Source organism: Bombus affinis, chromosome 6 (genome assembly GCF_024516045.1).
Source record: "Bombus affinis isolate iyBomAffi1 chromosome 6, iyBomAffi1.2, whole genome shotgun sequence".
Lineage (NCBI taxonomy): Eukaryota > Metazoa > Arthropoda > Insecta > Hymenoptera > Apidae > Bombus > Bombus affinis.
In genome coordinates this window covers 17,041,273-17,467,062 of record NC_066349.1, presented here as the reverse complement: position 1 = coordinate 17,467,062, position 425,790 = coordinate 17,041,273, and the positions used below count along the sequence as shown (strand labels likewise).

At 39.9% G+C, this 425,790-nt stretch overlaps 25 protein-coding genes and 4 long non-coding RNA genes across 70 annotated transcripts; 18 read left to right on the top strand and 11 right to left on the bottom strand.

The window, feature by feature from the left end:
• Window positions 1–3,677: 3,677 nt before the first annotated feature.
• On the top strand, window positions 3,678–14,983 carry LOC126917678 (gonadotropin-releasing hormone receptor). Of its 6 annotated transcripts, none has more exons than XM_050724839.1 (7): window positions 3,682–4,446; window positions 6,264–6,635; window positions 7,525–8,181; window positions 13,506–13,689; window positions 13,758–13,960; window positions 14,255–14,370; window positions 14,509–14,983. In XM_050724839.1, exons 3-7 carry the CDS (start codon window positions 7,558–7,560, stop codon window positions 14,612–14,614), a joined length of 1,233 nt encoding a protein of 410 aa, XP_050580796.1. In that variant the 5' UTR covers window positions 3,682–4,446; window positions 6,264–6,635; window positions 7,525–7,557; the 3' UTR covers window positions 14,615–14,983. The 6 variants fall into 6 exon arrangements, with proteins under 6 accessions (XP_050580799.1, XP_050580798.1, XP_050580796.1 ...); XM_050724840.1 differs by having other exon boundaries at window positions 3,682–4,516; XM_050724838.1 differs by lacking the exon at window positions 3,682–4,446 and adding an exon at window positions 4,989–5,187.
• Window positions 11,066–11,930, bottom strand: LOC126917683 (protamine-like protein). The gene is made up of 2 exons (XM_050724856.1): window positions 11,787–11,930; window positions 11,066–11,687 (listed from the first exon to the last, which is right to left on the bottom strand). Exons 1-2 carry the CDS (start codon window positions 11,928–11,930, stop codon window positions 11,205–11,207), a joined length of 627 nt encoding a protein of 208 aa, XP_050580813.1. The 3' UTR covers window positions 11,066–11,204.
• Window positions 14,984–16,483: 1,500 nt separating the features above from the next.
• On the top strand, window positions 16,484–19,541 carry LOC126917660 (reticulocyte-binding protein homolog 2a-like). Of its 2 annotated transcripts, XM_050724793.1 has the most exons (8): window positions 16,484–16,500; window positions 16,842–17,928; window positions 17,996–18,187; window positions 18,243–18,436; window positions 18,499–18,662; window positions 18,778–19,030; window positions 19,148–19,299; window positions 19,381–19,541. In XM_050724793.1, exons 2-8 carry the CDS (start codon window positions 16,945–16,947, stop codon window positions 19,515–19,517), a joined length of 2,076 nt encoding a protein of 691 aa, XP_050580750.1. In that variant the 5' UTR covers window positions 16,484–16,500; window positions 16,842–16,944; the 3' UTR covers window positions 19,518–19,541. The 2 variants fall into 2 exon arrangements, 1 of the variants encoding a protein (XP_050580750.1); XR_007711021.1 differs by lacking the exon at window positions 16,484–16,500 and having other exon boundaries at window positions 18,778–18,921.
• A 110-nt stretch (window positions 19,542–19,651) lies between these two features.
• On the bottom strand, window positions 19,652–22,779 carry LOC126917681 (ubiquitin carboxyl-terminal hydrolase isozyme L5). The gene is made up of 7 exons (XM_050724851.1): window positions 22,631–22,779; window positions 21,315–21,486; window positions 21,060–21,123; window positions 20,687–20,792; window positions 20,429–20,616; window positions 20,117–20,314; window positions 19,652–20,051 (listed from the first exon to the last, which is right to left on the bottom strand). Exons 2-7 carry the CDS (start codon window positions 21,388–21,390, stop codon window positions 19,748–19,750), a joined length of 936 nt encoding a protein of 311 aa, XP_050580808.1. The 5' UTR covers window positions 21,391–21,486; window positions 22,631–22,779; the 3' UTR covers window positions 19,652–19,747.
• On the bottom strand, window positions 21,952–25,045 carry LOC126917674 (autophagy-related protein 13). Of its 3 annotated transcripts, none has more exons than XM_050724831.1 (5): window positions 24,255–25,045; window positions 23,563–23,911; window positions 23,274–23,445; window positions 22,866–23,199; window positions 21,952–22,794 (listed from the first exon to the last, which is right to left on the bottom strand). In XM_050724831.1, exons 1-5 carry the CDS (start codon window positions 24,513–24,515, stop codon window positions 22,582–22,584), a joined length of 1,329 nt encoding a protein of 442 aa, XP_050580788.1. In that variant the 5' UTR covers window positions 24,516–25,045; the 3' UTR covers window positions 21,952–22,581. The 3 variants fall into 3 exon arrangements, with proteins under 3 accessions (XP_050580788.1, XP_050580787.1, XP_050580786.1); XM_050724830.1 differs by having other exon boundaries at window positions 22,875–23,199; window positions 23,262–23,445; window positions 24,255–25,041; XM_050724829.1 differs by having other exon boundaries at window positions 23,262–23,445; window positions 24,255–25,035.
• Window positions 25,046–25,882: 837 nt separating this feature from the next.
• On the top strand, window positions 25,883–29,035 carry LOC126917684 (uncharacterized). Its single transcript, XR_007711026.1, has 2 exons — window positions 25,883–28,694; window positions 28,827–29,035. It is a non-coding gene; the product is annotated as an uncharacterized LOC126917684 (long non-coding RNA).
• A 137-nt stretch (window positions 29,036–29,172) lies between these two features.
• On the bottom strand, window positions 29,173–32,922 carry LOC126917688 (uncharacterized). The gene is made up of 2 exons (XR_007711030.1): window positions 32,758–32,922; window positions 29,173–32,629 (listed from the first exon to the last, which is right to left on the bottom strand). It is a non-coding gene; the product is annotated as an uncharacterized LOC126917688 (long non-coding RNA).
• A 4,486-nt stretch (window positions 32,923–37,408) lies between these two features.
• On the top strand, window positions 37,409–74,284 carry LOC126917672 (proton-coupled amino acid transporter-like protein pathetic). 4 transcript variants are annotated; one of them, XM_050724825.1, is made up of 5 exons: window positions 37,409–39,514; window positions 60,810–60,895; window positions 67,862–68,269; window positions 68,635–68,995; window positions 70,091–74,284. In XM_050724825.1, the coding sequence occupies exons 1-5, from the start codon at window positions 39,461–39,463 to the stop codon at window positions 70,682–70,684; spliced, it is 1,503 nt and encodes a 500-aa protein (XP_050580782.1). In that variant the 5' UTR covers window positions 37,409–39,460; the 3' UTR covers window positions 70,685–74,284. The 4 variants fall into 4 exon arrangements, with proteins under 4 accessions (XP_050580782.1, XP_050580781.1, XP_050580780.1 ...); XM_050724824.1 differs by lacking the exon at window positions 37,409–39,514 and adding an exon at window positions 58,471–58,958; XM_050724823.1 differs by lacking the exon at window positions 37,409–39,514 and adding an exon at window positions 58,471–58,991.
• LOC126917685 (uncharacterized) lies at window positions 63,163–64,543 on the bottom strand. The gene is made up of 2 exons (XR_007711027.1): window positions 64,462–64,543; window positions 63,163–64,398 (listed from the first exon to the last, which is right to left on the bottom strand). It is a non-coding gene; the product is annotated as an uncharacterized LOC126917685 (long non-coding RNA).
• A 1,214-nt stretch (window positions 74,285–75,498) lies between the features above and the next one.
• Window positions 75,499–79,277, top strand: LOC126917669 (coiled-coil domain-containing protein 93). 4 transcript variants are annotated; one of them, XR_007711022.1, is made up of 14 exons: window positions 75,500–75,738; window positions 76,193–76,306; window positions 76,382–76,476; window positions 76,535–76,646; window positions 76,721–76,879; window positions 76,960–77,148; window positions 77,220–77,270; window positions 77,331–77,435; window positions 77,530–77,747; window positions 77,837–78,153; window positions 78,236–78,356; window positions 78,463–78,547; window positions 78,754–79,094; window positions 79,167–79,277. XR_007711022.1 is itself a non-coding variant. In XM_050724818.1 (14 exons), the coding sequence occupies exons 1-14, from the start codon at window positions 75,688–75,690 to the stop codon at window positions 79,184–79,186; spliced, it is 1,791 nt and encodes a 596-aa protein (XP_050580775.1). In that variant the 5' UTR covers window positions 75,500–75,687; the 3' UTR covers window positions 79,187–79,277. The 4 variants fall into 4 exon arrangements, 1 of the variants encoding a protein (XP_050580775.1); XM_050724818.1 differs by having other exon boundaries at window positions 78,754–78,907; XR_007711023.1 differs by lacking the exon at window positions 78,463–78,547 and having other exon boundaries at window positions 75,499–75,738; window positions 78,754–78,907.
• On the bottom strand, window positions 78,419–79,737 carry LOC126917686 (uncharacterized). The gene is made up of 2 exons (XR_007711028.1): window positions 79,600–79,737; window positions 78,419–78,938 (listed from the first exon to the last, which is right to left on the bottom strand). It is a non-coding gene; the product is annotated as an uncharacterized LOC126917686 (long non-coding RNA).
• A 187-nt stretch (window positions 79,738–79,924) lies between these two features.
• LOC126917677 (phosphorylase b kinase gamma catalytic chain, skeletal muscle/heart isoform) lies at window positions 79,925–87,246 on the top strand. 2 transcript variants are annotated; one of them, XM_050724834.1, is made up of 9 exons: window positions 79,925–80,074; window positions 80,781–80,950; window positions 81,028–81,312; window positions 81,390–81,480; window positions 81,576–81,712; window positions 84,177–84,274; window positions 84,607–84,690; window positions 85,435–85,593; window positions 85,683–87,246. In XM_050724834.1, the coding sequence occupies exons 1-9, from the start codon at window positions 79,983–79,985 to the stop codon at window positions 85,815–85,817; spliced, it is 1,251 nt and encodes a 416-aa protein (XP_050580791.1). In that variant the 5' UTR covers window positions 79,925–79,982; the 3' UTR covers window positions 85,818–87,246. The 2 variants fall into 2 exon arrangements, with proteins under 2 accessions (XP_050580791.1, XP_050580792.1); XM_050724835.1 differs by lacking the exon at window positions 84,607–84,690.
• Window positions 87,247–87,843: 597 nt separating this feature from the next.
• Window positions 87,844–118,986, top strand: LOC126917657 (uncharacterized). Of its 8 annotated transcripts, none has more exons than XM_050724785.1 (10): window positions 87,844–88,197; window positions 90,644–90,976; window positions 96,054–96,125; window positions 106,383–106,875; window positions 109,954–110,122; window positions 114,767–114,950; window positions 115,109–115,377; window positions 115,875–116,370; window positions 116,717–116,854; window positions 117,441–118,986. In XM_050724785.1, the coding sequence occupies exons 2-10, from the start codon at window positions 90,826–90,828 to the stop codon at window positions 117,839–117,841; spliced, it is 2,373 nt and encodes a 790-aa protein (XP_050580742.1). In that variant the 5' UTR covers window positions 87,844–88,197; window positions 90,644–90,825; the 3' UTR covers window positions 117,842–118,986. The 8 variants fall into 8 exon arrangements, with proteins under 8 accessions (XP_050580742.1, XP_050580743.1, XP_050580741.1 ...); XM_050724786.1 differs by having other exon boundaries at window positions 87,844–88,732; XM_050724784.1 differs by having other exon boundaries at window positions 87,844–90,091.
• A 5,876-nt stretch (window positions 118,987–124,862) lies between these two features.
• On the bottom strand, window positions 124,863–212,484 carry LOC126917676 (flotillin-2). The gene is made up of 8 exons (XM_050724833.1): window positions 212,206–212,484; window positions 133,773–134,069; window positions 133,020–133,252; window positions 132,043–132,162; window positions 131,741–131,955; window positions 131,470–131,653; window positions 131,180–131,326; window positions 124,863–130,870 (listed from the first exon to the last, which is right to left on the bottom strand). The coding sequence occupies exons 1-8, from the start codon at window positions 212,252–212,254 to the stop codon at window positions 130,841–130,843; spliced, it is 1,275 nt and encodes a 424-aa protein (XP_050580790.1). The 5' UTR covers window positions 212,255–212,484; the 3' UTR covers window positions 124,863–130,840.
• LOC126918129 (uncharacterized) lies at window positions 134,767–151,862 on the top strand. The gene is made up of 10 exons (XM_050725781.1): window positions 134,767–136,911; window positions 138,112–138,321; window positions 139,532–139,702; window positions 140,083–141,582; window positions 144,070–144,207; window positions 144,617–145,119; window positions 145,477–145,912; window positions 146,042–146,438; window positions 146,637–146,919; window positions 147,335–151,862. Exons 2-10 carry the CDS (start codon window positions 138,126–138,128, stop codon window positions 147,698–147,700), a joined length of 3,990 nt encoding a protein of 1,329 aa, XP_050581738.1. The 5' UTR covers window positions 134,767–136,911; window positions 138,112–138,125; the 3' UTR covers window positions 147,701–151,862.
• On the top strand, window positions 152,997–161,559 carry LOC126917661 (glucose dehydrogenase [FAD, quinone]-like). 6 transcript variants are annotated; one of them, XM_050724795.1, is made up of 6 exons: window positions 152,997–153,467; window positions 157,554–157,645; window positions 158,487–158,680; window positions 158,967–159,181; window positions 159,254–160,436; window positions 160,817–161,559. In XM_050724795.1, exons 2-6 carry the CDS (start codon window positions 157,580–157,582, stop codon window positions 161,085–161,087), a joined length of 1,929 nt encoding a protein of 642 aa, XP_050580752.1. In that variant the 5' UTR covers window positions 152,997–153,467; window positions 157,554–157,579; the 3' UTR covers window positions 161,088–161,559. The 6 variants fall into 6 exon arrangements, with proteins under 6 accessions (XP_050580752.1, XP_050580757.1, XP_050580751.1 ...); XM_050724794.1 differs by lacking the exon at window positions 152,997–153,467 and adding an exon at window positions 154,724–155,056; XM_050724797.1 differs by lacking the exon at window positions 152,997–153,467 and adding an exon at window positions 156,048–156,195.
• On the top strand, window positions 164,372–167,230 carry LOC126917665 (glucose dehydrogenase [FAD, quinone]-like). The gene is made up of 3 exons (XM_050724813.1): window positions 164,372–164,522; window positions 164,945–165,320; window positions 165,493–167,230. The coding sequence occupies exons 2-3, from the start codon at window positions 164,979–164,981 to the stop codon at window positions 167,026–167,028; spliced, it is 1,878 nt and encodes a 625-aa protein (XP_050580770.1). The 5' UTR covers window positions 164,372–164,522; window positions 164,945–164,978; the 3' UTR covers window positions 167,029–167,230.
• LOC126917659 (glucose dehydrogenase [FAD, quinone]-like) lies at window positions 167,411–175,059 on the top strand. The gene is made up of 5 exons (XM_050724792.1): window positions 167,411–169,559; window positions 170,157–170,413; window positions 171,719–171,883; window positions 172,069–172,221; window positions 172,313–175,059. Exons 1-5 carry the CDS (start codon window positions 169,049–169,051, stop codon window positions 173,609–173,611), a joined length of 2,385 nt encoding a protein of 794 aa, XP_050580749.1. The 5' UTR covers window positions 167,411–169,048; the 3' UTR covers window positions 173,612–175,059.
• On the top strand, window positions 176,665–183,681 carry LOC126917662 (glucose dehydrogenase [FAD, quinone]). 2 transcript variants are annotated; one of them, XM_050724802.1, is made up of 4 exons: window positions 176,665–177,328; window positions 178,520–179,110; window positions 179,393–179,576; window positions 180,251–183,681. In XM_050724802.1, exons 2-4 carry the CDS (start codon window positions 178,706–178,708, stop codon window positions 181,555–181,557), a joined length of 1,896 nt encoding a protein of 631 aa, XP_050580759.1. In that variant the 5' UTR covers window positions 176,665–177,328; window positions 178,520–178,705; the 3' UTR covers window positions 181,558–183,681. The 2 variants fall into 2 exon arrangements, with proteins under 2 accessions (XP_050580759.1, XP_050580758.1); XM_050724801.1 differs by having other exon boundaries at window positions 176,665–178,297; window positions 178,364–179,110.
• On the top strand, window positions 187,799–191,818 carry LOC126917666 (glucose dehydrogenase [FAD, quinone]). The gene is made up of 4 exons (XM_050724814.1): window positions 187,799–188,261; window positions 188,518–188,739; window positions 189,078–189,391; window positions 189,595–191,818. The coding sequence occupies exons 2-4, from the start codon at window positions 188,602–188,604 to the stop codon at window positions 191,006–191,008; spliced, it is 1,866 nt and encodes a 621-aa protein (XP_050580771.1). The 5' UTR covers window positions 187,799–188,261; window positions 188,518–188,601; the 3' UTR covers window positions 191,009–191,818.
• Window positions 198,711–397,762, top strand: LOC126917663 (glucose dehydrogenase [FAD, quinone]). 9 transcript variants are annotated; one of them, XM_050724812.1, is made up of 3 exons: window positions 198,711–199,099; window positions 204,948–207,199; window positions 397,518–397,762. In XM_050724812.1, the coding sequence occupies exon 2, from the start codon at window positions 205,118–205,120 to the stop codon at window positions 206,996–206,998; it is 1,881 nt and encodes a 626-aa protein (XP_050580769.1). In that variant the 5' UTR covers window positions 198,711–199,099; window positions 204,948–205,117; the 3' UTR covers window positions 206,999–207,199; window positions 397,518–397,762. The 9 variants fall into 9 exon arrangements, with proteins under 9 accessions (XP_050580769.1, XP_050580768.1, XP_050580767.1 ...); XM_050724811.1 differs by having other exon boundaries at window positions 204,948–207,203; XM_050724810.1 differs by having other exon boundaries at window positions 204,948–207,203; window positions 397,514–397,762.
• On the bottom strand, window positions 214,319–219,005 carry LOC126917656 (exosome complex exonuclease RRP44). Its single transcript, XM_050724781.1, has 14 exons — window positions 218,668–219,005; window positions 218,337–218,510; window positions 218,081–218,238; window positions 217,806–217,993; window positions 217,508–217,734; window positions 217,165–217,446; window positions 216,800–217,084; window positions 216,493–216,730; window positions 216,153–216,411; window positions 215,836–216,079; window positions 215,556–215,776; window positions 215,323–215,491; window positions 214,954–215,232; window positions 214,319–214,871 (listed from the first exon to the last, which is right to left on the bottom strand). The coding sequence occupies exons 1-14, from the start codon at window positions 218,719–218,721 to the stop codon at window positions 214,704–214,706; spliced, it is 2,946 nt and encodes a 981-aa protein (XP_050580738.1). The 5' UTR covers window positions 218,722–219,005; the 3' UTR covers window positions 214,319–214,703.
• Window positions 219,091–222,643, top strand: LOC126917658 (nuclear pore complex protein Nup93-like). The gene is made up of 6 exons (XM_050724791.1): window positions 219,091–219,525; window positions 219,848–220,028; window positions 220,110–221,398; window positions 221,468–221,824; window positions 221,896–222,013; window positions 222,084–222,643. The coding sequence occupies exons 1-6, from the start codon at window positions 219,263–219,265 to the stop codon at window positions 222,393–222,395; spliced, it is 2,520 nt and encodes an 839-aa protein (XP_050580748.1). The 5' UTR covers window positions 219,091–219,262; the 3' UTR covers window positions 222,396–222,643.
• LOC126917682 (ADP-ribosylation factor-like protein 2-binding protein) lies at window positions 222,639–223,802 on the bottom strand. 3 transcript variants are annotated; one of them, XM_050724852.1, is made up of 6 exons: window positions 223,644–223,802; window positions 223,390–223,497; window positions 223,219–223,325; window positions 223,066–223,151; window positions 222,863–222,959; window positions 222,639–222,796 (listed from the first exon to the last, which is right to left on the bottom strand). In XM_050724852.1, the coding sequence occupies exons 1-6, from the start codon at window positions 223,645–223,647 to the stop codon at window positions 222,707–222,709; spliced, it is 492 nt and encodes a 163-aa protein (XP_050580809.1). In that variant the 5' UTR covers window positions 223,648–223,802; the 3' UTR covers window positions 222,639–222,706. The 3 variants fall into 3 exon arrangements, with proteins under 3 accessions (XP_050580809.1, XP_050580810.1, XP_050580811.1); XM_050724853.1 differs by having other exon boundaries at window positions 223,574–223,740; XM_050724854.1 differs by having other exon boundaries at window positions 223,390–223,487; window positions 223,553–223,693.
• On the top strand, window positions 224,039–226,250 carry LOC126917671 (protein nessun dorma). Its single transcript, XM_050724822.1, has 5 exons — window positions 224,039–224,205; window positions 224,267–225,181; window positions 225,241–225,445; window positions 225,508–225,771; window positions 225,850–226,250. Exons 2-5 carry the CDS (start codon window positions 224,280–224,282, stop codon window positions 226,099–226,101), a joined length of 1,623 nt encoding a protein of 540 aa, XP_050580779.1. The 5' UTR covers window positions 224,039–224,205; window positions 224,267–224,279; the 3' UTR covers window positions 226,102–226,250.
• LOC126917667 (pseudouridylate synthase RPUSD2-like) lies at window positions 226,281–397,299 on the top strand. 3 transcript variants are annotated; one of them, XM_050724815.1, is made up of 8 exons: window positions 226,281–226,563; window positions 227,347–227,565; window positions 334,620–334,724; window positions 343,568–343,655; window positions 366,082–366,304; window positions 386,210–386,297; window positions 392,348–392,524; window positions 393,169–397,299. In XM_050724815.1, the coding sequence occupies exons 1-8, from the start codon at window positions 226,414–226,416 to the stop codon at window positions 393,922–393,924; spliced, it is 1,806 nt and encodes a 601-aa protein (XP_050580772.1). In that variant the 5' UTR covers window positions 226,281–226,413; the 3' UTR covers window positions 393,925–397,299. The 3 variants fall into 3 exon arrangements, with proteins under 3 accessions (XP_050580772.1, XP_050580773.1, XP_050580774.1); XM_050724816.1 differs by lacking the exon at window positions 226,281–226,563 and adding an exon at window positions 263,363–263,540 and having other exon boundaries at window positions 227,351–227,565; XM_050724817.1 differs by lacking the exon at window positions 226,281–226,563 and adding an exon at window positions 245,447–245,507 and having other exon boundaries at window positions 227,351–227,565.
• A 539-nt stretch (window positions 397,763–398,301) lies between the features above and the next one.
• On the bottom strand, window positions 398,302–400,791 carry LOC126917673 (NADH dehydrogenase [ubiquinone] flavoprotein 1, mitochondrial). Its single transcript, XM_050724828.1, has 6 exons — window positions 400,633–400,791; window positions 400,381–400,448; window positions 399,636–400,304; window positions 399,315–399,547; window positions 399,012–399,215; window positions 398,302–398,917 (listed from the first exon to the last, which is right to left on the bottom strand). Exons 1-6 carry the CDS (start codon window positions 400,679–400,681, stop codon window positions 398,731–398,733), a joined length of 1,410 nt encoding a protein of 469 aa, XP_050580785.1. The 5' UTR covers window positions 400,682–400,791; the 3' UTR covers window positions 398,302–398,730.
• Window positions 400,792–400,820: 29 nt separating this feature from the next.
• Window positions 400,821–403,393, top strand: LOC126917675 (prolactin regulatory element-binding protein). Its single transcript, XM_050724832.1, has 4 exons — window positions 400,821–401,187; window positions 401,283–401,662; window positions 401,734–402,428; window positions 402,508–403,393. The coding sequence occupies exons 1-4, from the start codon at window positions 401,050–401,052 to the stop codon at window positions 402,591–402,593; spliced, it is 1,299 nt and encodes a 432-aa protein (XP_050580789.1). The 5' UTR covers window positions 400,821–401,049; the 3' UTR covers window positions 402,594–403,393.
• Window positions 403,394–404,375: 982 nt separating this feature from the next.
• Window positions 404,376–416,645, bottom strand: LOC126917670 (chitin deacetylase 1). 2 transcript variants are annotated; one of them, XM_050724820.1, is made up of 6 exons: window positions 416,500–416,645; window positions 414,259–414,391; window positions 413,023–413,153; window positions 408,242–408,391; window positions 406,821–407,743; window positions 404,376–405,354 (listed from the first exon to the last, which is right to left on the bottom strand). In XM_050724820.1, the coding sequence occupies exons 1-6, from the start codon at window positions 416,582–416,584 to the stop codon at window positions 405,121–405,123; spliced, it is 1,656 nt and encodes a 551-aa protein (XP_050580777.1). In that variant the 5' UTR covers window positions 416,585–416,645; the 3' UTR covers window positions 404,376–405,120. The 2 variants fall into 2 exon arrangements, with proteins under 2 accessions (XP_050580777.1, XP_050580778.1); XM_050724821.1 differs by lacking the exon at window positions 413,023–413,153 and adding an exon at window positions 412,846–412,958.
• Between the last annotated feature and the right edge of the window lie 9,145 nt (window positions 416,646–425,790).

Sequence of the window (425,790 nt, the reverse complement as noted above, 5' to 3'; positions counted from 1 at the left end):
TCTCGTTCAACCCGCGTGGAAGCTGAAATTTGTGGCGATTTCGAGGTACAGCGACGAGAAAAGAAATTAGAAAGAAAAACGAAACTGTCGCGAAAGTTGTACGTCCGACGAAACTTCCGTTTCCGTGATAGCCGAGCTAGCAGAAAACGGAAATGAACGCGGTCGATCGTTACGCCGTAATTGCGATGAACACTGAATCGCGAAATACGACGCCGTTGGTCGAAAAACTCTGCTAACGGGTAATTATCGATATCGTAATCGCGGCAAATAGGCGTCGATTATGTCGCATAATCGTTACACCATCGGTATGCGAGGTAACGTTAAAATTTTGGTTAAAATTTGTCGAGACCTATGTAGAAAGATACTTTGATAGGTCTATTAATCAACCCATTTAGAGCCTTGACAACGCGAAATTGTGTTTCTACGAAACAGGATTTCAAGGATTCGTTTAATATCATTCGTTAATATCGTATCTTTCCTCGTTACTTTTTCCACTTAAATTTTACGAGTCTACCAAGTTTCAGCAAGTTAATGCACGTATGTACAACGTTGTGTTTCTTTATTAATCCTGATACGATCAGCCGCGTTAAAAAATCTCTCGGTGCAATCTTTTTGCATTCGATTTATGCCAAAAAGTATTCTGAAAAGAAAAGTCTGCCCGACTAGACGAAACTCGAAGCGAATTATATGAAATTTGGAAGATGAACGTTTATCAAATATCGATATCGTAGTGGAATCGCAAAGTGAAGAACAAACGTGACCAACGTTAACAACGGGCGAATAACATTTTACGAGAGATCGAGCGAGTAGAAATATTTTATCGAGGAGGCCGTTATCGACGATGCTAAAGCTGAAGCTTTGCGACACCGGGCACGGTATATTCGAAGATTTAGCCGCGCAAGCCGCTGCGTCAACAAAAGAACACATGGATTTGGATTACATTCCTGTTGGCTGATCCACGCTCCCTCGCGAATCCACTGACATCTTTCGCATGCGAATCAGGAATACGAGAATACGTGACGAGCGATTTTATTAAAGAAACGGAAGATCTTTATGTATCTTTATGTACGCAGCTGCTTGATTCGATTATGCTACCGAATAGGCGTATATACGTGTTGCGTGAGTTATAGAAAACTTTGAAAAATTGCATCAGCGATGGAACGAGACGCGTTGCGATAGCACGTAATGAAATTACACGCTGGTAATCGAACGATCAGTTTGTTCGTTTCTCTCTTCCTTCGTCTCCTGTTTTTGGTCTGCGTTACAAAAGTACGTGCCCTAAATAAAATTTCAGAGATGAAAGCCAAGAGAAGAAACTGTTTTATTTGCTTCCATGTTATTCAGTGGAGATTCTCGACCAAGGAGGAGGCAACCGCGTTTAGTATATTGTGAGATCTCGCGGACGACGCGTCGCGATGAATAATGGAAGAAACAAAGTTAAATGATCCGTTCGGTTCAGTTTCTTATACCGTTTCCACTCGTACCGTAGAAACTTGCTACAAACGTACGTACGAAACACCTTTTGGATTCCGTGATAAAATTCTACTTGTCACGGTTTTACGCGTCATCTATTTTTACCAGTGATAATAATTGGCTATCTAGGAATCGGCGACGTTGAAAAGCCAGCGTTATACGTTTTTATATCGCGAAAGAAAACGAGCTTACAAGAGCTAAAACGTGTATGCGATTAAATTTAGACCCTCGAACTTGCCAACTTTGCTTTTTTTAACTCGTTCGTTTGATCGCGCTATCGCATACGGTACTATGTACGTGTATATAGCAGGTACGGTTCGATTCATAGATTCGTTTATCGGAAGAAGACGATGTAAATAATATCAAATGGTATCGCGTTACTGCTAATTTCGTCGTTTGTCCGGAAAATTTCTCGAAAGATTCGGATAGCGAGAAAAATAAATGGTTCGAAGCATCGATTCGTCGCGAACTGGTGGCCTGCTGTAGAGTCGAAGAATACGACGCGTTTAACGTTTCGGACTTCAAACAGATCGCTCTTCGGCTTTCGTTTTCCGCGTGATTCGACATCGTCCCTTCGACAACCGGACCAATCAAGCGACGAGCTCATCAGCCAACGACGAAACTCGCTTTTCTTCCTCCTCCTTCTTCCTTTTTCTTCTCGACCCTTTCTTTAAAGCAGCTGTTTCCTTCGCCTCTCCGATTCTTCGTCGGCCAAAAGTTCCTCCGTTAGATCTCGTTTCCCCGGCAACAGTCTTTTATGCTTTCGTTCGTATTAAGCCCGGACCGATGTTTAAACCATGAGTTGGTCCGCCGTCCGCCGTCCGTCGCGTCATTCCATCGGCAACGCCAGCCAAATAGCATCGTCGGTGATTTTGTCTTCGGGCTGACCACGTTTCTCATTTCTCAACGTCCCGAAGCATTCCTTCACACGCCATGGAACACCACCCATAGCGTGCGCGTGCGTTCCGTTCCTCGCCTTATCGTTTTTTACAATTTACACCACTGTGTCTCTCAGTCTCGCTATCTAAGTCTGCCTTCTTCCATTTTCGTTTCTTTTCTTTCGTTTCGTCGGTCGTACGGAGGGACGAAAAGTTGCGTAGAACATCGACTGTCACAGCGAGATGGACAAAGGGCGTGGAAAGGGCAGAGTTCCGGAACCAAGAATTCGATCGATCGAGTCTGTTCGTGCAAATTGATAAAGACATTGATAAGACACTTTTAAATCACGACAGGGGTCTCGCTGGTAAGCGATCAGCTAATCCGGCCAACTTTTCACATGTACTTTATTCGTGATAAGCATCTGTGTCGAAGTACCGCAGCGGAATTATTTAGATTTAGAGTACCAGATGCTGTACCGTGTTTCTCGAAACACAAATGTTCTTCCGATTACGTTGCTTCGACGTAGACGCACCGTTTCTACGAGATGACGTTCGTTGCGTACTCTTTGGAACATGCAACAACAAGACAGGACAACGAGTTTCTCGTTGTTGGCTCGGTGAAAACGCGGCCTTAAGCGAAAAGTAGAGGGATTACGATTATAAATCCGTATCGTAAATCCGTATAAACGCATCGTTGTTGTCGATTCCTCTGATCTTTGTTCTATTTACTTTGTTTGTGCATGCTCCGATCGTCTCCTACGGTCGCGTCTCGTCTCGTTACGCTGCAAAAATGTAAACATACACTCGTACACAGGTACGTAACTTTTTTACCGTGTTGTGTAACGCGAATCGCCTTAAACGAATCGGTACGATCCGTACGACGGATTCACCGTAAAAAATATAAGCCGATGGAAGTTTATAACAGAATAATGAATTCCTTGGAAAAAATAAAACTGAATAATGCATTTACTTACGTATTCGTATTTAAATCGTTTACATGGTTGTAGAACGCAAAATGAACAGAGTACAAAACAGGCAGACTCGAAAGAACGAAGAAAGAGACGAAAGAACCGGCGGACACTGGCGAAACGGCATTGTCTTCCAACCGCTAGTCGATTTCCACGTAGCGAACTGGTGGCCGCTTGGAACCAGAAGATCGCGCGTTTTCCAACAAAGAATTCCCAAATTTCCAATTACTCGTTCCAGTTTCATAATAATAATAATAATAATAATAATAATGATGATGATGATACTAACATTACGATAATGAGATTAAGATTTAACGTGTGGTTGAATTTCAAAGTTACATCGTTTACCAGCGTTTGACGAATTTGTGCAAAAAAATCAGACATCGTACGACGAGTGTCGTAAATTCATCGATTTAATGATAATATTTTCTAAGAAATTATTATTGTTCTCTGAGAGGGGACGAAGAAAGGATGTAGTTTTTGTTAGTTGAATGATTATGCTATTAGCAAGGCGCTAATATAACGTTGCCACTTCTCTTTCTTCGTTGATCGCGTTATGCGATCGAACGAAAAACCGAGAGCAACGAAAGACGAGATACAGAACGAATCGATCCTCGAGCGAGTACAGGCGTCCGACGAATATAAGTTCGTGTACGCGATAACGAATCATCGATATCGAGAAAAAAAAAAGACAACATCTTCCGTGCAGTTAAATTTTATTTCAGTGATTAAGAAATAAATTACGATATCTACAAATTCGAACAAACTAAGAACAACCGGCAAATGTGTCTTTGTGTCTATCGAGGAACGTTGAAATTTCTGACTAAAGCGAAGAGTGAGTATTTTCAGTGGAACGAAACGAAAGTTAAAGTGACACGCGTGTTTCCGATAAGGTGGTGAGCTTTAAAAAATTGTGCAACGAAAGATATTTCAAGAAATCGAATCGTATTTAAGCGATAAATCGGTATTTGACGAAAACGCGCCAAACATCGATTCTATACGTAGTAAATTTAACGAAACGGAGAACCAGGAAAGTTTCAAAGTTAACGAGTTTGTTAGACAAGTGAAATTGCTAAACAAATTTATCGATGTAAGAAAAACTAAAGCTGCGATTAAAATTGACCAAGGTAACAAGTTTTTTCTAAGAACTGTGAGTAACTCTATTCCGTGATAGATCGAACAAGAAACGTAGATCGGGTAAGAAATAAAGATATTAAAAATTGATTTTATGCAACGATATCGAAGGAAACGAGAATCGTAACGCGATAAATTAATCCGAACGACCGACACATAGGAAATTAAAATTAAAATCACGATAGAATATAGATTCCGATCAAGGGCGGACTGTGTTTCTACAATTTGAATTTTCTAATTGCTAAGCTGACACGGCATGCTTTCCCAAGCAATTGTCGTACCACGGCCAGATAGTTAGCGGGATTATATTTCTTCGATTTTGATCTTTCTCGAATATAAACCGTGAAATCGTGCGATCGACCTTCGTAAATATTCACCGAACGTTTAATAATTTCCATATGGCAACATTAACATCGACATATCGGTACAACGTTACGAATTCCTATTAAGGAATTATTATTCTCCGACTTACGAATTAAGAAAAAAGAGTCTTACTACTTTTCTTACAAATATTTCACACACGATCGATGTATAGGTATTCGAGAAAATATGTACGTAAAATCTGAATGGTTGAACGAATCGATAACATCGTTTACGAACAATATCGATGTATAATAATCAGATACGAAGAGAAATATGTACGATGGCTACATCTTGTAAACAAGCTTTTTACGTATCGTCGTAAAATATACTTTGTCGTATCGGAAGAGGAGAAAAGTGTTTAACGTAAGACGGTAAGTAGGTGTTTGCATAATATCGAATGATTTTAATCAAAGTCGCCGTCAAAATAGAGAAATATAACTTTACGTGTAGACTCTACATAGACTAGACCATATAAACTATATAGCGGCACACGTATACTAAAATAGATATCTACATACAATGTTGGAAACTCGTTCGTTATCTGATTCGCTTCGTTAACAACGTACATTATCTTAATTGCTTAATTAAAAACCATCAATTACAACGGAATAGTTAGTTTCCTTTGAATCGTGAAGAACCTGTTTTAATATTTCCAACTCGTTAAATCGTTACAGGCAGGTCTGGAAAATTATACGCTCGACATAAATCAACCGACGATTCTTAAATACATACATCGATATGTATGTACAGACGTACCTATGTAATACTTGTTCGTGGGGTTAATAGATTTATTCGATACATGACACGTTCGTTACATTCGTTCGTCTCGCTCTTCCAAGGGCTCTTGGGCAATTCTGTTTAATTATTCTCGCGCAAAACGATCAATACTTATCTACTCGTTATTTTGTTGCAAAATTGACCAACACTTTACCATCGTTCGCCGTTCGCAACAAACATACATCAACGACGTTTGAACAACAGATAATAAATTATTTATAGCCGATTCTCGATTGCAAAAAAAAAACAATGAAATAAGGAAGTTGATCAACGCCGTGATTCCCATTAATTATTCATTTTCGCTTTCGTTCGTTATTCACTTTGTAAAAACCGAATCGCCTTCGATGAAAGGAAAAATACTTGTGAAAAAATTCTAACCAGTACGTACGTAAAGAGAGCTGGTCGAGCGAGTGTATATCGGTTTCAGTTCTTTACAACTTTGTCCACTTTGCTAAAATCTCTTTTCTCCTCTTATTTCTTTCGTATGACAGATATTTTTCGCACCATTAGTCCGTTGACAATCAAATTTCTTTCAAACGAAACGTACAAACATTTATTTATCCGACGCTTACGTTCGATTTGCTCGCAATCATAATTCGTCTTTTACAAAAGATGAAAGAGACGATGAAGAGCATCTTTGTACCGCTAAAAGACGTGACGCGCTCGACAGTTTCAGTTCGATTCCGCTCAGAAAATCCTCGTCTCGATGGCAACGTTCTTTCGTAAGCACGCGATAATCGAGAAAAGAGGAAGATAAAGACGGAGATAAAAAAAAAGCGATCGTTTATTCGTAAATCTGAAAGTCGAGGAATAAAAGACGAAGGGAAGTGCGAATAGAATGAAGAGGAGTGAATAGAAGAGTCGGATAACGTGTTGGACGAATGCGAGAGTTTGGCAAAAAGAAGGTGGTGGTGACCAGACTTTACGACTGTACCCGGCTGAATCTCGTTAATTTAATTTTAATACGAACCGAGCGCGGTCATCCAGCTAAGCGCGAAAACTCGGTAAATCCGACGTTTTTGGGAGAAGACGAAGATCAGAGGTAAGTACGCGTTGGCAAATTTTTTCTGCTAAAGTTTAGCGACCGGTCAAAAAAGGGAGAAGAAAACATTTACGAGCTTCGCGAATGTAAAGTGGAATAAAATTCCGAATTATCCTTCGCGAGTATAAAGTTATAACGTATCGTGTTTTAAATTTTAAACTTTGGTATCTGGAGAGATACGCGCGCGCATAACGTACAATTTAAATTATAAGATATTTTGTTCTTCGTAGGAATGCCGCGCGAGTATATTCCTTAAAATTTGCGATACGACGCTTTCTGTCTTTTGCCTTCTGTCCTTGTAATCTCGATATAAGGGAATTTGTACCTAGACGTTAAAAAGAGAAAGGAGACATTACGACTAAATCTTGAAAATGTTCTCGTACAGAGGCGTTTCGCGCGACTTGATTCGTAACTCGAGAGTTACAGCCACGCGCACACGCATAAAATATGTAGAGTTTGATTCCACGATCGATTTCGTGGTCAGTTTCCAAGTTTCGAGAACTGCGAGATTCGATTCGACGACGAATATTCGTTATCCCATAGATAATGGTAGAACGTCGATTATTCGGTACTAATTATCCGAATTTCCGATTCAGATTATCGCGAGACATTATCTCGACGTTAATATTCTGGTGATAGATGATCCAGATATGCAATTTCGAATTGGTTTCAAATTTGACCAATACAGGCAGGAAACGTCAAAATGCTTTACACGACGCATAGAAATTTGTACGTTTATTCGAACCTTTGCGCAAAATTATATTTTCCTTGTATACTACGTATTATTATATACTACGATATATTACGTATATATGTATATGGTATTATAGGCGCGTATTTCACGAAGCATGGTCACCAATAGCTACCAATAGAAAACCACGATTCACAGGTACGATGCAAAAGTAATGCGATAGCAAGAACAATGGAAAACTCTGTACTATTACCAATCGACGATATCACGTACACGTTACGAGCCTGTGACAACCTGACCGACTTCGCCGATCAGTCTCGTGGCGTCAACCACACCCCTCACGCTCGGCCATGGCGCAACATAAGCGAATTCGCCCAGCTAATTTCCACCGGCGTCCTGAACAACGTTACTTGCCTGAATCACGCTCCACAGCTGACCAGAGTGGTCGTGGTGAAAGTGATCGTGCTCTCCGTGATCGCGATCCTCAGCTTCGTGGCGAACGTCGCGACTATCTACTCCATCGCGATAAATCGACGAAAGCAACACGCTTGGTCGGCCATTTACACGTTGATCCTGCATTTAACGGTGGCCGATCTGTTGGTCACGGTGTTCTGCATGGTAGGGGACGCGGTGTGGAGCTACACCGTGGCTTGGATCTTCGGCAACGTCGCCTGCAAGTTGTTCAAATTCGCACAAGTGTTCAGCTTGTATCTAAGCACCTTTATACTGGTGCTGATCGGAGTGGACAGGTTCTTTGCTATACGATACCCGATGAAAGGCATGAATACCGCTGACAGGTGTCTCAAGTTTGTCGTTCTGGCGTGGATACTGTCCTTTATATTCGCATCGCCTCAGGTAAGAGTTGCTACGAAGCCTTGTTCGGATTAGTCAAAGGGATGAATTTGCGTTAGCGAAACCTTGCCCCAGTTCAAATCCTTGAAATTCGAACAAACGTACGTACCTCGAAAGGATGTCCCATCGTTCGTCGTAAATAAATACGATCGATCGTAGAAGAAACTCGATACGACGGGCGGCAAAATTCAGGAAAAATCGACGACGTCGTTTTTCGAGCTCGAGTCTATCGTCTCGATCGATTAACGAATGAACGAGGACGTAACTTGTCAAAAGACGTGACTTATTCGTCTGCTTCGTTCGAACACGCATTCCGTTTGTTTCCTTATAAAAATTTGTTCTCCGAGATTCGCGGCAGTTAAAATCTAAAAAGCGTCGATTCAATTTTCGTCGTACGACGATCATCCGCGTCTAGCTGCTTCTCTGCTTCTTCTCTTTACGTAACTCGTGACATTCTAGTTTACGAATTCAAATTAAGTAAGAAACTCGTTTATTTACATCTAAACGGACGTAGATGTAGCTGTCCATGTTCATTAAAATTCATCGTTAAGATTTATTACGTTATTTAATGATTTAGCAAAGGGAACATCGTGTTGTGTCAGGTATAATTACTAATGACTACTAATTATAAAAATATTAAGTTCGATATACATTTATGAGCGTGAATCGATTCGACGTTTATAGAACGCGTATCGTTTCGCTAACACGTGCTAATACCCGCGAACATAAATTCGTTTAATGCGTATAACAACTTCGTTAAATGCAAAACACTTTACGAAGTTAATATCGAGTATAAATTAATTACGTGCAACATCTGAATACGTACGTAATATGTAAAACGTAATGGAAGAATTGGTTCCGTGCTACGTAAATCGTAACAAAAGGAGACTCTCGATAAAAGTTATTACCATATCTTTATAATTATTACTTTCAATTTAACTTGGTTGCTGTTTTAACTTTGAAACTCGGCGAAAATTAAATCCTCGCGAAACTGGTTACCATTACTCGTATTCGATCGTATTTGATCTCGATAAAAAAATCAATCCAATAAACAAAAGATTCGGTCGTCGATGTACGTGATTCAAGTATGACGCGACGCAAAATCGAAAAGTAGCCAGATTATCGGAGATCGATCTCGCCCGTGAATTCGAGGCTGAAGAATGAATTTGGGCAGCAACGAAGAATTACATATCCCTTACATATATTGTCAGAGTTGCGTAATTTCTTGAATTTTCGGATCGAGGATCTTTTCTCGTTGGCGTAGGCGTGTCGATTAACGCGTCCTTTGCCAATTCCAGTTGGTCGACGATTACTTTTTCTATCGTAGCTGCATACGGTGCAATTTATCGTGGCGGAGTGTCGTAGTGTCGCGCTTTTAATTTGCCTGAGAATAGAGCACTCGTCACGAGCACGAACAGAGAAATTGTATAATGCTGGAAAACATCGCATCGAAATTGGAAACTGAAGCAACCACGGAACACCACGCGCCGCTTTCGCGATAAAACCGAAATTCTGAATGGAGGCGTGTAAAACAGTCGCGGATGTCTGGACAGGGGAAAAAATTCAAATTTATATGTAAATTCATGATAAAGTAAAACCGAAGCGTAACGATGTTACGTTGTGCCATGAAAAATGAACGTTTATACTAATTAAAAGAAGAAGCCGAACAAGAAATTGTTTTAAACGTCGGAGAAATTGATTTAAAAGTTCGAATCGATATTCCGAACGCTGAATTTAATTAAAAATTCTGGCCACTCGGAATTTAAGTTCGATGAGCTTGATAGGGTTCTTACGTCGAGACTCGTTGTTAATTGCGAATTTTACCTGTATGCGTATAACGACGGTGCGAGACAGGTATTAAAAGCGAGATTAGATCAGTCTCGAATCAATTTCGATAAAATTCCATTACCGTTTCGGTTATTCCTTCGAATACGTAAATCCAGATATACGAATAACGTATTTCAGAAGGATCGAAGAAACGCTAAATATAAATAACGATACGTGCTAAACCGTATAAAAGTCAACGAGTTATCTTGCGTTTAAAAAAACGCTATGGAAGGAAAATTTTCAATTAGCGGTGAAATATTCGAGAAGACGATTACCGATATTCGCTAGCGGTATTAGTAGAAACAACTTTAACTGTATAATTTGTATATTTTTCCTCTCGTTACAAAGTAAACGAGGCACGACGAAATATTAAAGCCATGTCCTATAATATAACATCTACGCAAAAACGAACACTCTAAAATAAAAAAGGTAATAGAAAAACTGAATGCACGTAAATATATAAACGCTTATAAAAATGACACATCTTGGAAAGATCTCGTATATTTTGTCTCTTTCGATCTTCTGTCCTGGCTTATACGATGATAATTTGATCTTGTTCTTCCACTACGAATTTACTACTTTTTCTTGCGGTACTGTAAAATATATCGATATATTAAAATGTATAAATAGACGCTTCTATACGCCTAATACGATACCGTAAAATATCTCTTTATCTTTAAATTAAATTCTGCTTTCTACTTTATCTGTTCTTCGCTCTTCTACAAATATTGTCTCAGCAAATACAGCAAATACTCCGCCAATCGTTAATACCTTTCTACTTGTTTCGATTTTCCATCTTCCATCTACCATTTTTAAACCATCCATTTAACCATCCTCCATTTTCTCCCGGCTGTTTACCATTTTATCAATTTCTTACGAAACGTAAGAGCACACCCCTAAAGGAAAGCTCCTCGTATAAATTGCTGTCTTAAGCTTTGCTTTGTCGCGGTACATGCCGTCTCTGCTGCTGCTCGTCTTACACCTAAAACGAAAAGAAGTAGCTCGCGTACTTTGAGACGCTTCGCACTTTAAGGCAAAGCTAAGCCTTTTCCGACTACGGCCCGGTTACGACCTACGAATCTCGAATAAGACGTAGAAAAGTGATTCGATCTAGCCTGGTGTCCGGCATATCCTACCTTCCGACGCAAAAATCTTGCAAAAATTAAAGCCGCCCACGATATACCTACCGATGAACGTTTCTAGTCTGTTGCCGAGGTGATGCTGGACAAAGAGGTTTTCTCGCTGGCCGCGGAATCGTAAGCCTCCGACGTTTCGAAAAGTCTGCCACTTGGAAAGTTTTCGGCTGCATGGGGTATCCCGGCTCGTTTCGTCCTATCTGGATCGCCTCTCCTTAGATTTCTTCCTAGACCACCGCACCGACACTTCCTCTTCCTTCTTCTTCTCCTCCTTCCGCAAACTCTGCTTCGTCTTCTTACTCTCCTCCTTCGTCTCCGCTTACATCTACAGAACCTTCTTTTCCTTCTTCTACGTCTACGCCGTCTCTTCTTGCACTTGCAGCCCAATTTTTTCTGCATTCTATTTCTGCGACAGACGTCCAGTAGATTGACCTCCTGTTCGGCAATTTCTTGGCAATTTATCTCGCTGTTCGTCGGTAGAATGTAACAGCCGCCGTTCTTCTTTAGGATACCGTAGGCGACGCCGCGTTTTAACGCGGTCTGCATCTGTTTGCGTGAAATTATCGTCGAGAATCGACGAGATATATATGCGTAATATACGCGTGAAAATAGGCGAGAATATGCGTGATGGGAACGGTTGCTAACCTGACGACGTGCCACATTTGGTGAAATATCGTAGACGGACGAGAGATAATGTAAAATTTCTCGAGAAGTCGAGCCTTTCAATTCGCGAAGATTTTTTATTGCCGTGACAACCAGGGCAAGAATTTTTGCCGAATCGCTCACCATGATTATATTCGTTCTCCAACTGCGAGCGAACCGATCGATCTTAAAAACGTTTAATCGTACGCGAATCTTTTTGTTCGAGAAAAGATTAAATTATATATATCGTGCTTGAAAATTGCTACTTATTCGTAAGACTTATTCGCTCGAACGAAACAGGCAAAAAATATGCTTGGTTAAGACAGAAGTTACTTCGAAGTACGCTTTAAACATTGTATTTTTGTTCCTGCATGCGTTACGCGTCTAATTTATAGAATCAATTTCAAGTAAAATAAACGTAAAATTGACAACTTTGCGCGAAACGTTCGATCTTGAAATTTCGAGAAGTTATTTTTTTGATACTTGACCATGGAGAAAAATTGTACGAAAGCATAATCAGAAAAAGCGGAGTACCTTAACGGCAGCAGCGATTAATCGGCGTTCAGAGTACCTAGACGCCACTTAGTCTTTGCAAGCTCGCTTCCATTCGGATCGCGACATTTAATCCATGATTCGTTGATTCCAATTTCCACAGAAATTAACTAAATACAAGAAATTTTAAGATGATACAACGAGCCGAAATTTTCTTCCGTCACATTGCTATTGAACGATCGACGAACGAGCGTCGACGTTTACAAATAAACGATGCTGTTTCGAGCACGATCAAAGTAGCTTCGTTTGTCAAAATGGCGATGAATAATTTTTCCATCGAGGTCGTCCTAGCACGCGAAAAAACGTATGGTTTGGCAGAATCGTAAAAAATTGGTCGTAAAAAGTGCCTACACGTGCAACTTACGATTATAAATTTTCATAATCGATCGAATAGCATCGATGACGAATGTCCTTCTCGCGCTTCGTACATTGGTACATACATATGTACCTATGTACAGAGTATAAAAGAAAATTGCCACCATAGTGCGATTCTGCATATTTGGATAGGTGGAGAAGAATTTGTTGAGAAGCAATCGTGCGAAATTGATCTTGACGGTGAAGTTCAAAGTCGAATCTTTTTTTCATTCCATCGTATTGTTCTTGTCACGAGGAAAAGCAAAAGACTCGATGGAAACTATAGGTCGCATAACTCCACCGTTCTCTTGGACAAAAATATTTAGATCGCGCTTGTTTGTTATCGGTGTAGGCAAATAAACTTCATCTTCAATGTCAACGTCTAATTTTGCATTTTTACTTTTTACCATAGATCTCTACCGATCCGAATCTATAAAATCACGCTATGCTGGCTTTTACGCTTTTTTTTTTTTTACACCTTACGCGTTCTTTGTAAAAATATTTAATTCCTCGTACTAAATTTGAGAATACAAGCCCATGCGCAAATAAATAAATTAATAAACGAAGGGTTCGGTTAAATATTAATGTTCAAAATTCGAGGAAATAAAATTGTACATTTCGTAGAGTCTTTAGCAACTATCAAGTGGTAAATAAATGAAATAACCTGGCGATATTGATCGATTAGCTTATGGAAATCGTAAAACGCGCGAGTTTAGCGATCCGTAATAGAATGAATTCCAAAACGAAATCAAACATTCACGCTTGCATATATTTATATACGCTACATTTGGATTTGATAATGTTTATTATTTCCAGATTATCATATTCCATGTAGTTCAAGGACCGTTCATCGAAGATTTCAAACAATGCGTGACGTACGGATTTTACACGGAACCTTGGCAGGAACAACTTTACGGATCCTTCGTTTTGTTTTTCATATTCCTTCTTCCTCTCGCGATACTCGTCGCTACCTACGTTTCCACCGTAATCACAATCTCTCGTATGTATTCCATTCTCATTACGTACGAACTGTACGTTCGATCCAAGCTACAAGGAAAATAATTTTAGGAAGCGAAAGGATATTTAAATTGAAGCTAACTAATAACGATATACGTCACGTAAATGGAAATATAAACCGAAGAAAATTAATGCATCGAGCAAAGGCCAAATCATTGAGAATCAGCATCGTTATTATAACTGCTTTCATCATCTGGTGGACACCGTATTATACAATGATGATCATTTTTATGTTCCTTGATCCTGACAAACACGTAAATAGTTTAAATTAATTAGATTTACTTGACGATCTTGGCGAGAAGTCGATCCGATTAACAGGTCGACTGCTGATGACGCCACGTTGTCGTCACGCCCAAATTGTTTTCAAATGACGTCGGGAAGATGAACAAATTTTAAGAGAAAAAGTTTCGGTAACGATGAAAGACCACGCAACTTCGGCCCAACAGTCGATGCGTTAATACGACTTACTAAAGATCGATTACTTTTACATTTTAAGACGTTGTAAATATTTGAATCGTAGTGATTATAAAAAGCTTTGATATTTTCAGCTCAGTAAGGAATTACAAAACGTAATCTTTTTTTTCGGCATGACCAACAGTTTGGTAAATCCTTTGATATACGGCGCGTTTCATCTGTGGCCGCGAAGGAAACGTTCCATTCGCAGGTTGTTAACGTTATAAAAAATAACGATTCTCGTTCTTCTAATTATTATCATTAGTACCTGAATAAAATAGTTCTACAAGCTGTTCGTATATTCATCCAGGGATAGAGAATGTATTTGACAATATTTTGCAATTTTCAGAGAATTGTCCACCACCCAACGCAGACTTACGCCAACCAGCTGTGAAGCTAACGGCAAACGAGAACCGCGAGAAACACGAACACCATTTATACCGAAAAATAATTGAAATACCAATATCTGATCAGAGTTAACGGAAAGATTAATTACAACAAATTCGGTTGTATTCTTCTGTTAGAGAGTTCAACATTTTTATATTCTTTGCGTCCATACGTCGATGATCAACGGTAATCACTAAAATTCATACTTAAAGTTTATCGTCGTATCTAGTCCTTAGTCTTAAGTACATATTAATTAAGATTACGCTACGTTTGTCGCCGTTGTATACGAAACGTCGAGTATCTAAATGTGAATTAAGCGTTTGAAAATAACGATATAAGAACTAAGTATAAGCGGTAATATAATATAATTGATGTAGACGAACAATATTTACGTATATGATAGTATTATAAATAAAAAAGATCCACGTTATAAATTCCTTCGTTTTGTTTTATTATGTGCTACATGCCTTATACGCACACATTTCTTATTAGATCCAAAACAAATTTATTTCTGAGGTGTATGTGGGCGATAGAAGGTTTAGAAACACTAGAGTATGTTTAACGATATAATTTATTACGTATACCCTAAGTGTACACTAGCCGTATAACGCAACTTGCTCGATTGATTAGAGATTACGAATGTATCGGCGCAGGGGAAGTATCGACTTAACTGTTCTGCTCGTGTCACTCGATGACTAAAGGTTGCCTCGCTTCCCTATTCGCTATATTTATAACCGTCGGAGTTGACAAAAGGCGTCGGGGTTTTCCTTTCGAAGGTGTTCTCGAAAGATCCCAACGGTCGCTGAACTCTCGGCCTTGTTTACGAATTTTGACTTTTCCGGGAGTCGAAGCGAAGGCATATGATCACGACAAAAACGACGGATTTTAATTGTCCTACGGTAACCGCCTAAGGTTGTCGAATCTATGATAAACTTATCGGTAAACACGGTTTTTGTGTAGCGGGTTCAAAATTACTAGTTAATAGTTAATTATAAGTAAACAAAAATGTTAAGTAGGCTGTCACATTGCTCCGAACTGTATGAAAATGCCTAGCTTGTACAAGCTTGACAAAATTAAAACTCCAACACATTTACTTTTAACACCTCGTACCAGATAGGTCGAAAATTTCATCAAAATCATTCTACAGTGCGAATGAAATGGAAAAGCCTTACTGAAAAGCATTCTCCATTAGATAGCTAGAGCTATTGTTTAACCATAAAATAAGATATCCTATAATTCATTCTTGTAACACTAATTATTAATAGACACTGCAGATCATTCGTATTGTTTAGAAATATTTTTGTGAATAAATAACTTTCTTACTGAAAAAATGATTTAAAAATTCATTAAGTGAAAATGTATTCGTATATTATCTATTCTTCGTCTGCGGTTAGGTTAGGGGTTAGGACCTAACTGTTGGCTCTTGAAAACCTACGCGCAAGTAAGTACGTATGAACACGGTCTCGACGCTCATATACCGAAAGCATAGAAGAAACCGGCCGAAAACTGAAAATCAAATAAGCCGTCGTGAAAAATCAACGTGAAAAACAAAAACGTTCTCATTCCGTGCCATTGGGCATAGAAATATAGGAATCGAATGACTGAAGCCGTCTCCGGGTAACGTGGTACTTTGGGGCCGCGTTAATAATTAATTGTGTTCGCTCAAGCGCAGTCTTATTTTCATCGACTAAGAGCGAGCCAGTGTAACTGTTAACTGGCCCTGTCTGCTATGAACATCTCAGATAGAGACAGATGCACTCTACTTGTCTCCATCTATCTGGCAAGAACGAGAATTTCGTTGTCTTTCATGTTCATTTTTCACGACTCAATTTTCGAACGCTTTCCCCTAGTAAATTTCCTAGAGCTATTTAACTTAGCTTAGTTAGATCGTGAATACGATTATTTCCACGTGTTACAATCTATGTCTATATAGTATAACAGACGCTTTGAAGAGGTTAGTTTGTTTATAGATTTATGGTAGTTATATGTAGTATATGTTACATGTGCTGCGGTCATTTTAATATCAAAAAGGAAATAACAAAATATTTAAAATACTAGAATTATAATTATAAAATAAATAATTTTATGATTGTATATTACTTATAATTTATTCTGACATTGCGATAACGCTCTTTTAGAAAACGTCTAAAACGTAATATAATATACATATATATAAAGACATTAATTGATTAAAAACAAAAATGATTTTTTTTAGTAATATTGTAGAATAATTATTTTAGTTTTAATAATTAAAACAAACAGTAGTTTTCATAAATGACTATGAACATTTTTCAGATATAAAAATAACTTAAAGTGTTTGAAAAAGGAATAAATACAAATGAATAATATATATTAGATAATGAATTATTACATGGTAGTAAATCTTCTGAAATAACAGATGGAATTACAAAAGAAAAAAATATTAACACAAAATGGAACTCCTAATAAGGAAATTAATAAAAAATCATTAGTTAACAATGGAAATGTAAGTTCCGAAACTAATCATGCAGATTTAAATTTAAAAAAAGGTTGCAGCAACGATGAAATAACAAATAAAAGTCAACGATCGATAATTAGTGTAAGAAAAATAGAAGATTTATGTAAGACCCCCCCAAAAAGTAATACATTGGGAGATTTAGAAAGCATAGAGAACATCCATATAAAAAATATAAATAGTCCAAAAAATTTCACTCCTAATAATTTGGGTGTAAATTTAATGAAATGGCATTCACAAACAGAAACACCATCGAGACATAAAAGAAAGGGTCAATATCTCTGCAATGAACATACACCTGAAAGAAAAATAAAAAGGGAACTTTGTAGCGACAATGATTGTGATCAATTGTCTGATGCAGTCAAATTAGAATTATGTGATAATGAATTAAATGATCTGGAAGCTATTGACATGTTGCATGATCTCAATTCTGTGATGGATTTTGAAGAAAGTAAAATAGATACAGACATTTTTTGTTCGACGATCGATGAGGCCATGCAAGACGATCAGACTGTAAAAACATCCAGAGATCCAGAAGTTGATCCCCTTTATATCACTGACAATGAAGAAACTAGTACACCTCATAAAAATATAGAAAACCAAGAAACAAGTGTAGAGAATAAGATTAGAATGACAGGAAAACATAGATCTAATAAAGAAGATACCAACGAGGATTATGATGACTTAAAACATATTTTAGGAGAACTAGATATTGAAATGCCATTAGAAGAAGAAGAAGAAGAAGAAGAAGAAGAAAAAGAAGAGGAAGAGGAAGAAGAAGAGGAAGAGGAAGAAGAAGAAGAGAAAGAGGAAGAAGAAGAAGAGGAAGAGGAAGAAGAAGAAGAAGAAAAAGAAGAGAAAAATGAATTATCTGAAGATGCAATAAAGGTAAATATCTGCATCAATCGTACTTCACATATATTAATTATTTTATATTAACTTATTATTCTTTTAGAAATTATATAAACTAAGAGTACAATTAATGCATAAAGTACCGATACAACATAAAATTGAACATACTGCAGGCTCAAAAACATTAACAAAAAGAGAGAAACAGCTGTTCTTAAAACATGGACCACTAAAAAGTGGTATATTTACACCTAGCGAAGATAAAATTATCAAGGATAATTGGAAAGCATTTTGTAAAGTATGTCTAATTAATGTTATATATTTCTCTTTCATTGATAATCTTTCATATGCAGGCTCATGACTGGAATCCTAAATGTGTGAAACCTTTCATTCATATGAAACGTGCTAAGAGATTTTATATAAAAAGCATAGAACAGAGACGAAAATTTGTTCAATTTTTAGCAAATAATTTACCATGGAGAACATTGTATAGTGTTTTTCATAGATTCAAACACTTATATGGAAATCATGAGAAAATTTTTCAAAGGTACCATCCATATCAAAAGCTCAATGCATTCGTGTAATATTAATTACTAATGTATTTTATAGATATACGTCAGTTGAAGATAAGAAAATTTTATCTTATATGAAGAATAAACAAAATGAGGAAAAAGTACACAGATTTTCAGAATTAAGTAAAATGTTGGGACGTTCAAGACATTCAATTTGGTCACGTTATCAACTGCTTAAAAAGATGCAGCAAGATGAAGACAGTAAGTTTCTTTCTAAATATTGCAATTTGTATAATATATGTAACAATAATAATAATAATTATTATTATAGTAACGAAATTAATAATAAAACTAATTCAATCGCGCTTTATTCTAGCATCATCTGAAATCAAGTGGACATTATCTTTAATTGGTAAATTTATAAAAGCTCTCATGTGCATAACATTATGCGAGACGGTGGAGGATTTAAAAGATGCTATTATCCCAAAACCGGTTTGGCGCAAATTAGAAGAAAAGCTAGGTATACACCATAATACATTGAAGAAATTCTGGATATTTCAATTGCACATGCAATTATTTTGTCCAGAACCTATTTATTTAAATGATATAAAAATAAAATTAATTGAATAGTAAGTTAATAACCCTTCGTAATACAGAAACTTCGTTATATCTCCTAACATAAGTAATTATTTTTTAATATAAAATATAGTAAATCTGCTATATGTATACTGAAAATTATATTGCAGCGTTTATGGAAAAGGGATTTCGAATAGTCGAGAAATAGTCTGGTCAAATGTAGCGAAATATTTTGATGGAGTTACTAATATCTTTTTGTGTAAAATATTTTTTTATCTTGTGCAAGAAGCTGCTCTAAAAATAAATACAAAAAACTTTACTGGTAAGTTCTTAAATTAATAAAATTATGAATATTAAATGCTTTGTTTTATAATAATAATGATTTTCATTTCGTATTTTTTAGACATCGTGGAGTATTTATATAATGAAAAGATACAAGATATAAAAAATGAATTGAATGATAAATTTCTTCCTAGACTCTTTTATAATGGAAAAGTTAAAATTATAGACGAAGACTTGAACGAAGATATCAATATATAATAAAATAGGAAAAGATAAATTGAGCATCTTGAATATTTTCTCATATAATTCATATTTGAATTACATCGTCATACATATAAGTTTCTACTAACTTTTTTAGTTTAGAAAAATTCAAAAAATAATATATTTACATCTATCTTTAAAAACACATTACTATAATTTATTCAATAATATTTATGCAGTATACATACATTCCAATATTTTTCTTATACAGTTTAGAAAACCAAGATTTAAACTTTATTCTTCTTTGATTCCTTTTCCAACGCCTTCTCCTTTGCCCTTTGATATAGAGGCACTAACTTGCCCTCTTTAGCAAGCATTTTGAGAAGCTCCATTATTAATGGCAAATAATTATGCTTCCTTCTAATATTCTCAATCTGATATCTTTTAGATTTTCGAATTTCTTTCTCAATCAATGTTTGAAGACGTTCCAATTCTGCTGGATCACAGACATTTGCTATTTGTCGTTCATAAACTACTTTTCTATCTGTTACTATTGCCATTAAATTAAAATGTATTTCTCCTTCATTATATCTGCAAACATAAATTGTACAATTACTACATAAAACAAATGAATACATTAACCAGGTGATATTTACTTATTTATTCGTTTCTGTATTATTGGTTTAGCTGATTGAACCCATTGATCTCCAAGTGGACAAGGACCTAAATCCATGGGTCCATCTTTTAATCCATCTAACTCATATAACCGACCGTCAATAGGAACGTAGCTCACGAAATGAAATACGTCATCATCTTTAGACGCTTGTTTTGAATCATATTCAAATATTGTTTGTCTACAATAAATAATGTTTATTTTATGTCATATATATATACATATCATATATATATTTTTAACATTAAGATATGCAACACACACGCGCGCACACACATTGTTATATGAAAAATACCTTGAGAAAGAATTATGTACTTCTCTTATCACATCAGAATTACTAAGAGCAAGACCTCTCATGTTAGCATCAAAACTCTGACAAAAATTTTTAAATTCTTCCAAATTTGGTCCTAATGATATATCAGAATGTTTGCAATTCAGTAATACACTTAAAATTGCTTGCGTTGCACAAGCATTATTAATCACCTAAAATTTTCAATATTTTTATCCTCTAATTTACTATTGAGTAATATTTAGTAATAACTATAAAAAATACCTGTTTTGCAAAAAAGATTTTATCCAATCTATTATCTAAAACAATACTTCCAGAGGGTTCGTCATCTTGCACCCATTTGAACAAAAATATCAAGCCATGTATAGGCCTAGTAAATAACAAAATTATTATTAACATATCATAAAAAATAGGAGATTAATTAATTTAAATTCATTTATTTTCTTCAAAAGTTTACATGTATGTGGTTATAAGCTTATAATTTTAGATTTAAAATTAAGTTTTTACTGTATTGTTATTGTTTATTATCAATGCGAAAGGGTATTAGATTACATTATAATTTAAGATATTCGTTTATACTACGAAATAAAAATAAACCAATATTAAATAGGTTATGTTATATGAACGAAATACTCACTTCAAATTATCAAATTGCTCATCATCCAAACTCCATAATTCTTCCACTTGGGCACCTTGAACACCTTTAATAAAGAGAAATTATATTAAATGCCTTGGTAATGTATAATGTTACAAGAAATAACAATCCAAAATGCAAGTGTTCAAAACAACTGTCAGTAGACACAGATATCTTCTAGCATAATCATATATAAATTATTTTCAACAAAATTAAAGTAATTAGAAGCAAATCTAAATAAAACCAATCAAACTTTACCAAATTCTTTTATTAATTCTGTAAAAACTCCAGGATCGCTTTCAATAAGACACCAATTGCCCGCTGAGTCCGCCATGTTTCATTTCTTTGTCACACTCCAGAATGTAATACTCACTACTCACTACTTATTTTTAATACTCATTTACCGCTTTTACAATTGGAACATGCATACCTACAAACCGATTTACATTGTAATATCACAATGTAATGAAAATTGTTTCCTTAACCAATATTTAACTTAGCATTATGGAAATTAATATTCATACACATTTGACGAAAAGTAAAAATAAACATTGAAACAATATAATTGAAGTTCAAAGTCTATTGTATAATGGATCACTATAAGTTGAAAAAATGAATTAAATGGTTAAGAAACATCAATTTGAACTTGACAGGATTGAACAGTTCAATAGCAGGAATGATATCATACATTGTTATGAAATAGAACAGATGAAAACAATTTCCCAGTATTAAAATATTAAAAAGTATTTACATAAAAATATGTAATTTCATACTTTCAATTTTTTTTAAAGCTTCTATTACACTAAGGATGGTATCTTGTAATTAAGATTGGTTAATTAAATGATCACAATTGGGGGTTGCATATAGCATCTTAAACATAAAAGTTTTACTCAAATTGCAAGCACAGCCTGATTTATTAAGTGATTGGAATAATAAAACATGAAAAAGTTATATAATCCTTTCTTAATTATCAATCAATATTATAACACTAAAATACAATTTACACTATGTACAAACAATAAATTAAAGTTTCAAAATATATTAACTAATTATCATTTACGCTGCTTATCAATTCACATTATTAATAAGTCGTTTAACAAATAAAATACACTTAATTTACAATAAATTTGAGAATATAGTTTATGCGTTAGAAGTAAATTAAAATAATTTTGAATAAAAATGTTTTGTTTATTGGTGGAGTGATAAAAGGAACTAATAAAAAAAAGAAATTGTAGAAAAAAAAGTACATCAATAAATCACACATACCAAATGTACATACATTGGTAATACAGATGAACTATTTTTATTTTTATACTTTATAGATAAATCTTGTATTAAATCCAATTTTTTCATAAGTGATCACAAGCAGTGATAGCATTTGGCTAAAAATTTTATTGAAATGCTCTTGCTGAAATATCGTGATACGTGTAATGAGAATCGCATAAATCTATGACGAGACACTATATGCTGGTTGTATATATTAACATTTCTCGTTGAAGCACCTAACATTGCATTGATTTCGATATTAGTTATTATTTTCTGTTTGACATAATGACGACAGAATATCCTCATACCGCCGCATATTTGTTTCAAATGTTTCCAACTGTTTTGTAAGATCTCCTATTTGTTCTGCAAGTGTTCTTTCCTCCATAAAAGCTTGAAGCTGGGGTGCACTTTGACATTCACGATAAAATGCTCCTAAATCGCTATTGGTGTTTGTTATTGCGAAGGGAGTCTTCTGTAATTGCAACATTTAAAGAGTTTAGTCAAACATTTCTAGCATCTTAAAAATATAGGAACGTTAATTACCAAATCTACCATAATAAAATCATCGTTGGCACTGGTCATTGAACAACTACTCCTTCTCGATCCATTTTGAGAGTTACATTTTGATGTTGTGTTATCATTTGTAAGTCTTTCATTGTTTCCATTGCTGCTATCCGTAGCAATGATTGTTGTTGCAGTCTTTGTACTTGTGGTCTCAGCCACCGAGACTGGAGGAGGTGAGGTTTGTCTAGGAGTTAGCAAAGAGCTAAAAGGTACATCTGGTATAACAAAATCCTCTTCGTTAACAGTGACAGGCTTATTGACTACAAATGCTCCGACCTTGATAGTATCACTAAGCGACTTCGACGTTTCTTCGCTAAAATATGAATAAAAAAAAGTTTCAATTAATCCAATAGAAATTACATTCACTTCACTTACCTTTGTTGATACCTAGCATGACGAGGACTCAAGTCAGAATGAAAATGATCACTTTTTAACATTATTGAATCACGACCAGTATGAGTAGGAGATATAGTCATTTTTGTCCTATATGATACTGATAAATGAATTGTCCCCACTGGTGTGCACAACTGACCTACCCTAACGTGTTTGTAATTATCACCTGCAAAAAATTGCAATATGTTTAAAATATTACCTATGTTATAAGTAAACTTATAAATATTGAATTTATTTAAAAAGACAAAATTAGATTTTAATATAAGATTGATCTATTCTGTACCTAGTGTATGTAGCTGGGGTTCTCCCATATAAATCCTATAACAAATAACATAGGAATCCGGTCCTTGCCTCCTGCTTAATTTATAAGCTGGAGTAATTCTTGATACAGATAATAACGATTTGAGTAAAATACTCATTCTATTATATGTTGTATATGTTACTCTTATAGTAGGATCACTATGCTCTGGCAATACACCCAAACTCCATGTTTCTAAAACCATTGTATCACCTTCGACAGTTCTTAATGAGATTTCAATGCAAAGAGGTATGGTTGAATTTATTATTTCTCCACATATTACTTTTTTAGCTTCGGCCAAAACTTCTGGTAGATCGTGAATAGCAAGGTTGAACTGTATAATAAAAGGATATATAATTAGGAAACTATAAATTATAAAATCTCGATTAACATATTATTAATTAATATAAATATTAACTACATGTTTTCAATTATGTATTATACATCGATAATAATTTATGCGTTTGTTCGTTATGAATTTTGTATTTGCATAAATTGTTTTCAAACTTTTCTTCAGTACAAAAACCAATAAAATGCTGTTTTAACATATTGAATAAATAAAATATAATTTCATTTAAGAAATTCAAGAAAAGAATAAAAAGATATTAAAAGATAAATATATTCATTATCTATAACATATATGTGCAATCAAAATTATTATAAATAGAAGAGCTTACCCAATCTGTTCCAGATGAATTTGGCTTGCACTTTGTGCTAACCTTTTCACCTGACCTCGACTGCACAATAATCTGTGCAGCCTTTAATGCCAAAAATTTGGTGAACTTGTCCAAGTCCTTTTTGTCTTGCGTATTCAATTTTAACGTGGACATTTCAGCGCTGCTATTTTTTACGAAGTTCCTTTCAAAAAAACACAAATGTCCAATCAAAAAATATCGAATTCTATTATACTGAATAGAATTTTGAATATGCCAAAACATCTCTTTTTGTCTGTGAAACTACATGATAAAATCGTTTTTGACACTTGCACGTGTAAACCACCGCACTCAGATTGGCAAACGATTTCTCCTCTTTCTATGATTCGCTAATGCACATAGTCCAGCCGAAAAACGATAATTTAACAACAGCATAAACATCATATCGTTGCATTGTGTTGCGTACAGCTGCGTGGCAGGTGATACAAGTTAGATCGATTCTGTTAACTAGAATCTAGATTATTGTTGATGAATTACGGAGACAAATTCGAAAGTTTTACTCGAATCGACTGATCAACCTGAATATCGCTTTTCTCGAATAATACGTGCAACTATCGAGTATATAGTTTTTATTTCGCTATTTTTATGACACACTGTGGATCGATTTTATTTCGTGTCGCAATTACCTTAAGATAGGAAGCGTTCACATGAATAACATACGATCGTGAATTTGCTGAGTCAGATGTAAATTGAACTTTTTAAATATAATTTACATTTACAAGAAAGATAAAATCACAATAAACGCTTCCTTGTTAAAAGTTTAAAGTAAATTTCGAAGTGCACGCCGCGTTCAGAAAATGACTGCTATTTCATTTTACGCCTTACAAATATATGGTAAATAAATCTATCATTATTAAAGCATAGAGTTTTGTAAATTATAGTAAAATATTAAAAAGTTATTATTTCTTACTTCTTTCATCGCAAATTAGTTTTTCTTTTAATTTCCGGATAGATTATTATTTAATGTCAACGTTCTGTCAGCTGATTGGTTAATCGAATAACGTACAACAGTTGAACAAACTGAAACATCGTTTTCAAAGTATAATTCATACTACCCGTATCGCCATCTTTTGTTTTATCTCTTCTAGGGAAGTTTTTCTATTTCCCTATATTTTTTACAGATTTTGATTACTGCAAAAGGATTTAGTTATAATTCACTTTGTTCAAATACATTATCTTATTTCGTCCTTTCATCAAATAAATTATAAATTCAAGTAAATCTGATAAATTATGATTTAATTGTTACATTTAGCAATATATAAACATAAAGGACAGAGTAACGTTTAAAATTAATTAAATTATATTTTTATAACATTAAATGAACTCTTCTCTATAAATTTATCGTTAATATTAAATATAGTTCTAAACTAACATTTGCAATTAGATTATTAATCTATACATAACATTTAATATATTTTATTCCTCATAATTTTTAAAAGTGTAAAAAATAGAAACAAACTTAATAAACAAAATTGTCTTGAATATAAATTTATATATATACTTCTGTCATGGAAAACAAAAATTACAAATATAGTTCTTATTACAAAATCTATCGCTAACATTATAAAACAGTAATATGTTAGAATATGTAATAATGAAAAGCGCTCGAACAATATAAATACGTATACGTATAAAAAGACAATTTTTACATTGCAAGCATAATCAAAAGGTGCTAGGATGCAATCCATTTCCTACGTGATTAGGATAAGTTAATAATATTTAGTTTTCTTAACAATAAATCATAGTTTCAAAATTGAAATTAAGATTATTATCGTATCTCTTTTAATTTCTGCTCTGGAGATAAAAAAGAAGTTATTACTTGTTCGTGATCGATTTTGAGGTATACTCTTCTATCGATGTATGATTTGAGGTCTATTTTATAACCATAAAATTGACTTTCTATCTGCGATGTTCATATTTAGTGCTTATGTTGCAAATGCACGGTAGTTTTCGTAAAATCTTCACGTACGGCAATTGAAGTGAAATTTTGTGAATGTAGATACGTATAATTATAATATATATGTGTTCATGTACTAAATTATCCTAGTATACATATAGTTACAAGAAAATCTGAAAGAAGATAAAAGGAAGAAGTGAGACAAAGAACACGAGTACATATATATTGTATGATTGCATATAAAGATGTGAGTGATCTGATGAGATAATTAAGACTGGTATAGCAACAAAAGTAGTTTATTGAATATTATGTACGAATCCTGAATGATGTAATGACACCACGTGACTCGCAACGTGGATGTTGAACATTGGCATTTCACCTTATATTCTTTTTTACGAGGATTTGTTATACACCTTCTGTCTCTTATTACGCTGTAAAATATCTCATCTATAGATCAGAGATGTGTATGAAAAATAACAGATATATGATATACTTTAAAAACTTTTTTTTAAATTGCAAATATCAAAAAATAAAGACGCAAGATATCTCGTTCATAGCATACGATATTGCGTCGTGAAATATCTCGTTTATGAAAGCTTTCGGTATAAATTTGTACACGAAATATCTCATCCGCAAATGTGAACAGGTTAAGTCATTTCTGCGACTTTGTTATAATACAAAAATGTTTCTAATCACGATATAAAAAAGAAATAATGAATTGTTTCTTGTAATAATATTTTCAATGTTTAATATAAGAAAGTCGTTACTTTTATGGTGGACTGTACAGTCACACCACACAGCATGCCAACTGCAATGGAAATTTCCACTGAAGCAGTCGATTGCCACCACCTTGTAGACGCTTTGTAGCCGCGCCTAAAAACCAGATTATGTCCGCTAGGAGACTAAACCGAAGGCCATCCTTATATTTTTAATCGATTAATTTCAATTGGCTAGATTTGCGGTTTTCTGAGGCATCTAGTAATTTAACTACATTCTTTTCAATATGAAATTTAATTACAAATGTCAACGACCGTTTTCCTTGGAGTAAATTTGAATTTCTAATATTATAAGAATTTTTTTAATAATATTTTATTTAATTCATATCGACTGTTTTTCTAGAATTACAACGTAATAAAAATGTTATATTACTTGAATACTTATGTTACTATGAATTACGTACTGTTTGCATAGCTCTACACATGTCTCTTTAGTTAGGATTTAATCCTGAAGAATTTGAAATCCTCTCTATAGACTATATATGCACTATATGCACTACAGATTTTAAATGTAACTATAGTACAAAATTTCTTTTCTATCCAACGACATAAAAAGCTAGCATTGATCTAAGAAATAAAATTAAAAGAACATCATTTAACAAACAATTTTGGGCTAGAAAAATAATATACATCGTAATTAAAGTAACATTCCATAAAATCGTTTATATGTAATCATTGTTTATTCGTATCCCTTTCTTAATAAAACTTGTGTACATTACAGTTAAGGTTTTCTGCGCTGTGATTCGGAGGAGTGTCATTATCAGCGTGCAATGTTTCCATTCGTGGAATTTTTGGCGGCAACGGGTAAATATATAAATAAAAAGTAGAATTTTAGATCAATCTGAATGTATATAAAGAACTGAATAAAATAATACTGTTAAGCATATATATATATATATGGATTAATTAATTGGTATCATTCAATCATAAATTGGCTGTGATTGCAATCGTAGTGACATAAACATAGTTGCGGTGACAAGTTGACTTTATTCATAGAATAAGAGCCGTACACTTTGATCGAAAATAAACTCCATCAAGCTGAATATGCAAGAACTACCTTATATTCTATAGGAACATTAATTTTATTTTAAACTCTAATACATATTATGTGTGATAGAGTTACGATCAAAGATACTAAAGATGTGCTGCGCTTAAAGTAAGATTATTCCACATCAAAATGTAGAGCCTCTTATGCGAACAAAGTTCGAAAGGAAATTGCGGCGTAACGAGGACATGAAATGGCCATGGAATGATGACGTAAAAGGAAAAAACTTGCTTTTGACTTTTCTCTGACGTAGAATCGTTCATCTCGATGAGAAATACGCTAGGAATTTTAAGCTGAAAATGTCGCGACAGACGTCTCAAGAATAGAACGTCGTATGCGATCTACGTTAGGAACATCACTTACTTTTGACAGGAAATGTACTCGGGGGTCGAGAGGCCTCGCATGGCCTGGTCCCCTCTCAAGATAAGAAGGCCTAAGGGGCCCGGTTGGACGTTTGCCATAGCGTTTGCAATACTTCCAAGTCTGTGTATTAGAAACGTACTCTGTTCGATCAAGCCAGGACATGATCAACCACATGTAACGAATGTCCTTCCTTCAAAAAGATTCATCCTTTATAATTTGAGGTTTCGTATACGATTCGAAAGTGCAAAAGCAACGAGAGAATCGCATATTCCATTAGAGGTTATGTTTTAATTTGATATGTCCGATAACCGTACAGGATACGAGTAAGCTTTACTTCCTTACTGGGTTAAACGTTGGAAATAGTCTATAGTATTTTCATTTAATAGAATTGCAACTTTATCTCAATTCGAGGAAGCGTTAACTTATTTTTAATTTTTCACGCGTTAAATCTTTAGGTCGTATGCTCTTTTTTGAGAGTGGGAAAGATATTTACGCGCGATTAAGGAAAGAATTAATACTCCAATTATGTTACACGATCGTCGAGTTTCACCAAGCATTGGATGATGTTACAAAGAAATACGAAAAATTCATAAGACATTTTATAAAATATTAATAAGTCCGTATCAGTAAACTCTATATTATGCCAAACGAAGAATATAGTGAATATATGTGTGTAATTCATGACAGAATAAATGCCATTTGTTTCGTTAGCAAGCAAGTAAATGAGTGATTTATGTGGAATGTAATGCGTAAATCACGTTATTGTATCTACAATAAAATACGCGTAGCTCGGAAACGCAATTTTTAATCAGTTCATTTTATTCAATTATATCAAAAAATGTAATTACAGAATATCGCAAAACTTTCAAATAAAAGCTTTAGTAGATATAGATTTTAGTGAGATAATTATTCGTTTAAACAAATCTTTATTTTCTTCATATTCGCCTATACGAATGTTTGCAGTATCAAATAGTGCAGAAAGAGAATTCTACTAATATGTAGGTAAGAGTAAAACAAAATTTGAAATTATAATCTGCGTATTAAAATAAAAGATCTACGCAAGCATTAAAATACAAGGTCGAATTTCGTACGGACATACATATCTATGGCGTGAAGTCACGTTTATGACTGCAATATAAGCACGTGTTGCTACGTATCCGCTGCTATTTTACGAAGATAACGTTAGTAAACGACACTCAAGTAGCAGTTATAATTACTATGACTCGATCTTTTTCTCGACATCAGTAGATTTTTTGATCCAACAACGCATTGCACAAAATGAAGAAATAAAAAAATAAAAAAGATCGAAGAGAATATTAATTATTAATATCAACTGTTAATATAATATTGTTACACACATTGTAATTGTAATAACGTTGTACACGATACTGTTATTTAATATAGCTAATGCTAATACTGCTATGACACATTTATATTACAAATATCAATATTCTCATGAATATTATCGTATTATCATGCATATGGTTATTACATTATTACATATTTACATACAAAGACCTTTGATACTTCGATTTGTTATATTTATCGCGTGTAGACTATATTTATATATCTCTTGTTTTATTTACGAATGTATGCTAAAATGCTGTTCTATATTTTTACTTCTACGATGACCGAAGTTGGGGTTCAACTGGCTGTTCCTTAGATTGTTAGAATGTGCAAATTGTTCATTTATAAATGTTAAGTAACTGACGGTACTTTCCACCGATAACGCCAAAATGTTTCAACCGCATGTTATGCAATTGCAGAATTATGTAAGCAACAGTTTCTCAACACTTTGTAGTCATATTATATCTCCGAATAATAAAAATTTCGTACGTGTTGTGTATATTTGAGGTATAAATATGTTTTAGAAACGTTGCAAGTCGTCCAAATTTTTTGGCTTATTCTTTTAGGTTATAACGAAGTAATTTATAGATCACACAATCACGAATTGCTTAATTCTGTTAGTTAGCGAGATGCTGAATAGTAATTATGTACTACTTTCTAGCCAGTATCGGGGAAAACTGGTTTTAATAAATACCTAAACTTCCATAAAATAAAAGGAAATCGATCGAGTTTTATCACGCAGATAGAATATGTATGCTAACAATAAATGATTGGTAACAGCACCTTGTCGTAAGCGTCACTGATTAAAGCTATGAGATTATATTCTTATCAGACCTTAACAATGCTAGGAGGAAGTATGTATTCGTATGTAGCTCAATTCGTCTTTGTATATAGTTATCAATTTACGGTATCTCCAGTATAGTAACAAATCAGTAAATCCTCGCGTGATCGCCAATCAATCTCTGTTATGCTCTAACGAGTGCAATAAATCACGACAACGAGACTAATTTGTTGAGAATGATTTTCATAAACGACAATAATACAATCTGTCACGAAGTACGTACGCGCGAGAAATACTGTATCGTCAAAGCGTATGTAAATCATTAATACCGATACATTGGACGATTGTATTGAATTTCACTAGCAAGCAAGATAATATGAAGTAATAAAAAAAGAAGAAAAGAGGAAGGAGGCAAAGGAGCTCTTTCATCTTCCAAACCATTTAGTAGCTGTTACCGAATTTTCTATGGTCCTTAGGTAACGTTTTATACAGCACATATACGACGAAACTTATAGCTGCACACAGAAACAAAGTCGGATATAGTTCTGACTGCGATCGCGGAAACAACTCGAGTGACGCAACGTAAACAGCATCATCGACATAATAGCCTATTTTCCTGCATTGAAAACAAAGTTCAAGTTTCAAGGACGGTGTTGTTCGCACGAGGACAGCTTTCGTCCTGGCGCGATGATTTAACCAAATCTGGCCTGGATATACACGCGCGTCCGATTCAAGGGATTCACGTGGGCGAAGGACCAATACCATTGTGATGCTTTCGCAAAGTTTTTGTATGTATCTGCGTCATCGTCGTCCATCTATCTTATTGCGACCTATATAGAGGCCTTGGAAGCATCGATCGCAGACAGTGAGGCGCTCTGAAAATTCTCATTTGAATTCTGTCCGATTTTCGCACATCCTTGCAATATCTTTGGATTGGATCGACGAACGATCCATCATAAATAGATGGTATTTTTTACCGTGACATCGACGGATGGTTCGATAGACAAATGTATGTACTATTTATCGAGTGTTTGCTTACAGTTTTGTTTGCGCAAAATGTTCGGGATTCTGTGGGTTGTTTGTTTGTGCATGGATATTGATAGTGTGATCGATGTGATAGGCAGCCTCGTTTGACAGGCAAATGAAGCAGTTCCTTGGAATGGATTCGAGATTTGAGAATGTATGATGGAATCTTTATCATAGAAAACAGCTTCTATTCTTTATGTGTAAATACTAGGCTCGTAAAGTCTTTTCTTAAGTGATGTACACTTACTGCTGAATATTTGAGTTCAATCGTATGGTGTCGGATATGAAATAGAAACGCTTTTTGTTACGCTTCCGTCAAGCAAGATTATCATATCGAGACGAATAAATGAAATCTCAGGTAATGATAGTATCGATGATTAGAAATCACTGACGCAGTTACGAAGTTAATCCGTGCGGTAAAATACGATTAAAATAAGAATGTCTGCAAAACTTTTGCAACGAGTAGAAATTAAATGGAACATGAACAGTATCTCGTGCACCGCGGTCGAGTATGCACGGTATCGAGTTTTTGCATTTAAACTCGGTATATTAGATTATAATGAAAACTTGAATGGATACTTTCACCAGAAATCGTTGATGAATATACAATTTCCCCATCGTTAAATTTTTGAAAGTTATGTTTTAAAAGACAAATGAACAAAAAAGAACGAGGATAGGCAATGAAAATACAAAATTATAATGGAATGTAGGTTACTCACATATTTAAATTTCTTAATTTTTGACTATTTTGACATTTAGTCAGGAATGTATAATCATATACAGTTTGAATATTTTCTAAACAATAAGATATTTTCAATAATGCAAGTATGTTTACTTTTTGGGGACATGAAATAACTAAGTAGGAAAGATAAACTATAAACATTTATCCAAAATATAAATATACGCTCGTGTAAATGGTACATACATACACGATACATGCGATGTTACATATATCAAAACGGTGTTCCCAATGCGCCACATAGAGGTCACCTATATTCTTATTTCTAACTAAGCTAAACCTAACCTATACTTTTATTCAAATAGAGTACAGGAGTAATAGTATCTCGATAGTTTTATTCTTCTTCTTATTCCGCCTGGTGAAATCTACAGAATGTTTCTCAGATCAACGATCGGTATGATGTACGAACGGAAACAAGCAAAAAAGTTAAGTGAAAATAACGAGGTCCATTCTAGTTGCACGTTCTGACAAAGGAAACCAAGTAAATACGAACCTCGCGAATTCCTACCGGATGGCCTCGTAGTGGAAAATTTTCTTTCGTATGGACACGTTGTGAAACGGAGCCAAGCGAGTTTCGCATTACCTACGATATCAGCGTCGTTAAATTCAAATCTTGAGCGTAATATCGTATTGCCGTGACAAAGCTTCGCTGCGCCACCGGTCAACGGTTTCGTATTTGATTGTGGCGCGATCTTTTACACGATGCCACCGTGAAAATATGCGTAGTCAACAAATCCACATGCTTCACGGGCGCAACAACGTATACGTTGATTAAATTCGTTCTGATTACGACGTGTCTGCTCAATATGAAAATAACGCGGTTGCTTTAACTAGATCAGTGTTGGATAATGGTGACAAAATTTCATTCACTGGTATGGTTAGTATTTGCGTGTCTTTAATTTGACGTAAGTTCACTTACATTCGACTCGAGGTTATGAAATTTATATTTATATATATTTTAAAATTTATACCTTTTGATTATATGGAAGTTGTTGATGTTTGCATTTAGTACCGATTAATTTCATAGTTAGGATGAAAGCGAGAAAGTGAGATACGCAGTGGCTCATGAAAATATTTCAACATACCACACAACTTTTTTTATGTTACATGTATATTATGTGCATTATACATTTGTTGAAACTTTTATACATTTTATACATTTTATACATTTTCAGATCCGTTCTAAATTTTACCAATATAATCACGATACATGTGTCCCGTTACAGTGCTAATGAGATTTCAAGATGTTTTGTATGAAAAAAATTTTTGTACATAAAAAGTTTCTAGAATGCTTTATATTCGATTAAATACTTTATATTTATGTTCGTGTTACTGTATATTTCAAAGATATTTCATAGGATTCCTTCCAATATCTTTCCAATGTTACTCATTTTATATACAAATTTCTGGTGCTATCAATTAAACGAAAGAATGAACAACTGAAACAAGTTGCAGAAAAATAAATATCATATATCCAAGTATATAAAAATCTCGGCGAAATAAGTAAGATACTGTGTTAACAGCTCATAGATTTTGAATGCGACGGACATCCATAAAGCATGTTAATGTTTTGCGATTTTAAAACGAAGGAACGTCGTTCTGGTACATGCATAAATACGTATTTGTCACGTACAAGTCATACGGTAACGTCGTGTCAACTACTTGCAGTTTTTGCATATGAAAGGGCGTGTCGCCACATAAAAGAATCACATCTTTCGTTTTAATGCGATTGGGATGCGTAACACGCGCCGATCTTTTATTCTGAATCAAAGACAACGAAATTTTACACGAGTAAAAGATTTTATTGAGCAATGGCTTAAAAAAACGACATCCCCGAAGTATTTTTGCCACAAACAATTCGATCCTAATTGAAATTTAAATTTTGTGTAACTCTTTAAAATCCTATTCGAGAAAGAATGAAATTTTTATATCAAAGTGTGCAGCAAAGTTGTTGAAATTGTTGTTCAACGAATTGTAATTAATTCTTAAAGTTAAAAATATTCCATCGTATTGCAGATGGAGGTTGCAGTTGTCGTCGCGGTCCCTTTTCTCCATTTTACCCGAAATTTTCTTTCTTTATCATTGAAAAGGGTCATTTTTTAATCTTTTCCTTGAAACGAGTTTGTTAGCCCTCATCTCGCTGCTTAAGTGACACTAAATTTTCCTCAAGAGGTAAATCTTTGTATTAGTAATCCTTTGTCGAATATATTTGGTGACTAAACGTTAAAGAATTACAACTAACTTTTGGTTATTTTTTTTAAATGTTGAGAGTCTGAAAAAAACAATTATATTTTTTTCTACTATTAAATAGGCACGCTAAAATATTGTTTGCTGTACGAGGTGAAACGCGAAGTTACAAATCGGTTAGAAAATGATGAAACCGTATCCATCTAGTTGAATACGATGCTCGAAAGTGAACAGTCTTTAACGTGAAAAAAGTATGGAACGTAAAGTACGATGAAAGTATACAAAATTGTAATAAAGTTGCGAAATTGTTTCGCACTCTTTAATAATTCTCTATTAATAATTGTCAGACACAAAAATTTGTCTTTAAGCTATTGGACATACTGAAACGAATTCGATGCGTTTTGACGATGATGATGATACGAGAAAACCAAGCCAACGGACTCCAATTCTAAAACTAATTTTTGTTGGCAGATCGAGCTCGTAAAAAAATAACGATGGAGAACCAAAGAGGAAAGAAGAAGATAACGAAAAAAGAAATTAATTAAGCCGATGATTTATTCGCGTCTGTTATTACCGGTCGAAAACGCCGCTCGATAATGTTAATGCGTCGATTGGTCTGAGGGATGCCGACAGCTGTTCCCGTAATTGACAGAGGTGAAAGAGACGTCTGCGGCAATTCGCTCGAAACGAGGAGTCAACGATGCCGTTAACCTCGATCCCGAATCGGCCAAGTAGATCGGTACCGATTTACGTTGATCGAACGAATCGACATAACGTCGACGATGATTCTTTCGTTTCTAATCATGGATTCGACCTATGCCCACTATGTTTATTATTAGGCGATGGAAACGAACGAGTACGTGTACGAACGATTACGCGAACGTTAACCGGAGGTCTTGCTAAGGCGGCTCGATTCGAGCTGGAGTAATTAAGGAGCGCGTCGGCCGACTGGTTTCGATCTTAATTCTTTATTTGACGAATGCCAGTTAGGCGACGCTGTTTCTCTAGGATTCCATCGCGAGAAATACAGTAGTCGCGCAAAGAAACGGAAAACCGAACCAGGCTATTACCCGAGGAAAATCCAATGCCAGTGACTGCCAAATTAATGGGGATCGTTCGATTCTTTTGGGAAAAGTAAAGAGGTCGTATTTTGTAATTACTATTTATATATAATTAATATTTTATAATATAATTTCCTCTTATCTCGTTGAAATGTTTGTCCGTTTCTTGCTTGGGAAGCTAATGTACGATAGCGCTTTTTCATAATAAGGAAGTAGGAATACGAGATACAAATTGCCTTACTATTTTAATTCAAATGCTGCTTCCGAAGGAAATGAAAATAACGTTGCTATATCGTATAACTAATTCTTTATCGAAATCAAATACGCTCTAGTTTTTCTTCATCAGCTTTAATCCGTATTCTATTTCGAAGAAGAAGGTACGTCGACATTCGTGATGATACGTTTATCGATATTGTTAACAAAAGCTGTTTATTACGCGTAAAACGATATTGCGTGCATTCCAAGAAGACACACAGCACAGATACGCAAACGCTGAAGTAACAGACACAATAAAAGGAAGTGCAAATTGAAAAAAAAGAAGAAGTGATTAAGACGCATCGCTTTAATCTGCATTCTGCGCACACATCGATAGCAAGGTGTCAACGATGTTATTAACCCTGATCCTCGGAGAATTGGAACAGGCTCGAAATAAATAACGATGAGATCATAAAATTGACGAATCTCGAATGTTGACACGTGCGCGAGCGGTTATCTGAGCGGTGTCGATGAAACGGGAAACGGAAAATATGCGAAATTATGTGAGTCACCTATCACCGTGAGAATACGTGTTCGTTAAAGAATCGTATTTCAGCCGTAAGACAGAAACGTTGATCATATTTTATTTTGCTCGTATGAATTTTGATAAAGATCGTTGAAACCAGTTTCGAAGAAGGAGCTTTTAAGTTGCGTTTAAATCAATTTTAGAATTGCAGCCATGGGCGAGATTCCAAATCGTACGAAAATATGACTAAATGTCCGATGCATTTAAATATTTCCAACGACATCTCCAGTCAAAGTATGAGACGACGTATTGTCACGAGATAGCAATTATCACGACGATATCGACATGTACCAGCGCGATTATTTCAAAGCTATTAAGAAAATGTTTCTGTTATTGCATGTTGTCATCAGTAATACCTACATATGTAGGTATTCGCGTGGCATGCGATAAACTTGCTTATGGATAGTGAAATCCGGTAACACTGCGAACAGATAATCAAATTCCATGATTGATGATCTACGTCGTAAAATAATCAAACGAAACTGTTATTTTTAGCCAAGGATATTTACGACTTCAAATATTATCTTTCTTTTGGAACGTTGTCTGGAGGAAGAAAACCATGAATGAACGTATATGTTTCATAATTCTTGATTCAGATCGCAGCAAGCCAAGAAAACAGTTCTCCCTTTTCGTCGTCGAGAGTGAAAAGAGAACGAAATAAATTATAGTTGCCAGGGAATTTCAGAATCGATAATCCGTGATTCTGCGCTTTTAACGCCTATTACATATGATTTGCTGTTTCGTTCCTTTTGCTACTCGGACGATTCGTCACGAGAAACGATTTAGCCGATTCGAAGATCTCGAAAGGACTATCGAGATGGCTATTGAATCGCGAAAGGAAGAATGCACGTATAACACGTGTAAGCGAAAAGGTAATTTTATTTCTAGCACTCTTTGTGGCTAAGAAACGCTGCTGTAAATTTATGTTATCGATTATTTTTTTTCGCTAATACTTTTATGCACATTTGCAATATGTACATATAAGTGAGTGCATTATCGATTGCATGGAAAACATCATTGATATTTATTATTTATAGATTTTTATAGACTCAAATTTATAGACGTCTATAGATAGACTAGAGTCTTATGGAGATTTACAGATAAACGTCTAAGACTACAGAATTCCTTATTGTCGAGGTATTAAGAAATAACGAAATTCCAGAATTACGTCTTTCTACGAAAACTCATAGTCATTCGTTTTCCCACTTTTTGCGCAGAGACGTTAGTCTTATTCGATAAAAGTTTCCGTGTCGATTAACAGGGAAGATACTGGAACGTCCTTGGAAGAAACGAAGCAAATGTATAGAACTATGCGCTAGTTGGCAAAATTTCATTTCGAATGAAATCGCCCTATCGTTACTGCGAAACAACATTTTCCCCTTTTGCCAATAGTTACGGCAAACAGATCGATTCGCATCGGCCGTGTCCTTTGGTCCGATTCCAGATTCGGTAATCGGTGATTTTACGTTACGACCAATTTCACGCTCAACGACGACGATTACCGATTGACTCCGGCACAGGATAATAGGGAGTTAACGAACGGAGGGAAAAGTTAAAGAGCGTGGGGCGCGCGAGGAATTTAGAAATTCAGAAATTCAGAAATTCAGAAATTCCTAGGAAGTCGTTACGGCGCTGGATGTGCCAATCTGCCGATATCGTTAACCTTGATTCTATAGCAGGCCGAAGATCGGCCGATGCAAGACGATTATTAAGCCTGATAGGCGGATAATGATGCAAAAATGCGTTCAACGTAAATGGATTTGGCATGTGCGATGGGAGTGGCGAATGGTTTCGCAGGCGAAAAAGGAGACGGGTGAAAGAAAAAGAGGTAAAAACGAGCGTCACGCGTCGGGCTCGAGGAGGGGGTGAGACGTATAGACAAGAAGGCAGAGGGGAGAAGGGAGAATCGTTCGGTTAGTTGATGTTATGTGACGGAGAAACGAGAAAGAGAAAGGTAGATCGAAGAAGAGGAATAGAAAAGAAGAAAACGATGAAGCAGAGGAAGAAGAAGAGAAAGACTGTGGAAGTGGTGGCAACGACGCTGGCCCTGCCGACGGTGGTGGTGGTGGTGGTTAGCGTTGTCGGTAGAGGTGGTGAACATCGTCCGAGAACCCGGAGAAGTGAACGTTGACCGTGATCAGGAGGGTGCAGTGGGGGTTCGAGGTTGTGTGGAGCACGATGGTGGGGGAAAAGCATAGTTACCGAGAGGAGCTTAGCCGTTAGGTCGTTGAGTGGTTCGTGGTTGTGCGTGCGTGTGCGTGCGTGTGCGTATGTGTGCGTGTGCATGTACGGTCGTGGGTACGCATGTATCGGATACGAGGAAAGGGACGAAGGAGGTACTGCCGTTGAGAAGAGTGGGAGAAAGAGGCGACGGAACTGCGCGCCCGCGGCCTCCCACGTCGCGAATCATTCCTAGCCGAGTCTTTTCGACGCTCGCGACGCTTCTCCAGTTCCATTTCCAGAGACACCGATCCTTTTCGATATTTCGTCTTTATGCACGCTTGTCCGGAAACGACACGGTCCTGCACGTCGTGACAGCGTGTGCGCCTTCGCTGGCTCCGAGTGGTGTCGACGTACCAAAAGCTCCCAATTTCCACGCACGATTCTCTGCTACGTATACATACGTACTTCCTATTTAACCCTTCTGCCTTTCGGCGGAAGTTTCGCCTGTTCGGTTCTCCGACTCCCACACTCGCAGATTCCTTTAGCCTAGACACATCCCCCAAGAGCGGCCGAGAGACGGAGGCAAGGAGAAAGCGTAGAAAATAGTCTGTAAAGAAAGGAGGAGGATCAGTGCAAGCACGTCCGTTCGCGAGGTCGATTCGCAATCGTCGAAAGTAAAACGGTTCGTTGGTTCCCGCCCGACAACGCTGTGTAGTACACGCGGTTCTCCTAGGATATATACCGATACGCCACCCACCGTTTGTGTATGTGCTACTTTGTCTGCACGCGTGTCGCTACCATACGATCACGGTTGCGGTGTTCGCACCTTCCAGAAGTGAATTCGACGATTCGGAGCGGACAGCAGCCGGACCAGCCACTTTAACCGCCTGATTTGATCTTCGATCGATCGATCGATCGGAGAGAAACTAGCTCGTTCGAGCCCGAGAGTAAACGTACAGAGGCTCATTTTTAATACACGAGATCGATCGTGATTTTTAACCAGGATGTCGCACAAGATGCTGAGCCAAGGAGCGCCGGTTCACGGGGGCAGCTCACAGGTGAGTTTTTCTATCATTAGCCAATTATTTTCCCTTTCTTTCCTCTAAACGGTTCCGTTTACGTTCGATCCTCTCATCGATCGCTCGCTAGCTTTCTAATTATTCGCCAGTGTAACTGGAAAATAACGCGATTCTCTCGCACAGCAGTTGCGCGTTGCGTAACGATGTTCCATTAAAAATTCGCAGTGAAACGCTGACGAAACAGGTTTATTGGCGGATTAACGGTTACATCGTCGAATAGAAGCGGTCATTTGATTGCGTGAGAATTAATTAAATCCCGACGGAAGTGTTCGACCGCGGCACGCGTATAAATAGACGTGAGACATCGCGAGGGAAATCAAAATTAACACGACCGAAATGGAAGCGCCCATTTACAAACAAAAATTCGCATACCGTTCGTAACCCGCAACGTACGAACTATTACCAAACTATCTCGTTCGAGAGGCTGCGAAATATAAGCTAACCGATTATATGGAACCTGTAAACGATTTACGAGGCGCTCGTAGTCTACGGTCTATATACCGTAGTGACGATACGTAAATTCGAAACCAAGCAACCTAGTATCAGAGATAACGATGTTAGTCTTTCCGACGGAAGCACGGAATTGGCGGTTTAATCTTCACCTACAGACCACTGTCTCTCAGAGCAGTTTGAATGTTTATTTCATCGTCGTTATTTCATCGATCCAGTGAACAATTTCAGAGCCTACTCTGGCGTACAAGTAATTGCAAAACATCTTGATAAGAAAATATCATTTTTATTTATTTATATTATAGTTATAGACGAAATAGTTGTTTATAAAATCGTGATTTCAACGAGCGACCGATCGAATTTTCATCGATGCGAAAAAAATCGGCACGCGAACGAAACGACATTCGTAGGCGATTCCTCGTTCGAATACGTGGAAGTCTGGCTGGTGTATTGGAGCATGCGATCGCCACGTGTTTCTCTTTTTTCTCTGTTTCTCTTTTTCTCTGTTTCTCTTTTTCTCTCTGTCGATTGCCGCGAATTCCAGCATCGCACGTTGCTTACGAAGCATCGACTCATCAACCAATCGTTCCAACCTGAATTAAGTGTCACGTGAAATTAATAAAACGAGGTCGAGAAAAAGTGCGCTGTTTCGCTAATCGCTTCGTACTCTTTCCCCGCTCTGTTCCCTCTCTTCTTCCTTCGCTTATTTATTTTTTTCTTGTCCATAAGTGTTTCGCGGATACTTTCCATTGTTACTCAATCGTGAAATCATTGCACGTAACCCGTGAGTTGGGCGGTTATTAGAACGCGAGAATGTTTCCGTTTCGTAGCGGAAATCAAATTCCTCTTCGTTTCGCTTCCAGGATTACGATGAATCAATTACGACGACTTTTTTCTGGTATTGACCAAGTTTCGCGATCGCGTTAAAATAGATTAATTCGTCGTCTGTAAAAACAGAGGTGAAGTCTGTTAAAACAGAACGAAACGGTTAGAACGAAAATGGGGCAATTACGTTCGAAGTTTGGAGCAGCGAGATACGTTCGTTATGATTATTTAAGATCGTATGGCGAGATTAACTCGTACAACTGCGATGACCTAAAAGAAATTCATTTCTGATCATTGGAAGCGAAGGAAACTGCGTAGTACGAACGAGAATATACATCGATTAATTTCTCTTTCTCTCCAATTCGGTACAATGAATTCCTTGCATTTATTCTTTATGATTTAATTATCTACAAATTTTCAGAATCATATTATTAATAATACACCGAAGAAAGAATAAATCTTTTCGCGATGAAAATACGATTAGACGTATTTTTTAGCGAAAGTTAGTTTTCCAGTCATGGATTAAATCCGTTCGTCTGAATCAGCGAGCACTCGAAGGCAAATAAATATTTCAAAGTATATGAACAGTCAAATCAGAATTTTTCAATGATGGTTAACTGATACGGAAGTTGGAATCTGTTACGATAAAATTATCGTTTGTATGGTTTTCCTTTTTTTTTTTTTTTTTCGTGATATCGTGCGTGTCCTGTTAAGTAGCGCGATAAGCGACGAGCGTTTAATAACAGTGATATTCGAAGGTTCGTGACACAGAGGTAGGCATTTTCTTCGGAGATATCAACGATCGATAGGGTAAGGGTTTACCGAAAGAATTCGTCCAACCGATTACAGATACGGACTGAACGAAAGAAATTCGGGTCGTAAAGAAACAAAGTTCTTTGTAACGTTCGTCGATTTGCAATTGTAAATTGTCGCCTTGTGATCGAACTATGACTTGCACATATGCAATTGTTGCGATCAACTCTTGAAAAATTATCGTCACTATCGTTATCTTTCGACGATTTTGATACCGGAGACATTGGCAAACCTTGGTTCGTCAACTCATATTTGAGTCACCGATAAAACTTAATTAAGAGTAATTGTATGAAACGAGACGAAGGATAAATAAGAGAGCGTGGGTTGGTGGTATAGGTACGTATACGAAACGTCGTTAGAAGAGCGTTACACGCGTTATCAAGAGCCAAGTGATAAAATGCAGCTACGAATCACGGCTGATTCTCTGCCGCTGTTTACTTTCTAATCTAACGAATTCAACGGGTTCTTGCCACATCGTCCTGCACCAACGTCTGTCAATTTAATCGCGAGATCTAACGTCGAGGCGCTGTGCCCGGACCGCGATCGCGAGCTGGTTTCTCCTCCGTAAATCGCAATTTCTTATTCCGCCAATGTGAATATGCTGAATCGTTGGATTTAACAAAGTCTGAAATACTACGCTCTTTCGATTCTCCCGGGGAAAAGCGAGAAATTCGAAAATTTACACAGATTGTTGTAACAGTTTTCTTTCGATCATTTCGTAATAAAAATTTCCAAGTATCTAATTTCATATTTTTTCATTCGGCAAATTTTTATCGGAAGTCGTGTTTGTTCGGAACCTTTAAAGACAAAACAGCTTCTTAGAGAGCGCGTGAATTTGATATCGCCATTCCGCTCTTTGCCTACTTTAAACTAGATGTGTTTTATTATTCGCAAGAGTCGACTGTAAAATTAGTCGTTAAATCGGATGTTGATAAGTAGCGCAAACGTCTCTCCCATTTTTACGTAGCCATATCTTAAAGATCAATTTTTGGTGATCAGTCTTAATGAAATTGAAATTTAGGTACACTTCTTGATCTTCTCGTTAACATTTAACAATTTAGTTTTGCGATAGTTTAAACGTCTATTACCGAATCAGCTTTGGAAAATGTTGATTTTCATCGATAGTGCTTGAAAGACACCATTGGCAAAGTAATCGTATTAAATAGAATTTCTTGTCTTCGGTAAATTAGGATAACATCGATCGTAGACAGCAAGATGACTTTGTTTTCATCTTTGAGCGCGTTCTCGAATGAGAATAGTTGAAACGAAACTTGTTCGTAAGCCTTGTTGCCAGCCAAATTTACCGTGCAAAGACGCGTAAGAGGATCTCGTTTAAGTTTTTCGCTGGGCGAACGAGTTTTTCGAAGGGTCGTTTTACGCAGGCAGAAGTTGATCCCGACAGATATTTCCGGCGAACGACCTTGCCCGACTATCGTCTCCAACAGGCCAGAGCCCCGTTACGGTACACTCGAATTACATCCGTCAACCGACACTCGCGATACGACTCCGTTTATCGGAACTCCATTTATTCGGAAGAAATCTTAATTACTTTCTTCTAGACACGTTTCTCGTCGTTCCGTTTTCGAGCGATTGTCAGTCACACGTTGCTTACATGTTGTTTTCGGTATCGTATAAATGAGACGGACAGTTGCTCATCGATATATTATAAAGTATTATATGTATATTATAGAATATATAGAATATAGATAGGAAGTATATCGCTCGACCGGAATGGGAGGTTCGACGCGTTTCGGAACCATAGATAATGGGGATAATCGGCAACTCTGGTTTATGTCATTCTCGTTTGTCCTTCGGGTGCAAATAGGCGGAATTCTATCGTATTCCGCTGACAGGTTAATCCTTTTGATTTTGCTTGAACGACCATGACTCGTTCTAAAATTTCATAAATGCGAATATAACGGTTTTATGATCTCGACCCTGTCCTTTATTTGTCAATTTTCGTTCGAATTTCGGGTATCGCGTGCTTTACAAGGAAATAAAAGCTCGTTCTTACCTTCTGTGACATCTAGTTTCTGCTTTGACCTCGATCCATTGTAATCGACGAATGGGCATAGTTTTCCACGCGACTTGCTTACCGAACGTTGACTTCTTCCGTCCACGAACTGTCTGTGATCGATGAATCGAATCCAGTCCGAACGATCGTGTTTTTTCGGATCTTTTCGTTGTTTAGCTTTACACCGTATCACGTAGACACAAGCAAGAAAATCCGTAGTATCGATCAAGTTTTTTTTAACGCTGATTAACGTAGCTTTCTTAGTATCGAACTACAAATTTGTATCTTTGCTATAGAGATGCGTACTTGGGCTTTTTTACGAAGTTTTGAGGAATCTCTTGTCAGTGACCCCGTCGTAATCTCTTCTGGTAGTTTTTTTTTTAACTTTCTATAAGAATTTATCACGTAATTTCCACAATCTGCCGCCGAGTATTTCGATTATCGCATAATCAATCAACGATTGTGCAACGGTATTCCGAAACATCTTTTTCGAGTGATTTATCATTCTTCGTCGAAAGAGACGTTTATCTTTATTAGTCTTCTTAATTACTTGTATCTGTCATCCTAATATCCATAGTGGCAAGATAGGTACTGTAATTCTGCATTTATTAAATCGATTCAGTCGTTAAAAGTTAACATCTTCGCGTGTTTTCTTCTTCTGTTTACATACATACGAATGTAAAAAGTGGAACGCGAGAATTCTTTAAAATCTTGAATTAGAAAGTAGTCGCTAATAAACGACACGGCCAGGTACCCTGTGTCAAGTTGGCACATTTTTGACAAATAGAAAGTTGCGCGCGTGCGAATATTCCCACTCCTCCCAATCGGAATAATATCTCGACACGGTATAAAACATCTAAATCACCGTAAAAATTTAGAATCCAGTCATTTAATAATCGTCGACTGCCTGATAATTCGTCAAAAAGATTCTCTTCTACGGGATTGCTTGCGCGCAATTACTTATACGATAGAAATCTATCGATCGATAGAAGCATCATCGATAGTCCTGATTTCGTCGAATCCGATCGTAACAGATATTTATCCATAAAGAAAAGGAGAAGACGCTGTTAGAAGAAGAAGGACAGAATTCGCTATTAGGCAGAGAAAGATCCGTCAGTGGGGCAGAGAAGAATCGGTCAGTTACATTTCCCTTGTAACAGCGGATTGCCAAGCCCGTGAACGGAACAAAGGAGTCCGGATAGGAAGAAAGATTTCTCTGGTAACAGGATTTCGAAGAAACCGGCACTCGTGCAAAACAGCCTTTCATCAGACCCTTGCTATGTTCTCTCCACTACCCGGGTGCCTCGTTATTCACGCGGACTCGCTCCGACCCTTCTTACCTTCTCCTTCCCCTTGAACCGTCTCCTATCTCGAAAAAGAAAAGGAAAAGGGCAAAGAACGTGTAGAGAAGGAAAGAAAGGCGCGGAGGGGGGGGGCGTGTATCTATGAACGGTGGCGGTCGTCGGGACTTCGACCCTTTTGTTTCGTAAGAGAAACTAGTTTGCCGTGTGGCAGATTTCGATCCTCGAAACCGAACAAGTTTCGGTCAATTGCCGACCGACAATGACGCGTGCTTGGAATTGGAAGTCATGGCGACCGACCACAGCAGTATGTGCAGTGTACGACTACGTCATGGAAATTTCCTCGTCGTCGAACACCTTTCCTCCCCTCTACGCTCGCTTTCGCGTTCTTTCTTGCCTTTTTCCCCTCCTTCCTTCCTTCCTCCCTCCCTCTCTTGTCGCGGCCCTCTCTATTTCTTGGTGCCCCTTCGTTCGTTATTCCGCCTTCTTAACTTCCATATCCCCTTCCCTTCGGTTTCCGATCTTTTCGCTTCTTTCCCCCCCCCCCCCCGCTTCAAAACCGATCGATGACTTTTTTCAACGAGTTTCGACCGTCGATAGACGAACGTTTTCCGCGTCTCCCTTCCGAGAATTTAATTATCATGCGAATGGACTGAAACGTCACTTTTCCGTTCGCTTCAACCGGAACGTCCTTGCCTCCAAGACCTTCCTGCGAGCATAATTCAACGGCGATCGGCCTATGCTCACGTGCGCGTGTCGAGTGAAAGATTTGCGGAATAACGCTATGAATAACTATGCTTGAACGTGTTAATTAACGGAGCTATCCGCGCTGGCAGGTTCCTGCTATGAAACGTAATGGAGCAATTTGTTACGCTGCAAGATTCCGATCCTTCAATGTCTCAAGATTTTAAAGCAGTTAGCTCCTATAGCGAATCTTGAACTCTGTCACGGGGATTCCAGATACCCTCATTTTCACTATTTCTGGTCAAAATGGATTATTTCCACGTGTCAACGCCTTATCAGAAAATAGAGAATAATCGCTGCGTCGGTGTCTTTGTTTATCCTAGAAATTTCATCTTATAAGTTACACTATCGTATTTCGTTCTACTAGTACGAACATTTATAAACGGTTTATAAACAAGGAACTGATAAATTTAGTTGCGAAACTACTCTCTCGCGACGTTAAGTGCCTTGGTTTTCTTTCGCTCGATGATCGTGTGTATTTTTCTGAATTTTCAATTCACCGTAATTTCCGTATTAATGGTTCGAGAATCGCGAGTGTGGCCAACAAATGTTAAAACAGATTCGAGGAATTCCTCTTATTTTCAAAAGTCGGTCAAGTACGCGTATGCTTGACGTACTCGAAGTATCTGGTTCAATGACTATTTACTGCGTCCGTGACTTCGATCAAATTTTTGTAAAAGTAATTCGAAATTCGGATTCGTTTAATCGTTCGATTTCTTGAATTTCCCACCGAATCGCGATTTATACGTTGTTCGATGAAACGACCGAACGAAAGAATGTTTTAATTTTACCACGACGTTCGTTGTTTCCTGTTCAGAACGGCAGTATCCGCTGTGATTATTCGCAGCGCGATGTTTTGCTGTTTTTTGACGATTCGAACAATAAAACGAACATCCGTCATCGTCAGCGTTTTTTCCTCTTTCTTCGCTATTCGTCAATTCTTCTCCGTGGTCGCACGAATTGCCTCCTTTTTTCCTCGAAGATGATTTCAAAGAATTGCGTTCGTTTTTTTTTAGAAAAGGCAGAATAATTTAACTCTATCGCGCAATTCGCTTCGTACATTTGATATTTAAACATTTTTTCCAATATGCTTCGTATCGTGAGAATATTTACGGCGAGATCTTGAGAATCTGTTTTCTCTCGTTCGACGTTAGCGTAAAACGGAAGATGGAGGTTTGTTAAAAAGAAAGTTCGCTTGTACATTATGAATCACCGGTGACCTACGCGGCATTTCTCTCGGATATCCTAACGTAAACATAATCGTGTATTAAGAGAGAAATTGCTTTGTAATTGCAATGAGTCTTTGGTGAACCAGTTTCACTCGTTCCTCTGGATATCAAACGATAAAAGACTCGTTAAGAACGTTCGCTTCCGATATACTTTACCATAAAGTAGTTGCGGTATACCAGCTTATATCCGAACGAACAAACGAATTTAGAATTTTGCACGTAACACGAATTTTTGCAAAATCTGCAATTTCTTACGCAAAGCGACTTTATCGCGCATCTTGACATACACCGCTGTACTTGTCGATTTATTCGTCGAAAGATGAATATCGTTGAGAATAAGACGTTGGATCTTACTCGTATTAGCCATTCGTGGCCCATGAATAACTCGCACGACGCAAATCGAAACAAACTCTCGTTACAACGCACCTACGTATAATGTATTTACTCGTGTTGTGCGTGCAGGTTAAGGTTAGATAAGAACCGGTGCTTCTAATATAAATTTTCCACGGCGCCAGATGATTCATCCAGCTGTGTGCGTGTTTAGCCGCCAGTCACGTGTATAATTTCATCGAAGTACGGAGAAATCAGTAGACGCGCAAGTGCGTTTCATTCGTTAGCGGAAAATTTTCTCGCCTTCTTAGTGTTACGTCGCGCAAGACATCGGCACTCCATCCCGCGCGGCTTGACAGTCTTCGAACCCTCGATAGGCTCAAGGACCCACCATAAACTTAAACTCCTAACTGCATTGTTCGTACATATGGTTTAAGTCGAGCTGTTTGCCCGAAAAGGCTCTCTAATTCTAAAAGTGTTTTCGGTTGGTTTTTAGAAAGGTCCTTGGGTTCTATTGGGCGCTCTTAAGAATTACGGAGAAGTAGGTAGTGGCCTGACGGAAAAAGCGGAGATTTACCCAACGGAAAATCCGGATTTTCCTATAAACAATGTCGCCCATGAACCACATTGGTAGGAGGCTTCTTCCTCCTATCTTCATTCCCAAAATTGGTCATAACCAATCGGCATCGCGGATCATTGCCTAACTAAACCTAACGCTTCGTTCAAAGGGCACCCATACCGAGCTTTCCTCCGTAATCACATCAGAACGAACTTTAGAGTTCCTACGGCTCTCACTACGGCTCCTACTTCTTCTATTGTTTCTACGCCGTCAGGAGGGTCAACTGTACCGGTTCTCATAACCAACGAACAGTCAAAGTCAACATATACGCGGATTCTCTCATCTACGAATGATCCTTTTCTTCGTCACCTGTATCTTAATCAACGGCGTTACTAATTTGTGCGATTGTACAAAGTGTTGAAAATATACATTTTTATAGCCCTGTGAATCGCAGTGTTGTACTACAACAACCACACCCCTATTATCCTAACCGAAATAAGGGGATCGAACTATTCGTGGTGTCGATTATTACAATCGTAACGGGAATTTACGACTGCCGTTGACGCGCTTTCTCTCGAAACTACACTTAGAGAGACAGAAATTGCGAAGACAGTCGTTGGTCGTTCGAAAATCCATAGCAAATAATTTCAAAACGTAAGATTATCGAAAAAGGATTTAAAGGCGGATCGATTTATCCACGATGTTTACAATACCCTTTTATCGCGCGTTATGCGGTCTAGTATCGCGGAGAACGTCGTGCACAGGAAGTAGATCCGTTCGTACGCATACAATAGCAGGAACGATCCATCGATTCGAAAAACGTATCGAGACTTGTTTGTATCGAGTTAGAATCGCGTAACTCGTACGCTATATTATCAAAAATAAATACAGAATTACGTATAGTATAAGGAATTTTTTAACATACCGGAAAAGAACGTCTAAATCAACATATACGATGGTAAATAAAAAATTAAACGCACATTCGAATGCTAAATTTGGATAGCGTCACATCTTCCTATATATGTACGCGTGTTGGTTCACGCGTAAAGAATGGTGTGCGATGTCGATAAAAACTTCGAGGTTCTCAAATGAACATTTTTCCGCTTTTGTCTTTAATTCGTAGCTGGATTTCCTAAATTCAGTCCTGGTCAGTTTCATTTTCATATTGAGAATTTCTTTCTTTTTTGTCTTTCTTCGAGACGCGTAACAAAGATACATAAAATACGGCAACTAGACGTATACAATCGCAAGACTATGCAAAATATTCGATGTAAAATATCCATTTAGATTCCATTTCTTTATTGGTAAAAGTTTAAATTTATACACAGATTCGCCGATATTCTACGATCGATATAGCAATTCCCTAGGTTAGGGAGACCAAGTCTTCGGGGGTGGTTTCGTCTGGAAGAAAAGTTGGGCGGCACTGGTGGAAACAATCGCGTCTCTCCTGTACTGCAAAGCACGGAGGAAGGTATATTAACATAACAGTACCGGTACACCTACGCGTGGTCGTGTTTGCAAAGGGTGGAATATCGCCGCATAGGCATCGCGAGTGGAAGGAGGGGCGAGTTACCGAGTTCGATCGTCGACCAGGGCGAGTTCACTGGTCTCAAGTAGCAGAAGTCACGCGAGTACACGTCTAGAGTTTGGAGTTTGTAGACTTCCATGCGAGGCACGATACGCGGAACACGTGTCGCACATACGTACGTATACAATCGCACGGTGAACGTAGCGAGACGAGTAGTCTTACACTCGCTGAATACATCTTGCGTTATGAAATTGGAATATTTCGGTAGACCGAAAACCTATTATACTACGCGTATTATCAAAGTGGAATCGATAAAAGGTAATTAGCGGGCTGAAAACCGTAAAGGTGTCTACGAACGTACTACTATCTTTTAATCTTTTACTTTATGCTAGTTAAAACGTTCCTTGCGCGATTGTTCCTTTGAGTTGTAACAATAGAATTTCTTCGTTTAGCTGAAATTTGAAAAAAGGTAAAGTAAACTAAAAAAGGTACTCCCTAGCAACAGGAAGCGAAACATCTCTATGAAGAAAGAATTATAGACATTCGCTGTTTGCGTCTGGCAAGGATATAAAAATTCTACGGTGGATGTCCGATCTGAATCATTCGCGACCATTATCTCGTCATTGTGTCGAAATCACAGATTACGGACGATCTACTCGACAAAAAATGAAATATATTCCTAGGATGGGTGCTGCGAACAGCGTATGCCCACGCGACACGAAACAAAGAGACCGCCGTAGGTGGTCAATGATTTCGTGCGATGCATAATACGAACCGCGTAGTGGGTCATCGATGTACACCATGGTACGTAATTCGTCATGAATCATCGACGACCTATGCAATTCGTAACTATATTATTCATACGTCGTGATTATGTAACCGTCCGTTAATTCTTATTACCAGCACTTTAGACGCTATATGGAAATACTTGTATAATTATACCTCGAAACCAGTTACACGATTCGTTAAGCGTTATGGATCATGAACTTCTTATCAGAGTACTTTGGAATCTAGATGGAGATCAGCACCAGGAGGATTATTTCGATTTGACTGTAACTACTTGGAATTAAAGCATCGGAAAATGGTAATCGTCGATCGTGCTGTTCGATCGACTAACTGCTTAAAGCGAAATGCAAAGAACGTTACGATCTTCCTGCCAATCCACGCTTATTCGCGATCATAATCGAATAGGTGACGGAATCGAGAAAAATCGGAATGGAAAAAGTGGAGTTAATCGGGCATGGCACGCAAGAGGCTCGATTATCAAAGAATATATATAAATGTATATGTATGCTCGATATACAAATGAATCTAGCTCGATAAAAATGAGATAAAGCGTGGAATGGGCGATCCGCGGCTCGATGAATCGATCATTGGAATTGGAAGCGTCGTTAATTGGACGACACGCGGCTGTATCCCTAGTGCCGAGTCCGCAGGACATGATGCAATCGCGATAGAAACGGTTCGCTTCTGTCGGATTTATCTGGCGTTGTAATCAAATTAAAAAGGTCAATGCTAACCAGTTTACGGACGCGTTCGCGTCTCGACGCTCGCGGTGCACGCGATTCAGCGGCGAAGGCAGTCGAGAATAGCAAAGTCGAAGCGGCGCGCGCGTCAGACCGTCGCGTCACGCGTGCGTCGCCTCTGTATTCGTTGTCCGTCGCCGCCTGGCCGCACGATCTGGCGTTCGATCGTCGAGTTCACTGCTCTCCTAGAACTAGAAATCACGTGAACGTGTCTCGAGACTGCATTTGGCTATCCTTGCATGCGCGCCCGATTTATGTATAGGGTGACTCCATAAATATCGTTGATCGCGTTGCCAACCAAATCCCGCACGCTTTACACGCTCTATCGTTGATTTCCAACGAAATCCTGCCTCTCAAAGGTTCGTCAAAGGTTTTCGTCGGTTCGAAGAAAATCTTACGCTTGTTAGAACGTACTGGTCGATCTCTGCTTTTTCAAATAGTTTCGTATAGAAATTGATCGCATCTCTTACGTTTAAGGAATTAGAACAGGCATATATTTTCCAATCTCTCTTATTCGCTATGCAGTCTGATAAAACGTTAGAAAAGTAGAAAAGAGAAATTGCCCTCGCTGTGCAAAGAAACATAGATTTAGATTTCGTGGATCTTGGAATTTAAAATTTTATAAAATAGAGAAAGAATAGGTTTCTAGAATGCGATAAATATTTGGCAATGCGTCGACTAATTTTCCGTCAAATTCTCGTTGAACGCAATCAGTTGCTGTTTTGCCGCGCGTAATCGACCGCGTCGATCAACGCGCTATTATTTTATATCGACGATATATTTTACGCATAGTCGATCGTCGCGCAAAATCGAGAAAAAAGAGTCGAGATTCGCGTATCAAGTACCAGTCCAGACACCGTTCGACCATTTATTTAGAGCATTTTTTCGCGCCGATAAAAATTTCTTGCCGCGTATCAGATAACGATAGCGATTGCGCCATTCTACGTGCGATTGATCGATAAATTCACCGAGGGAAATGCAGTCGATATCCTTGCCGCGATAGAAACTCATATAGACGTACCTTTATCCGATAAAGCGAATACATTTTACGTGGATAAACTTAACGATACGTTTACGCGTCCCACACTCAAAGGAAAGGAGTTGCAGGCCAGACAGATCGATTGCAAAGTGGATTGTATGAATTTATCGGATGCGTGACTATCAAGCGCTATATAAATGCCGGTTGCGTAAAGAATCGCGTAATCGATCATGGTTTTGTAATTAAGCTCTAGATTGAGCGAAGATAGTCGCTTTTGGAACGATATTCATCGTCGCGAGTTTTATAACAGGGCTTGAGGCTATTTTTGAATATTACGTTTCTTGTAACTAGGATTTATAAGTGCGACGACATTCATGGTCGAATCGAGTTTTTTTCATCGGAAAACCGTTCAAGTAGCAGATATTTAAAAGAATATCGTTTTCGATAAATAGCTGAACCAATAGCGAACGAATAATATCGAAACGATTCAGAATCAAGTAGCTTTTCCTGCATTTCCAGTAGCTTCGAGATTTATCCCTGGATTCGCGAGATATCATTTCCTAACAATTGCTCAAACAGTAGATTAAACAAGTGTACGTAACAAAGATTTATTTCCAAGTTTTACATATCGGCAAGGTGTTAAAGATTTTACGTATTTTTGGTTTCCGAAAGTTTCAATGAGAATTCTTGCTTTTGCGAATGAAACTTTTTTCGTTATTCCCTTAAAAATGGCTTTACGATTTTACGAGAAGCGACGGATGATTTATAGGTGTTGAACGTACATTCGTGCGGTTTACTCGAGATTAGATAAGCACCTCGTACCGCGAAAGATAAAAGTGAATGTCATCGTTCCGTATGTAAACTTGCACGTGTCACAACGATGTTATAATCGCGTTCTTCGCAATTTATAAGATCGATCTTGTGACAAGTGTTCGCGATATTGCGAAATCCCATATTTCAATATGAATGTCACGCATACTTTTGTCTCTTTTCTACTAAAAAATTTGATATACGTCGTACTGTATAAGTATGTCATTTTTATTGGAAACGCACCGCAAGGACGCGTTGCGTAACTCTGGAATCTTTGGTCGAAACGTTTATCTACGAGAAATAGACTGCTAATAGATTTGCTTTTAAATAAAGACTTTAAAGATTTAGGGATTCCTAATAGGTTTCCATTGGCAAAAATTCATCGGTTTATTTTTCCTTTTACGATCCTGTAGCCGTTGATAACAATCGTCGCGATTGGCCTAAATTAAAACGTCGGTACGAGGTCGTAATCGATCCACTTGTTAATACGCTCGTTAACTTTTTACTTTCAATTCAGCTGGTTAAACCAAAGTCGAGAGAAACGTTGGTTGAAACAGTAGAAATGGACAGATTCGATTTTCTCGATGCTCGTCGTTATCGATTCAAACTCGTTATATTCTATTCAAGAAGGAAGAAGAGCAATCTTGTAACGTCAGCTTTCCACGCGTCGTTATTCGCTAATATTTACGATCGACTAAGACGACTAGGTGTACGATTAATTTATTCAGCAGTTTCTTGGCAGTAATCTATGTTTCTTGAATTCGTGTTATACGTACTCGTAATCGTTCTACGTAAATGGCGAACAGCCGACTAACGGAAAATTTCGATCGGTCGATCGTTTTTTTGATAATTTGTGGCCAATAAGATCGTACGGCGGTTGACGAAAGTATTCGTACACTTGGCGCAGAAATTCGACCGTTAAAGAATTTGTAGGAATGTGCGAATACCTTGGTAATAAGTGGCCGTATAAAGACGAAACGTGCGTGTCCTAACGCTTGTGAACGAGGGTGTAAGGTCACGATGTTGTGTTCGCGTCTGGCCAAAAGCACGCGATCGAATCAAGAAGGTCAATGCTGTTACGGAGCAGGAGCACCGCAGCGGCATAGCAGCGATTCATCGTGTATCCGTGTGGTGTAACCGGTAATTCAGGGGCAGAAGGAGCAAGAGCGTGCACAGTGCGCAGCCATCCCACGCGTGATCCATGATCGCGCGTCGGGCCCGAGATGAGGATGTGACGTTACTCTCAGATTTGTTAATTTGTTATTGCGCTGGCCGCGGTTGATTCTCGCATTAAAAGAAGCACGCGTGCGCATGTGCCAGCCAACGACTCGTCATTGAATCACGCTGATTCAGCGAACGATCCGCCCCGAATCGTAGACCTCGAAATTAACACCGAATCAGCAACCGACGACACCTTGGATCACGCGCGCGCGCAATCTCGTTCGGTGAAACGAACGGTCAGATAGCGACAGGTTTATTATTCCACTTCTGTTTGATCGTCCGAGAATCGATCGTTCGAGCAGGAACGAATCGCTCATCGACGTTTGACCTCGATCGTCGTTCCTTACGTTCGTATACGATGTATCGACCGATCGATGCGAGAGTGGAGCGTTTCTTCTCTCCGTAAGTCATGCTACGCTTCTAATTGCTGCTGAAAGATCGGTCATTGGTCGCTGGATAAATACGTTCGATATTTCGTTGCTTGTCCATTTATTAGCTATCGTTCGTCTCTATGCTCCTTTTTCTAATTCCCAGTAAACGGCTGTTGATCTTTATCCCTAGGCTCGATCGACATTTCGATAGTTTCAGCTTTAGATGATCGAACCGCGATCCGAATGATAATACGGAAAGATTATTACAATCGGATCGCGACTGCGTCGTTATCGAATCGTTATCGTAAATCAAAGCCACTGAATCGGTATCCCTTTCGCTGCGAATGCCGTGACTAATAAAGACGGCGCGACATTGTACACTTAATCAGGAACTTTCTTAACGTTTATCGCCGTTAAATAAACGTTCTCGAGACGCGATGTTTGACTTTAGTAGCGCCGTTGCATACGTCGTGTATGATTTCTAAGCCGATGTAGCGACTTCTTAGGACGCGCCGTGTCCCCGAGCGTCCTCTAGATCGTTTCTGCGGTATAGATAGGGGAAGAACGAAGGAATTTTTGCCTACAACCGCGAACGATTCCCAGGCTGATCAAAGTCGCGAAACAGGTGACGGGGAAGCCTCCGATCCAGTTTGTTGTCCCGTGGCGGTAATTTGTGTAATTGCGCGATATCGATGCACGGTTGACGCGACGAATGCCCGCGCGCTTGTCATAATATCCCGATTTATGCGGACGTGTTTGTTCGCGCATACTTTAACGTCAACGACGCAACGACCATGGTTGATTAGCCTTCAAGGACTTGGGGAAAAAGGCCGCGTCGGGGCAGACCCCTCTTTCGATATCTCGCTCGTCCGCCTTGTTTCGTCATTTTCTCTGCTCCTCCGTCGAACCGTTCGACAACACTCTGCTTCGATCCCTCTGCAATACCCTCAGCAACGCAGCGTGCGTCTTTACGAAGTCATTGAAATACGTTGTCTGAATGTTCTGGCTATGTTTCCGTCGATTGGACGAACGGAGGAAGCAACGATTCGACGAGATTCATCGAGGATGCGTTAAATATACGGAAGAGCAATAATTGCAGAGAACTTGTGAAGTAGATTGTTTCCGATTTACCGTGTATTTATTATAGCATTTCCGTATCATTTCGTTGTTACTTAGTAACGTTCTGTACGACTGTAAGATAGTATTGTTACATTATGTGCCGATACTTTTTGCATCGAATGTAGGTTTGACATCTTAATAAGAGATATAATCGAATATAAAGACAGAAAGGAAAAAATATATAGCGCTTGAAAGAGAAACATCGCGGTACCGAAAAGACACGTTCGCGTGTCGCGTGGATCACGTTGTGGCGCCATGCCACTAAAAAATAATCTCGCAATACGTGCCAACGGTTCGAGAGGCTGCGCAGCGTAACCTATGAATTCGAAAGGTACACAAGAGCTATAACCGCGTTTCATAACATCGTTAAATATTTACGAGATGCGGTTCAATAGCGAACCAGTTCGACCGACTGTTATGTATATAATGACGCCGACTTTTCACATCGTTAGCGATGTTCGAAAATAAACAGAGCAGGGCGCTATTATCGCTACGTTAATTCGTTGAATAATTACACGTATATTATTTTTGAAACAGAAAGCGTATAATTACGACTGTTTTCCTGGATTTAGAAAATCATGTTTACTTTGAACTGCGCGTGTTTCCTCGAAACGTACGTTCGTAGGATTCTCTCTTAAGTATACCGTATTAATCGCGGTCTTACGATACCAGGACAAAGTACAAAAATATCCGTACGGATCGTTTTAACGTCGTAAACCCGTAAAATGGTTTGTTCGACGGAAAGCTATAACGCCTTTTGTGTTTCTTTCTCGTCGTAATTTTGCTATTCGAAGCACGCTGAATCGACATGCTGAAACGTAGAAAAATGGTACCACAAACTGTACTACGTGCCATAACGTCGACGCGTATTTGTATTTCCGATTAAAATCGAAGAACGGTCGGTAATTTTCAGCCGTTTTAACGAGAGAATCGGGCAATGCCTTTGAACGGAATGTCGCGAAGACGGCTGGAACGGAGCAGCAACGACCGATTTGTAACACAGTCGACGGAGGACCTAACCCGCGGTGAAAATTCTATTTTCGAAGCATCTCGCCACGAGCTTCTCCGAATGTCTCGAAACCGTAGGTAACATTCTCGTCTCTCGATGAAGATAATTCCATAGGTTCGTGATGCGTGGCCGCTTTCTACGGTGCAAATCAACATGGTACTCGCTCGCTAATTTTTCCACCATGACTTAAACGAAAATACGCAAGTCTCGTTTCAGAGTTAAAGGTACGGAGTAAAGGAAAATCGTAGAAAATTCTAATTTCTATTATATAGGTACTTTAAGAGCGAAATCGTTTGTTCCGAGTAGATCGAAGTATCTTACACGCGATGAAAAGAAGTTTGCGAGGTAGCAGAGAAGAGTTGGCTTTACTTAGGTTTAGACTAATAAGACGCGACATCCTCCTCCGTGGAGAGGAGAGATACTCTCTCGGTCATGGATAACATTTGTAAAGCGACATTTGTGATCGTTCCATTTGCAGCGGCAGCAACTGGTTCCATTCACTGTTAAACGAACTAAGTGGCAGACTACCGGTGTAAAGGATGAGACGCACGTTAGCTATCGTTTCACGAGGATATGCCTATAACGTCGCGTAGAAAACGTTCCCTTTCTTATTTCCTTCGAGTCATCGAGTCCCTTTTAGGGAGAGAAGTAATCGACCGACCGAGTCGTTGAATCGAGACTTTTCCGCTTGTGTTTGCGGGTGCTTTCCCTACAAACTTCTAAGCGTCGAGTGGCTGTCGTTTACGTTCTATAATTTGTATAATATGTATATATATATAAACAAAAACACCGATCGATCGCGAGTAGCGTTTATTCCTTGGCATATCTGTATATTTGCGCGCGACGGGAGAGTCTGATATCACGGAAATCTTGGATAAACCTATTAACGCGTTTCTTGGCAAGCGACGTTTGTCAATCTCTAACGCCGTTGCATAACTGTCCGAGATCGCGTTTTGCGAGCCACGATGTATTTCTTTCATATCGTGTCAACCGATCGCAATTCGGAACAACGCTTCTACACAGGATATGCACGGCTCTCGAGGCGAAAGCTACTCTAGCGTGTTTTCGCGGTTATCTTTAGGGCACGCTATATCGTTCCGGAGTTAAAATAGATTCGAACAGGCTAAAGCGCGACGAGCGACGCAGGACGACAAAGTTCTTGACACTCGAGCGCATCGACAAATTGACAGGCGCCTCTGCCAATTTCATTCCCACTGACGAAACTGGCGCTCGTGAATTTATTTTATCCGCAGGAGACGTTTCAACGACAATTTATCGTAGATCGCAGGTGCAAAGAATCGGAGAAACGTCGCTCGCGTTCTCGCGATTATGCGCTCAACTAGGAATACTTAGTTTCTACTATAATGAATTTAGCGACCTTGGCACTAGGAATATTTCGAGTTTGCAAATATCGTCGTGAAAACTCTATTCGACCACACTACAGAAAGAGAGAGAGAGAGAGAGAGAGAGAGAGAGAGAGAGAGAGAGAGAGAGAGAGAGAGAGAGAGACGGACGGTCGTGAATACGCGAATTCCATATCGATTCGAAGAAAAGTCACGTGCGATCGTTAGAGCGTTGTTCAATTCCGTGGCCGTCGTGGACGTAGGTGACGCGAACGTGTCCATTTGTCGCATAGTTCAAACAGAGGTGTTCTGTTAAGCTTGGTTAGCGGTGAGACAGAGTGGAACACGAGGAAGGAGCGAGACGAGTTGTTCACGTGAGACGGCTACGACGTATGTTTGCTCTTCCTATTTTCGTAGCTGTTTGGTATATAAGGAGCCCGTCCTCGGAACATTGCCGAAAGATTTGGCAGCGATCCGCGATTTTCTGCGCCGCGGCACTCGCTGTGCCATAGATAGAGTCGCTAGAGAAGACGAACACGAGCATAGTTCACCCGAAGGAATCGTGCCGAAGATGCGTTGTCCGTTTCGACGGGAAACCGCCTCGAGTTGCTCCGATTTTCTGGCTGGACTTGTTTCGCGTTCTTCCTCCTCTCGAGCTTATCTTTCGGGTGGGGAGATCTCAAGATAGATCCTCCGCGAGCGATCTTCCTTTCCCGATCTGGTTTTACTCGCAGTGAAAAAGCGAATAAGTGAAATAGCGTTTTCGCGATTGCGTTACTGCGATGTTTCGGCAGTTTCGTCAACGGCGCATCGACCAGGCAACGATTACTTTTGTTAAAGCCTCGTGGAAAGGTGACAGGAGTTGGTTCTTTGGCGATACTTGGTGATATTCCGCGAAGATCGTATCCCCGCGATTTTATTTGCACGAGTAACGTCGACAGCTGCGGCTGCCAGCGAATTGGGACAAATCGGATCTCGTTCGAAACGGCGGGCTCTGGCGTACGCGGCATCGGTGTTTGGCACCAATGGAAGATAAATAAAACACGTGGCACACGCACGACTGGCAGCCGTGCTCGGCAAACGATCTCAGAGGGTTGAAAGAAACCGGTGGAGGAAAGAAGGCGAACAGTAGTCGGGAGGAATGTCGAAGGCGACGCGTTCGACGAACTGAACAATGGGGAACACGGACAGCGTGCACGACGTAGAGATGAGCTCCTTGTCCTCGACAGCCAACGATCGTTCTTACATCAGGGTGAATAGAAGCGAGCAACTTGATTCGAATCTGGTTTGTCCCCTTTGTTTCATCGTGGATGTCAGAGTGATTAACCGCATTCGTTTAAAACGATATTGGCTCGACGGTAAAACAATATCCATCTATCTACGCGAGGCCGACGATAGGTGTTGCCGTGGCTTACCGGGCGACCGATAAAGATCGAGCAACAGGAGTTTCGTTCGTTCGAGTTGTACAGGCAGACCACGAATTACGTATATCGGTGTGTGGCTTAGTACAGGCGCCAGCTAAACGCAAATTTCCGTGTATACACGCTCGCAACTGCTTGACGCGCCAGATCTTTTGTACGGAATCGGATGTATTCTAAATAGCGCGAACGATAGCGTTCGAGGTTTCTTGCTTCGCCACGTATGCCGCAAAATGTCGATAAATTCGCTTATTCCCGTTTCTCTTCGATCGTTTCGCTACCAAACACGTTTATATACGTTCTCGCATATCGAGTAATCGTTTGCATAAAAGTGGAAGAAAACATTGCGTTAAAACTTACCACAAATTTTCCTAAAAGTTGTTAAATTCACTTTCAAAGTCGTACGTCGACTTCCAACAAATTGTTGGACATTATCTTATCTAAACTGTCACATATGTATATTTCGATATTACGTATGCGCGCATATCTTAAAGTTAAACTCGGTGTTTGACGACCATCTATTTGGTCGCAACAAAGTTTCCGATGCTATCCGATCGTGCAACTTGAAAACGCCTGTTTGTAAACTGGTCGGCTTATCTGCTGACATTAAAGCTATCTATCTACGAAGGGAGCGCTTATCTCGATCGATCGTCTATATCGCTACACGGTATCGATAAAGGTTACCGATACCGATTGCTCGATAAAGTTGCGACTGCGGTAACACGCGTTAGCACGAGTAATTTATTTACTATTTACTATTTTATCGAGAACGCGAATTTCAAGTTGTTCCATGTTTTCGTTGGCGTTTGTCGCGGACAAGGCGAGTTACTTCGTTCTCATTTATTTTTAAATGCACGCCTGCGAGACGTTTATAATCGAGAAACGACCCAGTTAACGAATCGTAATAGAAAATCAAAGTTTCGTCGGGAAACAGAGAAACAAACTGTGTCGCGTGGAATCGAGGAATTCGGTAGAAAACGCAAAGTTCTCGAGTCTCTGTTAAAACTCAAGCATAACGATTATATTCGATATTTAAAAACATTACTTTCCGCCCCGTTCCTCGCGTCATTTTTCACCCGAGCAAAAGTTGTTGCTCGTGATTATTTGTAACGTTCTTTATTCGTAGTTTCATCGTCAAGATCGGAAAATTGTTCTCCGCGTGTTTAGAACCAAGCCAGTTAATTTCATTTGCATTTCCTATTTTTCATTATCCTATTAACGAACGACAGTCCTATCGCTTATGCGCAAAACAAAACGACAACGCGGCCAAGACGTGGCAATTTTACGTTTCGACGATACGATGGTAATTACACTCTATCCGCGATTCCATTGTTATCGAACCAGCTACGTAAGGTGAGTAATTCGTTGGTTACGTAAAAGCATAGATAATTGCCACTATTTTTGCACGCTTCCGTTTCGGCAAACGCGACTACGCTCAGTCGTTTTCCTCCGAACTTTATAAATCGGGTCGAAACACTGGAGACGATGTTTCGCGCGTCAAATAATTTATAAATCGACGAATCCTCTTGTTCGTGTATCGTTCATCGAGAATATCGTGGACCATGAAACGAGAAGCTTTTTGAGAAAAACGATCTTGCGCGATCATCTTATCGAATCCTCTCTATGTAAATACGTAAAATATCGTCGAAGAATCGTTTTCTAAATAAACGTCTTATTCGTTGCAGAGAACGCCAATGCGCCCAATGATAGCGGAATACGACCCAAAGAAGCACGGTGTGAAAACAGAACTGTCAGACACGGTTCTTGTCAAGTAAGTGCGAAAACTTGGTTTACGAAACCAACGCGAACGAACGGTTCAACGATAGTCGAGCGATTCACTATCTGCTACCACGACCAATCATCACCATTGCTTTCTTGCCAAACTCAAATGCTCCGTGCTCAAGCAAACGTGAGTGACAACCCGAGGATCATATATTGTGCATTATATCGTATATATGTGTATTCTCTCATTCTCTGTGCTCTCTGTGATATAATTTATTATTATACGTATATACATACGTGTATATATATATACATACATATATATATATATATATTTATTTATTTATTTATTCATTTATTTATTTATTTATTTATTTATTTAATACGATATTCCATAATATATAGAAATAACTTGACAACTAATTCGTGCATACCGCCTGTGATCGCTGACGTAGAATTCGTAGCGTAGCCTGGCACCAGGGATGCTTGACAATTGACTGCTGAATCGTGACGATTCTGTTATCGCTGGTTTGTGCAGAAACGCGCTTCCGTTTTTATTTAGCGTGCCTGCCATGTACTCGTACGTTTGACAATTTTACTTTTCTCTTGGTTTTACTTTCCTGTTTTTATCATTTTTCTGCTTCGTCTCCATAACCCATTTAAATCCAGAACCGAAGGCCACCTCGTTTTGTGCAGTCTTAAAAGTCTGAATTATTTCTTCTTTTTTTTTTTCTTTTTTTCTTTTTTTTTTTTTTTTTTTTTTTTTGAATGAACGAACGAATATCATTAATTTTATGTTCGAACGTTATCGCATGCGTAGTGATATCTTTTCAACGTATCGCTGTTTACCTTAGGAATATCGTGGATATTGTTTCAAGTATTTACAGGCACCGTCGAATAACATCGATCTAACGTCGTGATAGTATTTTTATAATTTGGAATAAAATATGGGTTATCTTCGAAGAGTATCGGAGCTGATACGCACGATGCGTTGGACACCGTAAGTGCTGGGTGTAACGTGTTTCCATTTCACGAATGCGTAATACGAGTATACGTATACGAGTATATATCTGTATAGCAGTCGATAGCGAGATCACGTTAGAATCGTAACAAAAGTTTTGGCAGCACACGATGAAGTTCTTGTAACTACGGTATACTTAAAACGCAAAGTAGATTTTACTTTCAAATCGATCAACGTTCGAATATCTTTTTAAAGAAAGGGTTGAATAAACTTACATCGCGGCAAACTGCTCGCAACATTCTGAACGATATAATCCTAATTATTCCTAGTTTTCCTGGTTATTGGCGATATAATTGCTCCAAAGAAGCAAGAAGAACCAGGAAAAGGGAAACGTTGTCCAAACGTTCGATTGTCCGATGAATTTATACGATTATGGTTTATTCAACCCCTGCATATATGTACATAATACGTAGTCCCCTGTAATAACGATTTTATCATCTTCGTCTCTGCCATATCGCGAACAGAAGTAGCAAAGTGATAAGGAAGGGCCTGGAAAAAAGGAAAAGAAAAAAATGAGAGGATACAATATACGTAAATCATGCATAAACGAGCGATTCTCGATCGTCGATTTGGCTGCGATACGACGAAATCTTTGGATCCTTTGCGCAGAGGATGGAATTTCTCCTTACTGCACCTTAAGAAACGTCGCTTTCTTAATGTTTTCCTTCCAATCTTCGCGCGTACGTTCCGTATTTCTCATATTAATCGCGGTAATCTTTTTCTTTCATAGAGCGGAGTTAGGTTTCGTAAGTTTGTTTATCGCGGCCAGTTTTCTCATACGTAACCGATCGTTTGAGACAATTATAAAATACGCTTTATAACGCGGAAGTAATCGGTAATTATAACTCTTCGGAGTAATCACGTTTATCCCGCTTTTTTCCCATAATACCTGCAGTTACATAAACCTATACGTAGTGCAAAATACTTAATTAAAAACGCGAAAGATCGTTTCGCGAGAAATACGCGTCGTTTTAATTCTCGCGTGTATATAAGCGTTCGGAAATTTCGTGCAGAAGATAATTAGTCGACAAGGTCGGCGGGTCGGAAACGTTGAAACGATTTACCGCGGAAACGCCGCGTTTCGAACGAATCGCGCGTCCCTTTTAGCGTTTTACGCGTTTCGCGATATATACACGAGCCATTGATAGGGTATAACAGTAGCCGAGAATGCAAAGAAAAATAGTAGAAAAAAGTTACGAAGCCTAGAGTTTTATTTGGTATTATATTTTTGTCGCAATTTTACGTAATATTTTGTCGTAGTTTCTCTATGGAGATTCCAATTTTTCTCGAAGCTGGTCGATCTCTTTGCGATATAGGCTTTATCGTTAGTTAAATTGCTATTGCGCGCTAATGTTGCTATTTAAAAGATAACGAAACGAGAAAAGGCGAGAAAGGCTAGAGAGACGGAGATACGGAAAAACGAGGGAAAAGGTAAAAGGGGTTCAAGGTGCAGAAAGGAGAGAAAGCTCGCGGCGCGGCGGTTTCTTCGTCATTGGCTGAGGATGCTTCGTAATTGAGGCCATGCGGTATGCAAGCAAACTATGTTCCTCTGAAGGATTATGATAAAGATAAAATCTGTCTTTACTATATAATATGTGCATTTATATGATTCCAGACTTGCGTATAAACTGCGGGCATAGATTCGGGCTCTATGAAAGTGCTCTGCGAATAACGTGAAAGTGACAAAAAGTAAAACATAAAATATAAAGTAAATAACAAAATATATATACTATACATATAGGTACACACGGTACCATTTATGAGAAAGAAACGGCACGGTCTCTCTGATGGACGATCGCGGGTTCAAAACGCGGATTTATCGTGGCGGTTTTGTTACGATCGACGTGTAGGTACTGGCGCCAGATGCTCGGTCGAGCGACGGTGAACGAACACGCTTCGTCGAACGAAAGGACGAAAAAAGCAACATTGAGATTAAAAACAAAAAACAACGATGTAAAGATTAGAACGAGAAGTAACGAAATACGTGAACGGGGTTCTGCGACACGAGACCGGACGCAAACGCGACGCGAACATACCGACGGACGATATCAACGAAATTACGAAAACGATCCAAAAATAAGAAAAAGAAAAAAAAAAGAACCTAGAGAGAAAGAAAGAAAGAGAAACACAAATTACTGGACGTCGTGCGAATTAGTGCTTGTCCAAATTATTCAGAGACAATGATATCAAAAGACAAGATTAAAAAATAAAAATTGGCATTGAAATTAAATAGACGATCGTTTGACGTTCGTGTAAGAAAATACGGATCGAATCTAAAAAAAAAGTACCGAAAAGTAACGTTGATAAAAGTGATAAAAAAAAAAAAAAAAAGAAAAAGAAAAAAGAAACAACACGCTCGGCGAAAAGTGCAAAACGTCAAAAAGCAAAGAAGGCTTGTTAGTCGTCGTACTGCGTCGTGGCGCTGGGCGTCGCGGTGATGCAGTGCGGTGGTTGCAGCTGCCTCTGAGCCTGATCGCGGCGCGTGAACTCTTGTCACGTGTAACGTGACACACACAGACCTACTACTACTACTCTACTACTACTACTACCACTACTACTACTACCATTACTACTACTACTGCTACTACTACTACCACTACTACTACTACTACTACCGCTACTACCACTACTATTACTACTACTACTAGTACTACTACTACCGCTACTACTACCACTATTCTATCCCGGAGCTTTCTCGACTAAGAAAGCTTCGCACGACTAAGGAGAGAGACTACCGCACCTCAATGGGTACCTATATGCCTACACACCTACTTTTTTGCGATTTTTTTTCACAGTACATCCTACGTTATGTATCTAGTCGTTACACGCGAGAAATACACACACAAGTACACGCACACGTACTTAATACGTGATCCTGTAAAACGTAGAGTATTCGGTAAACGTAAAATCGAAACAGATCTCGATGTCAATCGAAGAATCGAAACGTTAAAACGTCGAACGATAACTCTCGAACGAGTCCGTCCGATTGTCCATCTCGTCCGATAGATTTGCTCGTTTTCTCGTTTTTGTGATCGCGAACAACGCTGCTTTCGTGTTCGAGATCGTTCATGATCGTTCGTGATCGAAGTTGCGTTCAATTTACGCGGAACGTTATCGACATCGAGAAACAGTGCATGGCAAAACGCGAAGGTACCTGGTTTCGGTAACTTAAAAACGCGCTAAAATTTAGTAGTAGCGTGGCTCTTTATGAAATTACGTACGTACCAATTATACCTACGTTCGGTTTACCTTTTTAGTATAATATTAGAAATTCATAGATGAAACTAGTTTGCCACGATATATCGCGAAATTGTTACAGCGAAACAGATTTCTCAGAAATCATTCGATAGAGTATCCGTCGAATCGACAAGTTCCTCGCCATTTCCTATAAATACGTCCATGAATTATTCATCGTAAAAAGCTGTGGCTAAAGTACGACGTGTGCACTGCTGTATTCGTAACGAGAACGAAACCGATGTAGCTACGGATAATAAAAAATTTCGAGCGAAACATTCGCAAACAAAATGATTTTACGTCTAAAACGGAATTACGACTACGATAATACTTGCGTTTCTCCTAAATAACTGGACGTACGGAGGGAAACATTCGTCAGTGTTAAACGACCGCGATAAAATTTTCAAAACTCGACGTTTAACTAGAAATAAAATCCGTTGGCACGTGTTTGCGAACATCTCGCGAAACTCGACGCGCTCGACGTTATTATTCCACGGATCGGACATTTAAAATCGTTTTATTAATAAACGACGTAAAACTAGCAGAGACAGATTTTTGGCAACGTCGTCGTTCGTACCTTATAAATCGTTAGATCGACGACGAATTCGTCGCATCGCGTCGAGTTTCATTCGAGAAGAAGAAAAAGTAAGCTAATTTACTATTCCATAAGAAGTGCGAGTAATCGATCGATCAATTCGACGCGTAAAAAGTAAAGAGTAATTCCGCGGTGTGCCATGCACTTTTTCCCTCGATCGCGTAAGATGATAGAACGAGTGCACGATAATGGAATTAATCAAGATGCACGAAACAATGCGAAACGAGAAACGTCGAGTCGGGCACCTGCGTGATCCTCGACTCGAAACTAACGATTTAGAGGTATACGGATGAAAAGAAAAGAAAAGAAGAGAGGGAAAAGAAACAAAGAGAAATCCGCGACGTTTTCGAGAGATTTTGATCGAGTTTCCGCGATTCTTTCGATCGATTTTCTCGATATTCTCTGGGCACGTGCATAAGGGCGGAAAGTTGGGCGACAGAAAGGAAATCGAAGGAACCGTTTGTCCGTAGAAACGTGGGTAGAAATGCTGGTAGAGACGCGCGTGCAAATTCATTACGTCAAACGGTTCTTCGATGACGAAATAGTTTTTTTTACTACTCGATGGGAAATCCATCATCGACCGACTGACAAGCTCGCCGATAGAACGCTTCTTTCGCTCGGTGGAAAGCTCGATCGATCGAAATTGGCATTCCACGGAGTAGAAATTAAATTGGATAATTTCACCGAGGAGCCAGAGAGTAACGTCGCGGTCTTGTCTCGATAGAATCTTAATAGGATCTAACGCTGTTACGATTAATTATTCAGAGAGAATAAACGTCCGAGATTAATAATCTCTTTGCCGTTCTAAGAAATCTCCTTTTCCGGTGAAATTTTAACGAATATTATCGTTAGCTGGATTAAAAGTCGATTAAAACGAATTCGTACGTATATAAAGCCTATAAAAATAAGACCAAGAGTACTTGGAAATCGTTTTCGACGTTATTCGCTGGCACCTTTCAAACCGACAACGAACCGTAAGTGCACAGCGCGAAGAATAACCGATCGATATTACTCGAGATCGTGCGTCGCGAGAGCCGTTAAAATCGCGAGATCTAGCGTTAAGTGGTACGCTCGTTGCTACCTTCGTTTCCTCTACTCTAGAATTAACGCGCGTTACGAGTGTTCAGCTTTTGCACGATCGAAACGCGTACGTCTCGCCCACGAAATCACGTCTTTATCGTGTTATCATCGAGTTCAGTGGAACGTTTAACTGGTAAGCGTGCGTTCAATGGCGCAGTCAGACGCTTTCCTCTTTTCGAAATCGACCGAGTTGTTTCGACTCGAACTATGAAAAAATAGTCGTACGCGCGATCGAAGATAAATAATCGTAAACGTATTCACCGGATATCCTTGAGAATGATAAATCGACGATTGCGTAAAACGGCGTAATTGATTATTTCGCGATTAAAGCGAATATCAACGAACGAATATTTCGTCACGAATATCTTACGTAAACGAGAAAAACTCGATGAGTTATAAATATCTTTCTCGCTTAAAATAGAAAAAGAAAACGAAATAAGGGAAAAAAGGAGAAACGACTTAACACGCGTGGAAAGGAGAGGCAATTTTCCACTAGTTAGGTTCGTGGTCGTAGCTTCTGTTTTTCGTCGTCTATGCGAAAATATGATATAAAGATCGCTCGTTGTAACGTATCCCGCTGTAATTGCGCTTTACAGGTTGTTCTTCGACGGTCGAAACAAAAATAATCGTTAATTACACGTCTGACTACGGCATTCCGCGAACTTTACGCGTACAGTCGTTCTACGGACCGATCGCGGAGTAACGCACGGTCGATCGTAATTATCGAACGCTTCGATCCTCTCTGTTCTCCCTACTGATCCGCGATCCTTGTGTGTGGCGTGCACGCGGTGCGCGAGTACGAGAGGAAAATCTCTCACGCACGTCGCTCTCTACACTTCCCTCGTCGACGTATATGCCTGTACACTTACACACTTTTTTTTTTTTCCTAATCCGAACAAAGAACACTCGCGTACAATCGGTGCGTGAAAAAGGAAAAAACACGGTCGTGCCGTACGTACCGTAGCCGTAAATCGCCGCGTCAGACACTTCTTTACTCGTCATCTCAAAACTATGATATTAAATGTCCCTTTTATTATATCGGACAGCCGTTAACTCGACCGGATACTAACGACTTTGTTTTGCAGATACAAGTGCGAGAAAAATGACATACCGATTACCGTCACGAACGGCTCGACGTTACCGCTCGTGGAAAGACCGAACGACGAGGAAGCGGCCCTTTACAATCCGTTCGAGCACAGGAAGTTGGCCCATCCGACCTCGGATCTGGATACGTTGATACATCTTCTGAAAGGAAGCTTAGGAACGGGAATTCTAGCGATGCCGATGGCCTTCCGTAACGCCGGTCTGTTGTTCGGCCTGATCGCTACCTTCTTCATCGGTGCTGTTTGCACCTACTGCGTTCATATTTTGGTCAAATGCGCTCATAATTTATGCAGGCGGACTCAAACGCCGAGTCTAGGGTTCGCCGAAGTCGCGGAAGCCGCGTTTCTGGTCGGTCCTGAGCCGGTACAGAAATACGCTCGCCTAGCCAAGTAAGCTCTCTTCTTTTCCTTCGTTACGTTCGTGTTGTCCGAATCTTTCGTTCTCTTCGCTTAATCTTTCAAATTCGTCCTACTTTGGTCGTTTTAAAAAATCTGCCAACGACTGCCACGAAAGGCAAGCTGGCCACAGCGGCTGTCAACCCGTTAAACGGTTATAATCAGACCACTGTTATCCATCATCCGTCGCAGTTGACTTTCCGCTGTCCTTTCTAAAATTTCAACTATTCGTTCGAAAGCGCGTCCAAGATCGTACGCAATAAATATGGAATAAAGTTTTGTGCCGCTCGCCGGCCGAAAACCAGTATAAGAAAATCAAGATAAGACTCGAAAGTAACCCGTTTCTGGAATTTTTTCAGGGCGACGATCAATTCGTTCCTAGTGATCGACTTGATAGGCTGCTGCTGCGTGTACATAGTTTTCATTTCAACCAACATCAAGGGGGTGGTCGACTACTACACGGAGACCGACCGCGATGTTCGATTTTATATGGCGGCGTTGTTGCCTTTCTTGATCGCTTTCTCGCTCGTGAGAAACCTGAAATTCCTGGCGCCGTTCTCCATGATCGCCAACATATTGATCGCCACTGGAATGGGGATCACGTTCTACTACATTTTCAGCGACTTGCCCAGCATCAGCGATTTACCCAACTTTTCGAGCTGGTCTCAGTTACCTCTGTTCTTTGGCACGGCCATCTTCGCTCTCGAAGGCATCGGTGTGGTAAGTATAATCGACGAATCCCGATCGAATCCTTGTAAATTTGGACCAAAAGTATCTCTCGAAGGCTGAGCCGACTAATCCCGTTTTCTTCTTTTATTCTTTCTTTCTTTTTTCCTCTTTCCTTCTTTCCCCTGTCAATTTCTCGATTTCATCACACGAGTACGAAAGACAGATCGCTTACTTTCCTCGTTCCTATTCTTATTAAGTTAGTTAAAGTTAAACAAATGACTGCTATGGCTCCCGAATAACTCGGCGTCATCTTTGAAACGATATTTTCACGTCACCGAGATCGCTGTACCGGTGCTAACGGAGTACAACAGAGGGTTCGAATCTTTGATCGATATCTTCTCACGGAATTTAGCATCTTACGCAGTCGATTCGTCCATTTTATAGAGCCGAGCGTATCGTTGGTATTCCGTTCGAAGCTCGGTCGGTCGCGAGCATAGCGGTTGAATCGCGTTTAGTATTTCGATCGTGCGATAAACGGTTACGAACGTTTGCCGGCTAGACGCCGCGCCGCGTCGGATCGAAAATTCCGACGAACGATCACGATCGCGATCGCGATCGCGGTGAAATTCACGCTTTGATATTGCGCACTTCTCCAGCGGCCTTGAAGCTTTGCAATTTCTTTTTCTTTTTTTCGTTTCTTAAGCCGATAGAACGTTCTATAGAACGACGATCGATCCCCGATAAATTTCCAGACTTTTTAAATGTTAAAACAAAATGTTATAGCTGCGTACGATTTAACGATAATGATCGAGAATTAATCTAATCTTCGCTTTAATCTATCGGACTGAAAGTTACCGTTAATTAAAAATCGCAAGATACTCTTCTTTAAGTATCTGCTACTAGCGCGACAGATATCGTATCTAGCTTTCTAGCGCAAATGCCATTGTCATAGTCGTAAGAGTGCAGCGGTTCGTGTAACCGTAACAGATAGTCGTTGGAGAGGTTCGCTAAATTCTGCGATCGAAAAGATCGTTTGAAAGTTGCGCGAGACAAATCGTTCTGGATAGAGATACAAGGGAAAATTTAAGCAAACCCGTAAGTCGGATAAAATAAATCTTTGAATCACGAAAATCGTGTTTTTCACAGGTGATGTCTCTCGAGAACAATATGAAAACTCCGACGCATTTCATCGGTTGCCCGGGTGTGCTCAACACTGGCATGTTCTGCGTGGTATTATTGTACAGCACCGTCGGTTTCTTCGGCTACTGGCGGTACGGCGAGCAAACGAAAGCCTCGATCACTCTGAACCCAAAGCAAGACGAGGTTCTGGCCCAATCGGCCAAGTTAATGATCGCTGTTGCCATCTTTCTCACCTACGGTCTCCAATTCTACGTTCCGATGGAAATTATCTGGAAGAACCTGAAACAATATTTCAGCTCGAGGAAACTGCTCGGCGAATACCTAGTCCGTATGCTGATGGTGATCTTCACGGTCGGCGTGGCGATCGCTATTCCAAACCTAGGTCCGTTTATCTCTTTGGTAGGCGCTGTGTGCCTATCCACTCTGGGTTTGATGTTCCCCTCTGTGATCGAACTGGTCACCGTGTGGGAACAAGAGAACGGTTTAGGGGCGTGCTACTGGAGGCTCTGGAAGAACGTAGCTATCATCCTGTTCGGCGTGTTGGGTTTCATAACCGGAACCTACGTCAGCATCCAGGAGATCATCGAAGAGGACAAATGAAGCGCCGGGTTCGAAGGAGCTGCGGTGCGACGGAATAATCGCTCAGCGCGTACCACAGATGCCGGCGTGTCGTTGGACACCTTCCGCGCTCTCGTCGAGCGAACTCGTCGTCCGATCAGAGGAACGACGATCGCGACCACCGGGAGGGTGGGTGATGCTGCCGCAGCTGGATCATCCAGCGAAAGGTCATGCGAGCGTGCGAGCTCTCGACTCGTAGCTTCGTCTCGCTCCTTTTCTATGTTTCACTTCACGCTATTGATAGCACGACGGCTGTATCGACGACGAAGACGTTATCCGTTAGATAGGATCCATCGTCGATCCTCGGATCTTTTTTCTCTCTGTTTCTTATTTCTTTGCTGTAATCGCGCGCGTGTACCGTATCTAGATACTAAGAGGAGTTTGCGTATCGAATTTCTATACGAAAAATTACTTGTGCCTATTTTTTTTTTTTTGGATCTCTACCTTTCCTTCCTTCCTTTTCTTTCCTTTTTTTCTTTTTTGCTCTTTTGCTATTTTCACGAAAACTCAGTTCCTTCCAAGGAACGACAAAAAAGTAAATTCCGTCTATCTCGTTCTCTGCTAATTGTAATTTCAAATATACAAAGCAATATGCAAAGAGTAGAGATACGCAAATTTCTTTCACGCGCAAAGCAATGTTAATTAAGCAAAGAGAATCCTCACCACTGCTTCGCCACTTTTCATGCGACCCGCGTAACCGATGTACAACGCGTACGACATAAGCGCGTGGCTAGATATCACAGAAAATTCGATCGATCTTCGGCGATTTACGTCAGAATCGTCGCTACTGACGTCGGGCTGTGCAACACCGTACGCCAAGTGTACGGTAAGGATCATTGATGCGGTATGTTGACCTTTACGTAGGCAGTTTAATATGTTCTATTACGCGAACATAACTCTGCGAATAAATGAAATTTTCATATTATATCTTTCAAATTGTCAAATTCTCAGTTTCGACTTTCGGCTTCTTCGATCTTTCGTCTCCTATCCTTCAAACTTCCGAATTTCGAAATTTTCGCAAATTAAAATTCAATTAAATTGGCAAATTTCTCAAATTTTCAAAAACTTATTTCACATCGTGCGACATCAATGATTTTTACCGGGCATTCCTATACATTCGAGCGATTAACCGAGCAAAGTCGATAGCACAACGTGGCTCGGAGTACCCGGATCCACGAGATCGTGGATTCCACGACACGCGGGATCCGTGACAATTATCGAGACGAGTATCATCAAGTACGTGGATAGAGGCGCCCATTTTCCTCTCCCCATTTCTCTTCCCCCCCCCCCCTCTCTCTTTCTTTTTCTCTTTTATTATTTATTCGCGTTGCGTCGATCGTGCGCACGACGAAGCTTTACCATCGACTTGACACAACTGCGGGACGGTTTCTTTTTGTCGTTTTTAGTAGCTTACGCGCGTATTATGTACGAGTATAGATACGTAAATTATACTTGAACGTCGTTTTTACCTATGAACAAGGACCGTTCGCGTTTTATATTTCTTTTCTTTTTTTCTTTCGCATTAACGTGCGTTCGTTCGTTCAATTTCATCGTGACAAAAGAGCAGTCTGTGAGATAAAGAGGTTTCCGAGGCCGATCATCGATCGAAACTATTTTACAGCTGATAATGAGAAATTATCTTCTTATCGTAGAGCTTGCTAATCACATTCAAAAATCAGAACAGAACACAACGAAACACAACAGAGCAGAACAGACCAGAAAAGAAAAAAAAAAGAAAAGAACAGAACAGAATAAAACGGAACAGAGCAAAACGGACCAGAACACAACAGAACGCAACAGAATCGGTTATTATCGATCATTGACAATTTTTAATACACGAAGATAATAAATCATTGAACCGAAATAGAAGATTGATCGATTTAACACCGCCGGAAATCGCCAATCTGTTCCTAGTGCACATTGCACAAAAAGAGACGAAAGAAAACGTACAAAAAGTGTTTATCGATTAAGCGTAAGAAACGTAATGGCACGTAGGTGTGATAATATCGCGACATGCACGCTTGCTAGTTTGTAAGAAGTTTAGCGAGACACGCTAATTGAACTAATCGAAACGCCCATTTCGATCACCAAGGTGAATTCACAACAAATATGCCGAATAGACGCGTAATATCGATTTGTCGAATCGTGTCACGGTCTTATAGAATATCTTCGACGACGCAAATCTCGTGAAAATCTCAAAAAAGATCGTTCGTTCTATCGTCGTCAAATCGTTAGAGAGAGGACGAATACTTCGCAGGACAATAAAAGTGAACTTTTTTATTAACGACAAATTGAAGATGATAATCTTTTCGAAGAATAGTACAAAAACTAAACAGAACGCGTAACAATCCGTTTCTCACTCTCGTTTCCGTATTCGACTCGAAATTAATTCGTAGAATTTTTGGATCGTTCGTCGTTTAAATCTGAGATCTGTGATTGCGCGGTCCACTCGAATAGCGAGGGATCTCGACGAAATTAAAACCGCCAATTTCGACCTTCGTTTCGGCTTTATATTTTCTCGAAGAGCTATTTTTATTCAAAGAGTAATACGCTTCGTGATACGTGTCGCACAGCGACAGATCGCCAGGGCACGATCGTTCATCGTTTCGACTATTTTCGATCGGCGTCCGCGCCATTTTCGTCCTTCGTACTTCGAAGGCACGCGATACTGTCTTTTTAGTGCCTTGATTCTTTCGCCTCGCGGAAATCGTAGGATGTAAGACTGGATTTTGTGCAGAATGTGTAACGAAAGTTGTTATAGATTAATATCGCTGCGAGTAAATTTGTTTTACTTACAGTGGCAAGCTTATTAGACCGTGACAACTTTAGCGATGTATTCTGCGCGTTAAACGAGAATCTAAATCTCGTCGTGTTCTGTTTCGATCTTGGAACGATTTAAGTGATTCTTCAACCGCAACGATGTATTTTATACGAGAAGAAACGACGTAGAAACGCACAATTCATCGAGAATACAATAACCAATGCACGGTAGTTATTGCCATTTTTCGGAAAAATGTTCGTATCTGGTGTACGCGTTTCATTCGGAACAAGGTAGAAACGAACTGTCCCTTTTACTTTTTCCAGCCACGGAAAACCGCTGAATTTTGCCAAACTTTGCCCATGTTTCGTCGTTTTCTGTACTCTTCCATTCTTTCTCCATCCAGAGTCTTTGTTGTCTTTTTTCTTTTTCTTTTTTTTTTTTTTTTTTTTTGTTTCTATACATATGCGTGTACGTATGATATTTTGTACACGATAGCACACGAGAATAGTTCGGGGTAGTTGTACCATAACTTTAAAGCCAAGAAAATTCTGTCGTAACGAGGACTCCATAGACTCTAGGTAGGATCGTGATTTATGCAACGTATTTAAGAGACGAAAAATTACAGACACGTATAGATATACCGTTCCGCCGCTTTTTTTACCTCGGACTTCCATGATGAATCGCGCGTCTTTGTGGCAATGGTTGCCGCGCAGAGGATGTCGTTTCACGTGCACGCGTGTTTCGTGCATGCCGTCAATTTTTGTCGGTCATTGTACCAAACGATGTTATGAATATTTAATACACAACGATTTGCAAAAGAATACAGTGTTACTTTGTATCCAGTATCTTTCGTACTTCCTTTCATTCCTCGACGATTCTATTTTTGAATAAAGGAAACATTCGATTTCTGCCTAAGATTATTTATCTAAATGTTTGATTTATATTCGATACGACACGCCATGCGTATCTTCCCTTTGTATTGTATTTATATTGTATTTTTCGGTATTATTACATATGCAAACGAACTACGCTATTCTAAAAGTATGGTAATCGTAATAGATGATAGATCAAGTACCTGAAATAAAATTTGTACGGTGCTACTAATTAAATGGAAAGTTTCTCGGCAAGAAGATATATTTCGTCGTATTAATTTCATCCCAAGGTGAATATACAGTACCAAGGGAAAAAACAGAACTAAGAGTAACGTTATCATTCGTGAAAGTTTCCATGGTGATTGTTGTCGTTATTGTGCAAAACGTACGTTCTTGTTCCGCACATTTGCGTCATTACAAGGTAGTATCACACCTGTAACAGGAAGCATTAAAATTGATAACGTTAATCATTCTCAGGATGTAAAAATACCGTTCAAATAACATGTAATTCTAGTTAACTCGTATGTCTGGAAAATTCCTTCGGAGCACAAAAGGAGATAATTGAAAAAATTGAATAGGAGATACGAGCAGTTTTCCGCTATTAGTAATTCTTGTTCCACGTACTCTATGTTTCGCGATAATTCCTGTTATCGTTTTATATAATAATTTAATAACTTTTATACCATCTTTTAAAGAGAGAGAGAGGGGGGGGGGTGAGACCGATCAATTACGAAAGCTACAATAATAAATCAATTCCACTCTTTACTATCGCTTAAAAATTAACATTCATTTGGATATACATACACTACGAAAACCAAGCCAAGTTTTCTTTTCTTATTCCTCAAACCAAAATTAAAAATATATTGTTGCATCGGGTTATTGTAACGAGGCTTTTTAACATACTTATTCAAAAATATTTACGTACATATATACTTTATTTAGAGAAAAAGGAACGATATCTATATCTTCAAATTTGTATTCCAAATCCATTTAGAACAAAACCAATAAACGTAGTGTATTTTTTATAAAGCGTTAAATAAAATTTAAAAAGAACCAATGTTTTATATTTCCAACTAGTTGTAATATCTTAGTTTTAATTCATACTACTGTACATTGACAACTGTTTAAAAAGCGGAAACTATCGTTCGAACGCACATAGAAACTCGACTTAAAGATCGTCTTTGAGGCGTGAGGGGAACAAAATGGCTAAAGTGACAACAATAGTCTTACGTTATTAAGTGACAGAATGCCATACAACTTGAATATTATCAAATAGAAACATTAATTATTCGTTCGAGATATATTCAGTGCATATTGATAGCTCGGCTTTACATGGTTCAGGGAACGTAACCATGTTAAACGACGTACCAAAGAGATTATCACGAAGCTCTGAAACAACCGAGGTATGTTCAAAAAACAGTCCTAGGTATAGATAAATTAACAAATCACTGGTCAAGGTTCGTAAAAAGGAGACAAACAAGCTAATCGACTTTATTTATTTATTTACAATGCGTCCTTATCACTGTATATATCAATAATGGAGCATGCGATATTGCTTCCTAGTACTTTCTACTATATGCTTTACTTTTAGTAATATCCGATTTATTTTCAAATTTTAATCTTCATCTTTTAATATGCCTCGATAACATCTTCATTTACATATTTCTTTATTTATCTCTGGTTTAAATACTTTAATCTAAAAATTATAACCGGCCATCTCTCTCTCTCTCTCTTTCTGCTGGTAGCCCTCTGTCGGAAATTAGCTCTACCAGTAACCGCGTACTAAACGGAGAGCGGGAAAATACGACCTAATAAAGAATGAAATTCGATCGAAAATGCATTGCAAAATATTTTCAGGCCGATGTTCGCGAAGATGAAGAACAGACGAAAAGATTTCAAGATATTATCGACTTACTTCTCGCAGCAGGCTATTTTCGAGCCAGAATAAAAGGATTATCGAATTTTGATAAAGTACGTATGAAATGAATTCCCTTCGACTGTTGTAAAGAACATACTAAGACCAACAAATATTATCCTAACATTTAGGTAATTGGCGGAATGACGTGGTGTATAGAGTCGTGTAACTTCGATGTGGATATCGATTTATTGTTTCGAGAAAATCTTACTATAGGCCAAAAAATGTAAGTAAACTTATAAAACATTTGAAATATTCAATGTCTTATATATTTTATATTACAGTTCATTGACCGAAAAAATTGTAGCTATGCTACCCAAAATGAACTGTCCATATCGCATAGAACCACATCAAATTCAGGGCTTAGATTGCATTCATATCTTCCCTGTTATTCAGGTGACTGATTCGTTTTCTCGAATTTCAGCTTTTAATTTTTTCACATTATTTTAATAACCGACGACAAATTTTAGTGGTTGGTTAAACGTTCGATGGAAACGCGAGAAGAAACGGCAGATTTTGTACGATCGTTTGCTTTAAGTCAATTTCACAAAAAGCATTCCTTCGTTGAAGATTCGTCTATAGCACAAACCGGCAAAGAAAATTTAATAAAAAGTATTCACTTGATTAAAGTAAGATACGTTATTTTCGAATTTTTCTTTAGGCAGAGATATTTATAATCTAAATAATCGGAGATACGATCTTTTCATAGAAATCGTACGAACCTCGACGTCTTTTTAAGCATAAAGATGATGTTAAAAGAGAAGAATCTACTAAATTTCTTGGTACTGTTCTGGAGTACGAAGCACCTTTGTATTCTATAAAAATTGCTTCTCCGTCCGCTGAAATTGCTTCGACAGATGTCAAAGAAAATGAAAATAAAGAGGAGCTAAAGGAAAAGGTAAACCGTTTTGAAATAACGTTCTTTCGAATAAGTGTTTAACGAAGACTGGATCAAATTTGTTTTCATAGGAAAATACAGATCAATTAGCTGGGAACCTAGCCGCTATAGAAGAAAGTTCAGTGAGTAATTGTATCATTATGATCGGTACGATAGACGCTCATTATTTGTGATTCATACAGGCTCGTTTAAGCGTAGTAGCCGTAGGTAATATCGTTGGTATCCAAGCCCAAGAGATTGCCAAAGTAACTGAAAAATATGCGACCATGTCGATTTCCCAACCCGAGGTAAATCTTTTCCAATTTTAAATTTAAACGATACACAATATTCATTACAGACCTAAGTAATTAAATCACCTTCTGTATATACAAATAACCACAGGAATCTAGTGGCACGAATTCTTCAGCAGCTTTGACTGCGTTAGAGAATCAAAGAGCTGCGCTTCAGAATCGTGTTCGTAAATTAACGAAAGAGAAAGATGCTTTATCCGCTAAGCATTTAGAATTAATTGAAAAACTTAACGAGTCTCGTACAAAGCGGCAAGCTATCGAGCGCTCATTAAAGAAAGCAGAGGAAATGGATATCAATGAAAACGATAGGCACTTATCTTCTTATTATACTTTTACGGTTTTATATCTTTATAATCGCTAAGCAACTTTTGAATAAAAACGAAATGTTATTTGTTTAGTATCTACAAACGATTGGAAGAACTTCTTTTAGTTCACGATGGTTTGAAGGAGCAAGAACATAATTTCCGAGAACAATGCAAATCCGATTTAAATCTCTTGAAAGGTAAGTTACAAGAAATCGAAAATGGTACATCGGAAGAGGAGGAAGATCGCTTAAAGGAGTACGAGCAGCAAAAGGAAGCGCTCGCTAAAGTCAGATTGCAGTTAGCTAAAAAGAATAGAGCTATTGCATCCCTAACCAGACAATTGGACGATGTTCCCGGTCGTTCGGAACTTACGCAATATCAAAGACGATTTATGGAACTTTATAATCAAGGTTTGCCAATTTATTTTTATACATCGGCATTCGCTTACTCATCGCGTGCACCAAATATTCTCTCATCGTCGTTAATTTTCAGTTTCGGCAAAACATAAAGAAACAAAACAATATTACACATTGTACAATACTCTGGACGATACAAAAGTTTATTTAAGCAAGGAATTATCACTACTAAATTCGATCCAAGATAATTATAATGAGTAAGTAATTGGTAAACTTTATATTTACACATGTTATGCATCGATAACGGTTGTTTGTTGCATTTCTCTCTTTTTTTTTTTTTTTTGCCCCCACTGTGTTCACCAGAGCAATGGCATCAACAAGCGGTAAAGAGCAATTTCTTAAACAATTCGATGAGATCGTCGCAGGCGTAAAACGCAATAAGGCGAAGGTGAAACATATATTTTCTACAGTAATTTTTACAATTTATTCCGTAAAACTTGCGTTTCAAAAATTATAAGTATTGTCGCAGCAAATGAGTATATCTCTATATAAACTATTCGACTTAAAAATCGGTCTTTAAAATCTAATCCTAAGTTGGCAATAAAATACAAGAAGCTTTGCTACATTCTAATAACACGATCGTGTCTCATGTAGGTGGAGAAACGATGTGCTGACGAAAAAAATAGGAGGGATGCACTTAGCCGGCAACTGGTCACTCTGATAGAACAACAACGCAAATACGTCGCTGCGGTCAGACAACTCACTATTGAATGTCGTAAAAATGAGGCCTTGCTCGCGCAACTGCGGGGTCCGTAGATACAGATTTCATTTCCGCTTATCTAAAAGCATATCGGATCCTCGTATTTTTGCCTCACGATTTTTTTATTTCGTTATTAATATGATGCTGAAATTGTGTCGAAGGAATGGATACGTCATGCGAATGGTACAATAGTTAAGTCTCGACATTGAGAGCAAGACTGCGAGGAGCAAGCGAGGTAGCGGTGTCTTCTATTTATATTCACGCCATGTACATACCATTAATACATATCAAATTCCTGTTATTTTAGATACATATTCGAAAGGGTAATTCGCTGTTACGGAGGCTTTTAAATGAAACCATTCCTTCGCTCCGTGTAATATTAATCTTATGAGAAAGAATATATATGAACTCACTGGAATGTGGTTTTCCGTTCACCTCCCGCGTGTTATTCTTATACATATATCAATCTTTATCGAGACAGTAGCCAATGATGTATCTGATATATCCATAAATTCGATTCAAAAAATGTATTTGCGCGATTATGAAGCTGAAGTCGTAATTAAACGAAAAAATTCGTAGCATTGTAGATACCACGGTCATATGTAGTCGTACAATTTAAAATAGTAAAACGTCAAAGTCACATGACGTACTTGTACGGCAAAGAGTATAGATGTTTACGATATATAATATATACACACCTTGGAACAATAATTTCAGTCCAATAATAGATAGCTACTTACTGTTTTCTTTTTCACGTTTGGCAAGTCGGTGTTTTCCTCGTTACGCCGCCAGAGCCCTCTTCATTCGTTACTTTATATTGGCTATCGCCATTGTTCCTTTCACAGTGCTTATGTGTTCACGTGTTTTCTTGGTCTGGCCGAAGATCTATCGTAGCCATTATCGGCGTACGGTGATCAGTGATCAGCGATCTTTTTCTTAACGTCTTTTTTTAGAATGTATCATATATCCAGCGTAATACTCTGGAATAGACACGTAATATGACAATCGCGTCGGGTGCAAAAACTATCCTTTTAAACTCCTGTTCATTTTAAATTGAAGAAACATGTGCTATCTACGCGGTGGCTATTAATGTGATTTATGTGAAAGAAATATTGCGTGTAACATGGCAAAAGACGAAGGAGACGATCTCTTGCCAGACAAGGATGCGGCCAAAGGATTCTATGCGAAGTACGAGCCCAAAGAAATCCTTGGAAGGTTCGTCACGTGATATCTCGATGTGGAAAAAGAAACATAGCTTACTATTTTTATGTGTCATATTTAGGAAATACGCGCGTAGCAGAATAGATACGTTTTTGTTATTCGATTCTAACGTATCGCGATAAATAAATCGAGGAATTCGCAATTTCTGAATAATCTAACAAACTAATCTGTACAATTATATAATTTCTCGGAATTAAATTACATTCAATTTGACTGATAGTTCTTCGTACGTATATATATTAACAAAGCAACGAAACTTGTAAACTTACGAAATGCTCGTTCAACATACAGGACAGGTTACAATATTGACGAAACGTTGTACAAGAATAGGACGTTCCTTCCTGTCAAACATTAGTCATCGTTGTATTATTTAAAAAATCTGTGAAACGTTTCGTTACATAGATCATAGGAGAATTTACATTACTTTAGTATCATAAAACCACTGGTATTAAATAACAATCTATCTATATATTATAATTATTATTCGAAAGCTATTTATATTCGATTAGCACTAACTTGAGTACAAAAATTTCACTGTACACAGATAAACACGAGAGAATATTACAGAGATACATGTATGTTTCATCACTTCTCAGCAGTCTTATTCTTGTTACTCTTATTAATAAAACAGGTTTCAACTAAAACTAATTGGTCCCACGTTGATTTAAGTACGAATTAAATAATGCATTGATATTTACAGAGGAATATCTTCCACTGTGAGAAGATGTATAGAAAAAGAAACTGGCACAGAGTATGCAGCTAAAATCATAGATATTAGTAATGAAACTAACGAAGATGGTCATACCATGAAGGATGCTACGTTACAAGAAGTTCAAATTCTTCGTAGAGTAGCTGGTCATCCGTATATCAGTAAGTATACAATATTTCGTGCGAGATAAAATTAATTTTTATGATACACTTTTCCTATAAGAAATTTGTTTTTTCAGTTGAATTACACGATGTCTTTGAATCTAGCACGTTCATATTCTTAATTTTCGAAATTTGTAAGAATGGTGAGCTATTTGACTACCTCACGTCTGTTGTTGCTCTGTCAGAAAAAAAGACCCGCTATATTATGAGACAAGTTTTCGAAGGTGTTCAACATGTACATAATCAAGGAATAGTGCATAGAGATTTAAAGCCAGAAAATATATTACTTGATGATAATTTAAACGTAAAGATAACTGATTTTGGGTTTGCTAGATTATTAAAAGCTGAAGACAAATTATATGGTACGTATATTTAAAATTATTAAAATATATTATTAAAATTTGTATAATTTATAGAAATCTATTAACATCTTTTTCAGATCTTTGTGGCACTCCTGGATATTTAGCACCAGAAGTGCTGAAGTGCAACATGTTTGAAAATGCGGAAGGCTATGGGCATGAAGTTGACATGTAAGTTGATGAAACACAACGAGGGAATATAATTACGATCATACCAATCGTCTTAATAAAGGATAAAATTGTTACTAACGTTTGCCTGTTTTCAGATGGGCCTGTGGAGTAATTATGTTCACTTTATTAGTTGGTTGTCCTCCTTTCTGGCATAGGAAACAAATGGTCATGCTTAGAAATATTATGGAAGGAAAATATTCATTTACATCTCCTGAATGGGCGGACATAACAGGTACCTATTGTGTATATAATAATTTTTACAAGAAATAACAGTTTGTGTTTGGAAACAGTGGAAAAATATTGTTTCTTGTGGTATGCAGAATAAACTTGTGCTTAATTAACGTAATGCATGTATTTGTACGCATCATTTTCAGAGACTTTTAATTTAATTTCGTCTATTGTAAAAGATGGATACTATCGATCATACATTGGAAGTTATAAGATACGTATACACAGTTCTATGAAATTGTTCTTTGAAGTATGTAATATATTTTTTATATTGCTTCGTTTATAATTGGAGCGATAATTATCGTATTATGATAAGCAAATAGACAATAGGTTTTTTTAAAAGTTAAATCTGATACTGAGGCGTGGGTATGCGTGACATATATTGTCCGTGCGTGATAGTTGTAATTGCTGGACCTCGACCGGAGTAATTGTCACTAGGGGCTGTAGATGTCGCTGCGAGGGTACTGCTGATTTTTCCTCCGTTTTTTGGTGCCTTGGAGTAAAATCGGACTCCGGTCGCCGGGACTCGAACCCGGGTAACCACTGCGCTGCCGTCGTCCGACGCTAGTTAGTGTCGAGAGGTGGTATTTGGCTTGTCGAGTGCCGCCACGGTACGATACACGATAGTCAGAGTATTGAAAAATGTACACATCTGTGCAAGACACAGAGTTACGACTCGTGACTCTCTATGCAAATAAGACTCCATAACTCGGGCAAGATGTCCAACCAACAAACACCCTTGTAACGGACCCTCGACAGTCTTAAGGGCCCATCATAAATCTTAGCATTTTCATAATTAATGCCCTTCAGGCCATAAGATTATCTTTTAAGTTGAAGTATTCCGTAGATTTGTTCATTAGATTGCCCATTCCGAGAGAACACAGGGAAGCGGTTTTTCCCATGTACAATGCTACCCAGGGGCGACCTTCGATCGGAGGCGGCCAGCACCGATCCTTACTCACCAGCCTTTTTCTCATCCAATTGGCAGCAATTTCCTAACGAAAACTGCCATCAACGAATTCGATGGTCCCGTGCGCTAGGCACACCCATCGATAGTTTTCCTCCGCTATAGCGTCATCACTAAACTTCACTTGTTTTTTATCCTTAGATCAGTCATCATCTTGACTGGTTTGTTCTTTGATTAGTTATCATCTTAACTTGTTGTTTACACTTCGCTGAGAACACATCTACGTGCACCACGCGTAAGTACTAAATCTACAAAGTTGTTGAAATAAAGTGTACGTTTTAATCTGTTAATACAGTGTTATCATCGTTTCAACCACCTCTATTATCTTAACCGAAATAGGGGATCGACTGATTCGTGGCGTCGATTATCGTATCGTAACGAAAATTTACGACTCTCGTAGGCGTGATCTACCACGACCGCGTCTCTCCGCGAATGATCGAACACACAGACATAAAATTTTATCTCTCTGTCATTGAATTGTAACAACAACAAGCATAAATTATAATCCATGATAATATCATCGTGAGTAATCGTCAAAAATGTGTCACCTCGCTGAGTTGGTACATATAAGGAAAATATATCGAAGACAATAGTTGTTATTGTCAAACCTTTGAACATGATAAACATTATTTTCCTAAATGAAGAAAATAACGAAGGTGCTGTTGTATGTGCGTTTCTTAACACGTTGAGTGCCATGGGGGAGAGGGGAGGGGGTCACCGGTAACCGGCACTCAACTTGGCCGTAACGCCGTAGGAGTCACCGATGATCGCACCAAGATTAGTAGAAATACATAATTTAAACAAATGTCAATAGTTATAAATTTTTTTATTATTACCATCGTTACTACAATGGCGTAACGAAATTAATGCAGTATAACACGTATAAAAATAGTTTTGTTTATATATGAAATATAAATCTATTATACGCGTTCCCCACCAGTGGCTGTGGAACATGGGAAAAAACCGCTTTTTCCTTGTTTTACCTTAATGAACAATAACGCTAAGGAACGTTTCGACTTGAAAGATGTTTGATAGCAATTAAGGGCCTTGAAAGTAAAGTAAAAAATGCCAAATTTTGTGACGATCCTTTAAGATTATCGAGAATCCGAATAATTATGATCGAGGGATGAATTATGGTTTATGGTAGGTCCTGGGACGTAACAACATAGGACAATTATTTAGCAACGCAAAGAAACAAGACGAGATAATTGATAATCGCAAAAAATAAATGAATCGAGCGAAATTGCACTATAGCGCGATGGGGGTCAGCGGTGACCTTAGTGAGGTAAATTCATTAATTATGATTATACAATTATGATTTCAACATTATATGTATTGCATAATAAAAAGTTGATCATAAAAAGTTGGCGCCACGGCCAAACATCGTAAAACTGGCGTGGCATTCAACGTGTCAATGTATCGATATAGTTTCTGATTTTACAACATAATCTTCAATATTTATAAATTTTGTATAGTAATTAAATTTCTATTCTGTTTTCAGAAGCTCCGAAAGATCTGATAAGAAAATTATTAGTTGTTGACCCCAAGAAAAGAATTAGCATCAAAGAAGCTTTGGAACATTCATTTTTCCATACAATGGTAAGTATTTTAGCATAATATATACATGATCGTGATATATAAATATATAAGCAAAGGAAGTAGAATATGTACGAAATATTTACTGTTCCACGAATTTGAAATATTTGTATTATACTTCTATTTTTGTTTTTATTCGTTTGCTTTATATGTTCAACTGCCTATATTCACAGTGACATGCTTTTATAAAATATCAAACATTGTTACGCAAATTTCTGTTTATATTAGAAAATTTAATAAATTACATATGTATATGATTAATCTGAAAATAATTTCCTAAAATAAAAGAAGAAAGTCTTACTACTCTGATAAACGGAAAATTATTGGAATTACAGCTATGGGATCAAGACATCGCTCCTTTAAAACGTTCGCTATCGACTAATTCGCGGCGTCTGAGTAGGATATCTCAGTTAGCTTTGGTAAATTATTTTTGTTTTTATTTTGTTTGTCACTAAATGTTGTTTTCTTTTTATCGTAACCTTTATGTAATATGTTCATAAATAACAATTAACATTTTAACTTTTATTAACGTTTCAACTTAAACAAAATGAATAATGATATCTATATGTATTATGTTTTATTTTTGTTTTTGTTCACGACATATATTATTTCATTAAAATATTTTTGTATACTTAGGGAGCAACGAATATAAATTTGTCTCCATCGGTTATAATAACGCATAATTGATACATCGTAATATTTGAGAAAAAGCACAGCATGCATGTAAAGTGACTCAATATTGAAACATAATTCAAATAATAAAGATGCATTAATTACAATGTTTGCATGTTATATCGAAAAATTACTATAAAAATGCAATGTTTGAAGCTTTATCTACATATAATATGGCTCCTATTTTATTCTATATCACTTTCTGCTAGTTTTCAAAGAACTTTCCATCTTCTCGATTGGTAAAATTAAGATGGCATTCATTCGCTGTTTACTATTATAACACCTGTTTACTATGCTATTACTTTATTATGCACATCCTAATATTACCTTTCCACTGAATGCAGCGCATATGTATGTAACATACATGTTTTAACATTGCATTAACATATTAACATTATTGCGTTTAATAACACTTTTGTGATCGAAATATTTAATTATACATAGACTGTAAACATTTTCAAAGTTTTTATCTATTCTTACTTTTTATACAGGAATTAAAGGCAAAATCATTTAATGCAAGGAAAAAGTTCCAGTTAGCAATTATTTGTGTTCGCGCGGTCGTTCGTATTAAGCGTCTCCATAGTACACCTGAACCTCTTTCGACTCACGTAGCGTGCACAGACCCTTACAGGATCAAAATTTTGCGGAAGGTATTTTTCCTATTTTCTTAGCATGTCTTACTCATTGGCTCGTTATCCCATAGATTGATGAAATAATATTCGCGTAATTTTTGTTATAGGTTATCGATGGTTGTGCATTCAGAGTTTACGGTCATTGGGTAAAGAAAGGAGAGGGGCAAAATCGAGCTGCGCTTTTTGAAAATACGCCAAAGACAGAACTTAAACATCTCTATGTTAGTAATTTGAGCAGATAACTAATGCTTTCACGAAGCATTATCTAGTTAAAATTGTTACTTCTTATGTTAGTCGACATTTACAGTATCTAAAGAAAATATTCAGTAAGAAAAAATGAAAAAAAAAAAAAAATACATAACTTACATAAAAGTTTTTCTTAATTTTGGCTGTAATACAAGTAATTATTTAGACGATCTTTATCATAACTATAAAGTATTTGTTTACTTTTGTTATTGAATGTGCAGTATCATAAGGTAAATCATATAATGTTTTAATTATTCTAAATGTTCCAAAGAAGCAACTGGATTATTTAGTTTTTAAATTCCTTCTGTGAAAAAAGAGTTTTAAATGCTATTTGTTTCTAAGGCCTATCATATTAAGCCTAATTTATTATTTTTAAAATATAGTAACATACAGTAAATATGAATTATATGCAAGATTAAAAGAAAAGCTAAAGATTGTGAACAATTTGCATAGTGATATGATGTTGTAAATTATTAGTATCACACCTTAGAACTATGTTTCGTCTAGAAGAAGTATTACACAGAAAACAGTTTGTGAAACTATGTTTTGAATGTTCCGTTTTAAATCTGTAATAATTTTCTTTACAGTATTTTTCGCTGTTTTCGTAGTACGATATAACATAAAATAACTTATATCGAAATATCGAATAAGTTTAAATAAATTCTTATATGTGCTAGAGAAGGAAATAGGATTTAAAAATGATCATTAAATATAAATGACGGTGCTGATACGTACAAACGTAACAACACGACATATTCTGTTCCATGACACCTATTTTTTTATAGTTTGTACATTTTTGTTAAGTGTATTCAACAATTGTGTAAGTAACACACATATAATTTATTACAAATCAGCAATTCATACAAAATTAAATTTGTACCAACTTTGACGTATATGCATATTCTTCATATTTAAATACTTAATATATATTTTCAATAACAAACAGAAGTTGAACGTCATTTAGAATACTTACAATTAACGTACGGGAATTGAAGTCGTATAAAAATTAATCAAGAATATACATATAATGAATGAAGGATTTAGAAAAATCGATAGGAAAAGAAAATCTAGAATTATAAATTTCTTCGTATTCGTAGAAAGAAAATGTGTTCCACGATAATATTATTTACTGAGATCTGTATGTAGATTGTAGTATGTAATATTTTGTGCAAATTCTAGTCATATTTTGTATTGCTGAATTTGTTTTAGATTATAAATTGCAGGAAGAAAAGATATATATGAAATCAATTTTTCATGGAAAATAAAATTACCAACTTTTTAATAACGAAGCAAATTACAGTGAGTTGAATTTTATATATCATTTAGAAGGTTACAAGTAATAATTAAATGTATGTAAATATCTAAAATTATATATTACATATATTTTGTGCAAAATGTATACAAAGTAAAATATTTTTAATAATATCTAATACCTTATATTTTCATTCCTCTCTGTTAGAAAACAATTGCGATTGTACGTATTTTATATAAATTTAGTAAATTTCATATTTTAGGTCAAGTGCACGTATAAATGTATTTCTATAATACTTGCAAATATTTTATTTATGATATATAGTCATGGGATTACAAGGCTTTCGATTGACTCTCTTACAGATAAGCCAAGCCATGATCTTATACTAAACGCATTATCATTTATACTAACTTAAAACTAACTTGAGCTAATTTTATTTATGAGATATATATATAGTGATAATAATTTACAAAACAACGATGAACATTAATCTTTATATTTATTTTTAATCCATATTTCTCTTAAATATAGATGCTAAACATATCTCCGGTTTACTTTTATTAATAACATTTTTGTTTCAGTAAAGACGTATATAGCTTAAAAACGTTTTGTACAATTACACAGCATTAAAAGTGTGTATACCATATTTCAGGACATCGAATTGTTATGATTATCTTTTAAATGATCGTACACTTTTAAATCGATGAAAAATGTTAAACCTATTTATTTACAAACATAAGTAAAATTTTATTAATTCAAATAATATTTAGTAGAATAGTAGAATGATCTTTTGATTGCGTGACAAAGATTTGACAGAGTATTAAAAATGGTATCTGGTGCAAATCGAAAGAAAGGAAAAGGAAAGGTAGGGAATTAGGTAAGAAAAAGTGACGGGACGTGGTTTTGGCGCGCGCGCAAAAGTAAACAATGAACTGTATGGTTCTATATGGTAGAAGTGGCAACAGCGTAGAGGTCCGATCCATGTGACAGAGAAGGAACGTGACAAAAGGTGGCAGAGGGTGACGCCGCCGAGATCGGAGTGAGTGTTTGCCCGGGCGAGCCGGGTGTCGGGTGTGCTGTGTACGATTGTCGCGATATTCGTCCGTTCTGGCGTCCACCGGAAGGTAAGCGTGCTCGTAAAAGATATCGTCTGGTTCCGAGACCTCGGTTCGATAGATTTTTCGCAATGGTACCGAAGAAAACGTGAGAAAATCAGGAAAAAAGTGCACCAACTAACGAGCAATATACAGCAGCTCGACACTTCTCTTACACGCCCAGCGGAGTGCTGCGTCACATGGGCCGCGCTCATTGGTCGATACAGCCAGGTGACGTCATGAACCGCGCTTTGATTGGTCTATACCTCGGGCCCCAGACACGTGAATCGTGGCCAAGCAAGCATGGCTGTTGATGCGCAGTGGTTAGCACTTGTAAAATGTTTCTGCCACGCGCTAGATCGATCAGGTTATAACCGTCGTGTATCGTAAAACGTCGCGAGATCGTCCGCTGTTCAAAAATTGACAAGTGCCTTGTGATTTTCCTCATGTGTCGCGTATTTGACAGGAGAAATATCGTTGAAATTCTCGCAAGAAATTGATTTCTACCGTGAAAGTGGGTTCCAGCGTGTTTCCATTGTGACCGAAATATATTGGTGGCGTACCTGTAAGTTCCTGATTATTTTCCAGCGGTTTCTGGCGTTACCACGCCCGTTTAAAACCCTCCGCGGAACATTATCTCGTCAGAACTATCGCCTATTTAATTAACATGTGTATAGGTGGTTGCGTGGCGTGTTTCCCGTGCCATAATAGACCTAGCCAATCGCACGGTACTTCAACTCATGACGTCACGTTATAGCAAGCTCCTATTGGCCAACGGTGCGTGCGTCGCCCGTCTAACGTGTGTGTCGCTTTGTCAGTTTAAGGAGCTCGTTCGGTCTACGGCACGCTTCTTGACTTTTCGTATACTCTTCGATAGACAGAGCCTTTCTTTTACTCGAACTCGCAGCACGCAGTGCATCGTGTTCTTCTTTCCTATTTTTGCATGGTTGCGCCTACTATGGAATGCAATTGTATCCGCTTGTAATCGTGGTACGCTTTCGCGATTACATTGCCCGGGATATATCTACTTTTCAAATCAGCGGCGGAACCTCGTTTCTCTGCGTCGCCTTTCCCGCCTCTGTCTCGTCAACCTTTTTTCTTCGCTCACTGATTTCTCGGACTACCCGCACCACGACACTCTATACACTCTACACTCTATACACTCTACTCTGTTTGTATTCGCGAATACGCTCTTGCGCGTACCAACGCCACGTAACGACTCTCGTTTCTGCTATCGACGCTACATCACAGGAAAATTAATCCAACTCGTTAAGATGCGACGACGCCTCCTAAAACCACTGCGTATCTTCTCCTTATGCTCTACTATGATTTTAGTGTCAGTGAATGTTTAACCATTACAAAAGTGTAAAGTGCACTCTATAATTTTCCATTTAACAACATCTAGTTCAACTTCTTTTTGATTGAAATTTCCCAAATTTCTGTTCCTTATATACTTTTGGGATGTCTAGCTTTATCATTCTTGATTATTTCATTGAAATTTGTTTCTTTCATTAATGTTTATAATAGATAACACGTAAACATAAAGAATACATAAGCATACCGATTTATCGTTTGTCATGTCAAACAATCTTCAATCTAGTAATGCTGTTACATATAATATATCTAAAATTTGTATATCATGCATAAGATTTTCTTTACAATTTATTATTTCATCAGTATCAAGATTATGATAGATGGAGAACAACATTTTTGTAACATTACATTACATTCGCAACCGAGTTTCGAGCAGTGAACAGCGAGATATATATTATGAACGATATGAACGGCGTCTCTTTGCGTTATTTTCTTTTTGACTGTTAGATTGTTTCCAGCGATCGGAACTCGAGATGCGTGCTAATGCTCTGTGCTCCAGGAAAGCGCACGTTGCGCTTGCGCACCTCCTCCGTGAGGTATTACGAAGACGGTACGTGGGAGGGGATAAAGCTTCCCGCGCGACTGCGTTACGTCACGCGTACGTCACGTGACGTATACTCAGACACCGGTCGTGTCCGTACCGTCTGCAGCTCCGTACGAAGAAGCTAATAATATTATCGAACAACAAAGCGTCAAACGTTGAGGAAAAATAACGATCATGCAGTTGAAATGTTTGTTGGTCGATCCGAAGCCGTGTCCATGCAAAATAAATGAGAAGATGTGACATGTGTAATTTTTTCACGGTAACAGAGGTTCGCACTTGCCGTGGCGTCGATTAAGTGTCGTACCATGTCCAGTTAATTGGCTTTCTTCCTCTTTCTTGGTGTATCATACGCTGATTATTAAATAAATCGCCGACGATGAAACGAACGCGAGTATTTACGTTATTACATATGTCTTCTCCTTTCGCGTTTGCCAAGGTCGACAAATCAAGATCCAACGAGTTGCTACGTACCCCCACCTTTCGCTCTGAAGTGACACTGCGATCCGGTGCATTTTCAGTATAACTAAATGGTTATTTTTTGTATTTCGTGGATTGTAGATTGCCACCCGCGGCTGGCAGCAGCAGAAAAAGAGGAGGGTTGAGACACGAGAACGGGCTCTCGACTTCTTCGTCCTCGGCAGCCGGCGACGGGAATCGACGGTCCGATCGCAGAGTCTCAATCTCCCGAAGGATCTTGAAAAGGAACAGAGCTCGTCGTGGAGCGAATCGGCAACGTCAGGATGAGCCTGGAAACGTTGCTGGAAGCAGCGCGGTTCGTCGAGCAGCAGGAGAAAACGAGGGAGCGCCTCGCAAGCAGCTCTTCCTCCTCCTCCGATCATCCGCTCGCTGTAGCTCCCCACTCCAACCATCACAACTCCAACGAGCCACGTGGTGAGTACCACGCGCCACTTTTCGGCTACCGTTCACAATACATACAAATACGTAGAATAGCTTAACGCTGCGAATTGCTTCCTCAAAATCTTCTACCGGCTTGATGCTCGTTCCATGCAAGAACGAGTGACAATACAAAGTTCAAGTTGCTTCAAACGCGAATTTCACGTAAGAAATAAGCTTTGAAACAAATCGCAAAAGTATATAGATTTGGAGAAAAGTTAGAAGCGTTTGTTTCTTTTTGGTATACTTTATTGGTTTACTTATTTTACTTATTCTGTTAGATCTTTGAAGATTTGGGAATTTTTTATGCAAACTTCTGTTAATTATATTATACTTAAATTTTTTATTGTCACAGTGTCCAACTATAACGATAGATTCGATGATCGCGTATCATTTCGAGAAATAGCCCTATGGTACTTTGTAGCAGAATGGTTTTCTCAATACTCGAAAAAATATTACGAAACTAAGAGTTGCTTTATGAGCTTAGAATAGGAATTGGCATTGGGACGGTATCGCAAAAAGCGATCGTTAACGTTCTCGCAAAGAAAAAATATAATTGCAAAATACGTGTGCGGGGAATGAGAAACACTGCAGTGTACATGCGAATAGCACGCGATGACCCATGCGTTCACCGCCTCCAAATTAGGTATGATTTCCCTCGCAACAGTGATTCTCAAACAGGTTGACGGACTTTTACGCGTTACGCGCTGGAAAGTTCCATTAAAAAAAAAAAAAAAAAAAAAAAAAAAAAAAATCGTGCTACAAAATCCACGTACGAATTTCTCCTGCATTTCTGTTCGAGTTATCGGTCTATCTCGATGAAACATCTTTTAGATAGGTTTCTCTGTTTAACGAGCTCGGTGATGGCTCTAAGGGGGTAACGAAGACACGTTAGAGCTAGATGGTTGACGCGATAATAATCGCAAAAGCGTTCGGTCGATCGCTCGAGGGGTACCATCGTCGTGTCCCTTTGATTCCCGCGTTTTCCCAGGTCAATGACTCAACCGACCGATCCTGTAAAGCGAGTCTTAGCACACGCGAAAGAGTTCTCGGCGAGCACGAAACGCGCGGTGACGGCACGCCACTATGCCATCGGTCTCTTTCTCTACGATTACATTGACTTTACCCGAGTCAAACGATTCGTCGCGATAAAGTTTCGCGAAAAAATCGCTAAACCAGTCGCTGCGTGGCTGATTACGAGTTATACGATCATTGTCGAGGTGAACCGGTAGTTCCGCCAGCTAATACGATCCGTTGCGATAAAAAGTCCTCGCCTCGATTATCTTTTACGTCAATTCCTATTATAATCCGCGCGATATCGAAATTTCGGAACTTGCGAACACCCGCATTTTTCTCAGAAATTTTTTTTTATCGCCAGTCGGTTTGCGCGCGGATTGATTAAACATTATCTCGCGATGAACGTTAAACTCGAAGGCTTTTCGCGTTAATATCGTTGCGTGAAAGTGTATCACGATTGACAAGCGGTCAGGCGAAGTGTTTACAAGTTTCAAGGAGATAGAAGGTTGAAAAGTCAAGAGAGAAGGTAAAGAAGAGAGAGGGAAAGAGAGAGAAAGAGAAAGAGAGTGGGAGTGGAATGGAGCGAGGGGCGAGCAGGGGTGGAGCGGTGCGATTTAGTTGACCGTATGCATCGGGTTCCCCTCTGGTCGACGATCCAACGTGAACCAGCCATCAGAAACGTGCACGTACAGAGGCCACTGGGCACGTATAAAGGCAAAGGGTGGCGGAAGTTAGGCTTAGGTGGGAGCGTACGTAGAGGGAAGGGTATACGTTAGCTTGTAGCGGGGAACCGCGGGGGGTAGACGCTGCGCCAGGGAGCTGAGACGAGGAGAAAGGGCGGAAGGGGCGGGAGGAAGAGGTGATGGTGGATTAGAGAGGTGGGGATACGCGATATCGCTTTTGGAGGGGTAACGATGGTGACCGTGGTGCGCTACGGTGACGATGACGGTAGGAACGAACCTGTATACACCAAGGTATAGTGGGGAGTCAGAGGACCCCCGGTCACTGACTCTAGAAACTACGGCAGCTTTTGTACTTCATTCACGAGCGCGCCACCTACTTGTACACGGTCGTTTATGTTTGCCAGCGCGCCTTCTCTTTTCCTACCGCTCCTGCCCTTTATCTTTGCGTTTCTTTGCACTCGTCCTCCTCCTTTTCACTGCAATCCAGCAGGACACCTCTGGCTGTCCGTTCGTCGGTGGTCCTCTATCTCTTTCCCTTTTACCGTCCCGTGTCGTTTCGCGTATCGATACCACGCTTTTTCTCGCTATTGTCTCACTCGCGCGATATTCATGCAGCTTTTTCCATCGTTATCGCGCACGCATCTGATTTATCGCGCGGTTCGTTACGATCAGCAGCAATTCTCGAGCGTGCGCCGCTGGTGCGCACACTGCCACACACGGTACATAGAAACACGCAGTGGACACTGGCTATCTCCGGTTAGGGAAGTGGAACGGCGGAGAGGGGGGAATGAAGGAGATCGCGCAGGTAGCCACGCGTGGTGCTTTATACGTCCGCGGAAGGAAGGCAGGCAGGCAGGCAGGCAGGCAGGCAGGCGGGCGGGCAAAAAAAATATACGTACGATACAGGTCAGATCGATCTTCCCGTTTCGTGGGTTCGTGCGCGTCAACGCGCGTCTCAATGAACGTGTCAGGTGAACTGGCAAAAGGCAGTTTAAATTTGGGTGCTACGGACGAGACATTCGGTGCTATCTATATTCGTTCATCCTTGTATATCGGCGATGTATAAATCTTATCTGACATTAATCCTCCGATCTGGGAGAAGCTCATTTTTTGTCGCATATAAGATGTAGTATAAAGATCGGGAACGATTGATATCTCTATCTTATAGAGATATGAGTTTTTCTGCAGTTATTAAAGAGAGAAGGAAAAGAAAAGAGGTGGATAGAGAGATACAATAGAATGAAAGATGGTACGGTATATAACGAGCGTATGTAATACCGACGTATTGTTGCGTTTGTCTATTTTACCCGTGGATCGTGATGAAATCTTAAAGGAAGATGAATATACACGCGTATCGGGGGATCGATCCCTTGTTTTCACGGTCACGCCTCTGTGCGCACGGTTGAAATGCGACAGGAGACGGGAAAATGCGCGTTTCGCGATACGCCTCAATTTTATCCCTGCGGCTTGATTTTCTTACTGACAACGTTATCGAGCGTGATACTCATTATCGAGTAACTCGGTGATAAATGCGTTGAAACGAAATTCCTTCCAAAGATACGCGCGTATGATTTTCCAATAAAACCTTTGTTGCACTCTGTAACGATGCATTTTCTTCGTTGTCTTTATAAAATGAACGATCAGTTTTTTAACGACTTCATCTATGAAAAAGTTACGAGCACGTAAATGTGTAAAAGAAGAATTGAAAGTTGTGCGAGTTCGATATATACCGGCTTATAAAGTGGAAAACCACGAGTATATACCGGTCTCGCACACGAACACGATCGTAATACGGATGATTTAAACGTTGTAATTCGCTCCCTATCTCCGCGCATCCGGTCTGTTACCGCGTTGCGCGTGCTCGCTGGCACGGTGGTGCGTGATATAACAGGCAATGCGCATTAAACGATAATTTAAGTCTGTCTATCGTGTACTTAAACGATGCTTTACAATTCAGCTTTACAACTTCATAACGCACATAGCGTGCGCGTGTTTAGCACGATAGGCGTGCGAAGCGTAGATCCCAAGAGAGAAGTACCTATGTGTTGGAGGGATTTAATTTTCCTCCATGGTTACGCGTAATTGATTTTAAACCCGATCGAAATTTCTCAAAGACCTTGGATATGCAAATTTTACGCATTTTTTGGGCGTCGAGGTAGCTTTTTCTTTTTATTCGAATAATACTTTGACGAAGCTTCGGCGTGTACTAAAGTCTGTTGGCATTAAAACCGGTATCGCTTGACTATCCCAGGACTTTAAGCTTGTAATCGACCGCTACATCATCGCTAACCACTCCTACCGCACAGCATCGGTCGGAGTGCGTTGTGCGCTGCTCTGTAAACTGTCGTAGGGGCGCTCGTAACCCACTGGTCGTTACCGACGAACATTCACACTATCGGCAGATACGCGCAGATTAGCTGACTTTGTACGAGTCTGTATCGCGAAGGGGGGAAAATAGAGGACGAACGTACGAGAGGATGAATTGCGTGGCAGAAAAATAGGCGAAACGAACACAGGAGTAATTTCTAGAAGGACCTTCGGTCACGCGTTCGCTGTTGAAACAACGCGAACGGGATAGAGACGAATGAATTCGATCGGCGATCGAATAGATTGAGAGAAAACAAAGTGGGTTAGAGTAGAGAAGAACGGGGTAAATAAGGGCAAAGTAAAACGGAGCAGAACGCAGCGGTGCACTGTGTCGGCGAACGAGCACGCGGGCAAATGAGTCGCACGAGTGCGCATGCGCCTTGTCCCCGGCAAGCCCCCACCACGCGTGTCCGGCCGCGTGGCGTTCTGATCAATTGCGACGTTGCCGTGTCCTCGGCTGACCCGGTGAAAGAGGGAGCAACAGAGATAAAGCGAGACGGTATTCCCCGGCGTTTTCGTTTTTCCCCACCACACCGTTCGATCTATCGTTGCCGCTCACCCTGCTAAACTAGGGGAATATCCTTGTCCATTCCCCTACCGTGTTAGCACGTGCAGACGCGCCTCCTTCAATTTTTCATACCTTATCGACCTGTGGATTCAAGCTTATACGCTTATACGCCGCGGTGAGATGCATCGAAGAAAATCTAACGAAGGATCGAGACCAGGAACGCGATGGAAGTGCAACGGAACGGTGACGTGCTGCGCTCCGGCGCGCCGCCGGTAGTCAGTCACTGTTTTCCTGTTCGCCGCTGCATGCTGCCTGCCGCGTTTATCGGTGACATTGCGCGTAGGGGATGGAAAGGGGCACGTTGCATTTTTAAGGAGAACCGTAACAATTACGATCCGTTGGCTTATATCATAATTAACGTTTACCAAACATTTTATCGATCTTTTTCTTTTTCTTCTCCTTCATCCGAAACTATCGATTTTTCTTATTACGTTTTTAGGTGCCAAGTTAAAGCGGGAACGTACAGAGCAAGATGACTTATTTTGCGAAGAGAAGATGCTGATTATCGACGGTAAGTGTGCCAAAACAGAAACATTACGTATTTAAGGAATGTTATCTCAGTTGAAACGAAGTAATGCGACGCGGGTCGAAAACACGTTGATTCGATGCCTCGATCGAGCACAATCGGACACGCGTGCATATTGCATATTAATGTGCGCGTCCTCGCAGTCGGAGGCCTCGTGTATTCTTAGCTACAAAATTCAGAGCGCACAATAACTGTTTTTTTTTTTTTTTCGCCATTCCGAATCGCACAGACACGCTGCGCACAGACAAAACGCGTGCGTCGTGTTAAATAAGTAATCGATTGTTCTGCCTATTACGGCGATCATGCATAATTCACTGGGTTCGAGCAATTCCACGCGATCGCCTTCGATTCCTAATCTGTCGACGATCGACGAGGATCCAGTTTCTCTACGTGACGGGGCACTGCGTCAGTCGTTCTTTAAAACCAACCGTTGCGTGCCAACGAACACGGAAGAACAAGTATGTAACAGTTACTGAACAGGGAGATAAAGGAGCCTGCGTTGGAACGCGTTTGGAAGTCGAACGACTCAATCGAAACGTCGTCGACTCTCTCCGTATTTCTCCCTCTTTGTCACCTACGTCGACGAGTTTCTCTATCATCGAGCGTATTCGTTGTCGAGCGAGGCTAACGATTCTCGTTCGCTCCGATTACGTTTCGAAACGCACACGCGATTTCGCGGCGGCCGTTTCGAGTTTCAACACGTCGTGCATCGTACATAGTACTTTTGCATGTGTGTATGTGTGTGTGCGCGCGCGCGCGCGCGCGCATATATATGCGTGTGTGTATGCATGTATATATGTATATATGCATATATATATACACACATAGAGAAGGATTCCGACGAAGAGATAGACAGCGTGCCTTCGGGCGACAAGGACAGAGTGTCGCGGGTGACTGGAGGCAGCTCTCGCGCGAACGGAGATGTGACGGAAAGCGGCGGCGGAGGGTCGAGAGGAGATTGGTCGGCGTCGCTGCTGCCATGCCGTCGCCACTGGTGGCGTGCACGGGCCGAAGAGGTGGGGTAAGGGAACAGGGGATCGTCATCCTCAGGTTGGAGGCGGTGGCACTTACGTTTAGACTTCAGTCGGCACCCGCGACTCACGCGGTTACGAGATTCCTTCGTTTAGCAAATTACACGGGCGATCGAACGATCGATACGAGCGACCGGTCGTTGTTTCTTTAAATCGGTTTTCAAATTGGTAAGAAGGACATACTGACGCGATACTCGTTGATCGATCGACCTTGCAGTCTCTGTTATCAAGCTGGCGGAGTCGTCGTGTCGTATAATATAGATTGGTTTTAGAGGAGCGAGTCGTAGAGCCGCGTATACATACATACATGAAAAGTCAGACCGGCTGTTAGATACGCGCAAAAGGTCGCTGGTCTGGTTGTGCGTCGTTGTTGCAGATACACGGATACTCGAGACGCCGCTTTATCAGCCGCGATTACACAAGTGCGATCCGTCGAATAAGTAATCCATAGCCGTGTTGCGATCTAGGATAGTGTGTTTGGATTTGCTCACGCACGATCGACACTTCTAGAAATCTTACGCATATTGTCTGGCAGAGTGACGGCTATTCTCCAAGCTAAATCGAACATGGATAAGTCGATGGAACATTGATTTCGATAAATGGGCATCGACCGTCGCGTTTCGAAGACGTCGGTAACCATATATAATCGCGAAATCGAAGAATATAGTCGAACGACGAGCAATGAAACTGTCGAGACGAATGTTGATCGACAAGGATGTTCGATCAAGGATTTCTGGATATCGAAACTGTCAACGTTAGTTAGTTAAAAAGGAATTTTGAACCCGCGGAGACTGGGGCGCACAAGGAGACTCGTCGAACGCGACACCACGACGCACGAGACACGGTGTCGCGAATGTTTCGAAAGTTGTGATTTTTTCTTGCCGGTATAAACAGCGACCTCGTCGTATTCATTCGTCGTAACCGTTTCCCCTCTCTGAAATAAAACTGTGACGCAGCCCTCTCTCTTTTCCACGCGCTTCGCATTCCCGGTCGTTTCCACTTCTTTTCGAGCGACCGCTCCGTTCGACACGTCCTGGACGACAGTTTTATCGGTCGTCGCAAGGCTATGCGTTCTCGAAAACCCGACCACCGAGCAACGACGTGTTTATCTACCTCGTATATATTACCAGGCCATTCGTTCGTCGCCGTTAAAGGGAAGCTGCTCACCGTGGTGTAACCGTGCACGCATACGGATCCAAGTTCCTATCGAAGAAAGTTCCAAAGCCATCGGCATCTATGTATATTGGAAAGTTATCGTGGTAATTACGGCTGTGCTGTGCGGTACATGTACGTTCTGATCCGGTCGTCGCTCGTAGCGCCGTACGCCTCGTTCTTCTCTTGCTTCGGACCTTAACCGTCGTCGTAGTACTGACTGCGGCCGCGGAGGAGGATACTGTCCCGACCGCGGCACAAGGGAACGCGATCTCGCTATTGTCCTGATGGCAAATTCGCGGGCGTGACGAGGAGGCATCGCCGACCCGATCTCCGATTATAGAGTAGAAAATTATCGGGCAGCATCGCAAATGATCGTAGAAATTGTCGCTTGAATGTACGGAAAGGCAAGAGGAACGTCCATACGTCGATCGCGTGAATCGGTGCATGTGTATCCGTGTGCTGGTTATTTTTCCTTTTTCTCTTTTTCGTTGGCGCGCGTGTTGTACGCAGCAGAGAGCAGCGTGCGCGAGAACGCGTGTGCTCGTCGGGAACATGGGAGTTCTGTTGGTTTCGGATGGCACAGCGGCGGTTCAACCTCGTATGAATTTGAACGCGGTCAAAGCTGCGGGAGCGCAGCGTGCGATCGACATCGCTAACGAGACGAATAACAATGTAAACGGACTGAGAGATGCGAATAGTCTGATGCCGACGCAGGTCGTCGGTATAATCGACGTGGTCGTCAACGACGAGCCGGTACGCAGCTGGATGCCGCCCCCGCCCAAGAAAAAATGGATACGACATTATCTGCTCGGTGAGCCAAACTTTTACCTCTACACTCCCATTTCTCGTCTGCCTTTCGCTCTCGAATCGAACGCCTTGGATTTTCAGTCGCTCCACCGACCATTCTTTCTTTACAGTAAAGTTTCACCGCGTTCAAGTTGCATAATTCGAGATTAAGCGAACGTCCGAACCGTTGACAATCGTAGCTCACCTTCGCGAAATTTATTCCATGCGACGTCCTAATTAATCCAACTTACGATTACCGAGGATCATCGGACGAATAACGCGATCGTCGAAGATTATTCAAATTGATCGCGGCAAAAGTTTCCAAATACGTATCAAAAGGAATTAGGTTATCCGAGAAACGATTCGACGTTTCTGCCAAAAACTATTGAATAATTATATTAAATTTGAAAGTGCAGAAAATTTGGTGCGAGTCAAATTTTTCGCTACTAGTTGCTGACTACTTCTTTCTTTATTTGCCTTTATTTTTACAGCGGTCTATAACTATATGCGGCGAGGGAGGCGGGCATGTTTTCACGCATGAACCGCGCAACGATCACGATACATTTATTCGAAAGTCGAGAAGACGCGATAAAGCCGATAAAATGCGTTTATTATCGATGAATTGCTCTTTGTAGTTAGAAAACATCGTATCGATGATGAATAGAAAGAGCGGTGGTACTCGTGATTAACGCGATTAGGAGCGTGTTTCAGGGTTCGTTAAGGGGTAGCTCGACGTTTGTCCCGTGTTTCCTCGCTTATGAACGAATGGGCGCGATAGAAGAGGCTCGTTAAGAAACGACCCGTAACGGGCAATAATCGTGGCCTTGTATCGTTCCGCATATTTCACGCTATATCTGGCTATTGTTCTTTCGTTGAATATTTTGTTATTTTTCGAACCAATGGAATCGAAATGCAAATTTCCGCTTACTTCTGCTGCGAAATTCTTCGGGTCGTTGCGTCCGCCGATCTTTTTGGTAAGACAGCTGAAACAAGAACAGGTAAGGCGTATGTATTCGGCATTCTTTCTTTGTAGTCGCATTTTTGATCGCTGTGTATATCGGGCCGATGCGGGCATCGAAACGCAGCTCTAGGTAATTGTAATTAATCGTAAATAGATCAGTTTCATCGTAAAACGACGGGACTACTAGTTTTCGTTGATCTCGGAAATGTTTACGAGAGGTTATTAAGTTTATTAATCTTGCTTTTACTAAGTCGTAAAATATCGCAAATGTAATTGCTTAACCTTTGTGTATGTCGTACGTACATCCATCGATCGAAACGGAGAAGAGAAAAGAGTAAATTTTATAGAAAAAGACAGCAGTGATCTCTGATACGGCTACGTACACCGTATCGTTCGATTTTATTAAAGCGATCGAACAATTGGCGACCCGAGCAACGTGCACGCGCGACTCGCCTGCTTTATCAAATTACGTCATACCAGTTCGATGCATATTCGATGCACGCTGTTTAGCAAAAATGAATCGTTAGATGTGTCTCTCGTACCACATAGTCGTAAATGTCGCCTTCCAGCGCTGCGAAATATCTCAAGTTTTTCCAGTTACGATTGATTCGATCATACCAATTACGTTGTACGCAACGTATACTTTACGCGGTTAATTGCATTCGATCTATAGATATATCGTATTATAGATAATATCGTGGTATTAACGATAATCGAGCTTTTCATAAGCCAAATCGATCGACTCCGTTTTTCTTTAATTTCTCAATTTCGTAAGAACGCGATTGATGTTCGGTTTTCAAGACGGTCTATCGCAAGAGAACGCCAAAAATAACGGTAAAATCTATGGTGAATTTGAAAAACGATATTTGCAACATCGTCGCTAGACAGCGAATCTTTATGCATTTACGAGAAATTTGAAAACGAGAAATTGTAGAAAATGCGCGCAATATGGAAAAACTGTGTAAGATATCGAAAATATACATAGCTCTCTTTTCATAATCCAAGATCTACTTTCCGAGTTCTATCGCAAAAACTACGAACGCGCGTGAAAATCCGCCATCTAGTCGCCGCTTTTCTCTACTTTTTAATTTAAGCGGTTGGCGAATATGGCTTGCGAAATTCTTATTTATCGATGACGTTATCGGTAGCAGACTCCATACGACAAAGGACGGTACATTTTCGATCGCCAATTCGATTCACGAGTTCGATTCGCAAAATTGCCACGGAGTGGCTTCGTTTCTAATTTTAAAGCCAAGTCGGTTTGGCGTGACATCAAGGCAATTATATATACGCGCGCATTCACCACCCTGTGAACTGCACTGCCTCACCCCCCCCCCCCGCAATCCCACCGATTTCCTATTTCATCTTGCGCACGAATACCCGCTCCTCCGGTCGTTATCTCGCTGGCACGTGGTCGCTCGCGACTCCGTATCGCGACCGTGACACTGCACTTAACCATCGACTAGCAGTCATAACGATTCCCGGCGGTTAGTTTTCAAGAACGGTGGCGGTGAGAAGCGCGACGAGCAACCGTGTCGACGGCAAACCCGCTCGTCGCGAAACGTGTCGCGCTTTTTATCGATCACGCACCATCGCGACCGATGCAGCGGTTTGTCGCTCCGTCTAGCAGTCTACGCGCGCACATACGTATGATCTGTCGTAAAGGAAATATCAATGCGTTTTAACGAGCTCGTTCAAATGTATCGAGCTGTCGGATAAGTCGAGGCTCGAGTCTTCCGAACGTCCGAGTTCACGTTTTTGCTCGAAAACATGAGAAACTCTACGATAATAATGACGAAATAGCGACACCACTCGATAGATCGACAGGAGATTAAACAGAATGGTATAAACACATTTGCTTTCGTCGCATCGTTGAAAGATGATGGAACAAAGTCTACTCGTATCTGGAAAAAGTTTAAGACTCGGGCCGATAACTCGATATAGATATGGTTGCGTGCGATGTAATATCGCGATACTTGGCTCTAGCAATAGTAGCGACGAGCAGGTGAATCTCGATACAAAGGCGATTCGAAGATTTTCAACTGAATATTAATACTATCGTAAATCACTTTGAACATGATTCGATACTTGGCATATATTACCAGTTTTACGTACGCGTGTATTTTAGATTTATTAAGGACAAGAAATGGAAACGCGCGACATGCGTGACTGATGGACCAAAGAATCACGACTAAGCACGTACACGCGCTTTTTCGCTCGAGTCGTGCACCGCGTGATCAGCTCGAAACAGACTCTTCGGCGTTTTCGTAGTATCTCTATCTTTCTAAGCTTGTAGCAGCTTTTTCGAATTTTCAAACAGCGAGTTATTTTTATAACCTTCGATCGTAGTACGATTGTTTTACGAATAGGCGGATACGTTTTTATAGTTTGCGAGGCGATAGTTGATCGAGGTTGGTTATCAACCGATTTTTATTGGCAATGCGATCGAGCTGTTCCCGTTAGAAAGGGGTTCGTTCAAACAGAGACACCGTTAAAAGGAGCCGTGTCTTTTTTTCTTCAGCATCGAGGATGCTTCGACTTAAAGTGGTTACGTACGCACAGCCTATAAATATTCTTTAGCTGGACGCGTTGGGTTCTCGCGTTACAGCAGGACCACTGATCGAGCTAGCGACGCTAGATTCGTTAAAACTTTAAATACCAGCATGCACGATTGCTTCTATACTAGCCGACCATCGACTTTGACGTCCGCTCTCATAAGGAATTTTTTAAGATCGATCGGATATCTCCGTTGTTGGATCGCCGTACGCTTGTTACTTTCTGTAAAGTTTAAATCTCAATCATTTTCGTATACATTTACGTATATATGGTGTATCATTTCCGAATAAGGAAAGTTTGCTGCATGAGTCACACGAATTCTACGTACGCGTTTAGCGATTACATAATTCATCGAACATCGAGTTTCCAAGAGAAATTACAACGTAACTAGATGGTAATTAACCAAAAAGTACAAGCGATTCGAATTGTAAATACCTTTGCCGATTCTTTTTCCACCGAATTGCCGATAAATCTGGAATCGCGAATATCTAAGGATTTCGTCGCTCGAACGGATTATCGCATAAAGTAGCTTTGGGTTTTGATATTTGGACGTAAACAGGCATGCTTACATTTACATCTGGTTAGTTTGACTTCCAGCGGTAAAGGCTGATTTCATGCCGATTTTGCAGATAAAAGAACAGTCACGTTCTTTCGTCTCTGACCATTTTAGTTCATCGCTGCGAATTACCATCCGAACGTCCGTCTAGACAGGCAGGCTCGTCTCTGTCTGTCTCTTTCTCTCTCTCTCTCTCTCTCCCTCTCACTCACTCGCTCGATCACTTTGTATAGTCTTTAATCTCAGCGTGCGCCTCTCCTTTTCCAAAGGATTTTGTTAAAAGATCCGTTGAACAAGGGTCATTGGCAATTTTAATATCTGCGAGGATATCGATCAGGGTCGAGTCACGTTATTTTATCCATATTTATTCTTTAATTCTCTTTATCGTTCGTATCTTTCCTTTTATCGTATTTTTGAAGTTTAATTCGAGTTTAGTCGTAATTGAAAGATTTAATTCGTACTTTGGTGGAAAGTCGACATATACGAATTTCGCGATACGATCCTTTCATCGACTACGACCGACTATGAAAGAAATTTCTTGCATTACCAAATAATTCGAGTCACGATCGACAAGAGTAATTTCTTTACTTCCATTTATCGAATAAATAATTCTTAATTTATTAAAACACGCGTCACCGGTCTGATAGAGGGAGAAGCTGTCGCGTGTTTTTAATATTTGCCAAAAATTCCACCTTCTTAAGATGATTCTTTGTGGGTCTTTTTTTTTCAAGTACGATTCTTTTACTGCCGCTTTTCTTTATATAATAGTTTGCGTTCGTAACAAGTTGCGGGTTATGCTAGAAGATTCGCTCGATGCAAAGCGATCGTCCGCGTGGAAGCGCGTGTCCGTTAAAAGCTCGTTTCGTTTATGCGATATCCAGGATAAAAACACGATCGTCCGTTTCGTCTTATTTAACGAACGACTTTTGGCTGGTAATTCCATTTCGATAAAATTTATTGCCACGTTTCAGCGCTAAACTCGACTGTCTGTAAACGCGGCAACGGTTCAGAGGAGAGGCAACCGTTGTTCGGTAAATTTGCTAATAGATGAATCGCGTCACCGAATATCAATTTCGGAGACAAGAAATTAGCGGAGATCGCTATTTTTAGGTCAAGGATTTGCCATTCGATTCGTTCATGCTCCACTTTTATTCGATTTTCATCCAACGCCGTTCTTCTCTTTGCTGTCTATTTTCTATCCCCTAATCTCTTTTTAAATATCTTTCTTATTTTTACGTCTCATATTCTTTTTGCTCGTAGAAGAAGCGTTTCTTTCGCTGGTTTCGCGATGTTAATTGTCAAACTTTTTAATAGGACTTTACTTCGACAAATTTCGCAGTCCATTTCCAGTTTCCTGAAAAGTCTCGAAACATCGCATATGGTAATTTTCTTGCAAGGAAAAGAAGCGAAAGATAAAAGTTTGAAATAAGTTGACGCAGATACGAGAAGAAGATAGAATGCAAAATACGGGAAGATTTAACCTGTCGAATGCGTCAACCTTGTTACGCAAGAGCAGACTTCCTGTCCCTGTCTACAGAGATTTATCGCACGAAGTAGGCCACTCGATAAAGGCCAACGACGAACGATCAAAAATATATACTAAAAATTGCGAACTACGTTGACAACGTATCTAAAATCTTGCTGCATCCTTGCAACCTGGCTTAACATCACATTTTTAAGTTATTCGTTCGTTGTAATATTTTTAGTATCAAACTGTCTATAGATAGCGAAATACAGAAATCTTGGGCGAACGAGTTCTAGAACGTATTCGAGTATCTTAGAAAACAAAAGGAGAGACCGTTTTCACAGGTCGATAGTCGGACAGTAAGCGTAAGAAAATCTTGTTCGGTAGAGATCGTGTAGTCGCGTTGCAAGACACGTTTTAGCCTGTTATTCGACGAAGGCAGCGTTGCAAGCGTGCACCGAGTGCAAGGTATATCGCCGGTGCTTTCTTGCTTCTTGTTCTCGTGATACGTACACGCCGTCTTTAAGCCCGGAATAGATTTAGGAAGCGTCGAGCTATGCGACGAAGCTTTGCCAAGTCTCTTGGTACATGAATGAGTTAGTTGCATGTGCGTACACGTGCTGCGCTAATTTATAGCATCGCGACGAATGGAGCGGCGGCCCTCCGAGCACGAAAATCGCAGATCCTACAGGATCGTGTCGTAGCGAAACGTTTTGGTCGTTCGTGAACTGCGATTTTAGACGGCTCTACCTTTTAGCTCTACCTTTTGACCCTGCCTTTGTCCTTTCCATCCTTTTACCTCCAGTCGCGCTTTTTCATACGCGCAATTTCTTATTTCACTTTCCCAGCAAAACTCTTCTTACGACTAAACAAAATTTTCCTCTCGTTAAAACGAGAGCGAGATTTGGAAACTCGAAGACCGTCCTTGCAGCATCGTTTGCTCTATTTTTTTTAAACATTTTCGTTTTACTTGACGGATTTTGCGTGCAACGTTGCGACCCGTATGATCGAACAGATATACGTATAAATAAAAAATTACGAATAAACATACGTATAAACGAAAAATTGAGGATGGAAGACGTAGCAATTACGACTCGTCAGTGCAAGTGGAAAGAGTCGAGAACCATACGTATCGAAGCCATCGCCACTCCAGAGAAGCATTCGCTAATCTTAGGCGAGAACATAGTCATTCAGGTTCGAGTATAGAATAGAATGAGCAAGGGGAGCGTCGTCTGCACCGTAGAACGCGAGGAATTGCTGCGCCTCCGTGAATGCTATCCAGAATGAAAGTTTCGAGATCGGGCAACCGCCTGGAAATTACCCCTGTAAAATCCTCCTTTCGTATAGTTCCTTTCCTGAAAAACTATTTACCTGAGAATGTCTTGTTGGCGAGCCGCTCGAATACGTTCACCTGTACCATATTTCTCTAAGAAATCTCACGTTCCCCTGGTGTCGTAGATTTAGAATATCGTTTCAAAACGACTTATCATCACCTTCGTAGGATACGAAAACAACAATTGCAAGTTTCCAAAGTTTTAAGAATCGTTAACCAGCGTTTATCGAATAGATGCGACGATAAAAGTAACAAATAATTATATTATGATAAAAATAACTACGAGATTTTGATTAAACTGTATCGAAGATCTCTTTTGTACGTAAGAAAGAACATAGCGAAGTAGAAAGTTTTATAATGGTCAATCTTCAGGAAAGATTGATTTGATTTATTTTTCAGAGGAGGAGCCGCTAGAAAATAACAGAACGAACGGGAATCACTCGACAGGTTCTCGAGGGAGTCCCGTGATCTCAAGCACGCGAATAACGCCACCCTCGGCGAACGCAAATTCGGCTCATCTGACCGCCGTACACTCTACGTCGCATCTCCATCTTCATCATCATCATCAGCAGCAACAGCAGCACCAGCAGCAGCAGCACCACCAACAGCAGCACCAACAGCACCACCAACAACACCACCAACAGCAACACCAACAACACCACCATCAACAGCAACATCAGCCGCAGCAGCAACCGCAGCAACAGCCGCAGCAGCAACAGCAGCCGCAACAGCAACAGCAGCATCACCATCACCATCATCACCATCACAACAATCAGAACAGCACGCATAATCCTTACGTGGAAAATCAAAATACGAATCACTCGCAGCAGAACGCGGGCAATCTCGTCGTCGACGTTGAACCCAGCCACGACAATAAGAAGCATCGAAACGGGTAAGATTGATGCAACTATTTCTATTTTATTTGTAATTCGTTCGATGTATGTCGATTAATTTCGTTCGTGCGATAGATAAAAATAAGTTAGCTAAGATAAGCTTAATTCGTATATATTATATGTTTAATTTAAGTTTTAACCCTCGTCCGTCCCTTATAACGAACGTATAAATTACGAACACGAGACAAATATCTCTCTTTATCGCTTTACTTTTTCCTCTTACTTTTATCTCGTTTATCACAACGCGTGTCAAATTGGCATAAGCGACGGCCGACGGATGCTGGTTAAAGTGTTAAGTTCGTATAATTTGGGATAATGTGCATAACCGTCCTTGTGTATATCTTGTGTATATTTTGTGTATATCTGTGTTAAGTTTAGTTACTGTACTTTTAGTTACTATAAAGTAGATCTAATATAGTTTATGTCGACACACGATTAACACTGACGTCAACGTATGCGAAGATATGCTTTCTAGTTTTTGTAAGGGTGGTAGGAGAACTTTGAGAGTCAGCTTTCTTTATTATCGCGGCACGTTGAGTTATAATCTCAAAATTGGATAAAAAGGAAAAGGAAGAGAACTAAATAATAATGGGAATGCATAATGTTGAAATGAAACGAATTTCGGATTATTCGCCGATGTAGTAAATAGAATTACCGAACACCTGGTACGAAAGTGCTTTGTAATAACTTTAAGAATAACCAAGTTACCGTTGCAACTGTGACTGATTTTATACGGAAAAACTTCTTAAAATCTAATTATAATCGTCCTTAGAATAGTTCGTTTTACGGAGAATGAGAGTTGATTCGAGTTAAACAACTTAGAAAACGAATTAACTTCTCGTACTTGTTTGTTACATCGAAGGTTACACGTGTTGCAGATTTGCATCGAGTAATTTATACCATTAACGCATAATTAGGTGTTGCATATACAGCGACGGACAAAGGTATTCGTACACCTTTTGAAGCAGAATAACTTTTTAAAGTTTGGATCGAACGACGAGTGTCTATTCTCCCTGAAAAGTTGGAAGGATCAGATTTCTACGTGACGCGTAACATTTTTTTTTGGAAAAATTGCAATTCTTCTCGAGGAAGAAATTGGAGGTTACTTTTTACAACTTTTTTTTTTTATCCAAGCCTATAATAAAAATTTAAGCAACACGATTATCGAACATTTATACGTCAGTTATACAATTACGCTGAAAATTTGATCGAAATCGGTTAACGTTGCAACGAGTTACAAAAGGTTAAAAATGCCTGACGCCTGTTTCCGCGTCAACCGAGTTCGCTAAAATTTTCAGTGTACATATCGTACAACTAACAGAAATCTTCAAAACGTGCTGCTGAAATTTTCGTTACAAGCCCAGATAAGAATGTTGTAAAAGGCGATGTTTTCGAAACATTTTTAACGCGTTATCTGGTAAACTAATTCTTTGTCAGTTTCTAATCGTTTGGTCAAATTTTAAACAAATTATTCCGTTTTAAAGGATGTACGCGAGGTATACTTTTATTCCTCGTTGTGCATATTACATTCCTTTTTTTTTTTTTTTATAAACGATTAACACGTTCTATGGCAAGAAAGAAGATCATTTTGTCCGTATCTTTGGTATCATATACGCGTGTCACTGAAAACTTTACGTTAAAAGATTTAATTACAGGAAAATAAATGATTTTCTCCGTTTCAACGCTATATCGAACAATTTTTTTATTCGCCTACCGAAAGTTTTAACTGTACCAATCGTTAGAACGTGTTAATATTTTATCAAATGTTACATCGATAAAATTCCATAGTATATAACCCGTAATTAACATTGGATCGAACCAAACGTTACTTTCTTACAACGAAATACAACACATCTACACCCCTAATTTTCAAGAAGTTCATTTCTATCTCCCTGTTCGTCATCTTTCCTCTAAAAATTTCTTTTCGAACTTTTCCTCCTCCCTTTCCCTTTCTGTTCCATCCCGCATTTGCTCTCTCTTTCGCTGTCTCTCTCTCTCTCTCTCTCTCTCTCTCTCTCTCGCTCTGTCTCTCTCTCACACTCTCTCTCTCTCTCTCAGCAGCATCAGCAGTAGTAGCATTTTGTTCCTTGTCGCGAATTCTCGTTCGGTATGTTTTTCGACGGTTGCTCAGTCCACGGTGCCGCCAACTTCGCTTGCTTCTCGCCGTTTTTCCGTGTTCTTTCTGGCTGCCGATATGCCAGCCTGTTGCTTCGCGCGCTCTCCCTCTCCGTCTTGTCCGTTCTCTCTTTTCTCGATGCACAGGCAGCAGCGTCGAGGCAACAGAGTCTTCGCTACCCATTCACGCGGTGCACGTGTCCAGGGTGAATGGCACGTGCACGGTGCGTCACTTACCACGTCGTGAGACCGGGGACCGGGATGCGTACTAACGCGCCGCTGCCATTATCGCGTACCACCACATGCGTGCTGCACGCTCGTGCCTCCTCCCGCTAGAGATTATCGTAATTTGTCCGCCACCTTCTGATTAAGAACGCGATTTCGCTGTCTGTGTACTTCGCTTCGGAGGTGCGCGAGGATTGTTGCTTTATCCGATCGATTACAGAGATTATCAATCGTTTACGCTCGCTTTATCGTCATAGTTTTCTCTTCTTATTTTGCATTTCTGTGTTTTCTGTTATCGGATAGCGTTCCTTACCTGGATCTCCAAGATCGATGCAAAGTACTCCTTTATCTCGCGATTTTCTTCGATCGTATATTTCACTTTAATTTCCTAGATGTAAAGAGTGCATGCGAAACTGATTAACAAAATATTACCAGTAAGCTAGTCGTGTTGCTGCGATCATGTAAGAAAATGATCACGTCGCGCCAATCGATTCGAAAATGCTTGACAAATTAGAAGCTGCGTAATGTAATTTGCAGAGGGACGTAAATTGCACGACCTACGTTTTACTGGTGACTCGATGCTTTTTATTTAAGGGCCTGTGAAATAGCTTCGATAGAATTTCGATAGATTTCATACTTTGCTGAAACTAATTTATCAACGGTTTATCGGTTCCACATAGATGTAAATATAAATGGAAAATATCGCGTGTCTACATATATCCGTTTCTCTATTCTAGACCGTGTGTAATCCGTTCTGGCACCAGAGAAGTGCATAACAAATTGGAGAAAAATCGAAGGGCGCACCTGAAAGAGTGCTTCGAATTATTGAAGAGGCAACTCCCGTCGCAGGAAGAGAAAAAGTCGTCGAACCTTTCGATTCTTCACGCTGCGATCAGGCATATACAGGTATGTAAATTGACATGCGTAACGTGTTTCGCGATCCATACTCTTTTTCCCTCCTAATTTATAGAGAAGTCTAGTACAATTACTATAATATTCCTTACTGTAAAGTTACATGCTGTTTATTTTACGTAATAGCGAAATCCTGTCTCTCGCAGAGAGTATGCTTGCACGCGAAACGCTTTGGTATCGTAAAAACTGCCAATTATGCTTCCTATTATGCCGCAATGGCTTCCAGTGTCGCAGGTTAGCTGTGTGACCTAGCGCGAAATGTGTGGTCGTGGCACCTGAATATAAAGGCCGCGTAATTGTTCCGTTCGATTCGCACGGTCAATGTATCAGTTTCGATTTACGAATTTTTCGGAAAAAAAAAAAAAACAAAAAAAGAGAAAAAGCAAAAGGCAGAAATATTTACCGGCCTGTAAGGGGCGGGGTTGTAACTGCGGTTACTTCGCCACGTAATAATCTTCGGTACGTAAGATTCGACCCGATTAATCCTCCATTCTATTAATCGCTTTCGTTAATATATCGCGTCTCGCAAACTATGTATCGGCGAGTGATGTAACATACCATGATTGTAAATACCAATTAGTCGATGATATATAATAATGGCATATGGTATCGGGCCGGAAACAAATCATTTTATTGTATCGATAACAGTAAGAGATCGATCACGCCTATTTTATATTCAGAAGGAAATTTTGACTTCTCCTTGGTACTCGAGTTCGATCCTATCTAATTCTTTTTTCTCGCAATTTCGGAATTGCGAAAGGGACATTAACTTTTCGCGCGACGGCCAGAGAATCGTCCCGATGCGCGTCCCCGCGAAGGTCGACCATACACAACACCTCCTTTCCCTTCTTTCGTGATTCAACTCGAATCCTACTATCAGCCGTTTGGCCTCCTTCTCACGCGCTTGTGCAGCTTATTCTCCGTGTCTCTTTCTCCGTACCCTTTCGGTCTGCGCATGTCTCTCCTTTTACCTATTTACTATACGATCCGTTTGTTTCTTTCCAATATGCGGACGGCATACGCGTCGTTTCCATCGTACGTGCAAACCCAAGGTATCGTATTTCTTCTCCTTCTTTTCTCGCTTCCTTCGTCTCTTCCTTTAACCAGATCGACTAATTTACTTATGATATATATAATCCCGCCTTTACGCGAGAATTATTTTTCCCTTTTTCCTCGCTTTTTACAGTACGGTCCGTCTTTCCTCCTCGTCCGATAGTTTCACTCTCTCCGTTGGTCCGTCTGCCGCACGAGGTCGTTTCTAGAGACACGTTGTTCCCCCACCACCGTCTTCTTTCCTCGTATTTTCGTCTTTGTCTTTTCTGTCTCGCGATCCCCACTTCTTTCTAGTCTTGTCTCTTATCTCTCGCTCTCTGTCTGCTCCTGACCTCTCCTCTTTCTTTCCGCGTGTATCTTCTGTCTCGCGTTTCCTCTTCGACCGCGTTTCGTATCTGTAGTCTCTTTCTCTTTCCGTTTCTTCATCCTCCTCCTTCTCCGTTCGCCCGTCTTCGTCAAAACGGCATTGCCTGTGTACTCTTTCGTCTTCGTCGATCGTACGTCGTCTTTCCCACTCTAGGTCATCCTTCGTGTTTCCCCACCATACGAGACGTTCGCTTTCTTCGTCTCCGGTTCACTCCGTGCAGTTTGCGCGTGTGCGTACACGATGCTTCTCCACGTACAAGATGTACCTGTATTGGTTCCACGTGATTGCGCGGCCATCGGTGTCACGCAGCATGGCACGTACGGCGTACGCTGCTATCCGAACTTTTATCGTTCAGAGCGCCATTGTTGCCGACTTCTAAGTACGAAACGGATGCACCGCTCCGACGTGTCGAAATTGCACGTTGGCTTACCATAACGTCAGGTTTCTGCGTAATTACGTGGAATTACCTGTTCCATGTTTCTGTTGAGCCACCGATCAGCCACGTCTTCTGAACGACGTCATTGACGTATACCGTTATCAATTAAAAACATTTTATTACATATTTATTAATAAACGTTGTCAATAGATATACGAAACACAATCGTTACGTCTTTTGCCATTATACGGGGAAACGTTAATAAAATACACGTATATGTATCAAAGGCTAGCTTCTTAAGAATAATTTTCGGTCTCAAGTACGATCATGCTCTATTGTCTCCTTCGGGGTCGAGGATTATCCAAAGTTCTGTGAGAAACGTAGCCACTCACAAATAAACCGCACGATTACCGACGCAATAATAACTTTGTGAATAGCTGCCAGATTTTCAAGATCGTTAAGTATTTAAGCTAGGGTATTATTTCGGAAAATGGTACGGTCGTCACAGGTACTAAGCATCGTTATTTCGTTTCAGTTCGAAATTCGAATGGCAAAACGAAACCTACGGATCCCGTGAAAACGTTCCGTCAATAACCATCGACCAAGATACAACGTAATTATTAGACCTTAAATAGCGTAATAACGAAACGTTCCCTTTTAACAGCTATAATGAATAAATATCACCGTGTCGAGACAATGCTCGATCGAAATGTAGATATTTGAAAAAAAAAAAAAAAAAAAAAAAGAAAAGCAAGATATACACATCGAAGATACGAATGAAAGGAAACCGGTAATCCACTACCGGTACGACGACACTTTAGACGAGTCTAACTTACTCCATTCTTGTTAGTTGGCGGAAAATCCGCCGGATTCGCGCGCACGCGAGTTCGATAAAGTATAATAAAGTACATGCACGATCTCCGCGGCACGTACGACGTAGCAGATAGGGGAGATGTAGAAAGAAACGAAAACGCTATTTGCGTATATCCGAGAGCGCAGTATTGTGTGTGCGAATCCTGTTGGAGGCGGTTTACCCACGTGCTTGTAAACCGCGCGTGCGCCTATTCATGCAACGGCCTTCGTGCACCTTCCTCCTCACCTCCGCTTCTGTCGTCTTTCTATCTCCTTTTAACTTACCTATCCTTCGATACGCGTGTCTGTCTATTTTTGTTGTGTTTCTCAGCCTTTTTCGCAACGTATATTCCCCTCCTTCTGCTTTCTCCCCTCTCTTTATCTCTAGTGTTGCGTTCTATCTTTGTTGGTCGCCCCATCTTTCTTCATATTTACGTCTTGCTCCGTCTTCCTCTTCTTCTTCTTCTTCTTCTTCCTCTTTTTTTCTTCTCCTTCTTCTTCTCCTCCTCCTCCCCCTCCTTGTTCTCCGACCAAGGCGATCCTCGTCTCCCACTTACTTTCTTTGATTATCACTGTGTAAGTTGGCGACCCCGGTCGTGTCTTTTCTTTCCGTCTGCGTTCCCTTCTGCGCGCGGCTGCGTTGTCGTTCTCCTCTTTCTCCTCCTTGACAATCTTACCACGTGTATTCTGTATCGTGCGCGCCGGTAGCGCTGCCACTTATTGTCACGTGCGTTCCTCCGCGAAACGTTCCTGCCGATAACCAATCGAATGCTTATCACGTTTTGACGGAAAGTCGTACCTACTCGAGATTTCTACTGTAACACGTCTAAGTATTTACGTCTATATTGTTAGTCTTGCGTGTTTTCACGCTTCTTTCATTTTACGTTGAATTCATAGTCTAACTTTAGAATTAATCTTAGACAGCGTTGTTTCGCTCAAAAAATATTTACCGATAGACATTTAATGTATATAAATAATATATTAATAAACGATTTAACATCGGTTAATGGACATATCCATCTATTTTACATCGGCCTGAAGCTGTGGTTTGGACCAGTTAGTCCGAGTAGAAGTTTAGCCTAGATTAAGTTCTGTAACGATGTTGTATATAACGGTATGAGGTTGCGTTCGGTGACACGAAGATTACAGGAAAGTTAAATACATATGGGCCAAGGCGCGAGATCGAATTTTGTAATTTGTACAGCAAATGATGCCGATTTTTCGTTGGAGATTCTTATCGCGGGTCAAAATTGCTACATCGTGAATTTTCTTAGCACTTGTGACGCGAAACGAGTGAGCACGAACGCGTGCAAACTGAACTTGATCAGGTTCGAATTTGCACACGGCAAGAATTTCGTCCTTGCATATTTTCTTTCTCCTCGACTTCTCTCGAAACGCATGCATCTCGTTCGTTGGGTATCGGAGTTCGTTGTCACGCGCACCCGTGCACTCGTGCACGGTTCCTTCACGCATGTTCGTGCTGATGTCAAACACAAGGCTTATCGTATTTCGATGGAGAGATGTCCTGAATCTGCAGGAGTATCGTGTGACGCTGGCGTTACGCTATTCTCGAAAACGAAGCCGGGATACGTATAATGGGCTTTAGTCCGCTTTTTGTCGCGTGCACGCAATTTTTCGTAAAGGCTACCGGCTACGGTTTCTGTGAAACTGTGAAACATGCAGGTTTCATAAACAAAGTTAATTTTATGCACGATAGATTGCGCAAATTTTCGAGTTTTGGGATCGCAGAAGTTTCGAGGGAGCAAATAAATATATATCGCGTTATCGGTCGAAATATATTTGCGCCTTCTCGTTCGCGAATAATCGGAATCTGTCTAGAACACGTGCTTATATAATCGCGAGAACGTGTTGTATTTTACATCGTTTCGGTCGAAAGCTAATTAATTTTTCTGCTCGTTCTATAAAAAAATACGAAACTTTTTTCTACCATCGATTGCCCTGTTTTTTAATTGCGGGGATATCGTTGCAGATGTTGAGAAGGAAGGAACGAGATTACGAACACGAAATGGAAAAACTTGCTAGGGAAAAAATTGCTGCCCAGCAAAGATTACTTGCTCTGAAGAAGGAACTCGCGGCTACTTGGGATCACATCGACTTTAATACTCTTTTACCGGAACAGAATGCGGCTGCCGATGTAACGGCTACGAGAAGTAGTAAGTCTTATAACCGAAATAGGACATTCACATACCTTTTAAACGTACTCGAAGAGAAACGACAACCATCGAAGCGAACTTTTTATAAAATATAAAATCGACGACAAGAGAAAAACGTAAGGTGGCAATTTCTAATTTAAGAATCTTTTTTGTTAAAGTTTCAGAAAACATGGAGGTTGACGTGACGGGGCTCGCACGGGGTGGTACGAGGTACAGTAGTACCAGCAGTCTGAGCAGCGCAGCTACGGCTAGTTCACCGCAGACGCTTCAAAATACCAATGCGACTTCCAATATCCACAATCAGGTTGCCACTGCGGCAGTTGTCTGCCAAGCGCAGGGTATGAATCTTGCGTCAAGTTCCAGAGAGAGTCCACCTGCGAGTTCGAGTCCTGGAACGCCTGCACCTAGCATTCCTACTCCAGCACAGGTACGTTCCATGAGAGATTGAAGACGGTATCGAGCACAAAAGTTCTAACGTCGGCTGAATTGGCTCGGTCGGTTAAGTCCGCGGCGCTCTGCTAATCCGAACGTCGTTGGATCGAATCCCGGTTTGGACTAAAATCGTAACTAATCGTTTTTATTCGCTTCAAAATGGTTAGATCGCGGAGTTTATATCGTCTCGAAGCCATACTACTGCAACAAGCAAAAAAGCAGAACACAAAGCGCAGCAGCACCCCCTTGGACACAACGTTTTATGTATCTTTAACGTTGTGTGTGGAACAACGGTGCAAGATTCAAATGCATTGCGAATGTGTTTAATATAACTGGTTTATATATATATATGTATAAATTAGTTGCCGACCAATGCAACACAATTTGTTTTTGTAGATCTAGAAAGGAATTAGAATATACATTACAGAATTATATTACGTATCAGAAAGTCGAAAGCTCGATTCAAAGTAATTTGTGAAATTTTCTTCGTAGGAGAAAGTTAATACTTCACCAACGAGTGGTATAGTGCAGCAGCCGCATCAGTTGCACTTGCCGATCAGCGCTCAGATATTGAACACCAGTCAAGGCTTGCCGACGATTGTACCGACCCTTCAGCACCTCGGTCCGAGCTTGAGGGTGATACCCGGTGACACGAGGCAACTTCTGGTCACTCACACCGCTGGCAGCAACGAATCCAGGCCGCTCACGTTGGCCGTGCAAAACTCGCCGGATCAATCGAGGCCGCTTATTGCCGTGCAATCGAACACTGGAAGTGAGCCAAGGCCCGTAGCGTTGGTCGTTCACTCGTCCACGGCCAACGACAACAGGGTAACGTTTGTGCATTCTAATCTGTCCAACAACGACAGGCCGTTGGCCCTAGCCGTGCAATCGTCCGCCAATGACGTCAGGCCAGTTACATTAGTGCATTCGGCAAACGAGGGGAGGCCGTTAGTTTTCGCTGCGCATTCTCCTGCACTGAATGTTACGAGTGAGTAACTCGAAACGATCTTGCCTACATAGCGTAATTACGAGTTCGCTGCTGTCGTTTATTTAAAAAAATCTTCGTTTATACCAAAAATATAAAAAAGATATTCGATCAAGTATTTGCGACGCATGTCGACGCACGTTTATTCAGTGCTGTTCAAACTACACCACGATGTCTAGAGAACTTTTCTTATTTTGCTCTCATCGTTGATAGCAATTAAGTAATACGACTGCGTGAATTTGTTGGCTTTCCTACTTTGACGTTTGATGAAACATCCTATTCACGAAGAACATCGATCCATTTTCTCGATCGTGTTGGATAATATCATCGTGCATTGTGTACGTTGCAGATGCTCAAACGAGGATACGAGCGAGTGACGCGCAGACCACGCATAAAATGGTCGGTGGTGTGACACTGGTAGGCGGAAATGGATCGGAGTTGACTAGACTTCCCGGTGGCGCTGAATTGAACATACTGCCTGCAAATGGTAATGCTTTACATTGGATATCTTTCGTTCTTTTCTTTTTATATCCGTATCGTAGCTTAACCACGCTATTTACCGTGCTAATCTTTTCTATATTTGCCACCAGAGGGCAAACCTACAATTCCAATTTCTCGTTAGTTGTCGCGTGTCTATCGGTTTCTATAAAAGCAAGTTCCGGTCTTATTTTTTTCACGTTTCTCGTATACAGCACTATATCCAAGACGAAATCGTACTGTTACGATCTTGTAATAAAACGGTGCTAGATGAAAAGTGGCCATTTGCAGAGCGACTCGTGCGTTGTATTCGTGTACGGGGTTGCTTTGAAAATGGTGTACAAGTATTTTTTTTATATTTATTACGTGCTTTTGATTTACGTCGTGATATTTATTTTTAAAGAATCGTCCCGTAAAAAAGATTTTCAGCAACGATGCATGCTCGTGAATAGTTAGAATTACCACCAATCGTGGAAAGGTATAGCGGGTGAAAACGATCTTGAGCGCAAGGGATTCGAATTATTCTCTGGTCAGCGTTCGTTTTGGCTGAAAGAAGACAACATATCTTACCGTGCAATTACCCCTATGGGTTGCAGGATTGACGCTGAGCCATGCAGGAGTGTCGCTTCAAACCACGACAGGTAAACCAGGCTCGACAGTGATGCAAAACGCTCCGTCCACAGAGGGTATAGCTCATATCGTTGGCCCGCACACACCTCTCTCCGGCCTGACACCGATCGTCACGCCGATGACCGTCGTCTCGCAAGGAAATCAAGTGACTGCTCATATCCTAGCCCCCTCTAGCCTTGCGGGCAAAATGATCACGACCCCGATCCTCAAATCCGTGGCACAAATGCCGATCGTGAACGCCCAGTATATCAACACCACCACTCTGGTGAAGCCTGTAGTTGTCGTCAGTTCACCGTCAACATCCACGCCACAATCGACGACGGCTTCCAGTACACAACCTTCCTCCACCACACACTCGACCGTCTGACAGAATCAAAAGAAAGTGAAACTAGTTTGAGAAATGGCTCCTGCTAGGTGTATGGAGGCGCGGGCTCGCAGAAATTACGAATTCCGTTATCGTCTAACGCGTTTCGCGTGTATAGGACCGACGGCTATGCGCGATCGATTCGATGCTTCAACGAGAGATAAGGCGAAAATCGTAGATCTGGTCAACGAAAGAAGAGACGCAAGAGGCGCGATAATTCTCTCAGTCGTGCTATTTCCAACATCGAGGGAGGATTTCTCATTACGCGAAACTTTGCTCGTGTCCCTTCGTGCTTTGGATTTCAAACGTTTCCGCTCTTCCAACGAGTGAGACGACTGAGAGAGACGCGAAGGTGTTAAAAATGCCGTTGCTCAACTTGCGCGATTGTGCACGGTACCTCGAATGCTTCAGAGAAGTACTTATCGAAGGCAAAACTCGTTGGAAATGGGTCAGGGAGATGAACGCGACGAGGCAGCTTCAGACGAAGATGGTCTCGTTCGCGTTTTCCGGGAGCACAAGATGGAAGGAAGCAGGCCGATGTACGCAATGGAATTTCTCAATGCGATCGTTTAACGTTCGCAAATTCGACGTTTCGCTGTTCTATTTTTCGCACGATAAAATCCTGCAAAATAAAACGGTCGATGATCGTTGGTATTACGTTGTCCGTCGAGAGATTTCTTTTTCTAAATTACATACGCGATCGTATATTGGAACGTATCGCGAACGAATTCCATCGACGCACGAGATCAATTTGACTCGCGATACTGGAATGTTATTTGCACGATTTATCTTAAATATCTTGGCTGCAAATTATAAGAGAGCTACGTTTCTTTTTTGGTACCTCGTTGCGATTGAAAAAGTACGGCAAAGACGAAACTAAACCGTGTGTTTACAGAGTGATGTTAAATTAATGAATTGTATGATATATAAGGTTCGTTTAGATGTTTGAAATTGATCGAAATCTGGAAATCGGATGGATGATAAATATGCTTGCGTTTTTAAATTAATCCTTTATGTTAAATAGTGGCTGTGGAGAAACGATTATCCTTTACGCCTGTAATTTACTTTCGGAAACTTAGATGATAAATTGAACTTACGTCGCGTTGAATGCACGTCGAGGAAATACGCATACGTTTCTTTCTCTTCTTTTATACGTCTATACATCTATCTATCTATCTATCTATGTATCTATCTGTCTATCTATTCGTCTGTCTATCTGTCCACCTATCTATCTATCTATCTATCTATCAATTTGTATAGATCTCTATATATACATATATGGATAGATATATAGATAGATGTATAAAACGTGCTCAAGTATTTATTCGTTTCTATTTATTTTATAAAGTGCAACACCGAGCATAAGCAAAACGTTTGCCTTTGGCTTTGTAGTATCTGATATCTTTATCGGATTCGTTTCGAAAGGACGCTCAGCCGCGGCTTTTCTCGAAAGTCCGAAAGAAGAAAACCGACAGACAAAATACGTATGTGTACGTTTTTAACGATATGGTAGTTTTGTTTCCGGAGAAACGTGTACATACAGGTGTTCGGACCGCTGACGAAACATTACGCAATATATGTACGACGAAACATTTTGCATAATATTTTGCCGTAATCGATCAGATAGATAATCGAATTAGGGGAGAAAAGTTTGCGATTTGCGTTGCAAGAGGAAAACAGAATTATCGTATACAACATAGACGTGGTGGTTTATCGTACTATTTTAAATTGTTTTTTCTATGTGTAAGTAAAGGAACAAGAATTTACGTTTCATCTTGCAATATTTTAAGTTTTTTGAGCTTTCGTTCGATATACTCGATGCGAGACCGTTAACGGTTGTTTACTCGATATAAATAGAATATACGATGCGAAATAGCAGTAAGCAACGTTTGTCCCTCGCCACGAACGCCACGAACATACTTTCGCTCGTATATTTCGTTTTATCTTTACGCGATTACGATTATCGACGTGATCACGATGCTGTAATTCGTCGTTCGAGATTTCTTTCCGTACCTGTAGCTTGTCAAATCTTATTGCAAAAGTACAAAGAATAAGCTCTCTCTAATAAGGATCGCGTATCTGTTAGATTTCCTCTTTTTCTTTTTACGTATCTTTACGTTTTCGTAACGCGATTAATCCCATTTTGCTCTTAACAAATTTCCAAACGCGAAGATCGAATCGAAAACGTTTTGCAAAAATCTTGATTCCTACGTTACGATATCATCTTCGACATCGTACATCGTCACGAGCAGTTTCCTCGCGTTTCCGTATCGGCTAATAACATACTCTCGAGGAGATAGACGAAAATTCGATTAAGAACGATTTGAAATTCGCGAACGACGCGCAAAAGCATAGCTAAGAGTTTGAAAGCGGTGTAGCGAGGAATTTTTATACGCGCGCGTGTGTGAATGTGCGTGTGACTGTTAACGGTCTCTTTCAGAATATCACCATTTGTACACTAGTATTATTCTTAACTTGTATCTGCGTATACACACATATATATCTCGTTTTTTTTTTTTTTTATTTTTTAAATTATTTAATCAAAGGCTTTGGTCAGTCGGTTTATGCGCTGATTATGTGGGTATATTATATACGCGGCCGCTGTGTATTTCGATCTACCGCGAAAACACGCTAAAGCGTGTAATAAGTTATTGGTTAGCGGAGAGCGCGATATCGTTTTCAGAGCGTTTAAATGCAGCATGGGACTTGCTCAACCCTGTTATCTCGTAGATGCGTAAGAGACGTTGAAAAACGTTATTTCGAAAGAACGTTTTAACGCATTCGTGTTACGCTAGATCATTGTACTACTCGAAATTCGACACAGCTATACACCGCTGTACCGCGATGATTTTTTTTTATCGAATTTATATATCAAAGTCTCGAGTAGTATTCCGTGAGTCTGTTGTTTCGTTATGCTTTGGTATGCTAAGTGTATCACTTTGACGAATCGATGTTTTATCTCGTTGCTGCTTATTCTCGTAAATAAACGAACGACGAATGCGTTAAACGAAACGAAAGAAAAAAAAGAAATTTCGTTCGTTGGAAATTATTTCGGCGAAGCACCGTTTCCAAGATAACCGTGATCGTTTACGATCGAGTACTACTAAATTAGCAGAGTTTACGAACGATACTGCCGAATCGATGGTATCTCGTTCTATCAGCGACTCGGTTCGAGTACCTACATAGTCTCCGAATATTCAGGGAATCTGCACCCGTTTCCACATCCATGGCAAGACTCGTGAAATTTGCTCGTTTTCGTATTACATTACTACCTCGATTCGATTAATCCGCTTTTCGTTACCACCAATCTTTCGATTCCGATAACCGATTCCTCTTTTTAGTTGCCCCGATTCCTTCTCGCTTTCAAAACTGTTCGATTTTGTTCGCGCAGTAATAGCAGCGATCGTTGTTGCAAGTGTACTCGTAGGTAGACGCTTCCTTCGAACTTTCGTAAATCCAATCGTTGTTTACGTTTCGCGTAAGTATTTTTTCCACGTGGCTTTGTTACTATTGTGTACTTTGTTTTTAATCTACGCATATGACAATTAAAAGACGGCGGTACGTCGTAACATGCGATGCGATTAGAAGGAATATCGTCTCGCGCAGCCTGTAGCTACGGTGACCTTTTTTCGCGTTTCAACGAAAGTACAGATTCGAAAGCTCGTCGGGCTTCGATCGTTCACACGCGAGACGTCGTTCGTTTCCTCTATATCGCTGTAACTAGTCGCTAGCAAAGCGTCAATCGGTCATCCATAGCCGATGACATATCAGAGTTTTCGTAAAGAAGATAAAATTAAAAGGTCGTTTCTATCTTTGTCTCTTAACTCGGTACAAAGAACGTGTCGACAGATATCGCAGTTCGTATAAAAGAGATTTCCCGCGGGAAAGTCCCGCGGGACGATAAATTGCTGGAGAATATAAAATTCGGCGCGCGCGCACTAGTCATTTCCGTTCCCTCCTTGTTTTTTTTCTTTTTTTTTTTTTTTTTTTTAACACGAATCAACCACGCTAGACCTTCGAACTGTAGTTCGGCACTCTGTCGTACCAATTTCCTTTTCTTCTTTCTGTATCTTTTAAATCCAACCTTATGAATCGTGCAATGCATGTAAATACTCGTAGTAGACGTTGGGGGCATTCTTAACACGTTGCGCAGATCGAGTAAGTAGGAAGGCGTGGATCGTCGCTTCGTTCGCCGAACGTGCAAGACGAGAGGCAACCATCGTTTTATCGATTGTTACGTTTGCTTGAAAAGAAAGACTAGTTTTCGAGATATTTCATCGTTAAAACGAGCCGATCCGATCCGACGAAAGTAAACTTTCGGAGTTATCGAGATAGCAAGCTTTAAGTAACGATTAAGAAGAACGGAAAAATCGATGGAAAAGTTACTTTTCCGTAACAAAGGTTCTGATTATTTATGCGAGGAAAACGTCGCGATACCGACAGACGTTTATCAAATCTAACTTAACGCATGCTATCACGATCTTGCGTTTGGCGAAGGAAGAACACGCAGAGAGAGAGAGAGGTGGCAAGCAAAGTAAAATCGCGAAAGAGCGAGCGAGCGAGCGAGCGAGCGAGAGAGAGAGAGAGAGAGAGAGAGAGAGAGAGGAGGGGAGAAAGAAAATAAAAGCGATAAGAAACATTCTTTTTTGTATATAATTAAAGAAAAGTTAAAGGAAGAAAAAAGAAAAAGAATCTCGTCGGCTACTAGAGATCCTCGGGAACAAAATCGATCGACGGGAAAAAGAGAAAGTAACGGAGGAAACGTGCGGGGAATCTACGTGTACATGAACAATGTGATATAAATAACTGACAAAATTACTTAGCACTATTATAGCGTTTAAGCAAAAATAAAACAAAAGAAAGGAAAGAAACTGTTAAATCGTTTACAGCGTAGACGTACGATGCTAAATATTATTCGCTAACATCCTTAAAAACGAAACCCTAATTGTATATAGAATTACGAGAGGGAGAGAGAGAGAGAGAGAGAGAGAGAGAAAGTGAGTGAGAGAGTGAGAGGCAAAAGGTGAGAAAGGAGAGAATGAAAAACGGCGTGAGAGTGGAAAAAAGTAAGAAAAAAATTACAAGCTGTAATTATTACGTCGAATATGACAGAGTGAAAGAGGGTGAGGCGGGAGGGGAGGGGGAGAAAGAGAGAGAGAGAGAGAGAGAGAGAGAGAGAACGTCTTGGAATAAGAAAAACCGTAACTCTAGCGTGTCTTGTACATCTCTCGTGATAGTAGAATATCTGTACATTGTATTTCTCGTGTGAATGTGACGACGTGACGTAAAGAAGAAAGAAGAAATAAGTAAATAGAAAAGCAAGCGTGTCTGTGCGTCTTAACAAGAGTGTCGCTATTGTTGTAATCTATGTCGAATTTTGTTGTATATACCATCGCTGGTATATGTAAAAATATGAGAAACACACGGTATATATTACGAACCTCTTCGAACGATTCGTTGCGTGTTGTTGAAAATGTGAGAAAGAGGGAAATGTGGAGGGAAAGACACACACACACACACACACACACACACACACAATGTAACGCGATAGAAGCGCGAAAGAAATTGAAAAAAGATAGCGTGGCGCACGAGGTGTGGAGCACCCAACCGCGTGCAAACACTTTTTGTTTTCAGAAGGCGTGCGACAAATTTCAATACAATCTGTCACAATAAAAATTGAAGCGTGAAGCGTTGCCCAGTCCTCCTTGCTTCCGCCTTGAACACGGATCTCTGTCTTTGCTCTGTCTCTTTCGGTCGAATTTCGACGCTTAGCGAGAAATTACGTCGAAAAGAGCGAACAAAAGCCGAAGCAAACAAACAAAAAAAAAAAAAAAAAAAAGAAAGAAAGAAAAAAGAAAAGAGAAAAAGAATAGAGCAACTCGATGCGAAGGGGTACGAGCGATCGTGTTCCAAACGGTCGATGCATTTCCAATTACTTTCGTTGTTCGAGTGAAAAGGAAAACGAGCGTAGATATGGCGGAGATCGAAATTTGCGAGCGACAAAGTCAGTTACCGATACCGATGCTTGGTTTTTAACTTCGAGTATGTACAACACTGTAAAATTTGACAAGGAGAAGGAGGAAGCGCGAACGTTGCGTCTAAACGCAGAGGTTCGAACATGTTATTCCGTATGAGCTCTACGATATCAAGGGGACTTCTTTTTCCGAAGAAATAGCAGTATTAGATTAACTTTGTAATTATTAGCGATACTAAGTACTATATACAGTATCTCGGGTTTCTTAATCGCAAATTATTACGCGGTGTAACGAGTTTCTTCGATCACGAGTTATATACGAATGTCAAACTATGAGTATATTAAATATGTTTTTTATGAATATCAGAATTGGTAGTATCCGTCGTATCCCTTCGCGTGTGACTTATCGAAATAACGAAATTGCCATAAGAATCGTCGATACGAACCATTTATCGCTCTACATAGAAATATCTTTATTCGATTCGCTTTTCTTTACCGTTACAAACTATCGATAAAATTTAGTCGAAAGTCGGGATAATTCTTATGGTGACTCGTTATCGCGCAAATAATCGTAAAGCGAAAATTTAAAAACGACTTTGCGAGATCAAAGGATCCGCGATAAATAATCCGTCCTACTAATAACGATAATATTCCCTATTTCGTTGACGAAGGCACGTAAGATCGTTTAACACGAAAGGATCGGATATTTTTTCAAAGTTTTCTGATCTTCTCATTTCGCTTCGCAGTTATCGTACGACCTCTCTGATCGTATAAAATTCTACGTAGATCGAACTCGAAGCGTGGAATACGACGAAAAAGTCTCGATTTACCTCGACGATCGGGTGGACGATCGTCTCTTCGGTCGTTGGTTGTGCCGGTGCATAGGTAAGGAACGATTCGATTTGGAACCTTCGGTCGAGGAACTTCGACTACGACTAAACGTTTTGCTTAGTTTTCGTGAAACTTTTCGATTGGTTGGTCGAAGGAAATTCGTTCGTTCTTCGAAAAAGAAAATAAATCTCGACGAAACGAACGACCTAGGCAAAATCGTTTCGTCACTGAAAAACCAATTTATTTTCACTCGATCATTGACAATCATCGTTACAAGGGAGAGGGCGGTAATTACCCGTGATTAATTAATATCGGCATCGATCATCGCACATACAGGACGACAGACGCGTTGTCGAAGGCAAGAACGATAGAAACGAGAAAATTACAATAGCGGTGACTCGCATCGCGACGATCGCGATTAATCGGAAATTTCTCGGCTCCGTATATCCGTTTAATAAAAATACCCGCTAATTCGTATTGCCTGTGTAACTGTACACGCGTACACGGCTGTCTCTCTGTGTATGCGTAAATGTATGCGTGTACGTATATAGTGTATAGGTGTGTTCCATTACTTTCAATCGGAGTAGAGCACATCGTCCTCTCTATCTACGGGTTTACACGCTTCTAGCACGTAATTTTCAAAATATACAATACTCTCGTGTTTCTCGTTTACAAAAGACTAGATTCATTCGTCCTAGAATTTTGAACAATTCTCCCCCGTACTCTTGCCTTAGTCTTTTTCTTTTCTTTTCTTTTCTTATCCCATTTGCTCCGCGATTTCCTTTCTTTCTGTTCCTTTTTTTCTTCTTTTTTTCATTTCTTTTTTTTCCACTTTTTTTGGTCGGTTTCGCAAGTATTCTCGCCTGTCGAAGATCATCGCAGTTTCGTTCATATACATATACACACTATACATATACATAGATCGAGTATAATAAGCTACGAGTTTTTCGGAGATATTTTTTTCGAACGACGACACTCGCGCGCATCCTTGTCGTGACGATCTACGACTAAAAGTCACGGATATCGTCTGGATCTAGTTTATCGAGGGAAACGAGAAATACGCAAGAACTATTCGGTGAAAATTCTAAACCGAAGGAGTATCCGTTGCGAGACAACGGGATGATATACTTGGATCCATGATTTTTAGTTCTCGCGATGATTACGCTTTGCAGTGTAGCTCGTACGAACGTAACATCTTAATGAACGTAAACGCACAATTATCGATAAGAAATTCTCGTTTAAACGCGTTGTATATTTTATACGTATATCTTACTCGACGATCGTAATTATAAATTAACTAAGGATCGCGTACTTTTTACGATCTTGCCGATCGAAAGCTACCCGGTTGCACCGAGGTAACGTTGGTGTAAATTATTACAAAATTCAAGATACGTAAATGGCGATAAAATAAGCATAATAAAAGTAAGTATGTACACGGTAACTGTAATATATAATCGAACAAAATATATCGCTAATATATTTATATTTCTCTACATGGTAAAGATACCGTCGACTAAACGAGTATGACGCTCCGCACTTGCATAAAATCAAACGCGTATATCCGCGATCGAATTCTCGAATCAGAGCCGTGCGATCTTTCTCCTCTTTTTCGGTATTTAAATTTAATTAAATTTATTAAATTCGTTAAATTTATTAAATTTATTAAATTTATCGAATTTATCGTTTAGAACAACGCATTAATACGAGATAGTTACGCTATTAATAATTAATTACTAATACTATTTACCGCTTTAATTATTACCTTAGAAAAGGTATTGTCAATTATCACATAATTTATAACGGGGTAAGAAGAATCGCGTGTATAACAGTTCCGTATAAATTCGAGAATTCGTTCGTAATAAAATATCGCCGAAACAGCTTAAAAATCTTGCAAAATTGCCGATCGTTTTTCACGTATTTATCGAAGACAGCGGGTAAAATGTTGATATTCCTTAGTGAGATGCAAGTATTCCGGCAGAAATATATCAAATTACGGAATTATTAAAATCGCGATGACGAAACTAGCTATAAATTAGCAACAAAGTTCTTATTCCGGCTGAATCTCCATGTATTGTGCGCTAAAAAGCAAACTTTTCTCTTCAACGGAACGATATTAAGACGCGGCTATTCTTTTTGGTAGCCTGTGAACTCGCTCTTACAACGAATAACAAAATACGACGTTTGCGTGTACAAAAGGCGGTCGCCTCTTCGATATACGATTAATCACGGTATTCTAAACTGCAAGCGCGAAAAAGAATAAAACGTAAGCGTAAAATATGTCGACAAAAGTACGTTAATATTTAGCCTCGATTGGCAACGCAGTTTCCTTTTACGTAAAGTAAAATATGTATCTATATAGATGGAAAACTATAATTTGAATCAACTTGCGTATCTTAGAAATCAGCTGGCAATGGAAGAAATACGTTTCGTTTCTTTCTTATCCGTGCGTTCGAGTCGCCGAATATTTATACCGTACGTATATATAATGTACTTTAAAGCTTTATTCGTCGATCTGGAATCGATGATCCTCGATCATGGTGGTAAACTGATCGAAGATGAAACGCAGGATAACGAGAATAAATAACAAATAGCAAAAATCGAATAAAGCGAGTCGAGAGTTGCGCGAAACGGTGTTGCTAACGAAAGGGAAAATATTAAATCGTAAAAAACGAAAGCACGATCGTGACATTTACGAGATCTATTTAAATAATCGTCTTTGCGATTTCCTTCGTTTCTGCGAGACCAAAATTGCGCGCACTAGCGATCATTCTTTTGCGATACGAGATTCTTTCCTCGATCGATGCTCGATAGTTCGGACGTAATAGACATTTGGTTGGTAAAGTATTCGCGAAAAATCTCATATAACGGTAAAACAAATATCCGATACGATAAACGAAAGACGCAGCTACGCTAGCCTTTTCGTCATTCGCTTAACTATGCTAGAACGACAAGGCGCGTATTCCTCTTCATCACCCTTCGTCATCCTGTTTTTCTCTTTCGCGACTCGTTACGCAAAGATAATTTGTAGTATTATGATAGAAGTAATATCCCGACGGGATCGCAACTCGCTCGAGCATATACAATGAATCAAGAGATCCTCGCGAATCGTTATACAAGCTACGAAGAAACTCTTTCGTTACGTCGATCGAAGATTGGTAAAAAATTCAGGAAGTTACCGCGTTATAGAACTCGTTTGTAGTAATAGAAATCGTCTACGCGCTCGCTCGCGACTAGGAAGAAGATCTAGCCGAGAAAAGTCGAAACTTTTAATTGGAATCCACCGAGAATAAATTTCTTAGGACGCGATCAAACGAAATCTTCTCTATCTTTGGTAATGATTCAACGGCGATCGAAAGAAATCGATGGTTGGATGACTACAAACAAATTTTTCATCTTCTTAACGGATAAAGAAAGGCGACTAACTAGTTCTCGTCTGAGAACGATGCGAGATACAAGTATAAAAACATCCGCTCGGATCGTGTTAGAAAAGTTGTAAGAAGAATACAAATTTTACGAGTTCTCGAACGTCGCAGGATTCTTGCAACTACCTAAAGCTCTCTGTTCCATCGACGACGATCGATTTATAGATCGCTTCGATCGTTCGATTTAACGCGTCGTCGATCCTGGAACGAAAGTCGAACACTTTGAGTGAAATTCATTTCGATGGGCGCTAGACGATATTTTTTAGAAGCACATAGACGTCGGTTATCTTCGTTTTCTTTCTTCTTTCTTATCTCTTCGCTCGCGTAACGTCTCTATACTTTCGCGGATCTACGATATCGAGAGAACGAAGAACATTCCGAGGCAATTAGAACTTTAAACACGGCGAGTTCTCGCATTGACTACCCATCGGAACGGGTGCGCTAAACGTTTACTAAAAATAGCTTATATAAAACATTTGTTTGGGAGAAATAGAACCTTCTACTTATCTTTTCTCTTCTTTTTTTATCCCTTTATATAATCGGCATTTACACTTTCGATCGCTTATCATAATAAAAATACTATATAGACGTGGACCTTGCACATACGGATCACGACTTTTTTAATTTTCTTTTTTTTTTCTTTTAAACTTTTCATTCGATATAATCGTATTTTGAAATTAGTTTGCTCTGTCATCTCGTTTGTACTGCTCTAAATGTACTATACTTTCTTATCTTCTTTTTCTTTTTTCTTTCTTTTTCTTTTGGGAAGACTTTAGCGACGAACGACGGTTGTACACTTCCCTTTTCCAGCGTTTAGATGCTCGCGACAGTTTTTTCCTTTCTTCTTCTTCTTCTTCTTCTTCTTTTTCGAAGAAATAAGTCACGATCTGTTTTGCTCGCGCAGGTTCGAAGAGTCCTCTCTTGATAAGAGCATAACTTCTACTTAAAATACGTTTTCAATAGGAAAAACATATATAGATATAAAAAATACGAGCGAAAGCCTATAACGAGTAAAAAAATAAACGAATAAAGGATCCCTCAAAGTAGAACGAGAGAAAAAGAACGTGGAAACACATTTACACAATCGGATCTTTTTTCCTTCGAATTGTCTCTCGCGAGCATATACATCGGACAGGACAATGGAATTTGTACTCGGTGACGCTTGATCGTAATCAGCTATACGAATGACGATTCGATCGTCGTAATCGCAATGTCGAGGACGCGATGGACGTGATTTTCGCGCGATAGAGTCGTCCGTCTCGAATATGTCGTTCGGAACGAATACGATCGCACGTACAGGCTTTTCTTGGATGCGAGCATTGGATCGCCAACCGAATCGGAAAAAACAGGTGCGACACAACGGAATGCTCGTTACGCGATAGACAATTACCATTCGCTCTGCTACACGACGGCGAGACGATACCGTATTTACAAATTGGTTGGCACTTTCTTCGGTTTGGAGAGTACATCCGGCGGCGGGAATGCTATTGATTCCGATGCGTGGTCAACCGAGAGAATTTCGAGCGCGAACGCGGATCGAACGAGGATACTCGAACGCTCGTTCGCGTGTTCCGTCTTTCTCAGAACTTTTCAACTTGACTTAAAATTTATCTTCTCGAATTGCTAGATATTTTCGCGTATCTTGTTATCGTTGAAATTGTCGTAACTTTTACCCGAAACGAGAGTTTTAATCGCGCAGCTGAATAGAAATCGGAGCGAGAAGCGTAGAAATTAAACAGAGTGACGGCCGATGAAATATTAATTCTATGTGTCTTACTCTAGTGTTTGCACGCACACGCACACACGATAAATACAACGGTCAACGCGTATTAAAAAGACACAACACGGTGCTACGTAGAGAAGGTGGATCTATACCTTTCAAATAGAAAGTCAAATTCTAGGAAAACACCACTCGAAAACTTTTGTCGAATTTTTACATAAATTTTCATTGAAATATTTTATCAGAAACCACTCTGTACAAGTTCGCTTTAAATCTTTCGGAAAACGACGGAGATATTTCACGCGACAGCCTCGATTCCGTCGAGCATCTCGAACGTTCGAAGCGTCTCGTTCCAAGCGATGTAAGAAACTCCAGTTGCTATGATACACACGTTACTACGGGTATGTACAACGACTACGAACAGTTAATTTCCACGTCGCCTATATCGCACGAACGATGATTTTATCATCCTCCCTCTCCTTTCCCTCGTTAAATTTCTTATTTATGAAGTTGAACACAATTATCGAGAATCTTCGATCACGATAGATTCGGAAATAATAGCGATATATAGCGTATCGTGTACTCGATTTCCTCTTCCAAAGAGTTCTCCTAAGATTCTTCTTTCTTCGTTCTCCGTTGCTTCTATCTTATAACTTCAGGTTGCGCGACTAACAGTTGCGTCGATGAAAGTTGGGTCGTGAAGAAAGATTCGGTAGGATCGAGGAGATGTTCGAATCGATGTGCACGAACGACGATCGAGCGGAGACGTTTTATGTGCGTTGTATAAAGTGGTCCAGTATCGCGTAACGAAGCATCGAATTTGCCCGATTATACGTTCGAAATTATAATCGACGCATTCGACCGATTATGTTCAGCGTCGCTTCACCTACGTCTGAGGTAGAGTAATTCGGGAAAGAGAACGAAGTGCAGTGTCACCGTTGGATGATGCGGAGTTAGCGGAGAAACCTTTGGCAGTATAACGTTCGCTCCTTTCTTCACCCGATTCCAAGTGTCCGATCGCCTGGTCGCCGTTGCTCCCCTTTCATGCTCCGTCATTACTTTGCTCCTGGTATCTTGCTTAACACCTGCGAACGATTCAAACGTTCGAACGTTATTTCGCGTCGAAACTTTACGCGACGAACGAAACGAAACAAGGTGCGATCGAAGGCGCGCCGCTTTGCGATCACGCCAGAGTCCTATCTAATAGGTTGGACATTTTTTCGCAATGTTCGTACCGTTTCGGATACTTTTATCGGATACTTTAATCGACACCATAGAAGGATCATCACTAAATAGGAAATTAATTAACTGAAATTCGCGCTGGTTCTATCGAAAACGGTAATTTCGATAGCGCGCGTTATCTGTATACAAATAAGTAGGGGGCTAGAACGTACCTTTGAAAGATCTACACCGGTCAGTGCTTGAACAGCCGGAGGTACTTGCCCCACAAGACGCGTAATTTCACCGCTGGTCGTCTCGCCTCCGCCCAGAAGCACGATTTCCTCTGTTCTCGCTAACGGCGCGGCCACTTCCGCGGCAATCTGCAAAAATATATATATATCAAAGTTGATTTGTACGTACGTAGTACAAGCACAGAATTTGTACTTTCTTTCTTTTACTTAAAATCCAACGAACATTAAATAACATTTACGATTTAGTTTAATTACAGTGGGTTATCTCTCACCTTTGGCAAGGCGTTCAGGGCGATGTTGAGAATAGCAGCCTCGCCATACTCCTTGTAGACGGCGGATTTCAATCGCATACCTTCGGCTTCCGACATTCCAACCGCTTGTAGAGCCTCGGCCTCGGCTCCTCCGATCAAACGAATCTTCTCGGCTTCGGCTATGGCCGCGTTTACCGTTTGCGTTCTAAAAACCGTTGTAATTTTGATCACCCGCGTTTTGACGTTCGTAAGTTGTACGCGTTAAGGATATTTCGATACGAGTTAAAGTTACCTTTTGCCTTCGGCCACTTTGCCAATTTTGTAATGTTCAGCTTCCGCGGGTAATCTCACGGTGCTTCGAAGCTCGTGTTCCTTACGACGTACCTCTTGTTCCTCCACTTCGATCTGTTTGCGCCTCTCCACGATCTCTATCTGAATTTCTTCGTTTCGTATCCGTTGCCTTATTTTCGCCGCTTGAAGCTCGTAAGCCAATTGCGCCTCCGCTTTCTATATATCGATCGAATCGCTTTTCATTCGAATTCGCGTCTAGCTACGACGATAGAGAAGATACGTTTCGTCCAAACTGCGACTTACCGCCGTGTTCACTTCCTGGTCGAAATTCGCTTTCTGCAGCTGGAAGAGTCTCGCGTTGTCCTCGATCTTCGTGTCGGTATTGTACTTTATGTCCATCGCTGCTTTCTCACATTCAGCTTCCTATCGATTCGCGTACGAAATAAAGTAAATACGTTTCCGTTCTAGATAAATATACGTACGCGGTATAACGGTATCGGACCGAATAACAGGCGCATACGTGCAAGCGTGAGCGAGCTAACTTCTCGTGGAAAAACGAGAAAATTTATCCTACTACGTCGCGTACCGGATCGATTTTGATTTCGATTTCGATTTCGATTTCGATGATTTTCTAATACGTTGTCGGGCGAAAACGAAAAAATGCGAACGGTTCCTAGTTTTCGAGATATTTCGTATTTAGATTTTATACTTATTTTATTCGATCATTTCCATTGCAAATTGAACTTGCACCGAATTCGTACGTATAAAGCTTCGACATTGTTGGGCATCTTAGACGCAAAGTTGCCTTTTAAGCGTCTAATTTTTCTCTAAGCGACTCTGTTGTCTGCGTTCGTTTCTCTCCTTTTTTTAAAGATATTGTACGCGATAATAAAAGCGCAAAGTACCTCGCTGTTCATAGTCGCCGAGATCGCTCTTGTTACGAAAGAAATTGCGAAACAAACGAACGCAGACGGGCACGGGCGAATCTCAAGTGGACGCAGAATCTCCGAAACGGAGCTCGATCTAGCCGTTTAAAGGGACGAATTTTACTCCAGATTTTTAATCTAATTTTAATTTTCTCGAAAATGTTCTTCGCAGGTTTTCTCGAGAACTTAAGCGTCGAACGAACAAATTTTATCGCATATTTTCTTCTTATTTCTTCACAAGGAAACACGATCGATGTATGCGCATGTAGGCGGTCGGATCCAGTATAGTGTACGATTGTACGTGCGATTCTATCTGGGTCGCACGCTCCTATAGAGCTTTGCGTATGAACGTACCCGAATGCCAGCGTCGCGGTTCGCCTCGGCGACGCCAACGTCGGCGTCCCGTTTAACAGCCGCAGTTTGCGCTTTGCCAAGCGAAGCCAAGTATTGAACGTCGTCGTAGACGTCTTTTATCGTAAACGATAGAATTTCGATGCCCATGCGACCGACGTCTGGCGCGGCCACCTCTCTCACTAGCGTCGCGAATTGATCTCGATCTTTGTACACCTCCTCCACCGATAGCGTGCCTGAAAGTTTTTCCAATTTTTCCTCGTCGTTTCTTTATCATACGCATCTTGGACGATACTTTCACGAGCTTTAAACTTTTTCCAATTCCATGCGCCGCGATATCGTTGTCCGTACAACTGCATAAGCTCAAAGGTAAAAGATTTGTACCTTCGTTTACGAAGTTCGCGTTCCAATTGCTCGAAACGGCCGAAGCATTTTTAACTACCGCGAAACGGTGTTAGATATAAGATCGCTGCGTCGAAATTACCATTCCGTCGTGCCAGATACAAAGATGACAGAGGACCGTCATCGTTTCGAAAATGTTACAAATATTATAGCTATCGATTCGAAAGGTCTCTCTGTTGTACAAAAATTACGACAAGTTAAAAACACGTATTCGAAAAATACTAGAATTTCATCTTTTCATCTTTCTCACAAATTACGATAGCGTCTATGAAAACTCGCGATCTATAGCGCAAATATTTAAGCAGCGGAGTCGAAGATTTTCCATTTTTTTAATACGGTCGACGTAAAATTTACCTAGTATTGCACGAAGATGACCCTCTAGGGTAGAAAGGATGGTCGATTTGATTTCGTAAACGCTCTTTCCTAGAAATTGTTCGCTGGCAGTGTGTAAAAGTTCGTCCGCTTTCATGATCTTGCACTGTGCTACTCCGGTGACAGTCAACGGCACACCTTGTGCGGTTTCTACGTTTTCGCAGACAGGGTTCAGTGTCATAACCTCGAGGGACAGTCGCTGGACGTCGGTAACGAACCACCATGTGAAGGCGTAGCCACCGACGATCGTTCTCTTCTTCATGGACCCGCAACATCCTCCTAAAAACATAATCGAGAAGGAAGTTTAGTTCGTCTTTGTATCGATGAAATCCAAACTTTGTCCATTCTTTTCACGTATCTGATAAAAGACGACGATTATTAAATTGTACATTTATTTATTTTGAGCGAAATTTAAATAAACCGCTTTCGAATAATCTGTCGTTTAAGTCGATTAAATCGTTCGAACAAAACAAGAAATAGTTCGATTACTCGTTGCGGTGTTTGAGCCGAACCGAGTTCTCTTTTTATAAATATCGCGGTAAAACCACGATAGCGAAGGAAAAGAATTTCTGCAACCGTAGCAGACTGCAAATGTATGGATGTATTACGTTTAACAGAAACGAACCACGGTAAGTCGCCTACAATTTCTCCCTTCGTAATTCCGAATAAAAGCATGGTAATTACGATCGATGCGTATTTAAAAGTAGAAAGCATCGCAAACTTTAGGGAGAAAGTACGACTTATTACGTAGGGTGAATCATCGCGGTCGCGATAAACTTTGTTTCCTCGTCGAATCGAATTACCTTTCGCGATAGAAACTTCGAAGAAAATAATAAACGGCGAGCATCGAGCAAGCGTTTGATAAGCCGAGCACGTTGCAAGGCTTAATTCCAATTTAAACGACCGTTTCCATTGGACGTCTATGAATTGTAAAAGCGCCCCGACCCCTTAAACGGCGACGAGAAAAGCGACGGATTAAAATACGAGTTTAATGAAATTCGACTGAACGGGCGAACCTTTCCATGTCGTTCGTCAGGATACAACGATTCGATTTGTAATTCAACGATCGTTAAACGTAACGAGGATGATGTTGCGACAGTAAGTAGGTCATTGTTGTATGGCAGCCGGTGGCGTGGCGTCGCCGACTTTTTACCGTAAGTTCACCGGGTGACGTCAAAGGTGATTCCTCGAACGCAGGATATCGCGTTCACCGCGAACGTGACGCGTAGCACGTAATCTACTATCTGGGAAATGAGAAAAGAAACGTTCGATAGCTTTCGAATCTCTTTGCCTCTGTTTTTCTACAGCTTGCTTACGTGCGCGGATATAGATTTTTGGTTTGCTTTCGAGCGGATAATAAACATAAGTTGGGGGAAAAAAATTAACGTCGCGGAGAGCGGAACAAGCTTGAAGAGACAGCGATTAAACGAAATAACGTAAATAGATACCGATATTGTGTAAAGTTCGAGATTGGCAACGATTGGGATCGTTAACGTCACTCGCGTATGCTTGGAATACGTATCGAGAAATTTTCGTTCCCGTGTCACGGTAATTCAAATTCCGTTTACGGTACACTTTGGTGTTTCTAAATTTCATCGACGACGGTCCAGTCTTGCGGTCGTATCTTTTCTAGTCGTTTGCGTTAGAGCGCATCTTGAAACAACCTCGAAATAGAGAAAATACTCGAAACGTCGATCTTGACGACGTATTTCGAAGTCGTCGTTAGCTAACTTAAATAAATAGCGTATCTCTTATTACGGCTATTCTCCGAAACTGTCAAAGTTCGTTTACGCCATACTACCGTAAAATGTATATTTCTAGAGCAGAATAACGCGATAGTTCGTTGGAACGTTGGAACAAGCTATCGAAAGTACAAGTCGTATCGAACGCGATATCCGGCCGTATATAAGTAACATTCCGTAGTTTTGTACGTATTTTTGTTCTTCTTAGATGGAAACGCGAGCCATTTTGCATCGCTAATCGAAGGAAGGAGGAGAATACGAGAGACGGAATATGGAACACACGGATAGAGCATGGAGAGTGATTCGATGTTTACCGAATTCCTCGGTACATGCGTAATGTTCCATTTCTACTGGGCGAGACTAGAGGCGAGACTAGAGGCGGAAGAGAATGTTGGGCGAAGATGCACGTCGAGAAAGAGCGCGAGAAGGGGCGAAAGAGAGGTCGAAGGAGAGAAGGGAGGCGGAGGACCGTTATGCGGCGCGTTCGGCTTCGAAAGGTTCGTAACTTGTTCTTGTATTCCGCTACTCCGATCTCGATGATCCTACCGTGCGAGAAGTAGCGACAAGAGCAAGGTCGCGGTCAGCGTTACACCGTCTTTTAACCGGTCGCTCGTAATATATCGAAACCATAGATCTTCTAAATAGTTAGTGAATTGGTGTCAAGTTTGGTGACGGTTAAAGTTTGAGTTGTCGTTGAAAGAAGAGATTAAAAGTTCGAAACCTTTGCCGTTATAATGGACTGTGACGCGCTTGTGTTACGGGCTTCTTCGACGTTTGGACAATTGTTTCATACGGAAGTATTTAATCGTTCTCGTTCTATCGTTACGAAGAGCGCTGACCGACTCTTTAACCCGTTTTGCCGAACTTGTTTCGAAACGACCGGAAAAAGTTCGTTGTTTCCGAAATTATCGATTTAACTTTGAAATATATCTTTGCAGAGGTTTTTTAGTATATCGAGTACTCGAAAAATCAAAGCCGGAAGTGAAAAAAAGGAAGAAAAAGACGATGTAGTAACGAGAGAACTTCTTACGAAATCAGCGAATGAAGAAGGTCGGATAATTCGTAAATCGTCGAGACACATCGATCGCGATCAAAGACCAAAGACCAAAGACCAAAGTAAATTGTGAAATTACCGACTGCTGCGATCTTTTAAGAATTAGAAAGAATCGATCGACTTTCGATCGTAATGGGTAACGCGAAATTGCGCGGATGCTAGACGACCAAATATCGAAAGACCGCCGGTAGTCGATGCACGAAAGCGGTGACGCGACAAAAATCTTGTTTCTGGAGCACAAACTCGCAGGTGTATCGATTATGTAGAAGAAAAGAAGCTTCTAGATTCCACGCTATCTACCGTTCTTCGAGAAGTAGGTGAACAGGTACTGCTTTCCTTTTCAAACTCGTCAAAGCTTTATCAACTTGCTGAGGTTTAAAATTTTCATACACGGTACAATTATCCAGCATAATAATGGTAATCGGTGTATCACGTACGAACGGCAAACGACCATTCTGCGTGAAAAATAACCGAAGAGCGTAGGAGTAGATTTTTATTCGAGGATGTCCGGGTCTATCAACCTCTTTGAGGATGCCCTCGTTGGACCTCGAGCATTTAGGAATAACTCAGAATACAAAAGGCTCGAGGAACTTTGTTATACCACGCGGATCACAAAGATTCCTTCGGTGGATTTGACCTCGATTAGCACGTGGTTTGTACAATTTAACCGAGTGTTAATTCCGAGCGAACGGATCGTCCGAGTTTCCAATTCATAGGTCCTGTTAACGATCGTGTAACTTTGATCAAACGCTATTGGGACAAACGAATAATCGGTCGTTGACTGACCGGCTAATCGAAGACAAACGCGTACCTATATCTCGAAAGCTGCTTTTTCGTTATCGAAGAAATTCTCAAAACACGTTCGTGTCGTCGGTTTCACCGTTTTCGCGAAATTTTGCGCACGATCGCGCTATGTTTCGACAATAGGGTGTACGTGAGGATTTCCGCCACCGCACTGACCGCGTTAATGCAGAATTACTTAACAGCTGAAAGTTTCACGTGTCATTGATATTCCTCTCGTACGCGCTCGATCCACGTGCGTAGTTGCCTCGCACTTTTCTTCGACCGATTTCTACGCGGCTGTGGATTGACTTCGATTCGGCAGTATCGGGGGACAGGTTGACCAAGCCGGTCATCCCTCCGAATAATCGCGAGAATACAGTCGCGATTCTGTAGCGGTCGTTTCGTCGATAACAAATACCGTGTTCGAAAATCGCGATACCGACGCGAGTAGGTTGGATTTTTTATTCATCTTTAATTAAACGGTAGAAAATTAGCAGTAAATTGATCGATGAAACTTATCCGAAAGTGATAGTTACTAAGCGTACCGTAGATCTGAAAGCAACTTTGTAGATAAATAGAAAAACGAGCGATAGCGTTGAATAAATCTGGTTTGATATTTAGATCGAAGTCGTAGCGACTCGATAAATTATGAAATATTTAGAAACGAGGTTTGCCTTTTCACCTAAATACAGAAACGAACTAACTTGCTGACGATTTAACGTCGCGAAACTTGGTGTTACAGACGATCGATAGAACATGGGCATCGAAAGCGTTTTAACGGGAGGTCTGACCTCCGCATCGAGCGGATTATCGTGGTTCTTCCCGGTGCTCGCAGCGGCTCTCGTCTACTTCGAATACGAAGTGATGGACAACGAAGCGCCACCGATTAATATACCTTCGGAAGTACTGCTGCCATCGTACGACTTTATCGTTATCGGATCTGGTTCCGCGGGTATGTTTTTCCTGATCGATCGATATTACATTTTTTTATTCCGACTCTTTTTACGTTTACAGCCATCGGAACATAAAAGTCTAGATACCTAAAATAAAAAACGTTAGCTCGAGGAATTTTGTTGACACGTTAAGACACATATCGTTAAACCGTGATACGGTTTATTCGCTTTCCTTAGCGAAGAAAATATTACGATTCTTGTTGAATTTTTATTTAAAAAAACAAGCAATAAAAAGTATCTATATGGAAGCATAAAAATGGTAGGATTAACATCGTATTAACATCAACGATGTGCTGGTATTTCGTTGGCGTTGGAAAAATTAGAGATTCCGTTAATTCTGATGTAATTTTATCCACCGATTTTTGTTTAAATTTCTTTCAGAGGTACATCGACGATAGTTGTATCGATATGCAAAAATAAATTAATAACGTAGTGGCAAAATGTATTTTTAGTTTCTTTGGTAAGACAGATGCGCAAAATTTGATAAGTGTACGTAGATTTGCAATAAAAATGGCTATTTTCTAGGAATTCTCGGTCAGTCAGAAAGATGAAATAAAAATTAAACGTTATTATCGTTTCGTAATAAATGCTAATACGATGACGCGATTAACGCTTCAAATTTGAATTAAAAGCCACGTTTAAAGATCTTTTCCTGCGATTGAAACTCGAATCTTTAACGCGATGTTAAACTCTTTTCACTTTGTCCTCTAACTTTCCAGTTTACATTTTTACGAAAGCTTCCTCGATCCACGTTCTTCCACTTCCTGCAAGATCTTGCATTTCACGGGTGACAGGTTCTTATCCGGTCCACGGTCTACAGCTTCGTCGTTCTTGTTTCAGGAAGTGCTTCGCGAGTTTAACGGCATTTCGTTCATTTTCTTTATATTTTCTTAGCGTCTCCTGATAGATTTCGATCGCGTTTCTTAGCGTTTCGAATATACCTTCGAGGAATTAGTTTCCTTTAACGATATCTCGATTCTATTCATGCTATTTCATCGCTCTCTAACGGAACTTGGATCGTTGAATCGTTGTCCGATCCTTCAACGATCGTGGAAGCTTCTTTCGAACAACCTCCCTAACGAGATTCGAATTTACGTAATTTATTATTTTTCAAACGTACGTCTCGCGTAAATTATCTTCGTTAACTAGGCTCGCGGCACGATTCCATTTTGTAAATCTTTGTTAAGTTCTCGTAAACTTTGGTTGCAGGAGCCGTGGTAGCGAGTCGCCTGTCGGAAATAGAAAATTGGAACGTGCTTCTTCTAGAAGCTGGTGGCGATGAAACGGAAATCTCCGATGTTCCTCTTCTCGCCGGTTATCTGCAGCTCAGTCAATTAGACTGGCAGTACAAAACGGAACCCAACGGAGAAGCCTGTTTAGGTAAACGATATAATGCCAGATTGATTATTTCAAGTTAGCAGATTTTTTAATCTATTACGTTTAAAACTGCGGTTCTTTATGTATTCTCGCACGATTGAAATGACCAAGGATGCAAAGGTTCACAGAATGCGAATGTAATATGCAGAAATATATAAAATATTCAAAATAGAGTACGTATTATAACGTTTGTTAGACCAACGAACGAATCTGATTTAGTTTCAATTTCTTTAATTACGTCCTTGCGAATATAAAAATACATAAATATCCGCAGTGTGATTCATCTACGGACAATTGTAAGAACGATCGTCGAGATATCTTGGAAAATTTATATTCCATATATCGCTTTCTCATTTTCTTTTTTTTTTTTTTTGCAACCACAGCGATGGAGGACCGCCGCTGTAACTGGCCACGTGGAAAAGTGATCGGAGGCAGCAGCGTGCTCAACTACATGCTCTATCTTCGCGGCAACAAAAAAGACTATGACATATGGGAGCAGCTAGGCAATCCAGGTTGGTCTGCCAGGGATGTTCTCTATTATTTCAAAAAATCGGAGGACAATCAAAATCCCTATTTGGCCCGAACGCCGTATCATTCGACCGGCGGTTACCTAACCGTTCAAGAAGCACCATGGCACACCCCGTTGGCCGCGGCGTTCGTTCAAGCGGGCCAAGAAATGGGCTACGAGAACAGAGATATTAACGGGGAACATCAAACCGGCTTTATGATCGCTCAGGGAACCATCAGACGCGGGAGTCGATGCTCCACGGCGAAGGCCTTCCTGCGACCAGCCAGGCTGCGCAAGAACTTACACGTCGCTATGCACGCGCAGGTTACCAAGATTTTAATAGATGCGAAATCGAGGAGGACTTACGGCGTGGAATTCGTCAGGGACGACAAGATGTTCCGTATTCGTGCTAAAAAGGAAGTGATCGTTTCCGGAGGTGCTATCAATAGCCCTCAATTGCTGATGTTGTCGGGAATCGGACCTAGAGATCACCTACTACGACTCGGGATACCGGTGATTCAGGATTTAAAAGTGGGAGAGAATCTGCAAGACCATGTCGGTTTGGGAGGTTTGACGTTCATGGTGAATCAACAGGTTTCGATGGTGGAGAAGAGGTTGCACAGCGTTCAAGCTGTGATGCAGTACGCCGTTTTTGGAGACGGTCCTTTAACCGTTTTAGGCGGTGTCGAAGGCCTAGGCTTCGTCAATACGAAGTACGTGAACGCCTCGGACGATTTCCCGGACATAGAACTTCATTTCGTATCAGGATCGACGAACTCCGACGGTGGTAGGCAGATCAGAAAGGTTCACGGATTGACGAAAAGATTCTACGACGCTGTATTCGGGTCCATTAGCGATAAGGACGTGTGGAGCGTGATTCCTATGCTTTTAAGGCCAAAAAGCAAAGGCGTTATCAAGCTTCGAAGTAAAAATCCTTTCGACCATCCTTTGATTTACCCGAACTACTTCAAAGAGCCGGAAGATATCGCGACGCTGGTCGAAGGAGTTAAAATAGCAATCGCCCTGAGTAGAACCGCTTCGTTCAGACGCTTCGGAAGCGAACTAAATTCGAAACAATTTCCTGGCTGCAAACACATTCCTATGTACAGCGATCCGTACTGGGAATGTATGATCAGGCACTATTCCGCCACCATCTATCATCCTGTGGGCACTTGCAAGATGGGTCCTTACTGGGACCCCGAGGCTGTGGTAGATCCTCAGCTTCGAGTTTACGGAGTTACCGGACTCAGAGTAATCGACGCGTCTATAATGCCAAATCTAGTTAGCGGTAACACCAATGCACCGATCATCATGATCGGAGAGAAGGGTTCCGACATGATAAAAGAATTCTGGTTGAAGAGAAGGGGCCGAGGGTGAACATCGCAATTCTTGTAAACCAATTTTAAGCGATCGTTGGTGATACGTGATAAAAACGTTACTTTGAACCGTGTGTATCCTTGTATAGCTACGGTACAGAGATATAAACCGAATGTCAGGAGATGTAAATTAATAAATTGACCTCGTCGTTGATTTAACGCGCGAATAAAACAATTACTACAACTGCGTCGACGGTGGTACAAAATTACGCCAAGTTGTCAAGTACATGTAACGGATAAGTATCGACGCACGTTTTGCTGCTAAAGTAACGATATTCGTTGATCTTTCCTAACGAACTTGTACCATTTATGTATAGCGAAAGTTAGTATAGCGGCATTCTATTTATTCCTCGAGTAATCGAGAGACAAACCTCGAGAATCGTACAGCGATTGGACCTCTGGTTTTTCGTTCGTGCGTTATCGTATCGTTATTGTAATTCAAAGAGTAAGCAAAGCGGCACAAAGGACGACAAAAGCGTACAAATAACAAAATCGTCGAAAGGAAAAGAGTTATTAAAGACTTTGGTTACTCTCTTTTGAAATTGTCCTTGCTTTGATTTTTAAATGTACATAGTTTGCAATATACCTGATAGAACGTGGCCAATTTTTTGAACGGCGCGGCAAAATGTAAATTTTTCTTCTTAGGTATAGATTTATCATATTGACGCGAATAAAAGAAATCGAATTCTTGTTGCTTCTTTCATAAATAATACGAATCATTTCCTTGTCCAGTTGTTTTCATTGTCGAAATGATCTTTGTACAGAGTTCCTTCCCGTCTCCCGTTCTAGATATTAGACAGAACACGATACGAAAACATAATTAAATGGAATACAACGGTTCGGAGTATCGATGACAACGGTTGAGAATTTGTCTTTCCAGATGTTTGTATATTTCTAACAAACTCGACGATGTACTTGACCGATAGAACACACAGAAGTTGTACGTCTTTAAAATATAGGCTAGCGTATTTAAAATAGCGGCTAGCAACGGTAAAGTGAAGTTTTCTTTATCACCGTGCTCCGGACTGCTTCCGGAACGCCTTCGGACGTAATGTTCCAAAACTGATCTAAAAATACCGTGGAAATCGATATTCTTGCGTCGAGGACCAGGCCATACGTAACGATACATTTCCTTTCAATCTCATTGGGAGTGATTCGATCGAATTAGTTCTATCTTTTAAGCAAATATATGATCTCTTATAAAGAAGAGATTGGAAAATTAATTTTTATTTTTGACGACGATCGATCAGCGTGCGTCCTGCGTAAAACCCTCTAGTTTCGAACATTCGGAGAAGATATCAGATATCAGATGTCAGACGCTTGTCAACGTTCAACCAGTTCAGACATTCTCGTATGACGCAGACATTGTTCGACTATCGGATACTTCGGACATCCTTCGATCTTCGTACGAGGCAGATGATCTTAAATATTTACATTTTCAAGGTACTCGTCGATCGGATATTCGCGATATTTATAAATATTCGATTCGACTTTGGTTATTTTCTTTACGTCGATTCTTTACACGTTCGTACATCGTAGCTGATAACTTTGGTTATTACTTATTAGCATAACGTTCGTATCGACGCTGATTAGCGGATTACCGGAGATTGACACGTTCTTGCGGTCTTTACGTGTATTCGCGGTGTACACCGCTTAACGCTAATGTTAGTCGCATGTCTTATTTCAATATTTATATCTCGATAGCGAACGAAGCGAGAAACACGAGCTCTTAGCCACGTGATTTATGAACGTTTCAATGTCAGATTATATATTATTATTAAAAAAAGAAAAAAAAACAGATTTTCATATATATCTATCGGTCATATTTTTCCAGATATTGTGCGTTAGGGTTAAACCGGATGCACTTTATGTATGTATGTAGCGTGCAAAATTCTTAAGCTATCTGAAAATGCATACTTTGAAATTCCGATAACTGAGATGTACGTATTTCTAACGTCGTTTCTTATCACCAGTTACCCGTAACTGATAATCACGATTCTATTTCTTCTCATATTCACAAAGCGCAATCGGTCGACGAAATTTTAATCGATTAGGTATATCGACGTCGTTGATTATTTCCGACGTTTCAGTTACGTCGATTACGCACACGTATTTCGCATCCACTTTGTCGAACGATGCAAATGTCGTACTCGTATGTCTGAAAGCAATCGAAAAACAGCTGATTCTGCGATTCGTAACAATAGCGCGATGTCCCACGGTTTTGCATAGGCAATTTGTTCTCGAGCTTTGTCGGAATACCATCGTATCGTCATTCTGAGTGTGCGTGTAATATATAATTTTTGCCTATATAACATATAATAAAAGATTCGTCTAACTATAATACATTTCGTTACAAGTCGGTGTAGTTACAATATTTCGCGTTTAAATAGGAAATAGCGCGAGAATCGTAGGACGGATTCGATTAAAGTATCGTACAAATTTTTCGGTACTGTTTTATAACGATTTGCGTTTATTTTCATTTTCAGCTTCGAGCAACGATGTGAAAGATTCGAACGATATGTCGGTAAGAACGAAATTTATCGATTCGTTGTCTTTAGGTATACGATTGGATATCAACAAGGAGATAAAAATAATTGTTAAAAAAAAAATAAACGACAAACAAGGTACGCTTTCAGTTATATAACCTCGCCAAAAAAGTATATTCGAGACGTTGAGTCATTTAGATTTATGACAAACGAAATGTTTCGAATTGTTTAAGAAACGACCGAGCTTGCGAAAGCGTAACTTGCTTTGAAATTGTCGTTATTTGTTTGGCTTAAGCGACATAAAATCTTTCGTCGAAAGTCAATACAAATTACACGTACGTACATTGAATGAAACATCAGCCGATCACGTATTGCCGCGAATGTTTCGGAATTTAAAACATTATCGAATTAATATAAGCACAGTTGCGCAGAGGACAGCTCGATAGCATCAACGGATATTTTAGCGAAGGGTAACAGTCCGTGAAACACGTTTATTATAGTATAGTACGATCGAAGTACCAAAAACTTGGGAAAAAAGTAGCATAAGAAGATCGTTGTTCGAGGAAATTCTTCCTGGAGGATCACCGATCGTTTGTTATCGATCGATCGAGAAGAAAGAAAGAGAAAAAGAAAGAGGAAAAAATGTCGAGCGTCAGCAGAATGTCCACGATAAGGATCGCGATGTCGTACGGACCCGAACTGAGTTTCCTGGTGCTCCTTCGTATGCTGATTGGCATGTACAGGCCGGATATCGTGAGTCGCGAGACCAGGGTGAAGCCGACGACTTTATCGGATCTTCGAAACAGCTACGATTTTATTATAATCGGAGGTGGCACGGCTGGCTCGGTGTTGGCGAATCGTTTGTCGGAAAACGAAAATTGGACGGTGCTGTTGTTGGAGGCTGGCGTTGACGAAAACGATTTGTCCGACATACCGATTCTGTTCCCGATTCTTCAGCTCACCTCGATGGACTGGCAGTTCAAGACGGAACCGTCGAATAATTATTGCAAAGCGATGAAAGCTAACGCGTGCAATTGGCCACGCGGCAAGGTACTATTTTCCAATGACATTTATTATTGTTTATTATTATTACGATCATGGATGCATAATGTATGAATGTGCTCGTTATAAATATATATATGCACTTACGTAACATCTTGATCAAGGATTTGCTCTATCCGATGTTAGTTTCTCCACATAAATCAAGTTACGTCGGCACGAATGATTTCGAATATTTTTCATTCTCACGAGCGCGATATAGGTGTGACGATTGCTGTTACTTTTTTTTTAACAGGGGATATTCACATAATATATTTGTGTAGCCAAACTTTTTTTTGCGTCAAACTTTGTTTAAACTTGTAGAAATTTTATTCAACGCGCGTATCGATATCGTTCGCTATACTATAGGTACTCGGAGGAAGTAGCGTGCTGAACGCGATGATCTACGTCCGTGGCAACAAGAAAGATTACGACAATTGGCGGGATATGGGTAATCCAGGATGGGACTACGAGAGCGTATTGCCTTATTTTAAGAAATCCGAGGACATGAGGATCGAAGAATACCAAGATTCCCCTTATCATCGAACCGGTGGATATCTGACCGTCGAATACTTTAATTATCATTCGTCCGTGACCGATTATCTGATACAAGCGGGAACGGAAATGGGCTACGACATCGTGGATGTGAATGGACCTACGCAAACCGGATTCTCCTTCTCTCATGGGACGGTGAAAGATGGTCTGCGATGTAGTACCGCGAAAGCTTTTCTTCGATCGGCTTCCCAGCGAAAAAATTTGCATATCAGTACGAGATCGATGGTAGAGAAGATTTTGGTGAGCCAAGGCGAGTTATTAAACGTTAGCTCTTCCCATTGTTTTATCGTAGTTTTGTTTAAAATCGTAAAGCTTGGAATTGTTATTATCGAAGACGAGGACCACGAGAGACGATCAATCGGCGGATGTTGATTTTCAGATGAAAATGGAAAAACTGCTTACGGCGTGCAATTTCAAGTAGGATCCAAGCTCAGGACGGTGAAAGCCAGTCGCGAGGTAATTCTATCGGCTGGCGCGATACAATCGCCGCAATTGCTCATGTTGTCTGGAATCGGCCCCAGGGATCATTTGGAACAACTCGATATTCCCGTGGTCCACGAAGCTGCCGGCGTCGGTAGAAATCTTCAGGATCACGTCGGGATCGGTGGATTGAATTACTTGGTGACCAAACCGGCGAACATCACGGATCCAGCATCTTTCAGTTTTAACTTGATGAGGTCCGTCAATGCCCATACGCTCAATTTGTTCGTCAAAGAACGTACCGGGCCGTTGTACGCGAATAACGTGGGCGAGGCTCTAGGTTTCATCAACACCAAGTGAGTATTTATTAACGTTAATTTGTAACGACGTTGCGAATTTTTGTGCAAACTTATTTGCACGAAACGAACGAGAGAAACCAGACTGAAATAAAAATTTGCTTTTATTTCATCTTTAAATTCGACGCATACGCGCGCATAAAAATTGCGATCGAAGATTTTTTCACGCCTGTTTGTCTATATTACGAATGTTTCCAGATATGCGAACAAGTCGGATGATTATCCCGATATACAGCTGTTCATCTCTTCAACGGCCGACAATGCGGACGGTGGTCTCTTTGGCAAGAGAGATTGCAACCTTATGGATGACTTTTATGCGCGTTTGTTCGAAAATATCCTGTACCAGGATTCGTACACGATCATGCCGCTACTGCTGCGACCTCGAAGCAGAGGATACATCAAGCTGCGCTCCAAGGACGTTAATCAGCATCCGATCATAGTGCCCAACTACTTCGACGATCCATACGATCTCGACGTTCTGGTAATAAACTGGTTTATTATTCCTTAAAAAATAAGTACAGCGAACCTTTGTCAAGCTAACAATAGCTGACTCGATCGATTTCGATGATACAGTGACGGAGAAACGAAAGCTTAAAATCGTGTGTACGAGTATCGGGTAAAATTTGCATTAAACACTTATGCTCCAAACTAGATTACTCGTCTATTCTTCGATACCATACGTTATATCGTACGTTTGTTTCTCTTGTCAATTATAACTCAGTTTGCTAAACTCGGATTAGTTTCATATTTCGAGCTTTCTTTTGGCCATCAACGACGGCGGCCATCGTCACTGTACAACGAGTTTCGTACCTTTTTGATCAATTTAAAGCAACGCTGAGAAATCGAATCTTCGAGAATTTAACAAATCGTGTATCTGTTAACGCGAACGGATGCAGGCAGAAGGCGCAAAGTTTATCTACGATATGTCGAAGACGAACACGATGAAGCAACTGAAAACTCAACCGAATCCAAACAGAGTTCCGGAGTGTTCGTCGTTCGGGTTCCCATCGCTGGATTATTGGCGTTGTTTCGCTCGATATTACACGCTAACTATTTACCACCCGAGCGGAACGTGTAAAATGGGACCCTCCACGGACAAAATGGCGGTGGTCGACGCCAGATTGAAGATGCACGGCGTAAATGGACTTCGAGTGATCGATACCTCGATCATGCCAACGATCACATCCGGCAATACGAACGCACCGACGATCATGATCGCCGAGAAAGCCGCTGACATGATCAAAGAGGATTGGAAGATTTAAGACACGGGTTCCCTTTTTCCTCCTCCAGATATACCGCCTATGAGCCATCGACGATGAATTTCAACGATGTTAACGTCTACTCGATGACGATTATGGCGATGTCATAACAGCGATAACGACGATGGCAATGACGATATAAGAAGAGGACAGCAATAAATATAGAATGAAAGTGTTATCCGTGACAATCTTCGATCGATATCGTCGACTTTCGACTCTTCTTTAAAACTTTAACTTTTACCAATTTTAGAAATTCGAAAAATCGATAGATATAGATTAGATAAATTTCCATCTTGGCACAAGAATCGCCGTTCTTTTCCATTCCTTCTACGCTTTCGACGAAGCTCTAGATTTCTCCAACACCGGATATCGACATGCGCGTTCACCGACCAACCAAATATCCGTGAATCTACAAAACGGTCGATGTACGCGATCCTCTGACATACGATCGCCGTTCGGAAGAGCTCCGATACCCGTTGGCTCTTTGTTCCATCACGCGACCGAGGCTACATGAACGCGATATGCTTCGTTTCCCCGGTAAAACTCGCGCGAAGAGAGAAAGAGGGAGAGAGAGAGAGAGAGAGAGAGAGAGATCAGCGAAAAGAACGTAATTAGGCTTTTATCCGTTAGGCGAATTTTGACCGATAATAATTAATTCGTGCGCTCGTTCCCTGTATATCGACCAGCCAACGCTTTCCACGCGTGACTGCTATCGCGAGATGAAATTTTATGCCACGTGAAAAGCACCGGTTCTCGATCGGCTGCCAAAGGTAACACGAATACGTTGATTATAGTCGGTCGTGGAGTTGAATGAATAACTGGATAACTTCAATCTTTTTCATCTCGTAGCACACGTGGTATTAAAATTCTGCTAAACTATTAGGCTGTACGAAATGTTTCTTTCGTTTTATCAGGAAATAATAGACGCACAATGTTTCTTGTTTTATATTAGTTTATTGAATTATGCACGAACATAGTAATAGAAATAGAACGAAATGGATCACACTTATATATTCAATAAAGTAATATAAAACAGAAATTATGAGACGAAAGAAACTTTTCGGACAACCTAAAAAAAAAAAAAATATATACATAATGATTTAAAAAGCTGCTGCCATCTTGCATTTCGACGATCTTTCGTTTACGTTTGCGATTAATACGAACCTTATTCTTATCTTTTTTATGTAGTTTACACGGATTTGACGACGATCCATCCAATACTAACGCACGCGTTGCCGCGGATGCACAACTATAGACAGAATTTACCATAGCGGTACGAACAGCGTTTTGCAAGTATTTCGAAAACTAAGACCGAGCGGCGGTAAGGCGCAAAAGGCAAAGTCGTTGAAAATGTTGATTTTTACAACGTTTTAAAAAATCACCGAGATCCAAGAAGGCGTCGGCTTTCTAAACAATTACCAAAATACATTATATTTGGTTCGAAACGTTGAGAGCAACGTTCACACCGAGCGGCTACTGTCGGTTTTTTATTTTACAATCTAAAAGAAAAAAGAATCGGTGTCTCTGACCAAGTAGTTAGGCGTTGCGCGTTTAAAAAAATTCTCGCCGCGCACCAATCGTTGCAGATTAGTAGATTAGTCGTAGATCGCGGTTCTAACGTTTAAAATTAGAAACGAGGGAAAGTGTAAGTGGCGTGGGTTTGGACGAGATACACCGTTTCGTTTCGAAGGATTCGATAGCTTTAGGTTCTCTCGCATTTACGACTATATCGCTTAAAGTTTATGTTTCTTTTAAATTGTCAGTCGAACTTACAGATATTACCGAGAGCAGCGAAGGGAAAGAAAGAAGGAAGAGAGGAACGAATCTATCGGTTTTTTAAAAGAACCGTATCGTTAATCCGTGTCATTTACATGCTGCTATCGACTACGTTTAACAGGCTGACTTTCATCGTCCGAGCCAATTCATTCGACGAGTAAAAGTCCGTGTCGGATACCGACCCGCGTGGATAATTCAACGATGAGAACTAAAGGGAATTTCGCGATCGACATCGCGTACGATACACTTATCGCACGAGTCTCAGCTTCGATAATTAGTTAATTGGCAAAGTGAATTGGATTCGAGGATACGACGATGCTTACGTAAGCGAAGTTTAAAGTAACAGTTTCAGAGATAGTGGATTATTCTTCGGAATTTCTCGAACGTTGCCGCGTGTATTGTAATTGGCGCAAAAAAGACATCAGGATAAACGAGCGTAATTTGATGCAGCATTTTTTTTTTGTTGGCAATAAAAAGGATATGGCGCAAAAATGAGAATTGCGCAACGAAGAACGACCGTCCATCGCTGAAACTCTTCCAACTAACGTCACATCTTAAAGTATTTCTCGATGCGAGAGCGGAGAAGAAAGGAAATCCGTTCAAAATCGAGGGAAAACAGTTGCGCCAGCGAGAATCGGATCGATTTAAAACGAAATCTCGATACAGTGGAATCGCATTTGTCCGAACTTTGTCGACGGACCATGTAACAGATTTACGTAACAGTCGCTCGCGTCGAGCGATAGAAACGATATAAGCGAATGCAATTAGCAAAAGCTAACTAAAATTTCGCTCGGATAAATGGAGTTCTACTGTATGACTTTGAAGAACGGTGGCAGGGCTGACGTTTCGAAACTTGACACAAGGAGTACTTTCACGCGAATGGGACGAATGGATTTTGCAATAGATTTCGTAGGATACGAATGTCTCGACTTTTCTAATTAAAGATTCGGTATATCTCTTTAGCGGATTAAGACGATATGCAAAATTATCGCCAGACAACGTATATATCGATCGGCAATTTCAGCGTCGAATCTTCGAAGTAGCTGCAAAATATTCTGTTACAAGACCAGTGAAAGCCTCCGTCCCGTTTTACGATCGCGTTCCATCGAAGCCTATAGACCGAACTCGCTTTTACACCCCTTTCGATACGATTCCAATGGTTTCGCAGAGGCTGGACGATCTCTCGAACTCGCCATCACCCAGACCGATCTAGGTAACTTTCGTTCGTGAAAACGGGCCGATATTTTCCAACGCGATACTCGGTCAATTAAGGTCCTACTTTCAGCAGGATCGGTGCAAGAGTGAAACCGCGAACAACCGAACGCGATTTAGTGATTCGCGGTCGGTCTGTCCGCGTCTATCGAACCGAACGATCGCTCGCACGTGCTTTCCTTCGGGACACGCGCACGTTTTGCTCGTTTTCTTGGCTCCCTCTTCCTTCTTATTCTTCGTGTCGTTGTCAGTTTCGCCGTTTAAACCGACTGAGGCGATCGTGTTCTCGGCGCGTGGCACATCTTTCTCACAGTGTAACGTTTGTAACGTGTATAGGCTACGCCGTTTATATAGGCTTTATATGTCACGAGAACATTTGAACAGTTGACACTCAAATCTTTCACGTACATATCGTATGTTTTATAGAAAACGTTTTGAAATTTCGTTAACATTGCGATGGGATACGACTGTATCGTTCTTTCATCGATACATCGATAAAATTCGGAACTGGTCTGAAGATCTATGTAGAAATAACACAAGATATTGTTGCACACGTGTATTTTGTATGAAAAATTAGTACAGCGTGAGACAACCGTCTTAGATGTACGATAAGTGTTAAAGATAGCCTTATTAAACGTGGAAATCCGCTAATACAAAGTATAATCGACTGTTTACAAATGTATTTATATCAGATTGGTTGGAAAATTTTGCCAATATAACCGTGGTAGTCTAATCTCGCGACATCGGTGTTAACGAAATCTCGACATGTTCCATATAACGCACGTAATATACTCGTTAAGATTATCTACGTGTGTTCGAATACTTTCGAGGGCCTGTGTGTAGATGACGACAGGCGAGATCGTGTCGAAGAAGATACGTTTAAGTTAACATAGAAGAAAGAATTTGAGGGTATCTCGCGTATTTTATCGTATTTTCTTCTCGTCGATTCTTTCTTCTTTTTATGTATTTCCTTGTCGGTCTAGTTTCTTTTTTTCTCCGATCTTATCGTCGGTCAGCTTTACGAATCGGTTCGCGGCGACGAGGATCGAGGACGGTTTGAAACGAACGGTCGGCGGATTCGAAGGACGAAAGCGAATATGCGATTCGTGCAAAATTGAAACGAGCTGTGATCGAAGCACAGGGACGAATGAGAGAACTGCGAAAAATGAGAACTGCGGTGTGGAGACACGAATCTGACGCCTAGTGAATTTGATCTGTAAGGATTTCGTTCGAATTTTCTTTCAGATTTAAGTTTTCAAATATTTTTCGCCATCGGTAGCATTACGATGCATTTTCCAAATCATCCCGATCGTCATCTCGCTTTCTCCTTCTACGCGAAAAGCAATGCGTCTTTCGACAGGCGAGTTTTGCTTAACCAAGCCTCGTAAATCCGGTTTGCGCGAATCGTTGTAAAACTTGTATAACTCCTAGAAAAGTTCGCTGCAACTACAGGAAGCAAAGGTTTGCGCACACATCGCGTAAATTTCTTTTATGTAATACTATTCTTTGTTAATCGGGGGAGAACTAAGAGACAACATACGTATTCCTCTGTTTGTGATTTGTGCCTCAATCGCCAAATTCGATTTTGCAAATACCTAATTAAAAGATACGTGCGTAGTTCGTTTAGAGGACGTTGCAATTGAAATTCAATAATAATTGGATATTTTTGTTAGTCGTAAGTAGTACGCCGATCGGAAGATGAAACTAAATGCGTTCGTCTTCCACGATCTTCGGTAGAAGTTGCGTGTGATGCACGTGTGTGCTACGTACGATACAAAAGAAAAAGTGCCATGTTTTCCGTTGTTTAGTAGCAGCAGAGGATTGCTTCAGTTTCGAAGAAACAAACGAAAACCGAACTTGCTGTTTGCATAATTAAATTGTATAATTAAATACAATGTCTTCGAATGACTCAGAATCGATTACCAGATAAAATATCGATCAATTTATCAACTTATATCGCAACATATTACGTGAGTTCCGACATATAGTCGATTTCAATTGATGTATTAAAAACAAACAGTAATAAGTGACATGTACTTGTAAATCGATTTATTTATCTGCGAGATATATAATCTTGCGAGACACGTAGCACGTAATTGAGAAATCTTCCGTTTTTACAAAAAATCTTCGATAGCCTAATTTTTACTAGCTTCTTAATCTATAATCGTTGTTTAGACGTGAACGATATGACATGTAAATCAATATGTTAAATCGTTTAATATAAACTTGATAAAATTAAATTAGATTTAAGCGAGATTGAAATAATTAATACGATTCGAATAATTATATTAAACGGAATTAAAAAAAAAACAGTTTAGTTGTGATTTTATGATACAGCGTATGTATAGTATATGTAAATCGCGTACGTTCTTACCGATGAAACGACAAACGAAAGGAAAAGCCGAGAACCGAAACGATATAGAACGGTATTTACGATTTAAATGGACCGATTAACGCAATACGCTCGCTCGAAGAATAAGATTTAATTGGATTAATTACAACGAAATATGTATTTGAGCGATATATCGGTACATTTTCTTATCTTTGTCTCAAATTGCTCGTTTCGTCGAGATTCCAATCAAAATCGGATTAAAAGTTGTACGAGATCCAGATGTGAGAAAAAATGAAGTTAACCGATAACGTAATTTATCCGCGATTTCGCTTACGTAGACGATAACCTATCTAATTTAAGCGTAAAAATACATATAAATGTCGCGTGGACGTTCAATTTCATTCTATACACGGAAAGAGTGTAGTGAACCTTTCTACATACCGCTCAGTGGTAAGTTCAATGTTTTTACATATTATCGTTTACTCTTAATCGCGTCTTTGTACATTTATATCTTTGCTCCGATTTTCGCTTCGAATCGATCGCAGTTTTGAAACCTTCGACCGAATTGGTACTTTCCTGTTACCGTAGAATGCTTCTTTCGTATATTTTGCGATCTTTCTCTCTTTTTTTTTTTTTTTTGTTTTGTTTTAATAAAGTTTTCCTATTTTTCTTGTCAACAAAAGCATGATTCATATCGTCTGCCTTTTTCTCTTTCACCCGACTTTCACCGACAATGGGAAAGAAAGGAGCGAATTATGCGCTTCCTTTCTATGTACCGTTCATCGATCAGAACGTTCGTTCTTAGATAATTCATATGTAAGAAGAACTTGTCGCGTCGTTAGAACTTTTTTCGCAGGAAATACCGCGAAAAATCAAAAGTCGAGCTACTTTTTTTTTTAATCGTTCGCGATCCAACTACTTACGTCGATCACGCTGAATTCTGGGTGCGCTAACTTCAGAACGCAACGCGTTGGTAACGTACCGCGAAGCTTTGAATTCGAAATCTCTACAACGACGCAAATACGTTGTATCTTTAATCGTACGGAAATTGCTGAAATCTTCGTCGAGAATAAATTTTCAAATCTTACGAAGAATCGTGTTTCAAAATCTTTCGTACGCCATCGTTTGAAACTTTCACGCGGTGTGCCTCGCTCTACTGCTTCTCCGTCCTGTCTTGGATGAGCCTCTCTTTGTGTCACTGCCGACCGAAAAGACTATCGTGCGAATATCATCGTTTAGATGTTTCGAATATCCTCTGCGCGCAGATGCAATAGGATATTATCTCGTATCGAAAGGGAGACTATTGCGCCGATAATTGCACGACGTCGTTGCTCGCCGATGGCACAATACCGATACTAACGTCGCGACTAATTTTTGAAAACTGTCACCGAGTTTCGCCAACCATTTGCTATTTGCCCGTCGATAAGACACGAATAGAACAATCGCATCGGTCGTGGGAAAGGAAAATGCAAAGTCTATAGGAACGAAAGCGCTGAACTAACGCAAAACTCGTTCACGTGGTAGGAGCCACCGTCCCTTCGGTCGATCCTCCGTACGGCCTTGTTTATCCGTCCTCCCTCTCGAAACACGTTTTTCAAGCGATTCTTTCGTGCCGTCCCCCGACTTCATTTCGCATGACGCATTCGAGCGGTTTACTGACTGGATGACGTCAGGCTCTTTCTCCGGAAGAGAGCGAGTGCCGATCTCCCTTCCAGTTCACGGTGCGTCGAGCCTCTTTAATTAGCCCGTCTAGTGTGGCCACGGCCGCGGCTCTTGCCCAACTGTACCCCGTCGCGTCGTCAAAATAGATGAATCGTTGCCGTTCTGCGTCAGGCTTTCACGCGGCGCGCCGCAGACTCACGACTGCTCCGTTCTTTCTCGGATGAAGCTCCTCTTTGTGTTGCTCCCGACCAAAAGGACTATCACGCGCGCGCGCGCTCCCTACTCGCTACAGCCGCCCAAATGTCTTCGAATTCTGCTCCACGAGCCACTATCGGCCTCCTCTACTGCGCGCCGCTTCCCTTTGGACGATTCTTCAGGTTTGTCTAACTCTCACATTACCATTCTTTCTTTCCTTCTCGTTATTTCTTTCCCGAAAAGTGAAATATTCTTTTTTTTTTCTATAGATCTCACGAGATAATCTCTCGCGTTTCGAAAACGAAGATTTACTTTTAGATCTTTTGTTCAAACGGAATAAAAGGGATTACGGTTCTTTTTTTCATTCGACCTAAGGGAGGGGGTGTCTTTTTTTTTAAAGTTCGTTTTTGAAGAAGACTCAGCCGAATCGAACATGTATTTTTTACGGCATTTTTTACGTTGTTAAAATCGAAACGAAAGAATGGAAAACGGAAGACGGATAAAGTAAACGAGAGAAACGACGCGGAACGTCTATAGAAATACACGGATCGAGAACATACTAATCTACTTTTATTCGAGAACATATTTTCTCCTTGCTTTGTGATTTACAACTAGCAATGGAAGAATATTCGCGCAGTAGGTTTGGCTTTAAATAGATAGAGGGATAATGTGTACTTGGATTCTATTTTATCCGAAGGTTGAGTGGGGCTGTTGAACGTCGTGGTGAAAGGGAAAGTGGGTATACGTGGTGAGCTTGCGATAGTTTAAAATTCAACGGGACAAATGGGAAATAATTGTGACGAACTTGATAAAGACACTTCCTGTACGAATTCTTCTTTTCTCAAAAATTCTTTATTTCGTTATGTTCGCTGTGTATGATAATGCGATAGAATATTTATTCGTTACCCTGAACGCTTCTAGCGATATACGTATGCAAATACCGCGGACGTATATTTTATTCATCGTCATTGTTAGTCAAATTTTACGAGTATCATTTTCCATATGCCGCGCATTTCTTGATACGCTATGAAAATTTATTCTAACAACGTTACCAGTTTTCACGGTATACCCGATACTATCCTCGCTGCTGGACCAACTTCCTCCGCGTTAACGGCGTTATCGTATCTCCCACGTGGCATCTGTTCCGCGCAAACGATTTTACCAAGCGTTATCAAACTCGCTTCCAAACCTCGCTCGTCATACGTTCCGTCAAAGACAAATTCTCGCGACTTTCGAAAGTCTGCTCACCACAATTTTGCACAAACCAGACACGATTAATTGCTCGTCAGCTGTCGGGACTTTCACACACAGAAAGCATATCGTGAGTCGATTCGAGCGTGCAAAAACCAGACCCGCGATCGCGTATGATTTATCCTCCGATGTGATTATACGATCTATCGGCTTTTGTCGATATGCTCTGCATCGCTTCGAACACAGTCGTAGTTGAAAGAAAGTTTAAAACTGCAACGCGAATACAGGCATTAGTAACTTTGTGTTAGATACTTTTTACCATGTTAGTTGGGATCGTCTATTTCAGGATATACAGTCGGAGAGGATAAGCGGATAGGTGGAGAAAGTGCGTGACAATAAAGTTAAAGTTAAACGTTCAACGAAATTTCATCGACACCTATTTCCGCTATCTGTCAGTTTATTTTTCCTCTCTGATCGCATGTTACGTGTATCGTCTACTCGTCGTTCTTGTAAAATACGGTTCCGTTTCCTAAAATTATCATAGAACGATGTGTTATAAATTATTTTTCGTCCGTCACTGTACGTACATACGTTGAAAACTTGGAATCGTTACAAAATCGATTCGAGTTGAACGCGCATCGCTGGCTGCAACGTTACGGATTGTTCTCTCGTTTCGAGATCGTCACTTTCACGCGAAATACCGTTTCGATGATCGTCGATCACCGGTCAGATTTTACAATTTTACAACCGTTATCTTCCTCGTTCGTACTCGCTAGCGCTTTATCATCGACGAAACAACTTCGATTCGACGACTCTTCGTTCGTGACGGCATCGATGAAACCGTAATTTGTTCAATTTCAACCGTATAGACTTTCACGCTGAAAGTTATTTCGCGTTTCACGCGATACTCGCAATTTTCGCTAACCGTGCGTTCGTCTTAGTTCATCGAGGAAAACGCTGAAATAACGCGTAAAAGTTGCGTAAGCGCCAACATCGGTATGAAAGAATTGCAAAAGAAGAAAATCGATTCGGCATAATCTTTCGAATGCCCGATAGATTTAAACGGTATCGAAGATTCTTCTAAAAGTTAGTCGACGCATCGACCGTGTGATTAAATTGCGTGAAAGATAAGCAACGTTTGAACGATACTAGCACGCTTTTGACTTAACTTCGGTACACGTGGGACATTCTTTACGCAAAGATAGATCGGATCGATGAAAACTATCGAGTTCGAACTGCCGGTACGCGTCAATTTCTTCGAAAGCGACATAAATGCAACCAAACGAAGAACCGTTCGAACAAGAAGCGTATTTTCTTTCAGGCGATCCAACGATGAACTACCAAATATTAACGCGTATCGATAAAATTAGTTTGAATTATACCGTTGGTAGTAATTGCCACGTTCTCCGTTGCGTTCCGCCGATTCTAAATTACACGCAAACTTAGCATTGACACATTGACTCGAATTCTGTTGCTTTCTGTTCGCAGGTGATACCGACCTCTAATTGGATAAAATGCGAGCGTACGTGCTGCTCTCGCTCCTGGTGCAATTGGCATTCGCGTTTCGACTCCCATTTCCGGTAAATAGAGCCGTCCCGATCGATCGATATCGGCGATTATCCCCAAAAGGAAACTCGAAAGCTCGCGACCCGTTGATACTGACAAACGATGTTCTAGTAGACAGCGGCGCGCCTTTCTTTTCGCGTATATTTCTCTTTCGATACGTATTTTTTTTCTCTGTATATCTTATCTCTATCTTATACTTCATGCAGTTTAATCCTCCATCGGTGATGGTGACTCGAAAGTCGGTCAGGTTTTATTTTCCTTGAAACTAGACTACCTATCGTAATTATCTCTAGTCGGAAGGGAGAAGTCGAACGAAGAACGATCGATCAGATCGATGTCGGCCGTAGTGGAAAGAAACGAGCTCCTATGGCAAATTTATAAACCAAACACCCTTGTACATGGCGATAATTATATTTTGGATGATCCTTCGAACCTGAGCATCGTCATGGCGATGCATAGGCCAGGCCACGAGCACGAGAATTCGAAAAATAATCTCGCCGTAGACGAAACATGTCCGATGCGATTCTAGATGCGGACGACTCGAGGAAATGTCCGATTTTCGCGAATTCTCGATACAATGTAAATAAAATTACTCCGCGCATGTTTAACGATACTTCGTTAATATCAACCGTGCTGCGACGATATCGCGATTAGAATACTCCTTTTCTCTTTCTCGAATGCAGAGTAGCTTTCGCTTCGCGATAATCTCGCGTTTAATCTTTGATTTACATCGATTCGTACGAAATTTACTTTTTCTTCGTCTATCTGCGAAGAACAGAGATACGAGCAAAGCGCAGTTAAATCACCAAGGCATACAAAAGTGAAAGTGATTTAATTAAAGACCTCGTTAACCAGTTTCAGGCTAGCCTATTGGATACGAGCAATGGAACATCGTGTTGTTCCTGCAGCTTCAAAGACACGTCGTATATGGCGTCCAAGTGCGGCGTGAAAACATCTTTCATGAGCTTGGTTGAGAAAATAATCGCGTCTACGTGCGACGTGTCGGATCCTTGCCACAGACTCGGCAAAGAGGAAGTGCCCAACGAATGGTAAAATCTTCGCGACTAATTTTATTCTACTTCTAAGTTCTTAATTCGTTAAACTTTCATTTTTTTCTACATTGTCTTGCAGCGATCGAATCCTTCCGGTAATTTAAACTTGTATGGAAACCCGAAGCAAGGGTTTATCGCACGTTTTAAGTTGTAAAATTAAATTGCAGTCGAATCGACGATAAAGTATTATTATTTTCCGAAATGCGACAGACGTGTTTTAGACCGTTGTTCGAGGTTCCGTTTAATTTATAAATTATCATCGATACGATCATCGAAAACGTAGGTTCGACTTTATCGTGGTCGGCGGCGGAGTAGCAGGGCCTGTAATTGCCAGGAGATTGAGCGACAATCCTTGGTGGAGGGTTCTGCTGATAGAAGCAGGACCGGAAGAACCGTCGATGACTTCTATTCCTGGACTCGCGGTTCACGCGGTCAATTCGTCTTTGGATTGGAATTTCAAAACGGAGCCAACAGAGCCCCATCCGACCGCGTGTTTAGGTAACCGATCTGCGTTCTTGTTCGAGGAAGTAACGAAATTCTATCCTTTCTAACTTTACGTATCACCGGCAGAAACCGGCGGAGTGTGCACTTGGCCGCGAGGGAAGATGATGTCCGGTACCGCCGGCATGTACGGAATGATGTATGCACGAGGGCATCCAGAGGTATACAACAGTTGGGCTCGAGCAGGCGCCACAGGTTGGTCCTACGACGAAATCGTCCACTACTTCGAACGCGCCGAAGATCCCGTAGATCAGTCGATATTATCCGACAAACCTAGAACCGTTGCCGTACCAGGTCCGATGAAGATTCGATTTTATCCTCATAAGCCAGCCTTCGCCGACGAAGTTCTGAAAGCTGCGGCCGAGCTGGGTTACAGAACGTCGAATTTGAAAGAATACAGGCAGACAGGCTTCATGGTGGCTCCCATGACGACCGACAATGGCGTACGAGGCACGACTTCGAGAAATTACTTGAGATCGGCATACGGTAGAACGAATCTAAGGGTGTTGATCAACGCCCAGGTGACGAAGGTTCTAACGAATCAGTGGCAGAGCAAAGCGTACGGCGTCGAACTGATCGATAAAGATGGATATAAGAGGATCGTGAAAGCTAACAAAGAAGTTATTTTAACGGCTGGAGCGATCGGCTCCCCTCACATTTTAATGAACTCCGGAATAGGACCCAAGGAGCATTTAACCAAATTAGGCATGAACGTGATCAAGGACCTGCCCGTAGGAAAGAATCTTCACAATCACGTGTCAGCTGCGATTCTCTTCAGTATTAAGGATACCGCGTACGAATCTATGAACATGAACAGCGTTAACGAATACTTGGAGACGAGAACCGGTCCGTTGAGCAGTACCGGATTGACCCAAGTGACGGCGTTTCTCGAGAGCAGCTACGCCGCTAACGGAATACCCGATATCCAGATATTCTTCGACGGATTCGCGCCAAATTGTCCAAGGACCGGACTCGAATTCGAGTGTTTGAACGGCGCGATTGGCTTATGCTCGGACAGAAGGCAGATCGTGGTCAGGCCGACGACTCTTACCGTGGAGAGCAGGGGATACATGAAGTTGCGTTCCGGCGACCCGATCGCACCACCTTTGATTTACCCCAACTACTTTACCCACACGAAGGATTTGAAGGTGTTGATCGAGGGTATTAGGAAGGCCATCGAGCTCACCAACACGCAGACTATGAAACAATGGGACTTTCGATTGGAACCTGTCGTTCATCCCCTTTGCACCAAGTAAGGACAGCGTTATACGGCAAGGCCCGTGATTCATGCAACGAACGTTCCCGTTAAAACCTCGAGGTCCCCCGTTCTCGAGAAAATAGAATTCGAATATGTCGATAAATTTTCAAATTCCACTTTCTCGAGAATCAGACGAACACATTTTATTCCACGTTCTTATATTATATTTATTCTACATCTCTGTTAGAATCGATCGAATTCAATTAACCGGTTAGAAATTTTGATTTTTGTTTTACTTTCAGCCATAAAATCCCCCTTACCGCATTCGTGCCATGAATTACGGACCACCCTGTATATTACGGATGAAAGTAAAACGTTCAAAGATATACGTCAATTCGCGTAATTGGTACTAACGTGAAATTCATTTGGTTCAGCTATCACTTCGCCACTGACGCGTATTGGGAGTGCTACGTGAGAGCGGCGACTGGACCGGAGAACCATCAATCGGGGACATGCAAACTAGGCGCGTACGACGACCCAACGGCCGTCGTCGATCCAGAGCTACGAGTACGTGGTATATCGAACATTCGAGTCGCGGACGCATCCGTGTTTCCGATCGTGCCAAACGGTAATCCCATCGCAGCGATCATGATGATCGCGGAAAAGGCGGCTGACATGATCGCGCATACATGGACGAAGATGTGAGAACTGGAAGATGCGTCGGAAAAGCTCGATGCCACGATTCTTTAATCTCGATTCTCCTGTCGTATGGTATTCCGCGCGATGTCCCGTTTCTTGCGAAACGTTCTTACGCGAGTGCTATCTTCCCAGAAGATATCAACGATGAAAATATTCCTTACCGAACATTGCTCACGTCACCACGATGCAACTTTTAAATCGATATAATTCGGTCAAGATTGGATTTGAGAAATTTTTAAGCCAACTTTAAAAGATGCGACGTACTATCTAATACATTTCTGTGCCATATATGACAGGATGAGTAACGACGAGTTTATCATTTCCAAGCAATCAATGTGCAACTATTACTCTGTATATAACGACAAGCAAATAATTTATGATCAGTGTCGAGCGATGCGAATATCTGTAGAATAGACTCGAGCCTATCTCGTGGACAATTTTTCAAATATGATAATTCAAATATATCTTTTACTCGATATTCCGTTTATTTCATTTCGGAAATTTTATTTATAGAAACGATTAGTCTTCTTTCTTGTCGAATAACGGTATATCTCGCACGGATACATGGCTTATTTCTACTTAGATGGCACATACACTTTGAAAAATCGACCGTTGATAAATTCAAAATACGTATCCGATATGTGCCAAAAACGAGTCAGCCTCGCCCGTTATTTACGCGATGTTATACGAGAGTCGTGTAGGAAGTAACGCCCGTTTTGAGATAACAACGACACAAATACATTTTAGAAAGATTTCTTGCTTTCCAACTTTCGTATATATACCAATTTATTTTTCAAAAAAAAACGCCAGTCTTATTCCAACACTTATCGAAACGTTCTACGAGTTTTTGTACGTCAGTTCGTATATCTATCGTCTTATGCAATTCTTTAAATCATCCATTCTTGCGAAGCATTATGGATCAAACATATTTTTCTCTGTAACGAGAGACGGCTGGCCTGAATGCTTACGATCACGTGCAGTTTCTCCGTCTCTATTGACTTCGCGCAACTACGCTCTTATTTAATAATTCATCCATGATTCTATTACCGTCAGCTGCTGTAATTCGGTGGTGAATTCCATTTGGAAGAATTTTTTCAGCCTTTGAAAAGCGTAAAAGCGCCGTAGGCAGGATTTTCAATTCGCATCGTCATTTTAAACGCGCGTAAACTATGCGATCTTCTATAAGCACATTCCATCGTTTTATGTCTTATATATGTAAACGAGCAGTACTTTCTGGACGACCTTTGTGTTATCGATAAAAATTATGCTTGTTTTCAATAACCATTCGTCTATTGTAAGACGAATACATCCTTTATGCTGAATATTTTTTAAAAGCTGAAAAGAAGATGATAAGATCTTTAATGTATGTATGTATATATGTATATACAGAGTGTGCCACTTAACATTATCATGTTCATGAAATATATACATATATATGTAGTATCTTAAATAGGTCTAGAGCAAGAACAAGTAAGAATGTTTTATTTGTTAACAGATTGATATAGTTTGTATATTTAATAACGATGAATATAACGATAAAGAATGACAAATTATTCAGTGATAAACAATATCAACGTGTTCGTTCGGCTTTACTCATCCGACCTCTCGACGTGTGCTGTTCGAATCTTCAAAAAGAACTGACTGACTTTAGATCATTTCTTGGTCTTCTCGGGCAGACGATTCCCACTACGCTCGGGTCACGCCACCGTTCGCACCTATGACCACGTTCGCCGCCTTCTTTGCGGATGAAACAACGAACCGAAATCGACGTTTCTGGAAGTCGCTGGATGGCGACAACTATGCGCCGATACATTTTATGTCCCTCGTCGGGCAGATAAGGCGATTCGCTTGCGACATTGTAGGACCGCGAGCGACGGCCAGAAGCACGACTCATGCTGAAGCCTCGCAGCGTAACGGAGCGTATACCCGCCCTCCTTTTTTGGTACTACATATACGCGTTGTAACACAAAATTCGAACAAACGTTTTCTGTAGAAGTTGCATAGTTCTGTAGGGACCAGTGTATAATGGAAATAGTTTTATAACGTTGCAAAAGACTTTGTTTATTCGATCTTCGCTGGCCTTCAAATATTTACAATTAGCATTAGTATCGGTTGCGTTTTATGAATTGTTCTTCAAAGTGACTATCATTTACTAATAAAAAAAATGTAACATTCCATTAAAAAAAAAAAAATTGATTCTTTCATCTCGTTATCCTTTAGCAGTAGAAATCTTTTGCACGCCCCTTTAATTTCAAAACATTTCACTTATATCGTGTACTTTCTACTCTATAGTTACATTATAGAAAAATGTTTCACGGTATATGTATTTTACGTATACTATGAAAATATACAGTAAGCATTACGGTATAATACACGAAGTAAAAAGATACACGTGCAAGTGAAACAGTGCAGTGAAGTAAAAAATACACGAATCGTGATACAGATGCGTGAAATAGAGATTTATAAAAAAAGAAGTTTACCTCGACATTCGTATCGAACAAATAATATCGTATTACGTGTATTACGTTTTATGTCTTACGTTTCACGTTTCGTTTACCGATCAAACTCGACATATACCGATGTTTACATGTTCTGTGAACAATCTAGTTGACTTTTGCCGATCCGAATCGGTTATCGCGAACCGGCTTTCTGTGGATATATGCAATATCATGCAAAAGTTTCCGGTCAGATAGGCTTCTTATTTTGTATTACAAAAACGATGTTTTAAAGAGTTTTAAATAATATATACAATTGTATATTTGACGTTCTTTCGCGTATCTTTCTCATATCTAATTCTCATGTAGCTTTTCAAATATATCAATAGCATTGTAGTTTTGTAGATAATTTATTCGATATTATACTCCAGGAACTTAGTACAGTATGTACGAAAAGTATTCGAATAATTTCTTCGCGTCAAATTACTACGCAGCCCATGGAATTCAATGTTAAGTAACGTCTGTAAGCAGGGCGGTGTTTCAAGCAACAATTTTCAGCAAAGAAACAAATTTCCGAACGGAATGAATTTTTATTTTTATATTCGAACAACGATATTTAACAGAATTTTAAGTAATATCGGTAATAGCGGTATGACAAGCAAAAGAAAATAATATAATGTACGAATATTGTTATACAATTGTGTAATATTAAATAGTTATAATTCTATAGAATGTCACATTTGAAATGTAAAGTGAGAAAAGTATGGCCGAAAACTTTTGCAAGACATTGTACGTACGCGTATACCGTATATCGCTGTATTATTCAGAATAACGTAAAGATTACGATTTATCAGGGAATAAGGTAAAAGAGGATAGAACATGTGCATAAATAGCTCGCGAACGACGTGTCAACATCAAAAGTAATTCATACTTGAGCTGGGAGCTATAGAGGAAGCGCGAAATCGAACTGGATTTCATATTGGTTCGTTCCATCAATTTTATATCGGTAATTAAATTTGAAAATATTTGATATTTTGTGAAAATCCATTTGATAATTATCGAGTATAGAGCGTGAAACGTGCTATCAGTATCAGCGTTCAGGAAATTTTTTCCCTATACGTATGACCATCGCTCGACGTTAGTTTTCAACTTATAAAGCAATTTATGTTTAACGTTATACGTATTATCTAATTATTTATTTTATATCTGTTATAGATAAATCGAAGGCAAATTAATTAATTAATGTTAAATACGCTTCTCAAATGAAAGAATATAGAATGTTTCTGCAAAATTATCGCATCGAAACGGAACGATCCATTTATCTTTTAACTGTATTTTAATTCCTTCCCTATAAATGAATTTTAACGTCATTGCCTAATACGATTTCGTATTTTCCACCAATTTTACACTATTGTTTTATAATTTTAGGAGGCGCTAATAGCGTTCAACTAAAAAATAAGATATGGAGTTGTGTATGAGCGCAAACTGTGTGGCAGCGCTATCGTCAACGTCAAGCTCTATTTTTACTCATTTCTTACAAGTACTGTTGGCAAGCATGTGTACTTTAAGCAAAAACGAAGACTACCCAATCGATCGGACGGACGAGATTTTGGTTTCGAACAGAGAATTCGATTTCGTGATCGCGGGAGGTGGAACGGCGGGTACTATTCTTGCTCATAGATTGACAGAGATGATGGAATGGAAGGTTCTACTGATCGAAGCTGGAGAAGATCCTAATCCCATTACCGATGTTCCCGGTCTCTTCATGACGTTGCTCGGCCAGGTTCACGATTATTCTTACAAGGTATGAAAATTAAAGTAAATTAACAAGTACTAACGATTATTCGTAAGTTTTTGTGTTCGAAGGAAGAAAAGTACGAAGAATGAGAAGTTCTCTGGGTAAACTTCGTCTCGAGGTGTGCGGTTAACGTACCTTTTCAACAATTTCAAACGCGATCAACCGGTTTTGTTTACAGAGCGAGCCTCAAGAGGGTATCTGTCAGAGTAGCAAAAATAAACAATGCGGATGGTCGAAGGGCAAAGCTCTTGGTGGTAGTTCCGTCATCAACGCCATGATACACATGTTTGGAAACAAGAGAGACTACGACAATTGGGCCAGTCTAGGCAACAAAGGATGGAGCTACAAGGACGTGCTTCCCTACTTCAAGAAATCTTTGAATTGCCCGGCAGAACATATAGCTAAGTGGGGGAAAAAGTATTGCGGAATCGGTGGGCCGATGAACATCAGACGCTACAATTACTCCTTAACAAACATCCAAGACATCATCCTAAGTAGTGTACACGAGTTAGGATTGAACGTTCTCGAACCACTGACCGGTGATCGTTACGTTGGATTCGGAAGAGCAATGGGCACCGTGGAAAATATGCGTCGCGTTAATACCGCGAAAGCTTTCCTATCTCCCATCAAAGACAGAAAGAACCTGTACGTGATAAAATCCAGTAGAGTGGATAAGATTCTATTGGAAGGTGATCGAGCGACCGGCGTTCGTGTCACCTTGAAGGACGGTGAATCGATCGATATAAAAGCATCGAAGGAAGTGATTCTTTCCGCGGGAAGCATCGCTAGTCCTCAAATAATGATGCTTTCGGGAATCGGGCCCAAGGAACATCTGACAGAAATGGGAATACCGACCGTGGCCGATCTACCGGTCGGAAAAAATCTTCAGGATCATATCATTTGGTTAGGAATACAGATAGCTTACGTGAACGAATCGGCAATGCCACCATCTCCAAAATTTTTGATGGACGCAACTTACGAGTATCTAGTGCACAATTCCGGAGAATTAGCCACTGCAGGGATCGATCTTGTCGGTTTTGTCAATGTCAACGATCCTAATTCCGTGTATCCGGATATTCAATTCCACTTTGGCCATTTTCCACGTTGGAACCTGGACAAAGTAGGATCTCTAATGTCAGCCTTTATGTTTAACGACGAATTGATACAAGAAGCGCTAGAGAACATCATGGAGTCGGACTTGCTCTTTCCTTGCGCTGTTTTATTGAATCCTAAGAGTCGAGGAGTGCTAAAGTTGCGCAGCGTCGATCCAGCTGACCCTGTCAAGATCTACGCGAATTATTTAACCGAAGAGGAGGACCTGAAGACGTTGTTAAAATCCGTCGACACGATCAAGTCTTTGTTGAATACCGAAGCGTTGAAGAAGTACGGTATGTGGTTGCGACATATCGATATTCCCGGATGCCGGCATACGCAGCCCTATTCTACCGAATACTGGGAATGCAGTATCAGACACATAGCTACTTCGTTGTTTCACGCGGTTGGGACGGTTAGAATGGGACCGTCTAACGACCCCAGGGCCGTCGTGGATGCCAGATTGAAAGTACACGGTATCGACAGGTTACGAGTGATCGATGCGTCGATTATGCCGAACATCGTTAGCGGAAACACTAACGCACCGACGATGATGATCGCGGAGAAGGGAGCGGATATGATCAAAGAGGATTGGGAGACAAGAGTACACGTGGAACTGTAAAAGGTCTGGCTAATGTACGATATATTTCATAGTATCGTTAGAGTCGAATAGAGTTCGATACTCGAAACACGCAAAACCACGAAACGAATTAATAATCCATGAAATTATACGACAATCATTTTTTTCTCGGTTATAATAACAACGATAATAATAATCTGTATCGCGTACTGCAGAACCTTGTAATAAAATTAACTTCAAGAAATTCGTCGATCACTTTTTTAATAAATAGGATAATTCAAAGTATTTAAATGGTTCACTTACCGTGTAACTTGCGAACAATTTTCAAACTGCATCACACGACCGTTTCTCGGTTCTAGAACAGCAATTCGCAGGTAATTGCATCGTAACATTCCGATGCATTTTACGCTTCTTTTGTAACTCGGTGAACGCACTTATGTCTCAATACCAGTACGTTTTACCCGTAACAACGACAACTCGTCGACATGGATGCAGAGCAAGTCGTAAAGAATTTATTCGTTAAAGAATCGGAATCATTTACAACAAAATATCTAGCTTTGTTCTACGTCGAATCGAATCTAATCGAAATTCGGTGAAAATTTTTAACTACGAACCATTCCATACTCGTCCGTTTTCAACTCTACTCGTTCGTTCGTGATAAATCCAACTTTTGTAGAATCTAGTCTATGACGATAGTAGATGAAAAGCAGGAGGTCTCGATTTCGCAAGGCTTTAACCAGGAAACGAAGCGAAATGACTTTTCTAATAAATGAAAGCGTGCAACACTCCGAGTCGTTGCAAAAAGTACGGGGTAACAGGGGGACGTCGCAAGAAACAACGCCATCGGCTGCACTTCCATTGATCTCGGACAAGAACGCAACCGGGCTGCCACTTTCCTTCTCAAATCAATCGTCGATGGTCAGCGATATCCGTAACAAAGATCCCGCGACCCTTCTCGTGGCCGACCGAGCCTTAGGTTGCATCCATTTGTATATCGACGTCCAACCGAGTCGTCAGGCACGACGGTTTTCACCTCGGCTCCAGATAAGTGTCTTAGTGTTTTAATGTTGCGATATACTCGATGGTTTTTAGCTTTAACGCGATAAAAATGGGGTTTACCGTGTGACGTATGTATAAAACGGAGTTGACGGAAAGTGAATTCGATAGTGTAAAATTAACAATTCGAAAGATCGTCTTTTCTTTGCTTATGTTTTGATTTAACCCTAAGACGATGATTTACTTTAGAAACACTTGATTCGCCGCGTTTTCTGGAAGTGATAATGTCAGTTTATGCAATCTAATATTAACATCTTTCGCGTGAAAGTAACTCAAATAAGAAGCCACGTGCCTGTCATCAATCAAGTAATAAATAAACTACTGACTATATCAAACAAATAAATTATCGACAAACGAACAACGTGTTATACGTGATAGATTAACGAAGGTTTTTTCAAAGACTTTTACCATAAAAAGGATATTAGTGACAGGTAGTACTTGATGGGCTAAAAACACGACTGCTTTTAAAGAACGAATGGCAATTATCCATTACGTCGTTTCTTCGTTCCCATATGTACACGACGAAGGCGATACAACCAGCTAACGAACCCTTTGTGGTTTAAGCGACATTCGAAATCTTTTTCTTCTGCTACCGGGCACAAACGACTCTGCATTGGAAAAGAATAGAAGGAAGTACGATCGTCGTTCTCGTTTTCCGCTTACCACATCGAATTGCACACTTTTCAACCGTAAGCGTAATTTAACTAATTATAAGATTGTAAAAGCTAGGTAGATTGAAAATCGGAAACGTTAGAAATTCCAAAATAAAAGAAAAGAAGATATTTTCGTCCTTTCGAACGACTGAATACCCGTTAGCAAAATTTTTATCTACCGTACGTTTATCGATCGACTTCTCCTATCCACTCGTTGCCGCTAGAATTCCTTTGCCCAGAAACTACTCTGCACAAACGCGTCGTTAAAATCAATACGTAGCATCCAATTCGTTCTGCTCGACGGTCAAGCCAACCATCGAAAAGATCAAGAAGGGCTATCGTCTCGTGAAAAGATGTCGTGGGTGCCTCCGGATCTAGCGAGCCTGTGTTCGCCCCATTCCACCGTGTCAACCTGTCAACCGCCTACGTTCATGTTTCTGACGCTCGTCGCTCATCTATTCGGTTATTCGAAAGACTCTTATCGTTATTCGTTCGATGATTTCGATTCTCAGAGTTCACCATGGAAATTCGATCACGTCGAACGATCGACAAAATCAAAAGCCAGCGTAGGATATTTTGCAGACTCGAGACAAGATGGTATTTATGGCCGGAAGATTTCGTTCCTGGACGATCCTGCGTCGATGAAATCACCGAGCGGAGTTTACGATTCGGTACTTTGGCACGATCGTGGAACTTTAACGAGAGCCAAGGATGAAAGCGACGACAGCGAAGCCGTTAACGCTAAAATAGGTTCGTCGATGGCGAATTTTACGGGAATTTACGATTTCTATCCGCGAACGAGAATCGTGGATCGACCGATCGGCACGCCGGTTACGATTTACAATGGCTTTGTTGCCGAGAAAGGTAAAGAACGATCGATTTTTGTATGCGCGTTATGTGTTTTTGTTTAGAAACTGCACCGATTTCACCCTTTCTTCCCGATTATGAGATAAAAATCGTGGAAAGTGATAGAACGAAGGAAAGTAGATGTTTTTCTTGGAATATGAATATTTTATCTCTTCGTGTCTTATCTTCCTCTATGTTGTTTAATGAAATTCGATGTTAAAATTCGCGTATGTAACGTTTGAATCGTAGTATGAAGTTATTTAGCATTATTAGCGTAAATAGAGTAGCATTACGTTCACGCGTAATTGCGACAGAGGCAATCAACTTTTTATATGTAAGTTGACACAAAATAACGACGTTGGAACAACTTCAAATAGCTACTATCTAAGTGAAAGTATTTGTTTAACGTGTTTATTTTCCGATTAACAATCTGATAGGTTTAGAATATAAACTATATGTAGCGTCTAAAAAACATTTACGTAACAGAATGAAAGCTCAAAGCAAAACCAAATAGAACAGATATCGTCACCTTTTTTAGAGGCGTGAAAATTCTTTAATTGTTCGTTACTTAACTCGAATACATATTTTTTTAATCTACGATGCTAATTTTTACAGAAAAAACGTACGATCGACCACGATGGATGAACGATGCTATAAACGGACATCCACGTTTGTTAACTCTCAAAAACCAAGTAAGCGACCAAAATTATAATCTACCAGCGACGCAACAAATTTTCATGGGCACCGAAGTCACTGTGAATTCGCCGCAAGCGACGAACTTGCCAACGAAAGTGTACGATTTCGTTATCGTTGGAGCTGGATCGGCAGGATGCGTCCTTGCAAATAGACTAAGCGAAGTAAAACATTGGAAGGTAGCTACCTGGTTTGTCTTTTGGTTTTAATTTGGGATCACGCGGCAACTCTCGGGGTTGGTGGTGGTGCGATTAAATTGGAAACGATTCCTCGAGCCAAGATAAGCCGAGGAAACATGGAATTTTTTTTTGTTCGAGTCTTGACCTGCGAGAAGATCGAATTTGAATATTCGTCGAGTACACACGCACTTAACTAACTTATTCAATGTTTCCAATTTAGTCGTTGGCCAAGTGTCAGCGATTTCTACATGCTTCAAACGACAAATTTTAGTTCGCTTGCTGTTACTCGTGGAATAAAACCTGCACACCGGTTGTAAATACCGTCAGACAGCGCTGTACGTAGTATTTAACATATTCGTTGTACAGCCAATCGTCGGTGACCCATGACGAACCTTTTATTTTTACCGCATCGTAAAAAGTAACTACTTTTATATTTTAAACAAGATAAAAAGTCTAAAATATTCGTTTTTCAAAGTAATAAAGTACAGCTTTCGAATGAATTTACAGTCAGTCGAGTTTACAGGAAAAAAAATCGTTGAAATTTTTATGTAGACGAACGAACGTAATAAACTGATGTAGAAAAGTCTGCGCTAAATTCCATTGCCGTTCGACGAACAGAAAGGATACGTTTTTACGGACACGTGGAAATGAGAATTAGCGAGACTTTTACTAACGCGGCGCATTGCAAATCGGTGACTAACGGGTGACTAACGGATGGCAAGTTGAAGCGATCTAAGCGAAAATTGCGGCAAAACTCTACAGCGAAAGAATTAAAATGATCGAGATAGATAAAAGGAAACTCTGCGCTTTTAGCGAAATTAAAGTTACGGAAAATGCAGCTATAATATACATAAAAAGAAAGATGCATAGAATCGATATTAACGAATTACGAAGAACTTTTGCTTTTTGAAAAATATTTTATGCCGTAGCGCGCTTTGTTGCGTTTGATGCGTAAAACTTGAGAAAGCTGATAATCCTCTCGTTGAAAAGTCGAGGGCTTCTTTGAAACGGGTCACAGAACAGAAGATCGTCGATGATTATGTGAGCCGCTCGAAGGCTTCGTAGCGATTGAAACAGGCCACGAGACGCATCACGCTTATTGGATTATTTTGAGAATCGTCGACGACGATGATTCTAGATGTGTATTTCCAACGATAATATCTTGCTAATTTACTATGATATCGCGATTTAACGATTTAACGATTATAAATACCCCACGTAGAACACAGTTACGATTCATATGTAAATAACATCGACTAAGAGAAACGTAAACTATTTATTACGAAACTTTTCGATCATTTTCAGATACTGTTATTGGAAAGTGGCACGGAAGAACCAATGGTAGCCGATATTCCGGCGTTCGCCTCTATGTTACAAGCCAGCAATATCGATTGGATGTATCGTACGCAACCGGAGCGACACTCTTGTCGATCGAGACGGGGTAAAAGTTGCGCGTGGCCAAGGGGCAAAGTACGTATTCCGATGTTCCGACATCGAACGAAGAAATTAATTACCGTCAACAACGTACTGAGAGTTTGAAATTTCGGAAATACTAAACGATCGATAAGGACTATCAAACTTGGAAATTTTCTTTGTTTATTATTTACAAAGTTACAAGTATCTCGACTTTAATGAGTGTATCGTCTTTCGCATAGGTGATGGGTGGTTCCAGCAGTATCAATTATATGATTTATATTCGTGGTAATCCGAGAGACTACAACGAATGGGCGGAAGAAGGGAATTACGGGTGGAGCTACGAAGAAGTTTTGCCATATTTTCTCAAATCGGAAAATAACAGGAATCCAGAGGTGACGAATCGATCGAAGCTTTTAAAATGGCAATATCGAAAGCGAATGAACAGGTAACGAGAAGATGGAATAAAATCGCTATTTTCTCCAGGTCGTGAAAAAGAATCCATACTACCACAAAGAAGGAGGCTATCAGTCGGTAGAACGATTTCCATATACCGACGTCAACACAGAAATCCTGTTGAACGCCTGGCGAGAACTCGGCCACGAATCGGTGGATTCCAACGCGAAGAGCCAGCTGGGCGTGATGAAACTTCAAATGACTTCTGCTCGTGGAATGCGTCAAAGCGCGAACAGCGCGTTCGTCAGACCCGTCAGACGCAAACGGAAAAATCTGACGATCGAAACCGAAGCTCACGTCACCAGATTATTGATAGACGACGAAACAAAACGCGTGATCGGTGTCGAGTACGTTTCGACATCCACCGGATTTACAAGGTCGGTTTCGGCTAGGAAAGAGGTGATTCTGTCAGCGGGCGCGATCAATTCGCCTAAAATCCTGATGCTCTCTGGAATTGGTCCAACGGAAGAGCTGAGGAAACACGGGATCACAGTGGTCAGCGACTTACCAGTTGGAAGGAATCTTCAAGATCACGTGACGATGGATGGCGTTGTGATTGCGCTAAACGTTACTTCGACGAGTAAAGACAACCGTTTGAAAGAAAATGATATTTTTTATTACGAGAAAACCCAGATGGGACCGCTATCCGCCGCTGGAGCCATTACCTGCGGCGTCTTCCTGCAGACGATTTCTCAACGCGAGTACGATCTACCGAACATACAGTATACGTTCGATGCCAGCAACCAGCAGGACTATCTGAAAGATCCCGAAGAATATCGCGAAACAGCGGTCGAACCGTTGTCCTATTACGACGCTATTAACGTTAGACCGATTTTATTGTCGCCAAAGAGCAGAGGATATATACTGTTAAACGATACCGATCCGTTGTGGGGACCACCGTTGATCTATCCCGGATATTTTACCAGCTATCCTGACGCGGATGTATTGGTCGAAGGAATAGAAGCTGCTTTAGAGTTGTTTCGTACGGACTCGTTTCAAAAATATGGTTTCCGACTGATCGATACACCTCTGCCTTCGTGTAGACATTTCGTATTCGCTACGAAAGATTACTGGAAGTGCGTGATGATGGAGTATACGGCAACGATCTATCATCCGGTAGGTTCGTGTAAAATGGGGCCAGATTGGGATTCCGATGCGGTCGTAGATCCCATGCTAAGGGTGTACGGAGTTAGCGGGCTGAGGGTCGTCGACGCTTCGATAATGCCAAAGATCGTTAGGGGGAACACGAACGCGCCTACTATCATGATCGCGGAGAAAGCCAGCGATATGATCAAGGAGGACTGGTTACATGGTAAAAAGTTTGTCTAGGGCGACACCGTCTAAAGCGAATATAGCAACGTTCGCGGAAACAAACAACTTTGAATTTTACGAGTAGCGAGGCTTTGTTGGCGTTTCTACGTCGAAACACGGAATTCTTTTCAGGGTAGAAAGGTATAATGGGGTAGAAAAGATTTATAGCGCTTATATATAAATCAATACAACAAATGGATCCCGGAACTATTTTTAGAGTAAAAGTTAGCACGCAATATTCGTTTAGAAGTTAGAACGTGGATTACTCGACGAAAAAAAAAAAAACGATTCGGAAACATACTATAGAAAAATTCGCATATACACGTACGTTCCTGTACAAGTATTTCTTATCGTATTAGGTTGTCCGAAAAGAATCCTTCTGTGAAATGTCGTGGTGTTTATTTCGACAGAACAAAATGGATCGTACGTAATTCGACAAAATAATATAAAACAAGAAACGCTGTGCGTCTATTATTTGCTCATAAAACGAAAGAAACTTTTCGGACAACCTAATACTTCATCAAGTATTAATATCTTTTACGACATAACGTAGGTTAATGTAATTCGCGGTTAGAGGTCTCACCGCGCAAGATATTATGCGTAATGACACAGAGAAAGTATATAACTGTTAGTTAGAAATGAATAGGCAAAACCTTAGACCACCTATACCCCCATACCGTAGATGAATTTGGTCTAGTACGTTCTTTCTTCTCGCGCTTCGATGGAAACGAATAAACGTTACTCGTATACTTGGACGTATCGCGTGTTGCCTGCTGTTAGGCTCGTACGAACTATCGCGTCTATTTCACTGTGACATTCGGACGTTTATACATCTATATATTTAAATATTCGTATACGCATAACGAATATGTTCGCATCTAGAAGATAAGTTCCATGTTATTCGTTGATAGGCTAAAATGCGAGTAGATAAGTACCTTCGTCCGGAATATCGAAAGACCAACGAAGAATTTAACGCTATCGTTCGCCATCTTACCTGAAACAGAAAAACAAGTCGTATTACCTTTTTATCCTACAAACGGACGAATAAAAATAAATTCACGCTTCGCTAACACGTTCAGCTTGTGTTACTCGTGCGTCTTATTTATATATTCTTTACTTTCGCTAAATGCGAGGACACGACAACACCTTCCAGATCAGACGGCGAAACCTCCTTGATGGGCGAGTACAGCGACCGGCTTTTACGAGACGATGATCGCTTTAAACAGTCGCGATCGATGTTTTCGAGAGCGCAAACGATCGTAATTGCCACCGCGTGAATAAGTTGCTATGTCAATCGCTGGCCGAAAGGTGTCACCCTTATGGCGATTCAATCGCAACTGAACTTTATTAATTCCCTGAACTTTATAACTATGTCACGAATGAGCAAAGATGCAACGAAGCTTGTATAATTATTACTTGGCATCAAGCTAAGTGCCCATCGATAATTAAATTATCAGTAACGAACAGCTGTGAAACGTATTTATTACGAATCGTCTGTTGCTCCAATTTCTTCTGCCAATGTCTTTTTTTTATTGGCACGATTACGGTAAGATATAATATCGTCCGTTTTTTTTACGGCAGAAACTCTTAAGATTCTACTCATTTACAATGACCTCCGTCTAATAGCTGTACGAAGGAAGGTAATCTTCTAGAAAACATTGGCGAGCATCGCGAAACATGCGAAGACTCGTGGTTATTATAGCACAATTTACTTTTATGATTTTCAAGTCGACGATTCTTTGATCTGGATAAAACCCGATCGGTAAACCAACGATACGGTTTCATAAGTTATATCATTCTCTATTCGATATGGAAACAATAAATTCGTTATTTACGATCGTAAAGTTTCGATTCGCTAAAATCGATCGAGTATCGATCGATGATTACAAAAGTTTCTGATTAATGAACGACTCGACTAATAAATTAATATTTCTCTCGATCGCATAATGGTAAATTCTCTTCGAAAGGACGAAACACGATGATCCAACAACACTCGATTACGCGATCATGGCCACTCGTCGCTATAAGTATAATCGACATCGCAGAGAAACGAAAAACTTTCACTCGAAGGGTCTTTCTCAATTTTTTTAAATACGCGGTAGCGTACGGGCGCGATATCATACAATTGGAGTGAAAAGGTAACTTGACCAAGGCGATTTCAAAATCGCCTGGGCGAAAGTGAAATGCTTCCGTCTAACGTATGGTACTTGTAGAATGGACACGACCGAAAGCCGAGGAGCAAGGGATAATCAAACAGAAAAAGAAGGAGAGAGCGAGCGAAAAATGAAAAACTGTCGTTCGTCCTCCGGATCTTCGTCTTTCAGTCCACTAATATCTCACGAAAAATCGATCGAACGTGAATAAAAATGCTGCTTGATATTGCTGTTTAATAAATACACGCATAAATTATTTATCGCGTGGTAAACATTTCTGAATCTATTTTTATTCGTGTGCGTTTCACTTTTAAAAGCGATTTATAAGAACGTTGCGGAAAATTAAAATTCATGCAGAGACGATCAATCAACGGTATAAAGTAGAACTGTTTAGTCAAAGATTTCTTCATAACGAACCTAATGTTTATTCCAATGTATTTTATTTCCATATTTCCATAACGCAATTATTATAGTTAGACACTCTTTATCGATGTCGTGCATGTCGTTTTCACATTATTCACTTATAATATAAAAAAAAAAGAATGTAAAACGGGTCACGATTCAAATGGAAAACGATATTATGCATACTTATTTGCAAATATGATTACATCTCATTAAACAAAGCGTATATAGTACGTATACAGCGTGGCATAACGCTCGATGTGATTTTTTCGACGAGCAATAGCTTATTTCGTGGCGAGTTCCCGTAATCAAATTTCCTAAAACACTTCCTTGAAACTAAAAATACGTGTCAAGGCGAAAATCAACTTTCGGTAATTTAGTTGCAGTAGCTTTGAACGATCGAATGAAACCGTCGTATGATTCACGAACCGATTCGACGATAAAGATAGAATGCCAATTTTTCAAATTAGATTTTTAAAAGGATACGCGTTTACAGCAACTACGACCGAACCGCTTATTTACCAAATCTATTAACTTTACGAAACAAAAAGTCGAGAAAATTGATAAAATTATATAACACAGACACTCTTATCGATTTTATATAGGCGTTAAAGGATCGCTTCGTTAAAAATTAGTTTCAAGAATCGATGTAGACAGATATAGTCAATTAAACCGGTACAAGTATATCATAAATGGTAAGACTCTTAATGGATACAGCGACTTCTGTGATTCCAGTCACATAACCATCGTTGTAGGTGAAGGTAACTCGATATTTGTGTCTTTAGATCGGCCAATTATTCCACGACATCGACGCTTATTCCAGTAAAATGTTCGTAGAATGCCGGTGCATATAACGCTGGTGTAACGATCGTGGCATCGGTCACCGATTGGCCGCACATACGAAACATTTTACCCCAAGGGTCAGTAGTAGTCGGTTGGTAGAACCAAAGTGGTGGTACTACGGGTACGTTTTATACGTAGAACGTGATGTTCGAGCATTCAGTCTTTCGCTTTCTCTGCGTTCGCGAGTTGCTCGATCGGCTTCCATGCATGCCTCCATGCATGGTCCACGAGGATCGTGCCTCTTTCTCAACCTCACAGAAAATACCTAGTCACGCGATCGATCGTTCGAACGATTTTCGTAGAACGACAGTAGGAATCGATAGTCCGAAACTGGAGAGTGAGTATCAAAGAAACGATGATTTAGCGATGATTTAGTGTCGTGGAAATAAAATAAAATCTACAGAACCGTCGGACAAGTAAAGTTGAATGGAACGAGTGCTGCAAACGGTAGTGTCGGAAACGATGATTTATTTAGTGAACACTTTTACGTTTATACGATTATTGTTTACGTTTCGTGAAAGTAACATGATACTTTTTTCAATTTTTGAGTCTTGATTAGGCGTCGTTAAACGAACGCGAGAACACGAGAGCGACTTTTTTCAACCGCGTTTAATTCTGTTTGTAGCGTTCCATTCGACGAAGCAAAACGAACTTTGTTACTATTTCCACCGACGTGTAATACTTCCCTTGTACCAAAAATACCAATCGTTACGAGCGAATGACGAGATCCGTAAAAGGAAAAGAAAGTGTATCGCGACCCTGACTGGAAATGTACGATCGTTAACGAGCGACGGGTTGCCCGTGAATAGCGATGTCACTGGTCTGCATCGTTAAAAAAAAAGAAAGTTATGCAAACGCGAGATTGCTTGGAATCGTTTCGCAGCATGCGTTGTAGTTGTTTCTCGTCGAGTACTATATCGACGACTGACATTCGGAATGACGAGTTTCGTGCCGGTGAATATAAGCCTCGTTAACATGTAAGTGAGAAACCGTGTTTCGAAGTTTCAGCTTTATTGTCTCATGATGATACAAAGCGTCACGAGCAGCGGTGCATAGAGCGATTAAAAAATAGTGGACACGTAAGTCGAATCATCGAAAAAGTGTTTTTCACGCAGGTGTAAAGTTTTAGGAGTTAATTTTACTTCCTTTATCGCTGTGTATACAGAAAAATATGTCTTTGCTCGTCTTTGTGAGAAGTCTTTATAGGAAATAAATCACAAAGAACTCGCTGACACAAAATTCTCTTCTTCCTCAAGAAGCTTACTCTTGTCAGCGAATTTTAACATATAATTAAATCAAAGATCAGGTAAAATTCTTTTCAAAATTTCCGATTGGCAAGAATTGGCAAGAATGTTATTTTATCTCTTTGTAGGTTTTCTCAAGCATACGTATTAAGAAAACGTTGGTCTGTCATTCACGAATCGAACGATTCTTTCAATTCGTCGTGAAGAATTTACTTTCCACGACTTGCAACGGAGCTTTGTATAATAGCAGAGCTCGATGACATCGTTCGATTTTATTATTACAGAAGCAGACTTTCCACAGCACGATCTCTCTTCTTTCTTCAAGAATGTTCAGAATCCTCGACGTGTAACGAAAAATTGAAGAAGAAGCAAGAAGCGAGAAAGAATCGAAACTCGAATGCTTCGTTCGAAGCGTAGCTATAATCAGGAAAATTTGGCGAAAAAAAAGTTGATAAAAAAACGGCAGAAAAATGAGTATCGTGACAGCAGCCACGTTGGCGATAAAGGGTGCCACTGTTCTACTTGGAAAGGTGGCGATAATTCCTATTATCATAGCGGCTCTAGCATACTACAATTACGATCTGATGGATCCTGAGAATTATCCTAAAGTGACGAAGAATTTAAGAAAAGAATACGATTTTGTGGTGGTGGGAGGTGGATCGGCCGGAAGCGTGGTTGTGAACAGACTTACAGAAAATCCTAAGTGGAATGTGCTGTTGTTAGAGGCTGGAGGACACGAAACCGAGATAACAGACGTCCCTATACTATCCCTTTATTTGCACAAGAGCAAAGTGGATTGGAAATACAGGACACAGCCGCAAGATTCCGCTTGTCAAGCGATGATCGATCGACGATGCTGTTGGACCAGAGGAAAGGTTGAAACATTTTTTTAGCAAAGAAATACTCTGATTGAATATTTTATTAACGCTAGAACTATCGACAACGTCTCAGCAAGGTTCAACGTTAATTTTCTCAAAAATCTCTATTTCCGAGTTTTCGGTAATTGCGAAGATACAAAGTCGGAAACCAGTCATTTAGTCTGATACAATAGTTCTAACGTTAAGCGTAAAGTATGCGTATGAACGTAAAAGTAAAGAAACGTATTAAATATTTTCACGATTGAAAATATTTAATATCTCTTTTTAATGATATTTTAGGTTTTGGGTGGCTCGAGCGTGCTTAACACGATGCTCTACATTCGAGGAAATCGACGAGATTTCGATCAGTGGGAAAGTTTCGGAAACCCTGGGTGGGGTTACGAGGATGTTCTGCCTTATTTCAAAAAATCTCAAGATCAAAGAAATCCCTATTTAGCTCGCAACACAAGATACCATAGCACTGGTAAGACGCTATATTTTTAATACAAATATTTATTGACAAACAAGTAAGCTAAAAACTTGGATCTTTCTTTTATATCTCGATTTAACGAATCGAAGGATATTATACAGCCAATCTTATTACATATTACATCCTTATACCTAAGTGATTTTTCATAAATTATTATCAGAATACATTACTAACGCATTAATGTAACACATATTATTAGCAGAATAGATTCCAATCTTTACATAAGGTGAAACGAGTATAATTGAAAAATACTATAGAAAGAAAAATTCCTCCGTATAATTATCACTTTCTTTGCTAACAATTAGAGTGACAACAATTAATCGTTAATATACGATATACTATCTAAGAAGAAAGTGGTTAGGTTGGTTGTGATTTTGCTCTAATGCGAACGAGACTTCGATTCCATACGCAAGTGATTCTAATTATAATTGATCTTGCCGAGCAAGAGATTTTTAAAATACGTGCAACAATTACGACACATAAGAAGAGTGAGTCCGTTTGGAGAGAGATAAAAAACTGATTTTCAATGATAACATGGCATTTGCATCGCATTACTAACGATATATATAAAATATCCATCGATCGTATTCGCGCTTCTATTCTCTTTTTTCTCGATCAAAATGAAATGATCTCTAATTCGACTAAATATTTGTCGTTTCTTCTCGAAGGAGGGTACCTGACGATTCAGGACTCACCCTATAACACACCTCTAGGAGTGGCCTTCCTGCAGGCCGGCGAAGAGATGGGCTACGACATAGTAGACGTAAATGGAGAGCAACAGACGGGCTTTGCTTTCTACCAATATACCATGCGAAGAGGGACGAGATGTAGCGCCGCGAAAGCATTCGTCAGACCCATTCAGCTACGAAAAAACTTTCATCTATCCCTGTGGAGCCACGTAACCAAGGTCCTGATCGATCCACGAACGAAAAAAGCCTACGGTGTCGAGTTCATCAGAGAAGGCCGGAAAGAGGTAGTCTACGCCAGGAAGGAGGTGATTCTTTCGGCGGGTGCCATAAATTCCCCTCAGCTGTTAATGCTCTCGGGAATTGGACCTAGACAACACCTGGAAGAAGTAGGAATTACGGTGATCCACGATTCACCTGGAGTCGGACAGAACCTGCAGGATCACATCGCGGTGGGTGGTCTAGCTTTCTTGATCGATTACCCGATCAGTACCGTGATGACTCGCCTGGTGAACCTTAATTCCGCTCTACGGTACGCCATCACGGAAGACGGACCGTTAACCACGAACGTAGGCTTAGAATCCGTAGGCTTTATCTCGACGAAATACGCAAATCAGAGCGACGATTGGCCCGACATAGAATTCATGCTGACCTCTTCCTCCACTAGCTCCGACGGAGGCACGCACGTGAAAAATGCTCACGGACTCACGGACGATTTTTACAACAAAGTATTCCAGAACATTAATTACCGCGACCTGTTCGGGGTGTTCCCCATGCTTCTCAGGCCTAAATCTCGCGGTTTCGTGAAACTAAAGTCGAAAAACCCTCTGGATTATCCCCTGATGTACCACAATTATTTGACCGACCCTTACGACGTGAATGTCTTGAGAGAAGGCGTGAAGGCTGCGATAGCTTTCGGAGAGACGAGCAGCATGAAAAGATTCGGTGCTAGATTTCACAGTCGCGCTCTACCCAACTGTAATCACATACCTATGTTCACCGACGAATACTGGAACTGTGCCATACGACAATACACTATGACGATCTATCATATGAGCTGTACAGCGAAAATGGGTCCACCGACCGACCCCATGGCCGTCGTCGACCCCGAACTCAGAGTCTACGGTGTGACCGGGTTGAGGGTAATCGACGCGTCCATTATGCCGACGATCACCAACGGGAACATAAACGCACCGGTGATCATGATCGGAGAGAAAGGCGCGGATTTAGTCAAGAAGCAATGGCTATCACGGTGGAAGAGGGACAACGCCACGATCGTCGCAACGTGACTGGAAGAATTCTTGCCGAGAAATCAGCTTGTTCCGTCGACCGCCGAGTGGATGTACTTGCCGCGTTATTTCGTAAATAACAAATAAGGGAAAAGGGACTAGTGTCCAGATCGATGTAGATCCGCATAATGGAAATACCGTTCTCCGTCGATACGGGCGTTTGATTAAGCTTTTAATTTAACGATACGGAGGAACGCAAGGAGCTGTGATCGTTTAATTGTCGTTAGGTTCGTTTATAAGTAATTTGTAAGTAATTTATCGATCGAGGACTCGATGACGTTAAAGGAAATGCGTATTTTATATTTTTTTCACACGACTAAAGGATAGGAAATGTATAATGTTATAATATATGATCGAGTCGTTTCGTAGTTACCTATACTGCTAACGACGTAGACGTATCCGATGTGAACCTTTAAAATCTGAAAGTGAGAAACAAATTCGTTTTCTGTTACCCAAAAAGGAACATATACGAAACAGATTTTCTAAAATATCAATCCTATTCTAAAATACAGTTAAACGTTCTGAAAAAACTTTTCGATAAGCGTCCGCTTCTCGGAAATTTATGGTTTACCGATGTCTTTTTCAATCCTCTCACTTTCTTCTCTTGGGTCAGATTGAAAGTTGTCAGAAAAAAGAAAAAAAAAAAAAGAAAAAATAAAAAGATACTAGAAGTAAATTCCGTATAACTAGAACGACATTGCTCAAGTCTATGCTATTAAGAATCAACTATTTTTTTAATATCTTTTTCTTACTTTATATCGAACAACTGTTCGCGTTTAACTGTTTTACCACTAGAAAAATTACCGATGATTAGAGAAAGACGAAGATAAAGCATGTGACAGCTTTGGCAAACTCGTTTTAATTTTTAAAATTCCCGTATTACAACATAATCGGTAAGCAGCATTTACACATACTCGATCACCCAATGAACTACTTACTTATGCAACATGATGTATGACCCGCCCCTTTATACAGGGTGTGGTGATATTACTCCGGGTTTAATCGAGAAGCTATAAAGTCGTGAACGAACGTCGGTCAACGTAAGCAAGAATCAACGATCTGCTGCACATGCATATTGATTACGTCTGCTTTAACCAATTTGAGTATAGGTCGATGTAGTTTCGTATATTTCAATGATAATTGAAATCAAGTGGATCGATGTTAAATCACGATGCCTAGAATGTAGATTCAACGAATTAAATAAATAAGGTATTCAGTACAGAAAACGATACGAGCTCTACGTGAATACGTGTTACCAACAATCTATTACATAATATTGTGATCTACTTTCGACTCGAATAACTATGATGCGAATAATGCGAAACGCGAGTACGTTTTATTTCACTTTTAAATACCGAAGGTTCTGTTTCTGGAAAGATATCGTAAGAAGCAAGCGAGGTATCCGAAGGAGACTTCTAAGTAGGTTTGTAAAATCGAGACTAACTATTTAATTTGTTACAGATGGTATACATATGTAGAAAGTAATAGATAAATGCTAATTCGAATAATTTATACGTAGCTACAACATTCGTAACTTATTTGTAAATTAAAGAAATGAATGCGCTACCTGTGACCAAATAATATTTATTTTCCTATATCATGATATAAATGTCGTTACCATTAGAACTTGTTGATTTTGTAAATAATTAATACCGTTATTTATTAATATCGTCAAGTTCGTCGTATACAATATGTATATATTTTAGTCGTTATCGATGTTCCGAAAGCTCGAAAACTAGAATAATAGTAATAGTAGAAATAGTGGGAATATTTAAGTTATGTTAAGTCGATCAATTATAGTTAATTAATGGCTACAAAGGGTAGCCACCCTTAGTTTCCAATGAAGCACTTTTTTTATCAGAATCTACGTATCATTCTCATAACATCAAATTTCTGTAACGACACGAGAGTATCTACTACCAAATTATACGAAAGTTAATATACTTGGACCTGATTAATCAGCAAATCAATTCTATAGTACTTTTTATAGCCACTGTAACATTAAGTAGGGTTTTTTGAACGTTGGTCTTTTCGCAAAATTTACCGAGCCTGGCAATTTCAAAGGTAAATTATAATTTATTGTATCAAACAATGTAAATAAAATAAATATAGACACGAAACAAATATGTTTATTCAGAGACGATAGACCTCAAAGTAGAAACTTTACTTTCAACTACCTTACAAATTATCCTGCAACGAAATATCTTACAATACCGTGTTTGACGAATGATGGAACATCGCATTCATCGGTCAATCGCGGGATACGAACTGGATCGTGAATAATTTTTCCATCGCTGAAATGCGATGGCCGAATTACATTGCCAGTTATATACCTCTTAAACGTCCTTGAACGTATGTCTAGACGAATGAAAGTATCTCTTGCAATGCGTTACGTAAATCACACAACGATAATAAGAGATTCTACCGATTTTTTCCTCTTTTCGCATGCTCTTCCTGCATACGTTATCTGTGACATCCAAAGTAACGTCGAACGAATCCACCTACATGCTAAATGACGTTCGTTCCTCTAAATCGGCGCTGTATTTGCATAAATATGCAGCCGAGATGATTAAAAAACATTTAACGAACGCGCGAATAGCTCAATATCCTTAAACGAAGAAAAAAGTATCGAGTTAATCGCTCGAGAAATGGAATTTTCAGACAATTCGACGTTTAAATATCAAGAAAAGGTCGACGAGCTGACAAATTATTCGAGACAGCCTAAATCTCCATATCATTAATTTTCCAAAATCGTCCATAATAATTTTTACGAGAATTCTTGTAACGCTAAATTTTACTTAAATAGATTGCGCAACGATAATTTCGACGAAATTTCAAAACAGTTTTACGCAACTAATCATTCTTCATTTATGGGTTTCTGCGATTGTCGAAAATATTGCGCAATTGGTGCCTTGTTGCGTGCTCAGTGGAACAAGTGGATACAATGGTTCGTAAATAGTCTATGTATAGTCATGGAATTGTCAGTGTTAATGTCGGTCAAACTACTGACTAAAGGATTATTATTTAACACGTAATTGCAGCCATGAAACTTTAACAAGGCTCGAGAAAAGTAAAACGCACTACATGCACGTGATGCACGTCACGCAGGTACGCAGCGATCTCTGAACGCGAGATCATGAAAATAAGATTCGCTGTGTACGCTCCTGCGAGCTCTTCTTAACCGATAAAGAGGTAAAAATAAATTTCGCTTGGCGTAGAAAAGTTTTTCGAAAGAAAAACGTCATTTAAGATATTTGGAACTTGATCGAAGAAACGAAAGGAACGTATAAAAGCGTTTTTCAGGTGATTTAACGGTAAAGTATCTCGGACATTTTGCGAGGCAGATAACTGCGTTAACACGTCGAGATATGCCGAACTTTCTCGCATCGTATGCGCGTCACGAGTAAATTGCGTTGAAAATTTCGAAAGAAAGACATTCAAAACGGTTGCTTTTATCGAAATGTCTCTCCCATAAGGGCGCTTCGAAACCTTAGATAAGCCATTAAGACAAGCGGAGGATAGGAATTTCTACGTATACAAAGTGTTCGATCAATCTTGGTACAATCTGAAAAAGGGGAACTGCGCGTGAAAAAATAAGCCAAAAATATAAAATAAGATTCATCCGAATGACGCTTCGTTTACGAGAGAATAAAAATTGAAAATTTGTCAAGTACGTGTATACTGTACGCGTGAATTCTTAACCGAACATGTTCAAATTCTATCTTTTTGAAAGTAACGTCTTAAACGTACAAATATTATTCTACATCTTTAACTTATTTTGATACGTAGAATAATCTTTTGCTGTTCGTTTATTCGGTAATTGGCCAATACTGATTCGCATAAATTTTCAAATTTGATTTTATCAAAGACAAAATTGTATCCTATACAGTGAACTCATTACAGTTTACATATATTTCAGTGAGCATCCTGTATAAATGAACACGCAACGCGATGACTCGTCAAATATAGCTATATAGAGAAATAAAAGTTCTAAACCCAAACGCAGAAATTCTATCGAATTTAGACAAAATCAATTTATCAGCGGAAAAATCGAAGCATCATTTTTTACCTTTCGATTTTAAGCGTAATTTCGCCACATAACTTATCAATTGTACTACCATATGTATACGTTCATGATTACACGTATTAGATGCTGCGTGTGTCGAACTAAAAAGAAACCAATTAAATAAATAAATCTAGAACGCAGTTGTGGCAGAAAATCGCGTAACAACTTGAACAGAGATATTCGAAGAAAGTAGTACACATCGGAATAACTTTCCGGGACATTCGCGTCAAGCTGCTTTCAATGGCGCTATATTGTTTTCAGCGGAACATACCAACCACCGAAAGTTTATAAAATGTAACGCCGATTGCAATTGCGAACGATAAAGTTACGGATTAAAACGTACATACGCAGCCGAAGAATTTTACGTTTCAGCGACGAGACAAAAACGACGAGAAATCGTTATTTCCCCGCTCTAATTAATAAAGTCTGAGGAAATCGAAAAGGTTGCGTCACGTTTAACCCACGATACAGCAAAAATGTACGTTCACGAGGAACGCAAGCATAGGTTGTAACGGTAATTTGTCACGCGTCATCTAGCATCGTAGTTTGAAATTTTTAACAGAACACTCCATGATAATTCGGCGAGAATCGAATCGCGAATGATAGGGCGAAGTAGATTGGACCAAGATACGGATGATTTCACCGTTATTTACGCGATACGGACACTGTCGATATTTTCTTTTTAATGACAGCATTCGGACGAATACCTCTATTCGTTGTTCTCCGGATAAACATTCGAAGGATTCGTATCTTCATACAGTTATCAAGGCTGAAACGAATGATATAAAAATTCTTAGATCGAGTAATAAGCTGATTCGCTCGTTCGTCTCGGTAATGAATCTCGGCAACGGTATCTCGCAGCCCTAAACGTGTTACGTTCGAAAATTTTAGAATTAGTAACGATGATGTCAAACGAGTGGAGCGATGCGGAAGTGGCGAACGAGGCCACGCGGAGTAGGAGGAGGAAGACCGAGGTTTCTTTCACCGCGATTTTCGATCGAAGGCCAAGGTTAACTGGAAAAACGGAGCGAGTCAGAAGACGCGAACTAGAAACGATGCACGAGCGACCGAATTCGATGCACAAAAGCGTCAACCATCCTGAATGGCACGCAGACCGTAGAAGACGAGAGAAAGTATACGCGTGGTTCGATGCGCGATTCCGTGGCTTCCGTCACGGAGGCAAAGAGAAAGACTCACGACCCGACACGCGTACGAAGACTATTAATTCGGTTCCCTTTATGGCGAACGTTGGAACGATTCCATAATGATGCGGTTCTGTTTGGAGAAATTAAATTTTACCGGGCAACGAGACGGACGAAGATATTTTGGTAATGATCGGACAAACGAAAATAATTAGGAAATACGAGATTACAAACGGAATCTTAGCGAGATACGTTATACCTCCAGAGCGATACATTACGACATGGCTGTGCTCCCTCTCTTTCTCTCTATCTCTCTCTACCTCTCTCACTTGGAAAGTATACGTATAATTTTTCTACATCTAAAAATACTTATAATTTATATTATTCGTATATTACTATTGCTCGATAATTTCTTCCGACCAAAGGTTACGAGTACAACTTTTATCAGCTAATTACGAGCTTATTGGTTTCGTACCACTTTGAAAAACTTTCTATTATTTCTGACGGTTTGGGATGGCTTTCGACAGATATGTAGGTACACTCTTTAGTTAACATACCGCACTTTCGGTATAGTCCTAAATCGATGGAATAGGCCCAAGTGTATTTTAGTGACTTTAATAAAGAATTAAATAAATCAAAATATTTTCCCCTCGCTATGTATTAAAAGCTTTTTTGTGTTCGTAATTCGCGATAGCCGAGCCTCGACATTCCGAAGCTCTTCTCGTATTTCTTTCCTCTCATCTCGTATCTCTCTATCTCTCATATATCGCGGAATAAATTTTTTTAAGATACGATTCACACGCTCAGAGATTAGATGGAAGGAGAATAAACGAAAATGGAAAAGAGCCGCAGATAGATTAGCGAACAAAATGAAAAAAGGTGATCGCGTGATCTAGATGGAGAAGCGCAGCGGAGAAGACCGGGAACGTAAACCAGGGAACAAACGGTACGGGGTCAGGACGTGATTTTCGAAGCTAGGATCGAAAGGAGGCGCCTCTCGCCACGTTTGGTTTTCACTCTCGGCACTCGGTGCTCGAGTCAGTGCCGCCGGTGCTGTGTTTTCTCGCTGCCATTTGCCGGCACACGTTCGTCGTGTACGCGAATCGTCGAGCGTTTTAAACTTTTCCGCGTACACAAGCTCGGAAGCTTGCTCGAGAAAGCTGGTGGTGTCACGAAAAAGTGCAACAAGTAGAACAAGGACGAACAAAAGTGGTCGTATAAAATATCCGGGCAATCGATATCGACGAAATGGTTTAAAACGGTTCAAAAGTTATTTACAATAGTGGTCGCTACTTGTAATAGTGAATGTTAAAAACTTTAAATTTATAGCAATTGGAATGTCGTGATTGAACGTTATTCGAATACCTAATATATGGAAAAGAAAGGAACGAAGATATTATACTTTCCACAGTGGCAAATATGTTTTAACGAAACAAAGAAAAAAGGGAACACCGTAAATTTATTTGTCCGCAAATTCAATCCAATTACGATAACCGGTATGATAAATGACACGTTCGCGTCTGTTAACGAAGAGTTATTTAAACAATTTGCTTTTAATTAGAAGTAATTTTATATTTCTGCTTATTAGCAACCTCTGTATAATTTAATATTCCGTTCGTTATTCGAATACATATTCATATGATTTTCTAACTGATAATTATTTGGCGCGCGCAATTTTTTTTATCCGTTTCATGATCGCTACAATTATGGAAACTAGTATAGACTACTACAATTAAATTTCGTAAATTCTAGATAATTTGACGTGCGTGGAAGTTTCGAGCGCCACATCAGTCTCGCCGAATAGACGTGGTTCTCACGAGGTGGAATTAAGTGGAAATGGCAATAGGATTAACTACTTTGCTAGGTACTGCATCGGTCCTCGGATTCAGCTTGATTCCTCTCCTAGCGATTGGCTTGTCCGTATTTCGGTACAACCAAGCGGATCCAGAATCTCATCCGACCGATACCCGCCAGGTATTCTTCAAATGTTAATATACGTATACCATACAAAACGCTTTCGTAGGATCATAAATGCACGCGAGTGACGCAAAGAGAGTTCGTTGTTGTACGTCGGTTATAAAACTGTTCCCTTCGGTTCCATTATTTTCATCGATATGTTCGTTAAGCAGAAATCCATAGTCGTCGTTACCGACAGTCGGCAAAACAGACACATAGATCTTTAACCTGAGTCGAATCGCTTTCGATTCACCGTTTCTAACAACTTCCAAAAGTTCCAAGATATCGCTTTTCAAATCGATCAAGTATCGTACGAACGTTGCTTGCATACGATTAACTTATGCTTTTCGTTTCAGCTTCTACGAATGTACGATTTCATAGTGGTCGGTGGAGGAAGCGCGGGTGCGGTGATAGCGTCGAGATTGTCAGAGGTGTCGAATTGGACCGTGTTGCTCGTGGAAGCGGGCGGTGACGAAAATGAAATTTCGGACGTTCCCGTATTGGCTGGGTATACCCAGCTCTCGGAAATGGATTGGAAATACCAAAGTTCGCCACCGACCGTTTCGGCTTATTGCCTCGCCATGATCGGCGATAGATGCAACTGGCCACGTGGAAAGGTGCTTGGTGGCAGCAGCGTGTTGAACGCCATGGTTTATGTCCGGGGTAATCGGTAATTCAGGATCGATTAATCGAATCTTTGATTTATTTTTCAAACGTGGATAACGTAGTTCGATACTGGTGGATTTTCTAAACGGGCTTAAATATAACAAGTATATATGTAGACAGGATTAACAGAGAGATACTTTAATTTCGTTTGTTATCGCGCCCCGCGTTTTCCGTTATCTTTCGCCATAACGATCTTAATTATTTCAGCCGTGATTACGACAATTGGGCTAGTCTGGGCAACGTCGGCTGGAGTTACGACGAGGTTCTGCCGTACTTCCTGAAATCCGAGGACAACCGCAATCCCTACCTCGCAAGGACGCCCTATCATGCCATGGGTGGTTACCTGACTGTGCAAGAATCACCGTGGAGAACACCGTTATCGATCGCGTTTTTGCAAGCTGGTCAGGAGCTTGGCTATGAGAATCGCGACATAAACGGCGCGCATCAGACCGGTTTCATGTTAACCCAGTCAACGATACGTCGAGGCAGTCGTTGCTCCACCGCGAAAGCGTTCCTCAGACCGGTGAAGAACAGGCAGAATCTCCATATAGCGATGAACTCTCAAGCGTTAAGGGTGGTGTTCAACGACGACAAGAGAGCCACCGGTATCGAGATCCTTAGGGATGGTCGTCAGCAAGTAATACGAGTCAGACGGGAGATCGTTTTATCGGCCGGCACGATCAACTCGGCCCAACTGCTGATGTTATCCGGAATCGGGCCTAGAGAACACTTGGCGGAGTTCGATATACCCGTGATATCGGATTTGAGAGTCGGCGACAATCTTCAGGACCATGTGGGTCTTGGTGGACTGACGTTCATAGTCAACGAACCAATCAGCCTCAAGAAGGACCGTTTTCAAACCATGCCCGTGATGATGGAGTACGTTCTAAACGAAAGGGGTCCAATGACCGATCCCGGAGTAGAAGGATTGGCCTTCGTCAACACCAGATACGCGGACAAATCGGACGACTATCCCGATATTCAGTTCCATTTCGCCCCAAGTTCTATCAATTCCGACGGTGGAGATCAGATTAAGAAGATCTTAGGTCTGCGAGATAGAGTGTACAATACCATGTACAAACCGCTGACTCACGCTGAAACCTGGTCCATTCTGCCGCTTCTACTGAGACCCAGAAGTTCCGGCTGGGTGCGCTTAAAGAGCAAGAATCCATTAGTCTATCCAGATATTAATCCGAATTATTTCACGCACAAAGAGGACATGGACGTTCTTGTCGATGGCATAAGGATCGCGTTACAGTTATCCAACACGACGGCCTTTCAGAGATTCGGTTCCAGGCCACACACTATCCGTATGCCTGGATGCCACAGGTATCTATTCGACACTTACGATTATTGGGAATGCGCGATTCGACATTTCACTTTTACGATTTATCATCCCACCGGAACCTGCAAAATGGGTCCAAAGAGCGACTCTACGGCTGTTGTGGATCCGAGATTAAGAGTGTACGGGGTGAAAGGGTTGAGAGTGGCGGACGCGTCGATCATGCCCACGATCGTCAGTGGAAATCCGAACGCTCCTACTATTATGATCGGTGAAAAGGCAAGCGATATTATCAAGGAGGACTGGATGTACAAAAGAGAACGATACGTGGGAAGGTGATCAACGATCCTTTGAAACGATTTCCGTTGTTTAAAATGCTTAGAATGTGAAAACGCAATTAACGGAGTAACGCTTCTTCGCGAAAAAACATGACTCTTACCTTTTTCTCCCAGCTCGGTTTGCTGGAAACTCGGCGATACTCGCCTCCAAACGCGTAAGAAAGCGCTAAACGCATGTATTTTTCACAACGACTTAACTTTCAAGAACGATTTGCGGGAAAACTTATAACGAAAGTCACCAATGATACCAAACCGTTACACCTGTACCTCATCTCCAAGAGATATAATTACTCTCAGGTATACCAAACAAACGTACCTTGGTACCTAACAAAATAGCTTTATACCTTTCCTTTATCAGTACTATTTATCGGAAAATCTTTATTTATTTCGTATTAATATAATCAATTTGTAAATATATTCTCTATTCGGAAAGAATAATTTAAACGTGCCATTTCTCACAGAAATACAGACGTTCGACGAGAGCGACAATCCTCGTATAATAATACGATTATATTAGGGATAATTAGTTACCTATAAAAATATCGGAATTATGTATATAAAAGGCGGTAGATTAGAAAAAGCTAGATTACAAAATTAATAAATACAGGATACTTTATGTATGTAAATAAAACAAACATAGTTTTTTATATTATTATTTATATATTATGTTATTTAAGATAAAGAACTGCGATATAAAAATATCACATTATGCAAGAATTTTATGTATAAAAGAACAGAGACTTGCGTGTATCTATATAACAGAACATATATATATACTTCCCATTTATATCGCTTTATTTATATCATATCACCTATGGAATGTAAATAAAGCTCTGTATTTTAAGTCGTTTCTTAACCGCTATCATCGTTCTAACCTAACTCACGCTGTGTCTCGCATCAGCGAGCAAGGACAATGATCTCTGTTCGAATTTGAAATGAAAAGCAAGAAAATCACACGAATCGCATCAATCATAACTTTAGAAATTTTAGTCGATCAATTTTATTTGTATGTGGCCTATCTATACACATCGATCGAATCTTCTCGCGTCATCTCGTCGATCTATCTAGTGATTTTTGTCTTTATCCAATTGCTCTCACGGAGGATACCTGGATCGCGAGACGAGAGCGTGTAAGACGAACTCGGAAGAACGTGGATCGTGGGCGAACTTTCGTTTCACGAGCGAATCGCTTTACGTAACCAGGTTCCGTGCCAAAAGTTTCGTTGTAGGATACGAATTCTCCCGTTGCTTTCTGCATCGCGTTTCCGCTTCCTAGTTTCCTAGCGCGCGTTGAATTAGGCAGAATCTTCGTTATTTTTATGCGGATCTCGCTCGTCGTTACGCTAAATGAACAACTTGCAATTAACCTCTTGTTGCTTTACCATTTGCTTTAAAACGCACGCACTCGTTCGGGCTACGCTACAACTCTATGTACTCGAACCCACCCAGAGATAAACAGTCTGTATAATTCAATTTGACGACCGTACTCCGAATACTCTCGCGTTGATGATGATACTCGTTTAAAATTCCCATTCAAAATAACGTTCATAGTCCACCTTCTTTCTTCCGCCCTACTACCGTGCCTATGTATCATTAGCTCAACTAGGATAATCGTTTCCGAAGAAAGGGCTCATAAACCGAAAAGACAAATCGAGTAAATCGGTTCGCAAGTTTTCGTGTTTGCCACAATTGCACGCAACGAGGACCAACCGAGCACGAGTAAACAAAAATTTCAATTGTTGAAATACAGAAATTTTAGGGCAACATTTTGATACATATAGCAGTTGGTTAAAAATGATTTACCGAAAAAGGATCGATCGAGTAGTGGTTTTTAACCAATGTTTCCTGGAATATTACCATTCCGCGGAATTAAATGTTCCATTTTTGTGAAAGAATTATTTTAGCTACAATTTTTACCGATATAACGTTTTCTTTCTCATTTGTATCTTTTTTTTTTGCTGTTACATAATCTGTCAACTATAAATTTTAAGAGAAACTACGATTACGTACGTCTTCGTTGTTTGTTTCACGACCTTAAGATTAGCGATTTCGGTGCGCTACCAATTTTCCTTATAATTTCGAAAGTGTTCCGTAACTTCGAAAAGGTTGAGAGCAACTGATCGATGAGAGAGGCTTCGCGTGCGCGCCAATTTCTTTCCTACGAAGAGACTGTGATACGATGAAACCAACTATGACAGAAATTAATCGCGATCTTTATTCAAGCCTCTATCGAATCCTGACGTTTCCCCGCGAAACTCAATCAACGGCAACGCGTCAACCATACTCAATTTTTCTTTTGTTTATACTTAATATCAGCTTCACAAATTTCTACTAAAAGCATACCTAATAACATTCAATTTTGTACCTCGAACATCCATTTTGTACATCCATTGCGAATAAGGAAAGGATTTCATGCTATGGAAAATTCAGTCGATGCGACTTTGCGTTTACGTTCCGGAGTTTCTTACTTTCACCGAGCCATCTTAAATTTGCGTGTGCAAACACTGATATATCCTCGATCTAAACGAATCTCGTTTAGATCCGGTAATAATAGCAGACTCGTAGCGCAACAATACGATTCAAACTACGTTAGATTTCCCTATCTCAATGATCGTGAAATCGTTTCTTCTTGCTTTATTCGCGGACGGTTCGCGTCTGTTTTACGATTTTGTATCCCGTATATCTCGATTCACCGAGGTTTCACTGCAAGTAGACCGTTCCGAAAGAAGTTGAAGATGGAAAGCAACGATAGACACCGTTAGGGCGTACCGAAGTACATCGTAATAGACGAATTAGGTTTTTTAAAATGTGATATATACCTATGTGTTTCAGTATAGACTATGACAATTGTCTTTATACGTACGTGTTATTTTACATACATAGCCATAGCGTCAAACACGCTCGTACATAGTTTCGTTTATTTCTAGTAATTGATTTCAGACAACCGTTATTTACTCATAGTCATCTAACGAAACAATAGAACTCGTTGAACAATCATTGGAATTCGATAGATATTATTATTTTATCTTATCTCATAATTATTATTTTATCCGTAGCATAAATCAATATCGATACGTTCACGATCAAGAGATACGTCGCTTTTGCATTTCGCTTTAAACTATTAAACTTATTATAATTACAGAGGGTTGGTAGCCGCGACCTAATATCTAGTTATTTTAAAGCTGCTGACATCTTCGAATCGTCATATTTTAATCTTGTTCCCATTTCACCAAGCAAAAAGAATTTGTAATATTCTAAGGGAACATTTAGCATAGAATCCAATCTAGGAAATATATATACCGATAAGACTGTCAAGAATGATAAGACGATCAGAAATGGCCGAAGAAACGTAATAGGATTAAAACTCGTAATTGGACAAAAGAACGAGAGCGAGGTATCTCGTCGATTGGCTCTAACGCAGCGGTGGTATATATCGGAAAGAAACATCGTCGATAGCTTAGAAAACGCCTCAACCGTTTAAAATCCTTTGGCCTTGACATTTGACCATAGAGATAAAAAAACGGATACAGGGCAAAACTCGCGAATTTTACAAATTCTAAGGTACATCGTGCGAAGAAAGGTGAAGACAGTGAAAGTCGTGCCGTGATCGGTCGTGTTACGTTTGCAACGGGGCGTGAGTTCATTCGTATTTTCGATTCACGTCGGTACAAGGTACGGGGATATTTTACAGGGGATATAACTATAATAAAAGAAAGCAGTTATGACAGGAGCGAAGCCGCTTAAAGCTAGACACGACGAGTCTCCTGAACGCTTTCTTAGACTCCCACTTTCTTAAGCGGCATCGGACGATGGCGTAATTAGGACGATGGTGGCCCCGTTGGGTAGAAATGTCTGTTGAACTACCAAAGATAGCATCGAATATTCACCTTGAAGAATTTAAATTGTCTAGGAATTACCTAATTTTTTGTTTCGTCAGGAAGCTCTTTCGAAATCTTGTTTACCGTTTCTGGTCATTCATAAATTAACTTTAACACAGTAGTGTGGCAAGCGAAGTAATATGTATAATTAATTTGGATAAATATTTATCAGATGGAAATATTAGTGTATGGAAATATTAGATAGTGTTTACGACTCGAACGTTACTATTACAACTTTCTTTTTGCGAGTCAAAGAGGAATGAATTAATTCCAAATGCGTTAATAAATTACTAGGTGTTATGGAAAGAGGCCCAAAGAAAATATCATGATTTCTCCCATTTCCTTTTCGTCGATTACGACTCGCTACTATCGTAAACCCCGCTCGCTCGCTCGCTCGCGATATCTCTCGTCTGTTCCTTACGAACACGAGTAAGCTTGAAATACGCCAGATTTAAAAAAAAGGAAACGAAAAGTGGAATCGCGCGTGCGTAACGCAGTAATTGATAATTGATCGCTTACGCGTAATACTCGCGTACCATTAGAAAGTAACGCGTGTTTTTACGGAGCCTCCGTAACACGGTGCAACGTCCACGTTATCGAGGCGATATCAACTACAACCGGAAACGAGTTAGTTCGGTGCAAGTTCTATCGCACCTGACGACACATTGCCAATTTCACGCGCGAATTAAATGGAAACCTCGAATAAAAGCGATTTTTAAGTTACGCTGTTCCATAACTTTCAAACAGCTAACGTGTTTCTTGTGCTCAACGTTACATCTTCCTCTGACGAAACTCTGTGTCTACTAAAAATGATCGCCAGAGGTTACAGAATCATACTTTGCTGTTAATTAAATTTTGCTGTTCTGGTTAAAATATGCAACAGACCTTTGCTCGAGATTTCCATACGATTCGTCGATATTCGCAAATATATGACCCAATACTTATGTTATAATCGAGAGAATCGATGAAAAACGTGATACAAGTTTTTTTTCAAAAACGAGGTAAGTACAGTAAACGACATGATCGGGGTTATTAAACATAGCGAAATTTTCCAATTAACAAATTGCAGTCCTTTTTTCCTTCTAATAACTGCGTAATCAAAATTTAACGAACCACAAAACGTTTAAAATACGCCAGTCTGATCGATTCTTTAACAAACAGTCCCAAGTCCATCTGTTCTCGTTTCTTTTCCTAAACTGCACAAAATCAACTCACAATACACATAACATACACGTGTAACACTTTAACGAAAACCAAATATTTAAGAAATATTTAGTAGCCAACGACGGCAACAAGTTTATTGGAAAATTCAAACTCGTCGAATGGAAAACAGTGGGTCGATCGAATCCGGCAAGACTGACACACGTTTCGAAAAATAATTCAAGTACTGAGTCTTACGCGAGTGAGGGTAGACCAATCACGAAATAATCTTGAATACGATTGGTCATAGGGCGGTGAAAGTTAGGTGAAGGGAAGTTGGAAAAGCACGTACAGAGATACCTATTGGAACGAAAATTGATTTAAAATTCCAGGTAAGGTACATGTAATAATGGTCAAGGTTGTGAATTTTAGGACGCCGATAACGGTACAGTGTCCATTTTCATGTTACAGGGGATGTTCACCGAACCATCTCTTTCGATCGCTATTTTAGACGCTTTATATTGGAGCAGTTATTTTAAAACGACGAGTGTAAAAGAAATATCTTTTACATATACACTGACGCTCGTAAGCGTGCGTGAATTTTGGTCACTTTGTATCAAACATATACGAATTAACTAATTAATGAAGAACATTATCTACCATTGTCTTACGTGACCAGCAAATATACGTTACATGAAATATAAATTGTTTATTTGAAATCTTATCGATAATACGATAAAATTAAGTACACGGTTCGTCAATATGTTAACTGGTGTTAAATATTATTGTCACAATCGATCACGATACTTTCTATCAATTTGGATGAATGTTTTTTAACGTTTCTGCCACTTGACAACTAAATGAGCCGAAAATAAGAAATAACTTTTGTAAGACTAGGTTTTATCGTGTTATAATACTGTATGACAGCTGTGATAAAGAATAAAAACATTTCGAGTCTTTCTATTTGTAACTTTGCAAGTAAATTATATTTTGAAGTAAACAAGAGTCGACAAACTTGTAAACGATAATATACTTGATAACTTCAGTCTCGTGCGGGCAGCATGGAAATAAATTTTTCTTGTTTCATGCGTGGCGTTTTACCTGTCGCTTTACTGATAAGATTGGTGGTGCGCAATCGTTGTTATTCTAGCGCTAATTTGCGTAACGTTTTAACGAATAGCTTCAAATTACGAACTGTCTACGATAAGAAGCACTTTGCGTAACCTGTCTGTGGCCGATGTGCCTGAAAAATTGTCGTGTATCGCGATTTTAAAAAATGAGTCGAATATCGATCGAGCTTGATACGTAATCACGCGTGTGAGTTATTACACGCGTGCCAAGAAGTTACCGCACGAATGTAATAGAACCGGATGTAATCGACGCTAGGAAACAGGATCGAGTCGAGGGACGATGTAGACGTCGACCAGCCGGCCGTTCTGTACTTTGCTATATTTCCAGACCGTTGACCCGATCCCGCGCACGACAACAGATTATCAACGCGCGATTTAACTTTTTCGGTTAATTACATTCCACCGGGCGATCATCGCGTCTCAGAAAAACGGACGGTCCTTCGTTTCAGCAGGAGCTTTACATCGTTCTCAGAGATCGAACGAATTTTAGACGCATTTTCGGATGATCTATCGGCGTACTGGTTCCGAGAAGAAAACTCGTACCATAATTGAAACGATTTCTTAATTGTACTTGACTACAAGCGTACAAACGACGTGTCCTAGAAACGGCTGTGTCGTCGTTCTTACGCGACTTTTAGCAAGGATTTAGGTTTAGGTGAAGGGAAAGAACACCGGGGAAACAAACGAATTAAGCTTTCGGGAACTCTTCTTTCTTCTTTTCTGTTGAAATTTGTTTTACATGTTTGAAATATCAGAACGCGTAATGGCCACGTATTAAACGAGTCAGAACGAAAAATGTTTACTTCTTGCAGTCCGGTCTTTGTAATTCGCACGAGTGCTTGTCGTTACAGTGACGTTTAAGATAAATCGGTTGACACGAGGAAACGTGTTTGAACGACGAACTGGGTTGTTCGACAGAACTTTCTTTCTCTTACTCGAAATTCGTAGGCAGCTCGTCACCGATAGTATTGCAAACTCTAGTCGTGATGGAAATCACGTAGCGATGTCAGATGTTTCACAACACGACACACATTAATTTTCTCGTAAATATACGATCCGAATGTATTAATTCTCGCAATAATTATGTAAAAAAAATAGTTGACCACTCCCACGGTAATTGAATAAATCTTATTTCATCATGCGGAATAATGCAAATGTAATAAAAACAGCTTTAAGGTAGAAATCAAAAACATTGGAATATTACTAAATACGTATTAAGTTTAAGAGTAGATGCTATCCCCAATAAATTTAAGCTATTTCCATAGATAGAACGCGTATCCCAGGAAGAGATACTCTCTCGAAACTTTGATCAACAGATCGTACTAAAATCAAAACGTAGAAGACATTGGCCGAAAGAAAGGCGCGTGTCCGAAAGGAAGCGGCAGGAACTCTTACGGATGTAACGTAAAGCGTGCGTACGGAAGGTAATGGCAACCTAGCGTAAGCACCAGCTGTTACCACATTGTTAAGGGGGTGGGGAGATAGGTGCGCGTAGGTAACCACAGGAAGAGAATACTTTCACTGCCAAACGTACGGTTGGGAGCCTTCGAGAAGGACGAGAAATCCCAGGCATCGGTTAGTCAGACGGATAAGGACGGTGAGAGTAAAACGATCAGGGAGCGTAGTATCGGCACAGTGCTCTATCGTTTTCCCGAGATACTTACCCGTCATTTTACCATCGTTTCAAAACTGGTGAACCATCTGCATCGATCGATCCTGCCGAAAATCGCGCGTCCTCGCGATCGTTCCTGCGTTCATCGTCTAATTCCACCGAGAAGAAAGTAGTTTCGTTCCATTTGGTTCGCGATTCGAAATTACGGATCCGCGATACCGATCGATACCATCTATGTAAACGATCCAAATAAAGAGGAAGTCGATTCGAAGGATTTAATGGAAAACCGACAGACTTCATGGGGAGAGAAGCTTCGTAAACATCGTGACGAAGGTAAGCGATTCGGAAAAGCGTTCGGTTTCTGTTCGGAGATATATTGGCACATGCTCCTCCGACATCACGGGAGAATTCTCCCGGAGAAAGTTCTAAGGACTGCCTGTTAGATAATCCAGGGTCGTGGAAGGAACTTTACAAAGTATAGGAAATATAGAAACCTCTTACGTAGATATATATTATACGAAACATTTTGAAATTTCATTAGCACTGTAACGAGACACGACCGTCCCATCGCTACATTGGAAGCATGTGCAAAATATTTGAACAGTCAATTATTTGCCATAGTAATAAAGCGCGATATTTAGTGAAAGCATTTTTAGCGCTAATTATACGTTTAAGACTATCATTTATGCTGTATACTAATTTTTCACTAACAATAAGCGTGTATTCGCAATAAATCTCTTGCAACTTCTGCATACATTTTTTAAACACGATAGTCGCGTCTTGTTACAGCGCTAACCAGATTTTAAAGATATATGCGTAAGGATATTTCGTAGGATGCACATGATATATGTGGCCAGAAAAATTTTCTGTGGTAAGCGTTCGAATACTTTTGTGAATCACTGCAAGACGAATCGGTGTATTCGATTCGATTCGAATCGATGGTTACGATCAATCTACCGACGTTGAAACGATATAAGGTGAGACGCGAGGATTATTCCCGTTCTATTTGGAAATATAGTGCGAAAGATTGATACGGAAATTATCCGAATCGGGAGCGACATTTCAGATATTTCGCGAGAAAGCAAAGTAACGTTGATACAGACTATTAGACAGAATTATAACAGACTTGTGTAACTATAGGTTATGCATAGTAAAATTTTCGCTATTTTGTCTAACACGAGTAATATATATTCATTCGTCAGAAAATATACAGAGTTTCGAATCTTTAATATTTCTGTCGTTTCTAGCAACCCGATTGTCACTGGCCACGAAAGAAGTAGTAGCCGATTTTACGAGTTTTGACAAACACAAAAGATACCATCAAATTGTCCAGCAGACGATTTCCCCGTCAACTAAGCATAAGCGAAATCAGGTTTTTTCCGAGTGTTCGTTTGCAATAGAGTTTGCGATTCTTATTTGTAAAACGAACGTTCTGGTTAACAATCTTTCATTTCCATGGGACAAGTGAAAGATGTATAAAATATGGAAAAATAATACAATGTTAATCTTGTCATTTTGAATGTATTGAAAAACAACCGCGCGAACATCTGCAGATTATAATAAAATCGAAGAGTGTGATTGATTTAAAAATCGACTACACGCAATAATAGTCTCATTAAATATCGTGCACGCCAAGAATCGGAGTAATATTCATAGCAGGCAGCACAGATCAAGGCTGTGGAACGGTGACATAGATCTTTACGCTCAGATTATCTATAGATTTTTATGTTATTCGCTACTGGCATTGCCATGTGGTGGTATCTAATTGCGTTTCATGAGCGAATCTTTCATATGCGAGTCCTTTCCTATTGCAAAACACGATCCGTTTATCTAAAGTCGTTACTATTTCATTCTGTTTCCCATTATTTTAATTTATTTTAATAACAAATAACTCGAACAAAATTATCGAAAATATCGATATAATACGATATAAGAGTATGCGATTCGAGTAAATTCGATTTAGTGGATAATAAAAGATAAAGTGAAAAGAAAATAGAGAATAAGAGAAATTTAAGATTACGAAAACTAAAATATCAATTATAAAAGATTCGATACTAAAACTAGCGAGAAGGGAATAAAATAATAAAATAGGTTACAACTTATTTCGTCATTTGTGAGTTTCTAAACAAACGATGAGTATTACATCTGTCTTTTCGCTGTAAACATCTAACATAAGACCGGTTTTACGATATTACGCAGTCTTATGCTACGCGATAAAATTCATACAAAACCCAGATTAGATCCGACCGGATTTCCACAGATCAATGTTAGTGCGTTTAGAAAAAGAAGAAAAGACAAAAAAATAGACTACACCGCACCGCTATAAATCATTTTATTCAAATATTTCGCCAAAAAAAATACAAAATATAGAATAAATTAATATAAAAAATAATAAACTTAATATATATAAATATATAAATTAACGAGAAAGATAGAAAATACAATATAATTTCCTGGTGCACCTTTTTAAATACCTCAGCTTACGTAACTCTTTCGTGCTCATCACGAAGACACACAGCTCAAATTCTTGTTTTAAATACATCTCACAGATCTAACACTCCTGCTTAAGATATCAAGAAATTCCAAAAAAGGAAGAAATAGAAGAAATAAAAAAAAAAAAAGAAATAGAAAAAAGGAAGAAATTCAAACAAACTACATACATTGACGTTACTCATGCTCGATTATCTTATACACTTTCTTTCGCCGTTGAAAGTCATTTAAAGAAAGAAAGTCGCAAGTGGTTACGCAATAATTCTGTAAAATTTTCTCATTGAATCGAGAATGTTTCGTGATGTCTCTCTAATGAAAACAATTTTAATATCATCATACTTATCATTACTATTACTATCGTTATCGTTATTACCGAGTATGTCCCTTTTTTTTTAAAAGAAACAGCGAAACATTACACTCGTCTCGAACGAAATAATCCACGCAATGAGAGACGTGAACGCGTGTTCCAAGTTTCGACGGATCTCTCCTTTACGTCGCTCAAAGAAAAACTAATTTACGCTGAACTCACGTGGTTGGGCGTTCGATGATCAAGCAGTCGGCGAAACTCTTACCTGAAACAAGAAAGCAGGGTCGTGTACAGGATACGTATCGTCGTTGAAAATGTTAAACGAGTAGTCGATTTGTAGTCGTTAAACGTCAATTTCTAATCACGTTTGTCGGCAGAAATAACGTCTCTATTATAATGGTAACTGGTCGAGTTTAATGTCCCTGATATATAATAATGTATATTCGCTAATTTTCATAAACGTGTCGAAGAAAAAGTTTTAAAACTTCGTTAACGCTATAGCGAAACACGACGAGTACGTTGATAAACCTTGATTGATTCAACCAAATAAGCGAATATATTTTGTATGTGACAAAAGTAGTACGTCGTATAATATTTCTGTAATAGGTACTTATTGCATGTGCATATATACATATACACGTGTGTATATATGTCTGTCTTATTTTATTTTCCTCTTACCAGTAGCATTGTACATTGCAATTCCTCTTTTCGTATGCAAATGAGATTTCAACTACAACGCGTTCGAGAAAACAAGTTACTTGACATTATTCATGACGTTATTTATGATCGTCTTGAGATAAAAAATGAATTTAATTATTCCCAAGTATCGCGAGCAACGAACAAATATCCCATTACGTAGCGCGAAGAGAGTTACACGTTCGATCTAAATGCGATAATCTGAGAGAATAGAGAACGCGTCTTTCAGAGAGAAAAGTTGCCAACTTCCGCGTTATTTTCTTGCACGATGATTTTTCCTAGCTTGCGTTCTCGCCGTTCGTTCGTTCGTTCATCGATTGGAAACAACGTTATTTCAGGTCAGTTTGCGAGGATCTCTATCCTCGAGACCCATTTCCATGAGCAACAACTCGATAAAATTGTTTTTTTCTCTTTCCTTTTCGATTCTTTACCCCTTTGATAGAATCGTACGAATATTGCGTTTTCCGCGCTATAACGAACGCAGGTGGTTTTAAAACTTTCTCGTATGTTTTTTTGCCGATGTAAAACACGGGTTCTTTCGTGACTCGGCGGACACGAACGATAGAAATAACATTTTAAGGATAATAGATGCATTTTCTCCCGAAGCAAATGTAAGATCGACGTATGATACAGCCAGGTTTTTTCGTGGATATTTCTGCGTTTGAATAATTTACGCTCGATCAATTTATCTATAGCAATTTTGTCTATAGCAACGACTATAGGGAAAATATGGTAGTTACGGTATTAATTGGACATAATATAATTTATCTAGCTACTCGTTCGTCGACTAATTCTACGAGTAATTTTATCCATTTAAAAATAAAATAATTTGCGTCACCCATGTAGACTTATATTTCTATGGAAAATCATCTTCCACGATTTAACCGGTCGTACAACTTACAAGCAACCATTTATCTACTGCGAAAACCTACAAAGACTCATTCCAGTACCTATTAACCTAAATAAAGCGGTGATCGATCCTCCTACTTACTCTCTCCACTGCTGTTTGCTACATCAGCAATAGTCCAAGCTCGTTAATTGTTACAAGAGTGCTCCTTCGATTACGCGTTTCTCGTTTTCTATATCTATTTCGAGAGCAACTTCTATCGTTCTACTCTCGAAACTTTCATCTATTATCGTCAATCGAACGTTTTATCGCAATTTCCAACTGACGATCCACGATCGATAGACTGCAAATTCATATTTTCCGGAATATAATTGAAAGAGTAGAACTTGGATAGAAAATTGTTTCGTCTATCAAATGGTATGGAAAGTATTAAACTGTGCATATTCTATATATTATATTTTTTCGTATTATGTGCATTCTGTGAAACTATGCACTCTCGAGTCTCTTATAAATGCATAGAAATTCGCAGTCTAAGGATGAAAAATGCTACAAACCTACAAATAAAGTAAGAAATTTCGTTACTCGTAAAATACGAAAGTGCGCGTTCTAGATTTAAGACACCGAATGAACACGTGTATCAGCGGCTACAAAAAGAGAAAAGCAAGGTGCCGGGATATTCAAATAACCCGAATCAGGAATACTCGAGTCAGATGAGGAGGATTCTAGCGTAAGCGGAGAGCGTGGATGGTAGTCGAGGCGTAAGAAACTCAAGCAGAGAGAGGACACGTAACACAATCGGCAGAAATCCGTGGACGAAAACGAACGCGACAGAGGTTTACGTGGATGGAACACTTTCACCTTCCCCTGTTACGAGATCACCATTTTACCCATTCTACCGGCAAACACACAACTTGATTAATTTGTTGGCCGGTTTACGCGAGAATTAATCGATAAACCGCGACGCATGCTGTCCGTTAAATCGCGTCGAGTTCCACGTGCTGCTAATTAGGGTCAGCTCTATTTCCTACAATTTTCTCCCTTCCTTCCGCATCGTCCAACAGGATTCGTAGTACGTCGTACCGAAACGCGATTTACCCGCACTGATTACCACGATCCTTTCCTTTCCCTTGCTCGATGAGAAAACTTTAAACGTCCGGAATTTGAAAGGCAGAAATCGAACGGGGGATCGTATAATTTCTCGTTTACCGATTTGAAAATCGATGCTTTGTACGCGGGATCGATCGTGCTTAATTCGTGTTTTGATTGATCGCGTAATCGTCGAATAGAAGTTGACGCACGAGCCCTAGTGTACAATCGCTAGAACATCTATCTACATGCATACGTATATAGCTTAGTAAAACAATTAGAGAAATAGACGATAGACGAATGGTGAACTTGTTTTTGATTTGCAAGTTTTAACGGTACGCGCGCAGTCCTCCGTGAATCGAAAGATTCTCCATTTGTTAAAAGTTTCGGATTATCGATTTCTACGAGCGTCTAATCCATTCCAATTTCTAATTGAAATGCTTGACAAAATTACAATAGCACAACGTTAACGACTCGATCTCGAGCAATCAAATACAAATATACTAGCAATTAGAATCTGTATCTAAGATTCGGTTTCATGAAAAAGTAATTGTCACTAGTGTCACCAGCCATAATAGTAGACCAGCATTCATATCCCAACGATATTTATTTACTAGACCGTAGATATTTATACAATATTTTCGATATTTTCCATATTATATACAATTCGTGCATTCTTTCGCCAAGAAATGTCCCACAAATGCATAAAAATTCACAGCTTTAAGGTTTAACGCTCGTCGTTCGTTTGTTTACAGAGAAGCAATGAAGAACGTAAATCCCCGGGTATCATCCAAAGTACATCGTATCGAGAAAATCGGCACACGGCCACCAGACATTCTTTCATGATGACATACGAACCAACGAAAACACTTCGAAATCGGAGATATCATTCGGTGAAATTTAAGAATCTATCTAGTAGAAAAGAATGGTATTCAGCGCGATCGTGGTCACGTCGGCCTTGAAAGGTGCTTTGAGCCTGGTGGGCACGAGTTTGTGGTTAATCCCCCTATTAATAGCGGGTCTGTCCTACTATCGATACGATCAACTGGACCCGGAGAGTCGGCCTATCGACAAATATCCTCTCTACGCGGAATACGATTTCGTGGTTGTGGGAGCTGGATCAGCCGGGGCTGTGGTAGCTAATCGGCTATCAGAAATAGCAAAATGGAACGTTCTCCTACTAGAGGCTGGTCCGGATGAGAACGAAGTAACCGACGTACCTTCGTTGGCGGCTTATCTTCAATTAACGAAATTAGATTGGAAATATAAAACAGAACCGACGGGGAGAGCCTGTCTGGCTATGAAAGGTGGTCGCTGTAACTGGCCTCGTGGCAAAGTTCTAGGTGGTTCGAGCGTGCTCAATTACATGTTATACGTCAGAGGAAACAGACACGATTACGATTACTGGGAGTCGATGGGCAATCCCGGTTGGGGGTACGACCAAGCGTTGTATTATTTCAAAAAATCCGAGGATAACAGGAATCCCTACTTGCAGAAGAGTCCGTATCACTCGACTGGTGGGTACTTGACGGTGCAAGAGTCTCCGTGGAAGACTCCTTTGGTAGTGGCGTTCGTTCAGGCAGGAACGGAGATGGGATACGAGAACAGGGATATAAACGGAGAAGAACAAACGGGATTTATGATAGCTCAAGGGACGATTCGCCGAGGTAGCAGATGCTCGACGGCGAAGGCGTTTCTGCGACCAATTCGACTGCGTAGGAACATTCACACCGCTATGAATTCTCACGTAACCAGAGTTCTGATCAACCCTGTCACCATGAAAGCAACAGGCGTCGAGTTTGTCAGGGATGGTCGCAGACAAATGGTCCGAGCGAGAAAGGAAGTGATTCTCTCCGCCGGAGCGATAAACAGCGCTCAGATTCTCATGCTATCCGGTGTAGGACCGAAGGAACATTTACGTCACGTTGGAATACCGGTGATCAAGGACCTTCGAGTGGGCGACAATCTACAGGATCACGTTGGCATGGGTGGCTTGACGTTCCTGATAGACAAACCCGTGGCTATTGTTCAGGATCGGTTACAAGCGGCTCCGGTAACGATGCATTACGTGGCGAACGGAAGAGGTCCGATGACCACTCTAGGCGGCGTCGAGGGCTACGCCTTCGTCAACACGAAATACGCCAATCGGTCCATCGATTATCCGGACATTCAATTACACATGGCGCCGGCGTCCATAAATTCAGACGGCGGCGTGCAAGTTAAGAAGATTCTCGGAATAACCGACCAAGTGTACGATACCGTGTACAGACCTATAACGAATAAGGACGCATGGACCATCATGCCTCTTCTGCTCAGGCCTAGATCGAGAGGCACGGTCAGGCTACGTAGTTCCAATCCGTTTCATAGCCCGCTGATCGACGCTAATTATTTCTCCGATCCGATGGACATCGCCACTTTGGTCGAAGGTGCGAAAATCGCGATCAGACTTAGCGAGGCGAAAGTTTTTAAGCAGTTTGGATCGAGAGTTCACAGAATCAAACTGCCTGGGTGCAAGCACCTGAAATTTGCTTCGGACGCGTACTGGGAGTGTCACATTCGACATATTTCGATGACCATTTATCATCCGGTCGGAACAACGAAGATGGGCCCTTCCACTGATCCCACCGCCGTCGTCGATTTTAGGCTGAAGGTACACGGGATCGATGGGTTGAGAGTGATCGACGCGTCGATCATGCCTACCATTTGTAGCGGAAACACGAACGCGCCGGTAATTATGATCGGAGAGAAGGGAGCCGATCTCGTAAAGAACGATTGGCTGACGGTAGAAACTGCGAGAAGAAGCTAGCGATTTCATATTCGCGGATCGAGTAAAAGTTGGCAAAAAGTTGTTGATCTTTACTAGATACATATATCTGTTGGTACTTTAGTTACGTTTTGTTGTTGATAAATTTGTACTCGTGTAACGCATTACTTGCAAAAATATCTGTCTCTTGTGATACATCTATCTTTTGTGTGTTCGTGGGTGTATGTGTGTGTGTGTGTGTGTGTGTGTGTGTGTGTGTGTATGCTTGATTATATGTACATAAAGATGAAATTTTGTTAAATTAGCCGTAGAATTATCGTTAAGTGAAAGGTTGTTACAAAACGATCTGATACAGCGAACGAATCAAATTGCATCGAAAATGAAATAACTTCATCGTATGGTTGGATCAACTGTAGGGTTTATAATTTTACAAAATTTAATTACAAAGTATGAAACGATCATCGAAAAAAGCGAAATAGGGAACCTTCTTACGTATAGAATCAGATCGTGGTCCACAAGCAGAAATTACGAATTAATATTAATATTTTATCATCGATCAAAAAGCTTATGATGTAAACGCATTGCGCACAGGTGGGCAGATTGCTCGTATCCGCATCTCCGGATAATTACATGAATTTCACGTAATACTTGTCTCGTTATACGGTTGTTATCATCGGAGGTAAACTGAATTGCAGGGATCGAAATACGATCGTGGAATACGGACGAGGAGAAAAGATACGAAACTACGGATTAAAAAATTGTGTAACAGAAAAAAATGGTGATAGTCGATGCAACTTTAAATAAAGTAAATTATAATAACAGAAAATTCGATTAAATTGCACGAAGAAACACCAATCCTGTATCTCAAGAAAATAAAGGATATTTTACGCGAGACATAACTATGTTATATAACACATCGCGTTATGTACTTTAAGAAAAATATTTGTTTCTTTTGATTTAAACGAACAAGGAATCCTTTACGAATGAAAAATTCCATGGCAACATGGAATGGCAAATTTCATAACTATCGCACTATTTGATTGAAAATAGCAACTTTTGAATATATAGACACAAGTTTACCTCCTTTCGAATTCTTTTTCCTACTTACCCGTCCTCGAGAATAACCATACAATTTTTGTTTAATAAGCGAGCTCTCTTTCTCTCAGGTTCTTTTTTTCTTCGTGCACGTGCCATATCTTATTACCTAACTTCCCCGCAACAAATCTGTGTGTAATTAAGCTTTCAAGCCAGAATATTTTAAGAACTAATCTGCAACTATGAACAACGAATGTCGCAAACATAATACATATTTAAATCCTGAGTACCGTACAAAAGATTAAACTTTTTTCTTCGACACGAACATTCGTTATTTTATGTAAAGAGAAGAATTCTTATAGTTTATTAGCGAGATAATAATCGAAATCGTATACTATTAATCGGAAGATTAACATCACGACGCATCATACTGCGCCCATTTTTAATAATTTTTTATTTTTTTTTTGGTAGTTATTCGATACTAAAATTTATCAAAGAGAAGTACGTGTTAATCAATAGGCGAGTGATAACAAATTCCTCACCTATATATTCGAATGAAATGGTCGAATCTTCGTCTTAGCGTACATTTATAAAATAAAATACCAAAAGTTGTACCTATCGTTCGATTAATTCGTTAATTGAATTATCCTTTGACGTAAATATAAGTACATATTACTTACATTCGATAATTGTATGTACATTGTATCACATATACCGTATCGATGTAACAAATAATGTAAACTTTGATCGACGAATAGTAATAAAAAAATGAACAATTTATAACTTCCATCTCGAATTACTACGCGTAACCATTAAATATAATCAGTTATATACAAATCTCGAGAACTTTGACTCTACACCGGAGGAACACATGATCGGCAGCCTAATGGTGACTCTGAACATTCTTCACGAAAATCAACTACTCTTAGCGAATGTACACCCCGATGTAACCATCGGTCCGAATTCTCGGTACGATTTCATTGTGAATGTCGGCGTTCTCCCGGTAAAAGCTGGTCTCGATGACAATTTCTTTATAGCCATTGCTCTGCTGCTTGTGCCCTTCTTACAAACCGTCTCAATGATCGATTGAATGCACGAAACGAAACCATCCGACCGATACTGCGGAGCGATAATCGGTCGCAGATGTAGGATTCCTAGAGTTAAAGCGAAGGGTGGATACGTGGACCAATAAGTGAACCAAACTTCGCGATCAAGTAGGCACAAACACGTAGGATCAAGCGAACATTTTCAAGCCACACGTCGAGGATTTCCTATTAGATCGAAAAGGACCGCTAACCATCACTGGCTGCGAGGGGCTCGTATTTTTTATTATCCGTTTTAATTATCTGAGCAATCCCGACGACATCGGAATTTTGATGAAAGAACGAAGTTTCCAGAACAAGGGCTATGCGAAAACTTGGTACTTAATTTTATAAACAAGTGTTCATCCGAGCGTAAAAAACACCCGTTAGATTCCGACGATTACTGGGAATGCAATTTGATATCGAAAACACTGATCTTCTATCGCCATAGTGGAACTTGCAAATGAAATATGTTTTCCTAGAAGTGAAAATCACTTCAACAGAAAGTAATGTCAAAAGTAATAAACGATAATACATTGCACGTTATTCTTAACAACAATCTGCTTGGTACAATCCTTACATTAATTTAATGCTACACACACACACACACATATATATAGTGCCTACTATAATGCCAATAGAATACGAATATTCGTTCAAATATAAAAGATTATTTTCCCTACTACAAAAGCCAATTTGCGTTTCCACGCAATACCGACATTTTTATGACTCGTGGATCGATGTAGATATGTGCATTTCCATCTCGTTGAACAACGAAGGAAGAAATAGAAATTCTGCTGAAATTGCACAAAAACTATCTATCCTCCGATTTCAATGATTTTTAAACATGAAAGCTCCGTGCACAACCGCGTATGCGCGGCTGCAAGAAATATCCGTTATAATATTACTCGATTAAATATCATCGATGTATTGGATTTGCGTTAGATTTTCCTCGCGGCTGGCGGATTAAGAAACTAACTTCGACCCGATACATTAATGATATTCGTTCTTAATTGGATCATAACAAAATGATACACCTAAGTGTAGCACTTAAATTAATTATGAACTGTTTGTTATACGAAACATGTTTCGATCGAAGATCGTATTGTATCAAAGAAGGGGCACGATATAGTAATTAGTTAATTGATATTTTGCTTTCTTGTCGAAATACCAAGGCCACGAACGTTGAAAGTTAGAATTGTAATTGTAAAAGCTACATTGTACGATATCACCGTGGGGAAGAGTAATTTCGCTTCATCAATCTTATAAAAGATAACAAATGGTTTGCGTGTATGACACGAATATGGAGGATGAGTCATACTTCCTCTTTCCATAAAAATACTTGCGCGAAAAATTACATGTGAAAATGGCAACCGATTAGATAATAACCATTTTTTATTTATCATCATTTCGATTATTTTACGTTTATTTCTGAAAAGATGAAATACATGAAAATAAAATTCGAAAACTTTTTGCAACAACTCTAAAACATTTAGTAGGCTTTATCCTAAGTATCCTTGCCGATTTCGAGGATTTTTTAATATATCGTAGAAATCAACATTTTAAATAACTTTTCTCTGTACATATAATCGTCGCTCGGCCACGGATTCTAGGATATTTGCCAAAATCTGTCGCTATCACTACTACTACTGCTACTAGCGAATTCTGCCTATAATCGTACATCCGTGACAGCGTATGCGGAAGTATTGGTTGCCTGCTGCCGTGAGGAGACTGGATAAAATCACACCTATCCCAAAATCTATATAAGTTATAAACAAAAAATAAGAATTAGATTTGTGTTAGACGTTATTTTATCCGGCCAATACTTAATGCTTAGCCTGCCATGGACGCACAATTATAAGCTGAATTCACTATAGTGGTGGTGGTCAATAGTCTTTTGTGAATATCTCGAAAACTATTAACGCGGTGGTTGTTGTATGTATAGGAAAAAAATTTTCAGAATCATGTCCCCCACAACATATTCTAAAATTATCAAAATCGGTAAGGTGGATGGGATATCGGTAATTACCGTATGTATAATAATATATGTATATATTATCTGTAATATATCGACCGCTTCGCTCTAGAATCCATATAAATTAATTAATAATCATTTCATTCTAATTTTTATTACGCAATTCATACCTTGCAATTAAATCAAGCCTCTTGTGCTAGCTCTTACCGTCTATCACAAACGATAAATGAACAAGTTCAAATACATAGACTAGATACAGAGACTCGTTTGTTTGTAATATTTTAACAAAGTAGCTATCCAAGTGCATGGCTGCATGTGTACAGAAGAATATAAGTGCCAGTAATATTTATAATTATGATTCACATACAATTGAAATATTTCGTAATTAAATAAAAAAATAATAGTAAAATAATATAGTTATGCAAGTAAAAACTATTAACCCTATGACTTTATTTTCAATTACCTGAATTAAACTACATACTTATGTATGTCTACGTATCACATTTAAGTTTATCAATTTCACCTTGAGGATATTTAACCCAGATCTGTTTTCCAACTTACTTTTAGAAGTTACATTAGAATTAATGATATTTTGATTAATTATATTAATGTTAATCACATTTTTCCACGACGAACTAATAATTAAAATTCATTTTTTCACATACAATATCTTGTATTTTTAAATTTACGTGCCTATTTATCCTTACGTTAACAATAATTCCAACATGCGCGTCATATTATCCTATGTTTAGTGCAGCAAAATAAAAGATTTTCAATGTTATGAAATTAATAACCGAGATCCTCTACGGTGCGCATTCGTTGTATCGTGTTAATCAAATAGCTACTGACACATGCATAAATCAGGAAGTGTCTACGTGTAAAACCAAATACACTAAACTGATACTGACAAGGGCGGTGTATTGTCAGATGGTTAAAGTTAATCGTTCGATTAATTTTATAAATGTACAAAGATTCTATACAAATTGCTCTAAAATAACAATCTCTCAAAATTCGTAGCATACGATAATTTACGTCACTTTTTTCAAACTAGCGACAGAAGCTTACGAAAAATACCAAGCGTGGCAGCCCGAGTTTAATATATTGCACCGCTTGATTGAGTTGTAAAAGATACTTATTTGGCATTCATCTATACATACCTGATACGACCAAAGCTTCGTTTGGGCCACAAGTATGAACGTTTCCCATTGTCAGATAAACTCTTTCTTAATGAAGATGCAACAACAAACCGGCACAAGCAAACAACCAGAACTAAAACGGTTACCACTGACACTAATCTATACAATAAATTGGTAGTAATGAAATATGGATTATTTCAAAAACCCCGGTAAATCATTAATAACATGCAACAATACGTGTTAGTCGCGCGTCGTAAGGTTACGATGTTACTCAAAGCCACTACCCAAATTTGTAGCTTTTGTAAAACCCTAGCTTGCAACACTGCCAACCTCGACATTTCCACGTACAGCGACATCTCTCCAAAATGAACCATCTCCTCTATATGTACTTATTTAAAAGCCCATTTCTAAATTAGATTTCCTTTACTTCAAAGAATTTTGGCAAGTAATTTCCTAATAATGATAATTGTATTAAAATATATTGGAAAATCAAATGTATGTTTATACCCTTGTATTTTGGGAAACTTGGGGAATTTTAGGTTGGGTTGTTGCCCGTGGGACGCTGAAGCCAGGGTCCTATACCATAAAAATATAAAGATAGATTACGCGAATCATACGTTACTGTGTAAGTGGTTACGGTATGGGAATAGAAAGAGGACGCTACATAGAAGCTACTCGTGTCTTTGTCGGATCAGCACGCACACTGATGCTGTTCGTTGATCGGTGTTACACTCGCGCATTTACTGCACAAATGTGTATACGTTATTTGCAAATGTGCAGCGTTCTCTTTCTAATCCCATATTGCATTCACTTGTACCGTGATTATGCAGAAGAGCGATGAGCAACGAGTGACAATCCGTCGCTGAGCTGTATTGCTTATTCCACGTATATAAATCTGTAGATTTGATTTATTTTCTCGAAACACTGCTCCTGAATTTAAGGTTAAATGAAATTGGAGAGTATCGAATAGATTAGAATCGAACACAAAATTTTAAATGAAGAAAACTTTAGAACCGTGTATTATTTTGAAGAACTTAAATACAAATTTAAAAGATTTTAAAACTTGTACAATTATTTACGCTTTGAAGTCCCAATGCATTAAGTTCGATAAATATCTTGTCAAATCTTTCTAATTTACTTTATTTATACCCTCGTTTTTATAAAACGCGATCTATTTGATATCCAATTGAGAAAATTGTTAGTAATTTACGTTGATAAAAATTAATTTGATTGGGATATATGATATAGAAAAGTAAGCGTTTTATGCTCTGGGATAATATGTTCCTTCCGATGGTAACGAAAATAAATATGCAAACTAACGTGCGATTGCAAATATAATTATCAGCGATAATCAATAAATTTTCTGTCAAAATTCTTCCGTTCATTGACCCAGCTATGCTGCTGCACAATTGAGCCGTTTAGTGCAAACGTGGTGTAATTCAAAAACGTTGATTACTGGATAATGAGGGATAAAGTAAACATCATGAAAGGGATCGAGTGGACGATTCCTACTTATTCTGCTATCCACCAAGAAACCAGTGAAGATATACTTACATCGATTCTACACAAAAGAGAATGAAAGTCATGTTTTCGAGATGTGGTGCCAAACCAAATAGACGACAAATTGACTTACTCCACTTTTGCATTAATCGGCTCAATTCATATTTACCGCACCAAAATTCGCGCTACGAGGAATCACAAGCTACGTCGGTACATGAGGTTCTCAAAATTTACGCTACGGGGAGACACAAGATACGACGGTATATAACCACAGACGAGGTATAATAAGAATATCATATTTTAAATACATATATCATTTTCGTTTTTGCTGTTTTTTACTTAAATATAAGACAATTTTCTTCTTTACATTAAAAATTATTTAACATGTACAGTAAAAAGAGGAGAAAAATATATGAAGTTTTAAATAGTATAAGTATTATATGTACCGTATCATTGACTATCCACTTGAATGATTTTTTATGATGTTATAACAGTTTAAGTATCGACAATTTTTCGTTGAAAATAAATTTAGTGGTCCTTGTAATTTTGCACGCCAATATATATGCAGGGTATCCTGTAATTGGTGGTACAACCGGGTACAGGGTGACTCTATATAAAAATTTTACATGACGCGTCATAGGAACAAAATTTATTTATATTTTCGACTTATTTTTTCACGTAAAATCATTTTCTATCTGGCTGTACAGTCTGATATAAACAGACACACTGATATAAATTTGTTTATCTAACTTGCGATTATTCGTCACAGTTATTTCATAAAAAATAGTATCTAGTTTTACATTCCTTAATAACTTTTTGTTTCTAATAAAAATATTACATTTTTTATTATTTCTATTTCTTAACACACATAAATATGTATACATATATAATAATCAATACATACATATACTTATTCATGATAAAATTGTAAATATAAATATTATTGTATTTATACCTCATTACATCTAATGATTAGTCTGTATATTTTTAATTCTAGAGGGGAAAAATGTACAATGGAGCTAGTGTTTTCTTTTCTTCTGCTTTTTCTTACTTCCTCCACCTTTGGTATTACTGTCTGATACTTTCTCTGCTCCTATCTTTCTTTTTACCGTTTCTTTCGTACTTTCTTTCAGTACCATCTGACAAGAATCTGCAGTATTTGTTGGAGGTACACTGAAACCTGGAATCTATTCGCATACAATTTTATGAACATTGAACTATATAGAAACAATTAGTATTTATTTGCTTTCGTAGTAATAATTTACTTACGAACGGCTTAACCAACTTAAATATTAGTTTCTCATGCTGTATATTGGATCTGTTTAAACTTATTTGCACAGTAACCGGATCGAAAGTACGAAATACGATATTTCCACAGGTTTGTGAATGATCTTCGCTATTATACATAAATGTAGCACCTGAATTGTTGTCTTTGTTCAAGTACAAAGTTCCCTCTAAGCCATACTTTATTATCAATATTTTCAACGCATTCTTTCGTACAAAAAGTATATAACCTTCTTCGTCTTGAATTTTTTCTCTAAAGAATAACTAAAAAGAGAGCAACATAATGAATGATATATGTGCAATTGAACAATCAATTCAGATAATGAAATCAAAGATACATAACCAAATACACACATGAGTATTTAGTGCTACTGATGCTCGATTAGAATATTGAGCCATTCTATGACGATAGTTCATATTCTGACAAAGTGCGTGAATCTTCTTTTTGTCTAACAAATCGGGATATGTTGCATCAGCCCCAATGCAAGCTGCTAATAAACGATGTACTATCACATCCGCGTATCTATAAAATTAAATAGATATATACGTTCAAATTAAATATTTATTTGCATAACAAATTTTCCTACCTTCGAATAGGCGATGTAAAATGAGTATAGACAGGACATGCTAAACCATAATGATAGTATTCACTTGGTTGATGCATGCCACTAACAAAATATACAGCTTGCATCATACAGCGTGTGGCAAGTATCCTTAACATAGTATTAAAGTAAGGGTTACTTTCTTTATGACATTTATTTAATGAATCTGCTAATTCTTTGCCACTATCTACATTTATAGTAAAACCCTGTTGAAGAAAAATTGTGTTTTACCAGAATTATTATTTTTTGAATAAGCTTTTCATACCTGATTCTTTGCGGCCTTTATAAGAGGCTCGAAATTAGTAGGTGGTGGTTCAGGATGCCTTCTTAACACAGCGCATTCTGGGAATTCTTCTAAAATCTTTTTAGCAACCGAAATATTTGCGAGCAACATAAATTCTTCCACCATAGAATTAGTTTCTCGCAATTTTTTTACCTCCACTTCGATAGGATCATGCGTTTCACAGTCTACTTCAAAACGGACTTCTGGAGATGCTAATAATAACGCTCTGCAATAAAAAGCAAATTATACTATCATGTATATCTTTGTAACATACCCATACCCATACCCAAATTGCATACCCATTATCCAAACGTCTCTTTTTTAACTTTTTAGCTAAATTATTAAGATTTCTTAATGACTTTACAAGTGAATCTTGTTGAGTAACATCGTCAATTTTTAGTTGAGCTTCATCGTAAGTCATCGCTGCTCGTGAACATATTACGGACTTACAATATCTAGTATTAATTATATTTGCATCTCTATCCATTTCCCATATGCAAGAAAACGTTAGTTTCTCTTCTTTTTCTCGTAAAGAGCAGAAATTTGTACTGAGTAACTCTGTAGTAGTTAACATATTATACGGTATGTCAGAATCTTCAACATCTTATTCAATAAAAATAAAATTGAAATAAATTGTACCAGGAATCATGTGAATTCTCATGTCAACCAAATATACAGTCGTAGATCGTGATGCTGCTTCTTTATCTAACGCAGTGCCAGGCCTTACAAAATGTGTTACATCCGCAATATGTACACCTACTTCTAGATTACCATTTGGTAGATCTCTACAGTGAAGCGCATCATCGATATCTGTGCAACCCGGTGGGTCGACTGAACATACATCTAAATATCTTAGATCTTCCCTTTGTGCCAAGTCCTATAAATGATACATTCAATTTATATGAGCTTTGAAAGGATTACTTTCTTTTTGCGTATTACTACATACGACGTCCGTGACACTCCATGAGATTTCTGGTAATGAGCTGAGGACGGCGTCAGAAAATCGACTATGGGGGATATCGTGTTCTAACAATATCACTTCATTTTCGGTAATTTTGTTCCCTATTTCACCTAACGCACGTACAAAATGACCAAGAGGATATCTAGAATTACGTGGCCATGAATCAATTGCTACGATGATTCTCTGTTTACACAGCACAGTATATTGTCTAGTTTCAATTCTTATTTTAGGTATTTTTCGTTCCGCTGGCACGAATAAATGTCGTACATTCTAAGTAAACAGAAGATTATGAAATATAGAATATATATATGTATGTATGATCTAATTATGGAAATTTGCTCAGCTTTTACCCCTTCTATGTTACTGGGTTGCAATATCCCACAATATTGTCTCCAATTTCTTCTGATAATTCCAACAACTTTGCCAGTCGGTGTCTTTTGCATCTTGTTTGATGAACCAAATTTATCTAATACTTTATTTGCTTTTAAAATATCATCATCAGCATCAGCTTCTTCTTCATCTTGCAGAACAATGTCACTAGGAGATGACCACTGATCCTCTGGCAAGAGTTCCACTACAACTGCATCGCCATCAACAGCTCTATTAAGGTTACTGCGACCTTGGATAAAAATCTATAATCAAATATATGTAATAAATACATATCTATTAAAAATATAGAAAACAAGTACTCACAGATTTTTCAACTCCATCTACATTCACAAATCCTTCAAGAAAATTTTCTTTTGAAGCTTGAAAGGTTCCCTGCACAAGTTTCCCATTTTTTATGCCTTCATGTAATTCAAATGGTGTAAGATGACATGGGAAAATTTCTGGGCCCTCAAATACTGCACCATAACTCTTTTTACATAATTTATCAGCCAAAAAGCCTGAATTTTCTAACGATAATATATAATCTTCCACTAAAAAAACAACAATGTAAATTAAAATAAAAATTAGAGTATCTTTGAAGTTATTAAACAAATAATTTTACTTGAAATAACTGGGATCCCTTCTTTTTCTGCTAATTCTCTGTTGCGTGTATCATCTGTTAATAGGACAGTTTTGATTGTATTGTCATCTAAATTTAAATGTGCATTATACCACTTTGTTGCAACCCTAATTGCCCTATCATTTCTGTCATTTGTACTTTCACCAGGGTCACGCTGGACATAAGTATCTCTGTATAGAAGTAATAAAAAAAGTAAATGATAATAAGACATACCTAATAAAATAAATAAATAAATAAATACGATATTGTTAACATACTTATGATGTTCATTAACAAATACATAAAATTTCCTTTGTGGATTATTGATAATATTCCTTAATCTTTTATATACAATGGAACTTTTATGTTTCACTTCTTCCAACACTGTTTGCACAATTATGACATTGCAAATAATATCTTCTTCCAAAATGTCAATCTTAAGAATTATATATTTTTATATTAAAAACAATAAAGATTATATAATAATACATTACATTGTGAACGTTAAACAGATTCGATTAAAACTATACTCACTTGATCTAAAATAATATTAGTATCAATTAATAGATAATAAGGTTCCATTATCTTAGAACTGCTTACACTGGAATCCTCATCATCTAAAATTATGTTCCGAGTTCCGTACACGCACTTTCCACAAGCTTTAGATCCACAGTGAATGTCATCTCTAAGGTAATGCTCTCTAACCGTCTAAAAAGAAAACTAAACTTCAACAAATCATAATATTTTTATAATTGTTTTGTCATATTTAATCCTTTGAAAACCCGCATTATAAATGAATAAGATTACATTCATATAATCAATTACAAATCATAAAATATCAAGTACTTTTGATTTTATTTAATACCTTAAACACTTTTCCCCCTTTAGTTTTCCTAAAGAATATTTTGGTCGTCAACATATTGCTTGGTTTTGTTATATAGGGAAAAATATATTTTACTAATTATTTATATATTTTTCTGTCAAAGAAAATAAGGTACTGCTCGTTAACAAACTATGCACACACGATTTGGTTAGTATAGATATTATAAACATCAATTATAAACCGTACCGGAAGTCAAGGTTCTATAACCATAAACTATAACATGACCATGTGCATAAATAGATCTCGACACATAAGAATAATGAAGTCGGGCTGCCTTAACCACGGTTAGCCTATAGTGGGTGACCATGTGCTGTCGGCACAAAAACACAGAAACAGAGGAAAGTATGAGATACGAATTAGAAAATTTTGACAGCGGAAAGCGTCAATAAAAGAAAAAAACTATGCTAGTGTACAACAAAATTGAGCAGATCTCTAACTTTAGACTTAAAAACGTGGGTTCTTGTATATGCTATATTTAGTTAACCTCAGCACTTGGCCGCATGGTGCAGCATCTCTACTATGAAACTACGAGCGTGAACGCTCTCGTCTTTTTCCTAACTGGATAGTGCTGTAACTTATGGGCGATGGAATCCATGGACGTTGTGTTTTAAATATGAATAATCTTGCATACACCGATTTGTTAACCATGAATTCTTCTAGAGTATCTGGAGACACAGGCTTTAGTGAATTATTGCGATCAGCAGAAAGATTATCTGCTGCTGTAGAAAGCAATGAAGAACTTCCTCAAGTTGAGAGAAATCTTCGTCAAATTTTAGAGGCTTCCAACGAACTCTGGTCTCGTGTCACACAGACCGGCACTCAAGATAATCAAGTACAGGCGTAAGAATATTTGTATATTTATCGCAAATAAAATTTTTAAATGATTTCTAATTGTATGTCATATACTTTTAATAGAAAATTCATTCATCTAAAAATAATTATGCTTGTTGTCACAGATAACCTAAAAATTTTATAAATTTCTGGCGCCAAAATTTTCAGGATAATACCTATTATTTTATCTTTAGTAATATGTATATATGTATGACTGACATTTAGAGCAAAGTAATTTGTCTTGTGGTTATACATTTTCTAATTAAAATAAAATTTATTTCATCAATATATTTCAGATTTCTTTAATATATATAATATTTTATAATTTCAGGCATCTCTTGCTTGGCTCACGCGGTGTTGATTTACCTCAGATTTCACAGAAATTAAGTTCACTTAGTGCAAGACGTACATTTGAACCTTTAGATCCTATTGCAGATACAGATATAGTTAGTTACCTTAGGAATGAGAAAGAAAATGCTATATTGTCAATCATTGAACAAGTCCATAAAGATGTAAGATATTTTATCATATTCCTTGTAAGCGATATTATTGGATATACATGTATATGTATAAACTATATGAAATTGTTTCAGACTTTTGAACTTACTAGAGTTCAACAAATGGAACATATGCTAGGTGAATGGAAACAAATGCGGTTTGAGATAATAAATGCCATGACAGCTCCGTCTGGGGAGCTTGTAGATTTACGTGGTACTCCACAACGTACTAAATTAGCTGGTTCCATGATTAGTGGCTTATCTGATATAGAAGTAGCTTATGTGAAACAGTTACAAAACTATAATGATCATGTGCTTAGGGGAATAACTAAACCTAACTTGTTTAATGCGTTTTGCGAAGCTGCAAACTCGTTTAATGATAAAAAAATTGTGGATCTTTGGAAAATGGTTAAGCGTATGGTAGACATTCGACCAATTCCCAGAGAAGATCAAATCAAATCAAGAAGTACAGCTATTGTTGAACAAGAAATTGTGTTACATGCAAGAAAGTACTTAGAAGATAGATATAAGGAATTTATGAACTCTGTTATTAATGAAAACCCTGCTCAAGCTAAAAGGGGTGGCATTCCAGGCACTGTGCCATTAGTTAAAAGTTTTGTTAGTGTTAAAGTACAAAATCTGAAAGATTTAGAAGATGTTATGGTTGAAGATAAACCATTATGGCCTTTAGTTTATTATTGTATGAGGGTCGGTGATTACAAAGCTGCATTACAATGTCTTAATCAATACAACACAAAATTTCCAGAATTCAGAGTTGCCTTGGAAGAAGCTTGTAATGATCCCCAAAGACGTCCTAGTAGTTCTGCAGAATCAAATTTAAAATTGCAGTATAGGAAACATGTTAGATCAGTTACTGATCCATACAAAAGAGTTGCATATTGTGCATTGGTTCCTTGTGAACCTGATGACCTGCACTCTGATGTAATTTGTACAGCTGATGATTATTTGTGGTTGAAACTGTGCCAAGTTAGAGATCAATCGGATGCAGAAAATAAATTGACTTTGGATTATTTACAAACTACGATATCAGAAATTTATGGAGAGTCATATTATCATGCTCATGAACAACCGTTTGTATATTTTTCAATGTTATTTTTGACTGGTCAATTTGAGGCTGCGATTGAATTTCTGGCAAGAGGAGCGGGAGCAAGGCATTTACCACATGCTGTACATTTAGCAGCTGCTATGCATGAACATAACTTGTTAGGAGTAAGCCAAAGTGTTCTAGCACCTTTAATAAGTGTTGACCCTGCTGATAAGACTCCTGCTAAAAGATTAAATTTTGCCAGATTAATATTATTGTACGTCAAACGATTTGATTCCACAGATCCAAAGGAATGTTTACATTATCTATTCTTATTAAGGTTTGTATAAAAAATCAAATAATCATCGAAATTTTCAAATTTAATTTTAATTACCTAATTACTTTTTAGATCTATGAAAGATCCACATGATCGTAACATGTTTGCTGCATCAGCTGCAGAAATGGTAGTTGATACTTCTCCAGCAGTCAGAACTCAGTTAATTGGAAAGATAGTAGAAGATCGTTGGATACCAGGGATTTTAGATCAATTTCAAATTAATACAGAAGATGTTATAAACATAAGCGCTGATACATTATACAGAAAAGGTCTTTTAGAAGATGCAGTAACAGTGTACGATCTTGCTCGCAATCACGAGAAAGTTCTTAGTTTAATGTGTACGCTCTTGGCGCAAATTGTTAATCAAAAAACTTCGCCGGGATCACTCAGATCTCGATTGCAGGTGACTGCTACAGAGATAAGCAGAAGGTAATATTGAAATCCACGATGTCATCGTTATTAGAAAATTGTCAAATACATATATAAATATATATTTTTAGGTATCAAAACATTGAAATACAAGCACCATCCGAATTAGTATCTGCATTTTATACTTTAAAGCACTTAATGGTGTTCTTTGATCAATTTCATAATGAACAATATCAAAGTGCGCTTAGGGTAAGATATATAGGATTGTACATAGTTATATTGAAGTTTATGTCATTAATATATAATTATTTGTTTATAGACTATTGCAGAGGCGAAATTGTTACCATTGCATATCAAAGAAGTCGATGAAAGAGTAAACGCGATACGACGTGTACCACCTGAAGTAGCTGGTACGTTAGCCGACGTCCTTTTAGCTACAATGACAATACTTTACCGTCAATATCAGAAATTACGATCAATGGAACCAGGTGATGAAGAAGCAAGGAAACAGCAACTTCTTGATCTTCGGGAACAAGCGCGAGCTTTAACTAGTTTCGCAGGAACACTTCCATATCGCATGCCAAATGAAACGAATAGCAAACTTGTACAAATGGAGATTCTTATGTGCTGAATCAAACGTGTTATATTTGTTGTTTTATTTTCGATACAGTACTTTAAGTAAATACGACAGATATATTTGTGCGAATACTGGATTTACGAAGCACAAAAACGATCAATGTACTGAATACACAATTCTTCTATTTCTTATAGAATTTATGAATACAATGTATATATCTTTTTGTACTTCGTTAAATAATAATTAGAAATAGGATAAATGTACTGACTTTTAAAAATAACAATTGAACATAAGAAATACAATTAGTGAACAGGTAATTTATTTCTTTAATATATTTAAAATATTTATTTTTTTGACAAAATTTTTTATCCGAAAGAATCATTATCATTCGTATTACTTTTGAGAGATGTAACAGATATTCCACAACTAAGATCTTGAACCTTTCCTTCTTTTACCTGAAAAAAATTTGGATGTAACTACCGCGACATTTAGTTTTACTTTGTTATAACTATGTTACTTACAGCTCTAAAGTCAAGAAACATTTCTTTGAAGGACATAAAGTCTGTGAAAGTTGATAACACTTCAAAAACTTCACCTTCCAATTCATTTTGCTTATTACTAAATCATTCAATAACCATTAAAAGAAACTTTTTAGTCATATTTATAATTTTTATATACACCTTATATAATTATAAAGATAATAAGATAAAGTTATAGCGCTTACTTTAGATGTTCTAAAAATGTGTCGATATTAAAATGTGGTATAAGCTTCTGTAAGTAATTAACGATATAATTTTCCACTGCCTTATTCTACAAAAATCATGTATTAATATGCAAATATGAAAAAATTGTTATTTTTTATTGTTAGGGGACTTACATATTCGTTAAATATATCTGTATAAATTAATTTATTTTCCTCTACAGGTTCAAAAACATCCCAATAATCATCTAAAAACTTTTTTTGAATAGAGTGAAATTCGTCTTCTAAAAATAAAAATGAAATTTATATTATAAAATCGAATGTTTAATATGTTGTTTTAATGCATACCTAACAAAATATCTTCTATGTGTCCGATAATTTCGTCGAAAAGTTTATCCTCTACGTTTTTAGAACTTTGTTCCATATTTTCTTCGACACTTATTAAGCTGCAATTGTCTATTAAATAATATTTTTAAAAGATTATTAGAATAGTTACGTTATTTATACGTACATAGATATTAATTGTCAATACCCACAGAATGTCATTAATATTTGAAAGATAAATATATGCTTAATTATTTATTCAAATGATATGAACAAACCCATTGTTTCTCCAGTTTCTCCAATTGTTTAAAAACAAGGCACTGTTTATTTCTATGATAAAATAAACTTATTATTTGTCAGATATCATCGGTATCGATAAATCGATAACTGCGGAAAGCGAGAATCGAGAAGATTAGTCGACCAATCACGTTTATAGCAATTCGAATCTTTTATAACAGTTAATTTGTCATAACGTTAATTGAAAATGTGTCACTGATACGTAAAATGAACATTTCTCTTTTATTTATTTGTATATTCAATTAAATCTGATATATTAATAATATTTGAAAATATAGTTTAGATCTCGATTTGTTTTAATAAGAGAACGTGTGACTAATTTTCGTCTTTCAATCAAATTTTTACGCATTTAGTATTTAGTTTTACTTACTTATTAGACCTAAAACTGTAATAATTAGACTATAGTTATTGCAGAAGTTTTGTTTTCAATTTATCACTATTAATAATTCTCTTGATCTTGACACTTAAAAAGCTGAAATTAACATTTTTAGTAATATAACTTGCAATAAAATTTTATAGGAAGAAAATTTATAACTCTGATAGGTAAATATTCATAAACTTTTAATATTATCGATCGATTTTTATAAAGTTGTTCATTTTGTAGGCAACGCATATCAATGGAGATATATACCTTTGACAAAAGTCTTCAAGAAAGGCTAGTTGAATTAACAGAAATTTTATCTAGCAGAGGTGAAATTGTACCTGCATCACAAATTCAGGCAGAATGGTCCTATCATATAGAACTTGTACTAGAACCTGTTGGTTGGCAAGCATTATGGAGAATACCACGTTTAGTGTGTGAAGATTTTCATATTCATTATCCTACTATTGTGGTAGTAGAAGTTGAGCAAGTTGATTTCTGTAATCTATCTGCATTGGTGAAAATAACTGCTGTTCAAGATGAAATTCAGTTACCTGAAAAATACGATGTAGCACTTATTGAGCTTTATCCAACTCATAATCAGGAAAACACCGCTTTGGATATGGTGGGTACTGCGTCCTGCCTCGATCAACTGAGATTTTTTTATAAATATTTATGGATGCCATGGGACATAGATGACGATGATAACGTAGATTGGGTGTCTGTACATTTGGAAACAAGAATTAGATTGTTCTTCGACATGAAAAGACTTGTTGTTAGTAAAGAAACTAGCGATATCATTAGAGGTTTAGTAAGGGAAGGAAGGGAGATCGAAGAGAAGATATCAAGATTAGAGGATACTATTTCTGAGGGAGAAGAATCAGAGAGTGATATAGTGGATGGAGGAACAGCATGTCAGTTGATGAAACTTCATTTTCGATTGCAACAAATTAAAAGGGAGATGGAAGTTCTTGAAAACCCAGCTATGAGAGAAATTCTTACAAATCAGACCTCATCTTTAGATGATAAAATAGAGAAAAGAAAAAGTACAGAAACGTGCAAGGAAGGCTATTTTGTGTGGCTCGGTGGAACTCTCGAGGAAATGAAGGCAAAAATAAACAAAGTTCAAGCTTCTTTATCCCCAGAATTATTTTTTAAGTAAGTTCGACAGTACTGAAAAAGCTCTATCGATTTTTGATTCTTATACATTTTTCTAGAATATCTGGGTCTTTGTTTGAGACTCTACACATGTGTGACACAGGAGATATCATTATAGTTGGAAAAGGAACTCATCGAATAAAAGGAGCTGGTAGGTTGGAAGATGGAGGTACCATTAAAGGAATTGATAGTTTAGAACATACCATTCTTAATATGAAAGACACAGAAACTGCACCATCATTGCTTGATTTCTCTGGCAGTGAAGTAAGTTATATATTGAATCGTGTCTCTGACTAATTGTAGCTATGTCGAATATGTGTTTATAGGTTTTACTAGAAAATATTACTGTAGATGTGGGTGATCTTAGAGCAGCTGTAATAGTGAGAGTTGGAACCACAAAAATAGTTAATTGTAAAATATGTGCCTTAAATCAGAGTATGGTGAAATTAGGAGTTGTAGTTTTACCGGATGCAAAACTAATAATAGAAAACACACTCTTTGACAGTCTTGGGACAGGTTTAGTCATCTATAGTAACGGAGAAGTGTTTATGAATAATTGCAACTTTACAAATTGCGCAGAGGGTATACAAGTATGTTATTTTCGTCTCGATTACCATAATTATGTAATTACAAAACGATATTTAATTATAATATCTTGTTATTTTTAGATTCATGACAATGCAAAATTAACAGCAAAAAATTGTTCTTTCACACATTTTAAGGAATACGCTATTCGATTAGAAACGCAAAAATATTTAAACGATACAAAACGTAAATGTGGTAGCTTTGAATTATTAGAAAAGGTACCTGAAATTTCTCTATATGGTTGTAAGTCTGAGGGTAATGGCAAAGGAGATGTTATATTGAAGCAGACCACATCATTTGTTTTAAGAAAACAAGATGATTCCATGGAGACTTAGAGTAACCTTTTTTATTATAACTGAATTTTCTATTTTTGTTATAAAAGTGCATGTAATTCTTGAATCTTTGAGAAATATAATTGTACATTTTTTAATGTGAATCTCTATTTAGAAGTTATAATAGATATAATCTATATAAAAAGGGGAAACTGTTTCTATTCACTTCGTATTTTACTTGTAATTAAAAACAGTTTTGAATTGTATACAAAACTTATTACTTAATCATCTTTCCAATTGATAGAAACCAATTGAAATATGTGCGCAAATTTTTAAATTGGGAGTTACACCGCTAGTTATATTCATCATCGTTAGATGGCGCTAGCAACATCATTTCAAATTGTTCGTTTACGGTGCGTGTTCCTATATGTATTTAAAAATCTTGTGTTCCATTGCAAATACCAATTTTTAATATATTTGTCTTATTTTATCAACGTGATATCTTACAGATTAAAGAGACCTGTTGTAAGTTTTCCACTATTTAACATAATTTAATTATTTTCCTGCAAGTAATTCGAACTCGCTCCTTAACCTAAACGCGTCCCTCCGATATTTTTTCAATACTTCCGTATCCACAACATTACATTATTTTACGACAATTTATTCCGTCCCGTTGAATATTTTTATCCGTAACATCGATTAAAACAATGCTCGAAAAACAAGTGACTCCATCTGAAAGTACTTTGTGACACAAGTCAGAAAAATCTAACCTATAATACATGCTAGTATCGAAACAATGTCAATATACATATAGATATATACATAAATGCCTCTGTATACAGCTACGTCATGTTCTATATATATATATATATATATATACATATATATATGTAGAAGAAGATAACACGTACGTGTACAGTACATTAGTGTGACGTAAACGATAATTCGATCCATACTGTATTCACCGCCGTATTCGTTTAAAGATCCGTTCGTATCTATAAATGAAGTCATAAGTACCTGGCCATGTGGTCGGTATCACGTGTACACGGATGAATGAAGTAGCATGATTTAGAGACTCATACTTTCGATGATGAATGGAAATCCTTCCGTTGGCGATACCGCTTATCAGTTTTCCAGTTGCTGCGCGGTTACTGGCCTGTTAGGCTAGTATATAATATTTTTATGTATTCCTATGGATGAAATTATTTTTTGGAAAATACTAGTCTAAATTCATTTTCTTTCTTCTTTTTTTTTTAAGAAAGAAACGAAGTCAAGTCATTAACGAAGATATTTATTTTATCGTTGCAGAATGTTCTAGTACGAAACGCTTATTTACATACAAACTACAGCATTAGCAGTAAAATTGTGGTTCAACGAACGAAGAGTATGCTAGAGACGACTTGTGTGAAGCTGTTGACGGATCGACAGACGCAGTTCGGCAATGCGCGCAAATTGGATTTATCGGAATGCATCTTTGTGTTCAAGGGTTCGCAATCGGATTACGAGGAACCATTGTCGGACGAGGAGGTGAGTCGAGTTCGCTGTTACGTCAGTTACATATCTGCAGTGTGATCCATTTAAACGAATATATCGGTATATTTAAAAAAAAAACAGGTCTGACACATTTAGTATTAAAAAATTCGGCTACTTCATTTGTGGAATATCTCGTTAAAATTGCCTTTTGTTCTAAATAACGTTTCGATACGCTATTCACTGTCGTTCTTCTTTCTTTTTCCGAAGTGATTTTGCAGAGATGCAACAGTTACGTTAGTAGTATTATGTAGATGACTAAAACGATACAAAGCATGCGTCGATGGCAACGAAATTGTTAATTAAGAAAAAAAAAAAAAGCAATAATTAACGTATTTTCAATATATGACAAAGTTAATAATGATTCGCTAAAATTTCATTGAAAATTGCATAAAAGTATAGTAATGATATGTAAATACGATCATATTACTGTATTGTACAATAGCGAGTTTTTAAATTGGGGAATGCTACTCTTCAAATTCAACTAATTGAATTATGAAAAGTTTTATTTCTTTCTTTTCTTTATGCTATAAAAATATAATAGTATATAAAAAAAATTTGAATACATTTCTTATTTATATTCTCGCAAGTGTAAATTGATTCAGTTTTACGAATTAATAGGTTGATATATCATAAAGTGACTCGTGTATGGCTATCAATATATGTTTCACAAATTACCAATGTAGTTAGTTGCGAGAGTGATACTTTTCAGATCGTATATTTATTTCGTACGACGTTAGGAAGAGTCGTAAAAGCATAGTTCGTAAAAGATTTACACACGGAAGTTCTTAATACACGAGCTACAATAAGCTCGTGCACGGTATAGAAAAATATGGGATCACGAAATTTATTTTGCGTTACTGACGCAACTGACTTTTCGGAGTCTGACTTATTTCTTTATTATAGTTATTATTATTATTCTTTTTAGGAAAACACTATTGCATCATTCAGACCAATAATTTTAGAGATCACGCGTGTTTATTGCTTCGAGTTTCAACGAAATACACGCGTTGCTCGCTGCAGTCTCCGAATTTTTAGTCCGAATTTTATTCTTCATTTTTCGACAAGCAAAAGGATTATTAACATTCGAAGAACAAAATTGGTATGAAATCGAAAAAGTAGTCGTATTAATAACGAGGATTTTGCTATAAAGGAGTTGTTTACAATAATCGCATCCCTTTCATGAGACATTCCCACGATGCAAGTCTACGACCCGTTACTTTCACCGTATAGCGAAATCCACATTCCCGTCTTGTACATAGGAACCGTTCACGCGGATGCTATGATTAAAAATTACAACACTGGAGGCGAGCGAAAGGGAGAAACCTCGCGATGGCATACACGAACCTCGTAGATCTTTTTGTTGTGTAGTAGGTTATTAGCGAATCAAGCATTCCTTTTAGGTCACTGTAGAATTCCTTTTATCTTCGTCCCTATTAAGCAATTTTCTACGTAATACCGTGTGTTGCGTTGATAGATAAACAAACTCGAATGGTTTAGCTCTGATCACGTGGTTTAACAACTACTCGAACTTCTCGTTTTATTTGGTATTGAATTGTTTCAATTTCGCTCCACTTTACATTCATCTGCTTCGATTCGCTTCAACCTTATAATCAATTTGTTTCAATCCACTTTAAATATAGTTCTTCCAGCGGAATTGTGTCTAACCTACGAGGAAAATTATATTTTATTACATATCGATAATTATTACTATCGTGAACAAATTCTGTATTCGATTATAAATTATGTATTCTACAGACGTGTCCTAGTAGGTTTCAATTTGCTCCAAGTTTCTCCGATAGGTTTCATTTTGTTCGAATCTGCTTCAATCATCCGTTCCAATCTGTTCTGTTCGTTCGAAGCCGCTCTTATCTGCTTCTATTCGTTCTATCCTGTTGTTCTAGCTCGTCGTTATTCGTTTTGATTTGACCCAAGTAGCTGGTTAACGCACTCATTGATACTCGTTTCAACTCGCTTCAATCTGCTTCTCTATTCGCTCTAACTCGCTGCAATTCGCTTCAATTCTTTTCAATTCGTCGCAACTCGACCCAACCGCTTCGAACCCGCTCCGGACTCAGTTTTCGTAAATCTAACGCGTTCGATTTATCTTACTTTCATCTATTGCGATCTTCAACGTATTTCAAGCTTGCTACGATGACAAAAAATTTGCGAATTAAAACACCCGATTCAATGGAGGAAGGATTAAGCGTAATAAAAAGCGGTAACGTGACGTTAACGAGCCTGGTTGATTTAGGATTCTTTCTGTGTGTAGAACGATCCCGTTCTTTTTTCCCGTTCTTTTTACTCCCGTACGTTCTGTCCGCGTTTCACCAAGAATCGTTAAAAACATGGCGGAGAGAAGAGGGACGAGCGTCATAACATATCCGCCGATGCTTTTGACCGGTACCACCGAGTACGAGTTATTTGCAGCCTTCGTGTCTTTCGGAATGACTGATCGTCCTCTTGTCGCGCGTTCCTTCTCGCTTTCTCCGCCATTCTTCTCGTTCTCTCTATCCTCCTTATTTTTCTGCCAGCTTTACGCGTTCCTCTGTTATTTCGCTCATCGGTCTGTCCGGCGTTTCGAACGTTATTTCTAATTTCGATTCTTCCTGCTGGTTCTCGTGCTCGTTGACACGAGTTTATGTCCTTTGTTTCCTCTCTTCTTTCATGCCGTTGCTTTTTATATCGTCTTCCTCATTGTAGAGTTTTATAAACAGTCAACCGTCCTTTGTTTACGCTTCTCCTTACTTCTGCCTGTTTCCTTGTTTCTTTTTCAAGTTTATCCACTGCTTGCTTTATACCGAAAATTTGTCACTTCTGATCTGTCCTTTCTTTTTCTCTGTTTTCCTACCAAGTTAATTTCTTCGCGGCCTTTCTTGATTTATTTACTGCCTCTGACCACTTCCTCGTCGTTTTTAATTCACTCGTTGCTTTTCCTTTCATCCCGTTTCAGCCCGTTCTTCCATTCATCCTGTTTCATTCAGCGTCTGGTGCCTTTTTAATAATAATCTGACCCGACCTTTGCTTCTTTTCAATCGCGTCCCATCCCAAATGCCATTGCATTGGCATCATTACTTTTTTCACTCCCTTTTTTCCCTTTTTCTTTGTTGATGTTCCAAGTGTCATCGGGTAAATTAATAACGGCGTCCTTTCTTAAATTAAATGGTTTTCATAATAGCGACCGTCCACTCTGCACGACAGCCTGTTTTTTATTGCGCTTTCGTCTAGGACACGGTTTATTGTTTGCTTTATCATGAAAATTGCGTGTTTCCGCGAGTTCTCGGACCCCGAGAGCACGCTATTCAAGAATATAATAAACTTCTCTGTCGACCTTTTTTCGTTTTTAAATCCTCCGACTGTCGTTCCTCCGACTTTTAGCCATTTTTCTCCAACACACCCTTTTTTTTTATCTTTCCACCGTGCTTCCCTCGCTTCTCTTTTCTCGCTCCTCTTTTCTACCTTCTCTGCAAAAGATACACGTCTTCGCATCTTCGTCAGTTTCTTTCCTTCTCGCGGGTCGGCCGGCATTGGTGAACAGGTTATTCCCGACACAGTCACATACGTATACATTGTGTCTCTTCCGCTACGTTTTATCTTGTGCGTTACTGGCCAAGCACTAGTTTTATTGTTACGTTCTCATTTATTATATTTATTCGTCACTGGGTCTCGTAAATACGAGTCATTCTCTTTCGAGAATGTGCCCATTAAATCATACTGCGTGCTGCGTGCCGTGCTTTCTAGATATTTGACCTTTGCGAAAACCTAGTTTGTTATTATTCTGGATGTTGATTGCCGTATAATTTATTTGTTAATAGGATTACGATATTTGAGCGGTCAATGTTTCGATGATTTAGTGCTACGATACTTTGATATTTTAATACTCCAATAGTCGTAAAGTCACAAGTCAATGTAAAGCAGTAGGTCGGTTACCAAAACACGTTTGCAACATTTTACGGCTACTCTACGATTTTGTTGTGGACGCTGCTTGTAAGAAATTTACAAACAGTTCGCGAGACCTATAGAAATATTTTTGTTTTTGTTCGTGAATACCAGCGAAGGTGCGCTCGTTACAGTATCTCGGTACTTCGATACCTTACTACTCTGATACTCTAATAAGTCAAGTTTGACCGCGTCTTAGTACTGAAACGTTCAAATATCCAAATATCTAAATATTTACGATAGTTGGATACCTCGATACATTAGTACTCCGATACTTGAACATTTCATCATTTAAGCGACTTCTATCGACAAACATTTCGATATGATGAAAGGTTTTCTTAAATTAATTATGCATGATGTACGTTCTGTGCAGCTTTCGCCCGTCTATTATTAGTAGCGATTTGATTTCGTTTAATTAACCAGAAAGATGATCTCGTCGTAATTTGAACCATATGGTCGAAATACGTGTTCCTTTCGACTCGTTTTAGACGCTGGTATCGGTCTATAGTAGAGAGAGAACATTGCTGGTTTGCTCCACAAATACACGAGTCAGATGATCGAACAGAAATCGAACTGTCAATATTTTCGGCCGGGATTATTCTCGGCCACGTTCCCGTTCGCGATTTAGCGTACTCGGTCATGAGATAGCTAGAGGTATTTTCTAAACTGTACCGATTAAAATCGAATCGTCGACACCAGTGACCGGTGCCAACATTACTAATGAATAAATATCCTGGCTAGTCGCGCCACTCCTCTTATTTTACGAGCTAAAACATATCGTTTATTCCTCGGAATAACGTCCCATTAAACTTTTGCATCGCGTTTGTTGCACGCCACTTACGCGAAACTCTTCGCCCCGTTCGTACCGCCCCTATTCGACTAAATATATCCTTTGGATCGCGTCTGGGATGATGGTCGCGGCTGCGACGGCTGTCACTCGGTATTCTGATAAATTTTAAAAGTTCAACGCTAGAAACACTAGTCAGGTCACGTTAACGGATCGTCGAAAACTAGTTAGTTTCATTAGCAGATTTTATCATTCTCAAGCATTTCAGGTCTGAAATTTCTCTGCGATTTGTTTCTTTAGCGATTCTTCTTAAGGTACAATATAAGGGAAGCGTACCGAGCAGGAATAGAAAGAGGAAGAAAGAGGCAATCTGGACTTTTTAGGTTTAAACGTCAATATATTTTGTTCAGTTACAGATTGTCGAGCCATTCGACTTACTCGGCTTAAATGTATAATTTTTTACGTTACCACAAGTACCGTAATATATACTATCAGTGCTCTCTTGCGTAGTAATTTATGAATTCACAGTATTAGTCGATTGACGAATTATAGATTGTATTATGTACATAGGTTCTCGTTTATTATTTTATAATTTTTTCTCAAATATAATTCAGCTTTCAAAATAGCGATGATATCGATTTCGATTTTAAAAAGGTTCTAGAATTGGTTCTCGTACTAATTTTACAGTAATTAAAACTTCATGTTTCGCTAAAAGCTAAAAGCTTTCTTGTGTACTTTCCGTATCTATCTTTTTCGTATAACTAATTAACGATAACGAGTTGCAATTTAAACTTTAAACCTTACATTTGAAAGATATGTATATTTCATCGATCAAACTGTCTCTTTAAATAAAAAGAAAAAGATCGAAGAACATGGGACGAGCTTTTGAAATTATTCTTCCATAGCTTCGCGTGTATTGGCAGTTTCGAATCGTTTTATAAAAAATGATCGAAAAGAGTCAAATTCACGTTTAAGACGCGTTTCTTTTCTTCTTTGCTCATAAAACGGACGCAGGTCGCCCTTTGTCGGCGATAACGTTTATCGCTTACCTAAACGCGCGAAGCAGCGTGAGCGGCAACGAGCCATCCTCGCCAACCTGACGACACCCGCATCAGGGTAATTCACGATATTCACGATATTCACGGTCGATCAATTTTCGGTGCAGCGAGGCGAGGCAGAGTTTAATTTAAAAAACAAGCCTTCCTCTAATAATATCATCGAAGACAATAAGCAGTTGCCCGATATAATAGAAGCCCGCGCTGATTTAATCGTCGATTTAACCATGCACCAGGTATTTAATCCACCGCGTTACAGCCTATCCGTGTTTTACAAGCTATCTTTCAAACGTTGTAGAGGCAGGATGTTCTATGAGCGTCGAACGCATGCATCCGCGTGTATTTACACCGCTGTTCATAAATATCCGGACATTTTGGTCGATTTGCAGTAACGATATTTGAATTTTGGGAAAGAAGATAATGAGAGAGAGATTGCCAAGTAACAAATAGTCGCGTGAGATTTGACGAAACGCCAGCTTTGTTACCGCGTATTTACTTTCCAAATGAAAGTTGAACATTTCAGGAAGGTACAGAAGTAACACTATCGTTTCACGTATGTTTGGTGTATGAAAAGAATACGTACGTAGGTTCAGGGTATGCGGGTAGCCCTGCTACCCATAGATGGAAGCGCGGAATAAGTCTAGGTTCGCAAACAAGAGGGAAAATTTCGGTTGCCAACGTAAGGCGATAATGTCAACGTTACGCGATAAATCGTAACAAATTTCGTACCTTTAAGATAGTACACCGACAGTCGACGATTCCGGTGGCGACTGTCTCGCTGTTCTAGCTTAAGGGTCAGCTAAATATATTTCCGCCGTTAAAAATACACTTATTAGCTTTGCAACGAGACGTTTGGTTCTCGCAGCAGTCGAGCTTCGTGAATATTTCTTGTACACTGGGAACGAAGATTTATGCCGCTTCAATTCTCAACGCGTTCGACATTACTATTACCTTCGGCCTCTATAAATCATCTTTGGTTGCTTACGTTGGGCAATGTCCAGTCTGTGTTGGTTGCCTCTGACAATCTTTTCGAACGATCCCCGGACATATTGCCAAAAGATAAATCAATAGGCGAAGATGATGCGACAGACAAGGAGGAGGAAGAAGAAGAGAGAAACACAAGGCCTAAACAGCTCCAGCTGCGGCTTATTTCGAGCTTCTGTGCTCTGCATCCGTGAACGCATAGACAGCGGCGCATTCTTGTCCCCTCTGTGTATTGCCTCGGATACAGTACGAGAAATAGAAATATACCCGCGGTACATACGTGTTAAGGCTCGAGGAAATAGATTATTTATTGGCCCATAAAGTTTGGCGATGCGTTTCGCCTTGTTATAGGTACTGGGTAGCAGTAAATAATGCGGTTTTATCGCTCTGTATACGCGGAACATTGTCGAACAATAATGCACGTTTGTCTCGGATGTGATATATTTTTCGTCGTTAATTAATCGGCGATTCTTTGAGCGATATTATTTAGCAGGTTATATACGTCTCGTTCGTTGTTGGAACGCGAGGCTTGGAAAAATGTCTGTTAGTGTGTTTAGTGGCACGGTACGGACGGCAGATGCTTTTACAAAGGTACTTAATTTTCAGAATTATTAGACACGGACTCTGTATTCAAATGTGCATCGCGATTAGGAATAGGCTGGGATACAATGTTATCGAAGATATTTAGAAGCTTAAATCTCGACGAAACATTCTATACATTGATACGGTATATTTGACATTGATTTGATTAAATTGTAAAGATTCGATTCGAAGTTTTCCGTGAATTCTATACACGTGGAAACGAAAGCCTGGGAACATTATCGGAAAGCCATACGTACCTTTGGGCAAAATCGAATCGATTTTCTAGGCTCGTCCCGGAACAGGGACGAGGCGCAGTTTCAGACTGAAAAAGTGTAATTGGAAATTGGCTCGGGTCGATCGAGCGCAGGGTAATGTCGCCGAGCCGGATACTTCGTTAACTGATCCACGTCACGGTGACTGGGAACAAGCTTGCCAGTGATAAAACCGAAAATTGTGCAGGCGTCCTTATCGATATTCTGCCGACCACAATGCGCCAAGTACCGTGGCGTTTTAATCTACCGAAACTGTTACCACCATTCCAATTTTCGTCCCTTTCATGCTTGCGTACAACTCTTATAGTCGCTCGTAAACGTTCCATAGAATCCATTAAATCGTTTATTAACTCTTTCGCATATGCGCATCTTGTGACGCGCAACGTCGTTGATTTTATCCTTTGAACGCGATCGTAAGATCTCGTCCGTCGTAAGATAACGTCGGAACATTTTTGAGAAGTAGAATCTCAGCGTACTAACTGTATTTTGCGATACGTATATAAGAAAAATCTGAAACATTCGGGATACGTATTATCTAGAAACTATACGAGTAAATTTTTATATGAGACAATGTTCAGTTATACGTAATAGGAAAGGCCATACGAAATATTTATACCTATATTTATATTTATACTTATACTAATATTTATATTCTCTTTTATGGAAAGGATTTAAGAATATATTTTTCGATCGAACCTTTCTGTGGCATATCCTGCGGGTTCATCGTCAAATAAATAATCATAGGAATTTTGTGGAATAATAGCAGAGCAAGTGTATCGAAGCTCGTCCACGATCTTCATTCGTACGCGTTACGGTCGGTTGTCGTGTGTTTGGATAAATAAACGAGTCGGTTTGACGGGCTCTGTACCATCGATAGTTGCCTTAACGCGGTCATTCACGTTCAAACGACAAAGGATCGTGCCACGAACCGGATTACGAGGCTTAAATTAGTCGAACGTGAATTACGTTCGCAAAAAAGTTACGCGAAATTCCCGCTACGACATGTAGATACTGTCTATTTCCGTCTGACAATCTTTGTAAGATTCAGGCCACTGTAAAAAGTAACCAGAAACCTATATGAACGTACTTGTGCCGAGTACATGCCCGCTGGTTTCGACGATAAGGGCGCGAAACGCGTCCGTTTTTATCCGTTTGCGTATCGGGTATACAATTAAGGCTTGATTTATCGCGAGTTTTCTGGCCATGAATAATTCACAAGTTAAATTATTCATAAGTCGCGCGTAGCGTGTTGTAGAAGTAACTAATTCAAAAATAGAATCTCAGTGGGCCAGAGGGGAGCTAGGGTTGGGTGGTGAAGGGTGTAAAAGCGACTCGTAATTGAAGTTAATTACCAGCTGAAGTACATTCGCGGCTGAATCGAGTGTCGGTGATAAACGCGTGGAAGTAAAAGCGAGTGAACGAATCGAGATCATCCCTTGGTTGCGAGTTTTAACCTTCGAATCGAGCTCCGATCTGGGACAACCGGAGTTTTCGTGGAAGTTGCGAGAATCACCGAGTTCTTTTGGATGCCGGTCGTTAGAGAAATTAGCGCCTGTCTCTGAAGGGGAAGTTAGCCATCCGCAACGACGACGAAACATTTTTCGGCGAAAATAAAATGAAATTTGTTATTCTCGCGATGAGAAGTAAATAGTAATGGAAATTGGCGTGATATAATGTCTTTTATAGGATATTTGAATGTAAATTATCGTACAATGAGACCGAAACGAGCCATATTCGAAAGGAAAGTTGGAAACTGGTGGAAACGCAAATGATATGAGATCGCCTTCTTTGATTTATCAGCGGGAGTGACCAAATTTCTTCGTAATAAAAAGTAACTAATAAAGAAAATGGGATATATTTTTTGTGTTAAAAATGAATCTGTAAAGATGAGCGGCTAAGTAAGAAAATTGCCAAATTGATGATAGGACGTATCATTCTCGTTACTGTATCGTTCTCGTCTTTGTGGACGTACGATTAGCGGGGTACGGGGAAAAGAGGAATAAAATCCGCTGGATGAGCAATAAATGGCATCTGTTTCGGTATATAGACGAATATAGAAGCTTCGTACGGTAGGTGACGACGATGAATCGCTAAAAGAAGTGCCTTATCATTTCCTGGACATGACACGAGAGATGATTCACAGCGCAACCGTTCACGGCCACGTGAATATTCACTTCATTGTTATATACGCAAATCGGCTACACCAGACCATCGTAACCTCTTCAGTCATTTCATTGAAATTCGAAGATCCCGCGTAGAACGTCTTCACGCGAACGATCTTTTCTGATACGAAAAGAGTAGATCGGGCGAATGTCGTGAGAAATTTCAAGCTGTTGAAGCTAACTGTTAAAGAGCACAAAGCACAAAAGTACGCGTTTTGCTTGGAGCTTTACGGTGGTACTATCGTCGAACGATCGTTGACCGCCATCAATAGGTTTACGAAGATTCTTTGTCATTCATCTATCGTTTGGAACTCTGTTTTAATTCTTAAATGTTTGGTTTTTACAGATATAATATTAACGTTCGAACGTTATACGAACGAATATTATAACGTTTTGAAATTGGCAATTTACGTGTGGTAACAGGAGAGACATTAATGTAAGATCACGCATGTATATCGTAAATGTCTTTATCTTGGATGCCAAACGTCTCGGGTAATTTTGGAACAGGAATTGTCTCGATAGTTACTGCGTAAGCCTCGACGAACCTAGACGTATATAATTTACGAGCAAAGATAGATTCAAAATGTATAATTTTGATATACTTTTAGTACAATATAAACGTCTTGCGGACACGACAATTTCTATTAACAGATAAACGACGATTGATATATTACCGCGCTTTTCCGTGGCTAAGGTAAAGCCAGGCTTGCCAATTATCACTACTTTCTCATATAGGTAATATAAATGGTATGGCATGGGTCGGGTCGCTAATAAATTGATAATAAATAAATAATTAATTAGTAAACAGGTTGGCCGAGAACCGGCCTTGCGCTATAAAGGTATTAAAGGTGAGAAGAAAAAACGCGTGGAAAGAACTGTATTACGTCTATCAACGATTTAACCTGAATTATGCTAGTCGACGATTAATTTCAATCAACAATAATAATAAGCGATAGAATGTACTATATTTGCAAACTGATTTCAAACAGATTTCATTCACGTTCTTAATTATATCCGTAAGAATAAAAATTTGAACGAATGTCCGTGTTCCAATCGTAAAATTCCAAAAATCTCACATATCTACATCTTTACAATAAGAAATTCTAGCAGATTGCTTCGATCAAAGTTAGTGTCTCTGAATGCGGTCGTTTCTGGTTTCGATCCACTTTTCCCTGTGAGGCAGAGGCCATACGTGAAAAATCAGTACGCCGATACGTAACAGGATTAAAAATAACGATAACGAGTGGCCCGGCTGTGAATCGTTTCGCGCGGACGTAAACCAGCGTTCCGTCGATTACGTCGATTCACGTGCGTAACGCGGCGGAACTAACGCGATGGAACGCGTTCGCGGGCACAAAATAGATCGCAGGGTGTACCTTTGTCGGCTACCGTGACTCGATGTGTCGGTTTATAATTATCGTCTTAGATACGGCGACGTCTCACGATTCTCCACACTGTGTGCAGCCGTCGACAATTCGTCTATGCACATACACCAGAATGTGACAAGAGGAGAATCAGTCTCGCATTTTATTCCCGTTTATCTGATCGCGTGTCTGTCACGTGTCGTTTGATAACGGATGCGTTTAACGCAAATTTAAATTGGTTCATTCGTATTTAAACGTTTGAACTTGAACACTTGGATTTGAACATTTGAATCAAATTCTTTGATATCGGTATTTGAACTTGAAATTTGATCGAGATGCTTGGATTTGAATGTTTGACTTTGAACACGTCTGAATGCGAATATTTCGGTGTGAATTTTGTAGCATGTGTAGCACGATTTTACGTAAGCGGTCGATATTTTAGATCGCTGCTGTTGAGACTATATTACCGTTCAAAAGTTTGCGATTGCTTATTTAAAGAGGAAGAAATTTGCATTTTTGAATGTAAAAGGTAGGAATGCTTGAGTTTCTATGTATCTTAAATTAGTACGTACAACTATACTTAGCAAAAGAGTTAGATTACAATCGTTCGACGTTTCGTATGGTATTGTTAATTTCTTGAGTTCATATTTAAGCTTACGCAACCGAACATTAAATAGAATGAAAATTGACTCACGTAACGAGAAGACAAAGCATTTATTATCTATACGGTGTATTTAAATGATTTCGAATTCTAAAATTCTATTTATTTGAGTTGTATTTATTAAAAAAAAAAAAAAAAAAATAATTGTGTAAAAAAATCGAAACGTAAATATAAGTTACTTTTTATATAAAATAAAATGTTATGCAATTCGCTACGTTTCACCGACTACTTCTCGGTTTTTTCAGTGAAATAGGGCAGACCATAGTATAAAGTTTGGAATCTGCGTCTGTAATTTTGTAATTGAGATATATTTCATCAAAATTAAGTAAGGGTATGGCTGCTTTTGAGTGGTAGTGTACGTCCACGTTGACCAGTGAATCAAAACGAAGCGTCTTCCTCTTCGGCTTCCTGTCGCCACGTATGTTATCCCCACGAACCTGCTTAAGCTAGACGTACGAATGGCCGAAGACACAGCGTCAAAGAACACGCAAGCCACACGATGATTCCTCTTGTTCGCTTTGTTTCGGCCAACTATTTCTGTACGACGAGCATTCTACGCTACTAGGAGACGACGAGCGGTGCATGCATGGGTTTTGCGAGTTTACGAGACCCTCGAAGCTCCGTTCGCCAGGGGACGCGAAACACTTCCGACTGAGAACCGGATTCGGCCCGATTTATACGTAGCCATCCGAAAGCTGTAAGGTATCGAGAGTCACGGCTCCATCGGTTTATCAAATAGTCGCCTTTGATCGCTTTAAAATCTTCGAGACGGCGTTGAAGAATGTAAATTCGCTATCAAAGAGAACTTTCATTTCCTTCACGGAATTGGATTACGTGTTGGCGTATGCTATTACTAGAATGAAGATGTTTATGCAAATTCATATTTCGATCCTATACACACACAGTTGATATTGTAACGAACACTTCGATATCATTATTTTATATATTTTTGTATATCATGCGCATTCTACGCTACTATACGGTACAGTTTTATATAAATGAAATTTATAAAATAGAATGCTACGTTTTATCTTATTTACGTAATATATTTCGTAGTATTATTTCTATAGGAACGTATTTATTTAATTCGCCAGTATTAAAATTTTTTAAATCGATATTCAAGATCCCAGCTTTACCAGTTCAGATCTCACGGCTGTCTTATCAATAATTCAAGAATGCCCAGATTTAAAATTTCTCAGAACCACACGTTGGGAATCCGAAGCTTCCAACAATTTCACCTTTCACCCTCTACGACATCAGCTTTCGCCGTGCAAGTGTTATTAGCATAGATCGAACTTGGACAACACGAACAACCACCGGTAACAAACTCTTTTAACCCAGGAGTCGTCGTCGCTATCCTATTTCAGGTTACTAGCCATCGAGTTTCGTGTCGATTCGACTGGAAACCTTTCATCTTCCCGTCGACTGTGCCATTATGTTTTCTCCGTTGGTTTCACGAGTACCGACCGAAAGAAGTCCGCATTTAGCGACGGAATTACCGTATTTAGAGGCACTCGAACGTTTCCATTCGACGTCGTCCGAGTTTTAATTACGTCGACGGGTACAATGGCGGCGTACAGTCTCGTATGTGTTCCACGTTCGTCGTCGACGAATAAAGCGTCCAGAGATGCCTGTTAATTATCGTCGCATTCACGCTGGCCACGTATCGCTCGGTATTAAACGCGTTGTTTCGACGCCGAGAATCGTTCGTCGAGTCGCTCGTCGACACAATAAATCCGGTCTTATCGGCTGGTGCACGCAGAATGCTCGTCCCTGTTGCGATTTCCCTTCGCGATAATGTCCGGCGAACGATCGGCTGTTAACTCCGCGTTTCGGCTCGCAACGCTGATTTTCTCGGGAACAGGGGGAGACTGGTGCAAAAGTGCTGATAAAATATGTCCAGACCTCTCTATCGGGATTTCGAAACGAGTCTGGAAATTGAAAATCAGTGCACACGCGACATTTATAATCTGTCGTACGTAATGCGAGTTCTGATCTATGGTATCGATGTTGTTCCTGCGTTTGCGTAGATTTTTCGATGTAATTTAATTTGGTGTAACTCGAGACGAGCGCGTTCGCGCGCGCGTGCGAATATACGAATATGCGAATAAGATCGGATTTAATTTCTGCATTATTATTGTAGTACCGGGGCCAGAAGGCCTAAGGTATCGGCCGAACTGTAAACAATGTACCGTTGGGTCCTTTAAGTGGACAGTTTACGTGAAAAGGCTGCGTGACCTTGATCACGGGGGTTTCGGGATACCTGTTCCGAAGAACGGGAAAAGGTAGAGCGGGCAGAGCGTGGAGAGCGTGTAGAGTGTGCAGAACGTGTAGAGCGAGCAGAGCGTGTAGAGTGTGGAGAGTGTGGAGAGCGTGTGGAGCGTGTGGAGCGTGCGGAGTGGGCAGAGCTTGAATTGGGAGTCAGAAAGCCGCATGCGAGAATAGAACGTAGAACAGCATTGTAATCATTTCGTTGCTCTTAATAATATATATTAAATCAAAACATCATCACTTGTCCTTTCTCTCTAAGAGCCATTTGGATACTACATTATTTATCTTTCTATGTATCTGTCAATGTGATATCTTTGGTACAAGTTTTATGCTCTATTAATCAAATAGTTGTACTATAAAAATAAAAATTAGGTCAAAGCTTGGAAATTCTACAAACGTTTGTCTTATTTTGAGGAATATCGAACAACGTTCGCGTTTTAGAGTCAAGTATAAACGGAGCCTTAATTCAATGGGAATTTTGCGTTTAATCTGAGAAAGATGGGAGATACGTAGATGTAAAATATCGTAACGCGGTTTCCGGTAGAGCGGAAGTCGATGGAAAGTTTCGCGGTTCGAACGGAGAGAATTTCGTGTCGCGTTCCATCGCGTGTTTCACCGAGCTGCGACCAAATATCGAGTCTCGTTTAACGAAGTTAGGATTACTTCCTCTTATTTTCGATTCCGATACCTTTTGTTCCTCCGGTTAACTTTTCAAATTACGAGTGCGTAATAAATTAAGGCCGAAAATGCAGACGATTCGTTGCAGAAAAAATCGTAGGAACGTGTCCGCCGTGAAACGTACACGGTTGCATTATGCAAACGAATACGAGGGCGGAGAGGTAAAAAAGAAACTTTTGATCTGGTTTTCGCGGTAGTTGGTTCTCGTATCTCACGCTGACCAGGCCGCAAAGGGGAATAAAAAAATCCACAGAAATCGCTGGACCGCGACTTGCTCGGGCCACTTTCACCTCTGACGCACCTCGGGCAAGGCTGACCAGCTCTAACGTCGAAATAGGAGCGAGAAAGGGAGAAAAAAAAAAAAAAATGGTCAGTCGGGAGGAAAACCGGGAAAAATTCTACTCGTTTGTCTACTGCCGTTCCTACCGCTTTGTTTCTGTTTCATTGGACAGGTGTTCCAGGCTTTAAAGACCTGTTTGTTTTTAATGCGATTATTGGGAAATTTTGAAAAAATGTTTTTCTCTTGCCAAAATTGTTCAATTGGTGTAATCGAACATTAAGCTTCTCCATATTCACAGGAATTATTTCACATACTAACTGGAATTATAAAGTTGACAATGAAAATCTTAGTCGTTGTTAAGATTTAACGCGTGACGCAGTAATAATCGTCCCGTTGTACGGCGAATAAAAAAGATTTGTAGAAATCTTTGATTTCATTCCAAAGTCAGGATGATATAACATCTCTTTTTTTCGCAACTTTCCTTCTTGGCGAATTGGAAGAATCTCGAGGAGCGGAGTTTTCAAGGGAAGACCAAAGTTCGCTCGTAAGTCGTTGAATACGTGACAACGGGGCCGAATTTGTAGCACGTCGCGTCGAGAAGACTGGTCGAGGTACGCTATAAATTAGTTGGCTCTTCTGGTACACGTAAGGATTATTATCCGAGCTAAACTAAACAGTTCGCGTGCTGCTTAACTTTTTCTAATTGTTTGGAAATTGGCCTGCGGCCTGCGTCCGTCGTCAACTTTCGACTACTTTTCGACTAACTCACGATTCGTGCACGTTAATTCGAAACTCTTCCATTTGTGTCGACTATTTCAAGCTCTTAACCTTGATGAGATTCTGCCGATTCGATTTGCTCCATTTCAAACATTAGGAAGAAAAGTCCGCCGTTATAAGTTGTAGAGTTAACTTGGATGTTTCCCGATATTTTCATCGAACTTGACAATCGATATCGAAAGATATTGTAATTTGTCATAAACGGTCTCGATAATGATGCATGCGACTTTAACAATTCCATTTGAAAACCTAGAAACAGAAATGCGCCGTTGTAAATTACGAAATAAACTTCGATGTTGCGTTTTCTTTATACTCGACAATCGGCATCGATAGATCGTATCGTAATATATCGTGAACGTCCAGCCTCGGTTTGTTTTGCATTCTACGATTAAGTAAATGAGATATCGCATCCTTACATCCCTCGAGAATTCGTCGTTGTAATCCGTGTGATTTCTCAAAAGATAAAAGGTGTCTGCCATGCTGGCTATTAAAACATCGTCGCCCGCAGAGCAGAATCGTTTCGCTGCTGGCTGCGATTAATTCTGCCCCGATGTCTTGATACGAAGCCCCGAACGGCGACGAAAATAATTGCCAGATATTGTGCCCTTCTCCTTCATATACATAGGTTGTTTCGTGTTAGTCAACGTCATTATTTCGTTCGTTGATTCTTGTTCTGCTTTTGTCGCGTAACTCGTGGCTCGTTGCCTTTTCACGGGGAGCAAATTTCAGAGGCGGTGAAACGCGTTTGCGGGCTTCTTAACCATGGTCGGGTAGCGATCTATGCCTTTTCATCGAACGGTTTTCGAACGAGATCTTTTTCCTTGCCTCCTTCTCCGCTTCCAGTCATATCCGTTGTTATCGTTACATAAACGTTTAATACGCGAGCAAACAATAGTTTCTCTCACATGCTTGGAAACTTTGAAATTTCGAAACAAAAATGTAATTCAAGGGGAGAAGTTGAACAAATTGCAGGAGAAAAGGAGAATAGGGAGCTGAATGCGAGGAATTTTGTTAAACTCTAGAGACGTAGTTATTCCGGATAGATTTCTAATTCGAATAAGATTTCGAAAATGAACGAATATTTCTGATGGTCCTGGTGGATTACTTGTTCTTCTTTTGTTACTTCGATGTTGCGAGATTCGACGAGATAACGAATTTCTTATGTATCCCCTTAATTCTCTTTTGTATCCACCCAAGGGCAGTATTTGTTCGAACATTTCATTATTTGATAGAAATTCGTAATAAAGAGAGCTGCGATCTTTTCCAACAAACCAATAAATTGGTACACAAAGAAAGACACGAATAGAAAATATAATAAATAAGATGTTTGCATACGGATTTGTATCGAAATAAAAGCGTTTGTTCGATGTTCGTCGGGAGAGGTATAAAATTGTCGGAGAGTTCGATGAGTTTCATTCTGCAGATGGAAATAATTCACCGGGTGGCTGAAGGACGAACGAATTCCTGTTGCGGCGAGCATCAAGCGCATCGTAGTGGCGTTTGAGCGAACGATAGGTCGTTTAAGGCCCCTAGCGAGCTATACACACGTGGTTTCTCTATCTGGTAGTAGAAACTGTGCACTCGTAAACCGGTAAGAGTAGTCGCTTGGAAGTGAACGTTCCACGACCCGGTAATTCAGACACGAAACTGACATATGATAATCCTATCTAGTTCACCAGCTGGCCATTTCTGTGACGATTATCGATAACGATATACTGAAGTTACCGAAGGAGGATGAAAATCCCACTAGAATTTGCGATTGTATTACATTTATTTCGCTCTCGGGCATCCACAAAATGCTACTAGGTCAAAACTTTGAAGCAATTTTATGGCCCTAGATCTTTTAATTTTTAAATTTCCGAATTTTCAAATACTCAAACTCTATGAAATATTTAAATATATAAATTTTCCATCAACAAATTTTCAAATATGCATATTTTCCAATTTCGGAATATTTAAATTCTTAAATACTCGGATATCTCATTTTCGTTTTTTCAAATACCGACATTTTTATATCTCCGAACTTTCAAATTCCTTTTCTATTTCCAATTGTTCAAATGTTTCAGATTCCTTTTGATTAATTTTTATACTTTGAAACTTCCAACTGTCTCGTTCATCGAATCATCGGTGAGTAATCGTCTCCGTGCAAGTGAATCTTTTAATGTCACGAATGCCATAAGATCCAAGCCATTCCGATCAATGTAAAAGCCTGTACGTTGTTATTGGATACTCTTAACCGCTCACGTTGGTTGGCTCGGTTCGTTCGTTTTCCTTTTGCTCGCGTAACATCGAGATTACTTTCACTTAATTAATCAGCTGGTGGTCATCCCGAGACGCGCGCAACGTAACGTCACTCCGGCGTAATGATCTTTGCATCACATACTTGCGCAACTCTCAGTCGCGGTCACCTGCGTTCTCTTTTTCCTTTTTTTTATTCTCGATAGCGGCAGGACCAGGTTGGCCTTGAACCAGAAACTTCCCAAGCCATCGATCATTGGCATCGCTCGTGCATCGTGCCATTCGTGTTGCTTTCTCCCCTATTGCTTCAATTCTCGTTTGTTCTTATTTTTGTTGTGAGTTTTTTGCCACGCTATTTCAAACGCTCGGTTTACGTATTGACTTCTTTCTATTAGTAAATCGAAGGAAAAATGCCCGGCTTTCTCTTTCGACTTGAGTAATCGTACCGAAGATTCGGTGTAATCCAAGATACGACGGTTTCACATTGAATCGAATACAAATTTGATTGCTAGCTTTAAAAGGTTAAAATTACTTGCGTAAAGGCTTTTTATGATTCGTTTCGATAGACTCGAATAACACCGATTGTGAAAATTGATTTATGCTGATTATTCTATCACTTTTGGTTTCGGTAACGTCTAAATGTCACTGGATGCCTTGGAACGTGACCGAACCAGAGTAGAACGTAGCGTACAACGGTCCTCTTAAAGTGTGCTAAGTAACATTTTACCGAATCGTGATCCTACAACGATTAAACGCCCACGGCGTTCGATCTTTGATATTACACGACAGACCCTCGATCATGATCTACCAAGAATCACCCTTATCCCATCAGCTTTTATCGTCACTTTAGGTCTCGAATCCATCATCCGTGACGTTAACCTTCTTCGATCGTGCTATTTTTCTCTTTGAAATATCATTATGCAAACATGCTTACTAACATCTTAATCGTCTATGGGACTACGTCTCACGATTTAGTTCCGTACATATAATCTTTCGAAGCTTACGCGTCGATTCGTTTTTAATTTTTTAGTAAGCATTCGAAAGCTCGTGCGCGATTTATTTCGGCTGTATCAATATCTATAGTATTTGAAAAATACAGGTCGAAAGCACGATACCTAAGTACATTTCCGTTGATTTTCTAACTTCAATGACACGTTATAACAGAAGAAAAGAATGTAACAAGATACAGTATGAGATTCAACTCGACTAAAGTCTGCAAAGAGTTAATCCAGATCTTGGTACAACATTTGCCCGAGATACGAGAAATCGATCATCCTCTCCGATTCGCTTCAGCCAAACCGCGTTCACTTCCATTCGCGACACTTTTATCCAACGCTTTCATCTCGGGAAACGCGACTCCCTGGGGGTAAACTAGCGCATGTACACCTGGCACGGCTGGTAACGAGCAAGTAGAGAAAGAAGGAAAGAACGGGGGGGGGGGAGGAAAGATAGAAAAAGAGTGGCGATGCTCTCTCGCCTCGGCCAAGCTTCCCGTGAAAACCGGGCACGAGATTTGGCGATGGGCCAAAGCACAGTCGCTCGAGGGTCCACGTCCCGCGGCTTGGATTTCTGCTGATTTCGGGGGAGGCGGCGGCGGCGGAGGTGGCGGAAGGTGAAGGAGGCGGAGGCGCCTGGGCGTCCCCAGGGGCAACAGGTACCCACACATACACGGCCATAAGCTTTTCTTCGCTGCGGAGAGATATGCCCGGCCACGTGCTCGCGTTAAATATAACGTCTGCCCACTGTCTTCTTCCTCCCACCACCGTAGGCCCGACCCAGCCCTCTCTATTTTGTTCGCGTTCGAGAATCTGTATCGCGACTGGATCGAATGTGTTTCTCCGTTTAATGGGAACTGCCGCTAATTACGTGCAATTAAACGGATTAGTTTTCGATTCGGTATTGGCGAATTTGTATACAAGAGAAGAAAAACGTGTATAAAGGGTGGGACAGTTTAAACGAAGTTTCGATCGAGATTTGCTTATGGTTAGTTACGCGAGTGTTTGGCGATTCTGTTAATCAATGCGGTCACGTAACGCTTGTTGAGATATCACGAGTACGAAACTTGAATACCGCCCACCCCGTTGATTAAAATTACGCTTCCGTTTGGAAACCTTACTGATCTCCTCCTATTTGATGTTCCTATATCGATTTCGTCGATATTGTACGAGTTTGTACTTCGTTGGTATTCCTATAGGTTGGCTCTTCTGACGTTCAATGGATTATAGAAGCGAACGACGCGATAAAGCTCTCCGTTCTCGTTCGATTCGTTAATCGCTGTTCCGATAATGCAGATTCTATTGTATTTCAAACGTTCTTTCAAAGTTTTCAAACTTTCGGTGCTTCCGGAAACTAATCGACTCGTTTATCAAACTGAACGTCCATCGGGATGCCAGGAAGGCGAAAGAACTCCGTTGGAACAGCGTTTCGACATTTGCGACGCTTTTCATAATCCCGCAAAGTGTCGCATCTTGATGTCGATCCGATTGAACCAGGATCCAAGCGTTGTCGGCGCGATTTACCACTGAAATCCCCGGTGTATCGTCGGTCACGGGGTAAGAAAGTTCCCGGAGTCGAGTTCCAGCAACACGGCGGATGCGTATTGAATTACCGAGGTCGTCCTAGTTTCCGGCATGTTGGTAACCATCGGTGAATACCATTTTCACTTTGCTACGTTCATTTTTCATGCCGGTAAATTCTGTATGACGAGTCAGCGCCGCCGCTCCATCGTTTCCATCGTAGTTTCACGTTTATCACCGCGACGGATATCGGTTCGTTCGGAGACAATGTCATAGTGACAGCGAACAGGCTTCGAGGATATTTTGGTGATGCAGATGTGGAACTGTGGATGAGTTTGTTAGCGACGACGTGTTTCTAAGGGCCGTTGTGAATGACATCATCCTATTATTCATAGCCTTTTCATCCTCGAAAATGTTTTCATACCGGCATTGCGTTACGACGGCTCTGTGTCGCCGCAATGTGCTGATTCCATAAAGCGAAATCTTCAGAGGACAAACCGATCGATTCTCTGTTTCATAAATTTCTCGATTCGTTGGTCATCGTGCAGTTTTTTTGGCAATTTTTTTTCACAACTAGTAGAAACAGCGCGATTGTACCAGACTATGTATACCTATAGTAAAACACGGAAAGTTCATTGAATCTACTTGAAGGTCTCGTTATATTCGAACGCAGGAAATCCTTTTCGAGCCATTTACGGCTGGTATGGTCACTGGAAGCGATATAGCGGGATCGTAAAATAAAACGTTTAGCGGTGACACCGACTGATTTAACTACATCTATGAACACGGGCATCCGTGTCAGCTTTTCCAAGTCATTTTCCATCATTGTTAGCGGTTAAACGATACGTTACAAGCTTTCAGAGCATAAATCGGAAATTATAAAGGATTTTTAAATCAAAGGTACATCCTCGTTCATAAATATCAGGTAAAGTTATAAGTAATTACAATGGTATTTATTCCAGAACTTGGAAAAGAGATGAATATCTAAGTGCCTAATAAAAATTTCTAACAAGTTCGAGTTCCTGGCGTCAGCTTCGTATATTCTTTACCTTCCTCTCATTTATCTTGTACTTTAATATAGACGTGCTGCATATTTTTTTATTTTTTGCTGCTCAGGCTTTTCGACGTTCGCGCAGTAAATCGCGTTACCGTAGCGAATATCATCAAATACTGTCATCAGGTTTCTGGAGGAAACTCCGAGTCTGATGGAAAAGCCGAGGCGAAGAAGTGGATTTGACTGTTGATTCAGAAGTTTGAAATTCGGCCGAAGCGACTGATACGTGTTTCCTCACCAAACATTACATGCTGTTCTCGTTGCTAAAATAAATTCAAACTGTCATCCGGTGGATTCAATTAGAAGCGAATTCCTGCCCGAAACAGTCGAAAGTCAATATTCGTCTTCTAAATGTAGAAACTTGACTCTTTATCCGTATGGGTGGCTTTTATGTAGATACTTCGTAAAATAAGCTGCAATTAAGGAAAATTATAAATCCTATCTGTAATTTCTCCATCCACCGTCGTTTTATAATTTCTTGACAGCAAATATATCTCTTAATTGGTTTTTACTTAATCGTTTAGCCTCTAACGGTAGAGTGGATCGTTTTGACTCAACTATTTCTTTTATACGTTACATTTCCCGATGTTGCTTCTACTAATGCGATTAAGTAAAGTATAGGTTCACTAAGACAAGAAAATTAATCTACCGACGACCGCGTCACTTTTGATGGAACGAACTTTCTCTTTCTTCTCCTTCCCTATCCTCCATTCCCCTAGTTCTCTTACATTACACCTCCACAATTTAACGTGTCTCTGAGATAGAACGTTGAAACTTCCCCCAATTGGTCTACATACTGTTGCGAATATATCATATAGTTTCTATGAAAGCTAGTAGCATGCCGGAGGATCGACGAAATATCCTTAATCCTGACCGAGTAATTTCTCGTCCTGATTTTACGAATATGGCCAATCCTCCGCCTATTGATTTCGCGAGGCGGATCGAAAGAGGGTTTTTGTACGCGTGGTCGTGGTCGCGTGAAAGGAGAAACCTCGGAAGAAACGAGCTGATGGCTCGTCGGAGGTTGGAGGAGACGGTTATGCGAATAACTCGGGGCTGGCACGGACATACTCGGCTCACGATCCGAACCATCCTCCCTCTGTCTGCTTGGCCTGGCTGTCCAGCTCCTAACATGCCACGGCCAATTTCTGCCCCGCCACATTTGTCTCCCTTGCCAATTGCAATGCTCCGCGCCGCTTGCTTTTGCCGAATGGAACACACAGAACCAGGCGGCAGCCACGAAAATAGGGGATAGAGATAGGAGCAGAGCGAGAGAAAACAAAACGCTGCGGTGAAGAGTGTGTGTTGAGAGAGCGTGTGCGCGCCGGATAGGAGAGAAGCGAGAAAAGCGGGCTAAGCGGATTCCGGTGCGGTGGATAACTCGGCACGGTCAATGATCGCGGCTCGATACCTCGAATAGTAGAGAGTAGCGAGAGCTTGGTGGCGAGACGAACAGAGAGAAAGAGAGGGGAGCGAGATAGAAGTTCGAGTGCGTGCCTGATAATAGGAGCTCTCGGTTGGGTGGGCTGGAAAAAGGTCTCGATGGCGTCTCCACCAGCCGTCGGGTATCAGACTACAGCCTGATTGAAATTTAGAAAATTGCTTGCGGTTGTGTTGCCAGATCTATCGTACTCTTATGATTATTAAGGGTTGAAGTAAGGTATATGGTATTAAGGGATAAATTCTCGCAGAAAAATCACTTCTGCATATCGTCAATTCGATATTTGTGAATATTTCGATCACAATTTTGGATCACAATAGAGATCTAAATTTAAATCGTCAGCTAGATGGAGGAATATTAATCAGTCATTAGCGCGTACGCTGTCTAAGATACACGGTAGCTTGCTATCGTAACGCGCAACTATTGGATGATCAATTCTGTTAAATCGTGTCACTTTTCACGTAAATCTCTTGAACGTGTATGTAATTATACTTAATATACAGATGTTTTGCAGCTTTCCAATGCAATAAATAGAGGACAGAGTTCTCTCGTTTTGCTTTTATTTTTCACCCGGATCAAAAAGTTACGAAGGACGTACGTAATAGTTTTCTTCTATCGAAGAGGTTCGAGTGACGTAAGAAATCCGATTTTTTATTTGGAAATTCGTCGTTGTCACCAGAAGGCTATCATTATGCGCCTTTGCGGGCTTTCACGAAATCTAACTGGCGCGACCACGAACGATGAAAAATGGTGGACGGTTGCACGCGGACTGAAATACGTTGTGGCAAGCTAAAGGGGGACTAAGCTTGTGCGTTGTAAGGCATTCTCGGTGTCGGTAGTGTGTCCCTTTACTGCAATGCAGAACATTGAATTTCCAACCGCAGTCTGTCTGCACACGCTCTCTTCCAAGTCGTTGTTACGGCTGCGAATGGTCTTCCGCATTCGAGCGATGATGCGTTTGATCGCGTGTGATGTGTTTATGAGTTCTGTGAGGAAATTCGGTCGCGCTCTCTCATTTTTCCCCTTTGAAATTTTACATCGCTTCTTACGAGACCGGGAAAATTGATTTTATTCTTGTTAAATTTAGCATTCGTTTTAAGTGGAAATTTGACCGTTTTATTTCCTTTTTTCTTTTATTTTGGAAGAAATTTTCTAGTGGAATCATCTCTATGGCATCTATGTCATCTATGTCGACATCGTCCGAAAATTTTGTGAAATTATTAAAAATCCTCTTTCAATCTCCAGGAATCCTGGAAGTTCCAACAGAATTTTTTCAACGATGTCGAATTATATCGGATTATATTACTTCTCTACGAATAATGCCTCGGTAATGTTTCTGCAAGACAAAATATAAAAATTTTATTTCTTAATCTTCCGTCGCACTTTGAAATTTCAAAGCGTAAAATTCTATATCTGCATATTTTTAACATTCCCGACCATAACCGCTAAGCTCTCTTATGCTATTGAAAAATTACGTGAAATATAACTTCTACAGGTAATTCCCTAAATCTCCGTAATATTTTTATAACAGGAAATATTAAAATCGTAATTTAACATTTTTTATTATAGCTGGAGATATGCAAATTCTGTATCGCCATCGTCGCTAAGTCTTCCCACGCTATTTGTATATATATCTTTAGCTTATTGAAAAATTGTTTTAAACAGCGTTCGCTATTATAAAAGTACAGTAACGATGGCAATACAAAATTATAAGCGAGACACGAAGAGGGGGACAATGAATTCTTCTCAGCGAGACTGTGTATTTGAAATCGAAACAAGCAGAGGGTGGGTCGAAATAAATGGGATAATATTGTTGCAGCCGAAACGAGACATCGTTCGATAATATTTATCTTGCTATATGGTCGATTTAGAGTAGGTCGTGGCTTGTTCCGTATATGCACATTGTTGCATCTGCTTTAACGACGCGTTGTTATTTTTACAGTAGACAGCTTTCCGCTTCTTTCACCCTTTGCCCCCCATTTTTTGTCTCTTCAATTTTCACGCTGACGGGGATGGACGCGAAACGTTATTATTATATGCCAAGTCGGTGCGGTCTTTGGTAGTAGTGGATTTTTAATTAAAAACGCGAACGATCGATGTCAGCGACATTGGACCTTGAATTTGATTTTGGTTCGTTCGATTCGATCTAAATAATCAAGAGGCACAAAAATATTGCGTTTAAAGGAGCACGAAAGACATTTGGAAATTCTGTCACATGCACAAACGATATGATCGATAAATATTGAAAGTTGCCTTAAGAATCTGACGACATTATCGGTCTTATATTGTAGAATTTATTGTAAAAGGAATAGTCACGATGCTAGAGGGACTTTAAAAAATAAATGGGTAGAACTGTCGCATAATTTCTACGGTCGACGATCGTACAAACGTGAAACGCCTCGACGAAAGGGAGAACAGAGTAGAAGTTCGAATGAAGGTAGGTCATGATACAGACAGCATCTGGTTGCAGTCGCGTTATTTTTACGTGAAAACTCGGTGGAGATACACGGCGTCGAACAAGCACCGTGTCGTGTAAGCAAACCCTCCGGGAAAACGAAACGGCGCGCGGTGCGGTGACACATCAAAGAGACGAGTTACCCCATCTCTGTTTCTTTCTCTCTTTCATCTTCGGAAATTTTCTCAATCGCGGAACGCTCGAGCGATCGTCCTTTAAGTTTCTCAAATCGTAGAAATATTTCCTATATGTATGCACGTATCTAGCGTATTTCGATGCGATCGTACATTCGTTGAGTGTTCCATCTCTGTGTTTTACATTATATTTGTTTACTCGTTATTTGGAATATGTATACATACGTATTTATCATACATCGATGACGTTTTTTCGATAGACGAGTGAGTAACTGCATTGGTATTTTAGTAAATGATCGATAGTTCATCGATGTAATTTAATCAATTTTACGTGCTGTCGGTTAAAAAATTCTATATTTATCTTGTGGTAAAATCGTGGACTTTCACTTTATTAAAAATGGAACGTACGAAGACTTTATCGACGGACTGCATATGTATACGGTATACAATATAAAAATGTATATAATAATATATATCTGTAAGACGATGAAAATACTTACGCACGAAATTCAAGGGATGAACATAAGTAGACTTGTCATTGACTGTACGTATTATTATTAGATACGAAGGGGAGGAAAGTAAAAGCACAGACACATAATTTCATAACGATAGCTGAGAGAAATGACAGAAAGAAGAGAAACGAGGAAACAGAAGGGGACTAATACTCGAATAAACTGAGTTAACAAGCAATTTCCTCCGATTCGTCCCGAGACACTCGACCAGTCGTTCTCTTCTCCCTGCAATTAGAACCTGGTCTTGCGTACTTCCACGAAAATCTCGGCCCGGCTGCAATTATATATTTAGCAGAATTACACCCGCGGGAAAGATATAAACGATCGGTTGGCTGATTTATAATCGACTTTGTCTAATCAGGTATTTTGACGTTTCACGGGAGGCAAGAAAACGCCACCGATATAATTCAACGAGGTATCCGACGATGAACGCGACGTCTTTCAACGTTTTTGGTATTTTACTCTAATTGCCATGCACATCTTCCCGCCATGCGAATATTATACGCGGTTTCTCTTCGTCCAGCCGATCCCGAGATCGGAATGAAACACACTCGGTTTCGTGTCTCTCGGTGCGGCACGGTCATCGTTCATCGAGAAACGTGGCAGCCGACGTGTCAGGATTACTTTCCAAATACATTAAACCCATCAACCACTGTTTCATTATTCATTTTCGACCGTATCAATTTTCCATTACCATTCGGACACTATTCGATGAAAAATAGATTTTCGCCAGAACCAAGGTTTCCGCGCGGCAATTGGTTACCTTTATGCTCTGCCTCTTTTGTTAAAATGTCCTATCTAACGCTCCTTGCACCTTGCGAAGCTAAATTGTACTATCTATTTTGACACAATAACGGTCATTTTTCATGTATCTACACAGTCATGCGAAAATCATCACTGTGGAACAGATTTAGAGTCACCGAAATGTTCAGTTCCGCAGGGATACGGATCTTTGCTCTTTGCTCGTAACGAATACTCCGGTTCTAATATTTGCTTAATTTTCCATCATTCGTGATTAAAATCACTCGTTCGTTCATCGTATAGCACATTCTCGCACTATCGTTCTCGAAGAACATCAAAATAGAGCTAGTATATTCGAAACACGCTTTCGTATGCATAGAAGAGGCTTAAGGGTGAAAGTTCGTCCCAGCTCGTTAGGGCTCGTTGATTCTCTTTAATTTTGCATTGCAATTAGGTGGTGTTCGAACGCGAAGAATCCCTCCTCCCTCTCTAATGAACTCGCATCCGTCATTTGCATATCACGTTTGCCGCGTTATTAACTATATCGTAGATAATTTTAAAGCGTTACCACTGGTAATTGAATTCTCGCGATACGTTTCAACGAAAGAGACCATTGTCAGAGGCTACAGTGCAAGATTTGTCAGTCTCTTTGCCAATGATAGGATTAATTATCGTTTTAGTATAATCAGTTTTGAATCTAAATCCAACTGAGTGAGTGCTTGCGCGTAATAACTTATGCCAATTACGAACCATATGAATGGACCGTTGGACTACATTGTAAGATCTGCTCATTCATGCGTTCCTTTTGCACCACACCGAGCTTCTTCGGAGCCACTGCCAAACAGGAGGCCGCGATGCCTCGAGATCTCAACCTTCGCTTTCGCAACTTTCCTTCTCGGGACTTTACGATGTAGGGAAAGCGTACGCGAAATTTCGCTTACGTAATGCTCATAAAGTGAATTTAACGTACGCTGTACGTCATATACAATCGGACAATTTATCGGTTTTTGGAATAACACTTCTGCCTCCTGGTTATATATCGGGATGTTTTTAGTTTGATGGGAGTGATGCTCAAAAAGTTTCGAGCACCGTTCGGTATATCGATAGGAAAGTTGAGAGTTCGTGAGAAACCGAAGGATGACCAACGAATGCAGTCGATAATGGATCACGAAACTTTGCGTTGCGCAACCGAGGAACGGTGAAAATTATTCTTGGGTGCGGGCATCGGTGCACAATCCACTTTTTATATATCGACGTTGGGCTAAAGGCGAAACGTTTTTATTATTTACATTACGACTCGTATTCAACGATCACCATCTTTCGACGTACCAATTATTTATCACTGCGTGTAGATCCTCTATGATAAAGACTGATCGATCATGTTTACGAGGCTGTAAAAGGATAAAAAAAAAGAACGACCAAGAGAGAAAGAGAGAGAGAGACGTAATCTTTAATCTTACGTAAGCCAGCCGAAATGGCACGAAGTGAAACGTTGCCTGCCTCATTATCGTCGACTTTGCGTGTGCCGCGAAAGAGATTCCTGGTCGCGTATTCATCCTGGGTCGGTTCCACGATTACAGATTATAGCACCAATTAAACCTACCACTCTCTTAGTAGTCGCGATAAATTATCCGTTCAACTATGTACGCCGAATGACAAATCGCCGACAGGTGGCTTCGCAGAATCGGCTCCCTTACAAACAATCAACCAGAGAGCTAGCCGATCCCTTCGATCATCTTCTTTGATTAGTTGTTTGTTACTGTCGTTGTATCGTTATTTCCAATCTAGTTACCCTTAGTTCGCTACGTTCGCTTCTTCTAGCTTTTCAAACTTTCAAAAATGTCATGTATATTCAAAGGTACCGATCATTCAATGACCTAATATTTCGTTTACTTATATTACAAAATATCGCTCTTGTTACTTAAACAACGACGTGCAAAAATCTTTCTCTTTAAGGGGTTAATCTCCTCTACTTCTCTTCCCATTGCTTTAATCTCTTCGTTACTTTGGATCGCTTCTTCGTCAGGTATTTTTAGCCACCGCATAGGTTGCACGTTGTAGCGTGCAACGGGAGGATTTTGCCAGGTTTTACGCGAAATCTGCTCGAGCGGAGGTGGACGCATGGTGGCAGAAAATCGACGAATTCTTTCGGAGCGAATCGTTCACCGGTGGCCGGTTAGAAAGTGGGAAGAGCATTCTTCGACGAGACATCTTAATTATACCTCGTTATTCAACGAAAGTAAAAGTCAACGAAAGTGCAGGATCGCGAGCGTGCAGAATAAATCGTGTAAAGCGTCGTTCGCTTAGAACGTTTCTTTTTCTTTCTGTCCTCTTCCGTTGAAAACAGATTTATCGTCGTGTCACCTATACTATCGACAAGCAACAATTTTGCATTCGTGATCTCTATTATGCGTGATTTCTCACTTCGATTTTATGATTTTTCGTTTTAATTTCATCGAGCTCTTTCATCAAGGAACATGAAAAGTCGCGAATCGTAACTCAGTAAAGAATATGCCATGGTCTTGCAGTTCCAAATATCGTCCAATAAGTACAGGGATGCGACCAACAAAGATACAACGCAGAGCACATTTATTATCGGGACGATTCTAGTGGGTGGAATCGAGCCATTAATTTCGAGTTATCCGCTACTGTGGGTCTCGTTGCACGCGGAGGAACTCGCAAAGAACAGCGTTCGGCGCGAATCTTCTACGGACGAGTGTACAAATATCGCGCGAGCAAATAGCCAGGAGCATAGCTCTTTGTCGGCAACGAGATACGTGGTGACTGTATGTGTTTCACCCCGAGTTCATCGTTCCTCGTCCACGCGTGTAAACGAACGGTCATGCTTTGTACTTTTATCTTTTTAATCTCAAATCGTTAACAACAGAAATCATAATGATTACGATCCAAATTAAAAAGATTTTTTCAAAAATAATCGTATACATGATCGACATTCTTTGGTACCACGACAAAGTCGTAATAGTTTCATTCTAAAAATTCCAAAATTTTCTTGCCAATTTTTGTAAATCTGAAATAATGAAATTAGCTAGCTATTCATTGAAAAAGTCGATTCAATTATATATATGACATTTCATGTTTCGTTATACTTGATTCATTTCCGCTTATTAGCCCAGAAATTGGGCTTGGTAACGTAGGTTACGATATACTATACGCTATCTTTATCCCGTACTGTTGCCGAACTTGCCTAACATAATTATTTTCTTTGCTTTTGATTCTACAGCATATTTCATTATAAGTTTCGGTATATGTACTCGTTACATATTTAGATCAAATATTTAGACATTAAATACGAAAGTTGCATTAACGCGACATTTAGTTTTCATTTCTTTTAGTGGCCATAAAAAGGAATCTCAGAGATCGCCTCGATATGTTTTTCGTTTCTATCTCTTTCATTTAGATTCTAGAATTATATGAAATTTAAGCAAATTACAGTATCTGTGACATGATAAATTAAAATATGGCCCATAAAGAATTAAAAAATAGAACTCTATTTTTAATTTTATTAATATAAATCTAAATTAGCATAAACATCCGTAGTTTAGTTATGCATGAACGATCCGATCGAGAAAATTCAAGGTTCGCGCGCGCGTTGTTCCGTATCGAGCGACGTTATGTCGCGTTACGTGGCGCGTTACGCAAAAACTCGCGTGACGAACCTCGTGTCAATGACTGGAAATCTCGTGCGTTGATAGCGTGCGTGCCTGTCTGCATATCCTTTGGTTCTTCGATAATAAACCGGCACCGCTCGACTTCGTATCGACTAGCGTGTTCTCCTGCATCTTTTGCTTCTTCGAATTAGTTTTGTACGACGGTAACTTTAATTTCCGTGTCCTCTGCGGTTGCGTGATGCTATTACGCTTGGCTTTTCAAATTTTTATTTTGGCATGTACAGCGTTGCGGGTTAATTTAGCAGATAATTACTTGTGACATGAGAGAAGCAGGCACTTCACGTGGTAATAGTCTATGGTGGTTATTACACGGTAATTTTCATTTTTAGAAAATGATTTCATTGATATGACAGAGTTAATATAGTTTTCAATTCGCAAGATGAGGGTTTCAATTGGATTATTCATTTCTTGGAGATTCTAGCTCAATGATATAGCAGAAAAAGCGTTTCAGTGATAAAAAGAGCTAATGAAAGCGTGAAAAAGATTTGATTAGAAAAAAATAGCGTAAAAAGACATCGGAGAATGAAGCAAGAACCCTCGTAATATGAAAAAGGAAGGAACATAAAAAGTAAAGACAGTGACATTGATGATTCCAGGAAGTTCTTGAACGAATACGATCTTCGTGAGCACGATCAAATTCCTGGAATATCCTAGAATCCTAAGAGACATATCACAGAACTTTGAAATTCACTAGTTTTAACCAGCTTGGAGTTACATAAGCTCGTCAATGCAAAAATATGACGTTATGCGATCGAGTACCTGTACCTTACGATAGCAGAGTAAGATAATAATCGGTTGTCAGCGTAAACCGAGCGACCAGTTGCAATTTTGAAAATCCTTTCACCGGTGTGTCAAAGTAGTCAAAGCGTGACCTTCGCGAGACTTCAAACAGAAAGAAAAACTGCTTTTGTTCTCGAGCTACAGGTTTCAGTCGCGTATTCTTTTGTAATTTCAAGCGATTCAGTCATCCTTATTAATCAGTTGTTCGTAAAAAAAAGAAAAAAAAATGCGCTCGTTTAAAATAATCCGATACAAGAAACATTAACGTATTCGTATTTTATAGCGATATCGAGAGAGATATACGTTTATCTGATCGCTACTGCGTTACTCGGTTCATTGATTCGAAAATTTCTTTACATGATTAACGCAACGTGCTCGTTAGCTTCCGTGAAACTTGTCGCGGTGAATCTCATTGCACAATCCGCAGACTTATTCGTAATTGGTTCTTTTATTTAGTAAAATCGAGGACTTGGAAAGAGGAACTAGTGTCAAATATTCAGTCTAATATTGCAATTTATACGCAGGATTTTCTATGTTTATATATATATATATATTCAAGATCGAATGACTTACAGCCGCTAAAAGCAAACGTGGATAAGAAAGAATCGAATGAAAAACGAGCAACCCCTGTGCGACGATCAATCCCCATGAACGCGATACATATCGCGTACAAAGCAGAGAGTCGAGAGGAAGCCCTCCATTTCAGGGGGCTGCCGGAGAAATCCTATCAGCCGAAAGAGACACCGAGAATCTAATCTTTTCACGAAACAAAGAACTTTCGAATAACTTTGAACATAGTGTGTGACATATACATGGAGTACAAATTTTTATGAACAATTACGAATCGGTGATGTCTGTCGCTTTATACTTTTAATGTCAATCTTTTACTCAAATTCGGTAATTTAAAAAAATTCTAAATAACTATTTCATCTGAAGATTTTTCTTTTTTAAAGATTCTCCATACTTTATTACGCGTTGCTCGCTTTCTGTTAGAAACGAATTATATCGTATCTGTAATACATTTGCAAAAACTAAAATCAATTCAGCTAAAATTGATTCGACTTTATTAACGTTTAATTACGTGCTTATAAGAACTTTCGATTAAGAAGAAACTCGGTTAACAGGTTAAGTTCTTCTAAAGAAATTACAAGGGAAGGAATTAATCGCACATAAACAAATTTATCGCTCGTAACAAACGCGCTACACCTCTGTAGTTATCGTTACCTGGTTTCAGCCGGGTCGAAGCAAATGGCCGATGAAAATCGATTCGTTCGTCGGACTGACGTTTATTCTTTGTCCAAGAACGTCATGTTCGCGCGTGTTTGGTCTTTCCCTCGTTCCACTTGCAAAACGGAGACTCGTTGTGTCACCGTGTTCCTCGCAGCCTGTATTTGTCATTCCCGCCCTGATTCTGATTTTTCTCGTTCGCGGTTCCACGAAAGCGTGATTTGCAGTTTGTCGAGTGCGCCTTTTCGTTTGGTTCGAACGGGCAACGATTGATAGCGATCATTGTTATAGGTGGACGTACGATAAACGCTCGGTGCTATTTTCTCGGTATAGGCGGAAAATACGTAGGCCAGTCGATAAGTTATTTACTTCTTTCCCCTAATTTCTGTTCTAAGAGATGATTTACTTAAGGGATTATTAAAATTAAAAAATGCTAGATAGAACGCTTCGATTAAAGAGGATTTGGAATTCTATGGATTTGTTGTTAAATTAGACTTGCCACGTTTGAGAATGATCGTGGATCAACGTCCGGAGTCCATAGTAGCGGAATTTATTCCAAGTTTGACATAGATTCTCAAATTTGACAGGGAATGCGCCGTGAAATATATCCAACTGGTCACCTCCGCGAGAGCAATGGGTCCGTGATCAGCAAGTGTAATGACGGTCGCATTAATATTAATATTCGAGCCGTTCGTCTCTGAGCGAATGTACGTTTGTTCATCAATATTTGCCTTAACGTACGGCACCGGGTGCACCTGCTGTTTACCGACGCCTGTCATTTCTCTTGGTTTTAATAACGTCGAACGACTCGTTTCGACAGCGCCCTGTTTAAAAGCAAAGCAAGTAACGCGGCATTAACGCAACGCGATCGAAATTTATCTGCGTTTATCCAAAACTTTACGAACTGCAACAGTTATATTTCAGGTTACGTTTCTTGCTTGTTGCTTTCACGAAGTTTGCATGAAAAGTTTCCGATAGAGAATAGAGAACATCGAATATTTCTACTCTTTTTTCGTCGACTTGAAGATTGTATTTTCTGCAAATTTTTTTATACCTTTGTCGCTTCGTGACGTGGGAATGATGAGTTACAAGTTTTCAGCTATGAAATATTAAGTAATACGAAAATGTGTTTAATAATAAAGTAGCTGCAGCGACAGATTCACGACATATTTTTATTCATTCGCTCTTCGAGAACTCTCTCTTATTTTTATTACGAACCTGGGAACGTTCTATCTCAATGTCGCTTTTTAATAAACAAAAATGTGTTTTTGATGTTTTAAGAGGAACTTTAATACGATATTCAAACAAAGAATTAAGCACGTTATAGACCATCGTCCCGTTATTCTCCTATCATTACCTTTGCGGCGCGTTCTTTTTTCCCCCGGGATATGTGCGTCTCTTTCGCAATTATCCTTCGATATCGCTTAAAATGCAATAATTCAGCGGAAATTGCTGTACGCGTATCTTATCGGCGTTGTAACGACGAGAATACATTAACGTTCGACACTGACCAGCGGTGGAGCGAAGTTACTGTACATAGGTCGCATGAATATTTCGAGGAATCGCGCTTTTTCATTGATGGCGTTTTAACCGAGCATGTTTGTGGAAATTCGGCGGTCTCGGGGAAGGCCACCGTTTATAAATATGTGATTCGTTAAGGGAGAATCGGGGCAATATGGGATCTCGTTTGATAGTCTACGAGTATGCTCCGTCTGCTGAAGTTAGATACAGTTATATTCCCAGGTGTATGTCCAATTTTAGGTAGCACCTGTGTCGGTCGGTAATTATATTTAATGAGAATGTAAATAATTCCGGTCAAATCTCTGCCAACTTTCCAACGAGTCGATGAAATTGCCGTGTAATTTAATCGGTGCCGACTATTCCCGATCGTGGGCTTTGTTTTAATGCCGAAATAATTCCAGACCCGGTATTCGTGCTTGAAATCGTGGGATCTTCCCTAAATTCGCAGATAGAAATTAGAAACGGATTATACCTTTTTAATATACGTTTTACGGACTATAGGTTTTCGATGATATCACGGAGTACAAATATAATTTCGTTTACAAAGTTTACTTGTAGAATTGTACTCTTCTCTTATTTTTTTTAAACCAAACATTTTACTCTTCTGTAAGGAAACTTATTATCACCAGTAATTTGTTATAATCTCTAACTAGCGTAACGTTGGTAATAATTATCCGAGATAACTTTGCTTTATCGCGAAAATGACAAAGATAGACATACCTCGTTTTACACGAGTCAAGTCGACAATATCGACGAATCTTATTTACACTTTTATAAAAGCAAGCTCGATGTATTTTTTATTAGTGTTACCGTCAGTAGCAAGAAGCGGCATAATATTCGCAAACCAGCGTCTAAACGACGAGAGTACGTGAATAACGGTAGCTCGACCAGCGGGCGAAGGGCGCGTAAGAGTCGAAAGACGACGGACAATGGGGTGGAAAAGGAAAAGTAGAGGGAGTGAAGGATGGAAAAGTCAAAGGTACGAAACGGTCGTGCGGGTATCGGTGGAAAATGGGGTGGGCAGGGGGTGTGGTGCGAGCGTCTGGCGGCCTAGAAGCAGCTCGAACGAGGTGGTGGGGGTCGATGCGGCCATGTGCTCGAGCGTCGACGCTCGATCGGTGATCAGTCGTTGCCGCGCGCTCACCGAGTGAACGTTCGGTGTGTACGTATTATCCAAACCTCGTCTATTACTCCGTTTCATCGTGATCGACGATCGAACCTGACGAGGGACAAAATAAACGAAAACCGACCGCTGACCAACCGACCATTGACTGAATACAAAGATACGAGAAAATAAAAAGAAGGATCGAACGGAGAGAATTTCTCAGAACGAAATTTGTCGTTCTACGATGACGTCAGTGCACCCTAACGATAGCTCGTCACGCGTGTGATCAAGCAATTAAATCCTGAAATAAGGGATCGAGGATAGAATCGCGCGAAAAATCAGCCATCCCCGAGTAATCGTGTTGGAAGATGCCAAGGTGATCCTGTTGCTTGCCTCGATCGTTTCGTCACACGTTTCCTCGAGGCTGTTCGGCCTATAAATCGTAAATCATAAATCGTAAATCGCAAAGAAAGAAACGCGTTAGCCGTAGAGTACGCCCCGTGATCCTGTGGTAAATCGTTTATTTCTGTTCCGCAAACGCATCCTGGCGCGTTGTTCTCGCCATACAGTGGAATCGTTGACGATTGTGCCACGATCATGCACCACACGGCGCCCTGGTACCTACCCTGGGGCCTGAAGCTGGTGCCTCTGCCGATTCCGCCTGGACACCCCGCTTCTGGCATCCCGAATCCTGGATTGCACCTGCTCGCCCCGTTGCCAGGCATCTACGCCCCTGAACCGCGAAAGGTAGGATAGATTCTTCGTTGTACTTGTCTCCGTGTTTCAACTTTTGCTATATCGATCCGGTGAATTTCCGTCGGCGAATCGACGTATTCATTGTTTCGATTACACGAGCGAATTACGAGTTACGATATTTAGCTTTCCCTTCGCGGTATGCGTCGATCGTCTTGTTTCGTGGATTTTCATAGATTTCTATTTAAGGGTACAGTGGTATCTCATTTCTTATCGCGCAATGGAGTAATTTTTTGTGCGCGTTTCTTAAAAACAAATTTACGATTAAAAGTTTTATCCGTTTTATCTTAATAAACATCGAAGAAGACGATTGTCACAGACTTCTTGTTTACCGAAACGTTAATTACCAATTAATTAAATTTCTACCGATGGAATTTGTATATCGTAATATGAGATTTTAGTTGTACGAAGAGTCACAGGCAGTAGAACGTGAATCAATGAACCATCGTACGAATTTTGTATACATATTCCATAAACAAAATTCTGTCCTAGCTTTGTTTATTATGATCGCGTGAACGAGTAGGCTTTTCATATAATACGCGACACCCGCTTTCGGCGAAACCTTCCTTTGTCACGAGCGTTTGTTGATGGCCAGATTAGGAGGATAATGTTATTGGTCTCGGTCGGAATGACCCCCTAAGGGTATAACGCGAAAACAATTCGCGGAAAAGGCTGGCGGGTGGACGCGAGAGATAGTAACGCGTTGATAACGGTGTATATACATTAGTTTAAACGGGAATAACGATATCAGGTAGAATAATGCGATTACTTCGGCTCGGGTAGCCCAGATAGCACGCGCTTTCGTTACAAATGACCACGCGAAAAAACATACCTAAAGTTAGCATCTTATTAGCTTTATATTTGCTTATTGTCCACGACACGAGGCGGTTCCGTCGTAGAAAAAGATCTTGCTTCGATGCAATGTTTATCCGAATGAAACTTGGCATTGTGTTACGCGAATCACCAGCTCTGTTTGCTCTGATTAAAAAATCCGCGTTCGTCGGTCCTTTCACGGTGCCTCGCTTATTGTGCCCATTTCGTTGCTATTAATTATAATCCAGCCGCGATTTTGACACCGAGACGTTGTGTAAACGAGCATCGGCTCGTTAATTAAGTTAACGCAACGTTGAATGCGTTCGCGCGCTTCTTTCGCGTATCATTTTATCGAGTTATATAATCGGTGCTTCTCTTTACTTAACAAATTCGGAGAATTTTTGTTTCTAAACGCCCCTTCAGGGCGAACGTCCTCGCGAAGAAGGTTTCATTTTAAAACGATTTAAATCTGAACGTTAATTATCGTCGATCCCCGACCGTTGTATCTTAATCGTCGTCGCAATTGAAGAAACTTGCCCGCCGCTGATGCATATTTTACCGATCGCGAAAACGCTTCTGCTTCGTCGCGGGGATAAATGCATTTTTTAACGAATGCACCGATCCGAGAAGCTGCAGACCTGATTTTGAAGCTGAAACTTCGTTGGCGTTAATTATCGTCGTCCGGGAAAAGCTTCACGGTGAGAATTAGTCTTCGTCACAATTACGAAGATTCTTCTCTCGCTTTTTTGTTCGTTCACGCAGTCATACGACGCTGTCTCGCGTTGCTTACAAATATTGTCGATAAAAAATTCAAAATCATTCTTCTAATCGAGAGAAAAGACGCATTTTTCTATTAACTTTGAGTTTATCACTTGGTGAATATGAACTTTGTTTCACGGTAGCCCCGTACGTGTATAACTTTTTGCATTTTTAACGATTGCAACGATTTGAAAAACTAGACACCCGTTTTTTTTTTTTTTTTTGGCTAGAACTTGGTCTACGTTAACCGTTGTCTTTTTTTATATAATTATGGAAATCGTAGAGATTTTTGTTGCCTTGTTTAACGCGAATTCTGTGAGTTAGAGCGAGTGCTCGTGTGTTTCGAAATAATTTATTCGTATCTTCTTTCACGCGAGTTGTATACGATATCGATCAAAAATGTGGAATAACTTTTCGAAGAAATAACCGAATATTTTTTCGTAGACACAAAGTGGATCGTTTACGTCGAAGCCTAATTTTTGTCTTTGCTATTTTAATCTTTTCAAAAATCCGAATAAATTTTGAAATCGATACTTATCTGTTACATTGTATATAGCCACTGGCTTTTAGAGTCAAATATTTGGAACTTCCAATAAAAATAAAGAGTCTTTTCGAAGAAATGAAAATGTCGAAACTATCAACGATCTACTTTCAGGTTATATATACCGATAAAACTTTTTATCAAAAAGTTTTCTAAAATAACAAAATTCAAGCTAACTCGAAAGGAACGATTTCCAAATTATTCCTCGGTATAGGTATATAAACGTAATACATACGTGTATACGTGGCTACATACGATACGGCCTTTCGTTGATTCTCGATAATCGTGCTAAGTATTATGCACCGGTACTCGAAAGTTGCCAAGGATGCGGAAAACAAATAGACGCTTAGGAATCGGCTATAGTTCGCGTTATTCCGGTCGCCGTTGCTGCTCTGCTTACAACAGAACGTACGTTTTATGGAGTTAGATTGGTGTGCGCGGATTTTATGAAATACAATGAGTCATAGATTTGTTGGAATATCAATTTATGCCGCTTTTGTAGCGTTGTTCCTGGTACTGGAGGAAAGACATTCGCGTTGTATTGAATTTCAAACGTATTAGAATGTTTTGTATTCGTGCGAGAATTGCTCGGTCTCGAACAAAATGTATTTTTCCGTATCTCGGTCGCATTTAAAATCTTCGTTAACGTCAGAAAAATACAATTGGAACGAAAATGACGAGAAGCAGAGAGAAAATGTATTATTTGTAACGTTGACTAGAATTCGTACGCGAGGTAGAGGAATCTGCGACTCGTTGCACGAAACTAAATCGTCGCGTGGCCGCGTTGTTTATTTCGATGGAACACCGGTCGAATCGTTGGCGGTTTCGCCATTTGCGGTCTAGCTGTTGGCGGTCGCGGCTGAAATTTGTGTTATTAACAATTAAGGCGTCCGAATATCGAATGTGTGAAACGGGAAACGTCGCGCGAAATAATAGATAAAATCGATATAACTTAACACGTTAGTCGATGACGAAAACCATTGTTTACGAACGTTCGTTTCATCTGACGTTTGAAAACCACCATCGGAAACGATGGAGTTTCCAACACATTTTATTCGACTATGCGTGACAAGCGATCCTTTCGACGTTGTGAACGATATTAATAAAATGGATTTCATATGAAATATGACGCGTAATTTCACTTCGCGTAAATTATTCTGACATTATTTTATCACCGCTGTTCGATCTTTAAATTTTGCAAATACTTGTACGGATTTATGGTTTCTGCACGCGACGTGGTAAGAAACGCTTCCGATACCACGTGAAATATGTGACTGAGACGACGCGTAAGGTGTGCAGGAACACGTGTGTCGCATGTTCCAGCACTTATCAACGAAGAATGAACCTCCGTGCCGTTTTGGTCTTGTCAGCTATCGAACCGTAGGCTGTTATTATCAGCAAGAAACGAAGCTCTATATCGTAGCTTTTTTATTTAGATGTTCCATATTTTCTTATATTTCGTTTAATTTCTGACAAAAATAAATTACGTATATCTTCCTTATTAGACAGTTTGTAGCAAAATTTAGCAACAGTTCGAACTTGAGCGATATAAGCATATTCCACGTTTCAGTTTAAATTTGAGAAGCGTTTCGCGATCATAACTTTTAAAATGGAATTGAAATATCCATCTTTCGACTGACGCGTAATAAGATTCGTCGGATACATGAAAAATTTGCCCAAACAAAGTACCATATAAGTATGTACGTGTCTCTTGGATCGTGACCAAGGAACGAAGGGTTTGGAATTCAATTTGGAATAAAATATCCGGCTATATCAGGGCTGTTTTTCAAGCTCACGAAACGCGTTTGACTCGGTGGTTCCTAAGTGATAACTTGGTAATCGCTTTGACCTTGCGAATGCGGATTAATATCGAATACAGCTTTGGATAAAACAGGGTCTATACCAACCGTTCGCCCGTCGAAAACTCTTTAGTTCGACAACGTTCACGTGTAAGCAGTTGAGAAACTTTTATTCCCTGTCACGTAGAGCAGCATTCGCAAAACTCGACGAGTTGGTCATGACTCACGAACGTGGCTGACGTGTTCCTCGTTTGCTTTAATTTCTCTTTCAATCGTCTTATTAATGTAGCCACGCGATAAAAGACATAGAGAAAGAGGGCACGAAGAAACAGAGGAAATCTGTTCGAATTTGGATGACGATCGCAAAATCTTGCGTTTTTCAACGACCATAATGGTTTAAAGATCCTATTAGAATCGCTCGAAATTGGCAGTCTTCGAAGTGCAAATACGCGTCGGTGTGATCGTGTTTCAGATTTGGACGAAAGTTGTCGCAAATAGAAATAGCACTGTTTTATGACAATAATATCTCGAATTTATGAATTCTCCGGTTTTTCAATTTCCAGTTTAAAATTCTCAAATATTCGATCTTTAGAATATGCTAATATTTAATTTTTAGATTTTTTCAACATTTCAATTTTCGAACGTTTAAACATTTAAATATTCAAACTTTCGAGCAACCTTCGAACTGAGCCTCGCAGTCGTAGCAGTTTCAGAAAACATTGACTCGAAGCGGAAACACGTGTCGTTAGGATCGTGTTTCGAATTTTCAATGAAATTCACCGCAAATACAAATTGCACGGATTTACAATGTCCAAGACCGTGGTCATTATTATTAGAGTAATTTATAAATAGCGAAGAACGGGTAACGTTGCAGTTCTGCTTCGCTAATTTTGAAGTTCGAATATACGTATATACTACGGTGTCAAAAGTCCGCGTCGCTCATAATTTTCGTTGCGCCGTCTCTGCAACGATTGTTGTGTCGTTAAAAAGGTTCGTAAGACCGTGTGATATTTAAGACCGACATCTTTTTCAACGCTAAGCCTACCAAATCCATCGAAATAACTGCATTCAAAATCGTTTTTGCGATTACGAAAATATCCTGGCGCTTTTAATAAAATTGTTACATATATTCTTGCTCGATAATTTTACGAAAATTCCCAATATTATTAGTTGATAAATTATCGTGCAAGATAGTAGCGAAAACGATATCAACAAATTTATTAAAAACGGACTCGATCGATTTGGCTCGCAAGGGGCTCGTACCCAATTCACTGCTTTAAATCGCCTTCTATAATCGTACAAGATACAAAGCGAAGAAAACCTGACACGTGATATCGAACATCTTCGAAAGTCGCTCGATCATTATTCAAATTCGACGTGGACGTGGAAAAAAGGCAATGGTGTTCGACGATTCCCGCGCAGTCATTCTTAAAATCCATCAATGGTGGTGAAATGGGTTCGTTCACCCGAGCTTGTTAAAGCGAACGATGTAAAAAGCGTGGAGGAAGAGCGGACACTTAGTGGAAGTTCGAATCGAGCAAGTGGCGACCCGAGTAGATGGGGTCGAAGCGCGCGTCGTAAACGTCCGCTGGCTGCATACCTATAATTTGACGAGCACTTTGCCATCACTTTACCATCGTTTTGCCGCTTTTCAGCCGGTTTTACGCGTCGCGGGGCTCACCTTTGCCGAGACACTGCATTACCGTAATTCGTGAAATATGAAATTCACGAATTTACGGGGGAAGAAATTGCGCGAAAATCGTATCGATCCGCGCAATGTCGTAAAGGGCAATCTGCTTCTGAATAATTTTCCAGACGGAATATCGTTCGGAATTTTATCGACCGCGGGTCGTTCCTAAATTTTTCTCAATTTTTAAGTTTGATAATGAGTGAGAAAAGTGTGACTTGAAAATTAAAGAACTTGGACGATTGGAAAGTATTGCGGTTGCTGCTGCTTCGGGCTTCTCCGCAATTTGGTTCAAAGGATCCTTGTCTTTATGGTTCGAAGGTTGTTGTTGGATCTCCTAAACAATTCGCATCGAAGTCGTAGAACAACTGTGAAAGTAAAACTAGGTTGTTGAAAATCGCTGATAATTCTTTGTGTAAGTAATTAAGTAAACAATCATTTTTGGAATGTTCGATAGTACAATAGATACGCAAGAAGATATATTCAATTTTACGACCAATTGCAAGCACGATTTTGGCAACACGAAATTGATTATTGAATTTCATAATTGTTTATCATATTTTTTGCCTCTGATCTTCGTATGTATGTAGCCTAAGTATACCAAGCGTTATTTCGAATCTTGTATAACAAGCGTTTATTTTCTTTATATCTGGAGGTAACACCGAAACTCGTTGTTCCACACACGAGCGAAATAATTTAAACGCAGGCTTTTACCCGTGGCTTCGCGAACATTTCTAGCTTCTACCGTCTTAATTTTCCCCTCCCTTTGTCAGTCTGGTTGCTCTAGTTTCGTAGAGCTTAAAACGGTAATGGGTTGTGAGAGAGAGAGAGAGAGAGAATGTTGTGCGTTTCGTGATCGAGAACGATTTTATCGGTCGTGTAAGTCTTCTCTTAGAGGCACGTAGATCCGGGATCTTGGACAAACTTTTGCGTTTGAAACGACCACCAATCGTATCGTTACGCGTATATATCTTGCGCGTGTCCCTACCAGCGTTTCCTTTTTCCCTGCTTTTATGGACAAACCTTTATTTATGTGCGTGTATTAACTGGATATGCAATGTCCGTGAAAATCGAGGTAACACATACTACGTGCAACAGTTTACGAGCAGATAGGTGTGTCTCTGTTGCTTTGGTCGTTTCACGCATTGGTATCTTTCCGCTGAAAGATACGTGCGCTCTCCGTGTCTTAATTCCCTCACGGTGCCATTGGACTTCCTCCCTATTCGGTACAGGATATATAGCGTCCAGTAACTGGTACAGTCGAGAACAGAATGATTTTACAGAGCGAAAATAATTTGAAATAAAATTTGTTCGTAGAGGCTCTGCGGTGGAGAAAATTGATGGATGCGCGTGATTTAACCGTGATCGATTCTGATTTATGAACTAATTTTTTATTTATTAGCACGTTCACGTTCGACGAAATAAACACTAATCGAGTCGTTTCAGGGAAAGGAAAAATTCTGACATAATATAGCGAAAAATGTTACTTATTTGTCTCTTAGTGCCTTGTCTCAAATCTAACGATTTGTTGTACGAAGCTTTTTTTTTTTATCTCGGAACGCTAAGAATGGAACAATGTTCCTCGTTATCGATTCATTGTTCTGACGCTAAAAAAAGTTTGTTACATCGTAAGATACTTTGTAAATCTTTCAAATATGAAAGAACAATACGAAACATACGTCGAAATGAGTATGGGGTTAAGGTAGTCGGGGTGCTGTCAAATAGGAAAGTACAGTGCGACTGTTCGATCGAAATCGCTACGGGACATAGTTGCCCGCATCGCGAAACACCAAAGCCCTCAAAAAAGCCGACGTAGCGAACGTGTCAAGGGCCAATATTTCTTTGCAACGTTTATTTTGGGATTCCTCTCGATCGTACGTATATCGTTAGATTCTACATAATCGAAGAAACGATAGCTACATAATTGATCGAATGAATCGATAGCATCGTGCAAAAAATGACGTTACGTTTTCATCAACTCGATAAAATTTCGCTAAAAAAGCCAAGGAAAGGTATCCTCGCTTTTTACACCATCTCCATGGTTGCATTGTATTCGCGAGCACACGGTGAATCTTCGTAACTTATTTGTTCACCGGATGCATCTGGATCGTTTTTTCCCAAAGTTACGTTCGAGAAGGATGTGTTGAATTTAATATGTAAAATACGGTGTATTTCGAATGTATGGTCTCGGGACCATAGAATGGAAAACAGACGCGCGTCGATAAGAAAAATACATGAATTTACGTTTACGTGTAGAAATCGAAGACGTTTCTTCTCTGCCCGAGAGAACAAACAACGAGCAAAGAAACTCGCGAATGGTCGCATGTAGATAGTTAATTTTCCTGACATGCTGTAAATTTCGGTGAATTAAACGGGAGCTGCGTGGCACGTGAAAAATCGCGAATCAGAAATGTACGGCGAAGAAACGCGAAATGTCAACGATTACCGCGTTTGTCTTTGTCGCGGCGGTGCAAATTAACCCGCCAGATGAGTGCTGCGTCTAGCGACTGATATATATTTAAGTGCGTTTGTCACAGACTAATCTAGGCTTTTTGTCACACTTCCATGTATTGTCCGAGAGACGATTTAGATTGTGTTGGAGTTCGAAACGGCTTTGGCGCTTCCCATATTAAGAGCTTAAATCCTCGAATTTCATAACACGTTGATGGTCGGATTTAAGTATCTTCGAAATTTGAAATTCTTGTAATTCCATGACGAAGATAAGTGTACTCGTGGGCCATGATCTCCGATGTTTCAAATCTTCAAATTTTTGAATTGTTAAGTCTTCGACGTTCCAAATGTTCGAACGTTCAACTTTTTGTGCGCTAAAATCTCCAAATTTTCACATCTTCAAATTTCCAAATATTCGAATTTCCAAACTCACGATCGTTCGTATCTTCGAAATATCGATATTGTCGAGTCTTGAGATTAAATTCCCGGTTTTAAATTTGAAGAAATCTTAGATTGCTTTTCATTTACGGTAGTAGCTTCGATCGGTAATCCGAAAGTCGACCAACCCAAACTCATCGGTACTAATTCAACACGCCGTACACGAAAATCTTGCAAGTCCATCGGGTTTCATTGACACGAGATTTCATCGATGGAATGTGGTTTACATGGACGTTCAATTAGTTCTGTGACGGAGCTGCGACGAGGCTCGGCTTCCTATTTTTCGTCGATGTTCGCGCCGCAGTCACTTTGTATCGCGTCACGGGCGTTTGATCTACGCGTGATCTATGTCTGTCCGTGCGAATTCTCGCCTCTCTTTGAACGTTTCTCGTCCACAGAAGTGGGCAGTGGCTATTTTCGGAGAGTGTAATTATCTTTGTACGATAACTCGATCGCCACTCGGTCCAACGTTCTTTCCGTGACGAACGAATAACTAAGCGCGACGAGAAAAAATGCAGATAGAGAGGAGAGGTTAGAAAGGGAGAGAGAGAGAGAGAGAGGAGCTTATGTAATCCGTAGACCTCCACATCGTTGACAGATGACAGAACTGTCTTTTTCGTTGCCAGAAGAACCGAGGTTATATCTATGTATATATTTATATACCGAATGCGTATGACGACCTCTTTCCACGATTTTCGGCTTGCGCCAACCGAGGCCGTGTCTCGATCGTCGCTTAACATTACGTGATCGAGAGAATTGGTCGATCGATCGAAGAAAATCGACCTTACGCGTACCTTACGTGTACGAAAGAAATTTTCAAATCCTATTTTATCGAAAACGTAGCGTCGTATGAAAAAAATGTTCTTCTGTATTTTATTTTATTTTCACGCGGAGTTCCCTTTGCCGATTCTACCATGATCACTGAGACATCTTGTACAACCGAATAATTTTGTGTCGTAGTAATTCGTTGAAACAGTTTTGTAACAGTTATTAATCGTTTTAGACATCGTTGAAGATTGAAATATGGAAGTTTATGCGGTAGCTTATGGGTGCTTGATGTATCGTTTCGAAGCTGGTAAGTAAATATACTCGTAGACCATTCGTCCAGGGATCGTGTCTTGGCTCGTTTACGACATTCAGTAGGTTGCCTAGTTATCGACTAATTGACGACAACATATCATATCGGCAACGCGACTGGTTTCTTATAAGATGTTTGTTTACCTTTTCGAATTATCTTAAAAACGTATCCACCATGCTATTATCTTAACAAGAGTGGAACTTGTTCAACTCGGAGCATTAGCTTAATTGCCGCTCTCCTCGTTCGATTTGCAATTTCAATCGTCTTTGCGAACCTTCGCTTTATTTCTCCTAATTCCCTGCAATCTAATTTCTCGACATCCATGATTAACTTTAATCCTTCGCACTCCAAGTTGGTGTTATATCTTAAGAACGCCTCTAAGGCACGCTAGTAATAATTAATCCGCGGATCTGTATACGTTTGTGGGAAATTTAAAGATGCAAGATCTATGGATTTTTCATCGAATTACGACACGATGGAAATGATCACCACACTGTGGATTCTTACGTAATTATAGGAAATCTATGGATGGAAAAATGCGCAGAATGCGCATGACGTATCCAAAATATAATACTCGTTATACAAATCGTTTACAAATGAAACGATTGTCTATGCAGATTTCGTTCTTCTAGTCGTATGCATAAAAATTTGAATTCGCCTGTAAATATTCGTAGTCACACCTATCACACTTGTAGTACACGCGCAACACGCTAAGACAAAGTGGATATTGCAAGAAAACCTAGCCGAGAGAAAATCACGCTGCAAAGTTCGATCTATCGGAGAATCTTCGCGTATTACGTCGTGATCGGTGCGAGAACAACAAGGCGTGGACGTTATCTCAAAGAAAACGTATCGAGCGCACCTATTCCAGCTCTATTTCTTTTAACAGCCTCTGAACGCCTCTTTCTTTTACCTTTCTACTTCTTCCCCTTCTCTATTTCATTTTTGATTTTCCTTCAAAAGATTTGCCTATCTTTGCTTTTATCCTTACTTTCTCCTTGCCTTCTCCCGTCGTCCGACGTTGCTTTCGTGCTTGGAGCAAAGTTAGTGGCTCTCCTCCTGGCGGCTGAGTTTCACTCGGTTTAACTACGTTGGCTTGGGTAGAAATGCAGATTCGGAGAGACGCAGCAGGCGAGATCGTACTAGCGTGGAAAATAGGAAATATGCAACGGAACAGTTAGACCTTGGCTTCCACGTGTACTCTCTCGTTACTTCCGGCTGTCGTCGATCGACGTCGATGTGCTTTTAGGTAATGAAATTAATAAAGTTCACGGACGTTGGCAGATGTTGCGTTTGATCGGTTGCCAAGCGGAGATTGGACGAAGCTGGCTGCTTCTCCCTGGATTTTTCTTTATTCCCTTTCTTCTTACGTCGCTTTTCTTACGTAAGATATTTATTTAACGTAACGGAGGCCCGGATACAGAGAAATTTACAGTGTATATGTTGGTAAAACCGAGCAAGGAGCGATTTCTCGTAAAAATAAATAAATTCAAAATGTAGAATAAGGTTTTCTGCTGAAATTTGCTCGCTACACGCGCGCTGGTTTCGTCTATTTTGTCATATTTATTATTAAGCAACTAATTTAAACGGAAAGAAACAAGGGAAGGTAGAAGTAAAAGAGCAAGTGCAACGAAAAGGTTTCGGTTGGCCACGTCGGAAGAGATTTTCGCGGTTTTCGGTGAATCGTAAACGATAGAGATATTAGTCAAGAGCTTTTGAAGGCTGATGCGCAGTGACATCAGAGTCAGAGAAAGATAACATTGTACGATACGAAGTTAGAACCAGACAGCGCCAGAAATACTGGAAAACCTGTCGTACTCGACGGAAGTCATCCCAGCTGAAGAACCCGTGTGTTAGGCTGGCATTCGTTTGGCCCGGTTTTCGAATATCTGCCGTTCTGAATCATTTTTCATTCTTAATTTCGATATACGACGTCTTGCAGAATCTTCGAAATATACCCCGATACTCTCAGTCAGCTTCTTTTCGTCATTTGACAAATTAGTACACAAATTATTTCTTCGAAATAATATTTTATATTTTCAATTACGTAATTAGGTTTAAACAAATTTAGGAAATACAGTCACTGCGCAACAAACAAATCTCCTTTGTAATAAAAAGTGCAACGCTTATGAACATGGCTGCACGTCAGCAACATCGTTTAAATAATTGAATGGACGCCACATACGCGTCGCTATCAGCGAACGCACTGAACAAACGAAAGCTAACGTAATTACCAAATTGTATCCAAATCTCCTCTGCGACCGAAAATACGATACTGTATCATTGCCTCGTATCTGGATACAAAAATCGATCGTCCCTTGCGCGAGAGCATTCACTCTGATTAACTGCCTATCTGGCAGCTCGCTGTATCCAGGATCCCAGAGTAGTATGAAATACGTTTGGTTTGTTGGCAAACGGTGTAGCCCTTTGCGGCACGATTTCACCGCTTCGTGAACGAGACGAGAAGCGGGTGGAAAACACACGGCCGCGTCTTCGAACTCGGAGTAGCAGGAAACGAGTTCGCGAATCGAGCCCTCGAAAGACATATTCCCAACGGTTGGAGGCCCGGTGTTCTGCCTGTCTGCGAAGACGAGACGTTTGAGTGACACGGTTCCGCAACTATGGTTCGGCCATATTGCGGCAGGCTCGCTATACGCTGCGCCAGCCAATATAGCCTACATATCTAATATAAACGGAATTTCATTTGGTTAATGCGGATGCGCCGCATTGCCAGAACAGCCCCCGGTTTGTTAGGGGACCTGCCTCCCCCGCTCGTTCTCTCTTTCGCCTTTGTGTATGCGTGTTCAGTCGGTATGCGCGCGTCTCTCTCGTAGTTCTCTCGTTCTCTCTCGCTACGTGTACGTTAGAAGGCGAACCGATACGAGCCGGAAGAGATTGGTCGACGAAACGATGCTCCGGAATATCTACCGTCCTCTGTTAGCCCTCCTGTGTAGCCTATATATGTATATATAATTGCGTATATCGGTGAACCCCATTACGTAATTACGTGATTCCGGAGGAACGGTCATGGCGTTTTCCCGACCTTTTCTTTGGGCGATGGACCTTTTGGATCTCGCAGGCAGATATTCGTCGTGTTATGCCACTCCACGGTATTATGATATTTTGCATTTAGCGATACTTGCCGAAGAATTGAAACGTAAGGTTTATTACGGTGAATCCTCGTACAACACGGGGTAGGTTGGGGTTAGATACATTTCGCGTTATCGGAAATCGCATTACACTAATCTCATTTTTATAACAGTTATAACGCAACCTATAAATCTTTTACGGGTTTATCTATTAACTTCTTTATCTATACATAAACAAGAAATAAACACACGTTCGCTACCCATAGTGGACTGGAGAAAAATACCCATCACGGCTCATGTTTTATTTGTTGTAGCTTTTTCTTGCTACTGCAATTTTTTCGTCGCGTTATACGAGTCCACGTTATGTAAAAATGTGTTATATTCGCTTATATATAATATATTTTTATCGAGATTGAATTATACCGAAATTATCTAAATTACAGAATCATAACTTGTATCATTTATTATATAACTGACCTAGTTTAGTATTATTAATCTGATCGCAATCGATCTAAAACTTTCTCTCGTTGAAATTGAAAAGTTGAATGTAAATTAAACCTTGTCGCAAATACAACCAACTTTCGTCTATCTCGTTCGTCCGACTTCAGTTTCATTCATCATCTGTCACTCTGCTGATCGAATTGCAACTATAATCCGTGTCACGAACGCGTCTCAACGTTACGAAGCAAGGAATTCTCGTTTTCTCATTGTTTTCTCATTGTGTTCTATCTTGTAAGAATTGTTTACTGTTTGTCAGTTGTCACGAAGAATCTCGTAGAATCCTCGTCTGTTGTTTCAAATACTCCAAAGCCAGTCTTGATCGATCCTCCATTCGCAAAGTATATAAAACGCCACGAAACGAGACCATGTTGTCTTCACGATCGAAACAAAATTTTCAGCTTAAAAGGCCCAAAGCTCCGCAGAGCTGCGCTTCTGAGTTCGCGTACGTTGGAATTCCGCAAATGTCATAGTTCGGGCGTAGCGTAATGCGAAGCAACGGGATGTTTTATCGTGGTTGTTGCTATTCGGTTCACGCAACCCCGTGCTAGCGTTTCTAAGTTGGCTTGACCGCTTTTTATAGCGCCGTAGTCGACGAAAATACACGCGGTCGCATAATATTCTGGGTTAATAAGTTTTATTTCGCACGAAAATCGTGTGGATTGCGCGCTGCCGTGATGCAAGCCGGCTGGGAGCCGCGCGATTGCAGATACCATTTGTCACTGGCGCGCAGAAACACGTTAGCGACACGGGTCACGCCAATGTCGCGTTTCTTTCCTTCCTCGGCATCGAAGTCTCTCCCCTTCTAGCTCGTTAGATCCTCGCCTTGTTCGACGCGACGATAATTGATCGTCAGACAATATAAGCGAATCAATTGTTAAAGCAAATAGTTGGTGGCCACGCGCATCTGCTCTCTATTTCAATCTCACGCGGAACGCGCAATTAGTCTCGTCATCGCGAAAACAACCGAAGCGTCGCTTTAACGAACAATGTCCGTTAACGTTGCCAAACGGACGAGAGAAGCTCTCGAAGAAACTTTAGAGATGTCGTTGAAGATTCGTGAAACGCGGCGAGGATGTCACCGTAAATCATTAGCTGCCGCAGGAAGAAGAGGAGCGAAAGGCTTCCTGGTGGAAAGTACGATTAGAACAGACAGCGTCGTTAGAGCCGCTTTCCGCGCGACCATCGGACAATCACGGGCCATTTGCAAAGATCGCGACGCTGGGACGTAACCCGTGGCGTGCTGCTTGCAGATTTACGCAACAAATATTTTGGCAGCGAGCAGAGTCGGCGTTTCGTAATCGCGAATTCGCCATTATGGTCGTCGCGAGACCGGCCAATCGCGTCGCCCGCAAGGTAGATCGCGAATAATTAGTCGCGGGTCAAGGCACGCGAGCCTGAATAGAGAAAAGTCGTTCATAAAGTCGACTTCTCGAGTCGAACGAAAATAGAATTATCTTCTCTGTCCTCAAGAATAGAGAGTGCTGTGGTATACACTGTGTCCACGTTCGACTTGGTGCAGCGGTCTATAAGATGCTTCGAAACGGTTATCGGCGATCAACCATTTACCGCTGTTGGGAAATTGCATTCTTCTGGAATAGCGGTCTTTCGAAGATTTGCCAACATCCTCGGATATTTGCTAACCAGGAAAGCGTTTATTTTTTGTTTCGACGAATCTTGTTAACCTCTTACAGTAATTACTAAATTATTACGATTTTTCTGACATCGCTTATTGACACACAGAGTCCACCTATAAATGCCATTGTGTACGAATGATCCTATTTTGAAAATTATTACGGGTTCATATATCGATCGTACTTTAAAGCAATCGAAGAATCGCTGATATAATGATTCCACAACGCGAAACCTAGGGAAAGGAAGCGATAAACATTGGGAGGTGCCATAAATTATTAGGTCTTTCTTGGATCTGTGTCACGTGTTAGCTGCTATCGACTGTTTTGCCATCGTGACGCACAGAACGAACATTCTCTATAGAGTCGACATTGACAAATGTACAAACGGACGTCTAAAGTCCAAAAGGCACAACGGTATCAAAAAGTTTACTTTTACAATTAATCTTAGCCAAGATACAGGTTTTATAGTTTTGCTTTTACGGAGCACCGAACGACTGCTAGACAGTGACCATTTATCGTTTCTGTAACGACTAGGCTGGTTTTATCGGCTAGCTAACGGGCACAGGTGACTCTCTTTTTCTTCCGAGCAAATAAATGTCGGACTTTGGAAATCGTTTCCACGAGATCGGCGCATTGTACGCGCTGTCCTGTATACGTATGAATTACTTATCCAGAGTGGAAGTTTATGGTTGTACAAGTGTTGCTTTTATTCGCTCTTGTAAGATAGGATTAGTTTTGTTCATACGTTTATGTCGATCGATGCTTCGTATTTCTTGTTCCGTGCGACGTTCGCCTCACGTTCTGGTCCAAGTTGTAGAAGAAATCGTAGATTAGTAGAAATCGCGATTCGACCTGTTATCCATTTCGTTATCCGTGCATGAGTATTTCGACACTTGGTGGAATCTAGTTAACGCATTGGTATTTTCATGACATTTTCAATTACGATAGAAGAACGTTTCTCTATTATTAATTCTTTACTTTTTGCCATATCTGGGATCGAACGTATCGTTAAGTTAAAGCTGAAACAAGTAACATATCTGTATACATCGTGTTCCATATTTCTCTCTAATAAATAGTTGACACTTCGCAAAATCTGTATGTATAAACTTTTAGAATATTCCAACAATTTGGTACAGCTTTGATCCACAGCAAAATCTCGACCGAGAACGTATCGCGTTTGATAGATTTCACGGGATCGAGTGGTCGATAGGCAGAGTCGTGGATCGCTGCTAGGCTTGGCTGGTCGCGTTCCAATGGATGAACTTTTGCCTAGCGGGCTTCCGGCGACACATCTACGTCCGCAAATACGCCTAAATCCAGACCGTTCCACGAGCGAGCTTTTCGCTCGGACTTTACGCTTTTCCGCGTCCTGGGCTTTCGGATACAAGTTTTCACGCGGATCGTATTATCCGCTTGAAACTCGACGCTGTCTCGTTGGAGAGGAGAAAAAGCCGCCTGTGGCTCGGCCACGGAAGAGGGATTGGATTAAAGTCGTTGCAGGGTTTTCAGCCGCGCGATTAGAAGCTCGTTGCACGTGTAAAAAGCTTGTACTTCTTTATTTACGGGCACCAGGCCCGACGAAAATATCGTGGCCTCGCCTTAGCCGCTTGCTTTCTTACAACCTCTGACACTCTGTATCTTTTAATTCTCTTTGTTTCTCTGCGACCAGCTTTCCAGAAAAACGTCTTGTTTCTCTGCTTGTCAACCCTTTGCTGCCGAGTTTTTAACGGTATTTCATCGATAAGGACGAAAGCATCGTAGTTGGGAGTGAAAGTAGCAGAGAAATATGGAGTTTTTAATTTTATAAGGATAAGTACAGTACTGTGCTGAAAAAATGAGAGGAAGAAACGGGGGATAGGCAAGCGTAAAAATGCGAGAAGATCATTAGGCGAGACTCGTTGGTCGACCGAGCCGAAAGAATGGTCCGAGCCGCTCGCACGAACGATTCCCGAAGGATCGGAAAACCGAAAACGAACCGTCTACGATCGTTAGCATTACGCCGTCCGTGACAATTGCCCCAGTTGCCCTGATATTTGCAGTCTAACGAGCCGAACACGATCCCATCGATCTCGAATCGAACATCTTGACGGTTGCATTGCGTTATGTCCAAGATAATTACACTGGGAATCGAATCAATTAACAAAATTCGTCCCATTTCCACGAATATGATCTTTTCCCGTGACTGTACAGCGGCCAGCCTATACGTAGAGAAATATTTCCTTGTAAATTCGACTAATCGACTAATTGTGTTACATTTTGTCCTTAGTACACGCCACGAATGTGACTCGATGCTGTAAAGCAAATGGTCAATATCTCGTAAGTTAAAATTGAATGTTTCGACGATAATTTTATTTGGAATATCCGCCTGATCTCATTTTTATACGATCGTGTTGGACTATCCGGGTAATGAGTCTCGCTGGAGGATGTTAGACTTTCCACAGGGGATGATTCTCGGTAAGAGAAGGCTGGATTCGGGCGTAACGCGCCAAACAGAGCATTACGACAGGGAAATGGCGTAACTTGGCGAATTTGTAGAGCAGACAACTTTTGCCGAGCTTTAGCACGGAAGATCAGAATCGTACTGTTTCTTTTCCGATGTCTCCTTCGGATGTTTAAGAGCAGCCGTGTCTCAACCGGAAAAGCTTCCCTTTCACCCTTGTTCTTTAACGCCATTATCGGGCGACAAAATTATACGGTGTTTCGAACGAGCTCCTTTCTCCTTGTATTTTACATGAACATTCTCCGTTTTAAGGCACTTGAATCGAATTTTTCTTAGAGTTTTCCTAACGCGTTATCGCTTGACCGTTTACAACGCCGTGTAACTCGAAAGCTACGCATTTCTGTATATCTGTATTTTTTAAATCTCATTTTTCATCCATTCGTGATTGTAACGCTGTATTATTTTATCGCTATACCATCGTATAATTCTAAATAAGTTATTCGCAACAGCTAGAGTTTCGGTATTTCTCAAATCACAGAGAGAAGCTGTAATCAAGCATAACGTTAGCCTGGATTAAATTTGGAGAAGCAGATTCTGTTCTACAACTGACTTACATCTAACTTAATCCTGTCCATTGACCCTCCCCTGATCGGTTGTGTTCTACACCTAACTCGCAGACCATTCTCGGTCCCATTTTCAACCTAACTCGGTTAGAACGTAGCTTAATCTGTAATTGACCTAATCTATATCTGGCCAGGACCTTTCATCGTACTATGTTCGAGTTAACTTGGAACCTAGTTTCTCGATTTAACTATACTGGACTCGGCGAATACTTTGGATAAGTTTTCAACTTCAACTTTCTACGACTAGAATTTCACGGTAAAACAGATCATAGTCGAACAAAATTAATATAATCGTGGAATTATAGGGTTACGTTAAATTGGCTATTTCTTCGGTTTGAAAAGGTTTGCGTATATGGAATTCGAGGGAAAAACAGAGAAAGTCGAGAGTGTAAGAAAAATTTGAAAGTTTTCCAGTTTAACTGTCTATAGAGAGAATTCAGTGATAAAGGAGATTACAACCGGCTAAATTTAATTTAATCGTGAAATCATCGTTGTGTCGACCTACATTTGTATTCTCTCTTGTGTTCTACATTTGGGAGAATATATCGAATCGAATGGAAAAATGAGGGTAAGTTAAGGAAAAGAAAAGACGCTATTTGGAAGAGGTGTTGGAAGCGAGAGGTAACTCTATTCGCGGTGTTTTTCTTCGTGATAACAACATTTTTTGTTGACCGCGCGTCGTCGTCGTTTCCGGTGGATTAAATGGAGTGCAAAGTAGTCGATGGGATGGGCGGACAGAAGTTTGTAACCGACAGGATAAACGTATAGCGCTATTACGAGGATGAGCTGACTACATCGTGCACCCCATGATTATTTACGGTTATTCCAGAGTTTCTCGTAATTATCGTCGGTCATGGTTCACTTGTAACCTCGCGTCATTTCCACGTGATTTTTATTTCATTTCAGAAAAATCGGTTCCATCTACCGATTATTCGCGAAGCGTATTTCTGTCGAATTATATTAAATCGAGTAACGCCAAGATTTAGAAATTGAAAGTGAAAGGGAGAAAGAAGAACGTGGCCATTTGTTCTTCTGAGATTTTCTTGATCAAATTACTTTGAAATATTATACTTGATGTATCGTATTTACGTAGTTGTTGCTCGACGGCGTATGAAAAGATTCGTGGAAATCAGGGTAATTTATGTAATTTTCATTCTCGTTGGCGGAATAGTCGAGATTCAAAAGTTGCTTCTACCGCGGCATAAATATAGGGTGAAGGTAAGTTTTCTTCGGGCCAGGTCAGCATTATCATATCCCTAGGGGTTAAACAGGCTGGAAAGGAGGTGGAGGCTGTATCCGACGTGCTAGACATATGGCGGCATTATGACGATGAATCAGTACATCGTGTACCTCGTGATAAGGATTAATGTCGAGATTCTAATGTGTCTCGTGATACGTTCGCATGGTGTTCAACCTCTACTCTCTGCAATTCGCATATAGTATTTTCCTACAACCTCCATTTGTCGTATTGTACGATGTTAACTATCACGTCGCTCGATTTTTTTTCAAATTTGTTAAATATTAATAATACCATGCAAGTATCCATTCGTTGTAAGAAATTCACTTTACGTTTAGTTATTTTCACGATAGAGTATAAGGTATGCGACTAAATGCAAGTTCTTGAAATAATCGTGATCGCGATCGGATATCGTACGGGAAAAGGCGATAAACGATAAGACGCGCGACATTTGTTAGTCAACGCGTCAGCGTTAATTCCAATCTCGCATCTCATTTTCACAGTGATCGCAAGGTCAATCGTTTCGATACCACGATCGAACGACTCTTTGCATCGTACCAAATAAAATTTTATCTAAGATCTTGCTAAAGCTATCGGTTGCTACCGAGTCGAGCGTCGTGTTACGGACGATCAAAATTAATATGCCAGCTGGACGCGCCATGAAATTAATTAACGGAATCGAATTCCCTCGAGTCTGATTGAGCCCAGCGAACGAAGTCGCGCGTCGAATCAGCAGTCTGGTGTCACGCGAAACCAAGGCAAGTCTTCGATTTCGCGTGAATTCACCGCAGGATGATTTGGCGAATCGGGCCAGGTGAACCAGAAAGAGAGTGCAGAGAGGGATTGAAGAGGTTAGGAGGGTTAGGAGAGTCGTGTCAGGTCATTCCGGCCGCATAAATAACATGTAAAGCAAGTTTTCCTCGTGCGAGGGTAGCATTATCATATCCCAGGGGTTAAACGGGGTGGAAAGGGGGCGGAGGTCGAAGCCGACGCGGCAGACGTATGGCGGCATTACAACGATGAGTCGGTGCATCGCGTCGTGTAGCTTGGCCAGGTGTTGGTACTTTCGTGTTTCCTTGGACCTGTCCCGCTGACGTAAGATTTCCTAAGGGAAAAGCACGCCTCAAAGATGGAACTTCAGACTTCATCGACTTTCCTCAAGAACCGTGTTTCTCTCCTGCGTGTTTCAACCCTCATCTTTCGAATTTTTGGGAAATGTTCGCGTACCAAGTGTTTTGCCAACGAAGCGTAATTCTAAATAAGAAGAGACTTTGTCCTGATTTAATTCCATAGTCGAATAACGGTTCTGTTCCTTTTTCCTTTTTCTTTTTCCAACCCTTTTTTCTTGGTATTCGATAAGAGAAATCTTTGATTTAACAATGGAACGTTTAGAATCGTCAAGTGGAAGTTGAAAGTCGGTTTAGTATCGCGGACGCCTGTTTTTCCATATTTTAAATTTCCCTATGAAATATTATTATTGTTTATTTAATTTCGACCTCGTCAGCTTAGAAATGGATTTGGCTTGAAATTCCTTGCATTCGTCCTTCCATACTTCGTACGCTCGCACTCGGATCGACGCTCGTTTCTCACACTTGCTGCTAACGGCCAGATCATTTTATTACGAATTGCCTAAGGATAGATACTCCATAGAATGCTCGATTTGACCTTTGCTATAAATTAAGTAGAATAAAGATATTGAAAGGACCAAAAGAAGAGAAAAGAAAAAAGATAAATCTTGGGAAAATCTCCAAAGAATGAATCTCGGTGACTTACGTAGGTGTAACTGATGACATATAACGTTTCAGGCTTTTGGTATCTTCGTTCCGTTGAAGTTTAGTATCCGAAGAAAATGGAATTCTGCAAGGAAATAAAAAAGGAGGGGCGTGCTATAATCGTGCGTGCGAGAATGCGAGAAAAATATTCTCCGGTCGGTTCGCGGAAAAAGAGAGACAGAGAGGAAGAGAGAGATTTAGTCTGGAATCCGATTTATTCGTTCGTCGGTTCGTGCACGCTCCAAGAATCATTCCTCGGGAATATAAGGGTCGGTGTTGGTGGTTAAAGCGCGAGAGAACCCGTAGAAAGGAAGATTTTCCGGTCTACATTTCCCGTAACGCTATCCGACGACTGACGTCGTGTCGCGACGTAATAATGCACGGGGTGAAAGTAACAATCGAGTAAACGCGAACAATGGGGCGTTTTAGCCACGTTGAACGTTACATCGATAGGAGCGATTTCTTCCAGGTCGGAAAATGATAGGGGAAACCGGTTCGATGTTGTCTAAACGTTTTTTTTCCTTCTGTCAACATATTTTTCCAACAACTTGTTTATTCTTAATGGTTTTTCGATTGATAAATTAACGAGCTTTAATAAGACAATGATTACAAATATGTCGTACAACTTGTTATCTTCTTCTCTGTACTAAATTCAAGTATCGATTCGATTTTAAATTTATGCAACGAATATCGTTCCCTGACAACAAAGTTGTAACGGGAGTTTGGAGTTATAATAATACGATATTTTCATAATAGAAGGATAAGGCAACTATGTATTCTATATCGGCGAACAGTGTGCAACCAGATGACAAACCACGAATTGTTTGCGAATACCGAATCGCGAAAAGCGAGGGCGAGTCACAAGAGACTGGGTACTTGATTTTCGGATTTGACTGTCTTAGAAGGGAATGAAGAAAGATGCGTTATTAATGAGAGAAGGTCATAGAGCAGAACGGAGTCGTAATTACGCCTGAAAAGGGTGATTATATATTCTAACGATGGCTTAGAGTATCAGTACCGGAGGAATATAGGTCGTTCGATATTAATTTTGTCGAATTAATATCGAACCACGGCCGGCCCTTTTTTTTTCACGCGCCACCCCTTTTGTACGGGAGATATTCAGCTTTGACCTGGATTTTATATTCATCTGTTTGCAAAGCGATCGCATTCGCGTTCCTCGACATTAATTTTACGCTTCGAAGACGCCCCAACGATTCTCGTGTGTATGCGTGTGTCTATCCATAGACAGACACAAGTCCATAGAAAGCGAATTCTATGGACCGGGGATGCGCCTGTACACGGACCCTTTGGCCTGAAATATATTTGAAAATGTAATTTATCAAATATCATAATGTACGTGATAAAGCGATAAAGCGTTACTCTTGCTGCAGTCGTAGCAAACAGGGAAGAGTTCGGCGAATCGCAGACCTACGTGTTCGATGATTGGCGTCCGACGAAACCAAGTTTGCGCTTCGACGTATTTACGCTATTGGCCATAAGTATTTGCCCGCTTTGATCGATTTCGTCGATTTGTATTATAAAGCGAAGTAAAAGTGAATTTGATCGGGTTACAGAAATTAATGGCGATTTAACGATTGGAAATTCTCGTGCAATCGAAAAGCTATAAAATTAGACTGATTATCGAAAAACTTATAAAAACACTCCGTAAAATAACAAAATATTTCTGCAGAGTTTGACAGTATCGCATATTGGTTTTTGAACAATTTAGCCGTATCATGATATCATGATATTCCGTTACGCGTATCTATGGCGATTGTAAATATCAAAATCGTCGCAGTTGGATTTATCATTAATTTTGTAATCGTAATATAACAAAAGATAACTCGTTAAGGGTAAGCGAGTGTCCGAGTATTTTTGAACGATACTGCAAATATAACGCAATGATCGTGACCGTCCCTCGAGATTATATCCCCTCTGGATCTCGTTAGAGAAGACACGTGACCACGATAGACCCTACGCAATCCTCGAAGCCTCTCCAATGGGATAAAAATAATCGCATGGTTTTCTACTCCGTGCGATGTTGCGTTTGGCCGGGAGCCACGGGTACCTGCGCTTATTAAGGGAGACCTTTATATCTACTGCTCGGTTGCACGTGACGATAGCGTCGAGCCAAGTACACACACGCGATCCAGAAGCCGAAACGCTAGGCCGTGACCCGCCTCGGATTATCCTCGACGTGCATCGATTCGTTTTTCGAATTATCTGTTCGATACGATTCGATGGAAATACCTTGCTGCTGTGTGCACAAATTTACAGATTTCTTGCTCAGAGATTTTCAAGCTGTTCGGTTACGTATGAAAATTATTTGTTAAGCCGTGTTCTCACCGGCAAACATGTCCACGAACGCTGTTAACAAGCATGAAAATGTTCGCCAACATGTTGCCTGAGTTGGTATACAAGGTTCGGCCAAGTACGTTCTTCGAACGTGTTCGCGGACAGCGTGCAAACAAGTAACCAGCGCATCTTTGAAACGATTCGTGTTATTTAAGTAAAAGATTTCGCGAATCTTCGATCAGCGCTGTTTATATCAGCAGACTGGACGATAATGCAGAGTTACGAAATCAAGTGCTATAGTCGAGAGTACGTGCAGCCTCGAGCTAGTAACTGTACGGACGTTGATTGGGTTAAGAAAGATACATCTGTCTCGTGGAACGACGCGAATGGAGACTGATTCTAGCTCGGCAAGCATGAAAAGGGGAAAAAGTAAGCAACGTATGACACGTGTTCAACGACTCGTTCGATTTCTGTCTTTCAATCAACAAAATGGACATTTAGACGAGAATAGATACCGTCCGAATGAATATGCTATGAAAATAAAAATTTAGCGGAGGAAAATCAGTGAAATAGAAAAGAATCGAAAGTAATTTCCGGAACATGTCTTGGATCATCGCAGATGTTCTCGTAGAAAGGTTTTACGACTAAAAAAAAAAAAAGAAAAAAGGAAATAAAGGTATAAAAACACAGAGAAGAAAAACAAAACTATCGTAACGAATCTGTCTTCGAATGATGAATGCTTGTTTACTTTAAAAATTAAAAATTGGAAAGCGTCAGAAACGTTCTTTGAAAGAAATGAAACGTGAAACGTAAGTCGTCGGTCGGTTCCATTCGTGAGGATTCTATTTTGCTCTCTTGTTCCGTGTGTGTGTTTTTTTAAAATTAAATTACACGCGTTACGGATGTACGAAGCTGAAAACGTTGATCGATCCTCGCGTGATCCGATTTGCTGGTTCTTTGTTGAAATTCAACGGTAATCCGATTTCAATCGGTCACGCTGGTATCGTTACGAGAGAAGTCGCGTCCAGAAACGCAGCTAACATTTCTGCTTCCGTCTGATCTGTGATCTTCGCAGAAATATCGAAATTTCTGAATCTCGTTTCGATTTACCTTACATTTTACGTGCGATATTTCTGCAAGATAATTTTGTTGGTCGATTTATTTCGAATATTTTATTCCACGCAAATCGACGATGATTTTACAACGATATTTTTATCTTTTTGTTTCAGGTAAGTTGAGAACCATAAAAATACAGGTTGGTAGCTGTCGATGTGAGTAACGTTTGGAAAATTATTTTTTCCTCGTGCATGGTAGATGGGAAACGTCGTTCTTTCTCTGGCCTGTGGACGCTGTAAATTTCAAAGAGAATTCAATTTTAAAGCGTACACTGTTTCACGAGGCAACTCGTAAACTACAATAGACATTAAGTGCCGCGTTTATCACGAAGACCTTCGCTTTTCTGCTTTCGTGCGTGACACAACTTCCATCATAACGTGTACGCCGCGTCGTATAACGTTAGGTAGATTAGAAATGCAAGGATCTTGATGAAAAACGTATTCGTACGAGTATTAACACCCTGCGCATTATTAAACTCTACCTTTCATTTTTCAGTTCGTAATTAAAGCTGAAGTTTGCTTTTCTCTAGTCGTGTCTCGACATTTTCTACATTCGAAAGATTAATCGCTCTGCTAAGAGTCAACATCAACGATCCATTACTTGACTGCGAATCAAGTGGCTGCTACGCACAATGATGATCGTCCAACATAATGTCTCTTTTTACGATATCGTTCGATGTACGATCGATGTCTTTGATATCCTTTTCTACGGAAAATTCACCTTTATTCATTTTCAGATCAATATCGAACACTCGTTCGGTTTCTCTATCAAGGAGATTAATTTAAGGACTTTATCGAGAACAAAATCGTAGGATCGATTATTTGGTCGAGTGGAATGTAAGGTTTTATCCATACAGAGGATCGCGCTTGCAAATTTTCAATAATCCTTTGTTCAAACGAAATCTACCGTTCTTCGGTCTTACGTCAATGTTCATCAATCACTATTAACTTTCTTAGACCAAAAGATTAATTACGTACTTCGTTAAGAGTCATCCATCATATATATTGCGCTAGAACCGAAACTAATAGCTTTTATCCGGGCTATTAAAACCTACCGTTTTATAATATTATTTAGAAGCATAGTCTTCAATGCCATTTTCCGAAGCAGAGAGTTTTTCTTCCTTCGCTCTTCGTCGAATCGTAAGATATTTCAATTTCTTCAAATCTCGCGACGTAGACGCAGAATCGAGATGGAAAAAGAAATAGAAGCGTTGAAAAATAAATCGAGCAAATTCTTGGAATTTCTTTTCGTATCCGCGATGTAAATTCGACAGACTTTGGTAATTTAAACTGACTGACAAAAAATTGTGAACGAAATGTTGCGTTAACGCGACGTTGATCCTCGACGGATTAACTAAGATTAAAGTTTAACGGTCCATCGGTTCGCGAAAACTCAATCTCGATAGTTTCGATCGTGTATCGCGAGCCGAACCGGTTGCTGAATTCTTGTATTCAAGGAATCACGATTCTCGGCTGGTCGACAACGTTTCTCCCCCGATGAAAGATTCAGGACGCGTGTAATCCCAGTCTACGTGATCCTGTCGCCGGATGCAAATAATCCTCCTTTCCCTCCCTTTGGTATCGCGTTTGCACAGGTTGGTATGTCGGTTCGACGCGCTCGAATTCTGACTTTTCTTCGTATCTTGGTAAAAGCGATCGCTTTTGACGTCGTCTTCACCTTCGTTCCGGCTGTCGATTTCGGTTCGCCGCAAACATCGCCCAACCGTCGGAGAATCGTGACGCTCTTACCCTTGTCTGGAGCTCGTGGAAAGTTTTTCTCGAGACGGGAATCGTCGGAGGATGTCGACGAGAATCAATTAGAGTCCCACGCGACACGCGGGGTTACTCTTTGAAGTTCTTTTTTCCTCTTTCGCTCGCTGAAAGCTCGTCTCGAAGGGAGAGACCACCGCTCGAGGACAGCATGTGGCAGACGTTGTAATTAGGTGAGATTAAGCTTCGGGCAGCTTTTCCTTGCTCCGATGTAGGAAGGACGGTTTACAGGAAATATTACTAGGATATTGACGTTGTACGTAGCGAGATATGCGCTGCTATGCAGTTTATGAAATTCCAATATTTAATGAAATCTAAGGGAAAGAATATCGATGCTTAATGCAGCGTAAAGTACTTTATTTGATCAGAGAATTTGATCAAGAATTGCTGCTCTTTTGTCTTTTTCTTTTATTTATCAACATAGGATAGATAACATAAACTAACGCTATGCATGGAGTAACGAAGTTTCAAGATCAAAATGGCCTTGTACATTTTATGGAGTGCTGTTTGTCGAAATCGTTTACCTAGTCTATATTTAGGTAAAAACATGGCCAATATCGCGTAGCTTCTGACTGAGTTTTAATTTGTTCTCTATCAACTTAGTGTCCATTATAATCGTATGTATTACACAGAAGACAATGGCAAGAATCGGTGGTCGGTTTCACAAGCCAAGTTGCCATATATCCACGTCTATACATTGTAAGGAATCTGAAAGCTATTGTTACGATGGAAGATATAATTACGATCGTAATTCACGTACTACGAGATCGAGCTAACCCCTCGTTACACTTCGTTTTTAGTTTTCCCGCGTGACTTCATACCTTTCATGGTCGTTCCTTATTTTTAGATACAATAAGAATTCTTTTCTCTTTACGCTCTTACTCTACCGTGACATCATGCAGAATAATAAAAAGACAAGGTCGACGATTCTTCGAAAGGTCTTTGCAAAGGCAAAACCAGGGCTACGGTGGTTCGACACGATCGTATCCTCGAGACAATTACACGGCACGTCTATAGAATAGACATATATTATCGGACAAATTGGAAAGTTGCATCAGCGAGAATCAAAAACGTTGTTCCATCCGTTTCGCCAGCATTTATCGGTTTACCGATATTCTCTTGGTCTTTCGCTTGAAATCCCCACGACTCTTTTCTTTCACGGAAACGTCTGTATTTCATTTTAACGACGTTTTAGTCAATCTCTGTCAGTCGCATTGTGCAGCGTTGGCGGATCATCGAAGACTCTCGTCGCGAGAAGAATTCGGCTACGGCCGGTCTCCATTTCCGCGTCCCAGATCGCTCCACTCGTAAGTAATGGACGCGATTTTCAACGATTCGCACGGGGAATCGTTCGATCCAGGCCGAGGGGAACGCTTTTCCATTAGCGCGTCTCGATTCTCCGCGGCCCATTCGCCGGAAGAACGAAAAAGAAAAGCAACTTGCACGGAAAGTTGTTAGATTCTCCGGCTGCTGTTCGTTAGTCGGCCATTGTTTCCACTTTGTTTTACTCTCGCGTGCCATTTTCTCCGCTCGTTGCTTCCAAACTGAGGATTCCTTCGCCGAAAGACTATCAGGAATCGGAAAACCCTATGCAACGTCTTGTCTATTTTCCGAAGATCTCCCAGCTCTGCTACGGATTTTGAATTTCTATCTCGATCTTACCTTTGTTTTAGAAACATCCTAGATCGACGAAGAATCGAAAATGTTGCGAAAAATATTTTAAGGACGGAAGTCGCTCTCTCTTATCAACGAAGATTCTTTCGTATTTTCCTCGAACTTGAAAAGCTTGTCGAAATTGAACAATAAATAGGTACGATTAGGTGTGTAAAATGATCGGAAGAACGGTTAACCCTAGCACTGGAATGGACGAACGACGTTTCACATTTCAGAAATTAAACGATTAACCTCGATAGAGTCGATCAATTTCGTTTCTATGTAACATAAATAACGTTTCGATATCCCCACGAACCTTTCCATTTCCTTCTTCCACTCGAGAGCACCGACAACGTTACCCAACGGAACACTTTCGGAACACTTTCATCAACTCGACCAAGCAACAGGAAGCCGACTACAGGCAAACTGCAAACCCGTAAATCCCAGGCACGATATGAAGGATTAATCACGATCGACGGAGTTCCTTTCGCCGGTGCACCGGCTACGATCTCCTTTTTGTCTCGTGGCGCGAGCTCGATGAAAGGTCGCGATAAACCGGAACCCGGTACGGAATTGCCGCCTATCAGCCTCGCGTGTAAGCAAGAGGCAAGGAGAATTCATCGACGAGAAACTACTATGAATACCAGCAATAGACCGGGACGATACGCGCGTATCTAAAACCAGCCGCGGACCGGGGTATCGGAAGAATCGCGTTGCATTACGCGTATTCATCGACGAGACAGCGTTTCGATGAAAGATTCGAGAAGGTCGATCCAGGGATGATCAATTTTCGCGATAATACGGACGATCCATGGTACGATTTATCCGCCGAGGTTACGTGTTTTCAATAGGAAGATTGGGTGGAAGGAAGGAAATTGCGGAGGGAGAGTCTCGATGGAATTAATAAAGAAAAAACTACGCCTTCGAGAGTCAGGATAAAAGAGAGAAAATTATTGGTCGTAGACTGTGAAATTCTAAGCAGTGCGAACGTCGTACATTATCGATCCTAAGAGACTAGTCTTCGAGTTTTGGCGACGGGTAAAATGCCTTACGACCACTTGACATCGTTGAAGATTCTCACGCGAGAACGTTTAGGTTACGTCATCGAAGGATCGCCATTTTTCAAGAAAATTTCAAACACCGGTATGAAATTTTCAGAATATAATTAAAGAAGGAATAGAAAAAAGAATTTGCAAGGGAAGTTCGGCGACTCAAAAATTAAAAAAAAAAAAAAATTGGATCTTTGTATAGAGTTATGTAAATGGTTTAACATAATAGTATATATAATTTAATTATCATAAATAATTTGCACTAGTTGCCGTAGCTCGGCAGGAGCTCACGACCAGCGTTGTACGTTACATCCTTCGATTTCGCGAGTTAAGAAATTTTGTTGCTTCAGACTATTTATATATTTGTAAAGAGCCGTTGCGAAGATTATCATCTATGTCTGTGACAGGAGAAAATAAAATTACAAAAAACTATGGGCGATGGAGGTAAATTTCGAAGAAACGTTTTGTTTTGAAAACTCTCATATCCGTAAAGAACACTATGACTTTTGATTTCACTCCTCTTCTAAATCTTATATAATTTCTAAAATATTTTTTCGGGGTTGTTTTTACCCCTAAGACCGTTTTACCGTAGGAAAAGAAATCGCTCCGTTATTCGCATCACTCAAACTACGTTTGGGCAAAATTTTACATTTTTTTTTAATTTTCGAGTTTCGACGAGAACTTTCCTCGTCGGTTAAAAGCCAGATCAAAGAGCAGAATTTTCCTGATAATTTTTAAGAAATATCTAATTCAGAAATACGAATTTTTTCAATCGAATCGACGCGTCCACAAACGCGTACAGATATCGTCGAGAGTCGAAAGGGTTCGTTAACAAGAAATTCGTACAATTTTCCGCGTGTTGTTTGCTTACGTGTCCTGGCTTCGCTATTCCCAATGCCGGAGTTTGTAGGCAGAGCACGGATCGGCGACAATTTCGATCCATGAACGATGAATTATCGTTGTCGAACACGAGGAAAACTCCCCTCTGTCAGTACTAATTAACTCGAGTTCTGGCTAGAATTTGTTACTACGTGAAAAATATCCGACGACGCTCGAAACTGTACGTTTTGTTTCCGTCTAATTTCTGAAGCACACCATACGAGTTCAGAAAGTGGTTGATTTTAGATTCGCACAATTTTATTTATCCCGTTGTTAACACGCATCGACGAGTCCATAATCATCGTTAAATTACCTTGATCATACTCTTTGACGTAATCCTTTCGTAACAATTTCTAAAATTTATTGGTCGTCCATCGATCGTTCGTTGAATTTATTATTTATAAGATTTCTAATCGTAACGCCCAAGAGAAGGTATTGCGCATCATTTAGTGAGATTTACTTGTACGCGATTTATTAAAATTGTTGATTTACCTTTACTAAAATTTGCTTAAAAATCTTATATATTCAATAAATAAATTTATTTCTTTATGAAAAATTAGAAGATGATAAAAGAGAGGGACTATTTCCTCTGACTGATACGGAAAGACGATATAAATTTCAATCGAAAGAATTTGTTTAATCGCGAAATACCACGACGGAATAACGAATAATGCATTTTCAACCAATTCAGAGTCGATATATCGCGAGACGAATCTCGACTAGGAGAAAACGCCACCGTAATAAACTGTTCTCTTGCTCGTATCTGTGCGTTCCAGCCCAAAGGGCAGCTGATCGATGAACAGTGGAGGAAAAGGAAAACCGATCTCATGTTGCTAGGATCGATTACTCGCCTACTCGTAAGTAATGTCTCGGACCATTGCTAATTCTCTAATCGAGTACCGTGCTGATTAACCCGCGTGATCAACCCTAGCTACTATTTCGGCTATCGTTGATCGTCGACCGATCACAAATAAGCCGAGACCTCTATCTCTGTATACTCTTTATCCCTTATTCGTATCTTCTTTCTTCTCTGGGAGGGAAATAGAAAGAGGCAGAGATAGGGTTGTAAAGAAGAGAATAAAAAGAAAGGGAGAAAAAGGCGAAGAACGTAGAGGAGATCGAGAGGAAGGAAGAGAATAAGAACAAAGCGATAAGGTAGAGGAAAATAGAACACGGAGAAATGTGAAGGAAGGAAGCAAAAGGAGGAAGGTTAAAAAGGAAAGAAAGACGTAAAGGGTTGCAATGTGGAGCTTAGCCTAACGTAAGAGTTTGTACCGGAATTTCCAACTATCTTACGCTAAATCTACTTTGCCATAACTCGATCAAGACTTTTAATCGTGTATCTGATCCGAGCTTTTTACAAATTTCTAACTATCGCAACGCTCTGAATTTTAACTAATTAGGTCAACAACGACTAATTACTATTGCAACCATGAATTAACTCTGCAGGAGGTTGATCTGTTTGAAAAATTTAGCAATTAGGAAGTTTGAACAGCCATTTTGAACTTGCCTCCTTTTGTTATATTTATTTTCCAATTATTTCTTCTTTTCCACCATATTTATATTTCAGTTACTTGATTTTTTTCCCATAACTTTTGTCCAGAGCTCCGTGATCTTGCGATGATGGAGGGCGTTTCGCGTAACCCATAATCCAATCGTAGAAAGATATACCAACAAAAGTCTCGTATACATCGAACAATCGGAGAAATAGTCGAGTCAAAAGGTAAGTCGCTCGGAAAAGCTGTTGGTCGTAAAGAACGAGAATAATATACGGCGGAGTGTATAATCCAGCTGGGTAGCTGAAGTCGTATTTCAAGCTTAAATCGCGATTATCGAGCTCGGTCGAGTCAGCACTCGGTTAAAAAATGAAATTATCAGCAGCTTTTCGAGAAGCTTCCGGTTCGATTTAAATTCACGGTCGTTCGTCACGTTTCTGTTCTCCGTTTGCCGTACCAGACGATCTTTTTTTTTCACTTTTTCGTCTTTTGAGAGGGGAAAGAGTGAGCGAGAGAGAGAGAGAGAGAGAGAGAAGGTGGGGGAGAGGAGAAAGGGGCATGCTCGATGCGCGAACCGGGCTATTTTGTGGCTGGAGAAAGAAATTGATACTCCACCCCTCGAATCGACTGCAACGGCTGGATTCCGTCGACGGCACATCGAAGGCAGGGTGGTGGGATCTGTGGGCTTGGAAACCGACGAATGATCACGTCGTTAGTAGCCTCGACGCGATCGGGTGATTTTTTACGAAATATCGACGGTACGAATTCGGTGAATCGAGCCGAGGTTCGCGAATAGAATTCGTGATTTCGTCGCATAGAATCGCACGACGGATAAGTGAATTTGTGGGTAATAGGCCATTGTGTGTTTGAATATAAATTCTGTTTCATTTTGAATTCCTATTGTGGAAGATGCAGGTATTGTCGTTCTTTCGATTTGAATTAGGGCGAATAAAGGAGAGAAAAGTAATTCGATCGAGAGATTCGAAGAGCCGCATAAAATATGTAGTACACGTCGTTTAGGAAATTCATCGAGGAATTTGAAGATAATTTTAAAGTATCTCTTTGGACTCGGAGTTTTAAGAGAAAGCGCAGGACGTCCGTTTCGCTGATCGTTTGCTTTTTATCGGATAACTTTTAATAATTCTCGTTTATTTAATAATTTTCGCTTGTAGGATTGGAACTGAAGTTGGCATTCAAACTAAACTTTGTTACAAATACAAGCTACCCTTGTTGAATTAAAACCGTAATCCCTGTCACAACTTTGATTTGTATTAAATTCCCGATCTACGTTTTGCTCAAGACCAAGCCATTTCCCGTTAGCTTGAAAAGTATTACGTCGGTATTATCAAAAAGCTTTATGTGGAAAACGCTATAACTTTTTCAGACAACCTGTAATATACCTTACTAGAAGAAATATAGAAACGTGTTGAGGTTATTAGATGTACAAAGAGAGAAAACGCGTGGATAAAGTGTAAGGTACAAAATATATATATATATTTGATTTAATAGAGAAATGTAATAATAAGTAGAAATACAATTCGAGCTGGCCCAGATCCGCACGCTAGCAGTGTTACCTTATAACTGAAAACCCCGAAGCCAACGTCGCCTGTCTACTATTTATGGTCTGCCTTCCTGCTATTCTTTTGTCTATATGCTGTCGATGGCTTCGGCGCTTGAGAAAACTAAAAAGACCAGATGTGGAGTTTTCGTAGAAGCGGTGACCACTTCGACAAAACGTGTAATATACAATGTGTCGTACCACGGAATATCTGCGCTAAAGTCCACCGCTAAATTCCTCCAGAGTACCCAATAATTCCTTATCGAGTATCGATATTAAAGGGTGATCCGCTTTTGCACCTGTCAAATACATCCCGAAATCCATCGAAAGAGCCTCGTAAACCGCTACGTCGATCGTAGCTAGTTGAAAACCGATTAGGACGAATCACGGCGGGTATTGCGTTCAAACACGATGTCTCAAAGGATCGGAAACCAGCTCGAATTTGATCCGGTACAACCATCGAATTTCCACTCGAGTTTCCAGCCGCAGGTTAAACTTTTCCCATTTAGCTTAGTGTCTTCGCTATCGGGACAACGTAATCGCGACGGAGTTTCGCGGTCAACCGTGTATCATCTGCTTGTCTCGTCCGATAAGATCTCGCACGCCACTTTTGCTTCTCGTTTCTCGAAAAACAGATTGTTCCTTCTTTCGGTTACGCCTTAATGGAGGAAAAGTAAGATACGAGTGGACTGATTGTTTATGCGACAGCAGGTATTTCTTTTTTTTTATTACCGGGCGGTGATTAGCATTTCGATTTTAAGGAAGATTATACGAGATTTGCTCGTAAACAAGCACTCGCTCCATATACAGTACTCAGTTGCGTTCCGTTTTATGCTCGAGGACCTAATTATTCGCGGATGGAACATTTTCCTTCCTACTTTATATTAAGACTTACTCCGCTACTATTTTCCGTGTTAGTGTCGCCGATATTTCTTCAGCTTTGCCATTAGGGGTTGCTCGCGTGTACACGCGCACACACTTGTAAACCTGGGAAATTTATGATCAGTAGGGTAATAAAGCCGATGACGTGGAGGAAGTGCGGTTCGATACAAGGGCTGAACGCCGAATGGTTCGTTGGAGTTCTCAGGATGTCGACTAGCTCCGACGCAGACGAGAGACGTTTACAATTTGCGTTAAAAAATTATCTAACGCCAATCGAGGATACCCTTAGTCTTCCCCAAACGATATATTTATATTCGTGATATCACATACAGAAAATAATCTCGGTTTATACGTTTTTAACGATATTTCGAATTTGCGCGTCATTCGTAGGACGTTTCTTTTTCTTTAATGTGATTGATAATTAATAGTTTGGGAAATTGGAACTTTCGCGAAGCGACATTTCACATGCGCCAACGTCGTATTTCTTTTTAGAGGGTTGTAAGAAGTCGATGGGGACGTAAGCGAGTCCGGAAAGCTCGCGTGTCGATTAGCGAGCGCGGAACGTTTGAACGGCGTTGGGAAATTTAAAATGGAAATTACCATCGACAGGTATATCTAAGGGAATTTAGACTATCATGGGGGGAGAGAGGCTTGTACAGTGTTTCCCCATGAATATTTATCGTGTTAGCGGTATCGACTAAGTGGGAATTTCATTCATTGTGAAATCGTGTGCCAACGCGATTATTTATACTTGTAGTACATAGGTGGTTGGAGGCTTTAAAGTACTAATTTACGAAATTCTCGAGCTCTGCTATCCGAAGAAATAAATTTCAAAATTATGGAGTTGGAAATCTGTAAATCATTGAAATTCGCAAATTCCTATAGACTGCCAAATTTTTGAAATTCCAGCATTCCAAAAGTTAGAAGTCGATAATACGAAAGCTTGAAAGTTTCGATCGCGTGGATTTCTATAACGCTGCAAATTCTAAAAACTACCTTCCGATAATTCTAGATTCACAAAAATTCTAATCTCCATTCTAATCGTTGCTAAATTTAAAAATTCCATGCTCCGAGAATTCTAAACTCGATGGTTCGAACTTTAAATCTCCGAACTCATAGAATCCTTCGTTTCGGAATTCTAAATGTCCAGAATTCGAAGGTACACGAATTTCAAACTCGCATGCTTATTAAATTTATACTCCACTTTCTTTTTCGAGGAGCGCGACGTTCTATCGGATATTTCGTGATTGGTTTAATCGTCGTATACCATTGCGCTTGAAAAGGGAACGGCGCTAAACAAAGTGACCATCAACGTTCACGGGGTTGCGTTTAAGGTAGCCGAATGGAAGTTATTGGCGGAGGAAATTGCCTCGGTTATGATTTTATGACGCTCGTTTACAGAAGCTCCATGTAATAAAGCGATATCGATTTACAAGCGGGAACGATCCTGGATATGGTGAACGTTTCGACTCGCCGAATTGCTCGGAGAATCCGGTTTTACGCCCTGTTCGTGGTGGGCAAGGAACACAATTGATTGCTCCTATTCCACCGCCTTCCGATATTGACTTAACACTTAGCGGCTCTATCCAATGGCGAAACGAAACGGCCGACGAATCAATGTGACTGCAGCAACCAGCAGTTTTAACGTTGACAACGTGAACATCGTCCATACCACTTGTACAATTCTCGTTTTTCGATCGATTTAAAATTATCTCTAATCGTTCTCTTACGCAACTCGACCAATGCTATAATTAGCGATACTCTACAAAAGTTAGATGTTATGATCGACAAAAATAAACTCATTGTATCTGTCACGCGCGATCTACGCGTTCGAATTATAAGGTTTTTAGTAAAATTGTATCGTAATAAAATTGTATTTCTGGTGTGAAATTATAGACTAGGAAATAACAAGGAGGAGAGTATCTCATATGCATCGTGACGATAAAATCCTCCGATATTTATTTAATCGGTTGAGATCGACTTGATCCAGATTTACGAGAGAATAAAAATAGATGGAACGTTTTCCAACGGTAGTAATTACGGGTCGTCACTTAATTTCCATCGAGAAAATTCAAGGTATTTGGTTCCGAGAGGAAAAGAATTTAACGGAGAACGAGTGGTTGAACGAATCGACCATCTCGTTATACGAGGAAAAAACGACACGAATCGAGTGGATAACGATGCGACAAGATCTTTTCCACTCTGTAACGAAATATTGAGCAAGGTCGAGTCGTAATTAACATAATACGATGTATTTCTGGAAATTATATCGTCGGTTCTCAACGAATCTGACGGACCTGGCCGATTACGAGCAAACATTGTTACATAATCGCGAAGATTTCTCCGACGCGGAAGTCGATTCTATTTTTACGACGAGTATTTATTTTATCCTCAATTTCTAGGCATTTCGTCGAGAATTAATCGGACGACTTTTATACTTTTATCGACTGAGGACCACCGGTTAATTTTTCTCGCATTTCGTAATTATTCAAGGATGGAACGAGAGAAATATCGATGCAAATTTCCCCGTAATTGCTTGCAACTGGCGCGCCGCGACAAACTTCGGAACTTGCCACGCCGCTTGTGCCGAGAACAATTGCAAATTAGTTTAGTTACATCAAGCAAGATGGCGAAGAAGCGTTTTGCGCAAAACGGTACCTCTGCCATCTACGCGATAGATATCTGCCTTCCTGTAAATAAATATGCGCACACTTTGCTTCATTCGCGTCAACAATATGCGATTGTTCCTAAAATGCAAATACGAGAAATTCCACTTACCACGTTTTTCAGCTATTGTTTTAATTTCTAATTTTGTAACCGAATTACATTCTCTCGCGAGTGAACAAGTGTCCTCGTACCTTTGAACAGTGACGTAACTGCGACTTAGTGGCAGAACTCCCTTCTTTTAAAGGAAAGAGAAAGGAAAAATAGAAAGAAGACAAAAAGAGAGAGAGAGAGAGAGAGAGAGAGATTTGATAAGGTCGAAGAATGTAAAGGATTTTCAAAGATATTTCGTAAGGTTAATGGCACGGAATAATTGTCCCGTTTGCCTTGACACGCGATGATCTTGGATTCGGGTTATGGGATTCGTGCCGAGACGAGAGGATCTCGGCCAATTTGTCTTACAAGCCACGGACTGGATAACGATTAATCCAGTTACGTGCACCTTCTCTCTAAAGAGCAACATTACTATTTGACGTGCAGCTTCCAACAAGCTGACTGCCACAACCTGGTAACGAGACGCGGACACGATGCTTGGATAACGAACTAGCTTCAACCAACTTTCCTGCGCTTCGTATATAAGGCGAAGCTGCCTCTTCTACGATTCTGCCTCTTACCCGCAATGGAAATTCGACAAATGGAAAATCGCAAATATCTATATTTTTATTCTTGAATCCGTTTCACTACCTTTTAAAATTCGTTACGCGGTGTTTTTTATTTGGTCGTTTTTCGATTCCTGCTGTTTGGATTTCCGAGCTCTTTCGAGATATTTTTTATTACTGTCATCGATATGCGCGTGGAATTACGGTCTTTCGCGGAGCAGAGACAACGAAATTCAAAGAGATATCTTGACGCTTTGGAAAAGTCAGCGACGTTTTTAAGAAAACAACGAAAACAAATCTTTCGATGAAATTGCACTCAAGATGCCCAAATACTTGTGATGCACAGCGTACGTCTACCAGCCGTTGTACGAGTCTAACGAGATAATGGGTGGATCTACGGGAAAATGGGAAATGTCATAGAAAATGTGTTTTTCAACAATATCGTATTATAATTTCATCTTTTCTCGTATGCCGAAACGAAACGTCATTTTATTCCGTATCATTTTACACTTTTGCTTATAATTTTAAGCAACACGTAACGCGTTAAACCGTAACAAATAAAAGGTGTTCGCCTCTCGTCGTACGCCACAACTTACCTCTTATAATTGCGATAAAAATCAGAAAATTTTCATTCATCGATGCGACATAGCCAATGACGAAGAGCGCACACAGGATCGCAGCAAAATCTGTTGAACCGAAAATTCGTTAAAATTGACATTTCCCCCTCTGCCGTCGTCCCCGCAAATGTTATCGTTCGGAGTTCTCTATCGTTATTAAAATTCCTACTCGATCGCAAACATTTCTCGCGTATTTCCTTTCGATCGCCCTTTGAAACACAGCCACAGGTGGTCTGAAAAGAGGCAGCAGTAACGAAACGTAAAAACCCCCCGCCGGACATGGATGCGTGTTAATCGAACAGGGGATGAGAACGTTGGAGCGGTCGCGGGTCAGACAGAAAGATTAATATCCGATTCGATAGCGTTCGAAATAATTGCGATTGACAGGGAATAAACTGGTCGCGATTGGAACCGCGTCGCGACGTCGGTGGCCAGACCGCGTTAAACCGCGAACCGCGTCGAAATTCCTGTTCGCAGTTGTGACCTCGTGTCACCCCACTGTTCCACGTAAATGTACCGTGTTAACTGCCGCGCGACGGAAGCTGCGAGTTTCCAATGATTCGATCCGTGATGTCTGTGGCACGGTTAAACGACAAGTGGCCCGTTAAAACGAAGGAATCGAATTGTGTCGTTGAAATTTAATCGGCTGTGCGGACTTGGCGTTCACGGGATAATCGTTTTCGATGGCTTACCGGATGCGGTCGTCGTGCCACGTTTGCGGAGAAGATGCGATCGTTCGACTACGGTTCTCCGTACGTTGTGTTTCTGAACCGCGAGGAAGAATGTCGCCCCGAAATGTTTGAATGTCGAAAGATGTTGTCTCGAAATTACTCACAGCGATAAATTGACAATTCCTCGTAAAAATTTATAGGTTTGTGATATTCTCGGCGACTTAAATGATTTTTGGTAAAGTGCACGGATGAAAAATTGTTTTCTCCATCGCATTATGCACGTATCTTTTCATGTACCTTCCATCTTCATTTCTTTCGCTAAAATTGGACACGACGCGTTATGCGAGTTGCTTCCATGTACGAGACGATCGATCATAACGCGTATTACACATTATTCTAGCGTAGCAACGTCGTTGAAGCCAACGTCGATGTTTGATCGTGAAAGGGATGTAATTTTCATGGAGACGCAACGTCTTCGAGCCACGTGCACGATTTCTACGCGCTCATTGAGCAACGGAGACGTTGTTATATCACGTTGCAGCTGGTTCAGCGCGACGATTTTTACTCGTTCGTTGCATCACGAGATAATAACCCAAAGAATTTCCTCGACGAGTATGTTCGTTGCTAAATTGGAGATTGTAATTGGCACGGTATTCTCGTAGAATGACGAAAGAAGTTTTTTCCCAGTTGATTCTGGTTGCTGTCATATTTTACTTACTTTGTTTCCTTAACGAACTTTAAACATGTTTTTATACCATTTGAAACGCTCAACACCGTTAAAATCTCAAAGACGACAAAACAACGAAAATTTTCAGGATGTCAAGTATCGTATTAATCGTGTTTCTTCTTTGTTTATTCCTGCAACGAATAACCGGTAGCAATGAGCTATATTAAACGCGCGATATCGCAAAATAAAGCCACCTTGTAATTACTCCTCTGTAAGGAAACTGAGCGTATCTGGATTGAAGTGATTTCTAGCGAACGATTCTAGTGATTTCAACGCCCATAACACGACCGGTCTCTCGACTTTCTCATGTTTGATGCAGTAGAGACGTAATAGTTCTGCACGATTATCAGCCGTAGCTACTAGAAGTGAAATTAACTGTCAATAGTTAGACATTTCCATGCGTACGAGAGTTACGCAAACGACTAGCCGATAAATTCCGTTGTTATCTAATACGTCTAGAACTTTAGAATTTACAGATCTATCGTTCTTCGAAATGACGAGCTTGCTCGACCGAGTTGCAAAACTAAACAGGTTCGCAACAACCATCAAGAACTTTTTTAATCCGCGATTCGAGCAAGTGGCCTGTCTTAACGAACTTGCTTCGCGTACATTTCACGCCCTTCCTCGGGAATCTTGTTTCAATTTTATTCAGACACATTCAAATCTTAGATCGACTATCGAAGCTCTTTGAATATCCGCAGAAAATGAACGGAATAGAAACTGAACAAGAACGTCGTACAGGATATCGACAAGAAGCGTGGAAATGATTGATAAACTATCGAAGGAAAGATAATGCGATTTACGTCTACGACAAAATTAACGTTATAAAACGTTATAAAAAATAGATTCTTCCGAAAACAAACGAATAATACGTCGCTAAAATCTCTATCGAGGATAACCAGCATTTCTAAAGATCGAAGTCTTTATTAAACGTCGTTCTATCGTGAGTATTTATACGCGGGATAAACGTATTTCATGAATATAAAAGAAGCTGCGTGGAAGGAAAAGCCACGGTATCGACGTATTCGTAAGAGGGTGAGATCGATGATTTACTCGTAGGGGTGACTACTGGGAAAACGGATACGCGCGCTATGTTTTCTCGCAGCTCGCATTCTTGTCTATCAAGGATAAAGCTTGACATTTATCGTGCGAGGCCAAAGCCGATAAAGCGGATTTCAGGACGGCAGACAGAAAAGTCGCGACCCGTTACGCAACTCCACCAGAGAAGCTTTATTGCAAATTAGCTTCTCCCTTTCTCTACGGAACGAGGAGGAGGTTTCAAGGCGGTGAGAAGCGAAACTCGCGATTAAAGCTGTATCTGACATAAGCCTTAAACGGTGGTCTATTTGGTACCGACAGCCTGATTCAAATTTACAAAATCCCTTGATCGCTCGCTAAATACCGGAAACGACAGACATCTTTCCGCAAATCTCCGAGACTGTGGGAAAGAGACAATTGGCGCGGCCATGACTTAAACATTTTATGGTCTCAAATGGAGTGATTTTCGAAGTGACAATTTATCTTCCGTAAATTTCCAAAATTCTCGAAGACCACCATCTATAAGGGCAATGAATGCGAATGATAAGGTATCGAAGATTTTGATGAATTTTAAACGCATTTCCAGAGAATTTCTCTGGACGATGATTCGCCTTTTATAAATATCTAAAGCTCTGCGAAATAAATCCATATGGACAATGGAGGTGGGTAGCAAGCGCTTAAAAATTTGATAGCTGTTAAATTATCTAAAATGCGCTTTCTAATTTTCGGTAGTTTTGCAGCTTTATCGACTGTGTCACTTGTCAAATGTTACTTTTGCTTCAAGTCCACTCGCTGCACCTTTCAATTTCCCGGAAATAGAAATTTGGCGACTCCATTAATCGTAGTAAACAGACCTGACATTATCGATCGCTGTCGTTAGATTCGAGGCTATAATATCTTACATTGAATCTTGGTTATGCGATATTTCAGTATTGTATAATATATTTCTTGCTGAATTCACGCTACCTCGTTATTTTATGCTTTAAACAAACGAAGTTTGTCTCGTGAAATTGGCACGAGTCCCCGTTCAAATATCGTTGCGCGTGAGAGTTGTAAACTCGCCAAAGTCGAGAAGTTTGAATAAAACTTTATATAGAAATTTTCTCCAAGAGATTCGGCGTAAATTTTTTAAAATTAAAAGGAAATTCCCAACGCTATCTACGTTCCCGAACAAAAAGATATCGCATGGTACAAATTGGGAAAATTTTATTGAATAATAAAAAAAAAGTATACAAAAGTATGTTTCATTAACTTAACAGATAATTTTTAACGTACGCTATGTAGCTCCGAAGCGAAAATAAATATCTTTTCCTGCAAAATTAGAAATAACGATTCGGTCGAACAAAATGACGGCACATGCTGCAGAAAAATGAAAAATTACTTATATTTATCAAAGGTATTGTCATGTTAATATTTCCTATAGTTTTCTTTATTTTTTTACTACCGCTGTCGTTCCTCTTGCTAACGATCTAAATATCTTTTTCGACGATGCATTTGTTCAAGTTATTTACATTCTGCAATTGTCGTCTATTTTGATAAATTGTTCCTATCTTTTAAATTTGCTGGCCATTGTAAAACTTTTTCTAAAAAAAAAGTGCGTCTTCACCGACTGTGCAGTGGACCGATTAGCAGCGACATTGTCCTCTTAGAATACGGAGCTTCGACCTGCGATACGCGTTTCACGTGCTAAACCTTCGATAAATTATTTAATAACTTGCGAATTTGCATCTAACAAGTATTTGTACCTTGTATCGTGCTCTCGCAAAGCGTTGGACGAAAAAAAGAGGAAAAGGTTAAATTTGCAATGCAAACATTTTCCAGAAATTTTATACCATCCAAAGGAATCATTCTCTCTCTGTGTTTCATTTCGTTTCTATCGCTGATAAAAGTATAATATAGTCGCAGCTATTGATATATCGATTTATCAATTACCATTCGATTATCCAAATGGTCGCTTCTTATCCATTCGATTATCAGCTCTGCGAACACATCGAATAATCGCTAGGTTTTTCGTGACAGTCGATTTCATCGGTTCGCGAATCGTTAAGCCCTGTTGCCTAACTAATCGCTGTATAACTGACTGTTCATTATCGTCGAATCGAATATTAATTAAATCAACCGTCGTTGTACGCAATACGCTGTGACAATACCGAAATTAACGTCTTTTTACGTGTATGGTTGGCAAAAAGAGGATATTTCACAAGATGATTTGACATCTTTCTAGACGAAATTTGGATTTGACAAGTCATTTGTGAACGATATTCTTCCTTCTCGTTCCTTCGTTTTCGCGTATCAATTTCATCGATAGATGTTTGTTTTAACGATCGATAGCACATTTAGCAAATACGTTGGAACGATTCTAAAAATTTGTTCATAGATGGATAAGTGGAAAAGCATTTGTGGAAAAAGTAGAGCCGCGAAAGATCAAGATCGTTGTCAATCGCGTTCGATGCTCTATGATCGTCGTCAAATTGAAGATTATTTTGCAACGTGATTATCGTCGTAGTTTCCTCAGGTGCGATGACGCAAACGTATAAATAGCTCGCAACAAAAGCAAAAAATTTCGTCATCGCATCGCTAAACGGTTAACCGATGTTCGTACACGGTGTAAAGGAAAACCTAAACCAACGTCTTACGTCATTTGTATATATGCGTACACGTATATATACGCGCTATTATCCAAAAGTACGTGCTCGCTCAACTTATTATCTTCGATAGAATGTAATTTAGCTAGAAGAATTTCTAAATTGAAATATCCAGGACGATATTATTTTTTATTACTGCCGACGTGCAATATTATGACGCGTGAAATTTTATTTTTAATAAAATTTCAGGTCGATACCTGCAATTCGGAAGTTGGAATCAATAAACTTCGCATATTACGCAGCAGTTTCGTTATTTAAAAAGTTCATTTCATTGACCGTTTGGTTATCAAGTTATGAAGAAGATGAAGTAAGTATTTTCAAATTAATGGAGGGAGACTATCGCGATTAGTATTGGCGATAATATTTTAAATCATTCGTGTATCATGTATTGGTGTAATAAAAAAATATTTTCAGTATCATCGCGTCTTCCGACCTTTGTACGTCTTATGTATCGTTACACGCGTAAGCTACGAAATGTACGTTTAACGTATACACAGTCGGTCGGCCCTTCGCTGCAAACCGTAAAATTCTCGTTTCGCTTAAACCAGAAATCGATACACGAAGACGCATATGGCAGCGTAATATCAGGGCTCGGTTAAATGGCGGAGCGGTTAGAGCAGAAGGAGGGAAAGGTCGTCTGCGATCTCGCACGAGGCGAGGCCTAGACGACGAAAGACAGTGACCCTGTGTGAGATCCTGTTGGGAAGGGGTGACGTTATCCTGGCGGGATCGATCCAGCCGCAACTGGAAAAAGAAAGAAGGCCATTCGACTCTGGTTTCGTGTATCGCGACTCGTGCTTTCGATTTCTCGATTAGGGTAGTTCTCTTATCGTCCTTTGCAGCCTTCGCCGAAGATGAAGGCTGATTTTCGAGCGTCTGCCGCTCGTAAAACCTGCGTCTCTACCAGACGAACGAAATAGGGGAAACAAAAATGAAGTAGACAAGGGCGAGGGGAGGGGACGATTTATTAGTCTACGTCTATCCCCGTTGCACGGGCATATCGTATTTCAGTTTTCACAGTGGCGAAGGGTAATCCTCGGCAGGTCCTTTCCCGGTTTACTCCCCTGCAAGTTTCTCTCTATCGTTTTTCCTTCTTATGCCGACACTCGAGAATTTTGTCCGCTTTGTGATTAAGTCTGAACTCGGAAATACGGATGGATTTTGAAGTTAGTAGAACGCGAGTAGATTCGACAATTTACTTAACAAAATTGTATGTAAGAAAAATTCTGCACGATTCGGCAGTGCTTCGCGCGATCCGAATAAAAATCAAAAATTCCTCGCGATCTTCCTGTCGCTTTTACCTTTGATCGACCGATGCACTCTCGAACGAGTTCGATCGATCGAATAAACGAAAAGTTGGTCCGAACGAGATCGACTAAGAGCGTGGCGACGATTAGAAGAAACGGTAGAATCGCATCGGTAACGGGAAACGGTACTCGAAATGGCGGTGTGTGGACGAAGGGCGGCGGAAGGAGAGAAGGCTCTCGCGGTCACGTGTTCGATTTGCTCACGGGTCGACGGTCACCCTACGAAATTCCCGGTGTCGTAGCTCGATACGCCCCGGCTGGTTGGCCTTCGAACCACCTAGACGCTCGTAAAGGCCACCCCTCCTCAGAAAACTCGATTCTTCTTTTCCACCCTCTCGCTTCATTTCAGCTTTCGTCCACAGGCGACACCCAAAGTTCTCGTGAACGTCCGCTGGTTTCAGACACCGCTGCGAGCAACAGGCCCCCTTATCGACCGTGTTTTCCGCGTATTCCATGCCCGTTTCCCTGCCAACAACCCCTCGGCTATTCGATGCCGCCTTTCTGCCGTACCAGAGCTATCTGGGATTGCCAGGGTCGACCAGTCGCTGTTAAGCAACTTTTATTTTGCCGATTGCGTTCTCGTGGCTCCGCCAAGGGTCGCTTCTAACAGGGCTGCCTAGTCAGGGGACGGTGAATGTCGATCGGTCGAGGGGCTAACGACGTCCGATGGCTTCCGATACTATCCGAAAAGCTTATTCGTCGCGAATCTATCTATCTTTTAGCGCGCATCTACGAGCAAGGTAGATATCGAGCCAAAAGACTTTCCGCTCGAGACACATCATAGGGGTGAAAAAAGGATGCTTCGAGGAGGAAAGAATTTGCTAAAGGGATACGCCATTCAGACAGTTTCTAAAAATCGCATAATTCTTTTACTTCTTTCTTGCGCTTTAGCCGTGTAAAATATCGCGTTAGTCGTCCGTTAAAATTCGACGTTCCAATGACGTTGCAAGGATGAACGCACAGAAAATTTGCCAGCGAGAAACGTCTGGAAATTTCTCTTAGGTTTTTCTCGAAGCTACGTTTTCTGACTCGACACATCACGGAATCTCTCATCACGAACGAATACTCTGATCAACGTATACTACGTTCTGTCGTAGAGTTTGTTCGATATCTCGGTTATTTAATTTTCTAACTGCTGGTGTTTTTACAGTCACTAAATTATTCGAAAACTTCTGCGCTGCAAGTTTAGGCGATAGATTCGTACTTACGAATTGGAAAAAATTTTCCACTTTAAATATTCCGGTCTTTGCGTGTCTGGTAAAAAGTGTTTCGAATATAGCGAATAACTTTGCCATTTTCTCTTAAGCTGAACAGTTGCACGAATGTCGTCTAAAAAATCGAAATTTTTCATTCTCTACTTACAAACGAAAAGTTTTAGATATTTCAGGGTGGTGTATTTCGATGATTAATGACACGCTCTATATAGTAATTGTTTCTCAGATCCGACAGTTCACCTTGGTATTTTATCACCATTATAAAATGGAAGGACGAAGGCAAACACGAATGGCAAGCGGGGTCGAAGAGAAAGAGCGAGAGAAGAAAGCGAACGAATTGAATTTACCCGTTAATCGTTGCCCGCTTCTGTTCCCGTTTTGCTCGTCGCCGAGTAAACGGGCGTCTGGTTATGCATCTCTCTCCTGTTTTCTATCCTCGTGCAGCAGCCGAGAAGCGACGTTGATTAACGAACAGTACGCCGGCTGCTTTTTCGAGATGCCGTTCTCTTGTCGCCGCTTGTTCTCGCGTTTGATTTCCACACGTAGCTGTCGTTTTAATTTGTCTGCTTAAGCCAGACCAGCAACTGCGCCAAACGATTTGTCGCAATTTTTCTGCACGTTGATAGACAGGACTTTTTTACGCAATTAGTAATATGTCCTGATAATTAGCCACAACGACGATCGTTTTCTGCTCGTTTAATCGATTTTTATTTATATATATTTTTTAATTTACGGACAACTTTTAGTTCCGCGTGATCCTAATACGTTGCAAAAAGAAGACTATTTTTCTCAACCACGAAATTTTTCCTTTAGCCATCCTAGCTTAGCGATCGTGTCAATATCGCTTTCGTTTTAACCGAGCGGAAGACTTTTAACGTTTGAAAAAAATCTGCAGCGGGAAATCGAAACTCGTTCTCGAGAATTAGAAAGGTTAATACCGTACTAAAATACTTTTATAATATCAATCGATATCGAGCGACAGCTCCAGTTAATCGAGCAAACTTTTTTGTTGCTACTAATGCTTTCTACGTTATCAAATCGTGTTAATAAATCAAGAAATAACGAATCGTAAAAGACACGGTGAGAAACTGGCTGCGATTATTAACGAACAGCTATATCCTTGTATTCCGTAGCGCAGGTACATTGTCTCTGAATTAATAATCTGGTTTTTCCCATTCGTTCCGCGCTCGTTGGTCGTCGCCGAACAAAAGTAACCTCGGAAAAGTGGCTTACATTTATAAGCTTATTTCAGCATTATGTAAATGCGTTGTACGTGTCCGCGGACGGAATTTCGCGGGGATCGGAATTTCGCGTTGGCAAAGTTTCCTTGTTAACGTTAGTGCGAGCGAGAGATCGGTGGTTGGATCCTGTTGGAGAGCATTAATGAACATCCGACTAGTAAGTTTAAACAGGTATTGTGAAGAAAATTAATGGCCGGAGCATAGACGCTATTAGAGGGAAGGGCGTCTTGTAATTTTGTCGCTTAATTTTTCTCATCAATCAACCGTGGTTTTCAAACCTCTTTCTTCGTCGTGTCAATACACTTTTAGAGTATAACTCAGCCTGTCTTGCCAATCTTTTCTGTTTTTCCGAATATACAATTATCGTTAATCGCGTGAACGAACGATATCAGCAGGGGAATGTATCAGGTCGTCCGAAAAGTTTCTTTCGTTTTATAAGAAGATAACGGATGCACATTGGCCGTTTTATATTATTTTATCGAATTACGTATGATACATTTTCTTCTATCAAGATAAAGATTACAACGTTCGACAGATCAGGTTTCGTGTTTGTATAAAGATGCGTCGTTGTAAAAGACGTGTCTGTAAAAGAAAGACGCTTTTCCGACAACCTAGTATATTCGTCGAATTTAGAACTTTAAACTTTTCGGCTACAAGTTATCATGTCTTTGAATTGATACACTATGCAGAAAAATGTGAGTTAAAAAGATATACTTGCGTGTTATGCAAATGTGGCTGAATTAGATAAGCTTCCGCTTATAGGTACAACATATAGAACCGAGATATGCTAATAATCGTAATATCTAACGGATATCTCAAAAGTTATACCACCCATAGGGCCCACCGCCACCGACTTACCCTGGTTTCGTAGAATAACGATACTTAAATGTAACTTAGATAACGTAAATGTAAAATATCCGCACGAGCCGAAAGCAACGCAAGCTACTCAGTCCGAGATTTAGCATATTTGCCGTCACAATGTATTGGAGTATCACGTTCGCAAATTACGTTTCCTACTTTTCGGGTATCCTTCTAAAGCTTATTTCGAGTGTCGAACCGAATCGTTTAGCTCGATTATTCGATTATTTTATCGGTATCGAAGCAAACAAATACATGACAGTCCTGGATCGAGATACGCGCGTTTTTCCTTGATACTTTCCCGTTTTGGCTTAACTGTTTTAATTTGAATTATTCGTGTATTTTATATCATCGGAGTGAAATCTAAACGAGCGTAAAAGTTATACGCGAGATATCAAGAACAACCGTTTAGAAAGATCAGAGGTCCCGAAACTCGTAAGATTCGCTCGCGGACCGAAAATCGACGAAGGCCAGATTACAAGGGCAAATCTTGAAAGTAGCGAAACGAGCTAAACGCACGAACCGTCTCGACGTTGGAACAACGAGTTAAACGATCGTAGGAGGAATCGGTTCCACGAAACGGGGGCGATACGAAAATTTTCAGCTGGGTGGTAATTACGGTTGAAGACACGTACGCTCCAGGAAGGCTGTTAGAGAAACGGCGCGGTCGGAGGAGCGTGTCTGTATGTAATTCCTCTTTCCACGTTCGCGAACACGCCATGGTCGAGTCCGTGGAACGGCGTCGCCCGATTTCGACGCGGAACTTTTGCTAGCCGAACTCTCTCCGAGGATTTTCGAGGTCGTCGGTCGCAATCGGGCTAGAAATAAACTTCTTGCGACGAATGGACGGGCGCATCACCGGTCAGGATCGAGTTCGAGTTGCATTATTAGTTTATTATTAGTTGTCTCGGTAACCGTGTTCTTTTTTCTTTCTTCCTTTTCTACTCTCCTCCTCGTCTGGCGTCGACAGTTTGTGCACGGTCTAACAGACAGCGTGTTAATTGCCTCGTCGTTGAGAAATTAACGGGGGTGAGACTCTATCGAGGTCGTTTTTCGTTTCTTCTCTCTTCCTCCGCTTCTTTTCGTTCCTTCGTTTTTGTCGTGCACGTTCTTGTCCCCGGATTTCCCTGTTTCCATCGCAGCTGTTTAAAGTTTAATTGAGATTTCCCTCGCGCGTGAAAGTAGGTAGATCTTCGACGAGTTTTAGTTTAATTGGATATGATATTTGATATTCCGAGAGTAGGGAACACGTGACAAGCCACGGTTATCGTTTATCGTACGGCTGAGATTGTACGAACCGTCGTAATTCGATAATATCGTCGATCAATAATCGTACGTTACGTCAAAATTTCGTGGTTCGTATCTTTGAACAGACTGTTCCTTTTCTTAACTCTGTATTATATCGATGTAGACTTTATCGTCAGATAACTTCGAAATCAGAAAATCTACGAAATTGTGACATCGGTCTAAATCGTTTAAACGACGAAAAAAAAGCAACTAGTTCGCCGGGCAAAAGCGAAACGAATTAACCCGTTTACCCAAGCGGCAGGCCGTTGCCGCAATTGTGAAACAATTACGAAAGAAATTCGTCGCGTGATGGGGGTGGAAGCGTTTCGCTGGAGGCGGAAGCTGGGAACGTTGTCGCACGAGCGCGTTTCATATCCGTTTCGCCGTTTTCTATTTCCGAAAAGAGGTAAACGGGAATGAACGCGCGCGCGATTTAATCAAATCCCCGGCAAACGAAACGGAACGTAACGCGCGTTACGAACGCGTCGCGACAACGCCGGACTCGGTGAGAATAGAATTATATCGTAAATTAGTTTGTCCGCAGTTGGAACGTACATGCTAGTCGAAAGTCAGTCAGAAAATCGAATGGACTGTCGCGATTTTACGGTATTTTATTTATTATTTGACTTACGTGCGCTAGCATTGTTGCGTCCGATTTGACAATTATATAATGCGTAAAACTTATGTATTAAGTTGTCCGGAAAGTGTCTTTCTTTCGCAAACGTGAAATCAAATGTGTGAAATGTCGCGGTGATTATCTCGACAGAACAAAATCTATTATTTCCTCCTAAAACGAAAGAAACTTTTCGGACAACCCGATACAAGTAATATCTAATACGATGTACAGTCGGTTAGAAAAGTCCAATAATCTGGATCTTACAGAATCGTGTAAAAGTTAAGCTGACTCTCGATCTCGCAACCTGGTCTCGTGTCTCCCAGTTTCGCATACAACGTCGATCTCGAAGAATCGCGGCGCGCCATCGATCGGAACCACGATACTCCAATTAAACCGACCTGTCTTTTTACAATCGCGTAGGACTTGGATAACATTGCATCATCGAGAACGCATCGAGAGCCGCTGCGTTGGCAATCGGTATCGAGAAACTTTTTAATTGCCAACCACCCCCTTTCTCTTCCTCTTTCCCTCGCCTTTTTCGCCATCCATTTCCTTCTATACGTCACAGACACGCGTATTAAGACGTTAGGACTGCTATTTTTATGTCTCATTTTGGTAACCACATTTATTAATCGTATAATCCGCTTTAGAAGTTGCAAAATACCTAGTTATTCGCATAAAAATTCGCGATGCAATAACAAAGATGCGTGTTATTTTGGGGTTTTTTTTATCTTTTCAAATAAAATTATTAACGCTTCCCTCCCTGCCTCTCTTCTTCTGTGTGTGTGTGTGTGTGTGTGTGTGTGTGTGTGTCGTTGAAACGCAAGTCGAAAAGGGAATGGTTCTCCTCGAGGACGAGGAAATTAATTAAGGTGCGTGGTCCGTTCGTTGAAGGAACGGCGAAAGAGGGGCTGAATTCCAGCCGACGGAGCCAAAGAGGAAGGAAGAAGAAAAAGGAGAGGGAGAAAAGTGGCCATCACGCGGCGGAATAATCATAGCGGAGAAGGCCGTTGGAAAAAGCTCTCTTCGATGCTCGTAGAAGTCTGGAGCTAGACCACCCTGCGAGTGCTCCGCTCGAATTAATCGCTTTTCCTTCTAACTGCTTCCGTTTTACTCCCGGAGTCTTGCTTCTCTCTTGAGCGTGGATTTCTGGAGACGCTGCCTACCGGTTTGTCCTCGTGCGTCTTTAACCGCGAAATTGTGAAACCTCTGGGCTCTCGAGTGTGCCTAGAAGGGTTGAAAAATAAAACACGTTGGAGCATCCGAGTTTGTGCAATCTCTAACTTACACAACGATCGAAGTACTTCTACCGAAGTTACGCAAGCGATCGATTTCTTTTTTTTTACAAAAGTCTAAAGTAACGTATCGCTATAGATTTAATAAAAATCGTTTCGATCGAGTCATCTCGACTCTTGGCAACTCGACACTTATCAGATTCACGAAGGATATAGCGTTATAGATCTCGACGATCTATAATAGAAATATTGCAATTTACTTATGTCATGTTACGTGTTAGTTGGTTACGTTAGCCGTCGTAAAAGAACTATGCCGGGCTGTAGTCAACGATGGTGAATATTACGATGCGCGATTTGTTCGATATCGCGCCTAAACAAAAATACGTATACTATTCGTTCTGCGCAAATAAAATCTTGGTTACGCAAGATCAACTATTTCGGTAACTTCGTAGCGAAATTTCTTGGACGCGGAGTGTTGCCCCGTCTAATGGACACGATATTTTACTTCCCTGTTCCCTCTTTAGGGAGCACGGAAAGAAGATTAGATCAACCCTCGCAGGAAGGAACAGACGCGCACGTATAGACAGTATAGGAACACTTAGGCGCGTGAATCTTCTTCGTTCCGTTGGGGTGACTCAGCAGCGCGGTGCGGCGGTCGCATCCGTCTCTCGACAGACCACTCGTCGTCTTTGTGGGCGTGTAGTACTCTGGCGGCACACAGTCATGGCGAACGGCCTGAATTAATTAACGTCGTTACGTTACGTGTGCACCGACGCTGGCTGGCCGACGCGACGCGCCGCTTTGATCGCGGGAACACGTCGGTGCACGCGTTCCGACTGTTTGACGCTGTAGATTGTGTCGCGTGCACAGCCGGAAGTCGTGACTGCTTTTCCACGGACGAAGATCGAAGTTAATGCTGTCCTCTGTTGCTCGACGTGACACCGACCTGAAGGCACGTTGAAAGTTTCGACGTTTGGAAAATAATCGATCGAAGCTGTACACTGTACAGGGTGTTGCAAAAGACACTGGGAATATTTACGGGGTCGATTATTCACGTAAAAACGGTGAAAGAAGAACCTGCAGGAAAAATGTCCTTTGAGGTTTATTTTTCGAGTTATAAACAGTTTTCTTTTACGTTAGAAATACGTATAATAGTACGCAACAAACATCGTTTGTAGATATGGTCTGTATACATTGTCCATGAATATTCAGTGCGGTGCGTTATCACATCTGTCTATTATATCATAATATACGCATTGTGTGTCTATTCCTTCGCAATAGCATCGACTATCCGCAAACTGTCTGCAGATGCCCAGAAACTTTGTTATCACACACGTGTCTGCAAACATTTTCTATAAATCTGGTCGTACTTTTACGGGATTCTCTGTCCCCCTGTCTCTCTTTCTCTCTTTCTCGTTACTGGAAAGCGACTTTCTTCTCTTCGTATTTCGATTTTAAAATAGGAGTATGCAGAAGTATATTTTATGCGCAAAGTTATACATAAGCTGGCAATAGCCATTTTGATCCACAGAGACCGAGGGTCGTTTTAAATTACTGGTACAAAGTATTTCGACTTCTCAACCTCGTACTCTATACTTTTAATAATAATAATACAGAAAATAGACAAACGTAGTATTTCGCAGAAATATTTATATTTAAGAACATTTATATTTACTGACGATATTGTTGCTCGCTATAACGATCGCGAAATAGACACGAAACAGAAACTGCATCCTCATACTTCAAAGAACTAACAATGCGACCGTCTCGATATCCGTAAGACATTTCGAGCGTAAAATTCTTGCGGAATCTTGATTCAGCCATTCGTCTCGCGTTCCAGCGGTTCGATTAAACAGGTGCTCCGAGTTCAAAGATACGCGAGATATCGGGTCTCTAAATCAGGCCAGCTGCGCGCATTTAGCCGGACTTTTCCTCCATAAAGTTCCGAGTCGGACGTCCGAGCCGAGGGGGATATCGGTTGGTCCTGGTAATCGGTTCCGAGCGAAAAAATTCACCGCTCGCTTCGGTTAGGTCGAATTCCATCCCCGGCACGAGAATCCAAGTTGGCTTCGTAGACGCGGAAAACGGTGGTCTGGCGTCGAGTGGTAGAAGGAACTTTTTGGCGATTCGTGCGGTGAATCGTAGCGACGTTCCCCTTCCGTCTTCTGGAAACGAGCATTCGAAAGAGCCTGATATTTTCCACGATGGTACTCGTGACTTTTTCCTTTCGCGAAAGGAACGTCGATATCCTTTGCTCGAACCTTTCCTCTATCTTTTTCGTCCCTTGTAGCGTTTTCTTCCTTTTTCTATCCCTCTTCGCCCCCACCAGATTTTTTAGTTTTCGAGACTGTCACTTTCTGTCGCTCGTCGTTGCTCCGTGCTTCGCTCAAATCGAACGATAAATGTGCGCGAAGAATTACGGACAAATCGAAGATCTGGCTTATAGTCAGTGATTTTCTGGGAGTAGATTTCTGTTTAAAGCGTACGAGAAACAGTCGAATTTCAGCGATTCGGGGCTTCTGGTTTTATTTGCCACGTTGGAATCACCGCCCACGAATTCCTGTTAATTTATCCATGTCGAGACGTTATCTAACCACGGACTCGCCGATACGCGTTTTTAGCGTGGAAGATACTCGTTGATGAAAGACCCGTTTGGTACACGCACAATGAAATTTTCTCGATTTTTGATTTGCGTTTCAGCGGGGCTTTTGTTATACGCGAGCCTACGCTGCTCGCGTCCGATGCTGCTTATGCGAGGTATTACCGTAACTATCGTAAATCATTATCGTAAATGACCTAAGACTTCTGGACACTTAGTGCACTACAGTATGTTACGCATCTTGCATATATTTCACGCCATATTAGTTACTTGCATTAGTGACGCATTCGTTGCACGCGTATCCTCTAAATGAATTTATGTCACGAAAACGACATTGCCGGCGAGTTTGTAGCTTTCGAGCTACTTTCGTTGCAAGAATTTTAATACGAAAAATCTACGCGCTTGTAGAAACATCGTTACAGACAGCATGATCACGGATGAAACGACTTACGCGCCACTTGCGAATTCCGTGAGTGGAATCTACGCGAGGCTGGCAGGCTGACGTTTGCCTTTCGCTGTCTGGCCTTTGCTACCGTGTAAGGAAAGCAAGGCGGATCAAAAGGATATCAAAAGGATATCACGCGTCGTTCTTCTCGCGCTTACTGGATTTCTCTCTGTACTCGCGTCTCTCGATAACTTCGTTGCACTTACGGTTCATCGCTGTTTGTCACCACGGCCAAGGTTTCCCTAAACAAGATTATAGATGCTTCGTTTACTCGTTTGATTTCCACTAGTAATTGGATCGAAGAAGATTTTGCGCTTCGACCAGTTGATTTAAGAGGAAATCGATAATACTGAAATTTGTGACGCAAATTTGATAGAAAGTTAGAAGTAAAATTATCAAAGTAATCGAAACGACAGATTCCTAGTTATTCGTAGAATTAGTTCGGATATCCAAACTTTTATTTCGAGTAATAATTATAAAGCAAATTGAATTAAACCGAACGTAAGAAGAAATTTGATTCTTTGCTTGTATATTCGTCCGTGTACGTACTTTTTGTATCGTACGAACACCTACGATCTACTAAACGTGCACTCGTCTAATGAAATGCAAAAACGTGTAAAGAATGGAGTCCATCGACGTGTCTTTCGAGAGACTTCGGATATCATGTAGCGAGAAATATTGTTTACTTTTTTAATCTAAACATCTCGCGGGGGGGAGGGGGTGGAGTGTAACCAATCAGAGATTCGCGTATCACGAAATCGTTACCCTGACATTGTTCAATTAGGTTTGCAGGCTTGCCTGCTCAAATCTCATCAAATCTCACGCGTTCGAAGACACCTAAATTCACCAAAAGCAATGATTTTTCCTCGTACATCTTTCGTTTCGACTTCTTTGACACGAGTTCCGTGCTTTAGTCGTCTAGCGTTAAAGATTTCAAAACCCAGGCTCTCCTTTATCCCAGCCTTCGCGATAGGGGATTCACCGCTTTATTTCCACCAGTCCATCCATTGCCGTTTCTCTAACAATCGACGTACATCAAACAAACCAGGAAGGAAACAAGGAAAAAGAAAGAAAGAGAAAAAACAATAAAGAGGGAGAAAGAGTAAAAAAAAAATAGAGGAGGTATTCGCGGAAACGGAGTAATAACCGTGCACGTATGACGTCAAGAAACACAGAACATAGTACACGTTCCCATTAGAGTGGCAATGCCGCACTTAGCCCGGTGCACGCTTGAAACAACTCTCTCTTCCCCATCCCTACAACCCCTTTTCGACCGTGTTCTCTCTTTCCGGCCGAAGTTGTCGGTGGTTGGCATTCGCGAGTCTCCCAAGACGAGCCACGGAAGTCCCTTTGATTATTCTCGTGTAATTTACCGTGCAAACGATGTTCTGAAATATTACCGTGCTTGCAGACGCAAATTCCGTCGGGGTAGGACGCCGACGACACCGTCGAGACCGCTTCTCTCTCCACGCGGAATTACTCGGTCGACGGTTCCGCGCAACTGACTTCAACAGCGTCGTCTTTCTCCTTTTCCCTTCTCCTTTTTTCACATTCTCTCTTTCTCTCTAGCTTTGAAAACCCTCTCCTTTTCTTCGTCTCTCAACCCTTCTCTGTCTCGTGCCTCACGCACGCCGATTTTTCCCCATATTTTTCTCGCTGCGTCCTCTTCGCTTTTTCCATCCGCGTTTAGTCATGGCGATTCCTCCGTCTCGTCTTCTTTATTTATGGTTTTCTATAATTGGTCCACCTGGTTTCGCTATGTCCTCCTGCTATCTCGTACTTCTCCTCTTGTTGTTTTATTATCCGCGCTCTCTAGTTGGATCATTCTGGTTTATCCCTCTATGCTGGTATTTAGTGGCTTTTCTGAGTTGTTTGTTTTCTTTGTTGTTAATTTTTACGGCATCGTGAATTTCTTTTTCCTTAGCAAAACGAACCAACTCCGTCTAATTAAAACATTTTTCATTTCCCGCGTTAGCTTAATTATTTACAAATACAGGAATCGCGGACGAATTTTAACGAATCTTGAACGGATTTCAAAGTGCAGTAAATTCTGCACGGAGCAGTCACCGATATTTTCGAAAATTTTCCAGGGAACGATACTACACCTCATTGATCGAACGAGGAAGAACAGATTTGCCGTGATCCGGACACGCGTCAGATGCTCGTTGCCGTATTTTCAGGTTTTAACGCTTGTCTTCTCAAATTCTCTTATCGTCGTCTATCTCTTTCTCGCACGATGCCGCGTTTCTTTCCACGCCACACACCTTCGATATTTTAACATCTCTCCGCCAATGGAGCAGACACAGTTTTGATTTCTACTGTCTTCCTTCTTCCATTTCTCGATGTAAAAGCTCTCTCTTCCGTCATTTCTTCCTCGTATCAAAGATATTGGTGTGCTGGCCGTTTATTCAATTTTTCTTATTTTTACCACTTCCACTTGTTCCCGTATTCTATATCGCCCTTTCACGCCACCACTTTTATCTCCCTTTCCGTTTCTCTTTTATTCAATTTCATTCAGTCGTTGCCTTTTCAACGGTCCGCCTTCTCCGCTTATTTTCCTTAATATCTCTCCACCCTCTATTTCTTGTATTTCTTTCACTTAACCACCTTTTTCGTTTTTCCACGCCATACCTATTTTCTGCGCTGACCTAACCTAACCCTACCGCGCATAAAAAGATACCGCGTGTCTGGAAACTTTAACCGATTTCTAACAAAGGTACGTAAATTTTGTATCATCTTGTCAAAGACAATGTGTTTCTACGTTTCTCCGTCCACGTTGTTATATCGTCCATCTTCCGTTCGTACGTTCTTATGAATATGTATATCATTCCCCGCTTACCTCGTTGTGTTCCTGCTACACATATAAATCCATAATCCCGCGCGAATAAATCTCTACAATACCAGTGCCGTTTCTTTTTAGTCTTCGTACCTTCGTTTGCGTTCCTTTTGGCCGCCGTCTTTTTCTCTTTTTTGACGCTTGACGAATTAACGGCAGGTTCCCCGGATTAAGCTGAATTCGTCGTTAAGCGAGGGCCAAACTGGCTTCTCGAAAGAACTCGCTGCCGAAAGACACGGCGAAAAAATACGCTTTTCTCGTGGCTGAATTCGCGAATCGGTCGGATCCTCTTTCTGGAATTGTTCGTGTCGCGGAATTTCGTCTGTTAAAAATCTGTTTAGAGTCTAGGCAGTGAAATAACGCAAAATTGGGCAAGTACAATATTATATAGAAAGGGACGAATAAAATACACGTAGAGCATATATATTTCACTTTATTTTTACTATGAAAATTAATTGGAAAGGCTGTAGGTGTTTTCATATTCCATTTTTTGCTAGAACGATCAATACCGCTTTGATTGTATTACTAATTAAAGATATTGTACGCGTTTGAAATTTAAATTTCGAAGTCGTTCGGTAGTTTGTCGTAAATAAGCTGCCAAAAAACTGTACGCAAAAACGATGAACAAAATATACAGTGTATGCTGTAACATGGAAAACATAAAATAGGAAAAAAAGTAACGATATATGTATCGAAGAGAGAATTTAGGTGAATTTCCCGTAACGCGATGCACCGAGGGGAATTCCTGAAACTCAACGGCGTCACTTTATTCCGGATAAAGTAGGTTTTGTACCTTTCCATAAAGTAGAGAATGAAATAAAAACAGCAGACGACAGCTGTAGTAATTAAATTCCAGAAAAAAAACATAGCATAGAATTAAAGTGCAAATACAAGAAGAAAAAAGAAAGAAAGCTTCGAGTGCAGACGATTAAATTTAAATGGACATTCTTAAAAAGACAAAATGTGAACTTTGTCGAGTCAGATTAAATTCTGTAAAGAGACGATCGAATCTTTGTCTAAAATTTGTTGAATGGAAGTAGCGTAAAAACAGAATTACGTGTACTTCGTTTCGATTCGTAAGCCTGTATCTTACGCGACGAAAATCATCGATGATATTCGGTGATATTAAATCAGAAATGAAAAACAGGATTGAACGTAATTGGATCTGTGTCTTGCAAAATGCTTCAAACTGCTTTTTTCCCGCTACGCGTCAGAATTTCGAAATAGAAATTCCGTGTTCCATAAACGTAGGGACACATAGGTAAACATAAGATATTTTCCCCCTCATTTCCTTTTTTTTTTTTTTTGTTTTTTTACCCTGAAGCGCATCTCGATCTTAACGATCTTCGAAATTCTCACTGTGTGTGTCGTTGTATTTTATCGAGAGGACGCACGTTGAACGAAGTTTTGTCGTAAATCCGACGTTCTCGTCGCCGTCCTCCAACAAAAGCCTGTTTCGAACGATCGCTTATCTCTCTACCCATTTGCCCCACTGTTTCCTCTTCTTTTTTCCTAACCACCCTTTTTCTCCCCTTTTGTGCACGATTGTTTCACTACGCAAACCAAGAATAATCCGATCGCCGTTAAAAGTATCGAGGCATGTTTTATGGGTTGCAGCCTTCGTGTATTCAGCAGTATCGATCGATATTTATTGCCCGACACGTGGCATGGTTCCTTTTCTCTGCTCTAAATTTTCCAGCGTGTTGTTTTTCGTAAATTTTCCCGCGGATGGCACGACCAGGATAGCTGGAAATCTGGTTTCATTGATTTAGATCCGCGATATTCGAAAATTGTAATCGGTACCGACATTTTTCTCTCGGGAGTCCACCTTACTTTCTCCCCACGATTTTTGCCTTCCTCCCTGCTCGTTTTTCCATCCCCCATCCCTTTCTCCCTCTTTTAATACGCTCTCATCTTTTCTTCTTTTTTTCCTTTAGAGAATATTTAATCGTTCAAAGGAGCGCGATAAATCGCATGCTATTTCTTCCAAACACTTCCACCCTTTTCCACGGGGTTTTATCTTTTACGAGGGATTAAATTTTCTCTTCGAACAGCGGCGCGTGAAAATTTTTAACCGACACGACGTCGCGGTTTTAAAACGTTATCGACTATTATTTGCAATGGAAATGCCTCGCCGATGCTGTCTGCCTTCCGAGTTCTCATCGTTGAAACCACCTCTCCTCTCTCCTCTCCGAGGAACTTTGCTTTTTTCCTCCTTTTCTTTGTACCTTTTCTGCCTTTTTTTCTTTTACTAAGTTTATACGACGTTTCGGCAAAGGGAATCCGCTCGAAAAGACACGGTTTTAATTCCGCGCTCGTAACTCGCTAAGACCGCTACGCGATCCAGTTTCCAGTTCAAAATTTCGCAATTTCGGCCTCAACCTGTCACACGGTCATTTTTCGTAACCGCCGCGCCGTCGAAACGCGTACCACGAACCAATTACAAGTGCTATCGATTTTTACTGGCGACAGCAGCATGTACTTTTACATCGATCCAAGCAAAGAGAGTCGAGGCGTTTAATAATGTTCCGAATCTTTACTACGATACATATGCGGCTATCAAAGAAATCGAAAACTTTATCGAGGCTTGTCTCTTGCGTAAGCCAAAATTTGCACGTTAATGGAGAAATATGGGAAACTTGGTTAAAGCCCGTTACCTTTTCTCTCCTGTCTCTCTCGACTGTCCGTCGGTGTAATCGTAGTTGTACTCGTTGTTGTTATTCGTTGTTAATTCACGCGAAAGGATTTTGCGTTACAGGCTTGTAAAACATACCGAGGAACGACGAACTTCCGACGAGTGTCCTTTTTACGAGTACGCGGTGACGTTGTTCGGAAATGGACTGGAAAATGGGGAATATAAATATCCCGGCGAAGTCTCGACGAATACGGATGTCACCCTTGCGCTTTTTTAGCGCTGTCGCGCGCGATTACTTTCTTCGATGGTGATAAAACTGTGTTTTATGTATTTTCAGAACGTGATCAGCTATTAAATTACAATACGAACAATAATATCTATTTGCAGCCTGACGTCTCACCATTTAATCGTATTTATTCGATTTTATTAAACTTTCGAAATAATGAAAAGTGCCATTTTTCCCCATAACATATTATTCTACGCGCAAGATATTAGTTGAAAATAAAAAAAAAAAAAAAAAAGAGTAAAGTTTGTTTGTCCGAGGTTTGGGTTTCATGAAAATCGAGTTTGAAAGTTCGTCGAGTACGCATGTACTTGACTAACTGCAGACTAGAAACCAACAAGGTTTTCAACCCTTGACACTCCGCGTAGAACTATCGATGCGTGATACGATACAAAGGATATACAATAACACACGTAGATAAAAATAAATAAGTATGTATAATCATTAATTTTCGTAAGAATTAATGCTAATTGCATCCATAGCGCGTGCATAATTTAAATCTTAATTGCTGAAGTGGTCACCGCTTCTACGAAAACTCCACATCTGGTCTTTTTAGTTTTCTCAAGCGCCGAAGCCATCGACAGCATATAGACAAAAGACTAGCACGAAGGCAGACCATAAACAGTAGACAGGCGACGTTGGCTTCGGGGTTTTCAGTTATAACGCTGTTAGCGTGGATCTGGACCAACTCAAATTGTATTCCTACTTATTATTACACTTCACTATTAAATTAAATGTATATATTTTGTACCTTACACTTTATTCACGCGTTTTCTCTCTTTATACATCTAATAACTTCAACATTAATATTAAAGAGTATTTTTACACAGAGTTACACGGAAATCGCCACTTTTTCCTCAAAACAAACATGATCTGCTATCACGTATAATTGCAACGGTCGTCGATACTTCTTCAAAATTGCCCGATCTCGCTACTCACGTCGATTCCTCTATTCGGATTTCAACTTCTATCCGGATGCACTCGAATTTGTCCGTAATGCACAGAACGATTTGTCGCCGCTGCGACAACAATCGCTTACCAGCCAGAGTAGCAAACACCTAGTCGACAGATCGTTTCGTCGTTTTTCCCCCATTTTTTCACGGCTCGTCCCCCGACCTTTGTTCGATATAAATCGAGCCCCGACGCAATTAATTCCCTTCGACAGGCCAATATTCGCATGGTTCTCAAATTTTTTACCAGACTTCTGTTCGCTTGAAAAGTTACCAGGAATTTATTATTTCTCTCTCTTGGAAATCGAAGGTAGTTGCCTTTGCCAATTACGATCCAACTTTTTCTCTTTCACATGTTCGTTGTGAACTGGAAACTGGAACGTACCATAGTTTTCGGCGAGACTGTATTAAAATTGTAAAAAATAATTGCAAGAACTCGAGTAGTTGACAATTGACGACTCCGCTCAAACTCGACAAGAACCCGTCTTGCAAATTCCGAATCGATCCGAAAGCAACGTTGATAAATAAATGGTAAATTTTTGAGAAGACGTTAGTTTCTATGCCGAGAATTAATTTTTATGCCGGATAAATCACAGCGGAAGGAATTAAACGTGGTCCAATGTCGAAGGATCCCTTTTACTGGTCACAGTGAAAAGATCGGCGAAATATAAAAGCGATTCGAACGAAGAAGAGGCGTTTCGCGCTTTTTACGAGTTTCAACCCCTTTTCTTCCCTCTCGTAGTAAAAATGACGACGTTTGTTTGGTTGAAAACAAAAATAATCAGCCGCAATTGTGAGAGACCGATCGATTCGAATCTAATCGGTCGGAAGGACCCATTGAAATCATCCAGAATTCCAACGACGCGTGTTTGCCATTGTTCCGGAAGCTTAGAGCGCCGCGGAATACAAATCGATCGTTAACGCGATCGACGGTTCTCGTCGCGGCACACCGTCCTCGAAATCCCTCCATTGAATTTCGACTAATCGCTCGTTTCGATACCTCGACAGGCGGCCTGTTGACAGTGAGTTGCTGTCGGCATGCCAAGCGACAAAGAAATCGCTGACGACGCCGCAGAAAATTGGAAAAACTGATCGTTTCTTCTTCTTGACGATCGACGATTTTTATTTTTCCCTATTGTCTGTACATTTCAAATCTACTAATTGGTAATTATTTTTTCTGTAATTTGTACGTAATTTGTATATAATTGGTTTATAAATAAGTAATAGAGTCGTTAATTGGTTTTCAGTGTATAGACAATTACGACGTTTCAAACTCTTTCTGCTTCGAAGATTTTTATGATATAATTTGATCGAGTTCAGCGATTTTTGAAGCGAAATCTGGTTAAATTAATATCTCAATTAGTACGATCAAAGTAATCGATTCTACGCGAGAACGAAATAAGCTTTTAAAAGAATTGTAGATCAAAACAGATCGAAACCTTCTGCAAATCGTAAAATACAGGTAAAGTGGCTGCAAACTAATATTTCGATATCAAAAAATGTCACCTCGGTAATAAATAAATATCTCAGGATGACGTGCTGCTGCTTCGAGTTCCTACTCGAATACAGTGCTTTACGTTTCTTTTCGTACCCCTGACAGCATCTCGCGCCACTGCAAAAATCGTTAAGAGCGAAGGAAGAAACGCGAGAAAAAAGCGACCTATGATGTAAGACATAATGCAACAAGATGCATGAACTTTTAGCCCATTAGCGTTCCACTTTTACGCCGTTAAAGCGAAGAATAGTTAATGAATTCCTCGAGCTTGTTACGTGACGCGACTCTGTCACTGTGCCACCCCTAACATGCACCTACCCCTTTCACGGGCGAATTATTTGAATTATTGCTTTACAGCGTGGAGTGCCGCGTAAATTTCTTGCGGCGACGCCAGCTTCTTGCTAGAACTCGAGCCCCGGTTCGCTTTTAAGCCGATAGAGACTCTGAAGCGATCCTCCTGGCTTCGTCCTGAGCATTCTTCCGATATTCCGATAGTTCTTCGACTTTTGCGGGACACAATGCGCGATTGTCCTTTATCGATGATAAAAATTGTATTTGAATAGAGAGAAATTGCAGATTGAACCCGCGGTATACGGACAAAAAGAATTTATGATTGAGAATTCAGCTTAAGTTTATATATTACTTTTCGTTGTTCTCTTAAACGATGCACAAGCTAGAAGTTAGGAAGCTTGTTCCTATTGTCTGATGATGAGATAGAAAAGTATATCTATTCTACCTATCGACGTATGTACATGTACTAAGTCTCAAAAGTTCCTTTCGTTTTATAATGATGTAGTAGATGCATAACATTTTTTGTTTTATATTATTTTATTGAATTACGTTTGATCCATTTTATTCTGTTACTACAAAATCGATCATACGTAAATTCGTAAAATGATATAGAATAAAATCTATTTCACTTAGGAAACGAAAAAAACTTTTGGGACAACCTAGTACATAGGTAATCTTCACATGATTTTTCATTTCTTACAATGAACTTTTAATCGAGTTACACAATTACGTTTTAAATCGCTAATATAGAAGTTTGTAAATTTCTGTTGTTTTCATCGACAGTGTTACGTCCCGTGACCCGACCCTACCGTATACCGTTGGCTTGGCAACTAAATGATTGCAGATTTTGTCATTGGGTGGTAATTCATTCATTAGGTGGTAAAAATCATTACCCGTATAATATCCATAATCACTTAGTTGCCAACCCAATATAATCCATTTATCGGTCAAATTGGCCTCCAGTTGTGTAAACATATTTGCTCAGACTCGCAATAATCCTAAGGAACCGTCGTAAGATTTAGCATTTCGCTTTACCGTTAAGGCCCTTAATTGCTACAAACATGCTTAAAGTCGAGAAGTTCCTTAGGGTTATTGCTCATTCCGGCGAAACATGGGATAAGCAGATTTTCCCACGTACGATGTCCGAAGACCACTTCCACCCGCGAGCGACCATTGGTGGGGTGCGATCTTATAAATCTCATCGTCACAGAAGACACTTCACTCAACTATTAACTCTTGACTCTTAGCTATTAACTCTTCGCTGAACACGCTTCTACACGCATCACTCGCATTCTTCAAAGTTGCTGGAAGTAAGGAGTATACTTAATCTGTTGATTCGGTGTTACGATCATTCAACCACCCGTATCATCTTAACCGGAATAGGAGATCGGCTGATTCGTGGCGTTGATTATCGTATCGTAACGAGAATTTACGATTCTCGTTGACGCGTTATAGCGTGAACGCGTCTCCTCGCGAAACGGTCCAACAAACAGGTACCATAGGACTCAAAAGCAAAGAAATCTTATTTTTGTCGTTATAGATATCTATGATATCGAGCAACAGAGAATCGTCTATGGTTATTATTTATAACAGCATCGATTTATAATTTCAATGAAAAACGGAGCCGATCTGTCGTTGGGAAAAGGAGCCCTCGAGTTTTCATTTCCTATTCGGTCATCCGTGGAACGCGAGTGTGCCCGTTTCGGCTCTCTTCTTCCGATAATCGTAGCCCATTGACCGTCTCGTAAAAACTTATTATTCCACGAGGATAATTTTCGAGAAACCCGGAGCGTTCAGTCGCCAAGTCGGGAGAAGCGTACAAGAGAAGAGTTGGAGAGAGGTTCGAAGGGAAACCAGGTCGAAAGTCGTAACTCACCGGAAGGGGGACTTTCCGCGGAATTTCCAAAGTTAATATTTGCCTCGGTAACGACTATCGACCATAAATCCAACATTCTCCAATTTTTTTTCAATTTCCAACACTCTCTTTCTTTCTCTCTTTTTTTTATTATTATTATTTATATTTTTGCTTGTCTTCTTTTCACGAAGTTTCAAGATTAACGACGTGTCATCCGCGCGACACCTGCATGGCGACATGATAAATCGTTGTCGAACAAGGAGCAATAATCATCACGACCTACCACCGAAATGGCAATTTACCCACGCTATTAATTATCATGGTTCGATCAGCGGCATCGATAAATATTGTTTCTACATCGACAGACTTTTTCACGTCGGTATTCCCCATTTGAAAATTGAGCATCGAAAGTTGGTGAGAGGCAGAGGGTCGACGAACTCGGGGAAAATAGGGATGTTTCCCTGCGTGTAACCCGAGCAATTTTTGTGGTTTGCTTCTCGTTGAGATTCGTATAACGAATTTATTTAACCGGTATTTTTTTATTTTTATCGTAATTGACGATACATCAAACGTTTGATATAATATTTTCCGGCGACGAGCTCTTTTCAAACAAGAAATTTTTAAAAAAATTTTGTAAACGAACGAAAATTTGTAGATATGTTCTACGTCCGTTTATGCTGCATTTCTTCTTTTCGTTGAGAAGAGGCGATTTCACTGCTAGAGATTTCGCTAATTAAGTTTCTGTGCCACGATTTCCATAATTTTCGTACGATCTTAGGAGCGTGGAGGAGTGCGCGCGAACCAGTCAAACTAATTCCTCGAGTTCCGTAACTGTAATGAACGGTAATACCACTCGAATCGATCGTACGGCGATTAAATTAACGAAATACGATCTGCAACGCAACTTGCTCCATTCGTCCGTACGGTTTTACATTTCCAGTCAGGACAAAAAACTATGAGAATCAAAGCTGATAGGATAAGATAAGATAAGAGGGTTTACGTTATACGTAGTGAATATATTTATCTATAATATCGATATAAAATTCGTATTTAATATAAAAAGCCTCTCTCCGATGAAAAATATGCAGATGAGAAGTTGTATGTCATACAAGTTTATGATATTGTATTATTTTTATTCTATTATTAAATAATACGTGTTTTATTATTTTATCGATAATTTTTCGAGGCAAAACTAATCTGCAACTCAACGTAACAACGAAACTGATGATATTTTTCATCTAATTCCAACATATTCGAATCGAATGGAATTATTCTGGGAAAAATGTAAGTTTCTTTTTTAGAGATACAGTTTCCATTTAAATATCCAACATTTTGTTATATTTTCTTATTTCTTGTTGTCTTTGAAAAAACTTCACGTTGCGTAGGTAAACGTATTACTTTTTATGCAATACGATGTCTAGCCTGACGCTCGAGAGAAGGAAAAAAAGGAGAGATTTCGCGTTTCGAATGAGATTATATTATAGGCTGCTTGTAGAGTGCTCCTTTGTTAGGAGAGGCGAGTTACTTCGCTCCTGACAGGATATCTAAAATTCCCTATCCGACAATCGTTCGTTTTCTGGCGAACCCTCTGCTTGAACGCGAAACAATTTTCTTCTCAGCAATCTCCTTCGCTCCATCGTTTTTCTTCGTTGTGAAAGAGAATCGTTTGTAACAGAATCATTCCCTCCATTCCTCCATATACAAAAAACGCGACGATTTCCTATTGCTCTGTTAAAAATGAAAAAAGAAGAAAAAGAAACAAAGAGGATATTCCACGTTTTACTGTTTTAACAAAGAACGACATAATCTCTCCTTCGTTCGCTTTATTTTATTCACTCGTCTTCGATCTTCGATCGATATCGTGTGCTTCAGCAAAATTAAACGATGTAATCTAAACATAATTCAAAGATTTTCTCGTCAGTAGAACGAAGCTTCTATGAAAGAATCGTTCTACGGTTTACCAAGTAAAAAACATACTGTAAAGCCATTGTTACATTAAAAAAAAAAAATAAATGAAAAAGCACGAAAAAATACAGCTATATTTCGTAACATCGATGAACAATAAAACAGCGAAACAACCGGAAAGGTGTATCAGACCGACGCGTGGCGTCTAAGCAATGCCATCGTGTTTTCATCCGGGAAAACAGCATTTACATTCCCATTATACTTCTAAACAGAAACGTCATGAAAACAACGTTCCTTTGAATAAATCACAAGTCAGAAATCGGACTGCGAGTACCGCGTTACGCGAAACCTATACGCTATCTAACATTATGCAAAGCAATATGTCGTTATTTTGTAAAAAGGGAAGGAAAAATTAAAAAGGAAGAACGTGTCTTCTAAAATAGCAAAAAGTGGATTTGGGGCGACGAGTGACACCGGTGGATGACGAGTTGGTGTGCGACGTGTCGCACGAACCCTTAAAATGTATATAAAAAAAAGAGGGAGAAAAATGGCGGCGAGGGTGAAGGGTGAAGGTGACGGATCATGGTTAGAGACTGGTTTCCAAGCAACAGATATCATTAGACGGCGGGTAACGCAGGTGCATGCGAATATAAAGGATTCACGTTCCTTCGTCGAGCGTTCTCTAGACCCATTGTCAGGCGTTATGGTGACAGGATAACGCAGGCTGGAAACCGAGGGGCACCGCAATGCAGGCAAGGGCGTTGTCAGGGGCGACCCTAGCGACCATAAAGCCTGATTCGCACCCAGCCAACGAACCGACTCTCTTCGTGAGTTTGGTTACGAAATAATAGCGCGGGATATTGTAACAAATATCTCTTGGTCTACCCAAAGAAAGTAAGTTAACCAATTTGCCCCGAGAGAAATTATTTCGTTCCTTAAAAGTTAGGCTGAGACTTTAATCGTATACGATATTCTGGTATCAAAATTAAAAGTTTCCGAAGAAGTAGAATTCATCGGTGACTTTTTATACGCGTATAAAACAAACTTCTATCGTTGTTATGTAAAAAGATTCGGCAAAGTCTGTATATAAATATTTTCTTGAAGAAAAATCGCATTTCTCGAATAAGAAATCGGTGGGTATAAAATTGGAAAAGTTGTGATTATAGTAATTTTATTATTCGTAACGATCGTTAACGTACAGGTGACAAAAGGGCGGAGAGTAAATATTTCTTCTCTCATAGATATTGATTTTACCGATTCCCATTTTACTTTAATGGAAGACGGTAAAAATTCACGAAAGAGAAAAATGATGGTCACACGATCAGAACGCCGCTTTTGAAGCATATTGCTGTATTATTCATTCACAGTCTTTCTGCGAAGGAACTGAAGACGTATTCACACATACAAACACGCAGGATACGAACAGCGGGTTACTCCTTCGACTCTAATATGGCTGACTATTTTTATATTTCTTTTAAGAATTTTCTATCTTTTATCGAAAGTATCAGACAATCAATCCAATGTATTTTACCGATATCGATGTGCAGCATAAAAATCGGTACAAATGATTTAGCTCGATTTTATTCCAGAATAAATTTTCTCATATCGAGGGATTCTTCTTGTTAAATTTGTTTTATACAAGCCATTTTGAAGGATTTACATATTGGAGAATTTGTTTTCGAATAAATTTCCGACTACGAAGGGTGAAATGGAGTGACTGGATATGGTATAAAATATCGCGAACGCTCTGCGATTCTTCACCGATTTAGATGCTTCGCATCGATCGTTCTGACTTTCTGGAACAGTCCCCCTTGCTTCGACAGAAGTTGAAGTACCGTCGATTCGAAACTTTCCTCAAACTGAAATCCACGTTTTCTAGAATAAAAATCCTAATTACGGATAAGGATATCATAATTTAGGTTGTAAAGAAACAATGTATCTTAAGCGACGAATACTAAAATTCTCAATTAATTTCCTCGTTTTCATCGCTGTTGCAACGGAATGTGCAACATCAGCGTGCGTCTGAAAAATCATTGGCCGATAGCGAGGAACTTTTAATGAAAGATGGTAGAGTCTACGACTAAAATACGGCGATGTTTCAAACTGGCCGTGGTAATTCGGAAAGGATAAGCAGTTGTAAGGTGAATTTTTAGCAGGATCGTTGGGTCTCGGATGAAACAGCTGGAGGAATTATAGGCCCGTAAGCAAGTTAATTACGCGACTTTATTACTTTCCGTTGCACGACCTCCCTTAATTTCCTATTTTTTCCCTTTCTCTTCTTCTTCTACCGCTAGAAATAATCGCTTATAAACTACTTAATGTCGTAATTACATCGATTACGATAAAGCATAACCAGCACTGAAGGATGAAATTCGACTTAATTTCGAATTTCGAGATATCCGCCGAGAGAGAAGACTCGTTAGTTTCGATATCGCGAATTTCTTCTTTCTGATCTTTGACGCGTCGCTATATTTTTCGCTTCGTGTAGTTAATGATTGCTTCTAAACTACTTAACTCCTCAACGTCCAAACGTTTTTTTTTTTTTTTTTTTTTGCAAATTTTGATTTAGTTTTCAACTTCGAAATTGTCGTTAAGAGAATTTTTTATAGTCTCGGTATCGTGGATTTCCGAAATTATACGTTTAATTATGAACATTCTGATTACGACGCGACCATTCCTCCCTGATGGTTGTTGGGACCTATGAATTTATGAAATCTCGGAATTAACGTTTTAAAAATGCATTTCTGTGCGCCGTCGATCCTTCAAACTCCGGATTCTATAACAAACGTGCTTTTTCGCTGTCTATCGCGTATAGATTCCTCTTACCGAATTAGAGTTACGCATCGGACACCGTGATATTCCAAATCGGGGATCGATGTATATAGTTTAGATTTAAATGACCAAGTAGACTATTTTTAAAACATTTCCAAATCTGCTCTAAACGAGAATGATAAGAACAGAAGGCGAGAACGAAGAAAGGAAGAAACTGCGGAAAATTTTTCCCATAATCTTCGAATCTCAGCTTAAACCATAATCGTCGATGCATAAAATTTGCCTATAGCCTTGAAAAAGCTCTCGAAACGTCTTTAATTGCCAACGTGGATGCAAAGTTCGATGAAATTTCCTTCTCGTCCATCGATGGGCTACGCTGACTAATAATGAAATCGCACTTTTCCCTCCAGTTTAATATTCGAGTTAATTTCCACTGCTTAATCTTCCCTGCATCACCCCGTTCGCCCGTTAAATCTTCGATCCATTAATCTTTTCGGTGCTGAGAGGGGGGCGGAGGGTAATTCTCGTCCGAGAGGAACCTTAACGCACCATTAAAACTTCGACACGTAATTACGCCATTCGCGAGCCCGTGCAACTTCTTAAAAGGGGTCTTCGTCCATCGTAAATTAGTTACGTGGACCGACCGAACCTTGCGATCTCTCGGAATTAAGAGATCGACCATCGTTGCTCAGATCGCTGGATCAGCAAGTTTTTGCTCGTAGGTTTATGCGTGGACTCGCATAGCTCTGAATTTAAAGGGTTACACAGCTCTGAGCGCACGAAGATTTTCTTGGTACACGTTAACTGGATTTCATTTGAGAGCTACGAGGCAGAATACGATAAATCGGATTATTCTTTGCGGAGGATTTTACAATTTTTACAAAAGTTATCCTTTTATCTGGTTTCGAAGCTGAATCGTTTCGTTCTCTTGGTAACTTTAAAAATATCGCTTGTTATAATATCAAGTAGAAGATACAGCGTTTAGAACGTTTCTAATATCGACCGCACCTTTTGTTTTTACAAAATTTCGTCGATTTATACAAACTATTTTTACGCGACTTATATCTTTGCACGTACAATGCAATTAGCGTATATCGTGGCAGCATATGCGGAATAATCTTCGCTAATGGAAAAGCTTCACCCATGTGAACTCGTGTTGGAACACGCAACGTAAAACGCAGAGAAACGGTAGTAACTGCGACCCAGCGATCGAATGGGAGCAGAAAACGATCAGTCGGTGCAATTGCATCGCTTTAATCGGGCAAAAGGAAAGCATCGGTTAACGGAGGAGTCATCGATGCACGACTCGCGCTGGTAATAACACGGTAAAATCCTGTGATCTGCGTGGCCAGAAATTAACTTGATTGGATGTAAACACGATATCGCTGCACGAAACGATCGGACTCGTTGCGCCAGTATACTGGCTGATCATCGCCGTCCAGTCTACTGCCAACAAAATTACGGCTATGGAAAAGCTATAGCCTGTACTTGGCGCTTAAATAGCGATGCGCGTCGATATTACACGAAACCGACGAGAAAAATCGGTCCGCGAAATAATTTCCGAAGATTCGTTAACGTTGTCGAAGTTTTTCTCTGAAACTGGCGTAAAGCATCGGTGGCTAAAACGGAGACGTGACGCGGTGTTTTATAATCATTCGACGACAATCGTTTAACCGATCGAATTAGTACAGGTGATTACTTTTTTGATTTTTAGAATCACCGTTTTACGCGACATTCTGTATAGTTTGCAGATATATTATAACACGTTAAATACGCGATTAGTAAACTTGTAAATTTAATGGTAAAAGAATTGCAAACGGTAGTATTTGATTTGTACAGAAAGCAAATACCTGTTACGAAAACCTATTATCTCAAGCAATGACATCTTCGCTTTTTACGTCCTATCCTTCTTCGTAAAAGAAGCAGACCTATATTTCCATCAAATTCTCCGTCGATTCTTGACACACTGCTGAGCGTGCAATAACCCAGATACACCGAAATCCTTTCAAGCGAATAGAATCTCTGTTCCGCGACGATTCTCGAGACACGATCGGCCATTGTGCGTGCCTAATACGGCCACGGCCGAAGGTTTCGGACGCATCGATTTATGCTAATCGCTTTAACTCGTCCCAACTTTAGACGTGCTGCCGCACACGCTAATTTCTCGTTAACGACGCGGCCAAATAGAGAGACGAGAGTCGGTTTAGCGGTTGGTAATTCGACCGGAGCCTAATGGCCGATTCGGTGAAAATGTAGTCGACATGTTGGTTGATGACACGCCCGTGGCTTCGCTCTAACGCGATTACAGCCTTGTTCTTGTCACGGGTCCTGTTTAACCTTCCTCCTGTCCTTTTTGACGAATCGGATGCTTGTCGGCCGATAATCGCGTCAAATATTTCAGTTTTATACATGTACTGCGCGATAAAATGGTCACGCTTCTTACGATCCTTGTGTCATCTTTCTACGAGATCTTCTATTCTCGTTAATTAATCGTCTTCTGCGATCTCTTTTTATTTTCAACGCTCGTTGAGCGTTGTTAACCCAACGATATTTTAAATCCATGGAACAACGATATATATCAGCTTAAGTGCTTCGACGTTCTTTATGTCGTTTCGAATCAGTGAAAAAGATCTCGCTTTAATTAACCAAGAACATTTGCTTGTCTATTTCAGGTCGATCTGAAGCCTCTGCGGGAAGCGACGATCGCCGTCCCGACTCCGAAGATCTCCGAGAAGCGGAAGGCGGAGGAAGCCGACGCCAGCAAGGACTTGAAAAAGGTAAGCCACTTGACAGCCCTATCGACTCTTTAAAAACGAACGAAAGAAAAGAACAGGAAGAGATTCACCGACTCGATCATACACTTTGCAAGCAAAAAAGGTAACGACTTCGTAAAACTTCGAAATCTTCGTTTTTCGCTTTTGCTCTGACAATTTTGTTCTGAGAATTACGTAACTAGTAGTACTAAAAGGAAAAGAAAAGGAAACGGTGAAACACAGAGACGTTAATGTACGAGGCAGCTCGAGCTCTGTCTATTTTCAAACATCGGAGCATGGATGATGCCAGCTCCTTAGCCGTCGAAATTTCGGTAGACGCGAAACCAAGCGCTATATTTCATCCGCTCGCCAGGGCATCTCGGTCGTTTCTCGTGGAATATCGACGAGCGGAGAGAGAGCATCCTGGCGCCGTGACGGGCCACGTCCTCATTAATCCACAACGGCCAGTCGTCATTAACGAAATAAACGGCCGTGAACCTTGCCGCTTTTGAAATTCGACGTTGTACCGTCGTTCCATCATCCAGGAACCTCGTTCAGGGAGATTCGCCCCGATCCGACCGAGTCACTCCAGTTCGTACTGCTTCTTTTTCTTTCTTTCTTTCGGTGGATGTACTTCTTCCTTCTCTCTTCTTTCTTACTATTTTTAATTATCCTCCCCCGAATCTTTCTGTATTTATGTAACGTTTTAGCGGTAAGCGTGGAAGTTAACTCTCTTGAAAAGGATTTTCCTTTTTAACGATACGATATAGTATGGACTATGATATATTTCAATCTGAAAACAGGATATACATCTGCAATAAGAAATTGCATTCTCTTAAAGATACCGTCAATAGTGAAACGGTCGAAACGAGAATTAAATTAGAATCGGCAAGATGTTTGTACGATTCTGTGCACGTCGGTCGTATCGAAAGACGTATTTCGAATCACAGTTTCTCGAGGCAAGTACAATGAAGTTCTAATGCTAAATCGACGTGGTGAATTTCTGACGAGTGCCGCTGACGCTGACTGAGCACCAAGGGTGCTCAAACAGAACAGTTTTCGAGGATATACGTAGGTTCAGGTATTTAACTTGGAGAGGAGCCCTCGGTTACTGCGCGTGTTTAACTTTCCACAAACTTAAACTCCCTGCAACGAAAAAGTTACTCTACCGATGAGAAATGTACAGAGCATCGTAGAAAAAGAATCTACAGTTTGTAAGCTTATAGTACTGTAATCGCTATATACATAGTTGGGAAGATCTTCACATACTCTGCTCTTACTAATGCAAGGTACTGCTAGAAATCTAAACGAAGAAATAAATACGGTACCGTGTAACGTTATTTAATTACATAAGCTTACAAAGTCTTAGATCTTTTTTGCGGCTCCTTTGTTCCTCGTTCCTATGTTCCTAAAGAAAAAGAAACAGGGAAAGATAATACATAAATTTTCTTGAGGGAAGTTAGTTGATTTAAATCGCTCGAGTCACAAATGTATTGCGCGAGACAAACAGGGGAGAACGATAGAATGGAGTTGGACAGGAGCCACGTGAATTTATTTGGAGTTTCGGCGTACGCGTTCTACGTAGATTAATGGCGGATTAACAAAGTGTTCCCAGGCAGACGGAGTGGTCTCGGTTAAGACTCTAAGCGCTACCTTGAGCAATTAATTTCGAGTGGATCTTGTGAACCGGCGCCGTAGCAAACTTCCTCCGGCATTGGAAAAAAAAAAGAAAAAAAAACAAACAAACAACCGGCGGTAAATTATCCACTCCGCGCCCACTATTTCCCTTGGAGCAATTACGTCAAAATTAGTAAAACACCATGATCAAAGGATATATGGAGTTGCTGCTCTGAGAAAAATCTCTCCGTTTGTTTGCTTAACGTAAGTTGTCGATTGATCTTCGTAATCGTTGTATACCGTACTATATTACCCATTTTTATGCCGATACGAAACATCTGTGATTCGATAAATCATAGAAATTTCTAATTAACTCGCCAGCTGAAACTTTAGTTTTGCCGATATCGTTTACGTACCGGATCGTCCAAGTCCATGCAGCTTTTTTCTAGGTTTTTGTAGTTTAAAATATCTCCCCAAAATTGCCGAATATTCTTCCAAGTTTCCGGAATATCATCCAAGAGTTTTTATCGTCACGTGTTAGGAAAGATTAAAAAAAATGTATGGAGAAAATAGAAAATTACTTAAAACTGTTGGTCGAAGACGATTCAGTATGCGGATGATGAATCCTTTTAAACGAAAGGACATTCGGCCCATTTATTTGTTAAAGAAGCAGAAATTTTCATGCTTTGAGTATAAAACGAGATGATATGTTTACAGTATCGCGATTCGTTATCGCATCTGGAGATAGATGATCGAGACTATGCGATTCGAAAAATTCAATCGTTGATACCGGAGAAAATATAAGCGGAGAGGAAGAATTAAGAACTTTGTTTTACAGCTTGTTTCGAATTCTCCGATAGATATTTCAAGTTTCCTTTCAAACTCTCTGTATGGTTTATTCTATCGCTTTATGTTCTTCCAATATGCCCAGCAAATTTTTGAAGAAACGATTTTTCTTCCTCGAAAACAAGGACATAAGAGAAAGTACAGCAGAGTTTTCTTCCTATCGAAAAAGGAATAAAAGAACAAGTTAGAGGCAAAGTTTGCGGAATCGAAGGACGCTCGCGCCCGTTAACACGCCGAAAATGCGGCACGTATACGGCCGTGGAGAAGCTCTGGTGCAGCTCGTTGCCGCCTGTTGCTGTGCTACGTCGCCGCTATCCAGACGTCGTCGGCAGAAAAATACGGTAATCCGTCGAGAAAGCATGAAAATCGGGCTACGTTAAATAAAACACGAGCGAGATATCGGATCGCGCTCTGGTTACACGCTTTTATTCTATTGACGCCTTAATGACGATAAGCTGCCACTTTTAAATAAAAGAGCACGATGGATGCAACGTTTTTAATATTTTACTTGTTTGGAACAACGATCTTATATAGTTGCGAGTTTGCAGTTGGAATAAAAAGAAAGATTTTACTCTTTAGGTATTTCAGGCTTTGAAAGTTTGCAACTTTGAGGATTGAACAATTTGAAAATTCACAAATTTGATAATCTGATTATTTGAACATTCGAGTGCTTGAAAACTGAAAAACTGAAGCATCCAAAGATCGAGTTTCTCCATCGAACAAATAGGTAAAACAAAAATTGTCTGCTTCATACGCCGATCGATGTAATCGTCAGAAACACGGCAAAGTGAATTATAGGACAGTGGGAAGATCCTTTTAACGCAGCGGTTTATAAACTGGTACGCGCGTGGTATTTGAGCTTGTTAGGGAGAGGAACTTTGTCCTTTCACGGTTGAAAGGAAGTTCGGAAGAAAGGAGGTTCGAGGACACGCCTAAATGGCAGGATGTCGGGCAAGATTTCGGTGCCACCAAAGAAACCTTTGAGAGAAACCTTTAAGGGAGAGAGTTGCTGCCAAAGAGAAAGGAAAGAGTAATTCCTCGAGAACTGGTAAGCTTCCAGTGACTTTGATATCCTCTTAGGCTGTTTGATACTTACCTTTTACATAATCTCTTCTTATCGATTTTTGCGATCCGTGAAACATCGTTTACAGGAAGCTTTTTGACAAAATTAAAAGGCAAAGCTTCGATGAAAAGAATCGGAGACAAAAATTTCATTACGATCTGGCGATTTTATTACAAGTTGAGACTTTACGCGACGTTCTTCCGGACGATTGTCAATCTTTCGAAAACAGGTTGAAACAAAGGTTTGATCTACGTTCGATTTAAACCACGAACAAGTGGAAATAACAGGATTTTGAAGAACGTTACGATAAAAATCGACCGTATCTAAATCGAAATTTCGATTTACGACCGCGCTATGTCGTTTCCACCTGCCTTACACATTCGATCCTCGTTCTAACGCTTCGGAGAGAGGAAAGAGAAGAAACAAAGAAAAAGGACAGCTTTAACTCGATCCCTCGATGCTAAGATTCTCCACTCGCATTATCTGTCTCGCCTACCTAAGAGGGAGGAAAAGAGAAAAAGGAAGGATCTTATGATAAGACGAAGCAGGAAGGAAAAGTCGAAGGTGGGTAAAGCCTAAATGGCGAATGGGGCGGCCTCGGAATTCACGAGGGTGGAAGTAGAGAAGGCCCGAGGCAACGAGTACGGCGTGGTCGATGTGGAAAGGAGACATTGACTTGCAGACAGAAAGCGTGACTGGTGGTGGCAGGGAGATGGTCGAGGGGTGGCTCGAGGGCCGGTCGATACAGCCGAAAGTCCAGAACACGGGGCCGAGTGGCGCGAAAATTCGTGCAGATGGAAACATAAGTCGGCCGTGTGGAACGGCAACGCAGCCGAGGGTGGTTTCTTGCTCTCCTTTTTCTACCACCTCCGCTTCTTTTCGTTTATTTGCCGGTCCCGCAACTTCTGAAAGTCGAGTCTTTTAACATCGTATCGCGTTTGGAACACGGAACGGTTTATCCCGCGATCGAACGTGCTGTTTTCTCTTTTCTGTTCATTCTTTTTTACCTTCTCTCTTTCTCTCTGGTTCCCTTTTGTTTCTTTTGCTGGGCGAGAGCTAGCGCACGAAGGGAAATATTAACAAAGTCGAGAGAGAAAGAGAGAGTATTCGTTCCTAGTAGAGTGTCGAGGATTTCCTACGTTGGTTCGAGTTTTTCAGGATATTTCTGAATACGGCACTGAGAATTTTGCGCCATTGAACGTAATAACTTCTTCAGCTAGGAATTCCCCATTTACTCTATACGTCATTTCCTTTCTGCCAAGAATAGATTACATAATGTACTTGCATTGACATTGGTACGTTTTCATTGATCGTTTCATCGTTATTCCGCGATTAATTTTCCAATTACAGAAGTTTCTAATCAAGGAACGAGCCGACTGAAAGAATAAATAGGTATATTAAACGAGCTAAGAATTAAAGCATCGTTTATCGTAGCCCTGTTCAACGGACCTGATCCGAACGTTTCATCGGCATGGTCGATATCGAATCTACCGACGCTGTTTCCTGTGATTATGCAGAGCCCTGATTAACTTCGCACCCCTGCCCGGCCGCTAATGTAAATTTAATTGCCATTTAAACGTTACCATCGGCGGGCCGATTCTAACACGACAGGACGAGCTCCCTGTGAAATAGAACGAGCAACGTTAATTCACGGTCGCACGAGCTCGTTAAATTAAATTTGTCGCTGACCAAGTGGCCGAGCTGTACCGTTTGATCATCGTTGCCTGGACACTGGAACACGGCTAGAATTTGGAAAAATCGGATCAACATCGACATCGAGCTCTACCTGGCATTCGATCGAGGTTTATCCGCGACGAGAACTTCCCCGAATTCGTTTCGACCTGGAGCATGGATATTGCGCAATGTTCCAAGCGTATCAAGAATTACCATACAGTTGCGTCGCCTGTTAATGGAATTCTAAATGGCTAGAGACAACGAGACCGAGATTATCCGCGTACGAAGCTTAAAAGCAATTTTTGGAGGATTTTTGATCTTGATATTTTTTGAACGTTCGCGAATTTGAGAGGGTGCTTTTGTCGTTTAATCGAACAACAAGCCGAAAATGTTAACGATATACGTACAAACAATGGAAATCAATCGATATTATTGGTGGAATATGCAAGAGCTTTTCGATTATGTTGTTTCTATTACTCGACGTAATAGTATCGATCGGTCCTCGAACAGAATTGTTTGCACGTCGCGATTTCGTGTTACGCGACCGACCAATCGGATTTACATGGGTCGATGTTTCGACTAATTATTGTCTTAATTAAAACACGTATAAGCGAGATGTTCGTTGTCGAGAGCACACAGGCTCTCGAATATTAGGATCCATTAACGTAATGCGCCGTTTGTTCCCGGTGTGCGAAAATCGCGCATCCGGACGTCGTTCCGAGCCTTTAATTATCGCGCTGATTAACAGATATTAATACGAGCCAAGCCATGATTTTCACGGGCCTTGTAATGGCTGTCGACGTGATCAACGATTTTAATAGAATGGATATTTAGGAGCGCAAGCTAGCAGGGACGCGTTTAGATTAAGTGCAATTTTATTCGTCGATAAAACGCGCTCTATTACTTTGTTTTTTATAGTATACGATGAGGCAGAAATTGTTTTTTTAATCGACTAATGTTTTTAGACGTAAAGCGAAGTTTGCTTCGATATCGATAATTTCAATGTATCGGATAACGAGACGCTGGAAAATTTGATGAAATATGCCAGGACTGTATCGTAAAATATCTTCCTATCTTTTTTTTTTTTTTTTTTTTTTTTTTAATAGAAAGTCAGAAGTATGAGGCACCAGCTAGATTGAAATCGATTAAACGTTAATTAATTATGCTTATTAAATGAAGCTGCGCCAGTTAAGCGGATTATGATCCCAAAGTAAATTCGTCCCGGGAAAATTTTTAATTAATTCGTCTGGACGTTTAATGGATTCCGCGAAATTCACCGACCCGGCTGAATGGTAAATTTCAAAAATGCCTCTGACAATTCTTCTCGAGTCCATTTTTTCTCCCTTTTCCTGTTTTCCTTCCTGTCTTTTTCCATTTCTTTCTCTTTTTGGTCTTATAGCGGCGATACGAATCTCGTGAAAAGACCTCGCCGCTGGTATAAATGGTTCCACCTATAAATGGCGTAATCGTACCTGAAAAAAAATACACGGCAGCACGTATATTTCTCCAGTGATTCTAACGCGGAAGGAACTTGGAAATAGGAAAGAGGGAATTTTTCACAAATTCAGTTATTACATCTGTTCTTACGTGACATGGATTTTATATCGATGTGAACAACTTCGGTTAACGGAAAACAATTTCGATTAACGTATCCAGGCACGATCAGCGGTTTCTTGAAAATGTTACAGAAATAATGCAGAAGCGCGTCATTCCTCTAAACTCCAAGCTTTGTCATTCGCGCAATCTTAAATGAAACAAGAAAGACAAGTATGGTCACGTTGGATCGTGTGCTTCCGTCACGAATAGGAGCATTTCGCCGCGGGAGAACGAGAATGAAAGAATTATTGGCACGGGATCGAAGAGAGAATTAATGTCGGCCACGGGTAAATTTATTTCGGCCGACCGAGCGGCGCAACTCGGCTGCTATAATTGAAGGCTGGCCGCGCGCTGGAACACAACGCCGCTTTGCTTGGTTCACGCGAAACAAAGGGAAGATTGTTCCGTTCTGCTCGGGTTTGTCAGACCGCAGCTTCGAGCCGGAAATGGTCGCGACGCGTCACGATCCTCCGTGTTTGTCTTCGTTTGTTTTTTCCCGTGTTTTTCGACTTTTTTTCTCTCTTTTTTTTTTGGTTTTTCCGCGGTAGAGACAGAGGAGATGTTTCGTTTTAGCGAAATTTCGCTCGTTTATAGCGCTCGATTGTTTGGCATTTCTAGTTCGAATTGTATTACATTATTGCTGTATCGCATTTTTAGCGTTTTCATACTTTTTAAACGTAATAAATTCCTCCGTACGTTCGCTACCGATATTTAACCTCGTTTCCTTCGGTTTGCAATTTTATCCTCAATTTAACGTGATAATTAGCATTGATACTGTATGATTAATATACATACACTACCGCTCACAATTATGTAAACACTTTGGACGATTTGTATTAATAATGCATGAACAACATTCGTCGAAAGTTATTCAAATGTATGAATTAATGGCAAAATAATTATCACAAGTACGTAATATTATCTACCTGTATGTCATGTTCTTGTGAAAATAGCCGAAGAAAATTATCAAGTTTAAATTATTTGTTTTAAAATTATATTTGTTAACGCGCCCACGGCTTTTAAATATTATTACTAGAATTTTGCAGAATTTTTCTCTACCTAATCCATAGCATGAAAATTAAACGAGCTGAGGATAAAAAAAAGCTTCTTAAACGACAAAACTGATGTTTGAAATTTTCAAATGCTAATTTTATTATCGCATATTTTAACTTTTAAAGGTAAATTTTATCATATTACCATATTCTTATATCGTTTCTATCCGTTCTATTCTATTTACCGCGTTAAATACCAAAAGCCACTAGAACGCGGATTCAATGGCTGACCACATCGGTCACTATCTACTGAACGACTAACTGCGGTTGATAAATCCCGTTGCAAATTATTACACTGTCTTATCTTCGATGAACGCTCCAATATTTTCGTCCTTTTGCCCACAATTTCCAAATTCTCGTCCATTTCCTACGGATCTTCTTCTTCTTCTTCTCATTTTGTCCCAGATAGAAGAATTTATGACAGCGAATACGTTATTAACTCCACCACGGACTTTTCAAACTATCCGATCTAATTGTGCTTTCGTTCGGCTTAAAGAGAAATCTGTTTTTAGCACAAAACTCAATTCGGTAGATTTTTATCGATATCGGGGCATTTTTTCAATTCGAAAAGAGTGTAATTAGGTCGGAAATAGTTTAAGAAGTTTCTTTCGATGGATAAATTTTATGATATTATTCTCTTGGTACTTTTCTTAATCTTCTCGATTGTAATGAAACATTGTGAAAAAAGGAACAAGCGTGTGAATATTTTTCAGCGATATTACACTTAAAACGACAAATTATCCAATCCAATTTCCTTCAAATTATTCGTTATTCCGACACCTTGAAACCGATCACCTCGAACGCTTCTTTCCAGAAACGAACGCCACGATCACCTTTGCCCAAAGTCCGCCCTGAAAATTAACCATTGCTAAAAGATGGAACGCTCCCTGGGCGGGAGCTCGAACGATCCTCTGCCCCTTCGATCCTCGTTCATTTTCTCTGGCTCGAGTTTCCGGTGGCCATGTGTCAGGCACCGATCACGAGGTATACGGTTCACTTATCTACGTTCTTTCTTGCAGGCGAAATTGGAAACGAAAGCTTTGAAAGCGAAGAGGCCAGGATTCACAGACGAACGGTACAATGAAACCAGTTATTACGTGGAGAACGGTCAGTATGCCCTCCGTTTTACGTTTAAACCCGGTATACACTATCGTTAACAAGTTTCGAATTACGTACTACGTATTCCACGGGAATTTCAAATAAGAATTCTGAAAAACCTATCTTTTGAAACGAACTTGATTCGGAATTTTTCTTTTTAAATTTGATCGAGGCGAAGGATACTGTTATCGTCGATATTTGCGGTATTAATTTTGGAAATCAGTAGGTGACACGGACGGAGGAGGTGCAATTGGAAAAGTAGTTGCAAGTTTTTGTAGCGTAGCTACGATGTTTCCAAAAGACGACTGCAGTCGTTGCAGATTAAAAGAATAATTATGTTTTAGAATATCCGCTTGCAGTAATAAAAAAATTTGCTCGGTGTATCGAATGTTAATTAAGGATTAACTAAAGCAAAAATTGAATTATTTTGGAACGTATCGTATTTCGGTTAATTCACGAGCGAACCGATATTATCCGATAAATCGTTTCCTGAAAACTGCGTCGTGTGTGAGTGTGTCCCTTCGGGGGGCCATTAGACGTTACATGTATCAGCAATTAACAGTTAACGCACGGATTTATGACGGTCGATCGTCGATCAACAGCGTCGCTGGCGGTCAATTAGACATAGATTGACGATTAGACGATGCGTGTGAATCGGTAACTCTATTTTATCGGTAAACGCGCACGGCGTTCTGTTATATCGCGTTGATCTGCGTTTCGATCGTACAACGGATCGTGAGAATATACAATCGATTGGTTGTATGACGTGTATCCGAGGATTGGAGCAGTTTGTTAGATTAGTACAAGGGTAGTTTCTCGATAATTCGTCGTTCGATCCAACAAGTGGCGAGAAGAGAGAAATTCTTTTAAACAATTGCTAAAAGATCTTGAATCGATCGTCAGCGAAGACGATTGGCAAAATAAGCACCTTCGAGTACAGCGTGTGAGTTAGCGAGACAGCCTATAGCCATTTGACAGATATTCGTTTGTCAGATATTTAAAAATGGCAGTATGCCGTGTTGTATATACCATTCCACGCGTGACGCCACGACGTGTAACGTCGCGAAGCTTGCAGGTATGAGATAGCTCGATCCCGGGCAGGGTCGATGAAAACGAAAACACCGAAAGAGCTTTTCCCCTCGACCCTTTTTCCCTTCGTGCTATTCGATTTCGTTGGCATTGTGAACCACGTCGACTAACTCGCTGGTGCCGGCAAACGAGAGACAGCAGTTGGGATCATTGTTCGAATCATAGCCATTCGCGGGATTATCCGCGATTACTTGATGAACAGAGAGAGAGTCGGTAAAGGCTGCAGTTACCGTTGTAAGGTCGTCGAGAATGCAGATGAAGCGATTAACGCGTATCGTTCCCTCTTTTTCATCGCTTTTCCAATCCTTTCTTTTCCGATGAAAGATAAAAAAAGGATGGAAATAACATCGTATTTAACAGGTTTCGTATTTTCTATCGTTGTGACAGCGTCGTTGAAACGCCAGATTATCGAGGAATCTTTGATAGTTTTGTTTATTCGAGCGATTCTTCGTTGGTCGTTAACGGGAAACGCGAATTAATTCAAAGAGCTTTGCACGCGGCGTTCGCCAAGAGGATCAGAAAGTTACCCCCTTTCGCTTTGCGATATCGCGAAGAACAAAGAGAAAAGGAGTTCCAGCGAAACCGATACTCGTGGCTGTAGTCGAAAGTATGGATGACTTTCAGGATGGTAGCAGGATTAGGTGCCCATGAACAGCTGAAATCTCTGGCACTATGGCAGCTATTAGAGCTTGCAATTTATTCCTTTCCACGGTTTATCGTATTGTCCGTTTAAATAGCCACCGTTTGAGAACCAAGTGGGACTAATTAGCCGGAGAGAGAGAGGACCTTGTACGAACTAAACGCTGTTATCCTACGTTGACTCGTTTTGTCGTAAATATGTTGAGAGACAGAGAGTGAGAAACGAGAAGAGCGAGTGAGACATAGCAGAGTATTTTACAAAATTCATATATAAAAAAAGCGCTATTCGTAGCATGCCTCGCGTTTTTACAACGCGTCTATAAGATTCGACGATTCGCTGGAAATTTAAAGTTTAGTAACTCGTTAGTAATTTGATTGTCGTCAATATGGATCGTAAATAATGTCAAGCATTGCTCCGAACGAGCAATTGTAAAAGATGATCGGGACAACTCGTGGCCATTTAACCGGGCAACAATGGCCATAGGGTAAACAAAGGTTTCCTCTTTCGTTAGTCGGCGAACTTCACAATTAAATGAAAGTGTACTTCCCTTATCGAGTGGCAGCAACAATAAACTCTTTGCAAGAAACCGACGACGTTCTTTCAACGATACTGGCGAACGTTAATTAAAAAGCCGGTTACAGCTACTGTCTCGGTTAGACACGCGACTAATCAATCGATTTCACCGCACGAGGCCGTTTATCGAGAGTTTATTAAGCAGAAATAGGTGTATAGGTATGGATCGTGGACTGTAAACGAATCTGCAGCCGGAATCGGTGGAACGAGTCGACGAAGTCGATTTATCGAGTGTCAATACGTTCGGTAATTAAAGTAGTTGCTCGCGGCGATGGCTGCCTCTGTGTTTCCAGCCAACGTGCCGCATTATCGACGTTCCACGGGAATCGTTTGATAGACGAACACTGATAGGCGGCTATGGCTATGCTCATTAGTGGAAATAACGTTTACTCGTCGATAACGAAGAACGTTGTGAGAAGGAGCGAAAGGAATGTCGAAAATGTTGAAGTAACTACTTCAAGAAAAATTCTACATCTTTATTTATTTATTTGTATAACCTGCAGATTGCTATTACGCAGAAATATTCTAAATAAGGAGCGGTGTACATTGTTGTACTCTTGAGTATACATTATGTTTTGGGTTGCAAGATCTAGGAACAAAGCAACTAATTAAACAGATTTCTATTTATGTTCCTTGTAGCCTCTAGCCAAGGCTATAAGATTAACTTTTTTGGTAACGTCCTTTTGCTATAAATATACGAACGTGCTTTCTATCATTCCATCGTCTAGTAACGCTAAGAGAGTAAGGATCTGAATCAGCATAAACTTATACATTATACTTCTAATTATTTCAATATATTTTTCTATTACATATTCATCCACTCGTCTTTCAATCTGTCAACCTCAACCTCAACAGAAGATACGATTCCTGAGGCTCTCTCGATATTCGTATCCTCCAAAGAAGATAAACGAGGCGAAGACGAAGATTCTCGTTAATAACGATCTCTTTTCAGAGATAGAACCGCCGAATATACATACTATGTACGATAATAGAGCTGCAAGGATATTCTTACGAAGAAGTTTAAGGCATATCGTGATTTCTTCAACGATTTCTTCGGAAAATCTAAATTGCCTGTTTCTCTTGAAACAGCCGTATATCTTACGTCCAATGTATCAGAGGAGTAACGGAGAACGTAGATAATATTGGAAGAGCTTGCGATATTTTATTCATTAAAACGGTATTAACCTTTACGTCCGAAGGAGACTTTCTTGCGTTTAACGAGTTCTTACGCTATTATACAGGATATCTTTAGTAATTGGACCGACCACGATTCTTTTTCAAGAAAAATTAGGAAAGGATGATAGAAACGATTAGACGAGGATAATAAAATGTATAGTTAAATGGAGATAAGTAACGTCCTTTGTTAGAACGTTTTCGAGTAATGGACGTTACGAAATAGAGTTTTAAAGTTTCATGCCAAGCAACCAAATTTCAGTTATAAAATACATCAAAGATGGATTCGAGTAGCTAAATATTCCTGCTCCTATCTTGCTTTCTGAGAAATCCTTTAATCTTCTTTCTACCTTCTGGAAGGATAAGTTGTGCCACCACTTAGAGCCAAAGTTCCACGAACTTTCTCAGACTTCTTGTCGGTCTTTTACTCAAAAAGGACCGATAAATCTTTGCGTTTTCCAATATCGATCGACTCTATAAGAATACTTGTTTCCATCGCGATGTTTCCATTAAAGATATTGCAAAGTAGCAAACGAACTTTTCCTGTTTCGAATAAATACATCTCGATTTCGAAACTGATCGATTTTTCGCCGTCGAGTTTGCGGATATAATAGTCTGCGGATATTTACGATAAATTCATTTCTTTATGGACACGATTGAAAAAATACTTTGACTTCTGGCTAACGTTACCAAGGTTATACCACTTCTGTATCAACGTTGGATCTCAGGGGCAAGCTTTCTGTCGTTAAGTACAAACAAAAACAAATAAAGCTGTATCTATATAAATAAAAGTATAGCGAAAAATATATTTTCTCAGAACTCTGCGTATTTTCATGAAGTAACTGTAGAACGTATTCGGTCTTATTCCTGCCATTGAGAACGCGATTTGGCGAGCAATTCCGCGGGAAATCGGTGGAAGTTGGTGGCGAGACCACGTTGGTAGCGTTCGATATCTATCGATTGCCTGTTCGGTTCGTTATAGCGAGTTTCAGTGGCGAATTCGCGATAACGGGAACAGCGTTAGTCGTGGCGGAGTGAAAAGGAAAGGGTGGTGTGCGCGAAGGCACGTAAGGATTCGAGTGTCTGAGAGAACACAGAGAGCTGACTAGAGCAAAGAGAGGAAAGAGGGGGAAGGATCGCGAAGACGAAGGGAAACGAAGAGAAGAGAAGGTAGACGAGAGAATCGATCGAATATTTAGACCTACTGGCATATCGACAACCGATATCTGCTCCACATTCGAATAATAGACTCGCACGGCTGACGACGTGCTGCCGGAGCATCCTCCAGTTCCTCCTCCAACGAAACAAAGACCTATTAATGCCACTCGAAAGACACACGCCCACCGGCGTGCTTCTCCTCCGATTCTCGATGGACGTCCCCTTAACGCGAGAAACGCATTCCATTACCGGAGACTTGTGACACGGCCAACCAATATTCCCAACGAGTATTCCGTTCCATCTCTCTGTCTTCCCTGTATACGCTTTCGTTGCGCTCCGTATACTCTTGGCTACGGAGTTTCGATTCGTCGATAGCCAAATCAAAGAGAAACACGAGTCTCCCATTCTAAAATAACTTTGAATATCGTCGTATTCAGTTTATCGAATTCATCTTCTTTTTCTAAATAATCGTCGATATCGAATAATCCATCTTAATTTCCATCCTCCTATCAAATTTCAGTCCAGCTCTCTAACCTCAAAACCATCCCAAATACACTCGGATCGTTGAGCTTATTCGTTTCTCCATTAACCTATCGTCTCCGATAATCCGTCTCAATTTTCATCGTTAAACCCCGACAAACGAACGAACAAAGACTCGTCTCTGCATTTCTAAAACACTGACAAACTACGACAAGCAAACAAACTACGAGACCACGGAGCTCGCCAAGCAAGATTCTCGCGACAATTAAGTCGACCCCTGGGTCGTATCGAATCTTCGGACCTGGGTCACATCGAAGGGACCGTTACCCGAGCTACGTTGATGCAACGTTCACGCCACTCGGGGGTCATAGCGAAACGATCAGCCCGACATCGCTGATACCCGTGTATACAACGAAGATAGAGGGGTGGAGCTTCTACGTGATTCAAATCTAGATCCGATCCTATCTCTCGGTTGGAGGAGCCAAGAGTACGCTATTGGCTAGAGGAATCCTTGGCTCACGGTATACTTCGGCTATCTTTCTCTTCCTCTCCACCCTCTATAACTCCTTCTCTTCGCATCTACTCTGTTTCCTCCCTTCCACCCTTTTCCACCCTTTTTGGCCTCTCCACTCCTTTTAGAAAATCTTCTTCGTTCAACGAAGTCTTCTTCATTCCCGGAAGATCGAAGAAGGTTTCGAGTTAGCAGGTGGCTATAGAACGTTGTATTTTTGTGTCTCTGTGAATGTTCCGGGTCTTCTTTCGTTCTTCTATCCTCGTATATACCGGTTACAGAAATGCTATTCTTTCGTCTCATAGGCCGTTTCCAGAATCTTGAGAAGCCGAGACAAAACGGTTTTATTGGCTCGCGAAGATCTCGCCGTCTTAAGACCCGTTTCTCCCCTCGTTTCTCTTTTTCCTCTTTTTTTCTTCTCACGCTGGAAAGCCGCTGGAGAACAGATTCGCCTTCATCGTGGTTATGGTATTTATATGTAATTCGTATTACGGCGATGTTGATCGTTTCCGACGTGGGATAAATTATTTCGTGGATTGTTTTATAAGATCTTCGCGGTGGTTGGAAGTTGTGTCTTCCTAAGGATGATATTCTCTTTCGTTTTTAAATGTTTCTTATCGTATTCTATTATCGTATTAACGAAGACCCCCGGAAGTCAAACTCGTGGACAAAGCTTTTTACAAAGTTTTTAGTTTTATCAAGCGAGTAATCGGTATACCGATCAAACACGCTCGATGTACTTGATATATTACTGTACGCAGTGGTGTCTGAAAACCGTGACTTTAAAGTATCTTTTCGCCTGTTCTGTGGGAAGAACCCCTAGCCATTATTACTGGCTCTGTCACTGGAGTACAATGATGTAGAGAAACTCTTTCTTTCAACCTTTTCTTGTTATTAAAGTAGGACAGGTAGGCGAGGGCCTGTCACACATCGTAAAAACTGTGACAAGAAGCTCCTGGTTGTAGATATACAAGGTATCTCTCGAAGCTTGGTTCATTGTACATACAACCCTAGCCAAAATACACTTTGTTAAAGACGACGTATATTTCAGGAAGTACAATTTTTAAACATCCATCCTCTTAACGAACACGGTCGACATACTTTTTATCGTATAATTTTAGACTTATCAAAATCAATTTTCGTCTCTATTTCGTCAAAATTTCAATATAGTAACCTTCTTGTTAAATATTTATCGTCGTTGCTATTAAATATAAATCTGAAACTATCAAATACTTGTCAAGTCGTCATACTTTTTATTTCGTTATTTTAAATTCACTAAAATTATTTTCCATCCCTGATACAAGAAAGACATTTTCGACTAAAATTTCCAAGGAAAAATGAACTTTCCCAATCCTTCGTCCGTCATATCGATCGATAGGTGATTTACGAAACAGTCAATGGAATAAATTCGCGAATTCACGTTTTCACCCCTTCCGTGTTTGCTTCGCTCTCCCCTTGGCTATATCTTTTTCTTGGTCGGCTTTGCGTCTCAAACGACTTTCGAATCGAGGAAAAAATATTTCTCCAACCACCCCCGTCGTTTCTTAATCTCTTTCTCTCTGCGGTTGTTACTGTACTCCCGGGAACTCTTGACTATCGCGACGATCATTATCGTCTTCTTCGTTCGACGAATCAAGTTCTCCTCGGGCGACCGGAGACGATCCGCGACTTTGCGGCCTGGTTTTACATGCCAGACGATTTCCTACTTCTTCCCTTTGACGTGACTCGATTCGTCGCTCTGCAAAGAAAAATTACTCTGTCGAAACTTGTTCCTTTTTCTTGCGTGTTCTCTTCTATACTTCTTTCTTCTCTTTCTGTTCTATCACAATAAAAATTTCACTAGATAGAAATTGCAGCGAAGAGTATCCGGAACATTTTAACGATAACGTTGAAATTTTTAGTGGAAAGACGTAGCGCGAGATATCTACGTCGGCCGCCATTTCGATCTTCCATTAGATCTTGAGAAAATGTCTCATTAACAGGATTCCCCGGGTGGGCCCATCGCGCTGTCACGCGGATCATCGCCGAGACGCACGCGAGTTCGCCTGTAATCTCGATCTATCCACGTCCGCCAGTAAATTCGAGGCTTCTGTCTGCCGTGTATAATTCGCAGTGAGATAAGATTACGGGCTGCGGAGGGTGGCAGGGGGTGTACAAGACACCGTAGATAGATACAGAGCCGCGATTTAGCGTGCTAGTAATGATACGTTGCGAGAAAGCGTTCTCTCCACTCTTCCTCGCGATTCCTCGATAACGCGTGAGAATATTAATGATGCTCGCCTGATTCGCCAACGTATCTGCTGATTCTCACTGACTCGTGACTGATAATTCAACGTTGAAATACGCTGGATGATTGCACCTCCATCTTCTTCTATTTACTTTTAAATCATTTTACGTTGTCATCTTTTCTTTCGCGATCGGTCAGCGAAACGTTGTTCGAACTTAGTCTAATTATTTAAACGAAAACTAGATCCATTTCTGAAATATTTCTCGTTGTAAATAATTTTATTTGATCGTTTCGCGTCCTCCAATTGACGATAGATAACGAAACATTGCTGCGATGATTTTTCACTTTACATATATGCGTGTGTTCGTGATGTGATTCTGCTGTTTTATCATATTTATTATTCTCGTACTTTTATTCTTGTGTTTTTAATTTTTTGAATATTTTTATTTTTCGAAATTTCGAGTGTACAACGGGTAAATACGCGTAATTTGATTAGCTAAACCCGCCTGTATATGTTTAAATTGCATCGTGTTTGACCAGTCGTGTTTGGCTTTGGTATTTCGGTTGGGGAAATACAGCGCATGGTAAAATGTGGCTCGTTCGAAATGGCATAAGTTTATGATTTGAAAATGATAACGATTTTCACGAGCTACTTGTATTTTCTGCGAGAATATTGGTTGAACAAATTGCGTTGAATAATCGATACGCTCTATTGAAAACCATGGTGATTCTGTCTGATCGCATACTGGGATTTTCTACTTAAGAGCCACTCTGCTAAATCAATATCAATATAATTCAATTTCCCCGTGTTTATTTCGAAATATTTCTACTGTCCATGTTTCCTATCGATTATATCTTTACCTTTTAACAATTGTATACTAATTTCCAAAACTATTAATTAAAATTTTAGTCTAGAAAATAAATTTCCGCGAATATTCGCGAAATACGTTTAAAATCTGACAGAAAATAATCAACGCAGCATCCTACGAACAATTGTGCAAGATTATTTCGTAAGAGACGCGTAAACCCGTAAAACTCTTTTGCTCTAAAGGCATAAAGTTACAAAATAGCGCGATCTATCTAGCGATGCTTGAAGGTATAAAAAGAAAGAAACCTGTATACCCTTAATAAATTCACTTTGCCCGCAGCTTGGTTTCGCGAATGCTCGTTTATCCGTGAGTTTTACGACAGGATCGAGCTCATTACACGACTAGATACGGCGCATGAATGCACGAAGAGTTCCCTTCAAGTTCAGTTTAGGAGATATCATCTGGTCGGCGGTGGCGATCCGATAAAGATCGTTCCGCGCTCTCCCCTCTGTGTTCTCTCGCGCGATAACGCTTATACCGCTGTACAATCCGATATTTAAGCAGACAACGAGACGAATAATACAGTACGAGAGACAGTGACGTTGAGCGGATTGGTGTGAACGTAGGAAAAATTGCGTTTCAGAGCGGACATTTCATAGGGTAGCGAGGGAAAAGAATTATTTCTGAAATCCATGCTGGATTTTTCGCGAAGAGTTTTGTCAGCGAGTTTCTTCAAAATTGAAAATATGGTAAATATCGTTTTTACTCGAGAGAAACAATTTAGATCGGCGAAACAAAAATTTATTCCGCATTTTACATCTTTTAATCACTTTGCGATTAACCTTCCATTAAACACGCAAGGAAGGGAAAGATCGGAACAAATTGAAAATTCGAAACATCCGCAAGGATGGATATTTCATACGGCGTGTCCGTGTTATTTACGCGAAATGCAAATGACGTTGCGTTTCAGCCTCACCCTCCAAGCAAACTACGATCGTTCGTGTTACGGGAACGAGAAAGGGAGAGAGAGAGGAAAAGAGAGAGGGAGAGTTAACGGGTAAACGAAAAATACCGAATTTCCATATCCACGAGGCATGATTGGAGGGTCAGGCGAAGGTGCATTCGCCGGCGTCTCGATAACGACCGACACAAATATTTAACGATATCTCTCGCGGTCGGTCCATGAATTTCGCAGACGTGGACGATTATTCTCGTTTGGTCGAGAGGTTGAATATTCCACCGTAGTCGAATATCCCTGCAAACTTGTTTGCGACGCGTATTATTTAGACGATCGTTTGATTATCGGTGCTCAATGGATCGACTCGCGAGAAGTTCCTCAACCATTCGGTATTCTTTCATTCCACTCGGAGTATCTTCGCTCCTTAATCCTGTAGATGTTTCAAAATGTCATTTTCGTTAGAATGTGCTATATATAAAATATAGTTGGAACTCGGATGATATTAGGTCGTCCGAAAAGTTTCTTTCGTTTCATGAGGAAATAATAGACGCGCAACGTTTATTGTTTTATATTATTTTGTAAAATTACTGTATTTTAATTGTTACTTTACTTAATTTTAATAATTACTTTGTATTATTTGTCGTGCACTGTTGTAAAAAACAGGTTTGCGAAAGAAAGACACTTAAATATTAACTTAAATATTATAATATTAATATTTACAAGTACCTCCTCTGTAGAATTTTATACACGCGAAACGTTAAAAATTGTTTCCTCAGAAACGATCGCAGACATTCGCTTGAATTTTTCTCTAAATCAAATGGTCCCGAGACCAATCTTCTAGAGTGCGATAAGATTTGAGTACCTCTAAGAGATGGAAATGCCAACATTCTTTACGCGTTATTTACAATAACCGACTAAATAGATTTCATCAACGTGTAAAGATCTATCTGGAAACTCGTAGTTGTTTAAAAAATAATTACCTAATGCAATTTCCTAATTGTTCGATTATTTCCAAACACGACATTTTCCAAGTGACCTCACCTAATACGTTCTTGCAACCGGGTCGGAAAATTTTCCATTAGCCGGTGCAATCGAATAGCATCGGCAGTTGCGTTTTGCTTCGACTATACAGTAATGTGTACTTCGATTTTCAATACGAGAAACTGGGTAATTCTAATACGTTACTAGTGACTTAAATTAATTAATTGGTCCATTGATAAAAATACATTGGCTCGCTCAAAGAGTTTAAACCAGCGCGAATATTTGAAACTCGGCAAAGCCTGGAGTAAAATTTTGGAGTAAGTCTTCTTTCGTCGCGAAGTCATATACGCGAGAGAAAATTTATTTTCACGCGGAATAAGAAAAAATCGAATAACGTACTATAGCTTTTCTTTTCTTTTTTTTTTTTGCTTCATCATGGCGACGCTTGTAGTTTCTTCTTTTTTCTTTCTATTCTTTTTTTATTTCTCGTTTGCGAAAGGAATAAAAGTATCGATAGGATAGATCGGGAATAAAATTGAAGGCAGTGGCAATGAGGTTCGTTAGAAGTCGTAAAGCACGACTGGCATTTGCATGAACAGGATGGAAAAAATCGCGGCGGTCTCACGCACACCTCTTGGGTTCGATTTGCCACTACCGCGAATAGATCGCTGATAACCGATACATGGAACAGCGTATATTTCTGATTGGTACCAGGAAACGCTGGCTACCTTTCCGGAAGTATAATTTGAAAGAGTGTCGTTAGCTACATCGACTGCGATCTACACGAAGATTTATGATCGATCGGTAAACGGAGCTCGTTATTACGTAATCGTCTATCGCGTTTTCCAGCTTTCATTAATTGCTGTTTAACAGTTTAAAGTATCATTTTTCCCTTTGTGAAACGACGATGCCGACGTTTTATAATATTCGTTATTGCATTTAGAAGATAAAACGAACGTCTATGTTTGGTTTCCACTTATTCGATCGTGTTTATAAAAATAAGTATCGCGGTGAACCACAATTTTTGAAAATTAAATTAATCAAACAATCGGATTTCTACGATAGAAATTTATCTATTAATATTATCCGAATCTCGGAGCATGTAGAATTCCCTCGTAAATCTCCACCGGGCACATCGAAATTGTTCAGCGTATGATGTTTCAGACGTTTCAGCATTTATCATCCCCAAACTATCTAGATAGGCGTGTTAACAATGTCCCTCTGGAAGGGTGTTAATTGCATAGCCGCTTTAGAGGAGAGTACATTCCAGTCCCAGATACTCCAGTCTTTGTTGTCCCTTATTGCGTACATCTTGCCGTGCGACATTATCGATCAACAATTTGGATGGTCAATGGGTCGTCCGTGAATTTGCACGCTTCACGCTGCTCGGTAAATTCATGCTTAGTGCATCCACGTTCCGCTCTGTTCAATACCACCTATTGATATTTCTCTACCCAAACATTTACCCCTATTCCACTCGAACAGTCTTTCATTTCTATTTTTATTTAAAGTTAATTTACATAAAACTTGCTTGCTTGAAGTCTGCGGATTGAAAATTCTCCATCGTTCTACTTAAAACTCTTTTGTAGATATATATGTAGTATCTAAATAGTCTAAAGCAAGGATAAGAAAGGATGTTTTATTTGAAGTTAAGTTTAGTTTTATTTTAACAAGCAATACCCAATACAAAAACTGATTACAATATCCTCGTACGTTTTATTTTAACGCTCGCCTCCCAACTTCTGTCTTCTCAGGTCAAAAAAATGCTGACCCTCAACCCTCGCATCCTTCTCTCAATCCTTTACTCATTTAGCTTTGACGTCACCAAGGCATACGCTCTTACTTACACAAAGGATATAATCTAGCAAACGCGAGGATGGTACCCCGCTGGGAGTAGCCACCTACATGATAATATAACTGCTAAAAAATTCGACCTAATGTCCAGAATGGACAAATTGTGAATATTAAGAAATAAATAAATAAATAAAAAACTCTTACTTACATTCTCTCTCTCTTTCTCTCTTCCCCAGCACTCTTACGATTCTTAGTTTATACCTCAAATTTACAACTTATACTATCCCGAGAAACTCGAACTTAAATATATATAATAGACCAAGCGTATACCCCTCTCTTTTTTTTTATATTACATATATGAACGAAGAATTTAATTTATTTATATGCATAATTGGTAAGATTATTATATTCACGAATATACATATGAATTCTTTGTAATGTACGATTTAAAATGAGATAAAAACGCTTAAAGGCTTTAATAATTTCCTAATAATTATCAAGCTTTTTTACTCATTGAATTTATCATGAATGCCCCAGTGCTCATGAACGAACGCTGCGATCGCCAAAGGCTTAAAAATGTTTCCCCAACTCGATTAACAACTTATTCTATTTTTATTTTACCATATAGGTAATGCATAAGTAATGTAACGAAGTTAGCAGGCGCCATTCGAAATTTCTCCTCCGTCAATCGAACGTATCGGAATATTCGCGTTGATTGGCCCGAAATTACGATTTACAACATTACAAAATTTCCAACAAGGGATTATAAAACAGGAGATACAACGGCGAATGGCGATGAAATTTGCATCGCGACAACTCGCCGTTCGATACAAATTCACTGGCCGTGCCTGATCGATGAAATACGCCTGACGATGTGCAATCGCACACTCGACTACGCACGCCGCATTGTTTCGGGGAGATTCACCCCGACTACCCCCGTGCATTCTGCTCTGAATTATACATCGGTGATCCTTGATAAAAAAAGAAAACCCATCCACCGATCGAATTTCTCGTGACTCGACAGAAATATCGCCAAGGGATTTGCGTTTCGTTGTCCATGGGACGTACGAAGAAAGGTACTGCGTGTAAAAGAAAATTGGCAAGTGGAACGCACTTATAATGGCTCGCAAGAGTATTTGAACTGTTACTATAGAAAACTCTCATGTACATGTTGTATGTGTTATAGAAAGTATTTTCGAATTTCATTAGCATTGCGATGAGAGACGATTGTTCCGAATCTCGTGTATCTAAAAAGTTTTGAATCGTAGCTGGAATGTTCGCTTCGTCCGTCTTACTCGTCGAATGTAGTATAGCTTTATCGTTATTTATCGTCGTCTTTACAAAACTGATTCGAAAGACGTAGACAGGAGATAAAATACTCTAAACGTTTGTAACAGCTATTCGAAGGAATTCGTTATTGGGGAAGATATTTTCCAGAAGAATTTTTCAGAAAGGGCTTGTCGATGAAGCACGAGCAGAACAGAAGGAAAGGAGAAAAGAAAATGGTTAGATCAGAGGATAAAGAACAATTATCTGGCCTAATCGGCGGATACGCCGCAATTGTTGGACAATTGGTGAATGTTCATGGAAGGTAACGGCAGATGGTTCTCGTTGGTTGACCAGATGAGGTCCTTGAGCGATATAGCAGTCGGTTTGTTCGGACTGCAATCGGTTACATTGGAGGTCAGAATGTAGGTGGGTAAAGTCGATAGTCGTTGAAGTCTTCTTCTAAGTTTCTGCGAAGTTGAAAAATTACTTTGCGCGAAAGTTTTTTTAGTAGATCGAGATATCTTAGGTCTTCGACTAGAATGCCACCTTAACATAACTATCTCAGCATGGCATATATAGACACGTTCAACAGATGCCAGTAGCTGTAAAATTAAATAATTTAGATTCGCTATGGTTCATCTATGGTCCAACGACATCGATAGGAACTTAGCCATTACTGAAATAAATAGCAGGACCATTTAGATTTTTCTATTTATATTTCACTTACGAAGATACCCACCGTTTTAAAATCATTCAACAGTCCAAACATCCATCAAACTTCGATACCACTGGAACATTTACTCCCCTGCAGCGTCGAACGTCCAAACCCCCACAGAGCAATTCGGCCAGCAAGCCAGACCAGCCCTAGAAACGCTCCACAATCGACCAGTAAATATCCGCAGGCCCGTAAAACATTGGTCTCCCAAACGCTAGATATATCTTCCGCTACCCAACATATTACCAACCATCGAACAACGAGGACATACCGGTATACGTACGTGTCTGTCCCATGGATCGCGTCGATTAGTAACAGTTTCGGTAATTACAGCACGAAAAGTAGCATGTATCTCACGTTCGCTCTAATGAATTTCGTGAATGTGCATGGTAGGATAGGTCTTGAGTCTTCTATTATTTGAGAAAGGTGAAGGTGAGGGAGAAATAGAGGGTTGGCTGTCGGACGACGAAAAGCGTTTCCCTCCGTAGCTGCTCGGAAACTTCGCCAGTTTCCTCGAAGAGTGGAGGCTCAACTCGCGTCGCAATGGAGGACGATGCATTGTCTCCTCGACGATCTCTTCTCTATCCCACTTTTCCCTCCTGTTTCCGACTACCGCGACGGAAGGTTCCCCGTCGTGATCGTCAGCGACGATCTCTCTCCAGGAGGAGAAGCTTCGGGATCCCCTTCTCTCTGCACGCTAGCGGTGACGACGGTTTTCGCGCCTCTTGGCACGTTTCACGCTCGCCGCGTAATCCAGACCCTCGTGCTGGAGTGTTCTGGCCCCGCTAAAGCCTGTTCTCCTCTTTCCTCTTTCCCCTTTCCCCTTTCCCCTTCGTCGCTCACCACCATCTGGTTCTTTATTTCGTCAAGGGTGACCGTGTGGGTGCTTCTTAACGCGCGAATCGTGCTCGATTTCGCAGCCATCCTCTTCTATCCTTCTGTCTTTCCCTTTCTTTCGCTCTTTTTGTCTCTTTCGGTTTTGTTCTCTTTTATTCTAGATTCGCTGCTCAAAGGAATCGTGAATCAAATTCCGAACTGCATAGACGATGGTCGAGGCTTATAACGTTATATCGTTCGAAAGAGAGCTAAAGCGTAAACCAGGCTTATGACACGCTCGAGGACAATCGCTTCTTCAGAAGCAGAATTCAGCTCTTGTTCCTGCCTCTTGGATTTGGAACAATTTATTCGTAGAATAAATAGTTCGGTTCGAAGATTTTACACCGTCTATCGTCATCTTGTGCCGCAACACAGGTGTGTTTAAGTATTATTTGGATAGAGCGCAACGACTGGTATATCTGTATGATCGCGAAGAGTATTGTTCTTCGTTTTAAAAAGTTTCGACGAACTTTTGAGGAGCGTTCTGGTTCTTCAGTTTAGGCAGGAGGAATTTCTTTGACGAGAAGCTTTTCAGAAAACGGATGGGTTTCTTGCTGGTCGTTTTCGTCGCTCTTTGTCAACGCTACCGCATTCTTTCCTTGATTTGCCGTGTTTCTGCACGAACGCCAGCATGGCTTCCGGTTCGACGCGGAAATTGTGCCGTGCGAACGTTCGGTGGTACCTAGGGTACATCGAGGATGAACAAAATTTACAAACGATCGTATTGTCTTCGGCATCTAGCTCTCAAGAATTGGCAAAGACGATTGAAACGTATATCGAACACTTGCCAATTGTTTTTCGTATCCTGTGACATTCGTAGTATAAATTATAATTCCTTTTTAATCAAACCAATACAAGAGAATTTACGTTAGTCCGTAGATGTTGATCTTAACGAGAGTCACGCAATTGTAATAATTGAAACACGATATGGCGAAGATAATAATTATGACGGATAGTTTCAGGTTTTAATTTCGATCTTCGTTTTCTCTGTTTGAGAAACAAATTGAGGAAGAAAGCAAATTAACACCGAATTGTCTTACCAATGGTTCCTTCGTCCTCGTGCGATATTTACGATCATTCTCATCCGGTTTTCCCTCCGGCCAGCCAAATTCTTGGTTAGGATTTCCGTTTAATTCACCGAGAGAACCGTTCTGTCGACCGATTCAATCGGTTGAAAGGAGCCGATTGGTTTCCACGAGTAATCCCTGGTCGCGCAGATCGCTGCAATTCCGCGGACGATTGGTCTGGAATTCAGAGGAGGCTTCTTTTCCCTTGATTTTTCCGCTGTTTCTTCGATTCATCCATCGATTTCGTTTCCCTCTCGCCCCTGTATCCCATTTGATAGCATCTAGAAGGCAACAAATTTCTATGAAACCTTCCTGCCTTCTCTAAAAACCTTCCATTTCCGATCTTTAACCACCGCTGTCGTCGTCTTGCGTTCCATTTATGAAAATTTTTTGATATCGGTGGAAGAAATTTATGGAAATATTAAATATCGTACGACGTCATATATCAAGTAAAATCGAGCAGTTTTCTAGAGAAAGGACTCGTAGGGCGTAAGAGGATAAATCGAGTATAAATAGCGTAGCAACTTTTATTCAGATTTATCCTAATTTTCGAATATTAGTTTGTAATTATAACGACGCTTGAACAAATTTGTTATCTATACATTCTCATTATCGTATACATTCTTTTATAATATCCAATTGCTTGACTGTCTTTTAACGTACCGAAATAAATATTGCAATTTGTAGAGACATCCTGGTATTTTATTAATTTAACGCATGTAGTTTTGCCAATTAAATAAAGTTTAGATGCTATGAAATATTCGAACGTTAGCGCGAGTCACCGTATTTTTAATAATATTTCAATGTTTTACATCAGACAAGATTAATGGAAATATATGTTGTATATTCGTCGATTTTATCAGCAGTGATCGTTAATCAACCGCGTATCAATTAATTAGAGCGTCCAACTACAAACAAGCCTTGCTTTAAGGGAAGATTCCGTTTTTCTAGGCAAAGGGGAGGAGAATCGAGGGGATGGGTTTCGCTTCGATGACACACCCTCTTCAAGCCGCTCCATAAATTGCAGGGTAATCTTTCCCTTCGGTGAAAAGGAAAAGCCCTGTGCTTTTATCCGCGACAGACGGCTTTCTTGCTGCCTGTTCCGGTTCGACGAGCCGATCGAACAGCTTCCAGCTGTTTAATTAAAATCATTTTAATTGCGAGAATGGAGTCTCTGGTGCTTTCCTTTGAAACTACACCTTGGACGGGCCCTCGGTGATAATGAGGCGATTAAAAGAATCCATTTTATAGCGCTCTGATGCTTCAATGGAGTTGCGCTACTACGCGCGTTTTATAATCTGAAAATTTTACGTCTTGGGTGAAAAGAATTGGAGTTTCAAATATCTGATATACTTAGACCTCGATCGTTAAGGCTTAAATTAGAAATTGCAATTTTTATTAATTTATTATTCAATGCCAACTCATCCGAAACAGCGATCAAAGTCTACAAAATAAAACATAAACGTTGTAATCGCTCGAATAATTAAATTCTCCTCGAACTCCGAAGTTCTTTTACGTTGTATCCATATTTTGCAAATACGAAACACCGAAATATAAAGGCATCGACGTTTCTTCCGCGATGCAGTAATTTTCGAGTCGATAATTCAACAGATCTTGTTTCTTTCAAACTTCGAAGATATCCAGACGGTTCTCGTGAAATAAAAAGAAAAACGGCGGACAAGTAAATAGCAAAGAAGAAGCATCCTTTGAGTCGATTGAACGGGAACGTTAATCAACGCGCTGGCGTGTTTATCTCGTCGGTCTTTTTTCTTGTCGGCGGAAATCGACGTGACGGAAATTGTGTGTTACGAATGGCGAGTTCCGACTGCAGGCCGTTTGAAGCGTCGGATTAATTTTTGGTCGACCAGTGGAGACAAGATCGTGCTTTTTCCCGGCGAACAGTCACCGAAAGGCAGACTTAATTTCGTTTACGTGCTCTAATGAAATGAAATCCTTCTTCGCTTTTTCCGGTTTTTTTTTTTACGATGTAGAAGAGAGGGTTCATCTTCTCTGTAACCATTTCCAATAGAGAAATAAACAAGTACGCCTCGAAGTAAATACGTTTAATGAGCTTTCGATGCGAAAGAGTCGTTAATATTTAATTAACCGTCCGTTGTCTTTTAACGAAGCGAACAAAAGCATTTTCTATATTTTTCTAATCCGTTCAAGCTTTTACAAGCGAATCTCTTTTTGTCTGTAGAAGAAATTCCACGCTTTATGTCGTATGTTGTAAATACTTATTTCTTGCGGAGAGTAAAGTAGGTTAAGGTTATCATAACTTATAACTAGTTCGATTCGTCGTTTTATCCTCTAAGTACTTCACAACCGTACAGAAAATGAAGCGGTAAAGAATCCGCACAATTGTTCGAGTGTACGAAAAACGTACGAAGTTCTAAATTAACCGGGCGAGGTTTGTTCGATTCGACGAGTCCTCGAGAAGCAATCCAATACGAATACACGAGTGTTTCGAGTACGAGTGGAGGTAAAGGAAAGAAAGGAACGATCGATGGAAACGTTGGATTAATTTCAACTCGGCAGTGGGTTGAAAAAAGCAAAAGGAAATTGCAAATCGTTAATAAAATCTTGAAAAAGTGTATTCAAAGGAGAAAAGATTAGATTGAAATATTTATAAAAGAAATTGTCGCGTCGTTTCCTTTGTTATTTATTTTCCTTTGTTTTCCTTTGTTATTTATTTCGTTCTATGTAAAATGGTTCATCGATGCATCTACTTTATATTAATTCGTCCGAAGCGTCAGATTACAAATGCATTCAATGGTAGGGAACGATTAATTCGCTGGGTTTACGCGTGCAATTATAACACAGTGTATGCATAATCGTTTAAAATTTGTCATAACTTTCGTTACGGGAGGATGGTTGTTCGTTTAAACGATTGAAACGATGATAAACGATAATATTAATATGGTAATCTGGAGTTAAAAGGTGATGCGTTTGTATTTCTCGTCGACCTATTGAAATTTGCATATTCTATACAAACATATCGCACAACATATCGTAGGTAGATATAACAAATATTTAAAGTTCCATAGAAAATAAAATTCTACGGAAAGTCTGTTTTCGAATCTGAAACATTCGAGTCGCCATTCGCTTGTTTTAATTATTTTCTTTAATTATTAATTTCAAGTGTTCGCAACTCCTCGTCAAAGAGAAGAGAAATAAAACGAACGGAAGATAAATACAGCGAATGAAAGAAGTAGATATAACGGAATAAGATAGGGATAAATAAAATTTAAAAAGTTAAATAAATATGCCAGAAAAGAACAGATACAATAAGCGAACAAAGATAAATAGAATAAACTATACGAAGCATGAACGAAATAACAAATTTAAATAAACGAACAAATCTAATAGATATAAAGGAAGAAAACGGAAGAAAAGAAGTAAGAAAAATATAGAACAATCTTAAAACTGTATCCAGTTTGAAGATTGTTGAGGTTGAGGTTGACTGATTGAAGAACGAGTGGATGAATTTGTAATAGAAAAGTATATTGAAATAATTGAAGGTATAAACTTATGCTGATTCGAATCCTTACTCTCTTGGCGTTACTAGACAATGGAATGATAGGAAGCACGTTCATATATTTATAGCAAAAGGACATTACAAAAAAAGTTAACCTTACAGCTTTGGCTAGAGACTACAGGGAACACAAATAGAAATTTGTTTATTAGTTCCTTTGTTCTTACACTTTGCAGCCCAAAACATAATGTATATTCAAGGGTATAATAATATACGCCTCTTCTTATTTAGAATATTTCTGCGTAATAGCAGTCTCCAGGTCACGGATATACATAAATAAAGATGTAGAGTTTTTCACGAAGTAGTTACTTCAACGAAGATAAATAAATATATCGAAAGTCACGTTTTGACCTGCCCTGTTGCAAGAATCAATTTGCCTCTCTCGTAACACGCTGAAACTGCGGTCGCGTAGCTCTTCAACGTTTTACCAAGTGAAATATAATCCTTGAAAATCCAGACTTCGGTTTTGAAGCGGGGCCAAGAGGATGGACTGCTGTCCGACGAGAACGCTCGAGGCGTTTCCATCCGACGCGACGTGAAGTGCCGTCGCATCTCTGTCACGGGACGGAGAGGATAATCATGGCCGGCTGTCCGGCTTTTATTGTGATTTACGCGATTGGCGCGATACCGACCGGCTTTATTTTCGGTCGGTCAGCCACCATCGGTTCCCTGGCCGCTGTGCCAATTTGTAATTAATTACGAAACAATCGCGTCACTATTTAAAGATTATAATAACGGGATCACCGCAAACAGTTGGAACGCGCCGCGCATCCCTTATCACTTCTATTTCTGTCGTTGTGATTTTCTATCGCGATACACGATTTCATACGTACGCGGTTATTTAGATCACGCGTCTCAAACGCTATACCATATCCCATCTTCTACGTTCTACGTCGTATCCTGCATCGTGTATCCCAAAACCAATACTCCATTTTCCGTAACTACTAAGGCAAACGTATTCAAAAGTTGCGCGTTACACCTCACCATCTCCATTCCACGGTATTCGCATATCCTACATCCAATATCCAGAATCTAATACCCATTATTCCATATGCATTATTTCAGGCCCGTTCCACGGTTCGCGATGTTCCATCCCACATTCCATATTTTATACACCTTATCTCATACCCTGTACCCCATAACTAGTATTGCTAACTCGTGTACGTATTTTATCTTACTTCCCACACTAAGGCTCTCCATTCCATATCTCATGCCCAATTCATATTCTCTTTTTCATATTCTATAACCCACATCCAGTATCCCTAGAAAATATCTTTTATCTCTACCTTCGCGTCGCATACTCGTCTTACGTCTGACACGGAATTATTGAACTGGTATGTGGAAAACGGGATGTGGGACTGAAGATAATGGGTGGAAAATCTAAGGAATGGAGTAATGGAATGAAATAGAGAAGATTGGATGTGGGATGTTGGTATCGGATTTTGTATATATGATATCCATGGATATGGAGAATTAGAGAATAGAATTCAGGATACGAGACGTGTAAAATACGTATATAGTTGATATTTGTTATTTTCTATCATTTTTCTAAATAGTTTCTGTAAATTTCAGATCAGGAAATTCTGCACGTCAACTGCTAATTGTTGGAAATTGTTTCTATAAATTGCGAAGCTAGTTCAAACGTAATTACAAGCCAATATCCTAACGTCTATGAATGTTTGCGTAAAAAGTCCCAACGAAAATTTATCATTAGTTTAAGACAAAAGCTCATTCGGCTGTCTCACGTGTAAACGTACGTTGTACCTGTCGTACACGCTCCGCACGTGTCGTAACGAAACTTCCTCCGCGTTCAGATCGTTCTTCGACGATTCAATTCGATTTCCTCGAACATTCCGCTAGCTATGAATCATACTGCGAGATCAACTCGAGCTTCGGCGAATTGTGGAGAATTACGTGGTTGGTCGCTTGGAGAGACGAAGTTGGTTTATTTCTGCACAAGTTTGGATTTACATAGCGAGGTCGTTGATTCAGGTTGCAAGGAATATACAAGGCTGAAGGGACGTGATTTATCGTTGTTGTGAGAAGGTGAACGATCGTTTGATCACGGTAAAGAGGTGTGTCGAACGACAGTGTGTAGACTGGGCGATGAATTAACGAGCGATCGATTAATCAGGATATAAGGATCGAGACAGAGTCTAAGTTGCTTTCTACCACAGCCTGTCGATCAATCAGCATAAAATTATTGTTAAACGAATGCTTTTACATGCCATTATCGCCAAAGTTTATGCGCCAATCGTCTGTCGCGTGTCGGAATATTAATTTAATTGCACGAATTCGATTATTTTAAACATCTTTATTTCGACTCATCGTAATTCTTAAACTTACTACGCTTTACAGAATACCAAGGCTAAGGAATATTTCGACGTATCTTACCTAATAAGTCGAAATCTTTCGAGCAAAATAATCGGTTCCCAAAATTGTTAAATAGATGGAACCAATTAATTCGACTATTTAATCGAGGATTTGTTGCGCGATTTATGTACAAGACGTTGTCGTAATTTAAACAGGACTTTCCATAAAGGTAAATTTAATTAGAAGGTGATGCTTGCTTATTTACAGGCCTGCGGAAAGTGTACCCTTACTACTTCACCTTCACCACGTTCACGAAAGGAAGATGGGTGGGTGAGAAGATCCTCGAGGTATTCGCCAGAGAATTTCGAGCACATCCGGCAGAAGAATACGAACGTTGCATTCGTGCAGGCACTTTGACGGTGAACTATCAAAAGGTGGACGTCGATTACAGATTACGACACAACGATCTGCTGGCCAACGTCGTCCATAGGTAAAAAAGCTCTATACCTTCCACTTTGTTGCTCGTTGATTGGAAAATTGATCGTTAAAAATAGTATCAAATTATCGGGAATATTCTCGAGACATAATCATTTTATTATCGCTCATAAGCTTGCAATTTCTGAATGGCGATCAAACACGACGGTATCCTCGGAGAATTTCTCTCTAAACGATAAGATAGTCAATTATAATCCGTTGCTTCTGGCATATGCTAGTCGATGTGACTTCATTCGGACATCGTCGTTGTCGAATGGAACAAGAAACATTCGAGTTAAATTCTATTTAATGGAAGATGATAGATCGGAAGAAACGTAGAGGAAAGATAAGAAAAAGTAGGGATCCCTGTCCGAAGTGACTTACGTTACTCGACGTTTGAAACCCGGCAATTGTACAGGACGATTCTGTAAACTGGGACGAGATAAAACTCTTTTCCGAGCGGAACAGGAGGGGGAGGGATTGAATGGCTTAACGAGCACTATTTTTCTATGCTTCCAGACTTTCCTCGAATGCAACTCGCACGTTCCTTTTCTTCTTCGTCGTCTTTTTTCTTGCGTGATATTATGTATCCCTTAATGAATCCCTTTTAATGGCATCCCCTCGTTATTCTACAAGCTGTTGAATAGTTCGCGAAAACGATAACGACGTATTCGCAGAAGTTTATAGAAAAATACAAAAATACGTTTATCAAACGTCCGACGACCAGTTTCATTTTCATTAAAGATTCGAAAGTCTGGCACATTTTACTTTCATTGGAAATTCAAAGCTCCGAGATATTTTATTCTCGTTACAAACTTAGGAATCTTTCACGCAAATCATATCAAAAATAACAAAAAGTTTAAAGATTGATCTTGTCGCAGATTAAAACTCTAAAACAATATTTTATATACAGAGATCGGAAATATTCTGTACCCTATCGTAGTCAAGATCGATCGCCGCGTAAAGAATTCTATCGATGATTCGTATCGACATAATCTGTGACCGAGCACGAAGAAAAAAGCTTCGGTCTTCAGTTCTGAAATCAAAGATAAATTCCTTCCATCTCCATTGACAGACCTCTTCCGCTCCCTCGTTCTTCCAACAATCAGGAGAAAATTAGAATTACGCGGAAATATCTTTACATTTCATTTCCAGTTCCTGCCGTCTCAAAATTCATAGATCCCTCCGCTCCCCCTAATAACCGAAAGTCGAACGATCTTCCCAGCCAATAATCCCGAAAGAAGGTATTATCCTATCTTGACTGAAATCGGTGGCAGACCGTCACCGGATGAAAGAACAAGAACGGAAATCGCTGGCACAAGTGTTCCCAAGTGCGAATAACAAGAAACCGGCGCGTTATCCTCACGTTCACGGTGGAACCGCAGGGTGGAGTGTTCCGCGATATCCTTGGCACGGATATAAAGGAATCTGTGTCTCGCCGTTAAACGCGCCATCGCTCAACCAGGTTCCTATTATCAGCACGGTTATCGTGTGCCACGAGATTGCGATTCTTGCAGCGGTGTTTGAATTTCAAGGACAGCAGTGAAAAAGAGAAACAGCAGAGAGAAGAAAGATTCGGTGGACACGTTTTTACATGTACGGCTATGTAGCAAAATATCGAGAACAGTTGGTTCATTTTGGCAAAACATATAATTGAATTATGAGATTATGCGTAAAATTTGTATATTTCTTCGTTTATAAAATTCTATAATATCGTTTCTAATACTGGATACGAAAAAAATATTGAGACTATTGTCTATTTTCTACAAGATGTGACTCAATTATGAAATTACGCGCTGCATATTTACGTAAAATTCGTAAATCTGTTGAAAAATTAATTTGATATTTGAGCAAGGTTACACGAAAATTAAGTCAATCGTACGTGACTGCACGAAATTCAAGGCTGAGGATTTTTTTATTGTAAAACGAACCGAGAGAAGGATCACGAAATTTCATCAACGTCAATGTTTCAAGAGATATCAGTTAAGATAATCCACGACAAACAGCAAGAGAAATATCGTTCCAAATAAAAGTGAACCGTTCTGCCACTATTCACCGTTTTATTTATGTAGAAGAAGCGAAGCAATTGGACAACTGAGCGATTTAAGCGATATACAGAAGTCGTATAGGAAACCTTGGAAAAATAAAACTACAAATATACATACATAGACATCAAAGAAATACACAGAATCCATGTTTAGGACGTATCGTCGATTATGAGAAAAAGATAGACCTTGTAAGATTATAGAAATTATGGCGAATTACGAGACAAATTACTTTAGTTTGATTCGAACATCCTTTTGGCTCGAATAACCCTATCTTACTTTATTCGCACAAACATTCGCGGTCTCTCTATGGTCCATTAAAAATAGCGATTCGAGTCTGCGTTGCGATCGAGAAGGAAAAGAAAGTGAGAAATTGGATGGAGATCGCGAGCTGTCTCGTTCCGAAGATAATTGTATTCGATAAGTGTCCCGATTTTGAATAGACGTTCTACACATCGACCTGCTTCCATGTTGGACTCGTTTCTATAGAGGTCTTTAATGATGCTTTTAATGATACATCTCTTCGGTCTTGAATATCAATTTTTAAGCGCGTTGCCGCTAATTACCCGGCTTGCTGACCGACTTACAAACGTATTAAAAAATTTTCCGTGAAAATAACCTTCTCGTTATAACGAGAAAATGTTACGTTTATACAATTCTTACATATTGTTTCGCTGCTTGGTCTTTAAACGATCTTCAAAGTACAAACTAAACAGCGTGCAAGAAATCATTTTGTTGATAGAAATTTGTTCAACTTCGAACATTCGAGGTTCGTGCATTTCTACTTCTTTTAGATGTTATCTTCGAAGTTTCTACGTAAATGTTAATCGATTCTAGCTTCATAAGCATAATATTATCTACTTATTATTCTTGGAACATATCCAATTTTCTTTTCATCCAACACTGCAAGAATATGCTTGAACATGCTCGAATATGCAAATACCATTTCTTGTACATGCAAATTAATTCGATACACCGATCAGATCGATTAGCAGGAATCAAATAGCGATAAATCGAATAATAAGAGAATTATCGCCGTTTTTCTGAAAAGTGACTCTTATGTAAAATCGTTCTTCTCATCCGTTAGGATCCATCCATTTTCTCGGGGTCGATGAATTTTCTTATAACCAACTCATCGAACGAAATAATTCGGAAAATAATTTCGACGTTTGCAGAATTTACGAGCTTACGATATTCGTTCGCCGTTTCTATCCTCCTTGTGCCATATCGTTTTCTTGGTGAACGGAAACGCGGCTAATTAACTCGTCCGTCGAATAAAAAAGTTTCCTCGAGGTCGCCTCGTGTTTCATTCTTCCATCTAGAATATTAACCTTCGTTCTTTTATTAACCATTTGATTTGCATCTAAATCGCGTGACATTGAATTTATTTCATCGACTACGTGGATTCCTTTCCTCGGTCACGCATAATATTCAGGCCAGTGGCGCGAAACCGAGCGCGTTCGCTGCCTCGTGTGCAACGCCTGCCATTTTAATCGCCAGACGAGAAGCCACATGGTACGCCCGCGGCGTAGAAATCGCGACTGCTTCTCGCAATTGCACAAAAGGCCTCCTCGATCAACAGGAAAGCCGTTCCTCGCGGGTGAAGGTCTCGAGAATAGATGATTCGGGTCAGCCTGTTACTCGTCGCGGACAATAAGACGCGGATACTGACGTCACTCTCGATGGAAAGATCGTTTTTGAACGATAAGCACCGTTAATTGCCGTTGCATTCTTGGATTAATTGCCCGATGCCGAGGCCGCCATTCTCCGTTACTTCGTGCAAGATTCTTTGAAAAAAGTCTCGACATCGTCGCCCGGATGTGTCTATGCCATTTAAAATTCATCGTAGGATCATCCGTTTCGTCCGACATCGCTTGATTTTAAAAGTGATTTTCTTTGAATTACGATCGTTTGTATTTACAGTGATTTACGTTCAGTTTCACATTTGTTGATAGCGAGAGTCGTTAAGGCGTCAAAATTGAAAGACTCTTCTCCGAGGAATTTCCCAACGATCGAGTAGATACGTACGGACAGAGATATCGATGCGTGTCTCTCGGCTCGCCGAAGCTGAATTTTTGAACAACACTATGCTGCACCGACAGATTCGCGAAACTCGCGACTCAACGTTCTCGAGTTAATGCTCTTTGCTCGATGCTTGCAGAAACTTGATATCGCTCGACGAGTTAATGCTATCTGGTCGCTTAATCTCCGTTCGGCAACTTGGTCGTTTCAAAATCCTCGTGCAACGAGGCAACTTCTAATTTCGCCCGTCACTTTCGCGAACGAAGAAAAAGTCGTGAAAGACTTTAACAGGTTTTCTTTGTGGATGGATTTGGTCGTGAAAGAACGTCTTACGATGATGCAGATGAAACATCATAGAATTTTCGTAAAAGGACTACAATGTGAAATCATGCGATTAAAAGCACGCGAGTTTTAATCACCAAAGCATAAATCCGGAAAGATCCGAAACGAGGCAAGATGCTTTTGAACAAAGAAAATCAATTACCTGCGCGTACTTTTGCGCAAGATGTATCTATATATTTTTTATTCTTGACTGCATTTTTCCCCTCGTTCTAGCCACGCTGCCCGTAACTTGGGATTTATCACTGCAATAAATATTCGCAATTGTATCGTGAATTTCAAGTAGAAGCCAGTTCGTACAAGGAATAGTCAAACATCAGGTTGAGGACCAAAGTTTCGTGGATCGCGTAACAAGAGGGTGACGTTAATTCCGTCCATTTACGGACGAATTTCGTTTGCTCCCCGGAGGGAAAGGAACAGAGCGAGCTACAGGTGCAAGATCAGGCGGAACGTCAACTGCGCTTTAATCACGTTTAGAGTGTTCCTCGAGCAGTTTATTAGAGCTCGGCTTTTCGACGCTTATTATTCCGTACGATGTTTAACGAGCGAGCGTTTCAGCTCTGTCTTCTGCTCGCGTTCCGACTGTATCAGCGACAAAGTACTTTTTAATGACGGATGACTACATTGGAATACATATTTTTCATCCAAATGCGTATAACTATGACGCTGCTGGATGAATAATCCCAAGGTTATCGTATTTTACTATTTCTACATTCTCTCTGTTCAGCATTTCATAAAACTTTTGATTTCATATTATTATTCGAGATAGTGAGATATTTGGCTGATAAATTAATAATAACGTAAATAAAAATATCTTTTTATTTGGATGATTGAAATAATGGCTGAACGATGAATAAATAACGTACAAACATGGCCAATATATTTGATTCAACCATTAAAACGAAGGAAAATAACAATATCTGAAAAAGTGTCGTGAAAGGTATCGTAAAAAAGTACTCAAGGATATCTGGGTTAATATCGACTAACTTTTATACGAAACTTGTTTATCCTTGAATATGCTTGTCGTTTTTCGAAAAAAAAAAGTATTATGGTTAGCTCGATAAAATCAATGTACTTAACATGTAGAAACGTATGGTAGATACATTTTTTAAATTGTCTGAAAATTTTCTTCGAATTTCTCTTAAAGAAGGAGAAGTTCATAAAACGGTATAAACATAATTCGATGCGTGGCGTTTACATGTTTTCCGACATCTAGTCGATACCGGGATAACAGTGACTCGAATTTACTATCCCGCGACTCGTAAATTGGATTGACCCCATAAACGTGCCCCTACTCTCTACATTTGCATGCTTTTATCAGAATCTATTGCTCGAACGGAATCAGTTTCGTTCAACTAGATGCGTCCTCTACCATTTAACCAACAATTCCATCGGCAATCTATACTTCTTTCAACAGACACGTACTTGCACCGATCGCGTTCTTTTACGCAATTTTTCCCTCTTCTTCCCTCAATTTTTCAACATTCGAATATCTCTACCGTCGAGCTTTTTACTTTTTGTATTTTTTAACATCTTCTAAATTTCGAATTCTCTAGATTTTCGAATTCTCAAACTTGAAACAATCATCGGCGTTTCCCTATCGTCTAAACGCAAAAAGCGTACGTGAACAGGGGAATATCAACCCCTCGACAATGTCCTCTCGTGTTGTCGCAGACTCGATTAAAAACAGCGAGGATCCCGAGATGCTGCTGTCCGCCTGTATTCCCAGAGAATTTGCATTTCATGAGGACACCGAATTAGTTTCCGCATGCATTAGTCGGCTATTGGATGGACACACGATATTGTAAGACGAGACACGAGCCAGAAGCCCTGGAGGATCAGCTCGAAAATTGCGGAAAGATTAATTGTTCGTTGACCGAATTTATTTATGCTCGTCCCGATGATAAATTGTTCCTGTCACCTGTCCCGCTAGAGATTCTTTTCAAACACATCTCGATTTGTTGTTGAGAAAAATTTAACAGAGTCTTTATGGAAACGGAGGCTATATTTAATTCAATTCGATTCAGTTCAATTTGATTTAATTTAATTTAATTTAATTTATTGATCTAACGGGTGACAATAAAAGATTAGAGCACAATTTGCACGCGATATTAATGATTACTCCATGTGTAGTTAGATTGAAGATGAGGAGAGTATATGTTATGCCGTGTGCTTTAACACGCTGTAGCAAGTGAACATTGAAAATATAAAACTTTTGCGTAAAAGTTGACAAACGTTGACGGCAAAAATTGATAGAAACATCGAGATAGAACGATTAAAAATTCGCATAAGCTGCTCGTTGTCGTTTCGGTTCACAGTCAATAGGATTCAGACGGCCGACACGTTCGTCGATAATAAAATTAAATGTCGAGCCTTTAATCTTGCGGAGCGCGATTCGACGAAATCGGCAAGCGCCAGAAATATCGATGGATTCCGACGTAATATTTGCGGATCCATCGAAGTTGGAATTCCCAGTTTATAACGGGGCGACGCTTTTCCAATACGGATCGTGCGATTTCGTTCGAATGGCTTTCATAATTTACATGCGTACGCACGCGTACGTATATACATGTACGATCGAAAAGACGACGGTTCTACACGAAGAAACGAGTCAAAAGCATAAACCAGAATATTTCGATAACAGGCTTCGCTTTCCAAAAAATCGGTTTTAACTTCTTTCCATTTGTACGTGCGTGTACGCCTAATTTATATTTCATTGAAGCATAATTCCAAGGTAGAATGGCCAATTATTTCTGCCAGTCGTATTCAAATATTTTCCAATCTCTTATTCGTTCTGTCGAATAACGGACAACTTGAAATAAAATATACGATAAATTTAATCGCTCTAGAAACTGACGTTCTTAAAATTATTTTCCTATTAAATGTTAGGTCATCCCATAAGTTCGTTCCGTTTTTCGAGCGGTTATATATGTTAAGATCGTTTACATATTTTTCAGTTTCATGAAAAAATGTAATCCCCCACTCGTTGTACAACTTCTTCCCATTTTTCAAGTGCATCGGTTCCTTATGTTTATAAATCGACACGTGAAATGTATACACAAAAGTCGGTACGAACTTATGGGATGACCTAATAATAATAATAGTGCCAAAGAAATTTCTTTGAATCGTCTTAAAAGCGTTTTAATGGTTTCTTACGTTTTTACGAATATTTTTCATTACCGTTTCTGTGTTTCATTTCATCAGATACTCGAACGACCGTTTGTTTTAATTACCGCATGTTTTAATCGAACGCCTCCTGCATGTGCATACTGTGTATCATTTGAAAACGGACGTACGAAGGGACAAGTAGTTCGGGTAGAAAATAAAAAACACGCGGTAAAAGTAAAATTATGTCGGGACCAGTGATTGAACGTTTCTGTTTCAAAATCCTCTTTGAAGCATGCATTTTATGGGACGACGCGACAGCTGATTCGCAGCGGTTGGTCGAATAGAGAAAAGTTTTCATGGTCTCGTGGCTATCGATCCATGTCAACTTCAAATTCATTTTTTTACCTATGTATGCGTATACAAGCTTCTGTGGTGGCCCAATATTTAACATCCATTATTATCTCGCCAGACGGTTCTTAAATTTCTCGTACCATATTTTTCCCTCCCCTCGTCGAATTTATCCGTCTTTCCGTTTCTCTGCTCGATCGTCAAACATTACGATCCAATCAATTCGCAACTTGAAATGTCCTGAATAATTGCCTCGCCTCCACTCTATCGTTAAATGCGCAATTGCAAAATTCGAGAACCCGCAAAACCTACGAAACCTCTCAACCCGTGATCGATACTCTACCTAAAATTATCTCCCCTTGAATTCGCCGCAATTATTCGATTATTCCAGTTTACGAGTTACCGTTTCGAAACTGCTGCCGAAACTTGTTTCAAAACTTGTTCCTCCTCGGAGCTGAATTCCTTTAGTCTTCAGATTACAACAAAATCTTGGATGCAAAAGGAGGCAAGAGAGAGAGAGAGAGGTGACGTAACAGCTTGCTTAACGAAGCTGGTTGGCGTTGGTTAATCCTCAAAGATAGAGGGTTAACGGCATGCACTGACGTCGTTGGTCCGCTGGTAAGTCGAATTGAGTGGCAAGGGATGGGTCGAGCGTGTTGCGGGTCGAGGACGAAGCTGAAGCTCGGTGACAGGTTGATTTATTAGCTCGGACCGGGTGCACGATGATATCTGCAAGGATCGCGAGTCGCTTGTTTTTCGAGCTACACGGTATCCGTTACTCGCGAAGAAGCAAGAGCTTGATAGGTAGGCCTGGTGCGAGATCGTAGATATCGACCCTTCTGAGTTTCGACCTTTTGCACACGCAGCCGTTCACGCATCGCTCGTCTAGGGGATCGATCTTCGTTCTAGTAACTTGCTGCTCTCGTCCTGAATCGAGTTAAGCCTGGAGTGTATTTAACGCTGGAATTGAAATTTTCCGAATAACGGAAGCGCCAAGGGTTTACAGGCTACCGTGTAATTTTCCTGCTTCGATACTTCCGATAGGAAATTTAAACAGTAGCAAAATTAGAAAAATGTCGAAGATTTTGTATAGTGGATTTTTTTCCAGTTTTATGCTTGAGCGTTAAACAATTACGTCGAGTCTACTACGTTCTTCGAACCATTGTCGATCGAATCGTATTTTTCTATCGGTGAAAAGCTTCTTAAATTTGGAGAAAATATAAAAGAATTATTGCTCGTCGATTATATTGCAATCGCTAGTACGTTCTGTATATTAACTCGGGCACCACGTTACATATCACGGGCGTGTCTCGTATTTTCTCATTCACGCGCTGTCATAAAGCAACGAAGTAGTTGATCGCGTCATTGTCGCACAAAGATCGCTCGTCAGTACCTTCGCGACTCCTCGACCAACAGGAGAAAATCAACGAGCACGAACAGATACACCGTTCACAAAGGGACTCGACACAGGAAGACGAAGAGTTTCTTCTTTTCTTTTCCGTCCTTTCGCTCCTTTTCTTTCTCCTTTCTTCTCTTCCTAGCTTCTTTCCTTTTTTTTTTTTTTTTTTTTTTTTTCAAACGTTAAAAAATATCCCAAAGCTCGTTTCGTGCTTGTTCCGTAACGGTTTACCCGCGCCCGTTCCGGTCAAGTCGCTTTTGTGCCATGTTCCTTCGATTTGCAGAGTATTCCGTGGGAACTCCGGCCTCATTGTCCCGTCTACGTTTCTCTGTTCGCTGTGCGCCTCGAAAATGGAGGAACGAGCGCGCGCGGACTCGATGTATCGTGCCTCCATCGGCACTACAAAAGGAAATGACCGAGAAAGGACGGATTGAGAAGAATGAAATCGCGGATTTCGCTTCGAATCGGCTCCCTTTCCTCCCCACTTGTTTCAAAATTGCGCGTTTTGTTCGCCGAGGGTCGTTTGTCCCGTGACGATTTTTTAAAACGGTCATTGTTTGTCCGACAAACGTCGAAAGAATGGCTTCGGATTGGCCGATACTTGTAAATATATTGCTGCTCGGATTGATAATAATTAGTGGCTTTCTTTCTTATCGTATATATTATTATTGCCTCAAATTATACAATTATCTATCATTTGTGTAAGTCGAAGGTGAAATTCGATGAAAAGCTTGGTACTTTCGCAACGTTACTCCAGTGTATTTACGCGATCAATTTTCTCCCATCTTCGATCACATTCCTCCTTATTTATACCAATTAATATTAACTATTATCGATATCGTCTGATAACGTACGATATTCTAATTATTACGTATAATTATTGGAATTAACACGCGGTACGAACACGTCCGTAAAAAAGGAAAACGAAAGACCTACGGAGGAGAAAATAAAAATATGGTAATCCGAAAAGGTTACAGAGAATGGAACTTTGTAAAAATAAAATTCTAAAAAGAGTCGACATATCCCTCGCGTGGAAAAGTACTGGACGGAGAAAGAACCGGAAGAGGGCTGTAAAAACACGCCTAAAAGCCGTGCCTTAAATGAGATAACGAATGAAAGTTGACGATGCAGGTATATCCGCGAAACGGCCAAAGCCAGCGAAAACCGGTAATTCGACGAAATTCACCGGGATATTTTACCGTGGTGGTTAGCAGTGGAACATTTTCTAGCGAGAGATGGAATTTCCAGACAGTGGACGGAATTACGAGGGAAGGGCGTAAATTCAAGGGTTGGATTGGCGCACGAGGCAACAACTCCGGAGCCACCAGCCGTGCTCCTCTTCCGCAAGTTCCAGAGCTGGCTGCCAAATTCAGCAACAAGTTCGCTTCCGTAACGGGGCGGTGTACAGGAGATGTCGTGGCTACGACCAAGTCCTTCTCCTCTTCCTTCTCCTCCAGCTTCTGACAGAGGAGAAGCGCCGATGGACGGTTGTATTTCTTGGCAACCACCTCCGCCAAACATTGTCACCGACCCTACGTCAATTTCAAGCAACAAGTACAGTTTCCGTTTAACTTTCCGTGCACACAACCTTCCCCCGGCTCTCGCCGCCATTCTAACCGGTCGCCTTGGCACTCGACCTCGCGTTTCGCGATAACACTTTTGTAGACCACTTATTCAGCGAGCTGGGATATACTCTTATCGCGAAGCCGCGATTCTTATTCCGCTGTGTGGATTAAACGCCGCTTAACAAGTCGGCGAATCTTTATGCAGCTATACGAGTAAAAATAACGTGTTCCAAATGGGGTACCGATAAGGCGGCTACGTCGGACGAAAGAAAGGTAAACCAGAGGAAATGTACGATCGTAATTTTGTCGGATGGAATTGCATTTGATAAAATCAAAGAATAGCCGTACAGCGATGTTCGTGAAAGTATAAACATTTAGCGTATGAAGTTTTATCGATATACGTTGCATCTCGTGGTCGTAAAACCGCCCTAAAATGTTTCATTCTTAAACAGATTCGAGATATGGCGGAACACGCATCAATGAAAAAATTAATTAGCTTCGTGGGAATAAATTAGCAACACGGCAGAAAGTCGCCGTAATATAAAAGTAATAATTTTTGAACTTTCTTTCACCCAACGTCTAAAAGTCACGCCCAGAAGAGTATCGACAGCTAAAGACGATCTTGACGCGGAGTTCTCTGTATCTGTCAAGAACAACTGCAACCATTGAAACTGCTAATAATCTGATTCTCGATTTCCCATTTTGCCCGATCAAAGTAATTGACTACCAAGCAGATGTAGCGCGCAGCTTTGTCCTTTCACGGATCATCCCTGGCGTGCGTTTAATTGCTCCAACCAAAGATTCTTTATCTTCCCGCATTACGGAAGGACCCATCGTTCGTCCAATTATTCGTTACGCCGCAGCTTCTGCAGCTTTTCGGAGCGTCCAAAGGAAGGTTGGTCTTGTTAGACGCTACTCGAATTTTCCACGAACATAATGAAACGTCGATAGGAAGGGAATGAATAATCGGAAAAGCGCGTCCTCCACGCTCTTATTTTACTATTCTGCGTATCCCCTTCTCTCCTTTCTCTTTCCATTCCTTTTTTATTCCTTAAATAATCCGTCCGCTGGAATAAGTAATCGCAGCCAGCTGGTCTCTTACGCTTCGAGTGCTTTCGAATTGGCGTTCGATCGACGGAATTAATGAAAACGTTCGTAGACACGAAAGGTATCTGTGTTTTTTATTCGTGAAACACGAGAGCCGGAGCTTTGTTCTGGAATGAAACACTCGTGGAAGCGAAACAGCATAAATTGAGAACGAAAGGGGATGGGTTGTCTTCCGTTTAGCTGGTTAAATGCGTTTCTAATTCATTGCTAAAGGCTACTCTCGTGCGAAATTGCACGACGTGTCCGACGGAAGCGGATCGTTCGACCACGGAACCGCTTCTGGCTAATTGAATTATCCTACCCAATTTTCCGTGTCGCCAGGGACATGCATGAGGGCGGTTGTCGTAGGATCAGTCGCCCTGCGAACGAGGGCGGAATTAACGCTTCTGATCGCATCCTCTCTAAGTTTTCGCGTATAGCGCTTGACGTAGGTAAAAGTACCGAGAACCTTGCCCTCCTCTTCGTATTCTTGGATTTTTTATATTTCCTGTAGCGTGGATCGCGTGTATCTTGCTTCGCGCTTTTTAATCGTGTTTGATATAAAATATTTTAGTAAAATTATACGTTAATGACTAAGCATTCGCGTCTGGACCAGACTCTCGTTTCCGTTGCGAGGGAAACTTTATACGTTCCATCGATCGTAAGAGCATTTCTTGCATCACGAGACGATCATTAACCCTTTGCACTGCGAATTTTATTTCAATTTCGTTATCGACAGCTGCCAACGCTTTTAGGTGTTTTATTTGAAATTTACTTTGACTAAAAGATAAGACGATTTAAATAAATAAAGGAAGAAAGAAATTCGCTTAAACAACGGTTTTATTCACGCCATTATTGTATTTTGTAATTTTTGAGCGTATGATACATCTTGAAACAATTTCCAAGCCGCAATTCTAGTTTTTTTTTCGCACGTTTCATAAAAAAACGTAGGACTCGACAAAGGAACTCCTGAGATAAAAACTGATACCGAGTCACGCTCGACATAGGAGTGCAAAGGGTTAATGTTCAAAGACTTCCGCTTATTTCCTTAATTATCTGTAGCATTTGTTCGAGACAAGGAAAGTCGCTACTATCTTATCTCGTGCAGAAAATTTCGCCGTTTAATTCAATTTTTGCTGAAAATTTTACCTCGTTATCGTGATAATAAAATAAAATCTTTTTGTCGTTTGTCGTTAATGGTCCATAAGGCGACTGTTAAGTGGAGAGAGGATTGGCAACCGAATTAAAAGGCCGTGTTAGATAGATCGATAGAAATATAAAATTTCCATGGAGAAGCGTCGCGTTAGACGGTCTAGACGCGTCGCCGTGTCGCATCGGCTGACATTTGAAAAGTGCAACACTCACCGTGTTACAACTACGACGCCTTCCAAATTTAACGCGGGTCGCATACCGACGTGACATGCATCTCCAATGAAATATGCACGGCTGTTTCACACGGGTTTAGTCGGTACATCGGTGAAACGGTCTCTCACGAATCGTCGATAAATCGCGCGAGTATTAAATTGACGTTCTTCGATTCTTCATTCTTGTTCACCAGATAAGGTATCGTAAAAATATTACTCAGCGCTATCCGGAACTCGTAATACGGTACTCGTTTATCCTTCAAAATTATTTTTACGGACAAATTATGATCGATTTGATACAAATCGTCGTATCCTCGTATATTTATGTGATTTCTTACAAATTGATATCTTATCGTTAATGGTCATCGATGGATTAAAAGTCGTCCTCTTGAGTAAAATTTCTACGAGATAAAACACTAATTAATCGTCAAAATCCAATGTGAATCATAACAACGTGAAAATATGAATTACAAACCGAGCGTCGTTTGCCAATTCCCAATTCCCAAATATCGCGTAGAATCGTGGAAACATTTCTTACGTATAAGTATTTAAATTCATGACGGCAATAAAGTAACAGTCGGTTTGAACGAGTCGCTTACAAGTACAAGCTGGCGGTATTCTGTAAATCTTTCCGTGGTGTCAGGAGCTATCGTCGGCCAATTATTCGCGATCTCGAAAAGCAGTCGCGCCTAATTATTAGATCACGGCTAGACCGACGTCGAACCTCGTCCCTGAGCTCGAAAAGCATTTTCGTAATTCCGCGTTGTCCGGCCCGACTCCCGAAATAAATCCAGATACTGGTTGTTCGCGGCGGAAACGGACCGGTCGTCCACGGTGAATACAAAATGGAATCCCTCCGAGAATTATACTCTCCGACACTGGATTTTCTCCGACGTTAGTTTCCTTTGAATCCCGAATTAATCGCCGTTAAGTTTCCATTCGAAAATCGTCGAAAGAAATTTCTTACTAATTACGAAAAAACTTACTTCGTTTCGGAATATTTCGTTTCAATTTCTACGCTACGTCTTTCCACGGGATCGAAAACTATCGCCGGAAGAATAAAAATTTCAAACAACCGTTATCTCGCAACATTTCCATATTCTCTTCGAGTTCCCAGCTTTTGCATTATTCCGTTTATTCGTTGCACTTTCGTTCGATTTATTATTCCTTTCCTTTCACGCTACTTCGGCTAAATTTTTAACAATTCACCGACCTCAAACTCATTGCTTGACGGCAGCCTCGCAAACGGGCCACCGAGTTCGATTAGTTCCATCATAACTTGAGCAATTGCGGATCGCACGGCCAAAGGACCTTCGTCCCCGGTTCGACCCCGATAACCGCGGGGCAAACTTGCCGAGATAAGGGATACTCGTGGTCGATTCCGGTGCGGTTATCTGGCGAGGTGGTGAATCGAAAGGTCGGGACGTCGTTTGTCACCCAGAAATCGTGTCCTCCTTCCCTCTAAACTTTGAATCGCTTCCCCAAGCTGGAAGAAACGTGTTAATTTCAACAAAGATCAATCTGTCACCGTTGGAACCATCAACTAACTCTATCCTTCGCGATATTCTGAAAATCTCCGTTTACATCCTCCGGTTCGTCGAATTACATTCGCTTGAAGCTCCCAATATTTTTCATTTCTTTAAATAAAAGCAAGAGTGCGCGAGAAAATTCTAATAGGCGGAAGTTTATTAACTCTTTCAAGGGTGAACTTTTTTCAGACGACGTACAATTTCATTTGTAGCGATTAGCGGCAATGGAAATACAAATTTTCCAATATTGTCGCAAAAAAGATATAACGCAGCCAAATTTAAGATTAATTCGACCAAAAACAACTACATCTGTCGGTTAGTTTGTTAACGTTTAATTTACTAGTACGTTAAAGTACAATATAGCGTGTACTCGATATTAAACGCGATCGACTGTATTCCAGCGTAAATGTTTTAGTTTCCGTGGTTAGTTCGAAATATCCGCGTAATACCGATGCATGAAATTTTCCCGGTTCTATCAGCCACGTTTCACAGAGAAAGCAGACGGAGCGAGGAAACCTCTGCCAATCAAGCTTGATTAGAAACGTTTTGCTACAATATCTAGAAGCATATTCGCGCGTTTCTCCTTTTTCTTCAAACAACCGCGTATGTTCTCGTATTTGTTTTGCTATTTAAACATTGATTAATTTCATCCAAATATATATCTATCCTAAATTTCCTCGCAATAACGTTGCCGTACGATTGAATTTCGCGTTATTAACGCTAGAACTACCACACCAGTCGAATTGACTGGTTTTACAATTTTATTTTAAAATACCCACTTCGTGTTATATTTTTTTCCGCAATGACGTAATGACTTTCGTAACGATAACTGAAAGAATGATATAATAAATTTTATTTTGTTTTTTATGTATTCGAACTGAAAATAATTTTGTATCAAGGCTACTTATACCAATACCAGTCAGAATGACAGGTACTTGTCAAAGTGTAAAAGGGTGCTGCGATCTGTTTATCGAACCCCGATTAACCAGTTTCCTCGTTTTCTACAACTTGCCACGCGTTTTTTAAATTTCTACCGCGTATCATTCGATACGACGATATCAGTTTTCAGGAAAATTCCGGATCGATCGCTAGATCTCTGGATGTTGATACTAGAAATACCTCACCAGTGAAAATGACTGGCTCTACAATTTTATAAATGTGTCGACCCTCGTTTAGGGATCATGGTCCCAGATGGATTAATATGAAAAATGTACTACATAACATGGAATTGTTTCTATAAGAAAGTAATAAATCAATAAATATAAAAGTATTCTATTATTACGTATTTTTTAAGGACCAGTCATTTTCACTGGTCTTGGTAGAAATAGCTTCGTGTTAACTATCGGTAGTTCTAGCGTTAAAACGCAGCGTGCTGTGATAAAATTTACGAAGGGGATAATTATACAACTGAGAGTAATTGAAAGTTTATTTCGGTATTGCGGTATTACGTAACCGTTGGCGCGTTAATCTTCGAGAAGAAGGAAAGACATTAACGGAGTAGTTACAGTGTGTACTTTGCGTGTTACATCCTTCACGCATTTCGCGAAATAAAGAATAGCATGCTAGATGTACCATAACGGAAGAGAATGGAAGATAAATATTTCTCCTTATTCCGAGAGGAAATATTTTTAAGACACGTCAGCCCATTTTCTCGCGAGAACTCGCTCCCTTCGTTTTGTGTTGTAATTTTACGGCGAGAAATCCTGAAATTATTTACAACAAAACGCCGTCGATTTAATCCGGCGTTATGTAACAACTCTGCGGAACGGACTGATGCGCGAAGATTCCATTCGGTACGGACATTATCCTACAACGTTTGTTTAACAGCCGTCAATTTCCGTCACGCGTATCCCCTAGAACGCTAAATTAAGCAACGAAGGATAATAAATATGTCGATCTCTGCCTTCCGAGATCGATTCGCTGCCAAAAGTCGATCGGGCCAAATGCGCGAAACAGAGTCCCAACGACTTCTTCCTCGACCAGGCGTGAAGAGTTCGCGCGATTTATTGAAAGAAGAAACAATAGTTTCGAAATAGACCACGTTTGTTTGTGGAAGAAGTGGAGTTCGCGAGAACTCGTGAAAGTGTTTAAAGTAATTTCTGCCATTCGAAAGATATTTATTCGAGGTGAATTTACGTCGGATAATTATTAATTAAAAATAACCAAGTATATACAGTCAGCCATGAAAACCTTCGCACACGCTGTAGCTAATCTATTTTTTTCTTTTTTTTTTCATACACCAAATTGTATCTTAAATCTGCTGTATCTTGGATACAGAAGAACAAAACGAAAGAGACTATGCTTTCATGAAACTATTAAAAAACTATGAAAATATGTCGGCTAAATTAAGTTTCGAAATACATCTATCGGACGAAGCATGCGGAAGCTTCGATCGAAACGAGCAGTTCCCAAGGGCCTTTTTATTCGACGACATTCTAGACAAAAAGGGAAGCGGCGAATCGATCTCGCTGGCAAGATGCTGTTCAACTTTTAATTGTAATGCTGATACCTCATCGCCGAACGATCCGAAACTTTGGAAGAAATTCCTTTTCACCGTCGATGCTCGAGCTTCTTCGTTGTTTAATCATAATGGTGTCTTATTTCGACCGAGGTAATTATCGGATTACAAGTAAGAAACTTGCTCTGGAATCCATTTTATCGGACAACGATACATCATTGGAAAAGAAATCGAATTACCTTCTGAAAAGTCATCGTAATCTGATAATCTCTCCGATCAGTCAGCTGACTCGTCCTACTACTATCATATTTCTAACGTAAAAATAAATTGTTTCTAACTCAAGGAATAAGCTTCGAACGACGATTTCGTAATTAAATACTAAAATCACACCTTATAAATGCGTGACCTTTTTTCTCTAACACTTCGTATAAAAACGACCGTATAAAATTCAATTCAATGAACGTCGTTCCTCCAAAAATCCAGTCGCCACGCGCCGTTTCGAAAACAGAGTAGAATCATCTTGCACTCGAGTCGACCGAAAGACAACCCTTAGAAATTACCCAGACGCGAATTGAATTATTCAAAGGGACGTCTCGGAAAGAAGAGGGAAGCGTTCCCCCCGACGATACCTTCGTTCGCCGACAAACAGAAGGAAACGCTCGATGCACACGGTGATAGAGTGGAAAAGGAAAGGAAGAAAACGGAAGAAGAGCCGAGACGCGAAAACGAAGGAGAAACAGAGAAAGGAGAAGAGAGAAAACGGGAAAGTACGGTGAAAAAGAGAAGCGACGAAATGGAGGATGAAGCGCAGAGAGCATTGGAAAAAAGTACGTGGCAGAAAGGCAGAAGAAGAAGGCTTCGCGGTGTTTTTCTTATTGTCTTCGAAAGCGAAAGAGTACCGACGCCACGCGACGACTAGCGCAGTTTCAAGGAATGCATTAGGTAGATGGAACGTGTAATTGAACTCGCCGAGAACGTACACGAGCTTATACGGGGAAAGACCGGCCACCTGTCGTCGTTGCGCCTCCTCGTTCTTCCGAACCGTCCCTGGTATCCTCTTTGTCCCGTTTTCACGATCGTTTTTCTCTCCGCATCGCCATTAATCTGTTTAATTTACGCTCTGCGGGAGCGTAAAGGGTCTGATCGACTTGCCCGAGGACAACGAGGAACTCGAAGATAGGGATACAGATACTATAAGTTCTTCGCAGAGTTTTGAAATTTGAAACGTTAAAAACGGGGTCGGAGTAAATTTTGGATCAATCAGACGATCCTTAAGAGGATTATTCCGTATCGAAAATCTTCTTTGAATAAAGAAGGAAAGGAGTAGAGGATTTGGCAGATGGGAGGGTTTTAGAATATTATCGATATTGGTTATCGATCCTTGATTTACAGTTGTACGATATTTTGGTTGGATCGCAAGTGACGTTTTGGATTAACGACAAGTTACTTAATTTTAGAATATTTTATTCTGATTTGTACATTTTATAACAGAATTTGCCGAAATTTATCATGTAAGATATAAAATCCAAATAGAAAACGAATCCTTGAAAGATCGCTCAAGATCAACTGGTATTTTTAACGAAAAGAAAAAAAAATTATTCCGGTGTTTTATGACGTTAGCAAGCGAGGATTAATTAAGAAATTAGGAACGGAACAGTTACAAGGTGATTGAAAATTGAAAATTCACTTGTCGGCCGTGTCTCTCTAAACGTTCAAAGTATAAAAGAGATTGGAGGGAAGAGAATGTTGGATACCATGGAAGGTAAAGTATTTAACAAAAGACATTTTCTGTCGTGTCTTTTTGAGTGATATAAATCGAACATCTGAAACTATGACACTTGACGAGCGAAACATTTTCCACCGTGTTTTTTCTCCTTTTGAATAATATTAAAATGTAGGATTTTTTTGGAGAGATACAAGTCATTCAGAAATCCTGGAATCCGCATGAGCACGTGTTACGAGTTAACAGTTCCAAAGAGAATCATGCACGTTCAACGCTTTATGGACTGGAAAGAACAGACATGTTCGAACACCTTCCCTCGTGTTTCGAAATCCGACTCCCTTCCCGCGAATCGTTACTGTGCACTTCTCTGTCGTCATTTCTACGTGTACGAGCTTCGTTTATCCGGACATTTGCCACCAAAGAAATATGTCATAATAAAATTAAAAATAATTAGCAATTTCGAGTTTTTCTTAAAAGATTGGAAGAAAAAGAAATTCAGAGTTTTCCGTTCGCATAGTATGGATATTGTATACCTGTAAAACGCTTTATATAACATCCATACTATACGAAGGGTCTTGGAAAATGTAAGTACAACCGGTAAAAGTACCAGTTTCTTATGTTACAGTTTTCTACGCCAAATTTTCCACGCAAATTAAAATCAATCCAAACTTATCATTTTTTGATCCCAGTATCGATCCTAAAATTAAGACTCGATATTATTAATATTCATGAGCGAGATCGAAACGCAAGAAATCTTGTGCAACCGATCCATCGACCATCCAACACACACACCATTTCATGTGAAATCCCACGCGAATAAACGAAGCTCCGTTCTGTGGTATGCGTGCGTGTAAGAAAGAGAAAGAGGGAATGAATGAGAGTACGCGCAAGAGGAACAAAGCCACGTTAAGCTGGTTGCGATTGGTGTGTTGCAGACACGAGGTGCCTGTCACCTCGGAGCCGATCACGGTGATACACATGGACGAGGACGTCGTCGTGGTCAACAAGCCCGCCTCCATCCCTGTAAGTGGTGTACTGCCAGGACTGTACTGCCAAAAAAAAAAAAGAAAAAGAAAAGAAATAAATAAAATAAGATAAAAAGAGGAAAAGAAACAGACGGGAGCATCCACTCGGTTGCAGTAGTTTCGCCTGTTTCTATCTGTTTTTGCTATCGCGGCCGATTGTCCGCGCGACTACGACGATTGTTCGCTCGGCCTTTCGCTTTCTGCGGCCCAGGCCGATTATTTTTGGCCCGAAGCCTCGGCCGCGCGATCAATCCGAACGAATCCGTGTTTGTTTGCTGTTCGAGACCCCATGGTTGTACTAACCCAAATTATTCACTCGCTGGAATACCTTCGATCTTCATTGTATCCAATTCTAGGAAGTTGGTCGAATCCTTGCGTAACGTAGTCGGAATCTGAATGAAGAATTTATCGACGATGGAGAAGAATGTTCTTTTTTCGTCTTTCTTCTAACGATAGCTTTTAGTATCTTCTACGGAAAATATTACAATTTACCAAGTTGGTTTACCGAACTTGTTAGCTTCTACACCGTTAATCCTCCGATTTATCGTAACGAAAACTGCGAAGGAAATAGAACTCGCTATTCCTAAATCGAAGGTATTCCAAACTCGAGAACGTGAAATTACGTTTCGTCACTTATCGATTGCATTGTTTAAAAATAAAAAAAAAAAGAATGAAAATAGAAAAAAGAGTCGAATATAAATATATAATAAGAAAAAAGCGTTCAATCGTCGTGCGTATTCTCATACTCGCCGCATGTTTCATTTTTCCTTGTATTCTTTTTCTATCTTTCTTTTTTCTTTCTTATCGTGTCATGGTAAGTTTCTATGCATTTCGTTGGCGTATGATTAACCGCACGTCCATCGTGCAGCTGTATTTTTCCTATTAATGTTTTCTACCTGCAGTTTGACGCGCCGGTGGGCTTTGCTCATCGTCTGTGACTCGACGGCCTTCGACGTGGCAAAACAATTATGAATAATCACGCGGCAATTTTGTAATGCGTTTGTACACGCTGACTGCTTTTCATTTTGCCCGGCTCGTCTCTCCTCGCTTCCCGCCTGTCTTCTTATTTGCGATCCTTCCTCGTGTTTACCTCTTTAGATTCTCTTGTTTTCCCACCAAATTCCCGCCGTGAATGTTGCTTTGCCGTATTAATCTTTTAAAGTGCCTCGGCGCGTATTTCTTTTTTAACGATTTAAAAAAACACGTTACAATTTCTTCTTCTTTTTGCGAAAAATATTTTCTTGCAAACGTCTCCTCGTGACTCATTTTTTGTAATTGATACGATAAAAGCGCAATTGCGGTTTGTCGCATGTCGTCTAAATGGAAATTCATCGAATTTTCGAATGTAAAGAGTTTCTCTACGATTAATATTTCGGATTTTTATCGCGGTTAACTGTTTCGAACAAAAGTATTAGGTCGTCCGGAAAGTTTCTTTCGTTTTATAAGGAAATAATGGATACACAACATTTTTCGTTTTATATTATTTTATCGAATTACGTATGATCCATTTTGTTCTATCAAGATAAAGATTACAACGTTCGACAGATCAGGTTTCGTGTCTGCATAAAGATACGTCGTTGCAAAAGACGTGTCTGTAAAAGAAAGACACTTTTCCGACAACCTAATATACGAGGCACTTACTTGCTTACATACTATAGCGTTTTATAGAAATAGAAAGTCAGCGTGCCGAGGCAATTTTTCTTTTCAAATTATTCTCGCATCGATCACGTGGCAGTTTGCGAAATCCTTAATGATCTCTCGATGACATTTTCACCGGTTCTCAGCGAACGAATGATTTATCTCATTGATGCTTCTGCCGTAATGTTTCCAACGACCAAGCACAGAGTTCCAATGATTTTATAATCGTATAACTCTAACCGTACATCCTCGATTGTATCTTAACGAGGGCTAATAATTTACAGCGAGTATTATACGACCGTGTAATTTTCAATTACGACGCGATTGCGTGACGAGGCAAAAAAACACTGTAGTTTAATGTAATTATACCGAAATGAATTCTGTCAAACATTATGGAATCATTAAATAATCGGATAATTTATGGGACTTATGGGATAACTTATTGGATAATTGACATTCTTCAAAGATAAATTTTAAAGCTAGAATTTTATAATTAATAAACATCGGTGGATTTTGATAGTGGCAAGAAATTGAAAACTTATTAACGTTGCTAAATCAAAGATTCCTTAGGACTTGTTCGCGTCGAAGAGATTCTTTATATTCAAGAAGCTATTATTTCGTTGATATTCGTGAAAGACGTAAACGGAAAGGAAAATAATTTAATTCGATAACTAGTTTCGTCGATCCGCAGGTAACTGCCACGAAATTGAAACTTATAACAAAGTTTCTCGGTTCGTCACGATGGCTTTCAGGTTCGACGTGTCCCGCTTTTGTTTCCCCGTTTAATTTGCGGTCCTCGCTCGTACGTGGATCAAAGCCAAAGAGAAACATTAAGCGACGCTTAATTACCATTCCGCGCGTTCGGTTAATTGCCGCGAAAACATTTTTGCGACCGCGGAATGATCATTTAATTACGCCCGAGAACAACAGACCGGATCAGTTTTATTTTCCAAGCTTTTGTTCCGCGCGTTAGATTTTACGAGTCCATTCGATCGCCACCCTCGCCAGACTACGCCAAACAGTTTACGAATTCAACTCGTTTCACGTTCCCTCTGTGTGTTTGTATGTGTGCGCTTTATATCCTGTAAACGTTAAATTGATATACACTTGAAATTCAATGAACACGCGTAACGTTATTACGCGCTTAAAAAATAAAAGCAGAATTTATACCATTTACTTGTAAAGTTTTGATCGGAAGTATTTAATTGGATTGAATTTAACGAAAGTGTAAAATAAGATGGTACTCGAACGTAACGTTACAAAAATACGAAAATACTTAATAGTCGTTTCCGTCAGAGGCGAGAGCAAGCGCGAAAAAAAAAGAATTGGAAAAATATTGGAAAGTAGAGATCAAATGAAAACTGAAAAATATGAAAATCCAAGCAATTTATTATTTAAAAATTCATAGAGTCACGCATTTAAAAGTCACAAGTAAACCAAAGGTTATTATATCGAGAATTGAAAGGTAAGGATCAACTTAAAAAATCAGAGAAGCGCGTATCGAAACGATTTCGTACTATGTAACGCATAATCGTCACGGATAATCGTGCAAATACACGAGTCTAAGAAATTGAAAGGATAAAGTTTCTATCGCGACGACTGTCAGATTTCGCGTATTTTGATCGCATAGGGAAAAGGAAAGGGACGAGACGCGAAGTCGAGCAACCGATCTTCATCATCGGCGATCGCCTTAAAAAATTAAGTCCGCCGTGAAAGCCTCTTATCGCGATAGAAAATAGTTTGACCTAAAGAATAGGAGTAAGGATAGGGGAGGAAGCGAGGTTTGCGCGATATATATCCGCGTGGAGCACATCCGGCTCTTCCAGCGAGTGGGTCGGACAATACGATAGCGACAAAGGAGGAAGGAAAGGGTGACAGAGACATAGAAAAGGGGTTAGTTGACGAGCAGCGAGATGAAGAGCAGGATTATCGGGTAAATCGAGTGGTTCTCGTTGTCGCTCGGCTGTCAGCGCGTCTTTACGACCCGCTACTTCCTGTTTATGTACTATTTATGCCTCTAACGATCCTCGTCCGATCGACATCCTCCGCAGAATTGCTCGGACAACTCCTTCGAATTTATCGTTTCGTCCGTGAATCGCAAATGTTTCTTCTCAAGTTGACACTCGCTTGCCTTTGTCTTATCGTCGTTGTAATATGTATGAAATACTAATATGTATGTGTTACTTTAAATATTTATAGACAACTTGAATAACGTAGATGTTTATTCTTCTATTAGTCTTTTTTTGTCTTTTTTTTTAATATGTTTTACGTATGTCTAAAGAGTGATGTTCAAATGTCATCGATCGTTTACATACTTTAAGGATGCATAATTTATGTATCCTGTTCTTTCTTGTATCGTAGAACGCATTGTTTATGTATCGTGCTCTTTTTTCGTACAGTATAACGAACTTACATCTATATTTAAAAGTTGTGACAGTATTAAGATCTTAGTATTTTATTTGTACCTCGCAAACGTCGCTAGCAAGTTACAAATATCGATAATATGAAAAATAAAACACGAGAACAAGTGTTGAATCAGCGTTGAGCGCTTCGCTATTATATTGCTTCGCTACGATTAGGATAGTGACAGATTGGCGTTAATGAGTCGGAGTGTTGGCAATGAGTGTTACTTGAACTACGCGTCGCTTTATAGGTCTCTTCGATGGAGTATAGTATATCTATTCCGGAAGTTTCGTCGTTGTAACTGTAGTCCAAGTGAAATTGTATTCAAAAGATCCTTTAACAGAAGTTGGAAGTTTTTCGTAGAGCAAGGAAATTATTATCGATGCACGGTGTCATTGGAATTCTCTATTGCTAAGAAAATTAGTGGTAGATTAGGTATTTAACTTAAGGTAGCTATCCAACTCTTCGTATTTTTGCCACTTCCCTGTCATTTTCTTTCAAATGCGTAAATTTCTCTCAACTCTACCGTGCTCTTGCAACTTTTGTATCTCGATCGTTCGTTTCGGTAAATAAAAATACTTGTAACATTCTAGGAAATCTTTTTCTGCGTAAAATCAAAGCGCGAAATTACGCGTAACGACTCTTTCGTTTCAACTTTTTGGGCTACGAGATTTTAAGACACAAAAATATACCTTTGCGCTTTTAAATTTTCCGTAAACGCACAAAAGTCCACAGTCTGTTTATTATATTTTTGATATATAATACGAATCGAAACCTAATTTTTGTCAACCATTTTCAACCATTCTAATCGCGTTTTTCAACGCGACAATTCCGGATCAACCATTGTGCACATATTGCGGCTGACACGAACACGCAATCATCGAATCATTCCCTTTTGTCATAGAGTCAATCGGTTTTTTCTCTTCGAATTGGGAGAAATTGGTCGACGTCGCATGCAGGCAGCCTGTTTGCACGTGCAATCGCGTCAAATCGTTTGCCCTAACCATCGTTGCTACCATAATGGCGTCATGCAATCGCGCTTAGCTTCGAATTTCGATCGTATACCGCCAAGACTGCTGCTTTTCACTAACGTTATATGTTTACCCGTTGTACGTCCTGTCAGCTTGTCCAGCGAATGATGTGGTTAGTGGAAAGCATTTTTAATTTAATGGTATTGACTTTGGAGATGTACATAGTCCACGGTATACAGTCCGGTTGAAAAGTAATGCGATTGCCAATATATTAATTCAAATGCTAATCGTATTTGTAGAAATCGTTCGTTTTATTCAGAATATGTTCCTTTAGCATCGATGTATTTCAATGCCAAACACGATCAACCAATAAACGAACAGATTTATGGAGATTTGCTTTTGAAATGGTTTCGAGTATTCTTTTCATGACTGTCTTTATACTTGGAATATATAATACGTATTCTATGTTAATTCGTAGCCAGCGTTTTACTGAAATTATCTGTATCAAATATAGAAAGTAATCGTAGAGGGAAAATCAAAAGATTATGACAGATGAATTGAATGGTCATCGTTGCGCGTCGTTTTATTCTGTGAAAATTTATTATGCGCAAGAATTCAGATGTGCTAGGAAATATTATAATATCGCTTCGATTGCGACTTGATTCGTATGGTATGCGATCGTAAAATATTACCCAAGAAATTGTAAATCGTTGGAAGAGAAATTATTTCGAACGAAGAATACTCTAACAGTCAAACAGATAACAATGTTGGAAAACGAAACGATTAGCTTAGAAACTAAAATGGTCGAAGAATATTCGCGGTGGAAGAGAGGAGCACCTCTTGCAGAAACACTTCTGGTGTCTGTAAATACAATAATACAATAATCCCATTCCGCTTTTCTCGTTCTCCTTGCCGAGTATTTTTAACCGTAACGCGTAACTCGACCAATTGCACAATCCTCCATCTTCCTCGTCCTCTTTTCCGCTTCGCGTTCTGTTTTCTCGACAAATAAACCGAGCCGATCCTGGAATTGCAGGTGCACCCGTGCGGACGATACCGACACAACACGGTAGTCTTCATTCTGGCGAAGGAGTACAATTTGAAGAACCTGAGGACAATCCACAGGCTGGATAGACTGACCAGCGGTATTCTCCTTTTCGGTAGAACGCCGAAGAAAGCGAGGCAGATGGAGCACCAAATAAGAAACAGACAGGTTCGTTTCGTAACGGTGTTATGCGAGGCAAACCTGCTTAGATCCGTGGCTTTTCCAATAAATTCTGCCCAACACCGTTAGAGCCGGATTTGATAAGAACAAAAAGACATGTTAGATAGCGTTTCATGTTTTGTAGAGATTTACGACTTTTACGAGCTGTTATTTACAATGGTTCCGATCGAATGTCAACTTTGATACTAAAAGAGAATCGAATCCGTCTCGTAATAATTTTCGGTAGTATATGTAATTCATAAGTGCTGTTACTATATTACGGCTATATCAATTGCTTAGTGGAAAAGTTAGATAACGTTTAATTTATTATTTCATTAAATAACTAAGTAAGGATTTACGTGAAGTCGTGTTATAAGATTCTAAGAACGGAATGTTAATTTTAATATTGAAGGGGTGACGTCGGTACTTAGGTAAGCACAATTTTCAGAATACGATATATACGCTGTTCCATTTCCTATAGAATCGAATATTCTAATAGATCGCACTGATATCAGAAAAATGATCGCAATCTGGCGGTCCTTTCAAAAGTTAACTTCCATTGGTCCTGAAAGATAAATTGAGAAACGTATAAGAGGAATTGCAACCTAGAATAATCTAGTAATATCCAATAAACACATAAATTCTTATTTCAGGTTCACAAGCAATACGTCTGCAGAGTGGAAGGCGAGTTCCCCGAAGAGGAAGTGGTCTGCTCCGAGCCGATCGAGGTGGTATCCTACAAGATAGGCGTGTGCAAAGTCTCCGAGAAAGGGAAGGACTGTGTAACCCGTTTCAAGCGCCTCAGCTACAACGGCAAGTCGTCCGTGGTGCTGTGCAAGCCTCAAACGGGACGAATGCATCAGATCCGTGTCCATCTTCAATACCTGGGCTACCCAGTGGTAAACGATCCTCTCTACAATCACGTTGTATTTGGTCCTGAGAAAGGAAAGGGTGGTAACATCGGGAAGACCGATCAGGAGCTGGTCAGAGATCTGATCAGCATCCACAACGCAGAAAATTGGCTTGGCATGGATGGAGACTCGGAGATGAGTCTGTTCAAGCCAAAATTAGACATAGAGGAACGCGTGTCGTTGAACAACGACAAGGATGGATCCTCTCCATCCTCGACGCCTGGCCTAGGCGAGGAGGAACAGCAACAGCAACAGGAACAATCGCTGAAGGTGACGGTAGGCACGCAGACTGGATCAGAACCGCCGGATTCTAGTTTCACGAACGACAAGATGACGGTAGATCCGCACTGCTACGAGTGCAAAGTGAAGTACAGAGACCCGAAACCATCCGATTTGGTCATGTACCTGCACGCGTGGCGCTACTGCGGTCCAGGCTGGGAATATGAGACTCCGCTTCCGGCTTGGGCAGCCAGCGACTGGACCGAAGAAGACCGATAGTTCTGGTCCACGAAGCATCGAAACGAGCTGTCATCACCCTTCGTATCCCTTTTTGATATCCTTACCCCGTGCCTTCCATCCGCCAGCGAGCGATCTCGACCATCGTACATGTACCCATCCCTGTGACCAGGTCGCTGGACTCGCGAACGAACGAGAGACCTCTCGGTTGGTCCTCCGAGATTGGTGTCGCGTCTGGTCTGCGCTGATATTCGAGGCTCTTCGCGCTGGCAATATCGCGGTGAATCTGTCGGGATCGTTTCCAGGATGATTCTCGACGAATGACAGGTTCACCCGTGGTATTCCGAACGTCGTAGATCATAAACGAGGAAGATCGATGGATGGCGAACTATGAGCGTCACAGCGTTAATTGGCTTGAGACGAAGCGAAAGTTTGCGTGAGACAGCCTGCAGGTGTTCCGACGAATCTTCCAGGAACGTTTCAGGCCGTCCTTGATCCCTGACGCGTTCATCCGTTGTTACGACGCGCGATCGATCTAGAACAGAGCTGCACAGGGTAGAGTGCTGTTCGCCAACTCCTTTTACACCATAATTTACTCGCTATTGATATTAGAGAGTCGATACGAAGCGACGGTCGTACATCGTACAAGATTATCTTTTTTATAATTTTACAACTTTACGTTAAAGAGGATAATCGAACGATTCATAGTTCATGAAATTTGCTTATAGAATTTCATTCGCCTCGTTATCAAACTTATTCCACGAGATACGTGACATCACTGCCCATAATTTTGTCCTCCTAAGAACCATTACACAATTCTGATTTAGGATAACGTAGCATCGATTAGAATTCGCGTGGTTCGATCTCAATCGGTGGTATCGTGGTTATCCCATGGGGAAGTATAGATTCTCGTCCAGGATGCGCCGATGAATAGCGTAAAAAGATCGAAGCATCAACGTGGCACGGGGCGACGAAACGGTCCTGATCGGTTCTGTAAACGGGTCGGTCGAACAGTCACTGCCACTGGTGCGCGCACGAGAGAAGATTGATGCAACTGTCAACCGCGAAAGCCCGAATGGATCGTTATCGTTCGTGTCCTTGATTTATGATGCAGATAGGAACAAGGAAAGCCGACGGTCTTTTCTATTACTCAGGTCTCCTGCGACTGGGAATCTTTATGCTTCTGATCTCGAAAGAAACCACGCTCGAAACCCAGTCCCTTTTATGGATCTTCTTCCAGCGAATGAAGAGGGTTCGTTCTTTGCTTATTTTTTTCTTTTTTTTTTTTTTTACTTTCTATTGGTAGAATATACAAGATCGAAATAGTTCCTTCGAAATATCACGGGCAATTAGTAACGTCATTTAACGAAGATGATTGCTATTTTATGTTTCCTTTTTCCTTATTATCAAAGGGAATTAAATAATGTTTATCAGTTATGTAACAAATGCTTCATTCTATCAATCGAGAGATATAACGAAACTTTGAAATGTATTATGGAAACTGTATTACAGAGTACCGCAAACCCCTTAACGCAAAGCGATCTACCCTCATTCTCTTAATTAGAAACGCCTGCAGTCACCTTTCCAGTAGTTATGGCAAACGATCTTCTGTGTATTTCTTAATCAGATTATCTAAACGTAGAATAGCTACAGTAACGTCATTCCCTGATCCAAGCTACCCAGAAGCCCGTAGATCAGCAAAATTCAATTCTACGACTAATAACATCCATTATACCATGCTTTCAACAATGTCTTACCTTTAACAACCGTCTCAGAAATCTCTACAATCACCATCCATCCACTTGTTCTTTCACAAACGCTCATCACGCAAACCAGAATAAAAAAGACAAGATCGTGATCGAAAATTGTTTAATCCTTTAACGATGTAGCTTGAGATACTTGAGTCTTCGAACGTTATCAAATAACGTTATTAATATTTATTTCTTATAAAAGGTTGAAAGTACGTATTTTTATACCTATTCTCTTATATTCAATACCAGAAACGCAAAAAATTCGAAGGGTAAAGAGATAATTGTTGTTTGAATCGTTCGTTTTGAATTTACTATTCTGTTGCTACTGTGAAAATGTCAAGAATGTTTAAGAATCATCATCGACCAGCGTTCATCCTCGAGAACCGCGCAGACAAGGGGCTGACGTAGGAAACTGCAATAGAGACGCGTCTATTTTTATGGCTGATTATATATACAGGAAACTAAATAGTGGCGCAGGTCCAGCGGCAGAGGTCTCCAACAATAAGCGTGATCTTGCCAGGAGGATATAGCCAACGATCATGCCAAAGAGCGCGAGCGCGTCCGGCGAACGAGAGCGAGTGTATCGGAGATGGAGTGAAAAATAATAAATGTATGTGTGTGTATATGTATGAGAGAGGGAAAGAGAGAGCTTCTTTCAAGCCATATCGTGTACGTGTACCTTGTTCCCGCGCGTCGAATAAGACCGCGTCCAAGTGGCAGGACTTGCAACAAGTACAATCGAGCGAGTGAAATAACGAGATTAACGTCGTTACGTACATTATTTTGCTACGAGTCACGTTCGTCTCCTTTAGCGGGGCTATACATAGGCTTTTATCGCGTGTTCGGGATATCTGGAAGAGGTGATGAGAATGGTAAATCTTTCGGATCTTTTAATTGTTTGAAAGAATTATATTCTGGGCCAAAGACGAAGCTTGTTGTCATTTGATCGTATCACATATCCTTTTATATCCCGCTGTATCATTTCTATTCATTTTTATTCTTCTGATAGAAGATCGTACGAACCCTTTCACCGAAGCTTTGATCGATTCTTTTCATTCAAATTTTATATCATTTGGTAATCTGTCTTATGGCTCATCGAATGATACACGGAGAATGGATAGCTTCAAGCGGATTTTGACGTTACGAATTATACGATTCGTGTGACTCAGTTTCGTAAATTGCGTTCTTTTGGGGAAGTTGGAAGAAAGTGGATCCTAACGGTAAAAGACGTGCTCAAGAGAACACGGTTTACATAAACGCCAACAACGTCAAAGTTGAAATCGCAAGAAGGGAACAAAAATCATCTTTTATACGAAAGCTTTGTAATAATCGCGAGCTATTAAATAAATTATCGAATGAGAGAATGGAACAGGATGAGAAGACACGAAAAGATAAAAAGAGAACAGTTCTCGTTACCTCTCCGGATTCTTGTAAGCAACAGGCAAAACAGAGATCAGTGAACAGAGATTTTAGATAGATAGACGTAGGAGGGAGATAACGTAATAACGGACCTATCATAAAAGACAGTGTGTGCGCTTACTAACCCAACGGGATAGCTTGCGGCGAGAGACGAAATGAAAGAAAAAAAAAAACAATATAGCAAGCTATCCCGATATTGTAACAGCTAGCTTAATTTTATTTAAGTAAAAGAAAAAGAAGGGAAGAACTAACTCTCAAATATATATCGAATGAAAGAAAGACAAAGAGAAAAAAGGAATAAAAAAAGAGAAAAGAGTAAGGACGAAAGGAGAAACTCCAAAAGACAGTCTCGACTTGGTAGCACAGAGACAAAAGGAGAAAAAGGGGGAGAGAGAATGTGTGAGAGAGTGAAAGAGAGAGAGAGAGAGAGAGAGAATGTGTGTGTGTGTGTGTTGAAAGAGAAAGAGAGAGAGAGAGAGAGAGAGAGAGAGAGAGAGAGAGAGAGAGAGAATGAAAGAGAAAGACATCGGTCTGTAAATCGAGCGAACGCTTTTGTATGTATATACATATATATATTGTATATTGTATACGCACATTGTACTGTAATCTGAGCGACATAATTGTCTGTATCCGTAGTCAGCGGAAACGTTAGAGCTAGAAAAACTTTTTTCTTGTATAATGAACGAATAAATGTAAAGTATCGTTCGGTATACACATCGTGTGCCAATGTACCCTTTATCTTCTTGTCGATCTTTGTTTCATCGTAGTCGTTCCATCTTCTTTCACACGCCTTCTTTACTTTATTCGATCCAAAAATGTACTTAATAGCATTAAATATTTGAAACATGATATTTTGCATTCTGGAAATATTCGATGTAAGAAAGAATAATGTATACAATACATATTTTGACGCGATAAAAATGTTACATGCGATTACTTGGAGGTTGAGATGTACAGGATGATTCAGTAACGGTGTTAGGTAATCTTCTCTGTCATTATTTTTGAATCATAATTAAAATTGTATTCCGTGAGTAAGGAATTTATTAAAAATTTAGTAATCGGATCACCCTGTACACTTTGTTCAAATATACAGGAACGAACTGTCACATTATGTGCTATGATTTAGCGTTCGCTGTATCTCGGATTTTCAGTGAGAACAAATAAGATCGATGTTATTTCAAACAAGATTAGAAGCTGTTATTTTCTTGGATTCCGCTATCGTTGAAATAAAATCACAATTCTCTTTGAGTACTTTTTACTTTAGTTTTATTTTAATTTCCCGATATTCTTCAAATTATAAAGATATTTTAAAATATCGCGTTTCACGTTCAGTTTCCATTAGAGAACGAATACTTTCGATCACGCGTTTTTATTTTTCCTCCTATTACAGCATGTAAAAAATCATCGAATTACCTTGAAAAATTACGTCCGCTTCTATATTAATACAGACAAATTAAATTCTTTTTATCTATTTTATTTACTAGATTATCGAAAGTTGAAGATGATTTTTATCGACAAAATTATATAAGAAATTCAACACCGCGTTTTGGAAAGTTCGACTTATATACACTGTAAATAAATACAATATTTTACAGATATATATATTTACTACAATCGACTATTTTGCGGTGGATAAATATTGAAACGTTCAATGGTTTCTAGTTTCTCTACCTTTATTTTAATTGGATACTGCTTGCTTGCGTTCTTTAATACGTGCTTCTATTTCCGGTCTGAAATGTCTGATCAGTCCCTGAACTGGCCACGCTGCACCATCCGCCAAAGCGCAAATAGTATGCATTTCAATCTGCTTGGTCAACTCCCATAGCATATCTATCTCATGTATTTCCGCTTGTCCTTGGGCGAACCTAGACAGATATTTGTTACATGATTTCTAATATATAATTTATTTCTTTTTTTAAATAAAATAAAAAGAGCTAACAAATAGAATTATTTTTGTACCTTCTCATGATTTTATACATCCAACTTATTCCTTCACGGCACGGTGTGCACTGACCGCAAGATTCGTGCTTATAAAAACTGATAAGACGCGTAATAGCTTTAATAATATCAGTCTGTTTGTTCATCACGATTACAGCTGCGGTACCAAATGAGCTCTGTACTCTAACGAGATCATCGAAGTCTAATAACACTGTATCGCATACGCTGCAACATCATACGTGTAATTATAGCTGTTAACTCAATTTTGACCAATATGTGCTATAGAATCTTATTCCCAATTGGTATTCAAATATATATAAATACCTTTTGGGAATAACCGGAGTGGAAGATCCACCCGGAATCACACCTAACAGATTATCCCATCCACCGATTACTCCACCAGCGTGCCTTTCGATGAGTTCCTTCAGAGGAATGGACATCTCTTCTTCCACGGTGCATGGATTGTTCACGTGTCCCGAGATGTTAAATAATTTAGTTCCGTGATTGCGTGGACGACCGAATGACGCAAACCACGCTCCGCCTCGTCGGCATATAGTCTATATATTGAAATTTCTATTTTAAAATTAAGATTTTCTACGTGTGTATATATTTCCTAATAGCGTTAAATATATGATAATTACATACAGGAGCAACAGCGACGGTTTCGACATTTGTGACAGTGGTAGGGCATCCAAATAATCCAACATCGGCTGGAAAAGGTGGCTTTAGCCTAGGTTTTCCCTGTTTTCCTTCGATGGATTCAATGAGGGCAGTTTCTTCTCCACAAATGTACGCTCCTGCTCCTCTTTGCACAAAAATGTCAAAATCATAGCCGGAGCCACAGGCATTCTTGCCAATCAGGCCTGCCTGATAGGCTTCTGCAATGGCGACTTGCATATTTGACGCTTCGTTATAAAATTCACCACGAATATATATGTAAGCTGCACAAGCTCCCATAGCACGGCCAGCAATTAAACAACCTTCTACTAGCTTGTGTGGATCGTGGCGTAGAATTTCACGATCTTTGCAGGTGCCAGGCTCACCCTCGTCACCGTTAACTACCAGGTATTTTGGTCTTCCATCAGAGGGCTTATTCATAAAGGACCATTTCATGCCAGATGGGAAACCTGCACCTCCACGGCCTCTCAGACCAGATACCTTAATCTCATTAATAATCCAGTCTGCACCTTTTTCTATAATTTCCTTGGTTTTATACCAATCTCCCCTTTTCAGAGCACCCTGTAATCTCCAATCATGTCTACCATACAAATTTGTGAAGATACGATCCTGGTCAGCCAGGGGGCCACCCTTTTTCTAAGAAAAACGATAATAACACAAATCGTTCCATATTTACGTTATTTTAATATGACAAACACTAAAATACACGCACCTTCCCTTCGGGCGCGGCATCGGCAAATGTTCTTTGCTGTTGACTACTCAACGGTGACCCAAGGAAACCTTAAAATCATAACCAAATTTTTCCATTACATAACCTCGTTTCAACGACAACGTAAAACATCAAAATTCTTCTTAAATATGAAAAGCATCGGAACATCGATGTTCCCTACATCAAAGTTGGCCTTGAATGACGTGAACGTCGTGAATATGGTTACAAATTAAACACAATAGCATCAAATCTTACCCAATTGTCTCCTTGGGAGCTGAAAACAACGTACAATGGTACCAGCCATCTTGCTGTTTGCGATCTCGCAGAAATTCGTGATATCGAACTGTCTACTTGGAAGATCACAGTATAGCCATCTCGCAGCGCGTTCAAGAAACAAAGTAGTACAGAATTGAATACGTGTTCATCACTGTTTTGTCGTCTAGTCGTCTGTTTTTATGAAAGACTTATCATACCGTGTTAAGCGTGCGTGCTTGAGTCGAGAGTGTGACTCGAGTCCTGTAACTGTCGTTCGTTACTTGTAAAAAAATAGGAAAACTCGACGGAAGTTCGGTTTTCTAGCCTAGTCATGGTCCTTGACTATCAATAGACACCTGTCTAGACGACAGTGACGAAAGCAAGAACGTTTGTCCTGGTGTAGCAATTGGAAACAATATGCCTTCCAGGAGAAATAATTGTGACCTGCTGGCCAGGGTGAATTTTCCGCTGTATACGCTGCAAATGTTGACGGGTAGGCATATCTTGGTCGGTGGTGGGGGAGGATCCTCGAAGACTGGGGTTGCTAATGGCTTTGTAAGAATTCCTTCTTTTTTAGTCATTCTTACATACATATCAAAAATGAGAGTAATTTCATAATTTGTTTAAATTGAATCATTCTTCATGAACAGGAAATATTTGAATTGTCTCACAATGGATCTCAGTTCGTTGCGGAGGAAGTGACCAGACATGAAACAGGTCCCAGTGTTGTTATGAACTGTACAACGTACAATGATCAAAAGAGGATCTGGATCGCAGCTGGTCAAGAGAGTCACTGTCAACTGTACGATGTGAGTAGTAAAGTGGTGAGTGTAAAGAATGGTGAAGTTGTCAAAGGAACCAGCGGTAATTCTAAGGAAGGCATTAGACACAGAAAAAATATAGATAAGGTAGAAGAAACTGTTATGCCTGAAGAAAGGATAGAGGAAGTTAAAGATGACAATTCAAACATTAAGAGCAAGAAACTTCAATTGATAGTAAAGCCATCAGATAGTGTACAAACAGATTTCAGGTAACTATATTTTTATAAAAATGCTCAAAGTTTCCTAAAATAATTGTTCTAAATATGAAAAATTTCTATAGCGAGGAAGAACCACTTCAGAGGATCGTTAGAATAAATTCAAATGGAAAATTCATGGTCACTGGTGGCACGGATGGTCATATAAGATTATGGAAATTTCCACAATTACACAAACTACATGATCTAGATGCTCACACAAAAGAAATAGACGACATAGACTTCAGTCCAGACAGCACACTGATCGCAAGCATAGCAAAGGATGGCAAAGCATTTCTATGGAATGTGAGCAATGGTTCTAAATCCAAGGACTTAACTTGGTCACCCCCAAATGGACTGAAATATATGTACAAAAGGTGCAGGTTTAGGAAGCTGGAGGAGGACAAATCAAAAGCTCAACTCTTTATGCTCTCCAACGCAGTGGTTGGAAAGAATATTAGTTTTCTTCAAATGTGGGATGTGGAGTCTGGAAGCGTTGTCAAGATGGTACCATATAAAGAAACCCTGTCTGCTTTGGCAGTCTCGGACGATGGAAAGTTTGTGGCAGTTGGAACAATGTTCTCTGGTAGCGTGGATATATACATTGCATTCAGTTTGAGGAGAGCTCTGCATGTACCTGGTGCACATAGTATGTTTGTAACTGGCCTAGAATTCTTACCAACCAAGTTAGATGGTCCTACTATCGCTAGTAACACTGAAACTGCGGTTGTCAGCATTTCTGTGGATAACAAAATCTGTATACATAGCATACCGTTTAGACGTAAGTAATTAAATAATCCTTTTATTCATCCTTATATCGTTTTGGCAATCTTAACGTTTGACAATTTTTTCTGTTATAGACACACTACCATTCTGGTTCGTCATTATACTGATTGTCCTTAGTATTTGTGGAGCGTTCATCTTCTGTAGTTATCTCGGAATATGACCTGAGAGAATATACCTTTAATACCAAGTACTTTGTTTAGGGTTTTTTAATATCATACATCGAACTTTCACAGGTGTGTTTCTTTAGTTTATAAATGTTATCGATAGTACGGGAAGGAAGGTGTAATAATTTGTTCGATTTTCTGAACACGTGTGCACGATTTTTGTGACAATAGACATTACTACTTATAATTTGTTCGGTAGCAAATAATTCACGTGTGTGATTGTCCGTGCGTTTAGAACCTCGTTCGTTTAATTAATGTTAAAACAAATGAAGTGATGCTGCGATGAGTAACTACTCTACATTAGATAAATTCTCTGATAAACATAATTGTAAATAGATATCTCTAAATAAGTTTCTGCTTGGACACACAAATAGCTACTTTTTCTTCTCACACATTTCTTACACTTTAAGATCAATTTATACGGTTTATTTCGGTACAGAAGGCTCAGCTCATTTTGACTTTTATTGCATTTATCTGAATTGTGTCTGTGCATTGCTCACGTTTATAATGGAATATAGATGTCGAGTGTGAAATGTTATGTATACGCTATAGTATTAAAGTTTTAGTTTTATACCATTCTTTGATCACTATGTGGGGATAAGAAACATATCGTGATTGGTCCACCTTGAAATTTAGATTAAGCCAAACTGGTCACGTATAAATAGTACGCATGCATCACATGAAATTTTATCAATTTTATAATGCATTTCATGGGAAACAATAATTTTCCATTTAAGGAAAATGTTGCCATAGAACAAGTACTGGACAAATATACTTTGTTAAGTTGAAAATCAAACTTGTACGTTTTTACTTACCCTCCTCCGATTTTTTTAAAAGATTCAAATTTGGATTTCTAAACTGAAATTTCAATTTTTATTGTTATTTAAATAAACAAATTGAGAAAATTTAAATAAATATGAACACATAATTATGCAAAAATAAAAGTCAGAAAATGTAAATAAACAAAGCAAATATGTAAACAAATGAGAAAAATCTGGAAGATAAATACAAGGTATTTTTATTAAGAAGCAAAAAAAAATAAAAAATTCCGTTTATGTTTGTCAGTTCAAAGAAAGTGCAAGGAATGTTTGCTTATTTAAGCGACGATTCAGGACTCGTGATCGAAAAGGAATGTTGTCCAAAATGGAAAGGTGCCCCCAGGGTTTTCCATGGGAAGGGGAAGGACGAGTCAGTAATGACATTTTACGACCTTAAAACTGGCGCCTACCAATAACTCTCAAGGCTGTGGAGAACGAATGCTGCCGAATAACTAAATTTCCTCCCATTCGAAAGTTTCCGAAATTGACTCCTTCGTTTTTCACTTTTTTACCGTTTCCTTTTTGCATCGAATAAATTGGTTACCATGTGAAGTGTTACGAAGAAGCGTTCGAAAAGAGAAAAATGCAACTAAATCATATCGTAGAGGAAATAAAATTTATGCTTCAATCTTTTTTATTTTTTATCTAAAATATATGTTAAATAAATATTATTTTAAGATTATCAAGAATCAATTCTTGTATAATATCAAAAGCTAGTTTCAAGAAAACAAGAATGTAAATGATTAATTATCATTATTATGTTATTAAAAGTCGAGGTTTTTGGAAATTCTGGGAATAGGTAGAAAAAATTTCGATTTTATGCAGGCTAATTCCTTAATCGTGATACAACCAGGAAGGATTCTACATTTTCGACTTATTTATCACGAGATTGTCAATTGCATCACGATTTTGAAATCACTTTATATATTCAACAGGTTTGGAAAAAAATTCGAAAAGTCCTCAGTTTCGTACAACGTTTATTGTGAAATACTTTAATAAAGACTCTAAGAATTACTTAATTACTCTCACGCGTCTCTTAAGCACTAACGTTAACCAAGTGTACAGTGTACACGGTTCGGCGCGCTGCGACGATACCGATCGATGGATCAATACGTACAACGTCCCGCAGAAGAAAGGGATAAGGATCGGAAGGGCAAGGATACGGTGGTTATGTACAAAGATGAATAAGCTTAATCGAAGAACTTGTTCCTCTATGCTACGGAAAAACAACCTCTTCGTTCTCTTTTCATTTCTTTCGATCACCATAATCGACCACAGAAACGTTTCGCGAACGTTTGCTACGGGAAGTCAGACCCACGATACTCTTCTGCCACAATAACACGAATGCAACTCAAGAATTCCACAAAAATGATAATTTAACAGTTATCCCACTTATAAAATTCCGTTCCAATAATATCACAATAAAAAGAAAAAACATCTCAACTCACGAAGAATTTCTAACTTATCTACATATAATAAAATACATCGGAATCCTACTGCACTTGTTTCTCGTTTCAAAATTGAAATCAACCAGACAACGTCAAGTCGATTACGGTAAGAGATTTCTCATTTCCGTTCGCGACACGTTTTCCGCGCGACGGTTCGACGCGTGTTCTTCAAGGAAAAGCCTTTTGATGCATTACTTTAGCGTGGTTTCTCTTAGGAACACGCGCCACACGATCTATAGATCTCTACCATGAAGTGCTCATTTGTTCGCGGTGAAACCGTCGCCAGTAGGATCGAGCAGCCACGGGTAATAATTCGGGCACTCCATGCAGGTGAACAAGCGAAGAGTTTCGCCAGGAAGTTCTCTGGTAGTCAAGGGACAGGCATTAGGAAGAGAACAGTAGGGCTGGCCCTTCTCGTCGCAGGTTTCTTTCCAATCCTGGAAGTCCCTCAGTGCCGAGAGTTCTGTCGGGGTTTGCATCCACTTGATTACCTGCAAGTGGTACGAGAAGGTATACAGTCAGACGAGATTCTAGGCAAATGTTGACTGAAATAACTTGACTAATAATGTCTTTCTCTCGGCTTGAAATAGAAAATTTGAAGTAGCAAGTTATTAATGATTGAATTGTTTAAAAAATATTATTTCGTTTTATAATTGATGTGAATCATAACCTTTGAGTTTTGCGAATGTCTAATGAAATATTGTTTATATGTACTGTTTACTGTAGAAAGAGGATTAAAACAGTTTTTAAATTGTGATATTCTTCTCCATAAGACATATAAATGCTATTTAGTTATCCCAGTAGTTAAAACCCATTAGTTTGTATTCAAACAAACTCTAATTGAAGCAAATTGACTTATATGAACGTGAACTTGAATTCAAGTAGCTCGGCTAATCTGGGAAAGGATTTATGTATTACGAGTTTGTATTCGCTCCATTAGTGATAAGTAGAACGAGAATGTATTTGGTCAGACGGAGCACGAAATTCATTTTTGACAAAGTGACCGACCTGTTTGCGGTGTTCATATCTTTCTGAATATTACAGAGATTTGTTATCGCTTGTTTTGGGATCGAGCCATTTGGTTGACTGTTTATATTTAATTCCATTTTTGAAATTGTCTCGAAATCTGATTTCGCGAGTAAACTTGATACCAATGTATTTAATCTAATATTACTGTCGTTTAATTTTCCAATTTTCTTCGATGTAATACCGTTTTCTATTTTATAAGTGTAATTAAAGTAGGGATCGTGTTCGAGAATCGAACGAGAACGAAACTAACACAAGTAATTTTCGATGGTCTGCGAATCGATCGTATAAGATCCTACAAATACAGCGGAGCAGTCAGAGAGAGAGAGAGAGAGAGAGAGAGTTAGTTTGTATCGCATGACTATATTGAAAGCGGAAAATAAATCGACGCAAAGCGAAATAAATAAAAGCAAGCCCGAGGCTTGATGGATCATGAATGAGAAATGTCGTGATGCGGCGAGATTGAAACCGGCAGATAAATTGGAATAAACTAGGAGACTCGTAATAACAGTCTTGGGGAATATCTCCGGAATTAAATATAATCTTCGCTTAACTTGTTTAATGGGAAGACAATGCGATTCTTAAAGACGCTTTAAATAATTTTTAGGTTTTCCAATATTTTAAAATATAATTTCTTAAAATAATATTCAAAATGTCTAGTATCGCGAAATATAATATTTTTAAATAATACGTTGTATTTCCGTCTTCATAGTTTCGTTTAAAATTTGCGATAAATGCTAATTAAGTCAAAGAAGCTTCGAGAAAAGTTCTTCCCAAGAAACAAATATCAAAATACAATTTCTTCAAATATAAACAGCTATTAGAGCCGTCGTTTATCCAATTCTGAACCAATTCATATCGCACGGTATTTCTAGGCAATTTCATCCTCCCAGATCAGACATTCCTCCAAACCTCGATCAAGCTCACTCACCTGAACCATGGTAACGAAATACACGTCGCTCCTGGCCAACATCTCCTCGATGAACTTGATCAATTCCTCCCTATACTCCTTCTTGCTCTTCAACCACGAGGCATGGAAGTGAAGACCAAGCGGTGCCCTGTTGCTGTTGAAGTGCCTGTTAAAGTTGTGTCTGAGGAGCCTGGCGAATTGTTCTCCGGTCTGAATGTTCGAGCAAGAGTCCACCATGTGACAACCAGGCAGAGACTCGTCGAAGGTGGGATCGTCTCTTCTGTCCAATTCGTTCATCACCATCTCCCAAACAGGATGCGATCTTGATGGGCAGTTTCCACCGTTTCCATTGCATTTGTGTGGCATTCTGAAGTACAAAGTGTACGGCCAGATGGGTACACGACCCAACGAAGCCGTGATGGAGGCGTCGTAGACGAAGAATTGGTCAGCCATCATTTCGAATTGTTTGTTGCCGCCCACGCGAAGATACGGAGCCCTCATTCCGATAATAGAACCGTCGGTGATGTTTGCGAAACGTTCTATGATGAGTCTAGCTCCAGCCATCTCTGCCAGCCAGTCGTCGTAGGTTCCCTGGGTCCAATATTGTGGGTCGTCTTTGTGGGTCAAAGAGAACACCGCGATTTCGTGACCACGACGGTGAAGGTCTTGAACGGCGGAGTAATTTGTGTATTTGTGAGAGACGAAGAACGTGCCTCTGATCTGGCATCCGTTAGGGTTTTGACGTTGGCCATTGAAGATCTCTTCGTACAAGTCGATGTTATCTACGTTCACGGCTCCGTTGAAAGTGATCGTGATCATTTGGGGTACCTGGGACGGCTCTATGTTTCCGGGGATCCTGGTTCCGTCGGCGGAACAATAGCAGTCGGGGAGCACGCATTGCGTTGGATCGCAGTCTGGCGCGCGATTTGGATCGGTTTCCACAGCTGCGGGGGAAGATACGGTGAAGGTTAATAAACAATCATTGAGGAATTTTGAAGCTAACGCGAGTCTTAAGACTCTCGAGAGAGGATGTACGTCTCTGATGTTCAATTTTCGTAGAAAAATTAAAACTACGCGTAGTATTGATGCATTGTTGGTCAACGACGAGCATATGTGGTTTGTACACACATCAATTTGCATAATTATCAAAGTATAAAATTATCTATAAAACAAGTATTAAATCATTACGACGTTGTTCATTGTAGTGGACGTACTGCGTTAAAGTTCAATTATACCATCTTTTCTCGCGAGATCGTTAAACCGATATTAAGAAAACAGAAATTCGAATTTAAAGGATCGACGTTCAAAGTTTCCACTGCAACGTATCGACAGATTTTCCTCGCATCGACGTTGAAAGTCACCGATTGCTATATCTCGCTATCCGCATTTGTGACCAAAAGAAGCGCGGATTGCGATCGCGAATCGATTAAATCGACACTTACTGCACGCATTCTCGTCGGATTCGTCCTTGCAGTCGGGTTTACCGTTGCAGAAGAGCTCCTTGTCCACGCACTCGCCGTTACCGCACGACAATTTCCCTTCGGGGCAGACTGGTTCGTCGGTCCTCAGGATGGGCAACACCTTACGCGGCTCTGCAAACGTAATCCTCGTTAACGGGCCGACTTGTCGGCTGATACGCGACAACCAATCGCTACTACGGGACCATTGGCGTTCACCATAGCTGTAACTTCTACTTTTACTTCGCCCAATTTATGTACAAAAGATCGTGGCGCGCTCACCAGTGGCGCAGGAACCTGTGGCACTACTTGGAGAAATATATTCCCGAAGAAATCGATTAACCCTCTATCAATGGAAATAATAGGTGTCGTAGTTAAAACTACTTACAGGATAGGATACTATAATATTAGAGTAATCGATTTATTTTCTGCATGGAAAATCTTTGGTAGGGTTAAAGGTTGTTACTGTGCGGGATTAATTGTGACCCAAAGCTACGGTACCTCGCCAGCTTGGATATTAAGTATCGGACTAATTACATCTTGTACGTCCAGTTACGGTTTCCTGCCAGTGTAATCTGGTATCTATGTACATGTGGACTTTACGTACAGATGTGGACAGCTTTTTTAACACCCTCGTGATCGTCTTCGATCGTGAATGTAACGAAATTAACTTTGCGATACTATAGTGAGATACCATGTTCCTTGCTTGTTTCTGTTTGTTCGCGTTATTTATTCGTCGTTATTCTGGCTATTTGTAAAGGATATACACGATGTGTTGTTATTCACGGCACGAGCTAAATCACGAAGGTATTAAGCAATTTATCAGAGGATTTGGCTTGGCCTTGCGTTAACAGTTCCTACGCCACTGCGTTCAACCGGCCTTTTCGTTAGCCTCTCTTCAATTCCTTTTCGTTCGAGGAATTTCCCTCTGATTTCTAGTCGCCTCGCGACTGGAAAAGCGTAGCAGAACCGACGTGATGGGCGTGACGAAGGAAACGAATTAGAAAATTTAATAAAAGAAAATCCTCGTGAATCGGTCTTGAAGATCTTCTAAAAAGAACCGCAGATTTCTCCGGCGAATTCTTTGCTCGAGAAACCTTCAAGATCGTTGGGAATACGACGGAACGAAAGACACGAAATGGCGACAGGCGGAGTGTTGGAGAGACGAAACATCGACGAACTAACGTTGCCCATCACGAGAAGTGTTCGCGTCGAGAGTATCGTTTGTATCGTTGGCTCGCAGCGATTCGCACGTAGCTAATTCCATGATTTATTACGAATATAGACATCGACTTACGAAAGTATCCGAATATTTATAAAAACTTTTCCTGAATATATCATGTACACTATACGAAATATTTCTCTGTATAATATACGTAATATGTTCATAAATATTTTCTATGCTAAATCTTCGAATACTTTCGCGAGCCACTGTAAATAAAATGAGAAGAAATATGGATACACACACACACACGCAGGCACTGTTGAGATAATAATGAGAGAGAATAGAGATACGTGGTGAAGAGATGGACTGTTGCGAAAGGCGAAAACAGGCAGCGGAGAAATAAAAAGTGAGACGGTGCCTCGACGTGCCACGCGTCGAGAGAACGAGCGCGAGAAAAGAGAATTGCAAGTGGACCAATACACGCATAGATATCCACATACAGGCGCATGTATAAACAGGTACACGCATACACATGGCGAGCAGAGAGAAAAAAAAATAGACGGAGAGCACACGAGACTGGTCCGATTTAATTTCATTCGCGGCACTGCGCTTTCAACTCGTAATAAAGTTTGCTCGAAACATAAAAGAAACAAGATAATCTTCGCGGTTGAATTATTAACTCTGTAATTTCTCTCTTTTACCTTCTACACCTTTTTCGTTTCAGTTATTCTAATTAGAAGTAATATTTCTTTGCCGAGCTTTTTAGTTCGCTTGAAATTACGAGTTTATTAAAAATCGGTCATTTTTTAATAGTTTCTGACGCAACAAGGATATATTGTTACGATCATTGACGCTCGAAAGGCAGAACACAGGAACGAGGTTGTACCGTGTATTAAAATCAATCGGCTGTAAAGTAAATAGATCGATAATTCACGGTACGTACCGCGAATAAAAATTTTCAATGTACATAATGTTCTCGAATATTATACGACTGTCTAGTTAATTAACTTTCTAAATGTTTTTACGATACGGTTCCAATCCAGACAGACAGATCCAAACATTGGAAACAAGAATTTTCTAAAAAAAAAAAAAAAGAAACAAACGCCATAAACGTTTGTAGATTTTCTAGTAGATACAATCTACAAAATTCTGCTCGTAAATTAAGCTTAACACCGTACAAAGTGAATCGATCTATCAAATTTTGATCGCAAATAAAACTTAACGCCGTTTAAAGCGCGAACGATTCGATGATCGAACCAAGCGCCATTCGCATTTCCTTGAAAACGAGCAATCGCCTGTTTCTTTTCTCGCGCGAAACCAAATCGGAGCAAACAGGTCTCGCGTGAGCACGAGCAAACCGAGACGCGCGCTTCGAAACGGAAGCGGAGGAATTCGACTCGGTTGCGACGACAACGAGCGCGCGAAATAAAAAAAAAGTGGCTGCAGCGCGAGAACAGAGGAAGATAGAGATCGGCAGCTGGAAAACGCTGCGTTCGCAACGGGGTAAGATGAGATTAATCCGGTGAGAAAGAGAAAGAAGGAAGGAGAGAATTAATATGATTGATCGCTCGAATACTTCGCACAGGTTTCGAGCGGTAAAAGCGAACGAGTCGACTAAATAACAAGGAGCCGTTCTAAGGAGGCCAGATCGTCGAAGCGAAACCGATCTGGATGTGGACAGACAGAGCAAGAGAGACAGTGACAGAATATAACGGGAGAAAGAGAGAGAAAAAGAGAAAGAGTGATATATGCGTATGTATAGCGAGACAGATAGACGAGAGACAGAGAGAGAGAGAGAGAGAGAGAGAGGGCGGGGGGGGGGAGGGGATGAAGAGAGAAAATAGGAGCGAGATCAGCGATTGAGAACGTGCTACCTCGTACCTGGAGCGATCGCGAAGAGAAAGAATCGTGCGTCTATCGATGTGTGAGTATGTAGTATGTATATATGGTGTCGATATGTACAGGTGCAACAGCGTGCGAGCGTGAATTCTATAAAGCTGAAAAGTCATTGCGTGCCGAGGATCGTTTTCGGGAGATCGATATACGTGACGTATCGATGCGCGGAATAATTCTATTTTCACGTTGAATCTAGATTTAATGGTCGACACGAACGGCGAATCTTTGAATATTTTTATTTCGGTATGTTTTATGCGATTGGACCCAGATACGCCAGATATTTTGGGAAATTTGATCGTTAAACGTAATTTCAGCGTAACGATCTTCCTTTCTGTTCGATTGTTTAATTTTTAAATTCGAACGATATCGATGGCACGGAATGTCTTAATGAATAAATTTAGACAGTATAGAAAGCAACTAGATTAGAATCGGCGAGATGGATGAAGCTTGTATATTCGCGGTGTTAGCGATGCGACGTGAATCGAGAAAATTGCGTAAATCAATCAGGAAGAGAGCATCGATGAGCTGGAAACTGGGTTAGATCGCGCTCGAGGCACGAGCTTCTCGTCTCCCGAGTTGCACTTTCGCTCAAAATCGAAACCAGTCTCTGGGCCGCGAATCGAAAGTGGCCGGACTGCAGATTACAACGTCTCGAAAGTGGTCTCGCATGTAATGGTCGTGTATTTTCACTGCGGCGAACGTATCGAACGTTCGCACTTGTGCCGTTCGCGTAACTACGAGATACCGTGACGAGGTGGAAAAATTTCAGCAAACTTGCGAATGAATCGCTTTTGCGTGACTTTAGAAAGTATAGAAAACTCGATTTCATTGAGCGCTTAAATTTCAGGTATTTCCGTTGCAACTTTATACCTACTTCGATATCGTATTATTAGAATTTCCTTTAGTTCGCGAAAGAATGTTCGTTCTTGGTTAGTCTAGTCTTTTCTCATTTTAATCCGAGATTAAGATAATTCTTAATTCGTTAATGAAACTCGATAGCCCGATGGTAAGAACGTAAAATTTTCAAAAAATAGAACGATACGCAGAGAGTTAATGAAAAGATGCGAAGGATAACGTTAATCGTTTGTCTTCGTTTCTGTTTCTTTTCTTTTCTTTTTATTCTTTCGGAGACGAGAAGGATCGTGGATGAATCTCAAACGTGCGCGAGAATAATCGTGCGTTAGTACTACCTTACGAATGGTGCGGGCTACGTTGCGAGTCTACGAAGGAACCGGCCTTCTCCGTATCTTATGAAACATTTTTCATCGTCCTTAATAGAAGGAGGAAAGAAAAATCTTCTCAAAATGGTGTTCTTTCCAAGGGAAGTGCGTTTAACCGACCTATCCCTACTTTTCTGTTCCTCGATTATATAGAAAATTAATCGATGGGAAAAAGAAGCATAAATTACAATCGTCGAAACTAGACATTTTTCAAAACCTGAACGATTATAAACGCATTCCCCGAGGAATAGACACACCGGAAACGGAGACAGGTACGTCGGCTCAACCTGGTCGATACATCGACTTACTCTCGAGCTTGTCACAGTTGGTGACTTTGCCCTTCCAGTCGCAGGTCTGTTTGTCCAAGTCAAAGGCCAGTCCACTGGGACACGTGATTTGCTTCAGGCCGGATTTCGTGCACCTGTTCGTGTCGGACAGAAAGCAAATCGCTCAGTTAAACTTAGCAATCAAAATGAATCGCTTACTCTCGAGTTGGTCACAGTTCTTCACGTTCGTTTTCCAGTCGCACGTTTGACGCTCGATGTCGAATGCCAGACCTGTCGGGCATCGTACGGTCGCCAATCTGGTCACCCCAATCTCGCTCGCTTTGTCGCATCTGCGATTCAAGTTTAACTCTTTCTAGTTTAAAAAATATTTAACTCGTGGTTCTCGTACAATTTTTGAACGATTTAAAACCCTGCTAAAAAAAGCCTCGCTGTTATTCTTTTTATCGATGCTATTATTTTTGCGGAGTATTCGTCAGATCGAATAGGAATATATTTCGTCACGTGTAACGAGCTGTAATCCTCTTACAGTTTATAGTATCTGATATACGATGTACAATTGACCGTAAAATTATCTGGCTATGGTAGAAATCTAAATAGATTGTACTGAAAATTATGAAACAGTAAAAGAGAAAGTCTAAAACAAATCTATTTTTAACAAATATCTATTATCAATCGTGAACTAAATAAAAAAGATTCAATGGGCTGCATACTGACTGACACCCATTGTACCTGCTATGCGTAGAATCTAGTACTCTTTTGTCAATAAACGAACCCACGCAAAAATCGATAAAAACGGAAATAAAAACAGATTCACAAGGCTTGCGAAGGAATTCTCATTTGAACCAAGCGAATAAATCTTTCCTAAAGAATTCTATAAAAAAGTGTAGTAATATAATCCGTATAAAAGGACGAGCGAACATAAAAGAATCAAAATAATGTTTTACGATTCGCAAGAACCCGTCGAATTCTTCGAGGATGCGTGACGTTACGCGACAGGATCTTGCGTTCTTGTTCTGAGAATATTTTTGTCCGCGTGTCCTTGACGATGAAATAGTTTATCCGTTCGAATGAGTCAGGATACACCGTCTGTCGTCATCGACTGGAAGGCGAGTCCTGTATCTGGTATCAGGCTCGCCTTGAACCTTCCGACGCGGAATTCGATCGCGAAGGAACCGAAGACAGGAATTCGCCGTCCGATCCTCCGCGATCGATCTTTCTCGTAAATACCGTTTCTACCGTTAACTTCACCGACCTTCGGCGTTATTTACGCGCTCCAGAATCGACTATGATTCATTACGAAGGATCGTGACGTCTTCGATTCGTATAATTGAATAAAAACGCGAGTATTTTTTTTTATGCGAAATGTTTATCTCTGATTTGAAAGACGACGATTTAAAAATAAGAATTAGGTAGGACGATTTAATGGAAATTTACCTCACGACGTCACGGCAGTCTCCTTCGACGTTCAACCGGAAGTATTCGTCTCCTGGCCTGTCCTGGCATAATTCCTCGGCATTTGCGTCAATTCCATCAGCCCCTTCATCGTCTTGTGCTCTGACTTGCGTTCCTGGAAATTAAAAAACGCTGTTAAACGATCGAGAAATCCTTTAACGAATATATATATATATAGCTTTCGTTTAAGAGTAGAAATGGGAATTTACAAGTTCTTAGGAATTGTAGAAAGAAGAAAATTGAAATCCGTCGCTTTAACGGATTTGCTACTTCTGGTGTTTAAGTACAATCGTAAACGTTGACCACTAACAATTACGTACTTTCTATCATCGATTACATAAACGTTTCTCGATCCACGAGCACAATCTCTAACGTGACTTCGCAACATCGCTCCTTCCTTTCTTCGCCCCATTTAAAGAATCTAACGATAAGTTAGGTTAGACACGATTAAGTGCGAGTTCCTAGTTTTCCTTCTTTTATAATAGCGTTAGCAAGTTAAAAAATACTTGATTTACTTTTCGCTCGCGTTTCCTCTTTCCTTTTTTTTTTTTTGTCCATCTTGATAGACGGAAGCACGTAAACGGAACGTGAAAGTAATCTCGTCTTTCGATCACAAATATCCAAATCTTAATGGACACCGTCTAGGGAGCAGGCACCTACCGCTTTTTATTTTCACGGACCTCCGCAATTAAATTAGAAGAAAACAAGAAGGAAACGTCACCGACAGAGCGGTTCGCGTGACATTTGAATAAGAATGGCATAGATCGGTATTGCGAGGATCGTATAAGGAAAATGTCGCGATCGTTGGAAGCCACGATCTCTAGAGATCGTAAACCGAATACGACGGGGTCGGTGAACCCCCGTAGAAGTAGAAAGTCTTGGAAATGTCAGGGCAACGAGACACGAGTGGGGAGAGAAGCGACAGTGGTTCTCTAAAGTAGGTTCTGTCTGTCTCTCCCTCTACCCCTCTTGCCATAATCGAGCATCCTTGTTCGAACAAGTCTCGAACGTGCCTTCTTCTTCGTCCACGACCACGAATCGTGATCCGTAATCGTGATCAACGCCACTTCCGGACAACTTGTCTTTGTTCAAACTTTTGCATCGGTCTTATCAACGAGACGATAAAACAATTATTTCTTAAAGTGTACGAATTTTATTTTATTGTCGAGAAGTTTACTTTTTGAATAGTTGTCTTTTGGCAATAATATCGAAATTGTTTTGAACGTTTCAAGTTTGTCAGGATCGAAGAGTCTTTCGATTTTGTATTGAAAAAAGATCTTTCGATCGTCAGATCGTCGTCGCATTAACCGGTCGAGGTGTCGCGATCGAATTGACGTAGCTGCACTGAAGGAGCCGTTTGACATGTCTTGTCGCGGCTTCGATCGTTGAAGTCACCAGAACGTTCATGGCGCCGAAGAACCTATCGATCTCGAGTCATCTAAGGCGATTGTGAAACTACCGCAATGCTTTTCAGCCTTTGTTTAACTTTTATAAATATCTCCATTGATTAAAGAGTTCTACTTATTAAAAGAGATTTAAACGTAATTAATCGAGAAACAATTTCCCGTTCATCGAGGAAAATTAGAAGAACGCGAAAGTCGTCTATTTTAAAATTATAATAGAAATTTCGCATTGAAATTGAAATGTAACACGGATCGTATATTATTCGGAAGAACCAAGGAACGATAACGTTAAACGACGAGTGATCCTGGAACGGAAAGTTCTCGTGGAAACTCGTTTCGTCCGAAGGAAATTCTGTAAACGTCGAAAGCAACTTTCACCTGTAACAGGCATTCGAAGAATCGGAGCCTAGAAGGCCAGGTGTTTCTCTTTGACGAGAAATCATGTTTATCGTGAAAGATTCTCCATCTTCCGATCAAACTTTCACCCTAAACACGATATTCCAACGTTACCGAATCTCCCGCTCAACTAAAACTCTTTAACGAACAAATAAATTATTTAAAATCCGACATCATCCAATCTCAACTGCCATCAAACTTCTAAGAACTCTTCAGAATTTAATCCTCCAACTCCTAACGCTTCCAACTTCCATCTAAATTCAAACTTTAAGATACTTTTTCGAATCTTAATCCGAAGCTTAAACGTTCTTTGAATCGAACTTTCTAAAAATATCGAGAAACCAATTTGTCGCGATGTTCGATACAGATGAATAAAACACGGGCAAACGGAAATAAGGAAGACGTAGCAAGAGTGTGTACTCACCGGCAAACAGAAAGAGAGATCCAAGAAGGAACAGGAACTTTGGCGACATCGTGGCCGCTGCCGCCGTCGTCGTCGTCGCCGTCATCGTCGTTGTCAGGACAAAGAGCGTCTGGACAAGCCGCGCCCTCTCGCCCCTCTATATGTGCACCACCACTCCTTCCTCTTCGTCGAAGGACTTTCACCATCCGGATGGTGCTGCCACCTTTCCTGCGTCGTAAAATAGTTGGAGAACAAGGGTTCCATTCCTTCCGTCTGTTCGTGGAGAACGAGAGGGGACCGTGGCATTCCATTTCGCCTCGATCTTCCTTGTCTCGCGCGATCCAATCAGAGACTACTACTTGCGGTTTTTGACGAGAGATCGAGAGGAAGAAGATGAGCGATCGTTTTGGAGTTTGTTCGATGCGACTGGTTATTCTCGTGGCCCGAATTTGCCTGGTTTGTTCTACTTTCATCGATATTTAGTTTTCTAATCATTGTTTCCACCTTTCTTTAAATGGAGAGTTCTTTCGAGAGGAAAGGCATGTATATGGGACCATTCGTGTCTTGAATTTCTATTACTTTGGAAAAAGAAAGATCGGTGATAATGGTAAAATCTTCAGTCTTTTGAGGAGAATGCCATTCGCAATGGTCGCTGAAATTTATGCATTTGTGGAAAATATACCGAGTAACACGTATAACACGTTAAAATAATTTATGGAACTTACGAATAATTTATGAAAAATTTGCGAGCGAAATATCGTACTATCGTTCAGAATATAGTACTTGTTATAATATTTAATGAAAGAAATCTCTATTCTGCTCCTTTAATTCTTGTGTCCAAAATCATACGAATTTAATTACTAATTACTAATTACTAATTACGATCGAATTACTAATTTCTGGACAGGTGGATCAAACTTAATAGCAAAAATATAGTTCGTTTGGGTCTGCAGTGTATTCAAGGTCCGCGTTGCAAGGTCTCCGTAGAAGTGAAAACACGCTTTACGCATCGTTTTACGGCCTCCACGAAAATATCGGCTGACAGCGGCAGCTCTGAAAGGGGGCGACGAAAAATGGCTCGCGCTCGTAAAACTCACGATGAAAGTATCGTTCACGTAGCCGAGTAACTTTCCACGAAAAATGCCCTGTATGTCATGTTCGTCGACATGACATAAACCTTGAACCTCTCGGCTTTTAGTGTAAAATTCGGCAAGATACGTTCCAACGAATTTTATACCGTACTTTCGACAAAATAATGAAAAGGAATTCGTCGTCCCTCTTAATGCCTCTAAAACCAAAGTGAAACTTTAGAAAATCATGAAACATCGTACCACGGAAGCACCTATGAAAGACTCAAATTACTTTTAAAACACACCATTATGGAATCGTCGATTCTGTTGCAACGTAAGCCACGCATACATATTCTTCATAAGGCAGAATTTTGGAGGGATTCTTTGTTTCTCCGTTTCCATTTCATTTGCTTCTACCGGTGCCTCGCGCGGCTGTCTGAATTATTTACGCGGTTTTAACGTTGCTTGCCAAATAATTCTCATCTCTCGTCCTTCCATCCCTTTGCCCAACTACCACCGGCTGCTGTATTTTCTCCCTATAGTTGTTAGCGTGGCACGTTTGCGCAACACGTTTATTTATTCCTGAGCTAAGCCAGGATACACCGGGTGGTCAATAAATTTGCAGTTTACGCGGTAAAAGGTTATCGACGTCCCCGGCGAAATAACTTTGCGGGACGCGCTATTGCGTTAGAGCCACGCTGCGTACCGTAATCCACGGTACAATCGCGCTCGCATTGATTCCACTTTATCGATAAAAATTATTTTCATGCACGCTGTTTGTTGTCCGCGAGTCGCTCGTATGCGATATAATTCTATATAATGCAACGATTTGATTTGAAATATCGTTGTCATATCTTAGACAGCAATAATTGCAAAGTATCTCTTATCTCGCATCCGCTGTTTAGTCATCTAGTGTCTACTGTTTATTTTGTCTAACGTGATCGTTTGAAACGTTGCAATTTTTTGGAAAGCAGATAAATGTAATTAGCGACGTAATTATAATATCGGATAGTTGGATAGGTTCGATCGACACGAAGCTTGTTGAAATTTAAACGAAAGGTATATAGAAAGATATATATGTATATAATGCAAGAAAAAGCTGCAAAGTTATATTTAGATGTTCTACTAAAATATTATTTAAATCTGCAAAGGTATATCATTATCTAGAAAATTTCTATAAAAAGATCTGTGACACTGCCATACAAAATTACCGATTGGTCAATTCGAATATTCTAGTAATTCTAACGTTAATTATCACTTTTTATACGAAAGCAGAAGGTGTCCTAATATGTTCATGAACGAGAATGTACGAGATTCCGCGAAATCGGTGGTAGGGAAACGCGTGAGATAAATTCGCGACGCGGTCTGTTCTCAATAATCAATATCTACGAAACAAAGGATTTGAGTAGACCAAACGTCCTTCTTGGGATCGAGATCGATCGAGACCTGTGTTCCCATCGGGTATCCCCTGCTTCGCCTTTATCTCGACACGTTCCTTCGACGAACGTCGAATAACGTAGCCAAAGAGGATTTAGAGAAGTATTTGTCCGCCAGTCGGGATCGATAAATCCCGAGATAACGCGAACTTGTTGCAGATAACGTTTAATAACGCGTACGATCGTGTGTTTCGGTCATTCGTTAGGACACGTTGAATAAATCCTAAATTCCTAACCTCGCTTTCAAATATATCGAACAACCGAAGCCATGAATTCCACAGCAGTTCAAATCCACCGATAAATAGAACGAGAAAGTTAGTTTCCTTTGTCTATCTTTTTTAATACGTTATTTATCTTGTTGATTTTTTCTGCGAATATTATTATTGTTTTCGCTATGGTTATATTTTCAACGTTGTTATTGTGGATAACGAAAAGGTTTTTCGAAAAGGTTCTTTTATGAAAAGGTTCGTAAAGCTGTAAACTCGTGCCGTTTCGGGTATCATCGAGTAATTTATTCTATTTTTAGTCAGTTCGCGTGGAGGATGATATCTAATAGGAAGAATATTTATTAAATTTAATTACTGTCTCGAGACAGCCGTGACTTACGTCCTCTTGGACTTGGTGGCTTCGATTGGTCGATGAAGGAAAAGAGCGAAGAAATTGAGAAACCGAGATTACTTGGGATAAGGTCGATATATCTCGATGTGCAAAAAGGAAAACAATGAGATTCGAATCAGAGGAACGGTGTTTCGCATTAAGAATGTTGTAAGTCGTTTCTAATTGCAATTAACAAATCTTGGCTCACTGGTGAACTTCTAAATAGGCCAAAAGAACGCAGTGGCGTCGTTAGAAATAACGTACGTATGGAAAGAATCTTGATGTAGACACGATGATGACGATGAATTGCACAAAAATCCTCCATTACCGTCAGATTTCTTCTTTATACGCTTTTTTCGTGCTCTTTTTTTTGCGAGTCTGGACCAATCGAAGATTACACACCGTGGCTTTTCGTTAGAACGAAATTTCTGGGGTCGCTCGAATGGAAAGGAGGATCGATGAAGCAACCGAGTGGTCGCGAAGGAAGAGATATTCAGCTGCGGTCCGGAAAGTTGCGTCCGTAATACGCGAAACGTTTCGCAGACTGGCATGTACCACGAATGTTAATGATGAAACATGATATGCTAATCGATGAGAAACATCATCGTCGGATCTGAGGTAACTGAGCGAAAACGGAGCCAGTGCTGTCGGTGGAAGAGATAGAGCGAGGTTGTAAATTCAAGCGTCGAACGACGATATGGATCGATCTAACTTTAAACCAGAACTACGTGCGCTTTAGACGTAGAAATACTTTGAATTTCAGGCTGCAAACAGATACAGAATTTTTTCACTCGACTTTGTGTTTCCATCAAATATCCGCTCGAGGTTAGATCGCTTGAATTCAAGCAACCTAAGTAATCCGAACGAGGCTTAAAATTGAAAGTATAAATCGAAGAACACGAGAAAATTCATTTGGAATGTATATAACATTTTATTAAAGACCTTTCTATATATCACCAATGGAATTTCATATTAATGAAAGTGGTACGTGAATGCAATAAACTCAGGCGAAGAAAGAGAGAGAGAGAGAGAGAGAGAGAGAGAGAGAGAGAGAAAGAGAGATTTACATCATCTTCGGCTATAAGATGAAATGTATTAATCTTCGACTTCGTTTTTCTTGATAAACGAGCGGAACGTTCGAGTAGCTCGTAATGCACGCGTTCACGTGAACACGTGTCTCGTGATTAACGACTAGGAAGTAACTATTTCCTTATTTAATCTGGCAACGGCCCTGAAGTTTCGTGGGATCGATAGAAACGCGACCGATAGAAATCAGCTATGTGAAACCGTGAATCACCGGGTCTTTGTGCTCCTGCGAACTTAATCACGCTAGCGTCTTTTATTTTATCCTTTCTTGGTGTTTGTTTCGTTTCATAATTTTTATTCTAAAGACATTCTTCCAATAAGCGGATGCATGTCGTTTTGCAAAAATTACGAGATTTCTTAATAACAAAATGTCAGACTTTCGGTGACTAAAAATTTCTCAAGTATTGCGTATTCAATTTTTAAGTCGTGAACAATTTTTATACTCAAAGAGAAGTCTTCTAAATACGTAAGAAACGTTCAGCCGAGGAAATTCGTACGAATACCGATCTTTTCCCAGTTATTAAGAAATGTCCGGCTGTCAGAAATAATATCTTGAACCATTAAAAAAGATTCTTAATCGTCCTTTAGAAGATTTTTTTACTACGAAAAAATCTCCTAATTACGTAATAGATTCGCAACCGCTAAAGATATCTTCGCTTGAATCTAACAGCTTAAACCAGCAACCAGAAGATAAATGGTTTTTCGTTTCTACTTCGTTTCACGGCAAGTTACAAATTATTACAAATTGCAAGGCTTACGGTAGATAGCGATTGCTGTTCCCCAACAACGTTATCCACGGCATTTCTAAACGCGTTCTAAGCTCCGAGTCCTTGACGAGATGCACACGCTGAGATGCCAACGGGGGCACACGTTCACCCGTACAATGAATACAGGGAGTCTGGGAAAACCAGTTTTCGTAGTTCACGATCCTATGCACGACGTCTCTTTATTTTCTTCTCCTTTTTATCCTTCTGTCTTTCTTCTTTTCCTATTTTCTCCAGTCTTTTCCCAGTAACCTATGCAGTTGCAAAAATAATGGTCGAGAAAGTGTTGCTTGGAACCTTGATCCTTCAGCTACTCGCTTGACTTTTCATCTTCGATGTTTGATTCGCCTTTTTCACTTTTCTGTCTGACAACTGTCAGTCGTTGATTGATCAATTGTTGTTTGTCGGTGGATAAGCTCGTGGTTCTGTACGATGATGATTTATAGAATTAAAGTTTTGTTATGTGTTACTTTCGATCTTCCACGAAGACGTTGGAAAGGAATAAAAAGAAACATTCTTGGCGATCATTTATCTCTCCACTTTCTTTTTTTTTTTTTTTTTTTATTTCTTTGATCCTTTCACCCATCAACCCTTATCTCTTAATTACAAATGTCCACGTTTTTCCTATTATCACAAAAGTACAATCTCTAGGATTATTTCGTAATTTTACTTATCGAATGATCGTGTTGTAAGAATTAGAAAATTCGTTTCTTTGCGATCGAAGATACCCCAATGCCGAGTAGTTTTTAAAATGTTTTAATACATTATGGTAATGAAATAAATCCTCGGATAAATTTTAGATACGAGTGGTTTATGGTTTTGAGTTATTGCTTCAAACGACGGCATTGCTGCCAGAATTTATTGGCATAGATATCCAAATGGATTATTTAGAAGTCACATCAACCTACCGTTAACTATATTAAAAAGGTTATCTCTGTAAATATAATAACATATCGATAAATTCGATATACAAGTGATTCTATCAAACCGACAAACAAGCTGATTTTAGAAGGTTCGTTTCGCAGAGACTAATCACGATCGATCGAGGGGAAAACGTATGAAATAAGTTTTATACGCGAGAATCGAACGCTGAAGGTTATTCGGTTACGTAATCGAATAGCACAGTGACCCACAGACCTTTTTCTCTTGCTCTTTTCTTCTTCCTTCATGCTTTCTACAATCGCAACCTCTCCTTGAACCATCCTCGTGCCTTCTGGAGATCGTCGCCGGCTCGAGGAACGCGCAGCTTACTTCAATTAACGTGCACATCCCTGGATCATCGATCCATCCACATCAAACTGTGTCGTCTAACGTTATCTTGAATGGTTTTGAACGAGGAATCGTTCGGATTCGAGATTCTTATCGAACATCTTTTCTACGTAAGAAAAAGTCGCTTACCTTTTTTCTTCGGTGATACATAGAATCTTTAACAATGGAGACAAGTTATAAATCACGATGAGTAGACTTTTCATCGATGATAGGTCGTGTTTTGATGACTTGGGGGTTTCTTTCGTACGAGCTCTGAGAGAATATTAAAATAGATACTTTTTTTTTTCTAAATATCGCTGATTTCAAAGCTTCTTTTCTTTGAACTTTAGAAAAGTAGAAAATTAATTTTATTTAATCGTGGAAATTGCTATCGAAAATTTTGATTTTGGTTTGATGAAATATTTTATCGTGCATTATGGCACTTGTCTTTGACTTGTTTCGAAGCTTTGAATATTCGAAGTTCGTGAGAGAAGGAAAAAATAAAAGCAGAAATCGAATTGCGTGAATCGTTGAACTTTCTCCCAAAGAAATATTCGTCGCTGTAAACACCACGTTCGTTTTAAAGCAGCGATTCTTCTCTTTCGTTCAAATAGAAAGCGCGTCGAATTTTGATTTATAGATGACCCCCTGAATATTTATAGGATCATTCGAACGCAACCTCTGCTTGAAACAATTCCGAAACCGTCGAAAACTTCTTCAAACTTTATTATTATTATTACTCCCTGCTATTTCCTCAATTTCTCTCAAATCTCCACATTCGTCTAAAAATTATTCGTAATAATAACTTCGCGCTATAACGAAAAAGGGGACGAAAGATAACGAAATAAAACAATCGAATTATTTCAGCGAAAGTATTTCAATATTTTCATTTACGCGTATCATTCGTTTCAATAATATTTCCTTTTAATTCCGATCGCAATTACTTCGCAGTGTTGTCTGACTCTTGTCAGGAAAATATAACAAAGTAAAGATACCATTGACAATTCATTCCGAATAGTATCCCTTCTTAACATCGACAGCCACTTCGTATCCTTATCGAAGAAAAATAGAATGAAATAATTGACGGAAGTACAATACGTACTCCAGTGTTTCCATTTGAAAATTTTCTAACTGCGTAAAGGTGAAAAGCGGCACGCTGTTGTCACGTAGGAGACACAAGAAATCGCGAAAATGGCGTATCACCTGTGATCTCCTCGTGTCGCAGTTCGAACGTTTCACAAATAAAGTGAAGAAATTGAACTTTATGTATGGTAATAGAATTTATTATGCGAATCCAACAGAGTAACGGTTCAAAGCGTTACAGCAGAAAAAGATGTCGAGCGCTAATTTGGGAGGGTTTTCATACTGAGGTTTTGATCCCTCTGGAGGGGTTATCATATCAGGGATGTATATCATAAGTGGCTATTCCGTTACTCTCTGGTTACTGTTCGATAGCTGTGGCATGCAGGATGTTTAGTCTATCCTATTACTGTTGCTGAGCGTGTGATGTTCTTGAGCGTGTAACACTGTCATGCTTGATTAAAATTGCTATTTGCAAGTTCAAAGGATTTTAGGAAACTAAAGTTTGATTATTTTTTTAGAGAGAGAAGAACGGTATGGACAGTTGCAAAGGCTTTCTTTTTGTCGTGGCTTGGTCGCGAATGGGAAAGTCGAGTCAACCGAGCCGGTGGCACAGGGTGAGCAAAAGAAGAGAAGCGCGAGGAGAAGGCAAAGTTTCGAAATACGAGATGCGCATAATTATACGCGCCTACTTAGCTGCATCGGGAATGCAACGTAGTCCTCCGTTTTTCTGGCACGCCCCGTGTCTACCTTTCGATCGGCCTTTGTCCGTCCCTGCTGCGACTCCCATTTATGGCTTATGAACCTTATAATCCGCCTCGTCCCCTCGTAATTCAACGCCCTCCTAACTGTTGTTTCATCTAACGATGTGACGCAAAATTCGCGTCAAGTCACTGTAATTGCCTCGATCGAACTCGTGACGAATGGTAAATCACGGATAAAATGTCTTTTCGAAAGGAAATTTCAAAGTTGATTCCAGGTTGCCGATGTTTCGAATTCGATTGCAGGTTCAAGCAGAATTTTAAACCTGCTACGTTCTTCCAATTTTTATATTCCGATTTCATTCTTGATTCAACGAAGGAAAAGATTTACCGTATTCTAGTAACGTGTTTCCTCTCAAGAAAAATAACAGCGCTAATGTAATTGCAAGATGTTTTATATAACACGCGTAATATGGACATAAAAGTCTTCTACGCGAGCCAATGCACGATTTGCTATGTTATAATAAATATTTGCTTCAAGATATTCGTCGCAACACAAATACAAGAAGTGGACATTGAAATCAATACGATTATGAAAAACGATTGCCTAATTAATTTCGGCAACGTACCTGCTTGCCTTCGGTTTTAACAAGTTTCGACATTTTTTTCCTTTTCTTAAATAGAACATCCATGATACTATATTAGAGAATACCGTGGCTAGAAATCGTATTAAGAGAGCTAAATAATGACACGAAGAGTTAAAAAAGTATTCCTACGTAACACGTGACTCTTTTCTACTCCCTTAAATGAAACAAATCGGAAGAAGAAACTTTTCGCAGAAGATACAATGTTATTTATATGGGTTAGATGATGAATCGTAGATCAAAGAAAGGAAGAGATTCGATGCCGATCACGCGCCGGAAGAAGACTATTTCGTATGATCGACACACACCACCGACGACGTGATTTTCACCTTGACCGTGGACGGGTCATCGTCCATCGTTCTACCTTTGCTGATACTCCTGTTGTCGGACCTCGTATTTGATGTGGGGCACTCGCCTCGATGTCGTTAACACCGATAACATCGTCCCTTTTGGCATGTGTATAAAACATTCCATTCGAGAAAGTAGGCTAATTTTGGGACTGAATTATCGAGCTAATCGATCGATCCTCGTGAATGTTGTTTATCGAGACGTGGAACGAAGATCCGCAGTTTACTAACGACAAATTCTCAGTTACCCCGGTTTCAGCTAAGCGTAGATTATAGAGCGGTCATCCCCGTTGGAAAGAAGAAAGGTGGTTTACCTTGCAGCAGCTGCCCACGTCAAGC

Coding starts and splice junctions, on each gene's coding strand:
- LOC126917678 (XM_050724842.1), top strand. CDS start 7,558: ATGGAAAACTCTGTACTATTACCAATCGACGATATCACGTACACGTTA. Junction 13,690..13,757: donor CACCGTAATCACAATCTCTC/GTATGTATTCCA, acceptor AAATAATTTTAG/GAAGCGAAAGGATATTTAAA. Junction 14,371..14,508: donor AGGAAACGTTCCATTCGCAG/GTTGTTAACGTT, acceptor TGCAATTTTCAG/AGAATTGTCCACCACCCAAC.
- LOC126917683 (XM_050724856.1), bottom strand. CDS start 11,930: ATGGTGAGCGATTCGGCAAAAATTCTTGCCCTGGTTGTCACGGCAATA. Junction 11,688..11,786: donor CAAATGTGGCACGTCGTCAG/GTTAGCAACCGT, acceptor TCACGCAAACAG/ATGCAGACCGCGTTAAAACG.
- LOC126917660 (XM_050724793.1), top strand. CDS start 16,945: ATGGAATTACAAAAGAAAAAAATATTAACACAAAATGGAACTCCTAAT. Junction 19,031..19,147: donor AAAATAAAATTAATTGAATA/GTAAGTTAATAA, acceptor ATTATATTGCAG/CGTTTATGGAAAAGGGATTT. Junction 19,300..19,380: donor AAATACAAAAAACTTTACTG/GTAAGTTCTTAA, acceptor CGTATTTTTTAG/ACATCGTGGAGTATTTATAT.
- LOC126917681 (XM_050724851.1), bottom strand. CDS start 21,390: ATGGCGGACTCAGCGGGCAATTGGTGTCTTATTGAAAGCGATCCTGGA. Junction 20,793..21,059: donor GAGCAATTTGATAATTTGAA/GTGAGTATTTCG, acceptor GTTATTTACTAG/GCCTATACATGGCTTGATAT. Junction 20,052..20,116: donor ATACAGAAACGAATAAATAA/GTAAATATCACC, acceptor TTATGTTTGCAG/ATATAATGAAGGAGAAATAC.
- LOC126917674 (XM_050724829.1), bottom strand. CDS start 24,515: ATGTTTTGGCATATTCAAAATTCTATTCAGTATAATAGAATTCGATAT. Junction 23,200..23,261: donor CATGCTAGGTATCAACAAAG/GTAAGTGAAGTG, acceptor TTCATATTTTAG/CGAAGAAACGTCGAAGTCGC. Junction 22,795..22,865: donor ATTTTATTATGGTAGATTTG/GTAATTAACGTT, acceptor TTGCAATTACAG/AAGACTCCCTTCGCAATAAC.
- LOC126917672 (XM_050724823.1), top strand. CDS start 58,881: ATGGGGAACACGGACAGCGTGCACGACGTAGAGATGAGCTCCTTGTCC. Junction 60,896..67,861: donor TCAGACACGGTTCTTGTCAA/GTAAGTGCGAAA, acceptor TTTGTTTTGCAG/ATACAAGTGCGAGAAAAATG. Junction 68,270..68,634: donor AAATACGCTCGCCTAGCCAA/GTAAGCTCTCTT, acceptor GAATTTTTTCAG/GGCGACGATCAATTCGTTCC.
- LOC126917669 (XM_050724818.1), top strand. CDS start 75,688: ATGTTAAACGACGTACCAAAGAGATTATCACGAAGCTCTGAAACAACC. Junction 76,647..76,720: donor ATATCTTCCCTGTTATTCAG/GTGACTGATTCG, acceptor GACAAATTTTAG/TGGTTGGTTAAACGTTCGAT. Junction 78,908..79,166: donor CTTGCTCGCGCAACTGCGGG/GTCCGTAGATAC, acceptor CTGTTATTTTAG/ATACATATTCGAAAGGGTAA.
- LOC126917677 (XM_050724834.1), top strand. CDS start 79,983: ATGGCAAAAGACGAAGGAGACGATCTCTTGCCAGACAAGGATGCGGCC. Junction 81,481..81,575: donor TATGGGCATGAAGTTGACAT/GTAAGTTGATGA, acceptor GCCTGTTTTCAG/ATGGGCCTGTGGAGTAATTA. Junction 85,594..85,682: donor GGATCAAAATTTTGCGGAAG/GTATTTTTCCTA, acceptor TTTTTGTTATAG/GTTATCGATGGTTGTGCATT.
- LOC126917657 (XM_050724782.1), top strand. CDS start 98,771: ATGTGTATCCGTGTGCTGGTTATTTTTCCTTTTTCTCTTTTTCGTTGG. Junction 110,123..114,766: donor CTGCGATCAGGCATATACAG/GTATGTAAATTG, acceptor ATATCGTTGCAG/ATGTTGAGAAGGAAGGAACG. Junction 116,855..117,440: donor GAACATACTGCCTGCAAATG/GTAATGCTTTAC, acceptor TATGGGTTGCAG/GATTGACGCTGAGCCATGCA.
- LOC126918129 (XM_050725781.1), top strand. CDS start 138,126: ATGGGCATCGAAAGCGTTTTAACGGGAGGTCTGACCTCCGCATCGAGC. Junction 145,120..145,476: donor GCAATTGGCCACGCGGCAAG/GTACTATTTTCC, acceptor GCTATACTATAG/GTACTCGGAGGAAGTAGCGT. Junction 146,439..146,636: donor CTAGGTTTCATCAACACCAA/GTGAGTATTTAT, acceptor GAATGTTTCCAG/ATATGCGAACAAGTCGGATG.
- LOC126917661 (XM_050724795.1), top strand. CDS start 157,580: ATGCGAGCGTACGTGCTGCTCTCGCTCCTGGTGCAATTGGCATTCGCG. Junction 158,681..158,966: donor GAGGAAGTGCCCAACGAATG/GTAAAATCTTCG, acceptor TCGAAAACGTAG/GTTCGACTTTATCGTGGTCG. Junction 159,182..159,253: donor CCATCCGACCGCGTGTTTAG/GTAACCGATCTG, acceptor TATCACCGGCAG/AAACCGGCGGAGTGTGCACT.
- LOC126917665 (XM_050724813.1), top strand. CDS start 164,979: ATGGAGTTGTGTATGAGCGCAAACTGTGTGGCAGCGCTATCGTCAACG. Junction 165,321..165,492: donor TTCACGATTATTCTTACAAG/GTATGAAAATTA, acceptor TTTTGTTTACAG/AGCGAGCCTCAAGAGGGTAT.
- LOC126917659 (XM_050724792.1), top strand. CDS start 169,049: ATGTCGTGGGTGCCTCCGGATCTAGCGAGCCTGTGTTCGCCCCATTCC. Junction 169,560..170,156: donor TGGCTTTGTTGCCGAGAAAG/GTAAAGAACGAT, acceptor TAATTTTTACAG/AAAAAACGTACGATCGACCA. Junction 171,884..172,068: donor GCGCGTGGCCAAGGGGCAAA/GTACGTATTCCG, acceptor TCTTTCGCATAG/GTGATGGGTGGTTCCAGCAG.
- LOC126917662 (XM_050724802.1), top strand. CDS start 178,706: ATGAGTATCGTGACAGCAGCCACGTTGGCGATAAAGGGTGCCACTGTT. Junction 179,111..179,392: donor GCTGTTGGACCAGAGGAAAG/GTTGAAACATTT, acceptor ATGATATTTTAG/GTTTTGGGTGGCTCGAGCGT. Junction 179,577..180,250: donor CACAAGATACCATAGCACTG/GTAAGACGCTAT, acceptor TTCTTCTCGAAG/GAGGGTACCTGACGATTCAG.
- LOC126917666 (XM_050724814.1), top strand. CDS start 188,602: ATGGCAATAGGATTAACTACTTTGCTAGGTACTGCATCGGTCCTCGGA. Junction 188,740..189,077: donor ATCCGACCGATACCCGCCAG/GTATTCTTCAAA, acceptor TTTTCGTTTCAG/CTTCTACGAATGTACGATTT. Junction 189,392..189,594: donor GTTTATGTCCGGGGTAATCG/GTAATTCAGGAT, acceptor TAATTATTTCAG/CCGTGATTACGACAATTGGG.
- LOC126917663 (XM_050724812.1), top strand. CDS start 205,118: ATGGTATTCAGCGCGATCGTGGTCACGTCGGCCTTGAAAGGTGCTTTG.
- LOC126917676 (XM_050724833.1), bottom strand. CDS start 212,254: ATGGGAAACGTTCATACTTGTGGCCCAAACGAAGCTTTGGTCGTATCA. Junction 131,654..131,740: donor AAAGTGGCCGAAGGCAAAAG/GTAACTTTAACT, acceptor AACGGTTTTTAG/AACGCAAACGGTAAACGCGG. Junction 131,327..131,469: donor CCCTGAACGCCTTGCCAAAG/GTGAGAGATAAC, acceptor ATATTTTTGCAG/ATTGCCGCGGAAGTGGCCGC.
- LOC126917656 (XM_050724781.1), bottom strand. CDS start 218,721: ATGTTGACGACCAAAATATTCTTTAGGAAAACTAAAGGGGGAAAAGTG. Junction 217,447..217,507: donor TAGATGGAGTTGAAAAATCT/GTGAGTACTTGT, acceptor ATTTGATTATAG/ATTTTTATCCAAGGTCGCAG. Junction 216,412..216,492: donor GAGAATTCACATGATTCCTG/GTACAATTTATT, acceptor TAACTACTACAG/AGTTACTCAGTACAAATTTC.
- LOC126917658 (XM_050724791.1), top strand. CDS start 219,263: ATGGGCGATGGAATCCATGGACGTTGTGTTTTAAATATGAATAATCTT. Junction 221,399..221,467: donor CATTATCTATTCTTATTAAG/GTTTGTATAAAA, acceptor ATTACTTTTTAG/ATCTATGAAAGATCCACATG. Junction 221,825..221,895: donor GCTACAGAGATAAGCAGAAG/GTAATATTGAAA, acceptor ATATATTTTTAG/GTATCAAAACATTGAAATAC.
- LOC126917682 (XM_050724852.1), bottom strand. Junction 223,326..223,389: donor CATAGAAGATATTTTGTTAG/GTATGCATTAAA, acceptor TTTTATTTTTAG/AAGACGAATTTCACTCTATT. Junction 222,960..223,065: donor ACATTTTTAGAACATCTAAA/GTAAGCGCTATA, acceptor TGAATGATTTAG/TAATAAGCAAAATGAATTGG.
- LOC126917671 (XM_050724822.1), top strand. CDS start 224,280: ATGGAGATATATACCTTTGACAAAAGTCTTCAAGAAAGGCTAGTTGAA. Junction 225,182..225,240: donor TCCCCAGAATTATTTTTTAA/GTAAGTTCGACA, acceptor ACATTTTTCTAG/AATATCTGGGTCTTTGTTTG. Junction 225,772..225,849: donor ATTGCGCAGAGGGTATACAA/GTATGTTATTTT, acceptor TGTTATTTTTAG/ATTCATGACAATGCAAAATT.
- LOC126917667 (XM_050724815.1), top strand. CDS start 226,414: ATGGCGCTAGCAACATCATTTCAAATTGTTCGTTTACGGTGCGTGTTC. Junction 343,656..366,081: donor CAGTTATTACGTGGAGAACG/GTCAGTATGCCC, acceptor GCTTATTTACAG/GCCTGCGGAAAGTGTACCCT. Junction 366,305..386,209: donor CTGGCCAACGTCGTCCATAG/GTAAAAAAGCTC, acceptor GGTGTGTTGCAG/ACACGAGGTGCCTGTCACCT.
- LOC126917673 (XM_050724828.1), bottom strand. CDS start 400,681: ATGGCTGGTACCATTGTACGTTGTTTTCAGCTCCCAAGGAGACAATTG. Junction 400,305..400,380: donor ATGCCGCGCCCGAAGGGAAG/GTGCGTGTATTT, acceptor CGTTTTTCTTAG/AAAAAGGGTGGCCCCCTGGC. Junction 399,216..399,314: donor ACTCCGGTTATTCCCAAAAG/GTATTTATATAT, acceptor ATGATGTTGCAG/CGTATGCGATACAGTGTTAT.
- LOC126917675 (XM_050724832.1), top strand. CDS start 401,050: ATGCCTTCCAGGAGAAATAATTGTGACCTGCTGGCCAGGGTGAATTTT. Junction 401,188..401,282: donor CTGGGGTTGCTAATGGCTTT/GTAAGAATTCCT, acceptor CTTCATGAACAG/GAAATATTTGAATTGTCTCA. Junction 402,429..402,507: donor ACATAGCATACCGTTTAGAC/GTAAGTAATTAA, acceptor TTTCTGTTATAG/ACACACTACCATTCTGGTTC.
- LOC126917670 (XM_050724820.1), bottom strand. CDS start 416,584: ATGACGGCGACGACGACGACGGCGGCAGCGGCCACGATGTCGCCAAAG. Junction 414,392..416,499: donor ATCTCTCTTTCTGTTTGCCG/GTGAGTACACAC, acceptor TTTAATTTCCAG/GAACGCAAGTCAGAGCACAA. Junction 408,392..413,022: donor GAACTGTGACCAACTCGAGA/GTAAGCGATTCA, acceptor TTACGTTTGCAG/AGCCGCGTAAGGTGTTGCCC.